The 494,607-nt window shown below is 43.3% G+C and overlaps 1 protein-coding gene across 1 annotated transcript; it reads right to left on the reverse strand.

Moving 5' to 3' along the window:
- Window positions 1-214,177: 214,177 nt before the first annotated feature.
- On the reverse strand, window positions 214,178-464,437 carry LOC124712446 (popeye domain-containing protein 3-like). The gene is made up of 9 exons (XM_047242741.1): window positions 464,332-464,437; window positions 397,197-397,278; window positions 314,503-314,640; window positions 306,037-306,218; window positions 284,946-285,077; window positions 261,124-261,231; window positions 254,551-254,703; window positions 242,673-242,814; window positions 214,178-214,368 (listed from the first exon to the last, which is right to left on the reverse strand). Exons 2-9 carry the CDS (start codon window positions 397,276-397,278, stop codon window positions 214,178-214,180), a joined length of 1,128 nt encoding a protein of 375 aa, XP_047098697.1. The 5' UTR covers window positions 464,332-464,437.
- Window positions 464,438-494,607: the final 30,170 nt, after the last annotated feature.

The following is a 494,607-nucleotide window of genomic DNA, read 5'->3' on the forward strand; positions in this document are numbered from 1 at the left end:
ATGTGCACAGCACTAGCAATTTTCTTCTAGATTATGTCGCCGCTCCCACATATCAATTGTCAACCTGCTAACAATACATAATGTTATCATTAGCCCACTCGGAAGTCATCAGATTGTGTAATTTTGTCTGTATTCTCAAAGCATAATATAAAAATAATTAAAGATAGAGCTGTTACTTACCAAAAAACTAATTTTTTCTGCAGTCGTCCACTGTACGTAGATACATTCGGTGTAAAGAATGCTATGTGCACAGCACTAGCGATTTTGTTCTAGATTATGCCGCCGCTCCCACATATCTGTTTTCAACCTGCTAACAATAGAAAATGTTATCATTAGCCCACTCGAAAGTCATCAGATTGTGTAATTTTGTCTGTATTCTCAAAGCATAATATAAGAATAATTAAACATCGAGCTGTGACCTACCAAAAAACTAATTATTTCTGCAGTCGTCCACTGTACGTAGATACATTCGGTGTGAAGAATGATATGTTCACAGCACAAGCAAATTCCATCTAGATAATGTCGATGGTCCCACATATCTGTTGTCAACCTGCTAACAAAGGAAAATATTATCATTAGCACACTTGTAAGTCATCAGTGTGTGTAAATTTGTCTGTATTCTCAAAGCATAGTATAAAAATAATTAAACATCGAGCTGTGACTTACCAAAAAACTAATTATTTCTGCAGGCGTTCAATGTACGTAGATACATTCGGTGTGAAGAATGCTATGTGCACAGCACTAGCAATTTTCTTCTAGATTATTTCACCGCCCCCACATATCTGTTGTCAACCTGCTAACAAAAGAAAATGTTATCATTAGCGCCCTTGTACGTCATCAGTGTGGGTAATTTTGTCTGTATTCTCAAAGACTAATACATAAATAATTAAACATCGAGCTGTGACTAACCAAAAAACTAATTATTTCTGCAGTCGTCCACTGTACGTAGATACATTCGGTGTGAAGAATGCTATGTGCACAGCACTAGCAATTTTCTTCTAGATTATGTCGCCGCCCCCACATATCTGTTGTCAACCTGCTAACAAAAGAAAACGTTATCATTAGCACACTTGTTAGTCATCAGTGTGTGTAATTTTCTCTGTATTCTCAAAGCATAATATAAAAATAATTAAACATCGAGCTGTGACTTACCAAAAAACTAATTATTTCTGCAGTCGTCCACTGTACGTAGATACATTCGGTGTGAAGAATGCTATGAGCACAGCACTAGCAATTTTCTTCTAGATTATGTCGCCTCCCCCACATATCTGTTGTCAACCTGCTAATAAAAGAAAATGTTATCATTAGCGCACTTGTAAGTCATCAGTGTGTGTAATTTTGTCTGTATTCTCAAAGCATAATATATAAAAGTAATTAAACATCGAGCTGTGACTTACCAAAAAACTAATTATTTCTGCAGTCGTCCACTGTACATAGATACATTCGGTGTGAAGAATGCTATGTGCACAGCACTAGCAATTTTCTTCTAGATTATGTCGCCGCTCCCACATATCAGTTGTCAACCAGCTAACAAAAGAAAATGTTATCATTAGCGCACTTGTAAGTCATCAGTGTGTGTAATTTTGTCTGTATTCTCAAAGCATAATATAAAAATAATTAAACATCGAGCTGTGACTTACCAAAAAACTAATTATTTCTGCAGTCGTCCACTGTACGTAGATACATTCGGTGTGAAGAATGATATGTTCACAGCACTAGCAAATTCCATCTAGATAATGTCGCCGCTCCCACATATCTATTTTCAACCTGCTAACAATACAAAATGTTATCATTAGCCCACTCGAAAGTCATCGGATTGTGTAATTTTGTCTGTATTCTCAAAGCATAATATAAAAATAATTAAAGATAGAGCTGTTACTTACCAAAAAACTAATTATTTCTGCAGTCGTCCACTGTACGTAGATACATTCGGTGTAAAGAATGCTATGTGCACAGCACTAGCAATTTTCTTTTAGATTATGTCGCCGCTCCCACTTATCTGTTGTCAACCTGCTAACAAAAAAAATGTTGTCATTAGCGCACTTGTAATTCATCAGTGTGTGTAATTTTGCCTGTATTCTCAAAGCATAATATATAAATTATTAAACATCGAGCTGTGACTTACCAAAAACTAATTATTTCTGCAGTCGTCCACTGTACGTAGATACATTCAGTGTGAAGAATGCTATGTGCTCAGCACTAGCAATTCTCTTCTAAATTATGTCGCCGCCCCCACATATCTGTTGTCAACCTGCTAACAAAAGAAAATGTTATCATTAGCGCACATGTAAGTCATCAGTGTGTGTAATTTTGTCTGTATTCTCAAAGCGTAATATAAAAATAATTAAACATCGAGCTGTGACTTACCAAAAAACTAATTATTTCTGCAGTCGTCCACTGTACGTAGATACATTCTGTGTGAAGAATGCTATGTGCACAGCACTAGCAATTTTCTTCTAGATTATGACGCCGCCCCCACATATCTGTTGTCAACCTGCTAACAAAAGAAAATGTTATCATTAGCGCACTTGTACGTCATCAGTGTGGGTAATTTTGTCTGTATTCTCAAAGCCTAATATATAAATAATTAAACATCGAGCTGTGACTAACCAAAAAACTAATTATTTCTGCAGTCGTCCACTGTACGTAGATACATTCGGTGTGAAGAATGCTATGTGCACAGCACTAGCAATTTTCTTCTAGATTATGTCGCCGCCCCCACATATCTGTTGTCAACCTGCTAATAAAAGAAAATGTTATCATTAGCGCACTTGTAAGTCATCAGTGTGTGTAATTTTGTCTGTATTCTCAAAGCATAATATATAAAAGTAATTAAACATCGAGCTGTGACTAACCAAAAAACTAATTATTTCAGCAGTCGTCCACTGTACGTAGATACATTCGGTGTGAAGAATGCTATGTGCACAGCACTAGCAATTTTCTTCTAGATTATGTCGCCGCTCCCACATATCTATTGTCAACCTGCTAACAATACATAATGTTATCATTTGCCCACTCGAAAGTCATCAGATTGTGTAATTTTGTCTGTATTCTCAAAGCATAATATAAAAATAATTAAAGATAGAGCTGTTACTTACCAAAAAACTAATTTTTTCTGCAGTCGTCCACTGTACGTAGATACATTCGGTGTAAAGAATGCTATGTGCACAGCACTAGCGATTTTGTTCTAGATTATGCCGCCGCCCCCACATATCTGTTTTCAACCTGCTAACAATAGAAAATGTTATCATTAGCCCACTCGCAAGTCATCAGATTGTGTAATTTTGTCTGTATTCTCAAAGCATAATATAAGAATAATTAAACATCGAGCTGTGACCTACCAAAAAACTAATTATTTCTGCAGTCGTCCACTGTACGTAGATACATTCGGTGTGAAGAATGATATGTTCACAGCACAAGCAAATTCCATCTAGATAATGTCGACGGTCCCACATATCTGTTGTCAACCTGCTAACAAAGGAAAATATTATCATTAGCACACTTGTAAGTCATCAGTGTGTGTAAATTTGTCTGTATTCTCAAAGCATAGTATAAAAATAATTAAACATCGAGCTGTGACTTACCAAAAAACTAATTATTTCTGCAGGCGTTCAATGTACGTAGATACATTCGGTGTGAAGAATGCTATGTGCACAGCACTAGCAATTTTCTTCTAGATTATTTCACCGCCCCCACATATCTGTTGTCAACCTGCTAACAAAAGAAAATGTTATCATTAGCGCACTTGTACGTCATCAGTGTGGGTAATTTTGTCTGTATTCTCAAAGACTAATACATAAATAATTAAACATCGAGCTGTGACTAACCAAAAAACTAATTATTTCTGCAGTCGTCCACTGTACGTAGATACATTCGGTGTGAAGAATGCTATGTGCACAGCACTAGCAATTTTCTTCTAGATTATGTCGCCGCCCCCACATATCTGTTGTCAACCTGCTAACAAAAGAAAACGTTATCATTAGCACACTTGTTAGTCATCAGTGTGTGTAATTTTCTCTGTATTCTCAAAGCATAATATAAAAATAATTAAACATCGAGCTGTGACTTACCAAAAAACTAATTATTTCTGCAGTCGTCCACTGTACGTAGATACATTCGGTGTGAAGAATGCTATGAGCACAGCACTAGCAATTTTCTTCTAGATTATGTCGCCTCCCCCACATATCTGTTGTCAACCTGCTAATAAAAGAAAATGTTATCATTAGCGCACTTGTAAGTCATCAGTGTGTGTAATTTTGTCTGTATTCTCAAAGCATAATATATAAAAGTAATTAAACATAGAGCTGTGACTTACCAAAAAACTAATTATTTCTGCAGTCGTCCACTGTACATAGATACATTCGGTGTGAAGAATGCTATGTGCACAGCACTAGCAATTTTCTTCTAGATTATGTCGCCGCTCCCACATATCAGTTGTCAACCAGCTAACAAAAGAAAAAGTTATCATTAGCGCACTTGTAAGTCATCAGTGTGTGTAATTTTGTCTGTATTCTCAAAGCATAATATAAAAATAATTAAACATCGAGCTGTGACTTACCAAAAAACTAATTATTTCTCCAGTCGTCCACTGTACGTAGATACATTCGGTGTGAAGAATGATATGTTCACAGCACTAGCAAATTCCATCTAGATAATGTCGCCGCTCCCACATATCTATTGTCAACCTGCTAACAATACAAAATGTTATCATTAGCCCACTCGAAAGTCATCGGATTCTGTAATTTTGTCTGTATTCTCAAAGCATAATATAAAAATAATTAAAGATAGAGCTGTTACTTACCAAAAAACTAATTATTTCTGCAGTCGTCCACTGTACGTAGATACATTCGGTGTAAAGAATGCTATGTGCACAGCACTAGCAATTTTCTTTTAGATTATGTCGCCGCTCCCACTTATCTGTTGTCAACCTGCTAACAAAAAAAATGTTGTCATTAGCGCACTTGTAATTCATCAGTGTGTGTAATTTTGCCTGTATTCTCAAAGCATAATATATAAATTATTAAACATCGAGCTGTGACTTACCAAAAACTAATTATTTCTGCAGTCGTCCACTGTACGTAGATACATTCAGTGTGAAGAATGCTATGTGCTCAGCACTAGCAATTCTCTTCTAAATTATGTCGCCGCCCCCACATATCTGTTGTCAACCTGCTAACAAAAGAAAATGTTATCATTAGCGCACATGTAAGTCATCAGTGTGTGTAATTTTGTCTGTATTCTCAAAGCGTAATATAAAAATAATTAAACATCGAGCTGTGACTTACCAAAAAACTAATTATTTCTCCAGTCGTCCACTGTACGTAGATACATTCGGTATGAAGAATGCTATGTGCACAGCACTAGCAATTTTCTTCTAGATTATGTCGCCGCCCCCACATATCTGTTGTCAACCTGCTAACAATAGAAAATGTTATCATTAGCCCACTCGAAAGTCATCAGATTGTGTAATTTTGTCTGTATTCTCAAAGCATAATATAAAAATAATTAAACATCGAGCTGTTACTTACCAAAAAACTAATTATTTCTGCAGTCGTCCACTGTACATAGATACATTCAGTGTGAAGAATGCTATGTGCTCAGCACTAGCAATTTTCTTCTAGATTATGTCGCCGCCCCCACATATCTGTTGTCAACCTGCTAACAAAAGAAAATGTTATCAATAGCGCACTTGTAATTCATCAGTGTGTGTAATTTTGTCTGTATTCTCAAAGCATAATATATAAATAATTAAACATCGAGCTGTGACTTACCAAAAAACTAATTATTTCTGCAGTCGCCCACTGTACGTAGATACATTCACTGTGATGAATGCTATGTGCTCAGCACTAGCAATTTTCTTCTAGATTATGTCGCCGCCCCCACATATCTGTTGTCAACCTGCTAACAAAAGAAAATGTTATCATTAGCGCACTTGTAAGTCATCAGTGTGAGTAATTTTGTCTGTATTCTCAAAGCATAATATAAAAATAATTAAACATCGAGCTGTTACTTACCAAAAAACTAATTATTTCTGCAGTCGTCCACTGTACATAGATACATTCAGTGTGAAGAATGCTATGTGCACAGCACTAGCAATTTTCTTCTACATTATGTCTCCGCCCCCACATATCTGTTGTCAACCTGCTACCAATAGAAACTCTCATCATTAGCCCACTCGAAAGTCATGAGATTGTGAAATTTTGTCTGTATTCTCAAAGCATAATATAAAAATAATTAAAGATAGAGCTGTTACTTACCAAAAAACTAATTATTTCTGCAGTCGTCGACTGTACGTAGAAACATTCATTGTGAAGGATGCTATGTGCACAGCACTAGCAATTTTCTTCTAGATTATGTCGCCGCCCCCACATATCGGTTGTCAACCTGCTAACAAAACAAAAAGTTATCGTTAGCGCACTTGTAAGTCATCAGTGTGTGTAATTTTGTCTGTATTCTCAAAGCATAATATAAAAATAATTAAACATCGAGCTGTGACTTACCAAAAAACTAATTATTTCTGCAGTCGTCCACTGTACGTAGATACATTCGGTGTGAAGAATGCTATGTGCACAGCACTAGCAATTTTCTTCTAGATTATGTCGCCGCACCCACATATCTGTTGTCAACCTGCTAACAAATGAAAATGTTATCATTAGCGCACTTGTAAGTCATCAGTGTGTGTAATTTTGTCTGTATTCTCAAAGCATAATATAAAAATAATTAAACATCGAGCTGTGACTTACCAAAAAACTAATTATTTCTGCAGTCGTCCACTGTACGTAGATACATTCGGTGTGAAGAAGCTATGTGCACAGCACTAGCAATTTTCTTCTAGATTATGTCGCCACCCCCACATATCTGTTGTCAACCTGCTAACAAAAGAAAATGTTATCATTAGCGCACTTGTAAGTCATCAGTGTGTGTAATTGTGTCTGTATTCTCAAAGCATAATATAAAAATAATTAAACATCGAGCTGTGACTTAGCAAAAAACTAATTATTTCTGCAGTCGTCCACTGTACATAGATACTTTCGGTGTGAAGAATGCTATGTGCACAGCACTAGCAATTTTCTTCTTGATTATGTCGCCGCTCCCACATATCTATTGTCAACCTGCTAACAATACATAATGTTATCATTTGCCCACTCGAAAGTCATCAGATTGTGTAATTTTGTCTGTATTCTCAAAGCATAATATAAAAATAATTAAAGATAGAGCTGTTACTTACCAAAAAACTAATTTTTTCTGCAGTCGTCCACTGTACGTAGATACATTCGGTGTAAAGAATGCTATGTGCACAGCACTAGCGATTTTGTTCTAGATTATGCCGCCGCCCCCACATATCTGTTTTCAACCTGCTAACAATAGAAAATGTTATCATTAGCCCACTCGAAAGTCATCAGATTGTGTAATTTTGTCTGTATTCTCAAAGCATAATATAAGAATAATTAAACATCGAGCTGTGACCTACCAAAAAACTAATTATTTCTGCAGTCGTCCACTGTACGTAGATACATTCGGTGTGAAGAATGATATGTTCACAGCACAAGCAAATTCCATCTAGATAATGTCGACGGTCCCACATATCTGTTGTCAACCTGCTAACAAAGGAAAATATTATCATTAGCACACTTGTAAGTCATCAGTGTGTGTAAATTTGTCTGTATTCTCAAAGCATAGTATAAAAATAATTAAACATCGAGCTGTGACTTACCAAAAAACTAATTATTTCTGCAGGCGTTCAATGTACGTAGATACATTCGGTGTGAAGAATGCTATGTGCACAGCACTAGCAATTTTCTTCTAGATTATTTCACCGCCCCCACATATCTGTTGTCAACCTGCTAACAAAAGAAAATGTTATCATTAGCGCACTTGTACGTCATCAGTGTGGGTAATTTTGTCTGTATTCTCAAAGACTAATACATAAATAATTAAACATCGAGCTGTGACTAACCAAAAAACTAATTATTTCTGCAGTCGTCCACTGTACGTAGATACATTCGGTGTGAAGAATGCTATGTGCACAGCACTAGCAATTTTCTTCTAGATTATGTCGCCGCCCCCACATATCTGTTGTCAACCTGCTAACAAAAGAAAACGTTATCATTAGCACACTTGTTAGTCATCAGTGTGTGTAATTTTCTCTGTATTCTCAAAGCATAATATAAAAATAATTAAACATCGAGCTGTGACTTACCAAAAAACTAATTATTTCTGCAGTCGTCCACTGTACGTAGATACATTCGGTGTGAAGAATGCTATGAGCACAGCACTAGCAATTTTCTTCTAGATTATGTCGCCTCCCCCACATATCTGTTGTCAACCTGCTAATAAAAGAAAATGTTATCATTAGCGCACTTGTAAGTCATCAGTGTGTGTAATTTTGTCTGTATTCTCAAAGCATAATATATAAAAGTAATTAAACATAGAGCTGTGACTTACCAAAAAACTAATTATTTCTGCAGTCGTCCACTGTACATAGATACATTCGGTGTGAAGAATGCTATGTGCACAGCACTAGCAATTTTCTTCTAGATTATGTCGCCGCTCCCACATATCAGTTGTCAACCAGCTAACAAAAGAAAAAGTTATCATTAGCGCACTTGTAAGTCATCAGTGTGTGTAATTTTGTCTGTATTCTCAAAGCATAATATAAAAATAATTAAACATCGAGCTGTGACTTACCAAAAAACTAATTATTTCTCCAGTCGTCCACTGTACGTAGATACATTCGGTGTGAAGAATGATATGTTCACAGCACTAGCAAATTCCATCTAGATAATGTCGCCGCTCCCACATATCTATTGTCAACCTGCTAACAACACAAAATGTTATCATTAGCCCACTCGAAAGTCATCGGATTCTGTAATTTTGTCTGTATTCTCAAAGCATAATATAAAAATAATTAAAGATAGAGCTGTTACTTACCAAAAAACTAATTATTTCTGCAGTCGTCCACTGTACGTAGATACATTCGGTGTAAAGAATGCTATGTGCACAGCACTAGCAATTTTCTTTTAGATTATGTCGCCGCTCCCACTTATCTGTTGTCAACCTGCTAACAAAAAAAATGTTGTCATTAGCGCACTTGTAATTCATCAGTGTGTGTAATTTTGCCTGTATTCTCAAAGCATAATATATAAATTATTAAACATCGAGCTGTGACTTACCAAAAACTAATTATTTCTGCAGTCGTCCACTGTACGTAGATACATTCAGTGTGAAGAATGCTATGTGCTCAGCACTAGCAATTCTCTTCTAAATTATGTCGCCGCCCCCACATATCTGTTGTCAACCTGCTAACAAAAGAAAATGTTATCATTAGCGCACATGTAAGTCATCAGTGTGTGTAATTTTGTCTGTATTCTCAAAGCGTAATATAAAAATAATTAAACATCGAGCTGTGACTTACCAAAAAACTAATTATTTCTCCAGTCGTCCACTGTACGTAGATACATTCGGTATGAAGAATGCTATGTGCACAGCACTAGCAATTTTCTTCTAGATTATGTCGCCGCCCCCACATATCTGTTGTCAACCTGCTAACAATAGAAAATGTTATCATTAGCCCACTCGAAAGTCATCAGATTGTGTAATTTTGTCTGTATTCTCAAAGCATAATATAAAAATAATTAAACATCGAGCTGTTACTTACCAAAAAACTAATTATTTCTGCAGTCGTCCACTGTACATAGATACATTCAGTGTGAAGAATGCTATGTGCTCAGCACTAGCAATTTTCTTCTAGATTATGTCGCCGCCCCCACATATCTGTTGTCAACCTGCTAACAAAAGAAAATGTTATCAATAGCGCACTTGTAATTCATCAGTGTGTGTAATTTTGTCTGTATTCTCAAAGCATAATATATAAATAATTAAACATCGAGCTGTGACTTACCAAAAAACTAATTATTTCTGCAGTCGCCCACTGTACGTAGATACATTCACTGTGATGAATGCTATGTGCTCAGCACTAGCAATTTTCTTCTAGATTATGTCGCCGCCCCCACATATCTGTTGTCAACCTGCTAACAAAAGAAAATGTTATCATTAGCGCACTTGTAAGTCATCAGTGTGAGTAATTTTGTCTGTATTCTCAAAGCATAATATAAAAATAATTAAACATCGAGCTGTTACTTACCAAAAAACTAATTATTTCTGCAGTCGTCCACTGTACATAGATACATTCAGTGTGAAGAATGCTATGTGCACAGCACTAGCAATTTTCTTCTACATTATGTCTCCGCCCCCACATATCTGTTGTCAACCTGCTACCAATAGAAACTCTCATCATTAGCCCACTCGAAAGTCATGAGATTGTGAAATTTTGTCTGTATTCTCAAAGCATAATATAAAAATAATTAAAGATAGAGCTGTTACTTACCAAAAAACTAATTATTTCTGCAGTCGTCGACTGTACGTAGAAACATTCATTGTGAAGGATGCTATGTGCACAGCACTAGCAATTTTCTTCTAGATTATGTCGCCGCCCCCACATATCGGTTGTCAACCTGCTAACAAAACAAAAAGTTATCGTTAGCGCACTTGTAAGTCATCAGTGTGTGTAATTTTGTCTGTATTCTCAAAGCATAATATAAAAATAATTAAACATCGAGCTGTGACTTACCAAAAAACTAATTATTTCTGCAGTCGTCCACTGTACGTAGATACATTCGGTGTGAAGAATGCTATGTGCACAGCACTAGCAATTTTCTTCTAGATTATGTCGCCGCACCCACATATCTGTTGTCAACCTGCTAACAAATGAAAATGTTATCATTAGCGCACTTGTAAGTCATCAGTGTGTGTAATTTTGTCTGTATTCTCAAAGCATAATATAAAAATAATTAAACATCGAGCTGTGACTTACCAAAAAACTAATTATTTCTGCAGTCGTCCACTGTACGTAGATACATTCGGTGTGAAGAAGCTATGTGCACAGCACTAGCAATTTTCTTCTAGATTATGTCGCCACCCCCACATATCTGTTGTCAACCTGCTAACAAAAGAAAATGTTATCATTAGCGCACTTGTAAGTCATCAGTGTGTGTAATTGTGTCTGTATTCTCAAAGCATAATATAAAAATAATTAAACATCGAGCTGTGACTTAGCAAAAAACTAATTATTTCTGCAGTCGTCCACTGTACATAGATACTTTCGGTGTGAAGAATGCTATGTGCACAGCACTAGCAATTTTCTTCTAGATTATGTCGCCGCCCCTACATATCTGTTGTTAACCTGCCAACAAAGGAAAATGTTATCATTAGCGCACTTGTAAGTCAATAGTGTGTGTTATTTTGTCTGTATTCTCAAAGCATAATATAAAAATAATTAAACATCGAGCTGTGACTTACCAAAAAACTAATTATTTCTGCAGTCGTCCACTGTACGTAGATACATTCGGTGTGAAGAATGATATGTTCACAACACTAGCAAATTCCATCTAGATAATGTCGCCGCTCCAACATATCTTTTGTCAACCTGTTAACAATAGAAAATGTTATCATTAGCCCACTCGAAAGTCATCAGATTGTGTATTTTTTTCTGTACTCTTAAAGCATAATATAAAAATAATTAAACATCAAGCTGCTACCTACCAAAAAACTAATTATTTCTGCAGTCGTCCACTGTACGTAGATACATTCAGTGTGAAGAATGCTATGTGCTCAGCACTAGCAATTTTCTTCTAGATTATGTAGCCGCTCCCACATATCTGTTGTCAACCTGCTAACAAAAGAATATGTTTTCATTAGCGCACTTGTAAGTCATCAGTGTGTGTAATTTTGTCTGTATTCTCAAAGCATAATATATAAATAATTAAACATCGAGCTGTGACTTACCAAAAAACTAATTATTTCTGCAGTCGTCCACTGTACGTAGATACATTCGGTGTGAAGAATGATATGTTCACAGCACAAGCAAATTCCATCTAGATAATGTCGCCGCTCCCACATATCTGTTGTCAACCTGCTAACAATAGAAAATGTTATCATCAGCCCACTCGAAAGTAATCAGTTTGTGTAATTTTGTCTGTATTCTCAAATCATAATATAAAAATAATTACAGATAGAGCTGTTACTTACCAAAAAACTAATTATTTCTGCATTCGTCCACTGTACGTAGATACATTCGGTGTAAAGAATGCTATGTGCACAGAACTAGTAATTTTCTTTTAGATTATGTGCCGCTCCCACATATCTGTTGTCAACCTGCTAACAAAATAAAATGTTTTCATTAGCACACTTGTAAGTCATCAGTGTGTGTAATTTTGTCTGTATTCTCAAAGCATAATATATAAATAATTAAACATCGAGCTGTGACTTACCAAAAAACTAATTATTTTTGCAGTCGTCCACTGTACGTAGATACATTCAGTGTGAAGAATGCTATGTGCTCAGCACTAGCAATTTTCTTCTAGATTATGTCGCCGCCCCCACATATCAGTTGTCAACCTGCAAACAAAAGAAAATGTTATCATTAGCGCACATGTAAGTCATCAGTGTGTGTAATTTTGTCTGTATTCTCAAAGCGTAATATAAAAATAATTAAACATCGAGCTGTGACTTACCAAAAAACTATTTATTTCTGCAGTCGTCCACTGTACGTAGATATATTCGGTGTGAAGAATGCTATGTGCACAGCACTAGCAGTTTTCTTCTAGATTATGTCGCCGCCCCCACATATCTGTTGTCAACCTGCTAACCAAAGAAAATGTTATCATTAGCGCACTTGTAAGTCATCAGTGTGTGTAATTTTGTCTGTATTCTCAAAGCATAATATAAAAATAATTAAACATCGAGCTGTGACTTAACAAAAAACTAATTATTTCTGCAGTCGTCCACTGTTCGTAGATACATTCGGTGTGAAGAATGATATGTTCACAGCACTAGTAAATTCCATCTAGATAATGTCGCCGCTCCCACATATCTGTTGTCAACCTGCTAACAATAGAAAATCTTATCATTAGCCCACTCGAAAGTCATGAGATTGTGTAATTTCGTCTGTATTCTCAAAGCATAATATAAAAATAATTAAAGATAGAGCTGTTACTTACCAAAAAACTAATTATTTCTGCAGTCGTCGACTGTACGTTGATACATTCATTGTGAAGGATGCTATGTGCACAGCACTAGCAATTTTCTTCTAGATTATGTCGCCGCCCCCACATATCTGTTGTCAACCTGCTAACAAAAGAAAAAGTTATCGTTAGCGCACTTGTAAGTCATCAGTGTGTGTAATTTTGTCTGTATTCTCAAAGCATAATATTAAAATAATTAAACATCGAGCTGTGACTTACCAAAAAGCTAATTATTTCTGCAGTCGTCCACTGTACGTAGATACATTCGGTGTGAAGAATGATATGTTCACAGCACTAGCAAATTCCAATTAGATAATGTCGCCGCTCCCACATATCTGTTGTCAACCTGCTAACAAAAGAAAATGTTATCATTAGCGCACTTGTAAGTCATCAGTGTGTGTAATTTTGTCTGTATTCTGAAAGCATAATATAAAAATAATTAAACATCGACCTGTGAGTTACCCAAAAAACTAATTTTTTCTGCAGTCGTCCACTGTACGTAGATACATTCAGTGTGAAGAATTCTATGTGCTCATCACTAGCAATTTTCTGCTAGATTATGTCGCAGCCCCCCCACATATCTGTTGTCAACCTGCTAACAAAACAAAATGTTATCATTAGCGCACTTCTAAGTCATCGGTGTGTGTAATTTTGTCTTTGTTCTCAAAGCATAATATAAAAATAATTAAACATTGAGCTGTGACTTAGCAAAAAACTAATTATTTCTGCAGTCGTCCACTGTCCGTAGATACATTCGGTGTGAAGAATGATATGTTCACAGCACTAGCAAATTCCATCTAGATAATGTCGCCGCTCCCACATATCTGTTGTCAACCTGCTAACAATAGTAAATGTTATCATTAGCCCACTCGAAACTCATCAGATTGTGTAATTTTGTCTGTTTTCTCAAAGCATAATATAAAAATAATTAAAGATCGAGCTGTTACTTACCAAAAATTTCTGCAGTCGTCCACTGTACGTAGATACATTCGGTGTGATGGATGCTATGTGCAGAGCACTAGCTATTTTCTTCTAGATTATGTCGCCACTCCCACATATCTGTTGTCAACCTGCTAACAAAAGAAAATGTTATCATTAGCGCACTTGTAAGTCATCAGTGTGTGTAATTTTGTCTGTATTCTGAAAGCATAATATAAAAATAATTAAACATCGACCTGTGAGTTACCCAAAAAACTAATTATTCAGTGTGAAGAATTCTATGTGCTCATCACTAGCAATTTTCTGCTAGATTATGTCGCAGCCCCCCCACATATCTGTTGTCAACCTGCTAACAAAACAAAATGTTATCATTAGCGCACTTCTAAGTCATCGGTGTGTGTAATTTTGTCTTTGTTCTCAAAGCATAATATAAAAATAATTAAACATTGAGCTGTGACTTAGCAAAAAACTAATTATTTCTGCAGTCGTCCACTGTCCGTAGATACATTCGGTGTGAAGAATGATATGTTCACAGCACTAGCAAATTCCATCTAGATAATGTCGCCGCTCCCACATATCTGTTGTCAACCTGCTAACAATAGTAAATGTTATCATTAGCCCACTCGAAACTCATCAGATTGTGTAATTTTGTCTGTTTTCTCAAAGCATAATATAAAAATAATTAAAGATCGAGCTGTTACTTACCAAAAATTTCTGCAGTCGTCCACTGTACGTAGATACATTCGGTGTGATGGATGCTATGTGCAGAGCACTAGCTATTTTCTTCTAGATTATGCAGTCGTCCACTGTACGTAGATACATTCAGTGTGAAGAATGATGTGTTCACAGCACTACCAAATTCCATCTAGATTATGTCGCCGCCCCCACATATCTGTTGTCAACCTGCTAACAAAAGAAAAAGTTATCGTTAGCGCACTTGTAAGTCATCAGTGTGTCTAATTTTGTCTGTATTCTCAAAGCGTAATATAAAAATAATTAAACATCGAGCTGTGACTTACCAAAAAACTATTTATTTCTGCAGTCGTCCACTGTACGTAGATACATTCGGTGTGAAGAATGATATGTTCACAGCACTAGCAAATTCCAATTAGATAATGTCGCCGCTCCCACATATCTGTTGTCAACCTGCTAACAATAGAAAATGTTATCATTAGCCCACTCGAAAGCCATCAGATTGTGTAATTTTGTCTGTATTTCCAAAGCATAATATAAAAATAATTAAACGTCGAGCTGTTACTTACCAAAAAACTAATTTTTTCTGCAGTCGTCCACTGTACGTAGATACATTCAGTGTGAAGAATTCTATGTGCTCATCACTAGCAATTTTCTTCTAGATTATGTCGCAGCCCCCCCACATATCTGTTGTCAACCTGCTAACAAAACAAAATGTTATCATTAGCGCACTTGTAAGTCATCGGTGTGTGTAATTTTGTCTATGTTCTCAAAGCATAATATAAAAATAATTAAACATCGAGCTGTGACTTAGCAAAAAACTAATTATTTCTGCAGTCGTCCACTGTCCGTAGATACATTCGGTGTGAAGAATGATATGTTCACAGCACTAGCAAATTCCATCTGGATGATGTCGCCGCTCCCACATATCTGTTGTCAACCTGCTAACAATAGTAAATGTTATCATTAGCCCACTCGAAACTCATCAGATTGTGTAATTTTGTCTGTTTTCTCAAAGCATAATATAAAAATAATTAAAGATCGAGCTGTTACTTACCAAAAAACTAATTATTTCTGCAGTCGTCCACTGTACGTAGATACATTCGGTGTGATGGATGCTATGTGCAGAGCACTAGCAATTTTCTTCTAGATTATGTCGCCACTCCCACATATCTGTTGTCAACCTGCTAACAAAAGAAAATGTTATCATTAGCGCACTTGTAAGTCATCAGTGTGTGTAATTTTGTCTGTATTCTGAAAGCATAATATAAAAATAATTAAACATCGACCTGTGAGTTACCAAAAAACTAATTATTTCTGCAGTCGTCCACTGTACGTAGATACATTCAGTGTGAAGAATGCTATGTGCTCAGCACTAGCAATTTTCTTCTAGATTATGTCGCCGCCCCCACATATCTGTTGTCAACCTGCTAACAAAAGAAAATGTTATCATTAGCGCACATGTAAGTCATCAGTGTGTGTAATTTTGTCTGTATTCTCAAAGCATAATATAAAAATAATTAAACATCGAGCTGTGACTTACCAAAAAGCTAATTATTTCTGCAGTCGTCCACTGTACGTAGATACATTCGGTGTGAAGAATGCTATGTGCACAGCACTAGCAATTTTCTTCTAGATTATGTCGCCGCCCCCACATATCTGTTGTCAACCTGCTAACAAAAGAAAATGTTATCATTAGCGCACTTGTAAGTCACAGTGTGTGTAATTTTGTCTGTATTCTCAAAGCATAAAATAAAAATAATTAAACATCGAGCTGTGACTTACCAAAAAACTAATTATTTCTGCAGTCGTCCACTGTACGTAGATAGATTCGGTGTGAAGAATGATATGTTCACAGCACTAGCAAATTCCATCTAGATAACGTCGCCGCTCCCACATATCTGTTATCAACCTGCTAACAATAGAAAATTTTATCATTAGCCCACTCGAAAGTCATCAGATTGTGTAATTTTGTCTGTATTCTCAAAGCGTAATATAAAAATAATTAAAGATCGAGCTGTTACTTACCAAAAAACTAATTATTTCTGCAGTCGTCCACTGTATGTAGATACATTCGTTGTAAAGAATGCTATGTGCACAGCACTAGCAATTTTCTTTTAGATTATGTCGCCGCTCCCACTTATCTGTTGTCAACCTGCTAACAAAAGAAGATGTTTTCATCAGCGCACTTGTAAGTCATCAGTGTGTGTAATCTTGTCTGTTTTCTCAAAGCATAATATATAAATAATTAAACATCGAGCTGTGACTTACCAAAAAATTGATTATTTCTGCAGTCGTCCACTGTACGTAGATACATTCAGTGTGAAGAATGCTATGTGCTCAGCACTAGCAATTTTCTTCTAGATTATGTCGCCGCCCCCACATATCTGTTGTCAACCTGCTAACAAAAGAAAATGTTATCATTAGCGCACATGTAAGTCATCAGTGTGTGTAATGTTGTCCGTATTCTCAAAGCGTAGTATAAAAATAATTAAACATCGAGCTGTGACTTACCAAAAACTAATTATTTCTGCAGTCGTCCACTGTACGTAGATACATTCGGTGTGAAGAATGCTATGTGCACAGCACTAGCAATTTTCTTCTAGATTATGTCGCCGCCCCCACATATCTGTTGTCAACCTGCTAACAAAGGAAAATGTTATCATTAGCGTACTTGTAAGTCATCAGTGTGTGTAATTTTGTCTGTATTCTCAAAGCATAATATAAAAATAATTAAACATCGAGCTGTGACTTACCAAAAAACTAATTATTTCTGCAGTCGTCCACTGTTCGTAGATACATTCGGTGTGAAGAATGATATGTTCACAGCACTAGCAAATTCCATCTAGATAGTGTCGCCGCTCCCACATATCTGTTGTCAACCTGCTAACAATAGAAAAATTATCATTAGCCCATGCGAAAGTCATCAGACTGTGTAATTTTGTCTGTATTCTCAAAGCATAATATAAAAATAATTAAAGATCCAGCTGTTACTTAGCAAAAAACTAATTATTTCTGCAGTCGTCGACTGTACGTAGATACATTCATTGTGAAGGATGCTATGTGCACAGCACTAGCAATTTTCTTCTAGACTATGTCGCCGCCCCCACATATCTGTTGTCAACCTGCTAACAAAAGAAAATGTTATCATTAGCGCACTTGTAAGTCATCAGTGTGTGTAATTTTGTCTGTATTCTCAAAGCATAATATAAAAATAATTAAACATCGAGCTGTGACTTACCAAAAAACTAATTATTTCTGCAGTCGTCCACTGTACGTAGATACATTCGGTGTGAAGAATGATATGTTCACAGCACTAGTAAATTCCATTTAGATAATGTCGCCGCTCCCACATATCTGTGGTTAACCTGCTAACAATAGAAAATGTTATCATTAGCCCACTCGAAAGTCATCAGATTGTGTAATTTAGTCTGTATTCTCAAAGCATAATATAAAAATAATTAAACATCGAGCTGTTACTTACCAAAAAACTAATTTTTTCTGCAGTCGTCCACTGTACGTAGATACATTCTGTGTGAAGAATGCTATGTGCTCAGCACTAGAAATTTTCTTCTAGATTATGTCGCCGCTCCCCCACATATCTGTTGTCAACCTGCTAACAAAAGAAAAAGTTATCATTAGCGCACTTGTAAGTCATTAGTGTGTGTAATTTTGTCTGTGTTCTCAAAGCATAATATAAAAATAATTTAACATCGAGCCGTGACTTACCAAAAAACTTATTATTTCTGCAGTCGTCCACTGTACGTAGATACATTCGGTGTGAAAAATGATATGTTCACAGCACTAGCAAATTCCATCTAGATAATGTCGCCGCTCCCACATATCTGTTGTCAACCTGCTAAAAATAGTAAATGTTATCATTAGCCCACTCGAAAGTCATCAGATTGTGTAATTTTGTCTGTTTTCTCAAAGCATAATATAAAAATAATTAAAGATCGAGCTGTTACTTACCAATAAAACTAATTATTTATGCAGTCGTCCACTGTACGTAGATACATTCGGTGTGAAGGATGCTATGTGCAGAGCACTAGCAATTTTCTTCTAGATTATGTCGCCACTCCCACATATCTGTTGTCAACCTGCTAACAAAAGAAAATGTTATCATTAGCGCACTTGTAAGTCATCAGTGTGTGTAATTTTGTCTGTATTCTCAAAGCATAATATGCAAATTATTAAACATCGACCTGTGACTTACCAAAAAACTAATTATTTCTGCAGTCGTCCACTGTACGTAGATACATTAAGTGTGAAGATTGCTATGTGCTCAGGACTAGCAATTTTCTTCTAGATTATGTCGCCGCCCCCACATATCTGTTGTCAACCTGCTAACAAAAGAAAATGTTATCATTAGAGCACATGTAAGTCATCAGTGTGTGTAAATTTGTCTGTATTCTCAAAGCATAATATAAAAATAATTAAACATCGAGCTGTGACTTACCAAAAAACTAATTATTTCTGCAGTCGTCCACTGTACGTAGATACATTCGGTGTGAAGAATGCTATGTGCACAGCACTAGCAATTTTCTTCTAGATTATGTCGCCGCCCCCACATATCTGTTGTCAACCTGCTAACAAAAGAAAATGTTATCATTAGCATACTCGAAAGTCATCAGATTCTGTAATTTTGTCTGTATTCTCAAAGCATAATATTTAAATAATTAAAGATCGAGCTGTTACTTACCAAAAAACTAGATATTTCTGCAGTCGTCCACTGTACGTAGATACATTCGGTGTGAAGAATGCTATGTGCACAGCACTAGCAAAATATCTTCTAGATTATGTCGCCGCCCCCACATATCTGTTGTCAACCTGCTAACAAAAGAAAATGTTATCATTAGCTCACTTGAAAGTCATCAGATTGTGTAATTTTGTCTGTATTCTAAAATCATAATATAAAAACAATTAAACATCGAGCTGTTACTTACCAAAAAACTAATTATTTCTGCAGTCGTCCACTGTACGTAGATACATTCGGTGTGAAGAATGCTATGTGCACAGCGCTAGCAATTTTCTTCTACATTATGTCGCCGCCCCCACATATCTGTTGTCAACCCGCTAACAAAAGAAAATGTTATCATTAGCGCACTTTTAAGTGATAAGATTGTTTAATTTTGTCTGTATTCTCAAAGCATAATATAAAAATAATTAAACATCGAGCTGTTACTTACCAAAAAACTAATTCTTTCATCAGTCGCCCACTGTACGTTGATACATTCGGTGTGAAGAATGCTATGTGCACAGCACTAGCAATTTTCTTCTAGATTATGTCGCCGCCCCCACATATCTGATGTCAACCTGCTAACAAAAGAAAATGTTATCATTAGCGCACTTGTAAGTCATCAGATTGTGTAATTTTGTCTGTATTCTCCAAGCATAATATAAAAATAATAAAACATCGAGCTGTTACTTACCAAAAAACTAATTATTTCTGCAGTCGTCCACTGTACGTAGATACATTCGGTGTGAAGAATGATATGTTCACAGCACTAGTAAATTCCATTTAGATAATGTCGCCGCTCCCACATATCTGTTGTTAACCTGCTAACAATAGAAAATGTTATCATTAGCCCACTCGAAAGTCGTCAGATTGTGTAATTTAGTCTGTATTCTCAAAGCATAATATAAAAATAATTAAAGATCGAGCTGTTACTTACCAAAAAAACTAATTATTTATGCAGTCGTCCACTGTACGTAGATACATTCGGTGTGAAGGATGCTATGTGCAGAGCACTAGCAATTTCCTTCTCGATTATGTCGCCACTCCCACATATCTGTTGTCAACCTGCTAACAAAAGAAATTGTTATCATTAGCGCACTTGTAAGTCATCAGTGTGTGTAATTTTGTCTGTATTTTCAAAGCATAATATAAAAATTATTAAAAATCGACCTGTGACTCACCAAAAAACTAATTATTTCTGCAGTCGTCCACTGTACGTAGATACATTCAGTGTGAAGAATGCTATGTGCTCAGGACTAGCAATTTTCTTCTAGATTATGTCGCCGCCCCCACATATCTGTTGTCAACCTGCTAACAAAAGAAAATGTTATCATTAGAGCACATGTAAGTCATTAGTGTGTGTCATTTTGTCTGTATTCTCAAAGCATAATATAAAAATAATTAAACATCGAGCTGTGACTTACCAAAAAACTAATTATTTCTCCAGTCGTCCACTGTACGTAGATACATTCGGTGTGAAGAATGCTATGTGCACACCACTAGCAATTTTCTTCTAGATTATGTCGCCGCCCCCACATATCTGTTGTCAACCTGCTAACAAAAGAAAATGTTATCATTAGCATACTCGAAAGTCATCAGATTGTGTAATTTTGTCTGTATTCTCAAAGCATAATATAAAAATAATTAAAGATCGAGCTGTTACTTACCAAAAAACTAGATATTTCTGCAGTCGTCCACTGTACGTAGATACATTCGGTGTGAAGATTGCTACGTGCACAGCACTAGCAAAATATCTTCTAGATTATGTCGCCGCCCCCACATATCTGTTGTCCACCTGCTAACAAAAGAAAATGTTATCATTAGCTCACTTGTAAGTCATCAGATTGTGTAATTTTGTCTGTATTCTAAAACCATAATATAAAAACAATTAAACATCGAGCTGTTACTTACCAAAAAACTAATTATTTCTGCAGTCGTCCACTGTACGTAGATACATTCGGTGTGAAGAATGCTATGTGCACAGCACTAGCAATTTTCTTCTAGATTATGTCGCCGCCCCCACATATCTGATGTCAACCTGCTAACAATAGAAAATGTTATCATTAGCGCACTTGTAAGTCATCAGATTGTGTAATTTTGTCTGTATTCTCAAAGCATAATATAAAAATAATTAAACATCGAGCTCTGACTTACCAAAAAACTAATTATTTCTGCGGTCGTCCACTGTACGTAGTTACAGTCGGTGTAAAGAATCTATGTGCACCGCACTAGAGATTTTCTTCTAGATTATGTCGCCGCCCCCACATATCTGTTGTCAACCTGCTAGCAAAAGAATATGTTATCATTAGCGCACTTGTAAGTCATCAGATTGTGTAATTTTGTCTGTATTCTCAAAGCATAATATAAAAATAATAAAACATCGAGCTGTTACTTACCAAAAAACTAATTATTTCTGCAGTCGTCCACTGTACGTAGTTACAGTCGGTGTGAAGAATGCTATGTGAACCGCACTACCGATTTTCTTCTCTATTATGTCGCCGCCTCCACATATCTGTTGTCAACCTGCTAGCAAAAGAAAATGTTATCATTAGCGCACTTGTAAGTCATCAGATTGTGTAATTTTGTCTGTATTCATAAAGCATAATATAAAAATAATTAAACATCGAGCTGTTACTTACAAAAAAACTAATTATTTCTGCAGTTGTCCACTGTACGTAGATACATTCGGTGTGAAGAATGTTATGTGCAGCACTAGCAATTTTCTTCTAGATTACGTCGCCGCCCCCACATATCAGTTGTCAACCTGCTAACAAGAGAAAATGTTTTCATTAGCTCACTTGTTAGTCATAAGATTGTGTAATTTTGTCTGTATTCTCGAAGCATAATATAAAAATAATTAATCATCGAGCTGTTACTTACCAAAAAACTAATTCTTTCAGCAGTCGTCCACTGTACGTAGGTACATTCGGTGTGAAGAATGCTATGTTCACAGCACTAGCAATTTTCTTCTAGATTATGTCGCCGCCCCCACATATCTGTTGTCAACCTGCTAACAAAAAAAATGATATCATTAGCGCACTTGTAAGTCATCAGATTTTGTAATTTTGTCTGTATTCTCAAAGCATAATATAAAAATAATTAAACATCGTGCTGTTACTTAACAAAAAACTAATTTTTTCTGCAGTCGTCCACTGTACGTAGATACATTCTGTGTGAAGAATGATATGTTCACAGCACTAGTAAATTCCATTTAGATAATGTCGCCGCTCCCACATATCTGTTGTTAACCTGCTAACAATAGAAAATGTTATCATTAGCCCACTCGAAAGTCATCAGATTGTGTAATTTAGTCTGTATTCTCAAAGCATAATATAAAAATAATTAAACATCGAGCTGTTACTTACCAAAAAACTAATTTTTTCTGCAGTCGTCCACTGTACGTAGATACATTCGGTGTAAAAATGATATGTTCACAGCACTAGCAAATTCCATCTAGATAATGTCGCCGCTCCCACATATCTGTTGTCAACCTGCTAACAATAGTAAATGTTATCATTAGCCCACTCGAAAGTCATCAGATTGTGTAATTTTGTCTGTTTTCTCAAAGCATAATATAAAAATAATTAAAGATCGAGCTGTTACTTACAAAAAAACTAATTATTTATGCAGTCGTCCACTGTACGTAGGTACATTCGGTGTGAAGGATGCTATGTGCAGAGCACTAGCAATTTTCTTCTCGATTATGTCGCCGCCCCCACATATCTGTTGTCAACCTGCTAACAAAAGAAAATGTTATCATTAGCTCACTTGTAAGTCATCAGATTGTGTAATTTTGTCTGTATTCTAAAATCATAATATAAAAACAATTAAACATCGAGCTGTTACTTACCAAAAAACTAATTATTTCTGCAGTCGTCCACTGTACGTAGATACATTCGGTGTGAAGAATGCTATGTGCACAGCACTAGCAATTTTCTTCTAGATTATGTCGCCGCCCCCACATATCTGATGTCAACCTGCTAAAAAAAGAAAATGTTATCATTAGCGCACTTGTAAGTCATCAGATTGTGTAATTTTGTCTGTATTCTCAAAGCATAATATAAAAATAATTAAACATCGAGCTGTGACTTACCAAAAAACTAATTATTTCTGCGGTCGTCCACTGTACGTAGTTACAGTCGGTGTGAAGAATCTATGTGCACCGCACTAGCGATTTTCTTCTAGATTATGTCGCCGCCCCCACATATCTGTTGTCAACCTGCTAACAAAAGAAAATGTTATCATTAGCGCACTTGTAAGTCATAAGATTGTGTAATTTTGTCTGTATTCTCAAAGCATAATATAAAAATAATTAAACATCGAGCTGTTACTTACCAAAAAACTAATTCTTTCAGCAGTCGTCCACTGTACGTAGGTACATTCGGTGTGAAGAATGCTATGTGCACAGCACTAGCAATTTTCTTCTAGATTATGTCGCCGCCCCCACATATCTTTTGTCAACCTGCTAGCAAGAGAATATGTTATCATTAGCGCACTTGTAAGTCTTCAGATTGTGTAATTTTGTCTGTATTCTTAAAGCATAATATAAAAAAATAAAACATCGAGCTGTTACTTACCAAAAAACTAATTATTTCTGCAGTCGTCCACTGTACGTAGTTACAGTCGGTGTGAAGAATGCTATGTGAACCGCACTACCGATTTTCTTCTCTATTATGTCGCCGCCTCCACATATCTGTTGTCAACCTGCTAGCAAAAGAAAATGTTATCATTAGCGCACTTGTAAGTCATCAGATTGTGTAATTTTGTCTGTATTCATAAAGCATAATATAAAAATAATTAAACATCGAGCTTTTACTTACCAAAAAACTAATTATTTCTGCAGTCGTCCACTGTACGTAGATACATTCAGTGTGAAGAATTCTATGTGCTCAGCACTAGCAATTTTCTTCTAGATTATGTCGCCGCCCCCACATATCTGTTGTCAACCTACTAACAAAAGAAAATGTTATTATTAGCGCACTTGTAAGTCATCAGAGTGTGTAATTTTGTCTGTTTTCTCAAAGCATAATATAAAAATAATTAAACATCGAGCTGTGACTAACCAAAAAACTAATTATTTCTGCAGTCGTCCACTGTACGTAGATACATTCGGCGTGAAGAATGATATGTTCACAGCACAAGCAAATTCCATCTAGATAATGTCGCCGCTCCCACATATCTGTAGTCAACCTTCTAACAATAGTAAATGTTATCATTAGCCCACTCGAAAGTCATCAGATTGTGTAATTTTGTCTGTATTCTCAAAGCATAATATAAAAATAATTAAACATCGAGCTGTTACTTACCAAAAAACTAATTATTTCTGCCGTCGTCCACTGTACGTAGATACATACGGTGTGAAGAATGCTATGTGCACAGCACTAGCAATTTTCTTCTAGATTATGTCGCCACTCCCACATATCTGTTGTCAACCTGCTAACAAAAGAAACTGTTATCATTAGCGCACATGTAAGTCATCAGTGTGTGTAATTTTGTCTCTATTCTCAAAGCATAATATAAAAATAATTAAACATCGAGCTGTGACTTACCAAAAAACTAATTATTTCTGCAGTCCTCCACTGTACGTAGATACATTAATTGTGAAGAATGCTATGTGCACAGCACTAGCAATTTTCTTCTAGATTATGTCGCCGCCCCCACATATCTGCTGTCAACCTGCTAACAAAAGAAAATGTTATAATTAGCGCACTTGTAAGTCATCAGATTGTGTAATTTTGTCTGTATTCTCAAAGCATAATATAAAAATAATTAAACATCGAGCTGTGACTTACCAAAAAACTAATTATTTCTGCAGTCGTCCACTGTACGTAGATACATTCGGTGTGAAGAATGATATGTTCACAGCACTAGCAAATTCCATCTAGATAATGTAGCCGCCCCACATATCTGTTGTCAACCTGCTAACAATAGAAAATCTTATCATTAGCCCACCCGGAAGTCATCAGATTGAGTAATTTTGTCTGTATTCTCAAAGCATAATACAAAAATAATTAAAGATCGAGCTGTTACTTACCAAAAAACTAATTATTTCTGCAGTCGTCGACTGTACGTAGATACATTCTGTGTGAAGAATGCTATGTGCACAGCACTAGCAATTTTCTTCTAGATTATGTCGCCGCCCCCAAATATCTGTTGTCAACCTGCTAACAAACGAATATGTTATCATTAGCGCACTTGCAAGTCATCAGTGTGTGTAATTTTGTCTGTATTCTCAAAGCATAATATAAAAATAATTAAACATCGAGCTGTGACTTACCAAAAAACTAATTATTTCTGCAGTCGTCCACTGTACGTAGATACATTCGGTGTGAAGAATGCTATGTGCACAGCACTAGCAATTTTCTTCTAGATTATGTCGCCGCCCCCACATATCTGTTGTCAACCTGCTAACAAAAGAAAATGTTATCATTAGCGCACTTGTAAGTCATCTGATTTTGTAATTTTGTCTGTATTCTAAAAGCTTAATATAAAAATAATAAAACATCGAGTTGTTACTTACCAAAAAACTAATTATTTCTGCAGTCGTCCACTGTACGTAGTTACAGTCGGTGTGAAGATTGCTATGTGAACCGCACTAGCGATTTTCTTCTCTATTATGTCGCCGCTCTCACATATATGTTGTCAACCCGCTAACAAGGCAAAATGTTATCATTAGCCGACACGAAAGTCATCAGATTGTGTAATTTTGTCTGTATTCTTAAAGCATAATACAAAAATAATTAAACATCGAACTGTTACTTACCAAAAAACTAATTATTTCCGCAGTCGTCCACTGTACGTAGATACATTCTTTGTGAAGAATATTATGTGCACACCACGAGCGATTTTCATCTAGATTATGTCGCCGCCCCCACGTATTTGTAGTCAACCTGCTAACAGAAGATAGTGTTATCATTAGCCCACTCGTAAGTTATCAGATTGTGTAGTTTTAACTGAATTCTTAAAGCATTAGTTAAAAATAGTTAAACATCGAGCTATTACTTAGCAAAAAACTAATTATTTCTGCAGTCGTCCACTGTACGTAGATACATTCGTTGTGAAGAATACTATGTTCACAGCACTAGCAATTTTCATCTAGATTATGTCGCCGCTCCCACATACCTGATGTCAACCTGCAAACAAAACAAATTGTCCTCATTGGCCAACTCGATAGTCATCAGATTGTGTAAATTTGTCTGTATTCTTAAAGCATAATATAAAAATAATTAAAAATCGTGCTGCTACTCCCAAAATAACTAATTATTTCTGCAGTCGTCCACTGCACGTAGATACATTCGGTGTGACGAATGATATGTTCACAGCACTAGCAAATTCCATTTAGATAATGTCGCCGCTCCCACATATCTGTTGTCAACCTGCTAGCAAAAGAAAATGTGAAAAAAGCGTACTCATACGTCATCAGAATGTGTAATTTTACCTGTATTCTTAAAGCATAATACAAAAATAGTTAAACATCGAGCTGTTACTTACCAAAAAACTAAATATTTCTACAGTCGTCCAGTGTACGTAGATATATTCGGTGTGAAGAATTCTATGTGAACAGCACTAGCGATTTTCTTCTAGATTACGTCGCCGCACAAACATATCTGTTGTCAACCTGCTAACAAAAGGAAATGTAAAAAAAAGTGTACTCATACGTCATCAGATTGTGTAATTTTATCTGTATTCTTAAAGCATAATATAAAAATAATTAAACATCGAGCTGTTACTTACCTAAAAACTAAATATTTCTACTGTCGTCTACTGTACGTAGATACATTCGGTGTGAAGAACGTTATGTGCACAGCACTAGCGATTTTCTTCTAGATTATGTCGCCGCCCCCACATATCTGTTGTCAACCTGGTAACAAAAGAATTTGTTATCATTAGCGCACTCGTAACTCATTAGATTGTGTTATTTTGTCTGTATTCTGAAAGCAGAATTTAAAAATAATTAAACATCGTGCTGTTAGTTACGAAAACCTAATTATTTCTGCAGTCGTCCACTGTACGTAGATACATTCGGTGTGAAGAATGCTATGTGCACAGCACTAGCAATTTTCTTCTAGATTATGTCGCCGCCCCCACATATCTGTTGTCAACCTGCTAACAAAACAAAATGTTATCATTAGCGCACTTGCAAGTCATCAGTGTGTGTAATTTTGTCTGTATTCTCAAAGCACAATATAAAAATAATTAAACATCAAGCTGTGACTTACCAAACAACTAATTATTTCTGCAGTCGTCCACTGTACGTAGATACATTCGGTGTGAAGAATGCTATGTGCACAGAACTAGCAATTTTCTTCTAGATTATGTCGCCGCCCCCACATATCTGTTGTCAACCTGCTATCAAAAGAAAACGTTATCATTAGCGCCCTTGTAAGTCATCAGTGTGTGTAATTTTGTCTGTATTCTCAAAGCATAATATAAAAATAATTAAACATCAAGCTGTGACTTACCAAACAACTAATTATTTCTGCAGTCGTCCACTGTACGTAGATACATTCAGTGTGAAGAATGCTATGTGCTCAGCACTAGCAATTTTCTTCTAGATTATGTCGCCCCCCCACATATCTGTTGTCAACCTGCTAACAAAAGATAATGTAATCATTAGCGCACTTGTAAGTCATCAGTGTGTGTAATTTTGTCTGTATTCTCACAGCATAATATAAAAATAATTAAACATCGAGCTGTGACTTACCAAAAAGCTAATTACTTCTGCAGTCGTCCACTGTACGTTGATACATTCGGTGTGAAGAATGATAAGTTCACAGCACTAGCAAATTCCATCTACATAATGTCGCCGCTCCCACATATCTGTTGTCAACCTGCTAACAACAGAAAATGTTATCATTAGCCCACTCGAAAGTCATCAGAGTGTGTAATTTTGTCTGTATTCTCAACGCATAATATAAAAATAATTAAACATCGAGCTTTTACTTACCAAAAAACTAATTATTTCTGCCGTCGTCCACTGTACGTAGATACATACGGTGTGAAGAATGCTATGTGCACAGCACTAGCAATTTTCTTCTAGATTATGTCGCCACTCCCACATATCTGTTGTCAACCTGCTAACAACAGAAACTGTTATCATTAGCGCACATGTAAGTCATCAGTGTGTGTAATTTTATCTCTATTCTCAAAGCATAATATAAAAATAATTAAACATCGAGCTGTGACTTACCAAACAACTAATTATTTCTGCAGTCGTCCACTGTACGTAGATACATTCGGTGTGAAGAATGCTATGTGCACAGCACTAGCAATTTTCTTCTAGATTATGTCGCCGCCCCCACATATCTGCTGTCAACCTGCTAACAAAAGAAAATGTTATCATTAGCGCACTTGTAAGTCATCAGATTGTGTAATTTTGTCTGTATTCTCAAAGCATAATATAAAAATAATTAAACATCGAGCTGTGACTTACAAAAAAACTAATTATTTCTGCGGTCGTCCACTGTACGTAGTTACAGTCGGTGTGAAGAATGATATGTTCACAGCACTAGTAAATTCCATTTAGATAATGTCGCCGCTCCCACATATCTGTTGTTAACCTGCTAACAATAGATAATGTTATCATTAGCCCACTCGAAAGTCGTCAGATTGTGTAATTTAGTCTGTATTCTCAAAGCATAATATAAAAATAATTAAAGACCGAGCTGTTACTTACCAAAAAAACTAATTATTTATGCAGTCGTCCACTGTACGTAGATACATTCGGTGTGAAGGATGCTATGTGCAGAGCACTAGCAATTTTCTTCTCGATTATGTCGCCACTCCCACATATCTGTTGTCAACCTGCTAACAAAAGAAAATGTTATCATTAGCGCACTTGTAAGTCATCAGTGTGTGTAATTTTGTCTGTATTTTCAAAGCATAATATAAAAATTATTAAAAATCGACCTGTGACTCACCAAAAAACTATATATTTCTGCAGTCGTCCACTGTACGTAGATACATTCAGTGTGAAGAATGCTATGTGCTCAGGACTAGCAATTTTCTTCTAGATTATGTCGCCGCCCCCACATATCTGTTGTCAACCTGCTAACAAAAGAAAATGTTATCATTAGAGCACATGTAAGTCATTAGTGTGTGTAATTTTGTCTGTATTCTCAAAGCATAATATAAAAATAATAAAACATCGAGCTGTGACTTACCAAAAAACTAATTATTTCTGCAGTCGTCCACTGTACGTAGATACATTCGGTGTGAAGAATGCTATGTGCACACCACTAGCAATTTTCTTCTAGATTATGTCGCCGCCCCCACATATCTGTTGTCAACCTGCTAACAAAAGAAAATGTTATCATTAGCATACTCGAAAGTCATCAGATTGTGTAATTTTGTCTGTATTCTCAAAGCATAATATAAAAATAATTAAAGATCGAGCTGTTAATTACCAAAAAACTAGATATTTCTGCAGTCGTCCACTGTACGTAGATACATTCGGTGTGAAGATTGCTACGTGCACAGCACTAGCAAAATATCTTCTAGATTATGTCGCCGCCCCCACATATCTGTTGTCCACCTGCTAACAAAAGAAAATGTTATCATTAGCTCACTTGTAAGTCATCAGATTGTGTAATTTTGTCTGTATTCTAAAACCATAATATAAAAACAATTAAACATCGAGCTGTTACTTACCAAAAAACTAATTATTTCTGCAGTCGTCCACTGTACGTAGATACATTCGGTGTGAAGAATGCTATGTGCACAGCACTAGCAATTTTCTTCTAGATTATGTCGCCGCCCCCACATATCTGTTGTCAACCTGCTAGCAAAAGAATATGTTATCATTAGCGCACTTGTAAGTCATCAGATTGTGTAATTTTGTCTGTATTCTCAAAGCATAATATAAAAATAATAAAACATCGAGCTGTTACTTACCAAAAAACTAATTATTTCTGCAGTCGTCCACTGTACGTAGTTACAGTCGGTGTGAAGAATGCTATGTGAACCGCACTACCGATTTTCTTCTCTATTATGTCGCCGCCTCCACATATCTGTTGTCAACCTGCTAGCAAAAGAAAATGTTATCATTAGCGCACTTGTAAGTCATCAGATTGTGTAATTTTGTCTGTATTCTCAAAGCATAATATAAAAATAATAAAACATCGAGCTGTTACTTACCAAAAAACTAATTATTTCTGCAGTCGTCCACTGTACGTAGTTACAGTCGGTGTGAAGAATGCTATGTGAACCGCACTACCGATTTTCTTCTCTATTATGTCGCCGCCTCCACATATCTGTTGTCAACCTGCTAGCAAAAGAAAATGTTATCATTAGCGCACTTGTAAGTCATAAGATTGTGTAATTTTGTCTGTATTCTCAAAGCATAATATAAAAATAATTAATCATCGAGCTGTTACTTACCAAAAAACTAATTCTTTCAGCAGTCGTCCACTGTACGTAGGTACATTCGGTGTGAAGAATGCTATGTTCACAGCACTAGCAATTTTCTTCTAGATTATGTCGCCGCCCCCACATATCTGTTGTCAACCTGCTAACAAAAAAAATGTTATCATTAGCGCACTTGTAAGTCATCAGATTTTGTAATTTTGTCTGTATTCTCAAAGCATAATATAAAAATAATTAAACATCGAGCTGTTACTTAACAAAAAACTAATTTTTTCTGCAGTCGTCCACTGTACGTAGATACATTCTGTGTGAAGAATGATATGTTCACAGCACTAGTAAATTCCATTTAGATAATGTCGCCGCTCCCACATATCTGTTGTTAACCTGCTAACAATAGAAAATGTTATCATTAGCCCACTCGAAAGTCATCAGATTGTGTAATTTAGTCTGTATTCTCAAAGCATAATATAAAAATAATTAAACATCGAGCTGTTACTTACCAAAAAACTAATTTTTTCTGCAGTCGTCCACTGTACGTAGATACATTCTGTGTGAAGAATGCTATGTGCTCAGCACTAGCAATTTTCTTCTAGATTATGTCGCCGCTCCCCCACATATCTGTTGTCAACCTGCTAACAAAAGTAAATGTTATCATTAGCGCACTTGTAAGTCATCAGTGTGTGTAATTTTGTCTGTGTTCTCAAAGCATAATATAAAAATAATTAAACATCGAGCCGTGACTTACCAAAAAATTAATTATTTCTGCAGTCGTCCACTGTACGTAGATACATTCGGTGTAAAAATGATATGTTCACAGCACTAGCAAATTCCATCTAGATAATGTCGCCGCTCCCACATATCTGTTGTCAACCTGCTAACAATAGTAAATGTTATCATTAGCCCACTCGAAAGTCATCAGATTGTGTAATTTTGTCTGTTTTCTCAAAGCATAATATAAAAATAATTAAAGATCGAGCTGTTACTTACCAAAAAAACTAATTATTTATGCAGTCGTCCACTGTACGTAGATACATTCGGTGTGAAGGATGCTATGTGCAGAGCACTAGCAATTTTCTTCTCGATTATGTCGCCGCCCCCACATATCTGTTGTCAACCTGCTAACAAAAGAAAATGTTATCATTAGCTCACTTGTAAGTCATCAGATTGTGTAATTTTGTCTGTATTCTAAAATCATAATATAAAAACAATTAAACATCGAGCTGTTACTTACCAAAAAACTAATTATTTCTGCAGTCGTCCACTGTACGTAGATACATTCGGTGTGAAGAATGCTATGTGCACAGCACTAGCAATTTTCTTCTAGATTATGTCGCCGCCCCCACATATCTGATGTCAACCTGCTAAAAAAAGAAAATGTTATCATTAGCGCACTTGCAAGTCATCAGATTGTGTAATTTTGTCTGTATTCTCAAAGCATAATATAAAAATAATTAAACATCGAGCTGTGACTTACCAAAAAACTAATTATTTCTGCGGTCGTCCACTGTACGTAGTTACAGTCGGTGTGAAGAATCTATGTGCACCGCACTAGCGATTTTCTTCTAGATTATGTCGCCGCCCCCACATATCTGTTGTCAACCTGCTAACAAAAGAAAATGTTATCATTAGCGCACTTGTAAGTCATAAGATTGTGTAATTTTGTCTGTATTCTCAAAGCATAATATAAAAATAATTAAACATCGAGCTGTTACTTACCAAAAAACTAATTCTTTCAGCAGTCGTCCACTGTACGTAGGTACATTCGGTGTGAAGAATGCTATGTGCACAGCACTAGCAATTTTCTTCTAGATTATGTCGCCGCCCCCACATATCTTTTGTCAACCTGCTAGCAAGAGAATATGTTATCATTAGCGCACTTGTAAGTCTTCAGATTGTGTAATTTTGTCTGTATTCTTAAAGCATAATATAAAAAAAATAAAACATCGAGCTGTTACTTACCAAAAAACTAATTATTTCTGCAGTCGTCCACTGTACGTAGTTACAGTCGGTGTGAAGAATGCTATGTGAACCGCACTACCGATTTTCTTCTCTATTATGTCGCCGCCTCCACATATCTGTTGTCAACCTGCTAGCAAAAGAAAATGTTATCATTAGCGCAGTTGTAAGTCATCAGATTGTGTAATTTTGTCTGTATTCATAAAGCATAATATAAAAATAATTAAACATCGAGCTTTTACTTACCAAAAAACTAATTATTTCTGCAGTCGTCCACTGTACGTAGATACATTCAGTGTGAAGAATGCTATGTGCTCAGCACTAGCAATTTTCTTCTAGATTATGTCGCCGCCCCCACATATCTGCTGTCAACCTGCTAACAAAAGAAAATGTTATAATTAGCGCACTTGTAAGTCATCAGATTGTGTAATTTTGTCTGTATTCTCAAAGCATAATATTAAAATAATTAAACATCGAGCTGTGACTTACCAAAAAACTAATTATTTCTGCAGTCGTCCACTGTACGTAGATACATTCGGTGTGAAGAATGATATGTTCACAGCACTAGCAAATTCCATCTAGATAATGTAGCCGCCCCACATATCCGTTGTCAACCTGCTAACAATAGAAAATCTTATCATTAGCCCACCCGGAAGTCATCAGATTGAGTAATTTTGTCTGTATTCTCAAAGCATAATACAAAAATAATTAAAGATCGAGCTGTTACTTACCAAAAAACTAATTATTTCTGCAGTCGTCGACTGTACGTAGATACATTCTGTGTGAAGAATGCTATGTGCACAGCACTAGCAATTTTCTTCTAGATTATGTCGCCGCCCCCAAATATCTGTTGTCAACCTGCTAACAAACGAATATGTTATCATTAGCGCACTTGCAAGTCATCAGTGTGTGTAATTTTGTCTGTATTCTCAAAGCATAATATAAAAATAATTAAACATCGAGCTGTGACTTACCAAAAAACTAATTATTTCTGCAGTCGTCCACTGTACGTAGATACATTCGGTGTGAAGAATGCTATGTGCACAGCACTAGCAATTTTCTTCTAGATTATGTCGCCGCCCCCACATATCTGTTGTCAACCTGCTAACAAAAGAAAATGTTATCATTAGCGCACTTGTAAGTCATCTGATTTTGTAATTTTGTCTGTATTCTGAAAGCTTAATATAAAAATAATAAAACATCGAGTTGTTACTTACCAAAAAACTAATTATTTCTGCAGTCGTCCACTGTACGTAGTTACAGTCGGTGTGAAGATTGCTATGTGAACCGCACTAGCGATTTTCTTCTCTATTATGTCGCCGCTCTCACATATCTGTTGTCAACCCGCTAACAAGGCAAAATGTTATCATTAGCCGACACGAAAGTCATCAGATTGTGTAATTTTGTCTGTATTCTTAAAGCATAATACAAAAATAATTAAACATCGAACTGTTACTTACCAAAGAACTAATTATTTCTGCGGTCGTCCACTGTGCGTAGATACATTCGGTGTGAAAAATGCTATGTGCACAGCACTAGCAATTTTCTTCTAGATTTTGTCGCCGCTCCCACATATCTGTTGTCAACCTGCTAAAAAAGCAAAATGTTATCATTAGCCCACTTGAAAGTCATCAGATTGTGTAATATTGTCTGTATTCTTAAAGCATAATATAAAAATCATTAAAAATCGAGCTGTTACTTACCAAAAAACTAATTATTTCTGCAGTCGTCCCCTGTACGTAGATCCATTCGGTGTGAAGAATGCTATTTGCACAGCACTAGCAATTTTCTTCTAGATTATGTCGCCGCCCCCACATATCTGTTGTCAACCTGCTAACAAAAGAAAAGTTATCATTAGCCCACTCGAAAGTCATCAGATTGTGTAATTTTGTCTATATTCTTAAAGCATAATATAAAAATAATTAAACATCGAGCTGTTACTTACCAAAAAACTAATTATTTCCGCAGTCGTCCACTGTACGTAGATACATTCTTTGTGAAGAATATTATGTGCACACCACGAGCGATTTTCATCTAGATTATGTCGCCGCCCCCACGTATTTGTAGTCAACCTGCTAACAGAAGATAGTGTTATCATTAGCCCACTCGTAAGTTATCAGATTGTGTAGTTTTAACTGAATTCTTAAAGCATTAGTTAAAAATAGTTAAACATCGAGCTATTACTTAGCAAAAAACTAATTATTTCTGCAGTCGTCCACTGTACGTAGATACATTCGTTGTGAAGAATACTATGTTCACAGCACTAGCAATTTTCATCTAGATTATGTCGCCGCTCCCACATACCTGATGTCAACCTGCAAACGAAACAAATTGTCCTCATTGGCCAACTCGATAGTCATCAGATTGTGTAAATTTGTCTGTATTTTTAAAGCATAATATAAAAATAATTAAAAATCGTGCTGCTACTCCCAAAATAACTAATTATTTCTGCAGTCGTCCACTGCACGTAGATACATTCGGTGTGAAGAATGATATGTTCACAGCACTAGCAAATTCCATTTAGATAATGTCGCCGCTCCCACATATCTGTTGTCAACCTGCTAGCAAAAGAAAATGTAAAAAAAGCGTACTCATACGTCATCAGATTGTGTAATTTTACCTGTATTCTTAAAGCATTATACAAAAATAGTTAAACATCGAGCTGTTACTTACCAAAAAACTAAATATTTCTACAGTCGTCCAGTGTACGTAGATATATTCGGTGTGAAGAATTCTATGTGAACAGCACTAGCGATTTTCTTCTAGATTACGTCGCCGCACAAACATATCTGTTGTCAACCTGCTAACAAAAGGAAATGTAAAAAAAAGTGTACTCATACGTCATCAGATTGTGTAATTTTATCTGTATTCTTAAAGCATAATATAAAAATAATTAAACATCGAGCTGTTACTTACCTAAAAACTAAATATTTCTACTGTCGTCTACTGTACGTAGATACATTCGGTGTGAAGAACGTTATGTGCACAGCACTAGCAATTTTCTTCTAGATTATGTCGCCGCCCCCACATATCTGTTGTCAACCTGGTAACAAAAGAATTTGTTATCATTAGCGCACTCGTAACTCATTAGATTGTGTTATTTTGTCTGTATTCTGAAAGCAGAATTTAAAAATAATTAAACATCGTGCTGTTAGTTACGAAAACCTAATTATTTCTGCAGTCGTCCACTGTACGTAGATACATTCGGTGTGAAGAATGCTATGTGCACAGCACTAGCAATTTTCTTCTAGATTATGTCGCCGCCCCCACATATCTGTTGTCAACCTGCTAACAAAACAAAATGTTATCATTAGCGCACTTGCAAGTCATCAGTGTGTGTAATTTTGTCTGTATTCTCAAAGCACAATATAAAAATAATTAAACATCAAGCTGTGACTTACCAAACAACTAATTCTTTCTGCAGTCGTCCACTGTACGTAGATACATTCGGTGTGAAGAATGCTATGTGCACAGAACTAGCAATTTTCTTCTAGATTATGTCGCCGCCCCCACATATCAGTTGTCAACCTGCTATCAAAAGAAAATGTTATCATTAGCGCCCTTGTAAGTCATCAGTGTGTGTAATTTTGTCTGTATTCTCAAAGCATAATATAAAAATAATTAAACATCAAGCTGTGACTTACCAAACAACTAATTATTTCTGCAGTCGTCCACTGTACGTAGATACATTCAGTGTGAAGAATGCTATGTGCTCAGCACTAGCAATTTTCTTCTAGATTATGTCGCCGCCCCCACATATCTGTTGTCAACCTGCTAACAAAAGATAATGTAATCATTAGCGCACTTGTAAGTCATCAGTGTGTGTAATTTTGTCTGTATTCTCACAGCATAATATAAAAATAATTAAACATCGAGCTGTGACTTACCAAAAAGCTAATTACTTCTGCAGTCGTCCACTGTACGTTGATACATTCGGTGTGAAGAATGATATGTTCACAGCACTAGCAAATTCCATATACATAATGTCGCCGCTCCCACATATCTGTTGTCAACCTGCTAACAACAGAAAATGTTATCATTAGCCCACTCGAAAGTCATCAGAGTGTGTAATTTTGTCTGTATTCTCAACGCATAATATAAAAATAATTAAACATCGAGCTTTAACTTACCAAAAAACTAATTATTTCTGCCGTCGTCCACTGTACGTAGATACATACGGTGTGAAGAATGCTATGTGCACAGCACTAGCAATTTTCTTCTAGATTATGTCGCCACTCCCACATATCTGTTGTCAACCTGCTAACAACAGAAACTGTTATCATTAGCGCACATGTAAGTCATCAGTGTGTGTAATTTTATCTCTATTCTCAAAGCATAATATAAAAATAATTAAACATCGAGCTGTGACTTACCAAACAACTAATTATTTCTGCAGTCGTCCACTGTACGTAGATACATTCGGTGTGAAGAATGCTATGTGCACAGCACTAGCAATTTTCTTCTAGATTATGTCGCCGCCCCCACATATCTGCTGTCAACCTGCTAACAAAAGAAAATGTTATAATTAGCGCACTTGTAAGTCATCAGATTGTGTAATTTTGTCTGTATTCTCAAAGCATAATATAAAAATAATTAAACATCGAGCTGTGACTTACAAAAAAACTAATTATTTCTGCGGTCGTCCACTGTACGTAGTTACAGTCGGTGTGAAGAATGATATGTTCACAGCACTAGTAAATTCCATTTAGATAATGTCGCCGCTCCCACATATCTGTTGTTAACCTGCTAACAATAGAAAATGTTATCATTAGCCCACTCGAAAGTCGTCAGATTGTGTAATTTAGTCTGTATTCTCAAAGCATAATATAAAAATAATTAAAGACCGAGCTGTTACTTACCAAAAAAACTAATTATTTATGCAGTCGTCCACTGTACGTAGATACATTCGGTGTGAAGGATGCTATGTGCAGAGCACTAGCAATTTTCTTCTCGATTATGTCGCCACTCCCACATATCTGTTGTCAACCTGCTAACAAAAGAAAATGTTATCATTAGCGCACTTGTAAGTCATCAGTGTGTGTAATTTTGTCTGTATTTTCAAAGCATAATATAAAAATTATTAAAAATCGACCTGTGACTCACCAAAAAACTATATACTTCTGCAGTCGTCCACTGTACGTAGATACATTCAGTGTGAAGAATGCTATGTGCTCAGGACTAGCAATTTTCTTCTAGATTATGTCGCCGCCCCCACATATCTGTTGTCAACCTGCTAACAAAAGAAAATGTTATCATTAGAGCACATGTAAGTCATTAGTGTGTGTAATTTTGTCTGTATTCTCAAAGCATAATATAAAAATAATAAAACATCGAGCTGTGACTTACCAAAAAACTAATTATTTCTGCAGTCGTCCACTGTACGTAGATACATTCGGTGTGAAGAATGCTATGTGCACACCACTAGCAATTTTCTTCTAGATTATGTCGCCGCCCCCACATATCTGTTGTCAACCTGCTAACAAAAGAAAATGTTATCATTAGCATACTCGAAAGTCATCAGATTGTGTAATTTTGTCTGTATTCTCAAAGCATAATATAAAAATAATTAAAGATCGAGCTGTTAATTACCAAAAAACTAGATATTTCTGCAGTCGTCCACTGTACGTAGATACATTCGGTGTGAAGATTGCTACGTGCACAGCACTAGCAAAATATCTTCTAGATTATGTCGCCGCCCCCACATATCTGTTGTCCACCTGCTAACAAAAGAAAATGTTATCATTAGCTCACTTGTAAGTCATCAGATTGTGTAATTTTGTCTGTATTCTAAAACCATAATATAAAAACAATTAAACATCGAGCTGTTACTTACCAAAAAACTAATTATTTCTGCAGTCGTCCACTGTACGTAGATACATTCGGTGTGAAGAATGCTATGTGCACAGCACTAGCAATTTTCTTCTAGATTATGTCGCCGCCCCCACATATCTGTTGTCAACCTGCTAGCAAAAGAATATGTTATCATTAGCGCACTTGTAAGTCATCAGATTGTGTAATTTTGTCTGTATTCTCAAAGCATAATATAAAAATAATAAAACATCGAGCTGTTACTTACCAAAAAACTAATTATTTCTGCAGTCGTCCACTGTACGTAGTTACAGTCGGTGTGAAGAATGCTATGTGAACCGCACTACCGATTTTCTTCTCTATTATGTCGCCGCCTCCACATATCTGTTGTCAACCTGCTAGCAAAAGAAAATGTTATCATTAGCGGACTTGTAAGTCATCAGATTGTGTAATTTTGTCTGTATTCATAAAGCATAATATAAAAATAATTAAACATCGAGCTGTTACTTACAAAAAAACTAATTATTTCTGCAGTTGTCCACTGTACGTAGATACATTCGGTGTGAAGAATGCTATGTGCAGCACTAGCTATTTTCTTCTAGATTACGTCGCCGCCCCCACATATCAGTTGTCAACCTGCTAACAAAAGAAAATGTTTTCATTAGCGCACTTGTAAGTCATAAGATTGTGTAATTTTGTCTGTATTCTCAAAGCATAATATAAAAATAATTAATCATCGAGCTGTTACTTACCAAAAAACTAATTCTTTCAGCAGTCGTCCACTGTACGTAGGTACATTCGGTGTGAAGAATGCTATGTTCACAGCACTAGCAATTTTCTTCTAGATTATGTCGCCGCCCCCACATATCTGTTGTCAACCTGCTAACAAAAAAAATGTTATCATTAGCGCACTTGTAAGTCATCAGATTTTGTAATTTTGTCTGTATTCTCAAAGCATAATATAAAAATAATTAAACATCGAGCTGTTACTTAACAAAAAACTAATTTTTTCTGCAGTCGTCCACTGTACGTAGATACATTCTGTGTGAAGAATGATATGTTCACAGCACTAGTAAATTCCATTTAGATAATGTCGCCGCTCCCACATATCTGTTGTTAACCTGCTAACAATAGAAAATGTTATCATTAGCCCACTCGAAAGTCATCAGATTGTGTAATTTAGTCTGTATTCTCAAAGCATAATATAAAAATAATTAAACATCGAGCTGTTACTTACCAAAAAACTAATTTTTTCTGCAGTCGTCCACTGTACGTAGATACATTCTGTGTGAAGAATGCTATGTGCTCAGCACTAGCAATTTTCTTCTAGATTATGTCGCCGCTCCCCCACATATCTGTTGTCAACCTGCTAACAAAAGTAAATGTTATCATTAGCGCACTTGTAAGTCATCAGTGTGTGTAATTTTGTCTGTGTTCTCAAAGCATAATATAAAAATAATTAAACATCGAGCCGTGACTTACCAAAAAATTAATTATTTCTGCAGTCGTCCACTGTACGTAGATACATTCGGTGTAAAAATGATATGTTCACAGCACTAGCAAATTCCATCTAGATAATGTCGCCGCTCCCACATATCTGTTGTCAACCTGCTAACAATAGTAAATGTTATCATTAGCCCACTCGAAAGTCATCAGATTGTGTAATTTTGTCTGTTTTCTCAAAGCATAATATAAAAATAATTAAAGATCGAGCTGTTACTTACCAAAAAAGCTAATTATTTATGCAGTCGTCCACTGTACGTAGATACATTCGGTGTGAAGGATGCTATGTGCAGAGCACTAGCAATTTTCTTCTCGATTATGTCGCCGCCCCCACATATCTGTTGTCAACCTGCTAACAAAAGAAAATGTTATCATTAGCTCACTTGTAAGTCATCAGATTGTGTAATTTTGTCTGTATTCTAAAATCATAATATAAAAACAATTAAACATCGAGCTGTTACTTACCAAAAAACTAATTATTTCTGCAGTCGTCCACTGTACGTAGATACATTCGGTGTGAAGAATGCTATGTGCACAGCACTAGCAATTTTCTTCTAGATTATGTCGCCGCCCCCACATATCTGATGTCAACCTGCTAAAAAAAGAAAATGTTATCATTAGCGCACTTGTAAGTCATCAGATTGTGTAATTTTGTCTGTATTCTCAAAGCATAATATAAAAATAATTAAACATCGAGCTGTGACTTACCAAAAAACTAATTATTTCTGCGGTCGTCCACTGTACGTAGTTACAGTCGGTGTGAAGAATCTATGTGCACCGCACTAGCGATTTCCTTCTAGATTATGTCGCCGCCCCCACATATCTGTTGTCAACCTGCTAACAAAAGAAAATGTTATCATTAGCGCACTTGTAAGTCATAAGATTGTGTAATTTTGTCTGTATTCTCAAAGCATAATATAAAAATAATTAAACATCGAGCTGTTACTTACCAAAAAACTAATTCTTTCAGCAGTCGTCCACTGTACGTAGGTACATTCGGTGTGAAGAATGCTATGTGCACAGCACTAGCAATTTTCTTCTAGATTATGTCGCCGCCCCCACATATCTTTTGTCAACCTGCTAGCAAGAGAATATGTTATCATTAGCGCACTTGTAAGTCTTCAGATTGTGTAATTTTGTCTGTATTCTTAAAGCATAATATAAAAAAAATAAAACATCGAGCTGTTACTTACCAAAAAACTAATTATTTCTGCAGTCGTCCACTGTACGTAGTTACAGTCGGTGTGAAGAATGCTATGTGAACCGCACTACCGATTTTCTTCTCTATTATGTCGCCGCCTCCACATATCTGTTGTCAACCTGCTAGCAAAAGAAAATGTTATCATTAGCGCAGTTGTAAGTCATCAGATTGTGTAATTTTGTCTGTATTCATAAAGCATAATATAAAAATAATTAAACATCGAGCTTTTACTTACCAAAAAACTAATTATTTCTGCAGTCGTCCACTGTACGTAGATACATTCAGTGTGAAGAATGCTATGTGCTCAGCACTAGCAATTTCCTTCTAGATTATGTCGCCGCCCCCACATATCTGTTGTCAACCTACTAACAAAAGAAAATGTTATTATTAGCGCACTTGTAAGTCATCAGAGTGTGTAATTTTGTCTGTTTTCTCAAAGCATAATATAAAAATAATTAAACATCGAGCTGTGACTAACCAAAAAACTAATTATTTCTGCAGTCGTCCACTGTACGTAGATACATTCGGCGTGAAGAATGATATGTTCACAGCACAAGCAAATTCCATCTAGATAATGTCGCCGCTCCCACATATCTGTAGTCAACCTTCTAACAATAGTAAATGTTATCATTAGCCCACTCGAAAGTCATCAGATTGTGTAATTTTGTCTGTATTCTCAAAGCATAATATAAAAATAATTAAACATCGAGCTGTTACTTACCAAAAAACTAATTATTTCTGCCGTCGTCCACTGTACGTAGATACATACGGTGTGAAGAATGCTATGTGCACAGCACTAGCAATTTTCTTCTAGATTATGTCGCCACTCCCACATATCTGTTGTCAACCTGCTAACAAAAGAAACTGTTATCATTAGCGCACATGTAAGTCATCAGTGTGTGTAATTTTGTCTCTATTCTCAAAGCATAATATAAAAATAATTAAACATCGAGCTGTGACTTACCAAAAAACTAATTATTTCTGCAGTCGTCCACAGTACGTAGATACATTAATTGTGAAGAATGCTATGTGCACAGCACTAGCAATTTTCTTCTAGATTATGTCGCCGCCCCCACATATCTGCTGTCAACCTGCTAACAAAAGAAAATGTTATAATTAGCGCACTTGTAAGTCATCAGATTGTGTAATTTTGTCTGTATTCTCAAAGCATAATATTAAAATAATTAAACATCGAGCTGTGACTTACCAAAAAACTAATTATTTCTGCAGTCGTCCACTGTACGTAGATACATTCGGTGTGAAGAATGATATGTTCACAGCACTAGCAAATTCCATCTAGATAATGTAGCCGCCCCACATATCCGTTGTCAACCTGCTAACAATAGAAAATCTTATCATTAGCCCACCCGGAAGTCATCAGATTGAGTAATTTTGTCTGTATTCTCAAAGCATAATACAAAAATAATTAAAGATCGAGCTGTTACTTACCAAAAAACTAATTATTTCTGCAGTCGTCGACTGTACGTAGATACATTCTGTGTGAAGAATGCTATGTGCACAGCACTAGCAATTTTCTTCTAGATTATGTCGCCGCCCCCAAATATCTGTTGTCAACCTGCTAACAAACGAATATGTTATCATTAGCGCACTTGCAAGTCATCAGTGTGTGTAATTTTGTCTGTATTCTCAAAGCATAATATAAAAATAATTAAACATCGATCTGTGACTTACCAAAAAACTAATTATTTCTGCAGTCGTCCACTGTACGTAGATACATTCGGTGTGAAGAATGCTATGTGCACAGCACTAGCAATTTTCTTCTAGATTATGTCGCCGCCCCCACATATCTGTTGTCAACCTGCTAACAAAAGAAAATGTTATCATTAGCGCACTTGTAAGTCATCTGATTTTGTAATTTTGTCTGTATTCTGAAAGCTTAATATAAAAATAATAAAACATCGAGTTGTTACTTACCAAAAAACTAATTATTTCTGCAGTACGTCCACTGTACGTAGTTACAGTCGGTGTGAAGATTGCTATGTGAACCGCACTAGCGATTTTCTTCTCTATTATGTCGCCGCTCTCACATATCTGTTGTCAACCCGCTAACAAGGCAAAATGTTATCATTAGCCGACACGAAAGTCATCAGATTGTGTAATTTTGTCTGTATTCTTAAAGCATAATACAAAAATAATTAAACATCGAACTGTTACTTACCAAAGAACTAATTATTTCTGCGGTCGTCCACTGTGCGTAGATACATTCGGTGTGAAAAATGCTATGTGCACAGCACTAGCAATTTTCTTCTAGATTTTGTCGCCGCTCCCACATATCTGTTGTCAACCTGCTAAAAAAGCAAAATGTTATCATTAGCCCACTTGAAAGTCATCAGATTGTGTAATATTGTCTGTATTCTTAAAGCATAATATAAAAATCATTAAAAATCGAGCTGTTACTTACCAAAAAACTAATTATTTCTGCAGTCGTCCCCTGTACGTAGATCCATTCGGTGTGAAGAATGCTATTTGCACAGCACTAGCAATTTTCTTCTAGATTATGTCGCCGCCCCCACATATCTGTTGTCAACCTGCTAACAAAAGAAAAGTTATCATTAGCCCACTCGAAAGTCATCAGATTGTGTAATTTTGTCTATATTCTTAAAGCATAATATAAAAATAATTAAACATCGAGCTGTTACTTACCAAAAAACTAATTATTTCCGCAGTCGTCCACTGTACGTAGATACATTCTTTGTGAAGAATATTATGTGCACACCACGAGCGATTTTCATCTAGATTATGTCGCCGCCCCCACGTATTTGTAGTCAACCTGCTAACAGAAGATAGTGTTATCATTAGCCCACTCGTAAGTTATCAGATTGTGTAGTTTTAACTGAATTCTTAAAGCATTAGTTAAAAATAGTTAAACATCGAGCTATTACTTAGCAAAAAACTAATTATTTCTGCAGTCGTCCACTGTACGTAGATACATTCGTTGTGAAGAATACTATGTTCACAGCACTAGCAATTTTCATCTAGATTATGTCGCCGCTCCCACATACCTGATGTCAACCTGCAAACGAAACAAATTGTCCTCATTGGCCAACTCGATAGTCATCAGATTGTGTAAATTTGTCTGTATTTTTAAAGCATAATATAAAAATAATTAAAAATCGTGCTGCTACTCCCAAAATAACTAATTATTTCTGCAGTCGTCCACTGCACGTAGATACATTCGGTGTGAAGAATGATATGTTCACAGCACTAGCAAATTCCATTTAGATAATGTCGCCGCTCCCACATATCTGTTGTCAACCTGCTAGCAAAAGAGAATGTAAAAAAAGCGTACTCATACGTCATCAGATTGTGTAATTTTACCTGTATTCTTAAAGCATAATACAAAAATAGTTAAACATCGAGCTGTTACTTACCAAAAAACTAAATATTTCTACAGTCGTCCAGTGTACGTAGATATATTCGGTGTGAAGAATTCTATGTGAACAGCACTAGCGATTTTCTTCTAGATTACGTCGCCGCACAAACATATCTGTTGTCAACCTGCTAACAAAAGGAAATGTAAAAAAAAGTGTACTCATACGTCATCAGATTGTGTAATTTTATCTGTATTCTTAAAGCATAATATAAAAATAATTAAACATCGAGCTGTTACTTACCTAAAAACTAAATATTTCTACTGTCGTCTACTGTACGTAGATACATTCGGTGTGAAGAACGTTATGTGCACAGCACTAGCAATTTTCTTCTAGATTATGTCGCCGCCCCCACATATCTGTTGTCAACCTGGTAACAAAAGAATTTGTTATCATTAGCGCACTCGTAACTCATTAGATTGTGTTATTTTGTCTGTATTCTGAAAGCAGAATTTAAAAATAATTAAACATCGTGCTGTTAGTTACGAAAACCTAATTATTTCTGCAGTCGTCCACTGTACGTAGATACATTCGGTGTGAAGAATGCTATGTGCACAGCACTAGCAATTTTCTTCTAGATTATGTCGCCGCCCCCACATATCTGTTGTCAACCTGCTAACAAAACAAAATGTTATCATTAGCGCACTTGCAAGTCATCAGTGTGTGTAATTTTGTCTGTATTCTCAAAGCACAATATAAAAATAATTAAACATCAAGCTGTGACTTACCAAACAACTAATTCTTTCTGCAGTCGTCCACTGTACGTAGATACATTCGGTGTGAAGAATGCTATGTGCACAGAACTAGCAATTTTCTTCTAGATTATGTCGCCGCCCCCACATATCAGTTGTCAACCTGCTATCAAAAGAAAATGTTATCATTAGCGCCCTTGTAAGTCATCAGTGTGTGTAATTTTGTCTGTATTCTCAAAGCATAATACAAAAATAATTAAACATCAAGCTGTGACTTACCAAACAACTAATTATTTCTGCAGTCGTCCACTGTACGTAGATACATTCAGTGTGAAGAATGCTATGTGCTCAGCACTAGCTATTTTCTTCTAGATTATGTCGCCGCCCCCACATATCTGTTGTCAACCTGCTAACAAAAGATAATGTAATCATTAGCGCACTTGTAAGTCATCAGTGTGTGTAATTTTGTCTGTATTCTCACAGCATAATATAAAAATAATTAAACATCGAGCTGTGACTTACCAAAAAGCTAATTACTTCTGCAGTCGTCCACTGTACGTTGATACATTCGGTGTGAAGAATGATATGTTCACAGCACTAGCAAATTCCATCTACATAATGTCGCCGCTCCCACATATCTGTTGTCAACCTGCTAACAACAGAAAATGTTATCATTAGCCCACTCGAAAGTCATCAGAGTGTGTAATTTTGTCTGTATTCTCAACGCATAATATAAAAATAATTAAACATCGAGCTTTAACTTACCAAAAAACTAATTATTTCTGCCGTCGTCCACTGTACGTAGATACATACGGTGTGAAGAATGCTATGTGCACAGCACTAGCAATTTTCTTCTAGATTATGTCGCCACTCCCACATATCTGTTGTCAACCTGCTAACAACAGAAACTGTTATCATTAGCGCACATGTAAGTCATCAGTGTGTGTAATTTTATCTCTATTCTCAAAGCATAATATAAAAATAATTAAACATCGAGCTGTGACTTACCAAACAACTAATTATTTCTGCAGTCGTCCACTGTACGTAGATACATTCGGTGTGAAGAATGCTATGTGCACAGCACTAGCAATTTTCTTCTAGATTATGTCGCCGCCCCCACATATCTGCTGTCAACCTGCTAACAAAAGAAAATGTTATAATTAGCGCACTTGTAAGTCATCAGATTGTGTAATTTTGTCTGTATTCTCAAAGCATAATATAAAAATAATTAAACATCGAGCTGTGACTTACCAAAAAACTAATTATTTCTGCAGTCGTCCACTGTACGTAGATACATCCGGTGTGAAGAATGATATGTTCACAGCACTAGCAAATTCCATCTAGATAATGTAGCCGCTCCCACATATCTGTTGTCAACCTGCTAACAATAGAAAATGTTATCATTAGCCCACTCGAAAGTCATCAGAGTGTGTAATTTTGTCTGTATTCTCAAAGCATAATATAAAAATAATTAAAGATCGAGCTGTTACTTACCAAAAAACTAATTATTTCTGCAGTCGTCGACTGTACGTAGATACATTCTGTGTGAAGAATGCTACGTGCACAGCACTAGCAATTTTCTTCTAGATTATGTCGCCGCCCCCAAATATCTGTTGTCAACCTGCTAACAAACGAATATGTTATCATTAGCGCACTTGTAAGTCATCAGTGTGTGTAATTTTGTCTGTATTCTCAAAGCATAATATAAAAATAATTATACATCGAGCTGTGACTTACCAAAAAACTAATTATTTCTGCAGTCGTCCACTGTACGTAGATACATTCCGTGTGAAGAATGCTATGTGCACAGCACTAGCAATTTTCTTCTAGATTATGTCGCCGCCCCCACATATCCGTTGTCAACCTGCTAACAAAAGAAAATGTTATCATTAGCGCACTTGTAAGTCATCAGATTTTGTAATTTTGTCTGTATTCTAAAAGCTTAACATAAAAATAATTAAACATCGAGCTGGTACTTACCAAAAAACTAGTTATTTCTGCAGTCTTCCACTGTACGTTCTTACAGTCGGTGTGAAGAATGCTATGTGCACCGCACTAGCGATTTTCTTCTAGATTACGTCGCCGCCCCCACATATCTGTTGTCAACCTGCTAGCAAAAGAATATGTTATCATTAGCGCACTTGTAAGTCATCAGATTGTGTAATTTTGTCTGTATTCTCAAAGAATAATATAAAAATAATTAAACATCGAGCTGTTACTTACCAAAAAACTAATTATATCTGCGGTCGTCCACTGTGCGTAGATACATTCGGTATGAAGAATGATATGTTCACAGCACTAGCAAATTCCACCTAGATAATGTCGCCGCTCCCACATATCTGTTGTCAACCTGCTAACAATAGAAAAAGTTATCATTAGCCCACTCGAAAGTCATCAAAATATGTAATTTTGTCTGTATTCTCAAAGGATAATATAAAAATAATTAAACATCGAGCTGTTACTTACCAAAAAACTAATTATTTCTTCAGTCGTCCACTGTACGTAGATACACTCGGTGTGAAGAATGATATGTTCACAGCACTAGCAAATTCCATCTAGAAAATGTCGCCGCTCTTACATATCTGTTGTCAACCTGCTAACAATAGAAAATGTTATCATTAGCCCACTCGAAAGTCATCAGATTGTGTAATTTTGTCTGTGTTCTCCAAGCATAATATAAAAATAATTAAACATCGAGCTGTGACTTACCTAAAAACGAATTATTTCTGCAGTCGTCGACTGTACGTAGATACATTCGGTGTGAAGAATGCTATGTGCACAGCACTAGCAATTTTCTTCTAGATTATGTCGCCGCCCCAACATATCTGTTGTCAACCTGCTAACAAAAGAAAATGTTATCAATAGCGCACTTGCAAGTCATCAGATTGTGTAATTTTGTCTGTATTCTCAAAGCATAATATAAAAATAATGAAACATCGAGCTGTGACTTACCAAAAAACTAATTATTTCTGCAGTCGTCCACTGTACGTAGTTACAGTCGGTGTGAAGAATGCTATGTGCACCGCACTAGCGATTTTCTTCTAGATAATGTCGCCGCCAAAACATATCTGTTGTCAACCTGCTAGCAAAAGAATATGTTATCATTAGCGCACTTGTAAGTCATCAGATTGAGTAATTTTGTCTGTATTCTCAAAGCATAATATAAAAATAATTAAACATCGAGCTGTTACTTACCAAAAAACTAATTATTTCTGCAGTCGTCCACTGTACGTAGATACATTCGGTGTGAAGAATGCTATGTGCACAGCACTAGCAATTTTCTTCTAGATTATGTCGCCGCCCCCACATATCTGTTGTCAACCTGCTAACAAAAGAAAATGTTATCATTAGCGCACTTGTAAGTCATCAGATTGTGTAATTTTGTCTGTATTCTCAAAGCATAATATAAAAATAATTAAACATCGAGCTGTGACTTACCAAAAAACTAATTATTTCTGCAGTCGCCCACTGTACGTAGTTACAGTCGGTGTGAAGAATGCTTTGTGCTCCGCACTAGCGATTTTCTTCTAGATTATGTCGCCGCCCCCACATATCTGTTGTCAACCTGCTAGCAAAAGAATATGTTATCATTAGCGCACTTGTAAGTCATCAGATTGTGTAATTTTGTCTGTATTCTCAAAGCATAACATAAAAATAATTAAACATCGAGCTGTTACTTACCAAAAAACTAATTCTTTCAGCAGTCGTCCACTGTAAGTAGATACATTCGGTGTGAAGAATGCTATGTGCACAGCACTAGCAATTTTCTTCTAGATTATGTCGCCGCCCCTACATATCTGTTGTCAACCTGCTAACAAAAGAAAATGTTATCATTAGCGCACTTGTAAGTCATCAGATTGTGTAATTTTGTCTGTATTCTCAAAGCATAATATAAAAATAATTAAACATCGAGCTGTGACTTACCAAAAAACTAATTATTTCTGCAGTCGTCCACTGTACGTAGTTACAGTCGGTGTGAATAATGCTATGTGCACCGCACTAGCGATTTTCTTCTAGATTATGTCGCCGCCCCCACATATCTGTTGTCAACCTGCTAGCAAAAGAATATGTTATCATTGGCGCACTTGTAAGTCATCAGATTGTGTAATTTTGTCTGTATTCTCAAAGCATAATATAAAAATAATAAAACATCGAGCTGTTACTTACCAAGAAACTGATTATTTCTGCAGTCGTCCACTGTACGTAGATACATTCGGTGTGAAGAATACTATGTGCACAGCACTAGCGATTTTCATCTAGATTATGTCGCCGCCCCAACATATCTGTTGTCAACCTGCTAACAAAAGAAAATGTAAAAAAAAGCGTACTCATACGTCATCAGATTGTGTTATTTTATCTGTATTCTTAAAGCACAATATAAAAATAATTAAACATCGAGCTGTTACTTACCAAAAAACTAATTATTTCTGCAGTCGTCCACTGGACGTAGATACATTCGGTGTGAAGAATGCTATGTGCACAGCACTAGCGATTTTCTTCTAGATTATGTCGCTGCTCCCACATATCTGTTGTCAACCTGCTCACAAAACAGAATGTTAGTATTAGCCCACTCGAAAGTCATCATATTGAGTAAATTTGTCTGTATTCTTAAAGCATAACATAAAATCAATTAAACATCGAGCTGTTACTTTCCAAATAACTATTTATTTGTGCAGTCGTCCACTGTACGTAGATACATTCGGTGTGAAGAATACTATGTGCACAGCACTAGCGATTTTCATCTAGATTATGTCGCCGCCCCCATATATCTGTTGTCAACCTGCTAACAAAAGAAAATGTAAAAAAAAGCGTACTCATACGTCATCAGATTGTGTTATTTTATCTGTATTCTTAAAGCACAATATAAAAATAATTAAACATCGAGCTGTGACTTACCAAAAAACTAATTATTTCGGCAGTCGTCCACTGTACGTAGTTACATTCGGTGTGAAGAATGCTACGTGCAAAGCACCAGCGGTTTTCTTCTAGATTATGTTACCGCCCCCACGTATCTGTAGTCAACCTGCTAGCAAAAGAAATTGTTATCATTAGCGCACTCGTAAGTCATCAGATTGTGTAGTTTTAACTGTATTCTTAAAGCATAATATAAAAATAGTTAAACATCGAGCTGTTAGTTACCAAAAAACTAATTGTTTCTGCAGTCGTCCACTGCACGTCGATACATTCGGTGTGAAGAATACTAAGTGCACAGCACTAGCGATTTTCATCTAGATTATGTCGCCGCCCCCACATATCTGTTGTCATCCTGCTAACAAAAGAAATTGTCATCATTAGCGCACTCGTAAGTCATCAGATTGTGTAATTTTGTCTGTATTTTTGAAGCATAAAATAAAAACAATTAAACATCGAGCTGTCACTTACCAAACAGCTAATTATTTCTGCAGTCGTCCACTGTACGTTGATCCTTGCGGTGTGAAGAATGCTGCGTGCACAGCACTAGCGATTTTCATCTAGATTATGTCGCCGCCCCCACATATCTGTAGTCAAGCTGCTAACAAATGAAAATGTAAACATTAGCGAACTCGTAAGTCACCAGATTGTGTATATTTATCCTTATTCTTAAAGCACAGTATAAAATTAATTCAACACCGATCTGTTAATAACCAAAAGACTAATTATTTCTGCAGTCGTCCCCTGTACGTAGATACATTCGGTGTGAAGAATGCTATGTACACAGCAGTAGCCATTTTCTTCTAGATTATGTCGCCGCCCCCACATATCTGCTGTCAACCTGCTACCAAAAGAAAAAGTTATCATTAGCGCACTCGTAAGTCATCAGATTGTGTAATTTTGTCTGTATTCTTAAAGCATAATATAAAAATATTTCAACATCGAGCTGTTACTTACCGGAAAACTAATTATTTCTGCAGTCGTCCCCTGTACGTAGATACATTCGGTGTGAAGAATGCTATGTGCACAGCAGTAGCGATTTTCTTCTAGATTATGTCGCCGCTCCCACATATCTGCTGTCAACCTGCTAACAAAAGAAAATATAGTCATTAGCGCACTCGTAAGTCATCAGATTGTGTAATTTTGTCTGTATTCTTACAGCATAAATTAAAAAATTATTAAACATCGAGTTGTAACTTACCAAAAATCTAATTATTTCTCCAATCGTCCACTGTACGTAGACACATTCGGTATGTAGAATGCTATGTGCACAGCACTAGCGATTTCATCTAGATTGTGTCGCCGCCCCCACATATCTGTTGCCAACCTGCTAACAAAAGAAAATGTAGAAAAAAGCGTACTTATACGTCACCAGATTCTGTAATTTTATCTGTATTCTTAGAGCATAATATAAAAATAATTAAACATCGAGCTGTTACTTACCAAAAAACTAAATATTTCTACAGTCGTCCCCAGTACGTAGATACATACGGTGTGAAGAACACTATGTGCACAGCACTAGCGATTTTCTTCTAGATTATGTCGCCGCCCCCACATATCTGTTGCCAGCTGGTAACAAAAGAATTTGTTATCTTTAGCGCACTCGTAAGTCATTAGATTGTGTTATTTTGTCTGTATTCTTAAAGCAGAATATAAAAATAATTAAACATCGTGCTGTTAGTTACGAAAAGCTAATTATTTCTGCAGTCGTGCACTGTACGTAGATACATTCGGTGTGATGAATACTATGTGCACAGTCCTACGAATTTTCATCTAGATTATGTCGCCGCCCCCACATATCTGTTGTCAACCAGCTAACAAAAGATAATGTAAAAAAAAGCGTACTCATACGTCATCAGATTGTGTAATTTCTTACGTATACTTAAAGCATAATTTAAAAATAATTAAACATCGAGCTGTTACTTACCAAAAAACTAATTATTTCTGCAGTCGGCCACTGTACGTCGATACATTCGCTGTAAAAAATGCTATGTGCTCAGCACTAGCGATTTTCTTGTAGATTTTGTCGCCGCCCTTACATATCTGTTGTGAACCTGATAAAAGAAAATGTTATCAATAGCGCAGTCGTAAGTCACCAGATTGTGTATTTTGTCTGTATTCGTAAAGAATAATATAAAATGAATTAAACATCGAGCTGTTTCTTACAAAAAACATAATTATTTCAGCAGTCGTCCACGGTAGGTAGATACATACGGTGTATGAATGCTATGTGCACACAACTAGCAATTTTCATCTACATTATGCCGCCGCTATCACTTATCTGTGGTCAACCTGCTAACGAAAGAAAATGTAAACATTAGCCCACTCGAAAATCATCAGATTGTGTAATTTTGTCTGTATTCTCAAAGCATAATATAAAAATAATTAAACATCGAGCTGTTACTTACCAAAAAAATAAACATTTCTGCAATCGTCCACGGTAGGTAGATACATTCGATGTGAAGAACGCAATGTGCACAGCACTAGCAATTTTCATCTACATTATGCCGCCGCTATCACATATCTGTGGGCAACCTGTTAACGAAAGAAAATACATACATTAGCCCACTCGAAAATCATCAGATTGTGTAATTTTGTCTGTGATCTTCAAGCATAAGATAAAAATAATTAAACGTCGGGCTGGTACTTACCAAAAAACTAATTATTTCTGCAGTCGTCCACTGTACGTAGATACTTTCGGTGTGAAGAATGCTATGTGCACAGCACTAGCTATTTTCTTCTAGATTATGTCGCCGCCCCCACATATCTGTTGTCATCCTACTAACAAATGAAAATGTAAACATTGGCGCACTCGTAAGTCATCAGATTGTGTAATTTCGTATGAATTCCAAAAGCATAATTAAAAAATAATTAAACAACAAACTGTTACTTACCAAAAACTAATTATTTCTGCAGTCGGCCACAGTACGTCGATACATTCGGTGTAAAGAATGCTATGTGCTCAGCACTAGCGATTTTCTTCCAGATTTTGTCGCCGCCCCCACATATTTGTTGTGAACCTGAAAAAAGAAAATGTTAGCAATAGTACAGACGTAAGTCATCAGATTGTGTAATTTTGTCTGTGTTCTTAAAGCATAAGATAAAAATAATTAAACATCGAGCTGGTACTTACTAGAAAACTAATTATTTCTGCAGTCGTCCACTGTGAAAAATACTATGTGCACAGCACTAGCGATTTTCATCTAGAATATGTCGCCGCCCCCACATATCTGTAGTCAACCTGCTAACAAAAGAAAATGTAAAAAAATGCGTACTCATACGTCATCAGATTGTGTAATTTTATCTGTATTCTTAAAGCATAATATAAAAATAATTAAACATCGAGATGTTACTTACCAGAAAACTAAATTTTTCTACAGTCGTCCATTGTACGTAGATACATTCGGTATGAAGAATGATATGTGCACAGTACTAGCGATTTTCTTCTAGATTATGTCACCGCTCCCACATATCTGTTGTCAACCTGCTAACAAAAGGAAATGTAAAAAAAAGCGCACTCAAACGTCATCAGATTGTGTAATTTTATCTGTATTCTGAAAGCATAATATAAAAATAATTAAACATCGAGCTGTTACTTACCAAAAAACTAAATATTTCTACAGTTGTCCACTGTACGTACATACATTCGGTGTGAAGAATACTATGTGCACACTACTAGCGATTTTTATCTAGATTATGTCGCCGCCCCCACATATCTGTTGTCAACCTGCTAACAAAAGGAGATGTTATCATTAGCGCACTCGTAAGTCATCAGATCGTGTAATTTTGTCTGTATTTTTGAAGCATAACATAAAAATAATTAAACATCGAGCTGTTACTTACCAAAAAACTAAATATTTGTACAGTCGTCCACTGTACGTAGATACATTCGGTGTGAAGAATACTATGTGCACAGCACTAGCGATTTTCATCTAGATTATGTCGCCGCCCCCACATATCTGTTGTCAACCTGCTAACAAAAGGAGATGTTATCATTAGCGCACACGTAAGTCATCAGATCGTGTAATTTTGTCTATATTCTTAAAGCATAATATAAAAATAATTAAACATCGAGCTGTTACTTACCAAAAAACTAAATATTTCTACAGTCGTCCACTGTACGTAGATACATTCGGTGTGAAGAATACTATGTGCACAGCACTAGCGATTTTCATCTAGGTTATGTCGCCGCCCCCACATATCTGTTGTCAACCTGCTAACAAAAGGAGATGTTATCATTAGCACACACGTAAGTCATCAGATCGTGTAATTTGGTCTGTATTCTTAAAGCATAATACAAAAATAATTAAACAATGAGCTGTTACCTACCAAATAACTAAATATTTCTACAGTCGTCCACTGTACGTAGATACATTCGGTGTGCAGAATACTAAATGCACAGCACTAGCGATTTTCTTCTAGATTATGTCGCCGCCCCCACATATCTGTTGTCAACCTGCTAACAAAAGAATTTGTTATCATTAGCGCACTCGTAAGTCATCAGATTGTGTTGTTTTGTCTGTATTCTTAAAGCATAATATAAAAGTAATTCAACATCGAGCTGTTAGTTACGAAAAAACTAATTATTTCTGCAGTCGTCCACGGTACGTAGATACATTCGGTGTGAAGAATACAATGTGCACGGCACTAGCGATTTTCTTCTAGATTATGTCGCCGCCCCCACATAACTGTTGTCAACCTGATAACAAAACAAAATGTTATCAATAGCCCACTCGAAAATCATCAGATTGTGTAAATTGGTCTGTATTCTTAAAGCATAATATAAAAATAATTAAACATCGAGATGTTACTTACCAAAAAACTAATTATTTATACAATCGTCCACGGTACGTAGATACATTCGGTGTGAAGAATACTATGTGCACAGCACTATCGATTTTCATCTAGATTATGTCGCCGCCCCCACATATCTGTTGCCAACCTGCTAACAAAAGAATTTGTTATCATTAGCGCACTCGTAAGTCATCAGATTGTGTAATTTTGTCTGTATTCTTAAAGCATAATATAAAAATAATTCAACATCGAGCTGTTACTTACCAAAAAACTAATTATTTCTGCAGTTGTCCACTGCACGTCGATACATTCGGTGTGAAGAAAGCTATGTGCACAGCACTAGCAATTTTCTTCTAGATTATGTCGCGGCCCCAGCATATCTGTTGTCAACCTGCTAACAAAAGGAAATGATATCATTAGCGGACTCGTAGGTCATCAGATTGCGTAATTTTGTCTGTATTCTTAAAGCATAATATAAAAATAATTAAACATCGAGCTGTTATTTACCAAAAAACTAATTATTTCTGCAGTCGTCCACTGTTCGTAGATACATTCGGTGTGAAGAATGCTATGTGCACAGCACTAGATATTTTCTTCTAGATTATGTCGCCGCCCCCACATATCTACTGTCAACCTGCTAACAAAAGAATTTGTTATCATTAGCGTACTCGTAAGTCATCAGATTGTGTTATTTTGCCTGTATTCTTAAAGCATAATATAAAAATAATTAAACATCGTGCTGTTAGTTACGAAAACACTAATTATTTATGCAGTAGTCCACTGTACGTAGATACATTCGGTGTGAAGAATACTATGTGCACAGCAATAGCGATTTTCTTCTAGATTATGTCGCCCCCCCACATATCTGCTGTCAACCTGATAACAAAACAAAATGTTATCAGTAGCTCACTCGAAAATCTTCAGATTGTGTAAATTTGTCTGTATTCTCAAAGCATAATATAAAAATAATTAAACATCGTGCTGTTAATTACCAAACAACTGATTATTTCTACAGTCGTCCACGGTACGTAGATACATTCGGTGTGAAGAATGCTATGTGCACAACACTAGCGATTTTCTTCTAGATTATGTCGCCGCCCCCACATATCTGTTGTCAACCTGCTAACACAAGGAAATATTATCATTAGGGCACTTGTAAGTCATTAGATTGTGTAATTTTGTCTGTATTCTTAAAGCATAATATAAAAAATTATTAAACATCGAGTTGTTACTTACCAAAAAATTAATTATTTCTGCAGTCGTCCACTGTACGTAGATACACTCGGTGTGAAGAATGCTATGAGCACAGCACTAGAGATTTTCTTCTAGATTATGTCGCCGCCAGCACATATCCGTTGTCAACCTGCTAACAAAAGAATTTGTTATCATTAGCGCACTCGTAAGTCATCAGATTGTGTTATTTTGTCTGTATTCTCAAAGCATAATATAAAAATAATTCAACATCGAGCTGTTACGAAAAAACTAATTATTTCTGCAGTCCTCCACGGTACGTAGATACATTCGGTGTGAAGAATACTATGTGCACAGTACTATCGATTTTCTTCTAGATTATGTCGGTGCCCCCACATATTTGTTGTCTACCTGCTGACAAAAGAATTTGTTATCATTAGCGCACTCGTAAGTCATCAGATTGTGATACTTTGTCTGTATTCTTAAAGCATAATATAAAAATAATTAAACATCGAATTGTTACTTACCAAATAACTTATTATTTCTGCAGTCGTCCACGTTACGTAGATACATTCGGTGGGAAGAATGCTATGTGCACAGCACTAGCGATTTTCTTCTAGATTATGTCGCCGCCCCCACATATCTCTTGTCAACCTGCTAACAAATAGAAATGTTATCATTAGGGCATTTGTAAGTCATCGGATTGTGTAATTTTGTCTGTATTCTTAAAGCATTATATAAAAAATTATTAAACATCGAGTTGTTACTTACCAAACACTAATTATTACTGCAGTCGTCCACTGAACGTAGATACATCCGGTGTGAATATTGCTATGTGCACAGCACTATCCATTTTCTTCTAGATTACGTCGCTGCCCCCACATATCTGTGTTCAACCTGATAACAAAACAAAATTGTATCAATAGCCCACTCGAAAATCATCAGATTGTGTAAATTTGTCTGTATTCTTAAAGCATGATATAAAAATAATTAAACATCGAGCTCTGACTTACCAAAAAACTAATAATTTCTACAGTCTTCCACGGCACGTAGATACATTCGGTGTGAAGAATGCTATGTGCACAGCACTTGCGATTTTCTTCTAGATTATGTCGCCGCCCCCACATATCTGTTGTCAACCTGCTAACAAAAGGAAATATTATCATTAGGGCACTTGTAAGTCATCAGATTGTGTAATTTTGCCTGTATTCATAAAGCATAATATAAAAATTTATTAAACATTGAGTTGTTACTTACCAAAAAACTAATTATTTCTGCAGTCGTCCACTGAACGTAGATACATTCGGAGTGAAGATTGCTATGTGCACAGCACTAGCGATTTTCTTCTAGATTATGTCGCCGCTACCACATATCTGTTGTCAACCTGCTAACGAAAGAATTTGTCATCATTAGCGCACTCGTTAGTCATCAGATTGTGTTATTTTGTCTGTATTCTTAAAGCAGAATATAAAAATAATTAAACATCGTGCTGTTAGTTCCGAAAAAACTAATTATTTCTGCAGTCGTCCGCTCTACGTAGATACATTCGGTGTGAAGAATACTATGTGCACAGCACTAGCGATTTTCATCTAGATTATGTCGCCGCCCCCACATGTCTGTTGTCAACCTGCTAACAAAAGAAAATGTAAACATTAGCGTACTCATACGTCATCAGATTGTGTAAATTTGTCTGTATTCTTAAAGCAGAATATAAAAATAATTAAACATCGAGCGGTTACTTATTAAAAAACTAAATATTTCTACAGTCGTCCACTGTGCGTAGATACATTCGGTGTGAAGAATGCTATGTGCACAGCACTAGCGATTTCTTCTAGATTATGTCGCCGCTCCCACATATCTGATGTCAACCTGCGAACAAAAGAATTTGTTATCATTAGCGCACACGTAAGTCATGAGATTGAGTTATTTTCTCTGTATTCTTAAAGCAGAATGAAAAAATAATTAAACATGGTGCTGTTAGTTACGAAAAAACTAATTATTTCTGCAGTCGTCCACTGTACGTAGATACACTCGGTGTGAAGAATACTATGTGCACAGCACTAGCGATTTTCATCTAGATTATGTCGCCGCCCCCACATATCTGTTGTCAAACTGCGAACAAAAGCAAAAGTAAACATTAGCGTACTCATACGTCATCAGATTGTGTAATTCTATCTGTATTCTTAAAGCATAATATAAAAATAATTAAACATCGAGCTGTTACTTACCAAAAAACTAATTATTTCTGCAATCGTCCACTGTACGTAGATACATTCGGTGTGATGAATACTATGTGCACAGCACTAGCGATTTTCTTCTAGATTATGTCGCCGCCGCCACATATCTGTTGTCAACATGCTAACAAAAGAATTTGTCATCATTAGCGCACTCGTAAGTCATCAGATTGTGTTATTTTCTCCGTATTCTTAAAGCAGATAAAAAAAATAATTAAACATCGTGCTGTTAGTTACGAAAAAACTAATTATTTCTGCAGTCGTCCACTGTACGTAGATACATTCGGTGTGAAGAATACTATGTGCACAGCACTAGCGATTTTCATCTAGATTATGTCGCCGCCTCCACATATCGGTTGTCAACCTGCTAACAAAAGAAAATGTAAACATTAGCGTACTCATACGTCATCAGATTGTGTAATTTTATCTGTATTTCTAAACCATAATATAAAAATAATTAAACATCGAGCTGTTACTTACCAAAAAACTAATTATTTCTGCAGTCGTGCACTGTACGTAGATACATTCGGTGTGAAGAATGCTATGTGCACAACACTAGCGATTTTTTTTCTATATTATGTCGCCGCCCCCACATATCTGTTGTCAACCTGCTAACAAAAGAATTTGTTATCATTAGCGCACTCGTAAGTCATCAGATTGTGTTATTTTGTCTGTATTCTTAAAGCAAAATATAAAAATAATTAAACATCGTGCTGTTAGTTACGAAAAAACTAATTATTTCCGCAGTCGTCCACTGTACGTAGATACATTCGGTGTGAAGAATACTATGTGCACAGCACTAGCGATTTTCATCTAGATTTTGTCGCCGCCCCCACATATCTGTTGTCAACCTGCTAACAAAAGAAAATGTAAACATTAGCGTACTCATACGTCATCAGATTGTGTAATTTTTTCTTTATTCTTAAATCATAATATAAAAATAATTAAACATCGAGCTGTTACTTACCAAAAAACTAATTATTTCTGCAGTCGTCCACTGTATGTAGATACATTCTTTGTAAAGAATGCTATGTGCACAGCACTAGCGATTTTCTTCTAGATTATGTCGCCGCCCCCACATATCTGTTGTCAACCTGCTAACAGAAGAATTTGTTATCATTAGCGCAGTCGTAAGTCCTCATATTGTGTTATTTTCTCTGTATTCTTAAAGCAGATCATAAAAATAACTAAACATCGTGCTGTTAGTTACGAAAAAACTAATTATTTCTGCAGTCGCTCACTGTACGTAGATACATTCGGTGTGAAGAATACTATGTGCACAGCAGTAGCGATTTTCATCTAGATTATGTCGCCGCCCCCACATATCTGTTGCCAACCTGCTATCAAAAGAAAATGTAAACATTAGCGTACTCATACGTCATCAGATTGTGTAATTTTATCTGTATTCTTAAAGCAGAATATAAAAATAATTAAACATCGTGCTGTTAGTTACGAAAAAACAAATTATTTCTGCAGTCGTCCACTGTACGTAGACACATTCGGTGTGAAGAATGCTACGTGCACAGCACTAGCGATTTTCTTCTAGATTATGTCGCCGCCCCCACATATCTGTTGTCAACCTGATAACAAAACAAAATTTTATCATTAGCCCACTCGAAAATCATCATATTGTGTAAATTTGTCTGTATTCTTAAAGCATAATATAGAAATAATTAAACATCGAGCTGTTACTTACGAAAAAACTAATTATTTCTACAGTCGTCCACGGTACGTAGATACATTCGGTGTGAAGAATGCTATGTGCACAGCACTAGCAATTTTCATCTAGATTATGCCGCCGCTATCACGTATCTGTGGTCAACCTGCTAACGAAAGAAAATGTAAACGTTAGCCCACTCGAAAATCATCTGATTGTGTAATTTGGTCTGTTATCTTAAAGCATAATATAAAAATAATTAAACATCGAGCTGTTGCTTACCAAAAACTAATTATTTCTGCAGTCGTCCACTGTACGTAGATATATTCGATGTGAAGAATGCTACGTGCACAGCACTAGCGATTTTCTTCTAGAATATGTCGCCGCTGCCATACATCTCCAGTCAACCTGCAAACGAAAGAAAATTTAAACATTAGCGCACTGTAATGTTACCAGGATGTGTAATTTTATCTTTATTCTTAACGTATAATATAAAAGTTATTCAACATCGAGCTGTTACTTAGCAAAAGACTAATTATTCATGCCGTCATCCACTGACCGTAAATACTTTCGTCGTGAAGAATGCTATGTGCGCAGCAATAGCGATTTTCTTCTTGAATATGTCGCAGCTGCCCCACATCTCTTGTCAACCTGCTAAAGAATGAAAATGGATACCTGAGTGCACACCAAAGTCAGTGGAATGTTTATTTCTCATTTGTATTCTTAAAGCATAATATAAAAATATTAAAACATCGAACAGTTACTTATCGAAAAACTAATTACTCACGCAGCCGTCCACTGTACGTAGATACATTCGGTGTGAAGAATGCCTTGTGCACAGACCGCTCGGCTAATCCTCCGCGGTGAATGATAATCGGATTGATTAAATGCATTCCATATAAAATTGATTAAATGCATTTTATACAAAACTATTCATGCACCAGTTAAGTGTTACTAAATGCACAGACGACATTCTGTTCCATCACCAGGATGTTTACAAATTAGTCATAAGCTTGTCCCATAATAAATTATAAATGTAAATCTGACTAGAGGCTTACTATGGACTTACTGTATCAATGACACACAGCTAGCTTGCTATCTTTTTGAGTCACTACAACAAACAGGAATAGTATTTCAGCTACCGTGTGGATGCTGCCATGGGTGATCGCGATATTTTCACTGTCGTGAAAGCGACAGAGCACGAAAACTGCATTCACATTGTGCGCATATTTGTTGTTACATCTAATCCAAAAGCAACAAACTTAGCACAAGCATTTCTTCATATTGCCGAAGAAGACACATCACAAAGTTGCGTGACTATCTCTGAGCACAAACAGAACTGATCAGGCGTCGGTCTAATATTGCGCCAAGAAAGTTGAAAATCTCGTACCTTTAGGACGAGGAAACTTTCTGCTGGACGCTGGGAACCGAAAATAAAATCCTCTGTTACTGGTCTCTAACTGGGTGTATCGAATTAGCATCAGTATGTAAGGCAGATCAAACAAGCATGCATCGTAACTGTTGGTTTATACTCGTATACGCCTTTCAAAGAGCAATTATTTGTCGCGGGAAAACAAAGTGTAAATAGTACGTGGCGGTAAAAACAATCTCGCAGCGAAAGTATCGGTCGACCTGAATTTTGAGACGAGCTCAAATAAAAACTGATACAATGTATTGTTCTGCAAATAGCAGCTCCGCTTGCCCTAAACCTGTATGTTTACAGAAATATTCTCTCAGTTATTTCCAGCGATTAACAAGACGCTAATTATAAATGTCTATTATTCAGTATTCTAACTTGTGATTCCTACGGAGGGCGAATTACGTACAACGTTTCCCGTATTGTGTTTCGTATCCTGGGATAAGGAGTGTTTCAGCTGACAAACAAACAACGTTAGTTCACATAAACGGAACACGCGTGCAGCAGATTCTGGCAGCTACTATTTTGACTAAGGAATCGCTCTTTCATTTGTTCTATGCAGTTAAAAAAAATTGTTCAAATGGCTCTGAGTACTATGGGACTTTACTGCTGTGGTCATCAGTCCCCTAGAACTTAGAACTACTTAAGCTTAACTAACTTAAGGACATCACGCACATCCATGCCCGAGGCAGGATTCGAACCTGCAACCGTAGCGGTCGCGCAGTCCCGGACTGTAGCGCCTAGAATCGCTGGGCCACTCCGGCCGGCTCTATGCAGTTCATCACACATGATAGTGCATCAAACTGAGCCTCCTTGTTGCCGCTATTCAGTTGCTGTTACGCTTAGCTTATTCAGTTCATTTGGTGACTGCTTCTTGCATGTGTGTACTGTGAACATTTTACCGATTACGGGACTCGAGACGATAATATAGAACAAAGAACTTCACGGTGCAGCTTGAAATTTACAGCTGACAGATCGTCATACAACTAGATAAACATGCACACAAAAGAACCGTTTATTTTACTTTACCTTTGTTGCAGTCCGCATTATTCACACCTGACATTTTTCTGATTTGTTTGCCAAACTGTACCTCAATAACTTCAAATGACTCTTAGTGCCGGTCTACTAATGGCTCTTATTGATTTCCTGACCTTCATGCTCAATGTATGTGCTGTGTTGTAATTACTTGACCTCTAAATCTATATGAACATCTGCAGACATAATCCGAAAGCCAACGTATGGTGCGTGGCGGAGGGTGCCCTGTACCATTAGCAGTCGTTTCCTATCCAGTTCCACTCGCAAACAGAGCTATGCAACAGTGACTATATGCCCACGTACTAGGCCTAACCTCCTCTAATCTTGTCTTTATGGTCCTTATTCGAAATGTACGTTGGCGGCAGTAGAATCGTTCTGCAGTCAGCCTCAAATGCCAGTTTTCTAAATTTTGTCAATAGCGCTCCTCGAAAAGAACTTCAGCTTCCTCCAGCGATTCCCATTTGAGTTCCCGAAACATCTCTGTAATACTTGCGTGTTATTCGAACCTATCAGTAACAAATCTAGCAGTCTGCCTCTGAACTCGTTCGATGTCTTTCTTCAATGCGGCCTGGTACAGATCCCAGACACTAGAACAGTACTGAACAGTGAGTCGCGCTAGTGTCCTGTATGCGGTCTGCTTCACAGATAAACCACACTTTCATAAAATTCTGCCAATAAACCCAAGTCGACCATTCGTCTTCCACACAACAATTCTTACATGCTCACTCCATTTCATATTGCTTTGCAACGTTACGCCGAGATATTTAATCGACGTGTCAGGCAGCACACAATTAATACTATACTCGAACATTTAACAAAAACGAGAAATAATTGGGATAGCAATGAAGAAAAACCTTCTATTTTGAAGTGATAACCGTGTTGGGAAGAAATAAAAACGTTGAGGTTCGCCGATGACATTGTAACTCTGTCAGACACAGCAAAAGACTTGGAAGAGCAGTTGTACGGAATGGACAGTGTCTTGAAAGGAGGATATAAGATGAACATCAACAAAAGCAAAACAAGGATAATGGAATGTAGTCGAATTAAGTCGGGTGATGCTGAGGGAATTAGATTAGGAAAGGAGACACTTAAAGTAGTAAAGGAGTTTTGCTATTTGGGGAGCAAAATAACTGATGATGGTCGAAGTAGAGAGGATATAAAATGTAGACTGGCAATGGCAAGGAAAGGGTTTCTGAAGAAGAGAAATTTGTTAACATCGAGTATAGATTTAAGTGTCAGGAAGTCTTTTCTGAAAGTATTTGTATGGAGTGTAGCCATGTATGGAAGTGAAACATGGACGATTAATAGTTTGGACAAGAAGAGAATAGAAGCTTTCGAAATGTGGTGCTACAGAAGAATGCAGAAGATTAGATGGGTAGATCACATAACTAATGAGGAAGTATTGAATAGGATTGGGGAGAAGAGAAGTTTGTTGCACAACTTGACTAGAAGAAGGGATCGGTTGGTAGGACATATTGTGAGGCATCAAGGGATCACTAGTATTGGAGGGCAGCGTGGAGGGTAAAAATCGTAGAGGGAGACCAAGAGATGAATACACTAAGCAGATTAAGAAGGATGTAGGTTGCAGTAAGTACTGGGAGATGAAGAAGCTTGCACAGGATAGAGTAGGATGGAGAGCTGCATCAAACCAGTCTCAGGACTGAAGACAACAACAACAACAACCGTGTTGCGCAAAACAAGAATCGAATGATGGTAATTCTTCTTCTTTTCCTGGTGGGAAATGTTCACAACAATAGAACAACGGTTTCTTGTTAGTGGGCGCAGCTTCCTTCCCTGTGACTTAGTTTTTCTTGACACTGAGAACGAAGTTATTGACAAAGCAATTTCCACTCAATGACGTTTGCAAGATGCTCGAGTAAGCAAAAGTTTTTAAACCTTCCATAGTAATTTCCATGAATAGTTGAATTTTTTTAGCATTCAAGCTTTGACCTGCTGTACATTTACCTCTGATGCGTTTTTACAGAACGGAACGTCTATCGTGGAGTCACCAGCATACCACCTGGACGTCGAACAGTGGGCAAATGTTTTTACAGGTGAGTCCCGATCTCGTTTGGAGAGTAATTTTCCAATCATTCGCAGCTGGAAGGAACGTTGGAGCATTGTGGAAAGAAACCTGTATCGAGGAGGATCCGTAATGATGCAGGGCAGGGATTATGTTGACCACTCTAATACCTCTTCATGAAATTCTACGGGTGATTCGGCGAGGTTTAACTGCTGTAAGGCATGGTGAAGAGATCTTGGTATCTCAAGTGCGGTTGTTGCGAGGTGGTATGGACCCAGACTTCGTATTGATGGGCGATAATGCTCTACTTCATGGAGAAAAAATGGTTATTGTTTTCCTGGGAAACGGAAAATGTTGCACGCATGGCGTGGCCTGCTCGTTCTCCCGGTTTGAATCCCTAGAGCATGTCTGGGATGCACTGTGGAGACAGGTTCCATCACGTTAGCATCCATCAACTATTCTCCAAGACTTGCGAGCAGCTCTGCAGGCAGAACGGGCGTTATTGCCTCAACATGAGATTGATGACATCATTCATATTGTCGGGACTGTATTGCTGCCAGAGGTGGACAGTTCACACCCCATACTGAGCACATTAACCCATTGTCGGAATCTGTGTGCAAATCCGTTAAGCTGGAAAAAAAACAAAGAACATTGTTGTGTACCGTTATGCCTATAGCAGTTGTTTACGTTCTGCATTCTTCACATTGTTTCTACTTTACTATCACCTGTTAGTATTGTTTCGTGGAAAAATACGCGCACTCTTGCAAAACTGCCGTTTGTTGCTTCAATTTTGGACACAAACGGACACAATTACAGATGAAAATAAGAAAGATTTAAAGGCTATGATGCGTTAGATGGAAAGAAATGCAGCTCTGTGGAAAGTGACTGAGAACATGGCACCTAGAACAATTGCATTGGACGTGGCACCTAACATAAATGTCTATGTTTGAACTGCCTTCAGCACCAAATCTGTCATGAAATTGCCACTAATATATGATAGTAGACTCTCATTTGTATCTTGGAAATGTTTCAGGAATAATTAATAAAACACTGCGCTACAGACAGTTTTTGTAATAACTTCTGCTCATAAGTTTGGCACTTCGCATCTTTCTACAGTCGAGTATCCAATTAATGAGCATTTAGCGATGAATGACGATGAATATATTCCTAGCCCATCGGGGTCACGTACAATCCCGAACTCTCAAAGAGCTAGGAAAAGAAAAACGATTTGACTGGGACACGGAGCTACGTGTTTAGTAAATGTTTTAAATGTCATTTGTCTTCTACTCACTGAGTTGTATTGCAACTGAATTGATCCAGGTTCATATTCAATACTACAAATAACCAACACATTTGAACACGAACTTCATTACGTCAACCATTATCACGTTCACTGGTGCCGGCACAGCGACAAATTGTAGTTACTTTGTGATTTAATTAGACGTGTATAATTTTAAATTTCTGGTGCCTACTTTTTCTAGTCAGTTCAGAAACATTTCCCAGGAGGGTGCCGGAACGCTGATCCTGCTGAAATTAAGCACTGCAAGAGAAGCGTATGTTTCTGCTGCTGTCTGTTCTTATTACGATAGCCACTTTCCTTGACACGTGACAATTTTGTACGGAGTGTAATGATTCGCGCTTTCTACACTTCACTCGGCTTTCTAACATACCAATATTATGTAAATGTATTTATTTTTTCTTCAGAAGACGACTGTTTTGGAGATCCTTGCTGTGTGTGGCTCAGAAACAGAAACAATTGCAGTATCGGTTTCTTCTGTGTTAGGGGATAGCTTTTGACGTTTTCTGTGCGGTTTCCTTGATAACACTTGTGGTGGATTATTTGGTGCGTCAGATAAAGTGGATACTCCATTCCACAGAAGTTTCCTATGTTCCACATTCACTGATTTGGTTGGCAGGGTAAGCGAACAAACCATCATGTCGTCAGATGGTCATAAAAGGTCTTTCTGCGAAAAGTCAGCTCTTCTACTGTTTAGCTGTCATATTTTATTCTTCAAGGAAAGCGTCGTCCTATATAAGTATATGTACGTTACAAGAGACTCGTAAATAAACTGGCCTGTGAGGTACCGTTTTATACATCGCACGATCCTTAGAAAACTAAAGAAAGACAAATGCGCTATAATTTCTTTGGTTAATGCCAGTTTTTAATGCAATACACACGCTATCTTTCGTAAAAACTATGTTGGAAATCAATATAAACGATGCTGTCAGCGTTCATCCGATATCGTATTCAAAAGTGTAGCTTACTGCGAGCTTGGAGGTCTGTCGTGGCAGTGTGTATCAACACTGAACAGCAGTGTCGTGACTCAATTTATCAGACTGGACGTGGACTGGACTGTGGACAAACACATAATAACTCTAGCTACGCCTTTTCGGCAATCACCTTGGTTGTCCTGTTATCAACAGGTGCATAAGAGGTGAAGTCGAAATTACTAGTTTCCTTATAAAGAGATCAGTAACATGAGATTCGATTTTCCGATTTCAGTGTACACGAGGAAGGTTCCTTGACGCAAAGGTAAGAGTAACATTCACCAGTCAGTAAGAGAGCGCACTCAGCTGTGATTGTGCTCAGTAGCAGTTGCGAGACTGTTGTACTTCCTTTCAGGTAAGCTGGGAAATGTGATGAAATGCCCACACCTAGTTCCTGGGACTTACATTACGCTAGTTAACATGTATGAATCAAACATGTGCTCTAAATGCAAACAGTTTTTACGGTTTTCTTTCTTTCACAATAGTTAGCTCTCAGAATCACCCATAAGCAGAACCAAGAAAGTAACTGGAGTGTGTTTCTGTTTACTGATTGTGCTTCACAACCGGTAAAATTTAGGAGCATTGTAATTAATGTCGTAAAAGTGTGCCTTTTCATTCATTTCGAATAGCTTCTGGTTTACCGATGTGACAGTCAGGAAATATCTGGAAAGAATTTAACTATATGATTATTATAAATTGTGTGACATGCTAATGAACTGAATTTGAAAACGCTGTGGTAAATGAAATGACTGCCTTGAAGTCTTACTGGTGATGCTCAAGTGGTGGAATAGTACCGTGAAATATATTCTGTAGTGTGAATTGAGTCTGGCATGATATTATTTGCGTTAGTTCTTTTCGCTAGAATATAACTGACCTATGCAAATGAATACGCCAGTGCAATTAGTGTTCTTCGATCGGAATTACTGCGATAGTTCCAGTATTTTAAACCGTTGTATGAACTGGTCCCCTGTTGTAAAATCAAAGTTCTCGACACTGGAGCGCATGTGTGCGCGTCCCCATGTTGAAGAAACTGGGTGAAATCACGGCAAAATCATTTTTCCCTCATGTATCCCTTTTCCGATGGAAATTTCGGCTAAAGAAATCTGAATACATTTTTTGGAACATAAAATTTGCCATAAACTTCTGTTCATAATGTTATCTGTATTTCTTATTTTGCACGGATGGGTTTGATTTGTCTTGAATAACTCGACCCATTGCAAATTTGAGAAAAATTAACGAACAGCAATTTACACTGGTTAAAATTTTGATTCCATACGTGCATGTTCTACATTTTATTGGCCTTTTTAGACAGAGCCATACTGAGGTAATCCTGCGCCTTTTTTTTCCTGCATCTCCCCACCCCCCCTAAACAGAGTCGGTGGAGGAGGGGGGGGGGGGGACGATGGCAACACGGCAACACAAAATCCATCCTGCCACGCTGAATCACTAACATGGAAACGCAAAAGATTAGCGTTCCGGTCTCTGGAGATACGAGATGACGGCCAGGACAGATAAGAGCAGATAATTTAATCTGAACACCATCCTAATTAAAACGTTACATTTTCCAACTGAAAACATTCCAAAACATGTTTAATGCATTTCAACTTTTGCATTTTACGAGTATGACAACATATGACGTTTTGCTAAACATAGCAGACAATTTTCGATAACATAAAATCCAGACAAAGAGTCATTCGAAATACTTTTTGAAATTGCTACCTAATCGCTAGCGTGTTGTAACCGACTGCAGGCCATTACTGCTCGCGACGTGTGTGGGGGTAATTAATGAGCTCGTTGTCGAAAGAACAACTAACGCCAGATCACGAGATACACAACAGCGTAGGGCACGTATGAATGACGTTCAGGCCTATAACTTACGTATCACCGAAATGAAACACGAGCAACGACGACTGAATTTGCCAGCGAAAAAAAATCAGTGCATTACAGCTCGAATTCGAGCGGCCTCAACCAATTTAGTACTACGGAGGTGAAAAGCCAAGAAAGTGTGGGAGCACTGAAGTGGAACTGAGGATATGAATTGACCTGGCACGAAGACGATAATACAGACCCACATTACTTGATCATAACTACGTAAGCAGAAAAAACCATTTCAAAACACATTTCATTCCTCAAATAACACACTGATGGTTTAAGACGCAAATCAGTCTATTGTCAAACACAGAACTTAATGCCTGAAATCCTTCTATAATCCGTTATAAATTCTTAGACTTTCTTACGATAGCTCTATGGAAAACATGTTTCAAGACACCATGGTGTTGTACTACTCTTTCCGAGCGAATTCAGAAAGCACGAATAAACTCTTTTGTCCAATTCCACCTGCCGGCTTTGACCAATGACCTCATACCTGAGCCAAAGAAGCAACATGGAGGCGATATGAAGGCAACGAACATAGTCTTAGCACAGTATTTAGATTCTGGAAACGAGGCTTATTCCTAGACAAGACAGTATACCAGTAGAATAAAAGAAAATACACACACATTCGGTAAAATACCATCGCAGTTCAACCGATTAATTACATAGTCACGAGTTATATCGTCCAGAAATTGAAGTAACCGTAGTTTACTCGAGTAAGAGAAAAAACAACAGACGTTCTTTAAAGTGCACTCCAATATTACGCATAGTAAACTCGTAATATTATAGAATAGCGGTAATTCTTAATAATAAGTATCGAGTCTATAAGACTACCGCAGAGAAATGGGAGTTTTGGGCAGGACCAAACTAAAATCTAATACAACAACCGCAAAATGATATAAACAGTAACATACAGGAAATGTAAGAAAGACGTAAGCAGGAAATAAGGAGAGCAACAAAAAATTCCTAAAAGAAAATGCACCATAGAAGTCAGGTAAATTCACGAGAATATAAATCTTGGAATCGGTAACTGGAAACATTCTCAGTAATCGCGACATATTTGTAATAAACAGCATAATTTACATCAGTTGCTATGACCACCGCAGATAATATTTAATAACACGCCACTTACATCATTCACATCGTAAACTCGTGACGTTTCACAGGACGTCACTCGTTAAAGCTGACGGGCGGAATCCGGATTGGCAGAAATCAGATGCTGGTTGGCGGCTCACCGAAGATCACCAGAGCTGCTGCGTGCCCTTACTGCAGCTCACGGTTTCTTACGATGTTGCCGAACGGGACACGAACATTCGTGTTGCTCGCCTTTCGACTCGACTCGGACTGTTTCTAAGCAACGTCACAGGGCCTTGAAGAATAGCGATGCTCTTTTCACAACAATTCCCGCAAACGTGACGTCATTTTGACGTCACGCGCAATATCGACGAGCGCATGAGCGGCTATCATCTTTGTTTCAACGAGTAATATGAATATTATTGCTCCTCGATCGACTCGCAGCAATTTAAGCCGTCCTCCTAGGTTCCTTCCTAACCACACACTCGGGAAACCCCACACAATCGTGAATAAACAGCGAAATATTATTGACAAGGGACAGTATGAATGTAAACTCGCGTCCTCTTATGTTCCTGGCTAACCACGTACTCGAAAGGCGGCCATATTCGGAAATAAAGAACCAAATATTTGCAAGAAGGAGGAATATGAATTTTATTGGTGCTCGTTTCAGTCGCAGCAATTTAAGCTGTCCCCCTACGGTTCTGCCTGACCACACACTCGGAAATAGCTAAATATTTATTTCATCAATCGTCCTCAAATCACACTCAATATAAATAAGAATCAGTATTGCAGAACACACTTGTATTACTATCATAAGAAAGAAAGAGAATGTTTTAACAACGCTAGTATGAAAAAAATCCATGTAACAGCTTTCGACTGCAGATACCGCAACGTCATTCATGCGACTTTAACTACGGTCTTTGTTATCATATTCGATTTTGAAGGTTTGTATCGTTGATGCGTTATTAAGTGACATGTAATGATAATGATGCAGAGTTTGTGTTATATTTTCAATGCACCGTTACATTGAAACGGCGTACTAAAAATTATAAAACAAGAGTGTTTCATTCTTAATTTGTAAATTGTTGCCGATAACAACTCTCTCCTAAGGCGGCGCTCTTATATGAAGGCATTATCCGTCGATAAATCATTAATTTTTTTAATTATAGCAGTAAATATAATGAATCAGCCCTAGAATGACATGTTTTTGTTAATCTCCGGTATGGGCTCTTGAAATCTTGTGAGAGGCGAGCATCGAATGCTAATGGAAGCCGATAGCCGATCATGCGGTAGTCAAAATGACATCACGTTTGCGAGAACTGTAGTGAAGCTAGTGTTACGCGTTGGAGAGAAACACTGTATTGCTGAAAGCTGCGTCACGTTGCGCTTTGTCTTGTTTAGTCTAAGAGGATGGCTCTAGTGGCTCCAAGCACTATGGGACTTAACATCTGAGGTCATCAGCCCTCTAGTCTTAGGCCTACTTAAACCTAACTAGCCTAAGGACATCACACACATGCACGCCCAAGGCAGGATTCGAACCTGCGACCGTAGCAGCACCGCGGTTCCGTACTGAAGCGCTTGGAACAGCTCGGCCACAGCGGTCAGCTCTAAGAGGGTATGAGGACAATTATCACCGTACAATTAAAAAAACTATCCACTGGTGATTGAAACGATAGTATGGCATTGTTGGCCGGGATGTCCCTTTCGGCCCCCCCATTGGGCGACTTGCGGCCAATGATGAGGATAACACAACACCCAGTCCATGAGCGGAGAAAACCTCAAACCCGGCCGGGAATCGAACCCGGGCCCAGTGCATGGGAGGCAAGCACGTTACCACCCAGCTAAGCAGGCGGACTCCACTGGTGGTGATAACCGAGGGGGCGATGACGGCGAGAATAATGTCCTTGGCGGCCAAAGGCAAGAAATAAGGAAACATTAAAATACGAAAGAAAATAAATAAAAATAGAAAACGCGATTAGTCGAGACAACCCTTTCGGTACGTGAATGTAATCAAAGCTATTCATTTATTTTTATTTCATTTGACACGTCTAGTTCAGTAGGACCAAACTGAGGAGCAAATGTCCATGATCATGGAGCGAATCAGTACATGAAATTAACATCAGAAACGTTAGTAACAGTTAAGGCCAAAATTTACACGAAACCCATTCATGTGACAAGATGATGAGTAAAAACTGGAGTAATCGACAATATAAAATATAATTTTTCTTAATTTTTGTCCTGGAACTTTCCAGTAGTTGAGTGAGAGTGAGCCATGAGGAAATTCTTCAGTTTAGCGTTGAAGGTGCGGGGGTTAGTGTTAAGAAGTTTTAATTCTTGTGCTAGCCTACTGGAAATGAATGCAGCGGAATACTGCACGCCTTTCTGTACAAGAGTCAAGGAAATACTACTCAAACCCCGGTTGGATTTCCGCCTAGTACTAACTGTGGGAAAGCTGCTAATTCTTCGGAATAAGCATATACTGTTATCAACAAACGACATTATACAAAATATATTTTAAGAGACTCATGTCAGAATTCCCATATTCCTAAACAGGGGAAGACAAGATGCTCGCGAACTATCCTTTTCTCAGCCAAAAATAACCTTTGGTAATGGGTAGAGTTACCCCAAAACGTAATACCGCATGTGACAGGCGAATGTAAATAACGAAAGTAAACTAATTTCGGTATTGTGCTGTCACCTTCTTCAGGTATTGGTCTGACGGAAGCATTACGTTTCTGAAGAAGGTCGTGAACATGATTTTTCCATGGTAGCTTACTATTACCTCAACACCGAGGAATTTGGATTGTTCAGATTCACTAGACAGATGCCCACTCCGTGTAATCAAAATGGCATTTTATTTCAATTGTGTGTTAGAAATTACGAACACTGAATCTTATTGTGATTTAAGATCAGTTCCTTCCCCCCCCCCCTCCCCCCCCCCCCACGCAACTTACCCGTGCACCTGTAGCCAAGTCGTAGCCATTGTCATTGCTATGGAGAATGACCTGTAGCGGTATGTTCTTGAAGAGGAATCAGTTGTGAGATACTTTTCTTATTCCATAATGATGCAACTTCTGCAGTAATACTTTAAGATCAACAAATCAAACGTCTTAGTTAAACCAAATAATACATCTACTGTTCGGGACTTTTTATTTATTCCGTCCAGTGTCTCACGGAGAAAAGAGAATATAGCATTTTCAGTTGTTAAACCTTTTCTCAAAACGAACTATGTTGACAGCAAATTACGTGAACCGCAGTGATCAATTACCTTTATATACACAGCCTTTTCAATAACATTAGCAAACACCGGTGGCACAGAAATAAATTTAAAATTTTGTACCTTCTCCTTTTTTTTTATATAGCCGATTCACTACTAAGTACTACAATCCTTCAGAAAACCGACCATTCATAAGCGAAAAATTACAAATATGGCTACGTACTGGGCTAACATATGCAGCAGAGTACCTTTGTGGTCTACTAGGTATCCCGTCATATCCATGAGATCCCGTGGTCGTCAGTGTTTGTGACTTACTTTTCTCCTCGTTATTATCACGAAGTTGTCTCTCATACAGCAGTCTTGTAAAGCTATTTTCTAAGACAGTTACGCGGTTCCCTGTATAACTAAATTTGTTATTTAATTCACCTGCTGTATCGAGAAAGTGCTTGTCAAATACTGTACAGATATCTGATTTATCAATAACAAAATCATTTTTACTACGTATAGACTTTATGTCCTCGTTCTAGTGCTGCTGAGCACACACTTCCTTCACTGGTAACTATATGGTTTTTAATCTTATCTTGAGAATAGCTGTTCTATTTTCATACCACATGCTTCTTGCGTTCTTTATAACATTTTTAAGTACTTCGGAGTACTGTCTGTAATGGGCTATTGGAGCTCGATTGTGACTATTTCTAACGTTGTATAATTGCCACTCCGTTCTACATGATATACTTACCGACTAACCAGCTACCAAATTTGCCTATTGGTGCCAGTACCCTGTTTGAATGTTCTAACCGAAAGCAACTCTCAAAGAGCGTGAGCAACGTGTTGAGGAAAGCAGTACATTTATCGTCCATTTTTAGTGCAACACCGAAAAGAAGGTGTGTGACATAAACTACAGATTAGAATTACACTCCTGGAAATGGAAAAAAGAACACATTGACACCAGTGTGTCAGACCCACCATACTTGCTCCGGACACTGCGAGAGGGCTGTACAAGCAATGATCACACGCACGGCACAGCGGACACACCAGGAACCGCGGTGTTGGCCGTCGAATGGCGCTAGCTGCGCAGCATTTGTGCACCGCCGCCGTCAGTGTCAGCCAGTTTGCCGTGGCATACGGAGCTCCATCGCAGTCTTTAACAGTGGTAGCATGCCGCGACAGCGTGGACGTGAACCGTATGTGTAGTTGACGGACTTTGAGCGAGGGCGTATAGTGGGCATGTGGGAGGCCGGGTAGACGTACCGCCGAATTGCTCAGCACGTGGGGCGTGAGGTCTCCACAGTACATCGATGTTGTCGCCAGTGGTCGGCGGAAGGTGCACGTGCCCGTCGACCTGGGACCGGACCGCAGCGACGCACGGATGCACGACAAGACCGTAGGACCCTACGCAGTGCCGTAGGGGACCGCACCGCCACTTCCCAGCAAATTAGGGACGCTGTTGCTCCTGGGGTATCGGCGAGGACCATTCGCAACCGTCTCCATGAAGCTGGGCTACGGTCCCGCACACCGTTAGGCCGTCTTCCGCTCACGCCCCAACATCGTGCAGCCCGCCTCCAGTGGTGTCGCGACAGGCGTGAATGGAGGGACGAATGGAGACGTGTCGTCTTCAGCGATGAGAGTCGCTTCTGCCTTGGTGCCAATGATGGTCGTATGCGTGTTTGGCGCCGTGCAGGTGAGCGCCACAATCAGGACTGCATACGACCGAGGCACACAGGGCCAACACCCGGCATCATGGTGTGGGGAGCGATCTCCTACACTGGCCGTACACCACTGGTGATCGTCGAGGGGACACTGAATAGTGCACGGTACATCCAAACCGTCATCGAACCCATCGTTCTACCATTCCTAGACCGGCAAGGGAACTTGCTGTTCCAACAGGACAATGCACGTCCGCATGTATCCCGTGCCACCCAACGTGCTCTAGAAGGTGTAAGTCAACTACCCTGGTCAGCAAGATCTCCGGATCTGTCCCCCATTAAGCATGTTTGGGACTGGATGAAGCGTCGTCTCACGCGGTCTGCACGTCCAGCACGAACGCTGGTCCAACTGAGGCGCCAGGTGGAAATGGCATGGCAAGCCGTTCCACAGGACTACATCCAGCATCTCTACGATCGTCTCCATGGGAGAATAGCAGCCTGCATTGCTGCGAAAGGTGGATATACACTGTACTAGTGCCGACATTGTGCATGCTCTGTTGCCTGTGTCTATGTGCCTGTGGTTCTGTCAGTGTGATCATGTGATGTATCTGACCCCAGGAATGTGTCAATAAAGTTTCCCCTTCCTGCGACAATGAATTCACGGTGTTCTTATTTCAATTTCCAGGAGTGTATATTAATACCGTCAGCTGCGAACGGGCGTTGATATAGATCAACGGGGACAGGTGAAAATGTGTGCCCCGACCGGGACTCGAACCCGGGATCTCCTGCTTACATGGCAGACGCTCTATCCATCTTTTTTTTTTTTCTTTTTTATTCCGGCCTCCTTCCTCCCCTACAGCCCGTCCTTCCGCTCACCATTTGTGCCTTCTTCGGCTAGCTTCTGTGCTATGTTTGTTCCATAAGAGACAGTTGACCAACGAAGTAAATGTATACAACTAAACAAAATCCCTTCTTTTGGGGTTGTGGAAAGAAAAAAGGTCCGCTACATTCTTGCACCATTGTGCGAGAGCGATTTTTATAGGAGAGCCAGGCGTACTTCAGCCTGCTGGCGTCTCATGTTTGCGCCAGCAACCTATTAGTGCTGCTACACGAGGGCAAAGGGTAAACGAAATAGCCACCTTCTTGGCGTAAAATGAATGAGAAACTTAATAGATAATTTCATAAAGAAAAAAAAAGGAATCCTGAGATTCAACAAAATATCATTTGATCGTTCTTCAGCTCCGTCAGTAAGACAATGTTCGGTTCAAGAAATTTGCGTAATGTTCTTTGTATTTCTTTTGTCGTTCGAGCTTTTGATGTTCTGTCATCAAGTACATCCAATAATCTGCTTCACTCTTCGTCGTAGCCGTTGATATGTAACGGATTGTCAGTCCTTTGAACCAGTTGGCTGACCTTCTTTTAGTGTTAGGACATGGCACGTCATCTGGCAGAAGGACGTATGTCGGTGTAATCGTGTTAGGTGACGTGCGGAGCACATGTGCTAGTTTTTGCCTGAAGCGATTCCACACGTCTTTCACATCGTCACAGACGAAGCGATGTTCTTCAGTGTCGACGACATTGCAGCTGGGACAATTTGGTGTGTGTGCCAGACGTATCGCGTGCAATTTAGAGCTGTTGGGGATTTTTGTATTGACTGCGAGGTACCACGTCGATCGCACATTGGATAGTAGATGGGGGTCAGATATGTTTTTCCAGTTATAACGTCGAAACTTGTTTTCTATTCGATTGCGCAATTTCCCTTCCAGCAAGGTGTTGTAAACCTCCTTAACCCGATATATGTCTTTCTCCGGTATTCTATGGCGTACATAGCTGTATTCCACAAGAAAATGTTTATAGTGGTACAGCTCGTGGGAGATGTGATGCACATCGATTGGTGGATCTCTGCTGACTGGGGTGATTTCACGTAAGAGATGAGCCACTAAGGTCCGCGGTGATCGTTGCCACTGTTTATAAGTTTTGCTAACGTATAGCGCTTACGCTTTAAGGTAGATGTCTGTAGCCCTCCATTGCGTGTCGGTAGCGTCAAGGTATCATATGAAACCTTAAATATCTGACCTCTGCTGACAAAATAACCAAGCGCTGCTTGCATTTGGTGTGCTATGGTCCGTGCCAGAGGCAGCACTTGAGCAACATAGTTTACTTTGCAGGTTACATAGGTATTGGCTAGTTGCACTTTTTGTATTGCATTTAAATTGCGCAAGCTGTGTTGTTTTATGCTTGCTCGTAATGTCGCAAGTAATTTTCTATAATTGAGAGCGGCCGTGCGGCGGATATTACTCGTATATTCTATTCCAAGGCATTTTATTTTTTCCACCGTGTTGATACGTCCAGCGGCTCTGATCTCTATACCCCGACCAAGATTCATAATACCAGATTTATTGCGGTTGAGTTTGGCACCTGATGCCAGTTCGTAGGTCGCCACAACTTCAAGTACTGTTTCCACCTCGCTTTCGTCGGTCACAAGTACCCCTATATCGTCCGCGTAGGCTTGACATATGATTTTCTGTCCGTGTATATGTAGTCCATGGAGTTGCCGAGTCAGGGATACTAAGAGCGGTTCAAGCGCAATCGCGAAAAGCGTCATGGACACGGGACAACCTTGTCTTACCGAACTCTGAATATTGATCGTGTGACTGAGTTGTCAGTTGACACTGATTCTTGACGTGCTATTCGTCAGTATGTTTTTCACGGAGGCTATAATTTTCTGTGGGGTGCATGGATATCATACACCGGAACAGATACGAATGATTAACTTTATCAAAAGCTTTTTCAAAGTCAAGCAACATCAGAGCACAGCGAATGTTGCAGGCTTCCGATATCGCTATAATGTCTTTGTAGTCGCATAAGGTCTGAAATATCGATCTGTCCTTTCCCACACTTGTCTGGTAAGCTCCTGTCACTGTACGAATAACTGAATTAAACCTTTGCATCATGATACGGGCGAAGATTTTATAATCACTATTGAGAAGTGTTATGGGTCGAAGATTCTCCACGGTTTTGCCTCCTGGTGTTTTGGGGACTAAGACCACTGTACCTTCACAGAATTCCTTCGGAAGGTCAGTGTCGGCATTTAGTATTTCATTGCAGACGAGTGTCAATTTAGCAATTATCTGTTCGCGAAAAGTTTGATAAAATTCAGCGGGTAGCCCATCTGGTCCAGGTGATTTATTCTTTGGGCTCCTCGAGAAGGCATCTTCGACGTCTTCGTCCGTTACTCTTGCTGCGAGCACATCAGATTCTTCTGGAGTGAGTCGCTCTGTCCTCCTAGCAGTGAGAGCTTGCTGCGCTGTTTCATCTGTCTGTGTATTGGCCAGCAATTCACTAAAGTGTCGATGGACCTCGTCTCGTATTGCAGCTTGATCTGTCAAGAGTCTCCCGTCTGAAGTTTTGAGTTCCGTCAGAATTTTCCGTGTTTGTCTTTTGTTCTCTTGGAGGATATGGTACATCGATGTTGTTTCTTGTCGTGTACCGTTCTGCAAACGCGTTCGTATTTTACAGCCTTCGAGATGGTGTCTCTGCAGGGTGAGCAATTTTGCTTTTATTCTGTTTATTTGCCCATAATTTGTTATGACTGTAGCATCCCGAACGCACAAGTCTCTCAGACAGCTGAAGTAAAAGTCTAATGTCCGCTTCCGCCAGGCGACTTTTTCACGGGAGTAAGTTTTCATTGTCTTTATTATTGCGGGCTCCGCGCAGTTTAGCCACCAATTCAGCGCCGTACCGTACAAGTGGAACTTCCTTTCAAATTCTGTCCAAGTGGTGTGGAAGACGGCGTGACATCCAGGATCCGAAAAAGAGCAACGTTTAGCTTCCACTGACCTCTCGCCCAGTAAGTTCCTTGTTTCTCTAAATTTATCGTACATATGTACGCGATATGATCAGAGAAAACAGTGGGCCATAGCTCGGACTGTAAAACGTGTCTCCTTAAATTGGATGTTGCATAAATCCTGTCGATACGACTGGCAGAATGGCTGGTGATATAGGTGAAACCTAGCTTATCACCATGTTTTAGTTCCCAAGTATCAAACAGATGGAAGTCTCTGGCGACGTTCTCCAGCTCCAGAGATTTGTTAAAATTTGGCGTCTACCGGCTAGGGTGGCCGAGAGGTTCTAGGCGCTACAGTCTGGAACCGCGCGACCGCTACGGTCGCAGGTTCGAATCCTGCCTCGGGCATGGATGTGTGTGATGTCCTTAGGTTAGTTAGGTTTAAGTAGTTCTAAGTTCTAGGGGACTGATGACCTCAGAAGCTAAGTCCCAAAGTGCCCAGAGCCAACCAAAATTTGGCGTCTGATCTTTGGGACTCAGCACGCAATTAAAGTCACCCGCAAATATTATTTGTTCAAATCGCACCGCGAAAAGGGGGGCGATGTCCTCCTTGAAAAATTCGGCCCTGCGGCGCTTGTTTCCGGTTCCTGACGGGGCATATATGTTTGATAAACCTGGTGTTGTTTATCGTGACAGCGAGACCTCTACTTTTCGGCAGTTTCGCCACGTCTGTAAGTAGGATCCCCTCTTTAGTCATAATCGCTGTGCCGAGGCCATTGTCATTGCCAGGATTGATGACGGCGTTGTAGCCAGTGATGTCGTCCAAACGGATAGCCGTTACTTCTTGCAGCGTTAAGATGTCAACATCAGCGGCGTACAGAAAATCTTGGAGATTTCTCTGATTGAGGGTGCTGTTAATTTTATTTATATTCAAGGTCGCAATTATGTACGCCTGTAAGGACGTCATGTCGACTATACCGTGTCAGGTGGGATACTGTTTGCCAGGTGAAGTGGATGTTTGCTCTACTTAGAAGAAGTCGGCATCATCATCTGCTGCACGACCGTCTTTGATGGTGGTTTGTCGGGTGCCGTCCGTCCTGAATGTTGTGGTATGTCAGCCATCTCTGCATCATGGCTTTGCTCCTCCATGTCATCCGCCCAGTCTCGCGTGCACGTAACTTCCCGCGTGTCCGTTTTCGGTACAGGTGGAGGGTCCTTCGGACTAGCTGTACCGTCTGGAATGTGGATTCCACGGTCGGGTTCAGTGTCCTCGTTTCGGGTCTTCGTTTTTGTTGTTCGATCTTCCAGAGGAGCTGATTGTGTCGTCTCCGCCAGTTCTTGCCCTATCTGTTTCGCCTTTTCACGCAGGATTGGCGCGATTTCTGCTGCTCCCTGACGGGCTATTCGACGTTTATTCCGTTTCTTTGGTGAAACAGTTGTAGGCTGCTGGTCATTATCCTCCGATGTTGCAACCGTGTCCTCTTTGTGTTGCCCGACTTCTTCAAGTGGTTTGCACATGTCTTCTTCTGCCGTCTTAGCCTGGTCTTGTTCTGCACGCCTGTCAGTTTCCTCGTCTTGTGAGTGTGCTGGACCTGTAGCTTCTGTGCTGCTAGTATCCTTGGCTACGTTACCATCGGGAACGTCGGCATAAGCAACTACCGCCCTGTCGAAACACATGTCTGGGGCGACGTCGCTGCGAATTGTGGCGGCGTACGTCACGGGTAGCGTGGCCATCTGACTAGGCGGGTCTCGCTCCCCAGTCGGCAGTTGCGTCACACGCCGTTGGACACACTGCGCGCGGACGTGTTGGGTCGAACCACAACCCGAGCAGGTTCTCAGCTGGCCATCGTAAATGATGATCGCTAGATATCCACCAATCCAGAGATACGATGGGATATGTTTCAGCATGTCAATCTTAACTTGCCTGACTCCATTTGATACTGGATACTTGTGCAAGCTAGACCATTTTTCGGCGACATTGCTGATAATGGCGTCATAGTCTCTCAGTTTGTTGTTAATCTCCTCGGGCGTTATTTCAAAGGGGAGCTCAAAGATTCGAACCGATCTTATTCCCATTCCGGCACGCGAAACCGTGACCTGCCCTATGTGTCCGTCTGAATGTTTGAATTTTGCCACCCCACCACATGCTTCTACAATTTGGTCGCACTTGTCAGAACTGGATAACTTAAGGAACACAGTCGGACTGACAATAGACAGGTGAATTCCAATCAATTCATCCACTTCGATCTGAAAAGTTTCTTCGATAAATGCCTCAACTTCGTAAGATTTCGGTCGGGCGTAGTTCGGATCGAAAATCAACTTAAAAGTATCGCGTCGCGTTGTCTGTTCCATTATGTCATTCTAGAAATGTGCTCGTGGACTATGACTAACGCAGAAAGCACGCATTCACCACACAGCGCCGGCCGCTCGCAGCGACGATGTAAACACCGCAACAGCCTCTCCGCACGTCCGCACGGCACGGTCGGCGGCGGCGGAATGCCCATCCATCTGAGCCACCGAGGGTCTGTTCTTTCGGACACATATTCCCCGAACTCTTACGGCACTTGGAAGAATGTCTTCCACGAGTAATGAGTCGTACTATCATCTGTGCCCTCGGTGGCTCAGATGGATCGCCTGAAGTGGACCAGATTTTTTTTTGTTATAGGATGAAAAGTGGCGGTGGCACTTTGGTTTCTCTTTCTTTTTTCTTTTTTTTTTAGTTCCATTTTATTAAGGGGCTTTCTAAAAAAAAAGTTGGTAGAGCAAAACAAAGCAAGAAAATAAAATAACAAAAAAAAAGAAAAAAAAGAAAAAGTGGTCAGCGTGACCTTTAAAAAAAAGATGGATAGAGCGTCTGCCATGTAACCAGGAGCTCCCGGGTTCGAGTCCCGGTCCGGTCACACATTTTCATCCGTCCCCGTTGATCTATATCAACGCCCGTTCGCAGCTGACGGTATTAATATAATTCTAATTTCGTTCTAGACGGTTGCAGGATCTCCGAAGGAAGAGACACCATATCCATATAAGTATAAACTAAAGATTGGTAGGCGTGTTTCTAAACCTGAAAACGATGTCAATTGAACAGTTCACCCCACTTGCATAAGGGTGCCCTTGTAGCGTCACTAGGACGACGCTATCACGTTTGTTTTAAACACACGCTGTAACGATCGTGAGCGTTAGTTACCTTTGAGATTGGACGTGGTGAGACGATGTTAGTCAAGAATGCTTTTAAGACAACAAGGACGACATTATCAAAACCTCAATGAGTTTGAGTGAGGTCGTGTAACAGAGCTACGAGAAGCTGGATGTTGCCTCTGTGCTGGCAGCGGCGGTCAAGAAAATGTACAAAAACAAAAGTGTGTGAAATCTTATGAGACTCAGCTGCTAAGGTCATCAGTCCCTAAGCTTACACACTACTTAACCTAAATTATCCTAAGGACAAACACACGCTCACCCATGCCCGAGGGAGGACTTGAACCTTCTCCGGGACCAGCCGCATAGTACATGACTGCAGCGCCTCAAACCGCTCGGCTAATTCCGCGCGGCGAAAATGTAAAATCGAAGGAAGACCGGGCTCCGGACGGGCACCTGTCACCACCGAAAGGGGAGACCGTCGTGTTCGGCGTATGAGCCTGGGCATCACGCTGCATCTGCAGCAGTTGGCAAAACAGTGGCACAACGAACTGTTGTTGTTGTTGTGGTCTTCAGTCCTGAGACTGGTTTGATGCAGCTCTCCATGCTACTCTATCCTGTGCAAGCTTCTTCATCTCCCAGTACTTACTGCAACCTACGTCCTTCTGAATCTGCTTAGTGTTTCATCTCTTGGTCTCCCTCTATGATTTTTTCCCTCCACGCTGCCCTCCAATGCTAAATTTGTGATCCCTTGATGCCTCAGAACATGTCCTACCAACCGGTCCCTTCTTCCTGTCAAGTTGTGCCACAAACTCCTCTTCTCCCCAATTCTATTCAATACCTTCTCATTAGTTATCTACCCATCTAATCTTCAGCATTCTTCTGTAGCACCACATTTGAAAGCTTCTATTCTCTTCTTGTCCAAACTATTTATCGTCCACGGTTCACTTCCATACATGGCTACACTCCATACAAATACAGGATGATTCAAAAAGAATACCACAACTTTAGGAATTTAAAACTCTGCAACGGCAAAAGGCAGAGCTAAGCACTATCTGTCGGCGAATTAAGGGAGCTATAAAGTTTCATTTAGTTGTACATTTGTTCGCCATTTCAGCCAATAAAGTTTTTGGTCCCTTTTTCTTCGAAGGTGCTACTGTAACTGGACTACAGTATCTGGAGATGTTGGAGAATTGGCTGTTCCCTTAGCTCGAACAAGAAGCACAACAATTCATATTTCAGCAGGTTGGAGCGCCACCACATTGGCACTTATCTGTCCGTAACTACCTGAACGTCAACTACCCGAGGCGATGGATCGGCCGCCAGGCAGCGCGTGACAGAGCACTTCATCACTGGCCTCCAAGAAGCCCTGATCTTACCCCCTGCGATTTTTTCTTATGGGGGTATGTTAAGGATATGGTGTTTCGGCCACCTCTCCCAGCCACCATTGATGATTTGAAACGAGAAATAACAGCAGCTATCCAAACTGTTACGCCTGATATGCTACAGAGAGTGTGAAACGAGTTGGAGTATCGGGTTGATATTGCTCGTGTGTCTGGAGGGGGCCATATTGAACATCTCTGGACTTGTTTTTGAGTGAAAAAAAACCTTTTTAAATACTCTTTGTAATGATGTATAACAGAAGGTTATATTATGTTTCTTTCATTAAATACACATTTTTTAAGTTGTGGTATTCTTTTTGAATCACCCTGTACTTTCAGAAAAGACTTCCTCACACTTAAATCTATACTCCATGTTAACAAATTTCCCTTCTTCAGAAACCCTTTCCTTGCCATTGCCAGTCTACATTTTATATCCTCTCTACTTCGACCATCATCAGTTATCTTGCTCCCCAAACAGCAAAACTCCTTTACTACTTTAAGTGTCTCATTTCTTAATCTAATTCCCTCACCATCACCCGACTTAATTCGACTACATTCCATTATCCTCGTTTTGCTTTTGTTGATGTTCATCTTATATCCTCCTTTCAAGACACTGTCCATTCCGTTCAACTGCTCTTCCAAGTCCTTTGCTGTCTCTGGCAGAATTACAATGTCATCGGCGAACCTCAAAGTTTTTATTTCTTCTCCATGGATTTTAATACCTACTCCGAATTTTTTTTAACGAACTGTTCTTAACGAACTGTTAAAAATCGGTTATTTCAAGGCCAGCTGCGAACCAGATGCGCTGTAACGTGCATTCCACTGATCCCAAACTTTTGCCATTTGCGACTTCAATGGTGTCAAGCGAGAGCTCATTGGAGGAAAGATAGGAGGTCTGATGAAAGCCAGTTCTGCCTCGGGGTCAGTTATGGCCTTTTGTTGGTTAGAAGGAGGCCAGTTGAGGTCATGAAACCAACATATCTGCGTGCTAGATGCACTGGACCTACATCTGGGCTCAGGGACTGCAGTGCGATTTCGTATGACAGCATGAGCACTCTGTTGGTTATCCCATGCACGCTCACTGCAGAATGTACGTGCATCTTGTGCTTCGACCTGTTGTGTTGCTATTAACGAACAACATTACAGGGGATGTTTTCCAACAGGATAACGGTCGTTCATACACCGCTGTTGTAATGCAATAAATCGATTACTTCAACGACAGCTCCGAGCCAGAGGTCCCGTTCCGTGCATTCCTCTGACCCAAAACTTTTTGGTGTTGCGATGTTTTCCCGTCACTGTAGTTTGCGTTTATACTTAACATGGTGTGTCTGTATATGTGCGCAAAAATTTCTTTTAGGCTTGAAATTTGTGCACCCTCTTACTAACGAAATGCCCCTCTAGTAATGAAAATCGAACAATACTGTTGTCATTGATTGTGCTGGAGAAAAATGTCCTGACATGAGAATTAGGGGGCCTAAAGGAACTCTAATTAATTGCTTAGTTTCACTAAATTCAGCTGCTCCTGAACAACATCGAAAGACCTATTCATTGCAGTGCTTTGATACGCAAGTAGACTCATACGTACTTTCCCACTCCTCCACTTCTTGAAGAACTCCTCGAAAAATAGCCGGCTAATCTGTATTGTGGAAAAGGAAGCTTCTGAATCGTCACATTATTTAGGTGGTGCACTGAAATAATGTCAGAGTCAACATCTATTAAACAGTTCACTAACTTTATTTCCAATACCTCTTACATTTGATTAAATATGCTAATTCCTTCATTACTGAGATATTAGACATTTCTGAAGGTGGATCTTTTATTAGGGAGACTTCCCATAATCAGGGATACGTATAACCTGACTTAAGTCTAAAGAACATGCAGTTGTAAGAAGAACTACTACTTGAGTTTTCCCATGAGTGATCCCCCCGCTCTACACTGTCACACATAAGCTTTGCCGACCTCTCCTTCCTATACCTATCGAACAGTGTAGGCCATGCCTTGTGAAATCCGATCTATTGACAGACTCAGCTGGCTCCTCTGTTTTTGAAATCACTCAGCGGATAAGAAATGAGAATCACTCACCTTCTTCACCCAGGTCAAAATCAATCTCGAACAGCATTTGATTGAACATGTAGAACGAAATGGACAAGTGCAAAAGTTTTTTTTGCGAAGTCTGTGACAGAGAATTCATCAGGAGAGGGGTAAACAGTGGGTACAAAAAAGAATCGACACACAATTTCAATCTAGTCCTTAAAGATGATATAGAGGTAAAGGGGATAAGCAGAAAGTAGCCTGTGTTTCAAAAGAGTTGAGAATGCATACAAATTTTTCGGTATAAACGTGCTACTGTTGTAAGGAACAACGTGTGGGGACGTTTTGTTGAACTGAGTTGGCAATGGGGTGGACATGAAGCAGGCATAGAGGACGGGGGCTACTGCCAGTGGGTACTAGCGCCGTCACCCTCAAGACTGAGCGCAGTTAAGCCCCTGTAACAGTTGCAAACTTTTTTTGGAGTGGTTGTGTTTTTCACTAGCAGCATTGTTGGGCCACCACATATCCCAGGTTAGTGTTAAGTTTTTTTTTCCACATTTCAGTTTTTGTAAAGTTCTTATAGCGATGCGAAAGTGTACTGGTATTTTAATAATAATAATAATAATAATAATAGTAATAATAATACTAACAGTAGGATTGTGGATTCGAAAAGCGCTTTTCATTCTGTTGACAGAGAAAGAATAGATAAAATAATTCGAGGACTTGGTAGAAAGTTTAAACTGGCAGACCCAATCCGTGAAACATTCACTTGCAGATAAGTCTGTCAAGTAAAATTTTTTGGAGAAATCTCACAGCCTTTCGAAATAAAAACAGATGTACAGTCGTGCTCAAAAGTATTCGAACGACCTGAATTGCATTTCGCCTGATCCGAATGCAACCCACATAACGCAGCTGTCTAGCAGGTCCTCTAATCGCTCCGCGGTACAGTCGTTTGACTATTGAAAATGGTTCCAACAAGTCACCACTAGCAAACGCTGCTCTGTATCGCAATAACTCAAGATGTAAAGTAATACCAAGGTTCTGAAAATATCAAGGAACATCTTATCACAGATAAGATAGTCCTTCAGGCTTGTAAGCTCACATTTATTACAATAGATGACACACCTGAAATGTTAACACTCTCATTATTACGTCAGGTAGGTAATTCACGTAGTAAGTTCGTCGTATTCATGATTTTCTCTTCAAAGTAACATACCGTACTTATTATTGAATACAAAATGATTTTAATAATTTAAGTTATTCACGAGCAGCTATTTGAGAATATGTATGAACTTCAATGAACTTCAAATGACACGACGAACCGTCTCGTTCTGCATATGGATTCAAACCCAGGTCATGCAGACTAAGCAAAGATCTCGTGACTGACGGAAACTAACAGTCATTCCTGACTAGGTATACAGATAGTGATATACCTCGATTTTAGACAGTGTCAGTTAGTAAATATCAACTTTAAATTACATAACGTAAACTTTTTAACGGGCGCGAATTCCCACCCAGCATCTATTGTCCTTGTTAACGAACTACGAGAGATGTTAAATATTGCTTCTTCACAAGTAACTTACTTGAAATGCCGTGAGGCAAAGCTTTGTGTTGGACAGGGATTCGAACCCAGAACCTAACTGGATTGTCATCGAAGCACAATCAACCGTGACATATCGGATTTTCTCGGCAGCAGCTAGATGTTTTAACTGAAATGACGAGACGAAACATTCATTTATTCTTTCCCAGATCTCCAATGTGGCACCTATGGCTGTTATATTCTAGAGAAAACGAACGTTAAAAATGGATTTGCTACACCAGCAGCGACATGTGAGGAAGTTTGAACTAGAAATAATATGACGAAGAGTTCAGTGCTGACTGGGAATCGAACCCCACACATATCGTTGTTGACTGCACACAAAGCTGGTCATGGTGGCCGAGCGGTTCTAGGCGCTACAGTCTGGAACCGCGCGACCGCAACGGCCGCATGTTCGAATGCTGCCTCGGGCATGGATGTGTGTGATGTCCTTAGGTTAGTTAGGTTTAAGTAGTTCTAAGTTCTAGGGGACTGATGACCTTAGAAGTTAAGTCCCATAGTACTCAGACCCATTTGAACCATTTTTTTTACCTCATCACAAAGAGACGTCAGCTACCGAATTTTTCTCGACCAGCAGCTCGGAATAACATCCTTGAACTTCTCGCAAACAGTCCTGTGTCTCACTGGGACTCAAAAACGTCAGATATCGTTAGTGTTGACAACGAATGAAAATACATTAAAAATCAAAATTATTATCCACCAGCAGGTAGGTGTTCTCATGCTAGAGCTTGATAATCATAATGAAAGCTTTAGTGCTGGGCCAGGATTCGAACCCTTTCACTCGCAATATGTGAAGATCTTGAGGAATCTGCAGTTTTGAACAAACAACAAATTTCAGTCGAGCTGTATTGTCACGAAGGGATCAAATTCCGCGTTAAGGGCGCTCTGCGTTGCATTCCCAGTTCTGAACCAATGTTATCGACATACAGAAGCTCAAATAGAAGATGAAATAAGCCGTCTGTGACCCTACATACCGTTTGTTTCGTCACTAGAACTAAATAACTAGTATAATAAAGGTTACTGGTAATAGAGTTTCTACATGGAATAAATGTCCTGTGACCCTACATAGCGTTTGTTTCGGCACTAGAAATAAATAGCTAGTATAAGACAGGTTACTTCTGATAGAGTTCCTACGTGTCTGGACTCCTGAGTTTATTGTGGTTCAACCTAACGTCTACTTGGTAGAGAAGTAATATCATGTTTAATGTGTGCTCGCTGCCGCCGTTGGATAAGCAGCTGCAGCAGCAAGTCGTATACCTCTAGCTTACTTATTTGTTACATAGTTTAATTCTTAATTTCTTTGCGTGTTTTTGGGTACTTGCATTGTTTAATTCATAAATTTCGGGCGTATTATAGTATTTGAGAGGTGTAGCATCGCGCTTTAGTGTTTGCTTCGTAGATTCTTACTTAAATTGCGTGTGAGTTTCGTATAGGAGGTGTAATTTCGGGATTTAGTTACTGTAATCGTAAATTCAGGCAGATTGTAGCGCAGTCGTTACGCATTTATACAAGTACGTTAATACATTATTTGCGTGCTTCCCTTGCGTTATCTAGGCACGGACTCGTGTTTCAGTAACTGTTGTTCAACATCGATTAGAATGGACAGGGACTGTGAGTGGTGTGTTCGGATGAGGGCTCAGTTGGCATCCCTTTGCTCACAGCTGCAAGCGGCGCTGACTTCGGTCGCGCAGCTTGAGTATGTTGCCAATGGGCACCACTGTGGGGAGCCGGACTTGGGTATCACAGGGATGTCAACCTCGTCCCGTCTGTCCCCAGATCGGTCTGCCGCTGTGGTTGCCCCGGCTGCTGCCCACAGTGTGGCTGAGCCCTCGCCTGTGGTTGATATGGAGGTCGTTCCAAGGCGTGGCAGGCAGCGAAAGACATCCCCGGAGGCTGATCAGAAAGCCTCCCCAGTGCGTCTGACAAACAGGTTTCAGGCACTGTCTCTGGCTGAGCCAGATGCAGCTGCCTGCCCTGTTTCAGAGGATGATTCTCAGCCTTCAAGGTCCGGGCAGTCACAAAGGATGGGCTTATTGGTAGTTGGGAACTCCAATGTTAGGCGCGTAATGGGGCCCCTTAGGGATATGGCGGCTAAGGAGGGGAAGAAATCCAGTGTGCACTCCGTGTGCATTCCGGGTGGAGTCATTCCTGATGTGGAAAGGGTCCTTCCGGATGCCATGAAGAGCACAGGGTGCAGCCAGCTGAAGGTGGTGGCACATGTCGTCACTAATGACGTATGTCGCTTTGAATCTGAGTAAATTCTCTCTGGATTCCAGCGGCTATCTGATTTGGTGAAGGTTGCCGGTCTTGCTTACGAGATGAAGGCAGAGCTCACCATCTGCAGCATCGTTGACAGAACCGACTGCGGACCTTTGGTGCAGAGCCGGGTGGAGGGTCAGACGGTTTTGCGACCGTGTTGGCTGCAGATTCCTTGACTTGCGCCATAGGGTGGTGGGGTTTCGGGTTCCGCTGAATAGGTCAGGAGTTCACTACACTCAGCTGGCGGCTACACGGGTAGCGGAGGCTGTGTGGCGTGAACTGGGCGGTTTTTTAGGTTAGGAGGCCTCGGGAAAGTACGGGGTGGGCTGCAATCTCAAAGGGTGCATGGCAAATACAGGACGTGCTTGGATCAAGGAACAGTCGGAATTGTAGTTGTAAATTGTTGTAGTTGTGCTGGGAAAGTCCCTGAGCTTCAAGCGCTAATAGAAAGCACAGAAGCTGAAATCGTTATAGGTACAGAAAGCTGCCTAAGCCTGAAATAAGTTCTGCAGAAATCTTTACGAAGTCTCAGACGGTGTTCAGGAAAGATAGATTACGCAAAATTGGTGGTGGAGTGTTTGTGTCTGTCAGTAGTGATTTATCTTGTAGTGAAGTCGAAGTAGATACTCCGTGCGAATTGGTATGGGTGAAGGTTATACTTAACAGCCGAACTAAGTTAATAATTGGCTCCTTCTACCGCCCCCAGACTCCGATGATATAGTTGCTGAACAGTTCAGAGAAAATTTGAGTCTCGCAACAAATAAATACCCCACTCATACGGTTATAGTTGGTGGTGACTTCAACCTTCCCTCGATATGTTGGCAAAAGTACTTGTTCAAAACCGGTGGTAGGAAGAAAACATCTTCCGAGATTGTCCTAAATGCTTTCTCCCAAAATTATTTCGACTAATTAGTCCACGAACCCACGCGAATTGTAAATGGTTGCGAAAACACACTTGACCTCTTAGCCACAAACAATCCAGAGCTGATAGAGACCATCATGACTCATACAGGCATTAGTGATCACAAGGTCGTTGTAGCTAGGCTCAATACCGTTTCCTCCAAATCCACCAGAAACAAACGCAAAATAATTTTATTTAAAAAAGCGGATAAAGTGTCACTAGAAGCCTTCCTAAGAGACAATCTCCGTTCCTTCCGAACTGACTATCCAAATGTAGACGAGATGTGGCTCAAATTCAAAGATATAGTAACAACAGCTATTGAGAGATTCATACCTCATAAATTGGTAAGATATGGAACTGATCCCCCATGGTACACAAATCAGGTCCGAACGCTGTTGCAGAGGCAACGGAAAAAGCATGCGAAGTTCAGAAGAACGCGAAATCCCGAAGATTGGCTAAAATTTACAGACGCGCGAAATTTGGCACGGACTTCAATGCGATAGGTTCCACAACGAAACACTGTCTCGAAATTTGGTAGAAAATCCGAAGAAATTCTGGTCCTATTTAAAGTACACAAGCGGCAAGACGCAGTCAATACCTTCGCTGCGCAGTGCCGATGGTACTGTTACCGACGACTGTGCCGCTAAAGCTGAGTTATTGAACGCAGTTTTCCGAAATTCCGTCACCAGGGAACAATATTCCAGAATTTGAAACACGAACAGCTGCTAGCATGAGCTTCTTAGAAGTAGATACCTTAGGGGTTGCGAAGCAACTCAAATCGCTTGATACGGACAAGTCTTCAGGTCAAGATTGTATACCGATTCGGTTCCTTTCAGATTACGCTGATACAATAGCTCCCTGCTTAGCAATCATATACAACCGCTCGCTCACCGATAGATCTGTACCTACAGATTGGAGAATTGCGCAGGTCCCACCAGTGTTTGAGAAGGGTAGTAGGAGTAATCCATCGAACTACAGACCTATACCATTGACGTCGGTTTGCAGTAGGGTTTTGGAGCATATACTGTATTCAAACATTATGAATCACCTCGAAGGGAACGATCTATTGATACGCAATCAGGATGGTTTCAGAAAACATCGTTCTTGTGCAACGCAGCTAGCTCTTTATTCGCATGAAGTAATGGCCGCTATCGACAGGGGATCTCAAGTTGATTCCGTATTTCTAGATTTCCGGAAAGCTTTTGACACCGCTCCTCACAAGCGACTTGTAATCAGTCTGCGGGCCTATGGGGTATCGTCTCAGTTGTGCGACTGGATTCGTGATTTCCTGTCACGAAGGTCGCAGTTTGTAGTAATAGACGGCAAATCATCGACTAAAACTGAAGTGATATCAGATGTTCCCCAGGGAAGCGTCCTGGGACCTCTGCTGTTCCTGATCTATATAAATGACCTGGGTGACAATCTGAGCAGTTCTCTTAGGTTGTTCGCAGATGATGCTGTAATTTAGCGTCTAGTGAGGTCGTCCGAAGACGAGTATCAGTTGCAAAGCGATTTAGAAAAGATTGCTGTATGGTGTGGTAGGTGGCAGACAAACTGGCGTCTCAGTGTATTTTGATTATAATTCGTTAGCCCTCTTTGGACCTCGTTCTAATATCTCATGGGAGCAGGCATAATATATTGCTTTTTGGACACCGAGCAATAACACACAAAGATAGTAGATGGAAGGATACAAAGAAACAATCAGACTCATGGGTGTGGATCTAGTTCATCATTAGGAGACTAAACAATATGGAAACATTATGAAAGCAATGCATACGCTGATTTGTATACATTATTTGTATAGATCTGAAGGTGAAAACGCGCAGATCTGCACTTTACTTTCTGTCTTAATGGGCATGATTTTTAGTTTCTTATCTTCTGAATTTTCAAATGAATTGATTATTACATGGCACAGAATAATTAGTTAACTGTGTTTCTTACAGCTTCCATTCGCACCAATATTTTTCCACATTCTCGTGCAATTGATGAAATTCTACCTGTATGATCACAAGACTGCACATACATGCACTCTATTTCGAGGTGCATAGTGTTTGTTATCTTACTTTTTGTGACAGACGGGCAAAGTTGATTTCCAAAACTTTTTATTGTACTGAAACAATCTTTTGTCACAAAGTAACAAGGTAAATGTTTCATTCGCATATATTTTGTGGGAAACCGTAATCATTTTGGAAGATTATACACCTGAATGTTTGACACAACTGGTAGGAGAAAACGCTGCATATCAACCAAACCCGCGCCTCCTCTCCACATCCTCCTGTGACACGAGCACGGGATTCTCCTCGCACACCGCTACAGAGCTGTTCCTAGCACAGCTGAGAATTGGCAACACCGTCACAAACATTTGGCAACACTGTGACATTGCAATCACTTCCACGTATGGTACCGAATTGACTCGCTAAATTCGCTTGGTATTCCCTTTCCATTTGAATGACTCGTGCTATATAATCCTCATGTAAACTAAACACTGGGACAGAAAATTCAGTTTTTTGGCTAAAGTAATGCTATTCTTCACGTAAGTGACAACTTTTATTATCTCTCGCGATGTGTTATGAGGCTGAGCGACCAATACCATGATGAGAGTGGCATGCTGGCAGCAGTGTGTCCGTAGCCCCTTGGTACAGCGTGTCTCGTGTCGCAACGGCTCGGTGAATTGTCAGTTCCAACCATGGTAGAGGCCAGTGTGTGCGAGCTTTTTTCTGATTTATTTTATGGAGCTACGAATTTCCAGAAAAAATTCTGTAACGAAATCGGAAGAAAAACCTTTACACTTCAAGTCTTCTTGGTAGCGCGACTCAGTAAGTTGTGTTAATGGTCACAGATCTCGGCTTTCTGACTGTCAAGCTGCTTCACAATACAATCGTCTCTGAAGAAATTCGAATCGACCGTCAACGATATGAATTTCAGTATTGTTCTTCACATAAGACTCACATGGCAGGGTGGTAAATATGTTCATATTTACGAACCTCTCCCCATACATAATACAAAAGTTTCGAGATGCATCTGCAGGCTGGCCATCTATTAAACCTGAAAAGAACAAAATGTCATAGAAGTTAGCCCTTTTTCCGCATGCGTCTATTTTGGGTTGAGAAGCGAAGGGAATTATGTTCAAAGTTCCATTAAATCGATAACTTCAGCAGACAGCAGTATTGCGTTTTTAAAAATGTAGCACTGAGTGTATCCGAACTCGCAACGTCTTACCAACAGTGCATGACGCTTACTGTTACGCTATTAGCTGACACATTTCTACAACACCTGCAGAAATCAACAACAATTCCTCTAGAACTTACGCATTGCACAGTGCTGTGAGATAATGCATATGGCCGGATCTAGATTTCTGAGAGACACACAGCTACAGCTTTTCTTTTGCACTGCACAACGTTTTCAGCAAACCGATAATGCAATAGAGTAGCTCAAGTCGAAAGCAACACTTCCTATTTAAATTTCTGCATCCTACACGGTTGCCAGTTCTGTGTAGGTGTCAGTTACGTGATTTTATTTCGATGATTACAAAATAGAGTCGAATGTATGCACTGGGTAGCCGAGGCATTTAGTTCATGGCGATTTGGTCAAGCAAGTAAATGAATGTACTGAACATGCTGCAAACCACTACAGGGAGCCTGTGTGTCAGAATTCTCATCCAGTGTGGCGCAACATTGTTATGATAGGAAGAGTAGTGATAGAGAAGAGAAATTTGTGGTCTATTGGATTGATGCTAGGTTCATGTACTTAGGGTCTGGGTTCAATTCCAACTTCTGCTGATTATTTTTGATAAGGAGAAACAGATTCTGTTCTCTTCTGGTTACGCCAAGTGAAGAAGGTATAATGGCATTGTGGGATGACATTCACATCTACATCTACGTCTACATGACTTCTCTGAATTTCACATTTAGGTGCTTGGCAGAGGGTTCATCGAACCACAATCATACTATCTCTCTACCATTCCACTCCCGAACAGCGCGCGGGAAAAACGAACACCTAAACCATTCTGTTCGAGCTCTGATTTCTCTTATTTTATTTTGATGATCATTCCTACCTATGTAGGTTGGGCTCAACAAAATATTTTCGCATTCGGCAGAGAAAGTTGGTGACTGAAATTTCGTAAATAGATCTCGCCGCGACGAAAAACGTCTTTGCTTTAATGACTTCCGCCCCAATTCGCGTATCATATCTGCCACACTCTCTCCCCTATTACATGATAATACAAAACGATCTGCCCTTTTTTGCGCCCTTTCGAAGTCCTCCGTCAATCCCACCTGGTAAGGATCCCACACCACGCAGCAATATTCTAACAGAGGATGAACGAGTGTAGTGTAAGGTGTCTCTTTAGTGGACTTGTTGCATCTTCGAAGTGTCCTGCCAATGAAACGCAACCTCTGGCTCGCCTTCCCCACAATATTATCTATGTGGTCTTTCCGACTGAAGTTGTTAGTAATTTTAACACCCAGGTACTTAGTTGAATTGACAGCCTTGAGAATTGTACTATTTATCGAGTAATTGAATTCCAACGGATTTCTTTTGGAACTCATGTGGATCACCTCACACTTTTCGTTATTTCTGAAGATGAAAAAGCGCAGATCTGCACAGTGCCACCATCTGCACTTTAGTTTCTGTCCACACCCATGAGTCTGATTGTTTCTTTGTATCCTCCCATCTACTAAAATTAGTTTTGAGAGCAACGTTAGCTGCAGCGTTCGAAGTATTCATAGTATTGTATACGTGTGTGTAAATGTCTTCCAATGCCTACTCAAAGAAGTCAAGGATACACAGTCTAGCTTCAGTATTATAAATACACCTCAGCTTGTGGATGAACTCTGACAAGTTAATGACCAGTTTGAATATTTGGCGGTGCTGTAACCATTGGTGTTACACTCGTTTTCAACCAATGATTCCCACAGATACAGGACCAGTACTTGTGATACCTCTTAGACAAAATACGTACGCGGTGCTATCAGACGAAAAGATCAACCTGAACAAACTGTGGGAAGTTTGTCCTGCAACCTTCGTACCTGTATAAAGAGCTTTTCCTATTTGAGATATCTGTGAACCTTGCTCCGTAAGACGATTTAAGAAGAAACTAAATTCCTTCAGCTACGACAATGTTTAAAGAAATCGTCCTAACGGCACTAAATCGTGGTTTGTGAATCGTTTACTGGCCGTACTCTGCCGCATATCGCTAGTTGGAAGGCAAAAACATACTGACAAATTTCACACAAGGAAAAGGGGGACGAAATGTCTCCCACTGGAAGGTCATGTTGTTTTATTTAAATGATTACAAAATCAGCTAAAACGAACAGTGAGGCTGCCAGTATAAGCACATTACTGTTGTCAGTATGATGTTGCACTGCCCAGGGCCTGTAATGATAAAGGGCCCGTTTAGGCCAGGCATATTGTATACAGAAGTGGAAGAGGGAGCACCAGTAAATTCTACAATGCGTATGCACTGCATACACACAGAAATTACTGTTACAGTGTACTACTGGAGCCCAATGAGTGAACTGCATATTTTCCGGTGAGAAAGAACGCTGGCAAGTAGTCTTCGCTACATTAGCTTACTTAAACTGGTGCCACTCTGAGCTAGAATTTACGGTCAGCGACTATGTGTAAGGACAATGAGTCGGATGCGGGTTTTGCAACTGTGAAATACTTTCCTACATTATAGAAACGAATATTAAATTTGAACTAATAATGCGAAATTTTTGAACGTGGATAGCTTAGAATGAAAATCTTTCTGTTTATTCTAAGGGAAAACAATTGATTTTCTAAAACATTCTCTGCCATACGCAACTTGAAACAGGTCACGTCGACCAAATCATGTGGAAGAACTGACAGCGACGTATATCGGAAGGTAGTAAAATCCCTGGGCTTTTGGTTTGGCAGTATTCGACAGCCATTTCTAGGCGCAAGTAAATTAAGAAAGGCAGCTCGTTTTTGTTATCAAGTATCGTCTTCATCAATTACTTTAGTTTTAATATAATCTGGGAGTAATTTCTGATGTTTGATATTAACATGAAAAGGATTCCGTAGATAAGGAAAGAACCTCTTCTTGGGCAACTACTTCTATAATGACCAAAAGGCATTAAAGATCTTCAAGCACATGTATTCCAGCAACGGTATGAAGAAAATGATAGTAATAATCGAATTATCCGGTAACTTCACACCTCACAGTGGATTTTCTCGAACTAAGAAATTTGCTGAATTAGTGAAAATTTCAAAATGTCTTCACATCGAGGCTATGATGCCTAGAAGAGTCTTTACATCCTGCTTACATGAGAATAGCATAATCTCCACGTCAGAAGATTTCTCCTACTTAACCATTTAATAGACTCGCATTTTATCCACTGTGACTAATTTTGTAAGCTAAGCACATCATCCGTTACAGCATACTCCTGGGGATAGAAAATGTGGCCATAATGCTCTGGTGGAACGAACTATCACTGTTGCAATGCATGGGTTCAGGCATTTACTTTTAAGAGGGACAAAAAGATTTACTTTACCTCTGGTAACCTCAAGAGAAAGACATTATAATCCAGAATCCGCATTAAACATCATGTTCCTTCATTACCAGCTGGGCAGAGCCGGTTTACGTTGGGAAATAACATATGCGGAAGGCATGGTAAACAGAAATACTGTCGCCAGTAAACTTACTTACATTAGAAAGTTTTATTTTATTTGATGAACAGATAGCCATTTAAAGGAACAGGGCTCTTATTTTTCTTGTTCTTGATTGAACTAGAGACGTTGAAAAATTTGGTGCTGGACTCTGATTCGAATCCGTATCTCCTCTTTCGAGGATGTGAATCTTTCGGAACAGTATAGTTCAATCATTTCGTTCCTTTTCCCAAGACTGCAATCTTCTCTCGGTCTCCTCCAAAGGTAAGTATGTGTTCCGAATCTTGAGACAGTAAAAAAATATTAATAATTTCATTTCAAGCCCTATCACGTACACACCAGTCTGATAGTGAAAATCAACGTGCATTTTTATTGTCTGTTCATGTGTTTCCAACAGTCGCAATAGGTGTCGTTATTTCTGGTCAAACATGCACACATTTTACTGTTGGTGAGCAAGCAATTGATACCTAAGCTATGTTCGTGGATGATAAAGAAGAACGGTAGGTGTGCGGTTCAATTATCGCTTAGGCACAAAAATTTGTATCCTTATTTTAGATTCAAACATCTAGCAGCTTTTAAGAAAAACCGATACGTAACATCTGATTTTACTTAGTTAACAATCCGATTGCGAGTTGGGTTCATATCTCCGTCACAGAACTTCACATCATGCGCTTAATCTTTAAATGCATGAAGTCTTTGTTCCTTCTGAATGGAGGTATATTACACATCTTTCGTGGTTAGTTAACAGGGACGAAAGGGACTTTATAGGAGTCCCGGTTTATTACAAAAACTGTTCTCTTTTATTTTCAAGTTTAGATTTGGTTACTGATATTGGCAAAAATTTCTGTAATTAGTGCCTCTTCATGACTAGTCAGCAATATTATATGATTAGATTAAATTTGATTAATATTTGTTACATAGATCATGAATACGACATTTCGTAATGATGTGGAAAGTGTCATTTTAATGAAAGATTTCTTTACATACCATGATTCAGTTACTTTGCAACAATTTTTTACTCTCTCTCGCATTCTTTTTCATTTTTACCTCTCTCCCTCACTCTCTCTCTCTCTCTCTCTGTCTCTCTCACTCACACACACACACACAAACACACACACATTCTTTTTTATTTTTATTTGTTTGTTTTCCACGACTATCGGCGAGGCACGAAAACGTTCGTCAATGAGTTTCTTAGTTTTGGGTACACTTACGAAAGAAATATAAAAACAACTATGAGAGTTACTGATTTATGAAGGTTAATTTGCAGTCAGTTCTGAGTATTATTAGTAACTACGCTCCAGTCCCTAAACCCAGTTACAGAAATGTGAATCAGACGGATTACGTATTCCAGGCCGTAGCAGCCACGTCTTTGAGACGTCAGCTATGGTCACTTCCCAGCCCACTGGTAGGATCACATCGGTTCGTCTTCTTCCTGCTGTTAATGTAAGTGAGATTTGGCAACAAGGCAAGGTATGTTTGGCAACTCTGTGATCCTGGTGTGCACGGAATTGAGCCTCAAAGTTCACTTGATATTTTCTGTCATTTCCATTGAATAATCTGAGTTATTATTGCTTGAGCTGCAACAAAAGATTGTAAATTTACGGTTTTCAGCCCAGGAAAGTCGTGAAAATCGCATCTAATCTTGTCCTTTAAATAGCTGTTTACGGGTTCTAGTACCCTATTGATCTCGTAAGAGGAAACCTAGACGCGTGCCTGTTCCAAAGTTCTGTGGAAACGTGCTAACCTGTGAGAAAGCGTCTGTTATGGTTTGCGGTTCCATTCTTGCCGGGTGTAACGTTTTTATCCCTTCTGTGAAAGAGCTACAAGCAGTCAGATCACACATCGATAAGGAAATCGCAAGAAAACACTTTCGGCTCATAGTGCAATCGTTAAAATCATACAATGCTGCACAACAGGTAACGCCTCTTTCCGCTGCTGACAAGCAAATTTTGGGTTTCTAGGAATACATAACTTTATTAATGAAATGCCACGTTTGCATACCACTTGAGTATGGCACAGCATACCAATCAAACACAGAACCAATCGAAATCTAAGTAATTAATATTTTACTAATTCGTGCCGATAGAGGCACGCTTGTGTACAGATACTCAGTTTTATTGAAACAGACTTTCGTCGTAAGGTTATCGTCGGTAGTTTTATTTCATTTCTTATAATACAACGAGGGAGGGAGATATAGCGAAAAAGGAAAGGAGAGAGGGATTCATTAATTATTATTCTTGTTACGTTGCACATTTCTGCTTGTTATTGTCCATGAAGATTACAGCACTTCCGTTTAAATGTCAGGATGTACAAACTGTTGTATGTCTAGCTATGGAATTCCCCCTCAGTCCAGTCCTTGCTGAAATCTTCATGGACAATTCTGAAACACAGTTTTTGGAATGTAATCTGTTATGATGACGACGAACGAATCGTCACTAATGCGAATGACTGGTGGCCAATGCTAAATATAAACACACAAATCTCTTCTTTGCATATACAGCAGATTTGTCAGTGAAGTCGATAAGGAGCTGGCTGCACAGACTGGGTCTACAGCGACTAAAATAATTAGAAGTCGTTGGTAAATAATAATATATTGTACGTAACTGGTGGTACAGGAGTCTGCATAGTCAGGAGGAATATAATTATAAACAGAGAGCTATAGAGTCATCACATAGCCCACACTGTAACGAAGCGCCTTGTTAGAGGTTGCTTCCTATCAGCTGAAGGCTATACTCCTTTCCTACCTGACGTCCCGAGCAAGAGTGGCCGAGCGCTCGCGGAGCGGAGCGGCGCTAGTCTCGACTCGCGGATCCTGCGATGTCTAGTACGGACCACGGTCGATAACCGCAGCACCTAACAAGTGTGGTATCGAACGTTGATGCCACATAGTCTACTCTCTTCCAATGTCTGATAATGTTTTTGGTATATTGACGATGTGCTGTGCATATGGACAGATACTACCAGACAACTAAATTCTAAACGCAACAGAATAAAATTCACAATGGAGTTCGGGGTAACTGCGTAAATTATTTACATCTAACCATAGACATCAGTGACCATATTCGTACTTTCAAGCTGTTCCGGCGTAACGTCAAGCGTCGGTCTAGAACGGTAAAGCAGGGCTGTGAAGACGACGTCAGCCAATAGTACGCTGACCGACTCCTCTCTAGGACGACAACAAGACAGCAGAGCCATCTACACGAAGGGGACGTAAGCGCCGCGCCGCCTGGGCGCGGCCCAGTTGAAAACTAGCCGCTCTACGAGCGCTACTCCAGCGACTTAAGAACTGTATTGTTTCACTTGTAATTTATTACGAACTGCATATACTGAAGAGGTTGTTGACAATTGCTTGCAACTCTTCTGTAAACTCAAAAAGGTAAGTACTGTCATTTATTTTATTGTAATAAAAATTCATTGATACGATTTGCTTGTATTGTTGTCTAGCGATCCGAGAAGCAGGTTTCCTGGGCTCTGTATTAGACAAATGGGTAGGACACAACACGAGGTTTATGGTAAACCTACCACCTCAGACACAGAATGCCAGCCAGCCCTCAAACCGGTGACCTATAAATATACTGCCTTTCATTCCATGATACGTCGCCTAATATCCGTTGATCTCCGGCGCGCGAATGTTCACTAACCGTGTACGAGACCGGGGACCTGACAAGAGAGGAGGAGTGGGGGAGGGAGGGAGAGGGGAGAGCAGATGCCATGGGCAGGGGAGACAGGGGGAAGGGAAGAAGGGGGAGGGGAAGCCCGATGGAAGAGGGGTGGAGGGAGGGGACGAGGGAAAAGGAAAAGGAAGGGAAGGAGGGTGCCTAAAGGAAAGAACAAAGTTGATAGGAGGGGTAGATGGAGGGGAGGAGGATATCATCAGGGAGGGGGAGCTGGCGGAAGCCACCTTGGGAGAAGGTAAGGAGGGTGGAGAGATGGAAACCGGGTGGGACGTGGGAATACAGGCGCAGCAGTGGTCGGGGGTGGGAGAGGATGGGTGAGGCAAGTGGATGAGGAGCATCGAGTTTGTGGGAGGTGTACAGGGGGGGGGAGGGTCAAAGTTGATAGGAAGGGTAGATGGAGGGGAGGAGGACATCATCATGGAGGGGGAGCTGGCGGAAGCCACCTTGGGAGAGTGTAAGGAGGGTGGAGAGTTGGAGACCGGGTGGGACGTGGGAATACAGGCGCGGCAGCGGTCGGGGGTGGGAGAGGATGGGTGAGACAAGCGGATGAGGAGGATCGAGTTTGCGGAAGGTTTACAGGGGGGAGGATCAAAGTTGATAGGAGGGGTAGATGGAGGGGAGGAGGACATCATCAGGGAGGGGGAGCTGGCGGAAGCCACCTTGGGAGAGGGTAAGGAGGTTGGAGAGATGGAGACCCGGTGGGACGTGGGAATACAGGCACGGCAGCGGTTGGGGGTGGGAGAGGATGGGTGAGACAAGCGGATGAGGCGGATCGAGTTTGCAGGAAGTGTACAGGATCTGTATCCTTTCAAGGTAAAGGAGGAGGTGGGGGAAGAGGATGAGATCATAAAAGGTAGGGGGGGGCGGAGATCCAGACCAGATGGGCATAACAAAGGATAGGGCGGATGAGGGATTTATAGGTGTGGAGGATGGTGGAGGGATCCAGAAACTATGTACGGCTTGAAAGGAGCTTGAGGAAACGGAGTCCGGAGTGTGCCTTGGCTTGGATTGTCCGGAGATGGGGAGTCCAGGAGAGGCGATGGTCAACGGTGACGCCATGGTACTTAAGGGTGGAAGTGAGGGCGATAGGACGGCCATAGATGGTGAGATAGAAATCAAGGAGGCGGAAGGAAGTGGTGGTTCTGCCTACAATGATCGCCTGGGTTTTGGAGGGATTGACCTTGAGCAACCACTGCTTGCACCAAGCGGTGAACTGGTCAAGATGGGATTGGAGAAGGTGTTGGGAGCGCTGTAGGGTGGGGGCAAGGGCAAGGAAGGCGGTGTCTTCAGCAAACTGGAGAAGGTGGACGGGAGGTGACGGCGGCGGCATGTCCACCGTGTACAAAAGGTACAGAAGGGGGGAGAGGATGGAGCCTTGGGGCACACCGGCGGGGGGAAAAAGGTGTAGGAATCTGTGTTATGGATGGTGACATAGGAAGGACGGCGGGAGAGAAAGGAGCCAATCAGACGGACGCAGTTAATGGGAAGGGCGAAGGTTTGGAGCTTGAAGAGGAGACCGGAATGCCATATGCGGTCATAAGCACGTTCGAGGTCCAGTGAGAGGGAGATTGTGGGGCGACGGGAATTAAGCTGGTCGGAAAGGAGATGAGTGAGGTGAAGGAGAAGGTCGTTGGAAGAGAAGGACGGCAGAAAGCCACACTGGGTAACGGGAAGGAGGCGGTGCTGGCGGAGATGCTGGTAGATGCGTCGGGTGAGGATAGATTCCAGGACCTTGCTGAAGACCAAGGTAAGGCTGATGGGACGGTAGGAGGAGATGGCGGACGACAGTTTGCCAGGTTTAAGGAGCACTAGGATATGGGAGGTTTTCCACAGGTTGGGGTAGTAACCGGTGGACAGGACTACATTGTAGAGCCTGGCCAGGGTGGAGAGGAAAGAGACAGGAGCTTCACGAAGGTGACAGTAGGTGACACGATCGTGACCAGGAGCGGTGTTGCGATTCGTGCGGAGTGTAGCAACAAGATCCTGTGTAAGGGGCATTGAGTTCCGTGTGTGCAATGTGGTCCAAGTACTAGAAACCAGGAGCAAGGGGAGGGACAGAGGTGTCAGTTCGATCGCGGACATCCGGGAAGAGGGAGTAATCGAACTGGGGATCATCGGGGATGGAAAAGACATCGGAGAGGTAAGAGGCAAAGTGATTGGCGTTTCAGATTTTAACTTACGTAGCAAATGTGAATACCAAGAGCTTCAATTGACGATCGACACTAGTATTACATAAAAAGGGGATGTAACAGATGAGACTTCGGCAGTTCTGAGTGAAGCCTTATGCGCTCAAAAATGCGGCATCGTAGCGTTCATTACCTTGTCGGTGTTCGTCAGGGGGCGGCGGCCGGCGCAGCTCCATGCATCTCGTCGTCTCGGAAGCAACTCTTTTCTAATTTCCCCTTACTACAATTTACCGAAGTTGGTTTATAAAAAAAAATTGTCTGGCTGTGTTTTCATCTGACCAATCAGGATCTCAATGTTAACCTTAAGCTCTGCCTACAAAAATTCTGTTATCCAATGAGAAACGTTATACTTTTCGTGGTGGGGCGTTGTTTTTAAAGTTTGCAACGTAACAGAGACGCGAAAAAGTCTCACACTAAAATTTGCGGCTGGTGTGGCCCTTTTAGTGTTATCGTAAGATCTATACTGTTCTTCTGGAGGGCTCTAGTTTTTAACATGGGTTAGGGGGTGGTCCTGGTGGTTAGCTGGCTACGTGGGTGTCCGTCCCTTATCGTAGGGCCTTCTGCTTAACACGGTTCTGCTTTCGGCTTCTGTTCTCGTTTCTCCCCTCGGAACTGCGTCTGTCTCATGGTGGGAAGGTATGACGTGCATTTAGGCATTCTTGTGTTAGTCTGTGGTATTCCATTTGCTCACTCGTTACTCGTATTACTTTGGTTAATTTAATGTCAGGATTTATTCGGAGGTATGTGACATACTGCCGGATTTGCTTATCATGCCAGGGTTTTCATGGAAAGTGTCGGATTTGCCTGACACCTTACAACTAGGTAAATATCTTGGAGCTTATTAGTTCGGGTTTTAGCCAGCTCTCAGTCCCAAGAATAATTTGAGGTTGAGAACTCTCATGGAGGGCTGTAAATTCTGGAAGTTTGTTACGAATACTTCGACAATTTACTGATAAAATTTTTACAGTCAAACTGTCTTTACTCCAAACGTAGATTTCCCTACATCGTATCGACTGGCGAGTGTTTACGAGAGTACATCAATATAATTTGTTAAAGACCGACAGACGTATTAATAGTGAAGCTCACACGATTCAACGAGGTAAAAAGATATAGCGGGATCAAGTACCGGGATGTAATAAACTGGACTAGGAGGCAATACTAGGTCAATGAAGAAAAATCATACACATCAGTAATTGGAGGACACACGTTGACTAACTGAGCACACACGAGAGAAATGCCTTAGCGGTGGTACTCCGTACGCGATCGTGTTTACGAGCTGCTACCGTAATTATGGCTGATCTAATTGTCGCAGTTAGTGAGTAGTAAGATTATTAGGCGTTCCCCCCGACTAACCTTTATATTTATGGTGTGTGAACTTCAGAACTGGAATGTCAGGTATAAACAGCAGTCGATGCAGCCCTCAAAAATTCTCCAGAAACCGATTTTAAAGTTTTTCAAGGGTGCTAATACTTCTGGTTCAAATGGCTCTGAGCACTATGGGACTTAACATCTCAGGTCATCAGTCCCCTAGTACTTAGAACTACTTAAACCTAACTAACCTAAGGACATCACACACGTCCATGCCCGAGGCAGGATCGAACCTGCCATCGTAGCGGTCACGCGGTTCCAGACTGTAGCGCCTAGAACCGCACGGCCACCCCGGCCAGCTAAAATTTCTGAAATTAAAAATAAATAATCAGGGGCCACATGGTTCTGTGTCGAATGCTTATCTCTCATAAGGGTGTGTAAGTAGGCTGTTTAGGTTTTTATATTGGTAGCGCCACGTAGCGCTCTGTATGAAAATCAATGGCTGTGCTGTGTGCAGTCTGTGGCTGGTTGCAATTGTTGTCTGCCATTGTAGTGTTGGGCAGCTGGATGCTAACAGCGCGTAGCGTTGCGCAGTTGGAGGTGAGCCGCCAGCAGTGGTGGATGTGGGGAGAGAGACGGCGGAATCTTGAGAGCGGACGATCTGGACGTGTGTCCATCAGAGACAGTAAATTTGTAATATTAGATATCATGGACTGATGACTTTTGAACACTATTAAGGTAAATACATTGTTTGTTCTCTATCAAAAAAATGGCTCTGAGCACTATGGGACTTAACATCTGAGGTCATCAGACCCCTAGAACATAGAACTACTTAAACCTAACTAACCTAAGGACATCACACGCACCCATGCACGAGGCAGGATTCGAACCTGCGACCGTAGCGGTCGCGCGGTTCCAGAGTGAAGCGCCTAGAACCGCTCGGCCACACCGGCCGGCTGTTATCAAAATCAATCTTTTGCTAACTATGTGTATCAGTAGTTAGTGCCTTCAGTAGTTTGAATCTTTTATTTAGCTGGCAGTAGTGGCGCTCGCTGTATTGCAGTAGTTCGAGTAACGAAGATTTTTGTGAGGTAAGTGATTTGTGAAAGGTATAGGTTAATTTAGTCAGGGCCATTCTTTTGTAGGGAGTATTGAAAGTCAGATTGCGTTGCGCTAAAAAAAAAATATTGTGTGTCAGTTTAGTGTTGATCAGAATAGGTAAAGAGCGAAATGTCCGAGTGCGTTCAGTTTTGCTCAGCTGTTTGAAAATCAAATAATGTAAGAGGTGCATATTTGCGATCGTTTCCGGGAAGCATAAAGTAAACACATACAAAAAGAAAAAAGGGATAGCAATCGACATGTATGATCAAGATTTCTTGTATGATGTATTAAAGCTATATTTAACAAAATGTTACAAATGTAGACATTGTATCTTTTCCTCAGCCAGGCCTAGCGTGAACATCCTACTGTTGCGAGTAAAAATTCAAATGGTTCAAATGGCTCTGAGCACTATGGGACTTAACTTCTGAGGTCATCAGACCCCTAGAACTTAGAACTACTTAAACCTAACTAGCCTAAGGATATCACACACATCCATGCCCGAGGCAGGATTCGAACCTGCGACCGAGCGGTCGCTCGGTTCCAGACTGTAGCGCCTTGAACAGCTCGGCCACCCTGGCTGACAGTATTGGTGTCGAAGTTATTTAATATCAGTAACGCGTTTCGTGCTTTTGGCGATATCATCAGACTGTCTATAAAAACAAGAAACCAAGTAATCAGAGAGAAACAGGGGAAGGTGCATGATAGAAACTTGCGTGAGGCCGTATAAAATTGAAAATGCTCGCGAAAGTAACTGGATATGTAAGCCACCCGTTCTAAAATCGTATAAAATATAAAGTGGACCTAGTTAAAAGAGAAGAAAACAACCGGTATGTAATCAAGAAAGTACACGAAGGTGACGAAAACATTTCAACGACTATCGCTGTCTCCGCCACAGCAGTACAAAGTAGGGCCACGGTTACAAAGTAAACGAGGTATGAGCCGTACAAAGCACAGTGTCCATTTACCGCCCACACAAATATTACAGTGACAGATCAAGACGCAAAGGTGCGGCGTCTTATGATGGCCCAAAAGGTTCAAACGCGTTATTGATGTTAAAAAACTTTGTAACCAAAACTGTTTTTTGTTCTTCGTTTTCTGAAATAATTCGAAACTGGTTTCTGTAGTACCCTGCCACAATGGAATGGAAAATATTTTCACTGTCTTATTATTATTTGGCCTTTTCTTGTTATACTTTTCTGCAGTTTCCCCGTTACAGCCTACATTACCGTTACGTCTTCATTATAGAGTCAATGGTGCGGAATATTATACGTAGATCGCCAAGTTTCCTACCTACTGGAAGCCCCTTGTCATCCCGATATGGATTTACTTCGATTGCCTCAAAGTCAGATTATGACGAGTGACGAATGAGCGAGCCCAGTCATCCACTCCCACTTGGGTTTCCATCACACATGTGGTCTGCGTCTTAACTTTCGGCAAACTGTTATGCTAAACGTCGGATCTGTCTAAAGGTAACGCCATACAACATAGAATCCAGACTGATACAGTGCACCGCCAATTCGGCTTCCTCTGAGTCAGAAAATACTGTCTTGAAATGCCCCCATGATGCCACGCCATAGCATGCTTTAAGTCTCTTACGTAATGTGGGTCCATTAAATGCACAGCCTTTTAGCTGCATTTTTAGTGAAAGATATATTTTCTATTAACCTGATAGCCTCTTGTAACATTTTTCAAAGCAACAGCGTGGAGGAAATTTTTCCCTCTTAGTTTCTGTTACACGAAGCTGAACTAATCTTATTAGTATAGAATCAGCCGATGTTAAATAGTGAACTGTAAGTCGATTAACTATGTTAAATAAACCTACGTGTTCAGTATTACAACCCGAAAGAAAGAGAAAATCGTGTTGGGGCAAAGGTATCCATGCGGACACTAGCCACAACTAGTTCGTACGATCTTTGTCCCCCCCCCCCCCCTCCCTTCCCACCTCACACCCCCCGGCGCTGATTTCTGAACTTGTGCTATCAGACGCCGTATATGTAAAATTGTTAAACTAACAACCAAACATAAAGCGTGAGTTACTTTATGTACCACCACAAACGCAACACACCTAACTTTTCTCCTAAGTGAAGATGCAGGGCTGCCACACTACACGCACAAGTAGGAGAAACACCAGATTCGGATCTTTGCCCCCTGCGCTCCTCAGTCGCTACATATCCTAATATCTAAGTTGAGCAAATAGTATACGTGGGGTTGGGTACATCTGCGGGGAGAAGAGGAGGTGTTGTCGGTTCCCGCTACCGATGACGATGTGCAGGAGGTCGAGAGATAGGGACTTAGGAGTGGGTGTCCGGGACTGACGTTAAGTGATAAAACAGGAAATCAGGTCAAATCCCGAAAAGATAGTTCAGTGTACGGAATACAAGGGCCGCGTCAAGGGTAGGAAGGTAGCAGGTGCAGGCCAGTTTAGTGGGTCGAACAACGGGAGCGGAGGCACTTCACGAAGTTCTATTGATGTTCGGTCACTGGGCGCGGAGCCAGAGGCTATGCCTTACAAGAAACATATCTGTTCTGCTCGAGGTCTGGATCACAAGAGAGACAGAAGCAGCTGCGTTCTGCCCTGCAGAACCCTCCAGAGTCCACGCACGTGACCTGCCTCCCACGCAGGCTATTGGCTAAAACCGATGGCGTGAATTCGCCAGCGACCTCAGCTTAGGGCTCAAGGCGCCTCTTGTCAGCAGGTTCAACTGGACAGAACTGCCTCGGTTGGGGAAAGCACGCAGCTTGTGTCACGCAAGCACAACCGAAGTTAGGCTGGAAGAAAACTTGTAAAGATTTGTCTGAGGCCTTTCAGACAATTTTTTTAAACTAATTCCCTAAAACATTCCTCGAATGGTTACCATCCTGTACAGTTGAGCGTTACAAGACAGACCTTGGTCCGCCAGATTCCTCAGGTTACGGAACGTGCAAGTGCAAAAAAATGGCTCTGAGCACTGAGACTCCTGAGGTCATTAGTCCCCTAGAACTTAGAACTAGTTAAACCTAACTAACCTAAGGACACCACACACATCCATGCCCGAGGCAGGATTCGAACCTGCGACCGTAGCGGTCACGCGGTAACAGACTGCAGCGCCTAGAACCGCACGGCCACTTCGGCCGTCGTGCAAGTGCAATACAATAGTAGCTTTTCAAACCCCTAATGCCACAAGAAGTTTTGAACATCACACATGGCGATAAAAGTTTACCACCCTGGGGACTGCGGCACCGTAAGGCGGCCTCGACAGAACACTGGTGCAGCAGAAACGTGTTCGGCTGTCATCAAATCATCAATAACCAGTACAGAATATATTGGACTAAAAAGGATTTTTCATTCGAAATAATTAAAGAAAACCAAGTGAAAAAACGGAAGTGGGTCATCGGACCTGGAGATGTAGAGCAACAGAAGGGGAATTTGCCACTCTTCACGGTAAAAGATAGACGATGGAGCAAAGTTTTATGTATATTTCAGAATATGACAAAATTCATTGAGTTTACTATTGATCAAGCTGGACGTTCATCTGGAAAATCGAAACACACACTGGAGGAAAACTATCACACCGAGAGAATGGCCCACCGTTTTACTGACATTAGTTAGTATACGCTATAATTAACACACACTTTGACTGTTTATTGCTAAAAATATGAAATCAGCATTAATCATAACTGGCTTCTGTAGTATAGTATTGATAGCTTTCTTCTGTTTCGTGCAATATTGATTCATAACCCCTAAGATCAGCCATGAAATCTTTGTTTATTATGTTCCTGTTGTCTACATTTTTTCAGATATTTGGCCACTGGAGATGCGTAAACACTATTTCATTTAGCTACCACATGCAGCGTAGTGCAGTTCACAAAAACATACGAGAAACCTGCAATGAAAAGTACAGTTATACGAAGGACGAATTGATACCTACTCTGACTGAAGAAATGTGGGTAAACATGGCTACAAGTTTTTGTGACATGTGACATTTCTCCTAACTCTGCAGGACCTTTGGATGGGAAACTCGTTTCTGTTCAGATTCCTTCAAACATCGGATCACTATTGTTTAAAAATGGTTCAAATGGCTCTGAGCACTATGGGACTTAACTTCTGAGGTCATTAGTCCCCTAGAACTTAGAACTACTTAAACCTAACTAATCTAAGGGCATCACACACATCCATGCCCGAGGCAGGATTCGAACCTGCGACCGTAGCGGGTGCGCGGATCAGACTGTAGCGCCTAGAAGCGCCGGCCGGCACACTATTGTTTAACTACACGTCATCCATAACTCTGTTGCTTCTTGCAGACACTCAGTATAACTACTTTGTTACTGATGTCACGTATGTGGAAAAAAAACATATTACAGGTGTAGTGACACCATCAAGCAATGATCTTTTACCTACCCGGTTACATTCATTGACGTAAAATCAGAAGTAAGTACATATGAATTTACCAGTTCTTTTTATTTCTGCTCCTACTTTATTCCAGAGTGTATTCTTCAGCTATGTATACACTACTGGCCATTAAAATTGCTACACCACGATGACGACGTGCTACAGACGCGAAATTTAACCGACACAAGAAGATGCTGTGATATGTAAATGATTAGCTTAAAAGACCATTCACACAAGGTTGGCGCCAGTGGCGACACCTACAAAGTGCTGACATGAGGAAAATTTCTAACCGATTTCTCATACACAAACAGCAGTTGACCGGCATTCCCTGGTGCAACGTTGTTGTGATACCTCGTGCAAAGAGGAAAAATGCGTACCATAACGTTTCCGACTTTGATAAAGGTCGGATTGAGCCTATCGCGATTGTGGTTTATCGCATCGCGACATTGCTGCTAGCGTCGGTCGAGATCCAATGACTGTTAGCAGAATATGGAATCGGTGGGTTCAGGAGGGTAATACGGAACGCCGTGCTGGATCCCAACGGCCTCGTATCACTAGCAGTCGAGATGACAGGCATCTTATCCGCATGGCTGTAACGGATCGTGCAGTCACGTCTCGATCCCTGAGTCAACAGATGGGGACGTTTTCAAGACAACAATCATCTGCACGAACAGTTCGACGACGTTTGTAGCAGCATGGACTATCAGCTCGGAGACCATGGCTGCGGTTACCCTTGACGCTGCATCATGAGCGCCTGCGAAGGTGTACTCAACGACGAACCTGGGTGCACGAATGGCAAAACATTTTTTCGGATGAATCCAGGTTCTGTTTACAGCATCATGATGGTCGCATCCGTGTTTGGCGACATCGCGGTGGACGCACATTGTAAGCGTGTATTCGTCATGGCCATACTGGCGTATCACCCGGCGTGATGGTATGCGGTGCCTTTGGTTACACGTCTCGGTCACCTCTTGTTCGCATTGATGGCACTTTGAACAGTGGACGTTACATATCAGATGTGTTACGACCCGTGGCTCTACCCTTGATTCGATCCCTGTGAAACCCTACATTTCAGCAGGATAATTAAGTCGAGTGATGCTGAGGGAATTAGATTAGGAAATGAGACACTTAATGTAGTAAAGGAGTTTTGCTATTTGGGGAGCAATGATGATGGTCGACGTAGAGAGGATATAAAACGTAGACTGGCAATGGCAAGGAAAGCGTTTCTAAAGAAGAGAAATTTGTTAACATCGAGTATAGATTTAAGTGTCAGGAAGTCGTTTCTGAAAGTATTTGTATGGAGTGTAGCCATGAAATATGGACGATAAATAGTTTGGACAAGAAGAGAATAGAAGCTTTCTAAATGTGGTGCTACAGAAGAATGCTGAAGATTAGATGGGTAGATGACATAACTAATGAGGAGGCACTGACTAGAAATGCGGAGAAGAGGAGTTTGTGGCACAACTCGACAAGAAGAAGGGACCGGTTGATAGGACATGTTCTGAGGCATCAGGGGATCACAAATTTAGCATTGGAGGGCCGCGTGGAGGGTAAAAATCGTAGAGGGAGACCAAGAGATGAATACAATAAGCAGATTCAAAGGGATGTAGGTTGCAGTAAGTACTGGCAGATGAAGAAGCTTGCACATGATAGAGTAGCATGGAGAGCTGTATCAAACAAGTCTCAGGACAGAAGACCACAACAACAACAATGCACGACCGCAAGTTGCAAGTGCTGTACGGGCCTTTATGGATACAGAAAATGTTCGCCTGCTGCCGTGGCCAGCACATTCTCCAGACCTCTCACCAATTGAAAACGTCTGGTCAATGGTGGCCGAGCAACTGGCTCGTCACAATACGCCAGTCACTACTCTTGATGAACTGTGGTATCGTGTTGAAGCTGCATGGACAGCTTTACCTGTACACGCCATCCAAGCTCTGTTTGACTCAATGCCCAGGCGTATCATGGCCGTTGTCTATGCATCCAAATTGCGTGAAAATGTAACCACATGTCATTTCTAGTATAATATATTTGTCCAATGAATACCCGTTTAACATCTGCATTTCTTCTTTGTGTAGCAATTTTAATGGCCAGTAGTGTATGTTTGGTATTGGAGCTATGATACAACACAGAATAACTGCGCACAAATTCAATAAGTTATTTGTCATTCGTTTTTGTGACGATAAAGTAATGCACGACAACACAGCAACCTGACCGTGTGAGTGAAGTGGGAAAATACCGGTCGGAAGAGAGGCGGCGACCACGGTACACACTGGCACAGTGACGCCACGGGGGGTGTGTATACTGCCTCTTAAATTCCTGGAACAATACCTTCAAACATTGGCCGGTTACGGTGCTGTCGCGTCACTGACGTTTGTGTGAAGCGGCCTCAGTGTTCGCACTGACGGGACATAAACAGCAGAGCGGAAAGAACGCTCTGAATTCGTGACGTCAGATGTGCAGAACGAGCCTGAACTCGACCGCCGTTGCTCCGTAACTCGGACTATAGCAACGAGCAGAGCGTGAGGCGAGGAGCGCGACGTACTGGCGGTCTCGCGTTTATTCTCTGCTCAATATCAATCTACGCGAGACAGACCTAAACTTCTCACTGCTGCAAAGGTTCTGTACGTATCTGTTTACTGTTCGCAAGTATTCCGAGATCAGACCACTCGACTGGGGTACAGTGGTCGAAAACATGGTAAAAACATAAACATGACACATTACGAGGCCTAACCCTATGTAGGAGAACCGTTGGCACATAAATTAGCTTCCACTCATCTCGTAATCGATAAATACAGGTCCTGTACGGTTTTCAGGAGAATCTTATACCATTCATCCTGCAAAATAGTGAAATAGTCAGGCAACGTTGATGGAGGTGGACAGCGAAAGCGCTCCCTTCTCTCAAAACAAATCTCACACTTGATGTTGAGCAAAAGTTAATGATCAAGTTAAAAGATAATTTTTACAAATTCCACCTCTGACTTCAATACGCTTTCCAATTGTGTTGACATCATCATGCTTAGCTAGTCTACGATCGTCCTGCAGTTCTCATTTTGTCGCCTGGTTTTCACTTCTTCCCTCGTAGCTTTCCCCTTTCAGAAGGTGCAACATCTCGTTGCGTGTAGTCCCTCCATCGCCTCACGAAATTCTTTAGCGAAATACAGGGTGACTGAGGAACAACAGTGATTCATTCCATACAGTACGCCTCCGAGATTTTTCGTTTTCAGAGATGTATCTGTCAGAACTTAACCAAAACAAATACAGTTTGTTTCAAGCAAGGGCCAGTGGCTGAGTTCAAAGTCGATTTTCGAACATTTCCTTCAAGAAACGTGACGATTTCTGCCGATTCAATTTCCACAGATAATAAGATTGCACTATGAATCACCTGACGACTGGAATGTGCGCAGGTCCCGTCATAATGGAATGACGTACTTGCGGCCAAAAGAACCTTTTCCAAAAACGGTGTAAGGTCATTTTTAAGAAAATCAAGATCACGGGGCGATGTGAGATGATGTGGAACACAACAGGCTCAATGAACTAATTGTCTGTCAACTCACACCACACAATCACAGAGAAGCTTTCTTTTACTGACATAGTCATGCATGGAAGCAGCTTCATCGGTCAACAGTATGGATGATCAAAACTCATACGAAAATACGATTTTGGCGTACGTACGACATGCTTGAACCATCCAACAAATCACGATAACAGCAAAAATATTCAGTTTTGTGAACTGAACTACAATTTGAAATTCAAAATGAAAATGCCAGTCAATAAATAAACCCACACAGTGACAACATGCGAAATGAAAACCTTTCTGTGGAGTCATCTGTGTCTGCAATCAACGGCAACTGGACACGCATTAGATGGAAAGTTTTGTTCAAATATTTGTCTCTACTGCACCCAACCCGGTGAAACATTTACTATTCCTGAATCGACAGTCCACGGGTGTACTGCCATCTCAAAGTGTCCAACGGACGATCTGACACGTCGCCATCGTGAGGTGCGCTGGCAAACTGAGGGCCAGCGGCCCACTTGCAGCCCCTGCCATCACAAACCCTGACTTCCATTGTCTGCGCCAGCGGCCACGCGTCTATGTTGGCACCCAAGCAGTCCTAAGATTATAGCCGCAGTCTCGACTGATGAGATCGTTCCGGTTGTGCCACTCTACCGACGCCGTCCCAACATTTGGAAGTCTGTTCCAAGATCCTGGTACGTTCGTACTTTATCGCGTGACTCTCGGACAAGTAGTGCTCTGCGATCGCTGACTTGTTCGGACACGCCAGTCGAGTGTGCCTTTGGTGTTCTCAACAACGATATCCGACAGTGTGCACTGTCTGTTCAATATACGTCTTCCTACAATGACGTGGAATCTCGTATACTCCAGTCTTCCGCATACCGGGATCATCTTTGACGTGTCCCAGTAATGCTCGTGTTTTATTGGGCTGGCAAAATACAGTTTTTACTCGGCGCTTCTACAGTATGTGTCCGATTTTTACCGATAATTCACCACTGTACACTGCAAAGGCAGTGGGTGCCTCTTCCTCTGTGGCTTCTTCCGTCTTCATAGGTTGTCATTTTGGGTACCCGTATTTTCGAGCTTTTCCAGCTCCCAGGGGAGACTATCTGCGTCTAAAAATGGTTCAAATGGCTCTGAGCACTATGGGACTTAACGTCTGAGTCATCAGTCCCCTAGAACTTAGAACTACTTAAACCTAACCAACGTAAGGACATCAGACACATCCATGCCCGAGGCAGGATTCGAAACTGTGACCGTAGCGGTTGCACGGTTCCAGACTGTAGCGCCTAGAACCGCTACTTGTGTGTACTTGTGTTTATAGCACTCCATTCCTCTGCGACGGGTAGTGGAAGATCTGTGCATGCAAACACAGGCCAGGATGCGTTTTCTTCCATACACACCGTGGGCCGGGGTGTCATCACCTCCTCTCTTGAGCATGATGTCCAGGTATGGTAATCTTTCTTCTGCTTGGGTTCCCACAGTGAATTTGATGTTGGGATGTACTGAGTTCAAATTTGTAAGGAAGCCCAGGACTGTGTCCCTTCCATGGGGCCAAATGACGGACGTGTCATTCAGTAGCAGAAAAAAAACACGTGGGTTTCCATTTGGATGGCGCCAGGGTTTCCTACTCGAAGAATTCGATATACAAATTCGCGGCTACAGGCGAGAGTGGGGTGCACATTGCGACTCTTTCGTTTTGTTCAAGGTATTCTCCACTGCACAAAAAATACGTGGAAGGCAGGTCGTGCATGAAAAGGTCGGTGGTCTTCTCGTCAAATTTCTGACCAATAAGCTCTAGCGACGTATAAGTCGGCTGCGTGCCCTCAGCAGCTCAGTTCGTCAGCGCTCCTGACGATGGCGACATGTCTGATCACCTAAATATTGTGCCCGTTGGACGTTAGGAACCGGTAGAAGGCCCGTGGACTGTTAGATCAACAAATACGCCAGGAGAAACTGAAGAACCACATTCACTGTCCCTGTTCTCCACGAGACTCTATGTGACTTTTCGTTTCCGCCTGAAAAACTTCGTACTCACATTATTTCTTCCCCACACGCAGTTTGTGCTGACTCTGTAACTTTCAAACTGATCCAATATTTTGTTCTTAGTGGGTCAAATCGTTAGCGACGCAGAGTGCCGAATTCATGTTCCCACTCGCGATGTTCGCTCCCCCGCGTGCAGTTCGTGCCCAGCTTGGGCCGAGCCGGCGGCGGTTTTCGTGTAAGTCTCCAATTAATGTCTCCCTGACATGTTTCGTTAGTGCTGTGGATACTAGCGCCATGCACGAGTTACAGATAGCGTGAGTGAACTATGTGGGAACCGTACGTCTCCGACATCAATTACTCCGGTCTACCTACGTTCCTTATAAAATGTGGTCTGAGCTGTCAACTACATTTCATACCATGTGTTTCAAGACTACACTGGTTTTGCGGTTTGATTTGAAACTCTACAGGCACTATAAGTTTACATCCTGACACCAAACACTTTAATGTGTAAGTCTATCACTTGTCTACCTGACCCATGCGTCTGCAAAATTGATTCCACTCTTTGACAGTGGTTCATCTTGTCAGCCTGCATTGGAGGTTATCTCTTTATCAGAATCCAAATAAAACTCCACTGGGTGGCGATTGGTAGTTAAAAATTAAAGTTTTTCTCATTAATCTATTTATCCTGGCTCAAAACATGGATAGCACAAGTTGAAATTATCTGACGCCGAATAGACGTTGACAAATTTATTCTACACAGGAGTTGGGCTATGAACGTGCAGCTGTGATCGTGTGCCTAGACTGTGATTCTGTTTGCCCTAACAAGCCGGAGCAGCAATACTACGGCCCTTTTCCAATGTGAAGTGCTGTCTCGGGTTACGGTCGTGATGCAAGCGCCTGCAGCATAACGAAGTGGCGCCCGGCACGAAATATGCAAAGTAGCGGGCTGACGGTCTGTTGCATTTATCGCAATTACTCTCTGATGGAGACCTGAAATCTCTGCAAATTTCAGCGTGAGACTCCCATTCCCTTGTCTTATAATGGACCAATGTGACTCACTTATATGGCAGTGTGCACAAGGATATCAAACGTCAAGGCGGCGTTGACGATACACACGACGACGAGGCGTAGTGCTTCAATGCTGTTGCAGATAGGGCTCACAGCGGAATTCATTACGTAAGTGGCTGATAACGGACCACTAGATCGACCTTGGCCTAAAGAATTGTCCGTCATTACTGAGGTCCAAACTGTTGGTACTGCTAAAACTTCACCACAGGCTCCCCAAACAAAACCAATGTCTGAAAAAAGTCACCTTCAGGACGACTCATAACAAGGATAAAGACAAGTGTCTCCTCTCTAGACTGAAATCTGAATCAGAAGGCCAAGTTTTCCTGCTCTTCTCTTTCCTTCAAACTTCAGTAAACTCCACAAAAGTACTCACGCAACCACCCCACAAGATCTTCATGCCAATCGCAAGAATTAACAAGCTCCATGTCTACCCTCTACCTCGTCTTCTCTATCCTCCAGCCATTCCTAATCAAATTTATTAATATTCCTTTATTTTCTGGAGAAGCAGCCAACCCCTGACTTGTAATTTACCAAGCATGGAGGAGAAAACGTTACGCTCCTGACATGTTTTTTCCATGGCCTCTTCAGACAGCGTCTTTTGAGTTTCCGTTTGTGTCTAAAGTTAACAACATATTTATCACAGAGATCACTATTTGGACAGGGCGAACGTTACAGCATGTCCGACCAGGGTCCTCGGTTGAATTAAGAGTAGTGATTTTGTGTCCCAACAAAGACCATATCAGAGTCGTTGCGTTCCATCTTAAAATTTTTGCAAAAACCTGAGGCATCCCAAAAAATTTGGCAGGGAGTGGAATGACACCACCTGATGGCTCCCTCGATAGCATCCGGTTCAAGGTGAACATGGAAACTCGCGAATTTTTTGGCCGCTATCGCTTTACACAATGGGCATTTGCGAAACTGTCGAAATGCGTTGGCCATGCGATCTACTTCTCTCTTGCATCCCTGTCCCTGCTGTAGCCATAGGCGCCTGACAGGTAGATCTATGTAGGCACCTTTTTTGCCTCTTGGGCCGAAAGCGTCGTCTGCACACCGGTGCTAGAAATTATTGGGACCAGCATTCTGTCCCAGGTAACTGTTTTGAGATGTTCCTCTCCCTAGTATCTACATGTGGCTTCCAAGCCCCAAATGTCCACTGCAAGATTTAGTTTTAAATAACGTTATTGCCTGCTTGTTCTCAATTCCAAAAAATACTATTCGAAGGGCAGCCAGCATACATTAACAACGTAGATGCTCCCATCAGTAGAAAGTGGGTAGGTTACATGCACTAGGGGATTATTTAATGATCAAACCCACCCCTACCCGTAAATATAAATATAAAAATTACTTCAATAAAAATTTACTCACATAAAGAACTCCAGGTCGTGAAATTCGTTATTACTTTTAGCTGTCTTCATTCATTTATATTTTAGCTTAATATTGCCATCTTTAAAAAATTGGAAGTCCCAGGTAGTTATTATTTTATTAAATCTTTCTGGCAAAATAATTTTAAATTTACTATCAAGCACCATACAAATTTTCTCTCCATGTACAGTTTTTAAATATTCACAGCCTGTAAAGTAATAGAATTTATTTACTTCTAACTCACAATTTCTCGCATATCAAGCTTTTCCAGTAGATTATCCATTTATATAAAATAATAAATGATAATGTTAAAAGTTTTCACTCAAAATTCTTTGCTGAACATCATATATTATTCTTACCATACATGACTATGTAGCAATTGTATCTTTCAGAATTTTCTTATTAAAAGTGGTAACTAATTTCATTGCAGTTTTCTACGTGGCTAACACATTCACTCTCCTAGACATAGTTATCACACAGATAGGATAATTTTCAATAAAACTGAACAGATTTACATTGACATCACCATTCAATTGAATGACTCTCTTAAAATCAAGGATAGCATCATATGCTTTCAAATTGGTGGATCAAGATTTCATAATTCATGAGAAAAAATTCATTTCTTCCATCTTTCACATACATATTTTGTAATTTAACATGATTTAATAAAGAAGAATCAATTGGTTGATTATTTTTTGATTAGTTTGGAAAACAACGAAAATAAACTAAGGCATATCAAAGCCTGTACAGTTGTAATAATTAGTAATATCTAGTTGAAAATTTCTTTTTTCTTCTCATCTGGCTATTTCAACTGTTTATGGTTCAAAGAAAGAAATTTGAATTTTTCGATTTTTTAGTCTTTCTTCTAGTGAAGCTCTAGTGAATATTCTGGTTCATATTTTATGACTGCAACACGAATTTGTACAGATTCTACTACAGTTTTCCTCCTTTTGGAAGTGTATCTTTCATTTCAATTCCAGCATCGTTTTTATCAGCCCATCTACGTATTGCACCTCCAGCACTTGAGCTCCAAGTAAAAATTGCTGTTAGATCTCCTGCCCACATCACTTCTTTATAATCTCTGAAAAATTCACCAAACAAATCTAATGGAAAAGTACCTCGTTTTTCTTACTTTTTATCTTACCTTTATTAGGATATGACCTTCCATGGTTAACTCACTAGTTAGAGTCAAAGTCAATCACATAACGACAGATGAAGACATGAATGGACATTCCATTCTAGACAAAATATTGCTTCCTTTCTTTACAGTGATGATGTCGAACAACTTTGCCACATAGTTATTAATTAACTTTTTATTAGATTTTCCATCATATAATGGAAAATATGTACCATCAGCTCCTATAACACTAAAGCTCATGTACAACTGAGCATGATTAAGATGAACGCAATCATCTCCAATATTTACATTAATCTCTGTGTTCTTGTTGGGGAGATTTAATTATTTTTAGTCTTCTCATTCACTGGGAATGAGTAAAACTGATAAAACTCGATTTTGTTCATGATTTAATAAGGATAAAATTAATTAAGACTTTTCTAAAATAACTGTTTCATAAGCACCATTAAACTCGATAAAATTATCATTCTCATCAGTTACAGTAATTTCTATATCTTGAATGGGTTCAAAAATTGGAATATATGCAGAATGAAGTGGCTCATGACTTATTGGACTACCAAATTCTGCATTAGTCTTGAATGAAGAAGTAATATTAGTTTTTCTAAGAAAATAATCACTATGATTCACAAACATTCCATCACCTATATTAAATTTTATATTAATTAAATTGAATGGAATAATTTTAGGAATAGCTTTTTCGGTTTGCATCAATAATTTGATTTTTTATTCCTAGCACACTCCCAATATCATCTTCTTTCATTCCATATACAATTTTACATCACTTATGCTGTCTAGGTGGATGAATAGCGAACTAACAGTGTGTGTTGGTTAGTCTTCATGACTGCACGTGTTCTCCATGGAAATATGAGAAGATTCAAAATAGGCGTGTGTTTGCACTGGACTGTCATTCCCTCTTAATTAAAATGTCCAGTTGATTGCTTCTAAATATATCCCGTCTTTATGTGGTTGATAGGACATCGATTGTGATGAGCGTCACGTGCATCTAAATGGTGAAAGACAAGTGGAAGACACGTTTGCTGGTTCTCTAGACATGACAAACACCTTAATTGACCTTGTAAATTAGAAGGACGATTTGGAATCTATTATATCACTGACTTGGGTATTTGCAATTGGATCTACCAGTTCCCCCTAATTTTTTTTATAGTTTTCACGAAAAGATCTTCGTAGACGAAATAAGTTTCTAGTCATTCAGTGGTTTACAGCACCTCGCTGCACTTCGCTAAAGTTTCAGGTTTCTAGAGAAATAATTTCCAATCATTATCTTCGGAACTATATTGTGCAAGCGATACTTCTATGCAAGCGATATTGCTATGATATTATAGCAAACCATGTGAAAATACATGTGTTGTTGTAATCCCAGAGTATGGAGATGGATGTGGAAAGCATGGCAGAGAACAAGGAAGCAAGCAGGTCAGGGCCAGAAGGGGAAACAACCCAGCTTTTGTACAACAGTTCGGTTTCATGCTGAAATTTCAAGCTTTCCTCCACAGCAGCAGAGCAGTGTAATTGAGGCAGCGTCTTTCGCGGTAGTAGCCGTGTTTCGTGATCTGTAGATCACTTTTGCGGGGTTTAACTTTATGTCGGCTGCATCTTTTTTTTCGATATGTACAAAATAGTTTTGCCGTTGAAAGTCTCGTAATTCGTCCGTCTGCAGAAAAAGTATGGTGGGCAGTGCTCCCAAACCGACAGCACCAGCAGTTTGGAGGGTTTCACACCGAAAAATTCAAGCTTTCCTAGACAACAGCACAGCTGTGTAATTGAGAAAGTGTTTTTGACGATAATTTCCGTATTTTATGACCTGTAGAGCACTTTTCCGGGGTTTAACTGTCAGTGCACTACGATTGCTGTACGTTTTTTTTTTCTTTTTGATAAGTACAAAATAGTTTTTCCACTTAAAGTCTCGTTTATAGAAAATGGCGGACAGTGCTTCCACACTGGCAGCGGCAGCAGTTTTGCGAGTAAATTCAGCAAGAACCAATCACAATGCTCCACTCTCAAGATATCCTTTGTGCAGGGCGTAGGAGCTTCTACAGGCTGGTTCAAAAAAGAGGGGTGCAGGGTATCTACAGAAAGTTCTGTGACGTGTAAGAGTAACGTGATGTCTTCTTTGTTGGTGTGTTCAGAGACACGTCCAAGCACACCACCCACATCTGGCGGGATACCGTCTCTCAGCCACCTTTGTGCCTTTATAGCACCTCCAGACCAGCAGCTGCAGGACATCGAAAATTCACCGTAAATTCCAGCCATTTTTTCTCATCTGTAGGACAGTGCTTCGAATTCTGTTTGCGTAATTGTTCTGATTTTCCCGTCTGTACTCAGACAGTGCTTCGAGAAGTGAGAAAAATAGCGTCTCTGGCGCCAGCAGCAGCAAATATAAAACTAAGCCCACCCACCGTTTCAGAAAAGTGATAAATACGACAGCAGCTGCAGGACTCAGAAAGATTTCCCTCTTTCTGGCAGCTAAAACTTGAAAAGTGGTGAGCGTCCTGTTTAGAGTTACAGAAATATTTATTTACTTTCCCAGATATCATCGTTTTGGCGTCTTAAATCAGATATTGCAGCTGATATCGGTTTCGGGGTCTGTTTTCCAGAAAACGGTGTGAAATGTTTCATGGAGGTTTCACAAGTGTGGAGCGATCTTTTTAGAGTCCATGTTCGAGTAGTGTAGCAGGGTACATCGCAAAATTGATGCAAACTACTGTGCATCGATCTTTTTGAAAGTGCATTTAGAGACGTATTCAATTGCATTTAGTAACTCGTAAAGTATGGTCGAAGACAAGGGTAATTACCACAAAAGTGCCAATGGCTTCACAACTTGTCACGATCTTTTTCTTTTGAGTCCGTTCTCAAGCATGGCGGTGGTGGTATTTCTCGGAATAAAAGGTGTAATTGTTTAACTATTTTCGCCTCATCTGCAAAGCTCTCTCTCTCTCTCTCTCTTTCTCTCTTTGTGCAGTGGTCCATTTAGTTCCTGTGATAACCTCATATCTTCAACTTATGTATGTAACAACATTACGCAACACCTACTGTAATAACTACTGAAACAGTTCGTGTTCAAAGAGAGAAGGCACCCGTGCGCCGAGGACGGGAACGAGGAAGACGGTGGATTATGACGCGACCCTGCCGTAAGGCGGCAAGGAGACAACTGGTGCAGGTAGCCCAGCGCGTAACCTTTCTTCCAGTTGTGTGCGGCGACTCTGGGGTGAACGTCATGCCTCTTGCACTTCGGAAGACTGACTGACAGACTTTTATCGAATGATCTACGGTTACAGCGTATGCATATATCAGTATCAGTTGCGAAGTGTAACTTAGCCCATCTTCATTACTTCATGAAGCATATTCGTCTTCACCAAATGTCGCTGCTATCGACAATGTTATCAGACGTTAATATACTCCTTCTTCTCCAGAACGGACATCTCGTCCATTGGACACAGTAAAGAATAACATCTGTCCTCCCGGTCCAGCAGCTAGACACAGAGTGAGTCCTTCTCCTGCTATTTTTTCGCCAGGCCTCCTTCTTGGATTATGGGGGGATTATGGGGGAGGAGGGGGAGGACGATAGTGCTCTCCGGTGGTGGTGCTGTGAACTAGGTCAGTTGGACACCGGACCTCATGGTGAACACACTGGATGGATCTACTGCCCATGACAAAATTTTTAAATAAATAACACATACCTACGTCCATTCTATCTGGCACCCCAGCACAGACTGCGTCCTTTTCCCACCAATTTCTAGATGTAGGAGGGGAGCGGTGGTGGGAGGGGGGGATGATATGGGAGCTGCTTAGAATAGTGGAGGTAGCCAAATTGAGCTATTTTCTCGCCAAAATGTGAACTTCCGGCCAAGACGTCACTTCGTCGTGGCCACATCTGTGACCACCATCTTGGACCCGCCATTTTGGATAAACTGGCAACAATACAATGTGGGGCGACGCTGTCTTTCTCCTACTACTGTTGTGACTCAACAAATGTTGGTACATGAGGACACTCTCATTCGAGGTGATCAACAATCTCTATTTTCCTCTACAGTTTTTTACCCTCTGCAACACCGTCTAGTACCAAGGAAAGTATTCTCTGACGTCTTAACAGATGTCTTATCATCCTAGCACTTCTTCTTGACAGTGTTTCCCACATATTCTACATCTACATCTACATTTATACTCCGCAAGCCACCCAACGGTGTGTGGTGGAGGGCACTTTACGCGCCACTGTCAATACCTCCCTTTCCTGTTCCAGTCGCGTATGGAACGCGGGAAGAACGACTGCCGGAAAGACTCCGTGCGCGCTCGAATCTCTCTAATTTTACATTCGTGATCTCCTCGGGAGGTATAAGTAGCGGGAAGCAATACATTCGACACCTCATCCAGAAACGCACCCTCTCGAAACATGGACAGCAAGCTACACCGCGATGCAGAGCGCCTATCTTGCAGAGTCTGCCACTTTAGTTTGCTAAACATCTCCGTGACGCTATCACGCTTACCAAATAACACTGTGACGAAACGTGCCGCTCTTCTTTGGATCTTCTCTATCTCCTCTGTCAACCCGACCTGGCACGGATCCCACACTGATGAGCAATACTCAAGTATAGGTCGAACGAGTGTTTTGTAAGCCACCTCCTTTGTTGATGATCTACATTTTCTAAGGACTCTCCCAATGAATCTCAACCTGGTACCCGCCTTACCAACAATTAATTTTATATGATCATTCAAATGGTTCAAATGGCTCTAAGCACTATGGGACTTAACATCTGAGGTCATCAGTTCCTTAGAACTTAGAACTACTTAAACCTAACTAACCTAAGGACATAACACACATCCATGCCCGAGGCAGGATTCGAACCTGCGACCGTAGCGGTCGCGTGGTTCCAGACTGAAGCGCCTAGAACCGCTCGGCCACACGCGCCGGCTATGATCATTCCACTCCAAATCGTTCCGCCCGCATAATCACAGATATTCTACAGAAGTAACTGCTACTGGTGTTTGTTCCGTTATCATATAATCATACAATAAAGGATCCTTCTTTCTATGTATTCGCAATACATTACATTTGACTATGTTAAGGGTCAGTTGCCATTCCCTGCACCAAGTGCCTATCCGCTGCAGATCTTCCTGCATTTCGCTGCAATTTTGTAATGCTGCAACTTCTCTGTATACTAAAGCATCATCCGCGAAAGGCCGCATGCAACTTCCGACACTATGCACTAGGTCATTTACATAAACTGTGAAAAGCAATGGTCCCATAACACTCCCTTGTGGCACGCCAGAGGTTACTTTAACGTCTGTAGACGTCTCTCCATTGAGAACAACATGATGTGTTCTGTTTGCTAAATACTCTTCAATCTAGCCACACAGCTGGTCTGATATTCCGTAGGCTCTTACTTTGTTCTTTTCCACTCCAATTTTGCGCAGAATTCCTTATTCCTTACTTATCAGTCAACATTCGTCTGTAGCACCCTATCACAAATGTTTCACTTCTCTTCTCTTCCGATTTTCGCACAGCCCATGTTTCACTACAATACAATGCTGTGAACCTAAGGTATATTCTCTGAAATTTCTTCCTTAGGTTAAGGCTTATGTTTGATACTAGTAGACTTCCCTTTTCAAGGAATGCCCTTTGTGACAGTGCTAGTCTGCGTCCGTCACTGATTATTTTGTTGCCAAAGTAATAGAATTCCTTAACTTCATCTGCTTCATGACCATCAATCCTAATGTTACATTTCTCGCTGGCTTCATTTCTGCTATTTCTCAAAATTCGCCTTTCTTCGGTTTACTCTGAGACCATATCTTGCACTCATTAGTCTGTTCATTCCATTCAGCAGATCATATAATTCTTCTTCGCTTTCACTGAGGATAGCAATGTGGTCAGCGAATCGTATCATTAATATCCTTTCATATTGAATTTTAATTCCTCTCTTGAATCTTTCTTTCATTTCTATCATTGCTCCTTCGATGTATAGATTGAACAGTAGGGACGAAAGACCACATTCCTGTTTTACTCCATTTTTAATCCGATCACTTCGTTCTTCGTCTTCCACTCTCATTATTCCTTCTTGGCTCTTTTACATGTTTCATATTACCCGTCTGTCCCTATTACTTACCTTATCTTTCTCAGAATTTCGAACATCTTGCACCATTTGACATTGTCGAACGCTTTTTCCAGGCTGAGAAATAGCTCCCATTATCAACCACGACAGAATTGCGTCTTGGTACCTCTACCTTTCATAAAGCTAAACTGATCGTCATCTAACATATCCTCAATTTTCTTTTCCGTTCTTCCGTATATTATTCCTGTCAGCAACTTGGATGCAGGGGCTATTAAGCTGATTCTGCTATAATTCACATACATGTCAGCCCTTCGGAACTGTGTGGATGATATCTTTTCTAAAGTTAGACAGTATATCGTCATAGATTCTTCACACTAACGTGAATAGTCGTTTTATTCCCACTTCCCCAATGATTTTAGAAATTGTGATGGAATGTTATCCATCCCTTCTGCCTTATTTGATCTTAAGATCTCCAAAGCTCTTTTAAATTCCAATACTAGATCCCCTGTCTCTTCTAAATCAACTCCTGCTTCTTCTTCTATCGCCTCAGACAAATCTTCCCCCTCACTCAGGACATCAATGTGATCTTTTCACCCATCCGCTCTCTCCTCTGCATTTAAAAGTAGAATTCCGTTGCACTCTTAATGTTAGCACCGTTGCTTTTAAAATCACCAAAAGTTGTTTTGACTTTCCAACATGCTTATTCAGTCCTTCAGACAACACTAGTTGACAAATTTAAACTTTTTTTCTGCATCTGCTTTGTAAATGGGTGGATTTACCTAATTTTGGGGTGCTGAATACACTGGTAAAATCAGTTTTTCTCTATGACATGACATTTCCTAGATACACAGCAGAATAAAAAATGGTAATAGCGAAAATTGACACAAATAAGTCAAACAAAAATACACATTCAGAACGTTTGAAATCAATACCATTTTGTATGTATACATGGGCATGATGCCAATAAAAGGTCCAAATTGGTTCAGAATTTATTTTCACCTTTAATCGTCTTTGGTTTTTGAAAAATGCGACAACGGAGCTCTTCTTTTGTTTGCCGGTTCATCGCTCTCCCTAACAAGACCCAGCAGTAGTCACCCATCACCAAAGTGTTCCAATGGCCTTGGTAACGGTGTTCCATGCTAAGAATGACTTAGTGAAAGCGTTCACCATGCTCATCGCTTACGGTTCCCAAATTTCCCGGCAAGAAATCAAGGTGAGTATGTAAAAAGAATATTTTAAGCGACGTTCTACACCTCATGTTCTTGTAGTTGTCCAACAGATGATTCACAATGGTAACATAGTTTTTGTATTTTCTGTTACCCAAAAGCCCTTCACAATTGCTTTAAAAGAGAACCAAGCAGCTAATTGGGTGGATAGCTGTGAGTTTGGTATAAAGGTTGGATCTTTCAGCAATTTTCTTATTTGTGGTCCAAAAAATGTACCTCTTTCAGCTTTGTCTCACTTAATTTGGGAAACCTTTCTTTTAAGTGACTGAAGGCCTCACCTTCTTTATCCAGAGCTTTTACAAAGTTCTTGATAAGGCCCAACTTGATATAAGAGGAGGGAAAATGATTTTATCGGGCTCAACCAGTGGGTTATTGTTCACATTTATGTTTCCAGGAACATATGACTTCCTTAAAGGTCATTCATTGACTATATAGCGGTTCTTGGTGTGACGGCTGTTCCAAAGGCACAAAAAGCAGCAGTATTACGTGAATCCAGCCTGTAAACCTGTAAGAAGTACGACAACTTTTAAATCACAGCAAAGCTGCCATTTATGATACTTATTGCCTCTAGCAGTAAAGCCATGGTTTAATAAGTTTCTGTCATGTCCGCTGCGTAAGCTAAAGGTACCTATGGAAATGCACTACCATTATGCAGTAGTACTGCTTTGCAGCTGGTTTTACTGGAGTCAATAAATAGCCGCCATCCTGAGGATTCTGTTGTACACCTAGCTGCATCATCAAACCATTGACATCTCTACATACACGCACTGAGCTCTGCAACTCTTGATCTGAAACAGGAAATTTTTGTCCCTGGAGCTAGAAGGTTCCGTTGTTGCAGTCTCAATCCCAAGAGTTCAGCTTGCTGTTTCGAAAGTTTTAGATCGCGAACCAGATCGTAAAATTCCTTTTGATTAAAGAGCTGAGGCGAAGTGTCACGATACTGAGGGCAGTACTTGTCTAGTATGTTCAATACTTTCTGATTCACTTGAAATGTTGTCTGGTTCCATGGCTGTCAAGTTACAGACAGGAACAGGCAACTCTTCATCAAGGGGCACAGGCAAATGCACTGAAGATACATTTGGATACTTTATTTTATGTCCAGTTTTGCTTGAATGTCCCGAAACATTTGCGAGACAGTCTGAATAATCGTCTTTAGGCTCACACCACACCGTCGGAACAGCGAATGGTATTTCAGGAATGTTATTCTTCCCGCATCATAGCCTCACGGATGCTGCTTTACGACAGAATGTCATGTGATACAAACAACCATCATCTATGAACTGGACCCTTCTGGAAGATTAAAACTGTGTGCCAGATCAAGACTCAGGACCTTTGCCTTCCATGGGCAAGTACTCTACCAACTGAGCTACCCGAGCAAGGACTGTGACCCGTCCTCACAGATTTACTTCCACCAATACCTCAACGCCAACCTTCCTAACTTCACATAAGTTCCCCTGAAATCATTTTTGTATGCAGTGTGCAATGCTGTAAAACATGTTCATATTCTAATGCATTTAATACTTTCTTATGTGCAGTAAGGAGACCACACTCTAACCATGAAAAACACCCCCATAGCGTAACACCATTTATTCCTATGTCACTTTTGGAACTAGATATGATGGCGTTGAATCTTCACCAGACAGACGCAAGCCCTTTTATCAGATTAGCCTAGTGTGTAGTGTGACTAATCAGTCCAAATTACTGCACTACATAGAAATTCACAGGCACACCACTCATACATGTTTAACTTGTACATAATTGTGAATCAATTTGGATTTTTCATGTTATATTGTGTTATTATTATTATTTTCCATTCAACCACTCAGTTAAGGTTGTAGCATACGCTATGGAGGAAACACGAGGTGTAAAATTTTTATCTTGAACACTAACAGGACAATTAAAATACAGTTTATATGCGTTCTTAACCAAATCAGTGATTGGTTTTCTTTGGTCTTTTCGAGTGAATTTCCTACACACATAACAAAAGCTGTCTGGGTGGTTTAGACAGCAACGAGATTTACTAGTTGCCATTTTTCTCAGTGTAAGTTTCAAACACAAAAACTTTACACTATCTTTCACAGGAAACACTCACTGAGGATCTCTTTCTCACCACTGGATTGCGATACCACCCATTTACTGACGATTCGTAGATCTTCTAAATCTCCTCTGCAAATCAAAAACAAAGAATTAATCATCGAAACAGAAGAACAGCAAAGAGCGAAATACTGAATACGACAAGTAAAAAACCTTTAAATGAATGGTACGAGCCAGAACATTTTGAAAGGTGTATTCGTATTCTACACATCATTATACATACTGGTTGATGTATCACATCCCAGATGCAAAATGGCTGTTGACTAGTGTAATCTTTTCTTTTTCTATGTCTGCACAATTTTCATGCAGCCATTCTTAGTTTTCCTACATTTCTGTTTATTCCATTCGTCAGCGATTTACTTTTCTGTATTGCTGAATTTCCCTGAACATTTTTGTACTTCCTTTTTTCACAGATTAATTGAAGTATTTCTTGTGTTACCTATGGTTTGTTCGCAGTTATCTCCTTCGCACCTATGGTTTTTTTTTCCAACTTCTGTCATTGTCCTTTTTAAATATTCCACTCCTCTTCAAATGGACTGCGTACTGAGCTATTACTTATTGTAGTATCTATAGCCTTAGAGAACTTTAGGAGTGTCATTCCTTAGTACTTCAGTACCCCACTTTTTTGCGTACTGATTCTTCTAGACTAATCTCTTAAACTTCAGCCTAGTCTTCATCACTACTACATTGTGATCCGAGTCTATATCTGCTCCTGGGTACGCCTTACAATCCAGTATCTGATTTCGGAATCTCCGTCTGACCATGATGTAATCTAACGGAAATCTTCGCGTATCTCGCGGCCTTTCCCAATTATACGTCCTTCTCTTGTGGCTCTTGATCCGAGTACTCTCTATTACTAGCTGAAGTTTAATGCAGAACTCAATTAGTCTTTCTTCTGAGTAATTTCTAGTACCAAGCCTATACTATCCCATAATCATTTCTTCTCCTGCATCCCCTACAACCGTATTCCAGTCCCCCAGACTATTAGACTTTCATCTCCCTTTACGTACTGAACTACCCGCTCAGCATGCATTCATGAACTATCGTTGTCGGTGCTGGTATCCTGGCGATTCTGATGCGAACAACCCTATCACTGAGCTGTTCACAGTAACTAATAACGAATCTTAATGTTATACCATTTTCTGATTACCCTATACTCATCTAACCAGATATCCTTGTCTCCTTCCGTTTCTGTTCACTGACCCCCACTATACCTAGATCGAGAATTTGCATTTCCCTTTTCAGATTTTGTAATTTCGCTCCCATGTTGAAACTTCTGACATTCCACGCTCCGACTCATAGAACGTTATCCTTTCGTTGGTTATTCAATCTTTTTCACGTGATCTTCTCCCCCTTGGCAGTCCCCTCCCCGAGATACGAATGGGTGACTGTTTCTGGATCTTTTGTCAATGGAGAGGTCATCATGAATGAAATTTTCACTCTGCAGCGGAGTGTCATCATGACACTTTTTTCAGCCCCATGTCCTGTAGATAGACATTATGCGTCTTTAATGCAGTGGTTTCCGTTATCTTCTGAATCCATAATTGATTCTTCCGCCTTTATGGGCAGTTTCGCGACTCGAGGGTAAGAGAGTGCCCTGAACCTCTGTCCTATCCTCCGCCATCTTTGACAAGAACGTTGGCAGAATGAAGGTGACTTCTTATGCCGGACGTCTTCACCAATGCTGATTATTATTCAAAACTTAAACTGTGGAGGGGTTCTAATTAACCAAACACGCTACCCCTAGATCACTGGTGCATCCTTTGCTGATGGCGATGGTTTTCTGGGAGTTTGAAGGTGTTTGATGTCTTCCCTCAAGGTGCAACGATCAGCTCGAAAGTGTATTATGTTAGCTTCAGGAAATCGAAGAAACGACCTCAGCGTGTTCGTTGCCACAAAAATGAAAACGAATTTCTCCTTCTCCATGATAATGCGAGGCCTCTCACAAGTTTGCACAGCCGCGAGGGGCTCACAAAACTTCACTGGACAGTTTTTCCTCATCCACCCTGCAGCCCGGACCTCGCACTTGCCGACTTCCACCTGTTTGGCACAATGAAGGATGCACTCCACAGGAAATGGGGCGTGAATGGTGGTGATGTTGCTGACGCTGGAAGAAGTTGGCTCCCACGTCGACTGGTACCATGCGGCGTACAAACCCTCCCAACGAGGACCGCAAGGCCGCCGCACTGCACGGAGATTATGTTGAAAAATAGAGTTCTAAAGAACAGAGTTTTGTAGCCATAAGAGTGGGGGATAATAAGGTGCATTGGAACCCTGAATAAATCCCACCTTGCTTTCAGGGAAAAGAAAAAAACATGTTGCCTTACTTATTCAACGCCCCTCGTATTTTCGAGCCAGTTTTATTTTGGCCAGCCTGTTGTGTTCATATGAATTCAGATAAAAGATGATCTCGTACATTTTCTCGTCGTGTAGTGCAACTTTCATGTAGCGAAAAGAAGCAAACGGGAGGTGATTGTTTTTTCAGACAAGTACCAAGAAATAAACGAAAACTGTGATTTGTGTCGACGATCATATTCAGTCAAAAGAGAGACCACATCAAATTTCCAAAAAATATTTACACGTAATGACATTCACTAACGAAATTAATGATTAAAAAATACTTTGGAACGTGTATCTCGGCAACAACGAACGCATACTGACCAGTGTGAATTCGTCACTGTTTTCAAGAGCGCTGGCGGCCAGACGCCGGCCTCGCGTGCCAAATCGCCTGCCATCGGATTAGCCGCGCCCTCATTCGACTGAGATATGGCCCGCATTATCGTGAAATGTCGCATATCTGGGCCGCATCAGCAGCGTGTGACTCGGCGCTCCCTAGCCCTCCCTACTTAACTGCGCCGTAGATATTCACCCCCTTCATATCTTGCCATCTGATTCTAAAATCCCATTACCGTCGTGATTCCAACAGTGCTTTTCTTACAATCTCTGAATCTTTTTATTTCTTTCTCAGCATGTTTACTGAATGTGAGCACTGGGCTTTCCGGGCGAAGTTTGTTTCTTCGCAAACAATAAGAACTGAGAAAAAGGGTAGCACATATCTATCATTCATTCTCTTCATTCAGTGCCACAAGTAATTGCCCATTCGCGCATTTTTGGCCAGAAAGGGTACTGTAATGATCTTACAGGCTCCACAACCGCCAGATATGGTCTCTTATAACTTTTGTGTTCCACAAAATAAAGGAAGCATAAAACAGTAGAATTTATTCTCAGTCTGCGTAAATTTCTTTATACAGTAGATTACATAGGAATGAGGTATGCTCAAAACGTGATTGTAATTTTGGATATTCGCCTCTTTAGCCTGTTTGATGCGACTTTTCCGCTGTAGTGTTGGAAAAAAAGCTTAAGAAGTTTCTTTACAGTGAGAGCCATAGCGGATATTTAGTGTGTTGTTAGCTGTCAAAAAAGTTACTCGTGTTTTGGTAGTATCAGCGATTATTTAACCACACAAATTATAAAAATGGATGTACGTATGTAAATATGTATGAATCAATGTATGTATAAATGGACCGATTTCAACCAAACTTCCTACACGTATCATTCAATGTATGGAAAGAATCTCTGTAAGGCTGAGAACGACCGAGCTATCAGACGGGTGGGAGCTGGGGGTGAAAAAGCAGTGAAGCTCATGACGCGAGAATACAGTAGTTATCTACTATTTGACAATGAGAGGATTTAAAGACTGTCAACAAACTCTACACATAATTTCTAGACTTCACGAAACTTTTTGTCACTCACAACCCCCACAAAATGATGAAAGGAAACAAGTTTGACGCTTACTACATTTTCACCCTTCTTGGCCTAAAACTGCCATATGAAGCATGACATTTTAATTTATTATTTCTTTACTGCTAACTCATTTTGTGACACGTTTTTCAGACCATTGAAAGTACCAAAAAAATTACATCATTGTACGACACTTAGTTAAGACCACACATCGTCATAAAGACTAGGTGGTTGAAAAACTACCGCATCATACAAGACGTTTCAAGGAATTACTTCGTTACTACTAACTTTATACGCAAAGCTTTTCGCGAGCAGTATCCACATTTGCCACCGAACGTGCCAACAAAAGTGAATCGCTGTACCACACATGGTTCAGGAGATATAACGTCAAATACTAGGATGCGAGGAAAAATTGCCGCATCATGCATGATGTTTCAATTTATTAAATTTTTGCCACTTTCTCGATTCGCAACACATTTCACAGACAGTATCTCCATATGTCGCTGAATGTAGCTACAGATCTATATCATTGCATGTCACATAGTCTAATTTATTTAGTTCTTTCTATTAATTCAATTAGCAACACATTTCTCAGACAATATTCATGTCTATTGCTGAATGTACCTACAACAATATATCCTTGTACGACAGTAGTTCTGGAGATACACTATGTGATCAAAAGTATCTTATAAGTTTCCTTTAATTTACGTCTATGGTCACAATCTTTTTTGTTTAACAGATTACCGGTTTCGGTCTTTAATGACCATCATCAGATCTGTTTCATATAAACAAAGTCCTAATGCACTGCAGCCATAGTGTTTTTATGAAACAGATCTGATGATGGTCATTAAAGACCGAAACCGGTAATCTGTTAAACAAAACAGAAACTTATTAAATATACGGGTCACTGTGCTTTTTCGCGACGATGTCGCAGCTTGCAAAAGTATCTTGACACCTGGCTGAAATTGACTTACAGGTTCGTGGTGTCCTCCATCGGTAATGCTGGAATTCAGTATGCCTTAGCCTTGATGACAGCTTCCACTCTCGCAGGCATACGTTCAATCAGGTGCTGGAAGGTTTCTTCGGGAAAGGCAGCCCATTCTTCACGAAGCGCCGCACAGAGGAGGGGTATCGATGTCGGTCGGTGAGGCCTGGCACGAAGTCGCCTTCCAAAACATCCCAAAGGTGTTCTACATAATTCAGGTCAGGACTCTGTGCAGTCCAGCCCACTACAGGAATGTTATTGTCGTGTAACCACCCCGACACAGGCCGTGCATTATGGACGGGTGTTCGATTGTGTTGAAAGATGTAATCAACATCCCAGAACTCCTCTTCAACAGTAGGAAGCAACAAGGCGCCTGAAACATCAATGAATCCTGTGTTGTGATAGTGCCACGCAAAACAACATGGGGTTTGAAAAGTACGGCCACACCATAACACCACCGCCTCCGAATTTTACTGTTGGCACAACACAAGCTGGCAGATTACGACCCTCTTCAACTGTCGGCGGTCTCTGTCAGTCAACAGACGAGGTCGGCCTGCACGCTTTTGTGCCGTACGTGTCCCTTCACGTTTCCACTTCACTATCACGTCGGAAACAATGGACCTAGAGATGTTTAGGAGTGTGGAAATCTCGCGTACAGACGTTTGACGCAAGTGACACCCAATTACCTGATCACGTTCGAAATCCGTGAGTTCCGCGGAGCGCCCCATTCTGCTCTCTCACGATGTCTAATGACTACTGAGGTCGCTGATGTGGAGTACCTGGCAGTAGGTGGCAGCACAACGCCCCTAATATGAAAAACGTATGTGCCCGGATACTTTTCATTATATACTGTATGGCATCAAATCTGAGATGCGTAAAACACTGCTACTTCATACATGATGTTGTAACTTGTTATTTTTTACTACTAACCCTATTGGCACCCGCCGCGTTAGCCGTGCGGTCTATCGCACTGCTTTCCGGGCGGGAAGGCGTGACGGTCCCAGTCACGAATCCTCCCGGCGAATTAGTGTTGAGGTCCGATGTGCCGGCCAGTCTGTGGATGGTTTTTAAGACGGTTTTCCATCTGCCTCGGCGAATGCGGGCTGGTTCCCCTTATTCCGCCTCAGTTACACTATGTCGGCGATTTCTGCGCGAACAATGTCTGCACGTACGCGTACACCACAATTACTCTACTACGCAAACATTGGGGTTACACTCATCTTGTGTGAGACGTACCCGGGGGGGTCCACTGTGGCCGAGCCCCACAATAACCCTATGTTCGGCGTGTGTCGGCGGAGGGGTGAGTGGACTGCTGTAGCCTGTTGTGGGATTGTGTACCACTGACGCTACGGCGGGGACGAAGCCTGTCCGTCGTTTCTAGGTCCCCAGTTCAGTACAATACAATAGAATACAATCCTATTCGCAACACATTACGCAAACGGTATCTGCTTATTCCGCTGAATGTACCTAAAAAAATACATCACTGTAGGACACAGAATTCAGAAGACATGACGTCATAAACACTGAGATGCGTAAGAACATGCTATACCATGAATGACGTTTTAATTAATTATTTCTTTATTACTAACTCTGTTCACAACACATTGCGCAGAGGGGAGGGACATGTACCTGCAAAATTATATCGTCCTATAGACATAGCAGAGAGGATAAGACGTCATACACACTAAGCTGCGTGAAAATAGAACTGCAGGGTGAAATTCAATGGACATACAATTGAAATATGTGTACCAATACGCGTGAAAGACATTAAATACCTGTAAAATACTTTTGACATGAGCATGTGCGAGCAAAGCCACAGGTAAGGAGCTCATCCTAAACCCCTCGAACGATTTCTATCAAATTTCCTATACATATCAGTTACAATCTGGAAAGGAATACTGTAGGGGTAAGAAACACCATCCTTCTACTGTGGTGAGCGTGACGACATGAAGGGAGAAGGGGAGATGTGGAGGTGCACGGACAGCGAGAGGGAGGAGGAGATAGGAAGGGGAGAGGACGGACAGAGTTAGGAGAGAGGGAACAGGAGGAGATTAACAAAAAAGGAAAGAGGAGGAGATCGACAGAGACAAATTGGGGACAGGCAGAGAGTTGGGAGAAGGTTGACAAAGTTAGGGGAAAGAAGGAGATGGTCACAGAGAGAGGGAGAAGGAGAGGGGGAGGAGGAGGTGGAATTAGAAGGAGATGGATGGGGAGGTAAGGAGGAGATGGAGAGGGGGGGAGCAACTTGATAGAGATAGGGGAGAAGGAAAGGAACAGACAGAGGGGCAAGATGAGGTGGACAGAGAGTGCAGTGGGGGAGGAGGATGGAAGATGTGGACACGGAGAGGGCACGGTGAAGATGGAGAGACGGAGGGGTGAGGAGAAGATAGACTAATAGATTGGAGTAAATACACACTCGGGTAACACGCTGAAGCTGAAGAGCGCCATGGACGTCCCAGTACGTCAACTACCGACGAATTTGTGGGAATAGTGAGAGAAATGGTTATGAACCACCGCTAAATCGCAACCAGGGATGTCGCTGATGATGTTGTCGTGTCATTTAGCTCATGTCATGATCTTTTTTTGTATATTTTTGGAATGAAACGCATGAGAACTGAACTATTTTTCCAAAATTAATTCATTTCGAACAAAAACTGCGGCGAATGCACGTTCATCAAGGATCGCTAGATGTGAACTACGATACAGAACTACTGCAGTGTGTCATAACGAGGGATCAAACATGTTTACGAATATGATGTCGAAACTATAGCTCAATCATCGCTGTGGAAGAATTTGAGTCGGCAAGATCTAAAAATGCTCAACAAGTGTGGTAAAATGAGAAGGTTATAGTCGCTTTTTCTTCTGTTTCAATAGGATAGTGTACCAGGAGTTCTTGCCACAAGGGGAACGATTAATAATGAGTGTTACTTACAGTTCCACCGCCGTTTACGTGAATCGATCCGAAAAAACTTTTGGAATTGAGGCGAAACTCTACATGGCTTTAGTACTCACATTGTTCGTGCCTTGTTGGGCAGAAACAAATCTTTTATGGTCCCGCAGGCTTAATAATCGCTAGATGCGGCCTTATGTGACTTTTTTGTATTCCCAGAAATAAAGTATAAAAGACCATTGTTTTACAATCATAGATGAGGATAAAAATGCCTCATTGACAGAGTTAAATGTAGTTTTGAAAGTGAGTTCGATATGTGTTTCGGAGGTTTCAAAAACCGTTTCCAAAATTGTATAATATTTAATAGGGACTGTTTTGAAAGGTTTAAGCATTTATCCAGAGGAAAAAAATCTAAACCCAAAAGATCTCGTTATTTCCGGAATATATCTCATACACAAGAAATAAAATTTTCCGAAGCATCTATGTAACCCAACAGCGTTCTATCATTGCGACCGACAGTAGGCAGTATTACTTCTCTTGCATATGATTTAGCGAAACACCTCGGGTCCCTACTGAGACAATTAGTTGGAAAATGTTTATACCATTTACGCAAATCGACAGACGTTATCAATGGTGCGGAGTACTTCTCGTAACCAAGTCGGATAGCTTACTAATCTTTGATGTGGTGTCTCATTTTGTAATGACCCTCCTCAAAAATATTATGGCAGTGATCGGCAAAAACTTTCATGGGGACATCACAGCCGTATCCCGGCGTGCTCTTGCCTCAACCTATTCTACGTTCAACAAGGAAGTTTTTGAACAAACGGAAAGCGTCACCGTGAGAAATGACCTTTTCCTATTCCACGAATACTCTTTTGTAAACAGTAAAAAAAACCATCAACTGGACAAGGCATCCTGGCGAAAACTACAACTGTTCTTCTGTTTGTTCAGAGCATCTCCTTAAAAACACAGTATCCTCCCAAAATATCAAGTTGAAGTGGTTTCCCGTCAATCATCTTGGTCGTCGTATGGCTTATATAGATCAGACCGAACGCACTGTGGAAAAACGTTCTAAATAATATTAACAATGTGTTCACCTTCCGCAGCTCACGAGCTCAGCATTGTATCTCCACCATCAATGGAATGGTCTACTAAAGAGACTGCTTACACCACGCTTGTTAGCCCTATTCTGGAGGTTTTTTTTTTTTAAATCTTTATTCCATTAAATTATTTCTTACATGTTAACCCACCACCTAATACATTAGTGGGTCTTAAATCTACATTACAATTTTTATTGAATATTAGCAGCATTTTTACTTCTATTCTAGTGTTAGTAAACTTACTTGCTACAGGAGATAAGAGTTAGTTTCTTGTTGGGTAAGATCTAATTCTACTCTTTGCTAACTAATCTAGGGGCTACTTCCTGCAGCGTTACAGGCGTGCCAGATGTTTGTATAAACCTACTGTGTGGCTGTGCCCACTGAGCTAATCCCAGTGAGCATGCCCCTGGCACTGGGCTGGCCTTTATGAAGATCGCTGCAGGTTCTGTTGAGATTTTCTATCTACTATCTACTTAAGGTCGAACTATTACTAAGTCGTAATCGGTGCGCAATTGTCGATTCCGGGTGTTGGCGCTCCCTCCCCCTGTTCCAGAGCGTGGCGGATTCCTACCGTCACGGCGATTGGCCAGTCCACGCCCCAGCGGAATGGGATGGGTCGCCTTCAGTCATGTCATGTCCGGTGGTTCATATGTTTTCCGTTAGATATTCTCGCAGGACCTTTGCTGATACCTCGCTGGCAAGGTGGTTTACTATGTTAAATGTGGTGGGATCTCTGATTAATTGATACGTGTTGTTGTGAGGCAACTGGTTTCTTAGGTCACTGGCTACATCATCGAAGATGGGGCACTCATAGATCACGTGGTCCGGAGTACACCATTCAGCTCCGCAGTCACACGAGGGGGTAGCCCTTTTCCCGAATCGGCAAAGATATGCCGGATACGGTCCATGTCCCGTGAGGAAGTGCAACAGTCCCTTACTTGGCTGGAAATGCGAGAGTTGGAGACGTTCTTTGATATTTGGGAGCAGCTGGTAAGTCCTTCGGCCTGTTGTGTCAGCATCCCAGAGTTCTTGCCATAACTCTTCTCCTCTCCTCTTGATTGCAAACTTGTCCCCCACCCGCACTCCCAAGATACTTTCAGTCTTATCTACATCTCCCCTTTTTACCCAGTACCAGGCTGCCTGTTCCCGGATTTTGATATCTAGGGGACACACCCCCATAAGTATTAGTAGTGCCCCTCCTGGAGATGTTCTGTACGCTTCAATGGAGCGCAGAAGCATGTTGCGTTGCACCCTCCTCACAGACATAGCGGGCACGACCCTCGTGAGCCTGTGTGCCCACACTCCGGATCCGTAACCCATGATAGAAACGAGAATGGTATTGTGGTATAACTTAATGAGTTCTGGTGGAAGATGAAATCTACTGTGTCCTATTGTGATTAAGTTGTTTAGAGCTTCTAGTGATTTTTGTGGAGCTGTTTCTATATGTTTGGCGAAATTCCACCTTTCATCGATTATTACCCCTAAATACCAGGCCTCACGACGCCGAATCACTGGTGAGCCCTCGATTCTTACCGTTGGATTTCTGGCCAATTGGCCTTTCAGTAATAGGTATGTAGACTTGTTAGGCGCAATGGTCATTTTCGTGTTCTGGCACCACTGTGTGAGAATTGATAATGTCCTATTGATTTTGGGTTCGAGGTCCTCGCGACTTCGGCCGCCAACCAGCAGAAGGAGGTCGTCAGCGTAAGCTATTGCCTCTAGCATGTCCACACTGTTTTCCAAGCTCTCCAGGAGAGGCTCCATATTTATGTCCCAAAAGAGTGGCCCCGGGACAGAGCCCTGTGGACACCCCTTCGTGATCTTCTTGCCTATTCGCTCGCTAGGGGACGATAGCCAGACCTCTCTTTCCATACAATAGCTCCTGAGACAGCCGTATAGCGGCCCTGGACACTCCTTCTCCCGCAGGCAGGAGAAGAGCGAAGGTCACCACAGGTTGTCAAAGGCGCCACTGATATCCACCATGATGCCAACTATGTACTTGTGCGGAGACGACCCACAGACCTCGGATGCGAAGGCAATTGTGTCACACGCAGATCGCCCCCGCCGAAAACCGAATTGCCTGTCACTCATCCCGCACAGCACTCGGTGTGCTGTCAGTCTGTCAGCCAGTAACCTCTCCAGCAGTTTGCCCAACAGGTCCAACAGACAGATGGGTCTGTAAGATTTTGCTTCTTTAGGGCCTTTGTCTTGCCCCTTTTTGATGATTACAACGTTGGCCTGTTTCCAGATTTTAGGGAATGTTCTGAGGCGCAGGGCCTCGTTGTAAATTCTTGCTAAAGGTGTCACTAGTTGAGGAGGTACTGCACCACCTCCGCGATGATGCCGTCTGGTCCTGGGGCCTTTCCTTTCTTTAGCGATTTAATGTGGGCTGCAACTTCCTCTTCAGAGAAAGGGTACACCATGATGTTATTCTCGTAGTCTGCCTGCAGAGCCTGCCTAATTAGGCGTTGTTCTTCTGTGTCCTCTTCCTCTTTATCGTCAGGGAGGAGTTGGTGGAGAAGGACCTCAGCAGTTTCCTGCCAAGACCCAGTCATCCGATTTCCATCCCTGATTGTGGAGAGCACCATTGGCGACCTGATTTTTTCCCTTACTATTTTGTAAGGAGTGCCCCAGGGATCCATAGCCAATTGGCTGTGCACATATTTTTTCCAGCTTTCCAGCCTGACTGTTCGCAGTTCTTTCTGAAACTGCTCTTTGGCTTCCCTGTATGTTTGCAGCCATCTTTGTTTTTCTTCCCAGATGACACTTCGCTGGTAATACCTCCTCGCCCTCCTGACAGACTGACGCATCTGCCCTAGTTCCGCAGACCATGGTGATGGAGAAGCCGCAACGGCTCTCCTCCTGGTTGGTACAGCAGCCTTTACCGCCCTGGTAAGAGCGCCCACCAGATCTTCGGCGTGTTTGTTGATGTCATCGTCATCTTCCGGCCATGTCGGAGGGTCAAACTCTCTTGCGAGGCGCTCCCAATTGGTCTTGTTATAGTTTAGTTGTACTTCCCATCCTATGTCCCAGTGGCACTCCTGATCTGTGATTGTGAATGTGATCAGGTTGTGATCGCTGGTAGTGTCTCCATCAGTAACAGTCCGGTTTTGTATATTGGCAGCGATGTTGGCTGTCTTCATTGTGATGTCAATATTGGTTCCATTCCCTCCCCCTCCTGTGTAGGTGGGGGGGTTTCCAGGTCTGTTGGCAATGAGGAGTTGTAGAGACATAATGGTCTCTTCCAGCTTGCTTCCCCTTTCATCTCGAGTGCCACTGTGCCACAGGGGGGATTTGGCGTTCACGTCCACCACCACAACTGCCTTTCTGCCCCTCAGCACCGTTGCCACCTGCGTAAGTTGGTCAAGGTACAGGTCAATGTCTGTACCGTACTGAAAGTACATATTTATTAAATATATGACGCCATTTGGTGACTGCAGTTCAATAACATTGCAGTGGTCGTCCGAGAGGTGTGAGAGCACTGTTGCCCGCAGTGCCTTGTTGATTATTATGATGGTGGCTTTCGGGTCGTCTCCGAAGCTTACTACTTGCCAGCTCATGGCAGCGTAGGCTATGTTCCCCGAAAGAGAGTACGGCTCCTGCAAACAGAGCACATCAAGGCTCTTCTCCTCCACCACTCTCCAAAGTTCCTGCATGACCAGTCTACTATTGTGTGCGTTTAGCTGTCCTATCTGTATTTCTGTAGCTATGGGAAATATGTGTGCACATATGATTCTGGGAAGGTTTTTGTCCAGTCGTAACCTATTCTCCCATTGGATAGGACAGACTGATTATATATTTCCTCTAAGTTAAAGGTTTCGTTTCTTCTCTCAAACACCTTTCTTACTAGGTCACGCAGGGCGCCGAAGTCAGTGGGGAGATTCATTGTCTTTAGTTGTACCCTGTCTACAGCCTCCATGGCCGAGAAGGTGACCCTGCGCCCGTACCTATGTCCTACCCGCACTAGATGTCGCAGTGCGGTGGTTAGGACAGCCGGCTCCTCCAGGCGGGATAATTGTAGGGAATGCTCGACATTGGGATATATTCTGATCGGATCAACCGCTGTTGTCACAGCTATTGGTTGTCTCGAGTCAGTATTCACATTGGTGCTATTTATTTGTGTGTTTGTACTAGTAACTGTATTGACCTGCACCGGCAATTCCAGCACAGGACTCCCTTGAACGAATGCTGGTCGGCCCACCGCTACAGGACGCCTGTCTCGAGTTGCCTGATTTCCTGGCGTTTGCGATCCCCAGCAGTAGGGAGAGGGGGCTGCCACTTGTTCTTGTGGGTCCGTTTGGTCGCACGCATCTTTCATTTTCTTTCTACCATCACTTCCTTCTGAAAGTGCTGCAAGAAATTGTTTGAACTGGGCTGCTCTTGCCGCGTCCCTTCTCCTCTTGCATGGGGATTTTCTTTTAGGCATCCTGGGTGCCGTACTTGACTCGCCATAGTCAGTTCTTGATATTAGCCTCTGCTCAAGCATCCTGTACGTTGGGCAGTTGCGACCGGAGGCATTGCAAGTCTTTTTGCCTCTCTTTGTGCATGGGATACAAATTGCCGAATTTTTGCAGTTTTTTCTGATATGATTTTCTTCTCCACACCTGGAGCAAGCCGACTTCCTCTCACAATATTTGTGTACGTGATCAAGATCGCCGCAATTATGGCAGCGAGGTACCACCAAGAAGTCCCGCACATTGATGGCGTGGAAGCCAATGTAGATCTTACCCATTGAGGTTAGTTTTTTCCACATCTGGCCAGAGACTTCTGCTACGTGATGCACAACGTCTTTGTCTCTTGGCCCTGTTTTGAATTTAAGTTTGAATTCATTTTTAAAGTCATCAGCACTTATATGATCAAAATTTTGATTACGAATTGTTTTTTGGAGTTCATTATTTTCAAATGTGACTGGTATGTCATACATAATTACAAGCGGATTTCTCTTTTTTGGGGGTTCACATTTAACGGCTTTGCACAGTTTTTGATTGTTTAGTATTTTGTTCCGGTCATCTACTGTTGCCACATCGACTATCACTACGTTCTTTGTGGCTTTTACTTTGTTAACTTTGATTTTATCCTTTACAGGATTAATCATTGTTGTGAATATTTCCTGAACTTTTTTTGTGTCTTGACCGGGTAATGGTCTCAAAAAGACAGCAGTGTCTGGTCTTTGTGACACTTTTACAATGGTATCTCTAGTAGTTTTGCTCTTAGGTGTCGTTTGAGCGACTACATTGGCCCATGATTTTGTTGGCTGCTTGCGCAGCCTTTCATTCTCTTTCTGCAGTTCTTCAACCCGCCCCTCAAGCTTCGCATGAGCAATAGCCCAGGAGGCGAGTTCATTTTTTAACGTCAAGATCGCAGCCTGGCTTATCTTGCCGTTTTTCACATTGGCTTCCAGGTATTGTGTAATCCTGGCATGCCTATCACTAATACTTTCCTCGGTCTGCCCCGTGCCCCCTGATGGGGAGGGAACAGTAAGCAAAGAAGCCCTCGAAGGCGCACATGAATCGCTTGTCTCTGTCTCAGCCATATTGTCGACAAGCGAAAAAGGATTGGGAGCCCGTCTCTTGCCCCGGACCGGCTCCTCTGGCATGGGGGGGGGACTTCTGCAGCTCGCCCACCGACCTCGTCCCAAGGTCAAGGGCACTCCAGAGCTGCCGGGTTCAGCGCGCCGTCACCAGCGCACTGGTCCCCATCGATGGCCCCGTCGTCGACGATTTCACACGACGCTCCTCGGCAACTGCACCCTGCACTCCGGAGAGGCGGATGCACCCCTCGCCCTTCGCCGCCTACTTGCCCGAGCTTCCACCAGAAGGCCGAGGACCCACTCCTACTCAGGTGGTGGGTCGGTCCCCCAGTCGTTCAGCGGTCTGGGCCCATCTAACGTAGCCCAGGCGATGTCACCACCTCCTGGGTTTGGCAGAACACGCCCCGGTTACCCAGGGGCGCGGCGAAGCACCCTTGCCGATTCGCGCCGCGATCCCACGCCGACAAACGAAGTCGCCGGCATGCAGAGCACATGCTGGTCTGTGCCCTGCGAACAGAAACTCCAACTTGATATTTCGGGAGGGTACTGTGTTTTTAAGGAGATGCTGGCGAGGCAATTCCTCAGGGTGGAATTGGTCGCTTGGAGAGACTGCGGCAGAGATTCTGTAGTATGCAATGACGAAGAAATTTCTGTGTTCCATCGTCAATGTGAGGGTGCGACAGCTACAATAAAACGGCAGTGGTGTATCTGTTACATAGTACTGCACTCCGAGGAGAGATCCCATGCAGTGACCGAAGCCACACCAGTATAATAAAAGTAGATTCTGGAATATTTGCTGTGCTGTGTAGGACCCGTATCAGGTGCGACTGACAGATAACGTCGAAAAAGTACAAAGAAGGGCAGCACGTTTTGTATTATCGCGAAATATGGGAGATAGTGCCACAGACATGATACGTGAATTGGAGTGGTTTTCGTTCGATGGGATCTTCCGATGAAATTTCAATCACTAGTTTTCTCCTACGATTGCGAAAACATTCTGTTGGCACCCACCAACATAGAAGAAATGATCATAGAGATAAAATAAGAGAAATCAGGGCTCGCACAGGAAAATTTAAGTGTTCTTTTTCCGCCAAATGGCGAAACAGTGCCTGAGGGCGGCATTAGGGCCTTGGAGAGACGTCGGCAGAGAACCTGTAGTATGCAGTGGCGAAGCAATGCCTTTGTCCCATCCACAATGTGAGGGTACGAGGGTTATAATAAAACGGCAACGGTGCATCGAATATCGGTTACTGGTCAGCCAGGAGAGGACTCATGCAGTGACAGTAGCCACGCGAATATCATAGACGTACACTAGCAGAATTACTCCAACAATGTCCTCGATGGTTACGCAAGAGGCTAGCACATGCCTAATAGTAGGAACCCTCCTGAGGGCAGCATTAGTCTCTTGCAGAGACGTCGGCAGGAAGTCCGTAGTATGCAGTCGCGAAGTAATTTTGGTGTCCCATCGTCAATGTGAGGGTGCGAGGCTTACAGTCAATGGACATCAGAGAATCGGTTACAAGCTACTGGACACCAGGAGGTGCTCCATTCGCTGACCATATCCGCGCCAGTCTTACAGTTGCGCATTAGCAGTATGACTCTGTCCTCGAGGATTATGCAATAGCACAGCACCCACCTAATATAGAGGCAATTCCTAAGGCTGAAGTTGTAGAGCAGTCATCACAGAGCCTATAGTATCCACTGCCGAAGCAATTGCTGTGTCCCATCGTCAATGTGAGGATGCCATGGTTACAGAAGAAGGGTAGCGGTGCATTGGTTACAAGCTACTGGACCCCCACGAGATGTTCCATGCGGCGACCATGGCGTGCCAGTATCATAGATGTACACTTGCAGTATGACTCCAACATTGTCTTCGAGGCTTGTGCAATAGCTCAGCACTTGCCTAAAGGCGAGGCAACTCCTGAGGAAGGTGTCAGTGCCTTGGAGAGCCATCGTTAATATCAGGGTGCGATTGTTACAGTCAGTCTGCAACAGAGCATCGGTTACGAGGTACTGGACTCTGGGAGGTGTTGCACGCGCTGAATGAAGCAGCGCCAGAATCATGGATAAACACTAGAAGAATGACTCCGAAAATTTCCTTGAGGCATGTGCGTTCGGTCTGATCTATATAAGCCATACGACGACCAAGTTGATTGACGGGAAACCACTCCAACTTGATATTTCGGGAGGATACTGTGTTTTTAAGGAGATGCTGGCGAGGCAATTCCTCAGGGTGGAATTGGTCGCTTGGAGAGACTGCGGCAGAGATTCTGTAGTATGCAATGACGAAGAAATTTCTGTGTTCCATCGTCAATGTGAGGGTACGACAGCTACAATAAAACGGCAATGGTGTATCTGTTACGTAGTACTGCACTCCGAGGAGAGATCCCATGCAGTGACCGAAGCCACACCAGTATAATAAAAGTAGATTAGCTTACGCAATAGCGCAGGAATCGTCTAATGGCGAGGCAATTCCTGAGGTCAGCATTAGTCTCTCGGAGAGACGTAGGAAGAGAGACTGTAGTATGCAATCGCGAAGCAACATCTGTCCCCCATCAATCTGATGGTGAGAGGGTTACAGAAGACCCAGAGCGGTGCATCGGTTACAAGATACTGGACTCCAAGGAGAAGTTCAATATGATGAACGCAGCAGCGCTATGTACACTAGCAGAACTACTCCGACAATGTCCTCGAGGGTTATACAATATACTAGCACACGAAAATGGCGAAATACTTCCTGTGGGCGGCTTTAGTGCCTTGGAAAGACGTCGTCAGAGAACCTGTTGTATGCAATGGCGAAGAAATTTCTGTGGTCTATCGTCAATGTGAGGGTACGGGGATTACAATAAACCGCTAACGGTGCATCGGTTACAAGTTAATGGACTCCCACGAGAGGTTCCGAGGGGTGACCGTAAATGCGCAAGTATCATACATGTATGCTAGCAGAATGACTCCGCCAAATTCCTCAAGGCTTTTGCAACTGCGGGGCACTCGCCCAATGGAGCGACAATTCCTGTAGGAGGACACAAGTATCATGGAGAGACAGGGTGTGAGGATTACGGTAAACGGGCAGCGGTGGATTGGTTACAAGCTACTTTACTCCCATGAGAGGTATCTTGCGCGACTGTAGCCGCGCCAGTATCATAGATGTACACTTTGTAAGTAGGCTGTTTATGTTTTCTTATTGGCAACGTTACGTAGCGCTCTGTATGAAAATCACTGGCTGTGCTGTGTGCAGTCTGTGGCTAGTTTGCATTGTTGTCTGCCATTGTAGTGTTGGGCAGCTGGATGTTAACAGCGCATAGCGTTCGGCAGTTGGAGGTGAGCCGCCAGCAGTGGTGGATGTGGGGAGAGAGATGGCGGAGTTTTGAAATTTGTAAGACTGGATGTCATGAACTGCTATATATATTATGACTATTAAGGTAAATACATCATTTGTTCTCTATTAAAATCTTTCATTTACTAACTATGCTTATCAGTAGTTAGTGCCTTCCGTAGTTTGAATCATTTATTTAGCTGGCAGTAGTGGCGCTCGCTGTATTGCAGTAGTTCGAGTAACGAAGATTTTTGTGAGGTAAGTGATTTGTGAAAGGTATAGGTTAATGTTAGTCAGGGCCATTCTTTTGTAGGGATTATTGAAAGTCAGATTGCGTTGCGCTAAAAAAATATTGTGTGTCAGTTTAAGCACAGTCATGTATAATTTTTATAAGGGGACGTTTCAACTTGCAGAATGTGTCCTACAATATCCTTGAGGATTATGCAACAGCAGAGCAGCCGCCCAATGTCGAGGCAATACCTGACGGCCGAAGTAGTCTCTTGGAGAAAAGTTGGCATGGTGCCTGCAGTTTTCAATCACGATGCTATTTCTTGGTCGCATACTCAATGTGAGGGTGTGAGGGTTACAGTAAACGGGTTGTGGTGCATAGGATACATGCTACTGGACTCCCAGGAGAGGTTCAATGAGGTGACAGTAGTAGAGTTAGACTATTCGAGAAAAACGGCATGGAGCCTGTAGCTTTCAGTCACGATGCAAATTCTGTATCGCATCGTCAGTGTCAGGATGCGAGGGTTACAGTAAAAGGACCGTGGTGCATCAGATACAAGCTACTAGATTCCCATGAGAGGGAACATTCAGTGACTGTAGCCGCGTTAGTCTCATGGGAGAAGACGGTATGGAGCTTGCTTTCCAATAGCAATGCAATTTCTTTGTCGCATCGTCAGTGTGAGGGTGCGAGCGTTACAGTAACTGGCTGTGGTGTATCGGAAACATGCTATTGGACTCTCAGAAGAGGTTTGATGAGCTAACAGTAGCCGCAATAGTCCCATGGGGGAAAGACAGCATGAGCCTGTAGTTTTCAATCGTGATGCAATTACTGTGTCGCATCGTCCATGTGAGGGTGCGAGGGTTACAGTAAACGGGCAGTGGTGCAGCGGATACAAGCTACTGGACTCCCGGGAGAAGTTTCATGCGGTCACTTTAGGTGCGTAAGTCTCTTGCAGAGAAGTTGGCAAGGAGCCTGCAGATTTCAATCGTGATGGAATATTTGTGTCGCATCGAGAATATGACGGCACGAGGATTACGGTAAAGGGGCAGTAGTGCAACGCATGCAAGCTACTGGACCCCCATAGAGGTTCCATGCGGTGACCGTAGCCGCGTTGGTCTCTTGGAGAGACGTCGGCATTGAACCTGTAGTTTTCAATCGCCATGCAATTTCTGTGCCGCATCGTCAATCTGAGGGCGAATGGGTTACTGTAAAGGTGCAGTGGTGCATCGGATACAAGCAACTGGATTCCCATGAGAGGTTCGATGTGGTGACCGTAGCCGCGTTAGTCGTTAGTCTCATTTTCGCATCGTTATTGTGAGGGTGCGAGGGCTGTGGTAAATGGACAGCACTGCAACAAATACATGCTACTATATTCTCAGAAGAGGCTCTAAGCGGTGACCGTAGACGTGTTATTCTGTTGGAGAGACATCGGCATGGGGTTTGTAGTTTTCAATCGCCACGCAATTTCTGTGTACTGAGGCTACGAGGGTTACAGTAAAAGGACAGCGGTGCGTCGGATAAAAGCTACTGAACTCCTAGGAGAGCCGTGTTAGTCTCTTGGAGAGAAGTCAGCATCAGCCTGTAGTTTTCAATGACAATGAAATTTCTGTAGTCTTTCGTCAATGTGACTGTGCGAACGTTAGAGTAAATGGAGAGTAGTGCATCGGATACAGGCTACTGGAGTCCCAGGAGAGGTCCCAATTGGTGACCGTAGCTACGATTGTCTCTTGGAGAAAAGTTGGCATTGAGACTGTAGTTCTTAAAATTTCTGTGTCGCATTGTCAGTGTGATGGTGTGAGGGTTCCAGTAAACGAGCAGCATTGCATCGGATTCCAGCTAATGGATTCCCAGGAGAGGTTCTGCGTTAGTCTCTTGGAGAGAAGTCGGAATAGAGCCTGTACTTTTCAGTCACGGGCCGGCCGGGGTGGCCGAGCGGTTCTAGGCACTACAGTCTGGAACCGCGCGACCGCTACGGTCGCAGGTTCGAATCCTGCCTCGAGCATGGATGTGTGTGATGTCCTTAGGTTAGTTAGGTTTGAGTAGTTCTAAGTTCTAGGGGACTGATGACCTCAGAAGTTAAGTCCCATAGTGCTCAAAGCCATTTGAACCATTTTTTTCAATCACGATGCAAAATTCGTGTCGAATTCGTCAATGTGATTTTGCGATTCTACAGTAAACAGGCAGTGGTGCATGGGATACAAGCTGCTGGACTCCCGTACGAGGTTCCATGCGGTGACTGTAGCTGCATTAGTCTTCTGGAGAGAAGTCAGCACAGAGCCTGTAGTTTTCAATCGCAATGCAGTGTCTGTGTCGCATCGACAGTGTGAGGGTGCAAAGTTTGCAGTAAACGGTTAGGTGTGCTTCGGATAAAGCTACTGGACTCCCAGTAGAGGTTCCTTGCGGTGACCGTAGCCGTATTAATCTTTTGGAGAGAAGCCGTCATGAAGCCTATTGTTTTCAGTCCTGAAGCAATTTCTGTTATGCATCGTCAAGGTGAGGAAGTGGGGGCTACAATAAACGGGCAGTGGTGCATTGGATACAAGCTAATGGACTCCCAGGAGGGGTTCCATGAGGTGACAATAGCCGCATCAGTACCGTAGAGCGATGTCGCCATAAAACCTGTCGTTTTTAATAGCGATGCAATTTGTGTGTCCCGTCGTCAATGTGAGGGTGCGAGGGTTGCAGTAAACTGGCATTGGTGCATCAGATACAAGCTTCTGGTCTCCCAGGAGAGGTTCAGTGTGGTTACTGTAGACGCGTTAGTCTCCTGGTGAGAAGTCCGCAAGGAGCCCGTAGTTTTCAATCGCGATGCTATTTCTGTGTGGCCTCCCGAGTGCGAGAGTGTGGGGGTTACAGTAAACACGCAGTGGTACATCGGATACAAGCTACTGGACTCCAAGGACAGATCAATGCGGTGACCGTAGCCGCGTATGTCTCTTGGAGAGGAGTCGGCGTGGAGCCTGTAGTTTTCAATGGCGATGCAATTTCTGAGTCGAATCTTCAATGTGAGGATGCGAGGATTACAGTAAGTGGGCAGTGGTGTATCGGTTACAAGCTGCTGGACTCCTAGGGTTGCCGAGTACACTCTTTCTTTCCTGATGCACACGAAAGACTACAATTGAAACTTGTCGACCCAAGCCGGGGGATGGTCCATTTCCTGACAGGCCATGGGCCGTATCCGGCACATTTAACCCGTATGGGACTAACTAACGATGAAGTATGCGAATTTGAAGAAACTGTGACACCAGAACATGTCACACTGCTCTGCAACACGCTAGCACAAGTGAAACCTATACAGAACGACAATGACATCGCCAGAATAATTCGTAATTCCGATGACTGGAACACAATAAACGGCGTAGCCGATATTCTATCGAACACTCTGCACGAAGAATACAAGCGCCAAAACCCATATCAAGGAGGCGTAGACAAGCACATACAACACATCAAACCACACGGGAGGACAAACATGACCACTTATTCCGAAACCGAGGAGGAACACTATGTGAACATGACTCAGAAGTAATCAACGTGTTACGGACCAAAACCAACACTGCATGACACTGCATGCCACAACACAGTCAAACACAAAAATCATAAAACAAATAAACATCGCCACCACATACAGGGTGTTTCAAAAATGACCGGTATGTTTGAAACGGCAATAAAAACTAAACGAGCAGCGATAGAAATACACCCTTTGTTGCAATATGCTTGGGACAACAGTACATTTTCAGGCAGACAAACTTTCGAAATTACAGTAGTTACAATTTTCAACAACAGATGGCACTGCGGTCTGGGAAACTCTGTAGTACGATATTTTCCACATATCCACCATGCGTAGCAATAATATGGCGTAGTCTCTGAATGAAATTACCCGAAACCTTTGACAACGTGTCTGGCGGAATGGCTTCACATGCAGATGAGATGTACTGCTTCAGCTGTTCAATTGTTTCTGGATTCTGGCGGTACACCTGGTCTTTCAAGTGTCCCCACAGAAAGAAGTCACAGGGGTTCATGTCCGCCTCCTGTATGTTTCGGATAGCCCAAAGCAATCACACGATCATCGAAATATTCATTCAGGAAATTAAAGACGTCGGCCGTGCGATGTGGCCGGGCACCATCTTGCATAAACCACGAGGTGTTCGCAGTGTCGTCTAAGGCAGTTTGTACCGCCACAAATTTACGAAGAATGTCCAGATAGCGTGATGCAGTAATTGTTTCGGATCTGAAAAATGGGCCAATGATTCCTTTGGAAGAAATGGCGGCCCAGACCAGTACTTTTTGAGGATGCAGGGACGATGGGACTGCAACATGGGGCTTTTCGGTTCCCCATATGCGCCAGTTCTGTTTATTGACGAAGCCATCCGGGTAAAAATAAGCTTCGTCAGTAAACCAAATGCTGCCCACATGCATATCGCCGTCATCAATCCTATGCACTATATCGTTAGCGAATGTCTCTTGTGCAGCAATGGTAGCGGCGCTGAGGGGTTGCCGCATTTGAATTTTGTATGGATAGAGGTGTAAACTCTGGCGCATGAGACGATACGTGGACGCTGGCGTCATTTGGACCGCAGCTGCAACACGGCGAACGGAAACCCGAGGCCGCTGTTGGATCACCTGCTGCACTAGCTGCGCGTTGCACTCTGTGGTTGCCGTACGCGGTCGCCCTACCTTTCCAGCACGTTCATCCGTCACGTTCCCAGTCCGTTGAAATTTTTCAAACAGATCCTTTATTGTATCGCTTTTCGGTCCTTTGGTTACATTAAACCTCCGTTGAAAACTTCGTCTTGTTGCAACAACACTGTGTTCTAGGCGGTGGAATTCCAACACCAGAAAAATCCTCTGTTCTAAGGAATAAACCATGTTGTCTACAGCACACTTGCACGTTGTGAACAGCACATGCTTACAGCAGAAAGACAACGTACAGAATGGCGCACCCACAGACTGCGTTGTCTTCTATATCTTTCACATCACTTGCCGGGCCATCTGTTGTTGAAAATTGTAACTACTGTAATTTCGAAAGTTTGTCCGCCTGAAAATGTACTGTTGTCCCAAGCATATCGCAACAAACGGTGTATTTCTATCGCTGCTCGTTTAGTTTTTATTGCCATTTCAAATATACCGGTCATTTTTGAAATACCCTGTACTGTAGTAGTAAGGTTAATGCAGCTTGGGAGCAGACGGCTCGAAGAACTTTTATTCCGAGGCTCCACATCCGCTATAGCGTCCTGCATAGTTTTCATACTGCAGACAAGCAGTAATGTATTGCTATTGTGTACAGACAGAAGCATATTCTCTTCTCAATTCAAAGTCACAATCAATGAATTTTATATATCAGATGTGTATTAAGTTATTTAAGGAATATTGCATTCAAATAGCAACGAACTATATTCTATTTCTACTAACAAGTTACAAACATCAGTGTATTCCTCATGTAAAGCTAAAATTCATGTATTCCATGTATGAAGTGCTCAATCAGCATCTGATCTGTTTAATCTGTGTAAACGTACATTAGCACAAACCATATCAGGTGAGAATACCTCGAGGTAGTACCAAGACCTTCTCATCTGAAATAGTTAGAAATAGGCCATTATTAACCAACATGCTACTTAGACTGTATTACACATCCAAATACAGCTTATCACTTCCCTCTACGTACAACAAATTATTTTCACCATGCTCATTGTGTTACATTTTCTTTTTTCTTTTTACTTGACACTTGCATTATATAAATTACATTCTCATCAACCAGTTAATAAATAATTACATGGGACAATTTTAACAATTGTTAAGCATTCAATTCGCTGCAACGTCAGAGAAATTTTTATATATATCTACTTTATATTATTAAAAATGCATTAACAGCTGTATACCAATAAGACTGTAACAACAAGAAGTCTTTGCTATTAGATACAGGAGCAACCGACCCACCTTACAATTCAAGGCAGTGGGTTACTCTGTACTGTTAATGAAATAAATAAACTCTCAGGGATGTTCCATGCGGTAACCGTAGCAGCGATAGTCTCTTGTAGAGAGGTCGGATTGAGCCTGTAGATTTCAATCGCGATGTTATTTCTGTGTCACATCATCGAATGTGAGGGTGTGTGGGCTACAGTATTTGGGCGGTAGTGCATCGGATACAAGCTACTGGACTCCAAGGAGTGGTTCCATGCGGTGACTCTACCTGCTCCAGTATCCTAGACGTACACTAGCAGAATGACACCGACAATTTCCTCGACGTTTATGCAATACCCAACACCAGCCTAATGGGAAGACAACACCTGAGGGCGCCATTAGTCAGTTGGACAGGAGTCGCCATGGATCCTGTAGTTTTGAATCGCGCTACATTTTCTATGTCGCATAGTCATTGAGAGTGTGTGAGGGTTACAGTAAACGGCAGTAGTCTAATGGATACAGGCTGCTGGACTCCCAGGAGAGATTTCATGCGGTGACTGTAGCCGCATTATTCTTTTGGAGAGAAGTCGGCATGGAGCCTGTAGTTTACAACTGCGATGCAGTTTCTGTGCCGCATCATCAATGTGAGAGTGCGAGCGTTACAGGAAACGGTCAATGGTGCATTGAATAAAAGCTGCTGGACTGCCAGGACAGGTTCCATGTGGTCAACATATCGGCGTTGGTTCTTGGAGAGAAATTGGCATGGAGCCTGTAGTTTTCAATCATGATGAAATTTCTGAGTCGCTTCGTCAATGTGAAGATGCGATGGTTAGAGTAAATGGGCTGTGGTGGATCGGATACAAGCTATTGGGCTCCCAGGAGGTGTTCCATGCGGTGACCGTTGCCGCGTTAGTTTTGGAGAGAAGTTCTCATGGAGCCTGTAGTTTTCAATTGCGAAGCAATTTCTGCATCGCATCGACAATTTGAGGGTGCGAGAGTTATAGTAAATGGGATGCTAAGCATCAGATACAAGCTATGGGACTACCAGGAGTGTCTCCAAGTGGTGACCATATTCGCGTTAGTCTCTTGGAGAGAAGCTGGCATGGTGCCTATCGTTTTCAATCGCGATGCATTTTCTGTGTCGCATCGTCGATATGAGGGTTCGAGGCTTACACTAAACGGGCAGTGGTGCATTGTATACGATCTACTGGACTCCCAGAACAGGTTCCATGTGGTCACCGTAGCCATGTCGGTCACTTGGAGAGAAGTCGGCATTTAGCCTGTAGATTTCAATTGCCACGAAAATTCTATGTCACATCATCGATGTGAGGGTGCGAGGCTTACAGTATATGGGCAGTGATGCATAGGATACAAGTTACAGGACTCCATGGAGAGGTACCATGCGGTGACCATAGCTGCGCCAGTATAGTAGATGAACGTTAGCAGAATGGCTCCGACAATTTCCTCGACGCTTATGCAATAGCCCAACAATAGCCTAATGGAGAAACACCTCCTGAGCGTGGCATTACACCGTTGGAGAGAATTCGGCATGGTGCCTGTAGTGTCCAATTGCGACGCAATTTCTGTCTCGCATCGTCAATGTGACGTTGCAAGGGTTACAGTAAGCGGGCAATACTACAGGGTGAGTCACCTAACATTGCCGCTGGATATATTTCTTAAACCACATCAAATACTGACGAATCGATTCCACAGACCGAACGTGAGGAGAGGGGCTAGTGTAATTGGTTAATACAAACCATTAAAAAATGCACGGAAGTATGTTTTTCAACACAAACCCACGTTTTTTTAAATGGAACCCCGTTAGTTTTGTTAGCACATCTGAACATATAAACAAAAACGTAATCAGGCCGTTTGTTGCACTGTAAAATGTTAATTACATCCAGAGATATTGTAACCTAAAGTTGACGCTTGAGTACCAGTCCTCCGCTGTTCGATCATGTGTATCGGAGAGCACCGAATTACGAAGGGATCCAAAGGGAACGGTGATGGACCTTAGATACAGAAGAGACTGGAACAGCACATTACGTCCTCATGCTAACACCTTTTTATTGGTCTTCTTCACTGACGCACATGTACATTACCATGAGGGGTAAGGTACACGTACACACGTGGTTTCCGTTATCGATTACGGAGTGGAATAGAGTGTGTCCCGACATGTCAGGCCAATAGATGTTCAATGTGGTGGCCATCATTTGCTGCACACAATTGCAATCTCTGGCGTAATGAATGTCGTACACGCCGCAGTACATCTGGTGTAATGTCGCCGCAGGCTGCCACAATACATTGTTTCATATCCTCTGGGGTTGTAGGCACATCACGGTACACATTCTCCTTTAACATACCCCACAGAAAGAAGTATCATCGTAAACGTGTCCCTGCAGATGCTGCTCGCCAACCGTGGCCCGTGTTTGTTACAACACGCAACTGAACGTCGGAGGTTTCAAGCGTCAACTTTAGGTTACAATATCTCCGGATGTAATTAACATTTTACAATGCAACAAACGGCACTGATTACGTTTTTGTTTATATGTTCAGATGTGCTAACAAAAGTAAAGTGGTGCCATTTAAAAAAACGTAGGTTTGTGTTAAAAAACATACTTCCGTGCATTTTTTTATGATTTGTATTAACCAATTACACTAGCCCCTCTCCTCACGTTCGGTCTGTGGAATCGGTTCGTCAGTATTTGATGTGGTTTACGAAATATATCCAGCGGTAACGTTAGGTGACTCACCCTGTATATGGGATGAACGCTACTGGACTCCCAGGAATGGTTCTATGCAGTGGCCATAGCCGCGTTAGACTCTTGGAGAGAAGTCGCCATGGATCCGTTAGTTTTCAATCGCGATGCAACCATGTTCATGTCTGCACAGTTACTACAACGTTCATTCATTTAAAGTTTCTTACTGTGGTTAATGTTTGGTCTCCCTCTATAACTTTTACTCCAGACACATTCCTCCGTTGCCAACATGACAGTTCCTTGCGGCTTCAAGATGTGCCCTATCAAACGACACTTTCTTGTACTCAAGTTGTATCATAAATTTCACGTATTTCATAACGGCTGCAGTCGCCACAGTGCCTGTTCCTTTGAACGTTCATGCATGTCTAAGAGACGTTGCATCGTAATTCGGAATAACACAGGCACCGCAATATCGTATTACTCTGCAGTGGCGCAAAACCGTGTCGCCCTGCGGCGTCACTTTAGTGCTCTGCGATGCTGCAATCAGCAGAGTGCCGACACATGTGAAAGAAAGGCCACAGTTCGTGTGAGCTGTGTGGTGGGTCAGTAACGTCCCGCTGGCATCAGACTTCTCCACAGTTCTGCCCAGTGCCATCCTGGACGTGTCACACAGTGCAAAAGTCGTCACACCACCTCTCACCCACATTTCAGCACTCGTTTTGACACCTCTGCCGTGGAGATCAGAACAGACACAGATCTTATGGGCTGCGGAGGAAAACATTTCAGGCACACCACCGCACAGAATCGACATAAGAAAGTCAAGAGGTGCCGTAAAGAGCGTCAATGAAACAACCTCTTCCCTTGGGGCATCGGTACCCCCGCATTTCGCGATCGAAAACGACAGTTGGGACAGTTCGCAGGGTGACGAGCAGCAGAGAGACGGTCTTGTCGACGTTAGGCACAGCTGACAACCCCCCCTCCCCCCCCACGTCTGCCCCAACGATTCAGAGCCATACTCTGAAGATGTCGTGCGGCTGCAACGCCACAGAACATGATCGGATCCCTTTGGAGTGTACTGCAACCACAACTACCGAAAGTAACATTGGAAAGTGGTTGCGTCAGTTTTATTTTTCTATGCTATCGATATGCACGTCACAGAGAGAGCAAGTTACGTCACTGTTAAACAATCTTTGGTCTTGTCGCGGCACATCTTTGGCTCCGCGCAGTTCTTTCCTGAAGTGTGGCAGGTGTTTAGTAGTGCTGTGTTCACATGTGATGGTTTGATGGTATCTGTTAGATAGAGAGAGACTTTTTTTTGAGAGAACTAGTTTGAGGTAATACTGCGCACCTCGTTTGTATATATGATTATCGGCTGCTAGTTAACTTTGTTCACAGCTGAGAGAGAGATCGCCTCATTTTTCTGAGTCATGCATTAACATTTTAACTGGCTCAGCTGTTTGGTGTTTATCTAAATTGTCTGTTAACATTGTACCATTTTTAAATCATTGTTCACTTTATTAAGCACAGTATTGTTCAGACCAATGTTATGTGTGAAGTTCACCGGAAGTTTTACTCTGTCTTTTTTAATACATACTTCATTCTAAAATCGTTGTCTTGGAATATCATTTCATAGGAATATATTTTGAAAATTTTATTTACAAATAGAAATCTAGCTTAGCCACTGGCTGCTTGCTGTTTGCTGTTGTTCTTTCGAGTAATCTGCGACGATGTTTCAAGACGTGAGGTGTGTGAAAATCTTGAGTATGTCAGGTAACTGTTTTACTTCAGTTGAGCATTTAATGTAAAGACAGATAGGATTCAAATCCGTTACATTTCAGTTCTAATTAGGTTATGTTTACTGAAAGGTTAGCACATGAGTTTAAGGTTGGTAACACTTTCTCGTAATGCGTTGACTTTTATAGAGTGAGAGGTAAAGTTGGGCAAAATTTCATACAGAAACGAATATAGTGAGGAGGTTACAACGCGCAGAGTTCGCAATTCCCTTAGTATGTCTTGCAGATCATCCAATCTGCACATGTAATTGGAGACACTCCTCTTCCCGACAAAGCTGCCACTCATTGGCAATACTGTCTCCACTGGATACGATGTATTCGCACCTTGGTTTAACTCAGTCATTTAATTCATTTTAAAAGGTCGTGGCGTCGTGCGCACATTTTTCGGCCACCTTCCACATCCATTTTACTTCCAAGTGCCATCTCTCGGACAACTACATTCAGCAGCAGCTAGATAAGGAGAGAGTACAGTACACTGTGTTGCGCGACTGCATCACGCTAGGGTACCGTATACGCAGCCGGGAATCACATACTGAGCACTGTGCAAGGCACAATATTTATTATCTGAACACTGCTATGCTCCTCCAGCCCTTCCGTCAATATTAGTTGCACTGATAGATGGTTAATATTAATTTCATGAAGTTATTAACTAAAGTAAAAACGTAAATGGGAAGAACATTTTAACTTTATCGTAATTGTTGGAAGACTGGGCATCATTCAGAAGCGCGTGCTGAAGACGCAGGCGCCAGACTGTTACCCACTACGAGTCTTCTACAAGGTGCGAGCGAGTCAGCACGTTCCAAGATGATCAAATGGACTGCGACGCCGATGATTATTCGTCGCAGTTAGCAGTGTCCCGGAAAACGTTTGTGTGTAACAACTTACTAGAAGGTTTATATCAAAAAAGAACAAACGCAACACACACTGAGGGCAATATAGTGTAGTGAGTAACCAAAAATCGTTTGTCGCGTTCAACAGTGACATGGTGAACGTTCCTGTGAAATTTTGATCATCCTCTAATAACTGTGAATCATTAGCTTGTGCCTTGTTGCGGTGCTCTGAACATAGCTTCCGCGGAAATTGATGTAATGAATAAACACAATCAGGCTCTTACTTGTGTTTTTGGTTATTGCTAAACGTTAATGAATGAGGGTCATGCAGTATCCTGTATTGTTGTTGTTGTTGTGGTCTTCAGTCCAGAGACTGGTTTGATGCAGCTCTCCATGCTACTCTATCCTGTGAAAGCTTCTTCATCTCCCAGTGCCTACTGCAACCTACATCTGTTTAGTGAATTTATCTCTTGGTCTCCCTCTATGATTTTTACCCTCCACGCTGCCCTCCAATGCGAAATTGATGATCCCTTGATGCCTCAGAACATGTCCTACCAACCGGTCCCTTCTTCTAGTCAAGTTGTGCCACAAATTTCTCTTCTCCCCAATTCTATTCTATTCAATACCTCCTCATTAGTTATGTGATCTACCTATCTAATCTTCAGCATTCTTCTGTAGCACCACATTTCAAAAGCTTCTATTCTCTTCTTGTCCAAACTATTTATAGTCCATGTTTCACTTCCATACAAATACTTTCAGAAACGACTTCCTGGCACTTAAATCTATACTCGATGTTAACAAATTTCTCTTCTTCAGAAACGCTTTCCTTGCCATTGCCAGTCTACATTTTATATCCTCTCTACTTCGACTATCATCAGTTATTTTGCTCCCCAAATAGCAAAACTCCTTTACTACTTTAAGTGTCTCATTTCCTAATCTAATTCCCTCAGCATCACCCGACTTAATTCGACTACATTCCATTATCCTCCTTTCATGACACTGTCCATTCCGTTCAACTGCTCTTCCACCGGCCGGTGTGGTTCTAGACGCTTCCGTCTGGAGCCGCGGTACCGCTACGGTCGCAGGTTCGAATCCTGCTTCGGTCATGGATGTGTGTGATGTCCTCAGTTATGTTTAAGTAGTTCTAAGTCTATGGGACTGATGACCTCAGATGTTAAGTCCCATAGTGCTCAGAGCCATTTGAACCGACTGTTCTTCCAAATCCTTTGCTGTCTCTGACAGAATTACAATGTCATCGGCGAACCTCAAAGCTTTTATTTCTTCTCCATGGATTTTAATACTTACTCCGTATTTTTCTTTCGTTCCCTTTACTGCTTGCTCAATATACAGATTGAATAACATCGGGGAGAGGCTACAACCCTATCTCACACCCTTCCCAAGCACTGCTTCCCTTTCATGGCCCTCGACTCTTATAACTGCCATCTGGTTTCTGCACAAATTGTCAATAGCCTTTCGCTCCCTGTATATTATCCCTGCCACCTTTAGAATTTGAAAGAGAGTACTCCAGTCAACATTGTCAAAAGCTTTCTCTAAGATAAGCCGTAGGGTCAGTATTGCCTCACGTGTTCCAACATTTCTATTAAATCCAAACTGATCTCCTCCGAGGTCGGCTTCTGCTAGTTTTTCCATTCGTCTGTAAAGAATTCACGTTAGTATTTTGCAGCTGTGACTTATTAAACTGATAGTTTGGTAATTTTCACACCTGTCAAAATCTGCTTTCTTTGGGATTGGAATTATTATAGTCTTCTTGAAGTCTGAGGGTATTTCGCTTGTCTCATACATCTTGCTCACCAGAGGGTAGAGTTTTGTGGAGACTGGCTCTCCCAAGGCTGTCAGTAGTTCTAATGGAATGTTGTCTACACACAGGGCCTTGTTTCGACTTAGGTCTTTCAGTGCTCTGACAAACTCTTCACGCAGTATCATATCTCCCATTTCTTCTTCATCTACATCCTCTTCCATTTCCATAATATTGTCCTCAAGTACAGTGGCCTTGTATAGACCCACTATATACGCCTTCCACCTTTCTGCTTTCCCTTCTTTGCTTAGAACTGGATTTCCACCTGAGCTCTTGATTCATACAAGTAGTTCTCTTCTCTGTAAAGGTCTCTTTAATTTTCCTGTAGGCAGTATCTATCTTACCCCTAGTGAGATAAGCCTCTACATCCTTACTTTTGTCCTCTAGCCATCCGTGCTTAGCCATTTCGCACTTCCTGTCGATCTCATTTTTGAGACGTTTGTATTCCTTTTTGCCTACTTCATTTACTCCATTTTTATATTTTCTCCTTTGCTCAATTAAAATCAATATTTCTTCTGTTACCCAAGGATTTCTACTAGCCCTCGTCTTTTTATCTACTTGATCCTCTGCTGCCTTCACTACTTCATCTCTCAAAGCTACCCATTCTTTTTCTACTGTACTTCTTTCCCCCATTCCTGTCAATTGTTCCCTTATGCTCTCCCTGAAACTCTGTACAACCTCTGGTTCTTTTAGTTTATCCAGGTCCCATCTCCTTAAATTCCCACCTTTTTGCAGTTCCTTCAGTTTTAGTCTACAGTTCATAACCAATAGATTGTGGTCAGAGTCCACATCTGCCCCTGGAAATGTCTTACAATTTAGAACCTGGTTCCTAAATCTCTGTCTTACCATTATATAATCTATCTGATACCTTCTAGTATTTCCAGGATTCGTCCATGTATTATGATAACAATTTCGTAGGACTCGATTTTCTCCCGTTGCACTTCAGTTTGCCACACGGATAGTAAATAACTGTAGTACTGATAGAACCTGGCATTTCTGCAAGGTGGGTGGGGCATTTTATGAATACCACTGGTAGGCGAACATTATAGTAATAAACCATTTCATTTTTTTAAACGTTACAGGGTGAGGTATTTGCTGTCATACATACCCACCTAGCCATATTGACTACATCCTTTGGGACGTCGCTTCAGATGGGCAGGGGTGAACAAACTGCTGAAATGGCTCTGAGCACTATGGGACTTAACTTCTAAGGTCATCAGTCCCCTAGAACTTAGAACTACTTAAACCTAACTAACCTAAGGACATCACACACATCCATGCCCGAGGCAGGATTCGAACCTGCGACCGTAGCGGTCGCGCGGTTCCAGACTGTAGCGCCTAGAACTGTTCGGCCACCGCGGCCGGCCGTGGCCAGTCGGACAACCCTGTTGTAGGGTACGTGGTCGCATAGTGAGTTGGTAAACTGAAGAGCGAGCGAGCGAGTCCCCACTCTGCCAACCCAGCTACGTCATAGGGCGCCTCTACAGGCTGTTTCACAACGTAGCGCCGGCCCTGCCGCGGCGAGTGCTTTAAATCTGTGGCGACGCCGTGTACAGATACGTCTCAGCTGCGTTTATTTTCAGACAAATGCGTGAAGACCATAAGGAATACAAAAGACGATAGCTTCTTCCGAAACACAACACTATAGAGTAAGTAATATTAACATAAGAACTGAAGTCAGGACTGTACAACAAACATAGAACCGAATGCTTGTTCATGTCAATGTATGTTCGTCTATTGGTATTCGTAAAACAAACCTCATATAATGCAAGCAATCTGTAGAATTTGAGGCTTTTATTGCTTTGTGTTTCTACTAAAAGGTAGAAGTTTTCTTTGAAGGGCTGCATTGAAACTTAACAATTCTTACAACACGAAGATTGTTTAAAAAGTACTAGGAATGTACAATTTTGTTTGTTGTATTAATCCGATTTGCACTACTTTTTGTCACTGTCTTCGTAAACATGTCTGAAAAGTGTGTCTACAATGTTATGCATGTTGGGTATTTGCTCTTTTGTCAACTGTCAAAAATGTTACATGTGTTTTGGTTGCATCAACGATTATTTGTTCTGTAAAAAAACAGATTAGAGAACCTGTATTAAATTTTTTATAAGAGTGGAATAAAGTGTATGAAAGTTTTAGAAATGTTAAATATTACTTTTGGTGAGTCTGTTATGAGTAAACCAAGTGCATACAAGTGGTATAAACATTTCAACGTAGGCCTTAAAAGACAGCGATTTTACAAGCGTGGATGAGATTAAAAATGCACAGTTGAGAGACCTTTAAAATATCCCGACGAAACAGTTCCTAAAGTGTTTCGGGAACTGGAAAAAGCACTGGCATAAGTGTATAGTATGCAATGGGGAATATTTTTAAGAGGACAACATTGCTGTAGATTAACAAAGTTCTCACCAAAAAATAAAAATTAATGTGTGCAACGCACCTCGTATGTCAAACCTCTTACTTAGATGTCCAGAAGCGGTGTACATGTTTCGAAGGAAATTTCAGCAGTGTTTAGAGCAGCTAATGCGCACATGTTTTAAGCAATATGTCTTAGAATCAGGTGGGTAGTAACCGAGAATAGAGATTTAGTGACAGAATACATTCAAATGCTGCTGCTCCACAAGCATCAAAGGTTTTACGTGATTGTGAAACTGTGCATAGCGATGGGTTTGCTCCCAGAATTATTAGGTTTCTTTCGTGACGATTCCAGTACATGACGCACCTTATTATCGCGCTCCTTCCTTATGCGTCCTATTGTGGTGAGGCTGACCCTTGGATAAAATTGCAGCCGTTTGATTTGGACTGGTAATATTAGCCAACAGTTCTTTTTGTGTCGCCTCTTTAACACACGCTGTAAAAACATTAGAGACGATCGAACGATCGTTGCTCCGCAAATACCTCCTCTTCTTCGTATTCTGCACTTTTCTTGCAATGCTCGGCGATTATCCGTCACTTCTGGGTACCGAAGTACATCAGTGAGTATACAAAGTTAACTGACTGACTGATACTGGCAGCACGCCGATCTACGCCACTAGACAGGTAAGGGGCAACTGATTTTGGGTGCCCCTGTAGGACGGCCGGTGGCAGGGTTCTTCCGGGATAGGCCACTTCCCCCACCAAAAGCGCTGCTCGCTCTTTACAGACAGACTATACTGCCAGGCTGTGACCCTACTGGCAGGGGTGACCAAGTGGTTGCTGGATTCGCAGGCAGAGTCGCCTGGCAGGGAGCTACCCTACCGGTGCCTGCCTGTGGTAGAACCTACTAGCGCTCATGGACACCCCTGCAATGCGGAGAAGAGCTGGAACAGCCTGTACTAAACGGACACGGTTAATCCAAACTGCACTGCTCGCGTCACACACCCAGTGCCCTAAAATTGTCCTTCACCGTAAAGATCAGGCCCAAGGATAGGAAAGAGGGAAGTGGGTGGTGGGTGATGCGTGTGTGCGCCAGGCTCGGGGCCTCACCACAAACGCGCCTCGCTCATGCTGACACGCCTGTTTCACAGAACGTCGAGGAGAATGACGTGCGTTTCATTCCAAGAAGCAGTTGCTTTCTGTTTAGACGCAGGCACTTGAAAAGGAGAACATGCGTGACACTATTTCCTCAACTAAATCTCCTCTTTAGGACCACAAAGGAACACAGGTGTCTCATCCCTTGTCACCAGATGGACACTAAACCGCCTTTTTATTGGATTTGATTGTATGGTCAGGATCAGAGCGCTCTTTTCTTCATCAGATCGTGTGACATTTAGTTACCAAAGTGTCAGCTCACGTTGCGTCGCATTTTGTGGTACCCTGAGCTTTTCGGCATGTGGCCTGCCTTCGGTAGGTTCCCACTCTTATTGCCCGCAGGATCTTGACCTCGTAATTAAACTGGACGTTGTTCAACATTATTAGCAGGAAACTGTGTTTTAACTCTTCACTGTTATTAGTTATTGGCAGCTCATATGTAACACTCTTATCTACATGCAGTTTCTAAATCCTCTGGCACATTTTGATTGCATTTCATGTATCTTAAACGCGACACACTGATTTTGTCGTTGATCATGCACACACACGGTGCTCCAGCTGTCCCTACCACGTTGTCATATGCAATCCACAACATCCTCAAATACCACGCGCAAAAGTTTTATACTCTCTCGCTCACTACATGCACACACCTACAGAAAAAAATGAACGGTACATTTTCTGTAGGAAATTTAACATACTTAAATCGTCTACTGGGTTGCGTTTTCGCCAGAGTCTTCGAATTACTCGAGAAAAACGCACAAAAGTTACCATTAAACGTGTTTTTCTCGAATAACTCGAAAACCGTCGCCTCCAGGGGAAACATATCTCGGTACAAAATTTAACTACATTAAATTTGCTACAAAAAGTGCCATTTATTATTTATGTAGGCTTAATAGCATAGCTAGAAAGACAATATAATCTTGTGCATGGTATTTGAAGGCGTTGCAGGCTGCTCAAAACCCAACGGCAAGGGCAGTTGAACCACTCTGTCTTTGCTAGTTTTCTTCATGTGTATTTGCTCCATAACTTCGTGGCACTCGCATCATTTTGCTCTACTAATTGTTATTTTCCGAGACCAAATCTTATCCGCATGTTGCATCGAAAATTACATTTCGCTTGAAATGAAATTACTATTTCTTGTACTCAGTGAAATTATTACAGTCTTTCTATTCGTAACTGAAATAATTGCCAGTGACCACTGTCAATAATATTACGCAATTAGAGCTCTCGTATTTTTGTAAACTACTCAAGATTATGTTGGTATTGATGCCACTTGAGACACTGCAATCACATTAAAATTATCTGATTGCATTGAGAGAAATAATAATTTCAGTAGATAAAAGTAATGTATTGACTGCATGTGAAGGTTGATAATGTTATAAAATAATTATGCTGTCAAGTACTGTTTAACGTCGAAGTGACATTTCTAGGCTTTCGCTATACGTAACTTTTGTCAACAGATCCATTCAGGACTCATAGAGAAGACGGAGTGTTTTTTATATAAAGCTGAAGACTGTGTGAAAGTCGCTAGGTGAAAGCCGAGTAAATTATGTAAAATATATAAAAATGTGCTTGAAATAGTTAATGCAAAAAAACGGATAATATTTAAAAGAAGAATTCGAGAATCCTACACTCCACTTGCAGTATGAACGCGTGCGACTGGGAACAACTCCTGGAGATCGAAAGACGATAAATTTTCATAAAAAAAGAAGAGATACTTGTTACTAATTTAAATGAAAAAACTCAGATACTCTATGTTGTGGTTGGCAGGAGAGCCAACACCGTGTTACTAGAGGAAGCCGAAAGGCACGCGTTTTAGCTCACGCAGGCTGGCGTGAGGTCTGGAACAGGACAAGGAAATTAGAATTTAGAAAAACGGACGTAGCTGGTGGAATACTTAACTTTAATCCATTAATGGTGAACGTCGCTCTTGACGGTACATGATTCACAGTATCACTAGTAACTGGTAATGGCGCCTTGCTCGGTCGTAGCAAATGACGCAGCTGAAGGCTATGCTAACTATCGTCTCGGCAAATGAGAGCGTATTTTGTCAGTGAACCATCGCTAGCAAAGTCGGCTGTACAACTGGGGCGAGTGCTAGGAAGTCTCTCTAGACCTGCCGTGTGGCGGCGCTCAGTCTGCAATCACTGATAGTGGCGACACGCGGGTCCGACGTATACTAATGGACCGCGGCCGATTTAAAGGCTACCACCTAGCAAGTGTGGTGTCTGGCGGTGACACCACACTCTAACCATGCATGGTAATTTCATATGGCGTTACAACAAGTATTAAGCGAGTTTAGAGCGCCGTGGTCAGAACTCATTGCCAGTATTGACCTCTGCAAGCGTCCCTCCCACATCTATACACTTCCGTTGCCAATTCTATCATCTCCGTATACATTCTGGAATTTCTGTGAAATTCTGACATATGAAATTATCTTTCGCAAAGAATTTCATGACAGTACATCGTTCCTGAACGATAGTAATTACTCACCCGCAAGGAAAGAGTTAATAAATTACCTACGACCACTTACATATTACTTTATAAATCTAGTCACAGTTGTTCACGCATTTCTGTCGTGGTCAATGCTACGAATAGCGGTCTGGTTTTCTCGGAATGGTTCTACCTGTTAGTCATCAATAAAATTAATGTATCGCCACAGTGACTGTCTTACCTAACCAGATGTTTTGAGTTGTTTTGATATCATTTTCAGTTTATACGGCTACGATTCTCACGATGAACTTTGCGATACTACCGAAATTGCGCAACCTGCGTGAGAAACAACCACTCCCTGATTCAAAAGCAGTTAGAGAGTTACACAGACTGAAGATTGTTTGTGTACTGGCACTGTGTCATCAGTGGCCCGTATTTTGACACCATGAGGTGCTCAGAAAGAGAATGAGCGAGGCAGAGCGATGAAAGGGCGACAAGGTTTCACAACAAGGTTTCCGAGTCTTATTCAGAGAAAATAGAGCGATGAAAGTCAACCAAGAGAGTCACCCCACAACAGGACCAGCATCTAACCTCAAGTGACGACGGAGTCCTACAACATCTACAATTCAGTATTAACAGCAGCTTCCACACACCCTGTGTACTGCAGAATCGGAACAGCTGCTAAGAAGATCGGCAGCAGATGTCGCCTACGGCAGCGCAAAGAAGGAGCAGTTTATTGTTGTGTGAGAATCTTAGAGACTGAACCAGAGATGAATACAAGTACTTTTTTTCCTCATAGGTGAATTTCTTTTCTTTTTTTTTAAAAAAAAAAAAGCCTCTTTATTGATACAACAACAACTACAACATTAAACTCAATTGAAAACAAGTTTGATACAATGACTCATAAAAAACAGCGAACATTGTTTGATACATATTAACCCACCACCTTACAAAATTAGTGGGTCCTATTATGATAAAATTTGAAAAAACATGCAGCTTATTATTATTATTTTTATTGTTGATTGGCACTAGCTACGGACAGGGTTAATCTAACTACGTGACTACTTGGTTAATCTGTGACTAGCTACTCTGCAGCGTTACATGTGGGCCAGATGATGTTTATAAACCTACTGTTAGGCCTGCTCACTGAGCTAACCCCAGTGAGCATGCCCCTGGCACTGGGCTGGCCAATACTTTTATTTCGCTGCAGTCCCTACCTATGTTATTTGTTGTTGGTATTCTATTCTACATTATTCGGTATATCTAGTTCCTATAGAATCTAGTGCGTACGTCAAGTCCGGGAAAGGTGCTCCTGCTCTCCTAATCCGATAACGTGGCGGATTCCAGTTGTGTAACAACTGGCCAGTTCCGCGCTCGGCGGCAACTGCAGGTGCACCTGAGTCTTTATCGGGTTGTTATTTGTCCTATTGGTTCCTAATGAAGTCCCTCAGAATCTTTTTAGAGATTTCATTAGCCAAATTGTTGAGGACATTGAAGGTCTCAGCACGTCGTAGTAATGTATATGTGTCTCTATTTGGTAATTGATTTCTTAGTTCTAGCCCCACGTCGTCATACAACGTACAGTCATAGACGACGTGTTCGGGTGTTCCCTCCAGAGCACCACAGTCACACGCTGGTGTTGCCTGTTTACCAAATCGACATAAATATGTCGGATATGGCCCGTGACCTGTTAGAAAGTGCAGCAGACCTCTACTCGGCTCAAAGTAGCTCATTTGTAGCCGTTCTTTGATATTAGGTAGTAATTGGAAAACCCTCCTTCCCGTTTCCTCACTTTCCCATTGCTGTTGCCAAAGCTCTTCCCCCCTTCTCTTTATTGAGTACTTGTCCCCCACTTGTACCCCCATGATTTCCCTGGTTTTATCTATTTTTCCTTTGGAGACCCAGTACCATGCTCCCTGCTCCCTAATTTTTATATCTAGTGGACATAATCCTATTATTACTAACAGAGCCCCCCCAGGTGTTGTTCGGTATGCTCCTACAGAGCGCAACAGCATGTTTCGCTGCACCCTTCTCACAGTCACTGCAGGCACTACCCTCGTGAGCCTGTGTGCCCACACCCCACTGGCGTATCCCACTAAAGACGTTAAAATACTGTTATGATAGAGTTTGATTAAGGATGGAGGTAGATGAAACCTCCTGTGGCCTATATTTATGAGATTATTTAGGACCTCTAACGCACGTTGTGATATGTGTTCTATGTGGGTGTTGTAGCTCCATTTTTCATCTACTATGATTCCTAGGTATCTGGCCTCTCGTCGCCGAAGAACTGGTGTTCCCTCAATTCTAACCGTTGGATTCCTAACAAGACTACCTTTCATTAATAGATACGTTGATTTGTGTGGTGCAACTTTCATTTTGGATTCTTGGCACCATCTCTGAAGTACTGTCATTGTTTGTTCTACCTTTGGCTCTAGTTCCTCTCGGCTTCGGCCGCCTACCAGCAGGAGGAGGTCGTCAGCGTAAGCTATCACGTCTAGCACGTCCTTACTTTGTTGTAGTTTCTCTAAGAGGGGTTCTATATTAATATCCCAAAAGAGTGGCCCCAGAACTGATCCCTGGGGACACCCCTTCGTGATGGTTTTACTCATTCTCCCGCTAGGCGATGATAGCCATACCTTCCTGTCCATGCAATAGCTCCTCAGACAGCCATAGAGGGGCCCTGGACACTCCTTCTCTCGCAAGCGAGAGAAGAGCGAGGGCCACCACAGGTTGTCGAAGGCGCCACTGATGCCCACCATGATGCCTACCACATACTTGTGCTGGGTTGAGCCACAGACCTCAGCCGCCAGGGCAATTGCGTCAGATGCAGATCGCCCCGGCCTGAAGCCGAACTGCCTGTCGCTCATCCCGCACAGCATCCTGTGAGCTGTCAGTCTGTCAGCTAGTAACTTCTGCAATAATTTCCCTAAGTTGTCTAAGAGGCAGATTGGCCTATAGGATTTTGGTTCTGTGGGGTCCTTATCCTTCCCTTTTTGTATGATTATGACATTTGCCCTTTTCCATATTTTAGGAAAACTGCCGGTTCTCAGGCATTCGTTGAACAATCCTGTGAGGGGTGTTACTAGCTGAGGGGCGAGAAACTGCACCACCTCCGCGACTATGCCGTCTGGCCCTGGTGCTTTACCCTTTTTCAGTAATTTAATTTGTGCTGCCACTTCTTCCTCTGAGAAGGGGTACACCATGGTGTTATTTATGTATTCATGTAGATCCTCTCTGCGGATTTGTTGTTGGAGTTCATCCTCCTCAGTTTCTTCGTCATCCGGCAGCAGAGTGCGCAGGAGAACTTCGGCAGTTTCCTGCCACGACTCTGTCATTCTGCCTCCGTCTCTGACCGTCGAGAGGACCGCAGGGGACCTGATTTTCTGTCTAACCAACTTATAAGGTATTCCCCAGGGGTAAGTGGCTAACTGGCTCAAAACGTATTTTTCCCAACTTTTTATTCTTACCTCTTTTAATTCTTTTTGAAATTTTTCCTTTTCCTCCCTATACTGCTGCAGCCAGTATTGTTTTTCCTGCCAGACGGCACTTCGCTGGTAGTATCTTCTCGCTCGTCTTACAGACTGACGCATACTCTCAAGATCGGCAGACCATGGCGAAGGGGAAGCCGCCACGGCTCTCCTCCTGGTTGGCACAGCGGCCTTGACCGCGCTGACTATAGTCCCTACCAGTTCTTCGGCATACCTATCCACATCCAGGTCACCTTCCGGCAACGGCGGAATGCCACACTCCCGATCCAGGCAGTCCCAGTCGGTTCTATTATAATTAATTTGAGTCTCCCATCCGAGGTCCCAGCGGCACCCTTCTTCTCTGAGGCAGAAGGTAATCAGGTTGTGATCGCTTGTAGTGGCATTTTCGTTGACTTTCCAGTCCTCAATGATACTAATGGCATTGGCAGTTACCAGGGTGACGTCAATATTTGTCCCCTGCCCTCCGCCTCCTCTGTAGGTTGGGGGATTACCTGGCTTATTTGCCACTACAAGTTGGGAAGCCATGATTAGTTCCTCAGCCTTCTCACCATTGGTGTCCCTTGTGCCGCTGTACCACATGGGGGACTTGGCATTGATGTCAGCCGTGACAATAACCCTGCGCCCACGCAGCGCTGTGATAGTTCTCGCAAGGTGGTCAGAGAATTCTCCACCGTATTGGAAATACATGTTTACGAGATGTATTAGTCCAACCGGGGTCTGTAGTTCAACCACATTGCAGTGGCTGTTTGACAGTTGTGCTAGACATGTGGCTCTTAGGGTCTTGTTTGTGACTATTGTGACTGCCTTTGGCTCTTCTCCTGTGGAGATTACCTGCCAAGTGGTAGACATGAAGGAGATCTGTCCCGCCCGGGAGTATGGCTCCTGCAGACAGATTACATCCAGTCTCCTCTCCTCCACCACCTTTCGCAGCTCCTGCATGACCAGCCGACTATTGTGGGTGTTTATCTGTCCTATAGTGATTTCAGATGTCATGGAAAATAGGTGTGAAAATTGCAATCAGGCCATGGTTTTCTATAGTCTGTCGCAATTCGGCCATTTGCAAGGACAGATTGCACATAAATCTCTTGCATATTAAAATCTTCACCTCTTCTCTCAAAAACCCTTCTGAGAAGGTCACGCAGAGCCCCGAAATCGGTGGGAAGATTCATTGACTTTAACTGAATCCTATCCACAGCCTCCATTGTCGAGAAGGTGACCCTTCTGCCATATTTGTGACCTATGCGTACGACGTGCCTGAGCGCCGTAGTGAGGACAGCCGGTTGCTCCAAGCGTGAAAGCTGCATGGCAAGCTCCAAGTTCGGGTAGATCCTTCTAGGATCCGGATCTGGTGCTCTCGGGATTACTTCCAATTGATTAGTACTTGTTATTTGGTTGTCTTGTAGAACAATTTGGAGAGTTCCCTCCTGAACTGGAGCGATGCCATTACTCTCTTCCGGTTGTGAGCTGTCTTCTGTCTCTTCTTCTAGGTCCGTCTGTATGCACAGATCAACCATGACTATTTGTTGTGGGCACATTTCTTCATTGTTGATGACGAAGCTTGCTGCTTCTGGGTTGAGTGTTGAATTTACACTCATATGCACCAGAGTTTTGGGCTCGATCAGGTTTCCTGACTCAGTCATTTTCACTACTTCTTCAGTCTTTATTTCATTATCTGTCTGAATGCTTGAATCAACCATGATGTTTTCCCTTTTTACTGTCTCCTGGATAGATTTTAAGAACTTTTTGAAATTTTCTGCCCTTTCGGCGTCTCTTTTTTTCTTGCTCGGAGACTTTCTTTTGGTTGATCTGGTTTGGTTGTTATCATTGGCCATAATCTGTTCGGGATATTAAGCGCTGTTCAAGAAGTTTATATGTGGGGCAGTTCCTCCCGGTTGTGCCGCAGGTCTTTTTGCCCCTTCGTGTGCATGGTATGCATACAGCGGTTTTTGTACATTCCTTTCTGACGTGGTTTTCTTCTCCACACCTGGAGCATGCCGGCTTCCTGCTACAATATTTGTGTGCATGGTCAATGTCCCCACAATTGTGGCAACGGGGTACTATTAAATAGTCTTTCACATTAATGGCGTGAAAGCCTATGTATGCCCTGCCCATAGCTGTTAGTTTTCGCCATAATCTCCCTGAGACTTCTGCTACATGGTGAACAACATCTCTGTCCCTAGGTCCAGTTCTAAATCTCAGTTTAAAATCTTTTAGGAATGCTTCCATGCTTAGGTCAGAGTCTTCAAGGTTTTGCCGATAAAGAGTCTCACATAAATCCTCATCTGTCATAGATTTGGGGACATCATATAGTATAACAAGTGGATTTCGCTTTCGGGGGGGTTCGCACTTAACTGACTTGCATAGCTTTTGGTTTCTTAAAAGTTTGTTCTTATCGTTTTCTGAGGCTACGTCTACAATGACAACATTTTTTGTAACTTTGACCTTATTAATCTTAATCTTTTCCTTGACAGGATTTACTGCAGTTGCAAAAACTTCTTGCACCTTTTTTATGTCCTGGCCGGGTAGTGGTTTCAAAAAGACTGCAGTGTCTGGCCGTTTGGAGACCTTAGCAATAGTCTCTTTGGTCGTTTGGGCCTTTGGTGCAGCTTGTGCCGCAACGGCAGCCCATGTCCTTCCTGGTTGTTTTCTGAGCCTGTCGTTCTCTTTTTCAAGCTCCTCAAGTCTCCCTTCAAGCTTAGCATTGGCTATCGCCCATGCCGCTAATTCATTTTTTATTGCCAGTACAGCGGCCTGACTGATCTTCCCATTCTTAACATTTTGATCGAGTAGTTGGGTGATCCTCATATGTCTCTCTATATTACTCTCCTCCATTAACTGACCCAGGCCTTCCTGTGGGGAGGGGTCAGAAAGCATCGAAGCCCTTGTGGGCGCACTTAGATCGCTTGTCTCTTTAGTAGCCATCATGTGTAGGACAAGCGAAGAAAAAAGGGGTTGGAAGCCCGTCTCTTACCTCTGGCATGGGGGGGGACTAAGAATGCAGCTCGCCCACCAACCTCGTCCCTAGGTCAAGGGCATCCCTAAGCCGCCGAGTTCAGTACACCGTTGCCAGCGTCCTGGTCTCCTTCAGTGGCCTCGTCACCGTCGATTTCTCCCAGTGTTTATCGGCAAGTGCACCCCGCACTCCGGAGAAGCGGATGCACTTCTCGTCCTTCGCCGTCTACTAGCCCGAGCTCCCACCTGCAGGCCAGGGGACCCGCTCCTACTCAGGTGGCGGGCCGGTCACCCAGTCGTTCGACGGTCTGGACCCAGCTAACCTGGCCCAGGCGATGTCACCACCCCCTGGGTTTGGCAGAACACGCCCCGGTTACCCACGGGCGCGGCGAAGTGCACTTGCCGACTCGCGCCGAGGTCCCACGGCGACGAACGAGGTCGCCGGCATGCAGAGCACCAGCTGGTCTTGTGCTCTGCGCATTGAGGGACAGATGGTTGGTCCCTCAGACACAGCTCCCCCTGTGCCACGCACCCTTCGCTCTCGCCTCGGGTTGGGGGCGTTTAACGTCCTACCGTGACGGGAGTCTAACGTCCTTCCTTGACACAACGACAACCCTCACCGTTCCACAGGCCGGAGGTGTTATGAGAGTGATGATGTGACAAAATGATGGTATGGCCCGGGTCTTGTGGAGTTTTACATCATCGAGACGGTGCGGCACTCAAACCCGAGTTATGTTCCCCGGAGGGTCTCCACACGTACTGGGGGATCATGGCCGACCATGTCTCACCCACCGCTTTTGATAATTAACGGTGGGCCAGTGCGGTTCAGTGAGGATTGCACCCAGTTAAGGGCTAGCCGTTTAACGTCATGCATGGACGGCCCTTCCCGTGTTAGCTTCACTCCATCTAGGGGGTTACTGAGCGCCGGGGCCACGTCAAGGCCACGGGATAGGACATTACGGTCCCCGCCCCACTCAGGTTCCTCTGAGCCACAGAGCACTTCAGACAGACTGAAGATTTCCGGGAATCAGAGGGTCTCCTGGCGGTTTTAACCCAGTTTCAGAAGGCAACACACCTTCCCTAGGTGGCGCCACGCAGACCGCTTTCCCGTGCGTAGGTGAATTTCTTGTCATTTATGAAGATAAATGTCGTCACACGTGTGGTGTCACCGCCAGACACCACACTTGCTAGGTGGTAGCCTTTAAATCGGCCGCGGTCCGTTAGTATACGTCGGACCCGCGTGTCGCCACTGTCAGTGATTGCAGACCGAGCGCCACCACACGGCAGGTCTAGAGAGACTTACTAGCACTCGCCCCAGTTGTACAGACGACTTTGCCAGAAGGGGATCACTGATCATTACGCTCTCATTTGCCGAGACGATAGTTAGCATAGCCTTCAGGTACGTCGTTTGCTACGACCTAGCAAGGCGCCATAGCATTTGATAATTAATATTGTGAAGCATGTACAGTAACGAGAGATGTTCTACAATTATGTATTAAAGTTAAGTATTACAGCAACTGCGACCGTTTTTCTACGTTCTCATTTCCTTGTAATGTTCCAGACCTCACGCCAGTCTGCGTGTAATTAAAAGCGTGCATTTCGGCCTCCTCTATCAACACGGTGTTGGCTCTTCTGCCAACACTACAACACGTTCCTCTACAAGCAGTACAGTGAAACTGGTGGTCGCTCAAGCTGGCGAACATCGTGAGAAGCTAACCACTAGTGGTGGTCCAAATGTCAAGAATCATCAAGCACGATGTAAGTTCCACTGTTTGTCTGCAGTGAGACGTATAGACTCCTGTGTTAATACCCTGGAGTCGAGAAAAGAGCTAAAGCAATCAATTGTGCTACATTCAAAGTGTGCAGATATTGTAGATTTCCAAAGACGTTGGCTCCCATTTTCATGGGGTAGACCTGGCGGAAGGATTTCTCACAGCTGAAGATGTAATCTGAGTGAACTGATAAGCGGATTTTACAGATGTGACTCTTTAAAAGGGTCAATATGAGAGGAGGGAACCCCGCCGTTGAGGGTATTTGAATGAAGTCACACTGATGGGAATAATCCACCATAGCGCCATAGAAGTAAGACAGAGAGACAGGAACAGCCTGCCCACAGGACACTTGAATAAAGCCGCAGAGATACGATCTGCCGATAGCGTCGTTGAGCTGGGTCACATAGGTGGTGATAGTCAACGCACAAGGTCGTTGAACCGAGTCAAAGATAAGTGAATAGTTTTCCCACAGGCTCCTCCAATCAAGTCACAGAGATCAGGTGTGCCTGCATGATCCCTGAACCGAGTCACAGAAGTGGGAACAGAGTGGGCCGTGGCGCTTCTTTGAAACAAATGAGAGTGGGAACTGTGTTTTTTATTGGAACCTTGAATCAAGTCACAGAAATAGGAAAAGTCTATCGACATGGCCTTTGAATCAAGTGACACACATCTGGTCTTCTATAGGATCCTTAAATCAAAGCTCATACAGTTTTCCTGATGTGGAAGCGATTTCCGATCTTGGTATTTTTTTTTAATGTGTGCTTCAGGATGTTTCTTATTAAAAATTCTGGACCCTATTGCTTGCAAAAACTTGTACTGGCAAAGGTTTAACTTGTTTCGCAAAGTTATTGTCGTCATACTCACGAGAAATGCTGTAATTGACAACTATGGCTATCTTTTGGAGACAGGCGTATTTGCACCCTAAAGAACGCACTATTGCGTGTCCATCTCTCGAGGTGGTGGACGTGCTTTTGTTAACAGGGGCCACACGTGGGCAGGCAGAGCGGGTGCGGTATCGACCAGCGTCGCGACCGGACGCCGGGGTCGGCCACCCCGCCACACACACACACACACACACACACACACACCACACAGAGCCTGGTGCTCCGGCGCAGTTCATTACACTCGTCAGTTTTCTCCTTACAGTTAGTCTAAATATTTTTAACCTAACTCATTTCAGAATGAGCAATCACGAAACATTGACACTTGCACAAAATTCGTTCAGTTTCCTCCGACTATTGTCATTCTCAAGTGGTGAAAGTTAGCAATCAGAATTAAAATGAGACGAGTATTGTGAGATTAAGCAGGCGTTAAAAAATACATGTGGATAGGAAGATGTGCACACATAAAAGTAGAGGAGAACGCAGATAGCAGAGAACAGCAAATTATAAGAAGTGGAAGGCTGTGTTACGATACGAAAACAGAGAACGACAGTGTCGCTTCTAGTGGCCTGGCTGTGAACTTCGGAAACAGAAAAACATGGCGTATAAATTCGTATTCTTGCTTTTCGAAATACGAGTTTTCGAGGATCCTCTTTTTCATTTATGCTTTATGGGGACGGGTCGCAGTTCCGTAGTAAACTATGTACTTGTAGACGTTTCTGTGACCTCACGAAGTGTGGCACCGCAAAATAGTGTAGCAAGATAGCAGTAAAAATTTGTTAAAATTCTTCCCTGGCGAAACCAGAAGTCAAGCCACGTTACTCAACGACCAGCAGACTGCCAGCTAGGATGAAATGCGAGCATGCCGAGGCGAGCACGGAAGGGACTGTGACATGCGGACCCAGCCGAGCGCACCAATCCACGAGCAAAGCACAGTGACAACATGGCGAGAGACAGGTATTTTCAAAGTGGTGACGGAGTGGCACAAAAAAGCCCAGCTACAACGAAACAGTAACTATTCAGCGACTGACTCAGCAGACAAATGTGTCTGAAAAATGAAGTTGCAAAAATCTGAAGCCAGTGACCACACGAGAAAACTACTACACATAATGTCACAGCTACCCCAACCACAGTATAAATACAGCTTCTTTCTCTATCTCACGCCTAGTGGCAGCAGCCCCGCGGTAAAGGGGAGGCCGTGTCAGTAGGCCCTCTGCCCGTCTAATCGCCCACAATCGTCTGTGGAGCCGTTAGTCTCGCTGGAGTGTCTCTGCCACTGGAAGCTGCCGCGCCGACTTCCGAGTCATCACCGGCGGCGCGCAGAGGCCACCACCAGTCTGCTGACCTACTGGAAGCTCGGCCAGTGGGGTCGGTAAGGTGTATGGGAGAGCCTCTGCTACAGCTCACGCCTTCCGAAACGCCGCAGGACAGCCGGCGACGCACTCTCGCTCCTGCTGACAGCCCACACTCTGCTGGCGTGATGGAGCTACCAGTGCCGGAGGAGCGCAGTCGTCTACTTCTGACTAATAAATACTGCGTTGTGAATCATGTACTCACGTCGCCCTTGACCGTCGCCTCTTCTGGACCCCCCATCTCTGGACGATTCAAACCAAGGCACACTCCCGACCCCGCCTCCTTTCTGGACACACATGGGGTCTGGACCCCTCCACCCTTCTCCACACCTATAAATCCCTCATCCACCCTATTATCTGTTATGCCAATCCCATCTAGATCGCCGCTCCTCCTACCCTCTACAAATCCCTTCAAATCCTGGAACGCCACGTGCTCCGCCTCACCTATCGCATCCGCCTCCGCTCCCCCACGCCGATCCTCTACGAACTAATTCCCTTCCCACACCTCCTCCTTTTCCTAGTACAGATACGGATCCTTTACACTTCCCGCAAACTTGATCCCCCTCATCCGCTTGTCTCTCCCACCCTTTCCCACCCCCGTCTGCTGCCGCGCCTGTACTCCCACGTCCCACCCACACTCCATCTCTCCACACTCTGTACCCTTGCCCAAGGTGGCTTCCGTCAACCCCCTCCCTGATGATGCCCTCATCCCCTCCATCTACTCCTCCTACCAACTTTGATCCTCCCTCCCCCTATGTTTTTCCTCCAGGGCACCCTCTTTCCCTTCTCTCCCTCCTCTCTTCCTCCCCCCTCCCCTCCCCCTGGGATTCCACAACCCCCCCTACCCTCTCCCCCTCTCTTCTCCTCTCCCACTGGCATCAACCCCCTCCCCCTTTCCCTCCTACCTGCGCCTCTTCCCTTTGGCAGGTTCCCAGCTTTGTGCATGAGCAGTGTATCTTCGTGCGCCGGCGATCGTCGCCAGTGCTCGTGTGTGTCTTCGCATCAGTGCTTCAGTGTCTCTCCGTTTGTGCTCCTCTGTTCACGTGTGTAAACTGTCTTCCCCGTTTGTGTACAGAAATGAACGTTTTTACCCAAACAGTGCGCATGTGGACGACTTCATTTATTTTACTATGTCTGTCTCTCGTTTTTTATCCACCATGTTTGTTTGTTTTTCTGTCTTCATGTTTTCGGTATGTATTCTCGGTGGACAAAGAGCGGCATAGATAGGCCGCTGCCGGCCTACCTTTCTTGCAAAGGTTTCAAAATAACAATTAAGAAAAAAATCTCGTACTCTTCACTCTCTCCAGTGTGAACAGATCCTACCATTGCTCCTCACTCTGTTCACTGCTGATAACCGTAGCGGTATGGCTCTGAAACCCTATAAAAGTAACATATTTGAGAAATCTCCGTCAGAAACTGAGATTATCCTCTCACAGCTGGGATTCACAGTCGTGTAAAAGTCATGTAAAACTTTGTAAATAACGTCTTGGTCACCTTTTGATAGTAAAATTATTTATTTGTAAAACCGAATTTGCAATTTAAACTAAGTGACCATTATCAAACGGAAATTATTGCGCTTTTGCACTTGTCAAAACCAAAGAAAGATGTAACACGACAGGGCACAGAAGTAGGTTTCGTTACACTGTGTTCCCGATTACTGCCCTCTTGTGTGTATTGCACTCTTTTTTTTGTTTCACTGTAGGTGTTATGTCCTAGCCAGTAATGCCACCCGAGCCCGCTGCCAAAAGGTTGGCAGCATCAAAGTCCGGACGCCGTCCGCATAAGCAGCGCCAGCGAGACGGCAAATCGCCGCAAGTCTGCGCGCGCCACCGCTGGCTTCTGGCTTCTTAAGCGCTGGAGTCGCGAGCGCTAGGACAGTTCTGTATTCGCCGCTCACTTGTATACTCGCCACCGAATTGTGTACTTGCTAGTCAGTTGTGTGTTCATCGCAGCAGAGTTGTTGTTTGTCGTCAGCCGACGCTGACCTAGCCGCTCCGACTTGAACTAGACAGATTTCCGTAGACACGGAGTTCACGACCTTGTATCTGTATCTTCGTGAATAAAGATAAGTACCGACTTTTATTTAATCTGAGTGTTTGGGTTTTCATCTTTCTGTTCACTGTTCCAGCGGACCGGTCGGCCCGCTATTAAAAGTGTGGCGGTGACTTTGTAAGCCATTTCTACAGCCAAGTGTTTGTCGCTACGAACACCGCCCCAAAACTGGCGACGAGGACTTCCGAACTCGTGTGCAGGGCTGGTTCAACTTGTTTCTGGTTATACTAATTATAGCGATAAAATTTTGGGGGCTGGTTTAATTTGTGTTCACTATGTCTGCCGAATTACAACAGTTGATCTTGTTACAGAGTCAGCAAATACAAAGTCTGGTGGAAGCAATCGCCAAACAAGCGGCTAATCCTCCAACACAAAAGGAACAAGCACAGGCAGCACCACATTTCCGTGCTTTTGATGCATCCCGAGAGGAATGGCGAGAATATTTCGCGCAGTTGCAGGCGCACATGACAGTCTACAAAATCACAGGTACTGAGCGGCAGCTTTATTTGATTTCCACTGCAGGCGTGGAAATCTATCGACTCCTTTGTAAGTTGTTCCTGGAATCCCAGCCAGAAGCTTTAGACTATGACGTTGTTGTTAACAAGCTTGCTGAGTATCTCGAGTCTCGAGTTCATGTGGCAGCAGCCAGATTCAAGTTCTTCAGATTAAAGAAACTGCCACATCAATCTAATAAACAGTGGTTAACAGATTTACGGGGCCTCACCCGTCAGTGCCGATTTAATTGCGTGTGTGGAGCTTCCTACAGTGATGTCATGCTACGAGACGCTATTACTCAAAACATTGCAGATTCTCGTATTCGTGCTGCTATCTTAAAGTTGCCTGACCTGTCATTAGAGACTGTGATGAACATCATTGAAGCCCAAGATACTTTTGACTATGCTGAGTGTGAGTTAGATCAGCCATGTATTTCTCAAATTGCCTGTGCTAAGCAAGTTCTGTCACGCCCGCGGCCCCACCGGCAGAGTCAGACTGTAAACACTAGCCAGCCGCGTCATGTTAAACACATTCGTCAGCCGCGTGTGCAAAATGATAGAGTTAAGTCTTGCCCTAAGTGTGTTCTTGCTCATCCTCGTGAACGTTGCCCGTTAAGAAACGCGGTTTGTCACTTTTGTCAAAGGACAGGACACATCCAGACTGTTTGTTTGCGTAAACGCAAGAACAATTCTAGTGCTGCCCAGCCCATGGATATTCATGTTCTTCAAAGCCAGCCCGCCCAGAAGGTCGCGTTTAAAGACTCTTCCACGGTTCGTGTGGGTAATAAACTTGTTCGCAATAAGCCACCCACCCAGCCCTCTGCTATGCGACCCAAGCGTAATTCAAACGCTGTAAAAAGTAATGTACAGACTGCAAGTGAAGCGGGAGTTGTTGTTCCACCCGCCCAACCCACGAGTTGTCGTAAGCAGCGAACACGCGCTAAACGCGCTGATTTTGTGTCTTCCGCCTCCACTGCACCGATCCAGAGACAGTGTAATAAACTATTTGTGAAGCTACGCATCCAGGATAAGACCTTCAATTTTCAATTAGACACTGGTGCGTCTGTGACTCTCATAAATAGTGCTACGTATGCGGCTATTGGCCGCCCTAAACTTTCAGCGGCAAAACATTCTTTGGCTACTTATAGTGGAGAACAAATTCCTGTGTTAGGTGTATGTAGCGTGCCAGCCACATTCCGTGGCAATACAAAAACAGTTTCATTCACAGTGCTCCGCGCTACAGACAGTGTAAACATTTTCGGATTAGACTGTTTTGACTTGTTTGGCCTGTCTATCCAAGACAATGTGTTGCAAATTAATTATGTTGTTGTTCCTCAAGACAGCATAACCGATTTGTGTACACGATACAGTGACATATTTAAAGACGAACTAGGTTGTGCTGCGAACTTTGCCGCTCATATTACTTTAAAAGATAATATTCAGCCTCGATTTTGTCGTGCTCGTCCAGTGCCTCACGCCCTCCGGGCACCTGTAGAAGATGAACTTCGTCGTTGGCAAAACATCGGTGTTATTCAACCCGTTTCAGCGAGCCAGTGGGCTTCTCCCCTAGTTATTATAAAGAAACCGTCTGGCAAGTTACGTTTGTGTGCTGATTTTAAGTCGACAGTTAATCCTCAGACTGTCATTGATTCTTTTCCTTTGCCTAGACCGGACGAGCTGATGGATAAGTTAGGGGAAGCTCGTTTCTTTTCCAAAATTGATCTCCGTGAAGCATATTTGCAATTGCCCCTCGACGAGCAATCACAACAGTATTTTGTCATAAACACGTCGTTGTGGTTGTTCCGTTTTCTGCGTTTGCCTTTTGGTTGTGCGTCAGCTCCAGCTGTTTTTCAGCGTTTTTTGTCACAACTTCTGGCTAATGTGCCATCGTGTTGCAACTATTTAGACGATATTGTTGTGTCCGGTCGGACGCCTGCTGAACATTTCCGTAATTTGGAGTGTTTGTTTAAAGTGTTGTCTCAGGCAGGCCTACGTTGCAACATCGATAAATGTTCATTTTTCCTTACGGAGCTGGAGTATCTGGGACATGTTATTAATGCTCAAGGCATTCATCCCTCCCAGTCACATTTAGCAGCTATTCGTGATTTGCCCGCCCCTCGCAATCTGCATGAATTGCAAGCAGTTCTTGGCAAATTGACATATTATATTAGGTTTATACCTAATGCATCACAGATTGCTGCACCGTTGCATCGTCTCCGCCGTAAGAATGTTCCGTTTGTGTGGTCAGCTGCTTGCCAATCAGCCTTTCAGCAGCTTAAAGAGGCTTTATTGAATGATCGTTGTCTGGTCCATTACGACCCTAACAAGCCTCTGGTGTTAGCTTGTGATGCCTCTTCTTTCGGCCTCGGTGCTGTGTTGTCTCACCGAGTCGGTAACACCGAACGTCCTATTGCGTTCGCATCTAAATTGCTAAACAAAGCTCAGTGTAATTATAGCCAATTGGACAAGGAAGCGTTGGCTATTGCGTTCGGTGTCACAAAATTCCATCACTACCTCTATGGTAGACCATTCTATTTAGTAACAGATCACAAGCCCCTGACGTCACTGTTTCATCCGTCTAAACCAGTTCCTCAGCGGACAGCTCAGAGACTACAACGTTGGGCTCTTTTGTTATCACAATACCAGTATGAAATACTGTATCGCCCTACAGCTCAGCATGCAAACGCTGACGCGCTTTCTAGATTGCCGATTGCTGCGGATGATGTCTTCGATTCCTCTGACGACTCTTGCCATCAGATTGACGCCGATGAGCATCAATCCCTCCGGGATTTTCCGATTGATTATCGTCAGGTGGCACGTGAGACAGCTACGGATCCTCATCTGAGTTTACTATTACGTTTTGTTCAACGTGGTTGGCCGTCCAAGGCAAAGGACATATCGGCTCCTGTGGTTCGTCGCTATTATCCGCAACGTCATCTGTTGTCTGTTTCGCACGGAGTTTTGCTGTTACGCACCGAGAATGACCAGCTTCGTGTAGTGGTTCCCCAAGTGCTCCAATCCAAGGTCCTCGACTTGTTGCATCAAGGTCATTGGGGTGTGGTCCGCACCAAGCAGCTTGCCCGCCGTCATTGTACGTGGATCGGCATTGATAAGCAGATTACGCAGATGTCTACAGATTGTTCGACGTGTGCCGAACACCAAGCTGCTCCGCCTCAACGCTATTTTGAGTGGGCACGCCCTGCCGGTCCCTGGCAGCGAGTACATATTGATTTCGCTGGTCCATATTGGAATTCTCGTTGGCTCATCGTGATCGATGCATTTAGTAATTTTCCGTTTGTTGTGCCCATGCAGTCTACAACGTCTGCACAAACTATACAGGCGTTGACTTCAATTTTTTGTATTGAGGGTCTTCCAGAAGTTTTAGTGTCTGACAATGGTCCACAATTTACCTCTGCTGAATTTGAAAGTTTTTGTTCTGCCAATGGCATTCGCCATGTTCTTACTCCGCCGTTCCACCCTCAATCGAATGGTGCAGCGGAACGTTTTGTACGCACATTCAAGGATCATATGGACCGCCTTCGTGCTACGCACTCTCGTCAGCAGGCCCTCATCACGTTCCTGTCGTCGTACCGGACCACGCCACGCGACGGCCCTTCGCCTGCCGAGCTTCTCCACGGCCGTCGTCATCGCACCCTACTACGGTTGTTGCACCCCCCGGATCGACCCGCCGCTTCTGAGCATCGCACGCGTTTTCAACGCAACGACGCCGTTTTATTCAGAGTTTATCACGGTCGCCGTCGTTGGGAACGTGGTACCGTGATAAGTGTCCAGGGTCGCGGTTTTTATACTGTTCAAGGTGCTACTGGGGTGCACAGGAGGCATCAGAACCAGTTGCGCCGCGCTGGCCGCCCGGATTCTGCCGCTCGTTCTTTGTCCACAGATTTGGTCCGCGGCGGGTTCCAGCCGCGCCTTCCGACTTCGCTGCCGCCCCCAGGGCAGCAGCAGCAGCCGTCGTCGCTACCACGCCGACAGCCCGTCCCGTTGATGCCTCCCGCGCAGCTTCATCCGGGAGCGGCCCAGGTGGTCGCTCCGGCGCCTGCGGTCCCTCTTCAGTCGCCACCGCCTTCGGAGCTGATGGACGTCGACCCCTCAGCCGGGCCGCCTTCCCAAGCGGTGGCTGTGCAGCCTGTCCTGCTGCCGCTTTCCTTGGGCACCCCCAAGGAGTCTGACACCGCAGCGCCTTGTCCGGCGCCCACTCAGCAGCCGTCGACGCAGCGTCAGGAGACGCTGCCTCTCTTCGTGGGTCCCGACGCCCCGTCGCGTCCAGTACCAGAAGCTGCGCCCGTGGTCACAGGCGTGCACCCTGACCTCGGTTTTCAGTCGGTGTTTCCCGAGGCCCCGCGCAGCCAATGCCACCGACAACAGTCTCCGCCCCGGTCTCTTCTGCTACGCCTGCGGCCAGACCCCTCCCCCGCCGTCGACGCTCGCCACGTCATTATTCAACGACGGTGCGGCGATTTGGGGGGGAGGAGTGTTATGTCCTAGCCAGTAATGCCACCCGAGCCCGCTGCCAAAAGGTTGGCAGCATCAAAGTCCGGACGCCGTCCGCATAAGCAGCGCCAGCGAGACGGCAAATCGCCGCAAGTCTGCGCGCGCCACCGCTGGCTTCTGGCTTCTTAAGCGCTGGAGTCGCGAGCGCTAGGACAGTTCTGTATTCGCCGCTCACTTGTATACTCGCCACCGAATTGTGTACTTGCTAGTCAGTTGTGTGTTCATCGCAGCAGAGTTGTTGTTTGTCGTCAGCCGACGCTGACCTAGCCGCTCCGACTTGAACTAGACAGATTTCCGTAGACACGGAGTTCACGACCTTGTTTCTGTATCTTCGTGAATAAAGATAAGTACCGACTTTTATTTAATCTGAGTGTTTGGGTTTTCATCTTTCTGTTCACTGTTCCAGCGGACCGGTCGGCCCGCTATTAAAAGTGTGGCGGTGACTTCGTAAGCCATTTCTACAGCCAAGTGTTTGTCGCTACGAACACCGCCACAAAAGTAGGTATGTCGCTTGTATTCAGCTTAATTTTTGCTTGCATCTGTAATATCACATTGGATGGACGGTAAGAGATTGCAAACTTGATTTTGTTTAGTTTAAAATAGAAGCTGGTTTTGTCCCATAGTATTCTACGGACTCATGTATTGCAAGTATATTGTTCATACTGTACACTACTTTTGTTCGTATCCGTTTTTCGTACTTTCTCGCTTTCAGTGGACTCCTCCGAGATTTTTATTAGAGTGAGAGGATGATTCTCATACATTGATTTCTATTAAAATGTACTATGTGACATTTGAATACGCTTGGTTAACTATTGTTTAGATGATAGAAAGTGTGGTGTCACCGGCAGACACCACACTTGCTAGGTGGTAGCTTTAAATCGGCCGCGGTCCATTAGTACATGTCGGACCCGCGTGTCGCCACTGTCAGTGATCGCAGACCGAGCGCCACCACACGGCAGGTCTCGAGAGACTTACTAGCACTCGCTCCAGTTGTACGGACGACTTAGCTAGCGATGCAACACTGTCGAAGCGTCGCTCCTGTGCTGAGCAGATAGTTAGAATAGCCTTCAGCTAAGTCAATGGCTACGAGGTAGCAAGGCACCATAGCAATTGATAGTTATCGTATGAACCATGTCTCATCAAGAACGATGTATACAAATGATGGATTAAAGTTAAGTATTCCAGCAGCTACGTACTTTTCTTTATAGCATTCATTACGTATCCTGTTTCAGACCTCACGCCATCCTGCGTGAGCTTATAGCGTGCATTTCGGCCTTCCCTAGCTATATAACAGAAAGCACAAGGAAGAATGCTCTTGCCACTAAGATTACAAGGCATATTCATCTACATCTACGTTCACGCTCTCCAAATCACCATGAATGCGATAATAATCAGTGCCAAGAAGCACGTTCTTTATTCATAGTGGCTGCTGTACCTTTCAACGTGTATATTCCCTGAGTAATAACACATACACGTTGAAAGGTAAATTTGTATGTGCATTTTAAATGGTTTAATGCGTCTATATACATTTCATTTTGCTTTATGTACATTTATTCATTTGGTGACTGTTATTAATTATCTTTATTTTTATTCTTATATTTGTAGCACCGATGATGGCTGTTAATCAGTTGAATCGATATGCAAAATTAAATAAAGAAAACATGATCTTGCGACTGGTTGCTGCTTATTTGGTAATTTTATGGTTTACGGTCGCTGCACAACTTGGGAACAATATGGAGCCCCCATTCAGAACCTGGAATACTGTACATGAATGTAGCACGGCAGGTCGAATGGCCAGACTGACGTCCATATTTTCAGTCAGAGTGCTTGGGATAGCCACAATAGTGCTCCCGTTGACACACGAAATCGCACCGCAGACCATAACTTCAGGTGCAGGTCCGGTGTTTCTAGCACACAGAGTGATTGGCTGCGGACTTCAACTGGCCTCCCTGTAACCAACACACGGCCATCACTGGCGCCTCGCCCCCACCCGCAATGAGCTATCGATTGACACCATTGAAGTTGCAAATGTTTGTTGTTTGAGGTCAGTGGAATATACGAAACAGGACGTCTGGTTCAGAGCTGTCCTCAAATTAACCGATTTTTAACAGTTCATTGTGTCATTTGTGGTGCCAACTGCTGTTGATATTTCTGCTGCTGCAGCAGCTAACACGACGATCTTCCCTCTCGGTAGTGTTATGTGGCCATCCGGAGCCCGGTCTTCTTGCGACCCCACATTCCCTCCCAGCAGTCAAGTAAGCATGACCCCACATTTCCTACATCAGGGGCAAGTATACATGCATGGGCAAACCAGCTGTCCTCATTTGATTGGCAGTTACATAACCTATTGTTCTGCTGAGAGAATTAAGACCCACAGAGGATAATCCATCCTTTTGATAGACAGGCTATGAACTCCTGGGAATAACAGTTCCTTTTGACTGACGGGTCCTTAACCTATTGTTCCCCCACACCTACCCCTCCTCCTCCTGCCACGCCACTCCTCTTTCCCAATGTGTCTGGGAACTCCCCTAGCCGACACAAGCACACTTTTGATACCAGTTTGATTGACTAATTAATTAAATCAATTATTTAATTAAATCCGCTCTCTGGAGAAACCCCAGCCCTTCCCTCCCCCTCCAGGAAATTGGTGGGAAAAAGACAATGTGGGGGATATTGTTTATTTAAACAATGCATGGGATACAAGGGGGTGTTTGGAATATAGTTTAAAAATTTCGCTAAAGAATTCGTCGGCAAATTGACTGCACTGTATGAAACACAGTTTATTTCAACATTTTGTGGGTGACAAGCAGTATGCAATATTTAAGCAATAACGGCCCTTTTCATTCTGATCGCACATGGAAACGCTGAGTGGACTTTGTTTATATTTGCGTCGGAGTCAGGGATGTTTTCCTCACTTTTAGAAGCACACTGGTGTCTAAGCACAGACTGAAAAATCGGACCAATTACATATCTAAAAGTTCATGACGTATTTCGAAACCCACCGCCGCTTTCTGCAGTCAGAAAAATCACGAGAATTTCAGCGGCAAACTACTTTTTACAGATCAGGAACGATACATACATACTGCACTGACAGTTAAACCTTTCAAAAGAGGTCTACAGATCAGGAACTGGATCAAGTGCAGTAAGGCAGCCCCGGTTGAGCTGTCCTGTGCGTGTGTCTATCGTCAGCGTGCCGCCACAAACGCCAGAACCGCCCAACGTCCTAATTACAGACCACGTTACTAAATACCAGCGACCACAGACGGGATATCGACCTCCTTTGATCTCACACTCCCCAAACAAAGAATCAAGTGGCGACATTCTGTTGATCGGCAAATTCCAGACTAACTTCATGTCCCCGTCTGCTTCAACAGGCCACTCCCTGTTTGTCTGTGTGAACCGACGTCTCCAAACACGAATTTGGAGGTTTTCATCTCTCCTCAGAATACTGTATTCCTGTTGCCTAAAAGCTCGATATCAAAAATTGGAGTCAAATAATCCATTTGCACCGGCCGGTGTGGCTAAGCGGTTCAGGGCGCTTCAGACTGGAACCGCGCGACCGCTACCGTCGTAGGCTCGAATCCTGCCTCGGGCATGGATGTATGTGATGTCCTTACGTTAGTTAGGTTTAAGTAGTTCTAAGTTCTAAGGGGACTGATGACCTCAGCTGTTAAGTCCCATAGTGGTCAGAGCCATTTGAACCAATCCATTTGCACAAATCTGTCAAATGAATTGTTTAACGATTTATAGGAGCCAAATAGATCACTTAAAACACTCAGCTACACCTTATGACAATCCTTCTTCATAATAAAACATATTTTCTACGTTAGAGTATCACACGCAAACAAATCAAGTAATGAAATTACCGTCAGAAATAGATCGTAGCGCTAAATATATCCGAGGTCTTGTACTCACCAACGTTTGAGAACACAAACACCCTCATCCACCACAACATTCTACTAAACACATCGCGTGAAATGAAAAAAAAAAAAAAATCCTGCTCATAACACAAACTCGAGATCACGAAATGCACCATGCTACCGAACACAAGCGTGCGCGCAGTACAACTACTGGGACCGCGATGGGTTTTTAAAACTACTATATAACTCCTAAATTGGTTCTGTCTTCTACGTTCAGAAGCAAGGAGAAAGGTTCTACTCCGTGATGGAATAGAGACAACAGGAAATACCACTGCAAGAGAGAGTCCATTGCGATGTATTGAGAAGCACCAAAGACAACGCACTTAAACCACGATTCAGTCTGTAGCAGTAGTTGCCGTGGGTAGATGTCGGAGATCGCTGAAAAACTCGCTCATCCCGCACACTCACCTCCCGGACAGGCACACGCAGCGCGCCAAACCTCTCAAACTCCGACTGTGAGGGACGTGAGGAGACTACAGGCGCGGCCGCAGCAGCAGTCGTGGACTAGCCTGTACCCCAGAGTGCACCACCTATCCAGGGATGATTGGAGTGGTAGGAATTCAGATGTTATCAGTACGTCCAGTTCAAACACCCATCATTTTGAATCTTCTCTCACACAACACACACACACAGGTTGTAAGACGTTGTGGTCTCCTGACCTTCATTGCTCACATATTCCGGCCTCACAATCATATTCCGCACATCAAGACGCTTCATTCGAACCCAAACTCGATAAGATAAAGTCACTGTTGTATGAATTCCTATAAACGATATGCAAACAACTAGTACATCGTAAATGCGCTCCGAGATTGAAATACTCAGGCTGGTGTACACACACACATTCAAGACACGACGGTCACAGGGGCTTTTAGTTCGGGAGACGCAAACCCCACAATGGGACGCCGGTCCCTTCAGAGGACGAGTTAACCTCGACCGCTCGTGGAGCAGACAGCGTTTGCCCGAGTGAAAGGAAGAACGACACTGTGTTCGGCTTAAAAGGAAATTCCGCTACATTGTGTGGGAGCGCCCAGCCTACGCATTCTTTACAAAAATAGCACGCAGTTTCAGAGATTTTCACAGGGAGACAGCAAACGCCAAACGCTGATGTTACAGATTTCCGGATTGGTCGCCTTAAACGAAACGTCATTCTCCCGTTTTAGAAGAGCAATGCTGATTGGCAGACGATATTTCTGACGCCTCGAACTGAAGGAGTAATGGAAGTGTCCGAAAAATATACCCCTTCACATCTGGCATGGAGAGGGGTCGTTCCGTTGTTGCTCTTGGAGCGAGAACACGTAACTAGAGCGTGCGCGCTCGTACGTGTACTCAAAGAGCGAGGAACAAGTCTCTCCTCAGTACTTCACTGGGAGAGCACCTCTGTCATGAGTGAATCAGAGTGCGACTCTATATTGAGACCTTGCTATTAATCGTTGTCCACTGTGTTGGCCGCCACACTTATTGTGCGGTGTGAACGGACAGAGTGATAGTTAAACGCCTGCGAGCGAATTTTGAGTGGCATCATGGTGGATTGGTTATTTCATTGGTGTACCACGCCAATAGTTAGACTAGGGGCGAATAGGAGTCCTTGACTTCATCTAGGTGTAGGGAGAGTTTGATTGGCGAAGGTCAATCCAGATAGAACGAGAGGTATCTCATTTGTCAACAGCGAGCTGCGCAGACAGCAGTCATCGCAGCTTATGGTAGTGTGCACTACAGCTCTTGTGAGCTCAATATTTCCTCCACGACAGTACACTTCACTGCATTTCACACGTGACAGCCTCGACCATACCTGGCAAACATTCTAACGGATAATTATTCAAGTTGAGTAGGCGCGGCTCTCAGCCATTCTGCCAAGTCAATAACAATCTTAAACTTTGTATAGAAATTTCATTAGCGAATCCTATCCTTGAGAGGTAACTTCACATTCCGAAAAGAACCCAGAAATAACTTGTTTAGTTCATAACTAAAAGTTCCATTGTGATTTCTCAAAAAAATGGTTCAAATGGCTCTGATCACTATGGGACTCAACTACTGAGGTCATCAGTCCCCTAGAACTTAGAACTAGTTAAACCTAACTAACCTAAGGACATCACACACATCCATGCCCGAGGCAGGATTCGAACCTGCGACCGTAGCGGTCTCGCGGTTCCAGACTGTAGCGCCTAGAACCGCTCGGTCACTCCGGCCGGCCTGTGTGATTTCTCAGAATTTCTGCAATAAAAATAATAATTTTCGTTAGTTTCATGTTTTTCTTACACTAACTAGTACTACTCCAGTACCCAAGTATCCCACTAGTTACGTAAGAAATTTTGTGAATTTTTGGTCATTTCCTTACAGCGGACGCCTCCAGAAGATATTTATTGCTGAATTTTTTTCAGACATTTCTCTTTAGAACATTAGGAGCGTCTGTCTGACTTCTGTAGTAGTGTGGGGGTGGAACTTGCATCTTGCAGGAGCCACAGGGTAAAGGGTACATCTCAGATTAATCTGTTGCGCAGAATGACAGAACAGCACGCACACTCTCACAACGTCCGCTCAGCCGCCCCTTTGCCACGGGCGAGATCAGACAGGTCGGCGCGTTCTTTGTGCCCGTCACAGACTGAGCTACTCCGTTACTTCCGGTTGCCAACTCCTCGTGATCGCCAGTGTAGCCAGCCATGGTGCACTGTGAAACAATCAACTACAGCTTAGACGTATACAGTATTTCTAAGCAATTCAACCCCAGCATAGGCCAACGAGTTAAAAGAAAGAAAAAAAAATGGCTCTGAGCACTATGGGACTCAACTGCTGAGGCCATCAGTCCCCTAGAACTTAGAACTAGTTAAACCTAACTAACCTAAGGACATCATAAACATCCATGCCCGAGGCAGGATTCGAACCTGCGACCGTAGCGGTCAGACTGCAGCGCCTTTAACCGCACGGCCACTTCGGCCGGCAAAAAGAAAAAAGAAAAAGCACTTTACCCAATCACGCGGAATGTAGATTCCTCCCGTTTATAAAGGTTATTTTCGAAGATAGACAAATCGAACAATACACGCATTTTCACACCGCTTAAGTATCGTTACTTGTTGAGTATCGTTACGTGTTGTGAAGATCCTATGGCATAGGCTATATTCCCTCTACGTATTTCTCCATCAGGTAGAAAAATCTTTTTTTGTTATCACAGCACTGGAATACTGAACTCATTTTCTGGCTCATGATGGAGTGCTAAGATGTACCACTGCCACAGGACGCCTCTTCACTTTCGGACCCTCCCATAAGATAACAGTACAGAGGAGTTGTAAATATAATGTTTATACTACGTATCACTTTATAAATTCGGTAATACATCTGATTTAATTACGATGGTTGTCTCCCCAACTCCCCCCCCCCCCCCCCCCCGTGAAGGTGGGAAGTTCAAATATCGTTAAGAGATATCGTCGCAACGAGAAAAAACGCCAAGTCAAGAATCGTATCCATGGTGCCCTAGCCATCCGCAAAGTAGCATGTCATGAGAGTCACTTTGCATAGCGAGTATTTTATCTTTTTCCGTAGTCGCATTACACTCACCACTTAATTCAAATGGGAAGACGATGATCTTTTCGAGTAACACTATTGAGAATCACTATTTGAAGCTGACCACAGGAGCACTACCACTGGCAACATTCGTTTCGCATAACAACTGCGCTATTAGGAACACGATCACAACGAGTATGTTACCGTCACCCTGCATAAAAACCGCTTTTGGCTCCACAAGCACACACAAGAGTCTCTGATAGCGCTACGATTTGAAATTAAGTCTATCCTTTCAACCACATATTTGCGCTGGATCCTATGGAGATGTCCTTTAATGATTGTAGCCACTGGTGAATCATATTTATACCACTCTCATATCTCGAAACGAGTCATCCTTTTCAAACCTATTTGCTACTGCAAAACTCCAGCGTAGCTTTAGTCAGTCCCTCCGCATCTTGCAGCTGTTCCTTTCTGCCCCGCCCTCCCTTCAGCTTCCTCCATGTGATCATCCCAATTTTAGTCGGAATGAACACAAGTGGGAGAGCGCTATATCTACCACCTTCTGTACGCAATGGAGATATGGGTTGAACTGAGTGAATGCGACATGACCGTCTTTTTCGACCACTCGGTGTTAAATGGGGACATTTTGGAGTAGCTCCGCCAACAGTGTACGATGTATAAGGCCAGCACAAAAGCGAAGCTTTCTCCTATAGCATGAGGAAGTATAAAGACAGTACAGGAACTGGAAGAAGGACAAGAATTTTGCTACCCATTGCTGTTCGTCTCCAAACTACTTACAGGTACTACAGTCCGAAGGAGATCTGTACCCTTCAAGGTGCATTCAGGTCTGTCACCCAAACATTCCCTCTATCGTCGTTATTTTGTACCATCCAACAGAGAAAAACTACTAACTACAAAAAGCCATGCTGGCTTCATCCGACAGAGAAGTTGATAAGATTTTACTGCATCCCTGTCCTCCAATATATATATATATATATATATATATATATATATATATATATATATATATATATATATATATATACAGGGTGTTTCAAAAATGACCGGTATATTTGAAACGGCAATAAAAACTAAACGAGCAGCGATAAAAATAGACCGTTTGTTGCAATATGCTTGGGACAACAGTACATTTTCAGGCAGACAAACTTTCGAAATTACAGTAGTTACAATTTTCAACAACAGATGGCGCTGCGGTCTGGGAAACTCTATAGTACGATATTTTCCACATATCCACCATGCGTAGCAATAATATGGCGTAGTCTCTGAATGAAATTACCCGAAACCTTTGACAACGTGTCTGGCGGAATGGCTTCACATGCAGATGAGATGTACTGCTTCAGCTGTTCAATTGTTTCTGGATTCTGGCGGTACACCTGGTCTTTCAAGTGTCCCCACAGAAAGAAGTCACAGGGGTTCATGTCTGGCGAATAGGGAGGCCAATCCACGCCGCCTCCTGTATGTTTCGGATAGCCCAAAGCAATCACACGATCATCGAAATATTCATTCAGGAAATTAAAGACGTCGGCCGTGCGATGTGGCCGGGCACCATCTTGCATAAACCACGAGGTGTTCGCAGTGTCGTCTAAGGCAGTTTGTACCGCCACAAATTCACGAAGAATGTCCAGATAGCGTGATGTAGTAATCGTTTCGGATCTGAAAAATGGGCCAATGATTCCTTTGGAAGAAATAGCGGCCCAGACCAGTACTTTTTGAGGATGCAGGGACGATGAGACTGCAACATGGGGCTTTTCGGTTCCCCATATGCGCCAGTTCTGTTTATTGACGAAGCCGTCCAGGTAAAAATAAGCTTCGTCAGTAAAACAAATGCTGCCCACATGCATATCGCCATCATCAATCCTGTGCACTATATCGTTAGCGAATGTCTCTCGTGCAGCAATGGTAGCGGCGCTGAGGGGTTGCCGCGTTTGAATTTTGTATGGATAGAGGTGTAAACTCTGGCGCATGAGACGATACGTGGACGTTGGCGTCATTTGGACCGCAGCTGCAACACGGCGAACGGAAACCCGAGGCCGCTGTTGGATCACCTGCTGCTCTAGCTGTGCGTTGCCCTCTGTGGTTGCCGTACGCGGTCGCCCTACCTTTCCAGCACGTTCATCCGTCACGTTCCCAGTCCGTTGAAATTTTTCAAACAGATCCTTTATTGTATCGCTTTTCGGTCCTTTGGTTACATTAAACCTCCGTTGAAAACGTCGTCTTGTTGCAACAACACCAGAAAAATCCTCTGTTCTAAGGAGTAAACCATGTTGTCTACAGCACACTTGCACGTTGTGAACAGCACACGCTTACAGTAGAAAGACAACGTACAGAATGGCGCACCCATAGACTGCGTTGTCTTCTACATCTTTCACATCACTTGCAGCGCCATCTGTTGTTGAAAATTGTAACTACTGTAATTTCGAAAGTTTGTCCGCCTGAAAATGTACTGTTGTCCCAAGCATATTGCAACAAACGGTGTATTTCTATCGCTGCTCGTTTAGTTTTTATTGCCGTTTCAAATATACCGGTCATTTTTGAAACACCCTTTATATATATATATATATATTCTGTCTGTGTGCTGCCATGGAGCATATGTGGCGATCCTATTAAATATACAGGTATTGATCCACTTAGTGATCAAAGTCGCTTGCACAGACCAGTGTAAAGCTTCATCCCCTGCATTGTAGGAATACCATCAGTCGCAAGAGAGTGTCCCTTGTTGCATGACACATTGTTTTTTTCTGCTGCAACACGTCCCAGCAGCGTATGACACAGCTTTTACACCACCATACATTTTGTTTTTTCCACCACGACTTCAAGGCCTGTGTCAGGTTCTAAACTGACACTAATATGTTTCGATCCATTGGCTCTGACTGGAAGCTGGACATCGCATGATGTAAATCACATTGTTGCTGCTCCGACAACACACGCACAAGATGGTTTTGAGCAAAAGATAGTCACAACATTTGGAAACTGGAAGAGTTTTTCGGCGTTGTGGAGCGTTCCCAAGCAGCTGTCCAAAGGTGACTGACAGGCTCTCCATTTAAACTTATCTTTCACAATGATGGGGTATCAGATGGCTCGGAGTCCCATTTCGTTTGATTCCTCGTGCTGCAGTCATGTACACAATCAGTATCTCAGTGCTGGCCATCCCCGGAAGGTGTTGCCTCTCTGCAAAGACTCTTTCTCCATCTCAAACAAGCGATGTCAGTCAATCATTAAGTTGCAATCAACAGCATACCAGTGGGTAGATGGGACGGAAAAGACACTATCGATGTACTGTAATAAGCATCACAGTTGATAATGCAATAAATTTTAACAATTTTGCCAGGTTTTTTTCTCTAATTTCAACGCCAACCCTGACACGGCAGCATGCTTCCAAGTTTCTGTATCATCGCTAAAACTGCGCCTCCTGTACATTGTGAGCACCACTTCGAAAATACATCTCTGACAGTGCAATATATCCATTCATTGTTAATTCTCGAAGAAATATACCAAAGTATTCCTGACAGTGATCTACATATTTCTAGCACTTCGATCATAGTGCGTAATTTATGATTATGATTGCCCCTCTTTCCCTATGCGAATGGGAGTCACAGAGCATTCTCACATTCTTAGGATAAAGCTAGAGATTGAAAGATCTGCTCGCATTTTCTTTGAGCAACCCTCCGTGCAACACTGTCACAGACTATCTGCAGCTGACCAGAAGCAGACCACTATATTCCGCATCTCGTGAAGCAGCAGAGCGAGCAGAGTCCATAATGGCTGCTCTACATCAGTCTTCCTCAGGGCGCTCCTCCAGGGAGGTTAGCACAGCACCCCTTATTGGTGTTTATAGTAGTAGATATGAAAGTGTTGTCATGTAATATCAGATGGTTAAGAAGGACAACAAACAGGTGTTTTTATGCATGATGGAGCTTCAGACAGATCCAGTTCGAAGCATTTCACATAAAACAACTGCGCTATCAGTTCTGAAGTATTGTCCCAGTGTCTGGGGTCAGTAGCAAGAAGAGAGAACATAAACACATGCACTCCTAAGGCTACACTGTTCTGCACTTACAGCAGGCTATAATGTTAGGTTGTTGCTGCTAGATCGTTGCAGTTTCTGACCAATTAGCCGTGTGGAATGCAGCGCTGTTAATATTCCAATGTAAGCAATATATTTCCAGTGCATGATATACATCCTTCTATCAGGTTTCTCTACGATAAACTATGCTGACAAACTGTGAAATGAAAAAACATCGATTCTTTGTGATACGTGCACAATATGGCTTTCCAGAGGTGTATAGCGTCCGCTGTTGGCATCCAGTCACGGTTCAGAAATTGTACTATTCTCCCATCAGTCCTATAGAAAATGATTGTTAGTAATGGAGGAAACAAGGAAATTGACAGACGCATAGCAGCGGCATTTGACATGTGAAATCACACATCATGCCGCCACTAACTCTGTAAACAGGATATCTGTCAAGCAGATGTATACACGGGGATACCTCACATATACCAGTCGTTAACTTAGAATCACCGCAGTTATGAACCTGAAGTCTCGATTTCATACCAAAGACGTGACAGGGGAATGGAGTATGTTGCATAAATCTTCGTTCGTTTAGAGGAACGTGTCGATACAGGATGGTCACGTTCCACCACACGTTAGATGAAAGTCCTCTGATGACAGAGTTTTGCTTTTAACAATCACAAGTAGACAGTGCTTTAAGTCACGCACAGAACACGCGGTTCTATACGAGTCGGACGCAGGCTATGTCACACAACTGATGCATCCCAACAGAACAATGGGAAAAATTGTCAAATGGCCTACATTTACCTCTCTCTCTCTCTAGAAGGCATCATCAGTCTACCATTAAATCATACCTCGTTAAAACTCCTCCATCTCAGTCGATCACTCCATCAACTCTCTGTCATGCTTTAACGCAGATGCAAGTAAGTTTAGAGGTGGAGGGTTCTCTTTCTTCCAGGAAAGCATCAAACACAGCATTCAACTATTACTTCAATAGACATAGAATATAAAGCTGCCTCGACGAAAAAAATTACTGTCTCCCTGGTTCCCGGCACTTCCATCACAATGTTTTGTCGTACTCCTCCTGATGTCACATACTCGTTCCCATGAACAAGAGTTGTTCTATGCCAATCAATTTCTCTGCGTTTCGGTGTATTTTCATTCAATTTATACGCATTTTTCGTAATTTTATGCGATCATGACATCACTTCTCGTTCCGCGTTCTAAAATTGCTTGTAAATGTAGTACAGCTGCCAACACCTAGCTCAAATACACTACTTTTCCGGCTGGAGGCATAGTATAGCACTGTACTCGAATGCATCCACTCCACACCACCCACATATTCTACAGTTGCAGTCCATTTACTCTTTTTTCTGTATATCTGTGCATGTGCATGTGTCGCGGATGGCTCCGAGTTCTGCTCGATTTCGACTTAAATTGGAACGATCACATGTGCGAAGCTGTACGGGTGGCAGGGCGGACTCTGAGGAGCACTTAGAAAATGAATAGGGACCATCTAAACCCAAGTTGGAATTTTACTGTAACAGGTTCGAAAAAGATGACTCAGTTCGAGATATGAGAGTGCTATGAATATAAGAACTGAGAAGCCAGTGCACATTTCTTACGACCTCAATCAGCGCACCCTCTACTGTATGTGATCGTTCTCAATCAACCATGCCTATAACCCAGTGCATATATATCGCAGAACCTCTGACGTGGCATTGAGACAGAATGCGTTACAAATACTGGAGGATTATCTGGCGGTGGTGTGAGGGAGTTCCAAATATCGGTTTCCTACCGCGTTCCTTCACCGAATCGCATTCTAAATTCGGTGATTTTATTACGAGCTTACACCATCGGCGACGTGCAACTGCACTATCGGTCTGTTAATACACACTTCAGCGATCAACGTCTATATTCAATGTCGTGGAATTTGTAGGGAGAACCACTTCATTCGGAGGTAATGCCATACCTCGATTTATAAGGCTTGAATAGTTTCTAACATGGATAGCGTTAACGATACTTGTGAGTACCTGTAGAAGCAAGACTGCTTGTGAGAGTAACATGGCCATTGCGATCGTGCTTTTAACATCTGGCGGCTTATAAAACGATTACGCCTCTCTTTCTAAGGAACAGTGGTACCACTCACAAGAAAAACTTATGAGACATGCCCACCCATCGCCGATTTTCGCTCAGTATTGTTTCGTATCGCCAGCACTAAGTTATTGATGAAGTATTATCCTTAGTACTAGGGGATCCGTGATAGATCCGCCTAGATCAGCAGGCTTATAAAGTGTGTGATTGTTCCACATGTGCAAAGAAAGTAACTACTACCTGTCGTAAGAAAGGCATGGAAAACTGCGATTGCCGCAAAATGTTTTTTGCTCGGAAAATTACGTCTAGTCATAAGAATGGCACAGAGCCACAGCCGTCATCAGGGGGTATTTCTGAGACTTCGCTCATTGTCGAATGTCGTCCAATTGAGACCGCAATCGTAATATTTATTTGTAAGTACAGTGATAAAATATATGTGGCCGGTTTCCTAGGACGATTCTGGCAGGTGTGCGAGGAGCATGTCGTGCACGCCGGCAGTGGCCTGTGGCAAGAATGATTCACGCTTCCGGCTAACGGCAAAAGCCGCTGAAGTACAGGACCGTAGCCCACCTAAACGTATTGCCCTCTAGACGGCTGAACAGTGAACTAATGCTCAGTAAGTGTTGGACAGCCTTCGTGATCACGTATGCTCCCCGCGTAAATTTGAGAAGATTCAATACGGACGTGTGTTTACGCTGGACCATTATACCCTCCCACGTAAACTGCCCGATTGACTGCTTCTGAACATTTCTCGTCTTTATTTGGTTCAGAATACATCGATTATGGTGTGTGTTGTATGCATCTAGCAGGTGAAAGACAGGTAGAAGACACGTTTGCTGGTTCTCTAAACATGAGAAGCACCTCAATTTACTTTGTTAATTGTAAGGATGATTTCGAAGCTGTTACATCATCGACATCGTATTTGTGAGTGGAATTATCAGTTTTCTCTATTTTTTCGAATTTTCACGTACATTTCTAGTTTACAGTACGTTCCACCTCTCTGCACCTTGCTAGAGTTTCGGATTTCTAGAAAAATAATTTCTAGTCTATACCTTCTGAATTACACTGTGCAAGCGATACTGCTATGCAAGTGATACTGCTACATGCCTGATATTGAGAAGTAGCGCGTAAATGGTATGATATTCCGGTAAACCATGTTAAAATACATGTTCTTGTAATCCTAGAGTCTGGAGATGGGTGCAGAAAGCAAGCAAGCGAGCAGGTCGGGGCCAGAAACAGTAACGCATTTCTGGCGAGGGGAACCGACGCAGCCTTTATACAACAGGTGAGAGAGTGACTTTGGACCGCTGAGGGCGCTCTGATCACGTGTCGGGCCAGTGTGTGTGTGTGGGGATAGATAACTTGTGACCGTTGGCTGCAGTGGATGATCTACTCGTAATTTGTCTGTCTGCTGAAAAACATCGCGAGCAGTGCTCCTACACTGGCAGCAGCAGCAGTTTGGTAGGTAAATTCAGAAAGAGCCAATCAGAAAGCTCCATTCGTTCATAAAACATCCTCTGTGCCGGGCATACAGTGCTCTACAGACTGGTTCGAACAAGATGGGGGAAAGTTATTTACAGGAAGTTCTGAGAGTAACGTGGTATCTTATTTGTTGGAATGTTCAGAGACATGTTCAAGCAGACCATCCATCTCTGGCAGGATGCTGTCCCTCCAAACAAGAAGAACGCTTTTATGACTAACGGTGTTTTCACAGGCATGCACAGACATGATGAAGGATTTAGCTGTGAGATCAAGAGCGAACGTTTACTGTTTCTGAAATGTATGTTGAAAGCAGGACGTTATGATTTCTGGGAAGGGTAAAACGTGATGGCCAGGGTGCTTCGTTAGGACCATCACGAAGAATTCATTCGATGTTATTCTGTGATATTTTTGTAAACAGTTTCTTAAGCAGTGCAACAGATTTCTATAGTATGCGTCTTTCCAGAGGGAGATTTGGCTGTCAGCTACGTCGACATCAGACGTCTGCATAACATTGACAACCTTTTAGCTGTGTCGTGCTTTTGTACCTTGAAGTCAGTCCACCACAAACGTTAATAACTTGTGCTGGCCTGTGTTTTGAACAGGATGTCCAGTTAGCACATGACTTTCCATGCCGATACGCTGAGACATCACGAAATTTCCTACAACAAGAGCGATCACTAGCTATTTCTGTGGTGCATTACGATTTCCAGGAAGGGTTGATGTGCATTGGACAGGCTGTAGCATTAGGATCGCTAGGAAGAATGCATCCTGTTTTATTCCGGAATATTTTAATAAACAATTTCTCAAAGCATTGCAAAAGATTTCTATAGCACATCCAGAGCGAGACAGGGCTATCATTTACATAGACATAAGATGTCAGTAAAACACTAACAATCTTTTGGCTGTGCCTGTGAGGGTGGGTCGCTAGTCAAACATCTCGCTCAGCAATTATGCCGGCTCTGGACAGGCAGATGCATCAGCGCACCAGCCATGGTGGCCAGGTAAACACGTTACCTGATAGCCACCCAGACGTGTCTGGCATGTGGGACACGCTGGACTGGCGTGCACACCTAACACATCCAGTCATCATTCCACCGTGGACCTCTATAGGGAACAGATCGCTGATACATCACGGCTGAATTTCTTAATGATAATTAGAAAGCGTTTTTATATGCAATGAATGTTTGTGCACTACATTATTTCGGCTGTTTAAGAGTTGTGAGCGTGTTTACAGACTGTTATACATGCATTATTTTGAGAATTTTAAACGTTGTGAACATGTCTGTATGTCAATGTACTGCATTACTTTGTGCACATGTCTGTATGCTGTGCAATGCATTATTTCAACAGATTACAATCAGTGAGCATGTTTGCAGAGCGTTTTACATGCATTATTTTGACAATTTACCAGTTGTTTACATGTCTGTACATTAGTGTACTGCACTATTTCGGTAATTTACGAGTGGTTTGCAGGTCTGTAGGCTATGTATTGTGGCCCCAAGCACGTCAGAGTGACTGTTTTCTATAAGTGTAATAAATAAACTATGTAAAACCCATCCCTAAACAAACTATTCCAGCTTCCCACTGAAAATAAATACACTCCTTCCTCTCCAGCAGCTGGATGGAGAATATCCATTTCCTGCCAATTCTGAGGAAGAGGTGGTGGTTGGATGTCTTAGGTTAGTGGAGGTAGCCAAAATTTGAACTTCCCACCAAATTTTTTTATCCATTTTCTTAGGTTAGTGGAGATAGCCCATGTGACCTTTCCCCCAAAAAATTTTCCCGCCATTTTCTTGGGGAGGGGAGGGTGGGAGGGGAGAGGTAGGGGGCAGGGGAAGGGATTTAGATTTGTGTAGGTAGCCCAATTGACCTATTTTCCTGACAAAATTTACACATGCTATCTTGACGTCCTTGCGACATTGCTACATCTGTCACCGCCATCTTGGATCCACCATCATGAATAAATTTGGTAACAATACAGAGTGTGGTGGTGCTCTCTTTGCCCTACTACTTGCATGTCGATTGCTGGGGATATATTTCTTACATTGCATTCTGCATGACTAAGGGGTATTTATGAATACTTAGAGGGAATATAGCCTATGCTATAGTCCAGTAAAGGATTTTCGAAACAAGTAACGATACTTCAGCGTTGTGAAAACGCGTGTATTGTCCAATTTCTTCTATCTTTGAAAATAACTCGTGTAAATTGGAGGAATCCACATGCCGTGTGAGCTATTGTGTGTGTGGTCAACAACATCGCTGCCTCGGATTGGGTAAAGTGGATTTTTTAAACTGGGTGGTCTGTCAGGGCGGAATTACTTAGAGCTACTGTATACCTCTTTTGTGTCATTTCATTGTCACTATAGGCTTGTACCATTGGAAGCAAGGAGGGGATGTTGTTTGGTGATCTTTCTATAACACAACTGCATGTGTGTATTAACTGGGTTCTTTATTAACATAAACAGAGGGCTATTTAAGATAGTACAAGGGGTTGTGGTGCAATCTCTTCTGTAATAGTCCACGCTATTCTCACTGCTGGTGAAGTACAAGTCCACTATGTACACTACTTTGCTCGCTAGGTACTGACTGAGCTAGAGGCTCAACTAACTGTGACTGGAACACCCACTGGGCTGCGACAGATGACTTGACTCGTTGACTCACTGAATCGCTGACTGGCTGGAACTGACTGGGCCCTGATGGTGATCTAAATGCTAGTGGCCGAGGAGGCGTTGATGGCCCGATTCTTGAGAGTCTGTCTTTGGCCTCTCTCCTGACTGGCTCGCTTGCTCCGATGCTTATTATCGTTCTCGCAGCCCCTTTGAAGAGCTGGCAACAGCTTACACCGGCACAACATCCAAGTTGCAGCTACTTGTTTCGCAGTGCAGCGTAGCTGACCGCAGTGGCAGTCATCAGGAGTTGGCAACCGGAAGTAACGGATTAGCTCAGCCTGGACGGGTACAAAGAATGCACCGTCCTGTCTGATCTGGCCCATGGCAGTGGGGGCTGGCGAAGTGACCAACGTGTTGGCTGAGAGGACGTGTGCGTGTGTTGTGTGAGAGAAGATTCAAAATGATGGGTGTTTGAACTGGACGTACTAATAACATCCGAATTCCTACCACTCTAGTCATCCCTGGATGGGCGGTGCACTCTGGGGTACAGGCTAGTCCACGACTGCGGCTGCGGCCGTGCCGCTAGTCTCCTCGCGTCCCTGAACGTCGGCGCCAGTGGCGTTTGAGAGGTTTGGAGCACTATGTGTGCCCGTCTGAGAGGTGAGTGCGCGGGATGCTCGAGTTTTTCAGCGATCTCCGACATCTACCCACGGCAACTACTTCTACGGACTGAATCGTGTTTTAAGTGTGTTGTATTTGGTGCTTCTCAATACATTTCAATGGACTCTCTCTTGCAGTGGTATTTGCTGCTGTCTCTATTCTATCACGCAGTAAACCTTCCTCCTTCCTTCTGAATGTAGCGGAGAGAACCTAATTAGGTGTTCTATAGTACTTTTAAAAACCCAATCGCAGTTCCAGTAGTTGTATTGCGCGCGGGCTTGCATTCAGAATCATGGCGCGCTTCGTGATCGCGAGTTTGTGTGATCAGCAGTTTCTTTTTTTCGCCTGATGTGTTTAGTAGAATGTTGTGTTGGACGAAGGTGTTTGTGTTCTCAAATGTTGGGCGTTCAAGACCTCGGATATATTCATTTGTATAATGTTGGCGTGTGATACTCAAACGTTGAAAATATGTTTCACTCTGAAGAACGATCATCATAAGGTGGAGCTGAGTGTTTTAGGTAATATGTTTGAGTCCTGTAAATGGTTAAGCAATTCATTTGACGGGTTTGTGTAAATGGATTATTTCACTCTATCTTTGATAACGAAATTGCGTCACCTTTCCCTCGTCTTCAGCATTAGGCAGCAGAGATGAAAACCTCCATCTTCGTTTTTGGAGTCGTCGATATTCGGTCCATAGTCGGTGGTGTTTAGTAACGCAATCTTCGTGGCGGCGCCCTGGCGATATACATATGGGAGATATCAAACGGTGGCTGCTATATTGCCCTTCATTCCGTTCATGATCTGTAGACCCCTTTTGCAGGGTTTAACTGTCAGAACAATATGTATGTATGCTTATGTATCTCGGTTTTGTACAAAATAGTTTGCTGCTGAAATTCTCGTAATTTGTCCGACTGCAGAAAGTGGCGGTGGCTTCGAAGTATGTCATGAACTTTGAGATATGTAATTGTTCTGATTTTCCTGTCTGTGCTTGGACACCATTGTACTTCGAAAAGTGAGAAAAATAAAAAAATAAGAGCCTTAACATCCGTAACTGCGGCAGCAAATTTACAGGGTGTTACAAAAAGGTACGGCCAAACTTTCAGGAAACATTCCTCACACACAAAGAAAGAAAATATGTTATGTGGACATGTGTGCGGAAACGCTTATTTCCATATTAGAGCTAATTTTATTTCTTCTCTTCAAATCACATTAATCATTGAATGGAAACACTACAACAGAACGTACCAGCGTGACTTCAAACACTTTGTTACAGGAAATGTTCAAAATGTCCTCCGTTAGCGAGGATACATGCATCCACCCTCCGTCGCATGGAATCCCTGATGCGCTGTTGGAGCCCTGGAGAATGGCGTATTGTATCACAGCCGTCCACAATACGAGCACGAAGAGTCTCTACATTTGGTACCGGCGTTGCGTAGACAAGAGCTTTCAAATGCCCCCATAAATGAAAGTCAAGAGGGTTGAGGTCAGGAGAGCGTGGAGGCCATGGAATTGGTCCGCTTCCACCAATCCATCGGCCACCGAATCTGTTGTTGAGAAGCGTACGAACACTTCGACTGAACTGTGCAGGAGCTCCATCTTGCATGAACCACATGTTGTGTCGTACTTGTAAAGGCACATGTTTTAGCAGCACAGGTAGAGTATCCCATATGAAATCATGATAACGTGCTCCATTGAGCGAAGGGGGTAGAACATGGGGCCCAATCAAGACATCACCAACAATGCCTGCCCAAACGTTCACGGATAATCTGTGTTGATGACGTGATTGCACAATTGCGTGCGGATTCTCGTCAGCCCACACATGTTTATTGTGAAAATTTACAATTTGATCGCGTTGGAATGAAGCCTCATCCGTAAAGAGAACATTTGCACTGAAATGAGGATTGACACATTGTTGGATGAACCATTCGCAGAATTGTACCCGTGGAGGCCAATCAGCTGCTGATAGTGCCTGTACACGCTGTACATGGTACGGAAACAACTGGTTCTCCCGTAGCACTCTCCATACAGTGACGTGGTCAACGTTACCTTGTACAGCAGCAACTTCTCTGACGCTGACATTAGGGTTATCGTCAACTGCAAGAAGAATTGCCTCGTCCATTGCAGGTGTCCTCGTCGTTCTAGGTCTTCCCCAGTCGCAAGTCATAGACTGGAATGTTCCGTGCTCTCTAAGACGCCGACAATTGCTTCGAACGTCTTCCTGTCGGGACACCTTCGTTCTGGAAATCTGTCTCGATAGAAACGTACCGCGCCACAGCTATTGCCCCCTGCTAATCCATACATCAAATGGGCATCTGCCAACTCCGCGTTTGTAAACATTGCACTGACGTGATGAACACTAACCTGTTGATGCTACCTGCTGATGTGCTTGATGCTAGTACTGTAGACCAATGAGTCGCATGTCAACACAAGCACCGAAGTCAACATTTACTTCCTTCAATTGGGCCAACTGGGGGTGAATCGAGGAATTGCAGTACATACTGACGAAACTAAAATGAGCTTTAACATGGAAATTAGGCATTTCCGGACACATGTCCACATAACATCTTTTCTTTACTTGTGTGTGAGGAATGTTTCCTGAAAGTTTGGCCGTACCTTTTTGTAACACCCTGTATACTAAGACTGCTCAGCGTTTCTATGCACGATCAGAATAAAAGAGGGCCACAGTTGTTTAAATGTTCCATACTGTCATGCCACCCACAAACTATTTAAATAACAGTATTCCATACAGAACAGTCGATTTCCCGATAAATTCTCTAGCTAAATAAATAAACTATATTACAAACACCACCTTCTATCCCATAAATCGTTTGAATAAACAATATCCCACCCATTGTGTAAATTGTTTAAAGAATATTCCATACAGTGCTGTCGATTTCACGCCAAAAGGCCAATCAACTGAGTGTGTTTTCACCAATCCCGGAAGGTGGAGGGGAGAGCGAGGGCCTCCAAAAAGGGTGGATTAAATTAATTAATCAATTTAATTAATTATTCAAATTTATATCGAAAGTGTGCTTGTATTGGCTAGGGGAGTTCCCAGAGGGTTGGAGGAGGCGGAAGTGGAGGGAGAGGAGGACGAGGGGGAGGGATGGGACAACAATAGGTTAAGGACCTGTCAGTCAAAAGGAAGGATTATTCGCAGGGGGTCTTAATCCTCTTAGCAGATCAGTAGGTTAAGGACCTGTTAATCAAATGAGAACACCTGGTGTGCCCATGAATGTATACTTGCCCGTGGAGTAGGCAACTCGCAATGTGCGGTGATACCCACTTTGTCCCCCTACTCATGTACAGTGGCTACAATCCTGATGAGGAACATCCATCTTCTATTATGGGACCTTCTTCAAAGTCAATGAGGTGTTGACAGTGGCGTCTTCGTCGCCTTGAAGAAATTCTTGACTAGCATCAGCTCCCCACGTCCAGTCTGGAAGGTACGGAACGTTCATGACTGTTATAGTTTGTATTTAAAGCAAACCGGATTTGCATCCTCGTTGTGGCGCTACTAGCGCCCACTCGTAAGCGACTGGCGCGAAAGTTGAACAGACATCATTTTTCAGATGTAGAAACACGCCTATCAATTTTCGTTTATGTCGCATAACTTCATTCTTGGTGATGCCATTTGTTTCCACCAGTATGTATTCGAGACAGAGTCAGATGAAAATATAAAACAGGTACACGTAGTCTTCTTACAGCATGAGCGATATCAGCCACTAATTGCATGAATCATTAAAGAAAGACCGTTAAATTGCTACAATGGCTACAAGGGCAGGAAAAATGTTTTTCCCCGACGCTAACGACGCCTTGACGGTAGATATAAGCCGTTCGCTGATGTCTACACTACTTGCTGTTGACTGATCTCGTCGACCAAAGACCCCCATGCTTCGTTTCTTGCCTAAGATTAGATGTACTTCCGTTCATAAAGATGCATAGTTTGGAGATCCTCCAGGATGTACACCAAGTGAAAAAACAGGAATACACAATAAATGCCTGCATAAGAAAAACAGAAATGCTAATGTACCTTCCACAGGTCAGAAGTGAAGTTGTCCTCATGGATTTGAAGTAGGTCATCTTTTTGCTTCGGAATCTTTTTCAGCTCTTCATAAGGAACAAATGTGTGTTCAGCAGTGCGTATTGTAATGCATTCCTCTTACGGATGTTTGTGACAAATCAAATTTTTCTTTGGTCATCCCACGAATAATGTAACGCTCTTAGGAGCAAAACAGGGTGATTGTTGCTCTGTTGTTCTCACTCAGTAAACTAATGGGTCATTATTTCTCGCATAGTAAACCGAAATTCCATCTCTTATTCTCATCATTATCACTAGTTCTTCCACTAATTTTACCATTTACTGCTTTCTTTGCGTTATCTCTGGACTATCAGGAGAATTATATTCACTTGTTACCACTGGTCTTCATATACACCACGCCCAATATATGGTGGAGGTGTACCACCCACATTCTTAGTTTCTGCGACGCTTTCCTGTCTCTAGGTAGTTTCACACTACTGACACTGAGGCGACACAATACAGAGAATGAGCATTTCTATAGGCTGACATCACCTGTGTGAGATACTGTTACGTACTCTGTCATATTCGACATTTTATTTTCTGAAAATTCTAATCCCCTTTGGGCTCACTGCCTTCCATGTTCTACATCTTCGAGTTCTCCGTCCCAACTCATTGATACTTCATGAAATTTATTTATTTCATCTCTGTTCTACTTCTTTCTCAGTAAATAGCTACAGCCAACCGAAGTTTCTGATCAGCTACACCTATATAATGGTTATTTCGCTTAGTGATCTCATTCTTGAAACTATGCATTGCTGTCCTTTATAACATGTCTGGTTCTTTCGTTCCTTTCTCCTTTCTTCTTCCCAGTTTCTTTTGCTTTTTAGGTTTTACTCTCTCTCCCCCTTGTTTCTCCTACTTTCTCCTCTCTGTCCTGGGTGAAGATACAACTGATCAGCCTCGACTGAGCGGAAGTAATACTCCACATTGACGTTTTTCCAGTTAACAAGAGTATACCGTACTACAATAGGGGTGAATCCATTACTAACAAAGAGGGAAGTTTAAATGCATTTACCAAATCCATTATTAGAAAGCTCAATGGAATGTGTCATCATACAAAGGGAGACTAGAGTAGAGTTAGATAAAAAGTCACTCAACGTTAAATTCTTATTTACAGTAGATGGTGGTAAAGCACATCACTGGCTGATTTTCAGTATAGAAGAATAGGAGGAAAAAGTGACATGATGCTATTAGCTTTTAGCCACCTTCAATCAGCTGTAAAATAATATGACAGCTTTACCACAAGTTTGTCCAACTGAATATCTCAGGACAACACGCTACTGAGAGACTACATTGGCACAGAACTAGAAGTTAAAAAAAGAAAACAAAAAACATTTTGAGACCTTGTGGTCAATGTATTATCAGGTGACGACCTGCAGTCGCATTTGTTACATATTATTATGTTTAGGACAGGAATATGACCTGAGGAAACTACGTAATATTCTGAAGGACGCTTAAAAATTTTTAGTAAGATGAGGCTTCAAATGTGCCCGATCGTATTAGTTCTTATGTGGAATGTGGGAGGACAAGTCCAAATAACAGCATTCGCAGTATGTGGATAAGCTTAAAATTTTGAACTTTCGGAAGGCGTGTTAGGGTAGTCCGCGCAGTTTGCGTGACCAGTGTGTACAGATGGGGCAGTGGTCAGCGTATCTGTCTGGTTAGCAGGAAACCCAGGTTAGAATCCTGGTCCAGTACAAATTTCCATTTTTCTCATTAATTTCAATCAATGCTCACTCGCAGCCAAAATTTGTAATTCCCTCGTGCTTTAATGTGGATAAATGTTACATAATTTTTCTGTTATTCATATTACAGGTATATAATTGCGATCACAGACGAGGCACACCTACCGATTTCCATACTGACACGTCCACGGGAATGTCGCGCCTCTCTTACCCTCCGATGCGTCTTAATCAACCGCTCAGTTTCAGCCGAGCTTGGAATGTCCCACTGTGCATTAGCTAGTGACAGGAATATGTAGATGTGTGCTACTCGTGCAAAAAGTGATCCACTCACATAGTGAGAAAACGATCAGAAACTGCAGGTAATAGTGTGTAGTCAAAGAAAAGGAGCCCATTGCATAATATCAACTACAATGAGAGTTGATCCTGATGTAATTCTACGTAAAAACCAGTACAGGAACCTACAAAAATAAGTTCTGAAACATCCTTGACTGTACAAATCTTTTCCGAAATTGACTGATGATACAATAAAATTGAATACAGAATACTTTTTAAAAGGTAAAAGGAAAGACGCCCGTGAAAGATTCTGAATAAGAATTGGTATAAACCACAGTTCGAGAGTAGTAGACATTTTTATAAAATAATGGAAAATCAAGGATGGAATTACGAAAATATTATGAAAAGAATAGACTGCTACTCACCATACAGAGGAGATGCTGACTCGCAAACACGAACAAAAACACTGCTAAACATGTGAGCTTTGGGCCAAAAGGCTTTCTTCTAGCGAAGCACAACTCACACACATGACCACTGCCTCTGTCCACAGAAAGTGGTCATGTGTGTGGGAGCTGTGCTTGCATGAATGTGTGTAAGTATCTTTGGCCAGAGACAGTGGTCATAAGTGTGTAAGTTATGCTTGCGTGAATTTATCTGTGTTGCCTGTATTAGAAGGAAGCTTTTTGGGCAGCAACGTCTTCTCTATATGGTGAATAGTGTGGGGCGGCGGAATGTATAAGTTTGTAATAATAATTAATCTATTGCTGTATAAACGCTTGCGTGTTGAATCAGTTTCTAGCTTTTAGAATGTTGTTATTGCTGTCTTTTGCCGTTCTCAACACTGGCTCTCTATTTACTCCGTGACCCCCAGAAAGTGATTTAATAAAACTTGGAGCCAGTAAATAGATATCCTAGTGCCCACTTTACCTGAGAATGTTCTTATAGCTGCAGCTTATAGCTCAGAGGAATTAGGAGATTGTCCGGGATTTCTAATCAAAAACGGTTTTCCAAAATAGTTGAGTATATTCTGAAATTCACTAATAAAAACCACAAGTATCCCTACAACCTAACTAACAGAACAGTTCAGAGTCTAATGCGCTGATGCAACCATAAATGTCCGAATCAAATGTTAAAAAAAATGCTCGCCATAATTTGATGAAAATATTTCATCAAACGCCACGCTAAATATTTGGTAGAATGTCTGTCCCGCGACGGCACGTGAAAATACGACAATACGCAAACTGAAGCTAGATAATGAAAATCATTCCAGAATTAACACTTCACATGAAATGTTTTCATGGTTCCGCGTATCTCTAGTAACTTAATACGGCACCCGAGGCTGTTTGTAGCAGATACACTGATGCGACGCGACTACCGACACAGATGGCGTGTCATTCAGCGTCTGGAGAGAACTGGGGCCTTGCTTCCTCGCGCAGTGTTCTTATATATAAAGCCGCGGTGCGGACGGCTGAGGGAACGCCTGATCAAATCCGCTATCCCGACTAGCCGCTGGGCTAGTAACGCACCACTTCAAGTTACATAATAATTTATAGCTTCTTTGGCTGATGGCCGAAGAAGCTCTTAATTTAAACGTGCATTCAGCACGCAGGTAAGTATTGATAATAAAATTTTGACGTGGCTAAGTTAAATACTTTGAGCGAGAGAATTAATTAAATTACACTGCACGCAGCAGATGAGCTCTGAACTGTCCCTTTTGAGATCCGCTATCGCTATAATTTTATAGGTATTAAAAAGAAACTTTACACATCTTCATAATCATAGCGGACCTCCAACCTATTTAAATCTAAACATCCTAGCCTTATTTACTAGCCTACATAATCTATCTTGCTTCCTTCAGGTCTGAGATGAAAACCAGAAAATCATGAATTTCTACTAAAGTCTTAATTTGTGAAATCCAAAGTACTGTTTTTATTAAATCATTATGAAAGATGAATCTAAATACAAATTTTGAAGTCTCTAGCTCTTTTCTGTTGCGCCAATGATTTTTCCAGAAAAACGTCCAAATTTCGAAAATGGCTGAAGTTATCGAGCTGATATTTAACACACATTAATTTAGTATTATTGCTGACATGCTAGAAAAGTTTTAGGTCATTTGCTTGATTTTTAAGGTATTGCGCAACATTTATGACGTCAGAGCTAGTTACAGCAGACTGGCTGGCACACAATGGAAACAGATGTGAATTTACTACAGCGTGAGTAGGCTGCTTCCCTACAATAGCAAGCCATCCTTTTCAAACATTTTTAATAGTTACTGTTTACGTATAAGGAAGAAACAAATTAGGGCAATGAAGAAGTGGTATAAGGAAATTTTGTGAAATTCAAATTGCCCACCCATAAAGAAAATCATAAAACACTCAAGAAGAAATGGCCATTTAGGGTTGATGATACTTTTAACACTTTACTGAAAATTTGTAGCCGGCAGCTGTGGCCGAGCGGTTCTAGGCGCTTCAGTCCGGAACCGCGCTGCTGCTATGGTCGCAGGTTCGAATCCTGCCTCGGGCATGGATGTGTGTGATGTCCTTAGGTCAATTAGGTTTAAGTAGTTCTAAGGCTAGAGGACTGATGACCTCAGATGTTAAGTCCAATAGTGCTTAGAGCCATTTGATGCATTTTTTTAAAATTTGTAATTACATGAAATTCTGAGCCATACATGTAACACAAGTTTTGCTTCCTGACAAATTAAAAATGTGACCCTCAGATGTCAATGACCATGGCTAGAACCTCTTCTTAAGCAATTTTCCTTGACCTTTATATGGAAATTTTCTCAACAGTTGTCACTTATCTATACAATAATGGAATAATTATGAAATCACAGTCCTTATTTCAAAGGGGTAATACATTGAGTGCTACAGAAGAGTGCTGAAGATTAGATGGGTAGATCACGTAACTAATGACGAAGTATTGAATAGGATTGGGGAGAAGAGAAGTTTGTGGCACAACTTGACCAGAAGAAGGGATCGGTTGGTAGGACATGTTCTGAGGCATCAAGGGATCACCAATTTAGTATTGGAGGGCAGCGTGGAGGGTAAAAGTCGTAGAGGGAGACCAAGAGATGAATACACTAAGCAAATTCAGAAGGATGTAGGTTGCAGTAGGTACTGGGAGATGAAGAAGCTTGCACAGGATAGAGTAGCATGGAGAGCTGCATCAAACCAGTCTGAGGACTGAAGACCACAACAACAACAATGCACTGAGACACCTTTTTACAAAATATTTGAACAGCCAACAAATTTTCTATGATAATACATTAACATGTTGAACGTTCTGAACTTGTCAAGTGTATTTTGTTGTGTCGATTTTAATGTCCTAAACAGAAATAAGTTTTTGAGGAATACATAGTTTATCATATGCCCATACCACACTCTATATAACAGATCAATCCAGACAGTTATATACGTTTAGGTACTTCACCCATCATCTGAATGCAAACACATTAAAATTATCATTCTGCGTGGTTCCACTATGGGTCTTTCCTGTTTGCCCTCTCTTTTAAGGATTTGTTGTTTTATTTCGTCCAGGAGAACTAATTCTTCTTGGAAATGATGCAGATATTATTATCAGACTAGACTCTTACCCATACCTTCATCCATATACGTGTTAGACACACACATTGCACACATCTTCTCCTCCCTCTGTCTGTCTGTCCACCTTTTCCTCCTACTACCTCCCAGTACAGGAATAGGAAGTGATTATTTATTCCGATCTGTAATTGCAAATCAGATAATGCGAACTGTCTTTACAGAGTCATACCAAGAAAATGTCACGGCCATGTAATCGAGTTCACAGCATAGGAAAAAAAAATAAATGATCGTATGGCATTGTTGGCCAGGAGGCCCCATTCGGCCGGCGTATTGCAAGTCCTCTTTTGGCAACTTGCGAGTCAATGACAATGAAAAATGATGATGCTGGACACTCAACACCATCTCCTACTCTCCCCTCTTCCTTCTCCACATGTCCACTATCCATCTACACCGTCCACCCGGCTTCTGCATGCTCCCCTAGATTCCTCTTTCACTGTCCATCTCCTCCTATTCCTTCTCTCCTTGATCAACTTTCCTTCCTCCTTTTCTCTGTACATTTCCTCCTCTCTCCTTCTTTCTGTCCATTCCCTCTCACCACTCTCTTTCTCCATCTCCTATCTCTTCTACACACTCTCTCTGTCCCTCTCCTCCTCCACACTCTCTCTGGCCATCTTGTCCTCTGTCTCTCTTTCTCTATCTCCTCCTTATCCGTCTTCCTTTGTCAGCCTCATACTCACACTTCACTTCTTCCTCCACACCCTCTGTCCGCCTCATCCTCTCCTCCCTTGCTGTCCATCCCTTCCTCCATCTTTCTTTGTACATCAGCTCTTCCCCCCACTCTGACTGTCTATCTCTACCCTTCCTTTTCTCTGTGCACCTCAACCTCCCTCCTCCCACTTGCCATCTCACCCCTTCAATCTCTTTGCTTAGCCTTGCCCATCTACTGGTATAGCCCCTGTAAAGCACAGTGATACTACCAGAAAAATTCGACTGTTGTGCAAGTTAGCCTCATGTCAGGGGTAGAAATTGGTTCTTTGCCCCTATCTCCGTTTCTGTGGGAGTTATGTCAAACCCCCACAATGCACATTTTCATATACCGAACAGTACGTTTACCAGATTTTGTTGAAATTAATCCGTTGGGGTATGAGGATATGCTGGGCATACACAAATACATACATACATAAATCCTGTATATATATTCTGCATTCAGTAGTTCCAGAATGTTGTTTTTAGCTTCAAATTTTAATTCTGGTGTGGTGTTCTTAACCACTGCTTGGAAATGAGTCAATACTTTGTTAGAATTACACCCATGTGGAGCTAACAAGAAACTGAAACAGTTTTACATGGCATTGAAATGAAAATAATCAGATTTAGTTCTTCATCTAAAGAGAGGTCATCATCATCACCACCATGAAATAGAGAAATAAATTAGTTTTCAGTTCAATTTTCCATATTTATTATCAGAATACTTCAGATACATACATTTTACAAAACTTACCAGCCATGGATGACAAAGATAACATAAACCGCTTATAGTAAAATAATACGTCAGTGTAACACAAAGCACTGCAAATAGTAGACAATAAATTGCACATGTAATTATTCCTATGTTACAAACATTCATTACCTGGAAGATGTGTTGGAAAAGTAAGTTATAACTGCAGCTTTTCTGTCTATGTAACAGCATCTGACAGTCATACATCATTTTGTCTGGTGAAAAATTTGGAGGGCAGTTTATTGACATCCTGCATCCAGGAAGACCACGAAATTCCATAATATCGTCACTTCTATGTTTGAAGTATCATGATTATTAGAAACATATGTGTGTTCATTCAGTCACGTCTTTGTAAGTTGCAGTTGCATGTTAGTCCTCTCTTATCGTTTATTCAAGTATACATCTTCAGGCAGTGCATTTTCTTACACGTGGATTGTGATTATAAGTGTACATTGCCTTTTGGATCTGTTTGTCTGTTTCAGATCTGGAGACTGGTTCCCCACTAAGAAAGTATCTGTACAAGGGGAGAGACAACATAACTGGAACTCCATTTTTATGGGTGGACGTGCAATAGTAATTAGTTCTTCTGACAGATGGTTATGTTACACACTGTTTCATTCAGCCGAGCAACAGGCGTGATAGCAGAAACAACAGGTAAGTTAAGTCTTCATTTACACAAAGGCTGTTTATAATCAGCTATTTTGCAGTAGCTGGGACAGCAGGACATTTTGCTATGGATGAGGTTTAGTCAGAAATCTTTGGGAGTCGTAGTGTTATGGGTAATGACATAAATTAAACAAAAATTGTTGCTGCGGCAGACTGCTACATCAGTACAACCAAAGAACACAAACAGGTGAGAGACAAGGTAAAAAGCAACATTCATTTTCTTTCTAGTCCATGTGTTTGTCGTCTATATACCACAATTTTCAGACTTTCAAGTGCTCTGGAGATTGTATGAGTCGTTGCGGAGCAAATCGTCCTGCAGTGTAGCAGGGAAAGCCTGCTCCCTACAACAGCATCTCACTCACAGACTGCCCAGTGGCAAGAAGCATTGTAAAACTGGTTTTCACTGTTACCCCACTCATAAAATGTTCCCCTTGTGACTCCGTACCCTCTCTAGAATTGGAACAGAAGGTGAACAGGTAGAATTTTCAGAACGTATCAGAAATGAAACAAAAATCGCTGGACACGTGACACAGCCGTTATGGTAAGAAATACCCCACCCAGAGTGATGGTTGGTTGATGGTTTATAACGGAGGCACCTTGCAGAAGAATTCATCACTACCATAGTTGTTGTAGCAGGCCTGTGTGCAGGTTATGATGACCTGGAACACTCACCATACGTTATTGAAAGTATTCACATCTGAATCCTCACTATATCGACACACATTACTAGTTAACAACTGAAATGATAGCATTTATCTACATTATGTGACATTTCGCATTCTACTGAAGACGAGCAGCAGGCAAGCAATTCATTGAGACTTTACCATTTTTATATGTACTAAACACGCTTAGCTTTTCTGTTGTTAGTGCCTTTTACTTCTGTTATTAAGGTTAAATATGTTGTAAAACTCATCGTGCCTCTTTCTTATTTTCATATTTATTTACTGGTTTCAAGCAGGCCTAGCTCATTTCCCAATATGTAACCTTAAAATGCTTCCAGATAGCAGCAACAGCACCAGATGAGGCTGACAGAAATCTCCTTCGGTGACGTCTAGGAGGTCTTTGGTCATTGTGACGATCTCGCACAGAAACTGTACCACACACATTGTGGAGGGCCGTCTTGTGAATCGCAGCTGCCATTGATCACTCCAACGGGTTGGTGGCAGCCCCTTGGTATAGCTGGAAACTTCAAGAAAAATTACTTTTTAGAGTTTCGTACTTCTGATCAGCGACAATAAGGCCGAGGTCGTCAAAGCATTTATGCTTATCCATCAGCAGCACCTGCATTGTGTAGGTATCTACCCGCCAGTTGTAGAGACACGATGCAGTGCTCAACGGCAATGCTGGTGCGAAGCTGGCTGTAGCGGTAACGAGATGCAGAAGCATCACACCTAATCTGTCAGATGCCATACTCCAGCCACTGCTCGAGGCCAGTTATGATGCTTGAGAGACAGAGCAGTGTGGGCCAGTTACTTGCAAGACTCAACGACAGTGGCTGTCTCGAGTTATCACTTGACATGTGAGTCTTCTGTGTATTTCAGGTGGTTACTAGACTGGACAGTGTGGGGACTGTTACTTGCAAACTGAGCCACAGTGGCTGATTCGAGCCAGCAGTTGACGTCACTTGTGGTGCACTATAGCTAAAGGTGATCACAGGGCAGGACAGCACTTGGGAGCCACGGTGACAGCAGACGGCTCGAACCAGTGCCTTACATCTCTTGTGGTACATAACAGCTGCAGGAGCTTGTTAGACACGACAGCATAGTGCAGCCACCTGAGGGCCACAACGAAAATGGAAGAAGGCACTCGACGTTACTTGTGGTGTCACACAGTCGCCTGTGTCATCAGATGGAACAGCACTGTCGCAGCTATTTGTCACCACAGAAACAGCAACTGACTGAAACCATTCATTTGCAGTGCCCGACACCTGGATACAGCCACCGTACTGGACAGAGCGTGGCTGCTACTGGCGATCCGAGGCAACAGCGGCTGACTTGAGCCAGTCAGCAGCTGACTTGGGCCAGTAGTCGACATCACTCTGCAGTTACTGAAAACTGCACGTAGCTGCCGGATGAATAAGTGCAGGACAGCTACTTGCGAGTAGTGACGAAGACGGCTGACTCGAGCCACTAGTCGAGTGGCCACAGACGGGACAGCGTGCGGCAACTACTTGCCAGCTGTGGCGACTGCAGCTCACTCGAGGCAGTAGTCGACGTCATCTGACAGCTGGATCTAGCCACCGGATTCGAAAAGCGAGGCAGTTATTTGCGAGCCGTGATGGCAGAGGCCGAATCGAACCAGTAGTCGGCTCCACATGAGGTGACTGACAGCCGTGGAGAGGACAGCGGGGGGAAGCTACTTGCGAGCAGCGGCGACTGCGGCCGACTCTAGCCAGCGCTCGACGCCGCTGGTGACGTCCGGCAGGTCGAGGTGGTCCCTGGACGGCAGCTCGCGCAGGGGCGCCATCTCCAGCAGCCGGCCGTTGGCCAACAGCGACCCCAGACCGTTCTCCTTAGGGCACAGTCGCTCACGGCTGCCGCTGAACACTGCAATAACAGGACGCACGTTGAACTCACGTACAAATTGTTGAAATTCTTCTAGAAATTGACTGCTTTGCATCTACCTCTTTCCCTGCTGCTATCAGTCCTGCAGTCCTCTTCAACAGATAGTCACAGGCAAAAGTTACAGTACTTATAAAGACTTATAGAACATACAGAAACTAATATATGATAAAGAGAAAATTTGAGAAACTGGATGCAACTAAAGTTTGGTATTAATGGATCAGTATGTGATGGGCACGTGAGGAGACCTTTAAGTGCTGTGGTATATGAAGTATTTAGTATCATGCTTTTACTTGGAATCTTTTATAATTGTGAGGTAAATAATTAGTATATACATTTCTAAAGAAATATAGGATATTTACCACAAGCAATTAAGTCCTTCTAGCGCCTGAAACGTTACTTTATGTGAATCCATTGAAATGTATCTTTATATGTTACCTGAAAGTAAACTATATAGCCTACTTGAGATAAAACTAGCAAAACGGAAAGTACATGCTGTGCGACAGTTCACAGATCTCTTCCAGCCCACAGCAGAGCACTGTCAGCTGAATAAATCCTGAACTGCAATGGGATATGCCAACTATGCGTAGCCAATGTGTGGATGACTGAGAGCAACGATGCCAGATAAAACGCATTATAATGTTTAGAGGTCATATAGCGGCTGTCTCTGGAGCTTGCAGTGCAGCAAATAGTACAGCAGCAGAATCTCCGGGTGCAGAACAGCAATAAAATGTTACCAGCAGCAGCTTGCGATGTTGCTGGTGATGTCTTCTGCCGCACTGGGAATTCCTCCATTACCATGATCTGGTAAACGCAGTTGCATCGCTTGCTGTTTTACCACATGACATTTAAAGTAGCTGATCCCCATATCAGCAAATATTTTCTTCTGTTTTGGTCTTCACACCAAGCAGTGTATCTGTTTAGGAAGTCACACCCGGCTGTTCGATAACAATACTTTATCGTTCGCTCAGGATGAAATAACGAATTTAAAGGGAATTAGCTGACGTTGAAATGTAAGTCGGCGTCCAGTAAGTCATGCCATACATTTTTCTCAGCCAACTTCGGCTGAAGAAATACGGGATTTGTGGAGGTACATCGTGGAATATTCCCTCTTCAGCCCCTGAAGTTCATGAAGTTCTGATAGGTGGCAGTGCTATACGTAATCTTGAAAATGGTGTCTGTAATGGAGGTGCGATGCAAGCAGAGAACTGTAATTGAGTTTTTTTTAACGGAAAACCAGAGTATCGCAGATATTCGTAGGGGCTTGTAGAAAGTCTACAGTGATCTGGCAGAGAACAAAAGCAGGGTGAGCCGTTGGGCGAGGCGTCTCTCATCATCGCAACGAGGTCGCAGAAACCTGCCTGATATTCTGCGTGCCAGCCGGCCGAACATTGCTGCGACTCCCGCTATCTTATAAAGTGGAGACACTCTCATTCGAAGTGATGCGAAAGATCGCATCAGACACCTCTCTGCTCAACTACATATCTCTGTTGTCAGTCCTGACACACTCGTTCCCTAGTTGTGGTACTCAAAGATGTGTGCCCGCTGGTTCCTCGCTGCCTAACAAAAGACCGTAAAGAGCAACAAAGGACCGTCTGTTTGACTCCGCAGAAAACAGTACGTCGACGATGGGGAGGCTATTAATGCAGCAAGACAGAGATTATTTTTAAACACGACTTTGTAACAAAAAAAGTGCGGAATAACATGGTGTATTGGAATAAAACCAATCTGCTTTCAGAAAAAGAATGTGTTGCATTAGTTCTTGAACATCGCTCGCATTTCCTCCTACGACAAATGGAAACGATCTTCTGTGGATTCACTCACAAGGGACTCAGCAATCGACCACTCGTTCGGACATAACCCGGTTAGTTGTTAGTTTCCTACCGGTCGATAGAAACGTACAAATTACAGTACACTCGCACTTGCTGACACAGGTGTTTCCCGTCTCGTCCTCCAGTATTGATGCGTACTGCTCTCGTCTCTCCTCTGAGTAACGAATTCTTTCAAAAATCCCGGGACGACCTCGTAAATATTGACAACGCTGTACATTTCGCTGCTCCAGTTCATCAACCATACTGGCTGGAACGCCGAACACCTCACTTCTGAATCGGCAGTACTGCGGTCTCTGAGATATTGGCTGTTTTAGTTGAGCCCAGAACGGACGGTACTCAGCGGTTTGAATTCATCTGTTGCCGTTCCTCACTGAATACTTACAGGCTGTAATTCCGTCTCTCGTCCTGCTGTCAGGTGCTCCACTTAAAATTATTTCCGACACCAGCAATCCCATATAGGTCACTTAGAGATGGTGTGGCATCCCTTAATGACTCCAAGGAGTGTGAAAAGTGCTGGCATGTTCAGAAAGTATGTGTACTATATTTTTACATTTTTTAGAAAAAGTTTATTTGAAAAAAATACGGATATTGTTGGTACACTTGTCGATTATTTTTCCACGTAACCGTCATCCCGTTCACAGCATGTGGTGAATCGCGGAACAAGCTCCTTTGCGCCCTCGTCGAAGAACTCTCCGGCCAGCTGCTTCCCCTTCTTCAGAAGCTCTTTCTGCATCTACTCGTCGGTGCTGAAAATGTAATTCTATTCATGTGTGCCTACAGGGAGGTGAGAAGGTGATAATCAGAAGACGCTAAGGCGAGTGTGTACGGGGGGAGGGGTCAAAACAATCCCAGTTAAATGAGTCCAAGAGCGACTTGGAGCCTAAGGCTGTGTGAGGACGGGCGTTGTACAACACGTACACGTCTCTCGTCAAAATTTCCCTTTTTGCGCTTTTAATGCTCCTTTAGAGCTTTTTTTAGGGTCTCACAATATCATAGTGCATTGACGGCGTGTCACGGAAGCACAAATTTGAGCAAAATGATGCCTTTTCGGTCCCAAAACACTGGGACCATGACTTTTTGGCCTTATATTGTGATTCTAAATTTTTTGGCAGTTGGGGTAATGGTGACAGCAACTGTATTTTTGTCTCAGGCGTATAACAAGTAACTCACGTTTCGTCTCGTCACAGATGAGCTCAGAAAATCCTGACCTTTCAATCCAAGTCGCTCAAGAAACTCTCGGGCACTTCTGACCCGATTTTGCTTGTGCTGCTCTGTCAGCTGTTCCGGAACCCATCTTGTGCACGGTATCGCAGCGTTTCTCCGAGTTTCTCGTGTAAGAGAGTTCTGGAAAGTTGTGGAAATGTCGCAGAAATTTCATCCACTGCCAACCGGCGGTCTTCACGAACTGTTTCCTCGAATTTCGGCACCAACTTATCATTCAAAATGGAAGGTACTCCACTCCTTCGTTCGTCGTGAACATTTGTTATGCCTCCAGTAAACTGCCTACAACGTACTCGTTCTGTTGATAATATTCCCGGAAACCGTTTTGACACCCGAAAAAATTTCGGTAGGTGCTATTCCTTCCGCGAGTAGGATCACAGAACGTTGCTCGTATTTGACAGGATTTCTTAGCGACATCCTTCACCCAATTGGACACAACGACATGTGTTTCTGTACTACCGTGTCGTCGCGATGCTCCCTCTGCGCAGGGGACCCCTCTTCTCCGCTCTGTGTTGCCAGCTTTTAAAAAACCAAAGCTCGTATGGTCACAGTCGACTTACTTTTTGAACTTGCCTAGTAGACCTCTTATTTCACACGGAAAATGGCAGAATGACTTTCTACTACTGTTAGGCAATGGCATGAAGCGATGGGCACGTCTTATACAAGCAAAACGACTGCCTCAGTGCTGCACTCCTTTCCAAACGAAAAGGTCAGCTGGTTGTGGCAGTTAGTACAGTCTCGCATCATCCACAGGAAGGACAAGACGTCGTGGCAAACGTCGCTGAGATCGCAAACCGGATATCGAGCATGGAGCGATACGGAGGAAGAAAGATGATCTAGAAATAAGTGCGTGAAGTACTGTAACACACAAGTTCGCAGATCCTGCTCACATCGAATTGCATGAGAAATTACTGCAACAGTTAGAAATCCTCGAGCGAGCGCGGAAATAAGGCATCATGTTTTCTCCAGCATTATCCTATGAGCAGGAATAATTTTTGATAATACAATTAAAACTAACGAACTCTAGAACAATTATCATATTTCGTTACAGCTAAGTAAATTTAGGTACTTCGCCTTGTGCGAAATCCCATAACATGCTGAATTGGAGAGTCCAGGTGATAAATATTGTGCTATTAGAAAATATTCGTTTTATCTATACCATTCTGCCAAATAATATGTACATTAATGATACAGATTCAGTTAGATTTCCACAGGATAGAAGGGTAACTGAAAGGTCAATTAGGAAAGCAGATTCATTGTCGTCAATACAGCTATCAAGCAATTCAGGAGGTTGTTTCACGATCTTCACACAGGGGAAAATGGGAAGCAATAGATGTTTGTAGAACATAAGACAACAGCCTGCAATTTCCATTCTGTTTGCCCTTAGTGCAAATTAATTTCAGCTAAGAGTAGATGAGCTTGACAAAACGACTTCGAAAATATTCCTGAATATCACTTACCAGTATACTAAAAACCGTACAACCAAAACCTCGTAAATGATGTGGTACAAAGCAGCAAAGAATGGATAGCAAAACAAATATGCAGGATGATAAAATTCCCTGTAGTTCCTTTACTAAATTAAATAGTATTATCAAAAGGAAGCAACTTATATGCCTGAAACAGGAAGTTTACAAACGTGTTATCAGTTTAGAGTTATGGTAATAGACATCACTATCTCTCGATAGGAAAACAGACTACTTTCTGTCTCTCGACAGGAAAACATACAAATACTCGCAGACCACGAAACAGTCCGGAGTGCGAGACATTACTGTCACTGTAATGAAAATGCAATGTAGATTAGTGGGTCGTTTCCAAATCAGTGGTTCGTAGATAGAGCTCGGAAGTTCTCTATTGCCTAAAGAATTTGTAACAGCAGTGACTCATAGGTTGACTGGCTGAGGCCAAAGGGTAGACACACAAACCCTGAAAACAAAACTTTTCTCAGATTAACTGAAATACGTTACACTGTACCTACTGGAGGTAACAAATAAAAACAACTCTAGCTGTATATGTTGTGATCCAGATGTACCCAGAATTTTTAATAAGTATCTCGGGGGTTGCAGAGGATATCTGTATGAAAATTACAAGACAGAGAGGAACCTGACACACATCAGTGCATAGAGAACAGACATGTTAGAACATGTAGACAAACTATATACTCCGTACTGCAGCATCAGATTAGTTGTCGCCTGCAGATATCAATGAGCAGGTTTCCCAAACAGGCTGTTGTCACTGCGCCCACCCAGATGACAGCAGCATCGACCTCGACGGACAGCACACATGTACTGACGCTTGCCATATGACATAAGGTTCCCATTTTGAGCACATGTAATGCGAGATAATAACTTTGAGGGATATTGTATACTGCCTCCATGACTTCTACCGTACAATTTACGACCGTCCTATGCAGTTACATAACGCACTAAAATATCTTGGACTATCGTTCGACCGGCGACTAACGTGGAAACCTCACCTACTAACCATGCAACAGAAAGCCCACTATAGGGTAAAATTATTAACAGTACTACCAGACCAGACTTGAGGTTTTCATCCCTCCACTATTCTCTACATCTAAAAAAACCTGATTCGACTCATCCTCTACTATACAAATGTTACATGGATCTATGGATCTGCACCCCACCATAGTTCTATAAGTCCCTCCAACTCTTCGAACACTATGTATTCTGTCTCACTCTCCTCATCCGTTTACCTTCCCCCACATGGATTCTCTCCCATCTCATCAAATTTCCACACCTCCTCACCCACATTGAACACCTCCGCATCTCATGTACTATCTGGAAACTAGATTCCAGTAACCCCTTGTCTCCCCTCTCTGATCACTAACCTGCTATGCTGCCACGCCTTCACAGACACATCCATTCGTCCCTACACCTATGTACACTCCATATCCTATTCCAACGTATCTTAAACCAACTCTCTCTCTCTGACAATGATATCCACCCAGAAATTTATTCCTCCTACAAAGTTTAACTCTTTGTCACCAATCCCACTCCACATCAGGGCACCTCTCTCCCTATCCCTCACCATTCATCCCTGTACCTTCCTCCTTGTTACCACTACCGTATCCATACACCAAATCCCTCCCCACACTCTACCTTTCCCAATTTCTGGCATCCCACTATCCACCTGAACATCTACCACCATCTCCATAGTTTTCCCTACCCCTCAGCACTATGTAACATATTCTCTCCTCCTGAAATACTTTTCTCGCAATGCAGGTCCTTCAGATTTTAAGAAAAAGGATAGTACTGCAGTGGTTTTTCCCCCTAGAAAAATTTCACCAGTCCGTTTTTTAGATGTCCATCTATGATTTTTTTAATTTCAAATAGTAAATCAGTCCTCCTGTCCTTTAGCTCATCCTTGTTTGACAATGTCCTTGGCTGAAGAGCAGAACATTGTACCTCTGACAGCCCACAATCCGCCCATATGGTGTGAGGAGAATGAGTAAAAGAAAAAGTCTCTCCACCGGTAAGTATTTATTTTCTGAAACTACAGAAATGCTCATGACTAACCCTGCACTTTCAACACAGGGACGTGTGACAACTGAGTCCACTTTTACGTCATTTTGGGTACATGGCACAGAGATCTCTAATGGAGACAGTTGAGCTAATAGTGCCGTTTGCTCCAGAGAGCGCTGGTTGGACTACGACCACGTAGGTCTGTGCCTGCTGGGTGGGGGGAGGGGAGAGATAGTTGGGGGGGGGGTGCGGAGGGGGGGGGGGGGCGCTGGCATACCCACACGGTCACACCCAGACGTCGCCGTGGTTCATGGAGCCGAAGAACGCCGTGCGGCACCTGGCGGCGCACGTGCAGTAGAAACGCCTCTTCCCTGCAGCAGAGAGCCCCGCATGTAGAGCACAGCAGCTGAAACACTGTGGCGCACCAGCTTCCCGCAATCTGCTCCACAAGTAACTTACCACAAACGGCGCAGATAATCTGATGTCGCCAAAACACAAGGCTGCTTCCACAGTCGGTAAATTTACATCTATTCCCCAGTAATCAGAGGCAACACGTAACCATTCTTACACAGGAATTTCCTGACACATTGTCAGAAACTAACGTGGACATTTAGTGACCCTATTTTTTGCATTTGGATCGAAATTTTCTTTAGTTTTTATTTACTAGTTTATTTAATTTATTAATTATTTTATTGTTACTATTTTTCGTTCAACTCACCTCTGAATTATAATAATCTACTTCTGTTCCTTGTTACGTTTAGTCTTGTTTTTCTTCATTTTCTCTGAGTGGCCATTTTTACATTCCGCCTTTCTCAAGAGTGTTCGGTCTTCGAATTCCTTTATTTCATTGATGGTATTGCTATTTTCTCTCTGTTGCGTATTGCCTTTGACTTCATGTTAATTTCCTCCTTAGCCTCCTTCAGTCCTCTGAGCAAGTTGATTTTGATATTCTTGTTCTCTGCGTATTACAGGATTCTCTCATCTTTTCTCTTTGGTCAATTCATTTTGGATAAATTGCAGCATCGGTCGTAAATACTGAAATCCTGTATTTTACAGATCGATTTCGCACACTGTGTGACTATCTTCATTGTTAAAAATACGTAAGAACCGTCAGACATGAGGATCTTAACACAAATGTGATCCTCTTTATAACCACCATAAAAAATACAGAAACATAAAATATATACAAATATACAGATTCTCGTACATACCAATTATTCGAACCTTATAGGTCCACGTAATAATAGCACAACATTCTCTATGAGGTGGCACATGTACTGTGATGATTATTTCCAAGGGATGTCTTCACTTTTACTGCTTGCAGTAATTTTTAAATTTACTTAAGAGCCTACCTTGTAACCTTATCAGTTGCCAATCCAACGTATAGTGATTTTGTAGCTCACACAGCTAACCATATAATCTCAGTATAGAAACACAAGCATCCCAGTGCTCCCTACGTTCCAACACTCAGACATCAGATATGACAAATACCAGACAGTAGAGACCTCATTGCCTATCGATACAGCGTTTTATCGATCCCGATATTTGTTGTCACACTGGTCACGTATTCAGAATCGGTGAGATGAGGTGGGCCATATTTAGTCCCATGCAGGGTCTCAACAGCGACTAGCGCCCGAGAGAACAGACGTACTGTTTGGTTGGGCACACACTATCGTGGGGCCACGCCATGTACCTTCAGTCAGGAATTGGGCTTGTTTACAGTAGGACGAGTAGACACACGGCCGAAACGACGCAGTATCTAGCATCTCGAGCTGTCAGCACGGTGACCACTGCCTGGGAATCGCAGCAGAGAGAGGCGCGCCGACTGTTGCGTGCCCAACGTAGCAACACTGGACACAGGAGTGTTTCCACATCGTCTTTTCAGGCAAGTCACCGTCCTGCACACGGGACTGCAATGTAGGTATCTGTGTCTGTATGTATAGACTGCGCACAAATCTGACGTTGCCAGACCGTGATCGACATCGCCATATGGGCCCACCACCTGTCATGGTGGTATGTGGTGTCGCTGAATACACAACACGAGCGCCTCTGATTCGTGCAGCTCGAAATTTACACAGCACCACATTTCTGATGTCTTAAGCTCGCTGACTGTGCCTCATCTTCGAGGTCTCAAAAAAGTAAAGGCAGGTTCGCATGTTACCTAGACTGCCTTTACCTGTCTCGATAGAGAAGGTGTACGACTGTTGTACTGGGCAGTACAGTCTCCATATCTTTTATGGCTTTCCCATAGACAGCCACAACAACACTCCCCAGATACTACACTTGATGCACTCTGGCACAGAATTGGAATAGCATGAATTACATACCTATGACTGTCATCCAAACCAGGTTTGGATCGAGTCTTTGCTCAGCATGAGTAGAGATATTGTCAGCAATGTTAACACGTCTATTCAGTACATTTCGCACCATGTATGCACCAATACCACCTCCAAATGTAACCATGAATTCTTCTTCTATACTCTATAAGTGAAGTTTTCGTATTTTCAATCCTTCTTGCTGTATCAGTTCAGTGCTATACAAATATTCTGGTTTCGTCACTGTACTGTTGTGTCTGAGCTTGGCGCTCACTGAGACTAATTTTTTTTAGATACTTCAACGTAACTGAAATGCTGTTTCTATCTATTTGTATCCTCTTTCTTTCAATGCAATAGTTGGCAACTTTTTTTAGGTATGTATTCCCAATGTTAGACAAACTTGTGTGCACTGTTAATTACGCCACACTTCAAGAAACAACGCACCACAAAGGAATCATCCGAATGGGTTGGCAATCGGTGGATGTCTTATAGATGTACAGACAAACAAAAATATTACAATTTCAGAAAAATTGAATGATTTATTCGCCGGCCGCGGTGGTCTAGCGGTTCTAGGCGCTCAGTCCGGAACAGCGCGACTGCTACGGCCGCAGGTTCGAATCCTGCCTCGGGCATGGATGTGTGTGATGTCCTTAGGCTAGTTAGGTTTAAGTAGTTCTAAGTTCTAGGGGACTGATGACCACAGATGTTAAGTCCCATAGTGCTCAGAGCCATTTGAACCATTTTTTGATTTATTCAAGAGAAACAGTTCCATAAATTAAGGATGTGGTGTCACCGCCAGACACCACACTTGCTAGGTGGTAGCCTTTAAATCGGCCGCGGTCCGTTAGTATACGTCGGACACGCGTGTCGCCACTATCAGTGATTGCAGACCGAGCGCCGCCACACGGTAGGTCTAGAGAGACTCCCTAGCACTCGCCCCAGTTGTACAGCCGACTTTGCTAGCGATGGTTCACTGACTACATACGCTCTCATTTGCAGAGACGATAGTTAGCATTGCCTTCAGCTACGTCATTTGCTACGACCTAGCAAGGCGCCATATTCAGTTACTATTCTGAACAAACAATATTGTGATTCATGTACCGTCAAGAGCGACGTTCATCATTAATGGATTAAAGTTAAGTATGAAACTAATTACGTCCGCTTTGTGAATTCTCATTCCTTGTCATGTTCCAGACTTCACGTCAGTACAGTACTTCCCTCCTCACGCCAGCCTGCGTGAGTTAAAACGCGTGCGTTTCGGCCTCCTCTAGTAACACGGTGTTGGCTCTTCTGCCAACCCAACAAAGGAAGTCAGCAAAGCGTTGGTCCACCTCTGGCCCTTATGCAAGCAGTTATTCGGCTTAGCATTGATTGATAGAGCTGCTGGAGCCCTCCTCAGGGCATTGCTCGTAACGCTCCAAACGTTCCCAGTTGGAAAGAGATCTGGCGACTTTACTGGCCAAGGTAGGGTTTGGCAAGGAGAAGGACAAGCAGTATCTCGCCATGTGTGGGCGGGCATTACCTTGCCGATGTGTGAGCCCAGGGTTGCTTGCCGTGAAGGGCAACTAAACGGTGCGTAGAATATCACTGTGCTGTAAGAGTGGCGCAGATAACAACCAAGTGGGTCCTCCTAGGAAGTGAAACGGCATCGCAGACCATCACTCCTTGTTCTCGGACTATAAGGCAGGTGACAGTCAGGCTGGTATCGTACCGCTGTCCGGGGTGTCTCCAGATACGTCTTTCGCCTGGAACCGTAATGGCTGGAGTGGAACTGTCTTCAGTGATGAGCCCCACTTTGAAATGAGCCCCGATGACAAGCAAAGACATGACAGGAAACGCTCCAGGCAGCCGTGGGATACCAGCCTGTCTAACACCTGCCTTACGGTCCGGCAACCAGGAGTGATGGTCTTCTTTTCGTAGCAGGACCCCCTCGGTTGTCATCCGTGGCTCCTGGCACCATTACCACACAGAGATACGTCGACAACATTCTACGCCCTGTTTTGGCGTCCTACATTTACATCTACATCTACGTGGATACTGTGCAAATCACATTTAAGTGCCTGGCACTCCACCGCAAGCCATCCTGGGCTTACATTTCACCAACGTAATGTCGTTTCACGTGTTGCGGGAGCTGCTACTGCTTGTCTTCGTGCTCGAAAAACCCTCCTCTTGCCAGCAAGGTCGCTGGATCTCTCTTCAATTTAAAACATTTGGAGCGCTATGTACAGATCCCTCCAACCGTCTACGCACCAATCGGACATAATTTGGCACGATATCCCTCACGAGGACATTCAGAAACTGCATCAAGCAACACCAACCCGAATAACTGCTTGCACAAAAGCCACAGATGACCCACACGTTACTGACTTTCTCAATTTGTGAAACTCTTTCTCTTGAATAAATTACCCATTTTTTTTGGAACTATAGTCATTTGCTTATGTGTACATGTACTTCACATCTATCTATTTCCTCTTGAATAAATAATCCAGTTTTCTGCAATTGTTTAGCTGTACGTGTAGTTCCAATCCGATAATTCGTTCGTGGCGCGTCGGTTTCTTTCTGTCTTTTTTTTTAGAGTGTATTTCTACTGGGTCAGTTTTAGTTGTACGTCATCGTAAGATACGTGTAATACTGACTTTTCAGCAATCTACTGATGCATTTCAATGTGTATCTTAACTCTTCCCTGTGCCATCTGCCAATATTTTCATATCAGATGCAAGTGAGACGGTATCGAACCTTATTAGATTTTCTTGTTATTACACATTTCTTCCTTCTATTTCTCATTTTCTTTGTCCGTTTCCTGAGCTCTTTCTGTTAGTACTATTATTTTTATTTTTTTGGTAATATAACATTTTTGATACATTCATTTTTAATATGAATTTTTTTATTATTTACCAAGCTTATAAATTCACATTGTTGTTGAGTGAAATTTTTTGTGGATGAATTTAATATTTAAGAACACAACCAAATCTGAAAGAAGAAAAAGAAAACAATTCTAAGACAAAAAAATAAAAAAAATATAATTGTAAGAGTTTACCTAATGCTATAAATGCAAATAATGAGAAAGGAAGAGGGACGACTTTGATCACTGTCCATCACTAAAAGTTACACTAGCATTTGTCTTGAATTATGCAGAGATCATAAGCTTGAAATGAGGACAACTGTATCCCAACAAGGGACCATATTGTCTTTTCATGAACAGCTTTTGTCGTTTCGAAATCGTTTTACTGAGTTAAAACTAGAACAATGGGACTTAATTAAGTTATATGGATAGCGCCAACTATTACTATTCAGTGAATTACACTACTGAATTAATTTAAATTTGGGATTCATTTTTTAAATTTGTTATCTATTATTAACAGCCTTCGGTTGTTAACAACTACTACTGATAAAAAGGTCCTCTATTTTGTGTTCACTGTGTGGATTCTGATGTTTAGTTAAACAAGATTAAATTGTCAACGCTAAATATTATTTGTGAACTGTTGCAGCGTGATGCCACTGTACTAACTCCTAGTTTCTTAAACAGAGGTACACCTGAGCTCCGCTTTTGGCCTGGGAAACAATCTTTGAGTCTGAACCTTAATTTCTCTAAGATTTGTGTGTCATTAAAGGTCGTGTAGCCATTAAAGTGCTGGCTACGGGGAAGTTTCCCACCTCTTGAAAGTATTTAGGGTTTTCATTGGTGATTTCTAGAAGGTTCTGAGAGTCATTGAGAGAATATTGTGTTTTGCTGGAAAAATGCTGTTTGTGTAGAAACAGAGGGTTTCTTTGCTGAAGTGTGCAGTTAAATACGCTCTGTCTCTGCTGTCGCATGCGCTCAATAAACATGTGGGAAATGTTACTTCTAGTGGGCAATTCTGCTCTCATAATTACTACTTGTCTTAGGATTCCACATGACAAATCAGACCATATGAGATTTGTTGGGGAAAGCTTATAAAAGCAACACGTATCGGTGCTCCTCTTGTGCTGAGTGTAGTACCTGAGAAGTAAAGCCAGATGCATTCAGCTTGTGCAGGAGCTCGTTACGTGCGCTCTCCACCACAGATCCCCTTTAACCGTTACACCAGCTCATGCTCCACCAACCACGTTTCCATAGTGAGATAGCTGCCTACCATCGAGGATATAATTGTGTGAAATCGACTAGGTTCGTAGGAGGCCGGAGGATGGGGAGGAATTCGTCGTGATTTCTGCGAATACTCGGACACTTCATTGGGACTGTAGCCATGGTATCTGATTTTCTCAGGTACCTAACTGGTGATTTCCATTAGTGAAATGTAGCTCCTAATCGCCGCGCAAAATTCAGTTCCAATTCGTTCAAAATGTTCACGCTTGCAGATGTCCTACTAAATCGTACAGACGCGTTATCAGGTAGCCTGCATAGTGTCTTGCTGTGTTATGATGCAATTAAGACTCACAAGGAATCCCTATCGTCTACATAGACATGTTCGATTTCCTCCAAATATACACAACATTAATTTCCTAAAGAAGTACGGTACAATTCTCAGAAACACTTGAGAAAATCAACACCAAAAATTTACGAGCGCTCTTACATATAAAAAAACGTCCATCTACTTAATACAGCCGTCCGTAATTACGTGTGTAGCGTTCTGTTGTTGCAATCTTGACATTGCTAAAATCAACTCCAAAAATTTGAGAGCGACGTTAAATATAAAAATCTTCCACCTATGTAATACAGCCGGCCGTTACTACGTGCGTAGTGATCTGTTATAACCTCGACGTAGCTTGTTCGATTTTCGCTAGTTGCAGTTTTTTTAGTTTTTTTGCATTCAGTACGAATACCAAATTTTAATATTAATTAACAAATATTTTATCATATCTTTGAATAAAAACTTTGCTTTCAGATACAAATTACATAAAATGTGGGCATTCATAATTTAAAATATGCTGCATAAATTCGAAACCCCTCAAATAAAAATAGATCACAAATAAATAAAAAAAAATGTGTTACCCACCCACCCACACACACACACACACATATATATATATATATATATATATATATATATATATATATGTGTGTGTGTGTGTGTGTGTGTGTGTGTGTGTGTGTGTGTGTGAGAGAGAGAGAGAGAGAGAGAGAGAGAGAGTTATCAGCAGAAACAAAACCGACGCTCAACGGATCGGAGCGTCGAATGTCAGATCACTTAATCGGGCAGGTAGGTTAGAAAATTTAAAAAAGGAAATGGACAGGTTAAATTTAGAAATAGGGGGAATTAGTGAATTTCGCTGGCAGGTGGAACAAGACTTCTGGTCAGGTGAATATAGGGTTATAAATACAAAATCAAATAGGGGTAATACAGGAGTGGGTTTAATACTGAATAAAAAAGTAGGAGCGCGGGTAAGCTACTACGAACAGCACAGTGAACGCGTTAGTGTAGCCAAGATAGACACGAAGCCCACACCTGCCACAGTAGTATAAGTTTACATGCCAACTAGCTCCACAGATGACGAAGAAATTGAAGAAATGTATGATGAGATAAAAGAAATTATTCAGATAGTGAAGGGAGACGTAAAAGTTAATAGTCATTTGGGGCAGGAATTCGATAGTAGGAAAAGGAAGCGAAGGAAACGTAGTAGGCGAATATAGATTGGGCCTAAGAAATGAAAGAGGAAACCGCCTGGTAGAATTTGGCGCAGAGCATAACTTAATCATAGCTAGCACTGGAAGGTTTCAGATAGATTATATAATGGCAAGACAGAGATTTAGGAACCAGGTTTTAAATTGTAAGATATTTCCAGGGGCAGATGTAGACACTCTGACCACAATCTATTGGTTATGAACTGTAGATTAAAACTGAAGAAACTGCAAAAAAGCAGGAATTTAAGGAGACGGGACCTGGATAAACTTAAAGAACCAGAGGTTGTAGAGAGCTTCAGAGAGAGCATTAGGGAATGATTGACAAGAACGGGGGAAAGAAATACAGCAGGAGAAGACTGGGTAGCTTTGAGGGATGAAGTAGTGAAGGCAGCAGAGGATCAAGTTGGTAAAAAGATGAGTGAAAGTAGAAATCCTTGGGTAACAGAAGAGATATTGAGTACAATCCATGAAAGGAGAAAATATAAAAATGCAGTAAATGAAGCAGGCAAAAAGGAATAAAAACGTCTCAAAAATGCGCTCGACAGGAAGTGCAAAATGACTAAGCAGGGATGGCCAGAGGACAAATGTAAGGATGTAGAGGCATATATCATTAGGGGTAAGATAGATATTACCTACAGGAACATTAAGGATACCTTTGGAGAAAAGAGAACCACTTGTATGAAGATCAAGAGGTCAGATAGAAAACAAGTACCAAGTACTGATTAAAAACAGTCTTGGTTGCAATTTTAGTTTTTTTTATTTTTCAACGACGCGTTTCGCCTTATTTAGGCATCTTCAGGTTATCTTTTCTAGATGGACGCGAGAGGCACCAAGATCTGCATAACTTGTTCCCGTTCACAGGATCGAGTAACACAGTAAGATGGGGGCTCAGGTAGTAAGCGTTACTGCTTGCTCCTGTAAACGGCAACACGATATGCAGATCTTTGTGCCTCTGGCGTCCATCTAAAAAAGATAAACTGCAGATGCCTAAATAAGGCGAAACGTGTCGTTGAAAAATAAAAAACTAAAATTGCAACCAAGACTGTTTTTAAGCAATATTGTTAAGCACTGGTTTTCTGTGTGCTACATATGGACTGGAAGAATTTCACAAGAAGGGAAACCAAAAATGTGGAAGGATTATATAGAGGGTCTATACAAGGATGATGTACTTGAGGGCAATATTATGAAAATGGAAGAGGACGTAAATGAAGATGAAATGGGAGATATGAAGAATTTGACAGAGTACTGAACGGCAGTAGGCAACATTCCTTTAGAACTACTGATAACCTTGGGAGAGCTAGCCTTGACAAAACTGGTGAGCAAAATGTATGAGACAGGTGAAATACCCTCAGACTTGAAGAAGACTATAACAATTCCAATCCCAAAGGAAGCAGGTGTTGGCAGGTGCGAAAATTACCGAACTATCAGTTTAATAAATTACGGCTGCAAAATACTACCACGAATTCCTTACAGAAGAATGGTAAAACTGGTAGAAGCCAACCTTAGGGAAGATCAGTTTGGATTCCGTAGAACTATTGGACACGTGTAGCAATACTGACCCTATGACTTACTTAGAAGATAGATTAAGGAAAGGCAAAACTACGTTTTAGCATTCACAGAGTTAGAGGAAGCTTTTGACAATGTTGACTGGAATACTCTCTTTCAAATTCTGGAGGTGGCAGGGATAAAATACAGGGAGCGAAAGGCTATTTACAATTTGTACAGAAACCAGGTGGCAGTTATAAGAGTCGAAGGGCATGAAAGGAAACCAGTGGTTGGGAAGGGAGTGAGACAGGGTTGTAGCCTATCTCCGATGTTATTCGATCTGTGTACTGAGCAAGGAGTAAAGAAAACAAAAGAAAAGTTCGAAGTAGGAATTAAAATCCATGGAGAAGAAATAAAAACGCCGAAGTTTGCCGATGACATCGTAATTCTGTCAGACAGCAAAGGACCTAGAAGAGCAGTTGAACGGAATGGACAGTGTCTTGAAAGGAGGATAAAAGATGAACATCAACAAAAGCAATACGAGGATAATGGAATGTAGTCGAATTAAATCAGGTGATGCTGAGGGAAATAGATTAGGAAATAAGACACTTACAGTAGTTGATGAGTTTTGCTTTTTGGGGAGCAAAATAACCGATCATGGTCGAATTAGAGACGACATAACTGCACACTGGCAATGGCAAGGGAAGAGTTTCTGAAGAAGAGACATTTGTTAACATCGTGTATAGATTTAAGTGTCAGGAAGTCTTTTCTGAAAGTATTTGTATGGAGTGTAGCCATGTATGGATGTAAATCATAGACGATAAATAGTTTAGGCAAGAAGAGCATAGAAGCTTTCGAAATATGGTGCTACAGAAGAATGCTGAAGATCAGATGGGTAGGTCACATAACTAATGAGGAAGTACTGAATAGCATTGGGGAGAAGAGAAGTTTGTGGCACAACTTGACTAGAAGAAGGGATCGGTTGGTAGGACATGTTCTGAGGCATCAAGGGATCACCAATTTAGTACTGAAGGGCAGCGTGGAGGGTAAAAATCATAGAGGGAGACCAAGAGATGAATACACTAAGCAGATTCAGAAGGATGTAGGTTGCAGTAGGTACTTGGAGATGGAGCAGCTTGTACAGGTTTCGATATCTGTAAAAATATCTTGTTCAGAAGTAGTGGGCCCTGAAAATTTTTACAAACAGTTATTTTCACAAATATAATAAAATATTAACAGAAAATATGTGTGTGGTAAGCTTACAGCTTGTACACTCATGTGATGTAACAAATGAGTACACTTAACTCACAAATATTTTTTATTAATATTTTATTATGTTTGTAAAAATAATTTTGTAGCTGTATGTATACGTTTTTCGAGTCCACTTCTTCTGAAGAAGACATTTTTACAAATATCGAAACCCAGATCAAGGACTGATAATAATTTATGTGCAACTGGTTGGCTGAGTTTTCAACCTCTTCAGATTTACGCAGTTGCTGTTTCGCAGCCATATTTACCACACACACACACACACACACACACACACATATATATATATATATACTCCTGGAAATGGAAAAAAGAACACATTGACACCGGTGTGTCAGACCCACCATACTTGCTCCGGACACTGCGAGAGGGCTGTACAAGCAATGATCACACGCACGCCACAGCGGACACACCAGGAACCGCGGTGTTGGCCGTCGAATGGCGCTAGCTGCGCAGCATTTGTGCACCGCCGCCGTCAGTGTCAGCCAGTTTGCCGTGGCATACGGAGCTCCATCGCAGTCTTTAACACTGGTAGCATACCGCGACAGCGTGGCCGTGAACCGTATGTGCAGTTGACGGACTTTGAGCGAGGGCGTATATTGGGCATGCGGGAGGCCGGGTGGTCGTACCGCCGAATTGCTCAACACGTGGGGCGTGAGGTCTCCACAGTACATCGATTTTGTCGCCAGTGTTCGGCGGAAGGTGCACGTGCCCGTCGACCTGGGACCGGACAGCAGCGACGCACGGATGCACGCCAAGACCGTAGGATCCTACGCAGTGCCGTAGGGGACCGCACCGCCACTTCCCAGCAAATTAGGGACACTGTTGCTCCTGGGGTATCGGCGAGGACCATTCGCAACCGTCTCCATGAAGCTGGGCTACGGTCCCGCACACCGTTCGGCCGTCTTCCGCTCACGCCCCAACATCGTGCAGCCCGCCTCCAGTGGTGTCGCGACAGGCGTGAATGGAGGGACGAATGGAGACGTGCCGTCTTCAGCGATGAGAGTCGCTTCTGCCTTGGTGCCAATGATGGTCGTATGCGTGTTTGGCGCCGTGCAGGTGAGCGCCACAATCAGGACTGCATACGACCGAGCCACACAGGGCCAACACCCGGCATCATGGTGTGGGGAGCGATCTCCTACATTGGCCGTACACCACTGGTGATCGTCGAGGGGACACTGAATAGTGCACGGTACATCCAAACCGTCATCGAACCCATCGTTCTACCATTCCTAGACCGGCAAGGGAACTTGCTGTTCCAACAGGACAATGGACGTCCGCATGTATCCCGTGCCACCCAACGTGCTCTAGAAGGTGTAAGTCAACTACCCTGGCCAACATGATCTCCGGATCTGTCCCCCATTGAGCATGTTTGGGACTGGATGAAGCGGCGTCTCACGCGGTCTGCACGTCCAGCACGAACGCTGGTCCAACTGAGGCGCCAGGTGGAAATGGCATGGCAAGCCGTTCCACAGGACTACATCCAGCATCTCTACGATCGTCTCCATGGGAGAATAGCAGCCTGCATTGCTGCGAAAGGTGGATATACACTGTACTAGTGCCGACATTGTGCATGCTCTGTTGCCTGTGTCTATGTGCCTGTGGTTCTGTCAGTGTGATCATGTGATGTATCTGACCCCAGGAATGTGTCAATAAAGTTTCCCCTTCCTGGGACAATGAATTCACGGTGTTCTTATTTCTATTTCCAGGAGTGTATATATATGTGGCATGTTGTTGGGCCCATCTGTACCGCGCTGCATGGTGTCGTGTTTGCAATGGACCTCGCCACGGACGTTGGTAGTGAAGTTGCGCATCATACAGCCTATGGGGCACAGTTTGAGCCGTAACACGACATATCGTGAGTGTACGAAAAACATGCTGGCGTTGCTGTCAGGGTTCCTCCGAGCCATAATCCGTAGGTTCCGGTCACCCAGTGCAGTAGCAGCCCTTTGGCGGCCTAAGCGAGACATGTCATTGTCAGTTCCTGTCTCTCTGTATCTGCTCCATGTCTGAACAACATCGCTTTGGTTCACTCCGAGGCGCCCTTGTTGAGAGCCGTTCCTGGCGCAAAGTAACAATGCGGACAATATCGAACCGCGGTATTGACCCTCTAGGCGTGGTTGAACTATAGACAACACAAGCCGTGTACCTCGTTCCTGGTGGAATGACTGGAACTGATCACTCTCGGACCCCCTCCGTCTTATAGGCGCTGCTCGTGCATGGCTGTTTACATCTTTGGGCGGGTTTAGTGATATCTCTGATCAGTCAAAGGGACTTTGTCGGTGATACGATATTCACAGTCAACGTCTATCTTCAGGCGTTCTGGGAGTGCTAGTCCTGCAAGGTCGGTAGGAGAGCTTCTGTAAAGTTTGGAAGGTAGGAGAGACGAGGTACTGGCGGAAGTAAAGCAGTGATGAGGGGGCGTGCTTGGGTAGCTCAGTTGGTGGAGCACTTGCCCGCGAAAGGCAATGGTCATGAGTTCGAGTCTCGGTCCGGCACACAGTTTTAATGTGCCAGGAAGTTTCATATCAGCGCACACTCCGCTGCAGAGTGAAAATCTCATTCTGGATACTGTAACTGTGATAAAATATCCACAGTCATCGTCTATCTTCAGGAATTCTGGGGATGATACAAAACTTTTTTTGATGTGTGTATCTTCCACAAACATCTTTCTAGATGCTGGACGGTTGTGGGAACTCCAATTTTGCAATCAATCGACGTTTGATCTTTCATTTATTCGCAGGAATGACACTGCATTTGTTTATGGTGACGATCATATGCCGGCCTTCTGCGGGTCTTCCTGGATATCGTAAGAGCTCATTAACGAAGTGACTACCCTGCACACTGCTGCAGCGTCTGAGAAGTCTGTAGGGTCTCGTTTTTCTTGTGATTACGGTAGTGGTCTTCATTCCTGAACGTCGTACGAAGTTAACAGCTGCTGGCGCAGTTTAGAGCGTTGATACCTGCCCACGTGGAGTTACTGGAGGTACGTACTGCGGCCGGGCGGTGCGCCAGCCAGCAGCACTCCACCACGGCTCAGGTACGGAAATGATCGGTGGCCGCAGTCGCTGAGCGCACTGCTCGTTTGACATGGCGACTCTCCCTCAGCACGCAGCACTCTGTGGCTGTGCCCTTGGGTAGTGAACAGTGGCTCCAGTGACAGTGAAGGAAACGTCACCAACTTAACCTAATATTTTACGGAATTAAAAGCACTGTATCAGATATCAGCCCAGCCAATCGATCTCGTGCGAAAATTTTGGCCATAATTCTGATACCACGCAGTTACGACGTTCTGAGAGTAGAGCTTTTAAACTTTAGCGTGCACCGGTTGTTTGTCACCCGCTCTGCCCCACTGCCGCCGCCTTGTGGCCGAACGCCAAGTACTGAAAGCGAAGGGCAACTGGAGTCCTGCTACTGGCGTGACGACGAAGGCGAGGGAATATTAAGGCGGATTGGGTCACAAATGCCGAACGTGTTTTTATATTCTGTTCTAGAACGTTGTTTTACGGAAAAAGTCGCGAAAAGAGTACGCAAAATGTCATTATCGCACGCAGATATACATTTAATACTATTTAAAATGCACCGAGTGGTTACAAACAGAATGAAACTTTACACTAGCGTCCAGCGTGCTCTGTAATTATCAGATGCTAGCGAAACTTGGTAGATATGCTAATGAGTTAACGAGTAGCCGATTTAAGTTGGAAAAAATTACTTTGAATTTTGGACACCAGGTGAAAATCTGGCGCTGTGGATGCAAGAAAAATTTATAGAAATATTTCTATATATAACTGATTACGAACAAGCCGTGGGCAGAAGAGGTAAAACAGGTGAGAAAGTAATAATGCTGATCTTATTATTAAACTTAAAGTAAGACAGTCCTGGTTGCACAATCCTTTGTATTTACAGGAAATGACGCGTTTCGCCCTTTTGGGGCAACATTAGGTTGGCGTATGGGTGAAAAATGACACTAGTGAGAGATGTGCAGATTGAGGTGAGGAAATGGAGTCAATATAAAATGAGGCAAAGTTCCACGCAGTGCAGACGTCTCTGCAATTAACAGTAACAGTAAAGATAAAATTTTAAATGGAACCATCTTCCTAGCATCATGAGATGCATAAAAGCATTACAGAACCTGGAATCGGGAATACAATGACAAGTACACGGTCTGGTGAACAGGAAAACTATGACAAACCAAGAAAAATTTAAGAAATCAGGCGCATTCCGGCGTACACAGCATGGAGCGTTGGCTACAGCTGACAAGTAGCAGATAATGCGGTCGAGAACAGGATCCATCAACCCTCAAAGGCGGCCATACATACATAGAGCCATAGAGACACGATTATACGACCGTAGTAGCAGACATTAAAGGTAGGTGGCGTCGTTTAACCAATGTGCTTACAAAAAGCGATTGCATAACTATATTATATACGCACATAGCTTCAAGAACACAGGATTAGTACGGGTAAAAGCAAGCCTATAAAGGGTAATTTAAAAACATCCTGCCAGACAGTAAAACTTAAAGTGAGGCTAAAGCCAGTTAAAAGATAAGGAGTTAAAAAGGTAGCGTCACATTCACAATAAAAGCTTTGGTGCGTTGGAATAATATCGTAATATCATACTAATACTGGTTTCTGCTAACCAATTGATCAATAAAATACATTTCCCTCTACTGGAGTATTTCAGAATTTTGACTCCCTCTAAAAAATCATTATTCTTGAACTAAATTCAACTTCAATAATCTGAGGATGCCCCAGCAGGCTGAAACGCGTATTTTCCTGAAAATAAGAAAGATTTTGAACTGAGACTGTCTTATTTCAAGAAATTCATAGCTGGTTGCTGTATCAGGCGCCCAGTATGGAATGGAACCAATTTTATTATTAACCCTCATTTACACATATTGTCCATTACGAGCACCTGTGACGCCTATGAGATGCTGCATCCGTAAAACGACGCGATCAACAGTTGCTCGCATTAGTTCCGGTTGAATCTGAGAACGTGTTCCTGTATACTGGCCTTCAGATCAGGTAGACACCATACGTGTTCTTTTAGATACCCCCAGAGTCAAAAGTCACACGGATTCAGATCAGGTAATTCTTGTAGACCATGCATCTGGTGAATCTCTGTGCATAACACTTTCGTGGAATGTTGTATTGAGCAGATCTATCACTGCGCGAGCGACATGTTTCCCCATCCTTCCCGGAAACAATGGTTTCCACACAGTTGCGCTCTTCCAAAGCAGGAATCAGGCGCTGTACAAGAAGGCCTCGATAATGTGCGGACGTCACGGTACGCCTGATAGGCACTCTAGATGTACTCTCTTCAAAGAAGAAAGGACCGATTGTGAATCCACATGACACAGTTAATACAGGGAGCGCAATGGCTCTTCGTACACAACTCGTGGTTTAACAGCAGCTACAGAAATTCGGCAGTACTGTGTATTCACTGCACCCTATAATGTAAAATGAACCTCGTCAATCCGGCCGGGGTGGCCGAGAAGTTCTAGGCGCTACAGTCTGGAACCGCGTGACCGCTACGGTCGCAGGTTCGAATCCTGCCTCGGGCATGGATGTGTGTGATGTCCTTAGGTTAGTTAGGTTTAAGTAGTTCTAAGTTTTAGGCGACTGATGGCCTCAGAAGTTAAGTCCCATATTGCTCAGAGCCATCTGAACCATTTTTTAAAAAGGTCGTTTTGCATTTGATGGCAGAAAAGCTGCATGTTGGTCACCACATTTACTTGGACAATTATTATAAGTTTTCATTTAGCTACAACTCTGTTGAACATAAAAACACTTTCCACAGGCACTCTGAAATTAAATAGGAAATATACCCCCGAAGACGTTGTATCGCCAAAACTTGGGAGCGCAGAGACAATTGCGCGGTATTCTAATGGAGTTATGATTGAGAAATGGAAGGATCGACGAGAGGTTTCCTACAATCCAGAATATTGCCAGGCCACATGTCATCAGCTACGTTTCGGACTAGAAACCAAAGAGCAAATCTAGAGTATTGCTGCCGATCATGAGCCTACGGTTGCAGCACGGTCTGGATCCTGTACGGGTACCAGTATAAAGTCAACCGCAAAACTTTCCGTACTATCGTCTATGGGACAGACAATTCTCGTGTCCTGTACGAGCACCAGCGCTATCCAGCGCTCAAGCTGTACGCTCAGTTACAGCATCAGCAACTTCCTCCACGATGGGACGCCTACATCTTCCAGGTGTCGCACCACGCTCACCCGTATTTTTTGAATTTCGTTATCGCCTTCTTTGCACTGTAATTGCTGCCGTTCACTCAAGTTGTGGCTTGTCAGCGTACAGCACCAGATTTGCACGTTGTGGTCAAAAATGGAACTAATTTTTTTCCAGTGTAAATCGGTTCCGCATTTACGCATTAGAATATCTACCAAGTTTCTCTGCCAGACGGTAATTACAGCCTACACTGAGCTTCGTGAGTAACCGTACTTTAATTATAACCACATGGTATATGTAAAGAGGAATGGTAAGATAACGTTGGGCTACACAAAGAATAACTCGAAAACCACGGCCTCCACCGAAAACGTATCACACTAGAAAATTTGACTATATCACATTACCTACAAAAACGGTCCTGTTCATTTTTTCTGTAGAACCAATAGTTTGCAAGTAACGAGCGACAGATTGTGAAAATTTCTTGTGTGGTTTTTTCAGGTACTACGGGTTACAGAAGACCTATTGGTAAAGACAGCTGAATCACAGTGAATAAACTTAAAGAACTGAAGAATTACCGTGAAATGGAGTCACTTACTTTCGATTTACAATCTAATCATTCCAATCATGCTGAAGAATACCGCAACTCCTGCAAATTTACTTCACTTTCAGAGTGCCAGCTTTTCAATCCAAAAAAAATAACGCCACAACAGCGATGTTAATTATTAAACAGTGCTACTCCATTCCTTTATTGACATAGTCACTCGTTTCTCTAATTTATACTGCATTTGTGATTGGCAACATGTAATGTTACGAGTATGTGGGCGAGTTATTCGTCCGCCCATGCCTGATAGTGGGGAGAGACGAACTCGTTACACGGCTGAACGCTAGTCGATCGTTTCAGTTCCAGGCGAGCTTAGGTTCAGAGACAACGAGAGCATCGCCGGAAACACGGGGAAGTCCCCGAGCTGAGAGATTGGACGGCCGATGCTCGCAGTGCCTTTGTGCAGTGTCGGGCAGTCTTCACGATGGACAAGTTACAGCTCTCTGAGATTCGACAATATCTCACGTCAAATATAACTCAAATCTGAATACATCAATAATCCCAGATAAATGATGGGTATCCAATGGCACAACACATTTCGGTTCCTTTAGAACTACAGAAGATCATATTTCACAGTGAATAAACATTTTCGTGATGAACCTCTGAATTGACGATGTTTAATCATTTCATGTGAGTTCAGCAACTGTATCTCAGATGATAGCATTGCACTGAAGCTATCGTCCCTGAAAGTTAAGTGGCTATATCTATTTTATTTATTGATTTACGACGAGTTTTACTTCGCTTTCATTACGCAACCATTTGTCAGAAAGTTCTATTCTCCAAATTTACACAGCAAATGAATACAGTATCAATCCCTCATATTTTGTCATACGTGTGTATTTATTTACTGAACAGTTTAGTAATTTGCCAGTCAGTTAAGTGGTGATCGCATGTGATGTTAAAAACTGTGTTAATTTACAACTGGTCAGTCGCATGTGTTATTTCACACCACAACAGAAAAGAGAACCAAAAGATGCTCCTGTCAAGAAGCCATACATAATTGTTTAAGCAAAGTTTAGTGATAATCTTTATTACTTTAACGTGAGCTCATTTGCACAAGAATAGTGGTTTATTTATTTTTGGACAAAGCTTTATTTTTAATTGTTATAAATTATATGAGTGAGACAGAGTGCTAATAATATTTATTAACGTAAAAATTGTCGTAACACATTAGTTTAGTTCGGGAAGTGATGATGTTGAATCAAATCATGTCGGTAAAGGGTTGAGAACGATATGTTCTTAGTGGGGATGGCCTTCAGCCAATGAGAGTCGGAGAGTGGCCGAACACTGCTGGACTCAAGTGCAGGCTGGCACTTGCCAAGTGAGGAGCTCAAGGTAGCCACTCTGGACAATTTACGTCGAGTTCTTGAAGCAAGCAGACGTGGCTACAGTAACGTGCACGACTCGGTCTTGCAGGCGACTGGTTCTGAGGCTGAACGGCCGCTACCCTACCTTAACTTCTAAACGGACGTTATACACTACAAGCCATTAAAATTCCTACACCAAGAAGAAATGCAGATGATAAACGGGTATTCACTGGACAGATATATTATACTAGAACTGACATGTGATTACATTTTCACGCAGTTTGGGTGCAGAGATGCTGAGAAATCACTACCCATAACAACCACCTCTTGCCCTAATAGCGGCCTTGATACGCCTGGGCATTGAGTCAAACTCTCTTGGATGGCGTGTACAGGTACAGCTGCCCATGCAGTTTCAACACGATACTACAGTTCGTCAAGAGTAGCGACTGGCTTATTGTGACGAGCCAGTTGTTCGGCCACCATTGACCAGACATTTTCAGTTGGTGAGAGATCTGGAGAATGTGCTAGCCAGGGCAGCAGTCGAACATTTTCTGTATCCAAAAAGGCCCGTACAGGATCTGCAACATGCGGTCGTGCATTATCGTGCTGCAATGTAGGGTTTCGCAGGGATGGAATGAACGGTAGAGCCACGGGTCGTAACACATCTGAAATGTAACGTCCACTGTGCAAATTGCCGTCAATGTGAACAAGAGGTGACGGAGACGTGTAACCAATGGCACCCCATACCATCACGCCGGGTGATACGCCAGTATTGCAACGACGAATACACGCTTCCAGTGGGCATTCAGAGCGATGTCGCCAAACACGGATGTGACCATCATGATGCTGTAAACAGAACCTGGATTCATCCGAAAAAATGACGTTTTGCCATTCGTGCACCCAGGTTCGTCCGTGAGTACACCATCGCAGGCGCTCCTGTCTGTGATGCAGCGTCAAGGGTAACTGCAGCCATGGTCTCCGAGCTGATAGTCCAAGCTGCTGCAAACGTCGTCGAAATGTTCGTGCAGATGGTTGTTGTCTTGCAAACGTCCCCATCTGTTGACTCAGGAATCGAGACGTCACTGCACGATCCGTTACAGCCATGCGGATAAGGTGGCTGTCATCTCGACTGCTAGTGATACGAGGCCGTTGGGATCCAGCACGGCGTTCCGTATTACCCTCCTGAACCGACCGATTCCATGTTCTACTAACAGTCATTGGATCTCGACGAACGCGAGCAGCAATGCCGCGATACGATAAACAGCAATCGCGATAGGGTACAATCCGACCTTTATCAAAGTCGGAAAGGTGACGGTACGCATTTCTCCTCCTTACACGAGGCATCACAACAACGTTTCACCAGGCAACGCCGGTCAACTGCTGTTTGTGTATGAGAAATCGGTTGGAAACTTTCCTCATGTCAGCACGTTGTAGGTGTCACCACCGGCGCCAATCTTGTGTGAATGCTCTGAAAAGCTAATCATTTGCACATCACAGCATCTTCTTCCTGTCGGTTAAATTTCGCGTCTGTAGCACGTGATTTTCGTGGTGTAGCAAATTTAATGGCCAGTAGTGTACTTCGAGAGGTCTGAATGTGCTACAGAGTAGTACTCGTACCTTTTTCCGCCTGGTTTACGGATCTGAGAATGGACGGAGTGCGAGCTACTATTCTTCGTATCGCACGTGTTAATTTGTGAATCGTCACATCGAAGTCTGACCTGTTTTCAGCTGGTGAATCTTTCGTGTATCGGATCACGAAATGGACTTAAGTTTCGCTAGTCTTCGATGACTGTTTGACGATCTTGCTATCTTTCCCGCAACGCTCTCAACGTAATTTTACTGCATTTGATAAGAGTATTTTCTGTCTTCATTTTGATTGACTACCGTACGACCGCTTCCTGTTTATTTCAATGTCCTTTCTCGAGTAAACATGAAACTAGATAATTGTCTGTAGTCTTCATCAATCGCAGACGTTAGAATAGAACTTTTGTTATTAATTATTCATTTAAGTTTTATTTTGTATTTTTGTGTATTTTACCAACCCGCAATTCTAGCCGATGCATAGACTATTTGACTGGAGGATCACAGCTAAAAATTATTATTTGCAGTTAAGTAGCTGAGGGGCAATAAAGCAGACGTGCGCGGCTCGATCCTACAACTACATCGAGCTAATCTTTTTAAACGAAGCCATGTGTAGCTCCAGCACCTAAAGTACGAGTAAGCACAGGTGAAGTCTCAATTGATTTGCTCGTACGGACTGCTGTTTGGAGGAGCAATTACACTAGAAGTAACCGTTAGATACCGTCACCAACATAAAGTTGTTCAAAACAAAGAGATCCGCCTCAGTTGCGAAATGTTACTGGTCAGTTCCAGCCTGGCGTCTGCGATTAATCGACCGCTTTCCACGAAGTGGGGCCGGGGCTGTTCCTCAGCAAAGTAAAGTAGCTTGACATGGTACCACGGTACCCCAGCTTTTTATGTTTGACCGTGCCTTATTCTGGCATGTATTAGTTTATTTTATGCTTCTGAAGAAGGCTAGATTGCTCTAGCTGAAACCTTGGTAAAGATCAGTAACATTTCGCAACTGAGGCGGATTTTCGACATATTAATTTATCACAGTTGCTGACAGGACTGCAACATGTTAAAAATTCTTAAAGAGATCTCTGTCATCAACCACTGAGTAGGAACCGCGCACATTGACACAATAAACACAGCACTACCGCTGCTCGATTCACCGACATTATGAAAATCATCCTCTCGTCCTTTCCGCTCGGCGGTGCTTTGCGCTCTGGCTTTAGGCGATTGCGAGTGACAACTGGTGCTTGCGAATGTTTAAAAGGTGTACTCTCGAGGCGTTATTCTGCGTCATCATAATTATAACAAGAAATTTAGTGCGCTATCGATTTCTGGGGCTGACGTCTCGCCGGTGTGACTGCTTCGCCCCGCCAGGTTGGATGGAGGTGTTCCGGCGCCGGCTCGAGGCTACTACCCACCTGAGTCCGGGGAGACGGGCGCCCCGCCGGCCAGCAGCGTGCTGTGGCGAACGGTGCGCGGCGGGCTGCGCAGCTCCGACGTCAGCGACGACGTGATGCTGGGCAGCCGGATGTCCAGGTGCGAGCCCTTCTCCGTCACGATCTGCGGACACGTCACAAGTCACGACTCGTCAAGGCGACACCTCTGACATACGACCCCCGCGTACTCGTCACCGTCCATTTCGTTCAAATTTCTCGTATACGAGTACACAGGACTGGTCTAGAAATGAAAATGACAGAAGTTGGAGCTCCATATGGCCAAGCGTTTATAGAAAATAATATTCTCGACGACCATTATGTTGACACGGGTTCCGTGCAGCGGATGGCACAGCGGAAGTAGCACACTACGGTAATCCAGGGGTCAATTTCTACGTTCCTTACACTGCAAATAAACCTAAACAATGCTCAGTATACACCGAGGTCACGAAACGGCACGTTGTGCCATGTTTTATGTTTCATGAGACCACAAGGTCAGCGCAGCTCGTGGTCGTGCGGTAGCGTTCTCGCTTCCTACGCCCGGGTTCCCGGGTTCGTTTCCCGGCGGGGTCAGGGATTTTCTCTGCCTCGTGATGACTGGGTGTTGTGTGATGTCCTTAGGTTAGTTAGGTTTAAGTAGTTCTAAGTTCTAGGGGACTGATGGCCGTAGATGTTAAGTCCCATAGTGCTCAGAGCCATTTGAACCACTTGAACCACAAGGTCAGCCGGGTCCAGGGTCCGTCCAGGGTCCAAAGGTCAGCATGGCGGCGTCACTGTCCCGCTGAGATAGTTGTCCTTTTAGGACACTATCTGGGCAAGCACCCACGCCAGCTAAAGGTTGGCACGTATAGAGATTTTAAAATTAGAGTGTCATGCAGTGACAGATTTTTATCCTTCTATGTGTATAAACGGAGATACCAGTAAATCTTTCTTAGTCAGCACAATGTCGTGGTTAAATGAGTATTTAAGCACAGGACAACATAGTTCAATACAGTACGGCGGAGGAACTTTATATCCAGGACCGGTGGACGATACTGAAATGGCGGAAAGGGGCAACAATTTTAATGCTAATAGAAGCAACAATATAAGCACAAATGGTAGGCAAGATGCTGCAAATGAAATTAGATTTGGTCAAAATCCAGCATATGATGACTTAGACGAAGAAGTTGAATTTGAATTGGAGCCAAAGGCGGCAGAAGAAGTCAATAGTGGTTTACGCCAGCGCCATCCTTATCAATACGGTGAGGAAGGTCACACAGCAATAGAAATGGTTACAACTGAAACTACTCCGCTGTTGTCTGGAGCGGCTGAAACAGTAGTTGGCGGCGCGACCTTAACCACCTCGTTACAACAGGGCAAATAGCTGGCGCTGCTGGTGTAACAGCTTTAGCAAGTGCTGGAGCAGCATACGGAAAAACGAAATTAATTGAAAGAGTGAAAGATAAAGGATTGACGTTACCAGGTAGCGATTATGTTGGGCCTGGAAACCCTACACCTCGAAATATCCTGTTGGAACTACCACCTTTACCCGGCATAGTGCAGCTGTTCGACATGGCAGGGACTAAAAAAGTCGTTGGAAGTACCCTATAGAAATACCGAGCTATGCTACCTACATTGACGTTCATAGCTGCGAAAATGTTGTTGAAGTAGCAGGATTTTCTATACAAACTGACCTCTCGATCACGCCCCATTAATGGGGTTCACGTCGGGTGATGTGGTTGGTCAAATCATTCGCTCGGATTGTCCAGAACGTTCTTTAAACCAGTCGCGAAAAGTTGTGGCCCGGTGACATAGCGCATTGTCAGACATAAAATTACCATCGTTGTTTGTGAACATGTGCTCCACGAATGGCTGCAAATGGTCTCCAACTACCAAACACAACCATTTCCAGTCAATGATCGGTTCAGGTGGACCAGAAGTCCATTCCATCACTCCACACCTTTGTCTATCCACCGCCAGATTGACAGCTTCAGTCCACGGCTTTGTGGGGTCTGAGCCAGACTCGAAGGCTACACTCGCCAGCTGAAATCGTGACTCGCTGACCAGACCACGGTTTTCCAGTTGTCTAGAATTCAACCGACATAGTCACGTGCCCAGGTGAGGCGCTGCAGGCGACGTCGTGTTGTCAGCAGAGGCACTCACGCCCATCGCCTGCTGCCCTGGCCCATCAACGCCAGATTTCCCCGTACTGCTCTCACGGATGCCTTAGGCGTACGTCCTACATTGGTTTCTGCAGCTATTTCACGTAGCGTTACGTGTCTGTTTAGAACTGACAATGTTGTGACTTGGCAAGACAGCCAAGCCACTAGGAGGAAGCCGAAAGGCACGCGTTTAAGCTCACGCAGGCTGGCATGAGGTCTGGAACAGGACAAGGTAATTAATATTGCCAATAACGTACGTAGCTGCAGGAATACTTAACTTTAATCCACAATTGGTGAACATCGGTCTGACGGTACATGCATCACAAGATAAATAGCAAATGATAATGGCGCCTTGCTAGGTCGTAGCAAATGACGTAGCTGAAGGCTATGCTAACTATCGTCTCGGCAAATGAGAGCGTAATTTGTCAGTGAACCATCGCTAGCAAAGTCGGCTGTACAACTGGGGCGAGTGCCAGGACGTCTCTCTAGACCTGCCGTGTGGCGGCGCTCGGTCTGCAATCACTGATAGTGGCGACACGCGGGTCCGACGTATACTAGCGGACCGCGGCCGATTTAAAGGCTACCACCTAGCAAGTGTGGTGTCTGGCGGTGACACCACAGACAACACTACGCAGACTGCGCTGCTCTCGGGTGTTAAGTTAAGGCCATCCGCCACTGCGTTGTTCGTGGCGAGAGGAAGTGCCTGAAATTTGGTATTTTCGGCACACTCTTAACACTGTTGATTTAGGAATATTGATTTCTCCCACGATTTCCGAAATATGTTATCCTGTGCATCTAGCTCCAACTACCATTCCGTCTTCAGAGTATGTTAATGGCCGTCGTGCGGTTATAATGACGTCGGTAACGTTTCCACTTCAATCCCCCACCTCAGTACGTATGACAGCTCCGTCAATGTACTGCCCTTATATATAATGTGCACGCGATATTACCGTGATCTGTATATGTGCATAACTTTCGTCACCTACGTTTACGTACCCTTCACAATGTAACGGAGGTGTGTTCCAAGCAGAGAGCACTCACTGAGTTTCTTTTGGCGGAAAATCAGAGCATCGCAGATTTCCATAGGGGCTTGCAGAATGTTTACGGACACCCAGTAATGAACAAAAAGCACGGCGAGTCATTGCGCCAGGCGCCTGTCTCAATCGCGCAAGGTCGCGCAAACCTGTGCTATCTCCCGCCTGCCGCACACAGCTGTGACTCATGGAATCTTGGAACGTGCGGACACTCTCACTCTAGGTGATTGACAAATCACAACCAAACACCTCCATGCTCATCTGTGACTCATGGAGTGTTGGAACGTGCGGACACTCTCATTCTAAATCATTGACGAATCACAACCAAACACTTGGATGCTCAACTTGGCGTCTCTGCTGATATTGCTGACACACTCGTCCACCAGTTGTGGTACTCAAAGGTCTGTGCCCGCTGCCTTCTTCGCCACCTAATAGTTCATAAACAGCAACGACAGACGATCTGTGCGGAACTGCTCGCAGCGTTTCGAGGCTGAATGTGACAATTTTCTGTCCAACATTTTCATAGGCGATGAAACAAGTGTTCATCACTTACAACAGGACACAAAACGGCAGTCAATGGAGGTGCCCCACACCACCTCCCCTCCGACGTAAAAGCTGAATGAAACCCGCATCCTCTGCCGGTAAAGTTATGCCGGCTGTCCAGCAGTTATTCTGTTTGATGTTCTCCCTCATTATGCAACGATAAACTCTGAAGTGTGTTGTACTTCTCCCAGGAAATTCTCCTTCTCTTAGACATCGCCTCACATAAATCTGCCCACAAAACTTCAATGAACTGTTCTTCCTCAACCACCCTACAGCCCAGATCTCGCACCTTCCGACTTCAGTCTGTTTGGCTCAACGGAGGATACACTCCACTGGAGGTTACTGATGCAGCAACAGGTCGACGAGTATAGTGGAACCATGCGGGGATACAGGATCTCCCAGCTGTGTGTCGAACTGAACATGGATAGTGTTGAAAAGTGGGGTCTTGTAGCCAAAAGAGTGGGGAGTAATGGGGAGTAATGTGGTGTACTGTAATCCTGAATAAAGTCAACATGCTTTCAGAAAAAGTTGCATCTCTTACTGAATGACCCACGCAAGAAAAAGCCCTAGAAGTAGTAGTTTTCTTGTAATCTTGCACAAGTCATAAAAGCCTCATTTTTACAGTGTGGAAAAACAACACATTCGTAACATAAGGCACTGTCTTATCACACAGTTTGGCAGAAAAGCACGCGCTTAACGAATCATTTCGTCAAACAATGGCGAGAATAGCTGGCGGTGTACAGATAAGTGTATCTTCGTGCAGTCTTCACCGTATATGATTTCTTTCTCTTTCTCTCTGGAACAAGATGTTTTGAAGCTTTGCGATCAAATGCTTTACCTAGAGACAAAAACCCATATCGCAGGGTTGCACTAGTTCTGTGCGTTTGAGAAATGGGAGGTTAGGGGGGAATCATTTTAATAGTGCACGGTGGCAGTCCTTCTTCATCTTGAAAAACCTCGTCGTATTATTATGGATTTGCTTATCTTCCCTACGACTCAATGAACAGAAGAAATTTATTGTCCTGCACGTAGAGATTCATCAAGTCAGTCAAAAATCTTTCCTATAAGGCTGTTGTAATTTTCCCAGATTTTGGGAAAGTAATTACGACATTCCTGTATTTTGGCGCATATGCATCCACCGTTATTTGAATCCTCAGTCCATCACAAACAGTACTTTCTTCTAGGTATACGTAGAAAGTTGTCAATAATTTACCAGAGACGTTTATAGCTTTCTGCGCTGTATACAAATGGGTTACTTCGTTCATATTTCGCTTCATTTGCAGTGTAAGCAACGTAAAAATAGAACACTGGAAATATGTTTCTGTACAGTAACTCGAATCTGCAACCCCTGGATCATTGTTCTGTGCTTTCTCCGCTGCACCAACCGCTGCCTTAAAACAGACCAACCTAAGTAGCTAGTGCCTCGCCCAACCGGCGCCAAAAAAACAATTTTTTTCTAAAAGTCTGCCCACTTGGAGTTCCTACTTCTATAATTTTCATTCCTGGTTAATATATCATACATTTGCACTAAGTCAGTGATGACTAATAGGCGCGGTTCCCTTGTCGGTTTACAGTTTTATCTGCTCTCGGTTTTAGGTGATAATGAAATAGATGTGTCAGGACCATTTACCAACTCTGCTGTAACGTCTGCAAATTTTGTATGTGGACATGGCCACGACCACCAACCAGCCAAGTTAAGTGATTCCTGGCTTCCTAAATTAATGGGGAGAGGCTTTAAATCTTTGTTTGGTATGATTGGCTCACCCAGTTATTTTACAAGTATGTCTGATCAGCCAGCCAAGTTCGTCTGGAAAGCGTCGTCATCATACTTCATTGTTTGAAGAGAAATTATTTGCAAAGAGGGTATGACTAATTGTAGCTTACGATTTTGTACAGCTGAATGTGACTGCACGTGGGAATGAATAAATGAGACAGATTTCAACAAAGGTTTGTCTCTAAACTCAAAGCGCACTGATATCATATATGGCAGTAAAACCCACCTAGCATATCCTGTTCTAGTTCAGCCACAGGCATATCCTAACCGTATCAGAGGAACTGCGAGATGCTCTGTCGAGAGCTTATTTTAAATGGTTAACGACTGAACTGCTGCAGACGACACGTTTTGTAGCCATGAATTCAAACTCATGTCATAAACTACTCACAATCTCGTGATCTGCAATGTATCCGAGAAAACGGCAGTCATGTCATATACCCGCTCTCTGCAATTTCTGCACAGCATCTTATGTAGGCCTGGTCACCAGTCACCCACCCAAATAAAAGCCCACCGCCAAACCGTGGTCTAGGGAAAAGTTGACTACCTTCTTTATCCTTTCCTCTTCCAGTCACGAGTGGTACATGGAAAGAAGAATTGGTAAATCTCTGTATGAGCCGCAATTTCTCGTGGTCTTAGGTGAGGTATGTGTTGGAGGAAGCGTTATGTTGCTTTTCAGTATACCGCGCTACGGTTCACAACGCCTCTCTTGTAGTGTCTGCCATTGGAGTTAAACGAACGTCGTCGTGATACTTTCATATCAAATAAATGAATCCGTTGACGAAATGCATTCTTATTTGGGTCGCCTCTGAGAATTCGTCTACTGAATTTGAGTCTAACATTGTCTTTTGTAAGATTAGTTACATGCAACACGTCAAGCAGTAGCCGCGAAGGCCTCAACAGGTGGATTACATGGAGTCGTTACTGTGTGCGAAGCCTACAGAAAGTCGACAGGAAGAGATAAGTGAGAGTCTACAGTCTAATTAAAATTAGTTGATAGCTGACGTCTGTCACTTGCCACTACGGTGTTCCCAATCGTCTACTGGCTACCACCTGTCTATTGGTGTCACAGAAACACGGCGGATGACTTCACAAATGGTTCAAATGGCTCTGAGGACTATGGGACTTAACATCTGAGGTCATCAGTTCCCTAGAACTTAGAACTACTTAAACCTAACTAGCCTAAGGACATCACACACATACATGCCCGAGGCAGGATTCGAAACTGCGACTGTAGTAGTCGCGCGGTTCCGGACCGAAGGGCCTAGAACCGCTCGGCCCCTGCGGCCGGCGGATGATTTCACAAATGCTGTTAATGTGTAACGCAGAGCAGTGTTGGAAGCGGCAGACTGGAGGTGCGAAAGAAATGCGAGATTCTCTGTCGAGAGCTTATTTTAAACGACTAACGACTGAACTGTGGCAGACGACGCGTTTTGTAGCCATGAATTTAAACTCATGTCCTAAGCTACTCACAATCTCGTGATGTGCAATGTATCCGAGAAAACGGCGGTCAACAATCCGCTGCGGAATTAAAATCACGATCGCGTTTGTCACGGCGATTAAAGCCAACCTCTACGAGTAAACTCAAGACAAAAAAATTTCAGTTTCAGCGGTAAGAAACGAACTGTAATTTCTAAAGTATCCTTACGCTGGCTCCACGATCTGCCGCTTTACCAACCGATGAGTAGTCGTGTTTGGCACTTGGTTGAAGATTATATGTGATACTGGCAGATTCCAAATGGCACAATAATGATAGGAAAAAAAGTAAGGGCAAATAAAAAAGTGAATACAACGGTGAAAATGACGTGGCAACGTACGTATTAAAATCTAAAAAAAGAAATTACATTTAAATCTACTAAATTAAGAAAAATAAACTCTTTTGATAAGATTTAGAAATAAAAAATTTTTTGCTGTCTTAAAGAGTTTCGAATCTGCGACCTTCTACACAACAAGTTCATGAACAACTACTACACTCCGACAATACCACTTTTCAAGTTGTTATTTTTAACACTCACACTCCTGTAGCTACCACGAGTTGCAGCCTTCAGAAATTTGGCTTCACGTAATGTCGTGCGGAACATTTATTGTGCCAGCCAATGTCTGTAATTGTGATAACTTGATATGTGACGCTGAATCGCATCTTGTTCGGAAGAATCCAGTAGCGTTTGGTCAGCGCTGTGTATGAAACGTGTGTATGTCTTTAGCATCATTGTGTGTGTGAGTTTTGGTTTATGGTTATCATGTGTGATGAAATACGAAATGAAGAGCCACATCGAGGATTCGGAATCCAAACCCAACAAGAAAGTCAGTTGGACAAGGTGAACTGGCAGTTTGGCAATGGCGAGCGGTTCGGCCGTGACGTCGAGCGCTGTGGTTGGAGGAAACCAGCTACAACGAGTGAAGTGTCAACTATCAAGTAATTTTAACGAGACTATACTGTCTGTCTCATCACGTAGTAGACAAGAGTGTCGAAAAATTTTATCCCTACATACGTTGAAACCGACGTCTGTCAGTATCCATTTCCGACCTATATTTCTTTAGCTGAAAGAACTCAGTTTGTCACCAAATACCATCCGCACAATTTCACTCTTAAGGATAGGAACACCTCGTATACTGAACGTTTCTTTCTTTTGCTATTTTGTCCTATCGACCACGTAAATAACTGTTTTCTTGACAATTCTTCATTCGATTAGAGTGCTGTTTCTTAACTTCTGACCACTTTACTCCAGTTTTCTTTTTTGGTTTTCTCTGGCGATGGGAATCTAAAATTTTCGTCCGGAACGTATTCTTCAATCTCCATCAATTTCATACCACTTTTTTTTTTTTTTCCCTCTGAAGCCAATTTCGCTTCGGAAGTTCTTCACCGATTAACGAGTTGAAAAACTCTCTTGCATATGTTTTTCTCATTCATACGAACCAGATGGCAGTATAACATCATCCTACGTTATCTCATCGTTACATTTAATTGTTCCGTTTTCTTGTACAGGTCTTCATTAGTCATGTTACTGTATTCACCGTTGTGTTTACCAGCCCCAATGTTTTTCTCAGGATTTTCCTCTCTCTTTGCCACATTTTCCGTTTCCCAAGTTTTAGTCACATCCAGGTATTAGCCTGCTTACTAACGGTCTGGTCTTGTTAATGCAACAAAACGTTGTATGTTTGAGACGACATAGATATCTTACTGTACACATATTTAGTCAACTGAAAGACCATTTCCATATTCTTCGCTCTGAGTGTATCAGTCTCCCAGTCACGACCGTTCCTCCGTATTACATTACCAAAATATTTAAGTTTATTAACTCTTCTAATTTATCTGTAATCCGTGTACATGATATCTGGTGGAAATTTTATATTATCATATATTCTGTGTTTTGTTTAAGGCGTGCTTGTTCCATAGTTCTCTTGAAACAGCTTATTTTTCTTATTGCCATTAGTGCAATTGCAGACAGTATTCAAGATAGCACGAAGGGGAGCATTGGTCGTAAGCTTTTAATCTGTTTATTCGAGATCGTTTTCAGCTAATGGGTAGCCATCCTTAGTGCAGTTATTCTCAAGTCATGACGATTCATCATGACTTGATATAATTGCGCGGAGGATAGCTACACAGTAGGTGAAATCGATCCACAATAAAGAGATTAAAAATTTACGACCGACGTCACCCCCGTCCTCTCTTGTATCTCATTAATGCGATCGTGGAGTACGCAGTTCCTGATGGGAAAAACGTGAATCCAGATAGTAATGCAAGATCGTCGGCTGGAGCCAAACACTGAATTCTGTGAGTTTCGTTTTTATAGCCTAGCTGCTCCTGGCCGTTTACTCCATACGTTCTTATTTCCTCTTCCCATTCTCGAATCATCTCTGCAAGGATACAAATGAATCTAATAGGGGCTAGACCATCTCCTTGTCGAGCACCTGAACAATCTGCAAACCTTCAGATGTCTCTCCTATCAATTTAATTCATCTTGTTTTAATACTGAGACAAGAAGATTTGTGTTTGCTTAGTACAGAGCCACATTTTCAGATTAAAACAAGAAGAATTGTGTATAGTCAAGGCAGAATTTCCGGCTTATATTAGGCTGGTGCATAAGTTCGTAGCGTTTTTGTTTTGCATGTTGGTATTCCGGTTGCTAAGGGTTTATTTACCGATTGTCATTTTTTATTTGTAGTTTACTATTTCTATTTGAGTATACATTTTATCACTTTGTTATTTTGAGATAGTGAGTGGAGGTGAGGACGCTAGAAAACTGTCAAGTAGATAAATCGGAACATTCCCGACATATTTTTCGCCGCGCAGGATTAGCTGAGCGGTCTTAGGCGCTGCAGTCATGGACTATGCGGCTGGTCCTGGCGGAGGTTCGAGTCCTCCTTCGGGCATGGGTGTGTGTGTCTGTCCTTAGGTTAATTTGGGATAAGTAGTGTGTATGCTTAGGGACTGATGACCTTAGCATTTAAGTCCCATAAGACTTCACATACATTTGAACTTTTTTTTTCTACTTGTTCGTCATGAAATGGCTCGTGAACGCACCGATCATTCCTACCCTATATTGTTAGCGGTAACGAGAAATGATTATGCCAACATAAGGAAAAAAAAGAATGGCTGAGCCCAAACAAAGTAGCCACTCACTGTACAAAATCCAGTGCGCATCCACAAAAGATAATATTATCCACCTGGTGGAACACACGACAATGTAGTGCACTACGAACTGCTTCTCCAAGGTCTAACCACCCCTCTGAATTTATTGTCAATAAATAAGACATCTTGCAGGCGCAGTCCAAGAACATCGACCAGGAATAGCTCTTAAAGTAATGCTATTCGAGAATAACGCCCACCCGCATTCCGATAGACTAACAAAAAACACAATACATTATTTGGGTTGTGAAGTCATTCCGCGCCCACCTTATTCACCTGCCGGCCGCGGTGGTCTAGCGGTTCTAGGCGCTCAGTCCGGAACCGCGCGACTGCTACGGTCGCAGGTTCGAATCCTGCCTCGGGCATGGATGTGTGTGGTGTCCTTAGGTTAGTTAGGTTTAAGTAGTTCTAAGTTCTAGGGGACTGATGAGCACAGATGTTAAGTCCCATAGTGCTCAGAGCCATTTTTGAACCTTATTCACCTGATCTTGCGTCCCGAGATTTTGACTACTCTCTATCGAACAGTCTTCAAAGAACTTCCTTTCCGGATCAAAATGCGCTCGAACATGGCTCGAGAGTTCTTCGTTTCCAAACCACGTGATATCTGCAGTGGCGGAGCAGAAAAGTTACCCAGCGTTAGCAAACTGTTGTGAACAGCGAAGGAGAATACGTTGTTGATGAATAGAGCCTCTGTTACGTGTCTCTGTTGTGTTTATTAAGGTTATGGAAAAATGTTGTGAAGTTATGCACCAGCTTAATACATTGGGAAGCAAAGGTGGACAAAAGAGAGGCTCAGCCGCAGGGTGATCCCAGTATTAACTGAAGCACAGACGTCAACAGAGTAACGTGTCTTTTTCAAAATATAACAAATATTTCGAAAACAACCACTTCGGCTTTTTCCACGACGCCTGCCCTGGCACTGTGCTTGGTCGCGTTGGTGGCAGCTGCTTCGGCACGCGTGCGATGCGTGAATGGAGCCAGCAGCCGCCGCGGCGCGACGCGCCATCAATCGCACCACCAGGGTTCTTCTAATGCAGACCGGTCTAATGGGAAAAGCGCCGCTGCGCCTTCAGGCAAGCACAGTGGCGGCTGTCACAGCGTCTCTCTTACTGGTGAGTCTTCTAGGTTGTCAGGTAATGGTCCGCCAAACTCTTTCGCCCCTAACGGTTTCGTGCAGAGCTGTGCCGGACATCTTCAGATGTACTGACAGCGGTGTCAATGAGACCTCTCAATCACTGATTTTGATGAACCCTACGTATGCTGTAGAGGGACCAGTCCTCAGTATCTGGCTAGCGGCTTTTCATGCGACCTCTCCCACTTTCCGTGGAACTCAGTGTTGAAGACGTACGCGTATGTTTTATACGTGTAACTTCTGCTGCGTTTCGACCAGGTGTCCGCAGTCCAATGTCTAACGGTCGTGGGCACCACGCCGTCTGTTCATCCACTAGGTATATTCCCGTGAGGGGAGACGTTTTACATTTAATTCGCTCGTCCGGTGTCGAAGGAACTTTGCATCGAACTTCTGAAGAACACTGCCACTGCAATATCGTATCGTACAGTTCGGATAATCTTAACTCCTTTTCAGCGTATTTACGCCGGTCTCCGACCACCGACCCTTCAGTGGGCAGGACTCGGCGGAACCACGAGGACGTCTGAAGGTGTCCTATGCAACTCTGATCGAAGTTTCGTCGACCACGACCGTGCAGCCCGGAAGACTCGCCGGCAGCTCAGCACTGGGACTCACCTTCCTGTTCATGGAGTAGAGCTTGACGGTGATGTCGCGCGCCACCAGCGTGCTGAGCACGGTCGCCAGGTACGTCTCCTTGACGAACAGGTACTCCAGCGCCGACCGCTGCCAGTACAGGTAGCGGCAGCTCGTCGCCGCGATGATCGACACCTACCGCACAGGAAAACCACAAAACGTGCGGAAGCTGAAGCTGTAGCTACCATCTCAAAAAAATAACACCAAAGCGAACTGAAGACCCGCCCAGGATGGCAGCACTGGCGAGAAGCGGGAAGTAAAAGCGTGCACTCATAAGGCTGCCACATGCTACAGTCTTATACAAAAGTGCTGCGCACAGCGCAACAGTTGAACACAGACAGGAAGTTTTGTTCGACGGAAGTCTTTGGACGATAAACCTTTGCCAGCATTTGTTCACAGTGTAATACACTGAGGTGACAAGAGTCGTGGGTTAGCTCCTATAGTACCGTCTCAGATCTCCTTTTTTCTGGTGTATTGCAGCAGCTCTACGTGGCATGAACAAGCCCCTGGAAGCCCCCCTGCAAAGATATTGCTGCCTCTATATGCTGTGGCCTTCTCCACCAGACATCACGGCGCCTACAGTATCAGCAAGCAAACTGACAGCCTGCAGCCGCGGTTGCTCGCCTCGCAGGCACACCCAAGCACTACACAACCGACAGGCAATATTGATGAACGGCCACAACAACAACCACAACAACAACACCACGGCAAAAAGACACCAGTCCCCACCAGGGGCCACTACCGCCACTCATTAATTGAACAGGTCGCTGCAGATCCCGGTACTATTTTCACACGTCAAACCACGTGATGGAAAATAGTTCAGAGGTACTCATCCGCCGAAGCGCTCTAAACGCCGGCGCTCGGCCACACATCGGCAGTTCATCGACCGCCAGCAGACATGGATAGCTGCCGCCCCGGCAGCCCGGATTGGATCTTCTCGCTGATCTCTGGATTAGGTTTGGTGTATCGGAGAAGTCTCTGGCGGAGACTAGTAGGAAATTATTTTCAGTTGTTTTCTATATTATTCTTGTGTGTAGTTGTGATTCGAAGACGGATCACTGTTTTGTGTTGGTGTTATACTTCGAGAATTTGTTTTGGTTAATTGAACATTCCAACAAATTGTTTTCGGACTTGATCGTTAGTTTCTTCTGCTTACGCAGACATATCACTATAGCCGTCCATAACTGCGAAAGTGATACCGGTGCATGATGTTGTGCACGAACTGACCTCTCGATTATATCTCGATGGTGATTTGTGTCGGATGATCTGCGTTGCCAAATTATTATCTCGAATCGTCCAGAATGTCCTTTAAACCAATTGCGAACAACTCTGGGCCAGTAACATGTCATCGTTCTTTGAGAAGATTAAGTCCGTGACTGTCTGCAGATGTTCTGTGAGTAGTGGAACATCGCCATTTCCAGTCAATGGTTGGTTCAGCTGCACGAGAGGACCAAGTCCATTCCATGTAAACAAAATCACTACCAGTTTGCACAGTGAACTGTTGACATCTTGGCTCCACGGCTTCGTGGGATCTGCGCCACACTTGACCCTTGCCGTCATCTTTTACCAACTGAGATCGGGACTCATCTGACTAGCCCGCGGTTCGCCAGTCGTCTAGGATCAAACCGATATGACCACGAGCCCAGTAGAGGTGCTTTAGGTGCTTTCGTGCTGTTGGTAAAGGCACCCAACTCGCTCGTCTGATTCATACTCCATTAACGTGAGCCGGCCGGTATGGCCGAGCGGTTCTAGGCGCTACAGTCTGGAACCGCGCGAGCGCTACGGTCGCACGTTCGAATCCTGCCTCGGTCGTGGATGTGTGTGATGTCCTTTGGTTAGTTAGGTTTAAGTAGTTCTAAGTTGTATGGCACTGATGACCTTATGAGTTAAGTCCCATAGTGCTCAGAGCCACTTCCACCATTAACGCGAAATTTCGCCGCACTGTCCTACCTGAAACTTTCGTTCTATGGGCTTCTTTCAAGTAGTATTACTTATTTGTTAGCACTGACAACTCTACGCAAACGCCGATGATCTCACTAGTTAAGTGAAGGCCATCGGCCACTGTGTTGTCCACGATGAGAAGAAATGCCTGAAATCTGATACTCTCCGCACACTCTTGACACGGTGGCTCTCGGACTATTGAATTCCTAAACAATTTCCGAAATGTAATATCCCGTGGGTCTAACTCCGTATACCACTACCGTTTCAAAGTTTGTTAATTCCCGTCGGCGACCATGATCACGTTGGAAACCTTCTCACATGAAACAGCACAGAACAAACGACAGCTCCGCCATGCACTGCCTTTTTTATACCTTGTGTACTACCGCCATCTGTATACTGTGTGCATATCACTATGCCATCAGTTTCCCTACAGTAGGGTGTATGAGCGAATGCACGTTCCGTCTTAATACACCACCAGACACTTTATTTCTTATGTTTCATTTTCTCATGAGTGTACTCTACTTTTAATTGGAATGTGGTTGTAGAGGCTCATGTGACGAAATTAGTTTGTGCTGCTGCCTGCTCTACGTTTCGCTTTGCCAAGTAATGCGTAATAACGAAATATATTCGCAAATTGTGAATACGGTACTACCACAGCTACACAATTTATTGGAAACAAATAAAAATTTGTGCCGGACATGGGGCCGTACCCGGATTTCCCTCCTTACGCGAGCCATCGTCTTAAGTCCTTCGGCTAATCGAACACGTTTCAGGGGCACACCCAGACTTCCAGATTTCCCAGAGCCGGTTTCCCATAGTGGTCGCACAACTACGTGATTCCCGCACACAGAGAGCATTATTTAGTTTTCTCGCCTGGTTGCCCCGGATTTGACATGAAATACATTAGTGCAGGGTCTGTATTTCGCAGTGTCTGTAAAGTTCGATCCAATGTTCCTTAGGACATGCACGTACGCATGACAGAAGGAAAATGGTATTGAACTCTACAGACAGCGCACTAATGTAATACATAGTTAACTTTTCGTTTGAAACTTCGTGGTGGATCAAAACTGTGTGCCAGATCCGGACACGAACCCGATAACCTTGCCCTTCACGGCTAAGCGCTCCGCGAACTGGGCTACCCGAGCACGACTCACGACCCATCCTCACAGCTTCATTTCTGCTACCTTCCACAGTTCTCCTGCGTGACTTGCGACACCAGTACTGCTGAAAGAAAGGCTACTGCCGTGACACGGCTTCGTCACAGGACATGAGGTATTGGCGGAATAAAACTGTGACCAGAAGAAGTCATGAGTCGCTCGCTGGTAGCTCCGTTGGTAGAACGTGTGCCTGCGAAAGGCAATGGTCGCGGTTTAGAATGGAACTCCGGGACGCTGTTTTAATCTGCCAGGCAGTTCATATCAGTTCACACGCCGCTGCAGAGTGAAAAGTCAGTCTGAAAACTTTTTGTCTGTTGGCACGTACATGTCTGCTTGTCCAGGTACACGTAATGAGATCACAAAAGTCATGGGATATCGGTATGCACATATACAGACGGCGGTAGTATCGCGTACACGAGGTATAAAACGGCGGTGCATAGGTGGACCTGTAATTTGTACTCAGGTGATTCACTTGACAAGGTTTTCGAAATGATTATGGCCGCATGACGAGAAAAAAACAGACCTTGAACACGGAATGGTAGTAGGAGATAGACGCATGTGATTTTCCATTTCGGAATTCGTTAAGAAATTCAGTATTCCGAGAACCACCGTTTCAAGTGTGTGCCAAGAACACCAAGTTGCAGGTGTTACCTCCCACCACAGAGGACGTGGTAGCCGTCAACCTTCACATAACGGCCGGATGTTGTGACCGAGCGGTTCTAGGCGCTTCAGCCTCGAACCGCGCGAACCTTCACTAACGACCGAGAGCTTCGGCGTTTGCGTAGTATTGTTAGTGTTAACAAATAAAATGGTTCAAATGGCTCTGAGTACTATGGGACTTAACATCTGAGGTCATCAGTCCCCTAGAACTTAGAACTACTTAAACCTAACTAATCTAAGGACATCACACACATCCATGCCCGAGGCAGGATTCGAACCTGCGACCGTAGCGGTCACGCGGTTCCAAGCTGAAGCGCCTAGAACCGCTCGGTCACAAAGGCCGGCCTAGTGTTAACAGAGCAGCAACACCGCGCGAAATAACCGCAAATACCAACGTGGGAATGTACGATCAACGTATCGTTTAGGACAGTGCGGCGAAATTTCGTGATAATATCGGGTGGACCTTACGCGATTGGAAAACCGTAGCCTTTTCACATGAATCCGTTTTTCAGCTGATAAGTGCTGATTGTAGGGTGATAGTGTGACGCAGTTCCCACAAAGCCACGGATCCAAGTTGTCAATGAGGCAATGTGCAGGCTGGTGGTAGCTGCATAATGGTGTGGGCTGTGATTACACGGAATAGACTGGGTCCTCTGGTCATGCTGAACCGATGACTGTCAGAAAATGGTTCTGTTCAGCTACCAGGAGATCATTTTCTGCAAAACGAAATTTTTACGAATGACACCGAGCCATGTCACCGGGCAACAATTGTTTGAGATTGGTTTGAAGAACATTATAGACAATCCGGATAGATGATCAGGCCAGGCCACCCATGCCGCCAAATCGAACATTTGTGGGACACAATGGACAGGTCAATTTTGTATACAAAATCCTGCAAGATCAACACTTTTGCAATTATGGATGGTTGTAGAGACAGTATGGCTCTGTATTTCTGTAGGGGAGTCCACGCCGCATCGAGTTGCTACAACAGGAGGTCCGACACCATATTATGAGGTATCTCACGACTTTTGTCACTTCAGTGTAGTTCTGTAGAGCGCCGCAACAGGGCAAAAAGAAAAAACCGCGCAAGCCGATTGATCAAGTAGGATACCGAGCAGTTATCCGTTCTCTGCTTTTGAAGGGTAATAATACGTGCCACGTTGGTGGAAGTACACGACAACAATGCACCATCCTATGACACAGTGGTGAAGTTGGACGGAGGGTTCGAAATTAGGATCTCATTTCCAGTGAGTGCAATATTGCCGATGTTCTACAAAAAATGAAATGGTACTGTACCAACAGCCGTTATTTCGCTATTTTATTAGGCAACCGTTTCGGCGCTCCAATCACGTCACCCTCAGGCCCGTCGAATGAATAACACCAAATACCATTCGTGGACGTATAAGGCAAGGCACCAATATTGGTATCTGGTTCCGTAGATGTCAGAACATCATGAGCATGTGTGCTCCTCACACATTTGACAGCAACTGTCAAACGAATGTTGTGCTGCGGCAGCATTGTCGAAACGTTTAACGATGAAATTAATTATGGTGGTAAAACAGCTGGGGTGGAGGGAAAGTTCATTTGATACGTTGTTCAGTTGTCACCATTTATGCATTATAATATCGAGGACGAGCTAATAGTTTTTAAGAGTAAGTATCAAAATGTGATGATTAATAAAGTGTAAAAATATGTATATCGTATTAATGTTAGCATAGAGAGAATAACAACCGACGGTCAGGCACAAAAGAAGTTCTTTGAATAGGCTGGTGATATGGAGAAATTTCGATTGTGTGTTAGCAATAAACTGGTCGGATTTAGTTGCCAAGGTTTTCGTTGTACTGGTGTTCCGTGTAGCAACATAATGGTCGCATCACTCATAAATTTGTAACATACAGTAAGCCGCTAGCCTGCTAAATCAGTGTCTGTTGATGATGTTACTGACTGGACAAGTATTGAGAAAAAGCGCGAAGCTAAGAATATAGTATGTTGGTGTATTGATAACTGCGTCAGAAACTACATGTTCCCATTGCTCGCTTTGCCTCTTTGTCATGGAGTCTTAGTGATACAGCCAGCACTCGATAGATGATTAGAAGGATAAAGAACTCATGTGGATTGGCCTGACACAGCTGCAAGATTTCCGCCGCTGCCCTGCTTCGTTGAGCCGTACGAATGGCGCGAAACCCAGCGAGCGGCGAGGTCTATCGTGTTCGAAATGTCGTGAATGTACCGAGCCTCGTGTTTTCCAGGGTCCCCACGAGTGTGACGCTGCGGTCTTCTAACATCACTGCCTCCACGTCTCTTGTGATTTCAGTGTCTCTCTCGTGAGAGAGGCGTTGTCTGTCACTCCATTCTCCGACATTTCGGCTTGTTTTACCGCTACTGATGCATCTGCGCCATCTAACCACTGTGTAACAAGATGGTGCATTGTTGGAGTATCAAGTCGCCAGTTCAGCATGTATTGTTGCCGCGTTGTTCCCCGTCAGAGGCGAAAAAGAAATTGCCGCACGACGCTCCACTTTCCCAATGAGCTGCGCCGTTTTCTTTTTGCCCACCCTGTCGGCGTGACACGGTGTTGAGGTGCGGGGATTTCTGTGAGTACCACTACTGCACACCTGTGCCTACAAGTAAGCAAAACATTAACTACCGAACTCTGCTTTTTCCGTGGGATAATGAAAACTTTATGACTACCCTCGTAAATCATTTACATATTCTTAGAACTCGAACTGTTGGTTGAAAAAACTGATCGGCTTGTAATCGGAGACTTACTGTACGTGCTGCGTCTGCGGAAACTGACCTTGAACTTCTCGTCGGTGGTGGCCCGACTGGACTCAAATTCCGGCGAGTCGAGGAACTCGCACGGCATGATGGGATGCAGGAACTGGTGGTCCCACATCACGTTCACCTGCAACACGTGGGGGCGGCCGTCAGGGCAGGCCCGAAGCCGGCCACCAGTCTCTCAAAACGTCTGGGTCTCCACCAGTACACGTCTAGCAGAGATCGACAACGCCTGGAGTGTACGGCGCGGTTCTTTCCTGGACACTTTGCTGTATCTGCCTTGAGTTAAAGATCTTCCACCGGAGATTCACACGGTAGAAATGTTTTCCTTCTTGCAGGTTTCACAAGTAGAAGAATAAAAAAATAGTGCCCCGTTTGCTGAAAATACAGTTAGTACAACATTTGATAATAATGACGAATTGTTCAAGACAATCGCATCTCATTAACTCTGGGCAAGACTCGTGAGATACAATTCAGCATTTCTCATGGAACAACAGGACCTGGACTCCAATTTCTACAAACAATGAAATTCGAGAAATAGGTAGTTTTCAGTTTGTGGTAGACAAATACACCCAACAAATACTTAATGTATCGCACGCCATTTTCATTTTTGACGATTCCATTTAAAAACGAATAAACTACTTAATCAACATTCGTATTTAAAAGTAAGCGTACAATGTCCGTGCCGCTAAAACTCAGTAACGAGTTCTGATACGGTCAAGGGAGTTACATGGTGTGGTAGCCCTCTATCCACCATCCATGAAGAAGGTTCCCATCTTGACCTAAAGGCCGCTGTTTTGAATATATAAGGGCTAGAAAGATCCAACCTATAGAAATTTCTAGAACATTCTAGAGTATTAGAGAACATTATACAGTATTTGAGAGCTTTCCACAACCTTCCGGAATGTTCCACGATTATTCGGGATATCCTGGAATGTTCGGGAATAGTCTGGAACATTCAGGAAGATTCCATAATGTTCTGGAACATCCCGGAACATCTGAGATCATTGTGGAACATTCCAGAACACTCTCGTATGTTGGAGAATGTTCTGGAACGTCGTGTATCATTCGAAGCCTTTTTGGTAAGTTCTGGAATTCGACGCTGATGGGGCTACCCATTGGTAAGAGTGCGTAAAATAAGAACCGTCATGGATCCGAACGTCAGCTTCCTATCAGTGACGAAGGGAGGAACCGAAAAAATAGTGCAGTGAGTGAATGGAAACAAACTGTGAAGTGTGAGTAGTCAAAGTGATACAGTTACTGAATATAAATTGAACATAAAATGTGAAAGTGTGTATAGTGTTCTTAATGTATTTGTTAATAAAAGTTGATTTGATTTATATTTTATACAATGCACATACATAAAAGAGGAGGAGATCTTGCTAGTTCTGAAGCAAAAGGGCGAGAACAAAAAGAACAGCGAAATAACGAAACAGACGAAGAGCGCGAAGCACGTTTAAGTTGCCAACGAACGACAATGAGCACCGTGAGAGGCAGAGAAACCGAAGAACAGCGAAATGAACGGATTGTAGAATCAAGAATTGCGACGCAATCTTATAATGAAAGACTGCGAACTGAAGGCAACCATGAAAATATCACCCTACGAGAAGCCGGACAAGTAAACAGTGCAACATAAAAAATGAAGCATTCCACTGCGACCCAACGAAAGAATATAACAACACAAACATTTCGTAATCTGAAAAATGGACATCTGCCAATTTTGCAACGCGAAAAAAATCCAGTAGAAAAACTCCAGGATTCTGTTGCATGAATCGAAAAATTCAATTACGACCATTGGCGGCACCTACGCAGGAATTCTTATATGATGGGGAAAACTCCATAATCAAAACACTGTCGTCAAAACATAAAAACGTACAACGTCTGCTTCAAAATGACTTCTTTCGGTGTCACTTAGATCAACACTAACAGAGATGAAATCGATTATGTTTCTCCATCCAAGGACAAATCCATCACAACATGGGATCATCACTACCACTAACCAACGAAGACTAATAAGTTTCTGCAAGTATATTTCATCGGAATGAAGAAACAGTTATTGATCAACGATGCAGAAATATCAGTGAATTCAGACGAGAAATAACCCAAGATGTACAGATTCACATATTCAAAACAACACTAGACTGAATGATTTCTGATGACTATAAATTTTTAATTCGAGCCGACAAAAGACCTCCTGGAGAACACGAACGTCGATTTAATGCACCTCAGATAGACAAAGTCGCCGTCGTAATTGTGGACAGTGAAAACACAAGCCTTGCCATAATTGTACAACGAAAAGGAGAAGGACTACAACGGCAGAGACACCCCGTTCAAATGAAGCCCTTCGATATTCATTAGCATTTCTGGGCGGAGAGGACGGATATCACTCTAATGTCAAACAAATCCAACCTGAAACAGGCTTAGAAACAAACAAAAAAGGCACTGCCAAGGAGTTCTATGCTTACCGCTTAGTGAACAGAGACAATGAAACATACAACCACATTCTCAACACTCGCCGTTAATTCCAACAATTCCTGGTAGACATGTATGCAAAAACAGAAGAAGAAACTATGCACTGACGCAATCATAAATGACGGAAACATTGACGACATTGGAACGATGATAATCTTACCCTCATACAGAGAAAGTCCGAGACACATGCAGGAATACACTCAAGATGCCATGACCTACATAAGAACACATGGAGCACCTAACCTCTTCATAACGTCCACATGCAGCTCGTGGCCAGAAATCGAAGAACAACTAAGGTAAGCACAAGCCCCCATGTATCGACACGATATAATAGCCCGAGTTTTCCAACAAAAACAAATGAGATTTACTGAAGTCATCACAATATACCACATCTTTGAAACCGTTAGATGATGGATGTTCCCAATCGAATGGCAGAAACGAGGACTGCCACACTCACACAATCTCATATGGCTGCACGAGAGAATTAATCCCACGGATATCCACAAAATCATCCAAGTTGAATCCCGCAATCCACAAGAAGATCCGAAACTGTACGACAGAGTATTGAAACACATGATTCACGAACCATGCGGGCCATCAAACACCAATTTACCATGCATGATGGAAAGTGTACAAAGAAATATCCAAAACCATACTTGGACGACGCACAAACAGGAGTCGATAGCTATCCAAAATACAGAAGACAATTACCCAAAAACAGTTCCTTCACGAATACGAGGCAGCCACGAACAGGAGATAGATAACGAGTGGGTAGTGCCATAAAACACACTACTTTGCAAAATGCGTAGAATACTGCAGTTCTGTGAAATCTGTCAAATATATCTGTAATTATGTGAACAAAGACAGTATTTCAAATAGCCAAAGACAGCGAACAACAAAACAGAACCGACGAGATCCTCATGTACCAAACGACAATATACATCAACAGTAACAAAGCAGCATGGCGGATTTTCAGTTTTCCCACATACCAATGTGAAGCAACTGTGCAACGTCTAGCAGTACATTTGGAGAATGGACAGAGAGTTTACTTCACAAAAGACATCGCCACGAAAATTCCAAGCCAACAACCTCAGAACACAGCATTAACAGTTTTTTGCCAACTGTTCCTAACGGATCAAAACGCGAAAACATTAATATATGTCGACGTTCGCACCTATTATACATGGAATACAACAAGACAACATTTTTCAACGAAGCCTTACTCAAAATCGCAGCTGAACAAATGAGACACTTATTCGCCATAATTCTAACAACATGTAAACCATCGAATCCTGAAATGACCATCGAATGCACGACGACATCTTGAATGAAACACTTATTCGCCTAGAAGATATATGTTTAGCAATAAACAACTAGATCTTAGTACAAGTTGGGAGGTAAGAACCATGAAAAGGTGCTATCAGAGCCCTAAACTTCTAAATTACAAAGGAAAAAGGCGACGTCATCAACGAACTACTCCAGCACATTGCTCACAACAAAACACTCCTCAATGACAATTGAAAGGATATTTACAACGTTACCATGCGTCGGATCGACAACACCACATGCAGAATTACTTCTTTGGAAGCATCAGGCGGCACCGGGAAAACGTTCCTAATAAATCTACTGCTGGCGGAAATACGTGCTAAACAACACATAGCACTTGCATCATTATGCAATGCAGCCCAATAATGAATGGAGGACGAACTGCCCACTCCGCCCTATAACTACAATCTATTACAGCCGAACAACTCCCGGTATGCAAAATCTCAAGAGCGTCTGGACTTCTAAGGCAAGCTAAAATTATCTTCTAGATCGAATTCACAATGGCACATAAAAAATTAATAGACAGAACATTACGAGACCTAAGTGGAAGCTCTGAAGTAATGGAAGGAGCTCCACTCATTACTCTCAGGAGATTTTCGATTGAACACTTCCACTCATCCCCAAGTCAACACCAGCAGACGAGATCAATGCATACTTTAAAAAGCCACACTTCTGGCCACACATACAAACGCTGTCACTAAGAAAAAATGTGAGAGTTGAATTTTCGAAATACGAGACAACAGCACATTTTGCTCAACTTTTACAAGGCACGTATCCTACAGACCACATGACCGGACTCAAAAATTCAACAGTGATTTCTGCAACATAGCAACTGCTGATAACGAACGCATCGACCAAATTAATCCAAACATTGTTCACAACTATACCAATTTGGACTGGCTATTTGAAAAGGAAATTCTGGAAACTAAAAATAACATTGTCGACGATGTCAGCTTCAATATTCAAAAGAAAATTCCCGGTTAAGAGAGAATATACAAATCGATCGACACGATGGTAAACGTTGATGTGTGAACTTTCCTACAGAATTTCTAAACTCTTTGTAACTGCCAGGACTGCCATTACACTGCCTTTGGCTTAAAATTGGACCTCCGATCATACCACTCTGAAATCTCAATTCGCCAAACCTATGTAATGAAACAAGGATGATCGTCAAACAGCTATCGAATAACATCATCGAAGTCGAACTTAACGACTGGAAAGTACAAAGGACACACTCTATTTATCCCCAGAATACCACTCATTTCTACTGAACTGCTAATCCAGTTCAAAAGATTTCAATTTCCAGTGTAATTAGCCACCAGTTTTACAACTAACAAAGCTCAAGCATAAAGTTTAAAATACTGTGGCATCAACCTCAAAGACTCCTGCTTCTCTCAAGGTCAACTATACGTTGCTTGCTCACGAGTGGGAAATTCGAAAAATTTCTACATGTGTACCCTAGATATTAAAATGATAAATGTTGTTTGTAAACACGGATTGTAAATAGTTAGAATATGTTTTGAATAATTTTTTTAGCTCTTATATTTTAAAAAGTATTTTAAATAGTTAGAATATGTTTTCAATAAAAATTTCTTATCTTTCTACTCTAACTACCACACTATCTCATATGAACTCCCTGCACGAAGACGAGTACTCTTGTTAGTTCGAAATATTCTGTTTAATAATGAACTACTGAAACAATGTCTTTTTTTTTTAATGGGATGGACGGTGGGATGTTACAACTGGGCTGCCGTTTGCGACCTGGAGCAGAATCATTTTATGACTTATGTATGTCGTTAGTACTAGATTCTCCTTGAAATATCCATAATACATGTACCTTCAATGCTCTTTCTCGTTATCAATGCTTCTCTTCCTCGAAATACACGTGGTTGTTCGGGCCATTATGTACGATAACTTGTTTGATGCGGCTCTCCCCGCTAGCCTATCCTGGCCAATCTCATTCATCTCTGCATAACTACTGCCCTCTGTAATTTTTGCCTCGAAAACCTCAATCCATTACCAAACTGGCGAGGCCTTGATACCTTAGCGGATGTAGCGGATGGCCTTCTCTTAGTCAACTCACGCCATAAATCCCTTTTTTTTTCAGTTAGTTTCAGTACGTCCTGAACAGTTACTTGATTTGTCTAATCTTAGCATTCCTTTGTAGCGGCATATTTCAAAAGCTTTTGTTCTCTTCTTGTCTGAACTGCTTACCGCCCACGTTTTACTTCCGCACAAAACTACACTCCAGATAAATACCTCCAGAAATGTTTTCCTAAGATTTCAATTTATGATCAATTTCCACAAATTTCTCTTTTACAGAAATATTTTTCTTGTAGTGCCATATGCATTTTACATCCCTTGTACTTCGGCCGTAAACAGTCATTTTGCTACCCAAATAGCAAAACTATTCTATTATTTTTGGTGTCTCCTTTTCCAATCTAGTTCCCTCAGCATCGTCTCATTTAAGTGAAATGTATATTCCATTACTGTTGTATTGTTGATAGTAGACTTATAACCTATTTTCAAGACACTACACTTCCTGTTCAAAGTTCATGCCAAGTCCTCTGCACTGAGAACGACAGTGGGTTTGTTTGCTTCGTGTTGGCGATGCGGGCAGTAGAGGTCCGCAGCAAGAGTCCTTGACGAAGTGTCCTAGTGAGTGATTATGTCGGGTGGTCGCCATAATTTGAGTCTGAGATGAGTCACTTGTGTGTGATAACAAAGATGGTCGCGCGAAATAATTCAAGGTTTAATTAAATTGCTGATCAGTTAGCTTGGTTGAAAGAAGTGAAACATATTATCCTGTGAAGCTAGAATATAGTGAAGAAAGTTTACAATATACCAAATGTGTATTATCAATCTGATACTTAAATTTGATTTCTCGATTTTTACTGCATCCTGCATTAAGACAAAAGAGATAGAAAAGCCATACGAGAAGGAAAGCAATGAAAATATAATGGATTGGGTGTTATGACTTTCACTGATTAAGGCATCTGACTGGTAGTAGTTGATGCACCACAATTACGGCGTTTAAGGCACTACACTCACACCGCTTCAGGCACAACACAGCCTCAGTGGTTCACGTAATGGGCTTGCTGTGGTTCAGGAAATCGACACTCCGGCGCTGGAGTTGCAGTACTGAACCACTGGACTCGAAATTGTTTTAGCATTTTAATGACCAGATTCTGGACTTTCAGGGCTTCTGGCACTCGTCCAAAGTGGTTAAAACATTCGTCTCACAGTAGTTCAGGCACTAGATTTGAAGTGGATCAGGGATCTGCCTCATAGTTTCCCAGGCACTAGAATCCCAGTGGTTCACGAGATGGCGTTCTAGTTGTTTAGACACTGTAGTCACAGTGGTTCAGATTAGGGTAAATCTGGGTGATATGGTGAACAAAAAATTTGGGCCCGGTAGAAGACAAGAAATTGTTTATTTAAACAAAATAAAAACACTCACTCACAAAATACGTAACTAACACATCAACAGTAACACATCCTTTTTAAGGCACTGCATACATGGGTGAAATGGGGAATGCCCTTTTTGCCCTGCTTTTAGCCACATACGTCACACATAGATTCATATTTTGAACAGTCTTTATGCAGCCAACGTTGGCAGCTAATACATTTGATCCAATCCACATCCTTTTTAGTGCTACTGTACAGTTCACCGCACCCTACACGACAACACTCTTCATCATCCGCGTCGTCGTCATCGTCTTGCAATGGGATATCCAGCAATGAATCGGATTCGGTGTCAGTGGTAGACGCTTTTCGTTTCTTAGGCTGCTTCTTTTTGAAAATTCCTTTGGTAGTCTCTTTGGTTACGGTTTTTCCTTTGGTTACGGTTATTCCTTTGGTTACGGTTTCTCCTTTGGTCCTATTTTTAGCGTTTGCTCTACTCTCCACTGACTCATTTTGTCGTTTCCCGTTTCGCAGGTTGTTCGTGTTTACTGGAGAAGTCAAAACCTCAGCTGAAGTTCTGGACTTCTTCCTTGCAGATGCAACTTTATCTAGGGTAGGTAGCGGCGAAATATAGTCCAAGACTTTGCCAGGGGTTATTTGAGATTCTTCTGTTGCCACTGTCGAGGTCATATCTGTCACTCCTGATGAAGACTGCATGTTTTCCTGTGGATTTTCCGCCCGTTGCGAACAGCCCAGTTGTGGTGAAGCTTGTATGTGTTCAAGTCCCTAATTTTTATCTACGTTTGCAGTTGCTTCTTCCGAGGGATTAGGTGTCTCCTGCCAGTGCGAACAACTTGGTCGAGGTGAAGTAGGTCTGTTTTCATGTCGTTCGTTGTTTTCCTGATGTTGATCTGAAGCTGATGTTAAAAACGCGTATTCGGGGATGACATCAGGATTAAACGGGATGATTCCTGTGCTTCTGAACCCCGATATTGCATTCGCTGTCGTAGCTGCTTGTACCCATGCCTTTGTAAGCAGTCCTCCGAACACTAGTCTGGAAATTTTTCTATTTGAATTCATTTTAATGTACGAATTGCAAGCATTGTAATAATACGATTTCAGAGCTTTAAAAAATGCTCTGTCTAGCGGCTGCAGATAGTGTGTGGTGTGACTGGGTAGACAAAGCAAAATTATGTTTTTTTTCTTCTGCAAACTCTAATATATCCACGCTGCTGAAATGAGAGCTATGTCCATCCAAAATAAGTACGGATGTTCCCTCAGGCTTCCTCGGTGCCAAATAGTTCCTTAGCCACAGAAGAAAAATATCGGTTGTTACGTACGCCGATTTTTGTGACATGAAAATCGTGGAACCCGGCGGAATACCGTCCTTGTACTTGGCCTTTTCATTTTTTCCCTTCAAACACAAGCTGGGGGTAAAAACATGCCCTCTTCATTGCAGCAATCGATTACAGATATGGTTTCACTCTTTTCACCGGATGTTATCGCTGGAACACTCTTAGACCCCTTTGCTGCCAACACGTAACCTGGTCTATTATTCATCTGAAGTCTGGACTCACCTACGTTGAATATATTTCCCTGCTTATCAAGGAGGCTATGCTCTACCAAGATGTCCTGCAATGAAAAATAGTCTGAAACGTTTTTAGTACTTAAACCCCTTGACCGTGCTTGTGAAACTCCTTCCGATTTGCGGATTGAGAGTTCCGGATTTCTTTTTAAGAATAAATGTAGCCAGTCCGTCCAGCAATTACCTTTTCTCGGTTAAATTTGTGATGTTGGTTATATTTCTCAGCTAGTTGATATGCCGTGGTACGTACTTCTGTCCTTGTCGGTGCAAATCCGAAGTTTTGTAATATTATGATATGTTTTACCAACTTTTTCTCACATTCTTGTGTTAGCTTTTTTCGTAAAGCACCCGTTTGCTAATCGTCTCTTCAGCGTTGACCATGGAACGTGAAACTCCTTTGAGGCTTTATCCAGGCTTATTCCATATTGCACCGCTTTTACGGCATCTTTAAGTTGCTCCTCTGTCCAACCAGCACAGCTGGATCCTTTTTGTTTTTTGTAAAATGTAGGCATCTTTGCCTGGAACAATGGCGGTAGTTAGAACTTTTACTTTTTTAATCACTGACAAACCAAACTGTACTCGCAAAAAAATATATAAAAACTAATTTTTAAATTAACGATTGTATTGAGACGTCGGATAAAACAGATACGTTCGTAGCGTTCTCAAACGTAGTGTGTATTGTTTAGCTTTGCAAGTTTGTGCGCTAGTTTGGTCACTTTGTCAATTGTCAGTCTGGTGTGTACTTTGCAAGTAATTCGTTCATGTAATCATACCGACCGACGTGGCTCATTGGTTAGTACACCGGACTCGCATTCGGCAGGACGACGGTTCAAACCCGCGTCCGGCCATCCCGTTTTAGGTTTTCCGTGATTTCTCCAAATCGCTCCAGGCGAATGCCAGGATGGGTCCTTTGAAAGGGCACGGCCGATTTCGTTCCCCATCCTTGACACATTCCGAGACTGTACTCCGTCTCTAATGACCTCGATGTCGACGGAACGTTAAATCCAATCTTTCTCTCTTCCTTCCTACGTATCCCTAAATATCGGATTAGTGGTTGCCTCCTGCCAGACAGTAGCAGCCCAGACATGTCCGTGCGCAGTGACTTTGCGTATTTAGCTGTATTTAAATTTTTATCTCGATCATGAAAAATAGCATATGCCTTACATTAACTTGTGTATACGAGATCTGTTCAAGTTTCGGAACATTCGTAATTACCATCTTCTGCTCTGCAATCACTCGAGCCGCCGTAATTCTGTGTTGTTTTGTCGTAATTCGTGTTAGCGTACGACGAACTCTGTAATTTAGTTTTGACTCGCGCCCACTATTAGGTTTACACGATGATGTCTTTCCATGTTTTGTGTAGGCTGTCATGAGTGTTGCAACAGACTGCTCTTGAAACGTTTAATAATTTGGCTCTCTTGGTTGCTGATGCTCCAGCTAATCGGACCCCCACAATGTGCCCTCTTTGGAAGTTTATCTAGTGTTTCATTGCACATTGACCTCGGCCTCTGAATGCAAATACGAAGTGTGCACTACTCATAAACAACCTGCACCAATGCCTAGTCCGTACTGATCACGCACAGTCCAGGACGACATGTGAATTGCCTGCGTTGTTGACCGTCAAACACAACCATCCCATTTCTACCACTGTTCACATTATTTACCAATCAAAAATGGTTCTGAGCACTATGGGACTTATTTCGGAGGTCATCAGTCCCCTAGAACTTAGAACTACTTAAACCTAACAAACCTAAGGACATCACACACATCCATGCCCGAGGCAGGATTCGAACCTGCGACCGTAGCGGTCGCGCGGTTCCAGACTGTAGCGCCTAGAACCGCTCGGCCACAGCGGCCGGCATTTACCTATCCCCTGTACATTAGGATTGCGTTGCGATATATTCTTATTGCACTTATAGGCCACCGAAAGCTACTTTTCCCAATTTTTCCTGTTTAGTTGAGGATTTGTAATATTTCTTTCTCAAATTATTTGCATATTTGCAGGTTATTCATGCTTCTTATCGATGTTTATTAATTTATTTTGGTTGATCATTTATTTTGATTACGGAGCTCCACATCTGTGACAAAGTTTTTTTTAGTAGCATACAAGTTTTTTGTTTTCTACTATCGCTAATTTATTCCCTGCACACCATTTTGGGATTTCTTACGGTTTTTTTTTTTTTGTAATTTTCTCCTACTGTTGGCAATTGCGTAGGTGGTGCATCATGTGGTGTATGTGACATCGTAAACACTGATTCACTAGTGGCTCCATACAAACATTCCAAAATTCTGGCCTACAAAAAAAGCTCTGCTGGTCGCCTCTGCTCTTGTTTTTGACTATTTTCTTCCTGGGACATTCTACTTTCAGTTTTCTGTCTGTCCAATACTTCGGACGGGCCATCTACTTCTGTGTCCGCCGCGTTATCTGACTGGTTAACACGCCTCACTGCAATGCAGTAGGCCCGGGTTCGAATCCTGGCCAGTTTGGAGATTTTCTCCACCCAGGTACTGGGAACTGTGTTGTTATAACCGTCATTTCTTAGCCCAGTGTGGTGTGTATTTAAAAGGCTTCGCAACTCGGCGGCCGAACTTCCCCAAGTAGGCTCTCCCAACCATCGATGCCGAACCATCATTTCATTTCATCTACTTCTATGTTCTGAACAAAGCAGGTCACCATAAATTAATGAATTCCCAAGCTATATCGATCATTATGCTATTACGTACTTCCAAGTGAGGTGCTGGCATTGTGCAGTGATACACTGCATCCCTGTTGAAATTCCTCTTTCTGAAACAGCACCTAGGGGACTTGTGCCAGCTAGCGCTCATGATTCCTTCTGCGCTGGAGCTTTTCCTGTATTTTGGGTAGGTGTTGGCAAACAGATCGACCGGTAACATTACAGCTGCGTCGAGTAATTATATTAGCCCCTTCTTTGTATAATGATATTCGAGATCTTTCAAATTCCAGGCACATGTCCCTCCAGAAGATATCGTTTAAAACATAGTCAGATACGGAACAATTCGGTTTATTGTCTAAAACGGTAGTGCCACATCTTCATGCAGCTCTGGGCATCTGCAGGACTGCTTCGGGAACATTTTTCCAAACAAGTGGCTTACCAATTGCGACCAGCCCCTCCCCCCTCTCCCCTCGTACACTTTTACACGTGGCTGTTTGGCTACTGACTGTGACACGCACGGAACACAGACCTTGCTCTGGGGCCCTCTCAGAGTGGCGAACCAAGAGACGGTACGTGCGGCCTCGGCTTTATTACTACCCTCAGGCATAGGTAATCACTATCCGATTATTTGCAAGTTGGCCTCGCATTTCAGAGCTAAGATGTTATAATTCTGTGTTCCACCGTTGTATCATCTAACAGCAGAGTTCCCAATAGTTATGGATGTGCTGTGCTCAGTCTTTTGCCAACTGCCATCAGGTTTTCTCACGGTGGGTGATGGAAACTGGTTCTTTAGACGACCATAAAAACGTCATGGAGAAATATTTTATTGCGAACAAATGATTTTGAACATCAGCACTTCCAGTTCGGCTATGTGCATGATGTTCTGCACCATGAAGGCAGCAGAGGATCAAATAGGCAAAAATACAAGGCCTAGTAGAAATCGTTGGGTAACAACTGATAAAAGGAGAAAATATAAAAATGCTGTAAATGAAGCAGGCGAAAGGAATACAAACATCTAAAAATGAGACTGACAGGAAGTGGAAAACGGCCAACTAGGAATGGCTAGAGGACAAATCTAAGACAAACAATCCTGTTGGAAGAACATCCGCAAGTGACCATTATAGCAGTGGTTGAAAATACCGCCTCAGTTGTAAATTTCTTTTATTGTCCCAAGACCGGTTTCGGGCTGTTATAAATCCATATTCAGGTGTTGTACTGGAAATAGCAAGAGACGGGAGATAATTTTCCCACGCCGCAACAAACACAAAAAAGAAAAAAAATTCTAAAAATTTTTTAAAAGCATTTCGAAACCGCCGGTCAATGCGAAAGGGACACCAGACAGTACTATGGAGGACTGCTTGGGTGGGGAAATATACAAATAACACCGGGACACTTACACTTGGTGTTGTGACCCCCGAGTGCCGCGGTGGACGTGTACTAGGCGCGGTGTGGTGCCTATGAGCAGAGAACAGGGAGTAGTGGATGCCAACGAGGAAGCAAACTGGTAGACCAGAGTGACAAAAGTGCTGCCATCCACTGACGGAGAGAAGAACGCGGGACCACTAGCCCGGCCGTTCACAATTTGAATTAGTGGTTTACATTTAAAATAACGAAAAAACAAACAATTACACAAGATATACACGAATAAGTAAAAAGTGCATATTGCGTAATAAAGGAGCGTATTGAACAGAACTGTGGTAAAACTGAGTGGAAGCTGCGATATAAAATTATTATATAAACCGTAAAGCGCAATGAAACTTTCCTTTTACATGAGTGGCAAACAAGTTTTAAAATTAGTGGGGATGTATAAGTGGTAACGTGGAACAACGCGCCACAGTCATCAGTTAAAAGAACATATACATGTGCCACTCCTATTTACAAACTCTCGTTACTGATTAATAGGGAAAGTAGAAAAACCTTACAGTATATACTGTCAGAAAGTAATATGCCAATTAATAGCTAGCGGCAATAACACTAAAAGAACGCATTAAAAATGGGGTCAATTTGAAACCTCCTAACCAACAGTCGACAACTAATCGAGGCTTACATGAGATAAGACCTGAGACGTATTTGACATGAAAGACAGGTACATTTTTAATTAGTGACGGCACAATTAATGCCACAGCAATATAATGCGCCATAGTCATAAGATAAAATGAAAAACATGCAAACCTTTCTAAGGAGACGACAATTTTACAGCTACGTAAAATGAACTCGGTGGATCTTGCGGACCTCACTGTAGAAAACAGGCATGTGCCGTACATTCGTTAATCTTATTGAAGGCTACAAAAATAATGGCAAAAAAACATCGATCCAATTAAAAAGTATATATGTATACATGTAATGAGGTTCCGGAAACAGAAGGAAATGAGGCTGGACGCTGCTTCAAAAAAGAAAAGTTATCCGGCAAGACTGCGTGCTTAAGCACAGTTTGCTCGTTCAAAGTGTCAGACGGATCACGGCAAATGCTGTGGATGATTCCTATTTCCCGTAAAATGTTTAAAACCAGGCCCTTACGTTGAATATGTAGAATGCTGCAATTTGTATTTGTATTTGAAACGGAATGGTTATGATCCTTCAAGTGGTTAGTGAGAGCGGATTTGGAATTGCTAAGATCATGATGCTCTCTGAGCCGTATGTTAAAAGAGCGGCCAGTTTGACCTATGTATGCGGAAGGACACTCACTACGGTGGATGCGATAGACGCCCGATTGTGCGTAGCGATTGTCTTCTCTGGTTTCGTGGCGCTTCAATAGGCGCCCGACTTTATGCAGGGAGTAGAAGGCGGATATAACCCCCTCTTTCCTAACCAATTTGCCAATCCTGTCAAATGTAACACCTACATATGGGATCCTGCAAAAATAGTATATAGAGAGTCTGTATGAAGGAGATGTACTTGACGGCAACATTATAGAAGTTGAAGAGGACGTAGATCAAGATGAAGTGAGAGATACGATACTGCGAGAAGAATTTGACAGAGCACTGAAAGACCTAACTCGAAAAAGGGCCCTTGGAGTAGATGAAATTCCGTCACGCCCGCTGACAGTCTTGGAAGAGCCAGCAATGACAAAACTCTTCCATCTGGTGTGCAACATACGTGAAACAGGCGAAATGCCTATTACGGTAGTGCCGCCTCGTTTCCTTATTCCATTTACTGGCGTCACTAACATCCTGCCTTATTTGCCCGTGAGTGGCAGCAGCAGCGCCTGTCGATAAGTGCACTGTCGTACCATCTCTGGAGCGACCGATAAGATTTCCGGGTCGTCGTGTGACGTGTAGTCAGTGGCACAACCCGCACGCTGCGCGCACACAGAGCTGTTCGAGATGTCGTTGCGAGAGGAGTGTTTTCATGTGAAGGGTGTGCCGGATCGCCGTCCGGCGGGGCCAGCTCAGGCGACTGAGCTGATCCCGTCGGCGGCCCCATCCGGCCCCCCACTTCAGACGAACCAGCTTCCGACCACCGACTACGACCAGGTTTACTCTCCCACTGATGACTCGCGTTCTTGTGACCGAGCGTTCATTATTATGAACAAGCTCGCTCACGGGGGCTCTTACCCCGGTCGAGATGACGACGAGGCGGCCATACTGACCTTCTGCAATATCCGGAAGGCTGCTGCAGTACCGAGCTCGGGGCAGCAAGAGTAGGGTGTGCCACCGAGAGCCTCGCCGGTCGCCCTGCAAGAATTTGCGGTCCCGGCGACGGTGCTTCGATGGGAGCTGCGCCGCTGGGCTCGACCACCCAAGAGGTCGATGTTCCCCCGGTTGCCCCATTGGCCCCGATGACACGTGAAGAACCCGTTGGTTCGCTAGTTGACGCGCCGTCCCTGCGGTCTGGACGGGCGCAAAGACAGATCAAGAGGCCACCAAGATGGAGGCCATTGACCTCCCGGAAGCGAACTTTGCCGAGGCAGAGCGTCGCGACACCGACTCTGACGAAGCCCGAGCGCCCATACAGCACCGGGCTATGACTCGGACACCCACTTCTCGACCTCCGACTCCGCGCGGACGCGGAAGAAGGCACCCAGAGCCTCCCGCGCTGCCGCTGCAGCGGCTGGGAGGACTGTAGTGGGCTCTTCCCAGAATGCCGCCAAGGCGCGACCTCCGAAGAGGCCGCAGCGGCCCACTGCGTCGAATGCTGTCTCCCGGCAGCCTGATGAGGACGTTTTTGTTGCCCCACGTAGGCGGCACACCGCCAGGGCTGCCGTACTGCAACCACCGCAGCCGCTGCCGACAACTAGCACGTTTCCAGGGGTATATGTCCACGGCGAGGCGCCTCTGGTGCCGCCCCAGAAGAAGCCGCCGCCCCCTCCGCCTATCGTCGTCCAATGGGACGGCGTGTATAAGGACTTCCAACAGAAACTCGACAGAGTAGCCACGTTCACTTCTATCAAGAATGCCGGCCGTGACCTCTACAAGGTCACGGTCGCGACACACGACGAGTACCGGGCGGTGATGGACGCCATCTGCAAGGACGGCCTCCATTGCTACAACCACCCCTCCGAGCCACTCAAACTTCTGAAGCTGGTATTCCGCCACCGTCCCCTCAAGTTTCGTGCGGACTACTTCCGTGAGAAACTGGAGGATATAGGCTTCGGCGTCAGGTCCACGGGCTCTCCCCGTACCCACCGCGACATGCCGCTGTACCAGGTTGTCCTCGTAGACAACCTGGAAAATCGGAAAATTTTCTAGGTGCAGCGGATCGGCCGCGTCGAGGTTGCGGTCGAACCACTCCGGGCCAAAGGCAAAAGGGGTCAGTGTTTCTCCTGCCAGCGGCTGGACGGCGTCTCCAGATACTGCTCCATGCCTCCCCGCAGCGTCAAGTGCGCGGGACAGCACGAGAGCAAATCTTGCGGCCTGGCTCGCGAGGACAAACCGACCTGCTGCAACTGCGGCGGACGGCATGTTGCCTGTTATAGAGGCTGTTCGGCTTTCAAGAGGGGCCGGAACCAGCAGCGAGGCAAGGGTGCTCCTTCTCGTAAGGTGCACCCTTCCACCAGGTTCGCTGCCGCCACCGAGAGCGGGTTACCTGCCCCCTCCCAGCGCTCTGACCAACCCGTCGGAGAGAGACAGCAGCCGACTGGGCCGTCCGCGGCTTCGCCCGAGAGGGCGGCTACCCCTGCGGCCGCGCCTGACCCGCGGGTTGCCCGCATGCGCAGGCGTCGCCGGCGCGCGAGGCGTTCCACCCTCGCCGCTGCACAACACACTGCCTCCGACACTCCGCCGCGGCAGATGCGGCCGGAAACTGTCGCTCCACGACAGTCGACACCTCCAGAGCGCCCCAGTCAGCCGCCCCAGTGGCGGAGGCCGCCTCCACTGCATCAGAAGCAGCTGAGCTCCGATCACTTCTGCGGTCGTTGAGCCAGCTGCTTGAGCAACTCCCGCTGTTCGTCACCGCGATCACGGTGGTTCTCCAGGTCGGCGTTGTTCCTCCACCCCGCCACGGATAATCACCATATCCGTGACCTCGCCGTCTGCGCTTTTAACGCAAATAGCTTGTTCCCGCAGCAAGGGGAATTCAGGGAGTTCTTGCGCGACGAGACAATCGATATTTGCCTCGTGTGCGAGACCTTCCTGAAGCCTGGGATACATGTAAAGATGGCCAACTATCGGTGCTACCGCACCGACAGGTTGTCCCATGGCGGAGGGACGGCCGTTTACATCGAGGCTTCCCTGAAACACCACGAAGTGTAGCTTCCGCCCCTCGCCGCTGTGGAAGCCACTGGGGTGACTGTTACCACTACGGCAGCAGACATCACCTTCGTTGCAGCCTACAAGCCCGCCGAGGGGACTGCTCCAGGAGGCTGACTTCGATGCTCTACTGGCGTTGCGCGGGAAGATTTTCATTCAAAAATGGCTCTGAGCACTATGGGACTTAACATCTATGGTCATCAGTCCCCTAGAACTTAGAAACTACTTAAACTTAACTAACCTAAGGACATCACACAACACCCAGCCATCACGAGGCAGAGAAAATCCCTGACCCCGCCTGGAATCGAACCCGGGAACCCGGGCGTGGGAAGCGAGAACGCTACCGCACGACCACGAGCTGCGGGCAAGATTTTCATTGCGGGTGACCTTAACGCCAAACATACGGAATGGAACATCCGCATCATCAACGCCAGCGGCCGCCGCCTCCCTCGCGCCACGCAACGGCATGGCGCGATGTTGCTGGGGCCTTACGACCACACTGTCTTTCCCCACCGAGGCCAGCCCGACGTGTTCGACATCGCTGTACTGAAAGGTGTCGGGCACCTCACGTCTGCCGCCGTCCGACGCGCCCTGTCGTCTGATCCCCTCCCAGTCGTCTTCAACACGGATGCCGTCGGCGCGTCCTTGCCGGCTGCCTGCCGCATCTTCCGCGGCATCGATGAGGCCCGTTCCCGGGCAGAGGTCTTAGACCGCCTCGAGGGAGCGCCTGATCCGGACGTGGGAGGAGCCGACGGGGCGTTGGCCTTTTTCACGCGCCACACACTAGCAGCCGCGGTGGTGGCTACTCCCAGGCGGCCAGGACGGCCGCGAGAGACGTCGCGCCAACTCCCGCCGCATATCCTGGAGGCGATCACCCACAAGAATCGCCTCTTTCGGGAGTGGCAGCTCACGCGGCTGGAGACGAGACGCCGCCTCAACAGGGCGCGGCACGAGATTCGGGCCGCCGTGGACGAGCACAGAAACCGGGACTTGGCGGGCCTTGTCGCCACCCTCACGACGACGGACGGCAGCGCATGGCGGACCGCCAGGCGCTTCCTTCGTCGACACCAGCGCATTCCTCCTCTCCAAGTGGGTGCAAACGTTGTCTGCGAGCCCGAAGCAAAGGCCAGCGTCCTCGCCGACACGTTTGCAGACAATTTTCAACCCGCCGAGGGCGTGGTTGATGTCGACCACGTCCGCCTAGTGGAGGACCAGTTGCTGGTTCTCATCGCTGCGCGGGACGAAAACGACGAGATCGAAGAGATATCGGTGGAGGAAGTCGACTTGCAGCCCTGTCGCCACAATCCCAAGGCGGGTGGCTCGGACGGCGTTACCAACTGCCTGTTGACGATGCTGCCGCTGGAGGTACACCAGACTCTGGCGGCCATCTTCAGTAGCATACTCCGCTCTGGGACCTTCCTTTCCGCGTGGGAACACGCGGAAGTGGTTGCCATTCCTAAGAGCGGGAAGGACCCCCGCCAGGAAGCGAATTACCGCCCGATCAGCCTGCTCCTGTCCCTCTCAAAAGTTTTTGAGAGGCTGTACGTGGGGTGGCTGCTACGCCACGTCACGGACCATCAGCTCATCCCTGAGGAGCAGTTCGGGTTCCGGAGCGGCCATTCGACCACCCAGCAGCTGTTGCGCCTCGTGGAGCAGGCAATGCGAGCGCTGGAGAAGCGGGAGTACCTAGGGGCGGTGCTTCTCGACGTCTCCGAGGCCTTCGACTGCGTGTGGCACGACGGCCTCATGTATAAACTTTTTGTACACGGGGTACCGACGTCACACGTGGCCCTGCTGCGCTCCTATCTCTCGGGACGAACATTCCACGTCCGAGCAGACGGAGACTCCACCGATCGGCAGATTCGCGCGGGAGTGCCGCAGGGGTCGGTTCTCGGCTCCCTGCTGTACTCCCTCTACACAGCCGACGCTCCGCTGGTGGCACGCATGGAGTTAGCACTTTATGCTGACGACACGGCGTTGTTCACCCGTAGCACGAACGCGGCCGAGATGCGCCGTCGCCTCCAGCTCGGGTGTGATGGGGCCTACAGTCAAAATTAATAATCTGGAATGTATAGGACATGTATAAAAAAGAATGGGATCACGACTTCTAAAGATATGTAAGGAGAAAAAGTTAGGTGGTAAAGGGGGCCTGACAAAGGCTAAAATAGACAGGATCCAGACTTATTATCCTATGGCCATTATAAATAACTGCAACACTGTAGAAGCAATGAGGAGAGCCATCTGGGCTATATTGTTTCATAAAATTTCAACAGATGAGGAACCACAACATAACCTTTGCCCACGGGGACCTGACAGCCGATACAAATTCAACAACCCACCTACATCTTCCAGCTATAAGCACAAACATTCAATTCCAGAAAAAAATCCTGCTAGCTGTGAAACCCATTTTCAGAGACCTTAGCCAACAAGAGTTCTTGAAAAAGTGTCTCCATGGAAAAACTCAAAACCCAAATGAAAGTTTGAATTCTGTCATTTGGACAAGGCTACCAAAAACTGTTTTCGTTAGAAAAGAAACACTAAAATTTGGTGTTCATGATGCAGTGATGTGCTTCATACTGAAAGGGGACTGAAAAGTATCGACATGGACCGTATCCGTTATACTGATATTTCCGCAGGAAATGCTACCAATGAGGCCACGATAGCCAGAAGATCAAATAAAGGAAGATAAAGATCAAGAAGCTGAGCCACAGTATAGCCCTGGAATGTTTTAAAAGTGTGTCTGTATGACATTGTACATTACTTTCTTGCATGTAAAACTTTAATACCCTTTTTCTCAAAACTACATTTTTTGACCTTCTGGTACACTTTTCTCAAAAACTATGACTGCTACAGACGTCAGACTTACAGTATCTCTTGTTAATACAACGATTATTAATTAGATAAAAATAGACCAGTAGTGATAAAAAGAACAGATTTACAAGCTCCAAGGTGTTTTGAAAAGTTTTAATTTTTTGTCTTATAGAACAAAAAAAGATTACTCATGTAATATATATAAAATACATTAACCATTTTTATTTGATTTGAGAATGATGTTTCAGCTGTACACTGTAAAAGTTTCAGATCTTTATCTCCAGTAGTTACTTCAGAAAGTGTACCTGACGTTTGCTCGTTTTAGCATTGATTCCTTATGGGAGTTCCCTCGCGACTGTGTCCCCTTAAAATGTCTCCAGTAAAATTCGGCTTAAGGCCCCATATAAAAATATAACAATCTCATGCCTTAAGGGCAAGGCAAGAACATTAATTTAAGAGAAATTGATACTCGGCTGGAAGCCACACATCAACCAAATAACTAAAATCCAACAGGGAAATTACTACATAGCACACAGGGAACAGTGCTCAGAAGTTTCGAAAGGGCGTCCAAAACAGGGCGCTGCGCCTTTCCCTCCACAAGCCGCCTCGCTACCCAACGAGGCTGCTTCACGAGGAAGCACGCGTCCCGCTATTGCGGGATCGCTTCCGGCACTGCAGAACACTGGCAGTTGCCTGATTCGTGGGCTAAGCCGCCAGGTCCACCACAGGCCGACAACACGTTGGCCCGACCTCCTGCGGGAGTAGCCTAACTCCCGCGGAGTCGATGACGCCACTTAGAGCGTCTCCACGGTCAGAGAGGCTCCCTCAGGGTAGCTCAAACAGATAGGCCACTCAGTTCAACCCTGAGGTTAGTGCAGGAACAGCAGCTGCGCTGCTTACACTGCCCACGCACCTGGCAGGTGTTGCCAGTGTTTTCCAGCAGCAGCAGCAGCAGTGGGAGACGCACCAGCAGTGCAGTTGCGACGGAGCAGCTGTCGCGGACGGACCAGCAGTCCAGTCGGTCGGCTGGCGTAGGGCACCAAACCAGCAGTCCAGTCGGTCGGTTGGCGTAGAGCAGCAAGCAAGCCCCTGGCGCGCGGGCTGGAGCCGCTGGCGGCGTGCACGCATGGTTGGAGTGTGAGGTGCTGCTTGCGTGTGCTACGAAGTTCGTCGCCCACCGACCTTGGACATGAAAGTTGAGTCCTCACTTAATTTACCAGCGATCCTCAACTGTTTACATTTCTTCATTGGATGCTGGTTGTCGGCTTTGGGACATTCTCACGAGCAACAACGTGTGTGTATTTTAGTCGGCTAAGATTCCAAACGCCTTCCTGTGAAATTTAACTTAATTTATTCCCTATTATTGAAGTTGACCAGCGGTATCTTCTCCCTTGTGGCCGTTGACGTTCCAGTTACCTGCCCTAGTCGTTGACGTAATTTCAGGCAGTGTATTTTCCTTCTCGTGGTCTTGCTGTCCAGCTGATGTGTGTTTGGTCGTTGTGGGCGCCAACATTCTGTGTGTCGTGTATTGAAATCTTGTGGTCGTTTTGCTGGTTGCATGGAGTGGAGCTGATTTGGTTGGTTGGTCGGTCGGCTGTATGTCGGTTGGGCTACCTCCAGATTGAGAAGTCGTTGGGCAGGCTGCCTGTCTCACCTAAACGGGCATTAGTGTTACAATCCCAGGCCGACCCTTCGAAACTTCGGAGCACTGTTCCTTGTGTCCATGTTTGGATTTTAGTTATTTGGTTGATGTGTGGCTTCCAGCAGATTATCAATTTCTCTTAAATTAATGTTCTTGTCTTGCCCTTAAGGCATAAGATTGTTATATTTTTATATGGGGCCTTCAGCCGAATTTTACTGGAGAGATTTTAAGACAAGGCATTCTGCCTTTTAGATTGAAACTGTTTCTAGGCCTTAAGCCATTAAATAGATTTTGTTATTATGTGGCCTTCAGCCGAGTATTAATATCTCTTAAGTTAATGTCCTTGTCTTGCCCTTAAGGCATGAGATTGTTATTCTTTATTTTGTATGAAATGTTTTAACATATGGCCTTCTGCCCTTTAAAATAGAAACTCTTCGTCTAGGGCCTAAACCGTTAAATTATTTGTTGATGAGCGGCCTTCAGCCGAGTTTTAATATCTCTTAAATTAATCCTCTTCTCTTGCCCTTAAGGCATAAGATGGAGCCTTCAGGCCAATTTGCATGAAATGTTTTAAGATTACGCCTTCTGTCTTTTGATTGAAACTCCTCTTATTGCTTAATATGCGACCTCCAGCCCAGTTCCATTACAATTAAATTGCTAAGGCCTTCCGCCGATTAGATTAAACATTTAGAAAAATTCTTAGGTGAAACCTCCAGAAGAACCTTGTATTTCAATTTGCTTAAGCCTTGTATCTTGGATTTGGAATGTGGCCTTCAGCCGATCTAAAGCTAATCAAAGGAGGTCGATTAAAGTTTTGAGTGTTTTGGATCCTTGTTGTAATACTGTGTGCTGATAAATAAAGTTTGTGTGTTGAGTGCAACGGACAGGAACTCATTTTGGCCCCTTTCCACAAACTAATCCGTTCTGTGCTGCTAGCCCAGGCATTTCAATACTCTCTTCGGAGTTCTGAAGGTATCAGAGGTAACATACAGGGAGCGAAAGGCTATTCACAACTACAGAAAGGAAAGTGCAGTCGTAAGAGTCGAGGGACATGAAAGGGAAGCAGTGGTTGAGAAGGGAGTGAGACAGGGCTGTAGCCTATCCCTGATGTTATTCAATCTATACACTGATGAAGCAGTAAGTGAGAGCAAAGAAAAATCTGGAGTAGGAATTAAAGTGCAGGGCGAAGAAATAAAACCTTTGAGGTTTGCCGATAATGTTGTAGGTCTGTCAGAGACAGAAAAGCACTAATAAGTGTTGAAAAGAGGAGATAAGATGAAAATCATCAAAGTAAATCAAGGATACTGGCACGTAGACGAATTAAATCGGATGATGCTGAGGGAATTGGATTAGGAAACTAGACCCAAGATGGTAGATGAGTTCTGCTAATCGGACAGTAAAATAACTACTGATGGCCGAAGTTGAGGATATAAAATATAGAATGACAACGACAAGAAAAACGTTTCTGGAGAAGAGAAGTTGGTTAACTTCGAATATAGATCCAAGTGTCAGGAACTTTTTTGTGAAAGTAATTGTACAGAGTGTAGCCGCGTGTGACAGAGAAACATGGACGATAAGCAGTTTAGACAAGAAGAGAACATAAACTGTCGGAACATGGTGCTACAGAAGAAAAATGTTGAACATTAGATGTGTATAACTTGTAATTAATGAGGAGAAAGCGAACAGAATTGGGGAAAAAAGAAATTTGTGTCACATCTGGACTAATAGGACTCACACTGAGACATCAAGGGATCACCAGCTTAATAGTGGAGGGAAGTGTGAGAGTAAAAATAGTAGAGCGTGACCAAGAGATAAATACAGTAAAGAAATTCAGAAGGATGCAGACTGGAGTAGTTATTCGGAGATGAAGAGGCTTGCAGAGAATAGAGTAGAATGGAGACGTACTTCAAGCCAGTGTTCGGACTGAAGAAAACAACAACAACCACACCGTGAGTTGGGGACCTGAGGAATGGGGCGATAGATGCCTCACCTTTCTGTGCGACAGCATAGACCTACACCCAAATTGCATTCCAGCGTAAGTTACAGACGTAAGATGAGACGTATCTGATGCCTTACCTTGGCACACAGCAGTGGTTTCAGTTGGTCTACATGCGTGATGTTCTGCAGTCCTCCTTCAGGAGCTGAGATACGCCTCACCTTTCCGGACAGCAGCAGCTCCAGCTAGTCTGCACGCACGCCTGGTAGGTCTTGTCCTAACTGGTGCAGGCGACGGCTCACCTTTCCAGAGAGCAGCAGTCCCAGGCGGTCGGTCCGCGTGATGTTCTGCATGGCGTACGCCTCGCCGGCGTGCAGCGACATGATCTGGGCGAATTCGGCGCTCACCATCTTCTTGAACTGGAGTCGCGACACCTGCAACAGCGTTCAAACGAGCTACCGGAGCACGTGGATCGAGGGATCGAGTAACGAACGCCTCGAGACAATTTTACACTGGCCTTGGGGACTCGCCTCAGGTCCTCATCCCCGCCTTTGTAGGCTATAACAGCAATTTATTCGTCCTCGCTTGCCGTGCATTTTTTGCACACTACACTCGCAGCTGCATGCAAAATTTACATGTGTACACTTTGAATCTGGTGCTGATACGGTGACCTCTACGTAATTCCCGTCAGGGTCAAACTGTTCTGCACCTCGGCTACCAGTATTGTCATACAACATCATAGCAGTTGAGTTTCCAAGACGATATTCACAACTTCCTTCAGCTGCTAGCGAGGTGGGACAGAAGTCAAAATCATATTGTACATCGGCTCGTAAAAAACATTATTATTTTTATGGATGTTAAACTCATATAAGCTACTTGGTGTATTCAGGGAAATGCTGCAAAACTACATTGCATTTATGCCACAAAATTAAACTGTTTTTATAACAATTAAAAAATTTATGAGCGGTGCATTTTCTTTCTGGATTTTGTCTTGAAGAGGTGGCAAGGTGGTATATATAACGGTGGCCCAAGTTGTGTACAGGGTCAGTCGGCCACTGACAAGTAGGCAGTAATTGTACGCCGTTTGCTGTGAGTGTCGGTTGTGTGAGTTTATTTGTTTGAGTTGACTGATTAATTCCAAAAAACAAAACAAAAAAAAAAGAGAGAGAGAAAAGAAAGAAGGAAACGACGAACCACCGAACCACCAAGGACTTCTTCGAATGGGACAGAAATCGGTTTGTACATGTATAGACAAACAAATGATTACAATTTCTGAAAGATCGGATGATTTAGTCAAGAGGAAGAAGTTGACAAATTGAGCAAGTCAGTAACGCGCTGCTCCACCTCTGAATGGCCCGTTGCTTTAGCACTTCACGGCAGTCCGTCCTAGGCCTACACTTCAGCAAGATAACGCCCTCCCGCGCACAGCGAGAGGTTGTGCTGCTTGTGTTCGTGCTTCCCAAATCCTATCTTGGCGAGCAAAGTCGTCCGATCTCTCCCCAATTGAGAAGGTTTGGAGTATTATGGGCAGGACCGTCCAACCAACTCGCGATTTTGTCGTTCTAACGCGCCAGTTGGACTGCATTTGTCACGACATCCAACAACTCTATCAATGAATGCCAAGCCGAGGATCTGCTTTCATAAGTGCCAGAGGTGGACCAACACGTTACTAACTTACTCAACGCTCAATTTGTGAAGCTCTTTCTCTTCGATAAATCATCCAATTTTTCTGAAATTGTAATCATTTGTTTGCCTATACATATACATCACAACTACCGATTTCCGTCCCATTCGGATAATTTCTTCGTGATGCCTTTCTTTTCTTTTTTTTTTCGTAGAACTTACATTGTGAATGTCTACCGATTTCAACCCTACGTTTGCCCAAACAGCCACTGTCCACACAAAGAACAGCATTTGAGATGCAAACACTGGTCACGTGTGTGTGTGTGTGTGTGTGTGTGTGTGTGTGTGTGTGTGTGTGCTTCTGCGTGGGCTAGAATGAGATGTCGCTTCTGATGAGCGACTGAGCGACATAGAAAACAATGCCGTAGGAACTCCGCAGCGAACTCTGAAAGCGATGGCTGGTGACTACCCCCATCAGCTAGCCATGGATCATGGCAGCACAACTGTCCACTTCCACAGCGGAAAGTCCCTCGTTCACCCACCTACCTGTCAGGACGGAAGGCAAGGCTGCTTGTAGTGAGCAGCACATCACACCGTGAAGTCTTGAAGGGATGTGTGGGTCACTGTTGGGGGAGCAATGTGATAGAGTATTACGAAGCTCTCGACAAAGAAAGGAAACGTACTTGTGTGAATATGAATTGGAAATGTTACAGTTGCTGAGCAATTTCTCAATATATTCGCTGACTGAGCTGAACTTATTCCCACACCTTATGATCGCTTTCTTACTTTTTTATTATAAACGTAGAGCGTAAATTGGGGCATGTTGCCGATCACTTCATTTCTCAAAAAGGAGGAGAAAATGTTGGATTTAGAGGGTAGTGTACCTAGGAAAACATAGTGTTTCCTGGTTGGTGATTCAGTCTGGTAAGCGGTTTTAGAATCAGATAAAGGAAGGCGCAATGCAGACCCCCATAAGCAGTTTCTGGCATTTTATACTGTTTTTTGCGTTGTGAGACATGAGGTTGTGTTTTGTGCAGCGTATGTAAATACTAAGAGCTCTATATATTTAAGTGCCGTTCAATACATAAAAACTGTTTGAAGGAAATTGTTACTTCTACAGTAATAGGGCTTTATGGTGAGTAAAATTCTGTTTAAAATTAGTTACATAACTTGTGGATGCTTAAACCATATTTTGCTATTCGTGCACCATTTTGTACCTTGAAACTAAAGGCCTTTTCTACGACTGAATACGTGATATTTGCAAATGAACTGTGTTTCTACAATGTCTTAACGATTTCGCCTGTCTTGAAAATGAAAATTTTTATTAATTGTCAATAGCTTCTGTTCCAAGATGTTAACTTGTAACTGGTTTTTGAGAACAATTCTTCGTAGTTTGATTTCACTTACTGACTTTGGTTTATAGTAAAAAAATACAGTATGGGCAAGAGTTTCTCGACTGCAACTGTTTTAAATTTGAATAGAATATTTGTTCCTGTGAACATGATCATGTTGTATCTCCGACCAGTTTTTCACGTTTTGAAAAGAACCTTACTATACCGGAATAATTTTTGTATTTTGAGAAAAAGACTTCAGCACACATAAAGGGGACACTAAGAAAGAATTGTGTGACATAAATGAAAGCTGATAGGTGTGTTCCTACGCCTGAAGGACGATGTCTATTTAAATTTCGTGCCAGTCCTATAAGAGCGGCGCCAGTACTTTCACCATGACGATGCAAATCATGTTTCATTCAAGTACACGCTGTAAAGATCGTGAGCCTTAGTTGCTTTTGAGATTGGACGTGGTGAGTTGATGTTGGTCAAGAACGCCTTTACGGCGAACAAAGACACCACTATCAACACCTCACTCTGTTTGAAAGAGGCTGTGTAATAGGGCTACGATAAGCTGGATGTTTCTCCCGCGATACTGCAGAAAGATGTAGTGGGAGTGTAGCCATTCTATGTGATTGTTGGTAGCAGTGGTCACGAGAATGTACGGTCACAAGAAGACTGGAGTCGGATGGCCATGTGGCAATGTCGAGGGGGAAGACCATTCGGTGTACGGACCTGGAGCTTCGTACTGCATCTGCAGCACCATTTTGAGCAGCACTTAGCATCACAGTGACACAAAGAACTGTTACGAATCGGTTATTTCATGGCCAGCTCCGAGCCAGAGCCCCTGCAGCATGCATTCCACTCACCCCAAACTACCACCATTTCCGACTTAGAGGTGTCAAGCAACAGCTCTCTGGACGGAAGAATGGAGGTCTGTTACGTCTTCTGACGAAAGCTGGTTACGAATCGGTGTCAGTGATGACCAAGTATGGGTCAGAAGCGCTCACGTGGTTGTCCCTCGCACCCTGACTGCAAATTTGTACGTCAGTCTGGTGATACCACCGGTTGTACTGCCATTCATGAACAGTATCCCAGGACGTGTTTTCCAACAGGGTAACGCTCTACAGAGTGTCAACATGATGCCTTCGCCTGCTCAATCACCACATCTCTTTCCAGTCGAGCACATAAGGGGTCCCGACAGACGACAACTCCAGCGTCATCTACAAACAGCATTAACCATCGCTGTGTTGACTGACGAAGTGCAACTGGCACGGAACTGCATCCCATAATCTACCATCCGGCACATGCATCCACGTTTGCTTGCACTCAACATTCTGGGGGTGACAAAGCTTGTTAATGTATCAGCATTTCACATTCGCAATGGTTTATCTTGCACTTGTATTAACCTGTGATGTCGCAATATTAATCACTTGTTACAGTATGATAATTTTAAATGGTCTAACTACAATTGAATGAAACACAGTTTCCGTGTCGTGTGCGTTTTGCCTTTAATCTTTTCTGTGCACCCTCAGTGGCCTGGAATATGTACATATTTTTACTAATTAGTTTACGTTTTGGAACCATGTATATATAGGTTATAAAGGGTTCTAGTGGTTAGTTTTTCTATGATGTACTAATATTTTAAATTCTACTTGCAGGTTCCTTGGATGATAAAATTTTTGAAAACACTGATCAGTTATTCCAGCGTCGAGGGTCGGCACAACTTGCACCACGGAGTCCACCCACCGTTCTGGAGTCTGAAGATGGTTCTTAAATAGAATCGAAACCGATCACTCCAATAAACATAAAATGTTGCGATCAAGACGTGTTGTGATTTTGTTCCATTTTTGCCACTATTCTTCTTCTTATAATTACCATTTCGATTTTTGTTTTCCAAACTTCACAGCACTAGGAACTATGTTTTGGTTTGTGTTGCCGACTCTCATATGTTATTGCCAAACATCGAAGTTACTGCCAACTTTCCAGTGTAATCTTTCGGATATCTGTGATTTGTTTGAGTGTGAATGTATGTGTGTATGTGTGTGTGTGTGTGAGGGATAAATTCCGAGGATCAAGAATGTGAAACTTGTGATTCAATATAGATAGGCATGATATGTAGGAATTTTAATGCACGTTACAAAAAACACATCAGGTGTTGGAATAATAAAACAAGCCATTCCGCGTTTGCATAGCACTTGAAATGCCGTAACCACCATCCTACAAACATTGAAAAAGATATGAAAATAATCAGAATAAACAACAATGACAAATATCTTATACAAATGCAAAAAAACTTCCACATCCAGGAAGCCATTGCTGAAGACAAACAACTGATAAATGAGCAAACACACATCAGTACAGACTCCCTACTACACTTAATAAAATAAATGAAAAGATAAAAATCATCCCACTTGCACATGCAGTCACATTACAATAAATACATATCTTCCTCTCTCTGTCCCCCCCCCCCCTCACTCTCTCTCTCTCTCTCTCTCCTCCTGCCTTCTGATCACACACACACACACACACACACACACACACACACACACACACAGAAGCAAGCACGCACAACAAAGAAATCGTAGCAAAACAAATACGATTTCATACACACGCAAAAAGTATTATATACGTAAATTAAATAGTAAAAATATGTACATATTCCAAGCCACTGAAGATGCCTTGCAAAGAATAAAGGTGACGCGAATATCACGAAAACTGTGTTTCATTCAGTTGCAGTTAGACGGTCCAAAAGTAAAAATTATGAACATACCGTAATGTTACATGCAACTGAGGACAACAAGCTACAAAATTTGAAGATGTTAATCATTTTTGTATATTACCTAGAGACGTCAACGCAATAATTTTCATTATTCTACAGTAATTACTTTTGGGTTTTGCGATTTTTTTCCGTCAGTGTAATTAAGGATTTCGCGTCATGTGAGCCGTAAATATGCTCGGAATTTTTTAAACGGTTGTCAGAGTAAAGCTCGTCACAAAAGAAATTCAAGAAGCCTAAAAAGTAATTACCGAGTTAATGCGAGAGTTACAGCAACGTCGCAAAGGAAATGAAGAAAGGGCGCAGAGCGATAACGTGACTGGCCCGCCGGGCTTATAACGGCGGCCAGCGACAATCCAAACGGCTACGTGACCTGTAAACACTGTACAGAGATACTCAAAAAGAAGGAAAAAATTTCAGATAGACAACAGTTTAAAATGTGGACAATCCGGGTACGCGTTCCAATCACGGCCGTATTGGGGTTGTCGCTTTCTTCCTCATGGAGAACAATATGACAGGACTAACCTATCTAAACATACTTCAAAACTGGTTATTTACTCAACTTGAAGACGATTGAGATGACTTGATGTTCATACAAGATGGTATCTCGCCTCATTTTTCTAAATGACACTATTCCAGGACGTCGGATTGGAAGAGGAGGAGCAGAAGATGGCCTCCCACACCTCCAGATCTCAGACCTTGTGCCTTTTGAAACTTCCTGGCAGACTAAAACTGTGTGCCGGACCGAGACTCGAACTCAGGACCTTTGCCTTTCGCAGCCAACTGCTCTATCAACTGAGCTACCCAAGCACGACTCACGCTTCGTCCTCACAGCTTTACTTTTGCCAGTACCTTGCCTCCTACCTTCCAAACTTTACAGAAGCTCTTCTGTGAACCTGCAGAACTAGCACTCCTGAAAGAAAGGATAGTGCGGAGACATGGCTTAGCCACAGCCTGGGGGATGTTTCCAGAAAGAGATTTTCACTCTGCAGCGGAGTCTCGGTCCGGCACACAGTTTTAATCTGCCAGGAAGTTTCACACCAGCGCACACTCCGCTGCAGAGTGAAAATCTCATTCTTGTGACTTTTATCTGTGGGGTTGTGTAAAAGACCGCGCTTTTACCCCCCAATGCCTGGTCCTCTTGAAAGTGTGTGACATCGCATTGTTGAGGCTGTGAATTCGACGAGAGACCAGTTGCTTCGCGTGTGGCATGAAATGAGCCACCGGTTTGATATATGTCTAGAAACACATGGTGTTCACATTGAACGCATAAAAATTTAAACTTTTCTATTTCCAGAAATGTTGGAATTGTGTTTCTGTCTTTCGTAGTTTGGAAGCAATGTTTGAAATCTGCCCCTTCTTTCTGAATAGCTCTGTATTAAGGATAATCGTAATTAAATTACAAATTAACAAGAAACACTTGTTACGATTTCACCTGAAAGTTTCACGAAAAATCTATGGCACGGGCCCAAACCCCACACACAGAATTCTTTCAGGTATTGCAATGGGGTTGCAGTTACCGTTATTTGAACAAAAACATTAGCTACAAGGTGTGTTGCAGATTACGAGTTTTGTTTCCACTAAAAGCTTGTAGCCGGCAGGGACTACGCGAAAGATCAACTGTGTAAAATGCTGCAGGTACAGGCTATCCCACGTAAAACCGGTACGCCTCACATACCGGATAATCTTGTGTAGTCGAACTGCTTGTGAAGTAACAACACTGTCTCGAAAGACGGCTACGCTGCATTCTGTCGAAAAGTTGAGTGCGGCTGTGTGTTCGTGCCCCAGTTGTATCTGCGGTAGGAGACATTTAGTCAACATGTTCACCCTCAATGCTCATTTATACTAGTGGAACTCGCAAAGGGTGAGGTACAATACTGAAAATATTACGATATTGTAGGCGAAAATGTTGAACCTTGACGATAGCGTACCTAGCGACGCATAATGTTCCCGTGTTTCAATCTAGTGACCAATATTAGAATAACAATGAGGAGTGCGCATAAGCAGCTTCCGGAATTTTCTAATGTTTTTGTTCTTGTCAGACTTGAGATTGTCTTTTGTGCAGCACATGTAAATATTTTTAGTTCCACAGATTTATGTTGTATAAAGATAAGATCGCTTTAGCTGTAACTCTTTATTTACAGGCATGACCAATTTCGCAGCATTTAGGTGCATAATCATGTGTAATAAAATCATGTTCCGATCGAGAAAAGAGAGCGGGAAGACCCATGGCCCACCGTCATAAACCTTTCGCTAGGTAGCGGACGTCAGACATAGCATGATACCGTGAGCCTCTATGTTATTTTACGTCTGAAGTCCACAAACTAGGGGAAAACTGCTGCCAATGAATCCTCGGTCATACCATTCCTTTTTCTCGATAGGAACATGACATGATTTCATTGCTAAAATGTTGCGAAACCAGTCCTGCCTATAAAAAAGAACTTACAACTAAAGTGATCTTATCTTTTCAGAATGGGATTTACAGGCTCCGTCTGTCCTGGCTTAAAAGTCTGCTGCGTATAAATTTACGTGTTTTGTAACATATTAAAGTTACTTTGAAGATGTTCCTGCACTTAACTTAGGATCCACTCGGCAACTAATAAATACACGAAACCCTCCGTTGCCAAATTTACTTTTATTGTAATTTTAATTAAAGTGGAGCCCATAAAAACACCAAACATGGTGGCAAAATGTACGCATCTAAAGGCTACTTAAAAAAGGAATAAAATCACTTAAATTTGTTTCCACAAGAGGAGAATATAACATCCCAATTCGCTAACACTTACATTATACTGACACTCACTATTCACCCGTATGCACTATCAGAAAAGCCATCCCTTGTTATATCTTTAACAGTACATTATAGGTAAAGCTTGTTTACAAAATCATCTACATACAGCTAGACGAGGGGAATTCAAAAAGTAAAGACACACTTGTGAAAAGCTGTACTTATTCTGATGATAGAAAACTGAAACATGCGTTATTTTTCTACGTAACCTCCCTGGACTTCAATGCAGTTTTCCTGACGTTTTACGAGGTTTTTTTTTATTTCATCAGAAAATACGTTTTTCGGTTGCACCTGTAACCAATTTTGCACCGCAGCAATGAAGTCTGCATCACTTTCAAATCTTCTTTCTTGTAGTGCTTCTGTTAAGGATCCAAACATGTGAAAATCGCTTGGAGCCAGGTCTGGACTGTATGTTCTAGAACCTCGAATCTCATCTCCTTCATTGCGTCGGCTGTCCATTTGGCAGAATGTGAGCGAGCGTTATCTTGCTGCAGGATGACACCTCTTCACAGTTTCCCACGACGTTTGGATCTGATTGCAGGTTTTAGTTTCGTACGGAACACATCTCATCCACCATACAATACAGACCTGGCTCTAAAGCCTCGTTTACGCTGGGGCGACGTCCTGCAACATTGTGGCATGCTACGGAAATGTGGCGTGCGTCGTCTTGTAGCGTGCTACAACAGGCAACACCTTACGGCGTATGTTGCATGCGGCAGGTTAATTTATACCAAAGCAACAGAATTTGTGTCACACGTGTGTCGGTCTTGCAGTGTAATGGATGATAAAAGTGATCGCAGCGGCGGCCTACTTGGTACTTGCACATGCAGCTAACAACGAAAATGAAAACCAAAGGACAAGACACAGCTAGGTTTTGCAACCAGTGTTTCGATGTTCGGAATTGCTGTTCATACTCCCCCCAGGCCGCTTTAAAAAGAACATTTGAAAATATGTACTTGACATATGTGGGAGGTACATGTTCTTCAGGAGCTACATCGCCGTCATCATTTGATATTGTATCCTCTGTGTCATCAGTCTGAAAAAGTAGGGAAACTAATGAGTATGTTTTACTTTTCAGATCCCTTCAGATGCCAGAAATTTCGAAGTGGGATTTCCCCCAGTGCGTAGGAGCCATATAGGGCAAACATGTGCAAATTATGTGTCCTCCGAATGCTGGAAGTGAATACAAAAAAAAAAAAAAAAAAAAAAAAAAAAAAAAAAAGCATTCATCATAGTCCTTATGGCAACTGTAGACGCAAATTACTGCGTTCAATATGTAAATGTTGGATGTCACAGGGACAGAAAGATAGGGGAGGAGGAGACAGAGGGGGAGAGAAATTGACCTTAGCGAAGGGGAGAGTCATGGAGGGGATAGGAGGTGATAGAGGAGAGAAGCAGATGGACAGAGAGAAAGGCAGGAGAAGATGGGGAGTGGGAAAAGAAGGAGATGGACATAAGGGGAAGGTAGCAACATCCGGGCAATGCCGAGTTTATTTACCTCATTTGTAAAATTAATAAATCTTCATTTGTTGTTAATTAACAACTTTGTAAATGATTCATGTAATATACGATACTCAAATATACTAAAATATGAGATGAATAAAATGTAAAATTAAAATTTTTGTGTTGTTTTGTGCTTAATTTTAACACCCAGAAATTATAAGTGAATGTTAATTTGTTAAATCGTCGTAGTATGACAAAGCCACAGCAAAGTGTGGCCGGTTCAGCTAGTACTACAGTATATAATTGTCAATTTTAACTTAGAGTTTAGTTGAAGAGACGAGATGAATGAGACTGCTCCTGAAAATTCGAGGGTTTGCCTATTGGTTTGTCAAGGGCGCTATGGTGCTGAGACTTGATCCACCTTGCCGCAAATTTTTCTGCATCGAAGCAATGCAGCGGAGGTCCATTTATTGAAATGAAAAGTAGATTTGAAAGCGTCGGAATTTGTAAGTGATTTCTGTGATCAGTCAGTGTTAAATTCTTGGCACTAAATCCGCGTTCACTTTCAGCCGTAGATATAGGTATAACTTCGACTACTTTCACAAGTTCCTTCACAGAATTGAGCATGTGTTGAGGATTTTCTTTACAGATTCGAAAATCTTTAACTAGTGACGCACACGTGCTTTCGCGTAATTTAAAATCCACCTTATTACACAAGCGAGAAATTGACATGTCACCATAAAACACACGTTCATAATCATCTGAAGGCCATGTATTTGAATTTAATACGGCTACATCCGAAAAGAAATCTAGGTCCTCAAAGTGGTTTTTTATATTGTCTACCAAAGACTGAAAAAAAAAATTCTTCTGAAATGTCTGAAATCTGTTATATTCATCCGCTACAGTCTGGAACCGCGCGGCCGCTACGGTCGCAGGTTCGAATCCTGCCTTGGGCATGGATGTGTGTGATGTTCTTAGGTTAGTTAGGTTTAAGTAGTTCTAAGTTCTAGGGGACTGATGCCCTTAGAAGTTAACTCCCATAGTGCTCAGAGCCATTTGAACCATTTGTTATATTCATCACAAGATGGTTCTTTAATTAATACCCCTTTGAATGTGCGCTTTTCCTCCAACTCTTGTACTATCATCCTAATTCGTGGCGAGTCATTTGTTTTCAGTGTTTCAAGAGTTCTTATAGCCACGTCAATTTCCTGTTTTGCTTTAAGGACTGAAGAATTTCTGTTTCGCATTAAGAGTGATAATACTTGTAGAACTTCTAGGGCCTCATGAAGCATAACTAACTCCATTACAAGCAACCACTTTGTGATATGTTGCAGTAAACCTTGAAATTTAGATTTCTCCTGAGTTGATCTGGAACCATCATGTCTCAGTTTTTCAAAAAGATGGACAAGAGAACTGTGACTTTCAAGAAGAGCTCGAACAATATTAAATGAGGAAGCAACCCAACGTACGCGAAAAATACGGCCTAGTTTTAATAGCTGCGAGGATAATTCTTGTTTTTAAACCACCTTGTAGTAGTCCCTGATTTTTGGGACTTCGAGAAAACACAGAATATAAGGAATCTGAAAAAACTTGAATATGGTATACATCTGCTACATCATTCATAACATCGTGGACAGCTAATTCCATTTTGTGGTTCATACAAATCCTTACGTAAATGAATAAGCAGTAGAGCGGCTACGCCTTTGTAAGGTACAAGCATTGTTGAGGCACCATCTGTTGCGATACCTACAAGGTGATTTTTTAGTACATCATTTGTAATGCCATACTTTTCAAGAGGTGCTAACAGTGTGCTGAAAATGCATTCTCCTGTCCCCCTTTCTAATTCAACAATGTCAAAAAAATAATTGCAAGCAACTCCCTCAAAGGACAAACGTAAATATATTATTAAACAAGTTTTATTGGAAACCGTTGTACTTTCATCCATCATGATACTAAAGTTTGTACCCAATTCTACAAGGAAGTGAGCAAGATACTTTTTCATTTCTTCTCCTACAAACATAATGATATTTCGGCATGCATGGTCAGAATGAATCATATTACCGACTGATAAACCATTAAGCTTTTGTAGTTCGATTACTGCAGGATACGATTTGAATGATAATTTCTGTTTAGCTATTACACATGCAGATCTGAACAACGAAGCAGTTGCGATTACTTTTTCTTGGTGCTGCTTTCCCCACAACTTTTCACTTTAACCCACGCATTTTTCTAAACTTTTCATTTCTTTTATACTCATGATTTGTACGCACTTCATGTGTGATTTGCACTTTGCATGATCCCCGATATTATCATTTCGTTTTCTGGCGTTATTAGCAGAAACACCAGCTAAAAACGCGTTATCGATATGCACACGTTCACTGCTTTCCATCTTAAGTACACGAACTTGTGACCACACTGTGCATATTACTAAGTTTTTGTCATTTACGGACAGCCACGGCTTAGCCTTTCGCCAGTTTTGAAAACGTGATAAGGTAACACAATTTCCTACTATAATCTCAAGACTACTGTTACTCCCATTCCTACCTTGAGACGTGTCACAGTTTTCAGTCACCTGAGATTCAGTCTCTTCCCCTGTATTAGCACCATCATTACCGTTTTCTTTTTTACATTCACTGTCGTTTTTAACTCTTTTAGTACCACTGTTAGTATCCTGACTGTCAGAGTTCGTACACGTATCAGGTAATGCACTGCTCTTAAGGAAATCAGAAATTATGCTTTGTTTGAATGACATCCTGAAATTCCGTAGTTCTTACAGGCCCGGACGCACTCAACTCACTAATGAAGCTACTGAAGCGGGGACGTGTGAAGATCGCCGTGTGTTTGGCGGACACGAGGCAACGAACGAACGGCACCAATTAATTTGGAATACGCGATGCTGGGGAGCCTGTGTTAAGCTCCACCCACGTGGTTCGCGGCTAGCGAAGTCAGACTGTCCGATCCCGTCTGACCGATACCGTTGCTCACTTCGCACTACTTTGTGCGTTCGTCCCAGGCGCGTTAGTCCGCGCGCCATACAGTTGCCTAAAGGTGGCCTAGCCGTAAATGTTCGCAGAGGTGCCGGGCCGGTCACCACCCCGTGTCAGGGCCCGGGGTGGGAATTTCAGCCCCCAGCTCTCCCAGCTCAGCGGTACGACTGCTGAGGTGTGACTGCCACACTATGTGCGTCCCTCGCAAGCTCGCAAGTAAACGGATGACGCACCTTAGACGAAAGTAACAATGACAATATGAGAATGATGATTTAGTTCTAAATGTTCTGAAATGCTTAAATACTACATAACACTTTTTCAAAATTAATAGGCAAACATATTAATAGTATTAATAGTAAGCCTGTATTAAAAACTTTCAGTGTTCGACTCCACAAATTTAAATTACACTCCTGGAAACTGAAAGAAGAACACATTGACACCGGTGTGTCAGACCCACCATACTTGCTCCGGACACTGCGAGAGGGCTGTACAAGCAATGATCACACGCACGGCACAGCGGACACACCAGGAACCGCGGTGTTGGCCGTCGAATGGCGCTAGCTGCGCAGCATTTGTGCACCGCCGCCGTCAGTGTCAGCCAGTTTGCCGTGGCATACGGAGCTCCATCGCAGTCTTTAACACTGGTAGCATGCCGCGACAGCGTGGGCGTGAACCGTATGTGCAGTTGACGGACTTTGAGCGAGGGCATATAGTGGGCATGCGGGAGGCCGGGTGGACGTACCGCCGAATTGCTCAACACGTGGGGCGTGAGGTCTCCACAGTACATCGATGTTGTCGCCAGTGGTCGGCGGAAGGTGCACGTGCCCGTCGACCTGGGACCGGACCGCAGCGACGCACGGATGCACGCCAAGACCGTAGGATCCTACGCAGTGCCGTAGGGGACCGCACCGCCATTTCCCAGCAAATTAGGGACGTTGCTCCTGGGGTATCGGCGAGGACCATTCGCAACCGTCTCCATGAAGCTGGGCTACGGTCCCGCACACCGTTAGGCCGTCTTCCACTCACGCCCCAACATCGTGCAGCCCGCCTCCAGTGGTGTCGCGACAGGCGTGAATGGAGGGACGAATGGAGACGTGTCGTCTTCAGCGATGAGAGTCGCTTCTGCCTTGGTGCCAATGATGGTGGTATGCGTGTTTGGCGCCGTGCAGGTGAGCGCCACAATCAGGACTGCATTCGACCAAGGCACACAGGGCCAACACCCGGCATCATGGTGTGGGGAGTGATCTCCTACACTGGCCGTACACCACTGGTGATCGTCGAGAGGACACTGAATAGTGCACGGTCCATCCAAACCGTCATCGAACCCATCGTTCTACCATTCCTAGACCGGCAAGGGAACTTGCTGTTCCAACAGGACAATGCACGTCCGCATGTATCCCGTGCCACCCAACGTGCTCTAGAAGGTGTAAGTCAAATACCCTGGCCAGCAAGATCTCCGGATCTGTCCCCCATTGAGCATGTTTGGGACTGGATGAAGCGTCGTCTCACGCGGTCTGTACGTCCAGCACGAACGCTGGTCCAACTGAGGCGCCAGGTGGAAATGGCATGGGAAGCCGTTCCACGGGACTACATCCAGCATCTCTACGATCGTCTCCATGGGAGAATAGCAGCCTGCATTGCTGCGAAAGGTGGATATACACTGTACTAGTGCCGACATTGTGCATGCTCTGTTGCCTGTGTCTATGTGCCTGTGGTTCTGTCAGTGTGATCATGTGATGTATCTGACCCCAGGAATGTGTCAATAAAGTTTCCCCTTCCTGGGACAATGAATTCACGGTGTTCTTATTTCAATTTCCAGGAGTGTATATGTAAAGTTTTACTCCAGTGCGTGGGAAATAAACATCCCAGGTTGGGACACATAAACTAAAACCAGAGAAGGGGATGGTCTGATGCTGAGGGGGGTGGGGGCGGGGAATCCCCCCATCCCCCCTTGCAAATTGCTCACTGCATTAAATATAACAAAATAAATAATCATACATGTGACGAGAAGAAATGATTAACACTATCAATCTTCACAGATGAGAATACGACTATATCCACGAAGGTTCGCGCCCTGGCAAGGGAGATATTTAACTTCAACATATAAGGTGATTACAGTAAGCCCTAATTCCACTCGACAAACGTAGTAACAATATAAGCGAGAAAAATGTACTGAAGGAGGATAGCCGGATGTGCCGTAGTAAAAAGGCCCACTATCAACCCCGTGAGGACGCGACCCTCGTGAACACGTCAGTTTCAGCTACCTGCAACATACACGGAGTCGTTTGTAGCTTCTTAAAAAAACAATTAACATGAAAAGGCACAACGCGTAACACATTAATAAAATATAAAAGACTACTTCACAGAAGCAGCTCCTCTTTAGACAAAGCAAACAGCAGAATATTAATAACACGTAAAATACTTCTAACCTATAACAAACTAAGATACCACGTAATAGAATATAGTCTTGAGCTCATAGAATACTCAGTTTGACTCGCCTGTTTATAGGTCTTACAACTCAACCGTGTCAGCTTAAGCATACCCGCGAATACAAAACTCGAAATATGACAGCAATAATGATTGAAGCCACTGACAATGCTAGGCTGCCACACAGAGGAGACAATAGCAATTTACAGCGGCACACAACCGACCTTACATCTCCAATTTAGTATTTTCAGAATAAACAATTTTGTGTATAATAATTACTTACAGTATCATGACAACCTCCGAATAACACTTATTACCCAAGGTAGGTGCTGGTATCGAAAGGCACCTTTAGTAATACAGAGAGTGTATTCACTTATTGGATGGGTATCAACTTTACATCCTTTCCACATAGCTCTCTGTTTACACACTTCTATAATTTCTGCAACTAAAGAAGGGCATATAAATGCACATATAACTGACACAGATTTAAGCAGAATAAAACAGTACCTTGGTATGGCGCAAATAGGTTCATTTGGTTTACACGTGGGATATCTTCACCATTCAGTAATTCCGAAATATATTCAACAACGCGTGAGAGCAAGACGTCCCCGTCGTATCAGCTAATTTCCTGCACAGACACGAGGCAGACGAAGCGTTTTCACATGCAACAGCGGCGAGCATCACACATTTCCTCCGTCACGCCATAGACACATCTGAATTTCAATGGCCAGTAACAAGAACCTATACATGCCCTCGCAGCAGAAAAGCCCCAAAACACAACAGTGCACCACCGCGATACCAAACCCCAGGTCCCATCAAGTCACTGCCGGGATCTCTCGCTGACGCTGCCCATAGCGTACAGGCGTCGTACCACAGGCTTCACGGTAAACGTCAACAAGCCACCTGGATAGCCACGGCCACACCCAAACTTCCATATGTCATCAACCACGCATTTACGACCTATAGTCGTACATCCATTATGTATGAGAGTCACTCCAAAAGAAATGCACACTATGTTTGTAAAAATACGGTTTTCATTCTGCATGTGTGAAAGTCTTACAGTGTGTAGATACATCCTTCCCGCTTGTTTTCAAACTTAGTTCAACTTGTTCCCGTGAGTGGCACCGTCACAGCATGTCTTCAAGATGGCTGCTACACTTGACGTTCGTCAGAAGCAACGTACTGTCATAGAATTCCTGTGCTGTGGAAACGAGACAGTGGGAAACATCCACAAGAGGTTGAAAAAGGTGTATGGAGATGCTGCTGTCGATTTCAGTACAGTTAGTCGGTGGGCAAGCAGGTTACGTGATGAAAGCGGGCACGGCAATATTGAGGATTGTCCTCGCAGCGGCAGGCCTCGTACTGCACACACTCCAGACAATACGCAGAGAGTTAACGAATTGGTGACTGCTGACAGACGCACCACAGTGAACGAGTTGTCACGCTACGTTGGGATAGGGGAAGGAAGTGTTTGCAGAATACTGGAAGTGTTGGCGTTAAAAAATGTTCGTGCCAGGTGGATTCCCAGGATGTTGACAGTGGCTCACAAAGAAACAAGAAAAACGGTATGCAGCGAACTTTTGGAACAGTACGAGAATGGTGAAGATGAATTTCTTGGAAGAATTGTGACAAGTGATGAAACATGGCTCCGTCATTTTTCACCAGAGACGAAGAGGCAATCAATGGAGTGGCATCATGCAATATCACCCAATAAAAAAAATTCAAAACCACACCTCCTGCTGGAAAAGTTATGGCTACGGTGTTTTTCGATTCCGAAGGACTCTTGCTTGTGGACATCGTGCCAAGTGGAACCACCAAAAATTCTGATCCATATGTGACGACACTGATGAAACTTCAAGCTCGACTGAGTCGTGTTCGATCACATCGGCAAAAGGAGGATGTTTTGCTGTTGCACGACAATGTACGGCCGCACGTCAGTCAAAAAACCATGGAAGCGATCACAAAACTCTGATGGACAACACTGAAACACCCGCCTTACAGTCCTGACCTGGCTCCATGTGACTAACATCTCTTTGGGAAACTGAAAGACTCTCTTCGTGGAACAAGGTTTGAAGATTATGACTCCCTTGTGCACGCTGCCAAACAGGGGCTCCAACAGGCTGGTCCAGTATTTTACCGTGCGGGTATACAGGCGCTGGTTCCAAGATGGCGTACGGCAGTTGAGAGGGATGGAAATTATGTGGAAAAATGAAAATATTGTTCCTAAAGTATGTATCTACACACTGTAAAACTTTCAAACATGTAGAATAAAAGATGGATTTAAAAAAAAATAGTGTGCGTTTCTTTTGGAGTGACAAAATGGCTCTGAGCACTATGGGACTCAACTGCTGTGGTCATAAGTCCCCTAGAACTTAGAACTACTTAAACCTAACTAACCTAAGGACAGCACACAACACCCAGCCATCACGAGGCAGAGAAAATCCCTGACCCCGCCGGGAATCGAACCCGGGAACCCGGGCGTGGGAAGCGAGAACGCTACCGCACGACCACGAGATGCGGGCTTTGGGAGTGACCCTCGTATATTCCCGTTCAGGTCAGACGTTGTACTTGAAAGTCGCTTGCCCGGTATCGGCAGAGAAATACGATATTGCAGCGCCTGTGTTATTCTGATTACGATGCAAAGTTCCTTTGGACATTGATTCGAGTCCCGGTGCGGCACAAATTTTCAGTCGTCTACAGATAACGGTCGTCCTTATTCGCAACTGCGAATTTATTTATTTCATAACGGCTGTAGCCGTCGCACTGCCTGTTTCCTTTGGACATGCTTTGCATCGTAATCAGAATAACACACGCACGGCAGTCACGTGTTTCATCACGTCCTCATGCGCCAACGCCAACGCCCACCCGTCAGTTGTGAGCCACGCCGGTAGAGGAAAGGGGAGCCCTGCCATATAATTCATTGCCAGCCTTCTTACCAGCACGGGAGCACGTTCCAGAGTCTCACCTCTTAAGATCCAAGGGACCATCATAAATTTTCTGACTTCAGTGTAGTTATTGTCTGTGAATAAATGTGTCATTTCTGTTCATCTCGTACCGTATTTCTTTCACATACCTCCTATGCTATACTATACTGTAGCTGTCCTAGTTCCAAGTTTCTTCGAGCTGTGTTGGTTGGCAGCGAGACATCATGCGAAAGTTACTTTCGTCCTTCCGTTTTGCACGCCTGTGCATAATTTTCAAAGACATTTGTGAATACAAACAGTTACTGTAGCATCGAATACGTAGGTAAAGCATGTGATTCTAAGATCGTCATAGAGTCATCATCTTCACTGCAAGGACTGTGTCCACTACTTGAGTCCTCAGACGATACGCCACAGGTATTTAGACATTCCTTATCGAACGGGAACCTCTGTTACTTACTTCTTTTTCTTCTACAAGGAGCACACATTTCTCTCATACTGTCCAACTTGATTTGTCGGTTACCAACATCTGCTCTCCGAATTAGAACGATGTGGGATAACAAAACGGGCGTAGCGTGACATCTTTTGGAGATAGGTAACTACTTAGTGAATGGATGAGAGAAGTAACGAAGTATATTGGAGCCATTTCAGGCCAAAAATTCATACGAAAAGTTGATCCACACGGAATAAGCTGATAAAAAAGACTGATACGAAAGGCACGGGAAATATAAAGCAATTTTGTATAGTGGCTGAATGTATCTGTTGGGGAGTAGTATTTCATTTGAAGCAATCGGTTAGCTGTAGGTGAGCTACACTTGCATCAAGTGCACAAATGCTTACCGGATTATTTTATTCCGTCTCGACTGCGATGTAGACGTCCTATCAAACGTCAGTCCATTTGCATAATGAACAATACACGTCATTTTATGACGGACTTGGCAACTTGAAACTTTTAAGGCAATAAACAACTGTTATTCAATGACATTGTCTGCTCTTACTATCCACGTCATCTTTCTTTGGAACACCAACACTCAACAACTGTTTTCTACGTGGCCGTGCCAATAATATTTACATCGTTTCCAAGCAAACGTGGAGTCAAGTGCCATGAAATTTATTTGGAACAGTCGTCGCAAGCCTGACCAGATTTTCATACATAGTGTTGCTACGAGTGTAATGTTTCTCAACGGAGAAGCCTGTGATCTAAGACGTACAAACGAAAACTGAAAGCCGTTTGGAAATTTAAAAATATACCATCAATTTGACATCCGATGTCGATAGCACTCGTGAATAAGAACTAGTTGAGTTTCACAAGATGTCCTTAGGTTAGTTAGGTTTAAGTAGTTCTAAGTTCTAGGGGACTTATGACCACAGCAGTTGAGTCCCATAGTGCTCAGAGCCATTTGAACCATTTTTTGAAGTTTCACAAGAACGGTATTTTCTGAATCCGTGCTGGCTATTTGACAATAAATCGCTTTCTTCGAGATAATTCACAACGTTTGAACACAGCTTACGTTCCAAAATCCTACTGCAGATCGGGGTTAGCGATATTGGTCTGTAATTCAGAGGGTTACACCTCTTCCTTTTTGGGGTGTTGCTGTGGCTTATGCAGCTTCGCAGGCTTTAGTGACGGATCATTCGACGAGAGAGCGGTAACGTATGATTGCGAAGTATGGGCTATTGTATCAGCATACTCTGAAAGGAACCTCACTGGTATACAATATTGACCGGAGGATTTGCCTTTATTAAGTAATTTAAGCTGCTTAGGTACACCGAGGATTCTCATATTCATGTTGGCAGTTATTCTAGATTCGATTTCTGGAACATTTAATTCGTCTTCTTGTCTAGGGAGTTGAGTATTGCTCAACTGTCTGGAGCCTTTATCGGACAAAAGCAGTAGAGAAGGTCCAACTATGAGCGGCGCGTGTGGTCACTAGAGCACTTGGTATGTTTGAGAGTGTCGCTGAAATGCGCAACAGACTCTAGTGGCGGACATTACAAGAGAGGCATTGTGCATTATTCGGAGAGTGATCGCCGACGTACCGAGAGGGTACGTTTGAGAAGAGCCACACACGTCACTTCCTCAGCCGTCACAATAAACGAGCACGACCAGAAAATCACAACATACGGGGCTCATATGAAGCTTTACATACAATCGTTCTACCCGAGTTCCATTCGTGAAAGGGTCGGGGGATGGAGGAGGGATAGCACGAGTACCCTTCACCACACACCGCTGGATGGATTTCGGAATGTACGAGTAGATGTCCGCGTACAACTACTCCGCTGCAGGGAACTGCGCAACCGCAACACGATTCTTTCGTCATCCAAGTTAGCACGTGTAGATACGTACGATTACATGCTGAATTAAAGTAGGACTAGCCCGCCCGGTTGGCCGTGGCTTTCCGGGCGGGAAGGAGCGCCTGGTCCCCGGCACGAGTCTTCCCGGGCGGACTTCTGTCGAGGTCCGATGAACCGGTCAGTCTATGGATGGTTTTTAGGCGGTTTTTCATCTGCCTCGGCGAGTGCGGGCTGGTTCACCTTATTCCGCCTCAGCTACACAATGTCGGCGAATACTGCGCAAACAAGTTTTCCACGTACGCTTGCATCACCATTACTCTACCACGCAAACATAGGGTTGGTTCAAATGGCTCTGAGCACTATGGGACTCAACTGCTGTGGTCATAAGTCCCCTAGAACTTAGAACTACTTAAACCTGACTAACCTAAGGACGTCACACACATCCATGCCCGAGGCAGGATTCGAACCTGCGACCGTAGCGGTCGTGCGGTTCCAAACTGCAGCGCCTTTAACCGCTCGGCCACTTCGGCCGGCGCAAACATAGGGGTTACACTCGTCTGGTGTGAGACGTTCCCTGGGGGTCCACCGGGGGCCAAACCGCACGATAACCCTGGGTTCGGTGTGGGGCGGTGGAGGGGTGAAGTGGACTGCGGTAGTCGTCGTGGGGTTGCGGACCACTGCAGCTGGCCCGAGGACGGAGCCTCTCCGTCGTTTCTAGGTCCCTGTTTAAGATAACATAACATAACGTAAAGTAGAACTATCTTAAATGTGGAGGAGTGATTTGGCATGTTTTGGTTACCTTGAACGGCTCGAAGAGCGTATGGTAGGCCTCCTCGAGCTCCGGGTCGAACTTGACGGGCCGCATCTGGTAGATGATGTAGACCAGCTGGCCCATGTTCAGCAGCATGAAGCTGAAGTTCCACGAGAACACGTCGGGCGCGCAGATCACGTTCCACGCCCAGAACGAGAACAGCATGAACCCTGCAGCATGGCAGGACAACACTGTCACTCTCTCTGGACTACGCAATGCGCAGGGTTATCCGTAACACGAGTTCCCGCACCAGCAGCAGTTGGCTATACACCAGAATGCACATAACGGTATCATATACGAGGGACATTCAGTAAGTAATCCAACATATACGGGGGTGAGTCAAATGAAAACCTTAAATTTGTAATAACAAATCGAAATTTCGCGCTGTTATCTTGTAAGTTGGTAAGCGTGCTACAAACACCGTGCAGAATGGCCTGTAGGTGGCAGCATAGTGCAGATGCACACACACCGTCGCAGTATCAGTATAAAGATGGCCGCCCCACTTGCGACTTACACCAGGGAAGAACACCGTTGTGTTATTCTGTTTTTGCGTAGTGAAGGTGTGAAACCTATCGAAGTTCATCGACGAATGAAGGTTCAGTACGGTGATGCATGTTTGTCATAGCAACAAGTCTACGAATGTGGTAGGAAGTTTGCACATGGTGTGACTTCAGTTGAAGATGCTCCCCATCCAGGTCAGGTACAACGAGTTGTGACTCCACAGAACATTGCAGCAGTTGAAGCCATAGTGAAGGAAAGTCGAGTGACACTGAATGACAATGCAGCATGTTTACAGATTAGTCATGGGTCTGCACACCACAATGTGCGTGACATGCTCCAGTTTCACAAAATGTCTGCAAGATGGGTGCCACGGCATCTGACTCCTGAAATGAGAGTACGACGTGTTCATGCTTGTGAAGAACTTCTTCGGCGCTTTGAACGAGAAGGTAATGGCTTCCTCGCAAGAATCGTTACTGGGGACGAAACCTGGGTTCACTTTCACCAACCGGAAACGAAGAGAGCGAGCAAGGAATGGCGCCATTCCTCATCATCGAAACCAAAGAAATTTCGAACAGAACCATCAGCAGGGAAGGGTATGCTGACTCCATTTTGGGACTAAAAAGGCGTCATTTTGGAGCATTACATGTCTAGAGGGACCACTGTCGCCAGTGCATTATACACAGATCTCCTAAAAAATCATCTGCGGCCTGCAATCAAATCAAAACGACGTGGATTGCTGTCAGGAGATGTCCTTTTTGCAACATGCAAGGCCCCACACCGCCTGTACAACAGTTGCAACAATCACAGACCTGCACTTTGAGTGTCTTCCTCATCCACCATACTCACCAGACCTTGCCCCAAGTGATTTCCATGTGATTGGACCACTCAAAGACGCAATGGGAGGAAAGAAGTCCCGTTCTGATGAAGAGGTACGCCACGCGGTGTCTGAGTGGTTGCGCGGACTACCAAATGAATTTTTTTCTAAAGGAATTTATGCACTTTGTAAGCCCTGGCAGGACTTGCATTGAACTTGGGGGAGATTATATTGAAAAGTCATACAGCTTTGTACCACTTCTGCGCAATAAATAATACTTAAAAAAATTTTAAGGTTTTTCATTTGACTCACCCTCGAATTTTTCCTGAAACTAGCTTGGTTACATTCAGTATTCCAATACACCATATTATTTCCCACTCTTTTGCCTACAAATACCTTTTTTTTCCAACATAACCTCCGTCCAGTGCGACGACCCTGCGCCACTTTACTGGGAGGGCCTTCATACCTGTATGGTAGCACTCTATTGGTCGACGTCGGAACCAGAGTCGTGCTGCATCAATGACCTGCACTGCTTACCGTGGAATGCATCCTTCATTGGGCTATACAGATGGAAGTTGAATTGTGTGAGACATGGATTCTAGGGTAGATAAGGAAGAACAGTCCAATGAAGTTCTGCGAGCTCCTCAAAGGTGTGCAGTTTTGTGTGAGACCTCGCCTTATCATGGAGAAGGAAAAGTTCCTTTGCGTTTTTGTGGCGAAGAACACACGGAAATCGTTTCTTCAATGTCATGAGCGTACCACAATGCACTTTAGAGTTGATCGTTGCACCATGAAGGACGACATCAGAATAAGCTTTCATAGTCTCAAAAGACCGTCGCCATTACTTTACCAGCCGAGGGGGCGGCTTTGAATTTGTTCTTCGGAGGAGAGATGGTGCGGCACCACTCCATGGATTGTGGTTGCCGGCCGCTGTGGCCGAGCGGTTATAGGCGCTTCAGTCCGGAACCACGCGGCTGCTACGGTCGCAGGTTCGAATCCTGCCTCGGGCATGGATGTGTGTGATGTCCTTAGGAGAGTTAGGTTTAAGTAGTTCTAAGTCTAGGGGACTTATAACCTCAGATATTAAGTCCCATAGTGCTTAGAGCCATTTGAACCATTTGATTGTGGTTTTGTGTCCCGTTAGAAGTCATGAGCCCATGTTCTTTGCCTGTGACGATGTTCGACAAAAAACGTGCAAGCAATTCCGCACAGACGGTCCTTCTTCGCTCTTTGTGGTCTTCTGTTTGGCGGCGGGGAACCCAGCGTGTACACACCTTTGAGTACCCCATCTGGTGGACGAGTGTGTCATCCCTACTAACAGAGACGCCCAGTTGCGTAGCGGGGTGTTTCATTGCAATCCCTCGATCACCTCGAATGAGAGTGTCCGCACGTTCCAACACTGCAAGAGTCAAGGCCGGCCGGCAAGCGGGATATCGGAAAGGTCTGCGCGACCTTCTTGCGATGATGACTGAAGCTTCACCCAACGACTCACCTGCTTTTGTTCATTGCCAGGTGTCTGTAAACATTCTCCAACAATCTACGAATATCTTCTATGGTTTGGTTAAAAATTGCATTTTGAAGGCTATGTTACCATCTATCGGAAATTCATGAAATTATAGGGGTAGAAGCGGCAATATTCCACGATGTTTCACTAGAAATTCCCCATTTTTTTCAACAGAAACTGACCGAGAAATAAATCCGCTTCGTTATTTGTTGAACGCCCCTTGTACGTTTTCGAGCGCACATTGCGAGGTCATTGTACTTCATTTCCACCTTGTATGGAGTACGAAGGCCTATAGCCTAGCTTTTATGACGTACACAGCTTTATGAACTACCGAACTGGCCACGATCGAGACGCAGGTAAGCGGTCACCCGTCGTTAGTGGCGGCTCTGTAAACGCAGGTATGGAACGCACAGTGAACGACAGTCGATCCACGGTTACAGGACTTGAGAGTCATTTGCCTCGGACAGTCCGACCACGGAAACTCGTACACGGCACAGACACCACTAATAACGTGGGCGTACATGACCCGGGAGCACGGTGCACAACGCATTTTATACAGACGTGACGGTGCTCTGCAGTTATCACGCTACCACCAGTGTCTTTACGAGCGTACCGGCTGTTTTAGAGGCTGCAATCACTGTGGACCACGAACGAACTAATTTGCTGGCATGACTCGTTTTTTTTATCAGAAGTGTCGGTCGTGCAGCAGCCGCTATAAATCCCAGATACTTTACACACAGCTAATCCTCAGGCCCTTTTTAATACGAATACAAGTTAGCGAAGAATATGAATTACGTGATACGATAGAATTAATGATGTGATTATACCAGAGGGTTATATTTTAAACCAAACAAATGTTTATTAAATAATGTTCACACATTCGTGAATGGTGGCCTTATATGTAATTCAGGAACAAATTAAAAAGAATTAAACAGTAATCAATATATGTAATGCGAGTAGAACATAGAATACAAAAGCACGAGCGATAAAAGTTCGTTTAACTGCACAGTACTTCACGAAAATCAACAGCAAACATTCAAACACTCAAAACGCATTTCACCACCATCAGTCGAGACGTAAAACAAAATTCATTCTCCTGAATACACACGAATGTAAACACCAACTGCAGAAATCAGTTGCAGTTGACAGCTGCCTCAAATGCCCTAACCAAAAATAAAAAGACAATTACCGAAAACTCAATTCAAATAATCTAAGTCCTGAGAAAAACTAAAGTCTGCACCTAGATCTCACAAAATTATTAGAAGTTGAACAAAAAGTTCACAGCGACCAGACAGCAGCGCACTCGCCAACACCGGCCAGGCACTAAGACGCTGACAGTACACAGCGTACACCCAACCACTCGCCGGTAGACACCTTTTGTGAAGTTACTCATTACCGAAGCCAACTCAGACACTTAAATAACGACCACCAATCAAAATTAAAGCTCGTTGTAGATGCATATAACATACTAGAAAACGGAGAAAATTACTGCAGTCATTTTGCAGCCCTCGTTGAATTAACGATACAGTATTAAACAAGTTATTAACAAAGTTAACAAAGCATCCGGTTTTGCGACGTGACAAAACATGTAAAATTAAACACTAACTTGTGGCTACACATCCGCTTGAAAAATTAGATAAGGGTGAGCAAAACTCATTTTGCACTCATACTGTGGAGGATTTACGATACTGGCATATTTATATAAAAACTTTTAATAAACTCATCTACACCGAAATGCCAAAGAAACTGGTACAGGTATGCGCATTCAAATACAGATACACTATGTGATCAAAAGTAACCGGACACCCCTAGAAACATACGTTTTTCACATTAGGTGCATTGTGCTGCCACCTACTGCCAGGTACTCCATATCAGTGACCTCAGTACTCAGTTGACATCGTGAGAGAGCAGAGTGGGGCGCTCCGCGGAACTCATGGACTTTGAACGTGGTCAGGTGACTGGGTATCACTTGTGTCATATGTCTGTATGCGAGATTTCCATACTCCTAAACATCCCTAGGTCCACTGTTTCCAATGTGATAGTGAAGTAGAAACGTGAATGGACACGTACAGCACAAAAGCGTACAGGCTGACATCGTCTGTTGACTGACAGAGACCGCCGACAGTTGGAGAGGGTCGTAATGTGTAATAGCCAGACACCTACCCAGACCATCACACTAGAATTCCAAAGTACAGCATGATACACTGCATGTACTATGACAGTTAGGTAGGAGATGAGAAAACGTGGATTTCATGATCTAGCAGCTGCTCATAAGCCACACATGCCGGTAAATGCCAAACGACACCTCGCTTAGTGTAAGGAGCGTAAACATTGAACAATTGAACAGTGGAAAAACGTTGTGTGGAGTACGAATCACGGTACACTATGTGGCGATACGACGGCAGGGTGTGGGTATGGCGAATGCCCAGTGAACGTCATCTGCCAGCGTGTGTAGTGCCAACAGTAAAATTTGGAGGAGGCGGTGTTATGGTGTTGTCATGTTTTTCATGGAGGGGGCTTGCCCCTCTTGTTGTTTTGCGTGGTACTATGACAGCACAGGCCTACACTGATGTTTTAAGCACCTTCTTGCTTCCCACTGAAGAGCAATTCGGGGATGGTGATTGCATCTTTCAATACAATTGAGCGCCTGTTCATAATTCAAGGACTGTGACGGAGTGGTTATACGACAAATCCCTGAAATGGACTGGCCTGCGCAGAGTTCTGACCTGAATCCTATAGAACACCTTTGGGATGTTTTGGAACGCCGACTTCGTGCCACGCCTCACCGACCGAGATCAGTACCTCTCCTCAGTGCAGCACTCCGTGAAGAATGGGCTGCCATTCCCCAAGAAACCTTCCAGCACGATTGAAGATATGCCTGCGAGAGTGGAAGCTAAGGGTGGGCCTGTTCATATTGAATTCCACCATTACCGATGGAGGGCGCCACGAACTTGTAAGTCATTTTCAGCCAGGTGTCCGGATACTTTTGATCACATAGTGTACGTAAACAGGCAGAATACGTTGCTGCGGTTGCTAACGCCTATATAAAACAACAAGTGCCTGGCGTAGTTGTTAGATCGGTTACCGCTGCTGCAATGGCAAGTTATTAAGATTTATGTGAGTTTGAACATTGTGTTACAGTCGGCGCACGAGCGACGGGACCCAACATCTCCGAGGTAGCGATGAAGTGGGGATTTTCCCATTTCACGAATGTAACGTAAATATCAGGAGTTCGTCGAAACATCAAATCTCGGACATCGCTGCAGCCGGAAAAAAAAACCTGCAAGAACGGGTCCAACAACGGCTGAAGAGAATCGTTCAAGGTGACAGGAGCGCAACCTTTCCGCAAATTGCTGCAGATTTCAATGCTGAGCCGTCAACAAGTGTCAGCGTCCGAAGCGTTCAATGAAATGGGCTTTCGGAGCGGAAGGTCCACTCGTGTACCCTTGATGACTGCACGACACAAATCTTTCCGCCTCGTCTGGGCCCGTCAACACCGACATTAGACTGTTGATGACTGGAAATGTGTTGCCTAGTGCGACGAATCTCGTTTCAAATTGTATCGAGTGGATGGACGTGTGCGGGTACGGAGACAACCATGTACCCGGCATGTCAAGCTGGTGGAGGCTCTGTAATGGTGCAGTGGGGGGGGGGGGGGGGGGGGGGGCTCAGTAGGAGTGATATGGGAACCCCGATACGTCTGGATACGACTCTGATAGTTAACACGTACGTAATTTCCTGCTTCTGACCTGCATCCATTCATGCTCATTATGCATTCTGACGGACTTAGGCAATTACAGCAGGCCAATGAAGTACTCTAAACGTCCAGAATTGCTACAGAATGGCTGCAGGAACACTCTTCTGACTTTAAACACTTCCGCTGCCCACCAAACTCCCGTGACATGAATGTTACAGAGCATATCTGGGATGCCTTGCGGCGTGCTGCTCAGAAGATATCCCCACCCCCTCGAACTCTAACGGATTTATGGACAATCCTGCAGGATTCATGGTGTCATCTCTCTCCAGCAGTACTTCAGACATCAATCGAGTCCATGCCACGTCGTGTTGCGGCACTTCTGCGTGGTCGCTGAAGCCCTACATTGTATTAGGTGGGCGTACCACTTTCTTTGGCTGTTCAGTGAGTAACTAACGATATGCATGACTGATTCGAAAAGTAGCTTATTGTATTGTTAACTGATGCTGTAAGTTTTCACATGATGCGTCATATCATCAGTTTTCCCCAAATGATTAGTTGCTATTAATTTTGTAATCTATCATAATTATTGAAAACAATTCCAATTTTCTTAATATTAATCCTAGAATTTTGTTTCAAGTTACAACATCGGCACGATTGTTGTGACCTACTTGGTTCTTCTCTATCACATTTGTGGGTTCCGTAACGTAGCTTCCTTAAAATATTTAAGGGGCAGTCAAATGAAAACGAGACATCCGGAAAAAAGTAAGTGGTTTGCATTTCATTTTAAAAGAAATTGGAATAATTGTTAATACATTTACCGCACTATAAGACAAGACGGCCTATGCCGGTATGGAAAAATGTGTACCGTTGCTCACAGAGCCGTGATTGTAGCGAGGCGCGCACCTCTTCGTCCGAAGCAAACCGACGACCACGAATCTCTTTCTCGAGAGCTCCAAAAATATGGAAACTGCATGGAGAGATATCGGGACTGAATGGAGGATGTGTAAAGGCTTCTCAGCGAAACCTCTGCAGTGTACTCGACACGACCTGGGCAAGATGCGGGCGGGCGTCCGCCAACATTTCTTGGGCGTTTGGACTTGATGGTACTTCTCAGTTAACGGATAGCGGCAATGGACACGTTGCAGTAACTGAAGCGAGGCACGAAGTGCAGACTACCAAAAATGACGTCGGGCGGCAACATTCTGCTGCAGAACACTGCCCTCCCACATGGTGCAGAGGTTGTGTCGACAGCGCTGCAGATGCTTCGCTGGGAATCCCTTACAGACTTTGAGCGAGTGTGGTGTTTTCAGGAGCAAACCTCTGGCAGTGACTCACTAAGCAAGTGCACGCGACACTGTCTATGGTGATCCGTCAGTCGGATGGGTGCGTTAAGCTTGGCGGCCCCCTTGTGGGAGTAAGCTGCGTACCGACGTCGGGTTCCATCCTCTCCTTTCCCCCACCATCATCACACAACACAAACATTGCATTCCACTCCACTCTATGCATACACACACAGACACATTTAGTATTACAAATACAAGGTGTTTCCATAGGAGTGTGAAAAAATGTAATAGGACATCGAGAATCCTCCTCAGAATAATTTGAGGTAGGGAACTTGGAATCGGAGAAGCTAGCTTAAGGAGATGTGGAAGTAAACTTGTCTACCGCTTTGTCTAGTATTACTGTTTTCCAGCTTATTTACAACGAACATGAGTACAAGTTTACACGTACTGTGCTGTTGATTTAGATGTTCATTCTTTGTTTCTACCTTGCAGGACGGTCGCGAGTTTGTGGTGCACGTGCCTGACGTCGGCTCCGGGCCCTGCTCGTCGCATTGCTTTGGTGCCTGTTTTCGCGGACAGACCATTTCCTCGAGGCCGTTGGTGTAACGTTTACATCTCCCGCCACTGGATGGACGCTGATTAAAGGCACACTTACCGAGTATGAGCGCAGAGTGCATGAAGAGCACGCCGTAGGGGCTGCTGGGCGCCGCGTAGGAGATGACGAAGCAGGCGTTGGCCAGCTGGAACAGCAGGTGCTGCGGGCTCTGCAGCACGCCGCACCACGGCAGCGGGCCTGCGGGCACACACACACAGGGGGGCGTAGGCGGAGGCATTGGCGCAGGCGTAGGCTAGGCGGGAGCTAGTGGACGCGGAGTGGACGCAGGCAAGGCCGCGCGGCTGGCTCCCCTAGCAGAGAGTGTATATAGGCAAACACGGCAGTCGGGCAGCAGCTTCTGTTTCATCAGTAGCGCGTCAGAATCCAGGATTTCGTTTCCGGGTTGTAATGAGCTTCTTATAACTACAAGGAACTTATAGATTTAGTTACTGTGTGCATTTTAGTCTAAAATCTTAAATTTATTGCGTACTTCTGAACCCAGTAGCTACAGTCCTGAGGTTTTTTTTGCTGTCTAGTCTATAGTTGCGCGGTCTTTAGTACGGACAGGCACTATGGTTGCTGCGTTCAGACGCGAGCTCAGTTGGTGACCCGTCGATTGCAGCCCTAAGCGGTGCTGGCTCCAGTCACGCTGCTGGAGGCTGCTGCACCACAGCGGAGGGCCGCACGTGGGGGTGCGCCGTACCTCCAGCACGTCCCTCGCATCCTCCGACTGCTCCACTTCCGGGACCACTCCAGTTACCGCCTCTACTGAGCATGACTGCTCACCTGTGGGCGAGTGGGAGGTGTGGCAGGAATTAAAAGACGCTGATCGAAGCCCCCCCCCCCCCCAGTTCTTCTGAATTACGAGTTTTGGGTGTGACGCAGCTGACGAAGATCGTTAGCCGGATGCAGTTGCTCGCCCTGTTCCAGATGAAGCCTCGTTGCGTGCACAGTCTGTGCAATCACAGAGAGCGATATTACTAGTACCTGGAGTTCCGGTTTGAACAAACCCGCTTCCTTCTGCATAAGACCCTTCTGTTCTTCTCGGTAACTGTGGTGGCTCCAAAACTGGCTGCAAGATTTCTTTAAAGTCAGTACCGCCATTAGACTGTTTTTTATTTGCAGTGTTACATTTACACGATCATGATTTCGGCCATTATCAAGTGTTTTAATGCCTAAGATAGCATACTGTGCTATTTAAAAATATTAGACGCATTGGGTATTTTAAATACGACAGTATGCCATCTTAGGCACTGTATAACATTAAAACAATTGATAATGGCACTTTAAAGCCGAAACCATGATAGTGTAAATGTAACACTGCAAATAAAAAACAGTCCAATGGCGGTACTGACTTTAAAGAAATATATTATGACTGTCGCCCCACATAATGAAAAAATTATTAAATGGCTGAAAGATGTCAGTTCTACAGAGGCAGAGTTAAAACCACTTTAGTTACAATCTTTGTGTAATGTAATCACTGATATGGCTAGTTTCAGGTCGAATTAAATTTCAGGTCGAATTAGAAAAATTAAAGTTCGAATTAAAGAAAAGCAAATTGTTACCTACTATACGGTAGTTCATAGACGGTTAAATTGTCCTGATGCAGTGATCACAAAGCTCAGTACAGTGCTGGAAAAGAATTAACTTATCAGCTCACCAAGTCACTGTCCTCGTACACATTTAAGGAACTCGAAACAATTAAGATAGTGCACAAAAATAATCAGTAAACCCGTCAACACTGACCTGTTACTCAGTCATTGTTCACGGGACTCAATAGAAACTGCGTTCCTCTAATAAGATCTCATTCGGAATTAAATAGTAATAACTGTCTCAGAAGTCACGAATTAAAGAAAACGAACTGTAAGCAATGTATGCGAATATTTCAGAATGTTCGTTACCGGACTACAGCACACTGCTCACGACAAGAGACACACGTGCTGCTCGCTGCACCCCCTGCCGCTGACTGCCTCATCTCACACGTGCTACGCCTATATATAGTCTCATCTACGAACGATACATTTTACACTACTCATTATCGAAGGCAGCCACTTAAATAAAATATTTTGCGACCCTCAAAATATTGAACTTTATAATTAGCGAGTTAATTAACAAATCCTGCACGTCAAATGGACCATAAAAATATATGAACAAAATCATAATGCCAAATTTCAATCTAACAGAAATTTTAACATAGTTCCTAATTGAAGTAAGCAATGGTCTAGAGTTTCAATGATAATTAATTCGGAAGATAATTAGTTTCATGCAGTCTTAGGTACCTTACGGAAAAGCTGGAGATATATACTGGGTGATCAAAAAGTCAGTATAAATTTGAAAACTGAATAAATCACGGAATAATGTAGATACAGAGGTACAAATTGACACACATGCTTGGAATGACATGGGGTTTTATTAGAACCAAAAAAATACAAATGTTCAAAAAATGTCCGACACATGGCGCTTCATCTGATCAGAATAGCAATAATTAGCATAACAAAGTAAGACAAAGCAAAGATGATGTTCTTTACAGGAAATGCTCAATATGTCCACCATCATTCCTCAACAATAGCTGCAGTCGAGGAATAATGTTGTGAACAGCACTGTAAAGCATGTCCGGAGTTATGGTGAGGCATTGGCGTCGGATGTTGTCTTTCAGCATCCCTAGAGATGGCGGTCGATCACGATACACTTGCGACTCCAGGTAACCCCAACAAAGGTCTGGGGACCTGGGAGGCCAAGCATGACGAAAGTGGCGGCTGAGCACACGATCATCACCAAACGACGCGCGCAAGAGATCTTTCACGCGTCTAGCAATATGGGGTGTTTTTTTTTTTTTTTTTTTTTTTTTTTGTTCTAACAAAACCCCATGTCATTCCAAGCATGTGTGTCAATTTTTACCTCTCTATCTACATTATTCCGCGGTTTATTAAGTTTTAAAATTTATACTAACTTTTTGATCACCCGGTTTATACTTTCAAATGGTTGGTTGGTTTGAGAGAGGGAACCAAACTGCAAGGTCATCGGTCCCATCGGTTTAGGGAATGAAGTCGGCCGTCCCCTTCCGAAGGAAACATTCCAGTATTTGTCTGAAGCGACTTAGGAAAATACGGAAAACCGTAATTAGGATGGCAGGACGCGGGTTTGAACCGTCGTCCTCCCGAATGCGAGTACAGTGTGCTAATTACTGCGCCACCTCTCTCGGTCTTTCAAATAGCAAGCGTTATTATGTCGAAATATATTTCCTACCGCTCACTGAAAATGTAAGGTCATATTGTTTTAACCTCCTCAGTTAATAATATTTCACAATGAATAAACTTTCTGAGTTAACTAATTAGATCACTGCAACTACATTAGCAAGTAGTATGTAACGACCAGTCAAATTCAACAGGACTAGCCCTATTTGTAAAACTGAAATTGCTGCGCACTCGGGGGTACTAGGTACACTGTCATATTGTCATGTCTTTTGTAGCATTCTGCTCTTTTATGCTGCTAAGACGCATACGTTACCGGGTGCTCTTTACTGTGTTCTGACTGAGAATGCATCCAAGAGCACTATTTCTAGCACCACAGCAAATTCCTTGTCAAAATCGGGGGAAACCAGTATCAGGTCTTCGATCAACGTCTTCTTCAATGCCTGAAATGCAGATTCATATTCTAGCGACCATTGAAATATAAAACCGCTTTTAAGCAAATGATTAGTGGTTGAGCGATTTGTGCAAAATTTTTGACGAATTTAGGGTAATGGTTAAGAGGTCCAGACATGACTGTAATTTCTTCGTTTTTTGAGGCGTTGAAGTTACTGCCACCAAACAGGGATCGACTCATACACCCCCTCCACTAGCAATATGGCCCAAGTACTTAACCTGAATTTGTACAAATTACTCGCATCAAAACTTAGCGTAAGATGCACTGTTGGTAGTCTACTTAATACTTATTCCAACCATTTTGCATGTTCATTAATATATTCTGAAAAAACTGTATGATCATCGAGTTTTCTAGGTTTTCAGCTACGCAAAAACCAATATAGCAATCTCTGACGTGTCTCTGGTGCATTTTTAAGCCCACATGGCGGCCTGCAATATTGAAAATGCCACCATCGGACCGCAGAAACTGTTTTACGGCTGTCTTCTGGGACTACCTCCATCTAGTGGTAACCGCCTTGCAAATGAGTCATCGTGAAATACTTGTATGTACTTAAATTATAAAGTTCCTCCATCATATTAGGTAGTGGATAGATGTCAGTGATGTTTGAACTTTCAAGTATCTATAGCCAAAACAAAAGAGATATTTCTTGGTGCGACCTGTTGATTTTTGAGAACCAGGACTACATGTGACGGTTAGCGACAATCACTGGCTTCTATGACGGCTTCTGACAGCTGTCGGCAGATGAATTCTTCCAAGAGTGGCTGGAATTGCTTTGGTATACGATACGACTTCCTATAACATGGAGCATTATTCCCCGTGGCTATACAGGGTTGAGTAACTCGGTTTGCAAGTAACAGCAGTAATTCCATAGTTCTCCGGTCACTGTCCTGTAGATACGCCACTTCGTATTGTAATGCAGAATCCTCGACAGTATGCTTGTATCCGTGGTCAGTGCATGACCTACCTATATCTTCGTTAGACTCGCACCGTCCGTACCGAAACTGTCTTGGCTAACTAGAACCATACATTCCCTACTCACGTTAGCTATGAACGCTATGCTTCCGCATACGAAACAGTGTGTTGTATCCGAATGTTCTCTGTTTCAAGTGGATCAATCCCCTGAGGTTAGTTCTTACCTACAGAAACCGAAACTAATTTTCCTGTTCTGACAGTATGTTATCATAGAAACCCATGTGCAGTTTGTGTGTACACAGAGCAGATGGCACCATCTTCATGAAAGGTATGTGCTATGCCATTGCCTCTTGCGGCGGTATCACGCAGCGAAAATGGCCTCCAAGCTCAGCTGTAGGCTGCGAACTGTCGGTTTTAGCGCGGTGGTTAGTTACGAAACCAAGTCGGAGAATTGCATAACACACTTCACCAACTTGTGGCAGCACGTCCATGTGCTAGGCGAAAGTCTTAACTCCAGCGCTACATTTGAGTAGTGTTGTCCCCAATGATCTTGTATCATTATTACCGGCTCCGCATAACCTATAACGCGGAGGCTACGGTCTCTTTCAACTCAAGAGAAGTGGCGCCTCTACTAATACATGTGACGCTGTATCTACCAAAAACCTATTTTCCTTGCCACCAACAAAACTACACAAGCAGCATTCCATCTGTGCACGAACTCGCGCAGTGCTACACTTTATCAGAAAAGTTTTTCAACTGCTGACATGTTTCTGTCTGCGTTTAATGAACACTTTATTCTGATTCCTATTTCCCTGTTTGCTGCTCTGACACTCCTGTGCCTTACGAAGATACGACCGACTAGCCACATTCGTAATATTCCGTCTGCAGACAAGTGTTGTTAGATATGGCCCCCACGCACACGCCTGTGGCATTTATCACCGAGGCCAGCAACCAGCGGTCGCTACGCCTCCTAGTCGCTACATCTGTCTCTTCCAACTGCGCTGACAATCGTGATAGCCGCGGCTAAGATGGATTCTCTATCCTAACCTCACGCAACATTTCAGCAGGGACGCCGCGCAAGAGTACATCGAGAACCCTATTTTCAGCTTCTCAGCGTAGTTCTACACTTACTTCCTCATTCTGTGTTAGCTCGTACGTGTGAATGTTGGGATCTTTCACATCATCTCCGGGAGAGACTGAACGGATTCATTATGCTTCTGCATCAAAGTATTGAACCTCTCCACGAAGAACTGAGTATTGTTCTGCTTACAGTATCACTGTTGTAACGCCTCAGCTACTTCTTCGAATGTGTGCGCGTACCGTAAGGTCTCGTGGCAAGTCACGTATGCGATAGCTTCTCCAATCAAAGTCAAATTGGTCATACGCAGGCAAACTTCGTCAGACCAACCGCCCAGTTCCACTGCACCTGGAACTTCTTTGAGTAATGTGGTTTTGTGCTCCATTGCCTTGCCAGAAAAAGGCGAAATCCAGTTTTATATTGCAGAGACGATAGAAGGAGTGGGTACGCTCGATATAATGTTAACTTCTTCAGTTTGTCCTAGTTTCTGTTGTTTTTCGGCTGGCAGTACCTCTGCCTACATCTTATAGCGTTCTCATTTCCCAACTTTCTAACCTAACGATCCGTTCTGTCATAGCGGCAACAAAATGACTCGTAGTACTGGTGCACGTTTCTACCACTCTCCTGCATATTCTACTACCGCCCAAGCAAAACAGTATACAGTGTGTTCGGAAATTCCCGTTGCAAATTTATAGGATCTGTAGAGGGTAGTGAGTATATAATATTTTCAATAGAAACCCATTTCCGGAAACGTGCTCCTTCCGTTCTACGACGGTTTCAGTTGACAGGTGTAGCACGTCCGCGTCTGCTGAAAGGTGTCAGAGCAGCTTGTCCTGGTGTGCAGTAGGGCAGACGAAGTGACGCGTACTGCAGCAGACGGTCACCTCATGTTGCGTCGCACGCCAAGTTTAGTTTACGAGACTCCAGTAGTGCCAGAAGACGATCTGCTCGCACGAGTTCTGTCCAGTGCACTGGAAACTGGAGAGACAGCAGGTGGGATGCACAGTGTCTGCCGGAACATGCTTCGTAGGTACAGTGTCTGTAACAACGTTGGAGGTCGCCACATCGAGCCGCTGTTGTAATGCATCAGTACTGTTCTAGTACGCTGGGTTCGTTTTTGTTTTGGAACAATGCGAACACGTAATTTTTAAGTGTTAATACAGACAAATGTGCTTAAGTAATAAATGGATGTTTCGTTATGTCTCTTTTCGAATTGTTACCTGATAACTTTATTGCGTCACGTCTAATTCAATTCCTCAAGCGGAGGTGAAAGGGTTGAACATCAGAACAGTCGTAGAGCGGAAAGAGTACGTTTCCGAACATGCGTTCTATAAATATTATGTACTAACTCCCCTCTGCAATTCCTAGAAGTTTGTAACAGGAACTTCCGAACACCCTTTATATAAAAGGGACGACACCAGGACCACACTACAAAGCATACAGGCAGCAGGCAGCATAACACCGAAAGGGAGTAACCGTTAACGCCGATTCGTACTGCGCAGCACTGTCATTGCCACGCAACGCCAAAAGGAACGAAAGACATGGTAAATTAAGCAGAGGGACTGCTCTCGCACACGACAAAACAAAAAGCCACACGGTACGCACACTGCGAACTTTGCTTCAGTCTTTTCGATTTCCATTTTCTCCACGACCTGATTGACTGTGTCGCTGAAAATAGATTGTCCTGCGACGACAATGTTGACACAGCGGTTCCCGAATGGCTCCGTGACCGAAAAGCAGGTTTCTATTGTCGAACGATCGGTTCGCCTTTCCGAGCGTTTTTTACCGACAGGTGGTGACTTGAAAAATAGTGTCACGAATCTCTGTCACTTCGAAGTCTAACACAGTTACCTGACCTGTCATAATAACGTGGAACTTCGTTTTTAGGGTCAACCGAATAACATGATACAATTTTTTAAACCATTTTTAAAAACTTTAAAAATTCTTTTATATTTCAGCATGTGTAACAAATGGGGAGAAGGCTACGTGTCGATGCGTCTACGAATCATTACTTTGGAATATACAATGTGTTAATAGAGTGAAACAATGTTGTACAGCAGCTTCAGTCACCTGAACTGGGAAGTGTTTCTAACCTTCCTATACCTAGCCGGCAACGGCCTTGCTGCAGTGGTAACACCGATTCTCGTCAGGTCACCGACGTTAAGCGCTGTCGGGCTGGGCTAGCACTTGGATGGGTGACCATACGGTCTACCGAGCGCTGTTGGCAAGCGTGGTACATTCAGCCCTTGTGAAGCAAACTGAGGAGCTACTCGATTGAGAAGTAGCGGCTCCGGTCTCGGAAACTGACATACGGCCGGGAGAGTGGTGTGCTGACCATCTGCCCCTCCATATCCGCATCCAGTGACGCCAGTGGACCGAGGATGACACGGCGGCCGGTCGGTGCCGTAGGACCTCCCAAGGTCTGTTCGGACGGAGAGACTTCTATCCCTAGCCACTTTTCCTTCAAGAAGTACGAGCGTTGGGTATGATGCAGGTGTAATTGTTTAGCGTAGGTGACTGTAACGGGTGTGGCGTGGTGCGGTGCCGTCGATGTGTTGGACGGCGGTGAGGGCAGTGAGGGGGTGAAACCCGCAGCCGGCACGCGGCGCACTCTCCCCAAACAGCAGCGAGGAGGCCGCCGAGCTCAACGTTCCCACCCGACGGACGGCTCACCGCTAACAGTCCCGTACCCTGACTTGACAAGACATTGCGGAGAGGCTTGGAATTTGATTCAGGACATTGGTTATGAGGCGCTCTGTGGCACCACGGTCAGAGCAGCTGAGACTGCTGTCTTGATGGGTACGCTCTGTGAGCGATGTCAGCGATGTGCCAGCAAAAAAAGTAACGGAGAAAGCTGCCAGCAAGTGGACTCAGGACGAATTCGTGCATTTAATTAGTTTGTACGAGGAATGACCAGCTTTATGGAATGTACAGTTACTTTACCACAGAAATGGGATAACAAGAAAATTTGTTGGCCGAAATGGTTGCAGTATTTAACACCTCTGGAGAAGAAACTTGACAAAATGCCCACGATTAAAGGAATCGAGAAAAGTAGTTTTAGAACATAGATCAATTAACATAGAGAAACACGTCAAATCGTGTGTGAAAGCAATCGTTTTGGACCTCAGAAAATTCGAATTTTAGCTCTAAGCAATACAATCGTATCTTTAATTTTGTTTCAAGTGGTATATATTCGTTATGGTATTACGTTGGTTGCTAAAGAACAGATGTTACGAGTGTTTGCTTAAGTCAATACGAGTAAAAACGTTCAAGTAAATGTGCGTCTGCAAATGCTTCATTTATCATATATCGGCGCTGTTTGGCCTTCGAACGTCCGTGTGTACTGAGATGAATGTAGTACAACGTTATTTCATCGTAATTGTTACCTTACCAAATATTAAAGAGAAAGAATGTGACTGATGCTATAAATATTAGTGTCATAATCAGTCTGTCTTTAACAGTAATGGATTTTCGTATAGTACAGGGTGTTTATAAAGGAATATTGGGGTTTTAACACTTTATGATATTTATTATATTAATCTTACAGTTATAAACGATATGTCAAATGAAAGAGCAACTCATACAGTCTTACCAAGAACCTTATAAATGTTCAATGTGAGCACCATTTTTCACACGGCACGCGTCAAGTCTATGGCCGAGTTCTTCCTAAACGTTGATAAGGGTGTCTTCAGTGATTGTAGCAACAGCTGCTTCAATCCGGTTTCTTAATTCAGGGAGGTCTGCTGTTAGCGGAGGCACGTACACACGATCCTTGATGAAGCCCCAAAAGAAAAAAATCGGATGGCGTTAGGTCGGGCGAACGTGGAGGCCATGCAAAGCAAGCCCTGTCATTGGGCCCCTTGCGGCCTATCCAGCGCTCGGCTATAGACTTGATGTGTGCCGTGTCACAAATGGTGCTCACATTGAACAGGTTCTTTGTAAAATTGTTTGAGCTGCTCTTTCATTTTACATATCATTTATAACTGTAAGTTTAATGTAATAACTATTATTAAGCGTTAAAACCCCGATATTCACTTATAAACGCACTGTATTATCTACATTGGCAATATTGGGTCCAATTACAAAGAGTATTTCTTCCATCTTCTACGAATTAATTCTCGTCAAATTTCGATATTGTCGTGGATTTTCCATCACAACCTTTACAGTAATACTCTTGCATGCTCCGAGGTCATCGCACCCCCTAATCCGTTCTCTTGTCCAACACGAACACGACTGTTTACGTCTTTTCTTTGGCACTGAAACCGTTGAAAGTGCAACTGCAGCCCGACCGTCGTCCATCGCAACATCTTCCTTCGACAGAACTACGACAGAAAAATCTCGTGGAGGGTGATCTCTCAGCTCTCACAGATAGACTTACAGAAAGTACTCGCAAAGAACTATCACACAGTAAAAATTCGTTCATAGCGTAAAGAATTCTGCGGAAACGACCTGAGAGTATTAAACTGGTGGAAAGCAAAACATGCTCCCGTGTATCCCAGTCCATAGGTTCTGATTTTGAACTTCCAAGTGTTACTGCTGTTGCAACTGCCAAGACAGAATGTAGATTGCACGTAGAGGCCCCCGTAAACGACAAAAGCGTGTCTGACAAAATAATTCTTATCTGGCTAAGAATTCGCCAAGCAAGCCCATACATGTTCAAACAATGTGTCAGTTTAGTATGACTTTGGAGCAGACGCTTTTCGTGTTCGTTTGTGTTTTGAGAGTAGTGAGAACGACCACAAGTGGAGACAGTGCAGTCCTGGTGTTGACTTCGACACTGTGCTCACATCTACATCTACATACATACTCCGCAATCCACCATACGGTGCGTGGCTAGCATCTTCTCTCCCTGTTCCACTCCCAAACAGAACGAGGGAAAAATGACTGCCTATATGCCTCTGTACGAGCCCTAATCCCTCTTATCTTATCTTTGTGGTCTTTCCGCAAAATGTAAGTTGGCGGCAGTAAAATTGTACTGCAGTCAGCCTCAAATGCTGGTTCTCTAAATTTCGTCAGTAGCGATTCACGAAAAGAACGCCTCCTTTCCTCCAGAGACTCCCACCCGAGTTCCTGGAGCATTTCCGTAACATTCGCGTTATGATCAAACCTACCAGTAACAAATCTAGCAGCCAACCTCTGAATTGCTTCTATGTCCTCCCTCAATCCGACCTGATAGGGATCCCAAACGCTCGAGCAGTACTCGAGAATAGGTCGTATTAGTGTTCTATAAGCGGTCTCTTTTACAGATGAACCACATCTTCACAAAATTCTACCAATGAACCGAAGACGACCATCCGCCTTCCCCACAACTGCCATTACATGCTTGTCCCACTTCATATCTCTCTGCAATGTTACGCCCAAATATTTAATCTACGTGACTGTGTCAAGCGCTACACTACTAATGGAGTATTCAAACATTACAGGATTCTTTTTGCTAGTCATCTGCATTAATTTACATTTATCTATATTTAGAGTTAGTTGTCATTCTTTACACCAATCACAAATCCTGTCCAAGTCATCTTGTATCGAAGAGGAAGAAAAAAACAAGACTCTGGACCAGAGAAAGGCTGAAAATAGATTTTTCCCATGAAAATATGCAGAACTCTCAGAACCATATGATTACATCAACTTTCTTCGAATGGACAATGAAAATTTTTAAAAATTATTAAGTCCCTCCTAAAAGAGGAAACTGCCTGTCAAGTTCGGCCTCATCTATCCACGGATGTGTCAGACAAGCCCGTACTCGCACTAAGAAAGCTCGTCAGTTTAAACTTACTTTTGAAGCAGACACTTTTCGTGTTTGCAGTATTTCGGCACCAGGGGGAATGGCTACAATTGCAGATAAAGTACCCTTAACGTTGCCTCTGGCACTATGTTTAGTGAAGAGGGAAACAAGACGCTGATCCAGGGAATGATTTAAAATGAGAAATATACCGGGTGGTCAAAAAGTCAGTATAAATTTGAAAACTTAATAAACCACGGAATAATGTAGATAGAGAGGTAAAAATTGACACACATGCATGTGATGACATGGGGTTTTATTAGAACCAAGAAAAAAATTTCACAAAATGTCCGACAGATGGCGCTGGACAGCAAAACGTCAGTAGCTGCTACCGTGACGGGTAAGAGGTACGCCGATATATTACAGAATCGCATCATCCCCAGCCTGGCTGATAAACACCTGCTGGAACGTACGATGTTTATGCAGGATGGCGCTCCACCCCATATTGCTAGACGCGTGAAGGATCTCTTGGAGCGTCGTTTGGTGATGATCGTGTGCTCAGCCGCCACTTTCGTCATGCTTGGCCTCGCAGGTCCCCAGACCTCAGTCCGGGCGATTATTGGCTTTGGGGTTACCTGAAGTCGCAAGTGTATCGTGATCGACCGACGTCTCTAGGGATGCTGAAAGACAACATCCGACGCCAATGCCTCACCATTTCTCCGGACAATGCTTTACAGAGTTGTTCACAACATTATTCCTCGACTACAGCTATTGTTGAGGAATGATGGTGGACATATTGAGCATTTCCTGTAAAGAACATCATCTTTGCTTTGTCTTACTTTGGTATGCTAATTATTGCTATTCTGATCAGATGAAGCGGCATCTGTCGGACATTTTTGAACTTTTGTACTTTTTTGGTTCTAATAAGACCCCATGTCATTCCAAGCATGTATGTCAATTTGTACCTCTCTATCTACATTATTCTGTGATTTATTCAGTTTTCAAATTTATACTGACTTTTTGATCACCCGGTTCAACTGGAAACCTGTTAATGGAAATATTTTATTCAGAACCAATTTCACCAGAACCAACTATACCTTCAACTTCCTGCGGATGGACAGTGAACCGCCGGCCGCGGTGGACGTGCGGTTCTAGGCGCTCCAGTCCGGAGCCGCGCTGCTGCTACGGTCGCAGGTTCGAATCCTGCCTCGGGCATGGATGTGTGTGATGTCCTTAGGTTAGTTATGTTTAAGTAGTTCTAAGTTCTAGGGGACTGATGACCACAGCAGTTGAGTCCCATAGTGCTCAGAGCCATTTGAACCATTTTTTGACAGTGAAACGTTTAATAAGTTGTTTAGCTTTACTTCACCTTCACACTGAGACAGGATACACAAGTACGCGAAAATTTACTCTCTTCTGCGTGGTCCTCTAACGACAGGTCACTAAAATGCAGCAACGTGGGATCATATAACCCACCTCGTCCATGGAAGAACCAGAGAACTTAGATTTCTTGTTATTTCCTTGCTTCCGATTGTGTATGCATAATATACTAATTTTGTCCACGCGTAATATATGGCTGGGAAAGACGTGCTACCTCTACCACTTTGGCAATTGTCAGTGCTATTTTGTTTTTATACTTGATCGTAGTTTTCGTATTAGTAGAAACTCACGATGCAGTGAGACAAATTGTTATAAAACAATTTACACTAAACGTATGCGGCAAAACGCCGACATAAACAACGTCCGCCATCTCGTCAAGCTTTCTGTCAATCAAAAATTCTCGCAAAGACGTCAAACACGACGTATGCTTGACAAACACGCAAAACTGCACCGTACAATATTTGGCAAGCACAGTTAGCTTCGGTGAAATGTTCGATCGTTCACGGGGGCCTAAAGGCTGTGCCAGCACAAGCGCACTCACCTCCCTCGTACTGCGGCTGCTGTGTCTCGGGACCAAAGCCCATGGCGGCGGCAGAGGCGTTAGAGGGCCGAGCCGAGCGGGCTTGCCTATATAGGGGCGCCTGCCAAGCGGAGCAGCGGCTGGCGGGCGGCCCTGCGGCTCTGCGCACTGGGGGGGCCTCTGCAGTGGGCTGGGCTCTGCCAGCCCGGGGTACCTTCTGCCCTCCCCTTGTACAGCTGCGGATGGTGAGTGGGTAGAACAGTCCCAGGACGAGCTTCTAATTTGTCCTCCGTTCTCTTTTTCGCGACCAAGTATTGTGCAGGAGTAAGCAATGTGCAACTGTGTGCCAAAACATTATCACCACCTGCTTAATACCTTCTCGGTCCACGTATATTAGGGCCGTTCACCAAAACCGATGCAGGTAGCGCGGAGTAGAGAGAGGTAAACAGAGCGAGAGGAGGGAGCGAGCGCGGCTTCCAGTCGCAGCCCGGCCGCCAGCGCATTTCGACGTGCCACAGGCAGCAAGCACGCCCTCGCCACCACCTTGTCTTGATGCTGCGTGGGAGGATCTACAACGTTTCACTGAACACGATGGGCCCTGTAAAAAGTTTAGAGTATCAAAAAGTATTAAACCACGTAAAAAAATTCAATTTGAAACTTCATTGTGCGGCAAATCTACGCGGCAGAGTACGACTAATATGTCGGTACGAACGAAAGACAATAATTCTTGAACTGCATTCCAGCACTTCAAACGAAAAAAGTTACCACTTAATAATGTTTTGTTTGAATTACGGTGTCAACGGAAGGAATAAGACTAAACTGCTACGTTTCAACAATTACCGTGTCCGTTTTTATAGCCCGTACTGCTGATAACATTTGATAAAAATACACTACTTGCCATTAAAATTGCGACACCACGAAGATGACGTGTTACAGACGCGAAATTTAACCGACAGGAAGAAGATGCTGTGATATGCAAATGATTAGCTTTTCAGAGCATTCACACAAGGTTGGCGCCGGCGGCGACACCTACAACCCGCTGACATGAGGAAAGTTTCCAACCGATTTCTCATACACAAACAGCAGTTGACCGGCATTGCCTGGTGAAACGTTGTTGTGATGCCTCGTCTAAGGAGGAGAAATGCGTAGCATCAGGTTTCCGACTTTGATAAAGGTCGGACTGTAGCCTATCGCGATTGCGGTTTATTGTATCGCGACATTGCTGCTCGCGTTAGTCGAGATCCAATGACTGTTAACACAATACGGAATCGGTGCTTTCAGGAGGGTAATACGGAACGCCGTGCTGGATCCCAAGGGCCTCGTATCACTGGCAGTCGAGATGACAGGCATCTTATCCACATGGCTGTAACGGATCGTGTAGCCACGTCTCGATCCCTGAGTCAACAGATGGGGACGTTTGCAATACAACAACCATCTGCACGAACAGTTCGACGACGTTTGCAGCAGCATGGACTATCAGCTCGGAGACCATGGCTGCGGTTACCCTTGACGCTGCATCACAGACAGGAGCGCCTGCGATGCTGTACTCGACGACGAACCTGGTGCACGAATGGCAAAACGTTATTTTTTCCGATGAATCCGGGTTCAGTTTACAGCATCATGACGTTCGCATCCGTTTTTGGTGACATCGCGGTGAACGCAAGTTGGAACCGTGTATTCGTAATCGTCATACTGGCGTATCACCCGCCGTGATGGTATGGGGTGCCATTGGTTACACGTCTCGGTCACCTCATCTTCGCATTGACGGCACTTTGAACAGTGGACGCTACATTTCAGATGTGCTACGACTCGTGGCTCTATCCTTCATTCGATTCCTGCGAAACACCTACATTTCAGCAGGATAATGCACGACCGCATGATGCAAGTCCTGTACGGACCTTTCTGGATACAGAAAATTTTCGACTGCTGCCCTGGCCAGCACATTCTCCACATCTCTCACCAATTGAAAACGTCCGGTCAATGGTGGCCGAGCAACTGGCTCGTCACAATACGCCAGTCACTACTCTTGATGAACTGTGGTATCGTGTTGAAGCTGTACCTGTACACGCCATCCAAGCTTTGTTTGACTCAATGCCATTATTACGGACAGAGGTTATGGGTACTGATTTCTCAGGATCTATGCACTCAAATTGCGTGAAAATTTAATCACATGTCAGTTCTAGTATAATACATTTGTCCCATGAATACCCGTTTATCATCTGCATTTGTTCTTGGTATAGCAATTTTAATGGCCAGTAGTGTATATTGGTTTAGAAAATTCAACTTCAACAATGGGCAAATATTAAGGTCTACCACAGTAGTAACAGGTATTATCTATCATAAAGCTGCATACAAAGTATCAATTTCACAAGTAATTTAAAACAAGTAACACGTGTATTTGTAATAAGATAATACGAAAGGTAGTCTCTTATTCGTGAATAACAAGAAGCTTCGCAAAATACTGGAATGATGCTGGGCATCTATGATAACCTTTTGTCTATGATAGTTAAATGTCTCTTTGATGTTAAAATCTTTCACAAATTAGAAGTGTTGGGGAAAAGTCGGTATGCAATGTGTTGTGTATGATTTCGTACACAGTTGTTCAAATGGTTCAAATGGCTCTGAGCACTATGGGACTTAACATCTGAGGTCATCAGTCCACTAGAACTTAGACCTACTTAAACCTAACTATCCTAAGGACATCACTCACATTCATGACCGAGGCAGGATTCGAACCTGCGACCGTAACGGTCGCGCGGTTCCAGACTGAAGCGTCTATAACCGCTCGGTCACACCGGCAGGCGTACACAATTGTATAGAGAGGTCGGCTACAGAGTTGTAGGAAAGCTGGACAGGAGTAGATATGATTAGTGAACAAGTTAACACAGTAAATAGAAGAGTTTTAACTTCTATTTCTCCAAACATATGAAAATTCATTACAAATAACGCAACAAGAAACACAGTCCAGCTGGTTGGTTGGTTAGTTGTTTGGGGGAGGAGACCAGACAGCGTGGTCATCGGTCTCATCGGATTAGGGAAGGACGGGGAAAGAAGTCGGCCGCGCCCTTTCAAAGGAACCATCCCGGCATTTGCCTGGAGTAATTTAGGGAAATCACGGAAAACCTAAATCAGGACGGCCGGACGCGGGATTGGACCGTCGTCCTCCCGAATGCGAGTCAGTGTGCTAGCCACTGCGCCACCTCGCTCGGTAGTCCAGCTGGTATAATAGCAACATGGACGAGGCTGTCTGGACTGCGACCAGGTGGCACCTGCATACCACCTCGCAGTGAAGAGGCTCCGAGTGCGAATGGCTGCACTGCTGCCACTGTACATCTTATACCACGACAGCAGAGGGCGCTTGTGGGACGGAGCTGCTGCAGGTGTGACTCAGCATAAGCGCACCATTGGGTCCACCAGATCCCAAAAGACTGCTATTGCTGTCTGACGGAAATTGCAATTCTGTTGGCAACTTTAAAACGTCAGTAGGATGGTATCGACACATGATATCACACAATGTTAGAAGCGGGTTAAAAAACCTTTCTAACGATACCTCATTCGTCCCTGTACAATTAGTATGTACTGAGAAAAGGGATTTTGACTTGCAAAGTAATATACAGGGTAGTCCATTGATCGTGACCGGACCAAATATCTCACGAAGTAAGCGTCAAACGAAAAAACTACAAAGAACGAAACTCATCTAGCTTGAGGGGGAAACCAGATGACGCTGCCATAGGTCAAACGGATATCAACTGTGTATTTTTAAATAGGAACCCCCATTTTTATTACATATTCGTGTAGTACGTAAAGAAATATGAATGTTTTGGTTGGACCACATTTTTAGCTTTGTGGTAGATGGCGCTGTCATAGTTACAAACGTATAAGTACGTGGTATCACGTAATATTCCAGCAGTGCGGTCGGTATTTGCTTCGTGATACATTACCCGCGTTAAAATAGACCGTTTACCAATTGCGGAAAAGGTCGATATCGTGTTGGTGTATGGCTATTGTGATCAAATTGCCCAGCGGGCGTGTGGTAGTAATGCTGCTCGGTATCCTGGACGACATCATCTAAGTGTCCGGATAGTTACGTTATTTAAGAAAACAGAAAGTATCCAGCCACATGTGAAACGTTAACCACGACCTGCAACAAATGATGATGCCCAAGTAGGTGTTTTAGCTGCTGTCGCGGCTAATCCGCAAATCAGTAGCAGACAAATTGCGCGAGAATCGGGAATCTCAAAAACATTGGTGTTGAGAATGCTACATCAACATCGATTGCACCTGTACCATGTTTCTATGCACCAGGAATTTCATGGCGACGACTCTGAACGTCGTCTACAGTTCTGCCACTGGGCACAAGAGAAATTACGTGACGATGACAGATTTTTGCACTCGTTCTATTTAGCAACAAAGCGTCACTCACCAACCAACAGCGGTAACGTAAACCGGCATAATATGCACTATTGGGCAACGGAAAATCCACGATGGCTGCGACAAGTGAAACATCAGCGACCTTGGCGGGTTAATTTACGGTGCGGCATTATGGGAGGAAGGATAATTGGCCCCCATGTTATCGATGTCAATCTAAATGGTGCAATGTATGATGATTTTCTACGTAACGTTCTACCGATCTTACTACAAGATGTTTCACTACATGACAGAATGGCGATGTACATGATGGATGTCCGGCACATAGCTCGCGTGCGGTTGAAGCGGTATTGAATAGCATAATTCATGAAAGGTGGATTGGTCGTCGAAGCACCATACCATGGCCCGCACGTTCACCGGATCTGACTTCCCCGGGTTTCTTTCTGTGGGGAAAGTTGCATATTTGCTATCGTGATCCATCGACAACGCCTCACAACATGCGTCAGCGCATTGTCAATTCATGTGCGAACATTGCGGAAGGCGAACTACTCGGTGTTGAGAAGAATGTCGTTACACGTATTGCCAAATGCACTGAGGTTGCCGAACATCATTTTGAGCATTTATTGCACCAATGTGGTATTTACAGGTTATCACGCTGTAACAGCATGCGTTCTCAGAAATGATACGTTCACAAAGGTACGTGTATAACATTGGAACAACCGAAATAAAATGTTCGAACGTACCTACGTTCTGTATTTGAATTTAGAAAACCTACCTGTTACCAACTATTCGTCTAAAATTGTGAGCCATATGTTTGTGACTATTACAGCGCCATCTATCATAAAGCGAAAAAAGTGGTCCAACTAAAACAATCATATTTCTTTACGTACTACACGAATATGTAATAAAAAATGGTTTTTTTTTTAAAAAAAAACGCAGTTGATATCCTTTTGACATATGGCAGCGCCATCTAGAGGGCCAACCATAGCGCCATCTGGTTTCCCCCTTCAAGCTAGACGAGTTTCGTTCTTTGTAGTTTTTTCGTTTGACGCTTATTTTCGTGAGATATTTGGCCCGGTCACTATCAATGGACCACCCTGTATACATCACAGCAGCGGTTGAGCGGAGCACGGATTTGACTAGTCGCTGCTCGGTTTCTGGACGAACGGGGCACCAGATATGTATGCACATGTCTAGAAACTGCCGTAAATTACGTGGTGCAGTTCTGTGGATGCGGAGTTGCCACCCAATAGGCAGGCATATTTGGTGCTGATGACATCAATGTGATTCCACCAACGTCCTCCTTGTAGCACTGTATCCCGATTCTGGCCTTGTGATAGAGACAGTTATCCTGTCGAATGATGCCGTCGCTGACTGTGAAGGCATCCGGTGTGCAGGAGTGCCAGTGGTTGGCAACAATATTCACATAGCCCAAAGCCGTCATGATCTTTGATTACATATCCCATACAACACAATAACTCCATATTTAGCAATTATATACAACAGCTCGCTCACAGAAAGATCCGAACCTAAAGACTGGAAAGTTACTCAAGGCACACCAATACCAAAAAATGGAAATAGGAGTAATCCGGGCTAATTTACAAGCCCCTATCACTAACGTCGATTTGCAGTACGGTTTTGGGACATATACTGTATTCGAACATTATGAAGTACCGCGAAGAAAACGATTTATTGACTCACATTCAGCACGGATTAAGAAAATATCGTTCTTGTGATACACAACTAGCTCTTTAGGCTCATGAAGTATTGAGTGCTATTGACAGGGGATGCCAAGTTGATTCCATGTATTTAGATTTCCAGAAGGATTTCGACACCGTTCCTCTCAAGCCTCTTGTAACAAAACTGCCTGCCTACGGAGAATCGCCTCAGTTGTGCGACTGGATTCGTGATTTCCTGTCACAAAGGTCACAGTTCGTAGTAATAGACGGAAAGTCATCGACTAAAACAGAAGTAATATCCGTAGTTTCCTAACGAAATTTTATAGGCCCTCTGTTGATCCTGATCTATATTAACGACGTAGGAGACAATTTGAATAGCCTCTTAGATTGCTTGTAGATGATTTACCGTCTTGTAAAGTCATCAGATAACCAAAACGAATTGCAAAATGATTTAGATAAGATATCTGCATGGTGCGAAAGGTGGCAATTGACCCTGAATAACGAAAAATGTGCACTTATTGACATGAGTACTAAATTTCGATTACGCGATAAGTCACACTAATCTGAAGGCTGTAAATACTTAGGGATTTCAATTACGAATAACGTAAATTTAAACGATCAAATATACAGGGTGTTACAAAAAGGTACGGCCAAACTTTCAGGAAACATTCCTCACACACAAATAAAGAAAAGATGCTATGTGGACATGTGTACGGAAACGCTTAATTTCCATGTTAGAGCTCATTTTAGTTTCGTCAGTATGTACTGTGCTTCCTCGATTCACTGCCAGTTGGCCCAATTGAAGGAAGGTAATGTTGACTTCGGTGCTTGTGTTGACATGAGACTCATTGCTCTACATTACTAGCATCAAGCACGTCAGTACGTAGCATCAACAGGTTAGTGTTCATCACGAACGTGGTTTTGCAGTCAGTGCAATGTTTACAAATGCGGAGTTGGCAGATGCCCATTTGATGTATGGATTAGCACGGGGCAATAGCCGTAGCGCGGTGCGTTTGTATCGAGACAGATTTCCAGAACGAAGGTGTCCCGACAGGAAAACGTTCGAAGCAATTGATCGGCGTCTTAGGGAGCACGGAACATTCCAGCCTATGACTCGCGACTGGGAAAGACCTAGAACGACGAGGACACCTGCAATGGACGAGGCAATTCTTCTTGCAGTTGACGATACCCCTAATGTCAGCGTCAGAGAAGTTGCTGCTGTACAAGGTAACGTTGACCACGTCACTGTATGGAGAGTGCTACGGGAGAACCAGTTGTTTCCGTACCATGTACAGCGTGTGCAGGCACTATCAGCAGCTGATTGGCCTCCACGGGTACACTTCTGCGAATGGTTCATCCAACAATGTGTCAATCCTCATTTCAGTGCAAATGTTCTCTTTACGGATGAGGCTTCATTCAAACGTGATCAAATTGTAAATTTTCACAATCAGCATGTGTGGGCTGACGAGAATCCACACGCAATTGTGCAATCACGTCATCAACACAGATTTTCTGTGAACGTTTGGGCAGGCATTGTTGGCGATGTCTTGATTGGGCCCCATGTTCTTCCACCTACGCTCAATGGAGCACGTTATCATCATTTCATACGGGATACTCTACCTGTGCTGCTAGAACATGTGCCTTTACAAGTACGACACAACATGTGGTTCATGCGCGATGGAGCTCCTGCACATTTCAGTCGAAGTGTTCGTACGCTTCTCAACAACAGATTCGGTGACCGATGGACTGGTAGAGGCGGACCAATTCCATAGCCTCCACGCTCACCTGACCTCAACCCTCTTGACTTTCATTTATGGGGACATTTGAAAGCTCTTGTCTACGCAACCCCGGTACCGAATACAGAGACTCTTCGTGCTCGTATTGTGGACGGCTGTGATACAATACGCCATTCTCCAGGGCTGCATCAGCGCATCAGGGATTCCATCCTACGGATGGTGGATGCATGTATCCTCGCTAACGGAGGACATTTTGAACATGTCCTGTAACAAAGTGTTTGAAGTCACGCTGGCACGTTCTGTTGCTGTGTGTTTCCATTCCATGATTAATGTGATTTGAAGAGAAGTAATAAAATGAGCTCTAACATGGAAAGTAAGCGTTTCCGGACACATGTCCACATAACATATTTTCTTTCTTTGTGTGTGAGGAATGTTTCCTGGAAGTTTGGCCGTACCTTTTTGTAACACCCTGTCTATTACAATTACAAATAACCTAAACTGAAACGATCACATAGATAATGTTGTGGGTAGAGCCAAGCAAAGACTGTGATTCATTGGCAGAACACTTAGAAGGTGCAACAGGTCTATTAAAGAGACTGCTTGCACCGCGCTTGTCCGCCCTGTCCTAGAGTATTGCTGTGCGGCGTGGGATCCGCATCAGGTGGGACTGACGGATGACATCGAAAAAGTTCAAAGAAGGGCAGCTCGTTTCGTACTGTCGCGTTATAGGGGAAACAGTGCCACAGAAATGATACGTTAATTGGAGTCGCAGTCATTAAAACAAAGGCGTTTTTCGTTGCGTCGGGATCTTCTCATGAAATTTCAATCATCAGTTTTCTCCTCCGACTGTGAAAACATTCTGTTGCCACCCACCTACATAGGGAGAAATGATCACCACGATAAAATAAGAGAAATCAGAGTTCGCACAGAAAAATTCAAGTGCTCGTTTTTCCCGTGAGCCGTTCGAGAGTGGAACGGTGGAGAGACAGCTTGAAGGTGGCTCATTGAACCCTCTGCCAGGCATCTTATTGTGAATAGCAGAGTAATCACCTCGATGTGGATATATGAAAAACGTAGTGCATGTCCCTCACAGCATAAAGCTGCCGCCAGGGCTGCATCTCAGGATCTATGGTATGAAATCGCTGCTTTATTGGGAACGACACGTTTCAAACAACTTAAACCTCTAATAATGATTAAGTGAACGTTACAATGTAGTGCATCGTTGGTGCTGTGTCGCTGTCAAAGACATTCCAGTGTAATGTCTGTACTTAATGCAGCATGTGACGTGCAACGAAGCAAAAACGGTATCAGAATATTTTAGGCCGGAGCTTAACAACGCGCAGATTTTAAGCGAGAGCACGCGCGCCTGCTCAGCAGAGCAGCTGAGGCGAGGTGGGGAGTGAGGGAAATGTGCGCGCGCGCTGCGGGGTCCCGGCAACACGGGAGAAGGGCCGGCTGGCAACTGTGCAGTGTGGGAGGGGCGGCTCTCACAGCTGCGCCGTCCAGTCGGCGAGTCGGCATTGCACAACACTCATCTTCGCACCTCCATCCTGTATGCGAGGAATCTTATCTTTTTACACAAAACGAAAGGCACGCAAAATGGCAGCTGGTAAAGGGAAATCCAGCTCATTTTCTAAATTATCGTCCGTGCAAGATGCTGTTGTTAACGAGGACTTTCGATTTTTTTCACGTATTTTAAGATCCCTTAAGGAACGATTTGAGCAAAGTTTTCAAGACGCGACAGCATTGCAAAATGATTTCGATCTCTTCTCCTCTTCATACTGAGGGTATATCGAACAAATGGCTCTGGGCACTATGGGACTCAACTGCTGTGGTCATAAGTCCCCTAGAACTTAGAACTACTTAAACCTAACTAACCTAAGGACATCACACACATCCATGCCCGAGGCAGGATTCGAACCTGCGACCGTAGCGGTCGTGCGGTTTCAGACTTTAGCGCCTTTAACCGCTCGTCCACTTTGGCCGGCTGGTATATTGAACAGATTCGTCTTGAACTACAACCAGGAATTTGTGATATTCGCTATTTTTGGCTTCATTAAAACAGCAAATAGTTAATACTTTCAGCCAGAAGGCAAATACTTGTTTATAAAGAATGATTAATGTATAATAAGGCGTCGCGTAGCGACGGAGGAATTTCCTAAATAATGTAATTCGTCGTAAACAGAAAAATACGGATAGATATGCGATCCTTCACTATTTAGTTCGCTGGAGAACAAATGAAGCCTTGAGCGCTAAAGACTTCTACTGTTTTTCTTAAGTAAGACGGACGCAGAATTGTGGCGGTCTGATCTAAGTTTTTACTAAATAAATAAAAACGTGTTCCGTCTAAGTTTGAGTGAAGTGTAACAAGAACTGTTATAACTTTTCGTGACGACACAAGGGTGACTCAAGCGGACAATGGCTATATAAAAGAGCGCTCAATGGACATGAAACGTACATAAAAATCTACCGTCAATGTAGTACTAAGCTTAAGGTACGATATATGTTTTAGTTATAATAAATATTTGTTCTGGAAATACTGAATCATTTAGCAGTGCTCATTCCTATCATCTCCTCAGTATTATTTTCATTTTAATTATGCATTTTGCTAATATTACAGACACCAAGATCAGCAGTCCAATGTGCGTGTTACATTGCCAAAAAGAAAACTGTTTTATCGTCTTCTTGCATCAGCTTTTATATTGAATTTCCCTTTTGTGTGATGTTATAGTTCTTTTTGCACCCTTAAGAACTTTCTGGTCCCTTAGCAAATTGTTTTCTCATAACAATAACTTCACGACCGGGTATGATCGTATCTACGATCATGAAGTAATTAGAAAGACGATAACGCAATTTCTTAATCAATAGCACGCTAGTTGTGACTGCCTCAAGCCACGCGAAACTGCAAGTAAAAACTGTTCACATTTCATAATGCAATATTTTATGACAATGGTCAATCCATGATTCTTACGCCAATTGTGATTGATAAAACAGTAAGCGAAATCTCAAACTCCAACTTTTCAATTGAATAACAACATCACTTTTATTTTGTTACATCACAAAATCCATAGAAATGTTCCTCAGGACAGATTTCCTCGTTTTCACAATCAGGCTGCTAGAATAATAATCAATGTTGTGAGCAATGAAAAGGAAGAATACGAGTCTGAAAAACTCGCTATCCGATCGAGATCTAAACTTCACACATGTGAAAGAACAATTACTCTGAAAGAAGCCATTGTTAAGAGCAAAAGTGCCAGAGAGCCGAGAATCTCACATGTCAATGACTTCATTGTTGTGTAATTAATTGCTCGCAAAGTAAATTAAGAAAAATGTAGAAGTATGTGTTTATAAGATAATGTGGCGTGTGTGCATTTTCGTTTATTCGTTTTGAAACCTGGTTGGCAGCTACTCAGAGAGTGCACAGAATAAGGTTACGATTGTCGATGGGGCCATAAACAATTACTGTGAGTTGGACAATCAAACACGCAACTTTATTTTTCTAACAACCACTTATTTACACATTCTTTTAAAAAAGAATACGGCTGAAGGCCTAGTTAAGGAAAACTTGAGATGCTTTCTGGGCTGAAGGCCCAAAACCACTCCAAAAACAAATACGGCTGAAGGCCTGGCATAGAAATCAAAAGCAATTAAAAATTCATTAAAAAAACATGCAATTGAAAACAATCAGTGGCTGAATGCCTACACTACATGTCTGAAGGACAACTATAATTAAAACACATTAATAAACAATTTTTCTAAGCAAGAGATTTCTTTTTAAACTTACAACAGACGGCCAAAAGCATAATTAAAGAAATATTAACTTATTGCATGGCTGAAGGCTACAAACAAATTTGAAACAATGGCTGAAGGCTTGAAAAACAAGTCAGACGAACAATTTAAAATAAACCCCTTCCTTCTTATAAAAAATTTTTCTTTAATGAATACACACGGCTGAAGGCCTTATGAAAAGGGGTTCAGTTAAATCCTTGGCTGAAGGCCACACATAACACATCGAACAACTAACAGCTTATGGCCTGGACTACAAACAATTTCAGATAGAAAAAATTTTAAGAAAAAAGTTTTTGTAAATAGAATCAATCTTCAAAATTTTAACATGGCTGAACGCCTTTACGTAAAACTTAAAAAAAAACTGAATTAATACACAGGCAAAGGCCTCACACAATACTTCAAACTAAAATGAAAATCACAATCTAAAACAAACAGAACAAGTGGTGCTCTGAAGTGTTCCTAGGGTCGGCCTGAGAAGGAAGCACAAACGTAAGACGAGGTGAGACAGGAAGCCAAGAGTTGAAGTTAAATAATCGGATGGCAAATCAAACTAAGGACGACACAAGGACCGACCGACAGTTTAACCAATGCCCTTCCATCCGACCAATGGCACAACGATGGAAAATATAGGCCAAGGATGAGGATATAAGCAGCATTATATCTTCAGAAATTGGCGTCTAAAAACGGCCAAGGGAACAATAACCACTCTAAGCAAAATACGAACCAAACAACTTAAAAGGCTGTCGAACTACATGTTGTGCTGGACAGCAACAACACGACGAGGAAAAGGCACACTGCTGAAAAACTATGTTAACAGCCAGGGCAGGTAACTGGGGCGTTAACGGCCACAGGGCATAAAATACCGCTGGTGCCCTTCACTGATAAGTAACAGTCAATTAATAATTAATCAGAATATAGGAAGACGGCTGCAAGATTTCACCGACTCCAACACATAATACGTTGCTGCTAGCCGGAATGGCCAAGGGGGTAACAACCAGCAAGTGAACAAAGAGATGTCACAATAGTTGAGGTTTCATAATAGGTTAACTGATCACTCAACTTCAGCGTGCAGGTTCGGTGGGCAACGAACTTTGTCGCTCTCACAGCTAGCGCCTCACGATCCAACAGGGCGTGCACGCCACCAGCAATCCCAGCCTGGCCGAGCGCCACAGAGACTTCCTTGCAGTTCCATCCCAACCGACTGACCACCACACACACCACCACCACCCGGAAATACTAGCAGTCACACCAAAGATAGTACGACAGAACTAGTATCGATAAGCGCTGCTGCTGCCACTCAAGGAGGCAAGTCAGCAATTTCGTTACGCCAGTAAGTAAGGAAGAAACAAGATGGCAATCGATCTGACAAAATGCCAAAGAACAAACGGCATGAACGCGGGCTGCACACGGCTCAGCTTTATTTGCAACAATGATTTTTTATAGTGATTTCTATGCAGTTGGTGGCGGATTTAAACTGAGTGAGGGGCGACAGCAGCTGTTTCCTCCCCCGGCTGCCCCCTGGCAGTAATGGGCGTAGCGTGCTCGCGCCTTGATGCTCACTGCTTGCTCTGAGAGCACGTTTCTTGTGAAGCACTGTTTTAGGCCTTGTTTGGAACCTAAAAATATTATGTGTCAGATGATAAATGTGGCGTGTGTTAATTTTGTTGCTTAAATTTGTTGTACTAAAACTAAACTCTGCCCGAAACAGGCCGTAAGGCCCAACTGTACCGACCGGCCGCATTGTCGTCCTCAGACCACAGGTGTCACTGGGTGCGGATGTGGGGTGGCATGTAGTCTACTATAGTGGATTTTTTTGTATTGTGGGAATTATTATTTGTGCTTACATGTGTTTTTAATGGCAAAATAGTGATGACTTTGTTAGTATGGTGGTTTGCAAATAAGGCCTGCTCCATGGTTTTTGCCGTCCCATGCGGAATTTTCAAGCCTACCCTCCCCCCCTACCCTTCGTTGCGTCCCAGACGGTCATACTTCTTACACATTCAGACATAGTCAACCTTTTCCGCAATGTCATTTATACGACATACATGACTTCTTATTGTCACATATAGCTGTTCAGTTCTGAAGACAATTGAAGAGAAAGGGGAGGATATGCTGAATGATGATCAGTTTGGTTTCAGAAGGGGATTGCGAACAAGAGAAGCGATTCTGGTACAGAGACCCCTTATCAAAAATTAATTACAGAAAAGTAAACCAACTTATATTGCCTTTGTAGACGTGGAAAAGGCATTTGATAACGTTATCTGGCAAGAGATGTTCAGAGTGCTGAGGAAAAGTGGAATGAAGTACAAAGACATTCCTGTGATACTCATTTTCTATAAGAATGAGATGGCAGTGATTAGGAACTGTCACCAGGAACATGAAGCAAATATTAGAAATGGGGTAAGACAAGGATGTGCTCTCTCTCCTCAACGCTTACATCCAGGAAGCTATACACCAAGTTCGAGCCGAGGTGGGGATCAAAATTAATGGGCAGAAGATAGACATGCTACGTTGTGCAGATGATATTGCTATAGTCACGGAGACAAAAGAAGATCTAGAGAAAGTCCTCAGAGCAATGGAAAGGATTCTATGCAATTAGTATGGAATGAGAGTAAACAAGAAAAAAACTAATGGGATGGTATGCAGTACAGGAGCAGAATATGATTCTTTGAGAATGAGAATTGGAAGAGAGGGGCTGGAGATGATAGAGGAATTTACTTACCTGGGAATCAAAATCATAAGGGATGGTAGAAGCCGGAAAGAAATTGCGAGCAGAATACAAAAGGCCAAAATTGCATTTAATCGGAGGAGGAACTTACTCACCAGCAAGAACATCAGTCTGAAAATAAGGAAACGTATCATGAAAGCTTTCGTTTGTAGTGTGGCTCTATACGGATGTGAAACGGATAGTTGGAAGAGAAGAGAGAAGACGGCTAGAGGCCCTGGAGATGTGGTGCTGTAGAAGGATGATGGTCAGCTGGAGAGAGTTGTGCGGTAGCGTTCTCGCTTCCCACGCCCGGGTTCCCGGGTTCGATTCCCGGCGGGGTCAGGGATTTTCTCTGCCTCGTGATGGCTGGGTGTTGTGTGCTGTCCTTAGGTTAGTTAAGTTTAAGTAGTTCTAAGTTCTAGGGGACTGATGACCATAGATGTTAAGTCCCATAATGCTCAGAGCCATCAGCTGGAGAGACAAAGTAAGGAATGAAGAGGTGCTTAGAAGAACACAGGAAACTAGAGCTCTGTGGATGCACATCCAAACAAGAAGAGACAAACTTGTAGGGCACATCCTACGACACAACAACATCACTGGAACAATAGCAGAATGAGCTATTGAGGGAAGGAATCGGCGGGGGCGACCAAGGATATCATACATGCAACAGATCATGAATGACGTTGGATGTAATACGTACGTGGAAATGAAGAGGAAGGCAGACAGAAGAGAGGAATGGCGCTCTGCTGCCAACCAACCTCAGCTTGGAACACTAGAGGAAGAAGAAGAAGAACAAGAACAAGAAGAAGCTAAGCTCATTGTTACTTACACGCCTTTAATACCAGAGACAGATGTGCGGCACCAGTCAGTAAGACAGGACTGAAACGTTTTCAGTGTAATACATGAATTGTGAATTATGCAACCATAATCAGCCTCCGTCACTGGCAAATTATGTAACTTTTCCTCGTTCTCTGAGTACGCAGCGCTAGTACAGCTGAGTAGCGCATTGTCGGCAGTTCGTCGTCACTCTTGCTTTACAAAGTGGAAGGTCATAAGACAGCGAGTCACTCACGTATAGATGATTTATTTGCTGATAAAAAGTGTACAAGTCGCCAGTGCCTAATTACTGCGTCCGTAACAGATAAAGGGAAAACGGCAACGTTCGAATGTCGAGAAGGCATGCTTTTCGATATGCCACGACCATGATTTATGCACTTTGACCCAAGTCGAAACAAGGCCCCAGAAGTAGACAACATTCCATTAGAACTACTGACAGCCTTGGGAGAGCCAGTCCTGACAAAACTCTACCATCTGGTGAGCAAGATGTGTGAGACATGCGAAATACCCTCAGACTTCAAAAAGACTATAATAATTCCAATCCCAAAGAATGCAGGTGTTGACAGATGTGAAAATTACCGAACTATCAGCTTAATAAGTCACAGCTGCAAAATACTAACGCGAATTCTTAACAGACGAATGGAAAAACTGGTAGAAGCCGACCTCGGGAAAGATCAGTTTGGATTCTGTAGAAATGTTGGAACACGTGAAGCAATACTGACTGTTGTGACTTGGCAAGACAGCCAAGTCACTATGAGAGGAAGCCGAAAGGCACGCGTTTAAGCTCACGCAAACTGGCGTGAGGTCTGGAACAGGACAATGTAATTAATATAGCCAATAAGGTACGTTGCTGCTGGAATACTTAACTTTAATCCATAATTGGTGAACATCGCTCTTGACGGTACATGCATCACAAGATAAATAGCAAATGATAATGGCGCCTTGCTAGGTCGTAGCAAATGACGTAGCTGAAGGCTATGCTAACTATCGTCTCGGCAAATGAGAGCGTAGTTGTCAGTGTAGCATCGCTAGCAAAGTCGTCTGTACAACTGGGGCGAGTGCTAGGACGTCTCTCTAGACCTGCCGTGTGGCGGTGTTCGGTCTGCAATCACTGACAGTGGCGACACGCGGGTCCGACGTATACTAGCGGACCGCGGCCGATTTAAAGGCTACCACCTAGCAAGTGTGGTGTCTGGCGGTGACACCACACTGACCTTACGACTTATCTTAGAACAAAGACTAAGGAAAGGCAAACCTACGTTTCTAGCATATGTAGACTTAGAGAAAGCTTTTGACAATGTTGACTGGAATTCTCTCTTTCAAGTTCTGAAGGTGGAGGGGGTAAAATACAGGGAGCGAAAGGCTATTTACAATTTGTACAGAAAGCAGATGGCAGTTATAAGAGTCGAGGGGTATGAAAGGGAAGCAGTGGTTGGGAAGGGAGTGAGACAGGGTTGTAGCCTCTCCCCGATGCTATTCAATCTGTATATTGAGCAAGCAGTAAAGGAATCAAATGAAAAGTTCGGAGTAGTTATTAAAATCCATCGAGAAGAAATAAAAACTTTGAAGTTCGCCGATGACATTGTAATTCTGTCAGACAGCATAGGACTTGGAAGAGCAGTTCAACGGAATGGACAGTGTCTTGAAACGAGGATATAAGATGAACATCAACAAAAGCAAAACGAGGATAATGGAGTGTAGTCGAATTAAGTCGGGTGATGCTGCGAGAACTAGATTAGGAAATGAGACGCTTAAAGTAGTAAAGGAGTTTTGCTATTTGGGGAGCAAAATAACTGATGATGGTCGAAGTAGAGATATAAAATGTAGACTGGCAATGACAAGGAAAACGTTTCTGAAGAAGAGAAATTTGTCAACATCGAGTATAGATTTAAGTGTCAGGAAGTCGTTTCTGAAAGTATTTGTATGGAGTGTAGCCATGTATGGAAGTGAAACATGGATGATAAATAGTTTAGACAAGAAGATAATAGAAGCTTTCGAAATGTGGTGCTACAGAAGAATGCTGAACATTAGATGGGTAGATCACATAACTAATGAGGAGGTCTTGAGGAGGATTGGGGAGAAGTTTGTGGCACAACTTGACAAGAAGAAGGGATCTGTTGGTAGGACATGGTTCAAATGTAAGACAGTAGATTAAAAAAATTATTTGTATTTCCAACTTATCGTCGGACTTCATTTATACAAAATTTTCGTTCTCTCTATTAATTCATCTTTTTTGAGCCACATAACACTTTACGATTTTGTTTCCCCCATAAACCTGCCGTCCTGGACGGTGTCTCTGTTCACCGCCTCCATACACCCCTCTGTTTGCAAATGTGGCGTTCCTGTACCCGCTTTTCAGTGCCTTAGGTACACAAAGCATCGCATTCTAAAATTTATATTTATCTTTTGACATATGATGTATGACAGTCATTGAGGGATAATTGACATACGTCTGTTCTTAGCTTTGTTTTCAACATTGTTCCACGAAAACATCGATCTGTTACTATTATAACTTGTTCAATAAACACAGGCGTGATCGCATTTGAGTTGTTTATTTTTTAGATGAGCGGTTTCGATCTTACAGTAGGAGCGGCTGGCGTGGAGCAGGTCCATCCGCACTGGTATTGAGAGCGCGTCGTCTCGGCTATATGCTACCATCAGATCTGCAGTTAAGGATCAGGAGGATTAGATCAGTGTTCAACGTCCCATCAACAACGAGGTTATTAAAGACGGAGCATATGGAGATGGCGAAGGAAATCGTCCGCGCCAAGGAACCATCCCAGCATTCTCATTAAGCGATTTAGGGAAATCATGGAAAACCTAAATCAGGATAGCCGGATACGGGTTTGAATCGGCGACCTCCCAAATCCGAGTCCAGTGTGCTAACCACCACGCCATCTCACGTGGTCTGCAACTATGTTTAAAGCAACACGAGAATGAGAGGCATTAGTTATATATTGCCAGGTTGCGAAAGATAAGTAGTTAAATTTTTGAAAGGTAACTTGTCTTGTTAAAGATGAGTTACCACACAGTATAACTGTATTGCACATTATCGAATGAATACAACGAAAGTGAGTAAATTTATTGATTTTATCCCGTCCATGACATGTAAAAAGAACCTGCATTCTCTCCCATCCTACGGGCTTCCTGGGACTTTTAAAAAGAACGGTACAAAACCTGCTGCAGAATAAATGGTCCATTTATATGTTATCTCTGTCAGTGCACTATCAAGATACGAAGGCTTCAAAAACCGTTATAGCAGAATAAGGTCCAGAAGCATCCTTACTGTCATTAAGGAATGTAGATCTAATGATGCCCTAGTAGAAGATCGATACTGGTCATCTAAAACATAGAAATTAACAGCTTTAATGCGATCACGACTGTGTTTATTAAATAATGCATGTTTCTTGTGATGAATTTAAAGTTGTGGGGAGTATTTGTAAGCCGGCCGGAGTGGCCATGCGGTTCTAGGCGCTGCAGTCTGGAGCCGCGCGACCGCTTCGATGGCAGGTTCGAATCCTGCCTCGGGCATGGATGTGTGTGATGTCCTTAGGTTAGTTAGGTTTAAGTAGTTCTAAGTTCTAGGGGACTGATGATCTCAGAAGTTAAGTCCCATAGTGCTCAGAGCCATTTGAATTATTTGTAATCTTGCTTTTCACAGATCGTCTCGAACATGTAACACAACTTTTCTGTCTTAATCTACTATACTCGTAAAAATTTTCTTATCATTCCAGTAGCTAAGGAAAGTGTACACAGTAACCGCCGCGCAAGGATAGATTCTAACCTCCTTCATTTAGCTGAAAATTGGCGAAGGAGGTCGTAGGCACTGTGACGGAGTTTATCTGTCGATGTAATCGGCCGACCCCTTGCGACGGCATTTGGCGACCGTTGTCGGCACCATCATGACCGCAGCCTGAAGACCTCTTCACCAGGGGCAACTTCTTTCTTGCTTTGCCATCATAATGTCTAGAATATTGCAGGAGCTGACAGCAGTCTGAAAGAGAATTTTACTTATGGAACAAACATTAAATCACGGTTTTAAGACAGATGGCCAACATCTGACAATAATTTTAAGGGAGATTTAAGGGAGACTTTGACGCAATAAATTTTAACTGCACGACTAAATAGCATTTTGTTCGAATGGGTGACAATGGGAATGAAAGAAACGGGTACTCTTTACTTACATACTTTTACAATATTGTGTCATACAGTGTCATATTTTGTGGTAGCTCCACAAACAGAGACAAAGTACTCGTGATGAAAACTGATTCACTTTAGAAGCACACGAAGATACACTGATGAGCTGAACGATTACGACCACCTGCTTAATAGCTCGTTTGTCCGTCTTTGGAACGGAGTGCATCACTGACTGTGCGTATCAGGGATCTCACAGCTTGTTGGTGGGTTTGTGGAGGTGTGTGGCATTCCATGTCACGCAGTTCGCGCTAATTACGGGCCCCTGATTTGCGTACACGGCGATGGCTGCTGCTAGGATTTGCATGAGGCAAATTTGGTGGGCGGAACACCAAATTAAGTTCACTACAGTGCTCCTCAAAACACTGTAGCATGGATCTGGCTCCGAGACGGACAATTATACTGCTGGAAGATGACATCGCCATCGGGGAAGACATCAAACATGAAGAGATACAGGTGGTTTGCAGCTGTAACCGTGTCTTCGAGTACTACCACAGGTCACATGCAAGCATAGGAGAATGCCTCCCGTAGCACACTGCTGCACTCCTCACTCTGTGTCCGTGGCGTGCTGCACGTTTTGAGTCTCCGTTCACATTCGTGAAGACGACCAGCGACCTAGCAGAGCAAAAATGTGATTCACCCGAAGACACGACACGTATCCGGTCAAATTCCGATGGTTCCGTGCCCAGTTCAGTCGTAACTAACGATGTTGTTGGGTCAACATGTGAACATGTAGGGGTGGTATGCTGTGGGTTTCCATGTGCAACAATGTACGATGAACGGCGTGTTCCAAAACACTTCTGTGTGTACCAGCATTGAGCTGTTTCGGCAGAGATGGTACAGATCACCATCTATCCTATTTTACCGAGCGGACGAGCCTCGGAACCCCACGTTCTGTGAAGATTCGTGGACGTTTAACCATTTAGATCGTAATGATAATTTTACTGTCCTTTTATCTCTTTCCACAGAACCTCAAGACGGTAGCACGATAAACATTCGACCAGCTTCGCCATTTTCGAAATACTCCTTCAAAGGCTCTGCGTAATAATGATGTGTCCTTTGTGGAAGTCGCTTATCTCAATGGATTTCTCCATCTGCAGCCCATATGTTCGCTAGGATGATCCCCGTACGTATCTGCTCCACTTTTGTTAGCAGGTCACGTGCCCGTAACGCCACTGGGCGGCATCCAACGTCGCTGTGTGCAGTGATCGTAACGTTTTGGCTTATACCGTGCATGTGTAAGCTGAACAGTATAGTGGTTACGAATATGGAAACAAAACTGCACAAATCGAAACTTTTAGTGTTGACTTTCTGGCTTTTTCAAGCGCTGCGAAATAGTGTTGTGCTAAGTGAATTAATTGGGAAATAAATAATGTAATGAGCGCGTTTAAACATGAGAGTCTCTATAAATCTTTTTGGCAAGTCCCTGTTACTTCTCTGCGTTATTTGTACTGTAGCTGCTGATCAGTACAAGGCGAGAACATCCCTGGGTGACTGGGAAACTAGTAAGCATTCCGCCTCTTACGATCTTCCAGACGCATGTTGTTGTTGTTGTTGTGGTCTTCATTCCTGAGACTGGTTTGGTGCAGCTCTCCATACTACCCTATCCTGTGGAAGCTTTTTCATCTCCCAGTACCTACTACAACCTACATCCTTCTGAATCTGCTTAGTGTATTCATCTCTTGGTCTCCCTCTAGGATTCTTACCCTCCACACTACCCTCCAATACTAAATCGGTGATCCCTTGATGCCTCATAACATGTCCTACCAACCGATCCGTTCTTCTAGTCAAGTTGTACCACAAACTTCTCTTCTCCCCAATCCTATTCAATACCTCATCATTAGATATGTGATCTACCCATCTAATCTTCGGCATTCCTCTGTAGCACCACATTTCGAAAGCTCCTATTCTCTTCTTGTCCAAACTATTTATCGTCCATGTTTCACTTCCATACATGGCTACACTCCATACAAATACTTTCAGAAATGATTTGCTGACACTTAAATCTATACTCGAAGTTAATAAATGTTTCTTCTTCAGAAACGCTTTCCTTGCCATTGCCAGTCTACATTTTATATCCTCTCTACTTCTATCATCATCAGTTTTTTGCTCCCCAAATAGCAAAACTCCTTTACTACTTTAAGTGTCTCATTTCCTAATCTAATTCCCTCAGCATCAGCCGACTTAATTCGACTACATTCCATTATCCTCGTTTTGCTTTTGTTGATGTTCATCTTATATCCTCCTTTCAAGACACTGTCCATTCCGTTCAACTGCTCTTCCAAGTCCTTTGCTGTCTCTGACAGAATTACAATGTCATCGGCGAATCTTAAAGTTTTTATTTCTTCTCGATGGATTTTAATACCTACTCCGAATTTTTCTTTTGTTTCCTTTACTGCTTGCTCAATATACAGATTGAATAACATCGGGGATAGGCTACAAGCTTGTCTCACTCCCTTCCCAACCACTGCTCCCTTTGATGCCCCTCGACTCTTATAACTGCCATCTGGTTTCTGTACAAATTGTAAATACCCTTTCGCTCCCTGTATTTTAGCCATGCCTAGTTTGTGGAATTCTTTCTCCACTCCTCGCACTCCCTTGGCCAAACTGGCTCCTTTCTGTAGCAAAACAAACAGGGAAAAAACTATGTCGACAATGCAATCGATTATTATACGAAAACCTTTCGTGATATGTTGGTCAGGTAAATTGAACTTATCGGGATTAATGTTTATTATAACGGTGATAACGGAGCAAATATACGGGAGAAACAGTTGAACAATAAGGGAGTCGTGAGGTTTTAAAAATATCTGCTATAACACGGGAGATGGGGGGGGATATACGGGAGAGATGATGAGCCTAATTGCAGCGGGAGACGCGTTGGACTCCAGGACTGGGGCTGGCACGGCGCTGGAGGCGTTTGACGTACGGCGGCCTCCACTGCGCCCTGGCGCCGCCGTCCTGGCTGTGGAGCAACGCGCTGGCGCGCTGGCGGCTCCTCCTCCCCCGCCCCAGTGCCCCACCCCCTCCTGGCAGAGACGCAAACACGCAGTTCCGGGAACGGCCGCCGCCGGGGTTGCCAAACTGCGCCGCTCTGTCTCCGAGCCAAGCCTGGAAGGCCCTACGCCACCCCCTCATTATCGAGAATGGGTCACATCTCGGACTCTGGGTAAGGATTGGGGTGGGGGGGGGGGGGGCGGAAGAAACGGGGGGAGGGCGTGTTCACAGTGTGTGCTGTGGAAGCGGCGCTGCTATTAAAGGCGACAACAGGGCGCGTGCTGGCTACAGTCTTGGGGTGCCAGTTTCTGTGATGGCTTCATCCCCTCCGTGCGGGCGAGCAAAGGCATCTGACGATGAGAAAAGTTGCGTGTGCCGGCCACTGCTCTGACCACGCGATCCTTCGCAGTCGCTTCGCCGTCGCATCACCGCCGACGCATTCCTATCTCGAATTGGGTCTATCGTGCAGCTTCCACCTTCTGTCGTTTGCCGCTGAGACAGCAATAGCTCTGTTTGTATCTTCTAACGCTGGTGTGTCATCACTAGTGTCGTTTAGCTGCTGACTGCTCTCCTTACTGTTGTCGAGCCTGCCTAGTTGGTGAAATCTACATCTACATTTACCATATACATCTACATCTACACGGATAGAAAATCACACTTTGTACTTGGCAGAGGGTTCATCGAAACACCTTAGCAATAATTTTATATTACTTCACTCTCGAACAGCGTGCTGAAAAAACAAAGACCTACTTCTTTCCCTGGGAGCTCCGATTTCCATTATTTTATTATGATGACCGTTTCTTCTTATGTAGGTCGGCGTTAACAAAATATTTTTGGCATTTGGAGGAGAAACTTCGGGATCGAAATTTCGAGAGATGATCCCACAGCAAGTGGGAGAAGCCTCTGTTTTAACGATGCCCACCGTAAGTCCAGTATCATGTACATGACACTCTTTCCCCTATCTCTCGATAGTACAAAACGTGGTGCCCCTCTTTGAACTTCCTCAATGTACTCCAGTAAAGAAATGATAATTAAATCGACACCCTAGCTGCAAACAGGCGTTGCTATACATCACTGGGGACATGAAAATGTGTGCCCTAACCAGGACTCGAACCCGGAATCTCCTGCTTACATGGCAGACGCTCTATCCATCTGAGCCACCGAGGGCACAGAGGATAGCGCGCCTGCAGGGACTTATCCCGTGCAGGCTTCCCGTGAGACCCACATTCTCAACATTTCCATACCACTACATCTACATCTACATCTACATTTATACTCCGCAAGCCACCCAACGGTGTGTGGCGGAGGGCACTTTACGTGCCACTGTCATTAACTCCCTTTCCTGTTCCAGTCGCGTATGGTACGCGGGAAGAACGACTGTCTGAAAGCCTCCGTGCGCGCTCTAATCTCTATAACTTTACATTCGTGATCTCCTCGGGAGGTATAAGTAGGGGGAAGCAATATATTCGATACCTCATCCAGAAACGCACCCTCTCGAAACCTGGCGAGCAAGCTACACCGCGATGCAGAGCGCCTCTCTTGCAGAGTCTGCCACTTGAGTTTGTTAAACATCTCTGTAACGCTATCACGGTTACCAAATAACCCTGTGACGAAACGCGCCGCTCTTCTTTGGATCTTCTCTATCTCCTCCGTCAACCCGATCTGGTACGGATCCCACACTGATGAGCAATACTCAAGTATAGGTCGAACGAGTGTTTTGTAAGCCACCTCCTTTGTTGATGGACTACATTTTCTAAGGACTTTCCCAATGAATCTCAACCTGGTACCCGCCTTACCAACAATTAATTTTATATGATCATTCCACTTCAAATCGTTCCGCATGCATACTCCCAGATATTTTACAGAAGTAACTGCTACCAGTGTTTGTTCCGCTATTATATAATCATACAATAAGGGATCCTTCTTTCTATGTATTCGCAATACATTACATTTGTCTATGTTAAGGGTCAGTTGCCACTTTCTGCACCAAGTGCTTATCCGCTGCAGATCATCTTGCATTTCGCTACAATTTTCTAATGCTGCAACTTCTCTGTATACTACAGCATCATCCGCGAAAAGCCGCATGGGACTTCCGACACTATCTACTAGGTCATTTATATATATTGTGAAAAGCAATGGTCCCATAACACTCCCCTGTGGCACGCCAGAGGTTACTTTAACGTCTGTAGACGTCTCTCCATTGATAACAACATGCTGTGTTCTGTTTGCTAAAAACTCTTCAATCCAGCCACACAGCTGGTCTGATATTCCGTAGGCTCTTACTTTGTTTATCAGGCGACAGTGCGGAACTGTATCGAACGCCTTCCGGAAGTCAAGAAAAATAGCATCTACCTGGGAGCCTGTATCTAATATTTTCTGGGTCTCATGAACAAATAAAGCGAGTTGGGTCTCACACGATCGCTGTTTCCGGAATCCATGTTGATTCCTACATAGTAGATTCTGGGTTTCCAAAAACGACATGATACTCGAGCAAAAAACATGTTCTAAAATTCTACAACAGATCGACGTCAGAGATATAGGTCTATAGTTTTGCGCATCTGCTCGACGACCCTTCTTGAAGACTGGGACTACCTGTGCTCTTTTCCAATCATTTGGAACCCTCCGTTCCTCTAGAGACTTGCGGTACACGGCTGTTAGAAGGGGGGCAAGTTCTTTCGCGTACTCTGTGTAGAATCGAATTGGTATCCCGTCAGGTCCAGTGGACTTTCCTCTGTTGAGTGATTCCAGTTGCTTTTCTATTCCTTGGACACTTATTTCGATGTCAGCCATTTTTTCGTTTGTGCGAGGATTTAGAGAAGGAACTGCAGTGCGGTCTTCCTCTGTGAAACAGCTTTGAAAAAAGGTGTTTAGTATTTCAGCTTTACGTGTGTCATCCTCTGTTTCAATGCCATCATCATCCCGGAGTGTCTGGATATGCTGTTTCGAGCCACTTACTGATTTAACGTAAGACCAGAACTTCCTAGGATTTTCTGTCAAGTCGGTACACAGAATTTTACTTTCGAATTCACTGAACGCTTCACGCATAGCCCTCCTTACGCTAACTTTGACATCGTTTAGCTTCTGTTTGTCTGAGAGGTTTTGGCTGCGTTTAAACTTAGAGTGAAGCTCTCTTTGCTTTCGCAGTAGTTTCCTAACTTTGTTGTTGTACCACGGTGGGTTTTTCCCGTCCCTCACAGTTTTACTCGGCACGTACCTGTCTAAAACGCATTTTACGTTTGCCTTGAACTTTTTCCATAAACACTCAACATTGTCAGTGTCGGAACAGAAATTTTCGTTTTGATCTGTTAGGTAGTCTGAAATCTGCCTTCTATTACTCTTGCTAAACAGATAAACCTTCCTCCCTTTTTTTATATTCCTATTAACTTTCATATTCAGGGATGCTGCAACGGCCTTATGATCACTGATTCCCTGTTCTGTACATACAGAGTCGAAAAGTTCGGGTCTTTTTGTTATCAGTAGGTCCAAGATGTTATCTCCACGAGTCGGTTCTCTGTTTAATTGCTCGAGGTAATTTTCGGATAGTGCACTCAGTATAATGTCACTCGATGCTCTGTCCCTACCACCCGTCCTAAACATCTGAGTGTCCCAGTCTATATCTGGTAAATTGAAATCTCCACCTAAGGCTATAACATGCTGAGAAAATTTATGTGAAATGTATTCCAAATTTTCTCTCAGTTGTTCTGCCACTAATGCTGCTGAGTCGGGAGGTCGGTAAAAGGAGCCAATTATTAACCTAGCTCTGTTGTTGAGTGTGACCTCCACCCATAATAATTCACAGGAACTATCCACTTCTACTTCACTACGGGATAAACTACTACTAACAGCGACGAACACTCCACCACCGGTTGCATGCAATCTATCCTTTCTAAACACTGTCTGTAGCTTTGTAAAAATTTCGGCAGAATTTATCTCTGGCCTCAGCCAGCTTTCTGTACCAATAACGATTTCAGCTTCGGTGCTTCCAATCAGCGCTTGAAGTTCCGGTACTTTACCAACGCAGCTTCGACAGTTGACAATTACAACACCGATTGCTGCTTGGTCCCCGCATGTCCTGACTTTGCCCCACACCCTTTGAGGCTGTTGCCCTTTCTGTACTTGCCCGAGGCCATCTAACGTAAAAAACCGCCCAGCCCACGCCACACAACCCCTGCTACCCGTGTAGCCGCTTGTCGCGTGTAGTGGACTCCTGACCTATCCAGCGGAACCCGAAACCCCACCACCCTATGGCGCAAGTCGAGGAATCTGCAGCCCACACGGTCGCAGAACCGTCTCAGCCTCTGATTCAGACCCTCTACTCGGCTCTGTACCAAAGGTCCGCAGTCAGTCCTGTCGACGATGCTGCAGATGGTGAGCTCTGCTTTCATCCTGCTAGCGAGACTGACAGTCTTCACCAAATCAGATAGCCGCCAGAAGCCAGAGAGGATTTCCTCGGATCCATAGCGACACACATCATTGGCGCCGACATGAGCGACCACCTGCAGATGGGTGCACCCTGTACCCTTCATGGCATCCGGAAGGACCATTTCCACATCTGGAATGACTCCCCCCGGTATGCACACGGAGTGCACATTGATTTTCTTCCCCTCTCTTGCTGCCATATCCCTAAGTGACCCCATTACGCGCCTGACGTTGGAGCTCCCAACTACCAGTAAGCCCACCCTCTGCGACCGCCCGAATCTTGCAGACTGAGGGGCAACCTCTGGAACAGGACAAGCAGCCATGTCAGGCCGAAGATCAGTATCAGCCTGAGACAGAGCCTGAAACCGGTTCGTCAGACAAACTGGAGAGGCCTTCCGTTCAGCCCTCCGGAATGTCTTTCGCCCCCTGCCACACCTTGAGACGACCTCCCACTCTACCACAGGTGAGGGATCAGCCTCAATGCGGGCAGTATCCCGGGCAACCACAGTCGTAGTCCGATCGGGGGATGCGTGGGACGAGCTGGCCATCCCCGACAAACCCCCATCCGGAACCCCACAGTGATGCCCATTGGCAACAGCCTCAAGCTGTGTGACTGAAGTCAACACTGCCTGAAGCTGGGAGCGAAGGGTTGCCAACTCAGCCTGCATCCGAACACAGCAGTTGCAGTCCCTATCCATGCTAAAAACTGTTGTGCAAAGAACGTCTGAACTAATCTACAGGGAGCGCAAATGCAAAGAACGTCTGAACTAATCTACAGAGAGCGCAAACAAATCGACACAAAATTTAAACGGTTATTAAAATACAAGATTGCCTAGTAAATGCAGTTATGCTGCTACTTGCGCACTGCTGACACACTGCTCGGCGGCGGAAGGAGACTACGCGATTTTACACTATTCAGGTACTAAAACGCGATGCTACAACTCTCAAATACTATAATACGCCCGAAATTTATGAATTAATCAATGCAAGTACCAAAAACACGCAAAGAAATTAAGAATTAAACTATGTAACAAATGAGTGAGCTATGAGTATGTGGCTTGCTGCTGCAGCTGCTTATCCAACGGCGGCAGGGAGCGCGTAATAGAAGTTTGCCCACACTCATTACTCGTGGCAGATTAAGCTACCAAGTCCCGTACGAGTTGGGGCAAAGCGTGTGGGTTCGCACAAGAAGGTCAATGGCTGGGTAGCCCTATTTTAACTATATGTGAAGGTAGTATCTGTTCCCGAAAGAACAGAAGCCATTGATGACCGTGCAGCTTCCCTAGAATGAAACGATAAGAAAATCGACACCCTACCTGTGAACAGGCGTTGTTATACATCATTGGGGACATGCTGAAAATGTGTGCCCTGACCAGGACTCGATGCCGGGATCTCCTGCTTACATGGCAGACGTTCTATCCATCTGAGCCACGAAGGTACTGGTATGGACATGTTGGGAATGTGGGTCTCACAGGGGGCGTGCAAGGGATAACTCCCTGCAGGGGCACTATCCTCTGCGCTCTCGGGGGCTCATATGGATAGAGCGTCTGCCACGTAAGCAGGAGGTCCCGGGTTCGAGTCCCTATCGGGGTACATATTCTGAACATGTCCCCAATGATGTATAGCAACGCCTGTTTGCAGCTAGGTTGTCGATTTAATTATCATTTGATTCTAGAGAAGCTGCACGGTCATCAATGGTATCTGTTGCTACGGTAACAGATACTACCTTCATATACTCCACTAATCGTATCTGGTAAGGATCCCACACCACGCAGCAGTACTTCAAAAGAGAATGGACAAGTGTTGTGTGGCAGTCTCTTTAATAGCTCTGTTGCATCTTTTAAGTGTTCCGCCAATAAATCGGAGACTTTCGTTTCAACATTTTCTACGTGTTATTTTCAGTTTAAGTTGTTTGTAATTGTAATTCCTAGCTATTTAATCGAGTTTCCGGCCATAAGTCGAGTTTAAGGCCTTTAGATTTTATTGCTTTATTGTGTAACCGAAGTTTAACAAATTCTACACCTATATCTACATGGATACTCTGCAAATCACATTCAAGCGCCTGGCAGAGGGTTCATCGAACCACCTTCACATTTCTCGATTATTCCAATCTCGTATAGCGCGCGGAAAGAATGAACACCTCAGTGGCCACATCTTCAGCAGTGGGCAGAACACTTTTTTCATGAGTCTCTGCCTTTTTCATCTTGTCTGGCTCGAAACTTTCCAGTTCACTTTTAAAATCTGGAGCAACTTTTGGGAGATCGTTCAAGGATGGACAATTCCACTTAGCACTCATTAGGATAACCTCACACTTTTCATTATTTAGGGTTAATAGCCAATTTTTGCACCATGGAGATATCTCCAAAGAAGACGAAGTAAATGTTCCAGGATTCCATTCAAGAACAGATACCAACATGAGTAACTTATAAGTAGATATCATCCGAGTAGTGAAGCAAGTTGAGTCACTTAATAAGAGCAAGTCTTCCAGTCCAGAGTGTATACCAATTACCTTCCATTCAGAGTATGCTGATGCAATAGCTCCAGACTTAACAATCACATACAACCGTTCACTCGACGAAAGATCCGTACCCAAAGACTGGAAAGCTGCACAGGTCACAGCAATACGCAAGAAATTAGTGGGTTACCACACACTTTTCACTGCCTGTACAATTGTATCGCATTCTTCTCAAGTCTTGTGACGTACTTATTCTGTTGCTTTGTGCGGGACAGCACGGTGAAACTTTTGTAGGTACTTTAAACACCGTTGTAACTGTAGTACTCTGTACGTGTTTTTGCGCCATTCTCAACCCGTCACTGGGCGAACATTTACAGACTGCCACACAGCAGCGGATCAGTCGTTCTGATTTGTCGTTAGTTACGGGTTAGAATTAGTGCCTCTGGTCTCTGTGAGATTTCGCTTCTAATTTCTTGAGTGTGCGTCTCTCACAGTTGAGCTTCGTATTCGCCATATGCTGCCCATTGTACCTCTGGTGCCGCAGCACGGAGAGTCAAAACCCCGCTGGGACCTACACGACAGCCGCTGGGCGGCACTGCTAACATCTGCAGGCGCTGCAGTACCAGTAGCGGGCCGCGACCTGGCAGTACACAGGGCCCCGACCTCAGTCGTCCTCCGACAGCACTCTCGTACGAGTCCTGGTGCGCAACTTTGCTCAGTTCCGGATACCGCCACGTCTAGGCTCTCTATTTTGCTTTACTCTCCAGCCTTGTCATTCTGTCATGTCGTCTTGTTGTTCTTCCGTCACTGTTGCTGTCATTCACGATTTTAAGCGTTTGCCACCGACGCCCACAGCAGGTCGGCAAGCGTCCCCTGGTCGTGTCCGATTTCGGTTACTAAAGTGTCAGATCGCCAAAAATCTGTATTTCTGCGAAATTCGGTCGATCCTCGGAAATGATAAAGGCTTCGCTTTTGTGCACATTGGCTCCGAGCCGTCATCCAGGTCACCATAGCTTCACATGTTCCTTCGAGTCGCTGACGCAGCACTTCTGGTCGCGTTTTTATTGTATCAGAGACGTACAGACAGTGCAGTACCGGTCCCCCAGTACCAGCCCCTGCAGTGCAACAGGCCTGTTTTGGCGGACGGCCGAGGCGGCTTCAAAAGTGGCTCTCAGCCCTATGGACTTAACATCTGAGGTCATCAGTCCCCTAGACTTAGAACTACTTAAACCTAACTAACACACATCCATGCCCGAGGCAGGATTCCAACCTGTGACCGTAGAAGCAGCGCGGTTCCGGACTGAAACCCCTAGGGCCGGCCGAAGTGGCCGAGCGGTTCTAGGCGCTTCAGTCTGGAACTGCGCGACCGCTTCGGTCGCAGGTTCGAATCCTGCCTCGGGCATGGATGTGTCTGATGTCCTTAGGTTAGTTAGGTTTCAGTAGTTCCAAGTTCTAGGGGACTCATGACCTAAGATGTTAAGTCCCATAGTGTTCAGAGCCATTTGAACCATTTGAAACGCCTAGAACCGCTCGGCCACAGCGGACGGCCGAGGAGGCTTCGCTAATTCAGACCGTAAACACACGATCTTGCAGATACGTTGCTATGGCGCTGAGAAACCCATCACAAAGATCTTGTGAAGCAGCCCTCTGTACCAGACGCTGCTGAATGCTCTAGACACATCTAAAAGACAGCCACGCAGCTTTCTTTGTACTCGCTTACACCACCACACGAATGAGTGGTTGCTCTGTGAAATACGCGTGTCAGAGTCCAAATTGCTTCCGTGGCAAGATAATTTCTTCAGAGACGTTCTGGTCAGTCGCCCCTGCAATGGTGTTTCGAAGACTTTTCTTCGAAGTGGTAATGGGCTACTTGTCTGTAGCTTTTTAACATAGCATCTTCCTTCTTGTAGCAGGTGTCTCTCTCGCAGGTTCTACAAAACGTCAGACGCTGCGGTAATGCGGCAGCAGATGCAATGTCCGCAAAGAAGAGGCTAGCAGTAAACAGACGTGTTGAGGGCACCTTCTCATCGAGTCAGCGACTTCGTCCTTCAGCGGTTATACTCATCAGTTAATGGAACACAGTGGAACTGTGAGTAATAAATGATAACATTCGACTGGTTAAATCAACCCTGTGGTGTGCATTCTTACTTCCAATCAGGTGCAACGCGTTGATTCCATCTCGCCCCTTCCCCTCAAGTGCACGGCTGCTATCTTTGCTGAGACGAGCCACCAGCGTGTGCAGACACCTCAGCAGTTTGCTCCGTATCTGAGGAAGCTGCCTTTTGTGGACTAGGCCACTGAAAGTAAAACCTTCTAGGTTGTTAGGCCATTTTCTTCTTAAAAATCCTCTTCCGTTAGAAGTTATTTCTCATTTATTAAATTTCTTAGTTACGTTACTAAATAAAAAAACAGTAGCAACTAAGTGTATTTTTGGTCTATTAATTTTTCCTCAGTTCTGGATGTTTGCCTGATCAAATATTTTGTCTGATGAAATGAAATAATTTCTGATAGAACTGGGCACTAAAGTGAATTTCCATGTACGCTTTGCATGCGCTGTCACCTTACCCGCTTCGGCTGTCTGAGCACGCTTTTCATCTGACCGACATACTCGTCTCGTCGCACGCTACTGTGAACACTGTTCAACATACTCATTGCTCATAGCGACACACTGGATTCTGCAAGAGTTCAGGAGAGCCAGTGTGTCCACACTGAAATGACTATAATGGCAGTCAGGGCCCATATATTTATATATGTGATCCTTCTGTTATTTTCGATATGTCTGGAGGAGGAGACGTCATTCTTGATCGCAGACGGAAAGTTTTCTCCGACGGCCAGAGCAGCTAAAGCAACTACTCCTATACAGTTGGGGTTCGACTCACAGTGGGGCACCAATTTTCACATATCACCATTGAATTCATTTCAGTGATCACTTCCGGTCGATTTATTTTCTTTCATTTCCTCATCTGTATGTACGGGTGCTGGAACAAAAATGGGGTGTGATCATTTGGACAAGTGCAAATGAACAGAAACCATACGTACAAATACATGTATTAAGTTTATAAGTGAAGATAAACTGATGGAAAAAAATCCCAACATCAATATAGTTAATGTATTGTGATGAAATTTCGAGAACTAACAGGTTAATGTAAGCACGAAATAAGCCGTTGCAAATGTGAAGTGCTAGTACCTTAATGAAAGGTGTCACTACCGGAATGTTGAATGCAAACATACAAACGCGCATGCACAGTGTTTTACAGGTGCTGGTTGCCAGTTTGTGGGATGGAGTTCCGTGTCTCTTGCCTTGGTCAGTTAATTCAGAGACGGATGATGCCGTCTGTGGATGACGCTGGAGTTGTTGTGTGATGGTGTCCCGTATGTTCTCTATTGGGGACAGATCTGGTGATCGAGCAGGCCAAAGCAATGTGGCAACTGTCCGTAGAGCACGATGGGCTACAACAGCGGTGTGTGGGTGAAAGTTATCCTGTTGGAAACCACCCCATGAAATGCTGTTCATGAATGGCAGCACAACAGGTCGAGTCACATAATTGCTGTACAATTCTTCACTCAGGTTGGGTGGTATAACCATGAAAGTGCTCTTGCTGTCATATGAAATTGCACCCCAAACCATAAGTACAGGTACAAGACCAATGTGTCTAGCACACAGACAGGTTGGTTGCAGGTCCACAACTGGCCTCCTTCTAACGAAGTCACGGCTATCATTGTCACCGAGGCAGAACCAGCTTTCATCAGAAAACGCAGTAGACCTCCACCCCGCCCTCTCTTCAGACCACTGAAGTCACAAATAGCGGTGATTTGGGGTTTCAAATGTACGCTACAGGGCACTGGCTCGAAACTTTCCTCGAAGTAACCGATTTGCAACAGTTTATTCTTTCACTGTGATGCCACCTGCTGCTCAGATTGCTGCTGTAGATGCACTACCATGGTTTCCCCTCCCGGTAGTGCCACGTGACCGTTCGGAGTCCGCTCTTTTTGCGACCGTACATTCTCGTGATCACCACTGCCAGCAGTCACGTACAGTGGCTTCATTCCTGCCAACTCCTTCTGCAGTATCGCAGAAGGAAAATCCAACTTCTCGTAGCCGTTTTACATGACCTCGTTCAGACTTACGGACGTGTTGAAGTGACATCTTTGTCGCCTTAAAGGCGTTCTTAACTAACATCAACTCACCATATCCAATCTCGAAGGTAGCTAACACTCAACGACCGTTACAGCCTGTACTTGAGGCAAACCCGATATGCATCCTCTTAGTGCCGCTATTAGCGCCGCTCTTATGCAGCACGCATAAACATCATTTTTCAGATGTAGAAAAATGCCTGCTAACTTCTGTTTATGTCGCAGAACTCCTTCTTGGTGTAACGATATTTTTTCCGTCAGTGTATTTCTACTGTTGACTGAGGACAGTGTACTGAACAACATTACATCAGTAATTATAGTTATTACAAGTTGTATGTTTTTAAGTTGAGTAGTACCTTCACGTATGTGTGGCACAAGCTAGCCAGCTGGGTGGCTGGTCAGATGTTGAAGTATGACAGTGCGAATCTATACTGACAGGCGTAGTCCACTTAAAGCTGCAGCCATTACCATGCAGATAAAATCAGGTAGTAAAGTTTATCTGTTTGTGGTAAGACTGTCTATGCAGAGAAAAAACGACCAACACACTGATAAGTGTATATATTAAAGTACCACATGTAAAAATATCTGCTCTTGTATCTGTTGTCAATGGCCACTAAACCGCATGTTCAGGATACATTTCAGTGTAGATACACACTCTCTGTTGAACTCTTGCGGGAATCTAGCGTAATACAGCTGGGTAAGGTTGCTGTGTGTGACACGATGGGAATTTAGGTCGGATGGAAAGCATGCTCAGATGGCCAAAGCAGTTAAGGTGACTTCTCACGTAAAGTGGAAAATCTGTTCCAGTCCTGGTCGGGCAAAAATTTTCGCTTGTTGGAGCATACAGGGACGGGGGATCACCCTAGCGAAGATATGGGCTGCAAATGGGAAATCCACTGAAATAAGCGAATTTGGCAAAGAGCAGATTATTATTACGCAGAACCTGCGAACGAGTGCCCCAAAAACGAAGCTGGCCGAATGTTCACGTGCTACTGTCGTGAGCACCTACACAAAGAACTAGGACAGTGAAACTACCTCTAGGCGCTAATTGGTTGGACGTCCACGACTCTTCACAGAACGGGGGGGTCGTAGACTTGTCTGCTCTGTGAAGTAAGACAGATGGTGATCTCTAGCGTCTCTGCCGAAAGAGCGCAATGCCAATGCATACACGTTTCAGAGCACACCGCTCCTCGTATATTGTTGGGTATGGAGCTCCGCAGCAGACCACCCCTACGTGTTCACATGTTGACACAACGACATCGTTAGTTGTGACAACAGTGGGCATGGAACCATCGAGATTCGACCGTCTATTAATGGAAACGTGTCGGCTCTTCGGCTGAATCACACTTTTGCTACACTAGGTCGATGGTCGTCTCCACAAACGCCACCATCGAGCTGAACGGCGGCTCGAAACGTGTAGATCGCTACTGACTCAGGCTGATGGGAGCAGGATTATGCTATGGGAGACACTGGTAGTTTCGCAGATGCTCACATCAATGGCATGTGAACGTTCCACCAGCTTCGCCGTTTTCGAGGTGCCTGTTCGCAGGCTCTGCATAATAATAATCTGCTATTTGCCAAATTCGCTTATCTCAATGGATTTCCCATTTGCAGCCCATATCTTCGCTAGGATGATCCCCCGTCCCTGTCTTCTCCGCGCCATGTGCCGGCAACGCCAACAGGAGCCATCCAACGTTGCGATGGACAGTAGCCATAATATTTTCGCTTATCAATGTATATGTGCTTAAGGTTGACATTTTACATACTCTTTACCTATAAAACTACGAAACAATGTGTTCTCGAATAAGGTTTCGAAACACTTACGGCAGATGCGTTAGTAGTGGGACAAAGTATGTACCACCCCACTTTCCATTGTTGCCAAATTTATTCAAGATGGTGGCATAGACTTGGTACAGCGCATGACGTCATCAAAGATGGCGGATTTCGGCAGGAAAATAGGCCAATTGTGATATGCCCACTAACCTAACCCTCCAGAAAAATAGCGCGAAATTTGAATTTTGGTGGGAAACAAGGCCAATTGCGCTACATCCACTAACCTAACCCTCCAGAAAAATGGTGGGAAATTTGAATTCCAACAGGAAAATGCCTGCAAAACCGTACTTGTCTTTATTATTATTCATTATTATTCAGTATCATTTATTATCAATTATAATTATTTATACAATGCACGAGGTCTGGAGTCCAACTGTGCTAGTTCATACCCCTGCCACCAGAGAGTGCCGCTGTGACATCATTCAAGACAGCGGATTTTGGTGGGAAGAAAGTCCAGAAAATTGGCGCGAAATTTGAATTATGGCGGGAAAATAGGTCAATTGTTCTATGTCCACTAACCTAACCCTCCAGAAAAAATTTACGACAAATTTAAATTCCAACATGATAATGGCTGCAAAAACCGTACTTTTCTTCATTATTATTTATTATTATTCATTATCATTTATTATTTGTTGTTGTTGTTGTTGTTGTGGTCTTCAGTCCTGAGACTGGTTTGATGCAGCTCTCCATGCTACTCTATCCTGTGCAAGCTTCTTCATCTCCCAGTACCTACTGCAACCTACATCCTTCTGAATCTGCTAAGTGTATTGATCTCTTGGTCTCCCTCTACGATTTTTACCCTCCATGCTGCCCTCCAATGCTAAATTTGTGATCCCTCGATGCCTCAAAACATGTCCTACCAACCGATCCCTCCTTCTAGTCAAGTTGTGCCACAAACTTCTCTTCTCCCCAATCCTATTCACTACCTCCTCACTAGTTATGTGATCTACCCACCATATCTTCAGCATTCTTCTGTAGCACCACATTTCGAAAGCTTCTGTTCTTCTCTTGTCCAAACTGGTTATCGTCCATGTTTCACTTCCATACATGGCTACACTCCATACAAATACTTTCAGAAACGACTTTCTGACACTTAAATCTATACTCGATGTTAACAAATTTCTCTTCTTGAGAAACGATTTCCTTGCCATTGCCAGTCTACATTTTATATCCTCTCTACTTCGACCATCATCAGTTACTTTACTCCCTAAATAGCAAAACTCCTTTACTACTTTAAGTGTCTCATTTCCTAATCTAATCCCCTCAGCATCACCCGATTTAATTTGACTACATTCCATTATCCTCGTTTTGCTTTTGTTGATGCTCATCTTATATCCTCCTTTCAAGACACTGTCCATTCCGTTCAACTGCTCTTCCAAGTCCTTTGCTGTCTCTGACAGAATTACAATGTCATCGGCGAACCTCACAGTTTTTACTTCTTCTCCATGAATTTTAATACCTACTCCGAATTTTTCTTTTGTTTCCTTTACTGCTTGCTCAATATACAGATTGAATAACATCGGGGAGAGGCTACAACCCTGTCGCACTTCTTTCCCAACCACTGCTTCCCTCTCATGCCCCTCAACTCTTATAACTGCAATCTGGTTTCTGTACAAATTGTAAATAGCCTTTCGTTCCCTGTATTTTACCCCTGCCACCTTCAGAATTTGAACGAGATTATTCCAGTTAACGTTGTCAAAAGCTTTCTATAAGTCTACAAATGCTAGAAACGTAGGTTTGCCTTTTCTTAATCTTTCTTCTAAGATAAGTCGTAGGGTTAGTATTGCCTCACGTGTTCCAACATTTCTACGGAATCCAAACTGATCTTCCCCGAGGTCCGCTTCTACCAGTTTTTCCATTCGTCTGTAACGAATTCGCATTAGTATTTTGCAGCTGTGACTTATTAAACTGATAGTTCGGTAATTTTCACATTTATCAACACCTGCATTCTTTGGGATTGGAATTATTATATTCTTCTTGAAGTCTGTGGGTATTTCGCCTGTCTCATACATCTTGCTCACCAGATGGTAGAGTTTTGTCATGACTGGCTCTCCCAAGGCCATCAGTAGTTCTAATGGAATGTTTGTCTACTCCCGGGGCCTTGTTTCGACTCAGGTCTTTCAGTGCTCTGTCAAACTCTTCATGCAGTATCTTATCTCCCATTTCATCTTCATCTACATCCTCTTCCATTTCCATAATATTGTCCTCAAATACACCGCCCTTGTATAAACCCTTTCTGCCTTCCCTTCTTTGCATAGAACTGGGTTGCCATCTGAGCTCTTGATATTCATACAAATGGTTCTCTTCTCTCCAAAGGTCTCTTTAATTTTCCTGTAGGCAGTATCTATCTTACCCCTAGTGAGATAAGCCTCTACATCCTTACATTTATCCTCTAGCCATCCCTGCTTAGCCATTTTGCACTTCCTGTCGATCTCATTTTTGAGACGTTTGTATTCCTTTTTGCCTGCTTCATTTACTGCATATTTATATTTTCTCCTTTCATCAATTAAATTCAATATTTCTTCTGTTACCCAAGGATTTCTACTAGCCCTCGTCTTTTTACCTACTTGATCCTCTGCTGCCTTCACTACTTCATACCTCAGAGCTACCCTTTCTTCTTCTACTGTATTTCTTTCCCCCATTCCTGTCAATTGTTCCCTTGTGCTCTCCCTGAAACTCTGTGCAACCTCTGGTTCTTTCAGTTTATCCAGGTCCCATTTCCTTAAATACCCGCCTTTTTGCAGTTTCTTCAGTTTCAATCTGCAGTTCATAACCAATAGATTGTGGTCAGAATCCACATCTGCCCCTGGAAATGTCTTACAATTTAAAACCTGGTTCCTAAATCTCTGTCTTACCATTATGTAATCTATCTGATACCTTTTAGTATCTCCAGGATTCTTTCAGGTATACAACCTTCTTTCATGATTTTTGAACCAAGTGTTAGCTATGATTAAGTCATGCTCTGTGCAAAATTCTACAAGGCGGCTTCTCTTTCATTTCTTCCCCCCAATCCATATTCACCTACTATGTTTCCTTCTCTCCCTTTTCCTACTGACGAATTCCAGTCACCCATGACTATTAAACTTCCGTCTCCCTTCACTACCTGAATAATTTCTTTTATCTCGTCATACATTTCATGAATTTATTCATCATCTGCAGAGCTAGTTGGCATATAAACTTGTACTACTGTAGTAGGCACGGGCTTTGTGTCTATCTTGGCCACAATAATGCGTTCAGTATGCTGTTTGTAGTAACTAACCCGCACTCCTATTTTTTTATTCGTTATTAAACCTACTCCTGCATTACCCCTATTTGATTTTGTATTTATAACCCTGTAATCACCTGACCAAAAGTCTTATTCCTCCTACCACCGAACTTCACTACTTCCCACTATATCTAACTTCAACCTATCCATTTCCCTTTTTAAATTTTCTAACCTACCTGCCCGATTAAGGGATCTGACATTCCACGCTCCGTTCCGTAGAACGCCAGTTTTCTTTCTCCTGATAACGAAGTCCTCTTGAGTAGTCCCCGCCCTGAGATCCAAATGGGGGACTATTTTACCTCCGGAATATTTTACCCAAGAGGACGCCATCATCATTTAATCATACAGTAAAGCTGCATGTCCTCAGGAGTAATTATGGCTGTAGTTTCCCCTTGCTTTCAGCCGTTCGCAGTACCAGCACAGCAAGGCCGTTTTGGTTAATGTTACAAGGCCAGATCAGTCAATCATCCAGACTGTTGCCCCTGCAACTACTGAAAAGGCTGCTGCCCTTCTTCAGGAACCACACGTTTGTCTGGCCTCTCAACAGATACCCCTACGTTGTGGTTGCACCTACGATACGGCCATCTGTATCGCTGAGGCACGCAAGCCTCCCCACCAACAGTAAGGTCCATAGTTCATGGGGGGTATTATTATTTATTGCTATTATTATTGGCCTACCTCCACTAGAAAATTGCGCCAAATTCAAATTCCAACACGATAATGTCTCGAAAACTGTACTTCTATTTATTATTATCATTTGTTACTTATTCAAGATAACCAATTTCGGTGGGAAGATATCCATTTTCTTTACATCCGTAACAAAAAATCTGTCACAAGTTAAAATTCCAACACCATAATCGATCACACGTACGAAATAGGCCACATCCTACGAACTTTGACTGTCATTTATCTTTTTTCACAGCTAACCAATCAAAATCGCGTCAAATAATAAACTGCACTTGTACTAACGTAATTCGCATCCTCTGATTCTGCAGGGCAAAAGGACTAAAGTCTTTTTTTCAAGCAGTACAGTCATCACTTGTTCTCCAACAGACTTGGTACAGATCTTATAGATGGCAGCACAGTCGCCACGAGGCTCCCGCGTCCAGCTGAATTAGTTCATACGGTCGCCGCCGGCCCGTGCTGGTCTGCACGCCACCGGCAAGCGAGCAGTCGCCTGACGTGAGGGCCGTCCCCTGCGATCCGCGCAAGCCTGCTGGCGCCGACTCGCTTCGCAGGCCCGCGTTGGTCCAGCGATGTAAACATGTTTTCGGGGACAGTGGAGTCTGCCCCCACCAACCAGTTGGCGCCAAAGCTGTTCGCTGGACAGGTTGTAACCTGCCAACTTCACAACAACCGTAGGTCAGTTGATACAGCAAGTGCTTGACAGAGAACGCCCTGACGCACGTTTGGCGCCAAAGTATGTTCGAGAGTCGAATCCGCCATCACATCACATGGTCCAGCACATGTGCTCGCCACGACGTCCCTCGCTAAGTTAATTGATCACCCAACTCTCATTATTCAATCCACATTCTGCTCTTACCTAATCCAAGATCGTCGCGAAAACACACGCCCATACACATGAGCCATCGCATGCGCCTGGCTTAGTACCTCCACAAGTGAATGTAACAAAGTTTGCATGACTACTTAATTAAATTGATCAATTAATGATGTGGAAAAGTGCCACATCCACCTAGACTTGAAATCAACTTTCGCCAGTGTCACGCCCACCTGGACTTGGAATGAAATAGTTAAAGTCCCTACCGACCACCACGTCCCCTTACCGACCCATGTTCGTTGGCTAACATGTACTAATGTGTACTGCCGTTTACTAATGTGCACTAACATGTACTAACCTACATTAGCCTATATCACATTTTGTCTACACAAATAAGTCAAGTTTGAATTCTGATGGTCAGTTCGTGTTTCGCTACCAACACAAGAAAATCGTGGCAAACAAAGCCACTAATCTAAGTCACTTGTGATGACTCAAAATCGTCCGCTTTGCCTCTTCACGCACCACGAGCGCGAGCCCGCTCACGTCACAGCCTGGACCTTTCTACAGCGTTATTTACAAATGATTCAAGTGATTTCACAGCTCTACAATAACTATATTATTTGAGATATTTTCACAATGCTTTGCACACACATACAAAAACTCAAAAAGTTTTTTTAGGCATTCACAAATGTTCGATATGTGCCCCTTTAGTGATTCGGCAGACATCGAGCCGATAATCAAGTTCCTCCCACACTCGGCGCAGCATGTCTCCATCAATGAATTCGAAAGCATCGTTGATGCGAGCTCGCAGTTCTGGTACGTTTCTTGGTAGAGGAGGTTTAAACACTGAATCTTTCACATAACCCCACAGAAAGAAATCGCATGGAGTTAAGTCAGGAGAACGTGGAGGCCATGACACGAATTGCTGATCATGAGCTCCACCATGACCGATCCATCGGTTTTCCAATCTCCTGTTTCAGAAATGCCGAACATCGTGATGGAAGTGCGGTGGAGCACCATCCTGTTGAAAGATGAAGTCGGCGCTGTCGGTCTCCAGTTGTGGCATGAGCCAATTTTCCAGCATGTCCAGATACACATGTCCTGTAACGTTTTTTTCGCAGAAGAAAAAGGGGCCGTAAACTTTAAACCGTGAGATTGCACAAAACACATTAACTTTTGGTGAATTGCGAATTTGCTGCACGAATGCGCGAGGATTCTCTACCGCCCAGATTCGCACATTGTGTCTGTTCACTTCACCATTAAGAAAAAATGTTGCTTCCTCACTGAAAACAAGTTTCGCACTGAACGCATCCTCTTTCATGAGCTTTTGCAACCGCCCCGAAAATTCAAAGCGTTTGACTTTGTCATCGAGTGTCAGGGCTTGTAGCAATTGTAAACAGTAAGGCTTCTGCTTTAGCCTTTTCCGTAAGATTTTCTAAACCGTCGGCTGTGGTACGTTTAGCTCCCTGCTTGCTTTATTCGTCGACTTCCGCGGGCTACGCGTGAAACTTGCCCGCACGCATTCAACCGTTTCTTCGCTCACTGCAGGCCGACCCGTTGATTTCCCCTTACAGAGGCATCCAGAAGCTTTAAACTGCGCATACCATCGCCGAATGGAGTTAGCAGTTGGTGGATCTTTGTTGAACTTCGTCCTGAAGTATCGTTGCACTGTTATGACTGACTGATGTGAGTGCATTTCAAGCACGACATACGCTTTCTCGGCTCCTGTCGCCATTTTGTCTCACTGCGCTCTCGAGCGCTCTGGCGGCAGAAACCTGAAGTGTGGCTTCAGCCTAACAAAACTTTATGAGTTTTTCTACGTATCTGCAGTGTGTCGTGACCATATGTCAATGAATGGAGCTACAGTGAATTTATGAAATCGCTTCAATCATTTGTAATAGCCCTGTACTCGCATCGGACATACTCCTCTGTAAATGTTCTAGCTAAACTATGACCCAAATACTGTTGTTCAATCCACACGGTCTAGGACATGGCCAGAGCACACCCCCAGTACCTAAGCCGAGAACATCGCTCGCCCCACCTATAGTTAACCGCTGAGAGACAGAGATATGCTGCTATTCCATCACTTCGCACGCTCGTAGCTACTTGCCTCCGCAATTCGATCTAACAAAACCTCCAAGTAGAAAAAATAATAACCAACTCAAACTCTCTGATATTCTATATCATCCCACAAATACTTAACACACATTTTATTTAGGCATCGAGTATATCTATCACTCTTATACAAAAAACACTCGCCCTGATGTACCTGGACTGATGTTGCACAGTCAGCAGACACACAAACAGCTCCTAATTTCAGTGCACAATATCAAACTGCTCCTAAATAATGCAGTACACATAACTGTAAACACCCTCAGTACTCATAATCAGTCCAAATAACGCATAGAAAAATAACTCAACAGACGTGTGCAATCAACATGTCCCATACTAAATCACATGCCTGACAGCTCTCAAGCCACGCCGGATTAGCCAAGCAGTCTAAGCCACTGCAGTCATGGACTGCGCGGCTGATCCCGGCGGAGGTTCGAGTCCTCCCTCGGGCATGGGTGTGTGTGTGTGTTTGTCCTTACGATAATTTAGGTTAAGCAGTGTGTAAGCTTAGGGAGTGATGACCTCAGCAGTTGTCCCATAACATTTCACACACATTTTTTTGACAGCTCTCAATTCTCTCAAAGGTATCTGTCCGACCCCTCAAACATGACTTGATGACAGCCGCATTCACACCTAACACCAGAGAAATTCATATCACCTAGCGTCGAACATGACAATCCAAGCCAGGCCACGCGTATCGTCTGTCACCGTCCTAACTCAGTGTGCTCCAACAAACGGGTTAAGGCCACATTCCAGTGCTTGCCGGCCTATTTGTGACACATCTCCACCTTCACGTCTGTTGTGAGAATAGCTGAGAACGAGTTCACATACACGGTCCGCACACATCCCAGCGCTGCCCTCCCTTCAAAATCTAAAACTATCATCTGACTATGTAAAAAAAAATAATAAAACAGGAGCCCAGCCAACCTCTCCGAAATTGTATAGTGGCCCCAGAAATAGCTAATGCTCGCTTTCGTGTTTTCTCATCTTATGTGGAAATTCAAATTCTTACCCTAACAGAACTTGTTCACGAAAATGATACTGAATGCGTTCCTAACATCCTTCCCTTCCAGCTCTCAACATATGCAAATGTTCTCAACCCTCCTAAATAACAGCACAACCGATTAGTCATTCTTATTCCTTCTTATCGAATTTACCGCCCTAATTTCCTAATGCCCTGTTATCGAAGTACGATCCTGCATTTCTATCTGAGGCTTTCTGGGCTTACTTTACCGACATCGCTAAATTACCTCCACAGCCATCCAATCTACACACACACACACACACACACACACACACACACATGGTCATCCTCTCTACTCATCCCATAACATAAGCAATAGTAACTTTATAATCCAATATATACAAAGCCTACACAATATAAGCCACAGTAACTTTACAATACCGACTATATGCCCCAATGCTCTCCATTCCTAAGGAAGCACTGTGAACCTGCGCTTTCTTTCTACACACGCGACACTCAGTGGTAATCAGCCGTTCTACATCAATGGACAGTAGTCCCTCTCAGAACTGTTCCACAAATTCGGCGATCGTTTCCCCTCAACACAAATGCGTTACTGTGTCTTCTTCCTTGCCTGCTCGCTTTTTCTACAAACATCTCCAGACTCATAGACTACAAGAACACACCAAAAATTTTCGAAGTACAGCATCCTGTAAACCACTGAGTAACTAGAAAAAAGCAGACCAAAAAAATGATATTCCCACTCTCGAATACCGAAGTCGTTAATGTCATTATACTTACAGTTAAAAGTTACGATCACAGTCTCAATTGATTGGCATTCGACAATGAGCTAAGTATCGGAAATACACTCTCTTGACCGCTGTTACTCTGGAAATATCTCTACCGTCCTTACGACTTCCTCTCTAGTCATCACATATCATAAACAACAGTAGTCACGCTCAGAACTCTTTTTACAAATTCGGTATCGTCCCCCCTTAGCACAAACGCCTTACTATCTCTCCTTCCTTGTCTGTTCGCTTTTCTACAAACATCCTCAGACTCACAGACTGCAAGAACACATGTACTTTCTCCATAATATTACACCGCTTTAGTTGTACATCTCAATATCATGCACTAGGCTACACCCTACCGATCACTAGTTCATCATAATTCCCAAGATATAGACTTCAAATTAATTCTCTACAAACGCCGAACTTTATCTATGTGCAGCATGCTGTAAACCACTGACTAACTAGAAACAAACATACGGAAAATGATATTTCCACTCTCGAAATCCGTTCTCAGTCATGTAACATATTCGAAATCTTCGCTATAATTTACACGTCAACTAAGGTCTGTCCCAGGTCTAGAGAACAGACAAGCGTGTATCCAGCACACCACAATCGATCATCACTCAACTAAATAAAGGCAGCAAATGTGCAGAAGTAGTCAACTGAACAATCTACATCCCATCGAATAACATAGTCATGTTCGACGCTAGGTGATATGAATTTCTCCGGTGTTAGGTGTGAATGTGGATGCCTCAAATTCTGACTTGATCACCAAAGCTGCCCAAACATACTGTTACTTTGCTATTCGTAGTCTAGAGGACAGCAAAGTTAACTCTTACAGATCGCTACACTCCAACAGGTCTCTGCATTCGGAAAGCTGCTCCACTTATTTATTATTATTTATTATTTATTATCATTTATTATCATTTATTATTATTTATATCATGCACGTGTGTTCGCCATGAGGCCTGGAGTCCAACTGGGTTAGTACACATCCCCACCAGCAAAGGGTGTCATTCAAGATGTCCTATTTTGGTGGTGAGTTTGAATTTTGGTGGAAGATCATACAATTCGTTTACCTAACAAAAATGGATCCAAGTTCAATTGTGTTTAGCTCCTATCACAACCACCAGAGCGCTCTGTCAACGTCAGTTGATTACACAATTACCGTTACTCAAGATGGGTCCGCCCAGTGCGAAACGTGTCACCTTTCCCAAACCTGCATGCTACAGTAAAATTCCAACTTGGCTTTAGTCACACTCTACACATCGTTCAGCTGATCCTATTTCCAGATATTTGCGCATCTGATCTCTGCAATTTAAGTCAGAGAAAGACATATCCTCTCTAGAAACAGAACGACCTCAGTTACTGCAATAGGACCTTGTTTTTACCATTCGCCAGAAATGCGCACAATGTTGTACAGCCCAAACTAGATACAAGTACAACAGATCCTCAACATCCTATCATCTTTATTCTCTACCATCAAACAGTGAAAAAAATACCAACTATAAAAGCTCATCCTATTTACAAGTCACAAAGGCACCAATGCGATCCACCTCCAGTGCGGACAAATGGAATTCACAATACTCTCCGCCGATTAACTCAGAGTGCGGCCATCCAAGAATTCCTAACAGCTCACCAAGACCGACTCCTCGAACTGCAACTGCCTATGTGGACAAGATCATATTACCAGAATGAGATTTTCACTCTGCAGTGGAGTATGTGCTGATATGAAACTTCCTGGCAGATTAAAACTGTGTGCCGGACCCAGACTCGAACTCAGAACCTTTGCCTTTCACGGGCAAGTGCTCTACCAACTGAATTACCCATGCATGACTCACGCCCCGTCCTGCCAGCTTTATTTCTGCCAGTACCTCGTCTCCTACCTTCCAAACTTAACAGAAGCTCTACTGTGAACCTTGCAGAACTGGCACTCCTGAAAGAAAGGATATTGCAGAGACATGGCTTATCTACAGTCTGAGGGATGTTTCCAGAGTGAGATTTTCACTCTGGAGCGGAGTGTGTGCTGATATGAAACTACCCCCCCAAAGTGATTGACGGCCTCTACATTTAAACCAATATGTCGCAGTGCCCAAATAGTTGATAACTCTGCGTTCCATTTCTAGTGATTGCTCATTTTGCACACAAGTACCAGATCACTGTCTTCAGTGCTAGCAATGATGACTGGGTGTTGTGTGATGTCCTAAGATTAGTTAGGTTTAAGTAGTTCTAAGTTCTAGGCGACTGATGACCATAGATGTTAAGTCCCATAATGCTCAGAGCCAACCAAAATTTGTTCCCCAACTCTAACAAGCATTGTCACTCAATCATTATGTGGTACCCAATGCACGGATGGGATGGAGAAGACACCACCAATCTACAGTAACATTATCCATCACAGCTGATATCGCGGAAAAATTTACAGTAAGTCCAACACCAGCCAATCATGTGACAGCATGTTTTCCTAATTTCAGTATCATAGCTAAACCGTACCTCCTCTACTTTGCAAGTATCATTGCGAGCATTGATAGATGACCGCTCAGTACGTCCATTCACACTTAATTCTCGGCACACAAAAAGGATCAAAGTATACGAGACAGCGCATAATACTCAATCAGTCTCCCTGCGTATGGCAGTCACAGAGCAATCTCGCCACCTTACGTTAAAAGACCATCCTCACCGGGGCATTGACCAACCTACCCTGCAACATTGCTACCTAATTAATCCTCAACCGAGCAGACAAATACAGCTACACTCCACCTCTCTTGAATAGAGCTTTCCTAGTCCTAACCCCTCCAAGTGCACTACATTTCTCGAGATGTGAGCAAGTCTTGGAGCTTAGCATGAGATGTGGCATGAGCCCCTTCTCATATTTCTATCTTACTCTGAGTAATTCGATTTGGGGAAGTATAGCCGAGTATGGTCATTACAAGGCTAGTATTGAGAACTCAGAAGATATGAATATTTTCCTTTCTAATTGTATGTGGTGGAAAGTTGCTATTCCTTCACACGCGGACTTACCACGCAGCGTCTCTCGTCACCCGGGTGGCCCGGTGAAAGGGCGATTTCAGCTGATCTTGAAAGGGTTAAGGAGTCGAGTGGATGGCGACACGCCCACAGGGGCCTGACGGAGCGGCTGGGGCTAGAGATTCCGTTACTTCGCAGAAACTTAGTGAAAACACTTTCTGGCGGGCTACCAGCGAGGCGTGGGAATGACTTGTGTTTCCAGGCAGTCTTGGCGGGCGAATTCCCGCGTTTTGTGCAAAATCATAACTGTGATTGGCTTGTTCAGGGGATAGCTCCATGACGTAGCAAAATCGGCGCAGAAATTGGCGCCAAGTATCTCCATTGGTGGAATAGTAGTGCTCCGGCAATAGAGTGGAATTTTCCGCCGGTTTTCGAGTTGCTGATTGGGACGTTTAACCACGGCCACGGTCGTGGGCGTGGTAATGTTCTGTGTTCGGCCTGTACAAGTGCTCTTGAAGAGTCGGCTCTCGCCTTTCGGTCGGAGTAGGTTACAAGAATGAGCTCTCGCTGCTCTGGACAGCCTGCCTTCCATTGGCGGTCTAATATACTTTCATTTAATTGTAGCTGTTTGACTAAGTTGCTGAAGTTTCGACTTCAACGTAACTTCCCGAGTACAGTTGGCAATTGAGCATTCTGTATACAAGCGGCCTATGTTGTCTGTCTTGAGCAGTTTTGGCTAAAGTTGACTGTATCAGAGTTACTGTGTAACTTCACTTGTTAAAATCAATCACTGTACCGTCAGTGATTGTGTGGCGAGCCTTCATCGTCTCCCTCAGAGGCGTATTTGAGTTGCTAGGAAGTCTTTAGTCTGGAACAACCAGACCAGGATAATTTTTTTTTGTCTATACTCGCAACATTATCATCACCACAACGGGATGTCGAAGCAACCAGCCATCGCCTCCAGTATGCCAGATCGTGTCCTTGCAGTTAAGAAGACAGCTTGGTAATGTATGTCCGCAGCACCAACAGATTAGGGAGCTTAGTTATGTGACAATCAGAGCTCAGCAGAGCGCGCCTGTTCCCGTCTTTTCTAACGTGGTTCTGTCTTGGGTGTTCATTGTCTGAGTTCTCACTACTGTAGCAGAAATTAATGTGGGGTTGGCTGGCTGTTTCTCTTAAGATTTGAGTTACAAGGTATTGGCTCCACATACCACTTGGTCATAAATGTCACAATCTAGTTTATGGACAACTTCACCTTCACAACATTTATTTGAGTATCCAATTTGACGTATTGTAAATGTTTCATGTGTTTTGTTTATTATTCTGAGTTTAGTCATAGTAAATCAAATTCTTATTTTGGACAGAACTTTCATTCTGTTGATCGGTAGAGCAACCCTTTTATTTCTCGCTATGTTAATGAAACTTTCCTTTATCAAATTAATTTTTATCAAATTAAATTATTGCGGGTGCCAAACTCTTTTCTACTCCAGTTACATGGTTGATTACAGTCGGTTCATGTTTCTTCTTAATCCATGTGCAACAGCAAAAGTCGGAGTTAGAAAAGGGGGGGCTTAGAGCATCATTTCCATATGAAGATTCTAGAATAATTTAGTGTTAAATACACTGATAGCTCCGGCTCCTCGCAAGCACATCATATCGATCTATAGTAACAGATTTCAAACTGCCTTAATGTAATAGACAACAGTTAATAAGAACAGGAACCGAGTAATATTTATATGCAAAGTAGTTCGACACATTTTTATGTAAATCATCCAATCTATCATGCATAAAGTATTGTTCTAGAGACTAGGATCGATGCCTCGAAGGTTCTGGTAAGAGAGAGAGAGAGAGAAAGGGAGAGAGAGAGAACATAAACACATGCAATCCTAAGACTAGAACGTTCAGCACTTAAAAACGGGCGATAATCTTAGATCGCCTACTTTTCCATCCTGTCAGACATACATCCTTCTTCCCGGTTCCCCTACACTGAGCTATCTTTCCCCAATCGTAAAACATTTGCCTTGTATGATATGAGCGCAATATAGCCCTGCGAACACGTGTAGTGCCCACTGATCACATCCGATCACAAGTCAGAAATTATACTATTACTCCATCAGGTCTATATAAAAATGATAGTAGCGGGCCATACATCCAACAAGGAAACAGATGGGCATAACAGCAGGGCCCAATATATGAAAATTACAAGTCATTCAGTCATTACAAGTCATGCACTGTTGCCAAGTCTACATGCCGCCATCTTGGATGACGTCATCGCCGCCATCTTGAATAAATTTGGGAACAATGGAAAGTAGGGTGGTACATACTTTGTCCCACTACTTGCGTTTCCCTTCTCCCTAATCTTCCCTCGCCATCAACATCCCGCGAATAGGAGGACATCAGCCATGTGCAGTGGGGCGGAACAGTGGCAAACAGCAGGTGCACGTTGAGTTTAAAAGCTGTGCATTCAGAAGGTCATAACGGTGAATTATCAGAATTATGGCCAAAATTTTCGAGCGGAATCGATTTCTCACTTCGATTTCTTGCAATTGTGTTTTCTTTCTCCTTAAAATACGCGATCAAGATAATGATGCTTCCTTGTAAACTGCATACCATAAGAGCTATGGGCACTTGTCCAGTAGAAGACGTGTCCCACAGAATCTAAGATGAGCAAGTCTTTGGAGCTCTTAGGTTATACGTTTTAGATCCCATGTTCACTAGACATCTATTTCTTGTTTTGGCCCATAATACCACATCCGAAAGTTGCCTACCCTACAGTCTTAGCAGCAACAGTACATGTAGTCTACTGTCAGATGTATCAGAATGATTGTCTATTACTTTCGACTTGGTCGTTTCAGAATTGGGCCTCTTATTTCAAATTTATATGTACCCTTCTCCATCACCCCTGAACGTTCCTAACATCATCGAGGAATCACACTAAAGATATTTAACCGACTCAAACACATACGCCGCCTGGTTATAATAAATGCAGGAAGATACACGCTTAACACATGCATCTTTTGAATACTAAATTGATTCCTAGAGAATAATTAAGACCACGCGTAACATTAAAGAAAACTGTAACTACGTCTTGTGCCTTGTTACATGATGCGTTCTGCTCAGCACAGAAATAAATATCCCTTGAGATGCTGCGAACTGAAGGTAAAATCTTCCAGGGTATTACGCTGCATCACGTTTATTGTCAAACACTCGACGTTCCAACTCCTCTGCTATGCTGTTTTTAGTAACTTTGAGCGTTCGCGGTTAGCTGAACACCTGCTGTGGTCTACAATCCGGCCCTCAGGCAGCTATCTTCGGTCACCAGAAGATCGTGAAGAACAGCCCATCAGAGGCGTCGAAACGTCGTAAGAAGAAGAAATATTTATATATGTGTGGTGTCTGAACAGACATCATTCTTGAGCCCAAAGCTACACGTACTGCACACACGATAAACTGTAGTAAATTCTGACATTCGCCACAACTGGGCACTGCAATGAATTCAAAGGCGACGAGCGAAAGTTTTTGCCGGACCAGGACTCGAACAGATTTTCTACTTTACCTGACAAGTCGCCTTAACTACTTTGGCTATCCGAGCGTGCTTTCCATCCGACCTAAACTCCCAAAGTGTCACACACAGCGGCATTACCCAGCATAATCATTGCTCACCGTATCACGCTGCATTCCCGCAAGAGTTCAGGAGAGAGTATGCATCTGTACCGAAATATACACTGTACATATTGTTTGGCGGCCATTGAGGACAGAGCAGATATTTTTATATGTGGTACTTTAATATGAACACTTATGAAAGGAGGATGTTATGGTGGATAAATGGGGTGACACGAAAGAATAGACTAAGGAATGAGTGCATCAGGGAAACAGTGAAAGTGGGGCCCATAGGGAAGAAGAGCCAAGAAAGTAGGCTACGATGGTGTGGACATGTGCAGAGAAAAGGGGAGTATTACGTGGGGAAAAGAATTGAAGACCTAGAAATCGACGGACGAAGGAGAAGAGGAAGACCGAAACTGAGATGGAAGGACAAGGTAGCAGGGGGCCTAAGAGAGAAAGGATGGCTCAGAGAAGAAGCACTGGACAGGCATTTATGGAAGAGAAGGATCCAGCAAAGTAACGCTGACCCCACATAACGTAGGAAAAGGCTGAGATGATGATGGTGTACACTTATCACTGTCTTTGTCGTTTTTTCTGAGCATCAGACATCTTCCCACAAACACATCACAAACTTTACGACCTGATGTTCTCTGCAAGGCCATAGATGCAGCTGTAGGTGGACTAGGCCTGCCGGCATAGATTCACCGTTCTGCATTCACATCAGAGCTGCACTCAACATCTGAGCTGCACTCAACATCTGAGCTGCACTCAACATCTGAGCTGCACTCAACATCTGAGCTGCACTCAACATCTGAGCTGCACTCAACATCTGAGCTGCCACCCAGCGGGAGTTAAGCCGGCTAGCTGGCGCCACATATACTGAAGCTACTACTCAACTTAAAAACATATAACATGTAATAACTATAAACATATAACATGTAATAACTATAAACATATCAGATGTAACAACTATAATTACTGGTGTAATGTTGTTTAGTACACTGTCCTCAATCAGAAGTAGAAATACACTGATGGAAAAAAGTCGTAACATGCAGAAGGAGTTGTACGACGTAAACGGAGGTTGGCAGGCATTTTTCTACATCTGAAAAATGCTACCTGCATAAGAGCGGATGCATATCGGGTTTGCTTTAAATACACGCTGTAACGGTCGTGAGCATTAGCTACCTTCGAGACTGGATGTGGATACGTAAGGCGACAAGGATGCCACTATCAACACTGAACCGTGATTTTACTTTCGAAACCTTTTCTTAAGAATTTACTTTATTTACTAGCGATTCATCAAGAACATTAACACCTTTAATCACACTACGTAAGCGTGGAAGTAATTACCAGGGAGTAACTGATGAAATCAAAAAGAAATTGCTTTTAACTGGAAATTTTATTCCTAAAAGCCTTTTTTTTTAAGAATCAGATTTAAAATTATAAGCAGAAAGCACCCTCTAAATATCAAGTTAAAATTTATTCAGAGGCAGAGAGAAACAAATTTTTGAGTGAATAAGCTTTCGGGCTGAGAACCTTGCCGCTCCCTTTTTGACACGGCCATAGTCTCGACCGCTCACAACAACCTCTGAAAGACTACACAGGGTCAAATCTGCAACACAGCAGATTACCTTAAAGTAAAAGTTTTAACAATTCACACAAACACACAAACTATGCACCCCGTAGGAGGGATGGAAATGGTACAAAACACTAAACTTCAAAGATTAACTTGTCACCGAAGGTGCAACTTGATTTTAACTTCTAAGAAAAGTCTTACGGTGGAAGGGTGGCAACATTATATACTAAAATGACCATTTAAATAGAAGCCCATGAAATGCAATCTTACATAAAATTATACAAGGTTGGCCAAACATGCTCTACAGTACACATATACCGCCTCTCAAGATGGTAGGCAAGATAAAAACATATTTCAGGAATTAGGCCGTTACACTTCAAGCAATAAATTCGTTAACACACCGAATCCGACAAACATGACAGAGGCAGCTATTAACGTACGGCAGATTGATAAGGCGATTACCGAACAATCCGAACCGCAGGTTGCTCTAACCCACCCCTACTCCACAAGGGAAAAACGGACCACCCAATTCATAAATAACTACCTTCCCGCGGGTGGGCAAACGAAGAAGAATGGTGGGACGACCCCAAAACAAAGCGGCTGGTGACCTCATCAAGAAAACAAGTAGAATTTAACAAGTAAATGAAACAACATATCACCAATCACTTAACTTCTAATAAACTTCGATTTCTGGAGAGACCTGGCGCAGCACCCCCAAAACGCTCTTCCGAACCGTTCGCTGCCAGCCGCTTCAACGGACGCAGGAAAGCGCGCCGATCTCCCGTCTCACGGCGTCGCAGCTCGCACCGGCCACACCGATGTCTTTGGTTCTTCTGTTGCTCTCGCGTCGGCCGCGAAGCCACTACCCCTCGCTATACGGCGCGGCCCACTGGACTCACGTGGCGGCCTCACCTGCGCCGACGCTCAAGACGGACAAGTCATCTCGTGTTTCAGTGCGCGACCGACCAACCGATCGATCCAACCGCCAATGAGCGTTGCCTGAGCAACTCGAGCAGACTCAGATGCAGGAAGTAAGCCCCGACCGGGCGACCACTCGTTGAGTTCTCTCACTGCGCCACAAATTCGGACAAGGGACAGACTAGCAAGCTTGGGACGAGAGACTGACGTCAGACTGACTCCAGACTCACCCAGACTGACCAACTGCCGAGCTCATAGCGCCCCTTAAATGCACGTGAACAGGCAACCTTTCCCTTTTCCCACCAGAGGGAGACACCAAAGCTGCGACTGCCACAGCGGCGCCACCGGAAGAAACGGAGGGCGACTGCTTCACTCTACGCGCTGTGGCGCGCTCTTCAAAACACCAATTTTTACCACGGCTCAAACTCCTTCATGAGTCTGAAGAAGGTCGTGTAACACGGCTACGAGTAGCTGGATTTTCCTTCTGCGATACTGCAGAAGGAATTAGCAGCTGGCATCACAGTGACACAACCAGCTGAAATCTGGACTCATGTGACCAGCCGCCTAGCTTCCTACCGAGGTGGTCACGATCCCTGGCAGAGGCACTCCAGGGAACGGCCTGCTGTTAGGAAAGGCAGTCGCGCCGGTCTTGTGCTGCCGTAGCCCAGCCATATTTCGCCGCAACCTTCTAACGGATACGTTCGTCGTACATCCCACATTTCTGCGGCTACGTCACGCAGTATTGCGTGTCTGTTAGCACTGACAACTTTCGTTGGCCACTGCGTTGTTCGTGATAAAAAGGTAATGCCTGAAATTTGGTATTCTCGGCACACTCTTGACACTGTGGATCTGGGAATATTGAATTCTTCTAACGATTTCGGAAACCGATTGTCTCATGCGTCTAGCTCCAACCACTATTCCGCCTTCAAAGCTTATTAATTCCGGTCGTACTGCCATAATCACGTCGGAAACGTTTTCACATAAATCAAGTGAGTACAAATGACATCTTCGCCAATGCATTGCCCTTTTATACCTTGTGTACGTGATACTAACGCCATCTGTATGGATACAAATCGCTATCCGATGACTTTTTGTTACAGGCAGGCAGGCACTCCGTCTTCAGGCCACAAGTGGCCCATCGGGACCATCCGACCGCCGTGTCATCCTCAAGGGACGAAGCGGATAGGAGGGGCGTGGGGTGAGTACACCGCTCTCCCGGTCGTTATGATGGTATTTTTGACCGAAGCCGCTACTATTCGGTCGAGTATCTCCTCAATTGGCATCACGAGGCTGAGTGCACCCCGAAAGATGGCAACAGCGCGTGGCGGACAGCGCTTAACTTCGGTGATCTCACGGGAACCGGTGTAGCCACTGCGGCGAGGCCGTCTTTTTGTTACAGCAGTATATTATTTTCGAACTTTGATTATGCTGAAGAATTTTTCAATGCGACGAGTATTTCATTAAGTAGCGACAGTTTTCCGAGCATGTAAATCTTTCTGAGGAGAGTCACAAGTATAAACAGCACAACGCTGAGGTGCTGAGTCCCGCGTTGCGAGTTACCAGCAAAGGCGACGGCTCGAGTATGACGCGCAGAGGGAGAACGCGTCGGTGACAACGCAAAGTTTTTCCCGCGCCTCCCTGCGCAGGACGTTCCAGGCAGACGCCTGCAGCAAAGGGAGGGCAGACCGCGGTCCTCCACCGACTCTGCCTCCGCAGAGATGTGCCAGGGAGCTAGAGAGCAGGGCTGGCCAATCAACAGAGCGCCGTCTCTCGGGTGACCGCAATGGCGCACGCCAACGGAACGGAACAGCACAACACGTGACGTCACGCTCATGTGCTCGTGCGATCACACTACACTGTAGTGACACGTCATGCGATAGTGATAAGTTCATACGCAACTGGTGGCAGCGGTAGTATCGCTTACAGAAGTTATAAAACAGCGATGCATTGACGGAGCTCTTATAGGTAATCAAATGATTCCTGTGAAAAGCTTTCCGACGCCGTTGTGGCCGCATGACGGAAATTAACAGACCCGGAAAGGCAATGGGAGGTAGTCGTATGAGACATTCCATTTCAGAAAACATTGGCTCATTCCCGGATCCACAACGTCAAGAGTGTGCAGAGAACACCAAATGTCAGGCATTGCCTCTCACCACGGACAACGCAGTGCCCGACAGTCTTCACATAACGCCCGAGAGCAGCGGCGTTTGCGTAGAGTTTTTAATCCTAGCAGACGTGCAAACTAGGCGAAATGGAGGCAGAAATCAATGTGCGATGTACGACGAACGTGTCCATCAGGGTAGCGCGGCGAAGTTTGACGTTAACAGGCTATGCTAGCAGACGGCCGAAGCGGGTGCCTTTGCCATCAGCTCGACATCGCCTGTAGCCTTCCTTCTAGGCTCGTGCCGTGTCGGTGGGACCCTAGACGACTGGAAAACCGTGGCCTGCTCAGACAAGTCTGGATTTCAATTGGTGACAGCTGATGACAGGCTTGCGTGAACCAGCCATTACAGAACTCTTCCGTCTGGTGTGCAAGATGTATGAGACAGGCGGAGAATGTAATAATTGCAATCCCCAATAAAGCAAGTGCTGAGATGTGTGAATATTGCCGAACTATCAGTTTAATAAGTCATGCTTGCAAAATACTAACACGAATTCTTTAGAGAAGGATGAAAAAACTGATAGAACCCTATCTCCGGAAAGATGAGTTTGAATTCCGGGGAAATGCAAGAACACCCGAGCCAATAGTGTCCCTTGCGAGCTCTCTTACAGAAATGATTAAGGAAACACAAACTTACGTTTGTAGCGTCTATGGATTTAGGGAAAGCTTGTGATAGCGTTGACTGGAATGCTCTCTTTGAAATTCTGAAGGTAACAGGGGTAATAAAGGAATCGAAAGGCTATTTACAACAATCAGACGACAGAGTCAGGGGGCATGAAAGGGAAGCAGTGAATGAGAAGGGAGTGAGACAGGGTTGTAGCCTATCTCTGATGTTATTTAGTCTGTATGTTGAGCAGTAAAGGAAATCAAAGAAAAACTTTGAGTAGGAATTAAAGTTCATAGAGAAGAAATAAGAGCATTTACGTTTACTGATGACATTGTAATTCTGTGAGAGATAGCAAAGGACTTGCAACAGCAACTGAACGGAATGGTAAGTGTTTTGAAATGAAGGTATTAGCCGGCCGGTGTGGCCAAGCAGTTCTAGGCGCTACAGTCTGGACCCGCGCGGCCGCTACGGTCGCAGGTTCGAATCCTGCCTCCGGCATGGATGTGTATGATGTCCTTAGGTTAGTTAGGTTTAATTAGTTCTAAGTTCTAGGCGACTGATGACCTCAGAAGTTAAGTCGCATAGTGCTCAGAGCCATTTGAACCATTTGTTTGAACCTCAGCAGTTAAGTCCCATAGTGCTCAGAGCTATTTCAACCAAATGAAGGTATTAAATGAAAAATGGATATTGGAATGTAGTCAATTTAAATCAGGTGACGGAGAGGAAATTAGATTAGGGAACGAGACACTAAAAGTAGTACATGAGTTTTGCTATTTGCGCATCAGAACAACTGATGATGGTCGAAGTATAGAGGATGTAAAAGGTAGACTGGCAATGGCAAGGAAAGCGTTTCTGAAGAAGAGAAATTTCTTAACATCGAGTATAGATTCACGTGTCAGGAAGTCATGCATGGAAGTGAAACAGGAACGATGAACAGTTTAGACAAGAGAAGAACAGAAGCTTTTGAAATGTGGTGATAGAGAATAATTCTGAAGATTAGATGGGTAGATCATGTAACTGATGAGGAGGTACTGAATAGAATTGGTAATTTGTGGCACAGCCGGTTCTGCGACCGTGTAGGCTGCAGATTCCTAGACTCATGCCAAAGGGTGGTGGGGTTTCAGGTTCCGTTAAATTGGCCAGGAGTCCACTACAGGCATTAGGCGGCTGCACGGGTGGCAGGAGAGTGTGGCGAGGACTGTGCGTTTTTTTAGGTTAGAGTGTCTCGGGGAGACACAGAAAGGGCTTCATTTTCAAAGGGTGCAGGTGGAACACAGAAGAATGTGGATCTAGGAACTGTCGTTGCTGTGTCGGGAAAGTACTAGAGCTCCAAGCGCTAATAGAAAGCACTGATTCTCAAATCTTTATAGGCATCGAAAGCTGGCTAAAGCCGGAAATAAGTTGCGAACGGCCTAACGGTGTTCAGAAAGCATAGGCTAAACACAGTTGGCAGTGACGTGTTTGTTGCCGTTAGAACTAATTTATCTTGTAACGAAATTGAAGTAGATAGTTCCTGTGTGTTAGTATGGGTAGTAGTCCTTTTCGGCAACAGTAATAAAATAATAATTGGATCCTCTTACCGACATGCCAACTGAGACGATACAATTGCTGAAAGATTCAAATCAAACTAGGGTCTAATTTCAAGAACGTACTCGACTCATACAGTTATAGTTGGTGATGACTTCAATTTACCTTCGATATGTTGGCGAAAATATGTGTTTAAGTCCGGAGGTACGCATAAAACATCATCCAAAATTGTGGTAAAGGCACTCTCTGAAAATTATTTCGAGCAGTTAGTTCATGTGACCACTCGAATAGTAAACGGTTGTGAAAGCACACTTAACCTCTTAACAAACAATAGTGCTGATCTAATAACAAGCATGAAAACGGATACAGGGATTAATGAGCACAGGGTTGTCGAAGCAAGAATAAATACCGTAACTCCCATCTACAAAAATAAACGTTAAATACACCTATTAAAAAGCAGATAAAAATTCACGTGTCGCCTTCCTGAGAGACAGTTGCCACTCCTTCCAAATTAACAATGGAAGTGTAGACCAGATGTGGCTTGAATTCAAAGAAATAGTATCGGCAGCAGCTGATAAGTTTATACCAAATAAATTAACAAATGACGGAGCTGATCCTCCTTGACACACAAAACAGGCCAGAACACCGATGCAGAAACAACGAAAAAAGTATGCCAAATTTAAAAGAACGAAAAACCTCCAAGATTGGCGATCTTTCACAGAAGCTCGAAATTTAGCGCGGACATCAATGTGAGATACTTATAATGCTTTCCACAACAAAACTTTATCTTGAAACCTGGCAGAAAACTCAAAGAGATTCTGGTCGTATGTAAATTACGCTAGAGGCAAGACACAATCAATGCCTTCTCTGGGCGATCTATCGAAGACAGTGCTGCCGAAGGAGAGTTACTAAACACAGCCTTCCGAAATGCCTTCACCAAAGAAGACGAAGAAAATATTCCAGAATTCGAATCAAGAACAGCTGCCAACATGAGTAAATTAGAAGCAGATATCCTCGAAGAAGTGAAGCAACTTAAATCACATAATAAAAGCAAGTCCTCTGGTCCAGACTGTATACCAGTTAGGTTCCTTTCAAAGTATATTGATGAAACAGCTGCATACTTTACAATCATATACAACCGTTAGCTCGACGAAAGATCCGTACCGAAAGACTGGAAAGTTGCACAGGTCACACCAATAGTCAAGAAAGGTTGTAGGAGTAATCCACTAAATTACAGGCCCAAATCATTAACATCAATATGCAGCTGAATTTCGGAGCATTATTTATTACCGCGAAGAGAACGGTCTAGTGACACGCAGTCAACACGGATTTAGAAAACATCGTTCTAGTGAAACACAACTAGCTCTTCACTAACACGAAGTGTTGAGTACTATTGACAAGGGATTTCAAATTGATTCCATATTTATGATTTCCAGAAAGCTTTTGACACTGTGTCTCAGAAGCGGTTTGTAATCAAATTGCTTGCTTATGGAATATCGTCTCAGTCATGTGACTGGATTCGTGATTTCCTGTCAGAGAGCTCACATTTCGTAGTAACTGTCGTTCTCCAAGGTAGTGTTATAGGTCCTCTATTGTTCCTTATCAATATAAACGATTTAGGATACAATCTCACCAGCCATATTAGATTGTTAGCAGATGATGCCATTTATCGTCTACTTAAGTCATCAGAATATCAAAACAAACCGCAAAACTATTTAGAAAAGATATCTGTATGGTGCTAAAATAGGCAGTTGAGCCTAAATAATGAAAAGTGTGAGGCCATCGACATGAATGCTAAATGGAGACCGTTGAATCTAAAGCCTGTAAATTCGACTAAATACCTAGGAATTACTATTATGTAAAACTTAAATTGGGAATAAATTTGAAGCAGTATTGATCGCTTGACTTTTTTTAATGGTGACCGGTTTCGAGGCGGTGGCGCATGGCAATCCTCTTGTTTGTGGCTGGTGGTGGCAGACTGCTTCCAATTTATTTATAATAATTACAGATCGCTGTTTTCCTATATAAGAACTATGTTCTTTAAAATGATAAATTGGGAAGAACACTTAGAAAATGTTATGGGAAAGGCGGACCAAAAATGCGATATATTGGCAAGACGCTTAGAAGATGCAACGTATCTGCTAAAAAGACTGCCTACACTATGGTATTGCGTCCTCTTTTGGAGTAATGCTGCGGGGTCTGGGATCCTTACCAGGTGGCATTAACGGAGTAAATCGAGAAAGTTCAGAGAAGGGCAGCACTTTTGTATAATCGAGAAATAGGGGAGAGAATGTGACGCACATGATATAGGATTTAGGGTGGAAATCATTAAAATTAAGGCGTTTCTCTTTGCTGCGGAATCTTCTCTCGAAATTTCAATCACCTGCTTTCTCTTCCGAATGAGAAAACATTTTGTTAACGCCGACCTACATAAGAAGAAACGATCATCATAATAAAATAAAGGAAATCAGAAACATGGAAAAATATAGGTGTTTATTTTTACCGCGCGCTGCTCGAGAGTGGAATAATAGAAAATTATTGTGAAGGTGATCCGATGAACCCTCTGCCAGGCACTTGAGTGTGATTTGCAGAGTATCCGTGTAGATGTAGATGTAGATATAGACCCCTACAGTAGTTCCTGACATTTTTGATGGATTACGAACGCAATGTAAGTTTTTAAAGGTTAAAAAAAGTGTGATATATTTATAATTAACCATTTTCGGATTTTTTTCTTTTACTTGCACTGTGAAATCTTGCTTCCTGGCAAATTTCGTGATTGTAGGTCAACGGGAAGTAGCCCACACGTTTTGACGGGTGAGTTTGTGAGTATCGTAACTAGCCCTGTCTTCTGACTGCATTAACCTAGACTCTTAAATTTTTTGTCTCGCCAAGGGACCACATACCTTAGTATGTATTTCAGCTTGATACCTCTAGTCGTTCCTGAGTAAAAAAGAGTGTTAACAGCCAGACAGACAGACACATATACTGACAACGAAGTGATCTAGTAAGGGTTCCTATTTTACTGAGTGATACACGGAGCCCTTAAGCGTACACCAACAGTCCAGGGAGCAACCAGAATCAAAACGTAAACCAGGCGAGGGCAGGTTCTAATGATTAATGGCGAAGTCAGTCTCCTGGATACTCGAGAAATTTGTACAAGTGTCTTTAGAACAACGTAACAAAACATGAAATTTGTGAAAGACAAACCCTCAAAGTTTTTTCACATCGTTTATGAGTGTTCTGTGTGTCCACCTTCTTCAGACAGCACACATATTATCGGTAGTCCAATTTTGCCATACCTAACTGTGTATTTTTATTTATTTATCTATTTATTTATCTCTTGTTCCGGTGATCCATGTTGTGACACTATCACAGGATATGGAACGTGTCAATTTTACAAGCTTTTGGCCAGAATTTATGGTAATACATAAAACAAAACAAAAACAGTAAACAGTAACTTAGGTCCCACTACAAAAAATACATTTTAGAGATAGATAAAGATTACAAAATAATAAGTGTTACAGAGAAATAAATATTGCAAAATATATGTTTGCAATAAAAGTATTCGGTATTACAAATGCAAATTTGGGCATACATTTGCAATTTACCATACAAGAAATGTTGAACACTGTAGTTCAGGAACTCTTCTATTGTATAAAATTATCCTTGCAATAGGAACTGCCTTAAGGTTTTTTTTAAACAAGAGATCATCATCTACCAAACACTTAGTTCTTTAAGGGAGGGCACTAAAAATCTTACAGCCACTGAAATGGACTCCTTTCTGCACCATACTTAGATTTGGCTGTTCATAGTGGATATCATGTTTCCTTCTAGTATTGTGACTGTGATACGCACTATTCAGCTTAAAGATCGATTTTTCTTTCCTTATGAAGCACATCAACGAGAATATATATTGCGCAGTGGATGTAAGTATTTCAAGCTTCTTAAAAAGATTCCTGCATGTGGCTCTAGGATGGACTCCACACACGATCCTTATGGATCTTTTTTGTACACACAGTACTTTTTTAGCCAGTGGCTGATTTCCCCAAAGTATAATTCCAAATGCCATAATTGCATGAAAGTAACCATAAAACGCTGACTACATGGTTTCCATATTTCTATAAGAAAAAACAATGCGCAATGCGTATGTTGCTGAGCTTCGTCTTTTGGATGGATCCACGATGTGGTTTGACCAATTCAGTTTGCTAACAATATGCAAGCCTAGGTATTTTGAGGAATCTACCCTGGTTATTGTCTGCTCACCTATTTTTATTACTATTTCCTCATCTTTGGATGTTTTGTGGAACTGCATGTAGTTTGTTTTACAGTAATTTAAAGAAAGACTATTAATGTTGAACCAGTTCACCGTTTCATTTAAAACCTTATTTGATGTTACCTCAAGTTTATCTACTGAATTATGAATAAGTAGTGTTATGTCATCCGCGAAAATGGTTAATCTACAATATTCCGTAGAGAGAGGGAGATCATTTATAAATATAATAAAAAGTAGAGGGCCCAGAACTGAGCCCTGCGGCACTTCACATGTGATGGTACCCCATTCTGAAGATACTGGCACACCATCTTGACTATCTACTACAACGTTTTGTTTCCTGTTTGACAGATATGAGTCAAGCCATTTCCCTGCTGCACCACTTATACCGAAATGTGCAGCTTTTTGTAAAAGAATTTGGTGATTTACACAGTCAAGAGCGACGGCAATAACAGCTGTTGGGAGGCGATGTCGCAAGTCTTCGAGGTTCTGTGGTAGAGGTGGAATATAAACGCCGCCCTTGATTTAACCACACAAGAAAAAGTAGCAGGGCGCCATGTCCAGCAATGGCGGCGACAGTGCGGGTAGCGCCGTGTTATAGGGCGGCGCCTGAGCCGGGACACACAGCGCACAACTGTGGAAATGTGCAGGGGCGCCCCCTTCTTGAAAGGTGAAAGCTCTGCTGTCAGTTGCAAATTGTGGCACGAGGCACTACTGCAACACGACGATATAGTTGGCACCGCTGACAGCCCTCCCAGTGAAGGAGAGGCGTCCGCAGACTGCCTTGTTGGCCACGGCACAGAACACGTTGTTCACTTTCTCGAAATCCGTGTTCGGCAGTTGTCCTCCGCGTGCATGTGTCGTGTCAGTTGGCCTACACCGAAAGATAAAAAGCGGCTTCATTACGGAAGAGTCATTTGCTCGGCGCCACGTCGGTGATTTCCCGAACTAACTTGCCGGCACCGTGTTCCAAATAAAACTTTGAGGGTTTGTCTTTCCCATATTGTATCATTTGTTCTGTTATATTTAATCGTTCATCTATACAGATCTTTTTAAATTACACTGTAGATTTGCACACGTACACATTTTATTTACACCACTGGCCATTAAATTTGCTACACGACGAAGATGACGTGCTATAGACGCTAAATTTAACCGACAGGAAGAAGATGCTGTGATATGCAAATGATTAGCTTTTCAGAGCATTCACACAAGGTTGGCGCCGGTGGCGACACCTACAACGTGCTGACATGAGGAAAGTTTCCAACCGATTTCTCATACACAAACAGCAGTTGACCGGCGTTGCCTGGTGAAACGTTGTTGTGATGGCTCGTGGAAGGAGGAGAAATGCGTACCATCACGTTTCCGACTTTGATAAAGGTCGGATTGTAGCCTATCGCGACTGCGGTTTATCGTATAGTGACATTGCTGCTCGCGTTGGTCCATATCCAATGACTGTTAGCAGGATATGGAATCGGTGGGTTCAGGAGGGTAATACGGAACGCCGTGCTGGATCCCAACGGCCTCGTATCACTAGCAGTCGAGATGACAGGCATCTTATCCGCATGGCTGTAACGGATCGTGCAGCCACATCTCGCCCCATGAGACAACAGATGGGGACGTTTGCAAGACAACAACCATCAGCACGAACAGTTCGACGACGTCTGCAACAGTATGGATTATCATCTCGGAGGCCATGGCCGCGGTTACCCTTGACGCTGCATCTCAGACAGGAACGCCTGCGATGGTGTACGCAACGATGAATCTGGGTGCACTAATGGCAAAACGTCATTTTTCCGGATGAATCCAGTTTCTGTTTACAGCATCATGATGGTCACATCCGTGTTGGCGACATCGCGGTGAACACACATTGGAAGCGTGTGTTCGTCATCGCCATACTGGCGTATCACCAGGCGTGATGGTATGGGGTGCTATTGGTTACACGTCTCGGTCACCTCTTGTTCGCATTGACGGCACTTTGAACAGTGGACGTTACATTTCAGATGTGTTACGAGCCGTAGCTCTACCCTTCATTCGATCCCTGAGAAACCCTACATTTCAGTAGGATAATGCTCGACCGCATGTTGCAGGTCCTGTACGGGCCTTTCTGGATACAGAAAATGGTCGACTGCTGCTCTGGCCAACACATTCTCCAGATCTCTCACCAATTGAAAACGTCTGGTCGATGGTGGCCGAGCAACTGGCTCGTCACAATACGCCAGTCACTACTCTTGATGAACTGTGGTATCGTGTTGAAGTTGCATGGGCAGCTGTACCTGTACACGCCATCCAAGCTCTGTTTGAGTCAATGTCCAGGCGTATCAAGGCCGTTATTACGGTCAGAGGTGGTTGATCTGGGTACTGATTTCTCAGGATCTATGGATCCAAATTGCGTGAAAATGTAATCATATGTCAGTTTTAGTATAATATATTTGTCCAATGAATACCCGTTTATCATCTGCATTTCCTCTTGGTGTAGCAATCTTAATGGTCAGTAGTGTATTTATACTTCATTCCTTACGGTTAGGTGTCAGGGTCACAGACTCATTCTCAAGTGCTCATTCTTGTAATCTATGCTTGATAATGAAGCTATAGCAACGAAACTGGTAGCGAAGAATGAGATATAAATAAGTAAAATGAAAACACTGAAGTAAAGCTGTGGGGTCTCTGTTCTGCAAAAAATAAACACTTTTGCAGGAACAAACCTGGAAATAGAATTCTCCCTCGATAATAATCAAGAAGATCGTAAAGGTTTCTAATGTTCACTTGATGAAAATTGGAAATTGCACGTCAATTTTTCAGTTCGATCATCTATTTTTTAATTTCATAGTAGGTGTAACTTAACAATGTTGAATCATTCCGCTCACGTTTCGGTAATGAATCATCTTCAAAGAAGACCTTTTTGTAATTCGTTTGTTGAATTTCGTCTTGGTCACGTTTCCGCATATCAGAGATTGCATTACACTGTGTTTTGTGTGACCATTTAATTGTGAAGAACTTATCCTAATGGACTCCATAAAATTTGGCGGACTCTTAAAAACAGGCTGATATGAGCTGCCTTGGAGTAACAGTTAGTATTGATCAAATGAAACTGATGGTTCCAGAGAGCTTTCAAACCCAAACATGTACGCTATACAGGGTGAGTCATTAACTATTGCTACCAAGAATAGCTCCAACAGTATGACAGAAGCTGAAACGTTTGTGGGACAAAAGCTGCATGGGACAACGGGGGCCATAATATGACAATGGTCTTTTGTTGCTAGGTGGGGTCTCATCAGAGATCTGGAGGTCACCTTTGTTTTTTTTAAATGAGATGCTACAGTTTGGTACTTATTCCCTGACAGCGGCTGTCGAGACGAATCCAATGATACGTAACAGTAAGATCTTTGAAGGTCAACGAAGGTCAAAAAGGTGGCATGAACGTTTATTTACAGAAGTTGTTCGAAGTGATGACCATTGGTATCAATGCAGTGCTGCAATCTTCTTATCGTGGATTGAGTGGAATTCCATATCACATGGGCACTTATCGAAGCACATGCTCTGACAATTATCTCTCGCATATCTTCAAGCGTAGTTGGAATGTCTTTATAAACAATGTCTTTTACGAATCCCCACAAGAACAAGTCCAGAGGCGTCAAGTCTGGCGAACGAGCCGGTCACGACACATCTCCTCCGCGTCCAATTCAACGATCTGGAAATTGTCTGTGCAACTCATTTCTAGCCATCAGCGAAAAAGGTGCCGGACATCCATCGTGTTGATAGCACATTCTGTTCCTTACGCTATTTCTTCCAGTAACAGACCTAATGTTTCTTGCAGGAATGTGGTGTACTTCCTATCATTAGGATTTCCTTCGATGAAATACAGGCCTATAATTCTGCGCTTCAGAATCCCATACCATACATTCACCGACCACGGTTTCTGGTGTGCAACTTGGAGGGATAGTATTTATGGCGATGCAGAACACGAACAACACCACTCTGGCACATGCCAGATTCCTTTGTGACACAAGGATTTCAAATAACACTGGCAAGAGTACCAATTTCCGTTTCCTCGCTAGTAACTTTCCTTTCCTGGATATGTTTCCGATGCGTTAAAGATCCAGTTGTTCTCAATTTATCATAAACATATTTAAATGTACGACGTCTAGGGTGAGCACATCGAGGATATCTTTCAGCGTGTAATTCTAGATCTCACTGAATTTCGTTGGCATTCTCCGTAAATGAGAACCATATCCACTTGTTCTTCGAGGGAATACATCATTCACATTCGCTGTTAGTGTTGTATCGCGAAACCGTCGAATGGTGTTTACATGTCAATTGCACGTTAGATGGATACGCCATATTCGGCGAATATTTACTGTTTGCACGACATACCAGAGAGCATGTGCTTCGATAAGTGCCGAAGTGGTAAGTGTTGTGTCACCGCCAGACACCACACTTGCTAGGTGGTAGCCTTTAAATCGGCCGCGGCGGTCCGTCAGTATACGTCGGACCCACGTGTCGCCACTGTCAGTGATTGCAGACCGAGCGCCGCCACACGGCAGGTCTAGAGAGACTTCCTAGCACTCGTCCCAGTTGTACAGCCGACTTTGCTAGCGATGGTTCACTGACAAATTACGTTCTCATTTGCCGAGACGATAGTTAGCATAGCCTTCAGCTACGTCATTTGCTACGACCTAGCAAGGCGCCATTATCATTTGCTATTTATCTTGTGATGCATGTACCGTCAGACCGATGTTCACCAATTATGGATTAAAGTTAAGTATTCCAGCAGCTACGTACTTTTCTTGCTAGTATAACTCCTTTAACTGTTCCAGACCTCACGCCAGCCTGCGTGAGCTTAAACGCGTGCCTTTCGGCTACCCGTCACTGTGGATTGGCTGTCTTGGCAGTCCACAACAGTAAGGAATAGCACTCAATCCATGATAAGAAGATTGCAGCACTGCATTGATAGCAATGGTCATCACTTCGAGCACCTTCTGTAAATGGATGTTCAGGCCACCTTTTTGACCTTCGTTGACCTTCAAAGACGTTACTGTTACACATCATTGGACTCGTCTCGATAGCCGCTATCAGAAAATAAGTACCAAACTACAGCATCCCGTATAAAATAAAAAAAAAAGTTGACCATATCTCTGACGCAACGCCACCTAGTAACAAAACACCAACGTCATATTATGGCCCCCGTTGTCCCATGCAACATTTGTCCCACAAACTTTTCAGCTACTATCATACTTTCTGCGTTATTCTAGGTTAGTTAGTGACTCACTCTGTATGTATGCAGACTGAAGTGACAAATGCGAATTTGTAGCAAGGCCAAGATCGAATCCCAGCTTTTGTCATAATTTTCGTTCAGATCGCTTCAGACTGCATGTATACGTCATACATGTCCGGGACTTGAAAAGCTCACTCGAACCATGTAGTTTCATTTGATTAAAGCACCTATACCTCGGTTTCCCCAGTGTCGTCTAATGCAGAGGAGCTATTCTAATAGAGTTGGAGAGCTCTGGGATGTTAGCGGCAATGCCAAGTATGCTGAGGGGTGAGTCGCCTTGGGCAGTGGTGACTGTGTACCTGGGCCACGCCGCCACATATTACCCTGAACACGGCTAGTGACCATTTCCTCCCACCAGCAGCCTCCGCAGTACTCAATCTCATCAACACACCGTGCATGAAACCAGCTACAACAGAATCATTGTGCAGTCGAATCAAATCGTGACTCAAGAGGATATGTCACTGCATATGGAACCCACAGAAGCGGTCACTTACCACAGATGAACAGTTCGAAAACACCAGCAGATGGTAAAGATAGCAGAAACAACTATGGCTAATCGGGAAGCGTTCGTGAAGCGTGACAGCTTATCTGCTACCAACATGCAAAGTACGCAGCAGCAGTAAAATACATACTCTGTGGATCAGTACTTGTGTGGTTTATATAGTTCTGTGCAAAGAAGAAAAGCAAATGTTACCAGGTTAAACAACAAGCCTATTGGCAAATGTATCAGAATGGAAGCCTTATTAGCTGGATTGTCGTCAGCAGTATTTCCAGCAGTGTAAGGGATCACTGTCACAAAGTTTGGGGCCCCCGGCTGACGCACCGTAGTAGTCAGCGTCAGCTAGATGGCGCCTCTGCCTCAGCTCAAACAGCGCCGCCTGCCACAGTTGGCCATCAGACCTCTACTGCTTTCTTTTTTGTACCACATACAAGTTCACGATAAGCCCTCATGAGCAACGTGGCCCTCGCCAGTTGTCACTTGACACTGCTCAGCAGAGCATTTGGAGGGTGTCTGCATACTCAATGCGGTGAAGTTTCCAGCAGTCACACGTCACAGTAGCCACTCACCCAACGCAGTGAAGTTCCACAGCACACACTTACCCACCGTGGAGTAGCTGCCGCCAGCTGGACGTCCTGGCGACCACTTATTAACTGCAGCAAAGTTTTGGCAGTCAGACATTGTAGCGTCCACTCATCATGCGTGATGAAGTTTCGGCAGCCAGCTTTAGAGCACCTAGCTATGAAGCGTCAGCACTGTCCACTTAACCACTGTACCGAAGGTCCGAGTGGTTAGAGAATGTCGCGCCCACTTAATACGCATGGCTAACTTTTGGCAGTCAGACACTGCAGTGCCCACTTACTCAGTACAGTCCTGGCTGCCAGACACTGCAGAGTCCACTTACCACATGTGATGAAGTCCTGGCAGCCAAAGCTGCAGCACCCACTCACCGAGTGTGATGAAGTCTCAAGCAATCACACACAGCGGCACCCTCTTAATCACTGTGCTCAAGTTCCAGCAGTCGGACACTGTAGTGCCTGCTTAGTAACTGTGATTGATAATTGGCAGTGAGGCACTGTAGTGCCCTCTCCGTGCTAAGGAGTTGAAGTTCGCAGCAGTGCCCACTTATTCCGCTTGGTGCAGCTCTGGGACACTTACCGTTTGTGGTGAACTTCCAGCAGTCAAAATCACAGCATGCATCTACGAAGTACAGTGAAGTTGCTAGCAGTCAGACATCGCAGCGTCAATTTAACCACTGTGTTGAAGTTCCAGCAGTCAGACATTGCAGTACCCGCTTAATAACTGCGGTTAACATATGTAAATTAATGCAGATGAATAGGAAAAAGAATCCTGTAATGTTTGAATACTCCATTAGTAGTGTAGCGCTTGACGCAGTCACGTCGATTAAATATTTGGGCGTAACACTGCAGAGCGATATGAAGTAGGACAAGCATGTAATGGTAGTTGTGGGGAAGACGGATAGTCGTCTTCGGTTCATTGGTAGAATTTTGGAAAGATGTGGTTCATCTGTAAAGGAGACCGCTTACAAAACACTAAAACGACCTATTCTTGAGTACTGCTCGAGCGTTTGGGATCCCTATCAGGTCAGATTGAGGGAGGACATAGAAGCAATTCAGAGGCAGGCTGCTACATTTGTTACTGGTAGGTTTTATCATCACGAGAGTGTTACGGAAATGCTTCAGGAACTCGGGTAGGAGTCTCTAGAGGAAAGGAGGCGTTCTTTTCGTGAAGCGCTACTGAGTAAATTTAGAGAACCAGCATTTGAGGCTGACTGCAATACAATTTTACTGCTGCCAACTTATATTTCACGGAAAGACCACAAAGATAAGAGAGATTAGGGCTCGTACAGAGGCATATAGGCAGTCATTTTTCCCTCGTTCTGTTTGGGAGTGGAACAGGGAGAGAAGATGCTAGTTGTGGTACGAGGTACCCTCCGCCACGCGCTGTATGGTGGATTGCGAAGTATGTATGTAGATGTAGATGTAGATGGCAGTCAATAACTGCAGTGCCGACTTCCTCTCCGTGCTAAGGTGTTGAAGTTCCCAGCTGCAGTGCCCACTCATTCAGTATGGTGTAGTTTTGGTAGACAGACATTGCAGTTCCCACTTACCATTTGTGGTGAAGTTCCAGCAGTCAAAATCATAGCATGCATTTACCAAGTGTAGTGAAGTTGCTAGCAGTCAGGCATCACAGTGTACATTTAGCCAGTGCAGTGAAGTTCCAGCAGTCGGACATTGCAGTACCTGCTTACTATAATAATGTGGCTAAGGTCTGGCATCAGACACTGCAGTAACCACTTACCCAGCGTGGTGAAGTTGCCAGTGTCCACGACCCATGACCCGTTGTGTGACCCAGTCGCGCCACTGCTCTGGCTCCCGCCCATCTGTAATGACAACAACAAAATCAGATTGTTACTCCAAAAAAGGCATTCCAGTGAACCTCCTTGCTAACGTTACAATGTACAAGCTCATTCATGTGAGAAGTAATAGTAGGTACAAGCCTCCCTGGTACCATTGTCCAGCTAGATGTTATGTGTTACTTTCCTAAGTCATCTTGAAGTCAGGTTCAAATTGACAAAGCTGATCACCTCTAAGCCAAGACTGGCTGGCAGTTTTATAACCCAAGGTGGGCGTGTCCATTTGTACCGTCTATAAGGAAAAACTACTGGATCCCCCAAAAGAAATTTAATCTTCTGATTGAGCTCTCCCTAAAGACGCCAAGCCTTGTCTAACGTGAAGATACATCACTCCCAAGGATGTGACCGAAAACCCACACTGCAGTCAGCGCGACCAGCAGTTCGCTAAGCTGGATATCACACCCCCAGACGCATGAAAACTCGCTTGTCAATTCATAAGCGAGTGACGAAATACACCCTCACTAGAAGGACCTAATGAACCTGCCCCTTCTTCTGGGAAGAAGATGCAACCAATGGCCAGAGCACTTAAAGTGTCGTTCAAGTCGTATCTGGATCCCTCAAATCCAACATTGACACATTACACGGACAAGGAACTTTAACTGCACGTAGCCCATCTACTGTGTAGATCAGACATGATATCACATAAGCTATGAAGTTCACCAAGCATAGGAAACTGTATTCTCAAGAAATTTACCGATAAAACGGTAAAATCCTAACACAAATCACCAATAGCATGACCTTACAGCAATACCTCCCTTGGAAATCGTTCAAGGTCCTCGTGTTGAGAATGCAAGAAAGACACTGTTCGCTCTCACGAAATCGCTGACCAATCAGCCTGCTCAGCTCGTTCATGGATTTTAAAGCTTGTCACTAGGCAATGCGCCAATAATGAATCGTCACGTGAGAACCCAACAGTTCCTTCACGAAGTGGAACAAAATAATAACAGACGGCTACAGTATGAACAAGGTGACAGGAGCAGTGTTCTCAAGTGCTTCAAAGGCTTACAGCAGTCTCTAGCTGCACCTCAACTTGAAACTGAGCGACGTTTGTTTCTTCGACGAGCTCATATGTCTCGATTTTATTTATTTATTTACATGTCAAGTTCCGTAGGACCAAATTTAGACGTAAAAGTCCGCCTGCTTAGCTGGGTGGAAACGTGCTCATTTCCCATGCAAGCGGGCCCGGCTTCGATTCGCGGCTGGGTTGGAGATTTTCTCCGCTCAGGGACTGGGCGTTGTGTTTTGTCCTCGTCACCATTCCATCCTCATCACCGGCGCGCAAGCCGCCCAATGTGGCGTCAAATGAAATAAGACTTGCACTCGGCGGCCGAACTAACCCGAATAGGGGCCTCTCGGCCAACGATGCCAAACGCTCATTTCATATTTTTTACAACATAAAAGTAATAACAGATAAAAATAATATGTTTTTGAAACCGAAAGAAGTTAATCCATAAGTTTAAGTAAACGAGAATCAGCTTAATTTTTCAAGGAACTCCTCGACAGAATATAAGGAGTGGCCCATGAGGAAACTTCAGTTTAGATTTGAAAGCGCGTGGATCTCTGCTAAGATTTTTTATTCTAGCGGTAGCGTATTGAAAATGGATGCAGCGGTATACTGCACACCTTTCTGCACAAGAGTTAAGGAAGTCCGATCCAAATGCAGGTTAGATTACTCCCGAGTATTAACCGATTGAAAGCTGCTTACTCTTGGCAGTAAGCTAATATTGCTAACAAGAAATGACAGTAAGGAATATATATATTGAGAGGTGAATATCAAAATACCCAGACGCGTGAACAGGGGTCGACAAGAGGTTCGTGAACTTAACACCACTTATTGCGCGAACCGCCCGTTTCTGAGCCAAAAATATCCTTTTAGAATGGGAAGAGTTACCCCAAAATATAATAACATACGACATAAGCTAATGAAAATAAGCGAAATATACTAAGTTTCGTGTCGAACAATCACTCACTTCAGATTTTGTTGAATTGTGTGTTAGGAACTGTTAAAACTGAGTCTTACTGTGATTTAGCGTTAGGTTTTTTTTTTTTTTCTACAAGCCATGAACTTAGGTCAGGGCTTAACAACTGGCCGGTTTTGAGCGCGAGTACTCGCGTCTGCTCAGGCACGTGCTCGCGAGCAGGTGCAAGGTCACGGAGTAGTGAGGGAGTGGAGGGAGGGGAAATGCGCGCACACGTTTGAATAGGGCCGCAGCGTGGCTATTGAATTCGCGCCGACTGTGTAACATCTGGACCGATCCACGATTTCTACCATCATAAGACTCCGCTTCAATCATGCCTCTTTCCCACAGCATCTACATCGGATCAACGTTTACAGTTCACCAGCATGTGAGTGTGATCCTGAGTCGGAAGCTGATGTCAACCACATCTTATTTATGTGCCCCAAATTTGACCGTGAACGGTTGGTCTTTTTGAAGATATTGCTGAGTATGGGCTACCATCTTCCTCAATCAGCTTCTTCTCTTTTGTGTACTAAAGACGTTCGTCTATATAAAGTGATCGTTAACTTCATCAAGAGTACTGGTCACAATCTGTAGGTTTTAATGGTGTACGTCAATTATAAATATGTCTTGCTGATGAAGGTATTTCAGAATTGGTGTGAATTGTAAGCCAAGACACTTTTAATTATTTTTCAATTCAATTCAGTTCAATTTTTAAAACATTATGTACAAAACTGTAACAGTTAAGCTTTTTATTCTTGTAAATATGCATTTCTGTATTTGTTTATTCAATTATGTGTACATTGTCACTGTGTTGCCGATGGCTAAATTGAGTACACACTCAAAGACCAAATAAAAAAAAAAAAAAAAAGTACTACGATCAGCTCTAACAGTCGCTTCGCTGGTTAAGAATCATGTCAAGTCGCCGTTGTGTAACCCCAACCATGCTTTCGCAGCTCAACCCCCATTGGGAGGAATTGTATTTGTTTACAGAAAAAGATGCTGTTGCAAAATGTTTAGTATGTCACTAAACGCTGAATTCTTTTAGGAAATTTAATTTGCAGCGACATTATATGTTGTACCACGCGAAAGACTACGGAAGTGTAAAATGTGATGGACCAGATCGTGCACAGGAAGTTATTAAACTTAAAAGGAAGCTATCGGAAGAAGATCTGGACGACGGAGAAAAATTAACTGAGGCATCTCTCAGAGTGAGTTACAAAATTGCTTTGCTTTTAGCAAATTCCCTGCGCCCCTTCACTGATGGCGATTTAATAAAAGAATGTTTGGTAGTTGCAGTGGAACACTTGTGCCCATCTCAAGTTGAACAGTTTCGGATTGTGCCATTATCTAACATGACAATTATGCGTCGCATACAGGACATGGCAGACGACGTCCAGAGCCAGCTTGCAAATATCTGTAAAGATTTTATGGCGTATTCTCTAGCTCTGGACGAAAGTGTTGATATCACTGGAACAGCGCAGCTTGCCATATTTATTAGAGGTGTTAATAGAGATCTTCAGGTGAGGGAGGAGCTCCTCGATGTAGTAGCCATGAAGAACACTACAACCGGAGGTGATATTTTAAGTAGTGTTGAAGAACGCGTTGAAAATATAGGATTGTCGTGGAATTCTTTAGTTTCAGTGTCTACAGACGGTGCACCAGCGGTGACAGGGAAAAAATCAGGTTTAGTTGCGCTGTTGAAGGAGACAATACAAAAACTGACCGTGCCGAATGAAAACCATCCCTGCAGGTTCCGTGCAAGACTATCATCAATTTGAGTGGCATGGTGTTGAGTGATGATGCGGTCTCGGTTTTGCAGAAAGGTCTCAACTTCGCTCCCACCCCTAAGTTCACTCCGGTCGCAGAAATTGTTAGTGCTGTTGAACAAGTTGCAGCTCGACTTCCGCCAGAATCAGCCGAGGAAATACGTCGTGAAACTTGTCGTGCGTTGACGAAATCCAAGCCGATGAAGTCAAATATCAGCAGTAAAGAGAGGGCGGCCATTCGTGATCTGAGGGAGCGTTCTGAAATTGTAGTCTTACCGGCTGACAAAGGCAATGCTACAGTTGTTGTCTCCCATAAGGACTACACTGATAAGATGCAGAGCCTGCTAAATGACGATTCCTACCAGAAGATCAGCGTTGACCCTACAAAGAAGGTGGAGAACAAGACGAGGGCGCTTCTCAAGGACGCAGATTTACCGGAGGGTGACTCTAAGAAATCGTTACCTCAAGGTCCGGTACCGCCTAGACTATATGGACTCCCGAAGGTTCACAAAGAGGGGGTACCATTACGCCCCATTGTCAGCAACATCAGGGCACCTACATATTTGTTGGCCAAATACCTGACGGGAATGTTAAGTCCTTATGTGGGTAAATGCCCTCATCACATCCGTAATTCCGTGGATTTTGTTAAACGCCTTGATAGCTTCAGGTTGGATGAGTCAGATATCATGGTGAGTTTTGACGTCGTTTCCTTGTTTACGAGGGTACCCCTGCGAGAGTCACTAGAATTGATTAGTCAGAAGTTTGACGAGGCATGTCTTGACTTCCACGTATTTTCTTTTTAATGGAGAATACTACGAACAAACGGAGGGAGTCGCCATGGGTAGCCCACTCTCACGGGTGGTAGTGAATTTGTACATGGAGAACTTCGAGGAGGAAGCCCTGTCGTCATCCGTATGGAAACCTACTTGCTTTTTCCGTTACGTGGACGACACGTTCGTCATCTGGCCACATGGTATGGATAAACTCCTTGACTTCCTTACCCATCTAAACTCCATACACCCCAACATCAAATTCACAAGGAGACTGAAACGGAGGGTAAATTACCTTTCCTTGACGTCTTGGTCAAGAGAAGGGCTGACGGCACCCTAGGTCATGGGATGTATCGGAAGACAACGCACACTGATCTGTATTTGCACGCAGTCAGCTGCCACCACCCTTCACAGAGGAATGGGGTACTTAAAACTCTAGTACATAGGGCGCGCACTATCTCTGACGCAGAGAGTCTACCCCAGGAATTGGAACATCTGGGAACTGTATTTCGAAAAAAAAACGGGTACTCAGAGTGGCAGATTCAACGTGCTCTCCGCCCAACCACTGCAGCACAACCTGTTGAGATGGATGAAGTCACGAGGGAGGAGGTAGGCACTGCATTTATTCCATACACAGGCGCACTCTCGGCGAAAATCGCCCGCATTCTGAAGAAACACCGGGTCGGAACTGTGTTTTGTCCTCCGAATAAAACTCGTGCACTGGTGGGGAGCGCCAAAGATGACCTCGGTTTGAGGAAGGCCGGCGTGTACCAGATTCCGTGTCAATGAGGCAAATCGTATATTGGTCAGACGATGCGTACCGTCGAGGATCGATGCCGTGAACACCAGAGGCACACTCGACTGATGTATCCGAGCAAGGCGGCGGTCGCTGAACATTGTTTGTCGGAAAATCACGCCATGGAGTATGACCGCACGAGGATTCTGGTACAGACGTCGAGATACTGGGACAGCGTTGTTAGAGAGGCCATCGAAATTCGCACCAATGACGACCTCATAAACCGTGACTGTGGCTATAATCTTAGCAAGGCTTGGGAACCAGCGATTGGGTTAATCAAGAGTAAATCGAGCAAACGTATAGTTGTGACGACCACGGCGGACAGAGCCATCACACCGACGTCATCTCAGACGCCGTCGCAATCTGTTCCACCGCGCGACCGTGGCGCGGGGCGCGGACGGCGGAGGAAGCGCGCCGCGGGCGGAGGGTATTTAAATCGGCCGCCACCGCGAACGAACCCAGTTCCCTCTGAGCAGCCATAGCGTACTGATCTCCGTGCCGGCACGTTCACAGTAGCTCAGTCCGTCAGTTCACCTGATGATGGCGACATGTATGATCGCCGAAATATTGTGCCCGTTGGACACTATAGACCGGCAGCACACCCGTGGATATTTTGATTATCAAATACGCCGGGAGAAACTCAAGAATCACGTTATTCACATAGTTTAGTTGCCCTTAAGGAAGAATTTGATCAACGCTTCCAAGATCTGACAGCACTAGATAGTGATTTTGATCTGTTCTCCTCTCCATATTCAGCGAATATTGAAGAGATTCGTCCTGAGCTGCAACTACAAGTTATTGACCTGCAGTGTGACAGAGAATACAGAGAGAAATTTCAGAACAAGAAAAACATTTTGGAATTCTACAGACACTTCCCTCAGGATAGATTTCCTCGTTTGCACAAACTGGCGGCTACAATAATATCATTGTTCGGTTCCACGTATGTTTGTGAACAACTATTCTCTGCAATGAAATGTAATAAGACGCGCCTGAGAAACGCATTGTCTGATTGAAATGCACAAGAACAATTACTCCGAACATAGACGCAATTGTAAAGGGAAAAAGTACAAGATAACCGAGAATCCCACACTTCAATGACACCTTTTATTGTGTAACAGTTCACAAATTAATACGAATGTAGGGACATACACTAAGCTAATAAAATTATGTGGCACATGTACATTCTCCTTTATTTGTTTCGTTTGTCGCAGTAATAATTCGAGAGTGATATCCCTGCGGGTGGCTGCAGATTTACATTGACTGGCGGCAGCTGTTGTGTGCCCCACGTGACTCTCCCCACTCACCGCTCTGGTCCAGTAGTGGGGGTAGCGTGCTCGCGCTGCTCCTGCTCGCGCCTTGCTGCTCACAGCTTGCTGCGCAAGCACGTATGTTGTGAAGCCCTGACTTAGGTCATGAAGTGCACTATTTGAAACCGGGCCAGTGTTGCACACAGAATCCTTTACTACCAAGCTAGTGTCATCAGCATACAGAAATGTTTTAGAGTCAACCGTAATACTAGAGGGCAAATCATTTGTGTAAATAAGCAACAGGAGTGGGCCCAACGTTCTTTCATTGGAAAAGTCTGTAGTTAATGGAGGAACATGGTGATTAATGAAGTTTTGCAAAATAACCTCAAGGTGAAATACTCTCCTCTTTGTGTGCTGTCATTTGGCAAAATCTCATTTCCATTTCTTAAACCGTTTATGAATTATGAGGAATGTTGTGGATATTTCACTCTGGATTTATCGCTGGCGTGGTGCGATAGCAAATGAGTGCTCTATGTCAGATCAGGTTTCTCGAGCTTGGGTGCAGGTAGAGACCTTCAACCAAGTCTAAAGAAAAATTCAATATTTTAGCTAAATTTCATATACAGAACCATATTATATAATTTCAATCAGACGCAAAAACATAGCGGCCCCTATTCTTAATTGCAAACTTTTTCGAATTTCGTGCAGTGTCTTCCTTCCACGTAAATATGACAGTATCTACGACCATTATCGAAATGAGAGGCACATCATAATGAACTTGACAGATAAAACTACAAGTAGAGCAAAAAAGAATTTTTTTACCGAATAGTTTCAGTAAAATCGTTTGAGAAATACTGCAGGGAGTGCGCGTCCATTCTGTCGTCGCCGACCGGCCGAAAGGTGGCAAACGGCTGTCGGTCTCCCATTCTGAACAAACGAGTGATCTCGGCCAGCTGTGGTCACTGCGCCACCTGTACCGCTGCTGTAACTCAGCATGCTGCACAGTGTGTCGACGTGTTGCCGCGGCCTGCTCACTCACCAGTTTGTCTCCTGTCGAGCACATATGGGGCATCATAGGACGATAACTCGAGTGTCATCCACAGGCACTATTTACCGTCCTTGTATTGCCCAACCGAGTGCAACAGGCATAGAACTCCATCCCACAAACTGACAACCAGCACCTAAACAACACAATGCATACATGTTGATATGTTGGTTTACATTAACCTTGATTACATAAATATGTTATCTAGACAAGTGTATTTCCGAAATCCTGTAGTTCTACATTAATTTATTTTCGTGTTGCTATTTTTTCCGGCAGTGTAATCGTATTTACGAAGGTTCACAGATGACAACCCCAAAAAGCGGGGAAAGTCTCGGTAATCGTAAAAAGATCCCACAGTGGTGCATAAATCAAGAATACAGTAAATAGCAATTAGTAGTAACCTTAAAGCTCCCCACCCCCAATTCTGCAAAAAATCGAGTTCCATTGTATAAAACAGCTTCAAAGGTCGTATTACTCTGTAGGTGAGATAAGGAGTTAAATGTTTGAGGTTAGGCGTGCAAACGAGAGAAAGATTAGAAGAGATTTGAAGTTATGAAATACATTAAATGTAACGTTGAAAGTCACTAACTTGGTTCAAATGGCTCTGAGCACTATGGAACTTAACATCACAGGTCATGAGTCCCCTAGAACTTAGAACTACTTAAACCTAACTAATCTAAGGACATCACACACATCCATGCCCGAGGCAGGATTCGAAACTGCAACGGTAGCGGTCGCGCGGTTCCAGACTGAAGCGCCTAGAACCACTCGGCCACACCGGCCAGCAAAGTCACTAAGTGCTGTCACGACTAGACACTGGGTGAGTGTAATCTGCGTAATTTTCACTTCATTCTGAGCAAAATCTAGTTTTTCATGTATTTCAATATTTATGACGTGAAGCCACTTTTCGACGTATGAACTCCGCTTCTGAACTTTCATAGACGTTTTCTGTCGGAGGACCTGTTCTTATGTCTTGGATCTCTGTAGCATATCGATGATCGAGTTGGCTTAAGGCCAAAGTTCGTGTTATCAGCGGATATTCCAGTTTGCCTCCACCTGAGCAAACCACAATATGGTATTGTGGGGCCGAAAGGGAGGGAGCCGCCGCGCCGGGCTATATATCCTTGACGATTCCATCCCTGTTTGTTAACTCCATACGACACAAATTTTTATTCGGGTCACCACAGACGGGATGCGTAACTATGCTGACGTGATGCGTAACTATGTGAGACCATCCGTTCAGTCAAAAACGGGACGGAACTTCCAACAGATTTATCAACTCTCAAAACCACATTACTAAATTAGGTAGAGGCGTTGCTTTTAAAAAGAGTAACAGAACTTGTCAGACAAAGAGTAAAAATCAGTAGTTTTTCTGCTACTCCACGAATAAATACGGCGTATCGCTGTGGGTGTATCACCGCGTCGCCACGGGCGAAAACGTTCAGCGTCACGGCAATATTCTTCTGTCTTCGCACTCGCGCCCGAACTTCGCCGAACAACTTTTTGAGACTGCCGCGAGTGACTATCGCACAGGGCTGCCCGTAGCATCAGCGTCTAGCACTCGCTACAATGTCATGTCTCCTTAACTATGTGACGAACAATGATATAATTTTACAGATATATGCAGTGTTATATGTGGACACTATCTGCAAAATGTGTTGGGAATGCAGTTAGTAGTAAAGAAGTAATGAATTAAAACGTTATGGCTGATGCTGGAGATTTACTCCTTGAAACTGAGAATACTACTACTATATCCTGAGACTCCTACTTATGCATCCACTCATAACATAGTACGATTCTTAAATAGTAAAATATCGCCAGTTGGTACTTTTAGTGATCTTCCCAAGGCATTTGATTGTGTATAGAACTGAAGTTTCATGGAACTGATGGCATTACACACAGCAGGTTTGAGTTATACTTAACAATCATAATGCAAAAGGTTGGGCTGAACAATTCAGACAATGTAAGAGAGATAGAAACTTCTACTGACTGGGAAAAAAAAACAAAGGGAGTCCCACAGGGTTCTATTTTGGATCCACTCATTTTCCTTATGTAGGTCAATGGCCTTCCCATTAACATTCAACAACAAACAACTGGTACTTATGACAAACTATACAGGTGCTATAATAGATCCTATTAGAAAGACAGCAACAAAAGAGGTTGTAACTTACGTTTGTCCAATAATTATTAACAAACAACTGGTACTTATGACAAACTATACAGGTGTTATAATAGATCCTATTAGAAAGACAGCAACAAAAGAGGTTGTAACTTACGTTTGTCCAATAATTATTAAATGGTTCTCAGAAAATGGACTCTCCCTAAATTTTGAAAAAAAAACGCGCTATATTTAGTTCGGTACAGCAAACAAACAGATTCATAATAACGACTGATGTAGCACATGAGCAGCAGTCAGTAAATAGCGCAGAATGCTCCAGATGTTTAGGTGTGCATATCGATGAACACTTAAACTAGAAGAAGCATGTTACTGAGCTTCTCAAGCAATTAATTTCAGCTACTTTTTTCTTAGTATAATTGCTAATCTTGGAAACAACTGAATTAACCTCCTGACATATTTTGCATATTTCCGCTCAATGAAGTCTTACGGAATAATTTCCTGGTGTAACTCATCACTTAGAAAGGAAGTACTGAATTGCACAAAAGCGGCCAGTAAGAATAATATGCGGCGTTCATCGGTGGACGTCATGTACTTACCTCTTCTAGGAGCTAGGCATTTTAAATTCACCATCACAATGCATATACTTACCACGGAAATTTGTCATAAGTAAGCCATCACAATTTGAGAAAAACAGCGATGTCCTTACCAACAATGCTAGAGGGAAAAGTGGCCTATATTGCCCATTGTAAAGCTTCAGTGGCTCAGAAAGGAGTTCAACATGCAGCAACAAAAATTTTTGATAATTTGCCCATAACATAAATTGTCTGACAGGTAGCGAAGACAGTTTTAAATCTAATTTAAAACTGGCCTATTTTACACCTGATTTTAGATATATGTGATGATGCTGTGCTGATTATATTTATGTTTTGACGATGCCATTATGGCCTTATCACTTTAGGACATGGTGTAAAAAACATCTGAGGATGGTCATTACGGACTGAAACCGGTCATCGTCTAAAGAACTGATATTGTGATCAAAGACTAGAAAAATAAAAAACATTTGACACTACTGGATCACTGTTTGTATACGCGACCATGTCGCAGTTGGTAAAATCATTTCTCCTAGGCAAGTCCTTCTATTCTACTGACTAATTTCTGCTTAAAACTGGTAGCCAGTATAAAAACGAAAACCAAAAAAAATATCAAGTACAGTTGCATGAGTCGGACTAAAACTAACAAAGTGTTCATTAATGTTGACACTAATCGCGTATACGTGTCCTGTAAACTGACTCATTTCACATTATTTCGTCACGGGATCGTTTAGCTGGCGAGAGAGCGTTACGGAGATGCTAAACAAACTCCACTGGTAGACGTTACAAGAGTGACGTTGTGCATCACGGAGAGATTTACTCTTGAAATTTCAGGACAGCAGTTTTCAGGAGTCAGACAACATACTACTTCCCCCCACATGCTTCTCTCGTATTGACCACGAGGAGAACATTCGAGAAATTAGAGCCACTACAGACGCTTACCAACAATCATTCTTCCCACGCACTATTCGTGAGTAGCACAGGGTTGGGGGGATCAGATAGTGGTACCAAAAGCACCCTCCGCCACACACCTTTAGGTGGCTTGCAGAGTATGATGTAGATGTAGATGTTCAAATAATGTGTGGAACATGTAGCTTACTAACCGAACAGTGAAAAGGTAGTAAGAGACAAACTCTCAGTTTGTGGGAGGGCGTCAGTGAGAAAAAGTTTCGTAAGAGTTTGAGATCACGTGTGAAGTTTGCTGAATGTCGCTAAGCCCTCTCATTTTCAAACGTAGGAGGAATATAGTCTGAGTAACTTCAAATGGTTCAAATGGCTCAGAGCACTATGGGACTTAACATCTGTGGTCATCAATCCCCTAGAACTTAGAACTACTTAAACCTAACTAAGGACATCACACACGAGCATGCTCGAGGCAGGATTCAAAACTGCAACGGTAGCGGTCGTGCGGTTCCAGACTGTAGCGCCTAGAACCGCTCGCCACACCGGCGGGCGTACTCTGAGTAACTCGTGCACTGTGAGTTACAGCGCCTCACGACATATGCAAAGTTCATAACTGTAAACCTTTAACATAAGAACAGGCCTCTTAATGAACATCTTATAACAGCATTTTAAATTTTCAAATTTGCGCAATAATTATATGAAATACTGAAAATCAAATTTTTATTGACCCTGGAACCTGCAACAGGAATTGTGCACCACGAACAGGGCTACCCGTTTAGTGGAGACCGTACTGGGAAAATGATCACCCGCAATAGTTTACGTATGTGCACGATGTTCAGTTCAGATTTATAGTAGTATCAATATTAGGGCATTGGAGAAGCAGAGGTATCGGATCTGGGATGCAGTGGAGCGTCCTGGAGTCTCCGCATGTAATGAAAGTATTAGGACGATTGATAAGTTCATTGAGTATTTGATTTGCGTGTTGGTATTCCTGTTGTCATTGATCGTATGTAACTTTTTATTTGTAGTTCACTGTTGCTATTTGAGTTTACATATTGTCATTTTGTCATCTGAAGATACTGAGTGGCGCTGTGGATGCCAGAAAATGGAGTGCCAAATGGATAGATCGGTACATTCCCGACACGTTCTTATGTTTTATTTCAGCAGAGTGGTAACAGCAGCGGAGACAAAAATGGTTCAAATGGCTCTGAGCACTATGGGTCTTAACATCTGTGGTCATCAGTCCCCTAGAACTTAGAACTACTTAAACCTAACTAACCTAAGGACATCACACACATCCATGCCCGAGGCAGGATTCGAACCTGCGACCGTAGCGGTCACACGGTTCCAGACTGAAGCGCCTTTAACCGCACGGCCACACCGGCCGGCTGCAGCGGAGACAGCGATAAACATATGTGTCTTGTATGACGATAATACCACTGGACACAGCACGGCAAGAAGATGGTTCTCTCGTTCTGATTGTTTTGCCATTAGTAAGTCTCCGCGTTGAGGAAGACCTTCGGTCTTAAACGCATTAATTCATAATGATACACGTCACTGTACTCGATAACTGGCGAATGTAATGAACTGTGATCATTCCACCTTCGTGCGACATTTGCATTCAGTGGGGAAGGCTCAAAAGTAGGGTGTATGTGTATCGTGTGCTCTAAGCCAAAATCACAAATATCAGCGGATGGCATAAAATTGTACATTTCTGTTTGGCTCGTGAACAACACCGACCTTCCCTATCCTGCATCGTTACTGGTGGTGAGAAATGGTGTCTTTACGCTAAGGTAAGGCAAGGAAAGGAATAGGTGAGCCCAAACAAAGCAGGAGTTGCCGTATAGATAGATACCTGTGCATATCCACAAAATATAATATTGTGCATCTAGTGGAATAGCGATGGTGTGGTGTACTACGAATTGCTTCCCCGAGGTGTAACCATAACTGCTGACATTTATTGTCAAGAACTGAGAGGCCTTGCAGACGCTGTCCAATAACAACGACCAGAAGGACTACGTGTAGTGATGTTACTCCACAATAACGCCCGCCAGCATTCTGCTAGAAAACACTATACAGAAGCTCGATTTGGAAGTCATTACGCATCCGCATTATTCACCTGATCTTGTTCGTTCTCTATCGAACAACCTTCAAGGAGTTTTCTTTCCGGGTGAAAATGGGCTCCGAACGTTATTCGACGACTTGTCGCTTCAAAACAACGTGATTTCTATTGTCGCATAATCGAAAACTTACCACGGCGTTGGTAGACTGTTTTAAATAGTGAAGGAGAATACGTAGAATGTTCACTACTGGGCATTAAAATTGCTACACCAAGAAGAAATGCTAATGATAAACGGGTATTCATTGAACAAATACTGTATATTATACTAGAACTGACATGTGATTACATTTTCACGCAAGTTCGGTGCATAGATCCTGAGAAATCAGTACCCAGAACAACCACCTCTGACCGTAATAACGGCCTTGATATCATCTGAAATGTAACGTCCACTGTTCAAAGTGCCGTCAATGCAAAGAAAAGGAGACCGAGACGTGTAACCAATGGCACCCCATACCATCACGCCGGGTGATACGCCAGTATCGCGATGACGAATACACGCTTCCAATGTAAACGTCGTCGAACTGTCCGTGCAGATGGTTGTCTTGCAAACGTCCCCATCTGTTGACTCAGGGATCGAGACGTGGCTGCACGATCCGTTACAGCTATGCGGATAAGATGCCTGTCATCTCCACTGCTAGTGATACGAAGCCGTTGGGATCCAGCACGGCGTTCCGTATTACCCTCCTGAACCCACCGATTCCATATTCTGCTAACAGTCATTGGATCTCGACCAACGCGAGCAACAATGTCGCGATATGATAAACCGCAATCGCGATAGGCTACAATCCGACGTTTATTATAGTCGGAAACGTGATGGTACGCATTTCTCCTCCTTGCACGAGGCATCACAGCAACGTTTCAGCAGGCAACGCCGGTCAACTGCTGTTTGTGTATGAGAAATCGGTTGGAAACTTTCCTCACGTCAGCACGTTGTAGGTGTCGCCACCGGCGCCATCCATGTTTGAATGCTCTGAAAAACTAATCATTTGCATATCACAGCATCTTCTCCCTGTCGATTAAATTTCGCGTCTGTAGCACGTCATCTTCGTGGTGTAGCAATTTTAATGGCCAGTAGTGTATCTGTTGTGTTTATTAACTTATGGAAAAACACTACGAACTTATGCACCAATCCAGTATTAACTGAACTGTTCAGAGTTAGACTGTTCGGTCTGTAATACAACGTAAACCAATCGTGAGTCCACCGATTGTTTTGAAAGCCGCAGTGCTCTAATAGACAGGTCCTGTTGGAGGCGGTATGCCGTTACCTTAGCCCGATCTTCAACTGAGTCACCCGGCCAGTTACAGGAGGACCGACGATTTAACAAGGATTCCGATCCAAGGTGCGACTCGGTATGTTTCAAATCAACCAACACCGCCAGAGGTGAAAGAAGTGATAAGTGACGAATAAAAATCCTACAACTGACCACGGCCGGAACTCAGGTCCTTAGTACTTGTAATATAACAATTCCCCATTCAGCCAGTGATGTGCCAAAAGTGACGGGAAACTCCTAATATCGTACCGGACCTCCGTTTGCCCAGCATAGTGCAGCAACTAGACGCTACAGGACTCAACAAATCGTTAGAAGTCCCCTGCAGAAGTATGGGGTCATGCTGCCACTATCCCTTTCAGACCTGAACTTTTTCTGGAGGAACAAAAATTTTTATTTATGTGGTAGTGCTCATAGGTGAGTGGTTAATGATTTTAGATGCACGATTTATACAAAAATATGTACACGTCTTCAAAACACACTTTGTACACATGGCTTCATTTTATGAACCAAAATAACTAATTAAGAAATATTCTCTAGCGTAATAAATATCAAAATGTTCATTCGATAATTACGACACAAGACAACAATAACAATATTCAATTAAACAGTCTAGCATTCTGCTGATCACAAGCTACTGCGCACTACTATACTGGCTCGCTGATATTTTCATAGAGACGCCAAACAGTCGGCAGAAGCTGTGTATGAAGAAAAGTTTGAACATTCCAAAATCTGTACCTCAGGTTTCCACTGAGAAAAAATACTTCCGTTGCAGCTAAGACACAGTAAAAGTTAATATACACAATTGTAGCCAGAGGGTCGGAAATGGCTATAGCCGTCCATAATTGCCAAAGTGTTGCTGTTGCAGGATTTTGTTCACGAAATGACCTCTCGATAACGTCCCATAAATGTTCAATGGGACTGATGTTGGGCGATGTGGGTGGCCAAATGATTTGTTCGCATTTTCCAGAACGTTCTTCAAACCAATAGCGAACAATTGTGTCCCAGTGATGTGGTGCATTGTTGTTTGGGAACATGAAGTTCATGAATGGCCGCAGATGGTCTCTAAGTAGCCGAATGTAACCATTTCCAGTCAACGACCGGTTCAACTGGACCAGGGGACCCACCCCATTCGCTTCAGAGCCCATACCATTGTGAGTCACAAGCGTGCACAGTGCTTCGTGTTCATGGCTTCGTGGGATCTGCGCCACACTCTGACCCTATCATTAGCTCTCACCAAATGAAATCGGGACACGTATGACCAGGTCACGGTCTTGTGGCATTCTAGGGACCAGCCGATAGGGTCACGAGCCCAGGAGGGGCGGTCGTGCTGTTAGCAGAGGCATTCGCGTCTCTCTTCCGCTGCCGTAGCCCATTGACGCCAAATATCGCCGCACTGTCCTAACGGATACCTTCATCGTACGTCCCATATCGATTTCTGCAGCTATTTCACGCAGAGTTGCTTGTTTGTTAGCACTGACAACGCCAGTGCCACGGCTTTGTCAAAAAATGTTCAAATGTGTGTGAAATCTTATGGGACTTAACTGCTAAGGTCATCAGTCCCTAAGCTTACACACTACTTAACCTAAATTATCCTAAGGACAAACACACACACCCATGCCCGAGGGAGGACTCGAACCTCCGCCGTGACCAGCCGCACAGTCCATGAAGGCCGGTTCCCACTACAGCTCGGCGTGCGGCAACGGCAGCGGCAAGTGTTTTCCGCTTTGACGCGGTGTCTCGCGGAGTTGGCGTTCCCGTCTGGAAGCGGCAGACGCTAGCGGTAGCCTATGACGGACAGCCACTGAGGTATGGGGCGGGACCCACTGAAACGCCCGGTTCGTTTGATTAACTGTATCTTACATGAACGAAAGACGAAGTTGGGTGAGGACATACCAATTTTTCATTTTCTCGACAATGTACTCTTTCACATAATTAATTATTCATGTTTTCTCATTTCACCATAAACAGATTTCATGACTACCGTTCATGATTGTCCACAATCTCCTAACACATTGAAACAATGTACGATAAAAGAGATTATTCAGATAGTTAAGCGAGACAGAAATGTAAAATGTGGTACGGTAGCAGGTACACGAAAACAGTAAGAGCACAGTAAGAGCGCTTAGTTAGGGGGAAGAGATGAAAGTGGAAGCCATCTGATAGAATTTCCCACAGAGCATAATGTAATTATCGCCAGCACCTTGCTTAAGAATCACGAAAGAATAATATATATTTGGAACAGAGTTTTCGAAACCAGATTTTAAATTATAAGACATATCCCGGTGCAGACGCAAACCTACAATAATTTATTGGTTATGAGCTGCAGTTTACAACTAAAGAGACAGTAAACTGTAGCAAATTAAGGAAATGGAATAATTCAAGACCCACAGTTTTTCGATAATCTTAAAGTTACCGTAATGCAACGACTGACTGAAACAGAGAAGGAATCCGCTAGAATACGAATGGATGTCTTTGAGAGAAGAAGTGGTGAATGCAGCAGAGTATGTGAATGGGAAAAAGGCACAGTAGAAATCCTTAGATAAAACGTGATATATTAAATTTGACAAGAGGGAAAAATATAAAAATGCAGCAAATGAAGTAGGCCATGGGAAATAGAAATGTCTAAACACGACGTTGACAGAAAGTCCAAAATCGCAACGCGATTTTTCACTTAGGAAACATAGGAGAATGAAAATGTAAAAGAAGAAAGAAAACTTTGCTCAAAGGAGAAGCAACTGTCAAGAACTCATTTCGCAAGCCAGAACTAAGTAAATAAGAGAAGGCTAGAAATTGGAAGCAATATGTAGAGAGGAGAAGGGGAGGGACTGTACAAACTAACATAAGCACAATGTTAGTTTCCTGTGAAATGTCTGAACATGCAAGGCAATACTGTTCCTACCATTTAGCTAAGTAGACAGACTGAAGAACTGCGCCACTGTGTTTATAGCATTTGCATGTTTAGAGAAAGGTTTTGACACTCTTAATTAAAACATTCTTTGAAGATCTGGAGATGTCATCGATAAAACACAGGGACACAAGATTATCTACAACTTGTACAGAAACCAAACTGCATTTCTAAGACTTTAATGACTTGAAAGGGAAGCAATAATTGAGAAGGCAGGAGTAGAGATGATATAAAATGAAGACTGTCAATAGCAAGAAAAGCGTTCTGAAAAAGAAAATTTGTTCACATCGAATATAAATTCTAATGGTTGGGTACTATTTTGCAAAGGTATTTGTGTGGAGTGCAGCCTTGTATGTAAGTGAAACGTGGACGATGAACATTTCTGTTAAGAAGACAATGGCTGCTTTCAAAACGTGGTGATCAATAAGAATGCTGAAGATTAGATATGAGGATCGTGTAACTAAAGAAGAGGTACGGCATTAAATAGAGGAGGAAGAGGAAATTACGGCACAACTTTGACTACAAGAGGGGTTAGTTGACAGGACATATTATGAGGCGTCAAAGAGTGAGGACAAATGGGTTGAGTGATAGTATTCTGATAATAATCATCTGCTCGAATGCTATTCTACTATTTTATCTATTAATGTAAGCAGTGAATTTACTCTTCCAAGCAATCCTCCATAAAACATTTAAACCAAAACTGAAATCTGCTGAACACCAAATCTTTCAACCACTGTCTGACAACTACTGCATTCACTTTCAACTTTCTATAACTATCACTGGTTAGCCACACACACATACAGATATAAGGAGAACAGAAATAAAGAAACATTAGTTTTCATCGTAAAATTCTTTAGGTTGGCAACATTTACATAAACAAACCAAGTAGGAAGGGACATGAGGTGAACACACTGTAGTTACGACTTCAAATCAGAGTTTTCGGTAAAATGTCTACAGCTAGTGACAGAAGAAAAAAGAGCGAACATGAAAATATGCTTATGTTCCATAATCTAAGTTTTAGTTCAACCTCCAGCATGTGACCAGGTGAGTGGAAACGCAGATGTCCGCCAAAAACTCGATTCACTGTAAGTAATCAGTTATTCATGTAAAAAAAAGATGTGAACTGTTTTGTAATCTGCAAGTATCACATATCAAAACAAAACTGAATCATTCTAGATTCCACCGAAGATGCCTTAAAGTAAAAGGCGAAACGCGTCTTGAACCAACAGAGTACACTGGATCAAGAAAAAAACGCTTGTTATTTACCAAAGGAAATAATCAATAGCTGTAGATTCTTAGCAAATTACATCTTATGACATACCAGCAAATTAGTTTCGGTTTAACTTTTCATTCCACATGCTATTAAATGCCGTTTAAAAAAATTCATCTATCTCTTCTGAAAAACCGTACTTAATTTCATATCTCGGTAGATAAATAGATTTTGGATAGTTATCATGCGACGAAATACATGACTTTTTACAAGTTATCGTTTGCAAAAAAAAACACGTTTCGATTTCTTGAACCGTTTACAAAATTTGCGGTTGATACAACCACTAGGTTTACAACGAGCAGGACGAAGTACCGGTCGCGTCGCGAGCGACCTGTGAGCGGTCACGCATAGCCCGTCCGCCAACATATCATTCAATATCTCGAGAACGGTGATAGCTATCGTTCTGCTCTCAACTTTAAAAACAATTTCGATATGTTGACTAAATGTCATATGCAGTAATGTATTACCTAAAATGAACTGTACGCATAGTCCACGCAATGCGTTTTTGCACGACGAACAACAAAAAGAAATTCCTTTATCTTGAGAAGATACCAGGTTGTAACACGCACAAGAATCAAATTTTTCTACCGAATAGTTTCCTTGGAATCGGATGATAAGCATTTCATAGCTGCCGCCGCGTCCGCGCCAGCGGTTCGGCGAAAGTTCGTGTGGCCCGGGGTTCCGTACCTGACGTCACGCTCAGCGCTTTCTGTGATTGGCGGCGCGGACCTGGAGCGCGGCACGCGGCAGCGGCAGCGGTTCGACATGGGCAAAGCGCGACGCAGACCCCGCTGCGCCGCGCCGCTGACGGCGTTTCCATGGCAACCACGCCGCTGCCGCGCGGTTTTGATGCACGGCAGCCCTGGTGGGAACCGGTCTTGACCGCAGCGCCCCGACCGCTCGGCTTATCCCGCACGGCACGGCGTTGTCCGTGGTGACAGACAATGCCTGAAATTTAGTATTCTCGCCGCGCTCTTGACACTGTGGATCGCGGAATATCGAATTCCCTAACGATTTCCGAAATGTAATGTCCAATGCGTCTACATCCATCTACCATTCCGCGTTCAAAGTCTGTTAATTTCCGTGGTGCGGCCATAATCACGTCTGAAACCTTATTACGCGAATCACCTGAGTACAAATGACAGCTCCTCTGTCGCACGGCCATTTTATACTTTGTGTACGTGGTATATCCGCCATCTGTATATGTGCATACCGGAATCCCATTACTTTTCTCATCCCAGTGTACTTTTAAGGTCAGGAGAAGTACTATGTATGTTATTTTGGCGATCTGATGACGCTGATTATGCATTTTTTGTGACTGTTCATCAATGCTTAGCTGCTTTCAACACTAAAGAAAGCTGAATAAAAGTGAGATATAAACAAAACAAAAAGTGGTCTGTACTAAGTATGACAGAATTCCATTTATGTGAAGGAAGTCACTCTCGTAAATAATTTTGAAAGTTTAAAAAGTCACAAAAATGGAATAGATCAATAAGGTCCATATTCATAAGATCTGAGTGAAAATTGTGCTCTAACTCGCTGCCAGTGACTAGTTCATGTCTCATTTTTCTGTATTTCTTTGCTCTGCACCATCAGTCAAATTCCTTCTTGGTAAGGGACAATGCACATGTCGTCATAACTTTTTTTTCGTATTATGAAGTCTGTTTTCCTTCTTTACCTTCGTGCTGTGTGTTTCTGCTTGTGAGCATGTGTAACTGGGAGCCCTGTAATAACGCCAAATCTCACCTCTGCCTCTCTTTTCCAGTCCCTCTGAGGACCCCCAAAAGAGAGAATGCTACAGTTTTGTGGTATGAGAATATGAGTGTTAAGGAAGGCTTAGTCTTCTTAACTTTCGAGTCGGCAATTGCACTGCTTATGACGTGATTTTCCTCTACTATCTTTATGCATACTGTATACTTAATTGAATGCTGGTTTCACTACCCATTGGGCGTTACAAATTAATCACTTTACAGTCAATTTCCTGGGCCACTGCCGCCAGGGAAGGAGTCCCAGATATCAGAACTAAATATCTCGAAAGCTATGATCGACAGACGTGTCCAATGAAAGGTATGTTCATCAAAACTAGACATATTCGCCTTCATGGAGTTAGCGCGATAGTTACTTTTAAAAAATGTCCAAATTCAGTCTCCAGATCGCCTTCTTTATTTCAATATGACAGCTTTTTGGGCCAGTTGCCCATCTTCAAACCATCTGTTAGAGTTACAGTGTAACCTGTCGAATATGGAACTGGAAGTTACGACCGAGAACTTTCAGTTTCAGATTCGACAGGTTACCCTGTAATTATAAAAACGATCTAAAGACTGGCAGCTGGCCCGAAACTGGTCACATTGAAAAAAAGGGAAGTGATCTGGAGGCTGAATTTAGACACTTTCTAAACAATCAAGGCATGTTTATTGTGAAAACTGTAAGAATTTTACACACAAGTTTCGAAATATTTCTAAAACCTGCCAACAGAAGGTGCTGTATGCAGTGCAGCTCGTACAGGAACAGCGTGCAGAATTAAACTCGTCCTCTGCAAGCAGTCTTAGAAATCACACCATAATCTTTTTAAAATGTAGACCATTCGAAGTACGGAGGTGGCGCAAACGAAAACCGAAATTTGCCATCACGTCCTACAGTGTGTCAACGGAAATGGAGTCTGATGCGACACGTATACCCAATTTAAGCTTGTCGGGCGTGGTGAGATGATTTCCAGTAGAGAGTGTCTTTTAATGTGCCCAGAGTAAATTTGCAATGATCGAGTGCAATGACTCTACCCCAGAAGTATTCATCAACAATGCGGAACACCTGTTTGGTGCAATGTGGTGTCGCCCCATCTTGCACGAACTACTTGGGTCTTGGTGGATCCTCCAACGCTAACTGTGTGGCGACGAATTGTTCCAAAATTACAATATAACTTTCACTAGCAATAGTTCCTGTCATGAACAAAGGACTAATAATGCCTCTGCTGAATACCCAAACATTAACTTTGGGAGAATATTGCACTTTCGCTTCAGGCAAATGGGGATTTTCGGAACCGCAAAATCGCCGACTGTATTCACGACTCCATTCAGGTGGAAGATGTGAACCAGATGCAGCCAACATCAGATCCTTCAAACTTAATCATTGTGAGAATCTGGTTATCAAACTCGGCCCTATATCGCATAGCTCGTACAAGTACGGCCTAGTGGCTATTTTCTGTGTGCTGTAACGCTTCAAACGAGTCCCTGCTGCAATTCTTCGGACGGATTTCCGCGGACCCTGCCGCCGGAGTTTCGAGTCCTACCTCGGGCATGGGTGTGTTTCATTCTTGGCATAAGTTAGTTTAAGTAGTGTGTAAGTCTAGGACCTATGGCCTCAGTGGTTTGGTCCCTTAGGAATTCACACACATTTGAACATTTGAACGGGTTTTCTTGTAATTTGCTGAATAATTCCAGAAACCGTGGCGACATTTTGAGGAGTAACTACAGTTATCCGGGGGTCAACATTCCCCGATGGATCATCAGCGACGCTACCTGTACGTTGGAATATGGAAAAGAGCTTGCGAATGCTTTTTGCATCGGGTCTTTATGCAACATTAAACTGTGTCTGAAAATCGTACCTTGTTGCCGTAGGGTTGTGTTCTTACCAGTGATAATCCAGTACTACAAAAACACGTTGTTCACTGGAGTACGCGATTTCAACCTCTCATCAAGAATCTCGAACACATTCCTTCGACTGGCGTATAAGGTGACAAAAATCACACACGTAAACCAGTCCTGGCAGTAAGAGCAGGTCTGAACAAAACTCAAAACCAAACGAGATTAGTCTGTATCAGGCGATCCATTTCGAAGAAGTAGACGCCTTTCAGAGGCACGAGACAAATGGCACAGGGTAGGCGACAAGAAACGGACAACGTTGAACGTTGCAACTCCAGCAGATCGTGTCGACAGGTATGTGAAATAATACGATCTGCTGTTTTGTTCTGGTTCAAATGGCTCTGAGCACTGTGCGACTTAACTTCTGAGGTCATCACATCTAATTAAACCTAACTAACCTAAGGACATCACACACATCCATGCCCGAGGCAGGATTCGAAACTGCGACCGTAGCGGTCGCTTGGTTCCAGACTGTAGCGCCCACAACCGCACGGCCACTCCGGCCGGCTGTTTTGTTCTATACGCTGGTCGTTGGAGAATACGTAAATCATTATTATCGATGGGTAGTGTACTGTGGAAAGATATGGTATTCAATAAACAGGGACAGAACAGTAGCGGTCATGTTGCACAAATTGATTCAGCTGCCCCTACCGATGGGTATTGTGCAATCACAACACTTTCAAAAACTATGTGTGAGATTTTCACATTCTCTCGTTCGCTACACGCAAATTATTAGTCCTAGAGAAGAAAAGAAAATGAACAACCTTAATCCTACAGAAGAAAATGAACAGAAACTTTTTGTAGCAAATTTAATGTAGTTCAATTTTGTACTGAGATACGTTTTCGCTGGAGGTCAGGATTTTTCAGTTATTCAAGGAAAACGCATCTGTGGGTCACTTCCGTGTATTTTTCTTGAATAATTAAGGAAGTAAGACCTCTAGCGTAGATGTATTCCAGTGCTAAATTTAACTACATTAAATTTCCTACAGGAAGATCCTGTTCATTTTTTCTTTGGGACTAATATTTTGCACATAGACGGAGAGAGAATATGGAAATCTAGCATGTGGTATTTGAAGGCACTGAGAGTTACACAAAACCCAATAGGGTCAGCTGAATCACGCTGTGTAACCAGAGTGTGGCCCTCATGTCTTGCTCTAACCTACACACCTCTACGTAACTGCTTAATCCAACGTCCTGCATTAGTTGTTTGCATATTGTAATGTATGTCTGCACTTCAAAATCTCCTCCTTACGATCCTCACAGAATAAAGTTAACATTTCTGGACATGAATCTACCCATACTTTTGCTGAGGCTTCTCTATATCCTGATCTCCTAGCCATTCTTTTCTAGAATGTATTTTATGTTGTTATTTATCTTCCCATTTAACTGTTTTCATTTCATACTATCTGATCCAAATTATCAGGACATGTATTAGTGCACATTAACGTGGGCTGTGTCCACACTTCATCTTTATGGTGGCTTCTACTCAGCTGGACCACTTTCAATGAGGTGTGTGAATGTCTCTGTAGGGATGGCAGCCCATTCCTCCTCAAGAGCAGGAACCAGAGAAGGTAGGAAGGGCCGGCCGCTGTGGCCGAGCGGTTCTGGGCGCTGCAGTCCGGAACGGCGCTGCTGCTACGGTCGCAGGTTCGAATCCTGCCTCGGGCATGGATATGTGCGATGTCCTTAGGTTAGTTAGGTTTAAGTAGTTCTAAGTCTAGGGGACTGATGACCTCAGATGTTAAGTCGCATAGCGTTTAGGGCCATTTGAACCATTTGCAGGTAGGAAGGTTGGATGCTGGACGCTCATCCAAAAGGTCTCCCACTGGCTTCTGGTCGGAATTCCTGGAAGCCCAGTTCATTTCAGGAATGGTACTGTCCATAGACAATTGCCTCACAGACGCTGCTTTGCGACAGGGCCCATTCACATGCTGATACAAACCATCATCCTCTCCCTATTGTTCCTCTACCATATGCAGAGCAAAATGCTGTAAAATGTGTTCACACCCTCCTGTGTTTAACATCTGCTGAAAAACAATAAGAGAACCACACGCTAATCATCATAAACTAGCTCATACCGTAACACCATCTGCTCCATATTTCACTATTGGCATGTCACAGAATGGTAGGTAATGTTCTCAAGACATTTGCCAAATCCAAATCGAACTGATGGCCGCAGGCCACAGCGTGACTCATCACTTCAAATCACTCACTTCCGGTCACCCACTGTCCAATGGCATCGCTCATTACGCCATCCCTCTATGGAACTGCTCTTCTATTAACTTGCTACACACAGTCACTGTGCCAGCTGGACTGCTGCTAGCACTTACGACCTCACTAGCGATTCGTTCTGTTGTTTTAATGTCATTTTTGCAGACACAATCCGAAATGCTCGGCAGTCGCTGATCATCAATACATGAGGTTTAACTGGGCTAACCCACAGTTGTTCCTTCACGTTTGCACTTAACTATAGCAACGTCCCTGATGGACTTATTACTCATGTGACATCCAGGGACTGGTCAACATTCACCGCCAAACCCTCCTGACTGACCTACTATGTTGCTACCGCTGCTTCTATTGACAACATGACATTCCTCGCCAGTAGTAGGGAAAAGTCAGTACGAAGACAATTTGTAAGTGCCAGTCACATGGAATCAGAGGCAAACTTGATTCATTTCTAACACCCTCCCTCTCCCTTTAACCTATTGTTCTGTTAATTGATTTCTGACCTCTGGCATTGATTTATGACCCCCTAGAGATAATCTGTCCTTCTGAGAAACCCCCCACCCCTCTCCTTTCGTCTCCTCCTCCCCACCCTTCTGGAAACCTCCAACTTCCCCTTCACTGATACAAGTACACAATCTGTCCTGAGTTATTCAAACTGCCCCTACCACTCTATCCATTTGATTGACCAATTAATTAATGAAATCAAGTAATTAACCTCTCCCCCTCTGCTAAATCCACCAGCCCTCACCTCGAACCCCACCTGGAAATTGGCAGGTCTGTGCTAGAGAGGAAATACAATTAGATAATAAAGGGAGAAAAGAGAACCACTTATATGAATATTGGAGAAAGTTTTTGACAATGTTGACTGGAATAATCTCTTTCAAATTCTGAAGGTGGCAGGGGTAAAATACAGGGAGCGAAAGTCTATTTACAATTTGTACAGAAAGCAGATGGTAGTTATAAGAGTTGAGGGGTATGAAAGGGAAGCAGTGGTTGGGAAGGGAGTGAGACAGGGTTGTAGCCTCTCCCTGATGTTATTCAATCTGTATATTGAGCAAGCAGTAAAGGAAACAAAAGAAAAATTCGGAGTAGGTATTAAAATCCATGGAGAAGAAATAAAAACTTTGAGGTTCGCCGATGACATTGAAATTCTGTCAGAGACAGCAAAGGACTTGGAAGAGCAGTTGAACGGAATGGATAGTATCTTGAAGGGAGGATATAAGATGAACATCAACAAAAGCAACACGAGAATAATGGAATGTAGTCGAATTAAGTCGGGTGATGCTGAGGGAATTAGATTAGGAAATGAGACACTTAAAGCAGTAAAGGAGTTTTGCTATTTGCAGAGCAAAGTAACTGATGATGGTCGAAGTAGAGAGGATATAAAATGTAGACTGGCAATGACAAGGAAAGCGTTTCTGAAGAAGAGAAATTTGTTAACATCGAGTATAGATTTAAGTGTGAGGAAGTCGTTTCTGAAACTATTTGTATGGAGTGTAGCCATGTGTGGAAGTGAAACATGGACAATAAATAGTTTGGACAAGAAGAGAATAGTAGCTTTAGAAATGTGGTGCTACAGAATAATGCTGAAAATTAGATGGGTAGATCACGTAACTAATGAGGAAGTATTGCATAGGATTGGGGAGAAGAGGAGTTTGTGGCACAACATGACAAGAAGAAGGGATCGGTTGGTAGAACATGTTCTGAGGCATCAAGGGATCACCAATTTAGTACTGGAGGGCAGCGTGGAGGGTAAAAATCGTAGAGGGAGACCAAGAGATGAACACACTAAGCAGATTCAGAAGGATGTACGCTGCAGTACGTATTGGGAGATGAAGAAGCTTGCACAGGATAGAGTAGCATGGAGAGCTGCATCAAACCAGTCTCAGGACGGAAGACCACAACAACAACAATAAAAGGTATGTTGTTTATATATAAAATTCAATTTACAGGGGTTGGATCCCTCTTGTTCATAATTATCTGCTGTTTGGGAAGATGCAGGTCTTGTAAAACACGTCGAAAAGAATTATTTAAATTGATGGCTTTTTTTATTCCGACTGCACAAGGAATACCATCATGAAACACTCATCACATTTAATTATGTTGCTAAAAATCTTTCGATAGCAAAGCACACACCGTCCGCCATGCCACACTGTGCGCCAGCCAACTCACATATTCCCACGACCACTGTTAGCCACACCACATGCCAGCCACCTTGTGCTACTAATCCCTGAACAAAGAATCAGGTGGTGGCAACCCTTTGATATTTTACACCTGAGAAATTCATGTCAAAACGCATGCTCTCCGTCTTATGCTCCCTGTCTCTCAAGTGGTTACTACCTGAGGGGTTTGATGCAGAAATATTGTGACCCACAAACACCCATTTTTCATATTTTGGTGTTTTTTGTTACATTGTTTTAATAGCCTATCATTTTTGTACTTCTTTCAGGTGCCACTCAGGAGTAAAACATTAGTAACATAACTTGTAGACAGCTATTTTGAGATTAATTGAGTGCAAAATTGATGTAACCCACTATGGATTCATTTTAAAAGCATCATGTGTTTCAAAGATATAATTGTTAAGAAGAAATCACGTACAATAGTGACCAGATCGACTGGATGAAGATACAGCGACTGAAATTTCACAAGGAAAAACCTTTTGAAGTAGATTTTTCTGAAACAGTAAATCGAGATGTGCCATACATGTCCATGAATTGCAAGATAACAAGAAAAGGACGTCAAATGCATCAACTAGGTTGTGTCACGCTTTTGAAGTTACCTGAGGTGAAAAAAATCAACAATGCTAAAGCTAATGATTTAAGGAAGCTGATGAAATGTGTTCCTCCCATTCATCATAGCTTTTATGAAGATATTATAAATTCACAAGCCACACTTCCTGAGCCTGATACAATCTTTTAGTGAAGAAGAAGAAAATGAGTGACTTCTTGTTTACTGGGAGAAATGTCTAGACATTTTTGTAATATTACCTTAAAAAGTTACGTTATTTTGAGTACTTATGTCAGTAAGGAAAGTAGTTGTACATTGCATCCCATTTTTGTAGCAAAATGTGAAATAAATGTCGTTTATTTTCTTTAATACATACTGTTTATTTAATTTAAATAGTGTTATTTCCATCAATGTTCTTGAAAACTGTGTCAATGTAGGTTACTTCATTCTGGCAGTAAATACATATTTTGTTCATAGAGAGCAGCAATGACGTATAAAAGTACAAAAATGTGGAATACACCAATAAAATTTCAAATTTTTCTTGGATGTAAAATGTTGTGACTCACAATTTGGGCACTGTAAATGCGATTTTTAAGTTCGTGTAGAGAGAAATATTTACATTTAATAATATCACTCCAAGTACAAAGAACAACTTTTGTAGAAGTAATAGTGAATTTATACGGTTTCTTTGACTTTCGCTTCTTATTTTCTAAAAACAGGAAACTTGTGGGCTACACTATTTCTACAGAAAATCCCTCACCTGTTTGTGTGTGTGTGACACAACCTGCAATTTCCAAACACGGAGGAGTCAACAGGTGAAACCGACGGCGGACAGTACAATCGAGACAGTACTTCGAAAGAAGCACAGTTAGTAGAAACACGTAAGGAAATAAGCGAGAAAATGCAAGGCATAAAGGTCATAAGAGACGCAGACAAAGAAGGGTTAGACAATGTGCTAAGAAGTAATATTGAAGTTTTTCTCCCCAGACGGGCTCCTTAAAGGGCTATCAATATAAATTTGGCGTAAAGAGGCGCAAACCGTCTCGAGTACCGCCGTACCCGATTCCGTGGTCGTACCGAGATCGTGTTTTTATCGAACTCCAGCGGATGCAGACGGAGGATATGATGTTGTTGTTGTTGTTGTTGTTGTGGTCGTCAGTCCTGAGACTGGTTTGATGTAGCTCTCCATGCTACTCTATCCTGTGCAAGCTTCTTCATCTCTCAGTACCTACTGCAACCTACATCCTTCTGAATTTGCTTAGTGTATTCGTCTCTTGGTCTCACTCTACGATTTTTACCCCCCACGCTGCCCTTTAATCCTAAATTGGTGATCCCTTGATGCCTCAGAATGTGTCCTACCAACCGATCCCTTCTTCTAGTCACGTTGTGCCACAAACTCCTCCCCAATCCTATTCAATACCTCCTCATTAGTTGTGTGATCTACCCATCTAATATTCAGCATTCTTCTGTAGCACCACATTTCGAAAGCTTCTATTCACTTCTTGTCCAATGTATTTATCGTCCATGTTTCACTTCCATACATGTGTACACTCCATACAAATACTTTCAGAAACGACTTCCTGACATTTAAATCTATACTCGATGTTAACAAATTTTTCTTCTTCAGAAACGTTTTTCTTACCATTGCCATTCTACATTTCATATCCTCTCTACTTCGACCATCATCAGTTATTTTGCTCCCCAAACAACAAAACCCCTTTACTGCTTTAAGTGTCTCATTTCCTAATCTAATTCCCTCAGCATCACCCGACTTAATTCAACTACATTCCATTATCCTCGTTTTGCTTTTGTTGATGTTCATCTTATACCCTACTTTCAAGACACTGTCCATTCCGTTCAGCTGCCCTTCCAAGTTCATTCCTGTCTCTGACAGAATTACAATGTCATCGGCGAACCTCAAAGTTTTTATTTCTTCTACATGGATTTTAATACCTACTCCGAACTTTTCTTTTGTTTCCTTTATGCCGGCCGCGGTGGTCTAGCGGTTCTAGGCGCTCAGTTCGGAACCGGGGGACTGCTACGGTCGCAGGTTCGAATCCTGCCTCGGACATGGATGTGTGTGATGTCCTTAGGTTAGTTAGGTTTAAGTAGTTCTAAGTTCTAGGGGACTGATGATCTCAGAAGTCCCATAGTGCTCAGAGCCATTTGAACCATTTTTTTCCTTTATTGCTTGCTCAATATACAGATTGAATAACATCGGGGATAGGCTACAACCCTGTCTCACTCCCTTCCCAACCACTGCTTCCCTTTCATACCCCTCTACTCTTATAACTGCTATCTGCTTTCTGTACAAATTGTAAATAGCCTTTCGCTCCCTGTATTTTACCCCTCCCACCTTCAGAATTTGGAAGAGAGTATTCCAATCAACATTGTCAAAAGCTTTCTCTAAGTATACAAATGCTACAAACGTAGGTTTCCCTTTCCTTAATCTAGCTTCTAAGATAAGTCGCAAGGTCAGTATTGCCTCACGTGTTCCAAAATTTCTACGGAATCCAAATTGATCTTCCCCGAGGTCGGCTTCTATCAGTTTTTCCATTCGTCTGTAAAGAATTCGCGTTAGTATTTTGCAGCTGTGACTTATTAAACTGATAGTTCGGTAATTTTCACATCTGTCAACACCTGCTTTCTTTGGGATTGGAATTATTATATTCTTCTTGACGTCTGGGGGTATTTCGCCTGTCTCATATATCTTGCTCACTAACTGGTAGAGTTTTGTCAGGACTGGCTCTCCCAGCGGTGTCAGTAGTTCTAATGGAATGTTGTGTACTCCGGGGACCTTGCTTCGACGTACATCTTTCAGTGCTCTGTCAAACTCTTCACGCAGTATCTCATCTCGGATTTCATCTTCATCTACATCCTCTTCCATTTCCATAATATTGTCCTCAAGTACATCGCCCTTGTTTAGACCTTCTGTATACTCCTTCCACCTTTCTGCTTTCCCTTCTTTGCTTAGAACCGGGTTTCCATCTGAGCTCTTGATATTCATACTTCTCTTCTCTGCAAAGATCTCTTTAATTTTCCTATAGGCAGTATCTATCTTACCCCTTGTGAGATAAGCCTCTACATCCTTACATTTGCCCTCTAGCCATCCCTGCTTAGCCATTTTGCACTTCCTGTCGATCTCATTTTTGAGACGTTTGTATTCCTTTTTGCCTGCTTCATTTACTGCATTTTTATATTTTCTCCTTTCATCAATTAAATTCTGTATTTCTTCTGTTACCCAAGGGTTTCTACTACCCCTCGTCTTTTTACCTATTTGATCCTCTGCTGCCTTCACTACTTCATCCCTCAAAGCTACCCATTCTTCTTCTATTGTATTTCTTTCCCCCATTCATGTCAATTGTTCCCTTATCCTCTCCCTGATCTCTGTACAACCTCCGGTTCTTTCAGTTTATCCAGATCCCATCTTCTTCAATTCCCACCTTTTTGCAGTTTCTTCAGTTTTAATCTACAGTTCATAACCAATAGATTAAGGTCAGAGTCCACATCTGCCCCTGGATATGTCTTACAATTTAAAACCTGGTTCCTAAATTTCTGTCTTACCATTATATAATCTATCTGATACCTTTCAGTATCTCCAGGGTTCTTCCATGTATACAACCTTCTTTCATGATTCTTGAACAAAGTGTTAGCTATGATTAAGTTATGCTCTGTGCAAAATTCGACCAGGCGGCTTCCTCTTTCATTTATTAGCCCCAATCGATATTCACCTACTATGTTTCCTTCTCTCCCTTTTCCTACTCTCCAATTCCAGTCACCCATAACTATTAAATTTCCGTCTCCCTTCACTACCTGAATAATTTCTTTTATCTCCTTATACATTTCATCAATTTATTCGTCATCTGCAGAGCTAGTTGGCATATAAATTTGTACTATTGTGGTAGGCATGGGCTTTGTGTCTATCTTGGCCACAATAATGCGTTCACTACGCTGTTTGTAGTAGCTTACCCGTACTCCTATTTTTTTATTCATTATTAAACCTACTCCTGCACTACCCCTACTTGATTTTGTAGTTACAACCCTGTATTCACCTGACCAAAAGTCTTGTTCCTCCTGCCACCGAACTTCACTAATTCCCACTATATCTAACTTTAACCTATCCATTTCCCTTTTTAAATTTTCTAACCTACCTGCCCGATTAAGGGATCTGACATTCCACGCTCTGATCTGTAGATCGCCAGTATTCTTTCTCCTGATAACAACGTCCTCTTGAGTAGTCCCCGCCCGGAAATCGGAATGGGGGACTATTTTACCACCGGAATATTTTACCCAAGAGGACGCCATCATCATTTAATCATACAGTAAAGCTGCATGCCCTCGGGAAAAATTACGGCTGCAGTTTTCCCTTGCTTTCAGCCGTTCGCAGTACCAGAACAGCAAGGCCATTTTGGTTAGTGTTACAAAGCCGGATCAGTCAATCATCCAGACTGTTGCCCCTGCAACTCCTGAAAAAGCTACTGCCCCTCTTCAGGAACCACACATTTGTCTGGCCTCTCAACAGATACCCCTTCGTTGTGGTTGCACCTACGGTACGGCTATCTATATCGTTGAGGCACGCAAGCCTCCCCACCAACGGCAAGGTCTATGTGTCTGGCGCATGACTTCTGTATGGCCACGGATAGCGCGAAAACAGGGCTAGGCGTAATGATCTTCCAAGAATATGAAGAAGATGGAATAAAGATACACAAAACGATCGCGTTCGCGAGTCGGGTGCTGAGTGAAAGCGAAAGGAACTACTCAGTAACCGAACTGGAGGCCGTCACGATAATGTGAGGGTTCCAGAAGTTCAAGTACTTTTTATTCTGACGTTAGATACATGTCTATACCGACCATCGAGCTCTGGAGTTCTTACCTACGGCCAAATTAACGCATGCGAGATGGGTTGCTGTCCTCCAGGAATTCAATTTCACAATAGTCTACGTACCGGGACCCACAAATGTAATAGCAGATGCACTATCCCGTTCCCCTCTGGGGATAAGCGATTGTCAGGCTGAAGAACTGGAACAAGAACACTTCTCCTTGTTCTGTCTACGAAAAGTGGCATTTGAAAATTATATCACAGTGACAATACGTGATATTGGGCGACAACAAGACAAAGATCCTGTGTTGAGAGGGATAAAAGAAAAGTGGAAAGACAGAACGCAAGCCAGGCTTAGGCAGCATTATCTGTTAAGAAAGGGGGTCCTGTTTTACAGGAGAAATCCGGGTGAGACGTTGTGGGTGGTGTGTGTGCCAGAGGAAGTAATAAACAAGCTCATCTGGTATACACATCTCAGTTACGCTCACTTCGGACCCAAGAAGTGCTTCTTGAAACTAGTAAGCGTCTGTCACTTCAAAAACATGGCGAGGCGAATACGCAAGGTTCTCACGGTATGTAAGAAGTGTCAGAAGGCGAAAACAAGTACTGTAGCCATGCAGCCGCCTCTGTACCCCATTATTCCCGAAAAATTACGACAAACAGCGGCGACGGACTTAATGGGTCCGTTACCAACCACACAAAGGGGTTATAGATACATCATGGTGGTCTTAGAATTAACGTCTAAGTAAGTCACCCTGACACCATTGAAAAGAGCAACCGGGACAACGGTGAGCAGGGCGCTACATAGAGATTTCCTGGCACAGGTAGGGCCAGTACAGTATATTTTGTCAGACAATGGGCCACAGTACAGGCCGGAGGTATGGAAGAGAACACTTGAAAGTCATGGAATTAAAACAGTTTTCATATCCCGCTTCCACCCCAGTTCTAATCGCTCTGAAAGAACAATGAAGGATTTACGAAACCTTTGCAGATAATACTGCAGTAAGAAGGATGCCACATGGGACATCTTCATCAAAGATTTCCAGGAAGTAATTAATGACATACCTCACAGCACCACACTGTTAGCTTCAATTACGGTGCTAAAGAACCGGGACCCACCGGACAGGCTCCGTCAGTTAGTGGAGATTCCTCTAAGACCACGTCAGCGACATGGGACCATCGTGGAGGAAGCCCTACAAAATATCCGACGTGCAGGCGAGAAGCGCAAAGCACGAGCGCATAAAGGGGTGCGAGTACGACAATTTGTGGCTGGGGAAAAGGTTCTCATTAAGACACACCGGCTGTCAAACAAGCAAAGGAAGTTGTGCCACAAATTCTTCGCCGCATATGCTGCGCGTGCGGAGAATAGCACATGCCATCGCATTGGAAGTAGAATCCATAAAAACAGGAAAATCACTGGGAGTGCATCCGATAGCACATGTAAAGGTATTTGTGGAATGATGAACTGCAGACTTTGTACATGGAATTGTAAGTAGTAAATATAGGCTTAGAATAAGGATTATTGTTAAAGTGTCTTGTTTGTTTGTGTATGTACTGATCTTAGTGGTAGAATGTCTCATTTATATGTGCCTATATTTTGTGTTTTTATTATTAATAATGATGTCTCTCGATATTGTGAAAGTGAAGTGCACTAGATTATTTTGTAAAAACAGATGATTAAAGAATGGAAAACAAGTATTTCTGGGCGTACCCCTAGAAAAACATAGATTAGGGACTCTGTAAATTACAGGAAGGTTCACCGTTATTGTATCTCCGTCATTGGAGAACATATTTAAGGTGGCCAGTCCCGTAGGTCGTTACGAGGATGCACCGACGCATCTCGTATGCCTCTGAATACGTAAGAGGTGGACAGCTATGCGTAGTTGCGTGAATTAGCGCACCCAGTGCATGTTAAAATGAACCGGATGTAATCATCAACAGAGCGAACAGCAGCATTAACACGCCAGATATACCTGTTGATACCAACATAGTGTAACAACGGCCAAATATACCTGTTGATACCAACATAGTGTAACAACTGCGAGCGTGAGCAGTGAGCTAAATTTGTGTTGTGCCATTGTGACATTGCTAATCCGAAACATGTTCACAGGCCTTATGAAACCATTCGTGACAAAAGGAGAAAACGGGAAGAAAATAGAGGAGAGAAGAACACGATAAAGGACGCTATCCAAACTTCCAACAAAAAAATCTTGGTAAGAGTGACACATGTCTAAGTTTGTTGTGTTTTATACATGTTCGCAGGCACAATAAGAGGGACGTCTGCCACACAGGGAATTCAGAAGAAAAAACAAGATTAGATATAAAAAGTAGCAAAGGGTAGATATGTAGTCGGGTTGGCCAACACCGTTTTAGTCATAGGAATTGGTAGTTAGAAATGGTGATGGGATCCTGTCCAGATAATCTTGATTCCCTATGCCTTGATTGTGTGTGTGTGTGTGTGTGTGTGTGTGTGTGTGTGTGTGTGAACGACTATGAAGCAAGTTGTGTTGTACATTTTTATGTTTATGTATAAAAAAGTTCTGTTACATCTCTATTTCAATTGATCCTGAAGTTGATTTACAAACAAGAAAAATCATTCCTTTTGTAATGAGACAATTTCATTGTCTTCAATCAAACGTAAAAAAAATGTATGGTACTTATCGTTAAACATGAGCACTGTCCATGTACTAAAATTAGTTGTCTTAGTGTGTTAAGGTGGCGTAACTGAGCAAGAGGGAGTTGAAGCTACGCCACCTGGCACACCACACACAGCTTGTAAGGAACAAGAACGACAGCAATGAGGGGAGCACACAGCTGACGATGGTGATGGCATGCAGACCACGCCCTGAATCGACGGGGACGGTGGTCAACTCAGCAGTTTTCTTTTGAGTACTCTGACCAATAATTGTCTCAGGAATTGGCAGAGATTAAAGTAAAATTAAGGCTAAATAATGACCACGTCTTTAACAGTAAATCCAGTCATTGAAGGCAGGTACCCTAGGAGTGAGTGGGAGTTTGCATCAGTGAGGAAGCAGTGGTAATCAATAGCCCATAACTAATCACACAAAATGATTAAGATACCAGTTATGGAGATATTAATTTGGAACCACAGTGGTAACGAAAAAATGGCTCTGAGCACTATGGGACTTAACATCTGAGGTCATCAGTCCCCTAGAACTTAGAACTACTTAAACCTAATTAACCTAAGGACATCACACACATCCATGCCTGAGGCAGGATTCGAACCTGCGACCATAGTGGTCACGCGGTTCCAAACTGAAGCGCCTAGAACCACACAACCACACTGGCTGGCAGTGGTAACACCATAGGATTCATCATCACCTGTACTACAAAATTGATTTGAAGAGAGGGGCTATGTAAGATGGCAAGAACTATACCCCTTACATGAAATTAAAGATCACTGAACTCATGTTGAGCGAACACTAGGGCTGAACAAAAATGACTGACAAGGCACAACACATCTTGTAGAGGGTATAGTATGGACGTATTGGAATAATTAATGTTGGGTGATGGTTTTAAAGTAATTCATGCGACATGAAAACTTTGTGGAAATGTGTCGATTTACTGGAGGCTAGTTTATCCCAGGGAAGTGTTCAGAGTTGACCATGGCCGGGTGGCAGCGCGCAGCTGGGGAGCGGCGAAGGGAAGCGACAATAGGCAGCTTAGGGCAGCTCAAACTCTGAGAAATCGGTAATGGGGCACGGCCTCCAGCTGCCTTAAGATGAGTGACAGTGAGGAGGTGGTTGACCCTATGCTGGTGTACCAGGAAGCAGATTGAGAACTTGTATGCCTATTGATAAACGTCCGTTGTCCCGTTTTCACTGAAACACGCGAGAAAGCCGGGCAAAGCTATGGTGGAGCCGTCAACAGAGGCCGAAATATGCGTGTTCGTGACTATAGCAACTGCATGCTGAATTCATGGTCCTCAGAGTCTGAAGTAAATCAGGTGAAGATCGACAGAATAAAATACATCGGCCTCCAATGGGAACATAGGACCAAAGGATTTGAAGTACTCTCCTGGGAGTCAGAATTTCAGAAAAATTGGTGTTTTGTGCAGATTCTAATCTTGATGGGTGGCCTGGGAAGAGCTAAATAGCAGAAGTTGAGAGGAAGGGAAATTTTTTTGGTAATTTGTTCACTTCCCAGAGCAGGCATTGGTCGGCGCTGGGGAGCGTCGCATAATTAACGCGACTTGCGCTGCAATTGGCATAAGTGATTTTGCTGGAGGGGAAACCGAGGCATAGATCGGACTGGGAGATGTCTCCATAAAGGTCTTCCATTCCCAACTTGCCTAGAGTGCGGACGTGACGTTCTTTACTCAGCTTGCCTGAGAATGTGAGCATCTCTGCAGTTTATGACTTAGCAAACGGAACGATTGAGCTTGGAAAGTTTTCGTTCAGCTATGTACTGAGCAAAATATCTAGGAGTGAATAGATGAGCACAGCCTCGCGGCACCACAATGCCGGCCGACGTCCGCACAACGACGCCGGCCCGCAATGCTGAATTCAGTGATATTGCGCCCACTCCTGCTTGAGTTAGGCCACTGATTAATTTGTTGGATCGCGTCGGCAAAGTTTCCACGAGGGTTTCATGGGCCATGTATTGTAGAATTCTTCTCGCACTTCGCATTACGCCTGGGTCAGTCGATAGGGATTAATTTTGATTTATCGTGCTTTACTCCATGTAAACGCAATTTATTCCCACTGCCTGTTAGGAGACTCATGTAATGTGATGACTGAAGGTCGTGAGTTAAAATAAATTTGTGCCAATCGACTGCATCTGTTTTCAATCAAGTAGTTGAAATCCCAACTCACTTTCTTAATTAATTTTATGTTCAACATTTGCATCTGGTGTTCAATATCTGAATATAACATCAATGTGCACCCCTTTTTAATTAAAAGGGATCAATTCTGAATCAATTAATGTCAACACTGCCACCGCAGTTCAATCAGGAGTCACAGGGTCTTATTACTTTCTTTGTATTATCCGATATTGTGGTAGTTTTGCACTCTCTGTTGATCTGTTAGTCAATTAGCTGGGATGAACACACCCCAAAACCAGATAAGTGACGGGTGGGGTGTTACAAAGGTTACTGCTGCTTCCGATTTTGATGTAACTGTACAATGATTTCCTCGCTGCCAAAATCGACAACTTGATTATCCTGGTCCACAATATGCAGCTCCAGATAGTCCAAGGCCTGCTACTGGGAGGTAAATAGTGTTGGTAGGGGTCTCAACGATCTTATACACTATTCCCACTGATGGGAAGAATCTGTAAACTGTATGAATCAATCTGTTTTTGAGGTAAGAGTTTGTTGCGATGTTACACTCGACACGAATTATACTGACAATGAGTATATCCACTGACTGGTTTGATCTGTAGAAATTATTAGGTCGTTCCTCAAAACGTGTCCATTTGTGAAACCCAGTGGGCCGTGGTAAAAATTGCTGTTTTGAAGGTCGCGCCACAGCGCGTAGTGTGAAGCAGTCGCCTCCGTTTCTCGCAGTAGCGCCGCTGTGGCAATCGCAGCTTTGGTGTCTCCCTCTGGTGGGAAAGCGGAAAGGTTGCCTGTTCACGTGCATTTAAGGGGCGCTATGAGCTCGCCAGTCGGTCAGTCTGGAGTCAGTCTGGGTCAGTCTCTCGTCCACAGTTTGCTAGTCTGTGTCTCGTCCGAATTTGTGTGGCAGTTAGTGTCTGTCTGTCGTCTGGAGTGCTAGTATGTCTATCGTTCGGATCAATATTTAAAGCGGGATAAATGAGAGTCTTTCCACTCCGCCAGTAAGAGAAATCAGCGAGTGGTCGCCCGGTCGGGGCTTAGTTCCTGCATCTGAGTCTGCGCATTAGGCCGCCAGTCTGCTCGAGTTGCTGAGGCAATGGTCATTGGCGGTTGGATCGATCGGTTGGTCGGTCACGCACTGAGACACAAGATGACTTGTCCGCCTTGAGCGTCGGCGCATGCGAGGTCGCCACGTGAGACCAGTGGGCCGCGCCGTATAGCGAGGGGTAGTGGCTACGCGGTCGACATGAGAGCAACAGGAGTCAGCCCACGACATCGGTCTGGCCGGTGCGAGCTGCGACGCCGTGAGACGGGAGATCGGCGCGCTTTCCTGCGTCCGTTGAAGCGGCTGGCAGCGGACGGTTCGGGAGAGTGATTTGGGGGTGCTGCGCCAGATCTCCAGAAATCGCAGACTATTAGAAGTTATTGGTGATATGTTGTTTCATTTACTTGTTAAATTCTACTTGTTTTCTTGGTGAGGTCACCAACCGCTTTGTTTTGGGGTCGTCCCAACATTCTTCTCCGTTTGCCCACCCACGGGAAGATGGTTATTTATGAATTGAGTGGTTATTTATGTATTGGGTAGTCTGTTTTTCCCTTGTGGAGTAGGAGTGGGTTAGAGCAACCTGCAGTTCTGGTTGTTCGGTAATCTCCCTATCAATCTGCCGTACGTTAGTAGCTGCTTCTGTTATGTTGGTCGGATTCGGTGGTTAACGAATTTGGAGTGTAAAGGCCTAATTCCTGAAATATATTTTTATCTTGCCTATCATCTTCTGAGGCGGTATATGTATACTGTAGAGCACGTTAACTCGTTTGGCCAAACTTGTATAGTTTTATATAAGATTGCATTTCATAGGCTTTTATTTACATGGTCATTTTAGTATATAAAGTTGCCACCCTTCCACCGTAAGACTTTTCATAGAAGTTAAAATCAAGTTGCACCTTCGGTGGCAAAGTTAATATTTTAATTTTAGTGTTTTGTACCATTTCCATCCCTCCTACGGGGTGCATAGTTTGTGTGCTTGTGTGAATTGTTAAAGATTTTAGTTTAAAGTAATCTGGTGTGTTGCAGATTTGCGCCAGTGTAGTCTTTCAGAGGTTGTTGTGAGCGGTCGTAACTATGGCCATGTCAAAACGGAGTGGCAAGGTTCTCAGCCCGAAAGCTCATACAGTAAAAAATTTGTTTCTTTCTGCCTCTGAATAAATTGTAACTTGATATTTAGAGGGTGCTTTCTGATTATAATTTTAAATCTGTCTCTTTTAAAAAATGGTTTAGGCACCATTAAAGTGAATAAATTAGCAGTTGTTAAAAAGGAATTTGCTTATGATTTCATCAGTTACTCCATGGCAACTACTTCAATGCTCACATAGTGTGATTAAATGTATTAATGTTCTTGATGAATCGCTAGTGAGTAGAATAAATTCTCAAGAAAATCCTTTGAAAATAAATCACGGTTCACCCAGTAGTCGTCCTATGGATCCTTTCTGGGTGAAGTCAATCATTGCACTCACTGTCTTTATTTCCGTATTAAGTGAATTGATGTTTGCACTTAGTTGTTGTTGTTGTTGTGGTCTTCAGTCCTGAGACTGGTTTGATGCAGCTCTCCATGCTACTCTATCCTGTGCAAGCTTTTTCATCTCCCAGTACCTACTGCAACCTACATCCTTCAGAATCTGCTTAGTGTATTCATCTCTTGGTCTCCCTCTACGATTTTTACCCTCCACACTGCCCTCCAATACTAAATTGGTGATCCCTTGATGCCTCAGAACATGTCCTACCAACCGATCCCTTCTTCTGGTCAAGTTGTGCCACAAACTTCTCTTCTCCCCAATCCTATTCAATACTTCCTCATTAGTTATGTGATCTACCCATCTAATCTTCAGCATTCTTCTGTAGCACCACATTTCGAAAGCTTCTATTCTCTTCTTGTCCAAACTATTTATCGTCCATGTTTCACTTCCATACATGGCTACACTCCATACAAATACTTTCAGAAATGACTTCCTGACACTTAAATCTATACTCGATGTTAACAAATTTCTCTTCTTCAGAAACGCTTTCCTTGCCATTGCCAGCCTACATTTTATATCCTCTCTACTTCGACCATCATCAGTTATTTTGCTCCCCAAATAGCAAAACTCCTTTACTACTTTAAGTGCCTCATTTCCTAATCTGATTCCCTCAGCATCACCCGACTTGATTAGACTACATTCCATTATCCTTGTTTTGCTTTTGTTGATGTTCATCTTATATCCTCCTTTGAAGACACTGTCCATTCCATTCAACTGCTCTTCCAAGTCCTTTGCTGTCTCTGACAGAATTACAATGTCATCGGCGAACCTCAAAGTTTTTATTTCTTCTCCATGAATTTTAATACCTACTCCGAATTTTTCTTTTGTTTCCTTTACTGCTTGCTCAATATACAGATTGAACAACATCGGGGAGAGGCTACAACCCTGTCTTACTCCCTTCCCAACCACTGCTTCCCTTTCATGTCCCTCGACTCTTATAACTGCCATCTGGTTTCTGTACAAATTGTAAATAGCCTTTCGCTCCCTGTATTTTACCCCTGCCACCTTTAGAATTTGAAAGAGAGCACTCCAGTCAACATTGTCAAAAGCTTTCTCTAAGTCTACAAATGCTAGAAACGTAGGTTTGCCTTTCCTTAATCTTTCTTCTAAGATAAGTCGTAAGGTCAGTATTGCCTCACGTGTTCCAGTGTTTCTACGGAATCCAAACTGATCTTCCCCGAGATTGGCTTCTACTAGTTTTTCCATTCGTCTGTAAAGAATTCGTGTTAGTATTTTGCAGCTGTGACTTATTAAGCTGATAGTTCGGTAATTTTCACATCTGTCAACACCTGCTTTCTTTGGGATTGGAATTATTATATTCTTCTTGAAGTCTGAGGGTATTTCGCCTGTTTCATACATCTTGCTCACCAGATGGTAGAGTTTTGTCAGGACTGGCTCTCCCACGGCCGTCAGTAGTTCCAATGGAATATTGTCTACTCCGGGGGCCTTGTTTCGACTCAGGTCTTTCAGTGCTCTGTCAAACTCTTCACGCAGTATCATATCTCCCATTTCATCTTCATCTACATCCTCTTCCATTTCCATAATATTGTCCTCAAGTACATCGCCCTTGTATAGACCCTCTATATACTCCTTCCACCTTTCTGCTTTCCCTTCTTTGCTTAGAACTGGGTTTCCATCTGAGCTCTTGATATTCATACAAGTCGTTCTCTTATCTCCAAAGGTCTCTTTAATATTCCTGTAGGCGGTATCTATCTTACCCCTAGTGAGATAGGCCTCTACATCCTTACATTTGTCCTCTAGCCATCCCTGCTTAGCCATTTTGCACTTCCTGTCGATCTCATTTTTCAGACGTTTGTATTCCTTTTTGCCTGTTTCACTTACTGCATTTTTATATTTTCTCCTTTCATCAATTAAATTCAATATTTCTTCTGTTACCCAAGGATTTCTACTAGCCCTAGTCTTTTTACCTACTTGATCCTCTGCTGCCTTCACTACTTCATCCCTCAAAGCTACCCATTCTTCTTCTACTGTATTTATTTCCCCCATTCCAGTCAATTGCTCCCTTATGCTCTCCCTGAATCTCTGTACAACCTCTGGTTCTTTTAGTTTATCCAGGTCCCATCTCCTTAAATTCCCACCTTTTTGCAGTTTCTTCAGTTTTAATCTACAGGTCATAACCAATAGATTGTGGTCAGAGTCCACATCTGCTCCTGGAAATGTCTTACAATTTAAAACCTGGTTCCTAAATCTCTGTCTTACCATTATATAATCTATCTGATACCTTTTAGTATCTCCAGGGTTCTTCCATGTATACAACCTTCTTTCATGATTCTTAAACCAAGTGTTAGTTATGATTATGTTGTGCTCTGTGCAAAATTCGACCAGGCGGCTTCCTCTTTCATTTCTGTCCCCCAATCCATATTCACCTACTACGTTTCCTTCTCTCCCTTTTCCTACACTCGAATTCCAGTCACCTATGACTATTAAATTTTCGTCTCCCTTCACAATCTGAATAATTTCTTTTATTTCATCATACATTTCTTCAATTTCTTCGTCATCTGCAGAGCTAGTTGGCATATAAACTTGTACTACTGTAGTAGGCGTGGGCTTCGTATCTATCTTGGCCACAATAATGCGATCACTATGCTGTTTGTAGTAGCTTACCCGCATTCCTATTTTCCTATTCATTATTAAACCTAGTCCTGCATTACCCCTATTTGATTTTGTGTTTATAACCCTTTAGTCACCTGACCAGAAGTCTTGTTCCTCCTGCCACCGAACTTCACTAATTCCCACTATATCTAACTTCAACCTATCCATTTCCCTTTTTAAATTTTCTAACCTACCTGCCCGATTAAGGGATCTGACATTCCACGCTCCGATCCGTAGAACGCCAGTTTTCTTTCTCCTGATAACGACATCCTCTTGAGTAGTCCCCGCTCGGAGATCCGAATGGGGGACTATTTTACCTCCGGAATATTTTACCCAAGAGGACGCCATCATCATGTAATCATACAGTAAAGCTGCATGCCCTCGGGAAAAGTTACGGCTGTAGTTTCCCCTTGCTTTCAGCCGTTCGCAGTACCAGCACAGCAAGGCCGTTTTGGTTATTGTTACAAGGCCAGATCAGTCAATCATCCAGACTGTTGCCCTTGCAACTACTGAAAAGGCTGCTGCCCCTCTTCAGGAACCACACGTTTGTCTGGCCTCTCAACAGATACCCCTCCGTTGTGGTTGCACCTACGGTACGGCTATCTGTATCGCTGAGGCACGCAAGCCTCCCCACCAACGGCAAGGTCCATGGTTCATGGGTAGAGTAATCCCTTTTCCAGACCGTTTTAAAACGTCGTTTAAATTGTCAATATCATACGCACCAGGTTCTGTTTCCACAATTTCTTTTCCACCACTAATTTCCAGATGAAGTTTATTGTTAGCCACTGTAATATTCAGAATGCAATTGTAAGTCTCCAGTCCAATCAGTGCAATACTCCACTCCCTGTTACTTAAATCAATCGGTGGGAAATAATTCGCGCATAATAGTGACAACCGTCCTTTTAAAGTTAGATTATACGACATTGGATCTGAACCTTGACTGACGGATGGATGCTTTGTGCATCTCCTTATATATATGGCTCTTCGTAAACGTTAGGAGGAACATGATGCACAGATGCCCACGTAAGTACCAATTAAAGTCTTGGTAGGGATAAAAATTGTAGAACACAAGTCTTCTGCCTGTGAAGTATCGTTGTAACTCCTCTGGCTGCTGTAACTCTCCAGATGAGTCGAAATAGTATACGTCATTTGTATTTTCCTTATCATACGCCACCCAACGGGTTCCCGATTCACCGCAATTCCACATTCTCCAGATTTCCACATAGTCTTCGCTGGTGTATCCCTCATAAGAACACCCCGGAATCTTGGAATGCTGAATTTTTTCGTGACAAACTTCAGCAGATCTGTACTTGTAAGATGTCTTCCCTGTAGAATAGCTTTTCCGATGGCTGCTGCTTACATGATGTAATTATGTCTTCTTACTTCTGATAGCTGCTCCTGGGGGTTCTGTTCATTCTTCACTGTTCTGGCAATAGCCGCAACACCGCCAGCCAGTGAATCCGTCGCCGAGATACCTGCAAGAGCAGGAATGAAGAAGGGGATAATTCCACCCTATGTCTTGGGTATTGGCAGAACCCTGGAATGCATTAACCGGTCTTTTATGCTTGAGGTCACTTTCAGCAGCATACATTGCTGTCAGGATACAGTATTTTAAACACTTCTACCCTGGCTTCTTTTTCTTGTTGATCTTGTCTTCAGTGCACAATGTACAGCATTCATGACTTGCTAGAAATTTACATCCCTAAGCCCAACCTAATTTTATAACGCGTGGTTTTATCAACTACAATTGCTACGATGCGCTATCCTATACCAATATCCTTTCTCGCACGTATTTCTTTGGCTTTATCAGCTAAAATTCGATCTTCGATGTGACTTCCTGCAAAATCGTTATGTTTTAAGTATGTAATGTCATGTTCCAAAGTAGGTTAATCCCCTTATCACCACAACCAAATGGTTTTGAAGCTTTGTTCCAGGTCCACAGTAATTATACCCTGGAACGTGCAATTCATTGGTTAGGTTGTCGAGAATACCACTGCCTCCTACAATAGGTCGCCTATCACGTACATTATGCTACTGTGCTGGTTGTGTTCTGTACACCCTATTATATAGCAAACCATTAGCGTCAGTCCAGCTGTTTGTGTCGCACGAAAACCAAGCCATTTAACTAGCGTTCTATTCTCTCCATATCTTATGACACGCTCTATGAGAAATACATGTGGTTCTGAGCTCTTCTGCATTTCCTCAGTGTAAAAGCATCCCGAAATTTCGGTGTCACTGCTGACCACACAAGATGTAGTTCTAGAATTTGTTCGTTGGAAACTGTGAATATCAAATAATTTGGGAGGTATGATTTCCCAAATGCTGTCTTATGTTTTGAGATAAATATCAAACCACCTACATTAAATTTCTGTTTACATTTTAATACAATAGTACACCATATCCATGAGTCCATTAACATGAACATCCATTGGTCTCAATTTTATTATGCTATGTTTGGTTCCATTATATTGTGCAGCTATTTCTGGGAGGATATCTGTCAATTTGTGTGAGCTGCGAAGATTAACACGCATCCACATTTAACCTTTTATTGTTCTGTTCAGATGTTCCATGATACTCGCCTTCAGGTGGGTGAATGTTGAATAGAGATATATTCCATACCGCTGCATCATGGTCTTGAAATACCTACTGTGAAACTCTCCACGATGATCCGTTTGGAGGATGTCTGGGCATCGATTCGTTCCTGTCTGCAACAAACACTCAAACACATCTGCAACATTTCTCCCCATTTTTTAACGGCTAATGCCCAGATAAATTTGGAGTATGTGTCAATAATTATTAAAATATATTTGAATTCATTATTCTTATGTGAATATTCCCTGATGTCTACAAGACCAGCCTGCCATGACTCATCCAAACCTTCAACCATAACATGCCTACCACGGTACGTTTTGAGAGCTGGTTTGTGCAGTTCTCAAACTACTGTCTCCATATTCATTCGAATATATCCCTCTTTCTAAGCTCTGAAATTATTGAGACTACTTCATTCGAATGTGCGTTATTGCCTGCAGTAGCCATGAGCAGTCATAGTCGATCTATTATCTCATTGGGGTCGCCGTAGTATATATACTAAAGAAGCTGACTGCTTTCGTGTTGGATGTCAACTGCACCACCACTGCTATACTGACCGTCTGATACAGTGATGATGGTTTTTTAATGTTTGTACATTTCGCACTGCATAGGTTCCTGGTGTCCAGTGTCCACTGGTCAGTTGTAGTATTTGACCATACATCTCCATATCTTTGGGTGAAAATTTTACTGTTTTTGAGGGTTTTCGAAAAATGAGATTCAGTAGACTGGTATTCTTTGAAATTCCCCATCCGATACTGTTTTTTCATTGAAAGTTACAGGCTGCACACCCAAAATATATGGTTTTCACCACTGACACCAAATTTCTTGTCTGCCCTAGCGTCGCTGTGACAGTTAATGAAACCAGCTATAGCATCATCATCAGCATTGTCTAATTTCACTGAGACTTCGTCAAGACATTCAGTAACCTTGTTGGCAACAAATCGAATGTTCGTCACAATTGTGGTGATTTGTGATCTCCTATACACTGTACCTCCCGCATTTGGAGTCCTCCGATTGGTGTGTTTGGTTAAATGAAAAACTGTTTTTGGGTACAATGATTTAACGACAGATATCAGTTGAAAGTGGGTGCGTAGCAAGCAATACGTGCGGCCAAGCCCAGCCTAATTCCCTTAAAACAAAATTCCAGAACTGGAGCCTGCGCGGTGCAGGGAAGACTTAAAGCCAGCTCACACTGTCAGGGCAGGTCGAGTCAATTCAAGACACGTGATCTCAACTCGCATGGCTGTCCTCAACTGTCTTTTCGCGGGAAATGCGGTCTTCGCAAGATGGTTCTGAATTGTTTTTACGCGGGAAGTGCACATACACAATGCGGTAGCTCACATAAATGAATGCTGGATTTCAAATTTGTACACAAATGACGTTCATCGGCTCAAACCGTTTGCAGCTTGTAGGGATAGCTCGTATATAAGAGAAGGAAGACAGAATTGCGAAAAAACGTAAAAAAGTGTGTAGATCCGAAAACTGTCATTACGTGGTACAGAAGGGGAATTTCACACACTCTACAAGAAATTTGAGGAAAAGGAACCTGCATTTTATAAATATTTTAGAAATTCGGAGCACCAATTTTTTCATTTGTTACGTCAAATTGCATCCAAAATTAAAAGGAACATATTGTTCTGATCTCTCTGCACACTCCGTGAAAAATCGGTTTGTGTAAGGGCCAGTTTAGTTGCCAGTCCAGAGCAAATTTTTCTGCAATAGTCATATCTCCCTCAATATCTTTCCCTTCAGGATTTATAGGTTTTCTTTCCGTCTTGTTCTTGGCTTTTAATAAGTGTCTTATTTGAACTGGGGTTAATTGGCGAAATCATATAAATGTTAACCGCTGTTGCTTGCAAAACTGTTGCACACACAATCCAGACTGCTTGCCACAAACGCATATTTAAATAAACAACTGTGATACATTATTTGATGTATTCTTAAGAAAAAAAAGCATTTTCTCACTTTCGCAGTGAGTGAATATTTCAATCCATTACTTTATCAAACACTACAAACGCCTGACAGCAAACAAATTCACTCCCTTAATAGGCAATGAAACTGTATTCACAGCATTCTTCACTTTAAGGATCAGCCTTATCGCAATTCATTTCATTGTAAAATATTAAATTCCGGTATGTACAAAAATCCACTTCATAAATGTAGCAGAGAGCACATAATTTATAATGCTCATGTAGCACAATTCAGATGATGCCTAATTGCTTCAATTACACTTTCATCATTCATTACAAAATTATACATTTAAAAGAAAGAAATAACGAAGCAAACAATTTACAACAAGTACAAAAATAATGAATGACAAAGAATTAGAATAACAAGTAATAGCAATCAAGAGAAGCACGACGAAACGAAGTAAGGAAAACAGCACGTGGCTGCGTGTTGGGAACAAATGACCGCCGGCCGCGGTGGTCTAGCGGTTCTGGCGCTGCAGTCCGGAACTGCGGGACTACTACGGTCGCAGGTTCGAATCCTGCCTCGGGCATGGGTGTGTGTGATGTCCTTAGGTTAGTTAGGTTTAAGTAGTTCTAAGTTCTAGGGGACTTATGACCTAAGATGTTGAGCCCCATAGTGCTGAGAGCCATTTGAACCATTTGAACAAATGGTTCAAATGGCTCTGAGCACTATGGGACTCAACTGCTGAGGTCATTAGTCCCCTAGAACTTAGAACTAGTTAAACCTAACTAACCTAAGGACATCACAAACATCCATGCCCGAGGCAGGATTCGAACCTGCAACCGTAGCGGTCTTGCGATTCCAGACTGCAGCGCCTTTAACCGCACGGCCACTTCGGCCGGCGAACCATTTGAACAAATGACCTTCAGAGTCACGTGATCAACAACGGATGATGACGTCGCCTGTCAAAACTGTGTGGATGCTGCCATCTGAAAGGCATCGCGGTGTCTTTTGACGAGACGTTGCCTGACACGACGGCCTGTGTGAACTGGCGTTTACCCCATCACTTACTGAAGAAACCTAGCCACACTTGAATTACGTGTACATCTGGTACAGTCCTCACAGCTGTAGACTAGAGATGTGTAGTTCGCGAACGAATGGGTGCAAAGGAACGGTTCACCAAGATCAACGAAAGGACCGAGGAACGAATTTCAAGGAACGATCGGTTCATAGTTCACTTCGGTCGCGGCGCTCTACTTATAGTTCCCGGGAACGAGGAACGATCGGTTGATAGTTCACTTCGGTCACAGCGGTGTACTTATAGTTCCCGGGAACGAGGAACGATCGGTTCATAGTTCACTTCGGTCGCGGCGGTCTACTTATAGTTCCCGGGAACGAGGAACGATCGGTTCACAGTTCACTAGTTCACTTCGGTCGCGGCAGTCACTTCGGCAGTTCTCGTTCCAGCCTCGGTTGCGTGCTCGTCTCAGTCTCGGTCTCCCTCGGCCGCACTCGTTGTTCTTCAAATGACCACCTGTCTCCGTTCCACTACCGACTGCTCCTATTTAGTTCAGTATCCAGTTCGTTTCGTTCACTGCGCTCGCCCGTTTTACATGTGTTCCAAACTGTTCTTGCACTTGCGTCCACGACCGGTAATCAAAAAGTATTTTATAGTCACGGAAATTACATAAAAATTACGTTGTATGTAATAGGTACGTCTTTTCAGGTAACAAAAGGGCAAATCAGCTCACTTCATTATATCGATGAACAGCAGAAGACATACTTATAACAAGGCAAGCTTTTTTGTTATTCATATATTTTTTTGGTTTCATCGACTTGATTTAGCAGCTAACTTTCAATAATTTGCTTAATTTTTAGTAGAAGAAAATTCATATAAAACTATTTTCGTGTATCTTTCACATACAAAACATTACATTTAGGAAGGCTCTAATTATTTTTAAGTTTGGTGGTTTCCAATTTGCATTACCTGCGAGTTTGGTTTCATTGAAAAAAAAAAGTAGGTTGTGGGTCATTTTGGCTCAGTAGGAAATGCGGCGTCTCTCCATTTGAAAAGCCATAGATTGCCATAAAATCGTATTTACTTATTATCTCAAAAACATTTGTTCAGAACGAGCTTTCAAACCAAAAACTTTATTACTCCGAAGTTTATTATTATTATTATTGCTGCATTAACTTTAATAATGCGACATAAAAACGTAATTTTTACTAAGCGTGTGACGCAAGTATGAGAAAACCACATTTTATTTTGTGCTTCCATAAAGTCTCTACTTCGCCTACGAACTCAGAGACAACGTGAAGTATGTATAGGGTGTAAATGATTATTGTTTACAACGTAGCATAGCTATGTAGTGGAAGTCGAAACGAAGAATTTTATACAAGACACTTGTGGTCTATTAGGTCGGGAAACAGCCACCAACAGGTTTACGAGACTACATGAGCTATAGCCCACGCACGTCGCGTGAGATTTTCATGTTCTCTTCTCCAGTTCTCTACACATCGTCATCGACTGTTTCGGAATTGTTGCTTGCATTAGCTTGTTATTTCTTCACTGCCTAATTATTACATGTTTGTCTGTTTGTTGTATCTGCTCGTAACAGGCGACACATCGTCCGTAATTGGCGAGTAGTCTGTACTCGGGGACGGTTTTCCGTGCGCCACCCTATATTATTTCCCTGCGATCAGCCACACAAGGCTACGGTTAGCTAAACGAGAGGTTCTGCAGAATCACAGAAATTACCTCTAAAAGTATGTAGAATACTGTAATGAATAAAAACTCTATACTGCAGGGGGGAGGGAAGTGCCCCCTCTTGGTGCCCTCCATCCTTCACTCACCTACACTACTAGTTTTCAGTTTTTCGTAAGAACCATACACCAAGCACAAATGAACGGTGAACGAGTAAAAATGAACTGTTCCCCAAAAAGAACGATCAGCAGTGAACTAGTTCCCAAGGATGAACGAGTTCGCCCATCTCTACTGTAGACGCCTGGTGGAGAAACAGACTACGTCGGCAGCGTTGCGCCTGTGGACAATGCCCTCTCGTCCCTCGCTGCCCCTCACCCTCCAGCCCGGCAGACGCTGGAGTGAGGCGCGCCCCACCGAGCAGCCGTGGCAGATTGCCGCTGTCGATACTGGCGTAGACGCGCCCCTCATTAGCAGTCCTCCAGTTCCCGACTCGTCTCCAGGCCCTACCCTTCCTTTCCCTTCCCTTCCGAAACGTGGCACGAGTTGACGCGTACCGCTCCTCGGCTGTATGCGGGTAAACACAACAGTGATGTTTACTGCAAGTACCAGAGGATGAACAATAGTCTCGTGTTTTGGAACACGATTCTGTATCTCTTCTTGTCATGTATTCAGAGTGAACATCAAATCTTTCCGTGATTATAAAAATTTGTTTCTAAAGAACTGTGCTAGAAACATCCCTTGTTCGCTCAAGTACGAGCAGCCCTTAGCGGCTCGCCATCTTATTTACAACTATTCATGACGTCGCCTTTCTGGCTTAGATTTTTTTTAATGTGACTTGTAAGTACTGCATCTCTTTCCAGTCAGTACAAACTTTAATTTTATTAATGTATTATATACCTAATATGTTTTAGAACAGTTAGTATAATTCTGAAGACAATACTCATAGTAACGTCGAAACCTGGTCAATTTTGACTTAATATTTGTGACCGAGGGCTTATTTCTTCTAATATAATTCTGGCAGTGTTGCTGACTCAGAGAGAGTAACGGAACTGTCGATAGCGTGCTCATAGCATTTCAACGCAGTCCACGGAAATCGACGTACAGTCTTTCTGTACAATTGAAAGAAAAACAGCCCTCGGTCACTATACTTAAACGAATTAACCGGGTTTCAACACTGCTAGGAGTCTCTTCCTCAGAATTTAAATCAAAGAATGGTCTATATTCTACAGGGTGTTACAAAAAGGTACGGCCAAACTTTCAGGAAACATTTCTCACACACAAATAAAGAAAAGATGTTATGTGGACGTGTGTCCGGAAACGCTTAATTTCCATGTTAGAGCTCATTTTAGTTTCGTCATTCCAACGTGATCAAATTGTAAATTTCCACGATCAACATGTGTGGGCTGACGTGAATCTGCACGCAATTGTGCAATCACGTCGTCAACACAGATTTTCTGTGAACTTTTGGGCAGCCATTGTTGGCGATGTCTTGATTGGGCCCCATGTTCTTCCACCTACGCTCAATGGAGCACGTTATCATCATTTCATACGGGATACTCTACCTGTGCTGCTAGAACATGTGCCTTTACAAGTACGACACAACATGTGGTTCATGCACGATGGAGCTCCTGCACATTTCAATCGAAGTGTTCGCACGCTTCTCAATAACAGATTCGGTGACCGATGGATTGGTAGAGGCGGACCAATTCCATGGCCTCCACGCTCTCCTGACCTCAACCCTCTTGACTTTCATTTATGAGGGCATTTGAAAGCTCTTGTCTACGCAACACCGGTACCAAATGTGGGGACTCTTCGTGCTCGTATTGTGGACGGCTGTGATACAATACGCCATTCTCCAGGGCTCCAACAGCGCATCAGCGATTCCATGCGACGGAGGGTGGATGCATGTATCCTCGCTAACGGAGGACGTTTTGAACATTTCCTGTAACAAAGTGTTTGAAGTCACGCTGGTACGTTCTGTTGCAGTGTGTTTCCATTCCATGATTAACGTGATTTGAAGAGAAGTAATAAAATGAGCTCTAATATGGAAATAAGCGTTTCCGGACACATGTCCACATAACATATTTTCTTTCTTTGTGTGTGAGGAATGTTTCCTGAAAGTTTGGCCGTACCTTTTTGTAACACCCTGTATAACATGGTCCCAGAATTATGACTAAAAACGTATGGTAGAGTATAAGTACGCAATTATCGTACTTATATGTCATTTATAAAATAATAAATATGTCAAACGGGCATTAGTCATAAAGATATTTAAGATAAAGAAAACTGTGATGGCAGGTTGCAACCTGCACCACGCAAGTATCGAGCAGCCCTTAGTGGCTCGCCATCACAGTTTTCTTTATCTTGAATATCTTTATGACTAATGCCCTTTTGGTATATTTATTATTTTATAAATGACATATAAGTACGATAATTCTGTACTTATACTCTACCATACGTTTTCAGTCATAATTCTGTGACCATGTTATAGAACATAGACCATTCTTTGATTTAAATTCTGAGGAAGACGCTCCTAGCAGTGTTGAAAACCGGTTAATTCGTTTAAATATAGTGACCGAGGGCTGTTTTTCTTTCAATTGTAACTATTCACGGTCTCTGAACGTGAAGCCATGTACAAAATTTTGTTAGTCTTTCTGTACTTCGTTCATCGCAAGAATAAACCTGACGCAAACAAAAGCAAACGCGAAGGGTGTTGAGCAGCCACAGCACGCGTACACTGGTTTTGTTTCGCTCTTGGAAGTTGGTCCATCTTATGTGTTAAGATACCTTATTATCGTATCACAGAAATGAAACTTTTAGATATTGTACTGTATTAACAGCCATCAATGTTTTCTTAATTATAATTTAGCTATGTAGTTTTTCTTTCAAAAGTCGTGTACAGTCGCAGCCTCTTTAAAATCTAGTCGTGCTTTGATTGTCGCGCTGTTAACACGTGGTGTGCAAATGGCCAGTACTGCTTCCTGTTTCGTAGTGAAATACGCGGGCGGAACACCGTTAAAAATGGCGAGAAACAAGTGTTCTTAATGCTTTCACAAAATTACAGGGAAATTAGTTGTGAAGTTTTTCAAGAAACTGCATTCAGTAAAGATAAGGTGGATCTTGATGTGAAATGTGTGGCTTTATCAACCAGGAATGTAGCTCAACGTGTTCGTTCAAAGGAGTAGCTGGCCTGTCTAAGTAAAAAGAAATTAGTGAAGTCTTCAATAAAATTCTTCAGGGTATCAGACCGCATCGTCATAATTTAAAATGCGCCAACGTTTCGGCCAGCGTTACGTTAACGTAAGGCCCTGATGAAGGCTAGCTGCAACGCTGGCCGAAACGTTGGCGCATTTTAAATTATGACGATGCGGTCTGATACCCTGAAGAATTTTATTGAAGAAGACAACGGCCGCGGAAGCCTACGCTTACAAAATTAGTGAAGTGTTCAACAATCAACTTGAACAGGTGTCATGTGACGTCCGTTCAGAATAAAACATCGGTAGCGTTGGCGTCTAGTAACCGCGTAGCCTGCTGTGTGGATCGCTGGTTCAAATCTTGCTGTGGTCTGTCTAATGTTCGTTCAGTTCGAACCCCGACGTCATTTAAATGTGAGGGCCATCGAATATATGACAATTAAAACTTACTTAATCATCATTTTTACGAAAAATGCATGTCTTCTTGTTTCTAATTAGGTATTGGACGCAAAATTGCAGTTTCCAATGCAAATATTAATTGTCTGCATTTTATAAAACACTCTTAATACACCTTTATAAAAGTTGAGCAAATAATAGACAGCTAATTTTTTGGGTGAAAAATGAAAGTCAGGTACTCTTTACTTGGACTAGGTCCATTGTTTTGTACCACAGATGTGGTCTCACTCGAGCCAGAGAAATAAGCGTTGTAGAAATTGGAAAGCAATCATTTTCACGGCGTCGAGCGCGCTGTACACATGCTGCATTTTTCCACTTGTCAGATACCGCTTGAATCTGAACCCAATAAAATTGCTCTGGAACCAAGTTAAGGGATCTGTCGCGAGAAATAATGAGACATTTAAGCTGCCATACGTACTGGAACCAATGCACGAAGCTTTGCCACACGTCATTGCTGGAGGCTGGCGAAATGCAAAACAGCACGTCATAAAAGAAGAGGAGAAAACGTGGTTTATTGCGTGGCTATCGCGGATTCCGTTGTTGATCGCTTCGTTATGAAAGTAGCAGATGACAGTTCCAGTGCCGAAATGTATTCTCGGATTGGGATATAGGAGTTCAGAGATTACCTTCAATGGCTTCGATATTTAACTGTATAGAAGCTTCGTCGCTCGTAGCTCAAGCAGAAAAATTACACTGTGTTTAATTTAGGAATTTTCATCAGTCTTGTTTCTGTCTACAATATTTTGTTAGCTAAGAACGAGAGCCTGTTAACGTTTTCCGTCTGACCAGACCTGTACCTCAGAATCGTACATCCGGTGCTTTGCCGTATATTACTTGGTTTAAAAAGTAAAAGACATTCTCTGCTCGCCTCTCTTAACGTCTTAACTGCCACAACACTCAGGTTGGTAGAAAGAAAACACAGAGGCGATGTTTCTCATTGACAAAAATGTGGAAGACATCGTAACACATGGGAACTGGAAGACTTTAGGGTATTGTAGAGCGCTTCCAACAGCTAACCTGTACAATTAATCTCATCTTCCCCAGCGACAGGGTAGCGGAAGTCTCAGTGTTTTATTTCGAAGAGCATTGTTGCCTCAATTTAAAATCATATACATGATTACTGTTCCGGTGTTGACCACCGCTGTAATCTGCTGTTCACAACAAGTGCGAGGTAGTACAAATAAAAAAGAGACACTATTATCGTATTGGTGAACAAAAATTAAAAAATAAAAACAAAAATATGAGGAGGGCATTGCAGGATATGGAAATATGTTTGATATTTTACCGTAGGTATACGGTCATACTGCAGGCACGCTCATGCGTTGTTTGATTTTATACGAGGTTATTTGGTGTTCGATTCACCTGCCTTTTAAAAAACCCTAAGAATTCCCCTCTTCGTGATGATCTACATGCACGCATTTTTGATAGAACGGTTATGAAAAGTGTAGTAACATTCTTCTCATACCTAGATGAGGCTCTGCAAATGGTGCATAATGGAGACTCGTAGTCTGCAAACAAATCCGCGCACTGCTTTGGCACGTCAGAGAGCAGGTCTGCAGACTCATAAAGTGACGCGCTTAAGTCTGACATAGTTCTGCACGTTCGTCTCACTTCCGCTCTACCGTGTAGGGATCTCCAACAGGGTGCTGACAGCCCGCCGGAGTGGCCGAGCGGTTCTAGGAGCTACAGTCTGGAACCGTGCGACCGCTACGGTCGAGGTTCGAATCCTACCTCGGGTATGGATATGTGTGATGTCCTTAGGTTAGTTAGGTTTAAGTAATTCTAAGTTCTAGGGGACATGTTAAGTCCCATAGTGCTCAGAGCCATTTTTGAAGGGAGCTGACATGTGTGCTCTAATATTCTTTTTCGCCGTTAAGTATATGTTCTTACTGCTTACCAAATGAGCTTCGCTACTTTTGTTTACATCGGCCAACTCTGATACGCCCCCCCCCCCCCCCCCCCCCCACCGCAAACACGTCAGGACATCTGCAAACTGTAGGTTTCAGGAACTTTTTTATCCTAGTAATAAGTCATTCGTTAGCTGGCAGTGTGTCGACTGCACACAGCATCCTGGACCGTGAGAGTTTCCCCTCCCCGTACCTAGACAGTGCGCAGCCCCAGCGGCGTAATTTATAGACGAACAGTTACAAAGTTAAGCATTCAAACCGCAAACGTCCACCGCTGACGGCTCTACACACATACATATATGGAGGGACTATGCATGCATATTACCAATCGAGAAGTCTCGACTTCAACCGCTTGTACGTCATTTTCGATAGTGCTACAACCCAGCAAATTGCCAAACACTTTTCGCAAAGCGATTCTGTAGAGGATGTAAGCACGTTTAAACATGCTGCTAAAAAGCATAACATCTTTGATGCATGTTATATTACCGATATTTCGTAACAATAATGTCCAGATTCAACAATAATACACTACTGGCCATTAAAATTGCTACACCAAGAAGAAATGCAGATGATAAATGGGTATTCATTGGTCAAATATATTATACTAGAACTGACATGTGATTACATTTTCACGAAATTTGGGTGCATAGATCCTGAGAAATCAGTACCCAGAACAACAACCTTTGGCCGCAACAACGTCCTTGATACGCCTGAGCATTGAGTTCAAACAGAACTTGGATGGCGTGTACAGGTACAGCTGCCCATGCAGCTTCAACGCGATACCACAGTTCATCAAGAGTAGTGACTGGCGTATTGTGACGAGCCAGTTGCTTGGTCACCATTGACCAGACGTTTTCAATTGCTGAGAGATCTGGAGAATGTGCTGGCCAGGGCAGTAGTCGAACATTTTCTGTATCCAGAAAGGCCCGTACAGGACCTGCAACATGCTGTCGTGCATTATCCTGCTGAAATGTAGGGTTTTGCAGGGATCGAATGAAGGGTAGAGCGACGGTCATAACACATCTGAAATGTAACGTCCACTTTTCAAAGAGCCGTCAGTGCGAACAAGAGGTGACCGAGACGTGTAACCAATGGCACCCCATACCATCGCGCCGGGTGATACACCAGTATGGCGATGACGAATACTCGCTTCCAATGTGCATTCACCGCGATGTCGCCAAACATGGATGCGACCATCATGATGCTGTAAACAGAACCTGGATTCTTCCGATAAAATGACGTTTTGCCGTACGTGCACCAGGTTCGTCGTTGAGTACACCATCGCAGGTGCTGCTGTCTGTGATGCAGCGTCAAGGGTAAACGCAGCCATGGTCTCAGAGCTGATAGTCCATGCTGCTGCAAACGTCGACTAACTGTTCGTGCAGATGGTTGTTGTCTTGCAAACGTCCCCATCTGTTGACTCAGGGACCGAGACTTCGCTGCACGATCCGTTACAGCCATGCGGATAAGCTGCCCGTCATCTCGACTGCTAGTGATACGAGGTCGTTGGGATCCAGCACGGTGTTCCGTATTATCCTCCTGAACCCACCGATTCCATATTCTGCTAACAGTCATTGGATCTCGACCAACGCGAGCAGCAATGTCGCGACACGATAAACCGCAATCGCGATAGGCTACAATCCGACCTTTATCAAAGTCGGAAACGTGATGGTACGCATTTCTCCTCCTTACACGAGGCAACACAACAGCGTTTCACCAGGCAACGCTGGTCAACTGCTGTTTGTGTATGAGAAATCGGTTTGAAACTTTCCTCATGTCAGCACGTTGTAGGTTCAAAAATGGTTGAAATGGCTCTGAGCACTATGGGACAACTACTGAGGTCATCAGTCCCCTAGAACTTAGAACTACTTAAACCTAACTAACCTAAGGACATCACACACATCCATGCCCGAGGCAGGATTCGAACCTGCGACCGTAGCGGTCGCGCGGTTCCAGACTGTAGCGCCTAGAAACGCTCGGCCACACCGGCCGGCCGTTGTAGGTGTCGCCACCGTCGCCAACCTCGTGTGAATGCTCTGAAAAGCTAATCATTTGCATATCACAGCATCTTCTTCCTGTCGGTTACATTTAGCGTCTGTAGCACGTCATCTTCGTGGTGTAGCAGTTTTAATGGACAGTAGTGTAGCAACAAGCCACGGCGTCCTGCTGAGCCTACCACGCCCACTTTTATTCTGTTAAAGATCCACGATGATGGAACTCCAACAAATATTACACACAGGCGTCATATTAAACAGGCAAAATATATGCATCCCGATCCATAACTGTGTTCTCACACATGCAGTCGAATATACGAGGTGTGGCTAGAAAAAAACCGGACTAGTATTGGTGAAACAATAAAACGAATGCAATAAGGCTGAAAGTCGCGTGGCCTGTCACGTGACTCTCGCTCCGCCTACTGCTCGAGTTTCATCTGCCTCCTGCACTCAGTCTGCCCGTGGCGTCTGTTTTAAGTAGTTGACGTTTTGTCTGTGCGTCGGAAAATGTTGAGTGTACAGAAAGAACAGCGTGTTAACATCAAATTTTGTTTCAAACTAGGAAAATCTGCAAGTGAAACGTTTGTAATGTTACAACAAGTGTACAGCGATGATTGTTTATCGCGAACACGGGTGTTTGAGTGGTTTAAACGGTTTAAAGATGGCCGCGAAGACACCAGTGATGACACTCGCACTGGCAGACCATTGTCAGCAAAAACTGATGCAAACATTGAAAAAATCGGTTAACTTGTTCGACAAGATCGCCGTTTAACAATCAGAGCAGTGTCTGAGTTAACAGGAGTTGACAAGGAAAGTGTTAGGCAGATTCTTCATGAAAGTTCTACATGAACAAAGTGTGTTCAAAAATGGTTCCAAAGTGTCTCACAATTGAACAGAAGGAACGCCGAAGAACGATTTGTTCTGACATCCTGGAAAACATTGAAAGTGATCCCACCTTCTTACAAAATGTTATTACTTGCGATGAATCGTGGTTTTTTACTTACGATCCCGAAACTAAACGCCAATCGATGCATTGGAAAACTCCTGGTTCTCCACGCCAAAAAAAAAGCACGAATGTCAAAATCGAAATTCAAGGCAATGATGATTGTTTTTTTGACATCAAAGGGATTGTGCACATTGATTGGGTACCAGAGGGACAAACAGTGAATCAACATTACTACATTAGCGTCCTGACTACCCTACGTGAGCGAGTACGGAGAAAACGGAACGATTTGTGGAGAAAAAAGTCATGGATCCTTCACCAAGACAATGCCCCAGCTCACAGTGCGTTGTCAGTGAAGACGTTTTTGGCAAAACACAACATTCCCATCTTAGATCATCCACCCTACTCACCTGATTTGGCCCCCTGTGACTTTTTTCTTTTCCCTAAAGTCAAGTCAGCTTTGAAAGGAACTAGATTTGAGACTGTTGAAGCAGTAAAAGAAAAAGCGACGGAAGTAATGTATGGACTTACCGAAAATGATCTGCACCATTGCTATGAACACTGGAAAATTCGTATGGAGCGGTGTAGAGACCGAGGAGGAGAGTACATTGAAGGAGATAACATGAAATTGTAAATAATTGTAAATAAATGTTTTTTCCAGCATCAGTCCGGTTTTTTTCTAGCCGCACCTCGTACATGATTCCGAATTATGGCTTTCCAGCATCAGTCCGGTTTTTTTCTAGCCGCACCTCGTATATGATTCCGAATTATGGCTGGATCTCACAAACAATGTTATCCCATAAGTATTAAAGAGAAGAATCGTTGCGTTTATCAGACTTGAGCCATTCCCTAGCGTGTTCTCTATCAGAGTTGATCGAAGTCACATATATCACCATATATCACCTTTAATTGTGTGAGGGGGTATACCCGAGAGGTGTGGCGTTAGGAGGAAATTGCCATATTACCCTACACATGATCAAAACTGTCTAACAAGAGGCCAGGATTTCTTTGTGCAAGAGGAATCCTACCAGGGCCGTGCATAACAGTAGCATAACAGCAATAAGACTTTTACGTCTCCTGCTTCTTCATGTGAATTTTCCTGCAGCAATGTGTGCGTGGTACCTCAATGTATCAGCCATCGAAAATATTCAATTCAGTACTTCTTCGCTCTATTTCCTAGTGAGACATAGCCGCATCTGTCAAAATCGATACTACAACTATTACTAATAATATGCACGACTGACGTGTGATTGAGGGTACTTAAAGAGACGTCTAAAATCGATTAATTTGCTAAGAGACAGAATAACAGTCTCCAGACTTCCTTCTAGTTGATTTATAAGCAGTTCAAGGAGTGAATACACACTCACGTTGCCTCCCTAGAATACCGGAAAAGTGTAGACGGAAGCAGTTTTATCATTTTATAATTTGTGACCGCAGTGATTGGGGTTATATACTTGCCGGATGGATGGCTGTATGTCTGATGTTGGACACATGTGTCCTCCATGAGAGTATTAAGAGCGTTGCAATCCTCATTACGTATACTGTGGAAACCGCATGGCTTTAACAACATAACATTTTCAGGTGCAGAACCGTGTAATCATCGGAGTGTGCGTTTATGCTCTATGATCATTTCTCTCATGCCGGTACCTTCCTGGTACTAACTCTGCACAGTGGAATAATGCTTCAGAATTGATTGCACAGTTGATTTACGTGAAATGTTTCAAACTCCATATGTCTTGACTTCCGTCATGTATAAACCAACTAGTTTCTTCTTTATTGTGTGTTATACCAACGCAACACTCTCATGTCTACTATACACCGATAAGAGGTGCAACCCTCCTCGACACGCACGCCTCTGGGGAGATCCTGTGCTTTTGGATGGCTGCCGTGGGTAAGGAAGGATTGGTCTAGGAAAATGTGGGAGGTACCCGTCAATCTGTGACTTTATCCTACGAACGCGACAGTACTTTGTAGCTCCCGTCCAGACAGGGAATTATCGCCACTCGTAATCGTAAATTCTGCTCTATGATCGATGCGCTGAAAATATGTAGATAACCTCTTTGATGTCGGTATAGGACGCTGTGTGGTATACTTTCGTGTATATGATCGAATGGATGTATTGCACAGTCATCTAGCTGCATTCGCAATCTATTATATGGTACCTGTAAAATAGTGGACCGGTGATTTAGCGATGATGCAGAAACTGGAAAGTATTCTGCTGTGTCATTGGCTGCCGGCCGCTGTCGCCGAGCGTTTCTAGGCGCTTCAGTCCGGAACAGCGCTGCTGCTACGGTCGCAGGTTCGAATCCTGCCTCGGGCATAGATGTGTATGATATCCTTAAGTTAGTTAGGTTTAAGTAGTTCTAAGTCAAGGGGACTGATGCCTCAGATGTTAAGTCCCATAGTTCCTAGAGCCATTTGTCATTGGCTGGCGTTGCAGTTACGGAACAACTGGTATATTTTGATCAAAACGATCGAACGATTCTACTGCACAGTCATCTATCTGCATTCGAAAATCTAGTATATGGTACTTGTAAAATAGTGGAGATCTGGCGATGATGCAGAAATTGGGACGTGTTCTACTGTGTCACTGACTGGCGTTAAAATTACAGTACAACAGGTAATATTGCTAAGACTGATCTCGCTATCAACTGCGGAATGTATTACCGTACATTGTTCCATACCACCAATGTCTTTCCCATCCTATGTGTCTACTGGTCACGCTATTGATTACCGTATAACGACTGACTGACACGCCAATGTTGAGATGGAGGGAGCCTTGGCGGAACAGTGCATATCTGCTACTTGTCGCTGGGGAGCGTGGGATTAAATGTAGAAGTCATCACCTTCACACAGCTGTTCCTCAATGTTGCAGGTTCGTCCTGTTTCCATATGGTGCGATGCCTTCCACATGTTTCTATTTTTAATTTTTTATTCTTCTTTCACAAATAAGATAACAGTACCTCTTTTTTTTGCACTACCTCTCGCGTGTTGTGAACAGCACCTTCCGGCGATGGTCAACACTCGAACAGTAATCTTGTACGTGACTGTGAAATAAGGGAACAATGCTCTTCGAATGGAACACCGAGACATCCGCTACCCTGTCGCTGGGGAACATGAGATTAAGTGTCCAAGTCATCACCTTCGGATAGCTGTTGGAAACGCTCTACAATACCACAAACTCTTCCAGTTTCCATACGTTGCGTGTCTTCCACATCTTTGTTAATGAGGAACATCGCCTCTGTGTTTTATTTCTACCAACGTGTGTGCTGTGGCAGCTGTATAGTTTACACCTCACGATGTCCAACTTTCTTTGAGAGCCAAAGGATCAAAACGTGTTAATGTCGCTTTAGCAGCAGCTGACACAGACCTCTAAGTCATGGTAGAAAAAGCGAAGTGTATGGTGGTGTGCACTGATTGGATGTGCTACAGCCGGCCAGTGTGGCCGAGTGGTTCTAGGCGCTACAGTCTGCAACCGCGAGACCGCTACGGTCGCAGGTTCGAATCCTGCCTCGGGCATGGATGTGTGTGATGTCCTTAGGGTAGTTAGGTTTAAGTAGTTCTAAGTTATAGGGGACTGATGACCTCTGAAGTTGAGTCCCATAGTGCTCAGAGCCATTTGAGCCATTTTTGATGTGTTACAACCGAGAAAACGATGTATTAAACTGCTTATGAAGGAACAATACAAGAACCCTCTCGCATGATTGGTAGTCTGTGGGATATGGCCTTCCTCCAGTACAGACGACAGAACTTTGTGCAGATCTGTGCAAACGACTTCGATCACTGGCCTCCAGCTATAATGGGGCGATACATTTATATGTGATGTTCTAGATGACAACAAGTAGACGGTAATTGTTTTTCGACATATCAGAAGAGAGAGATGCGGTAAAATCTTATAGGAGGTTGGCTCAAATTGCTCTGAGCCGTATGGGACTTAGCTTCTGAGGTCATCATTCCCCTAGAACTTAGAACTACTCACACCTTTCTAACCTAAGGACATCACATACATCCATGCCCGAGGCAGGATTCGAACCTGCAACCGTAGCGGTCGCGCGGTTCCAGACTGTAGCGCTTATAGCCGCTCGGCCACACCGGCTGGCCTTATAGGAGGTTATGTTACAAGGAATGCAGATAGTTCTCTCAAAACTACACAAATTTTGTTCATAAAACTAATAGCAATCCACTGTATCTATTCTCAAGGAATCACCACTGTTTTTGTTATTATCGTCACGATTGCGTGTTACCACACGTCCTGTCTTATTTCATACTTCATAATGTGTAATTATAAAGTAGACACCACTTGCATTATAGCCTGCATTATAGCCTGGACTCTAGAAATGACAGTGTTTTTTTTCTGACATGTTATTTCACATGTATGAAATGTTTGCAATACACATGTGCATGACAGCTTATTTATAAACTTTGATTTGAATGCGAGAGACGCTCTCAGGTCGTGTAATTTGTCCATCCAGCTGAAGGAAATTGCTTAACATAAACGTTTTTTCTTCGGAGTTTAAATTCACGCCTTTTCTTTACTGCGTAAACGGTTTCGAAATAACAAGGACGTTCTGTGGTGATCGGTAATTTTTGTATAAATTTAGAGGAAGTTTTTTCCCGATTTTATGTAGGGTGGCCATGTCTCTGCACCTCGCTGGATGTCGCCGATTTTGCTCATGCAACTAAAATAAAATGTACTGCACCTATTTTGGTGGAAGGAAGACATTTATTACCCCCGTGATTGTGTCCTCCTTTTTAATAGATTCTCGGTTGGACACAACTGCACTCCGAGCAGACGGCAGCGTTTCGGAGCTGTGTTGCTATATTTTAGACGAACCAGTTGAACTTGGGGCGTCCAACCATTTATCTCCTAGTGTTTAGTTAACTATACCTGCTTTTGTGATGGCAAATGACAATCTCCTCAAGGCTGGAACGCCAGCAGTTGACAGTTTGAAAGAGCCTGTGTCGTCGTCGTCGTCGTCGTCGTCCCCCCTCCCCCCCCTCCCCTCTCCCCCCCTCCCCCCTCCCCCCTGTAAGTGGTTCGATGAAGGAAGCGAGGCAGGGGAGGGATGAGAGGAGATAAGATGGCCTTGAATTTTGGCAGTTCGCCTATTGAGGGGATTGCACGTTTAACTACCGCCACATATGCAGTCTTTTGGGACTCCGATTATCCCCACTACATGTGTTGCATTATGATCCATTCATCACGAGTGCTGGTTTTTTCACGACAATTTCGAAGCGCAATTAGAACAGTGGTGCATTTTTTCGATCATTTGTGGTAACATGTATTGTCTTCGATTACCTGGGCTGCATGCTGACTGTTGAGCAGGCGTCTGCAGCGAACTCTTGACACCAAACAGCGATAGATACAGTTCTCAGCAGTGTGCTTACAGGTAAACACTTATTAAACCCCTCTCTGTTTGACACCAGCATCTTGTCAGTTGAATGTATTTCCCACCAAAAGGAAATAAATAAATAAAAATGGTATGCCCCAGCATTTTTCCCACTGGCTTGTAGGTGAAGGGTAGAGTTTGAGTGCGTCTGTCACTAGTTTCGAATGGTATTGTGAAATTTGTTCCCAGATGGATATTACCAGTTATATGGTATCGTCTATTTTTGAGCTATATTGCGATTTTAGGCAGCCCATGTGTAGTGTAATGCATATAGTTTGTAATTAGACCCAATCTTTATCATTAATTAGACAATTAGGACTGATCTTTACATCAGTTTCCCAACTAAAATAAATAAAGTACACTAACCCTTCCTTCTCTTGCATCTGGACAGTTTCCATGTGTCGAAGGGTCACTTGGGCTTTCCATCCAGTAGGACCAGGGTTCGAGTCCTGGAAAGGGTATCGCCTTTTTATTAATTTCCCGCCAATTCCCGGGTGGTGGGTGGAGTGTTAGTTCAGCACAGCCTGGGGACAAAGAAATTCCCACCAAAATTTGAATTTCCCGCCAAAATGCGAAATTCCCGCCAATAGGGTAGGTGGAGGAAGGTGGGAGGCAGTGGAGAGGGGCGAAAGGGGGTGGTGGAGCCCTCGTGTGGGCTCACAAAACACATGACGTCATCCAAGAGCGGGGGTGGGCGTTGTGGGGGATGGGAGTAAGCTTGTTCAGGGGGAGGAATTAACTGATCAGTTTAATTAATTCACATACCTATTTGACATCAATTTGATATCAAAATTGCACCAGCACCCCAATCTCTCTGCTACTCATGCAATGCCCTTGCGCTGCGCCAACGTCCAGTGCTGATGGTCATGTGCGTATTTCAGTCGTAATTGCCGATGTGCTGTTGTTAACAATGGCACATGCACGGCTGCGGAGGCTCATCCTTAAGCGCACTGTGCGTTCACACACACTTGTACCCTGCCCAGCATTAAAGTCTGATGTTAGGCCTGCCAGAATATGCCCAGTCTACGACGTCCGAAATCTGTAATGATTTATGTAATCCCACAATATCTTGATGTGATGTCACTACATGTTGAAGACACTCACCACAGCATTCCTCAAACACCCAGCAAGTGGCGCAGTTTCCGAAATGCTCGCGCCGAGCCTCGAGGCCATCACAAATTGCCCTCCACCATTCTACCAAACGGGCAGCACTCTTGCTGGTACTGTATGGCCCACGCGTCTGCCTGACTGGCAGTCATTCCTCGCCACGTGACGCTGCTATCACCTGGGTCGGTTTATATCGATAGTAGGTCGGTAGTCATAATGTTCTGCCTCATCAGTGTGTATGTTGATCATGGTTTGAAGACGGCATTGCGTTTGGATTAAGTCTAAATTAAGTGTATCAGGTCACACACTAGCATCGTTTTATGGAAGACAGTGATGGGTTTACATCTGTAACGTTTCTCTTGGGGCTCCAACAATAGTTTGCATATATTCTCAGATCCCAGCGACTCTGGTACCTCTCCTCCGTCACTCTAACATCTCTATAAAAACGCTCACCCTGCTGCTCAGTATAATTTCCACAGTAGTCAGGGACGTTATCTAAATATGAGCTGAGAAAGTACATCTTTATTAACACACAACTACCAAGAACCTGGAAATTTTGTAGGAGTTCCACGGTGGTATTTTCATGCTCCTATCTCCTATAGTTTCCAAGGGTTTTTTTTGTTATTGATTTCAAATCCGATCAAGCATTTCTCTCTGTATACTCCATAATGTTATTGAATTGTGGATCTTTCATAAGCTCGCAGATCTGAGCACCGTAAAAAAATCCTGCATTAAGTTGACCCACCCGAGATGTGGAAAGTTCCGTTTTAAGAAAGCAAAAGCCCTACTTTCTTTGCTCACTGCCACTGTAAGGGATCTCTTCAAATAATTCTGCTTTGTGATAATAAATGTAAAAATTTCGAACACTTAAATGGCCTATACATCTAATAGGCCACTACCGAAATGTTAAGGCAGCAAAGAACCAAAACCTGACTGAGCTAAGCGAACTACATTTTTGAAACCAGCGTCCACTACGTATAAAAGATCATCTAAAAAGCCCATTATCTCTGAAAAAATGATAATTAATTGAAACCCTCAGCTGCCGACAGGTGTTGTTGATATACGTCGATAGGGACAGCTGAAAATGTGTGCCCCGACCGGGACTCGAACCCGGGATCCCCTGCTTACATGGCAGACGCTCTATCCATTTTTTCCCCATTTTGTTCGGTATTGTTCGTTGCGTTCGGTCTGGGCGGACGTCACAAGACATCCGTTCAGGTTGATCGTTGATTCCTTTACTCAGTTTTTTTTTTTTTTATTACAGAGGGCGAGCAGCCCTCTGAATCCATCTGAGCCACCGAGGACACAGATGAATAGCGCGACTGCAGGGACTTATCCCTTGCACCCTTCCCGTGAGCCCCACATTCACAACTGTCCACAATCTACATACGTAATGTTCCTAATAGATATTTGCCCATCCACTCATTTCTCACGCACACTAAGGTGACGATTTCCGTAAGAGTTCGGGCAACCTGTGCGCAATCGCACAGACGAAGAAGGTCAATGGCCGGGTAGCCATATTTTAACTATACAGGGTGGCCCATTGATCGTGACCATATGGAGAAAATGTAATGGTTCAAATGGCTCTGAGAACTATGGGACTTAACTTCTGAGGTCATCAGTCCCCTAGAACTTAGAACTACTTAAACCTAACTAACCTAAGGACATCACACACATCCATGCCAGAGGCAGGATTCGAACCTGCGACCGTAGAAGTTCCGGACTGCAGCGCCTAGAGCCGCACGGCCACTGTTGGTTAATTTTTGTAACACAGTGACTGGAACTAAGTTGTGTCATTCATGACTATTATACTACAAAGCACTTACAGTAAGCTTTAAGTATACGCAACGTCTTACCTCATTCTTAATCAACACCGTGTTCGACAGTAATGAACAGTTTATGTTATTGCTACTTCTTTCTTCACTTATTAAAGGATTTTACATTTTGCTGGCATTTTATTGCTATATGTGCTGCATAAACGTAAGAAAAATTTCTCTTCAGTCCCTCTCCACAAATACTACATTGTACATACTATTGTTGTACTACCTACTTTTTGAGGTGTTTACTCAATAGCGGTCTAAAATTTACAGATACAACATTTTTATCAAGAAATAAAGCAAAAACCCAGTTTGTGCGTCTTTCAGCAAACTGTTGGTGTCTTCGAGGTCGTTATAACCGGTTTCGACTGTAGTTTGAACCTTGAGGTAGATCTTAAAATTTTCCTTCATGAATTCCACATGTCTATTGTTTCAAAACGTAACACACGGATATTTATCACAGTGTGCTCACGTGGCCTTATAACTAAAGCATGATAAAAAAGCTGGCTGTAGTGTTACATATGCCAACAACTTCTTTTCACATTCAACCACGATATATCTGGCGTATAGGAAATTTTGGCAATGTCAAGTGTCTGGAACTACGATGTCATAGCTGTGTAACTAAGGTACCATAAGATGTGTTGACAGTGCAGTTATTCGCTCCCACCTTTGCATATCCAACCTCACAAATTCCGTGTAAGAAATCAGGTTTCTGCCGGAATTTGTATGACAACGTTGATATTTACAGTTGTCCTAGGATCACGTGCACCGCAAGGAAATGGACCGCACGTCTGCGGTGTGGGTACCATGTGTCTGGCACGTGTTCGGAGGGTGCACGTGCGACGACTTACCGCGCTGGCAGTCGAGTGTTGCGGCGCTGGCGCGGAAGGACTCGTCTCCTGCGAGGTGCCCTGGCGCCTGCCGCCTGCCGCCTGCCGCTCCGCGCCGTCCTGCCACGGTCGCCACTCAACCTGTGGACGCCGGCCAGAGCTCAGCCGCAGCGCGCTGCGCTCGATAGCGCCAAGGTTCGCCGCGCCGCCGCGCCGCGGCAGCACCAGTCGGAGCTCACCTGCTCGGCCAGCTTTGTCGTGATGCCTACATCCAGGTCCATGTTTAGGCTATGGCCACTCTGGGCGATTCTCTCCTGAATTTAACTGATGAAAGGAGAAAACATAAAAATGCAGTAAATGAAGCAGGCAGAAAGGAATACAAACGTCTCAAAAATGATATCGACAGGAAGTGCAAAATGGCTAAGCAGGGATGGCTAGAGGACATATGTAAGGATGTAGAGGCTTATCTCACTAGGCATAAGACAGATACTGCCTACAGGAAAATTAAAGAGACCTTTGCAGAGAAGAGAACCACTTGTATGAATATCAAGAGCTCAGATGGAAACCCAGTTCTAAACAAACAAGGGAAAGCAGAAAGGTGGAAGGAGTATATAAAGGGTCTATACAAGGGCGATGTACTTGAGGACAATATTATGGAAACGGAAGAGGATGTAGATGAAGATGAAATGGGAGATAACTGCGTGAAGAGTTTGACAGAGCACTGAAAGACCATAGTCGAAACAAGGCCCCGGGAATAGACAACATTCCATTAGAACTACTGACAGCCTTGGGGGACCCAGTCCTGACAAAACTCTACCATCTGGTGAGCAAGATGTATGAGACAGGCGAAATACCCTCAGACTTCAAGAAGAATATAATAATTCTAATCCCAAAGAAAGCAGGTGTTGACAGATGTGAAAATTACCGAACTATCACTTTAGCGAGTCACAGCTGCAAAATACTAACGTGAATTCTTTACAGACGAATGGAAAAACTGGTAGAAGCTGACCTCGGGGAAGATCAGTTTGGATTCCGTAGAAATGTTGGAACACGTGAGGCAATTCTGACCTTACGACTTATCTTAGAAGAAAGATTAAGGAAAGGCAAACCTACATTTATACCATTTGTAGACTTAGAGAAAGCTTTTGACAATGTTGACCGGAATACTCCCTTTCAAATTCTAAAGGTGGCAGGGATAAAACAGAGGGAGCGAAACGCTATTTACAATTTGTACAGAAACCAGATGTCAGTTACAAGAGTCGACGGGCATGAAAGGGAAGCAGTGGTTGGGAAGGGAGTGAGACTGGGTTGTAGCCTCTCCCCGATGTTATTCAATCTGTATATTGAGCAAGCAGTAAAGGAAACAAAAGAAAAATTTGGAGTAGGTATTAAAATTCGTGGAGAAGAGATAAAAACTTCGAGGTTCGCCGATGACATTGTAATTCTGTCAGATACAGCAAAGGACTTGGAAGAGCAGTTGAACGGAATGGACAGTGTCTTGAAAGGAGGATATAAGTTGAACTTCAACAAAAGCAAAACGAGGATAATGGAGTCAGGTGATGCTGAGGGCATTAGATTAGGAAATGAGACACTTAAAGTAGTAAAGGGGTTTTGCTATTTGGGGAGCAAAATAACTGATGATGGTCGAAGTAGAGAAGATATAAAATGTAGACTGGCAATGGCAAGGAAAGCGTTTCTGAAGAAGAGAAATTTGTTAACATCGAGTATAGAGTTAAGTGTTAAGGAGTTGATTCTGAAAGTATTTGTATGGAGTGTCGCCATGTATGGAAGTGAAACATGGACGATAAATAGTTTAGACAAGAAGAGAATAGAAGCTTTCGAAATGTGGTGCTACAGTAGAATGCTGACGATTAGATGGGTAGATCACATAACTAATGAGGAGGTACTGAATAGAACTGGGGAGAAGAGGAGTTTGTGGCAAAACTTGGCTAGAAGAAGGGACCGGTTGGTAGGACATGTTCTGAGGCATCAAGGAATCACAAATTTTGCATTGGAGGGCAGCGAGGAGTGTAAAAATCGTAGAGGGAACCAAGAGATGAATACACTAAACAGATACAGAGGGATGTAGGCTGCAGTAGGTACTATGAGATGAAGAAGCTTGCACAGGATAGAGTAGCATGAAGAGCTGCATCAAACCAGTCTCTGGGCTGAAGACCACAACAACAACATGGAGTTAAAGGGTTCCGCACAGATTTAAATCTACAGTTTTTTTTCATTTATCTTAATCTATGGAATTTCCCCTTTACATTGGCGAAAAAAATCACAACACAAATCAGGACTTGTGCGACATAAACGAAAGTTGGTAAGCAAGTTTCTACATCTAAAATATGATGCCTGTTCAACCTTCGTGCAAGTCGCACAAGAGCCGCACTTGTAACTCCACCATGAGGATGCAAATCAATTTTTTAGATATACACACCAATGGTCGTGAACGTTAGTTACCACTGAGATTGGACATGATGATTTGGTGTCAGTCATGAGTTGGTGTTAGTCAAAGATGCCTTTAAGGCGACTAAGACGTCATTATCAACAAACACAGGCATCATATTTGGACGACGTCGTGTAATAGGGCTACGAGAATGTGGATAACGATCACCGACAAACATTTTAGTAACCCAACATGCTCTACAGAGTGTCCACAAGTTGCCTTGGCCTGCTCGATCACATCGAGCACATATCGCACATCATCGGACGATAACGCCAGCGTCATCCACAAACAGCATTAACCGTCCCTGCATTGAGCGATCAAGTGCAACAGGCATGGAACTCTAAGCTACAAACTGACATCTGGCATCTGTACAACACAATGCATGAACGTTTGTATGCTAACACACAACATGACGGGGGTTACCCCGGTCATTAATGTACCATCATTTCACTATTGCAATGGAGTATACCTAGATAAATGTATTCCCGAAATATCATTACTCTACACTAATTATTTTTTGGTGTTGCAATTTCTTTGCGTCATTGTATAATACATATATGATACTGCCTTATTTCCGGTTTATTCGTACATTTACACAAAATACTGTGCGTGCGTGACCCTGTACAATCTACATTTCTCAAACTGAAATTTGATATTTGTAGCCACCCGCCTCCGAGGGCAATTATTTAAGAACTTGGACTTAAAAACTTTCAAGGTAGTTGAGGAAGAGAAGCCATATGGAGAAAATGTAATGGCTCAAATGGCTCTGAGCACTATGGGACTTAACTTCTGTGGTCATCAGTCCCCTAGAACTTAGAACTACTTAAACCTAACTAACCTAAGGACATCACACACATGCATGCCAGTGGCAGGATTCGAACCTGCGACCGTAGCGGTCTCGCGATTACAGATTGCAGCGCCTAGAACCGCTCGGCCACACCGGCCGGCGAGAAAATGTAACTATCAATAAACTGGAGTGCATAGGTCATGTTCAAAAGCGAATGGGTATGACATTGTGACGATTCAAAACTGAATACAACGGAAAGAAACTGGGAGACGGCAGAGGATTAGGTAGTAAGAACAGTCTCGCAGAATCTGTCCTACATACAATTCAAAATTATTGTGGCATGGCGACCAGGCAAAATGTTATTAGCTGTACGGGCAGTGATTCATAGTGGAAATGCAACAGAACACAGCTAAATGGAGAGAAAGTTATTCACAAACCATCTTTCGCCTTAATTGAATTCTTCAAAGAAACTTTCAAAGATTTGATAGGTGTGAGACAACTGAAGAAATGTATGCATGACCACACCCAGAATCTTAACGAGTCAATCACCGGAATGATCTGGGCCAGAATTCCCAAGACAGTGTTTGTGTCAATTAGTGAACAGTATTTTGGTGTCTTTGATGCAATGGCAACGTTCAAGGAAGGATATGTTGCAAGGTGTGAGGTCCTGGAAAGACTGCTACAAACTGTTCACTGTTTCAAAGTAAGACAAATGTTTAATTTAGGTAAAGAAACAGGCCTTGAAACAAGGGGAAGACATCATAGACGAGCAGGAAAAAAGAAACTGCAAGGAGATGAAAGAAGACGCAGAAAATCCATCATATGGAGCCCTGATGCACTGACAACCTTAATGGCTGTTGCCTGTAAGTTGCATTTTTTCAGGTTAAAGTGTACTTTTTCTTATCTTCCACTTGCTAGAATTAATTCTAAATTATAGGGTATACTCATTGGAATATGGTGCATATTTTAACACTGGGATTTTCGTATTTTGTAAGTCTCAAAGAAGTTAGAGCCTTACATACATAAAAGTGTAGACAGTTTTTTTTATTTTTGAGTCCACTTTTTACAAAAATAATTGTTATCTTAAAACTCATTAATGCTTTTAGAAATCCCTCCGTTGAAGTGACTAGAAATGTGTAACGGCATACGTATTTCAAATTTTTATTCCGAATAGTTTGTGAAAAAAGGTGTCTTTTGTATGTATTAATTTGACGTTGTTTGAGACATGGATTTTCCAGCCTGTTCGGAGCCCCTTAAATGACTTTTATCGAATCAGAAATAGGACTAAGTGATCCAAACGGAAGTTGCCTCACTGAGCTGAAATTCCCGTAGTCTACGATTTCTGTCCGCAACTGTCGCCGTGGAATGGGCCAGGGAATTTTCTTCATGGCAGTTGTCGATGGCACCCCTGCCACAATAGAAGTACTTATCACCAGTTATGTAGCAACCACAGAGAAGAAATATGTTATGAGCATTCAGATACGGAGAATAGATTTTGTGTAGTCAACATACAGTGCCGTCGTGGTCACGTGATCTCGGGCGGCGTGGGTTTGCCCGTAATGCGTACTGTATATCTTGAATGTTATATCGCTAGGGCAGACAGATTCCCTTCGTGGGCAACGTGGATTTGGTACATGGGTTTTGTACACGCTATAATAATTTTCATTTGATACCTGGAATGAACTGAGCTCTTAGCTCTGAAGAGTAAAATGAACGGGAATTTTGGTTTTTTGTGAAATGGGCCGTACCTCAGATCTCCCAATTTGTTTGTTTTTGGGATAGCTCCAGATATTTCCGGGTTTTATACGGCACTTTATCGTATTACCTAGTCTGTTTCAATACGTTTTTCTGTGATGGCATTTCAAAACGACTTGATACTAAGCTAGTGGCTTTGAAAACGTCTCGAAAAATAGGAACTGAATTCGCAGCACACTGGCGATGATGCATCCTGCTTCTTCGTTCCTTTTTCTAGATTTTTTTTTTTTTTTTTTTTTGCGGGCTAGGAGGTAATTTTGCCTTGTGCTAACACTCTGACACATATATTTAGCGCTCTCACTACCTAACAAAATAAATACCAAGTTAGGAAAAAAACAGCTGGATAAATGTACTACGACTATAGAATAGTTTATATGACCCTGTAATATAGTTACGTACGACACTGCAGTTTTTCTTAATTAACATCATAGTTCGGAATAAGCAGGCTTTGCAATATCGTGTGAGACGTGCTCGGATAGCCAAATTTGCCGGCACGGTGATTGATCGAGAGTTAGCTGCCCTCTGTATAAAAAAACTGAGTGAATGTATCAACGACGAGCTTGAACGGGTGTCATGGTACGTCCGCCCCGAGAAAATGCAACGAAAAATAACGGACAAAATGAAATCAACAAAAAGAAAAAAAATTAAGGTGACCGCTCACGGTAAGCGGCAAACTCGGGTTCGAGTCCCGGTCCGACAGAAATTTTCACTTTCATCCTTCCATAATACAGATGATGGTTGTCCATATACGCAACTGCGAATGCATTTAATGTATATAATATAGTTGTTCCTTCTGTAATTTATTTTAGCCTTTTAGTGTCATTTTTTGACTACCCATATGTAACAATATGAAGATAAATGCACTCATATTTCATGCTTGTTAAGAAACATCCAATAAAGCAGCTGAATTTCTCCTGAAGTGATTAGAGTAAGTGCGAGTGTTTGTGTTTTGCTACTGTTCTTCTTTTCCCCTTTTTGCTGATACAGATTTAATCTACTGTTTTTCCTCTGATGTATCTACTAAACAAAAAATACAACATAGGTCTGTGGATGCTAGTAGTGCAATAAAAAAAAACAAATGAAGCGATCCGTACCAGTACAGTGCAAAAAGTGTGTTTGCAGTTCACATATATTTAACCTCATACTCACTTTTAATTCTCTGCACTGTAAAGAAAACATACACAAGCAAACAGCTATGTAATTTTGCTTCTATATTGTGCGATCATCCATCCAGACAAGAATGAAAAATTACAAAAACATTTGGTTTTACATAAAACCAGAAGTACACTACTGGCCATTAAAATTGCTACACCAAGAAGAAATCCAGATGATAAACGGGTATTCTTTGGACAAATATACTAGAACTGACATGTGATTACATTTTCACGCAATTTGGGTCCATAGATCCTGAGAAATCAGTACCCAGAACAACCACCTCTGACCGTAATAACGGCCTTCATACGCCTGGGCATTGAGTCAAACAGAGCTTGGATGGCGTGTACAGGTACAGCTGCCCATGCAGCTTCAACACGATACCACAGTTCATCAAGAGTAGTGACTGGCGTATTGTGACGAGCCAGTTGCTCGGCCACCATTGACCAGACATTTCCAATTGGTGAGAGATCTGGAGAATGTGCTGGCCAGGGCAGCAGTCGAACATTTTCTGTATCTAGAAAGGCCCGTACAGGACCTGCAACATGCGGTCGTGCATTATCCCGCTGGAATGTAGGGTTTCGCAGGGATCGAATGAAGGGTAGAGCCACGGGTCGTAACACATCTGAAATGTAACCTCCACTGTCCAAAGTGCCGTCAAAGCGGAGGTGACAGAGACGTGTAACTAATGGCACCCCATACCATCAAGCCGGGTAATATGCCAGATGGCGATGACGAATACTCGCTTCGAGTGTGCGTTCTCCGCGATGTCGCCAAACACGGATGCGACCATCATGATGCTGTAAACAGAACCTGGATTCATCCGAAAAAATGACGTTTTGCCGTTCGTGCACCCAGGTTCGTCGTTGAGGACACCATCGCAGGTGGTCCTGTCTGTGATGCAGTGTCAAGGGTAACCACAGCCACGCTCTCCGAGCTGATAGTCCATGCTGCTGCAAACGTCGTCGAACTGTTCGTGCAGATGGTTGTTGTCTTGCAAACGTCCCCATCTGTTGACTTAGAGATCGAGACGTAGCTGCACGATCCGTTACAACCATGCGGATAAGATGCCTGTCATCTCGACTGCTAGTGATACGAGGCCGTTGGGATCCAGCACGGCGTTCCGTATTACCCTCCTGAAACTAACCGATTCCATATTATACCAACAGTCGTTGGATCTCGACCAACGCGAGCAGCAATGTCGCGATACGATAAATCGCAATCGCGATAGGCTACAATCTGACCTTTATCAAAGTCGGAAACGTGATGGTACGCATTTCTCTTCCTTACACGGGGCATCACAAAGACGTTTCGCCAGGCAACGCCGGTCAACTGTTGTTTGTGTATGAGAAATCGGTTGGAAACTATCCTCATGTCAGCACGTTGTAGGTGTCGCCACCGACGCCAACCTTGTGTGAAGGCTCTGAAAAGCTAATCATTTGCATCTCACAGCATCTTCTTCCTGTCGGTTAAATTTCGCGTCTGTAGCACGTCATCTTCGCGGTGTAGCAGTTTTAATGGCCAGTAGTGTATGTCAGAATACATAAATGGAAAGACCTGTCATGTGCAAGACCCCTTGAAGTTGGTATAAACACGCCAGGTACGCGGCTTTTCCTCATCTCCAGCGGTAATCTGGAAGGATACCGCCCTTCGATTGTGCCTTTCCGGCTCTAATCGAAGCGATAGGTCTATTGCAGGTGCCAGCCACCCTGCAGCAGTCCAGCCAGCAGCCAGCAGCGGTTCCACCCAACAGCCAGCAGCGGTTCCGGCCAGCAGCCAGCAGCGGTTCCAGCCAGCAGCCAGCAGCAGTTCCAGCCATTAGCCAGCAGCGGTTCCAGCCAGCAGCCAGCAGCGGTTCCAGCCAGCAGCCAGCAGCGGTTCCAGCCAGCAGCGGTTCCAGCCAGTGGCCAGCAGCGGTCCCAGCCAGCAGCGGTCCCAGCCAGCCTCCAGCAGCAGCAGCAGCAGCAGCAGTGTCGTCCGCACCGGCCAACCAGCCAGGTCGCCCCCACCGCCTTCATCGTTCTCCGTCCCTTTTACTCTGTGTTTCTCATCACCTTGCCCGTCCCTCGTTTGCTTCTTTGTCCTGTCCTGTGTTTTTCCCCTTATCACCATGTCAACCCCCACCACCACTACTACAGCCACCACCACTGCCATCGTATATACATCTCCCTCCGCCGCCGCCACCACTATCATGTAGTGTGGAAACTATCCTCATGTCACTCCTCACTCTCCCATCTCCCTCTCCGTTCCCCCCTCCCCCCCCCCCCCGCTAGGGTGGTGGCCCGGAGGGCCACGGCCCATGCTCAACTTTCCCCTTCATCATCACCATCGCCTTCGCCCTCACCATCTCCGGCGCCGACTCCAGCACAGAGACCTGCCACTCCACACCACCTTCCAGTTGCTCTCGTCCCCCACACCTCCTTTGCCGCCGTCAAACGCCCCAGTGCCACCACTGCCTCCTCTGCATCTAAAAAGGCTCCGCCTCATCCCCCTTCCCCTGCCCAGGATGCCATGGATGTCTCCCCGCCTGTCCCTGCCCCCTCCTCCTCCTCCTCCTCCCCCTCATCCTACCGCTACCTCCTCTCCCATCCTGATCCCTCTCTTCTTGAGGCCTGGAACCACACCCTCTTCCTTCGCCAGCATTTTCCCGGTGGCCCCATCTTCCTCCTCACTCCTCACCGCGATTCGGTCCTCATCTCCTCCACCAGCCCTACCCTTCACACAGATCCCCTTTCCCGCATCCCTGTCACCCGCTTTTGCCCTAATGCCTCCCTCACACATGCCCCTTCCCCGCCTCCCTCCTGCCAACCCCAACCCCGTGTCACCTGCCAACCCTCGCCGCCGTGATCACTCGGCGTAGTCCGACGATCATGGAGGAGGAGGTATTGGCGGAGCTCCAGGCGCAGCCCCATCTGGAGGTGCGTGCGGTTTGCCACATCCACAACTCAGCCGACCCCACCCGCCTTATGTGGGTCTTTTCCGAACACGCCCCCTCCATAGACCATCTCCTGAAGGAGGGTGCCCTTCTCTTTCACCAACGCTACCAAGTTGACCCTTCCCGTTCCCCTCCTCAATCCTTCCGCTGCCAGAAATGCTTGTGGTATAATGCACACCCGACATCTGAGTGCCGCGAGGCCCCCACCTGCCCGCACTGTAGGCAAGCCCACTTCTTACGGCAGTGCCCCAATCTCCAGTCCCCCCCTCCTGTAATACCTGTAACCTCCCTCATCCTACTTACTCCCAGAAATGTAAGGCCCGACCCCCTCCTACCACTCCTGAACTCACCGTTCCTGTCCACCCTCTGGACGCCCCCAGCCCTCCCGACAATTCCCTTCGTCCACTCCCTACCACTGAGGACATCATCAGATTCCTCACCATCGTCCTTCAGAATGTTCATCCTTTCCAGCACCCCCACACCCTCCAACAGATATCCCTCACTGCCTGTTCCGTTTTCCACCTAAAAATGTATGCCACCTACTCCAACAACCAGGCCTATTTCACCTTCTCCCGTCTTGACACCCTTGTCTAAATCCCTGTCATGGCGTGACAGCACCGTATCCTTTTCAACAACATTCGCTCCCTTCCCGCCAACAAGAACCTCTTCCAGCACACCCTTGCCACCCACCATGTGGATGCCTTCCTCCTCAATGAAACCTTTCTCCAACCCCACCACTCCGTCCACACTTCGCCCTACCTCCTTCACCGCTCTGATAATCCCCTCCCGATTGCGCGTGGCGGAGTTGCCATTGGTCATTACCGCCAGATCTCAGTTCGGCTCCAACCTCTCCTTCCCGACCCCACCGAACACCTGATCCTTAGTCTCTTCTTCCCCGGCCTTACCGTCACCTGCGCCACCATCTATGTCTGCCCTAACGCCCCTATTCCCTTCGACTTTCTCTCCCACATTGACCATACCTTCTCCTCCTACATGATCGCCGCCGACCTCAACATCCATAGTCGTTCCGCTGCCCAGTTACAAGGGTGGCATCGATTCCTCTCCTCCCTTCAGGGCGACCTCATCCCCATTCCCCAGCACACCCGTCTGGAATCCAACTCCACTCCCAATGTTATCCTTTCCTCCCCTAACCTCCTTGGCCGCATAACGGTGGATGTCCTGGAGCCTATTGGTAGCGACCATCTCACTGTCCTCACCGTTTCAGACGGTCGTCGCCCCCGCCCCAACCCTCGTAATGACCCTCCACCAAAGTACGTCCATGACTATTCCTGTGCCAACTGGAATGCCTACCGGGATACCCTCTCCACCCAGGTCGATAGCCACTCCTTCACCTACCACCACCCTGACGATGTAACCCATGCCACCCATTTTCTCCAGCAGACCTTGTCTGAGGCCGTCGAGGCCCATGTCCCTACTGTCGCCATCCACCCCCACCGTCCTACCTTACCCCCACAGACCATCCTCCTCCTCCATGAATCCCGCCGTCTCTACCATGCATTCCTCCACACTCATGACCCGGACACACTACGACGCCACCGACAACTCCAGCGACACATTCGAAATTTGCTCGCGGCTAAGAAACGCCGACAGACATGTACCCGCTTAAATGCTACCCTACCTATAAACTCGTCCAAGTTCTGGTCAGCCTTCCATCGCCTTACCAGAACTAAACCCTCGCCCTACTATCCTCTTCTCCATGATGATCACCCCTTCTCTTAGTAAGGCCAATCACTTTGCCTCCTACCTCTCCGATATCTCTTCCATCCCCGATGATCCCCAGTTCGATTACTCCCTCTTCCCGGATGTCCGCGATCGAACTGACACCTCTGTCCCTCCCCTCGCACCTGGTTTCCAGTACTTGGACAACATTGCACACACGGATCTCAATGCCCCTATTACTCCACACAGGATCTCATTGCTACACTCTGCACAAAACGCAACACCGCTCCTGGTCACGATCGTGTCACCTACCTTCGCCTTTATGAAGCTCCTGTCTCTTTCCTCTCCACCCTGGCCAGGCTCTACAGTGTAGTCCACCGGTTACTACCCAGACCTGTGGAAAACCTCCCGTATCCTAGTGTTCCTTAATCCTGGCAAACCGTCGTCCGCCGTCTCCTCCTACCGTCCCATCAGCCTTACCTCGGTCTTCAGCAAGGTCCTGGAATCTATCCTCACCCGACGCATCCACCAGCACCGCCTCCTTTCCGTTACCCAGTGTGGCTTTCGGCCGTCCTTCTCTTCCGACGACCTTCTCCTTCACCTCACTCAGAGCGAGGTGGCGCAGTGGTTAGCACACTGGACTCGCATTCGGGAGGACGACGGTTCAATCCTGTCTCCGGCCATCCTGATTTAGGTTTTCCGTGATTTCCCTAAATCGTTTCAGGCAAATGCCTTGATGGTTCCTTTGAAAGGGCACGGCCGATTTCCTTCCCAATCCTTCCCTAACCCGAGCTTGCGCTCCGTCTCTAATGACCTCGTTGTCGACGGGAAGTTAAACACTAACCACCACTACCACCTCACTCATCTCCTTTCCGACCAGCTTAATTCCCGTCGCCCTGAATCTCCCTCTCCCTGGACCTCGAATGTGCTTATGACCGCGTATGGCATTCCGGTCTCCTCTTCAAGCTCCAAACCTTCGCCCTTCCCATTAACTACATCCGTCTGATCGGTTCCTTTCTCTCCCACCATCCTTCCTACGTCACCATCCATAACACAGATTCCTACACCTTTTTTTCCTTCGCCGGTATGCCACAAGGCTCTATCCTCTCCCCCCTTCTGTACCTTTTGTATACGGCGGACATGCCGCCGCCATCACCCCCCGTCCACCTTCTCCAGTTTGCTGATGACACCGCCTTCCTTGCCCTTGCCCCCACCCTGCAGCGCTCTCAACACCTTCTCCAATTCCATCTCGACTGGTTCACCGCTTGGTGCAACCAGTGGTTGCTCAAGGTCAATCCCTCCAAAACCCAGGCGATCATTGTAGGCAAAACCACCCCTTCCTTCCGCCTCCTCGATTTCTATCTAACCGTCTATGGCCGTCCTATCGCCCTCATCCCCACCCTTAAGTACCTTGGCGTCACCCTCGACCATCGCCTCTCCTGGACCCCCTCTTTCCGGACAATCCAAGCCAAGGCACGCTCCCGACTCCGTCTCCTCGAGCTCCTTTCTGGCCGTATGTGGGGTCTGGATCCCTCCACCATACTCCACACCTACAAATCCCTCATCCGCCTTATCCTTTGTTACACCCATCTGGCCTGGATCTCCGCTCCCCCCCCCCTACCTTTTATAAATCCCTTCAGATCCTTGGACGCCATGCTCTCCGCTTCGTCTATAGCATCTGTCTCCCCTCCCCCATGCGGATCCAGTATGACCTCATTCCGTTTCCCCACCTCCTCCTTTTCCTTGAAAGGATACGGATCCTGTACACCTCCCATAAACTCGATCCTCCTCACCTGCTTATCTCACCCATCCTCTCCCACCCCCGCCCACTGTCGTGCCTGTATTCCCACGTCCCACCCGATCTCCATCTATCCACCCTACTCTCCCAAGGTGGCTTCCGCCAGCTCCCCCTCCCTGATGATGTCCTCCTCCCCTCCATCTACCCCTCCTATCAACTTTGATCCTCCCCCCACTTCCTGTGTCTTTTCCATTAGGCACCCTTCCTCCCTTCTCTCTCCTTTTCCCCCCATCCCCCTTCCTCCACCCCTCTTCCCCTGAGCTTCCCCTCCCCCTTCCTCCCTTCCCCCTATCTCTCCTGCCCGTGGCATCTCTGCTCTCCCCTCTCCCTCTCCCACCCCCCCCCCCCTCCTCCTCTCTTGGCAGGTCCTCGGACTCGTACACGCTCAGTGGACATTCGCGCGCCGGAGATCATCGCCATCAGTGTCTTGTGTGTGTGCCTTCGTTTTGTGTTTAGTGTTCTTTCGCCGTCACGCCACCACTGTTCACCTGTGCCGTCGCAGTCGTCCGTGTTTTGTGCGCCGTGTCAACAGGTGTTAGTGTTTTATCTCGTCCAGCGTGAACGGCTTCATGTTTCTTGTTTTTCGTGTCTACGGTTTTTGCCCGCCGTTTTTCTTGTATTTTCTGTACCAACTATATGTCATATTTATTGTACCATCCGCGGCTGAAGAGCAGCGTAATAAGCTGCTGACAGCCCGCCTTTGTATAAGGTGATTAAAACAACAATAAAGAAAAAAAAGCGGCTTTTCCTCCTTTCGCGTCTGCGACGTTCGCTATGACTGTCTCAATGCACGATCGCGCTCTGCCTGTAAAGCTGTATTACAAGAATGATGACTGTGCACACGTCGCTCTGCAGATGTTCCCAACACTGAAGGTTTTGAAAAAAGGCGTAGGTCCGATGGCTTCTGTGGGTGTGGAGAAAATGATTCGTAAATTTGAAAAGACGGGTTCTTTTGGTGTGCAACTTGGTAGCGGGTGGAAACGAATTGATTCGATGTCAGTGGAAGCAGTGGCCACTGCAGTGCGGGAGGAGACGAGTGGTGGTGTGCAAACGCGTAGTGCACGGAGAATTGCCCGAACGATGGACATACCCGTGAGCACGGTGCGTAAAATCCTACCAAACATCCTTCTTTGCTATCCATTCAAAATTGACCACATGCACAAGTTGCTTCTTGTTGACCTCCCAGAAAGACAGACCTTTGCTTTAGAATTTCTTGTTCGCATGGAAGTGTACAATGACTGGCCGTGGAACATTTTGTGCACAGACGAAGCCCACTTCCATCTGACAGGATATGTCAATACACAAAATTGTCGAATATGGGCATCGGAAAATCCACACGCAAATCATCGAGTACTACTTCATGCTGAAAAGGTCAATGTGTGGTGCGGGTTTACGGCATTATTTATCCTAGAGCCATATTTTTTCGAAGGGACAGGAGCTTCCGGTCCTATTGCCTGTACCGTCACTGGTAAGCGCTACGAGTGTCTTTTGCGCGAGCACGTCATTCCAGCTCTCCAACAGCGTGAATGTGTGGATGGTATCATTTTTATGCAAGATGGGCACCTCCGCACATTGCAAATCCAGCTAAGCAGCTGCTGAAGCGCCATCTCAGAAATGCTAGAATTATCAGCCATTTCCCTACAGCCTGGCCGTCCGAATCACCTGATCTTACTTGTGAGAGCGTAGTAGTGCGTTTGCCGCCACACAACTGCGATTTCATCTGAAAAAATTGGCATACGCCAAAACAAAACACAACTTCAGGCAGAAAATGTCGCTGGCGACATGTCGAAGGAATGATTGCAGACTCTTGTTAATGCTGCTTTCCTTTCAGTTACTGCACAGGACTGACAAAGATACTGCAGGAAAGGACAGCATTTAAAACAAGACACGAGATGGAATAATGGAGATTGCCATCGATGAAGTTATCATCAATAACGTTCCCTCAAGTGAAGACGCCGATGATGATCTTGAAACAAACATAAATGACAGTATCATTAGTAAAGATCATTTTGACAGTTTTTCAGGCACAATTAAGTATACTTTGTAAACATTGCTGCTATTTGCATTTAATAAATGTAATGTGCAAACAAATTCCAAATATAAGTTTTTTGCTTTCGATTCATTGTGTCGCAAGTTGTGCACTCATCTACATTCATTTTTCTTTATCGTGGGCGAACTGTAGTCAGCCAACAGTAACATCGCTGTTAAGTAGCGCGAACGCGCAAATAGGAAAAGCTAATGGTTTAAATTAATGTACACACAGTATAGCTATAAGAAAAGCTAAGGTTTCACATACAATACTGGCCGTTAAAATTTTTTCCTGCTTTTTTTCTATGGGTACGGTTAGGCAGGATCCCAAGAGCACAACTTAAATTGCAGCAGCTCAATATTTCCGACATGCAAGATTGTAAGTTTCACTATTGTGCATCAAATATTTCGTGGGTTACCTAGCTGAATAAATGTTCCGTCGAGCATTTCTGCCTTTCCACAGAAAAACCAATTACATGTGAAACTGCTCAAAAATTCACCTCGCACTTTTTTTGGGACATGATTATACTTTCTGGCATCTTTATTGCATAATTTGTAATCTATGAAAGAACTAGAATAAATATGAAAAAGTAACTTTGAAGATTGGCTTTTTTCGTGTGTGTGTGTTACTTATCTTTTAAGATATAAAACGCAAATGTGCCAGTAATTTTTTATATAATGGCATCAACGGCTGGTCTTTTGGCCTGTAATTTTTCTAAGTGATTGGTCCTCAGAGTGTTAAGTTCCGAATGAGAGTCAAACGCTCCATGATTTAAGAAATTTATCGCACCTTTTCTCACGAAATATAATTCTACTTGGACGAAAGGAAATTTACTTTGGAAGTAAGGCTTCTCAAAGCGCCATACACAATGTTTCCCAGCGACTTATTAGAAATGTAAACAGTTGTGGTGTCACGCTCATCGAAAACAATTTTTTTAAACTGAAGTTATTCTCTCTGTTGTTTTACTACTGCATTGTTATCCCACAGTAGCAGGCTAAAGTTACATTCTTTGTGAGAGTATTTCTCACCAGCCAACATTACAAAAAAAATTAACTGAAAGCTAAAATAATGAAAAGTTCCTGGGTTTTTCCCAGAAGAAAAAATTCCCAGCATTTTCCCAGTTGTCCTGTGACGTATACACCCTGATATAATAAACAAGAAAAATGGCAACTCGATCGTAAGAGGTCTGAAATCATTTATTACAGCCAATCGATTTCAGTCACTGTGTGATTATCTTCAGTGCGAATATTAAAGTCTTGAAGACCCAAGTAATAAAACCACATATTACAACTTCAACATGAGTCTTCAAGAATTAAATATTTGCACTGAAAATGGCCACACAATGACTGAAATCAATTTGCTGTAGTAAATGCTTTCAAACACCTTACGACCGATGCTGCCTATTTACTTGTTTACAGCAGAATGTGCAAATGATGAAAGGAAAAAGTTAGTTAGGAATTTGTGAAGCTGTAAAAAGATGGGTGTGCGAAAAACACAACTACCACCGTCATATCTCAGAAAAAGACCTTGCAGAGAACCTGAGAAAATTCTGGTCCTACAGAAAATCGCTAAGTGGGTCAAGGGATTCTATCCAACCACTCGTTGACCAGTCTGGTGTGCCAATAGAAGACAGCAAAAGGAAAGCTAAAGTTTTAAATTTCGCGTTTAAGAATCATTCACACAAAAGGATCATACAAACATGCCATTGTCTGACAGCCGCACAGACTTCCTTAAGGAGGACATGGTAATTAGCACTGCTGGCACAGAGAAGCAACTTAAGGAGTTGAAAACAAAAGTTGCCAAGTCTGAATAGAATCCCAGTTCGCTTTCACAAAGACTGTTCTATGGCATTGCCCCCTTACTTAGCTTGCATTTATCGCGAATCTCTCGCTCAGCGTAAAGTGCCAAGCAACTGGAAAAAAGAGTAAAAGAATGGACCCACAAAATTACAGACCAATATCCTTAACCATCAGTATGTTGCAGAATTATTGAGCATAGTCTCACCTCAAATATAATAAATTTCCCTGAGACAGAAAATCTTCTGTCCACAAACTGGCATGGATTTAGAAACTCGGCTTGCCCTTTTCTCGCATAATATCCTTCAAACTGTGGATGAAAGGCAACAGGCAGGTTCAACATTCCAAAACTTCCAGAAAGTGTTTCGCACAATGCAGACTGCTAACGAAGGTATGAGCATACAGACTATGTTCCCAGATATATGACTGTCTCGAAGACTTCTTAAGTCACGTTGCGAATGTTCATGAGAGACAAGAGTATTGTTGGTAGTACCCCAGGGCAGTGTGTCAGCCAACTAACAACTGTCACACAGACAAATCCTTGTGCCTGATGTGAATGTTAATAATGATATCATGTTTACTTCCGCTCTTGGGTATGCAACTATCATTGCTGTCTATCATTTGTATATATGTGTAGGAAAATGGGCATTGTAATAACATTTGATTAGTGATTAATGTTGTCAATTTACATAACCAACTAAGATTTTCACTTTAAAATTTATTATTTAACTAAGACAACTTAGCTCTAAAAATATAACGACGTGTAATGAGTGTCACAAAATGAAAAACATTTTAGACTCATCGGAAGATGGCTCAGTAATGAGTCGAAATTGGTAATCAGTAAAGAAAATTTGTGATCTTGATGTAGAATTTTTATCTGCACATTTTAAATCAACAGATCGCTTATCTCCACGCCCCCCCCCCCCCCCCCTGATAATGCCAAAGAACATCTTAAACACTATTTACAGACAAAATACACTCCTGGAAATGGAAAAAAGAACACATTGACACCGGTGTGTCAGACCCACCATACTTGCTCCGGACACTGCGAGAGGGCCGTACAAGCAATGATCACACGCACGGCACAGCGGACACACCAGGAACCGCGGTGTTGGCCGTCGAATGGCGCTAGCTGCGCAGCATTTGTGCACCGCCGCCGTCAGTGTCAGCCAGTTTGCCGTGGCATACGGAGCTCCATCGCAGTCTTTAACACTGGTAGCATGCCGCGACAGCGTGGACGTGAACCGTATGTGCAGTTGACGGACTTTGAGCGAGGGCGTATAGTGGGCATCCGGGAGGCCGGGTGGACGTACCGCCGAATTGCTCAACACGTGGGGCGTGAGGTCTCCACAGTACATCGATGTTGTCGCCAGTGGTCGGCGGAATGTGCACGTGCCCGTCGACCTGGGACCGGACCGCAGCGACGCACGGATGCACGCCAAGACCGTAGGATCCTACGCAGTGCCGTAGGGGACCGCACCGCCACTTCTCAGCAAATTAGGGACACTGTTGCTCCTGGGGTATCGGCGAGGACCATTCGTAACCGTCTCCATGAAGCTGGGCTACGGTCCCGCACACCGTTAGGCCGTCTTCCGCTCACGCCCCAACATCGTGCAGCCCGCCTCCAGTGGTGTCGCGACAGGCGTGAATGGAGGGACGAATGGAGACGTGTCGTCTTCAGCGATGAGAGTCGCTTCTGCCTTGGTGCCAATGATGGTCGTATGCGTGTTTGGCGCCGTGCAGGTGAGCGCCACAATCAGGACTGCATACGACCGAGGCACACAGGGCCAACACCCGGCATCATGGTGTGGGGAGCGATCTCCTACACTGGCCGTACACCACTGGTGATCGTCGAGGGGACACTGAATAGTGCACGGTACATCCAAACCGTCATCGAACCCATCGTTCTACCATTCCTAGACCGGCAAGGGAACTTGCTGTTCCAACAGGACAATGCACGTCCGCATGTATCCCGTGCCACCCAACGTGCTCTAGAAGGTGTAAGTCAACTACCCTGGCCAGCAAGATCTCCGGATCTGTCCCCCATTGAGCATGTTTGGGACTGGATGAAGCGTCGTCTCACGCGGTCTGCACGTCCAGCACGAACGCAGGTCCAACTGAGGCGCCAGGTGGAAATGGCATGGCAAGCCGTTCCACAGGACTACATCCAGCATCTCTACGATCGTCTCCATGGGAGAATAGCAGCCTGCATTGCTGCGAAAGGTGGATATACACTGTACTAGTGTCGACATTGTGCATGCTCTGTTGCCTGTGTCTATGTGCCTGTGGTTCTGTCAGTGTGATCATGTGATGTATCTGACCCCAGGAATGTGTCAATAAAGTTTCCCCTTCCTGGGACAATGAATTCACCGTGTTCTTATTTCAATTTCCAGGAGTGTATGTAACTGGGCGTTTAGATTTTTTTCTGTATGAAACAGTTTGGAAAACTAATGTCTCTTGTGCTAGTTCATTAGAATCCGTTACATTAATGCCACCAAGATTGAAATAGGCACTACTCACTTTTCTACTATTGTCCCATAACAATTGCTTCAGAATCATACCATCAAAAATCACTGCACATTTCTTTAAGCAGGGTTCTTTCTGTATATTTTCTTTCAAGCAACTGAACACTTTATTTATGAAACCAGGGTCACAGTTGAGAGACAAGATCCAAGATCTAATGCTGTTTGGATAGGGCAAATAAAACAGTGATCTGATATATCTATAAGCTTTAGGCAAATAAAAGTGTAATGTCAGAGCAAACTGTTTTATGTTATCAGAGTACTATGTAGCTTCTTTATCACACACAGAGTTTTTCCGCTGGTTAATAATGAAATGCAGTGAAACACCACCAAATAATTCTCCGTACCACTATTAAGGAGTCGTTTCTTTCTTAAGTTCATCAACAAGCTGGGTCATTGTTGCAATATTTTTGTTTCTTTGGCTTACAGCCACACATAATCTTTTTATCTGCCTTCTCAATTTTACTTTAAAAAACAGACAGCTATCTGTGTTCCTTTCTTTGCACCAGGTATTTCTGGATACTTTACCAAATATAAATCTTTCTAGTTTACATCCTGCAAGAAAGAAGATCACTGTAATTTTGCATGCATAATAGTTCAGAATTATTAAGCATGCAAACAACAAGTATTGTTAACTATTATTTTGCTGGTACAATTATAAGTTACATACATGTAATATATTTAACTTGTTTCAGTACTAACACTTTTTTTTTCGAGGCAACTGTCTCCTTGCAACTATCTTTTTCGATAGATACATCAATAGGCCAGTCAGCATCTCACTTGGTAGAAATTTTCTGTGAAATGTCATCTGCTCATTGTACTGTGTGCAGTCAGTAGGGGGAAAGTGGGGGGGGGGGGGGGGGGGGCAGGGGGCATTTCTCTCTGCGAATTGCACCCATAACTTTAGAATTACCTGCTGAGAAAATGGAAATCTGCAAAAACAAGAGGCAAATACAGAATTGAATACAGGAAGTTCCATCTACAGTAGTGCAAATGATACCTTAAACTCAATGTGATAGAAACATTAGTTGTGAATAAAAATATAGCTTATCTATGAAACTGAACTCCACTTCCTTTCCTCTGGAGTTCTCTACATGATACTTCACCATTATATATTTATGAATGTAATCAATCGATCACAACTTATTTTCAAACAATGCAAAATACTAAACAACAGCATGATCTACGTGTACAGAGCTGCCAACCTAACAATCACTGAGTCTCACAATTTGGACAGATCCAATTTACAGCATTGCATACCTTTCAGCTTTACTGAATTGCATAACTGCATCGAAATTATCGTACATTTGTTAAGGGATCGTACATATTTACAATGTAAAATCCGTTTTTGTGTGTCTATCCTTGGCTTTTTGTTGCAGGTAGTCTATCTAACTACTTTCAAGGGCAACAAAAAGTTAGTTTTTAATATTTCGTTTAATCATTTTAAAATTTAACATGATATCATAATCCATTCATTAACAGTAAGTTAAGTTTAACACAATTAGAAACTAACTATTTGTCTTGAAGGTGATGGCGCTCATATATTCCAACTATGTTCATTCCTTACTCAGAAATGATAACGCTTCCAAAAACTTCACATAACTTCAAACCCTTACAAAACTTTCGCTCCCTGACAGCCCACACAAACTGATAGAGAGATAGTTACTATATTTTCGCTGTTCATGTGGTCTAACTGAAGGATATGTCATAATGTTTTAATTTTTTACTTCTTTGCTACAAATGCTAATCGAAACACGCTTTGCAGATGGTATCTACATGTATCACTGAATGCACATGTAAAATTATGTCACTCTACAGCAATTAGTTCAGGGAGTATGATGTGATAGGGACTTAGACGTGTCAGAAACTACCTTCTGCTTATATTGGCATTCAGTACAATTTCAACATCAGGAATGACATTTTAACTTATCGCTTCTTTACTGTTAATGCCATTCACAATAAATTTTGCATATAGTACGTACATATATCACTTAATGGACCTGGTACATACATATATCACTTAATGGACCTAGACACAATATCACTGTACAGTAAATAGTTCAGGAGATGTGATGTCATAAATAATGAGATGCATGAAAATGAGCCTATGCTTAGTCTGGAGTGTAAATTTCCTATACTATAATTATCCAGCACTTCATAGCAAAAGCATTAGCGCCTTCCAACAATCTTTAAGCGTTATTTCAATTCTTTTCTAAACTTTTTCTCACTTACATGCTTATCATCAAGAATAACAGAATTACAGCGCTATTATGATTGTTGCAGTGCATTGGGAATAACTGATGGCCGACCTTGGCCAGGGCCTTATACAGGTACCACACAAAAATAGGAGCAACCCATTATTTCACATTAACTTCTCCACATTTTAATGCTGTTGAATTTTAATTTTTTATTTGGAATTTATTTATAAAAATTAAATATGGTACATTAAATTATATAAAATTACTTCATTATTTTCTTATTTTGAAAGAAGACTTAAAAATGTAATGTTTCATCAAATCATCATATTCCTCCTCCAGAGGGTTAGCAACAGAAGGACTGCAAGTGGATGGCTGCAAATATAACCGAATTGTCTTCATGATGCTGAACATATTTTCAGTACAAACAAAATTTTTAATGAGCTGCTGCTCCTCACGCGCTGGTCGGCAAGCAAACATCATTCACTGTGGAAGTAATGAACCTATTCCTGTTTTTCAGTTCTACGAGATTCATCTTAGTAAAAAGTCTTTGACAGCCATTTGAATGTGGAAGGGATAAACATGGGAGTACAAACTCTGGTATGATTGGGAATTCTCGCTCGCCATATAAAGTTTTTATTTTGAGTATGTTCCCCCAAAACACATCCACTTCTGAACAGTTCTTAGTGTTTTCGTCTATTATACGATAGAAAGTTTCCTCTAGTCGTCATAGATTTGTTGTAGATTGTTATTATCATCTGAAGAGAATATTCTTGGCAATTCTAAATAAAGGCCAATTCACACTGCCCGTTACATCAAAACATTCTGCAGTCCATTTCAAATGGCGGCATCCACACTGCCCGTCCTGTTCTGTCATGTCACTTCACCCCACTGTCAAGATTCTGGATGAAAGTTTTGACACCTGACGTCAGACATCCGTTGCTGATCACAACCCAAAAGCTCGTTGCATCCTGATACACAGCCATGACCAGGTCTCCATACTTCATTTTGTCGTGGCTTTCCTAGTTGATATCAGTCATTTGATGTTCGTTATTTACTATAAATTGTTTCGTTTTGTTATTTCTTTTGTTGAAATTATAGTGAATGATGACAGATTGTTTTGAAGCAGTGAGACAACAATCAGTCATAATTGTGAGACATGAACATACTAAATTACTTGCTCGCTACTACATTTATAAAGTGGATTTTTATAGATACTGGTACTGTGTTCGATAGTGAAATCGATTGCAACACGGCTGCAACTTGAAGTGAAAAAAATACTGTGGGTGGAATCGGACAGATTAGTAGGTGGAATTTATTTGTATGTAGTCACGAATTTTTGTTGTTACATAAAGAAACGCACAGAAAACTTCAGACACTGCAAGTTGCTTGTTTAACTGTGTATTTGTGGTAGGCCTGTTTGTTGTAGAACAGCTCTCTGAATTGTGCATGAAACAGCGTTGCAAGAATCAGTGGTCAATATTTATGTGGCTTGACTAGCTAACCCCAGTGTAAACAAGGCACTTAAACTACTAAATGCCAAATACAAAATGTAAAGGAAACTTATATATCTTGAAGGGACAGGTATTAAGGCAGATACGACTAATGCACAAAAATTTGCACTGGACCAGCAAACTACAGTTAACCATAAACAAAATTTTAACAAGATGTGATGGTAACTCGTAATGCTGTGTTTCTTTTAGTAATTCTGGATGCAATTTGATGTAACAAATGAAAAAACTGATTCTTCGATATTCCAAAACATAAAATTCAGAGTCCACTTTCTCAAGCTCCTTATTCAATGTGTGCAATTCCCATTCTGTACCATGTAATTACATATTTTTGGGCCCATGCACTTTTTTATGTTGTTATGCACTTCTGTCTCCCTTTTCTAATATACAAGCTATACATGCATGCTGCAAACAATTTGAATCCAGTATATGTCATTTTCATACACACATATAAGTGTATGTGCACTTTGCACATAGGAACAGTTGAAAACCATCTTGTGAAGATCGTAATTCCTATGAACAGTTGACGATAGCAATGTGAGGTGAGATCATGTGACTTGACTTGATGTCCCATGATCTGATGGTGCTGTGACAGACAGTGTTGTGAATTGGGCTATAGGAGGTATAAGAGAGACAGTTTTTTCTCCTTCTTTGTTTCAAAGAGCCATTTTATGCATCAAAACTGCAAGCAGTGACAATAATTCATCATCAAAGTTATATCTGGCCAGAGCTTCAACTCCTAAATAAATTTGACTGTCAGGGAAAAACGTTTACCTGTTGTTGGGGTCAACAACATACTGCCAGTCCTTGTAGCAAAGCAGCGCTTCCTTGTGCCTTTCTACCATCCTTCCATGTAAGTCAATAATAACACCTTTACCACTCTACAAGTACTTATTTAAATCTGTGAGTTTTGGTAAAACACAGGCCAAAAATAAATAAAATAGTTTTAGAAAATTGTCATTGAGATATCTGTGAAATTCTTCTGACACAACCTGCCTCTCCTGTAGGTATTTAGAATCAAAATAGAGGTGCAAAGTATTCCACTGTTCTAAAATTTCCTCTAAATGGCCCACAAAGAAAGCCATGTTGTCTCTGATGGATGCAACAATTTATGAATTTTGATATCTAAAAAGTTTGGAATCTATGCAGTCATGCCTGTCTCTTAACACTAGCTGTAAAATAGTTACAAATGATGTTCCTAGCTGGGTCGTGCTTCGGTAGCTCATATGGTAGAGCACTTGCCCGCGAAAGGCAAAGGTCCCAAGTTCGAGTCTCGGTCGGGCACACAGTTTTAATCTGCCAGGAAGTTTCATATCAGCACACACTCTGCTGCAGAGTGAAAATCTCATTCTGAATCCAGGACATTTTTCAGTTAACTGAGTTTCTTGAGCACATCATAAAATTACATCCACCAGATGTAAATCCTATAATATTCTATTGAGAAACACTGTTATCAGAAAATGAAAGCATCAGATTAGAACAAAGATGTTTACTTGTTGTACCTTCGTTTGCCTTATCACATTCAACCTACTTCAAAACTTCACGATTCCAATATTTACTTTCAATTTCAGTTGTGTCTTTATCAGAATATACACTCCTGGAAATGGAAAAAAGAACACATTGACACCGGTGTGTCAGACCCACCATACTTGCTCCGGACACTGCGAGAGGGCTGTACAAGCAATGATCACACGCACAGCACAGCGGACACACCAAGAACCGCGGTGTTGGCCGTCGAATGGCGCTAGCTGCGCAGCATTTGTGCACCGCCGCCGTCAGTGTCAGCCAGTTTGCCGTGGCATACGGAGCTCCATCGCAGTCTTTAACACTGGTAGCATGCCGCGACAGCGTGGACGTGAACCGTATGTGCAGTTGACGGACTTTGAGCGAGGGCGTATAGTGGGCATGCGGGAGGCCGGGTGGACGTACCGCCGAATTGCTCAACACGTGGGGCGTGAGGTCTCCACAGTACATCGATGTTGTCGCCAGTGGTCGGCGGAAGGTGCACGTGCCCGTCGACCTGGGACCGGACCGCAGCGACGCACGGATGCACGCCAAGACCGTAGGATCCTACGCAGTGCCGTAGGGGACCGCACCGCCACTTCCCAGCAAATTAGGGACACTGTTGCTCCTGGGGTATCGGCGAGGACCATTCGCAACCGTCTCCATGAAGCTGGGCTACGGTCCCGCACACCGTTAGGCCGTCTTCCGCTCATGCCCCAACATCGTGCAGCCCGCCTCCAGTGGTGTCGCGACAGGCGTGAATGGAGGGACGAATGGAGACGTGTCGTCTTAAGCGATGAGAGTCGCTTCTGCCTTGGTGCCAATGATGGTCGTATGCGTGTTTGGCGCCGTGCAGGTGAGCGCCACAATCAGGACTGCATACGACCGAGGCACACTGGGCCAACACCCTGCATCATGGTGTGGGGAGCGATCTCCTACACTGGCCGTACACCACTGGTGATCGTCGAGGGGACACTGAATAGCGCACGGTACATCCAAACCGTCATCGAACCCATCGTTCTACCATTCCTAGACCGGCAAGGGAACTTGCTGTTCCAACAGGACAATGCACGTCCGCATGTATCCCGTGCCACCCAACGTGCTCTAGAAGGTGTAAGTCAACTACCCTGGCCAGCAAGATCTCCGGATATGTCCCCCATTGAGCATGTTTGGGACTGGATGAAGCGTCGTCTCACGCGGTCTGCACGTCCAGCACGAACGCTGGTCCAACTGAGGCGCCAGGTGGAAATGGCATGGCAAGCCGTTCCACAGGACTACATCCAGCATCTCTACGATCGTCTCCATGGGAGAATAGCAGCCTGCATTGCTGCGAAAGGTGGATATACACTGTACTAGTGCCGACATTGTGCATGCTCTGTTGCCTGTGTCTATGTGCCTGTGGTTCTGTCAGTGTGATCATGTGATGTATCTGACCCTAGGAATGTGTCAATAAAGTTTCCCCTTCCTGGGACAATGAATTCACGGTGTTCTTATTTCAATTTCCAGGAGTGTATAATCGTGACACATGACGTTTTTAACATATCTTACGTCTGTTAGTTCATCAGTAAGAACACTGAATTTTGTATGCATCAGTTTTTCTGCAAGTTTGTTCTTATGGCTCTCTTCTACTACATTCTTTATGATTCATGCAACACGGATTCATAGTATCGACGACTTTAGTATCAGGAAAGCAACTCTTAACTATGGACTCCAGATGATCTACAACACTGAAAAGAAGATTGTGTTCTGCCACAAATCCCGCTAATTTAATTTCAGCAATGTGAGCCTGATTATTAAAGACGCATCAGTTGTAGCTGGCTTTACAAACGTACTCAAAATTGCCTGGCCTTTAGATGACACCACTTTCACTTTTTTATATTATTTTCACTTAGAGAAAGTTTTTTAACGTACCCCAATTTAGATACAAAAGTTAGGTTACAGGTTCTACATATAGCCCTTCCAGAATTCGATTCATCGGTGAACAACCAACCTTTAAATTCAAAGTTAATTTCCCAGACTTTTCTGTATATTTTTTGCTCCTCTCACACTTAAACGCGCCCCCTGTAGATTTCTTGGGAGTACTAGGACCACTGTCACTGTCTTCTGTTTCCATTGACACAGTTTTGCAATACTTAACACCTCAGTGTTCTCATCTGAGCCAACAAGTTAACTGTAATTGCTTTCAGTTCTGTAGAGTCTATTACATTGCCCATCCAGGATCGCCAAATTATTCGATTTCACGTCAAAATATCCTCCATTTTAAAAATAGTTGTAGAAATGCTTACACACAAGAAGCAAGATCACAAATTACACGAATAATTAAAAATTAAATATTTTACTTACATAATCGTAGTTTTCAGGCGCTCAGTGATGCCCCACCGGCTTCTTATCACTTATCTCATCGATTTGAAAGAAGCACATTCTATCCCCTCTTTTGCAGCCATCAACGCTAATATCGTTTCAGATTTCACTCTGCTCCTATGAGTCGTTTTCAAGGTTTTAAGGATGCTAAACACTCTCTCATCAAGGCATTGGACAAGAGAAGACAGAGGAGAATTAATATAACTTTTTATAAATTTAGAAAATTTATATTTTTGGCTGCAGATTTCACATCAAAAACTTTCTTCCAATATATGGTGGCAGGTTTAGATAAATCTAATCCAAGTTACTCATGTCCCAGCACAACATTAATTTCCACTCAGAATCCAGCTGCTGATAGTTTATTGATTTTTGAAGAACAGAAAACGTCTTTATGATAGGGAGCATGGATTTCCACTATGGACATTATTTCAAAAACGTGATCTGAGAAGTCAAATCGTCTTTTAATCTGTGACACGAGCTCTACATAGAAATTCAAGCAACTTTTGTAAAAACAATTCATGTCCATCTGCTGTACTTCAGTTTTAGCTTTGAATCCACCAACTGTTTCCTGTGCAAGGGTAGTCAAGTATATCTTATCTAATCCAACGAAGTGTCTTGGGTTTGTACGGTCTAACAGCAAAATTGTTGTATTAATAACATCAAAATTAATAAAATTAGAACACAGATCTTTTAGCATTTTTCTACTTCTGATATCTGTTTGTGAGGGAGAGAGATTCCACTTTGAAAAAACGTATCAAAATCTGTAAGTATGTCTAAACATACGACATTAATTCCCAATATGCCAAAGTAAATGTGTTATCCACAGTTGAAAACGTATGTTCTGTAGTTGAAGATGGATCTTCCACGACAACATTTCTCAGTTAGACACTAAGTGCATTATACCGCACCAGTACCCTATCCACACATGATTTGACAGACAACCATCAAGTTATTGTGTATTTAAGTAAGGGAAAAAACTTGAAATTCTTTAATGGTCTTTCTCCTGACAAAAATTTTACTTAAATGAGAACCTAAGTTTGCCAGAAAATCATCGACACTTCTTAAAAGCATACTTTTGCAGCAAAAAGATGAATCATATGACATGAAGATTTAATAGATGCTATGAATCATATGACATGAGCATTTAATGCATGCTGCGCATGGGGAGTCGCTTTCTAGGCTCGAAAAACTGAGTGATACTATCCAACCATAATACTTGCTGTGTCCAAGCTAAAAGCAAAGAGATTATCAAGATTAATGCTCTCTGCTATTAAAAAATTTATCACTGCCTCGTATAAGGTGTAAGCAGTCCATGATGAATATTCAAACATTTCAAATAAACGAGTTTTAATCTGGCATGAATCCTTATCAAAATACGAAACTGCTAATCCACATTCTTTAGTAATAGTTACATCAATATTTTTATTCATAATCAGTGAAAAAACGTACATGGACATCTCAGTTTATCATATAAGAATTCTGAAAATGACTTCCCTAACACTTAAAGACTTCATATGATTTTAAGCACTTTTCTGAGCCATTGCCAAATAAGAATATACAGTCTCACAAAGAGGAATCAACGTACTCAAGGTGCTGACTGGTAAGTTATTGGCAACGCCAAGTGCCATTAATTTAGTTTCTGCTGTATATTACAAGTAGATGCAACAGTTTTCATTTGATTAATATGTTTAGAATGCTCTCTGTGCCTCAAAATTTCAGATTTATCTACTGTTAAAACACTCACTTATGTTGCAGCATGCCGAATCATGTGCGTCCCTCGATATGTTGCTCTTCTGTAACCAACATATGTTCTCGGCAAGCTGAACCAGAAATCACAAAATCTATTTATTTTTAATTTCTTTGATTTTGCATTTGAAGAATACAATGTTGAGGTAGAGGTAGCATTATAGTCCTTTTAAATAAGCTCACTTTGTAAATTAGAAGTCTGAGATAAATTAGGTGAGATAGGAAACCCAGGAGGAGCATGCACATTGTCTATAGATTTCACACTAACACTTGCTTTACGCATCCACTTATCCATTTTACTGAAATAAAAGCACTGTAGTATATTAATGTATTATTATTGGTCACAAGCATGACCCACAATGAGCCCCATATTTACGCATGGCCCACATGTGTCCGGGCCCACGGCGGCAAATTCTTAGGGGTGGCAAAATCTTATGGGTGGCAAAATTTTGAGCATAGAAATTTACGAGTGCAGAAAAAAAACGTAGCAATCGTTGTGGGAATTATTATTAAGTTCGTTCGAGCTAGGTCAAAACCGTTTTACCGCGCTAATGCGTTCGAGTGCACCTTTTTCCCGGTTGCTGTGGTTTCTGACCGGCTATTCTATTTGTGGCCAATTGATGGCCGAAATTGTCTCCCACTGATGAGAAGACTTTTTTTCTGATGGTTCCAAAGCGTTTAAAACCGTCGCGCATGTGCATAGCATAGTTTTATCAAATGAGCTGCGGCTGGCCAAACTACGAAACATACAAAATGCGTTCGAGTTTGCAAAGGAATCGAAACGATCGCAGCAGTTTCGATAGTTGTGATACCTTAACTCGAATGAACCTGAGAGGGAAATCGTAGATAGACGAGTGGGATCTCTACATCATGAACTTGGCAGCACAGCCTTTGCATTGTTTTTGTGTGGCAAGGCACGAACGCATCATATGTAGCGTTGATGTGGCTTGATTTCAGGTGGTGCTTTTATTATTGTTTGTGTGTAGGTTCCCCCCGTTTCATTAATATGGTGAAGTTTTGACATAACGTAATCGTGAATGTGGAAGGTAGGAATGGTCTCAGTGGCGCAGGCTACACAAAATTAGTCGAACAAAAGAAGAAGAGGGAAAAGGAAGTACTATATCAAACACCAAAGCTACAAATATTTTTCGTTAACAAAGGATTAGATTCTCTACCTGCAAGTTCTTCTTCTCTTGCGATCTTGACACCTACAAACTATTCACAGTGCAGCAGCAAGTGTGGTGAAATACTCGACAATAGTGACTCTGAAATTGATAACAAACGTACGAACAACCAGAGTTGCGGCAATCGGGAATTTCATCAGGATCTGCTGTTGATGAAGATCCATTATTTTGGGAAAACACTAGATCATGTACTACGATACGGATTTAATCATAATAGAAACTGTGATTTTTTTAAAATGAGAGCATGCATATTCTGATAAACGAATATTTATTTCCAAGGATTTGTTTGAATGGAAATTGTTGAATGGAGACATTGTGCAACGTGATTACTTGATTTACTCACCCAGTCAGGGATAACTTGAAAGTGCACCATGTAAACTGTTTGCTGTTTGGTGGTTCATCTCAGTTCGCTGCAAGTTGCTTTAGTGATTGGAAACACGCTAATCAAAGGGTAACTGAACATGAAATTTCCAATGTGCACATAACGATTGTGTTGTAAGTTCCAGACAAAATATAAATACTCTATTTCGAGTTGGTAAACAATTTATTACTCAGCTGCAAAAGGAAGTACAGTACTGGAGAAATGTACTACAGAGGGTAGTGGCTGCAGTGAAAAAGGTTACCTCAAGGGAATTTCCATTTTGTGGAAATGAAGAACAGTTTGGTTCCATATGGAATGACAATTTTATGATGTGTTTAGAGTTAATAGCAGAATTTGGTCCATTCTTAGCAACTCATATAGCTAAATATGGAAACCAGGTTAAAGGAAACACCTCATATTTATCATTTAGCACTTATGAAGAAATTATCACTATTATGGGGAAGACTGTCACAGAGGAGATCACACAGGAGATAGTTGACACAAAGTAGTACTCAATTATTGTGGATTATACA

This window comes from Schistocerca piceifrons, chromosome 8 (genome assembly GCF_021461385.2).
Source record: "Schistocerca piceifrons isolate TAMUIC-IGC-003096 chromosome 8, iqSchPice1.1, whole genome shotgun sequence".
In the NCBI taxonomy this organism is placed as follows: Eukaryota; Metazoa; Arthropoda; class Insecta; order Orthoptera; family Acrididae; genus Schistocerca; species Schistocerca piceifrons.

Bases quoted from the DNA above. Each gene is read 5' to 3' on its own strand.
- LOC124712446 (XM_047242741.1), bottom strand. From the start codon at position 397,278: ATGGGCGGGAGCCAGAGCAGTGGCGCGACTGGGTCACACAACGGGTCA. The intron at 306,219-314,502 runs GTAAGTGTGCCT...GCCATGCTGCAG, and splicing joins GCACTCTGCGCTCATACTCG to GGTTCATGCTGTTCTCGTTC. The intron at 261,232-284,945 runs GTGAGCCGTCGC...CACGTGTTGCAG, and splicing joins GACTGCTGCTCTCTGGAAAG to GTGAACGTGATGTGGGACCA.